The sequence below is a fragment of the Phyllopteryx taeniolatus genome, chromosome 6 (assembly GCF_024500385.1).
Source record: "Phyllopteryx taeniolatus isolate TA_2022b chromosome 6, UOR_Ptae_1.2, whole genome shotgun sequence".
Classification (NCBI taxonomy): Eukaryota; Metazoa; Chordata; class Actinopteri; order Syngnathiformes; family Syngnathidae; genus Phyllopteryx; species Phyllopteryx taeniolatus.
The window spans coordinates 9,330,822-9,843,851 of NC_084507.1; the positions used below are offsets into that span (position 1 = coordinate 9,330,822).

At 40.8% G+C, this 513,030-nt stretch overlaps 6 protein-coding genes, 1 long non-coding RNA gene and 1 pseudogene across 16 annotated transcripts; 5 read left to right on the forward strand and 3 right to left on the reverse strand.

Annotated features, from left to right (window-relative positions):
* The first annotated feature begins 30,041 nt into the window (after positions 1-30,041).
* Positions 30,042-36,778, forward strand: LOC133479564 (uncharacterized). Its single transcript, XR_009788996.1, has 3 exons — positions 30,042-30,217; positions 33,663-33,741; positions 36,691-36,778. It is a non-coding gene; the product is annotated as an uncharacterized LOC133479564 (long non-coding RNA).
* A 3,870-nt stretch (positions 36,779-40,648) lies between these two features.
* Positions 40,649-40,757, forward strand: LOC133480222 (5S ribosomal RNA; annotated as a pseudogene).
* Positions 40,758-67,109: 26,352 nt separating this feature from the next.
* On the forward strand, positions 67,110-350,239 carry LOC133479563 (CUB and sushi domain-containing protein 3-like). 4 transcript variants are annotated; one of them, XM_061776717.1, is made up of 70 exons: positions 67,110-67,668; positions 101,879-102,101; positions 119,212-119,324; positions 133,136-133,330; positions 142,885-143,113; positions 155,499-155,611; positions 158,423-158,500; positions 159,518-159,602; positions 160,641-160,765; positions 161,147-161,268; positions 165,244-165,347; positions 165,563-165,675; positions 165,939-166,121; positions 166,761-167,087; positions 167,669-167,863; positions 167,954-168,092; positions 169,821-170,008; positions 176,080-176,268; positions 179,742-179,858; positions 180,623-180,838; positions 182,084-182,272; positions 183,809-183,978; positions 184,849-185,005; positions 190,532-190,723; positions 191,653-191,779; positions 192,494-192,696; positions 193,611-193,802; positions 194,465-194,603; positions 195,881-196,068; positions 196,560-196,754; positions 198,743-198,859; positions 220,960-221,073; positions 221,647-221,742; positions 222,089-222,292; positions 228,749-228,873; positions 229,004-229,100; positions 229,799-229,903; positions 240,971-241,089; positions 246,233-246,302; positions 247,547-247,663; positions 248,174-248,383; positions 249,025-249,213; positions 250,423-250,600; positions 258,938-259,083; positions 259,682-259,762; positions 260,159-260,272; positions 267,346-267,534; positions 267,969-268,127; positions 269,580-269,768; positions 275,103-275,288; positions 277,960-278,154; positions 279,030-279,203; positions 281,781-281,954; positions 283,058-283,231; positions 284,818-285,003; positions 285,956-286,129; positions 297,441-297,623; positions 299,538-299,714; positions 303,531-303,713; positions 312,259-312,432; positions 318,656-318,829; positions 319,058-319,131; positions 322,335-322,446; positions 336,849-337,028; positions 337,997-338,062; positions 342,229-342,387; positions 342,938-343,050; positions 343,908-343,995; positions 346,177-346,318; positions 347,529-350,239. In XM_061776717.1, the coding sequence occupies exons 1-70, from the start codon at positions 67,500-67,502 to the stop codon at positions 347,686-347,688; spliced, it is 10,842 nt and encodes a 3,613-aa protein (XP_061632701.1). In that variant the 5' UTR covers positions 67,110-67,499; the 3' UTR covers positions 347,689-350,239. The 4 variants fall into 4 exon arrangements, with proteins under 4 accessions (XP_061632701.1, XP_061632702.1, XP_061632703.1 ...); XM_061776718.1 differs by having other exon boundaries at positions 267,969-268,115; XM_061776719.1 differs by lacking the exon at positions 347,529-350,239 and adding an exon at positions 345,461-345,540 and having other exon boundaries at positions 346,177-346,317.
* Positions 350,240-368,031: 17,792 nt separating this feature from the next.
* On the forward strand, positions 368,032-380,457 carry zgc:110410 (uncharacterized protein LOC553618 homolog). The gene is made up of 11 exons (XM_061777550.1): positions 368,032-368,131; positions 369,212-369,331; positions 370,406-370,574; positions 371,704-371,782; positions 372,840-372,893; positions 373,175-373,265; positions 373,400-373,437; positions 374,196-374,283; positions 378,166-378,255; positions 378,584-378,631; positions 379,178-380,457. The coding sequence occupies exons 2-11, from the start codon at positions 369,227-369,229 to the stop codon at positions 379,328-379,330; spliced, it is 915 nt and encodes a 304-aa protein (XP_061633534.1). The 5' UTR covers positions 368,032-368,131; positions 369,212-369,226; the 3' UTR covers positions 379,331-380,457.
* A 12,860-nt stretch (positions 380,458-393,317) lies between these two features.
* Positions 393,318-437,181, reverse strand: LOC133479247 (ankyrin repeat and IBR domain-containing protein 1-like). Of its 3 annotated transcripts, none has more exons than XM_061775935.1 (20): positions 436,897-437,029; positions 433,404-433,669; positions 427,989-428,289; positions 426,499-426,681; positions 426,018-426,135; positions 422,802-423,010; positions 422,013-422,101; positions 421,781-421,925; positions 419,541-419,707; positions 417,891-417,979; positions 415,622-415,752; positions 410,455-410,589; positions 410,228-410,314; positions 409,944-410,010; positions 407,884-408,029; positions 404,897-405,075; positions 403,113-403,164; positions 398,497-398,608; positions 398,031-398,074; positions 393,318-396,524 (listed from the first exon to the last, which is right to left on the reverse strand). In XM_061775935.1, exons 2-20 carry the CDS (start codon positions 433,589-433,591, stop codon positions 395,595-395,597), a joined length of 3,372 nt encoding a protein of 1,123 aa, XP_061631919.1. In that variant the 5' UTR covers positions 433,592-433,669; positions 436,897-437,029; the 3' UTR covers positions 393,318-395,594. The 3 variants fall into 3 exon arrangements, with proteins under 3 accessions (XP_061631919.1, XP_061631918.1, XP_061631917.1); XM_061775934.1 differs by lacking the exon at positions 436,897-437,029 and adding an exon at positions 435,383-436,631; XM_061775933.1 differs by lacking the exon at positions 433,404-433,669 and having other exon boundaries at positions 436,897-437,181.
* A 1,035-nt stretch (positions 437,182-438,216) lies between these two features.
* LOC133480062 (eomesodermin-like) lies at positions 438,217-443,128 on the reverse strand. Of its 2 annotated transcripts, XM_061777712.1 has the most exons (7): positions 442,978-443,128; positions 441,458-442,031; positions 441,159-441,313; positions 440,962-441,083; positions 440,181-440,339; positions 439,945-440,006; positions 438,217-439,433 (listed from the first exon to the last, which is right to left on the reverse strand). In XM_061777712.1, the coding sequence occupies exons 2-7, from the start codon at positions 441,961-441,963 to the stop codon at positions 438,659-438,661; spliced, it is 1,779 nt and encodes a 592-aa protein (XP_061633696.1). In that variant the 5' UTR covers positions 441,964-442,031; positions 442,978-443,128; the 3' UTR covers positions 438,217-438,658. The 2 variants fall into 2 exon arrangements, with proteins under 2 accessions (XP_061633696.1, XP_061633697.1); XM_061777713.1 differs by lacking the exon at positions 442,978-443,128 and having other exon boundaries at positions 441,458-442,946.
* An 18,703-nt stretch (positions 443,129-461,831) lies between these two features.
* Positions 461,832-497,482, reverse strand: azi2 (5-azacytidine induced 2). Of its 4 annotated transcripts, XR_009788932.1 has the most exons (10): positions 497,300-497,481; positions 493,060-493,293; positions 487,979-488,089; positions 487,305-487,404; positions 485,537-485,673; positions 482,712-482,776; positions 480,995-481,119; positions 477,338-477,919; positions 462,909-463,071; positions 461,832-462,444 (listed from the first exon to the last, which is right to left on the reverse strand). XR_009788932.1 is itself a non-coding variant. In XM_061776264.1 (8 exons), the coding sequence occupies exons 2-8, from the start codon at positions 493,276-493,278 to the stop codon at positions 477,492-477,494; spliced, it is 1,185 nt and encodes a 394-aa protein (XP_061632248.1). In that variant the 5' UTR covers positions 493,279-493,293; positions 497,300-497,481; the 3' UTR covers positions 473,084-477,491. The 4 variants fall into 4 exon arrangements, 1 of the variants encoding a protein (XP_061632248.1); XR_009788933.1 differs by having other exon boundaries at positions 461,832-463,071; positions 493,060-493,290; positions 497,300-497,482; XR_009788931.1 differs by having other exon boundaries at positions 461,832-463,071.
* On the forward strand, positions 468,066-472,930 carry cmc1 (C-x(9)-C motif containing 1). Its single transcript, XM_061776265.1, has 4 exons — positions 468,066-468,215; positions 468,534-468,632; positions 472,187-472,277; positions 472,424-472,930. Exons 1-4 carry the CDS (start codon positions 468,179-468,181, stop codon positions 472,542-472,544), a joined length of 348 nt encoding a protein of 115 aa, XP_061632249.1. The 5' UTR covers positions 468,066-468,178; the 3' UTR covers positions 472,545-472,930.
* Positions 497,483-513,030: the final 15,548 nt, after the last annotated feature.

Sequence of the window (513,030 nt, forward strand, 5' to 3'; positions counted from 1 at the left end):
TTGAAAAAAATACTCTTTGGGCCAATTTGGCAAAAGGCAAACTTTTGAACCATTTAAAAGGATTCTGATAGCTATTTGTAAAAATACCAAATATTTGTTTTAAAAATTCACACAAAACAAAAAAAGAACACAGAGCAATTCACTTTGACAAACTTTGTCCAGGGTATGCATCGTTGGACAGGTGGAATTCAACAGTGATGAATGTCAAAGCTTACAGATGCTGTACTTATTAAATATTGGATATTTGACACATTTCACAAAAAAGACATTTCATCTCAAATATTATGCATTTTAAAAAGAAATCAAATAATTGTCAAAAACCCTGATGTCGCACAAAACCTCAGAGCTGGAACCACCATCATGCATGACATGACATGAGACCCCAGCACATCTCACAAGATCTCAATTTAGCAAGAGTCAAAGGAATTTGCTAAGCATGTTTTTCTTTTTATTTGTCTTTTCGTTGCTTCTTTTTTTTTTTTTACAACACATGTCCGAAAACAAAGCATCTGTGCACTCACCTTTGCATTCCATCTTTATGTCTTTAATGTGTGTTCCATTGTTTCTTCATTTTACTATTAAACTATCAATGGTTAATTTTTATTTTTACACTTGTAAATGTTATGTTTTAGTATCATTTCAGATACTGTATGAAGAATTGTTTCATAATATGAATGGGTCTTGGAAAGGATTCAGCTTTAAAGGCTCTAGTGTACAACACATTGCATTCGAGGACCCCAACTGTCTACATAGTATGATTCAATAATTCCTGGTTTACTGTTGGTTGTTGACTTTGTTGGCTATGCACTTACGGCTGTCTAAGTCAGTGATGCTATTCTACACAGATGGCCTGTTTGGTAGTTTGTGCATTCTGGTTTTAACCTTTGTTCAGTCTTGGGGTGTATAACAAGCAGATAGTTGCTGGGAAAGGCTTAGGCTTTAAGCTGATGCATCATATAAACAACTGCCTTTTATGTTAAATATTTTAGGCAGCAGTCAGATTTGAATTGTCTTTAGTCCCCTTTAATCATTTATTCATTTGAGCTGTTATTTATTGAGTGTGATAAATGACTGTTTTGAGTGTTTATGGAGATTTATTCAACCTGTTAACAGGTCAACGCCTTTTTTCCTTAGACCTTGAAAGGGCCGTCACACTTGGATTGTTTGATGTTACATCACTCTGATGTAAGTTTGCTTTGCTGAGGAGAAAAACAAGAGGACTATTTTGTTAACCTACACAACATTATATATTAAAGAAAATACAGTCGAAGAAAGCCTTTGCTGCAGTCTTGAAGCACAATATCGTTTCCAGTGTTTGCTCTAGTTGCTTCCACACCATGAATTTTTAAGTCACCATAAGCTTACTGTTCCCCTTTATAACCTCAGAGAAACTAACACTTGTCAGTACTGATTTATAATCAACAGAATAAAAAAACTAATTAAAGTCTTGTCTTCCCAACGAATTCTGTTGACATGAGAGAGCAATTTACCACTTGGGAGAAACACTCAGAGTAATTCTGTATTGACGACTTGCTTTAACTCTAACATTCTTCCTTCTAATCTGACTCAAAGCATGTGTAAAAGATGCCCTAAATTATACCAGAAAATGTGTGCACAAAAAGTCATGTTTTCAAATGAGCAACATGTTGGTAGAAAAACAGCATTTCAGGAAGATGTGTATGTCATACTGGGTACTGATGAGACATGCTAGGACCGTAATCACAAAGGGTTTTGGAGACGATGTAGAGAATACAGTAATCTATGCAGGTGAATTGGCAGCTTTACGATAGTGCCGCCGAGCAGACTGCTAAATAAGATTTTTTTGTTGTCCAAAAAAAAAGAGTGAGGACTGTGGCGAGGTGAGATTGAACAAGGCATACAGAGGGGGAGCAAGGGCAATTGAGGGAAGGAGTGGAGTGAGAAATGGGGGGGAAGGGGCGGGGGCTCCTGGGGCTGTGGTGTGGGCAATGAGGGGTGAGGAAAGGTGGGGGTGCATTTAAGATGAGCACCTCAGAAGATCCATCAGCCGCTCCGTTCCCCTGATTGGCAGCATGGCTTGCTGTGGCTGTCTGTTCCGGTGCTGTGAAAAGGCCAATAACACACGTCGTAATGGGATTGTGCCACTGCGGATTGTGTGTGAACAGGTGGGGTCCTTGGTTGTTTCCACAAATCAGGTTAGAGCTGCAGATCGGATTGAACTTGTTGTGCTCAGTATAGGCTCAGTAGTCCACCTTTGAACCATTAGTCAAGAGAGTGGCAATTTTGAGTGAAGCAGGAAAAATCTTTTAGTTATTCCATGTTTTAAAATACATATATACTGTATAATCTATACAGAGTAGGGCTTCAATTGTATATTTAATTTATATAAATAACATTTTTTAACTATGTCTTTGCCAAATTGTGTTCCTGCCAGTTCATCCCGGCCGGTTGTGTTTTCTGAATTTTAAGAGGCATATATGCGATGCGAAATGCCCCTACCTGCCCCCCTCCTCCAACCACACATACACAAAATCTGAACGATCAATAAATCAAAATAATCTGTCCAGCCATCCATCCGCCTATCCTAATTCAGGTCACGAGGGCAGTGCCTTAACCAGGGAAACCCAGACTTCCTTCACCTCAGCCACTCGGTGCAGCTCTTCCGGGCGGGATCCCGAGGCATTCCAAGGCCAGCCGAAAGACATGCAGCATGTCCTGGGTCCTCCCTGGGGCCTCCTCCGGGTAGAAAGTGCCTGGAACACCTCACCAGGGAGGCACCCTAACCAGACTACGCACCCAACCCCCTTGGCCCCTCCCACAGGTGTTGAGCCCATGGGAAGGGGGACCCACGTTACCCATGCCACCAGGCACTCCAGAGTTTGATCCATGTCTGGGTGAAGGAAAATGTCCTCTCAGCAAAATAATGTACCTGTATATATTCCCACTAACATTACATAATTTAAATATCTTAAGGCTTAAATATTGTATATGGTGAAGCTTGTGTAAGTAGTGCCCACGTCTCTGAACAGATAATGTTGACTCAGAAACTAGAACTACTTAAACTGACATCCCAGGTGGCCATGGCAATTTAAAACAAAACAAAACAAAACAAACAAACAAGAGGAGAACAATGCGAACAGTGATGCAAAATGAGAGGTCAAACTGAAATAGAAGAACAAACACCTTTGTTTCATACCTTTTCTCCACCAAATTGTTTTGAAATTCTACTTAGCAATTAGATAACAGGAAGCTGTAAATCCACTGGCAGATGGCAGGTGAGATGATGAGTTAGAGAAGCTTGGAGGAGAGGAGATCGGGGATGATGGTGTTGAACGCAGAACTGAAGTCCACGAACAGGATGCTCGCGTAGCTCCCTGAGCCGTCAAGGTGTTCTAGGATGAAGATCAGTTCCATGTTGACTGCGACAACCACAGACCTGTTTGCTCGGTAGGCAAACTGCAGGGAGTGCAGCAGGGGTCCTGCAACGCTCTTGGAGTGGTCCAGCACGAGGCGTTCAAAGGATTTCATGACCACAGATGTCATGGCGACAGGGCTGTAGTCATTCAGACTTGAAATTGCAGGGTTCTTGGGGACTAGGATGATAGTGGAGCGTTTGAAACAGGATGGTACTTCACTGTTCCAGAGTTCTATTGAAGATCTGCGTGAAGACTGGAGCGAGCTGATCCGCACAGACTTTGAGGCAGGATGGGGACACAAGGTCTGGGCCCGCCGCTTTGTTGATGTTTTGTTGTTTGAAGATATGTCTCACATCCTGTTCTTGGATGGTCAACACAGAAGGGGGAGTCAGAGGTGCAATGGTCGTTGGTGGTGCGGCTGGGCATATATGTGGTGTGAAAGTGTCCTTTTTAAATCTGTAGTAGAAGGTGTTCAAGTCGTCAGCCAGACCTTTATTGTTCTCCGCTTGGAGGGATGGTTGCTTGCAGTTGGTTAGTGATTGTAATCCTCGCCAGATGGATTTAAGAGTCATTAGCGGTGAACTGTTTTTCTAGCTTTTCTGCACAATTTCTCTTTGCAATGTTAACTTCCTTTGTCAGTTGGTTTCTAGCGTGATTGGACATGGCTCTATCCCCACTTCGATAGGCGTCCTCTTTAGCCTGATGAAGTTGCTGAAGTTTGGCAGTCAACCACACCTTGTTGTTCTTGAACGTGCAAAATGTCTTTGTTGGTACACATCTTCACAGAAACTGCTATAGGATGTGACACTGTCCGTATATTCATCCAGGCTGCCAGTTGAAGTTTCAAAGACACTCCAATCTGGGCAGTCTAAACAGTCTTGAAGTTCTATCTTTTGCTTCATTGGTCCACTTCTTCACTGTTTTCACCACAAGCTTCACACATTTAAGCTTTACCTGTATGTTGGTATTAAGTGAATTAAGCAGTGACCAGACAAGCCCAGAGCTGCACGGGGGATAGCATGGTATGCGTCATTTAGCGTGGTGTAGCAGTGTTCTAGAATGTTGTTTTCCCTGGTGGGACAGTCGATGTACTGCTTGTATTTAGGGTGTTAGTGGTTGAGATTTGCTTTTTTAAAGTCCCCAAGAATAATGAGGGGTGAATCTGGGTGCTTTTCTTCAAGTTCGTTTACTTGTTCAGCGAGCATTAGCAGTGCAGCGTTCATGTTAGCCTGGGGGTGGGGGTGGTGGTGGTGGGGGGGAATGTAACCACCGCCGAGGATGAATAAAGTGAAGTTGTGCGGCGAATAGAATGACTTACAGTTCAAAAACATCGACTCCAAGTCCGGACTGCAGTGACCTTAAACAGCAACAGAAGCTTGTGTGCTATATAATGTAAATTGTAAAAAAAATAATTTAAAAAAGAAAGAGAATAACAAAGTCCTTCAAACAAGAAATTCAATGTCAAGATGAACCTGGGTTCAATGCGATTGCAGTGAGCTCCTCTCCTCTTTGCTGCCCCTCAAGATTTCGCCTCCTCAGTGGCACTTATGACTACTTAATCCAAAGTAATGACATGTCAGGGGCCTTAAATATGATGGAATATTAAGGTATTTTGAAGGAGTTGCAGAGTGCACTTCACAGTCACCAGCAAGAAGATTATGTGACCACAAGCATTCTCTTTTTAAGCAGTGTTACAGCAAAATCTATTCTGTATTCTCCAGTCAACGTGTACAACAAATGGGAAGATCATTTTAAAAATCTGAAAAAATACGATTGAAATATCAACTAAAAAAAACAAAAAACCTAGAAACACACACACGTGTCATATTCAAAGTCTATGTGATGTGCAAATATCAGTGGGACTAGAAATGGCTGGAGGACAGCAGTTTGAGCTGCAGCACAAGGTGAGAGTGAGACTAATGCAATGGGACGTGCTAAATGTGAGCTAAAGCACCAGCAGGACATGGAGCACGAGGGCTTCAAAGCCATGGGTGAGGGGTTGTTGAGCGGTGGGAGCGCTAATCCGGACTGACATTGGGTGAACTACAGTAACTAAACGACACATCAATATGAAGGCCATTGATTCACTTCTTAAATGTTCTTCAAAACCACCCAGAAGTATGGGATGTCAAAAATGAATTCTAATTACACAGGTACATACTGTATGTGCACACTAATGTAATTACAATCATTTTGCATAACCAGACATTTTGAGCACAGCAATATATATAGCCTGTGTGTTTCATACTTACGTTTAGATATTTTGTTTAATTGTGTTTTGAGAGGCTATGAGCAGGTTTCTTTGTGCTGGGCATATGTAATTGTATCACAATGGTTCGTATTGGGCAGAAAGGGTTAATTAACTGCACAAGTGCCCATTACTTTTGATGCTTTTCAGTTTAGTACTCTTTGATGGGAGGTTTTTGAATTCCACAATGCTGCCGCCAACAGGTTGGGATATGTAGTGGGAATGTCACGGTGTAATTAAATGGGAACCACATCGACTGTCCACAGATTAATCCATCCATCCATCCATCCATCCATCCATCCATCCATTATCTACTTTCTACCACTAATCCTGTTGAGGGTCATGGTTTATCTGTATATCCCAGCTGACTTTCAGAAAGAGACAGGGTACACCCTTTATTGGTCACCAGTCAATCACAGGACACATATAGACAAACAACCACTCACACATAAGGACAATTTGGAGTCTTCGGTTAACCTAATTTGGATGCTTTTGGAATGTGGAAGGAAAGTTTCAAATCCAGAACTGGAGACATCTGCCACCTATACAGCACAAGAAAGTAGGGGAATCTTTTAACTTCGAGACAGAATCAGCATTAAAGTGCTGCACTTGTCCTCGAAGTTAAACGCAAGCAAGTGTATGTGCATTTAGTTTGCCTGATTGGAAAAGTGAGACATAATTCCCCCAAGAAACATCGGAATCCAGGAGGAAAGATTTCATAGTCACTGGTAATTAGACTGGGGGTTGGATACATTTCATTATGCCCAGAGAAAGATGTGGCTAAGCCCTGTGTTCCCCTGTAATCTTTCCACTACACTGCCCATTATGACTTAGCCCCAATCCACCGTAGTAAAAGTCATCACATTTCTGCAGCCACACTGCGCCAGACGAGCCAGCTACCTCAGGCACACTGACACCAGGCTTGTCTCCGGTGACTGAAACCGCCTCCGCACAGAGCTGAAGTTTTCTTTCTCTCAGGTTGAATAAGAATGGAGAGAGCACTGTTTAGCCGCCCCGGTTCAAAGATAAGGCTAACGACTTGTAATAGACCCTGGGGAAAATAGATACTCTGGATAATAGAGATCTGTCATTGCTACCAGTCCAGCCATATTGTACAGCGCAAAGAGTCGGTTCTGTTTATATACTATACTTTATCCACCTTGTGATTAAGAACCGTTCCTATTCCTTATCATTTTGCTCTAGTACCGTAGTGAAAGGTTTATATCTTCGACCATTTGCGGACCGCTGCAACTAATTGAATCTGATTGCGTGTTTGATCAAATACTTGTAAATACAGACCACTCCACAATTTAATGGCAGCCTTCTCCTTCAATATCAAGGATGGTAACCTTTTTTTTCTTGTGGTGGATAGCTTTTCCCAGGATTCTCAACAATCAAGATCGCAATTTCACTGTGGTCAGGTTACAAACATTTATTGGAGACAAGCGAGTGGGTGCTTGCAATCGGCAATATGCTCTAACTGGTGGGCGTAAAATAACTATGGGCATGATCGAAAGCAGGAAAATTAGGAAACGGGGCCTAATGTTGGAATGCAAAGAATGCGTTTGACGAATGGACATTGAACACAATTTGTGTGTCTATGAGTGGGCTACAAATCGGGGGAGGGGATTTTGAAAAGAAGGGCAGCTGTGCTGAGTGATGAGGTGATGAGGCTGTGGGAAGAAGAACTCCCACAGAGCATGCACAAGTGGCACAATCCGAAGTGAGAGTAAAAGTTTAATATCACGAAGGGACAGCAGCATGGACTGATGGAGAGAGATGGAGGAGATTATTTGGATCAGGACGTTGTGACACTAAGACAGATGAAGAAACTTCAGAGAGGTTTGAGAGTGAGCATTTTTCTCCTATATCACACCCGGACATCTGTTGTCTATATGTTCCTTCTCTTCATGAATCTTTCATAGACACCAAAGAGTTTTCAGCAAAGTCAAGATTTTGTTAGCCTAGCTCAACTGATTGCCACATGGTTTTACGCTAAAGAAGGTGTTTTAGGATTCTCTTGCTTGTTCTTTACAAAGAGTTTCCTGTTGTTGCAAAGTTGCTAACGCGAAAGACCTCACCTCATTCTTTATTAAGGTTAAGAGTCTTTGAAGAGTGTTTTATTATTTTTTAATGTAATGTTACACTAACCTCTGCTGATACCTGTGTTACAATAAGTTAGAAATTGAAATGCAAATGCAAACAATTCCATTTTTGGTTTTTTTTCTGGTTCCAGGTAATTAAAAACTATTTTCTATTTAGGATATTCTCAGTTAACATGTAACAATTAAGAGACTAATTTGGATTAAAAAAAAATTCACCCTCCAGTTGCTAAAGTCTTTGCCTTTAATGCAGACCTAAACCTTGATGGTCAGGCCTGACCACAAAAAGGACCCAGTGTATTTATTTTGAAAGGCTGACACTCCTTACACATGCATGAATAGAAGGCAATTGTAGGACTCTGCACTTAGATTCTGTGCTCCACCGAAAGTTTCAAAACCTTTTGTCTACTTCCCCTCTGCTCTTGCAGCAGCAAAACCCACCAAGCCACCTGCAATGTTCCTGCCCATAGCTACGCCTGCAGTACTCACAGCCGCAATCATTCCGCATGACCTCCTTGTCCATTTATAAGTCTCTCGTGGTTTCGTCATTATTATTAATTTACCTCTTTGGATTAACAAAGTATCTCTCTACCTATCAATCATCCCCGAGGACTCCCATCTCTTGTGGTGCATTGTTTCTGTTTTAACAGAATGTATTCTGTTTTCCTTGTTCCACGGCATCCCAGTCCTCCCTTGGAGCAGCCGAGAAGCTCCCCATTTCCATGGCATCTCAGGCAGCTCTGCACTCTGGCTGACTCCCAGAGCATTTTGTTGGTAGACATAGGTGGGTGGAGGTTTTGACAATAATTAAATTACTTGTAATTTGAACCTGATTAGATTTATTTTTTTTTTTTACTGAAGTCTATTATAGGTTTTGGCATAGCACTGAATTAAAGCCTGGTATTTTGATCGTATTATCAGACCCTGACCTTGTTTGTGTTTTTAAATGAGTGCACGCGGTTTTCCAAATGTTGGCTGTGTGCAGGCGTTCCTTCTGCTGACCACTCTTTTCACTCTGTGTCATCAATGCTAATGGGATGCCTTAAAGCTCTAATGCACCACCAACCAATGTCAATATTGTCACTAAAATAATGTATTCTGGCTTTGTGCTAGAGGAGTACTTTGTTGAGCAATGACTTTGAAAGGGCAAATTATCGAAAAATGGTGGTATTATTTTGCATTCATTCAGTGTCACAGCTTCACTCTCACACAGTCACCATTATGAGATCTTACACGCATTATACCTAATGGGCATTTCATTTAATTCAAGTGTGATGCGGTCTTATTTTGAGATGACAGTTCACCTTCTCACTTAGATGACCCTAAAATGAACTTAAAGCTTTCCACACTTCACTTGCGTCAACAAGCCCCTTATTAAATTCGGCACAGTAGCAACACGTGGCCACTGTTGAAACATTGTGGCAAATAAAGCCTTTCATTGAGAGAATTTACAAGTGTGAAATTAGTCAGGAATTTGTTTATGTACACTGCTGCTCAAAGTTTTCCTCATATCATTCTCTCACAGGGCCATGCAGAAGCCTTCGGAAGGCCAAGTGCTCCAAATTAAAAGGCGGCACATGGAACAAGCGTTTGAAACATCTTACAGAAACAGTTTATTTTATAATGGTAGGTTAATTGACGACTCTGAATTGCCCGTAGGTGTGAATGTGAGTTCAAATGGCTGTTTGTTTGTATGTGACCTGCGGTTGGCTGGCAACCAGTTCAGGGTGTACCCCTCCTCCTGCTCGATGATAGCTGGGATAGGCTCCAGCACGCCTGCGACCCTAGTGAGGAGAAGCGGCTCAGAAAATGGATGGATGGATTATACGCGCTTTGTATGTGCTTTGTATATGGCTGAAATGATGTGGGTGACTTGCTGCTGGTTTATGACACGGCACAGGAGATGATGTTGGTTAAAATAATATATCTCAAGAACACATTGGTAACACTCCTGATCTCGACTTAACCATTCTCCTAAAGGGAAAAATGCACCAAGAAAAAGTGCCCTGCTGCCACTCTGATAACAATAATAAGACAGCAGGCGCATTCTACTCAAAGAATATGAAAATTAACGCTGCCTCCAAGCATAATAAACCTATAAAAAAATAGCCTTTTCCCACACAAAAAGGTTCATGTTAGAAGATAGGCTCACTCGCTCCGACTTTGAAGAAAAGATCCAAAGGGTGATTTGAACTTGTCTCACTAGACTTTAATTTAAGATACGGTAGCTCACACTATAATGCAATCTGTGATAATATGTCTGTGTGGACAAATAACTATACAAATGTTCATCATTTTCGACATCCATCCATCCATTTTCTGAGCCGCTTCTCCTCACTAGGGTCGCGGGCGTGCTGGAGCCTATCCCAGCTGTCATCGGGCAGGAGGCGGGGTACACCCTGAACTGGTTGCCAGCCAATCGCAGGGCACATACAAACAAACAACCATTCGCACTCACAGTCATGCCTACGGGCAATTTAGAGTCTCCAATTCATGCATGTTTTTGGGATGTGGGAGGAAACCGGAGTACCCGGAGAAAACCCACGCAGGTACGGGGAGAACATGCAAACTCCACACAGGCAGGGCCCGGGATTGAACCCGGGTCCTCAGAACTGTGAGGCTGACGCTCTAACCAGTCGGCCACCGTGCCGCCCATTTTCGAGATTTTACACTCATATACTGTATGCTTGGCTATTGTCTATGTGTTTATACTGTATATGGTTTATGCCAAGACAGCTAAAACCAAAACAAAAACAACATGCATTGTTTAAAATCTTGCCGCATATTTTTATTATTGCGGGTGAGTGTGGTGAACTATACTTGCCCTCTGTGAAGCGCAAAAACAAAAATAAAACAGAAGTGCTCTGTTTTATTTTTTATGGAGCACGTTTTTGATCTGATCCAGAAAGAAAAGACACAAGACAGACATAGACAAGCAGAAACATAAAGGAAAACATTTGAGCTACATTTAAAGCACATTCATTCCATTCCATCAAATAACAATAATTTAATAAAAAGGCGGGAGTATTGGACCAACGTACCCAGGGCATAACATTGCTTTTCTGCCATTGCTTGACTACAGTGCATTAATATGTAATAATTAAAGTGAAAATCCTCTCACAAATGAGGCACAAATACCTGTATCCCTCTATCTGTAATCCCTTCTCCCCGCCATTTTTTCCTCAGAGTTTTTCCTTACCTGGAGTGGGGGTCTCGAGTCCGACCAGGGCATGTCGTTGATTTTTTGTGAATGGTGGGCCTGTAAACCATCCATCCATCCATCCATTTTCTGAGCCGCTTCTCCTCACTAGGGTCGCGGGCGTGCTGGAGCCTATCCCAGCTGTCATCGGGCAGGAGGCGGGGTACACCCTGAACTGGTTGCCAGCCAATCGCAGGGCACATAGAAACTAACAACCATTCGCACTCACAGTCATGCCTACGGGCAATTTAGAGTCTCCAATTAATGCATGTTTTTGGGATGTGGGAGGAAACCGGAGTGCCCGGAGAAAACCCACGCAGGCACGGGGAGAACATGCAAACTCCACACAGGCGGGGACGGGGATTGAACCCCGCACCTCAGAACTGTGAGGCTGACGCTCTAACCAGTCGGCCACCGTGCCGCGGCCTGTAAACCATTTTTTCTAATTTTTAAAATGTTTTTCTTTTATTAGGATTACGTAAACATTAGCCTTGACATGACTATAACACTTTTATACACTATGGGCCTTATACGGACAGATTGCACGTGATGTTAAGTGCGCGTGTTGCGTGTGATTTAATAAGATTGTAATCGTTTACTAAGATCCCAAATAGCGGGCACTTGTGTGTTCATTCATTTTAACAACTTGCACACACTTTGGCAACAGGTGGTGTATTTCAAAGAGGGTTTTATGCTTTAGGTACAGTGTAGCACTGATGGCTTTCACCATGCAACATTTGGGAGAGTAACGCAATCTCAAAATGAAGTTCAAAGTGATGTCATTTTAAGTGTTAATAGAAGACAAACAAACATATTTGTGAGTTACAGAAGAGAAATTTATCGCTTCGATAATATTGGTTAAGCTAGCAAACACATAGAAGCCATGCTTTGCTTGATTTAACTCGTCCGGCGTACATGGCAATTGGATGAACAGGTATGATAAAAATAATCCTGATTATTATTTTGACCATAATCGTGCAGCCCCATGCAAACCTTTAGTAAATCAGTTACCAAGTGTCATTAGATGGCAGTGTGTCACAGTCACACTCAAACCTTCTCATTGGCCCAAAGCTGCTAACTTCTTTATTAGCTGCAGGTGGTGCTGAGCTACAGGACATGTCTGGCCACATGTCCATGGATCATGTGACCAAATGTAGCTCTATTTAATTCATCAAAAATATTATTGTTAAATTTAATTCTTGAAAGGCGACGCACGCACGCACACAAAACATTGACAAAAGGGCACCTTGGGCATCAAGGGCCAGCCTTCCCTCTGAATGAGTCTCTGACTGCAGGGTCTATTTGACATTTAGACCGTGTTCACACAGCTCAGTAGTCCTGTCCGGGCCAAAGCACTGTGCGTTTTAAATAACACATTACACAGTCATATTTGTTCTCAGATCTGTATCGAATATGTATAAAGTCCTAACCCAATTGGACATTGTTTGTGGCATCTTTCTTGAGGAAGCTCAAACCTTCAAAACAATTGTGCTGAGATATCACGAAAATCTTTTTTTTTTTTTTTGTGTCTAAAATAAATTTATAGACAAGCTCTTTTTGGAGGTCTCTGGTCTCGTAATATTCAAACCAAGCCAAAAGCTCAACCAAATCATGGTTTGATTTTGTTGCTATGGTTTGAAAGAGCAATGATTCAGTGGCTGTTAACATTGACTGTCAAAGTACACCCGTGAGTGATGAGTGAGCAGATGCATAAATGTTTTATAGAGAGAAGATTGACAGCCATAGCTAATGAATGGATGATTGCTGATATGCGGTGCCCACCATGTACCAGACCCCCAAGATGATGGTTCCAGTGCGGACATGACAGCACAGAGAGCAGTTTGTGGAGTACCACTGGTCTTCCACGGGGATGTCGTCATCATGTCAACCTTTAAAAACCAGCCAGGTCCAGTTTGCCAGTTGCCTAGTTTTGAGGTCTACAACCTTGACTATGGAAAAGATTCATATTTTTCCCATCTTCAGTTAAGGGGTTGCAAATATGTTGTGAGCATGACTAGTTATACCCCAAAGCAGACTCACATTATCGAAAATCTGACAGTTTTTATTCATAAAGTAATAGAGACAGAAACACAATACAACAAAACGCACTGCAGCCGAATATGAAAATCAGTGCACTATGGGATAAGTCTAAACAAAAAGATAACAGAAAATGATTGTGCTAGGTGAATAAAGGTGCTGCAACAAAAAGGAGAGGACAAACAGAAGAATGATGTGGCTAATTGCCAGTAAGGAATGCAGTAAGAAGGGAAAACCAGGAAAATGTTTTTTTTTAAATTTCTTACTTTTTAAATGCGCATTACAGGTGATTCAAACGTAGCTGGTGTTATCAAATAATATTTTGACACTGGATATAACCATCTGATTTTGTGGCTCTGCATTTACATCACTACCACAACGCTTCCTGCGCGTTCTACCACATCGAGGGTTGAATCCACGCTTCCACTGTTTCATGTATTGGGAGGCAAGTGCCCAGGTCGCTAACTCAGCAGCCAGCAACCTTGTTCAAGGATTGGGGAGTTCGGTTCCTTAACGTACATCCGCACCACCTAGCTTGCTCTCGTTACTATGGGATGATAGTGGATAGATATAGCGGATGAATTAAGTATTTAACACGTCATAATTTTTCCCACTAAATATAATTCCAAGGGTGCTATTGACCTGAAAAGTTCACCAGATGTTGGGAACAACCCAACTAATCCAAACATACAAAGAAAGTAAAACAAATAAGATCAGAAATTAAGTTGTGTGTAAAACTGTGAAATGACACAGTCTTGAACATGTGAAGAAAGGAGATGCAAAAACACATGGAAAGCCAAGAACACACCTAAAATCTATCAATAATCAAGCAGCAATCCAGCACCTTACCAGTGCAAATGAATATCAGCTGGTTCAGTCCTAATCGATGGCCTACAAAAAGGTCTCATTGCCAAGGTGTGAGTCAAGACACGTCATGATGGGTAAGAGCAGAGAGCCGTCTCAAGACCATCGCAAACTAATTGTTGAAAAACATAATGATGGCATTGGTTACAGGTGCATATCTAAGCTTCTGAACGTTCCAGTGAGCACGGTTGGGGCCATAATATGTAAGTGGAAGGCCAATCATACCACCATAAATTTGCCTCATTCAGGTGGTTCTCGCAAGATTTCAAACAGAGGAGAGCACAGAATAATGAAAAGAGTTGTCAAAGAGCCAAGGACCACCTGTGGAGAACTTCAAAAATACCTGGAATTAGCAGGTACTGTTGTCACAAGGAAAACAGTGAGTAATGCACTCCGCCGCCATGGCCTGTATGCACACTGACCACTCAAGGCCCCATTGCTGAAAAAAAAAAGCATGTCAAAGATTGTTTAAAGTTTGCTGAAAAACATTTGGACAAGCCAGTTAAATACTGCAAGAATATAGTCTGGTCGGATGAGAGCAAACTTCAACTGTTTGGATGCCATAATGCACACCACGTTTGAAGGAGAAATGGCCCTGCACATCACCCTAAAAACACCATACCAACAGTGAAGGTTGGAGGTGGGAACATGTGGGGCTGCTTGCATCAAATGGTAGTGGTAAACTTCACATTACTAAAGGAAGGATGAATGGCCAAATGTACCGAGACATTCTTGACAAAAACCTGCTGAAACGAGGGTGGACATTTCAGCAGGATAATGATGCAAAACATACTGCCAAGGAAACTCTCAATTGGTTACAAAGAAAAAATTAATAAAGCTCATAGATTGGCCCAGCCAATCACTTGACTTGAATCCAATTGGAAATCTATGGAGAGAACTGAAACTCAAGCTCCATAAAAGAAGCCCACGGAACCTTCAAGATTTGAAGACTGCTTGTGTGGAGGAATGGGCCAAAATCACACCAGAGCAATGCATGCGACTAGTTTCCCCATACAGGAGGCATCTTGAAGGTGTCATTGCAAACCAAGGCTTTTGTACAAAGTATTCAATAAATACCAGTTGGCGTGTTCAAGCTGGGCACGGTGGACGACTGGTCAGCACATCTGCCTCACAGTTCTGGGGACCTGGGTTCAAATCCCGGCTCCGCCTCTGTTCTCCCCGTGCCTGGGTGGGTTTTCTCCGGGCACTCCGGTTTCCTCCCACATCCCAAAAACATGCATGGTAGGTATATATATATATATATTTAATGACAAAAATGGTGACGTGTTAAATACTTATTTCATACGCGGTATGCTCAGGACAAAATCAAGACATTCAAATAAGTATGCGAACGCTGACAACGCATTTAAAAGTCGTTGGGCTGCACAAACGGCGTCATCCAATCAAGTCGTCCTTCTTGTCCAATCAGTGATGAGTCTTATCTCCCACACCAGTACCTACCTCTTCCTATAGGGTCGTCCAATCAGCGATCAGTTTTATCCCCAACCAGGACCTACCTTTTTCCGATAGCTTAATTTGTAAATGTTGTTGTGTGACTTTAATGACTGGGAACATTTCCTGCCGACACGCTGCTTATATAAAGGAAGGTGGACGTGATTGAGGACAGCATGCGGACCTAAAGGGGGAAGGGTGCACGTGACAGAGAGCGCTAAAGACACGCCCCCAGTAGGTATATAGTTCTGGTATGTGCATCGGTTTGGCTAAGGACCCCCAAAAATGGCAGCTACGAAGAGACACACTTGCGAAGCCATCAACACTGTGTGTAGTGGGGATGGGGTGCTGCTGACCTCGACTCTGGACGTTGTGAGTCGATGGGGAGAATACTTCAAAGACCTCCTCAATTCTACCCACACGCCTTCCCATGAGGAAGTAGAGTTGCGCGGACATCGAGGACAGCGCCTCTGGATTGGCAAACTGGGGTGAGGATGTGTTCCAACTACAGGGGGCTCACACCGCTCAGCCTCCCTGGTAAGGTCTATTCAGGGGTGCTGGAGAGGAGTGTCCGCCGGGAAGTCGAATGTCAGATTCAGGAGGAGCAGTGTGATTTTCGTCCTGGCCGTGGAACAGTGGACCAGCTCTACCCCCTCGGCAGGGTCGTCGAGGGTGCATGGGAGTTCTCCCAACGAGTCTACATGTGGTTTGTGGACTTGGAGAAGGCGTTCGACCATGTCCCTCGGTCGCCCTGTGGGGGGTGCTTCGGGGGTATGGCGTACCGAACCCCCTGATACGGTCTGTTGGGTGTTAGAGTTTGGTCCGCATTGCTGTCAGTAAGTCGGACTCGTTTCCAGTGAGGGTTGGACTCTGCTAAGGCTGCCATTTGTCACCGATTCTGTTCATAACTTTTATGGACAGAATTTCTAGGCGCAGCCGAGGCATAGAGGGGGTCCGGTTTGGTGGCCTCAGTAATGCATCTCTGGTTTTTGCAGATGATGTGGTTCTGTTGGTTTCGTCAGGCTGTGATCTCCAACTCTCACTGGAGCGGTTCACACTCGGCTGGGATGAAAATCAGCACCTCCAAATCTGAGACCATGATCCTCAGTCGGAAAAGGGTGGTGTGCCCTCTCCAGGTCTGGGAGGAGATTCTGCGCCAAGTGGAGGAGTTCAAGTATCTTGGGGTCTTGTTCACAAGTGAGGGAAGAATGGAACGGGCAAATCAATGCAGTGTCTATCGTGATGTGGACTTTTTATTGGTCTGTTGTGGTGAAGAAGGAGCTAAGCCGAAAGGCAAAGCTCTCAATTTATCGGTCGATCTACGTTGCTACCCTCACCTATGGTCACGAGCTGTGGGTCGTGACCGAAAGAACAAGATCGCAGCTGCAACCGGTCGAAATGAGTTTCCTCCGCAGGGTGTCCCGGCTCTCCTTTAGAGATAGGGTGAGAAGCTTGGTCATCCGGGAGGAGCTCAGAGTAGAGCCCTTGCTCCTCCGCATTGACAGGAGCCAGACGAGGTGGCTCGGGGATCTATTCAGGATGCCCTCTGGACGTCTCCCTGTTGAGGTGTTCTGGGCACGTCCCACCGGGAGGTGACCCAGGGGACGACCCAGGACACGCTGGAGAGACGATGTCTCCCAGCTGGCCTTGGAACGCCTCGGGATCCCCCCGGAAGAGCTGGATGAAGTGGCTGGGGAGAGGGAAGTCTGGCCATCCCTGCTAAAGCTACTGCCCCCGTGACCCAACCTCGGATAAGCGGAAGAACATGGATGGATGTTTTTTTAATTTGCTGTTGTGTTTATTTATTTGCTGTTGTGTTTTTTAAATTTGCCGTTATGTTTAGGTATTTACTGTTGTTTTTTTGATTTGATGTTGTGATTAGTTATTTGTTGTTGTGTTTTTTAATTTGCCACTGTGTTTGGTTATTTCATGTGTTTTTTTAATTTGCTGTTGTGTTTTTGAATTTGCCGTTGTGTTTTTGAATTTGCTGTTGTGTTTTTTAATTTGCCCTTGTCTTTACCTATTTTCTGTTGTGTTTTTTAAATTTGTATTGTATTTTTGTTATCTACTGTTGTGTTTTGCACTTCAGGGCTACCATACGAAAGATGTGAAAGCAGACACAGAGTTTGTCTCTCTTACAGAGCAGGTGATTGAACTACTGCAACAACAGGAGATTTTCACAGGACTACTTCAGCAACAGCATTAAAACCTGAAAAGCTTTGTCACAACAATCGTGGACTCAAACAAAAAAAAACAGACTGGTTGCACTTTCAGTGAAGATACAGCAGGTAAAAGCAAGCTTACTCTCTGTCTATCGGTCTGTCTAACAAATCTGAAAGTCCACTTCAGAAGTTTGCAATTTAGCAATAAGGGAAGGTAAACATGCGGCACGGTGGCCGACTGGTTAGAGCGTCAGCCTCACAGTTCTGAGGTGCGGGGTTCAATCCCCGTCCCCGCCTGTGTGGAGTTTGCATGTTCTCCCCGTGCCTGCGTGGGTTTTCTCCGGGCACTCCGGTTTCCTCCCACATCCCAAAAACATGCATTAATTGGAGACTCTAAATTGCCCGTAGGCATGACTGTGAGTGCGAATGGTTGTTTGTTTCTATGTGCCCTGCGATTGGCTGGCGACCAGTTCGGGGTGTACCCCGCCTCCTGCCCGATGGCGGCTGGGATGGGCTCCAGCACGCCCGCGACCCTAGCGAGGAGAAGCGGCTCAGAAAATGGATGGATGGATGGATGGGAAGGTAAACATGCAAATAAGTAGTTTTTTTTTTGGGGGGGGGGGGGGGGGGATAAGTTAAACATATAAATACATTTTTTTAAAAGGCCATACTGCAGCATGTCTCAAGAATAGTTTTCTGTACGTTGTGATGCATCTAATCCACAGGTGTCAAACTCGTGTCTCGGGGGCCAGATCCGGCCAGCCACATCATTTTATGTGGCCCGTGAAACCAAATCAAAATTGCTAGTTTTGTTCTAGTGTAGGCGGCACGGTGGCCGACTGGTTAGAGCGTCAGCCTCACAGTTCTGAGGTGCGGGGTTCAATCCCCGTCCCCGCCTGTGTGGAGTTTGCATGTTCTCCCCGTGCTTGCGTGGGTTTTCTCCGGGCACTCCGGTTTCCTCCCACATCCCAAAAACATGCATTAATTGGTGACTCTAAATTGCCCGTAGGCATGACTGTGAGTGCGAATGGTTGTTTGTTTCTATGTGCCCTGCGATTGGCTGGCAACCAGTTCAGGGTGTACCCCGCCTCCTGCCCGATGACAGCTGGGATAGACTCCAGCACGCCCGCGACCCTAGTGAGGAGAAGCGGCTCAGAAAATGGATGGATGGATGGATGTTCTAGTGTAACACCATTGAGATATTTGCAAGCATTTTTCGTTATTCATCCCCCTTTGAAAAGAAATGTAATAGTTTTTAGAGGGTTCTGATTTTAAAAGTGGTTATTCATCAATGTGTTGTGTATAATGTATGTAATTACAGTATATGAGGTAATCTTTCATTTATGGGTTCACAGTCGTAGAGGCCCTCTGAGGGAAGTCATAACTACGATGTGGCCCGTGACGCAATGACCACAAATTAACTGGAAATGCCTCAGGCATTATTTATAGTATATCAGCTCTGGTGTTGTTCAAGTGGTGGAAACATTTTTGAATTTTGTAGCTCTTTGTGTCCTTGTTTAGTGTTAATCCCGAGGTTTTCCAACAGAACACTGTGGGCAGCAGTCACGCGATCTTAAGTCATCTTTCTGCTCTTCAAGTATATTGACCTGTGTGAAAAGGGTTTATGGTTGTGTGATGTATTTGATATATGATATGTTACATGACATAGGACACAGTTTTGTTGTGTTTTTTGATTGAGTCGTTTTTTCATATCCCATCCATCCATCAATCCATTTTCTGTACCGCTTATCCTCACGAAGGTTGCGGGCGTGCTGGAGCCTTTCCCAGCTATCTTCCGGTGAGAGGCGGGGTACATCCTGAACTGGCCGCCAGCCAATCTCAGGGCACATATAAACAAACAACCATTCACACTCACATTCACACCTACGGGCAATTTAGAGTCGCCGATTAACCTAGCATACGTGTTTTTGGGATGTGGGAGGAAACCGGAGTAGCTGGAGACAACAAACGCAGGTATGGGGAGAAAATGCAAACTCCACCCAGGCGGCGCCTGGATTTGAACCCCGGTCCTCAGAACTGTGAAGAAGATGTGCTAACCCAGGGGTGTCAAACTCAAATTCACAGTGGGCCAAATAAAAAAATTGGGACAACGCCGCGGGCCAAACTCAATATTTAATTAAAAATCACTGCGATGTGCATGTTTCCCTTCTCTGCAGAAATGTAGCGTTAAAGTTTATCATATGGCAACAAACTTACATTTTGCTTAAACACTGAATCTGGAATAAACAAACTTTAATATTATAAACACATGAAAAATCAAATTTGCAATAAAAGACATCAGTGGTATTTGTTTGTCGTTTTGTATTTAAATAGATAAGATGAATTCTTCTGTCTCTCTATCTTCTATTGAGTTATCTCCAACTACCTTTCTTTTTTATGTAAATCTTTTTTCAAAGACCAACAAAAAAACAACCCAAAAAAATAAGAAAGTCCTTCAATAAAAATCCAAACAAATTATTAACAGTCCCTGCCTAGGAGTTGATAAAGGGCATTAAAAAAAACATTATTTCAATTATGTTATATTCTTTGTTAAAGCCACGTTGCTCCGCACACGACAAACAGGTCTGTCTTTTACTTTAGTGAACAGATAATCTGCCTCACACCTACCTGTCTTGGAAGTTAACTGTTTTTCATCTTTCGTTTGGCCATTTTTGGGAAGGGGAAGTGTAAATTTGCCCGAGGAGACTGGTAGCACAGTCACTAATGACTGCAACAGAAACGGAAGGGGCGCTCGCCGGTCGAGAGTGATGAGCCAACACACTAGCAAAGCATTCTGGGATTTGTAATATTAGTGGCGCATGTGCTATATACTGGCGGGCCAGCTCTAATACACATTGGATATGTTCTTACGGGCCAAATATAATTACATTGTGGGCCAATTTTCACCCCCGGGCCTGAGTTTGACGTATATGTGGTAACCAGTCGTCCACCGGGCCATCTCTCATGTCCCATATGAAATATAATTCAGTAAAGTTAAAAAATTAACACAAAAAAATTTGAGAGTAAATAGTTTACATCATAAAACCTTTATAATTGTACACATTTTGTTTGAACTCCCAAAATAATACCATGTTGGACATTTCACCTCCACCGTATTTCAGTATCACAGTGCATGTAGCATGGGTTCAATTCCCACTCAGTGACGGTGTGAATATAAGTGTGAAAGGTTGTCTGTCTCTATATGTGCCTTGCAATTGAGTGGCGACCAGTCCAGGGAGGAGTTCACACAGCTGCCAACCTATAAAAATTACCTTCCAGAACAATTTGTCCAAATTTGTCTAAATTTCCATATTTGCTAAATTTTGTCAAGAACATTACCTGGCAACAGTCATAATCATAATTGTTAAATAATTATGGCTTCAATATTTGTGTTTTCAATGTATTTATTACATCAGCCTTGTAATGGTGGACGCAGTAGGAGCCTGAATGAAAGTAACAGTATCAATAGATATTTCGACGTTCCATCAGCAAAAATATCTGTGTCTATGGATTAATTTGCATTTTGCCAATTCTGTTTTCAACCCTTGCAACAAAAAAAGGAAGTTTTGCAAACAAACAAATAACAATGCTTATTGACTGAATTGGATAGTATATGTATGGACATTAATTCTGGTTTCTATTTTTTGCAATGCACTTCTTGTACATGTCTTCTCTTGCATGCTATTTAAAAGCATTCATATTTCCTATATCTATAATTGAAGTTGAAAAGATGCAAATATGTCCATTGTGGTATTAATAAAGGTTATCTAATCTTATATTAATATTTAATATTAATAATAATATAAGTTTAACGTCCCCACGTTCTGAAGTGACGTATTAATACATTTCTGGTTCAGACGCGTCATGTGGATGTGAATTATTTTATATTTAGATCTCTGAACACGTATTACTTGGCCTGTTATTTTGTTGTTCTGAGTTGGTTACTCTCTGCAGTTCCAGCCAGACCTATGTGACAAGTGAATTGTTTCACCAAATCACAAATCACATTTCAATATTTTGCGACTGCCTGTAACGATAGCTTAGCAATTAGCATGCGTCTTCGGCTGTCCACTCATACTCCTTTTGAAAGAAGTGTAGCTTGACTTAGAAGGGTACTATGCAGTAGGTCAATGTTTTATTTTTTGTAACTTAGATCAGTAAATGGGAAATTTGATGTATTTTGGGATTGATAAAATGCTGCTGTTGTGTGATGACAGCTGCTGTGGGACCACTAGGGGGGGACCATGACAATTTTCCTCACCATGCTGCTTGATGTGTTTGCACTCGACGACACTGCTGAATCATGCAATTATGGCACACATTCGACAGGCTCACACCAGTGGCAATGGACAGAGATGAAGAGGTCACACCTGTAATCATGTGGGAGCCACACAGGCTACTGACACACTGATGAGTGTCCACAGACTGAGAGAGGGGCTGATTGCTCCTTATTTGGAAGATGGAGTTGAGTTGTCATGAATGGTGCTGTCACACAGACGGAGTCATGCTTCAGCAAGCAAGAACCCCCCCAGTCACTGTGAGATGTCTTTTCACCAGGGCTTGTTTGGCCGGGTTAGTTGTACAAGGGCCATCACAACAGTCAAGTGAAGAGCAGCTTTAGGGGAATACGTTCCATTTCAAGAGCGATAAGAGTAATATATTTGTTTTACATTGTTAAGAGTAATTCAAATATATAAATATAAACAACCTTATGGCAGTCAATTGGCCATGTGCATACTGTGTACCAGTTTTGATGTAATGCCGGTCGGAGTGTAAATGGGATGATTGTCAGTCGATCATGAGACAGGAGTCAATTATATACTTTTTGTGAGAACTAATTGCGCCTTTATTAGGAAAACTAATGAGCTCGGTGAGTGACAGCCTTTTGTACGCCAGCTGGTTTTCTGTTGAAATGTTTTCCCTCCATACAAAAAATTTATTGAATGAACTGTGCAATCCCCAAAACACAACACAGTTTTTGTTAAAAACTGAAATATTTTACTCTTGCTATCTCACGAACATTTTGGCTTTGTGCTTCTTGTCATTTTTAATGTCTCTTAACATAGGACAACAAATTATGCAAATGCTGTAAGGTGTGCCTAGTGACATTCTAATTTTCATTAACATCTCTTGCATTTTTTAAAAGTAAAATCTGAAAATTCAATTTCCCATCAATCTAAATTAATAAACACGAAAAGCAATTTCGCAAACTGGCTACTTTTGGGGTAATTTGATTGAGACATTGATCCAGAAAGAAATTTTCTAGATACTGAAAGTCGCAACGGTAGCTATTATACTGAGGATCCATTTAATAATAAATATGATTTAGAACATTGTATATCAATCATACACTTTAATAGCCAAAGTTTATATGCACATTTTCAAAATATTAAAGATTATCTAGGCCAGTTCGCTACTCCTTTCAGTGTGATTGTTAATTCTGAAACTTGGTTATGCCCAGAAAAAGGGATGGACTTTGAGTTGGAGGGGTACAACCTGAATTTTAAGAGCCTGCAAAAGGGGAGGGGGGGAAAGTCATTTACATAGATAAAAGAATAAAGTGACAACTACTATTGATGAAGTCTGTGAATGTATTACTGTTGAAATGTTCATGGGGGGAAAAAAATATTATTTTGTGTTGTGTTTACAGAGGCGGCACGGTGACCGACTGGTTAGAACATCAGCCTCACAGTTCTGAGGACCCGGGTTCAATCCCTGCTCCCGCCTGTGTGGAGTTTGCATGTTCTCCCCGTGCCTGCGTGGGTTTTCTCCGGGCACTCCGGTTTCCTCCCACATCCCAAAAACATGCACGTTAATTGAAAACTCTAAATTGCCCGTAGGTGTGAATGTGAGTGCGAATGGTTGTTTGTTTGTATCTGCCCTGCGATTGGCTGGCAACCAGTTCAGGGTGTACCCCGCCTCCTGCCCGATGACAGCTAGGATAGGCTCCAGCACGCCCGCGACCCTAGTGAGGAGAAGCGGCTCAGAAAATGGATGGATTGATGTGTTTACAGAGCAACCAGCTCTAACATAAAAAAATAAAAAATAAGGTAATAGAATGGATGTTCACAAAAACCGGGAAGGTCACATTTATTTGTGGAGATTATTCATCCATCCAGTCTCTTAACCGCTTATCCTCACTAGGACGTGGGCGTGCTGGTGCCTATCTCAGTTGACTTTGTGCTAGATGCTGGGTACACCCTGAACTGGTTGCCAGCCAATGGCAGGGCACATCTAGACAAACAACCATTCGCACTCACATTCACACCTACGGACAAGTCCGCGTCTTCAATTAACCTACATTGCATGTTTTTGGAATGTGGAAGGAAAATGGAGTACCTGGAGAAAACTCATATATATATATATATATATATATATATATATATATATATATAAAAAAACCCGACCTAATTTTATGGTTTTTGGAAATCATACCATCACGACACCAGTGAAATTAAAAATAGACATGGTAAACTTAGAAAGGGTATATAAGAATATATTCCTAGGAATATTAATTGACCATAAATTCAGTTGGAAAGCACATATCAATTATGTTAGGGCCAAGGTGGCACAGAGTGTGGGGATACTGGATAAAATAAGACACCTTTTGACTCATAAATCAATGTATACACTGTACTGCACTCTTATTTTACCATATTTTTCTTACTGTGTGGAGGTGTGGGGTGACACATATCAGGGCACTCTATAACCATTATACAGTATGCAAAAAAAGAGCCATCAGGGTAGTGAATAATGTAGGGTATTAAGAACACCCAAATTATTATTTTTATTTTTTAAATCACAGATATTGAAGTTTCAGGTTTTAGTGGATTTTAAAACTGCACAAATACATTATAAAGCCAGACATAATTCATTACCATTAAACATCCAAAAAAGACTTAATGATAAAAATTGGAAATATAAGTTAAGAGGGACAAATTTAAACAGTCAACAATACATATAACACTGAATAGCTGTCTGTGGGGTGAAGTTGTGGAATGTTCTACTTTATGAACTAAGGGAATGTGGAACAGCTACACAATTTGACCGATGGATGGTGCTTGAATTTACTGTGTTTTTTTTTGTAACCTATTCTGGATGATGGTTTTGTTTTTCTTTCCCCCTACTAGTTGTTGTTTTTGATGAGGATTGTCCATTATTTACTTGGTTATTATCTGTCTGTTTTTTGTCTTTTGTTGAATAGGTTTCCACGGAAATCATGTTTTCTTATTATCTTTGATATTAACATTGTTTTTGGGTTGGGGCATTTATAAGCTTTTAGCTTCAGCCCCAAGCCTTTCCGTTAGCTTTATAAAATTACCTTATTTATTAATTTCTTTTTTGTTTTATCTTTGGAATTCTGTGGATGATCGTAATGATGTCCGAATAAAATTCAGTTCAATTCATTTCAATTTTGTAAGAAAGGGAACAGGAGTAAAAGGAAATCATAAAAGTAGGACATGTAAATAAATAATTAATTAGGATAGTAAAAAATACCAAAGGAACCACCAACGTTTTATTTTATTTTAACATACCTCTTGCTTTTAAATCCTAGAATGGCTCCCTCCCACATCGTTCACTTGCTGGCTGAGTACGAACAGAGCAGAGCCCTTACAATTTCTCACAAAGGTCGCTGCATTGTGGACAGTGGAATACGTTCCAAATAAATAGTAATGAATACGCTTTTGCATCCTTAAACCGTGATATTCCCACTGGAATTTTCCCAAAACACATCTGTTGTTGTAGTGTTGTCATATTGAAGTCAGGCTTTTATCTTTAGAACAACTCAAGCAGCATTGGTTTGGAGTCATTGAAGACATTCTTATTTCCACTAGTAACACTCACATTAATTTATTAATGAATTACTATTATTATTATTATTATTATTATGCACATTGTTGTTTGAAAATACTATTATGACAGCTACTCCCAAAAGCTTTGGAACAGTGAGACTAATTCCTTTTTCATTTTATTTTCTATTTTGGCTGTTTTATTGAGAAGATTTGGGTCTGACATCAAAAGATGAATATGAGAAGAGATCAACATTTCAGCTTTTATTTCCAGGAATTTACATCTGGATCTACAACCCCAATTCCTATGAAGTTGGGACGTTGTGTTAAACATAAATAAAAACAGAATACAATAATTTGCTAATCATGTTCAACCTATATTTAATTGAATACACTACAAAGACAAGATATTTAAACTGATAAACTTGATTGTTTTTAGCAAATAATCATAAACTTAGAATTTTATGGCTGCAACACGTTCCAAAAAAGCTGGGACAGGTGGCAAAAAAGACTGAGAAAGTTAAGGAATGCTCATAAAACACCTGTTTGGAACATCCCACAGGTGAACAGGCTAATTGGGAACAGGTGGGTGCCATGATTGGGTATAAAAGGAGCTTCCCTGAATTGCTCAGTCATTCACAAGCAAAGATAGGGCGAGGTTCACCTCTTTGTGAACAAGTGTGTGAGAAAATAGTTTAAGGACAATGTTCCTCAACGTACAATTGCAAGGAATTTAGGGATTTCATCATCTACGGTCCATGATATCATCAAAAGGTTCAGAGAATCTGGAGAAATGACACAAGACAAAAACAGAGGTAAACACAAAAGACAAAAAAAATATAACTGTAGGAAATAAATACACATTCAGAAAAGCACTATAATAGCAACAAACCACAATAGGGACAATACAGTAATCCCTTGCTATATTTCGGTTGATTTATTGTGGATTCAGTACGTCATGGAATTTTTTGGTATGATCAATACTTCTGCAGCTCTTTGGTTCAAGTGGTGCAAGATTGATGGCGGGTTGCCTATAATGTGGCAGGAATTTCTCACACAAGGACAAATAAGATCATTTACTTTGCAGAAAAAGAAAGCTTACTGAGTAATTTCAACACACAAATTTGGTAAATTTCTACATTGCTTAATAAGACAGTGAACGTAACTGGCATGCCACTGATAGGGTAGGCGCTACACGTAGACACTACCTGCAGGCAATGAGCTCCAGTTGGATGTCTACATTCAGCTGGCGTGTGAACACATTCACAAAGAACAATGGTTGTTGTTACTGCTGGTAGTGGGTAGAAAGCTTCCTGCTAAGATTACGCTGGTGCGTCGTTTCCCTTCATGTCCAGGTCTGAGACTGCCTCCAGGGAGTATATGTGTGTTTGACTGGTAGGAGAAGTGAGTTATGACAATAAATGAGGCGATGTGTATTCACAATGGGCTGAGAATCATTTGGACTTGCTGGCTGTTGTGGGTCTTAAAAAGTCAAAGGTGGGTGCACTCTCATTTTACGTTGGTTGCCGGAGATGAGCAGGTCCCTATCTGTGTGGAATGACAGACCCAATTGTTTATTAACTTGCAATTCTTTGGGGGTCTGAGAAAGACTGGCCTATTTGAGACGTTCTAGTCCTTCTGCATTAAAAGATGAATACAGCCGCTTCTGCTTCTGCTATTCGACATGATGCTGACTCAATAAACGGGATCCTTTATGGATATGATATGAAACATTAAAATACACCTCAGTGAGTCATACGCAAGCCGGTATACTGCTGCAGCCCCTCCTGCAAATGACACATTAGATGGCACCTACCTTTTTTACAACCCTCCTCTGTCCACTTCACTCCAATTATACTTAACACGAGCTCACACTGAGGTCATCATAATGCCAAACACCCCCCTTCGGCGGTCTACACTTCCCTTCATTGTCATTTTAAGAGCATCAATAGAGGGCCAGACCATCATGCACTTGTCTTCCTGCAGCCTGCGTTGTTCTTTTCATATTCATATTTACATATGGCTGACTGGATGAACGATCAAACCAATAACAACACAAGCTGCCTAATTTTCCAGGCAGTGCGCTCCCTTCATGTATTTGTGCTCTCCCTCTGTACGTCCTCGTTTACATTACTGTTAGATCTAATCATCTATAGCCCAAAGCACGACATACAGATTATGAGGACTGGTTCACTGCTACAATTCTCCACATCCAATTCTTCAGTTCGATTGACCAGGGAGATACTGTCGGAATCTAAAATCTCACTTGTGTGTAAATGAAAGTCATTAAAGACATTAGGCTGCAAAACCTAATTACATTTCCAGATGAGTCTAAAATATATAATCAAACAAACTAATTATTAGATTTTTGCAGACGTTTTAGCTTGCATCATCAAGTCGGATAACAATATTGTATTAAATCTCAGGGTTGCAGACAGTGCAGATTAAGAGATTCATGAGAGATTTGGAGCGGCGGGACGGTGGACGACTGGTTAGAGCGTCAGCCTCACAGTTCTGTGGACCCCGGTTCAATCCCCGGCCCCGCCTGTGTGGAGTTTGCATGTTCTCCCCGTGCCTGCGTGGGTTTTCTCCGGGCACTCTGGTTTCCTCCCACATCCCAAAAACATGCATTAATTGGTGACTTTAAATTGCCCGTAGGTGTGACTGTGAGTGCGAATGGTTGTTTGTTTGTATGTGCCCTGCGATTGGCTGGCAACCAGTTCAGGGTGTACCCCCCCTCCTGCCTGATGACAGCTGGGATAGGCTCCAGCACGCCCGCGACCCTAGTGAGGAGAAGCGGCTCAGAAAATGAATGAATGAATGAATGAATTTGGAGCGCATTTGTTTTTATCTCATAAGAAAAGGGGGCTCGTGAGAGTATTACATACAATTAACTGGATTGTTTGTGTTTATGAGCCCTGAGAAACTTCACTCCCAAGAAGGTGCTAAAAATGGAATTATGTGTTTTGTCCCGGTATGACGTTAACTGAGTGAGCAATGTCATAAAGGGAATGCCGGTAGCATGTTTTCTTTTAAATGATCACTGAACATCACTGCATTCGACATCCCATTACTTGTTCATGCTTACTCAAATCAAAGTCATCCAAAGGTTATGCCTGAGGTGTCGAATGCTTTTGACCAGTTAGTTGTATTTTTCTTTCTTGGGCTCTTCCAACTATCCATCTTCATTTGGACACTGTTGGCTCACCAGTGAATGCTGTGAAAGCAGCAGAGGAAGAGCAGCAGAATTTCTTAAAACTTGCATCAAATGCATCTTCATCCTTAAAATCAAAATCAAAACACTGCCATGCTGTGTTGTTCCAGAATCAATGCAATGCCTCGGTCTGTCATATAATGTCATATAATGAGCAAAACGTATTGCTTGTCCCAATCGCGTGAGACCGGCTAGTATAACGATGCTATTGTTTCACCTGCTAGATATCCTCTTTTGATCGCAGCACTAAGCTGTCTTGGAGTGGCTAGGAGCTATTTACAGAGGAGATTTATTTCCTAGATTCTCTGTGTACAATGAAACATCTGCTGCTGCTTAGTCAGGTAGAGATTGACTCTTCCAGAGAGATGCTCACTGATTATGTGCTTGTTCCTCCCAAAGACAAAGATAGGGAAAATGCCTATTAATTGTCTGCAAAGTCTCAGAAACTGCATGTGCAGTGCTCCCTTCAGTGAGCTGAAGTAGGAAGGACATTATGTGTGTCCATTTATGTGTCAAATTGCTGATGCTTGCCTGCACGGGCGTCAGGGGCGTCGAATTGTGGGGAAAAGGGGACAAGTGTCCTGGGGTGCTAAGCATTTTGGGGGCCCCCTAGTTGTCCGGTAGGGGGTCCAAAGTAATTTCTGGAAGGAAAACTACTTCCGAGGCCTAGACACATGATGTTCCACAATCCACTGGTAACACAACAGGGAAAACTCGCACTGCAATGTTGTTGCAGCACAACGCCAAACAGCCATGGGGACAGGCAAACAGAATTCAGGGAGGGCCAAGCTAGAACCCGTAGTCTGGAACAGAAGGCTGAGGTGACTACAAGGAGAACGACAAGGCAGGAAGGTAAGAGGCAGGCAGAGTTCTTCTTCATATTTAGATTATTGGCGGTTGGCAAACAACAAAATGGTGCATTTCTGCCCCCTACTGGGAAGGAATGTGGACTGGAATATCTAATACTAAAACTCGAAGGTATATATAAAGATAATAATAAACCTTCTCTGATTCGGCTGTGTTTGTCTGAGATACTGAATTAATATCCGGCAACACTTATTTTCAGAATCCTGTTGTAGAATGTCCATAATGTTTAAACACAAATTTTCTCTCTCAAATTCACCCAAACTTTATTTATTTTTATTTATTGTTTGTTGTTGCTTTTTCTCTTTTTCCCAGTATGGCTTTAAAATGTCCTTTGCTGGCTGATCCTTATTATGGCACTGTAACTTAACCCAATACGTGACTGATAACTGTGTTCTTCTCATTTGTAACGGCATCGCTCCCATTTCCACTTGTAAAGGTACTGTTGGAATTGTTTTAAATGCCCCCGTACATAATCGTAATGCCTGATGATGCATTTTATCTGATTTCTCTGAATTGCTGCTTGCTTCTGACCCATATAAAACGCACCCATAATCCACTCATGATTGCTCCCCACTCCCTCTCAAATACACATCTCATAAGATTTTATTTTCTCACCACAATGTTTTGAATGTGTATGCCCATGTTATTATTTCATAAAACCACAAACCTAAAAACTTTGACTATATTTTTTGACTTTCAGGTCACTGACTGGCAGGCAGAGTTGACAATGGGAGTTAATCCAAAGAGTGCTGGAGAGTGTTGCAATGAGAGTGAAAGAATATGGCAAAGAAAGCATGAGCGGTCTGATTGCTGATTTGAGGGTGGTGTGACTCACTGGCAGAGTGGAACAGTGGAGAGGAGAATGGAAAAACACTGCAGGTACACAGGTAAAACAGCCATCCATCTTTCGTACTGCTTATCCTCACTAGGGTCGTGGGCGTGCCACACCCTGAACTAGTCGCCAGGGCACATATAAATCAACAGCCATTCAGAATCAAAACCAGAATCATCTTTATTTGCCATGTATGTCCAAAAAACACACAAGGAATTTGTCTCCGGTAGTTGGAGCCGCTCTAGTACGACAACAGACGGTCAATTGACAGAGAACACTTTTGAGACATAAAGACATTGAGAAAAACAGTCACTGAGCAATAAAGGATTGCTCGTTATCTGATAAAGCCGGTGCAATTTTATTTTTATTTTTTTGACAATTGTGCAAAAAGATGTCCTCTAGCACTTAGAGCAGTTTGAATGACTAATATAGCAATAGTCCGGTGCAATGACCATTGTGCAAAGGGCGCAGAGACTTCAAGGAGCATATGCAGTTTAAAGTGACTAGTAGTGCGATAATATGGGACAATGTTGATTGTGCAAATGTTGCAGATACTCCTCAGTCAGTGTGCAAGTGCTGCAGATGCTACTCTGGCATGAGTGGCCAGTATTGGTCAACAACAGATATGCAAATAGTGCTGCGAGACTACTACAGTGAGTGCACGTGTAATGTATAATTGGCCCGACAGAAATGTGACAACAAACTCAAGACAAAAAAATTGGCAGCATGTTGCAATGGAATTGTAGGTTAGCTGTTTAAGAAGTTGATTGCAAGAGGGAAGAAGCTGTTGAAATGTCTGGTAGTTCTAATTTGCATTGATTGGTAGCGCCTACCTGAGGGAAGGAGCAGTTTTGATTGTCCGTTGCAGTCGGAGTTTGTCCTTTATTGGAGCGGCACCAAACCAGACTGTGATGGAAGAACACAGGACTGATTTGATGACCGCTGTGTAGAACTGCCTGAGCAGCTCCTGTGGCAGGGCATGCTTCCTCAGAAGCCGCAGGAAGTACATCTTCTGCTGGGCCTTTTTGAGGACGGAGTTGATGTTCGTATTCACATTCACACCTACGGGCAATATAGAGTTTTTCAATTCATCTACCACGCATGTTTTCGGGATGTGGGAGAAAACCAGAGTACCCGGAAAAAGCCCACGCAGAACATGCAAACTCTGGGTCTTCAGAACTGTGAGGCAGATGTGCCAACCAGTCGGTCACTGTGCCGCCACAGGTAAAACAATGGAGCAAAATTGTGGCAATTCCTAGGAAATACATTCAATGTGCAAGTACTCTAGCACAAATTCCAAGCAGACACTAAGGATCAAGTTTGTTTCTGCCATTAAAATAGCTAACCAGCAAGTAAATGTATGTTTTGTTTTGCCTATTGCATGCTGGTTTAGTCAAGGTTCTTTCAGCATACCGTAGCCTTTGTCTGTCTCATCTGCTGACTGTGTGATTGAGAATTGGTGCGGTGACTTCATGATTCGTTCAGTTTGGGAGAATGCGTTATGACATGATAAAAAGGAATTTAATTGTTTTAATTGCTGTAAAAGTCTGGGGGGACGGAGGGGACAGATTGGAAAATTGAGGCTGTCTTGTCCTGACCCCCCTATTCAACTACGCCCTTGCTTGCATGGCTGTGCTTCTGAAAAACTAGGTTTGCATAATGCAAAATGTTGTTTGTCAATTTTTCTCTATCAACTGTGGGCGCTTGAGTGTTTTTATCATCTCTATTGTGACTACAAATAATGTAAGAATGCTCTGAGATGAATTTGCCATTGACTTTGCCCCTTTATCTCCTCACTCCTAAGTGAATTACAACAGCCTTGAGCAGTGTCTGTCAGGTCTTGTGAGATTTCCATAAAGGACCGGAAGAGGTCAAGGTGCAGATGGTGTGAGTCAATGAGTTGAAATTCTGTGGTTGCTTCTTCTCCCACCAGCCTTCTTCCACGACCTCACTCCCCTTCAAACTCTACCTAGTTCTTTGTGTTTCTTTTTCTGACTCTCTCACTGTCCCTCCATTTCTCCCTCACTTAATTGATTTAAAACCTCTTAACTACTTTTGCTACTTCCCTCACCTTTAACTCAATTATTACAGTGAGTAACAATAATAATACAATATTTTATTCATAGGCATCTTTCAGGGCACTCAAGGTCATCTTACAACACCCATAAAATAACAATAATTAGGAATCCCATAAAAATAAAGCATAAGTCAGATGGTATATGTGGATCGAAAAATATGATTTGAAATTGCAGCGAGTCAGTATCTCGGAGTGATTGTGCATGTTCGAAAGGTGAGGAGCTGTACAGCTGAAAGCTCTGGACCCAAAAGAGGATGAACAGGATGAAGATACAGTGAGAAACAGAGAGAGAGAAGAATGGAGAGAATGGAACAATTGTCAAATCTGGTTAAACAGAAACTAAATTTGAAACAGCCTTTGGTAGTGCAATGTTTCATATACAGATTTGTACAGCTGCCATAGAAGAAGAGTACTATGGCAGTGGTACTTGTACTGAAAGTACTTCTTCCTTTTCTATTTTGGCATGAACTATTTTTGATCAAATATTTGCATGAAGTCTATACTCATGGGACATCTACGATTCATTCATATGAGTCATTGATGGATTTGTGCATTTTAAGCTTATGTTTCTTATCCTCTGGTTTGAGATGTGATATTCTGTTTCTTGTGGTTTTTGCTATATGTGTCTATCCCCTGTCTGTCCTCCCAATCCAATCTCCACTTGTGCATTTTCTCAGTTGAGGGCATGACCGTTGGTTTCCAACCTTCATATAGTACACGATCAGGTGTTTCCTCAGCTCTTCTACTGGATTATGAGTGTTGCTATATTTAACATATCATCCCAAGAATTTAGAGGAAACCAGCAGCAGGAGTGTCTGCATAAGCTTCTTACGCATGTGCTAATATTGTTGCAATAGGCACCAAAATGGCTGGAGTAACATTACGTGTCTTAGTTACAGTTTATCCATCCATCCATCCATTTTCTGAGCCGCTTCTCCTCACTAGGGTCGCGGGCGTGCTGGAGCCTATCCCAGCTGTCATCGGGCAGGAGGCGGGGTACACCCTGAACTGGTTGCCAGCCAATCGCAGGGCACATAGGAACAAACAACCATTTGCACTCACAGTCATGCCTACGGGCAATTTAGAGTCTCCAATTCAGGCATGTTTTTGGGATGTGGGAGGAAACCGGAGTGCCCGGAGAAAACCCACGCAGGCACGGGGAGAACATGCAAACTCCACACAGGCGGGGCCGGGGATTGAACCCGGGTCCTCAGAACTGTGAGGCTGACGCTCTAACCAGTCGGCCACCGTGCCGCCAGTTACAGTTTAAGTTATCTATATTTTTACTATGTCAATTCATATCAATACAGTATTTTATCCAAGTGATTGTGATAATTCATGTGAATCTGCAGGAGAGCAGAATATTTTCTCTGTTTTTTCTTCTTTTTTTTCTGACCACTCTTCAAATCTTTTGTGTGTGCAGCCATACTGGCTCTGCTTAACTGGCCTCACCAACGCCATGGAACAAGTGACAATTACCTCCAGTGCCTGTACCCCACAAGGTTGGCTCTACCACCATCTTCTCGGAAGGTTATTGTAAACCATTGTTAATGAGCATATCTGTCTGCTGCCTCTGAACCAAGATACAAGATTTTCCCTGCACAATTTCAGCGGGCAGACCAATTTTATTTTTTATTTAAGGTGTCCACCATGCTAAGTTTCCTCCTCAGAAGTTCTTGTCCAAGGGTTTAGCTGTTTAAAAAAATTAAATAAATAAAAATAAAAATGTCACAGGCGATGTTGTGCCCCCTCAGTCCAGTCATCATATCGAAAAAAACACATTTTCCTTGTTTTTTTTTCTTTTTTCTTTTCTGGTATGGCACTTACAGCTTTACCTGTGTAAATCTGTAAATTCCATGCATAGCTTGTTTTTGCATCTTAGGCTGCCCAGATTTTTATGCAATACTTGCCTGGCTTACTGGGCATGTTTTGCCGGAAGGGGCATTTTCCACAGAAGGAGACAAAATGTTCATCCATTGTCACCTCTCATCCTGGGTTGAACATTAGTAGAAGGAGCTGTACCCATCTCTCCCAGACATCCCTGATGAGAGCAAGATTGTCAGAATGTCATGTTTCCCATGAAAACACACGATTGTATACTGTACATACACTACCATCCTAAAGTTTGGTGGTCACTGAAATATCTTTTTTTTTTTAAAGAAAAGCATTTTTTTAACAACATTAACAATCTCTCAATCTTTCTGAGCCGCTTCTCCTCACTAGGGTCGCGGGCGTGCTAGAGCCTATCCCAGCTATCATCGGGCAGGAGGCGGGGTACACCCTGAACTGGTTGCCAGCCTATCGCAGGGCACATACAAACAAACAACCATTCCACTCACATTCACACCTACGGACAATTTAGAGTCTCCAATTCATGCATGTTTTTGGGAACATGCAAACTCCACACAGGTGGGGCCGGGGATTGAACCCCGGTCCTCAGAACTGTGAGGCTGACGCTCTAACCAGTCGTCCACCGTGCCGCCAGATTCCAACATGCAATGTGAAATTCTTACATCAACAACCTCTCCTTTTTATGAACAAAGCAGGCAATACAGGAGCTCTTGTTTTGAAGAGTCCAGAATTTCTCATTTTTTGAGGTTGTATCCTCTGGATTGCAGAAGAAGCGCGCCATCCAGATTGTTACCAATGTGAAGTTGGAAAAAGAAGCATTTGGGATGGTATGGGGGGTGGTGTTAGTGCCCATGGCATCATCTGTTACTTGCACATCTGTAATGGCACCATTAATGCTGAAAGGTTTCGCAACAACATATGCTGCCATCCAGATGACATATTTCTCAGGGGCGTCCCTGCTTGTCCTAGCATTACATTGCCAAGCCACTTTTTGCATGTGTTCGTGCAGCATAGCTTTCTTTGAGAAGAGTGCACCTGACCACTTGTAAAAAGGTTAGCACGCCATGCCTCAATTGTTTAAGGATGGTTTAGGGATATGAGTCAGCCAGTCCTCACTCAGACAACTCCAGTTGGCTCAGAACGCTCCTGCTTGCCTCTTAACTGGAGCACGTAGGAGGGAGCACATAACTCCAATTCTGGCCTCCTGTACATTTTAGAGTTCATTCATCCATCCATCCATTTTCTGAGCCGCTTCTCCTCACTAGGGTCGCGGGCGTGCTGGAGCCTATCCTGAACTGGTTGTCAGCCAATCGCAGGGCACATAGAAACAAACAACCATTCGCACTCACAATCATGCCTACGGTCAATTTAGAGTCTCCAATTAATGCATGTTTTTGGGATGTGGGAGGAAACCGGAGTGCCCGGAGAAAACCCACGCAGGCACGGGGAGAACATGCAAACTCCACACAGGCGGGGCCGGGGATTGAACCCGGGTCCTCAGAACTGTGAGGCTGACGCTCTAACCAGTCGTCCACCGTGCCGCCCATTTTAGAGTTAATTTTCCATCCATCCATTTTCTGAGCCGCTTCTCCTCACCAGGGTCGCGGGCGTGCTAGAGCCTATCCCAGCTGTCATCGGGCAGGAGGCGGGGTACACCCTGAACTGGTTGCCAGCCAATCGCAGGGCACATAGAAACAAACAACCATTCACACTCACAGTCATGCCCACGGGCAATTTAGAGTCTCCAATTAATGCATGTTTTTGGAATGTGGGAGGAAACCGGAGTGCCCGGAGAAAACCCACGCAGGCACGGGGAGAACATGCAAACTCCACACAGGCGGGGACGGGGATTGAACCCCGCACCTCAGAACTGTGAGGCTGACGCTCTAACCAGTCGGCCACCGTGCCGCCAGTTCATTTTAAGATTCTTTAATTTGTTTTTTAAAATCTTGACATAGTCTCGACCCACCATTCCTCTCTGAGCTGATCCACCCCTACACTCCTGTACGTTGCCTCAAATCAGCCGACCAGACACTCCTGGAGGTGCCGAGGACTAAACGGAGGCTCAGAGAGGATAGAGCGTTTTCCGTTGCCGGTCCATCTCTGTAGAATAACCGCCTCTTAAATTTATTAGGCAAGATCCCTCACTCCATCTTTAAAACTTGTCTTAAAACTCATTGTGCAGGCATGAGACTTTGCACTGTTTTAGTGTTTTATTCTTTTTAACGTCGCTATTAATCCGTTTTAATTTGCATTTTGCCTGTTTTTATGTTTTATTTTTATATAATGTACAGCACTTTGGTGCAGCTGTGGTTGTTTAAAAGTGCTCTTTAAATAAAGTTGAGTTGAGATTTAAATTGCTAGCATGTATGAAAATCAATTTCCAATATGCCCTCCTGAGACCATGCATGCATGGATTGCTGGGATTACATTAGATTAGGGCTACACTATTACAGAATCAGAATTATTTGTACTGGTCTTTTAAAAAAAATAAAATAAAAAATTTCTACCTCAAATGATTGATGCGCCTTGATAACTATGATGATGATCTTCATTTTAGTTCAGTGACTAAACAATTATCTTCATTTTTTTACTTATAGTGTCATCACAGACGTGTACCAGTAATGATGTCACAGTGTCACGACATAATCGTATCAATGTTGACTGGACCCAGAAGCAGACGGAGGCGGAAGAAGTCGTGGAGAACGGTTTATTTTGTATTTGCACCGTGCCGGCTCATTCTTTTACCATTAGTGTTATTTTCTTTTTGTAGTTTGTAGTTGTAGCTATGTGTTTCCTTAGATGTAATTAAATATACCATAACATTCGACTCGTGGTTGTATTTTGTGTGTGTTCTGAGTTTAAGTAAACCTCTGTATTCTAAAACTAAAAATTTCATAAAGTGTAGCAACCTTCAGATTACGAGACTGATTTCGTGGGTTTTATGAGCTGCAAGCCCAAAATATGTAAAAATAAACAAATAAATACTTTAAATTGTTTAAGTTGTGGACCCTGAATCTATAGTCTATGAAACTTAAACTTTTTGAATGGAATTATGGAAATAAATAAACTTTTCCATGATATTCAAATTTTATGGAAAGGGTCTGTATATAAAATAAGAATATAGTGGTGAGGAAATTAGGAAACACTGGGTCATCTCGTTTATCCAGAGGAGTATGCAGAGAGAAATACCTGGTCCATCAAAAAGGAAAAAATTTGATTGACTCAAATATGTAGGGGAAGAGAAAAGAAAAAAAAGTAATAGAAAACAAACAGAGAGAGACTCAAGAAGTGGAGTATATGGGAGGATGAGAAAGAGAGAACGGTGACAAGAGACCCAGAGAGAAAAATGAGACTTGTTTCAATTTGAAATGATGGAATATGTTCCCACCCCAGATCTCCGTTCAATAAACCACCTTCTGTTGTTGAGCTCTGGAGGAGACGGGAAGGAGAAAGAACACTATGGCCATGTGTGAGTGTGAGTGTGTCCAGCCTATAATTTTCTAATGACACAGCCACCCGCACTGCAGCTTTCCATGAATTCTACTCATGACTAAATGTTCAAAGAAACATCAAGAGATCCCTGTATAGAATTCAAAGTTGTATGTTTCCCTTATTCATATATTCATAATCATCTGAAAAAAATGTGTGGGTTATTACATTTTTGAATGCCTGCAGGATCTGAAATGAAATTGCCAAAGATTACCTGCCATTAATACATTTCATTATGAAACAGTACATATCGCATACAGTATTTCATTATCTGACAAGGCAGATGTTTGCGAAGAGGAAGGTGATGAGGTTAATTTATTTGAATATTCTCTTTACATCCAAAGCAAATTCTTTATTTTGAGACTGTTAAATGTTCACCAGATATACACTCAGGGCTATATTTTTGTAGACAGCGCATCTGTGGCGGGGTGTAAATGCCGGCGGATTCTGATTTTTGTGCAAGTGCAATGACTGCACCAAGCTGGGCGTTCCGGCGCAGCGAGGGAGTGTCCTTGAAGACAATTTGGTGGCAGAAACTCAGTCTAAACTTACGCCTGCTCAAACCACGTCTACCTGGTCGAACGCAATTTTGGTGAATTTGATCGCGGCACAGACAGACAGATACTGAGGTCCGCGGACATATTTAAGCCACCAACTGTTATCACCTGCTCATTCTCTATTAATAAGGGTACCCGCTCACATTGTCTGCTGCTACACCAGCCAAGAGGAGTGACAATGCTCCACTAATCAATCGCCCCGATTGCGCATCGTCCTCTTCCGCACAGAGATGCCTTAGTCGAAACTGTCATTGCGCTGCATTGAAAGGGAAAGAAAGGAGCAACTTTGATTGTGGCTGTAAACACTCCCACAGGTGTGCAGCCAGCTGACTCTTGGATCCGCCTGGTTGCGCTGGTCTACAAAATTACCATCACCGGTCTAACTTGCCCCTAACGCACTGTTGCGCCACTTGCCGTGATTCACGCCGGTCATGAAATTAGGGGCCCTAAAACGTCTTTGGAGCTGATCAGGGGCTTGTACATAGACTTATTACATTTAAGATTGGTGGCGATTCTGTTATGCACAAACTAATACTTACAATAACAAAACGTTTTAACTATCCCCCTGGAATATGCCATCAAAACATGACTTTTAATTAAATTTTAGTTTATTTGATCATTTAATTAAATAATTAATTAATTCATTCATTCATGTATTAATGTAATTGCAATGCAAGCCATCCATCCATTTTTAATGCCACTTATCCTTATCAGAATCAGAATCAGAATCATCTTTATTTGCCAAGTATGTCCAAAACACACAAGGAATTTGTCTCCGGTAGTTGGAGCCGCTCTAGTACAACAGACAGTCAATTTACAGAACACTTTGGAGACATAAAGACATTGACAAAAAACAACAACAAACAACAATTGTGCAAAAAGATGCAGAGTCCTCAGTTCGAATGGCTAATATCGCAATAGTCCGGTGCAATGACCATTGTGCAAAGGGCACTGAGACTTCAAGGAGTGTATGCGGCTCCAACTACCGGAGACAAATTCCTTGTGTGTTTTGGACATACTTGGCAAATAAAGATGTTTCTGATTATTAGGGTCACAGGTGAGCTAGAGCCTATCCCAACTGACTTAAGGCAAGAGGATGGGGACACCCTTGACTGGTCACAGCAATGTAAAAAAAAAAACAACAACTCCAATTTGACATCTTAACACTATGTCACCAGTCGCAAAGTTGTTATAAAATTAAAAAATTGCAAATTTTGAATGATTGACACTGCCGAAGAAAGATTAATTCATCTTTACGCTTTATTATTTTACTACTGCAAAATGCAACCCCACTAATACTAAATATCTTCAAGTGAATGTCAAGAGATTGGGGAACTCTACTGTTGAGTGTTTTACTATTAATAAGATACAGTTGACACCACAATACTTGTAATCAGTATGGATTTCTTAAAAATTCACAATATCCTCTCATACAAAGATGAACCTAAAGCTAGCTCATTGGAAGAAAATGACCCCCTCATTTAAGATTTCACACTATCAATCTTGCATTATGTATTGCAGCATCCAAGTAATCAGACATGTACAGGCTATAAATGGCAGCCCTACTTGGACTCACCCTTTCTCTGAGGTTGCCACTCTGCTCTAAAGCCTATCATACATTATTCCAACTTCACCATTTATTCACTCTCAGTAGTGCCTAGACCTACTTTTAAATATTTTACCCCTTGTCTAGTTTCAGTTAAACTCCAACATCAACAAATCTTTGCAGACAGGAGTGTTTTGTATGTCTGAATCCAATGCAGGAAAAAGTTCAATAAAGAGGATTATTCAAACACAACTAGCGTTTTCCCAAATCAGCACTAAGATGCTGCTCCAGACACATTTGTTCACAAAATGGATTCGATGAAACATCATTCTATAGGTTTGCACCATCTCAAAATATGTTGAATGAAGCCTTTTCATCAAGATTACTTTTTCTTTGTTTAAAAAGTTACAGATTCTCCTTCATTTATGAAAGGACTTCCATTGCGAACCATATGCTGTATGTATCTCTCAATTTATTTGAGAGTATGTAGATCGTAAACCCTGAAGTAACACAAAAAGGCTCCTGCTTTTTGATTTTCATCCATCTTTCCAAGCATCCTTTTGAAATTCAGTTTAAAATATCTGTAAAAATAACAGTAGAAAAATTCTATTTAATAGTTAAGGTAAAGATCTGTCCAAATTAAAATAGTATGTAGATGGTAGATACATACATTACTGTGATTTTTTTTTTTTTTTTTTAACTCTAAATGAGTTAGTAGATACTGTATTCTTGAGAGTAACTTTCATGAAATAGATAATGTATAGCCCAGTCTAAATTAATTTTTTGGGAAATCAACATTTACAACATGAAACCTTTTCCATTTCACATACAGTAAATATATATTTTTTTCATTTTACCCAAACTGTACTTTGTACTTTTAATGTATGTTTAATAGTTAATTTCCAGGTCAAAGATGCATTTTTTTAAATATTTAAAGAACACTGATGTGAGGGGAACCATGTGGCTTGTGGCCATACTACCCTGAGAACGTCCGATCTCGGAAGCTAAGCAGCGGCGGGCCTGTTTAGTACTTGGATGGGAGACCGCCTGGGAATACCAGGTGCTGTAAGCTTGGCGGCACGGTGGCCGACTGGTTAGAGCGTCAGCCTCACAGTTCTGAGGTGCGGGGTTCAATCCCCGTCCCCGCCTGTGTGGAGTTTGCATGTTCTCCCCGTGCCTGCGTGGGTTTTCTCCGGGTACTCCGGTTTCCTCCCACATCCCAAAAAAAACATGCATGAATTGGAGACTCTAAATTGCCCGTAGGCATGACTGTGAGTGCAAATGGTTGTTTGTTCCTGTGTGCCCTGCGATTGGCTGGCAACCAGTTCAGGGTGTACCCCGCCTCATGCCCGATGACAGCTGGGATAGGCTCCAGCACGCCCGCGACCCTAGTGAGGAGAAGCGGCTCAGAAAATGGATGGATGATGTGATGGGGTCATATCCGTTGCGAATAATAAGGTTTACCCAATTCCGGTTTGGTAAAATAAGACCGCCATGTATTCATAGTTTTGAGAAATCAGTCGAGAATGACCCTTAACAAAGATCGATGATAGATCCCAATGTGCACATTGTCATCGTGATTACATGTATTGCTCTGTCCAAATTAAAAGTAGCACTGACGAGTTGCATATTCTGTCACAGAGGTCCTCAACCATTGGGCCGCACAGAGAGACTGACAAAAAAAAAAATAATAGAAATTGGGGGTTTTGTTTTTTGTTTTGTGTGGCTCGAGTAGTGTGTCCTTCTCAAACAATTTGTTCAAACAAACATATCTTTTGATGGTGTTTCATAAAAATCTCTGAATTGGAAAAATTTGAAATGGCTGGCTCAGTAATGAGAAAAACATGCGCAGGGCAGCTGCATTCAGCATAAAGGTGAGTTGTATTTTTAAACATTTATTTTTATGCGTTTCTATACTGGTGGGTTGGAATTTGTCTTCATGCCCGTCGTGCTGAAAAGGTTTGAGACTGGGGACCGGGATTGTTTATTAACATGTTGACCAGAATATTGATTGACATTAACAAGAATATTGATCTTCATAGCCATGGATGTATGAAGAGGCATATATTTAAGCCTTTCTCTACTTTGCTGCTAACTGCTTTGAAGGGGGACTTAAAAAGACGATGTACATCTGTAATGGTTAGTTTGGGCAAATCCAGTAAACACCTAATATAGAAAAACAGATTTTTTTCAAAATGGAAAGGATAGAGCTGTATTTCAGCAATGTGGGAGAGCCCATTGGTGAGCCACATTACCCCCACTCCCCAAATTTGTTGTTTATTAACAGTACTTGAGATCTCAACATGGGCCAAAGTTTGTTGTAGAACACTTACACTCCAAAAATACATCAGTTAAAAATTGTGATAGCGGAGTCATCACATCACTCACTGACACACTAGCTGATGTTAAATTGTTATTTTTATTGTTGTTTTTTGGTTACTGTTGAGAAATGGAAACAACTTAACAGTAACAGTATGCACCTTCTCTGCCTGCCATGTGAAGAATTTCTGGCTAAAAGTAACGTCAGTATCGTCTGACACTCGACTTCTGGAGCTACGAATCTCAAAATAAAATCTAACATGTTAGCGTGTGTCTATACAGTGTTTCTAAAGGGATAAGGATGGAGTCCTACTGTCAATAGCGAAAATCTGCCAGTAATTGACGCCCACCCAAAAAAGGTTTCTAATAGCCGAAAGATGCCACAAAATGGCAGCTCTGCACTTTTTTTTTTTTTTTTTTTTTTTTAAATCAGAAAAGGCTATGACCTGACAAAAGGAAGCTCCACCTCTCACTTCCGAATAGTTTCTTGGCCCTAACATGCCACAAGATGGTGCCATAGCAATATTTTTATATTAGACATGGATTTGGCCTTAGCACAAAAACAGTGAAAAGGTGAGTTTTTTCATCAAATAACAGAAGATACGTTCCCGAAAGAAATCTGCAAAATAAAGAAGAAATACATTTCTGCAAATAAGCCAATTTGCTAATGCCGGACTGAAACTATGCTGAGTTTCATTGTATACAGCAGTGACGGTTGGTGCATTTCGAATGTGGGCCTTCACTCAGCAGCCAAATTTATTTATTCATTTATTGGACTTCACAAAATGTAATGGATTGTTGCTCGCCATTGCCACCACTTCACAAAATTGCATGGAAATTGGTTGTGGAGTGTACTTCTACTAACAAGCTAACCAACAAACCATCCATCCATCCATCCATTTTCTGAGCCGCTTCTCCTCACTAGGGTCGCGGGCGTGCTGGAGCCTATCCCAGCTGTCATCGGGCAGCCAGGCGGGGTACACCCTGAACTGGTTGCCAGCCAATCGCAGGGCACATAGAGACAAACAACCATTCGCACTCACAGTCATGCCTACGGGCAATTTAGAGTCTCCAATTAATGCATGTTTTTGGGATGTGGGAGGAAACCGGAGTGCCCGGAGAAAACCCACGCAGGCACGGGGAGAACATGCAAACTCCACACAGGCGGGGACGGGGATTGAACCCCACACCTCAGAACTGTGAGGCTGACGCTCTAACCAGTCGGCCACCACCAACAAACCAATGACAATCAAAATAATGCTACTTGCGTTATTGGTTGGTGGCGGTAACTTGAGGTAATATCACCCCCAATTTAATATACTGGATAAGAGCTAAAAAATGAGACAAAATAAATAAAATATTTTTTTGCCTGGTACATCAACATGAAAAGTTTTTGTCTATTGGTGCTGGTATTTTTCTAATTTTACCTCTTGAAAGACAAAAATGACAAGTGTATAAGTTAGTTTCACTCAGTTATACTTCAAACAAAACAAGACATATTGTTTTTTTAAAAGGGTAATCACAGCTGGAGCGGAGATAACAGGTCTTTATTGCTACTACTTGTTAATTAGGCAAAGGCAAAATGAAAATCCTCCTTCTTCCAGAGCAGCCAGTTTTAAATTGCATTATACTGACATTTACCTTCCACTCCCACAATCAATGTGCAGAGGTGTTGTAACTTATTGCATCATCGTTGTCTTTTTTTTTGCAGTTTAATCTGAGATTCAGGAAGGATAAATGCTAAAATTAAAGATCCCCCATCATAAGAGAGATGAAAAATAAAGCTAGTCTGCCAGCACACTGACAGTAAATGATGCCTGCATATTCCCTCCTCTCTACTGACTCTAATCTGTTCCACTCTCTTTTTTCAACTGTTCCAAACCAAAATGATCACTTCATGGTTAGGACTCTTCTGAGACCAAAGGGGCCCAACCTTTCAATTGCTAAATTTGGTTACCTAATCCAAAAGAAGATTTTGAGAAATGAGCTGTTTTGCATTATTTATATTTTCAGTGCCACAAGGGAATGAAAAAGGCTAGAAGAGTGAACATGTGAAATGTTAATGTATTCCTTAAAATCTGAAGTAAGGATCCAGTCGGTGTGGTCCTTAATATTAGAGGCCATTCATAGACAAAGCATTTAGTGCTCAACTAACACACAGTAATTAATTTTAAATGACTACGATTTCAGCATTTGTTCTGGTATAAAAAGGCAGAGATAGTTAAACTATGGAATCCCTCTGCAGCTCTCTGTTATCAAAAAGGGGAAAAAATTATACTAAACACATACCGAATGTTGCATCTTTTTTTCTTCTTTTCTTGGCTATTTCACAAGGACATGTTCAGCTACCACCTGTTGAGAGTCAGCCGCAGAACATCTATTGTACGTCATCACAACACGTTCTGGTCATAAATTCTCCATCATCCATCCATATGATGGGTTGCCAGTATTTCAGCTTGTGATTCTTTGAATTCACAACCTTCTCCATCAGCAACAGTGTTCATCCCTGATCTAATAATACACCTCCTGTACCACGTCCAAAACCCCTCAAGAGTGAACATCTGCTCATAGAATGTCTTGATTTAATGAAATTCCGATTTAATTTAATTCAGTTTTAGATTCATGAAACAACTTCACACAACAAACTAGCGCCATGTTTTGTTGAGAAAGTCAAATTGGATCAGATAGACGGACGGACGGACAGATCGGCAGACAGATAGATTTATATTTAATTAATAGATTTAATTAATACATTTTATTCTTGCAACATTGTACTTGTTTCTTAGATGAACGTTGACTCACTCACAGCTCTGTTGGCACACAGCTTTAGTTTAAAGCTAGAAGGGTGGAATTCAGGTAAAATCTCTTGCAAACGCTGTCATATACAGTGCTTTTAAATAATAAATGATAGCATTTGACTCATATAGCTACTTTGGTACATGATGTTTTAGTTTGTGGTGTTCAACTGGATTGTATTACATTTTAACAGCAGATGGTTTTCTCATCTTTCATCACTCTATCCCTTTAGATATTCAAGAGATGGCTTTGTCTATGGTGTATTGTTAAGAGCATGTATTTCACAAAACAATAATGTCTAGAATTTTATAGCAAAACTGCACATGGATATGTGTCGACGTGCTTCACCTTTCTCTGAATGCATGAAGCAATTTTTCATTGTTGATTGTTAAATATATTTTAGAAGTTATCATTTATTTGCTTAGCTTGCATTAGTATTATGGACGATTTTAGATGTCTCGCCTTCAAAAAGATGACTCAGCATCATCCGATGGAAGGGCGCCTGGACCAAGGACGTGATCGGATGTGGTCGGGGACGTGACAGGTGTTGGTCCAATGTTTTCACCTTGAAACCCTATCCTTAGTGGGTTGTGTCTTGTAGCTTAGTACGTTATGTCTTGTAAACTTAGAAACCTCCCTATTTTCAAATAAATGCAGGAGCAACAGGAGAGATTGTTTAGAGCGTGTTGAGAGGCTGTAATCTGAACAATCTCCCATACGCCCTCCTCATGAGAAAAAGAAACCAGCGTCTTCATTCCTTTTGTGTCTATTTTTTATAATGTTGGGTAAGATAAATCCAACATTAAATTGGTCCTTCGAGCCGGATCTCAACACACCCGAGGATTCCAGTTGTGGAGCCGACTTCCAGTTAAGAGACCGTGGCCACGGCAAGTAAGACCCTTTACGGGACTGGTCTTCGTTCTCCTCAACTGGGATCTGAAGGTTGACGACAATCCACAGGATTGAAGACGATTTTGGTGAGTTAAATTTTCAATTTTTTTAGGAAAAAGGACGGCGGAGTCCTGTACGTACTTAAATTCAGTGTTTAATAAACCCTGTGAATACTAGTCAATGGCGGGTAAAATAAAGAAACTAGGAAAGTTTCGTGGCGTCGTAGTTAAATTCCGTATAGGACGGCGGAGTCCTCTGACGAGCCAGTGTGAATGAAAACTGTTTGAATGAGAGTGTAAATGGGAAATGAGAAACCACTAGGTTTTTCATTCCATACCAAAACAGTGGGAAAGTAAACGGTGGACTTTTGTGGATGCAAAGGCAAGAATTCTCCACTCGAAAGAGTTGAAGTGAGAATTACCACAGAAAGTAAATTTGAATCACAGTCCTACTGAAAAGAAACAGTGTTCTAGACTACCCTAGGTAGTATTACACTGAACCAAATTCTTTCAAATGGGGAAAGGAAGTAGTAAACTAAAAAAACAGGGATACACTGCAGTGTAAAGGTTGGAAGTTCATTAAATAAAATAAATTAAAAAAAACGAAAAAAAAAAAAACAGGATCCTGATAAAATTTAATATTTAGAGACAGGGATAACTGAACACGGCTTTAATGGTTGATTAAATACACAAAAAATAGCCGCGTTGCAGGAATCAAATTATATAAAATGAAAGAGAATACGGACAAACTAACGCATGACTAAACCAGCCTGCTTCCCAACTAAACAAATCCTCTTGTGTAACCAGGATATGAAAAAAAGTTACGAAAGTGCGACACCTGATAAAATTACTGTTGATTATCTGTACTCAGACAATGAAGCAAAAGTCGCGGCAGGAATTATTTTACCAGACAAATTAAAGGAACTGTATAAAAATACAAGTGTCCCACATATTTCATTGTGCAAAGATTATGAGTCACAGTGGAAACATATGGGAACATTAGTAAAACAAGGACAGGAGACAGATGATTGGCAGCAAATAGAAAACAAACTGGAATACAGTGCGTCAACTGGTCTAATTAGGAAGGCGATGTTTTGGACAATACAGGGTGATGAAGGGAAACACATGCATCCTGTTTGATTAGACCAAATGATCCTCACTGAAATTGATGAAGAAATATTTAAAAAAAGTTCCCAAAAAATTATGGTCCACAGGACCATTTGATGTAGGCCTTATTAAAGGGGCTTTACCAGTACAAATTAGACCCAAAACAGAATATAGACCAGGGATTCGTCAATATCCGTTAAAACCAGATGCACATGAAGGAATCAAACCGGTAATTGAAGCACTAATTAAGGCAGGAGTTATAGTGGAGTGTCCAGAATCACCATGTAACACACCCATTTTTCCCGTAAAAAAGGCCCCACCTTCAGTCGGTTGGCGAATGGTGCAAGATTTACAGGCAGTAAATTCTGCAGTAATACAGAGAGCAGCATGCGTACCAGATCCACACACATTGTTAAATTCATTGAAACCAGACGCTACTGTGTTTATAGTGGTGGACATAAGTAATGCTTTCTTTTCTATACCAGTAAAAAAGAACAGTCAATTTTGGTTTGCATTCACATTTGAAGGAAAAAAATATACATTTACTAGATTACCACAAGGTTACTGTGAAAGTCCAACCATTTATTCACAAGTAATGAGAACAAGCATGTCTAAATTCACTCCCCCAGAAGGGAGCCACATTTTACTATATGTAGATGATGTGCTGCTGGCATCTCCAGATGGAGAGACATGCATCAAAGATTCGTTGGCCTTGCTGCATCATCTAGCAGAAGAGGGACATAAAGTTAACAAAAAAAAATTACAATGGTGTAAAAAGCAAGTCAAATATCTAGGCCATAATTTAAGTGTAGGAGGAATGACTATATCAGAAGACAGAAAAGCTATAGTCTTAAAAGCCCCTAAACCACAAACAAAGAAACATATGATGTCATTTTTAGGTCTGAAAAATTATTGTAGAGCATGGATTCCAAACTATGCAGAAATTGTTGCACCATTGTCAAAATTGATGTATGAAACAAACCTTAAAATGACATCACCTGTTCAATGGAATACAGAGGCAGAAAAGGCCTTCTGTGACATTAAACAACATTTGGTGTCCAGCACTGCGCTGGCCCTTCCAAATTATGATAAACCATTCATTCAAATGGTAGATTGTAAAAACTATTACATGACCTCCGTACTTACACAACAATATGGTGATAAGCTAAGACCAATAGCTTATTTTTCGACTAAATTGGACAACGTGACGTGTGCATTACCGCATTGTGTCAGAGCAGTTGTGGCAGCTTCGATGGCAGTAGAGAGCAGTTCCACGATTGTGTTATTTCATCCATTAACTCTTAAAGTCCCACATACAGTGTCTGCTCTCCTATTGCAAACCAATATGGCATTTTTGTCACCTGCAAGACATTTATCTTGCATGGCCATCTTGCTGTCACAACCACATTTGACTGTTGAGCGATGCACAACCTTAAATCCACCCACACTAATACCCTTACTTGATGAAGGCACACAGCATGATTGTCAGGAATTGGCTGAACAAGCTGCTGAATTAGTAGCATTAACCGAGGCATGCAAACTAATGATAAATAAAGATGGTACAATCTATACTGATAGCCAATATGAGTATTCCACAACAAGAACGCAATTATTGGGAAAAACAAAGTGCAAAACTACAAAATGAAATTTACATTAGCACAGAGAAAAAAAAAGAAAATAAAAAAAAAACCTATTCAAATGGGCTGCTATATTGAGCCATGCTGTGTCACATGTCTCAACTGGAGGGATGGTGGCACAGATACATCGACACTTTACAACCTAAGGTTTCAATTTATATTCAAAGAATTATTGTAGAGCATGCATGATCTGTGCACGACATAATCCGCAAGGGCAATTGCGACCTACTAGAGGTAAATTCCCAGTGCCTACATACCCTTTCCAACGCATTCACATGGATTACATAGAATTAAGTCAAAGTGAAGGAAAGAAGTACTGTTTGGTTATCATAGATGCATTTTCTAAATGGATCGAATTATTCCCAACAAAATCACCTGATGCTCTTGACGGTGGCAAAAGCACTATGTAAAGACATCATTCCAAGATATGGCATACCTGAAACCATTTACAGCGATAATGGGACTCATTTTGTAAACCAAATAATCAATAAAATAGGAACCATGTTCCACATCAATTTGAAAAACCATTGTGCTTACCACCCTCAGAGTGCAGGTCTAGTGGAAAGAATGAATGGGACAATAAAAAATAGACTGAAAAAATGTATGGAAGAGACAGGAAGGTCATGGACACAGTGTCTTGACCACGTTAAAATGTACATCAACATTACAAGCACCACAGGTTTAACACCTTACGAAACATTGTTTGGAAGACCTTATAGACTTCCGTTGTTTAAACAAAAATGGGAACTTGATGACGAAACAAACTTAGCTGATTACATGAGAAAGTTGTTAGAGAAACAAAATGATTTAAAAGAATCTGCTGATAGTAAACATGTTTCCCAGCAGGAAACCAAGTTGGTTGGACCGGGAGACTGGGTCCTAATTCGAAGCATCAAAAAGAAGCACTGGCATTCACCAAAGTGGGAAGGACCGTATCAAGTGTTATTGACAACACCAACAGCCCTAAAAATAGCAGAAAGAAATACGTGGGTTCATTTAACACACTGTAAAAGAGTCATTTCAGCTGAGTACTCAAATAGGGAAGGTGAGCAAAAGTCTGATAACGGAGCGGGAGCAGATGTGTAGATTCTGAAAACGCTTGCTGGTCAGTGAAGAAAAAAGACACCAACCCGTTTAGTGAGAACTCAGCAGAATGGCACACCCACGTTGGTTACGAGATTCGATAAGTGGTTACGTAGCAACTTTGGCTACTATGGTGTTGGTTTTGTTTTTGTGGTACATGGGACGTCCCACCCTAAATGATACAACCCATTTTTTAGATAGAAAATCACCTACCAACTGGACCAATATGACGAACCCAATAATAAAAAATTTTGAATCATTAACTCGTATCAAAAGGAGTACAGCTGATGATCAAAATTGTGGGCATGGCCTCCAAACGCAGCAAAACGGTTTAATATTTTGTGCCCCCCAAAATCAAACTGCTTTAATCATAATTCCATATGCGGCTCTCACCAATGATGCTCAAGAGAATGGGCAGAATTGGGGATTTGGATATGACTGGTATGCAACTATAGGCTTTGGATGGGAACACCTCATTGGTGAAACAGGTTATGATTGGTCCAGTTGGTCACAAAAAACAGCAAAAGAACATAGAAAGAAGTTTAACATAAGCAAAACGGCCCACAGTTTAATATTGAAATACGAATCAAGTCACCCAATGTGTTTGATGGTGAGCTTGTGGGCATATGCTGGCGGAAAAGATCCCCACTTCCAAGTAGCATTGTGTTATGGGAACCATGTTAAACCAAAAATGCCATTAAAAACTTCAAAGAAAGGTGGATACATTTTAATGGTTAACAACATAACTACTGATGATTGGTTCCTTGTTGTCACAGGAGTTTCAGGACAAAATAACAATTGGTTACTATTGGTGGAACAAGCAGCAAATGTAGCGAGAAAAGATTGTGTGGTTTGCATGGGTCCCAGGCCTTTGTTGCGCATAGTTCCGGCACAATTATCACAAGATTGTATTATTCCATTAATGAACGCTACTGTACCAACTGAGAGGTGTAAATCATGGGATCCTATATATCCCGTAACAAAAGCAGATAAACACAAACCAACGTTTTCTACTTTAGTAGCACTGAATAATTTTACTTGTATAAACATGATTAGTAAAGGCAAAAAATTAGGACCACTGAACGACACACAGTGTAAAGTAACCTTAAAAGTCGGACCACAGTTTATGCCAGTATCACGGAGCGACATCTGGTGGTGGTGCGGAGATGATAGACTGTTTGATAGATTACCTAAAGATATATCTGGATTGTGCGCTATTATCACTTTGATATTGCATGTATCAGTATACTCTATGCCTGTTTAAGATTTAATGGAAAGGGCACCAAAGTTTTTGTCCAATCTAGAACATAGACAAAAAAGAGGTTTATCCTGGCAGAGGCAAAATTATCCAACATAAAACATACATCGACGCCATAGGTGTTCCTCATGGGGTTCCTAATCAATACAAATTAGCTGACCAAGTTGCAGGAGGATTTGAGTCTTTCATATGCTGGTGGTGTACGATTAATAAAAATGTTGATAGGATAAACTATATCCACTTCAATGTACAGAGATTAGGAAATTGGACTCAGAGTGGGTTGGAAGCTGTGCATGAGCAGCTCAAGGCTACCTCTTTAATGACGTTCCAGAACCGCATAGCTGTCGACATGCTCCTCGCAAGAGAGGGAGGTGTTTGCGGTATGTTTGGAGAACAATGTTGTACATACATTCCAAACAATACTGCTTCGGATGGCAGCTTGACCAGAGCCATCGATGGTCTACGGACCCTCAATCACAAGATGAAGAACCACTCTGGGGTGGACACCTCCTTGTGGGACAGCTGGATGGACGTTTTTGGTAAATACAAAACCCTAATTTCACCAATATTGATATCAATTGCTGTTTTTGCAGCCATTCTGACATTGTGTGGATGTTGCTGTATCCCATGCATTCGGGCATTAATCAGTAAATGAATCACCACAGCCATAACCCCCATGGAGAACCGTATGGAGCTGATGTATCCATTACTGTATGATGATAATGATAATGATGATGATTTTGCTTTAACTGATTTGTTTCCTGATAAAGATGATTACGATGTTTAAACTACAACATTCATGTATGACAAGTTTACTCTGAGTGTAAATGTATTTGTTTCATAAAAATGATTCTACAGTTAAAAATTGAAATGAAGTGACTGTAAGATGATATGAGGATTTGTGCAAATACATGATAAACAGGAGTGAAATGTTAAATATATTTTAGAAGTTATCATTTATTTGCTTAGCTTGCATTAGTATTATGGACGATTTTAGATGTCTCGCCTTCAAAAAGATGACTCAGCATCATCCGATGGAAGGGCGCCTGGACCAAGGACGTGATCGGATGTGGTCGGGGACGTGACAGGTGTTGGTCCAATGTTTTCACCTTGAAACCCTATCCTTAGTGCGTTGTGTCTTGTAGCTTAGTACGTTATGTCTTGTAAACTTAGAAACCTCCCTATTTTCAAATAAATGCAGGAGCGACAGGAGAGATTGTTTAGAGCGTGTTGAGAGGCTGTAATCTGAACAATCTCCCATACGCCCTCCTCATGAGAAAAAGAAACCAGCGTCTTCATTCCTTTTGTGTCTATTTTTTATAATGTTGGGTAAAATAAATCCAACATTGATATTAAAGCTTCAAGAACTCTGTGTGAAGATTGTTGTCTCAAATCATACATTTTATGAATAATAAAGTTGGAGAAAATGATATAGCCAAGGTGACTAGACAAACGGAAGTTGAGGAAGAGGCAAATGTCCATGTGCTTGCAACTTCAGCACCACAGACAGCACCACATACAGAACACATTTTGTACTTCCAAAGTAAACTGATAGCAACTTAATCAGTCAGAGGGACGCCATCCAATCCCAAGGACCCAGGGCTGTCCCCCAGCCCAACCGAAGCACTCCGATCAGCCCCCAAGGGAGGGGGCAAGGGGACTGGACCGCCAACCCCCACACGCAGTCCCCCCCACCTTCACACAGTGACCCAACGCAGGGGCCAGCTACCACCTGAGAAGGCAACAGCCTGCCAACAGTGAGCCCATGTCAAGTGCCAGCCGCGACGAATGACGGGCGAGGGCGCCAGGAGAGGGGAGAGGAAGGCGGGAACGAGCAGGCCGGAGTGCCGGAACACCTAGCTGAGTGTCCTCCCCAGATCGACACTGCCCAACCCCCACTGACAGTTGTATGATGCATTAAAACTGGAGAACGGCCCGGGCACAGAAGGGGAGCGACTGGAATGGAAACCAGCACAGATTTGCCAGGACCCGGTCCGGCGTACAAGTCATCTTGTTCCACGCCAGCCCCCCAGGGGACCCTGAATGAAATGAGAATGTGCCCAATGTGCAGAGTGTGTGTGAAGTATGAGGCTAGACTCCTGTGGGCCCGGCCCGGCCAAAATCGCTGCAAGACCCCAGAGATAAGGGGGGCAGCCCCTTACCCCCTTCGGCTAACCCCTCCAGCCACCCCCCAACCCACGCCAGCACTGACCACCACCGAGCAACCAGAACAGGACACAGGAGGTGGTTCTGTCCAAGACGGGAAGCACCGACCCCCACCACAGGCCCTGAAGTCAGTCAGAGAGAGGAGCGACGATCATGGCAAAGCAATCTGGGAAGAGGGAAGAGGAGGACACAGGCCCGGGGGGCAGCAGAACGGCCCCCCCAACATGCCACACGGCGACCAAAATGGGGCTAGCGGGCACCTACCCGCACCCAGGGATCACGATAGACAGATACAGAGTCTGCATCACTGCAGATGCTGGACTGATCTGCCTGTCAATCTCCCTCTCCGTTCTTTGCTCACTCATGAACAAGACCAGAAGATACTTGAACTCCTCCACTTGGGGCAGGAACACATTTCTGACCTTGAGAGGGCACGCCACCCTTTTCCGACTGAGTACCATGGTCTCAGATTTGGAGGAACAGCCCGTATTAGGGGGTCCGGTATTCCATACTCCCGGAGCACCCTCCACAGGACTCCACGAGGGACACGATCAAATGCCTTCTCCAAGTCCAAAAAGCACATCTAGACTAGTCAGGCAAACACCCTCGAGGACCCTGCAGAGGATGTAGAGCTGGTCCTGAATCTGAGATTTGACTTCCCGATGGACCCTCCTCTCCAGCACCCCCGAATAGACCTTACCACGGAGGCTGGGGAGTGTGATCGCCTATAGTTGGAACACACCCTCTGGTCCCCCTTCATAAAATCGGTACCACCACCCCAATTTGCCAATCCAGATGCACTGTCCCAGATGTCCACTCGATGTTACAGAGGCATGTCAAACAGGACAGCTTTTTAACCACCTCTGTGACTTAAGCTCCAGAGATAGGAGAGCCCGCTTCGGAGTCCCCAGACTCTGCTTCCTTATAGAAAGGTGTGTTGGTGGAAATGAAAAGGTCTTCGAAGTATTGGGCCCACCGAGTCACAACACCCCAGGTTGAGGTCAGCAGCACCCCATCCCCACTATACACAGTGTAGATGGTGCACTGCTTCCCCCTCCTTAGACACCTAATGGTGGAGCAGAATTTCCTCGAAGCCATCTGGAAGTCTTTCTCCATGGCCTTACCAAACTCCTTCCACGCCTGAGTTTTTGCCTCAACGACCACCGTTGACATGTTCCGCTTGGTCTGCCGGTATCTATCAGCTGCCTCCAGAGTCCCACAGGCCAAAAGGCATGAGAGGACTCTTTCTTCATCTTAAATCCCTTACCGCTGGTGTCACGAACGGGTTCGGGAATGGCTGCCACAACAGGCACCGACCACCTTATGGCCTCAACAATGGCGGCACGGAATATGGTCCACTCGGACTCAATGTCCTCTACCTCCCCTGGAACATGGGAAAAGGTCTTCCCGAGGTGGAAGTTCTGGCAGGGGACTCTCCCCCCACCCTCTCCTCCACTGGGGTGAACCCCAATGTACAGGCACTGAGCCGTGGAGCAATAAGTATGGCCACACCTGCTTGGCGCCTCTCACCATGGGCAACTCCAGAGTGAAATAAGACTCCAGCCCCTCTCAATAGGACTGGTACCAGAGCCGAAGCTGTGTGTCAAGGTGAGCCTAACTATATCGAGACAGAATTTCTCACACACCAGCTCAGGCTCCTTCCCTGCGAAAGAGGTGACATTCCATGTTCCAAGAGCCAGCTTGTGTAGCAGGGGATCGGACCATCAAGGTCCACGCCTTTGGCTGCCGCCCAGCTCTCTGTGCACCTGACCCCTTGGCTCCTCCCACAAGGTGAGCCCATGGGAAGGAGGACCCACATTGCCTGCGTCCGGGCGAGGTAAAACATCTTCCAATGTTCGTTATAATCATTGGGGATCTCTGAGCGTGCATTGTCTGGTTCCTCACCTCGGCATAAAGCCTCAGAGAACTTAGGTCCGAGGATCATTGGGACACACAAACCCCTCCACCACGATGAAGTGACGACTGAAGGAGGGGATACGTCAGTTGTCAATGATAAATATTTAAATATGTTGCGAACAAAACATCCATCCATTTTCTACCGCTTACCCAAGGTCGGGTCGCCGGGGCAGTAGCTTTAGCAGGGATGCCCAGACTTCCCTCTCCTCAGCCACTTCCTCCAGCTCTTCCGAGGGGATCCCGAGGCGTTCCCAGGCCAGCCGAGAGATGTAGTATCTCCAGCGTGTCCTGGGTCGTCCCCAGGGTGCCCGGAACATCTCACCAGGGAGGCGTCCGGGAGGCATCCGAATCAGATGACCAAGCCACCTCATCTGGCTCCTCTCAATGTGGAGGAGCAGCGGCTCTACTCTGAGATCCTCCCGGATGACCGAGCTTCTCACCCTATCTCTAAGGGAGGCTTACCAGGGAGGCTGGGGAGTGTGATCCCCTATAGTTGGAACACACCCTCTGGTCCCCCTTCATAAAATGGGAACCACCACCCCAGTTTGCCAATCCAGAGGCACTTTCCCCGATGTCCATGTGATGTTACAGAGGCGTGTCAACCAGGACAGCCCCACAACATCCAGAGCCTTTAGGAACTCCGGGCGAATCTCATCCACACCCGGGGCCTTGCCACCGAGGAGCTTTTTAACCACCTCAGTGACCTCAACCCCAGAGATAGGAAAGCCCGCCTCAGAGAACCCAGACTCTACTTCCTCATGGGAAGGAAACAAAACATAAAATAATAGTAATGCTATTCGCGCATTCCAGTCATGCGTAAAGGAGACCATTGAGGAAACACAGGCACTGTTTTAAGAGAATTGGAAACAGGCAATTTTCTTCTCAGCAGGGATGCAAATTTGATAAGGCTGACAAGAAGCAGACAGATTTAAAAGGGCTCAAGCTGACCGTTTCACAAGTTTATTGTTTGAATGCTGCACTTTTGTATTTTCTTTTTGTATCTTCATTTCTCATTTCTATTATTTTACTACTATTACTTTACAACAGGCGGCACGGTGGACGACTGGTTAGAGCATCAGCCTCACAGTTCTGAGGACCCGGGTTCAATCCCCGGCCCCACCTGTGTGGAGTTTGCATGTTCTCCCCGTACCTGCGTGGGTTTTCTCCGGGCACTCCGGTTTCCTCCCACATCCCAAAAACATGCATTAATTGGAGACTCTAAATTGCCCGTAGGCATGACTGTGAGTGCGAATGGTTGTTTGTTTCGATGTGCCCTGCGATTGGCTGGCAACCAGTTCAGGGTGTACCCCTCCTCCTGCCCGATGACAGCTGGGATAGGCTCCAGCACGCCCGCGACCCTAGTGAGGAGAAGCGGCTCAGAAAATGGATGGATGGATTACTTTACAACAAGTGGAAATACTAGTTAAATATCTGTAATTTTTTTCCCAATTCAAAGTGACAGTGTTAAAGACTTAAACGGCAGAGAAGTGAACAAAGCAAATGAGCAGGATCAGTCAGCACATAAGGGAAGAGGAAAATATGTCCGTGTGGCTCATTAGCATAAGTGAAGAATAAAGAGATAATACATCAAATAACAGACAAGCAAACACCAAAGACATGAAAAAGGTGACCCAAAATGTTTTTATATTGTTGGGGGTATCCCCGGGCCCCTGCAGAGAGTATTTTTTTTTAAACATAAATTAAGCAATCTGGAAGACTCTGAAGAGTACAATAAGGCAAAATAAATGAATTTTCTTCATGCATAAAAACATTTATTTACAACGCTCAAGTACATGTTGATGTATAAATTTAAGATTAAAATTAAATTTGCCTCATTTCTTCGCTTTTTTGTTTTGGCCTCCAACTCGAGCCAGGCCCATCTCCACCTGCACCTTATGCCTGGTTCAAGCTGTGCCACTAGCATCCTCTTCTTTAAGCACTCTCGTTCTGGAAAATAATTGACTAAACATCATTGTCTGTTTCACTTCATTTTTCACTTTTACCAACTTCAAAGGCTAATCCCAAATCCATCCTCCAGGAAAATATTAAGTACAATATTTTTCTGTTTTTATTGGCCATTTCTGAATTCGAAGTGAGTTCATTCTGTGTTGTGACATAATCCCTAACATTGCTCCATTGCTTAATACATTTAACATTAACATCTGTAAATTAATTTGATGATTATAGGCACGACACATAGGCACGACACATAGGCACGACAATCAGCAGGGCTGGTTTATCTAGTTTTAAAACCTATGCCCGGGAAGCCCAATAGAAGAGGTTGTGTGAGGTCATGTGACTTTTTTTTGTCGTTTGATTGGTGAACTAGACTTAAACTAACGCTTAGATTGGATTGAGCAAAAAGCGCCCAATGCGGAATTCATAGTCTCACGCACGAAATAGTTGATAAATAAGCAATAATTGATAAATAAAAGTAGCAAGTGATATTTAGATAATAGTTAACGGAGTAAAAGTACTGTTACTTCTTCACAGCAGAAGTGGCGGAAGTGTTTTTTTCTGGTCTTGTCAACCTAGGACGACAGCGACCCCCCACCCCCTCAGGAAAAACTCATCGGATCTGTACGATTCACGTAAAGGGCCTATTTTGAGTTCAAAATGGCGAATTTCGCCGAAAGGTGATTGATTTGCATGTATAAAATAAATATTGTGAAATACCTATGACTAAAAATGGAACAATATAAGTTTTGATGCCATTTTTATTCTTATTTATTCTGATTGAAACATTTGCTGTGACTCATAGCACAGTGAGTTGGCCTGAACTAAAGAGCTCACATCATGTTGACAATGATCTTGGTTGGCATACCAGTCCTGTCCTGGGTTCCTTTGTGACCTCTGGATGAGTTGTCACTGTGCTCTTGGGATATTTTTTTCTTGGCCTGCCACTCCTGGGAAGGTTCACCACTGTTCTATGTTTTCTCCATTTGTGGATAATGGCTATGGCCGTAGTCTTCTGGAGTCCTAAAGCTTTATAAATGACTTTGTCACCCTTTCCAGACTCTTAATGTTAATTACTTTATTTCTCATCTGTTTTTGAATTTCTTTGGAGCATGGCATTTTATTGCAGCTTTTTTAGATCTTTTGTCAGACGGGTTCTATTTAAGTGACTTCTTGATTGAACAGGTTTGGAGGTCATCAGACTTAGGTGTGGTCAGTGAAAATTAACAACTTTCCCAAATATTTCATAAGCCGCTGTTAAGTCATGATTTAACAAGGGGGGTAATTACTTTTTTTCACAAAGGACCAGGTAGCTTTGAATAGGTTTTTCCCCTTTAATTAAAAAATAAGTAAGTCACCATTTAAGTGAGTTATCTTTGAGGGACATTTACATTTGTTTGATGATGAAACACTAAAAAAAAAAAAAAAAAGGAAAGAAAAAATGAATTTAAGAAGGGGGCAAACATTTTTTGCAGCACTGTATGATGTGAAAGTAAGCCTTTACTTTGGATTTACTGATAGCATATTCTTATAGTCTATTGTCTCTATGTTCCTCTTTTAACCTTATTTAGCTTCCATGAGTCCTGTAAGGAACCAAGGACATTCTTCATAGGCTTCATAGTGTTATATTGGAAGATACATTTTCATAAACTACTGTACTCAATTCTTACCCTTTAAACACAATCCATCATACATGCATTGGCTCTATCGCCACCCTCCATCTTACTCACGCACACATTCACATCCACTCTTTCACCTGCACACACCCTTTCAGTATCCTGTGGTGCTGTAACAGACCCCCGAGCACAGGAGCAACAGAACCCATTAGCAGATTAGCATTGGTGTGTGAGGAGCCAGAACCAGACACATTCCTCAGGGGAAGTCAAACCAGCTAATCTGATGCCAGAATTTACTCTTTCAACCCCCTAGCAGCTGCACTTTGCCTATGCACATAAACAGACATATCCACAAATAAAATACCACTCAGCTGTGAAGACTTCAAATATGTCTTCTGAGGTGTGGAGCATTATGCAAACATTCACTCTTTTTTTGTTGTTGCAAACAGCCTCACAGGGAACACAGGTAATATAACATGAATATACCCTGGCATTGTTCTGTACAAATGCGCAGGTACTGTTGCATACAATACACATACAGTACAGTATGAATCTCATACACGCACATTCACAGACACCCAGAACCTCTCAAGACTAGGTGGGATAACTTCTTCAACATAACATGAAAACATTCCCAGGCAACGGCACTCATGCATCGCCACTACTAATCAGAAAATACTGCCCTGATTCACAAGCACAACAGCACCGGTCCCAGAGGGGGAAACCAGTCAATGCAGCCCTCATAACAGCTCAGCTGGTTGGCTGCTCGAGCTCCCTGCTCTTGTTCTTTGCGAAAGTACACCCAGCACGTCAATTACTCTCTAGAATGGTTTGACGTGTTTTTACAAACATCCTTTAAGACGCACACCATTCATAAACAGATCAATGCCCAGTAAAATTATCACTTGAGTGAATGTATTGTGTTCTTATGGAAATTCAATAATTCAATTCAATTCAAAAATGTACAGAATAATGTATAAAATGTATAATATTGTATGGGTAGGTAGGCAGATATTTAGGTATATTGTAGGCTTTGCACGATCAGGATTTTTGTAGCCGATCGCCGATCAGCGAATTTTAAAAAAACGATAACCGATCACTGATCTGATCACGAGATGGAGGAATGTGTCTATTTAAATTACCTGTTCATTTACTGTATATACTTGTGTACTTAATTGATTAAAAAATTACATTTACAATAAATAATGTATCTTTGTTCCTCTATTAATGCCAGTGAGGCATAGTGACAGACAGAACAAATGAACGGTCTTCTATTAGATGGCAGGAAGTAAAGACAGTAATTAATGTGTCCACTTTTTGTGACATTTTTGTTTGTTGTTGTGCTGTGAGATTTTTCAATTGTAAAATATGTTCCTTGGCTCCATAAAGCTTGGAAATCACTACTCTAGTCAGATCATGTATTCTAATCAGTCAGGTCAAACCAACATTACCTCACAGAAATACTGGGTGCTAACTTACTGTAATTAAATGACTTTATTTTTAATTAAATGACTTCATCCAGACCGAAACTTTAGAGCATGATTCGACAGAACGCCGGCATGTTTACATACAACCGTTTTGTGCTACCGCTAGCTTGCTAGGCTACATAACATTTTATTGCCTGCTTGTGAGCTGTATCGTATTAAAAGTATGTGAACATACCTCAAGCAAGCCTTAAACGAACGTCCTCTCCTGTCCTGAGCACCGGTGACCACTAACACACGTTTTTCCCCATTTCGTCCTTATAATACAGTCGGCGCAATCCACTCTTGTTGTCGTTGCCACGGTAACGAGTGTATCCAGTCGCATTTGAGTTGACAAGCTAAAGCCCAATGATCGTAAAAAACGGGATGCCACTCCCGGGAAAAGATTTTATTGCAGTAGTCTGACAGTGCAATCTTGAAAGAGCAAATTTGTCTTGTAGTCTGATCCGGGAATTACGTGTTGTCTGTCTCAGACGTGTTGTCTGTTCCACACCACCGACATGTTTTTTCTTTTTTTTTTAAAATAACTTTATTGGGCATCAGATATTTCCAATACTAGGTCAAAAGACACGCGACAAGGCTAAAAATAAACTAGCTTTTGGATTCAAATATACTGTGCACGCGGCGACGCGGACTAAATGTCTTTTGCGGAGCCGATCAATGACGTCATTGATCGGATCGGCAAATTATGACATTAAAGCCGATCAGCATAAAATGCTAATTATCGGCCGATACCGATAAGCCCGATAAAATCGGTGTAAAGTCTCGTATTTTGACAGAGAAATAAATTCCTTCTTGTAACTACACCTTACTTGAAATCCTCACCAAAATCAAATTATTTCTCCCTTAACACGTCATGCATCATCCCCCTATAAAGTTTTGTGGAAATCTGTAATGCTTTTTTTTTTTTCAATATCTTGTGAAGTTTGTCCTTTCATTCTTCAATTAACTATTTCAAAGTAACTGCTGTTAAAGGGGCAAGGTGGGGTAAAACCTTTGGACTGAACTGTATATTTATGACTATATATATATATATATATATATATATATATAAATCACTTTTACCACCTTATATGATGCTAACAGTGCTCGCTGGTTTATTGAAGTCGCATTCACAATGTAGGATGATTGTTTGCAATCTTCGGCACGTTTTCGCAAAAAAAAAACCTCAAGCGGCTTATCAGCGTAATTGGGGTGTAATGTCTTTAAGTGACCCCTTAATTTATTTGGTTTCAAGCAAAAAAAGCCCCCTGTTCCCCCTGGTGAAACCCCCCCCGCCCCACGCCGGCATCACGCCCCACTATATGAGAAGCACTGCTATAGGTGATCGTCATCGCCATGTGAGTTAAATTGTTGTCCTTTGCATTATTAGCTATTCTTGTCCCCATCCATCAATTCATCCATCCATTATCTGAGTCGCTTCTCCTTACATGGGTCGCGGGAGCGCTGGAGCCTATCCCAGCTATCATCGGGCAGGAGGCGGGGTACACCCTGAACTGGTTGACGGCCAATAGCAGGGCACATCTAGACAAACAACCATTTGTACTCACATTCACACCTACAGGTAATTTAGAGTCTTCAATTAACCTACCATGCATGTTTTTGGGATGTAGGAGGAAACCGGAGTGCCTGGAGAAAACCCACGCAGGCACGGGGAGAACATCCAAACTCCACACAGGCGGGGCCGTTGATTGAACCCCGGTCCTCAGAACTGTGATGCAGACGCTCTAACCACACCTCTACCATGCCGCTATTCTTGTCCCATTAGTCTCAATTGTCTACCTAAATTAACTTCAGACGAGGTCATACATAGAAATTAGCCACAATTCATCCAATAATATTTCTCCCACATGCCCTGGTGAGCGCGTATGTTCAGATGGAGATATTAACTCACACAAATGCACGCACACACACACACATGCACATGCATGCAGGCATGCACGCACACACACACACACACGCGCGCGCACACACACACACACACATGGCCCTATTCTCGAGCATGCCGTAAATCCAGTGTGGCTGGTGGTGCTACACTGCACCGGGTTAGACCAGTGTTGGAAATTTTGTGGATGAGCGCAGCCCGGCAAATCTGCGGACGGGCGGGATATACCACTGTCGGACTGTTTACAGCTGACTTCATTCTCCATCAATCAAAGCGGCTCCTCTCATTCCCTTTAAATTTGGTGCACTTTCAAATTGATGTTGCATAATCGCAGTGATCCATGCGTGAGGGGAGCATTGACACTGCTTTTGACCGGTGTGGCAACAGACAATGTGAGCGGGTACCCTTATTAAATAGAGAATGAGCAGGTGATAACCACTGGTGACTTAAATACGGAATGTCCTCAGACCTCAGTATCTGTCTGCCTGTGCCCAGATCAAAATCACCAAAATCGCATGAGACCAGCGGTCTACCTTGCACAAATATTCCAAAGTGGTCCGTAAATTTAGATCGACTCTCTGCCACCAAAATTTCACTTCGCCAGGGGCATCTCCAAGGACACTCCCAATGTTGCACCAGAACACCCAGCTTGGTGCAGACTGGCCTGTCAAATTGGCAAACGCCAGCGAGCATTTGCGTCCCACCACAGATGCACTCGCTATGAAAACAAAGCCCATACTGTAGTTGCACACCAAATGAACAGGAAGAAGGGGCAGAAGGCAGTGTGATTGCTTATCAAGTTGCAAATGAAGACTGGCGAGAGCCATCAATATGACCCAAGCCCGCTCTCCTGGGCCCACCTGTCGATTACAGTGGTAAAGACAAGCTGCCCGCTGTCTCGATACATTCTCAGCAGCCTTCAGCAGGCCCGGAGACACACAAAGAATCCTGATGCCAGGAGGGAATAAGGGACCTTCCACTTCACACTGCAGATACACAATAGTTTTCCTCTGCTGCATAAACCATTGAGATAAACAGTCCCACAGAGAAAGAGAACACACACATATCGCTCAGCAATTCCGTTAGAATGAGGTTAAATGTGATTAATATCAAGCGGTACTCGCAAATGTCTAAAATAAGATTTTGCATCATTTATTACACTGACTTGGAAAATTAACAATAAATCAGTACTTGAAAATAGTGCACAAAACCTAATGCCAATAAGTGTTGCTGCTATTTACATCACAAACTCTCAGCTAAATCTCAATGAATTCAATTAAAACTGTCATATTTAGCAATATTTTACCTGCATCTTATTGAATTTTCCTGAATTTCTACCTATTGTTAAAAAAAATCAAAACATTGAGAAATCCATCCATCCATTTTCTGAGCCGCTTCTCCTCACTAGGGTCGCGGGCGTGCTGGAGCCTATCCCAGCTGTCATCGGGCAGGAGGCGGGGTACACCCTGAACTGGTTGCCAGTCAATCGCAGGGCACATAGAAACAAACAACCATTCACACTCACAGTCATGCCTACGGGCAATTTAGAGATATTAATTTGATTTTAAGTTACATATTCAAATAAATTTAAACAAAAATTTTAATAATTTAATAACTGAGTGTTCATCCTGCAAAATGAGAGTCACTGTGCCTGCAGACATAACCCCCACAGTACCACTCCACAAATGGCCAATATCCTGCCATATTTACCATCATTTTATAGCAGTTAGGCAGTAATTTCAGTGCATTAGAGTTTTTACAACTTCTTACCGAATTAAGCGGTATACAGTAAAACAGGAAAAGGAAATAGCTCACAAAATACACCTAGAAAACACTACATTTATTTGAATCACAGCAACAAAAATAAATCCCATTGCATTGCAATTATAGCTGTAATACTGAGCAATATTTAACCTTCAGTTTAATTATATCCATCCATCCATCCATTTTCTGAGCCGCTTCTCCTCACTAGGGTCGCGGGCGTGCTGGAGCCTATCCCAGCTGTCATCGGGCAGGAGGCGGGGTACATCCTGAACTGGTTGCCAGCCAATCGCAGGGCACATCGAAACAAACGACCATTCGCACTCACAGTCATGCCTACGGGCAATTTAGAGTCTCCAATTAATGCATGTTTTTGGGATGTGGGAGGAAACCGGAGTGCTCGGAGAAAACCCACGCAGGCACGGGGAGAACATGCAAACTCCACACAGGTGGGGCCGGGGATTGAACCCGGGTCCTCAGAACTGTGAGGCTGCCGCTCTAACCAGTCGGCCACCGTGCCGCAGTTTAATTATATTTTCTGAATATTTACCTAAAGATCTACAATGTTACAATGAACAATCATTGCCGTCTCTACTTGCAATTAGACAAGATCAAACTTGTGTTATTGAATCCATGCAGCCTCCTGCAGGGGATGCAGGGTGAGAGGTTACGAAGTCGAGCCATGCCAAATTGTGCAACACATTAATAATCTGAGGAAAATATGCACATTATTTATGTTGGAAATATAGTTTATACATGTTGAACATTGAAGAAGATATTCATCCCGCTAGCTGTCATTGATCAAGTAGCAGCAGTACTGTTATTTAATATTCATTCCCAATGTGTAATATGCTTATAAAATACAATAAATAAACTTTGCATTACCTTCCACTATTTTATCTACATGCTATCCTATATTTTTTACAGTCCTATATGATTTTTTAAATGGTATATGTGTATATTTTTTTTCGAACAGCTCATGTTTGCCTTAGTCTTTTCTTCTGTTTCGATGTGTAATGGATCAAGTAAACTTTCCCGGTGTGTGATCAATAACGGGTGATTTTATCTTTTCTGAATAGAAAAGTATCCACAAGCCTCCTGGACCATTGACAGTTCGCCTATTGCTATAACTCGCCTCTTCCCTCCCACAAACACTTTTCATGATTTAAAGGTGTCCTCATAAACTGTCCCAGCTGACTCCATGCTAATAAATCTTCCTACGGAGAAATTGATTTCTGTGGAGGTAATTTCACAAATGCGATTACTAATAGAGAAATATTCAAACCGAAGGTCATGCACATCATTGATTGAAGCCTTGACTGATATTGAGGGCAGGTCTCCAATCTGCAGCTGCTGACCTCACGTATAATCTCTGTATGGGCCACGTGCACTAGAATGCCCGAATCACACCATTTGCTTGTGTTATTGAATCCAGTGATTCCCAAGCACTTTGCTGCAAGAGATCCATCAGGGAGGCCACAGGAAATTACCCAATTTCACATTATTGCTCCCAAAAGTATTACTTATTTACTCAAAATAATGTATCTTTGTCCATCTATCTATGCAAATGACTAGTGTTGTGACCGGTCTTGACCACCAGCACTGATCTTCTATTCTTCAACTTAATTCAAATGATAATAAGGAGAGGCACTTGGTAAAACAACAAATACCTTCAATTCCTTGTGTTATTAACCCCCCATCACCTCCGTGATGACTGCAACCTTTGTCGGGGTTGTGACTAAGGGACACCCCCCCCCCGCCTCACACAAGCGGAAGTGAAAGGTGCGAGACGTCAGTACGAAACTCAGTGAGGAGACATGTCCGCGAGCTCAACGGTAATTAAATTTGGCTTCTTCAACCACAAAGACTATATAAGTAAAACAACTCCCCCCACCCAAAAAAACAACAACAACAACAACAAAACACTCTGTGGTGTGTAAATTCTGAGGTCTTCAACTCACTGAAACGACGGGGACAACGTCAAACTTCCTCTCGAAAGAAAACACGAACACAGGTAAGCTAACGACAACTGTAGTATTAGGCCTCCCACACAGTTTCTAGGCAGGACACGCCCTGATCGAATGTTACTGGCTCCAGGACACGCGCCGCTGCACTATGATTGGCTGTTGTGTCCCCGTGAAACACGCTCTACTGCTTCAAAACGGGAAAAGAAGTATGCGACTTAAACGGCGGCGTTATTGTTTCCCACTAAAACTAACCCACCCTAATCCTAACCTTAACCCATCCTAAACCGCCTTAAACGCAAACCCTAGTACTAAACCAAACCACAACAAACTTCTTTGTTTTTGTTTCGCACAATTGTGACCCATGTTTGGGACATCTGCGTAGCATGCCTTTCCCGCGACGCAGGAGCCAATCATGTTGCAGTGGGGAGGGGGCTGGGGGGGTGTCCTGCCTAGAAACTATGTGGGAATCCGAATAATGCGTAAGTAACACCGGCGAATCAAATTTTGTCTTTCTGAGATGATTTCTACAAAGACGTTTTATTGCCAACTTAAATTGGCTTTAATTTTTAATGGTATTATTTTATTGGCTGTAGCTTATGCCAAATCAACTATATCAACTACGTATACCATTAGCAGCACTCGTAAACTAGTTTTACATTCTCATTTCATTTTGCTGCAGTTTTTTGTTGTTGTTAAAATACATTGCATTATTACCAATTACTGTACGGTTTTATACTTTTCTAGGTTATTTAAAGACAACATACAGTGGAAAAAAAAAAAGATTTTTTTGAGCTCTGAAATTTTAGCGGTGCTAGGATTCATTTCAGGGGTGCTTCAGCACCGCCAAAACTGGGCTAGAAATACCTATTGTATAGACCAGATCAACATTATTTAAATATACACATACAGTTGATCATATTTGGGACATTTTTGTTTGGTGGTGTGCCGTAAATTTCTGCCAGGGCTCAAAAAAGGTTGGGAAACACTGGTTTAATCAGTGCTCTCGACGGGTCGACACTCTGTATCCCTCCTCTCTCGCTTCCCCGTAAGGTTCGGGACTCTTTGGAAGCTAGATGGCAGAAGAGGCCCACCGCAGTCCGGTCGGGCTTTGGCGCCGTCGTCCTTCTATCTCTGCAATGCAAATGTACCAAACACATCACGACCACAATCACGTCACAACTATGCAGAAGAAGAAGAAGAAGAAAAAGTTTGAAGTTGCATTCTGGGAATTTCTTTTATTGTTAGTATATGGACGGGACGACGCCTGGGGTAGTGTCAGGTCGTATATCCCACGCGCGTACACGCACACGCACCTCATTAACAGTCACAGCGGATGAAAAGTTGCCTCCTCCTCTTTTTTTTGCCACCCACACCCACTTCCTGATGTGTTGTGCGCACATCATATTGTAGTACGTCCGAAGGACGTTCCCCATCCCTCGGACTCCTCCACCTTCTCTCTCTCTCTCTCTCTCTCTCTCTCTCTCTCTCTCTCTCTCTCTCTCTCTCTCTCTCTCTCTCTCTCTCTCTCTCTCTCTCTCTCTCTCTCTCTCTCTCTCTCTCTCTCTCTCTGTCTCTCCCCCACCCACCTCCCTCTTGCTTGAGGCAAGCATCACAAGTGCAGATCGATAAAGGCACCATTCAAATAGTCTAAACTGGACTTGTGGGTAGTGCGCGTCCAGCAGCAGCAGCGTGTGTGGAGCCAGGCGGGGGAATCAACCATGTGCAGCACCGGGGCCCCTGCAGAGCGCACCGCGAGCCCAGAGACGCGCACACTCGATGCCCCTCTCAGCAGAAATCCTCGAGCCCTCGTCCAGGTCGCTTCGGTTCTCTCCTAAATTTCAGTCTCGCTCATTTCTCTGCCTTCAGCGAACCTAGAGCACGGCGGGCGGCGCAGTGTGCCTCTCCTCTTGAGAACAGAGAATCTCCCGGGATGAAAAAATAGGTTAGGGATTATATATTTCGAGTTGTGACAATGACGCGGATTTACAGGGAAGAATGCTACGAGGGATCCACGGAAGTGCGGGACGTCTCCAGCCGGAGATGCGTTAAATGTGGCCGAGCTCAAACCGCCACGATGAGGATTAGGACGGGAATTGTTTTTTGGAATCTCTTCTTTTCTCTCATGCTCACCTGTGTCAAAGGTAAGGCGCGTTGCAGTAACACTCGCCATAGTGTGCATGGAGAGTGTTTGTGCGTGTCCGAAAGGTTGAGTTGCGCATAAAATAGCCGATCTCTGCACACCGGCTCTGAGTTAGAGGGACGCATTTCAGTGGTTTAGCGCTCAATGCAGTCTTTGAGCGAGCCTCTGGTTAAATATTCTTCGAGCAGCGTCTCCTAATAGCCTACGTGAGCTGCTTTGATTAGAGGGCGAACTCCTAATTTGTTGAGGCGCAATGACCTGCATTCCCCCTAAAGAGTGTGCTGAAGTCGTGCACATTTCTCCTTCTTTTTTTTTTGTAACAGTAGACAGGTGCAAGGTGCTCTTGTTAGTATTCAGGTGGTTATGTCTCATGGTCTGCCAATTTTAAGAGTGACTGACTGACTGGAGGAGTATTCCTACCCTCAAATTTCACTCAATATATCATGTATTCACTGTTACAATCATGTCACTTTTCTTGTATTTGAAGACTTTCTTGCCCCTTTTTAATCATTTAATCGCATCCAGAAACATGTTGACAACAAATGTAAGCTGTTTGGATGTGCACAATGCTTGAAATAAACATTTTCAATTGAAGTGATTACCAAGTTAAAATTGTCCATCCCTGCAAACGACTTCATTTTTTCCTCTCCCAAAGATGTGTTCTAGCACAGTGTGAAAGTGCCCAATATTTATCTGCTGAGTGTGTTTGTGTGTGTGTGTGCGCGCGCGTGTGAGAGGATGGGAGCCCAGAGATTTCAATTTCCATGCAGATTGTTCGCCCTCTGAGTAATTCTCATGTTTGTCTGTTGGGGGTGGATGGAATGTTCTGCATGCAGAGTAGAAGCGCCCACCAAGTATGAGCCAAGTCAAGTCGAGCAGTCAGCCACGGTGCTGTTTTATCACCACCCACAATGTGGCAATGTCAAACCTCGGGGCCACTGCCAATCCTCCTCGTTCTGTTACTTATTAGGGAGTCAGCCAGCCAGGAATTGAGGAGGGAGTTATGTTAAGGATGACGATGAGGAGGAAATATAAGGCAGGAGGAAAAAATCAGATAGAACAGTTGTTGTTTCTAGGTGCTGACAGTCATCACGCTGATTACACAATTGACAGTGTATTAGGTATGGCTTCTGACTCAGTTCTATTTGCAAGATATTAAAATTTCTGTGATTTTGAATGAAAGTGTTCTCCTTTTGGATGTCCGGGCACTCCGGTTTCGTCCCACATCCCAAAAACATGCATTAATTGGAGACTCTAAATTGCCCGTAGGTGTGACTGTGAGTGCGAATGGTTGTTTGTTTGTATGTGCCCTGCGATTGGCTGGCAACCAGTTCAGGGTGTACCCTGCCTCCTGCCCGATGACAGCTGGGATAGGCTCCAGCACACCCGCGACCCTAGTGAGGAGAAGCGGCTCAGAAAATGGATGGATGGATGAATGTGAGTGATGCTCTGTTCTTACTCTCCACCCATTCTTGTCACTCCACCCATTATGAATAATGCATTTCAAATGGAATTCAGTCAAAGTGAGTCACTTGGAGTCAAAGTTAATGGCACTTAGTTGTTCGACTGCATTTTTCCACCTGTCACCAGAGTGTATCCACCTGTGATAAAACAAAATTAATTAACACAGAGAAACATTTTGCAAAATAAAACTTAGGGACTTCAATGTACTTTAAACTGACAGCGTGAAAGATCCTAACGCATATGTGGGTGTTTATTTGATTAAGGGCCTTTTTGTGTCCTTGATGTAAAATTTAAAGAAAAAATATATTTAAATATATTTTTTAAATAACCAGCACTGGGCATGCCTAATTATAAGTGTTGTCTAAAATGTCATGTTAATATGACTATATTTAAAAAAATTTTCAGTGGTTTTATGATGGTATTTTACAGTTTTCACCGTGTCCGAGCACAGGGTTTAGATATATGAAGCTCTATCTTTCTACTAAAAATGCTAAAATGGTCTAACGTTGACCATAAATTCCTTAAAATATAATAGAATTAATGATTTCTCATCATATATACACAAAACATTTCAAATTGTCGGATGGCGACTGGTTAGAGCGTCTGCCTCACAGTTCTGAGGACCAGGTTTCAATCCCCGGCCCCGCCTGTGTGAAGTTTGCATGTTCTCCCCGTGCCTGCGTGGGTTTTCCAGGCACTCTGGTTTCCTCCCACATCCCAAAGACATGCGTGGTAGGTTAATTGACAACTCTTGCCCGTAGGTGTGAATGTGAGTGCAAATGGTTGTTTGTTTGTATGTGCCCTACGATTGGCTGGCAACCAGTTCAGGGTGTACCCCGCCTCCTGCCCGATGATAGCTGGGATAGGCTCCAGCACGCCCGCGACCCTAGTGAGGAGAAGCGGCTCAGAAAATGGATGGATGGATGTCTGCCCCTTAAAGTTGCTGTCATTACCGCCACATTGACCATTTTCAGATCAATAAAGTTTATTCAAAATCTGATTCTTTAATTCCCTGTGTCATTTTGTTTTGTCACTCAAGCACATGCTAGGGCAGAGAGAAGTCAGACATTTTGATAACTGGAAGTGTAAGTCTTTTCCTCATTTGTACCCTTAAGTCACATAATATTTTTATTGCATGTCATTACCAAACGACTTGTAGTGTTAATATGTTTAAATATTTTCCTGTAAAAACTTGATAATCATATACAAATGTTGTACAGGACTAGCTAGCTAAAAGAAAAATTTAAGATAACTCTACTCTGTCCTGGTGATGACAGAAACGAAAATCTAAGTGCCCGAAATCAAATAAACACCCATATACACAAATCTGTTGATGAGAATTGAATACATAAAATAGATCTCGACAGTTTTGTTAGAATATAATACTTTATTTCCCACTGCACAGAACACTTTACAGTGTCAGTGGTTGTCATGGCAACTACACATAAAACTGCCATTTAACTTAAACAACACTGCATTGAGTTCTCCTTTCATGATGGAGCCTCTCAGAGGATCCTTTCTGAGAAATTTTTACACCTTCTTAATTGACCATAGAATTAAAATATGAAAGTAAATTACAGTTATTTCCATGATTAAAATTTTAATTACATTTAAAAAATAGCTGCAAAAGCTCAGATTTAGTTTTCTCTGGTCATATACCATTCTGGGTTGTCTCAAATGTGACATACTTTTCCAAATAAGACCTCGGAGCGCCACCCCTGGGTGCAATCTATTAGTTTGTCTGAGATTTAAAAAAATCTAAAGCCTTTTAAACATAAAATAACATTGACTTTTCATTTTTATAATTTTGGAATGTTTTTATGGAACATTCACTTATTTGGTTTATCATGTGAAGTGATATTTACACAATGATTAAATTGAGCACATTTGTCATTAGGTCAACATGGTGTAGTATGGTGGTTTTCTACATGATGTCCATATATAATGAAACAGTTATTTTTTATTATGTATTTACATTTCATGTTTTGTTATCAGTTTATTATTTGTGTAGAGAACTAATATGCGGTTAATGCCAAAATAACGATCTATGGTTTTAATCCACTTTTTTAGAGGAAACATCTGGGGATGCAACAATTCAAAATTTAGAAACATAATCAAATTGTAATCAAATGTAATTAGATATTACTTTGAGAAAGCAATTAAAATAGTTAACACTGATTACCACTACTGCGCATGTGTGTCACGGCCAGAAGGCAGACAACAGGAGGATGGTTCGGGCACTTTTGAGAGAAAAACAAAGCTTTACAAAAATAAAGGATGATGTTGACTGTTAAATCAATTGTAGACTATTTTAATTGATGACGTATAGTAATTGTGACTACTCGACTAATTTTGGCAGTCCTGTAGCGCAGTGAAGAAAAAGATTGTCGTTGACAGAAGCGCTCGACTATGTGTCACACAGTGATCATGAAATGACAACACCATGCAGTCCTGATTCTCTCCAATCAATCAGTTGTCTGGATTGTACGCACTTCACCTTTTAGAATATACTTGCCTTGGAATCCAGCCTGAATGTGATAACAGGCGCTGGTTGATTCTTCCATCTTATGCCAATCAGAAACTAAAAAATGCCAAGAGTCATGTAAAGTCTGCATTTGATAAGTAAAAATGTGTGGAATGCTAAGAGTACCCCATCTGTCACGTCTGTGGAAGTAGTGTGGGAAGGGTAGCAATTAGACACAAATAGCATCCTTAATATGGTTCCACCAAATAGCTACAGTTAACACTGATTGACATTACATTCTTTTGCTATACATTTAATGGTATTTAGATGGTAGTTTGTGAATAAAACTTTCTGACGTTTCATTCTCTGAGGACTTGCCTCTAGTACAGATGCATTGTTACGAAGTTAGGAACAAGCCTTTTTTAGGGTTTTGTATGAAAAACAATGCACTGTATGCTAAAATATAGATAGTGATTATTGTTCAACTGTGAACTTGTTGCTTAGCCATCTTTGAGAAGCAAAGATCAACCAAGAGCACCTAAAAATGACCTTTGTCGACAGTGAGGTGCAAAAAGGCAACAAAAAAAAAAGCCATATATCTTGATATTAAACTAAAAGTAGAGTTAATAACCTTTGACAAGCGCTTCATTCAACCTACTTTACCATTTACAAGCTAGGTAACAAAAATCAGCACTTCATATTCCATAGTTTATGACTGATTGTGTGAAACATACTGTACTTGCAGTATTGCGTTTCAGCCATTTTTTACAGCAGGAAGGTCCACTGAACTTGCAAAGGGCTAGTGCTACACAGGTTGCTGGAAAATAGTCGCGTCTGAACATGAAGTAATTCAGTCATTTTTCAATGATTTCCAGTTAAATTCTCTTGAGTGTACTTTGAACAGGGACATCACTTGATGGGAACTTGAAGGAGAAATATAAGTTGTTACAAAGACTAGACAAAGTCTGTTTCTTGAAAACTGAATTAAAGAACAATACACTTCACACACATTTTTAATTTGATTTATTTTAGGTCTTCACTGGCGGCACGGTGAGCGAGTGGTTAGAACATCTACCTCACAGTTCTGAGGACCTGGGTTCAAATCCGGCCTTGCCTGTGTGGAGTTTGCATGTGGTCCCCGTGCCTGCATGGGTTTTCTCTGGGTACTCCGGTTTCCTCCAACATTCCAAAAACATGGTAGGTTAATTGAAGACTCTAAATTGCCCATAGGTGTGAATGTGAGTGCGAATGGTTGTCTGTTTCTATGTGCCCTGCGATTGGCTGGCAACCAGTTCAGGGTGTACCCAGACTCTCGCCCGGAGTTAGCTGGGATAGGTTCCAGCACGCCCACGACCCTAGTGAGGATCAGCGGTATGGAAAATGAATGGATGGATAGGTCTTCACTACATAGTCTCTAATTGCGGTGTATCAGTTTGTCAATACAGACATGCAGTAATGTAGTCACTGTTTCATTGATGTCATTGAAGACTTTGTTGCAATGTGATTATGTAAACAGATTGCAAAGGCTTCTGCATGGCGTTGATCAGGATTACATTTTGCCTGTGTAATGATGGACTATCTACAGAGGATGTTGGGAATCATCCCACAGGCACTCTTGATCTCTCACAAATTAAGTATGAGTAAGGAGTAGGTGGCGTTTTGAAGAATTATTTGAGTTCTAGTGCAATCGGAAAGAAAATAAACTGCATAATTACATAATTGTTTGCCTCGAACTTGAATTTCTGGATTGTTGATGCATCTCTTCGAGCTGACACCTCACAGTGTGGTCTCACTGGGGTAGAAATGTACTGTAGTGCCCTGGCATTTGGCTTTTAGGTTTCTGATATACAGTATTTTGTTGGTCGTGATTAAGTCAGTATTCTTCTCCAGTATCTGTTTTAATGTAAGCAGTTCTCCTGAGGCAAGAGTTTGGCAATATGTTGTCTTGGGGAAGAAAATGGCTCACCGTTTGTGGAGATTAAATGTAATGGGTTGAGGAGACGTGTGTTCCAGAGTCAAGGCCAGAGATTCAAGATGGACTGTGCAGTTTACAGTGAAGATTAACCTGTTTAATGCCTGCGGGCATTTTCGCTGATAAGAACATACACATCCATTTGTCACAAAACATGCAGGGGTTACATCTGCTGCAATACATTTCAGTACAGTACATACAATAAATACAGTTAAATGATCAATTTATGGTGGAATGTGTACTAACAATTGAGCCATTTTCATTATCTACAGTAAAATTGTAAACATTTATGGAAAATATCCTGTTATCAGTGGAAAAATGTAAAAATCTCACCTAGACACTTTATCTTATTTCTTGTTAAAATCTCATACTGCACTTATTTTAAGATAGTTTTGACTTTTATTTATTTATTTTTAGCAAAACAAAGACTTGTTTTAAGATACAAGATCTTTTTTTCCCCAGAGTATTATCAGGTCAGGCGGCACGGTGGGCGACTGGTTAGAGCGTCAGCCTCACAGTTCTGAGGTGCAGGGTTCAATCCCCGTCCCCGCCCGTGTGGAGTTTGCATGTTCTCCCCGTGCCTGCGTGGGTTTTCTCCGGGCACTCCGGTTTCCTCCCACATCCCAAAAACATGCATTAATTGGAGACTCTAAATTGCCCGTAGGCATGACTGTGAGTGCGAATGGTTGTTTGTTTCGATGTGCCCTGCGATTGGCTGGCAACCAGTTCAGGGTGTACCCCGCCTCCTGCCCGATGACAGCTGGGATAGGCTCCAGCACGCCCGCGACCCTAGTGAGGAGAAGCGGCTCAGAAAATGGATGGATGGATTATCAGGTCAATACATACTAGTTCCATTGGGCGATTTAATTTTCCCAATTAAAACAAGACATTTCATCCCTAAAATAAGTAAAATAAAATCTGCCACTGCAACTAGTATGAATTGACCTTCTAAGATTCTTAAAATAAGTCTTTGTTTTGCTGAAAATTTTGAAAAAAAATCCAAACTGTCTTAAAATAAGTACAGTGCAATATTGTTACAAGAAATAAGATAAAGTCACTAGGACAGAGTTTGCATTTTTGAAGTGTAGTAGTTAACAGTGCTTTAAACATTTTGTTATTGACACACTGTTATTCCCCACTTGTGACCTACTAATGCACTTTCACATTTCTTCCTATGCAGTCCTAAATACAGATGTTCGTGTGTATGTTTGTGGACTGGAGTTTGACATATGACACAAGAGCAGGAGATGGGCCAAGTATGATGAGACAAAAAAAGCAGGGTGCAGAGGAGTCTTATTTAGTGTGTGTAATGTTACAACTATTTAATTGATAAAGAATTAGTTGAAAATTATTATTTGTTTTGCTATGCTTAGATCAATTTTTCTACGACTGAATGTTAAAAAACTGGACATGGCATGATTAGGAATTAATTGATGAATTAATTACAACCCCAATTCCAATGAAGTTGGGACGTTGTGTTAAACATAAATAAAAACAGAATACAATGATTTGCAAATCATGTTCAACCTATATTTAATTGAATACACTACAAAGACAAGATATTTAATGTTCAAACTGATGAACTTTATTGTTTTTAGCAAATAATCATTAACTTAGAATTTTATGGCTGCAACACGTTCCAAAAAAGCTGGGACAGAGTCCTGTTTACCACTGTGTTACATCACCTTTTCTTTTAACAACATTCAATAAACGTTTGGGAACTGACGACACTAATTGTTGAAGCTTTGTAGGTGGAATTATTTCCCATTCTTGCTTGATGTACAGCTTCAGCTGTTCAACAGTCCGGGGTCTCCGTTGTTGTGTTTTACGCTTCATAATGCGCCACACATTTTCAATGGGAGACAGGTCTGGACTGCAGGCAGGCCAGTCTCGTACCCACACTCTTTTACTACAAAGCCACGCTGTTGTAACACATGCAGAATGTGGTTTGGCATTGTCTTGCTGAAATAAGCAGGGGCGTCCATGAAAAAGACATTGCTTGGATGGCAGCATATGTTTCTCTAAAACCTGTATGTACCTTTCAGCAATAATGGTGCCTTCACAGATGTGTAAGTTACCCATGCCATTGGCACGAACACAGCCCGATACCATCACAGATGCTGGCTTTTGAACTTTGCGTCCATAACATTCCAGATGGTTCTTTTCCTCTTTGGCCGGAGGACACGACGTCCACAATTTCCAAAAACTATTTGAAATGTGGACTCGTCGGATCACAGAACACTTTTCCTCTTTGCATCAGCCTATCTTAGATGAGCTCGGCCCAGAGAAGCCGGCGGCGTTTCTGGGTGTTGTTGATAAATGGCTTTTGCTTTGCATAGTAGAGTTTGAAGTTGCACTTACAGATGTAGCGCCGAACTGTATTTACTGACATTGGTTTTCTGAAGTGTTCCTGAGCCCATGTGGTGATATCCTTTACACATTGATGTCGTTTTTTTGATGCAGTGCTGCCTGAAGGATCGAAGGTCACAGGCATTCAATGTTGGTTTTCGGCCTTGCCGCTTACATGCAGTGATTTCTCCAGATTCTCTGAAGCCTTTGATGATATTATGGACCATAGATGATGAAATCCCTAAATTCCTCGCAATTGTACGTTGAGGAACATTGTCCTTAAACTGTTCGACTATTTTCTCACGCACTTGTTCACGAAGAGGTGAACATCACCCCATCTTTGCTTGTGAATGACTGAGCAATTCAGGGAAGCTCCTTTTATACCCAATCATGGCACCCACCTGTTCCCAATTAGCCTGTTCACCTGTGGGATGTTCCAAACAGGTGTTTGATGAGCATTCCTCAACTTTCTCAGTCTTTTTTGCCACCTGTCCCAGCTTTTTTGGAACGTGTTACAGCCATAAATTCTAAGTTAATGATTATTTGCTAAAAACAATAAAGTTTATCAGTTTGAACATTAAATATATTGTCTTTGAAGTGTATTCAATTAAATATAGGTTGAACATGATTTGCAAATCATTGTATTCTGTTTTTATTTATGTTTAACACAACCTCCCAACTTCATTGGAATTGGGGTTGTATTTTGAATTCTAATTATTGTGTGAAGCTGATTGTTGTTTAATCGTGTCTTAAGCAACTCAAACAAAATGGAGTGCTCTATTGGGCTCCACCCAGCATTAGCACTGCTGATTCTGTCTCAACTAGTTTTGTGTAGTCCATCATATATGGGAAGTAAAATTACGTCCATGCAGGCCTCCGCTGTGGCACAAATGCTCCATCCATCCATCTATCCATTTTCATTACTGCTTATCCTCACTATGGTCATGGGCTGCTGGAGCCTATCCCAGCTATTTATCGGGGTACACCCTGAACCGGTCGCCATCCAATCGCAGAGCACATAGAAACAAACAATCAGTCACACTCACATTCACACCTATGGGCAATTTAGAGTCTTCAATCAACCTACCATGCATGTTTTTGGGATGTGGGAGGAAACCGGAGTGCCCGGAGAAAACCCACCCATGCACGGGGAGAACATGCAAACTTCACACAGGCGGGGCCGGGATTTGAACCCCGGTCCTCAGAACTGTGAGGGAGATGTGCTCACCAGTCGTCCACCGTGCCGATGGCACAAATGCTCTGTAAATGTATTTGCTATTCTGCTCAATACAACACTGGTATGGAAACTGGAGTTAGAATATCAGAGAGTCTTTGATCCCCCCTGAATAGTAGTAAAAATTAAAAATGATTCAACATTTTTCTCATAGGCAATTTTGTAAAATCCCTAATTGCAGCTTCTCTGTAACTGGTCACGTGCACACACACACACACACACACACACACACACACACATACACACACACACACGCACGCACGCACGCACACACACGCGCACAATGGTTGTGTGATTAAAATCAAATTCAGACCTTCGGCAGCACGACTTTGCCTACATTGATTGAGAGTACACAGGAATTGTATATTTTATCGTTAGAATACATCACAAAGTCATAGGGTTAAAGATTCAGAACAATATCAAATGCCTGTGATATGCTATCACATTATATATTATAGTATAAAATATGCATGTATTCAAAGTCTCAAGCAAAAGAGATTTTTTTTCTAATACAATGGATGTGTAGGTCTGCTTTGCATAACTTTTATGCAGTGCACTTATATTATTAATGAATTTATTGGTCATCAGTTATTTATGCAGTGACCTTTATGTTCTGATGACTTTCATTTATTGTATTCATTAAGTCTCATTCTTTGTTTAAACGCATGTCTAATTTTTGCCCAGAACTCTTTTAGAAAGGAGGCATGGTCTCGCTGATATGAAGAACTCTAGACTTCTGCCAGCCTCAATGTCCTCAAATAGCTGCATCAGCAGTTTAGATCTGTAGTTACGGTCCAACAGCAAGCATCTAATGGCGATCAGCAGCCCAAGGTCAGAGCTGCTGATCTACACAACCACATAAACTATGAATATAATGACTTTTTCCCCCCTCCCAACTCTTTTTGTCTTTTACATAATGCTGCAATTTTTAGTCAACCCCATCTAAAAGGTAGCGAGAAAGAGAGAGAGAGAGAGAGAGAGAGAGAGAGAGACCATATAGCAGATAGATACATGTCAAACCCAAAACAGCAAATACGGTATGCAACTAAAAAAAAAATAAAGAAAGACCTGAACAAAACAAAAGAAAACACTGGACATTCAAACGACTTATAATCCCCATTTAAAAAATATATATATTTATTTAATTATATAAAAGGAAAATCAATGCTAAACTGTTAATAACTAAAAAGCAGGCAAATAAACTTAAAAAAGGATACATGACATACAGTATACTTACTTGATATGGTAACATTTTAAAAAAATACTTCAATATGATATAAAGCCATGCAGATTCGTGAAATTGTTTAATAGTTTTCAGTGAAATGAAAATGCAGCTTTATGGAATCGCTTGCACAGTGAATTTCCTTTCCTGTCCATAAGGTGGCACATGTTTTCATAGAAAATGTAGAACAGCTCCTCCCTCTGGAGAACCTCCAACCTGACAAACATGAAACAGCTCGCAGTCTCCGCTCACATTGTTAAATAGGCCATTAATGGGAAGTTTACTCGAACAATGAATAAGGGGTATTTTTTTGGCCAAATGAAAAAAAAAGATGGGTTATTGCTCTGGGCCTGTTTTCCCTTTTCGTAAAAATTGAAATGCTGATGTTATTTATTTGTAACATTGGAGGAGAGAGGATGGAATAATATTGGATGCGATGTTGGCACACGGTTTCGTGTGTGTGCAAATGTATAGCTTCCATAGTGGCGGCCTAGCATCAGGTGCATGGTGCAACGTGGCGCAATAGCACTTTTGTTGGTATTGTTGTTTTTCCCCAAAATATATCAGCTCAAAAAAAGTTAAAGTACCAGCAGCACCTAGACTTTCAGAGATTGTTATTATCCTTGGCCACATAAACTTATTTTCTTGTGCAATGGAGTGCATATTTGTGCACATGCCAGCTGTTATAAAGGTGGCAGTGTATCTGATTGGAGCATTTTTCATCTCAGTGCTTGGCAATTTAAAACCACCAAATGGAATATTACACAGCTAGTTTTCTACATTTTAGTGGCACACTCAGGAGGTAATAGTAATTCTTTAAAGAGCATCGTTTCAGGTTCAGTTGTTTGTTGGAGTTTCTTTCTCATCAAGCATGCAGCATGTGCATAATGCACGACTGTGGTTATGCACATTTTATTTGTTTGACTAGTGTAGGCGCAGCAGAACCACACAGATAAACTCGACTCTGGGGGCATCAATTTAAGGTCTCTGTCTCGACCCATGGTTGCATGCATTGCTGGTTGTGCTGATTAAATAATTATTTCTCATCCCTCCACATTTGATCTGAGGGAGAAAGTGTAGTTTGCCATTGATCTGGAGAACGTGTTTGAATTTCTGCAAAAAAAAAAAAAAAAAAATGTAAATACGCTGCCTTTTGCCTTGGGGCTTCACAGCGATACATGACCTGTGATTTTAAATGTATTTTCATTTGTATTTTTAATTTAGGCGGCACAGTGGCCGACTGGTTAGAGCGTCTGTCTCACAGTTCTGAGGTCCAGGGTTCAATCCCCGGCCCTGCCTCTGTGGAGTTTACATGTTCTCCCCGTTCCTGCGTGGGTTTTCTCCGGGCACTCCGGTTTCCTCCCACATCCCAAAAACATGCATGGTAGGTTGATTGAAGATTCTAAATTGCCTGTAGGTGTGAATGTGAGTGCGCATGGTTGTTTGTTTATGTGTGCCCTGCGATTGGCTGGTAACCAGTTCAGGGTGATGATGGCTGGGATAGGCTCCAGCACTCCCGCGACCCTAGTGAGGATAAGCGGCTCAGAAAATGGATGGATAGATGGATGGATTTTTAATTTAAAATCTGAGGAATTCTTTCAAAGTTGACAATACTCAAGGTCACGAACATCAGTCCTAGCACTCTTTTATCATCAGAAAACATTAATTACAGTATACACAATTATTTTTACTTACCAACTGGTGGGAAACTCCATGTTTCTATTTGTTCGATTCCCTAATACAGTGTTTGCAAAAAAATTGACCTCATTTTGCTGTCCGATAACAAAGCCAATTCGCACTCAATTGATCTAAAATTGTAACTTGATATGTAAAAATTAACTTTAATGTTCAATTTGAGTTTAAGATTAATGTTAGTCTATTTTAATATTTTTTCAGGGTGAAGAAGGATATTTTCTTGCAATAAAAGACATTTTATGTTTTAGAATATGCTTGAACTCATTCAAACAAGAGTGCATTTTCTAGCAAATAGAGGTTGAACAAATTATCGATTAATTAACAACTGATCGATTATCAAATTGATTGAGAACTATTTTGATAATTAATTAATCGTTTAGAGCAGGGCTGTCAAACTCATTTTTTTCGCAGGCCACATTGTAGTTACGATATCCCTCAAAGGGCCGTTATGACAGTGAAACCATATGGATCTTTAATCACCTCATCATATTATTATACAGTGTTTATGCACAAAAAATTGAGGGAAAACTACTTTTGAAATCAGAAGACAAGGATAATAGTTTGTTCAACCATTGCTCAAGTTACTGGAAAACAGGTAACAGAAAATTCCTATATCTCAACATTGACAATTTGCAATTTTGCTACAGATTCATGGAAGTTGACACATGATTTGCTTCCGGGCGCCACATAAAATGATGTGGCGGGCTGCAACTCGCCCCTGGGCCTTGAGTTTTACACCTATGGTTTAGAGCCTTTGTTCAACTTAACATTGTCCAAATCCTCAGGATTTCAGTCAAGAGGCTGATGAAACCATGAAATAAGACTGATTATCTTTGTATTTAATCAAAATAAGACATTTGCGGACGGCTTCTTTTGCTTTGGAAAAGAATGATCAACATTTTTGCCTGTTTTCTGACATGTTACGGAACAAGACAGTAACTGAATCAATCAATTAATGTTTGTGCATTTTCTGCACTGTCAATTTGAAATAATATCCTGTTTTTGAGTAAGGGATGGAAATTATTATTATTATTATTTTAAACCCAATTCATTTCTTAATTGATAATCGACAAGATTCATCACTTATTAAAAATAATTGTTAGTTGCAGCCCTATGAGGAAATTTAATAAAAATACACCAACAGCAAAGCAGATTTGGACATGGCATAAAAAAATTCCAAAGAGAAAGGCAAAAAATCAAACTGTCATATGGAATGAACAATTGTGAAGTGTTATAAAATTGATATATATCTGTATCTAAAAAAACCTTTTTTTTATTATGACGCCCATTTAGTGTGCCTCAGACATGTGATTCTTGTTTCTTTACTCAGATATTCATATTTCAAATGGAGCCCATTTTTTGGAACAACCTGCATATGAGAATACCAATTTGCACTTATATTTTTACATTACATGACATGTTTCAATATAGAATTCTGGAGGTACATTTTCTTTATTAAATTGTGTCTGTTAGTAAAAAAAATTAGGTGCTTTTGAACACCCTGTATTGTGTATTTTTTTTAAAACAAATGACAAATTACAACCAAAATACTACTGTATACACATATTGTTAAAATCTCTGAACGTGCCAGTCAAAGCTGAGCATGTTTTGTTGTTGTTACCAAGGCAGAATTTGATTCAGCTCCAGTGTTGGACCTAATTAGGATTTGCAGGTGATGTTTACATTTTATGTATATAATAAATACATAAACACTATTTCATTTTATGATAAAAATATGTTTTATATAGGATGGAGGTAGAAAGACACATTTTGCAGCTATTTATTGACCAATGTTATGCAGCCTTTATCCTTCTCCTCTGCACTTTGTAATTCAGCCTCAATGATTGATATCTACGTATGTTGGCTGCCTCCTCTTTATGGGCAGGTGTAAATCAATGCATGTATTGTGTATTTAACATTGATTGTCACTATTGGTTTCAGCTTCTATTAATGAAACCCCATCGTTATGAACAGTGTAAACTACATTTAAGCATAGGGATTTTGTATATCAAGTACAGGGAGAAAAAATTATGTGGCAAAAATAAGTCAAGAAGAGAAGCTTGAAAGTGCATAGCTCAGTAGGCTGTTAGATGGTGGGCTCAGACTGTCTTTGAAGAGACACCCTGTGATGTATGAGGGGTGAAGGCAAAGCACTATAGATCAAACAGTGGCCCATGTAGTGCTCAAAGCAAACCTTCTTTCTTCCTAACAGACTCATTTATTTTTTGACTTATTTGCATTAACATCCAGTGACAGTCATTGTTACATACTCTGTAAGATTTTGTGCATAACATTTAAAATGGTAGTGAGGTCACACCCAGTTAGTGTACAATGACTTATAGATACAAAGCAGTATTCATCATTCTATGCAATAGAGGGTGGTATGGCTAAGGGGTAGAATAGTGAGTGGATTGCTGGTTGAACTCTGGTTAACCCTCAAATTTGGCAAACAGTTCATAAATAACATACCACTATAACTACCATTAATGTGAATTTCTTCACTAAAAGGGAACACTGTACAGTTTTTACCTTTAATGTTGTATGCTAAATGTTAACTATTGTTAGCCTAATAGCATAATTGCAATAAAGTAGTGTTCAAGTAATTTGTTAACGTTTTCAGAAAACAAGACAAAAGCACAACAAATTCAATAAAGAGTCCAGTTGCCTCGATTCAGCTTTTGCGTATTAACTTGGTCTGGATGATGAAGAATCTATTCAGGCATGGCAAATTGTAATTGTAAATGGAGTGCACTTATATAGCGCTTTATCTATACCATCACGGTGCCCATAGGACTTTACAGAGGCTCACATTCACGCACACATTCATACATCAATAGACGGCTGCTGCCACGCGTGGCGTTGTCAGGCCCCCTTGGAGCCACTTCAGTGTCTTGCCCAAGGACACTTTTGACACCAGACAGTCGGATCCAAGATTGGAACCGCCGATCCTTCGGTCAGTCGGTCAAACCACTCTACCAACTGAGCCACATTTTTTAGCAAACAGATTGGTATTTTTTAATATTGTGACAAGGTGTTTAAAATGAGAAATATGCTATTAGGCTAAATATATTATAATATTGCCTTTGAGCCCCTTGATGCAGTTTTTCACTTGACATACAGAATATCTTTAAACATTATAACCTGTAAACCATTTTCTTTTTGTATTCTCAGTAAGAGACAGGCCCAGCTTTCACACTTAGTAGGCCACATCAATTTGTGAGTAAACTGATACAATCTCTGGATTTATGTCTGCTGGTGTGCCATGAGGTTTTTCTTATGTAAAATGGGTGCCTTGGATCAATAAAGGTTTGCAAACACTGCTCTCTTCCACAGCTTCTCGAACAAATAAAACTATTCACACAAACACTACAAATGGTGAGGTTCTGCACAAAAATGACAGCTAAGCTACTATTGTTCACCTCTATGTCATGATTCCGCAAACCAATACACACTATTACTCAAAACAGAGCTTGAAGTAAATTTTTGTGTACAGTTGTTGGTCTGTCGAATATTTTTAGCACCAATTTAGTGTTTACTAGACGTGCAGTACAGAATAGTAATTATCAATTAATTCTCAGTCTCTGGTGTTGAGATAAATTCATTCTCATGGACTCAGGAATAATATTGCTGCGAATGTTTTCTATTTTTACCTCCGTCAAGCAAGAAAGGGCGAGGAAGAGAGATATTGTTATGGTTGCCATTTGTTGGTTTGCTAGTTTTTGTCATGTGTGTGTGTTCCGGGTTTTGTCTTCCCCCCCTGTTTCACACACACCTGCTCATGTGAGCATCTTCATCACCTGTGCCTCGTTCACCCTAATTACCCCTTGTATATAACCTCGTGTCTCATTTCCTCTCGTTGCCAGTTCGTTGTACCTTGTCGTCGCGTTCCAGCATTCCTTGTTTCCACGTCATAGATTCACAGTAAGACTTGACCCTGTTCCGATTATCGACCTTGTCTCTTTGCCTCATGTTTTTGGATACTGTTGCCTCTCTTGGATTGCCTGCCTGTGTACCGACCTATGCCCGTCTATTAAACCTCTCTTTTTGGAAACTGTCAATTTGTTTTGGAGTCGTGCATTTTTGGGTCCTATCCTCTGTTCCGTTCATGACAGAACGAACTGGCCAGAACATGGACCCAGCAGACTCAGACCCGGTGCGCAAAGCCCTTCAAGCGCAGGGTCAACGCCTCGCGAAGCAGGATGAGCAGATTGCCGCCCTCCACCTTCATCTCGAGGGACTGTCAAGGAATCAGGACAATATGATGAGACAGGTGGCCTCGCAGTTTGAACTTCTTTTGAAATTTTTTCAAGAGAAGGAACCAGTTGGCACCACACCCAGTACTGCCACGGTATTTCCGTGTGAAGTAGTCACCATGCAGCCACCTGCCACCTCCGCTGCTGTCTGCCCACAGCTCTCTCGACCGGAGAGGTTCTCTGGAGAATCTGGGAACATTAAGCCGTTCATCACGCAGTGCGAACTCCACTTTGAACTACAGGCAACCGCCTTCCCCACCGAGCGGGCAAAGATCGCATTCGTCATTTCCCACCTGACTGGTCGTGCGGAGGCGTGGGCTACTGCTGAATGGAGCCGCAATTCCGCCGCGTGTCATTCATGGGCTTTTTTCGTCAAGACTATGGAGCAAATTTTTCAATTTTCCACTCCTGATCGTGAGGCAGCTCGCTCCCTTGTCACCTTACAACAAGGCAAGCGCAGGGTGTCAGATTACGCGATTGAGTTTCGCATTCTAGCAGCTGAGACTCATTGGAATAATCGGGCGCTACTCGATGCCTTTTTTCAAGGACTGTCCCCCGCCGTCAAGGATCATTTAGTCCCGCTAGACCTGCCAACCGACTTGGACACTCTCATCGCTCTCGCCCTCAAGATCGACAGAAGGCTTTTGGATCGCGAGCTGGATGGAGTTCGGCGGAGGGATGCTTCACCGCGCACTTGGAGGACGAGCCTCGGTGACAAGCCAAACCAAGGCAGATTCCCTGCTGCCAGTCTCAATCCACTGGCTAGCGTCACCACGGATGAGCCCATGCAACTGGGCAGGTTCCGTCTCTCCCCTGAGGAACGTCAACGCCGGCTGAGGGAAGGGCGGTGCTTCTACTGCGGTCAGTTGGGTCATTCCGTGAGCAACTGTCACGTCAAAGTTGCCGGTGCCGGTAGCCAGGGCACGGGAGAGGTGAGTCTGAATTTCATTAAGGAAGACCCTACACGGGTTCTTCCTAAAGTGACACTATGCTCTCCTGATCAAGAAATTCATACACCTGTTTTAATTGACTCTGGTTCTGATGCAAATTTACTCAACTCCATCCTTGTTAGACGTATGCACCTTAGAACCTTTGGAATAAAACGCCACCGCAACACCTATGCTGCAGACGGCAGTTTTATGGGCAAGATCACTCACCGCACCCAAACACTCACATTGACATTCCCTGATTCTCACTCGGAACGTATTAGTTTTCATGTTTTTGACGCCATGAATCATGACGTTATCTTAGGGAACCCATGGCTGAAATTACATAACCCCCACATTGACTGGTCCTCTGGGCAGGTTATGTCATGGGGCAGCAATTGCGCCCGGAACTGTTTCAAGCCGCCACGTGATGTTCAGGGTCATGTTTCTAAGGACACTCCACAGACCCCATCTGCGGATCCTGATTTATCTCAAGTGCCCACCTGTTATCAGGATATTAAAGATGTTTTTTCCAAGTCCAAGGCCAAATCCCTTCCACCCCACAGACCTTATGACTGTGCTATTGACTTGCTGCCTGGAACCACACCCCCACGAGGGAGGTTGTTCTCTCTTTCAGGGCCGGAACACAAGGCCATGAAGGAATACGTAGAAGAATCACTGGCAGCCGGGATCATTCGCCCATCTTCATCCCCTGCGGGAGCAGGATTTTTCTTCGTGGACAAGAAAGACAAGACCCTGCGACCCTGTATCGATTACCGGGGTCTCAATGAGATCACGGTAAAAAACAGGTACCCTCTTCCTCTCATCTCCACCGCCTTTGAGTTCCTGGAGGGAGCCAAGATTTTCACAAAACTGGACTTAAGAAATGCATATCATCTAGTCAGGATAAGGGAGGGGGATGAATGGAAAACAGCATTCAACACACCAACGGGACATTATGAATATTTGGTAATGCCTTTTGGGCTTACTAACGCTCCAGCTGTTTTCCAGAACCTTGTCAACGATGTCCTGCGCGACATGTTGAATGTTTATGTTTTTGTTTATTTAGATGATATTCTGATATTCTCCCCGGATGAGGAGACTCACATTATTCATGTCCGCTCTGTTTTGCAGCAGTTACTGCAGAATCAACTCTATGTCAAGGCTGAGAAGTGTGAGTTCCACCAGGCGTCCGTTTCTTTTCTGGGTTTCGTCCTGGCTCAAGGTGAAGTCAAGATGGACCCTTGCAAAGTCGATGCCGTTATTAATTGGCCTACTCCCACGTCACGCAAAGATGTACAAAGGTTCTTAGGGTTCGCAAACTTCTACAGGAAATTCATCAGGAATTTCAGTTCTATAGCCTCTCCTTTGCATGATCTTACCTCGCCACACAAACCTTTTGTATGGAACCCGCTTTGTCATGCAGCTTTTCAAAAACTTAAGTCGAGCTTTACCTCCGCTCCCATCCTTACTTTGCCAGATCTCAAACAGCAGTTTGTGGTAGAAGTCGATGCGTCTGATGCCGGAATAGGAGCAGTGCTCTCCCAGAAGTCTCTCAAGGATGATAAGTTACATCCTTGTGCGTTTCTCTCCAAAAAATTGACCCCAGCTGAAAGAAATTATGACATTGGCGACCGTGAACTGTTGGCAGTCAAGGTGGCTTTGATGGAGTGGAGGCACTGGCTAGAGGGGGCACATACTCCGTTTTTAGTATGGACAGATCACAAGAACCTTGAATATATTAAAACTGCCAAAAGATTAAATGCGAGGCAGGCTAGATGGGCTCTTTTCTTCTCTAGATTTAATTTTACGTTATCATACCGACCGGGTTCTAAAAATGGTAAGCCAGATGCTTTGTCACGCATTTTCTCCGAGGAGAGTTCTTTGTCCGACCCTAGGACTATTTTGCCTAAGTCATGCTTCATTTCCGCTTTTGTTTGGGACATTCAGACTGCGGTTGAAGGGGCTCTGAAAGACACTCCTAGCCCTGAAGATTGCCCCGAGAACAGGCTTTATGTGGTTCCGACCTTAAGGGGAAAAGTCATCCACTGGGCTCACACGAACCGAACGGTATGTCACCCAGGCATTGCCAAGACGCTATCAGTGGTCGAACAGCGCTTTTGGTGGCCTAATGTTAGGAGGGATGTTAGCGATTACGTCAATGCTTGCCAGGTATGTGCTGCTAACAAGGCCTCTCGTCAACGTCCTTCTGGGGAGTTGCGACCCCTGCCAATACCACAACGTCCTTGGTCAGACATTTCCGTAGACTTTGTTACAGGATTACCGGCCTCTAAAGGCAATACCACCATTCTTACAGTTGTTGACAGGTTCTCTAAGATGGCGCACTTCATTGCACTTCCAAAACTCCCCTCAGCTAAAGACACTGCCGAGCTAATGATTAATCAGGTTTTTAAGTTCCATGGTTTCCCCAAGAATGTGGTGTCTGATAGGGGTCCCCAATTCATTTCGCAATTTTGGAAAGAGTTTTGTAAACTCATAGGTGCTACCGTCAGTCTGTCATCCGGGTTTCATCCTGAGACCAACGGCCAAACCGAGAGGCTGAACCAGGACCTGGAGACGGGGCTCCGATGTCTCGCTTCACAGGAGCCGCGATCCTGGTCTCAGAAACTGGTTTGGGTCGAATTCTCCCACAATTCCCTCCCCTCTGCATCCACTGGTCTATCGCCTTTTCACGTTGTGCATGGTTACCAACCATCTCTGTTTCCTGCCATAGCCTCAGAATCCACAGTTCCAGCGGCATTAACCTTGGTGAGACGCTGCAGGTGGACCTGGGAGCGAGCCCGCCAGATGCTGCTGCGCCAGGGACGGTCCTACAAAGCCGCTGCTGACCGTCGGAGGACACCGGCCCCGAACTACAAAGTGGGTCAGCGAGTTTGGCTTTCGACCAAACATATTCCACTCCGGGTGGAGTCCAAGAAGCTCGCTCCCAGGTTCGTTGGGCCCTTCCCCATCACAAAAATCATCAACCCTGTCACCGTGAAGCTGAGCCTCCCAAGGTCTATGCGGGTCCACCCTACTTTTCACGTCAGCCTACTCAAGCCAGCCCGGGAGTCCCCTCTGGTCCCGCCTTCCAGGCCCCCTCCTCCCCCCCGGTTTGTGGATGGGGGCCCTGTCTTCTCTGTGAAGCGGCTGTTGTCATCTCGTCGGAGGGGCAGGGGATTTCAATATCTGGTGGACTGGGAGGGCTATGGGCCTGAGGAGCGTTCCTGGGTACCGTCTGCGTTTATCGTGGATGATTCGCTCATTCGGGACTTCCACGTTGCGCATCCAGGGGCCCCAGGGCCGTCTGGGGCCGGCCGTTAAGGGGGGGGTACTGTCATGTGTGTGTGTTCCGGGTTTTGTCTTCCCCCCCTGTTTCACACACACCTGCTCATGTGAGCATCTTCATCACCTGTGCCTCGTTCACCCTAATTACCCCTTGTATATAACCTCGTGTCTCATTTCCTCTCGTTGCCAGTTCGTTGTACCTTGTCGTCGCGTTCCAGCATTCCTTGTTTCCACGTCATAGATTCACAGTAAGACTTGACCCTGTTCCGATTATCGACCTTGTCTCTTTGCCTCATGTTTTTGGATACTGTTGCCTCTCTTGGATTGCCTGCCTGTGTACCGACCTATGCCCGTCTATTAAACCTCTCTTTTTGGAAACTGTCAATTTGTTTTGGAGTCGTGCATTTTTGGGTCCTATCATCTGTTCCGTTCATGACAGTTTTAGCCATTACATTTAGGTGCAAATCAATTTTAATATTTTTACTATCCCTCAAGGGGAAATTTTAACTCACACTCTGCAGTATAATTTTGTGTTGCACACCACACGAGAATTTAGATACAGTAACACACATGCAGGCATGCAAGGGGAGACGTCAGAGTGAAATGGGCACGCAAATGGCGGTGCAACCCTTGAGCTGGGGGGGTGAGGACGGTGCCTCGCTCAAGGGCATCTCGATAGTAGCCAGGACGCAGACTACGAGTAGCATCACTCCAACGACTAGTTGCCACGGTAGAAAATGAATGGATGGACAACAGCTCCTGAACTGTGACCCTCCGGCTGCAAAGCCCAAGTCCTTGCAGATGAGCTACTGCCGCCCAAAAATACAACAATTGAGTAATAATGGAACTGTTCCTAACACCCCAGAATACATGTTGTACACCCTCCTTTAAGCAGAAAGTAGCCTACTCGTTAAAATGCAAACATATACTGTAAACAGGTGGCACGGTGAACGAGTGGTTAGAGCGTCAGCCTCACAGTTCTGAGGACCTGGGTTCAATCCCCGGCCCCGCCTGTGTGGAGTTTGCATGTTCTCCCCGTGCCTGCGTGGGTTTTCTCCGGGCACTTCGGTTTCCTCCCACATCCCAAAAACATGCATTAATTGGAGACTCTAAATTGCCCGTAGGCATGACTGGGAGTGCGAATGGTTGTTTGTTTGTATGTGCCCTGCGATTGGCTGGCAACCAGTTCAGGGTGTACCCCGCCTCCTGCCCGATGACAGCTGGGATGGGCTCCAGCACGCCCGCCACCCTAGTGAGGAGAAGCGGCTCAGAAAATGGATGGATGGATGCATACTGTAAACAGTGATGCATTGTCAATATAGTCCCAATGGAAGGGTTTATTTATTGATATTTTTTTTTAAACAAATTTTGCATAGGAAGAATTCAATACAAATTTACTGTGAATTTACTCTGAAACCCTGCAAACATATTTGTAAATGTATTTACTTTCCAGTGTCTCTCTTCCATCATTTGCCCCTTTGACTCCAGCATTGGCTGTAATGATGTCCGCGGAGGGTTAGTGCTTCAGTTACTGGCTACTCAATTGATATTCAAAGCACTCTGGCTTTGAAATGTCCTTGACACGGAACCCCCAGTTGTTCCTGAACTGGGTCTATGTGGGGTATGTCTGTCACTTTGGTTAAAAGCCTCTGTCAAATACATTTCATATCATATCTCTGCTATACTATACTATTAAAACTAGGATTGACACGATCAGGATTTTTGGGGCCGATCACTGATCAGCGAGTTTAAAAAAATGATAACCGATCACCCATCTATTTAAATGACCTGTTCATTTACTGTATATACTTGTGTACCTAATTGCTTAAAAAAATCTATTTACAATAAATAATGTATCTTTGTTCCTCTATTTATGCCAGTGAGGTATAGTGACAGACAGAACAAATGAATGGTCTTCTATTAGATGGCAGAAAGTAAATACAGTAATTAATGTAGCCACTTTTTGTGACATTTTTGTTTGATGGTGTGCCGTGAGATTTTTCAATTGTAAAATATGTTCCTCAGCTCCATAAGGTTGGAAATTACTGCTCTAGTCAGATCTTGTATTCTAATCAGTCAGAAATAATGGGTGCTAACTTACTGTAATTAAATTACTTTATTTTTAATTAAATTACTTCACCCACACTGAAACTTTAGAGCATGATTCGACAGAACGACAGCATGTTTACGTCCAACCGTTCGTGCTAGCAGTAGCTTGCAAGGCTACATAACGTTTTGTTGCCTGCTTGTGAGCCGTATCGTATTAAAAGTACGTGAACATACCTCAAGCAAGGCTTAAACGAACGTCCTCTCCTCTCTTGAGCACCGGTGACCACCAACACACGTTTTTCCCCATTTTGTTTTTATAATACAGTCGGCGCGCTCCACTCTTGTTGTCGTCGCCACGGTAACGAGTGTATCCGGTCGCATTTGAGTTGACAAGATAAAGCCCACTGATTGTAAAAAACGGGATGCGGTGGTATCGGAATACAAGGTTTTATTGCAGTAGTCTGACATAGTTCAAGCGTGAAAGAGCAAATTTGTCTTGTAGACTGGTCTGGGCATTACGTGTTGTCTGTCTCAGACATGTTGTCTGTTCCACACCACCGACATGTTTTTTTATTTTTTTAATAACTTTATTGGCTGTCAGATATTTACAGGTCTATGTCAAAAGACACGTGACAAGGCTAAAAATAAACTAACTTTTGGATTCAAATATACTGTGCACGATGGCGACGCGTAGTGAATGTCTTTTGCGGAGCCGATCAAAGACGTCATTGATCGGATCGGCGCCATTATTGGCTGTGGAGGAATCTATTCTCTGACATTATTTAGATCAGTGTTTCCCAACCTTCATTGAGCGAAGGCTCATATATTAAATCAGAAAAATCTCACGCCACACCACCAAACAAATGTTATAAAATGTATATATATACGGAAATGATGATGCTTGCGTGTGCCATGACTTCTTCTGTTGTATGGATGGCAACATCTAATGAAAGATAATTTATTTGTTCTACCAGTCACCAAACGTCACTGGATAGATTGATTAACAAAGGACATTATTTGAATGAATAATAGGTTTTCAGACAAAATGAGTGAAATAGGATAGGATGCTGATGACACACTCTGTCAAACAGGTGTACGTGCCGAATCCTGGACCCCAAAGCAGACTCAACAAAAATAGAGCATTACACCAAGGAAGCATGTAATATGTGAGAAACCAGACAGCGTAATAAACGAAAAACAACATTGAGAAAAGATTGACATGAAGTGACAACTATTGAATACAAAACTAAAGTCAAAGTGTTAGTTGGAGTCCCAGCTGTAGGAGGTAACCTGATAAAGAAATTAACACGCAGTCTCACTACACAAGCTATAAATGCAAGAGAAACCAAATGACAGAAATACATTCTTAAGTGGACAAACGAACAGTAAGTACTGCCAAATTAAACAAACAAGATACGAGGAATAAGTAACACTGCGGAGCAAATGTTCGAGACAATGGAGTTACTGTAGCAATAAAATAATCTGACTTCTTCCATCTGCTTCCGCTGCGTCTAAACATAGCTGAAAATAATTGACAGCAGGTGTGATGCAGGAAGCTCCGCCCACCAGCGCTCTCCAAGGAGACTGAGGAAACAGAAAAAAACAACACGACAGAACAGGCAGGCGGAGAAACAGGAACAGACTGATGTGCCAAATGTGGGATTCGATTTAAAGGAAACGATGCATTTGTTTCTCTCACAATTTTTAGGAGCACCCAGCTGTCTTAAAAACATATCTGTGGCATGCTTTCATCAAAATACTCTAACGTTTAAGAATTATAGACGACATTTTTTACAGCATATTTCTTGCCTTGGTGAGATTGGCTCCTTTTAGGGGCAGACCTGCACTGCTCAAGCAGTGAGCCAGCCCTTACTGCTGGGCAAATGGCGAGTCCAGCTTTCGTTAGAATTACAACCAATGGACTGGATGTGGCTGGCACATTTCTGCTGGCATTTGGTAATTTTTTTCCTCCACCTCGCCAGTGCTAGCAGGAGCTGTCTGCTTGCTTCTAGCGAACTCAGAGCCCAAGAAACAAGCTAATACCCTTAAAGACAAGTGCATTTCCCAATTTGGCAGACCCGTCTGTGCTGAGATGGGCATACTGGCGCAGCGAGGGCGTGTCGCATGTGACAGAATGGTGATTGAAAGTCTATCTAAACTTGCGCAAGAGTCTCAACTCTTACTGCATGCATGCTTCACCTTTTTATTTTTCACACTGTACATAATTCACACATTGGGTACATTCATATCTCATTCAGGGTCCCCTGGGGGGCTGGCGCGAGACACGATGATGCAGACGGCGGGCCGGGTCAAATCTGTGCTTTTCTCCGGTCCGGTCACTCCCCTTCTGCCCAGGCCAGTGCTCCAGTTTTAATGCATCTTACACCCGTCAGTGGGGGGTGGGCAATGTCGGACACTCGGCCAGGTGTTCCGGCACTCCGGCCTGCTCTCTGACCCGCCATGCCTTTCGCCTGCTGATTTTTAATGCATCACATTCATTCGTACTTCCTTTGGGGAGCTCGTCGGCCAGTTGCAGGTCATAATTGCCCCGTGTCCGTCTCGTCTCACCCCGCCAGTCTCCCCAATTTGAATGCATGACAACCCAACACACATGATCACGGTACAGGGACAGGGGGGTTCGGGGGTTATTGGGTGTGGTAGTCCGGTCCCCTTTCCCCTCCCTTGGGGGCTGGTCGGGGAGCTTCGTTTGGGCTGGGGGACTGCCCTGGGTGCTTGGGATTGGGTGGTTTGCCCCTGACTGATTCCCCCACAGGTTGGGTGTGCTGGCTCGGCCCCCCCTTGTGGGTGGAGCGGGCTGAGCCCTTCTTCTTCGCTGTGCTGGCACAGCATCTCTGTACACCATTTGACTAACATGCATGTGGTATGGTGTTTATTCACTAATACGTTCCATAGACACGCTATAGGCTTGAATTACTTATACTGGGACAACTAACAATAACACAGGCTGTATTAAGATATCAACTCACAGGTTCTTACAGGTGTTTAGACACTATAAAAGCATTCCACCACACCACTCATCAGTAGCACTGCCTTGCTCATCTCACACATCCTCTCCTACCCATTTTCCGCTATTATTTTGTCCTATTGGTTAGTTATTGCATGTCCTCACCGGGTATCCCCCTCCCCCATCCACCTATAAGAACGTGATTTGACTTTGTAATGTTGCTTGTAGTCAAATAGCTAGAATGTCTAACTATCGTTCTGCTGTGGTTCACACCCCTATTCCCCTTGTCCGTTCTGTCCCTCTGTCTGTCCCCTAAAACCTTTTTCTTTCCGGCTGCATTTTCAATAAACATCAGCGTAATTAACAAAAATAATTGAAAAAATTAAACAAAGAGTATTTCAAACTCCCGGTACACAGCAAAACTGTTCCAGCAAAAAAGGCATGCAGCGCCACAATTCTGCATGGCCATACGCCTAGTCTAAATGATCAAATCAAGAAGACTCTCTTCCACTGATGAGTTAATTTAAAATAAAATGTTAACGGCGGACATTGAACCCTCTGAATAATTGTGTATAGCAATTCATTGATTATTATTATAATCGTCATTATTTTTTATATTTTTTAAATCATCCAACAGCAAGCACTTTTGTTTGTTGGGGTTGGGGGGGCACACGAATGATGTGGGTGGGGATAGATACATGAGCTCCGCAGACATAAAGTAATTATGTCGCCCTTGGTTATCAACAGCTCATACTGTATTGAATCACATTGCCTGTTACTACATTGGCCAAGAGCAGTGACAATGCTCCAGTCACGCATTTTTCGCTGCGTTCACTTCTGCATATAGAGACGGCTCCATTAGAGACCTTTGTGCTAGTTTTAAAGGGAATGAAAGAACCCACTTCAATTGGAGAGGATTGAAGTCGGCTATGAACATAGCCAGACCAGCTCAGATGTCCGACTTTTGAATTCACGGGGTGTGTGCTAATTCACGAAATTACGAAAAGTAGCCCGCCTCCTCGTGGAGTTACCCCAAGTGCAGAGCTGTATTTGCACTCGTCACAAAAATAAAAGCCAATGTGGAAGCTATATCGCCAAATACATATATATATAGCTATGACTGGGTAGTCGACAGACAACATCCATCCATCCATCCATTTTCTGAGCCGCTTATCCTCACAAGGGACGCGGGAGTGCTGGTGCCTATCCCAGCTATCATCGGGCAGGAGGCGGGGTACACCCTGAACCGGTCGCCAGGCAATCGCAGGGCACATAGAAACAAACAACCATCCGTACTCACTTTCACACCTACGGGCAATTTAGAGTCTTCAATCAACCGACTACGCATGTTTTTGGGATGTGGGAGGAAACCGGAGTGCCGTAGAAAACCCACGCAGGCACAGGGAGAACATGCAAACACTGATGTTAGATTCGCAATTATAGCATTTTAGTCCCTCCAAAATGTACATAAACATTTTACTTTGAGGCATCAGCAGATGTATTAAGACCTTGAAAACCAAGTATGGCCTTTGTGACACATGATGCATTATTGTTGGCTGACTGTCCTTCCAGTGAACATGAAATGCTGAGAGTCATTATTATCGGCCCTAAATTTGTATTCTAGTCACAGAAAAACTAATTTTGCCTTATGCATTAGTGAGTAGCTCTACAGGGTGCAAGGGCAACAATACATACTAATATGCCTACTCACAGGCTGCCACATAATGTCCACCTGCACAGTCTGAAGGCACCCAATACAAGAGCTGAACTGTCAATAATTCTGAAGGCAGAATTATCGACAGTAAGTCAATAATGTTTGGTTTTGATTGGCAATGGCAGAAGGATGTTATTTAACAATATGTTTTGTGGGTAATATTGGTCAAAATATCAGACAGTGAAGTTTTAGAACACTGAAAACTGCACACACAACAATAGACATTAAATTAATACCCCTTGGAGTTTCAATAAAAACTCAGCATTATTGTTGTTCTAAGAGAATAATTTTTTATACTCACAGCTCTTGCAATGAATTTCAGAATACAATGGTCATAATGTTATTGAGCAAAAAGCAATTTTCATTTTAACGGCACTGAGTTCAGATGTCAGAAATTATTTTTTGGTGCAATGCAATTGTCATTCCAAGAACAAGCTGTGTTCCAGCAAAATACATGTTACAGGTTGTTGAATGTTGTACAGAAGAAATTGTTTGATTTCATATGATGCATGTTTAGTCAGCAAGATGTTTGAATTAATTGCACTTTTTGGTAGTTACTGCCAGATTAAACCCATTATGCCACCAATGTTTCAAAGCAACACAACATGACCTCGTTGATTTTAATGTTAGTTAGCTCAAAAACCATATTATCCATCTTTTAATCATCAACAATACGTTCATTATGTCCGGCTATACTGTATAAAGCACACTGACATACAAACAGACCCTCCGAAATATTTGTAGTAATAGCAGCCACTTGCTATCTTCAGCTCAGCAAATATAAGAATCACTGAGGATGGTAATAGGGTGTTTGTGTTGGTGTTTATCCAAAAAAGTTGTTATAATCTCTTTTTCGTAACTGTGAAACTGAGAACTGTGCAACAGCTGGGGTCATTTTTGTAATTTTGTTAGTCAGCCATGCTGCCTGCTGAGACTCCCTGTGAGAGTCCGACCTGCGTGTACATGACACTGATTCATACAACTGAACCACGTTTTTCCCCACTGTGCATTCACAGCATGTAGTTCATTTGTTTTCTCATCAAACTACGTTTGACGTGGCACCAACGTGCAAATTGCAGAAAGCCCCTGCGAGTGGATGAAGCAAACAAAGGGATGAGAATCGGAAGGCAACCGAGCCGTGACAGTAGAGTTCAAAGAAGACGTAGTGGTGAATGCATTTAATGTACAGCCTCTTCCATGCACAAGGAAACACGTGTTGTGTTGTCCTTTGACGTAAGAACACACACTGGTAAAATTTTCTTTTTATAGCTGAAGCTTTCATGGAGCTGGCAGTGCTTTAAAGTAGTACAAGCTTGTGTGATGCACAACGTTGAATAAATTGTAATTCATAATACATAGCTTATAGGCAAAAAGGAAAGCAAGAAGCATAAGAGCAGGTGTTTTTGAGAGGAGCGAGTGGTGTCGACATCCAGAGAACAGCCCCCTATACAGGCAATGAATGAGAAAGAGTTAAGGGGGAAGAAAAATGCAGACGCCTTGACAGAGTTGTGAGAATAGCTCAGGTTGAAACAAACACATCTAAAGCAGAGTCAGAAAGAGGGAGATAGTTATCCTGGAAATTAGCACATCTCATCCCCACAAAGACACGTGAAGGACTCAATCAAGCAATTTTATTTTCTCAGAATACCTTACATACAATAATAATGCAAAACAAACCACATTAGGGACACTTGCACAGTCTAAACGATCAAATCCAGAAATCCAGAAGACTTTCTTCCACTGATGTGTTAATTTAGAGACATAAGAAGCACACCTCAGTAAGAGTCAGTGCAGTTCCACACCTCTGCATATTATACTTACAATCTGAAAGTTAATCAAATTAAATAGTGTACTAATACAACAAAGCTCATAAAACGGATATTGCCATAAGTTAACCTTCAAAAGTTCCCTGTTAACCCAAAATGTGTGCTTTCCATGCTTGCTTATATCCTATACTAACATCAATTCCAGCAGTTAGAAATTTGCGACAACCTCACCAGAACCCCAGAAGTCGAGTGCACTCAGCTTGCACTTATGGGACTATAGAGCATGTCTCAGGATTCATATATTTGTTATTTGCTCATTTCAGCAGAGTCTCCGAACAGAGTGCCAGCAAAAGTACAGAAAAAATTAATTTGCTTTTAAGATAGTAATGTGTTCTATGTCAATATTTTAGGCGTTACCATATCATATTGTGGACCATTGTGTATTTTATGGATTACCTTTGCTAAGTGTTTTTCACAAAACAGTGGAGAGCTTGAGCATCAGCCAGGAAGAACCTGTTAATGTTTCCAAACTATTAACTGACTTTCAGGAAATAACGCGCAAATTCATTCAATGGCATATGAATATTCTCGACGCATATCTTGCAAATTGTAGCATGGAAGTAGTTAAAACAAATGGGCAATGAAGAGAGCAGGTGCATCTTCTATTTTCCCAAAATACTGTTTGTGCTTTCCCAACCCAACTGGATGAATCTGAATTAAGGCTAATTTTTGAGCACAAAAACAAACTAACAGAAAAACTAAACAAAATGATCTCACCATAAGTAAAAGACATGCCCTCTTTCCATCTTCCAATATATGGTAATGGGAAAAACTAATTTGCTCTGAACTTTATATACTGAACATAAAACATTGTGGTGGGCCTTTGGGTGCAAGGATTAAAACCAGTATGGATGCTGTAAGACTTTGGCAGTGAGTAGAAGAAATTGTTTAATTAATTGATTGGGCACTTTTGACGACAAAGAGACTCAGATGACTTTGCATGAGCAGTTATTGGTAGTGCAGGATGGAGGTGAATGAAAGTGTGTGTGTGTGAAAATATTTTCTTTGTTAAAGTCACATTTGGGCGGCACGGTGGCCGACTGGTTAGCTGGCAACCAGTTCAGGGTGTACCCCGCCTCCTGCCCGATGACAGCTGGGATAGGCTCCAGCACGCCCGCGACCCTAGTGAGGAGAAGCGGCTCAGAAAATGGATGGATGGAAGTCACATTTGCGCAAACTGGTATCCTGCAGCTTTGCAATCACAAATTATAATATGCTTGAAACTACGTGACATTAGACTGAGTCTGCAATGTGTTGTGACTAATTCAGAGTGCATGATAAATATCCTGAAGCAAGATTTTTTTTGTGTTAACACCTTGACAATTTCAAATCATCAACTTACATTCACATTAACTTAACATGCAATGTGGAGAAATAAAAAAATATATACTGTAGTTGCTTTTTGCTTGTTGCATATCAGCTGCCTGTCCCCCCCCGCCCCCCAAGTAAATCACTCATCTCGACAACTTACAAAGTGTGATTGACACTGACTCATTCTTACAAAAAGTTAAAAAATAAAATTAATTAATAAAAAATTGGGCGGCACGGTGGACGACTGGTTAGAGCGTCAGCCTCACACTTCTGAGGACCCGGGTTCAATCCCCGGCCCCGCCTGTGTGGAGTTTGCATGTTCTCCCCGTGCCTGTGTGGGGTTTCTCCGGGCACTCCGGTTTCCTCCCACATCCCAAAAACATGCATTAATTGAAGACTCTAAATTGCCCGTAGGTGTGACTGTGCGTGCGAATGGTTGTTTGTTATTTTTTATTCCATCCATCCATCCATTTTCTGAGACGCTTATCCTCACAAGGGTCGCGGGAGTGCCGGAGCCAATCCCATCTATCATCGGGCAGGGGGCGGGGTACACCCTGAACTGGTTGCCAGCCAATCGCAGGGCACACATAAACAAACAACCATCCACACTCACTTTCACACCTACGGGCAATTTAGAGTCTTCAATTAACCTACCACGCATGTTTTTGGGATGTGGGAGGAAACCGGAGTGCCCGGAGAAATCCCACGCAGGCACGGGGAGAACATGCAAACACCACACAGGTGGGGCCGGGGATTGAACCCCGGACCTCAGAACTGTGAGGAAGAAGCTCTAACCAGTCGTCCACCGTGCCACAGCATGTTCGTACATTGTGCAATAACAAATATGTAGGCGCAAGTTTGACGAAAGGGTGAAGTGACAATACTTGTACTCGTTTTAACAAAAAAAAATTAATTCACATGCATACAAACGCCACAATTTCCAAAATTGTCAACTAAAAATAGTGTTGTAGTGTCTGTATTATACGGAAACTAATATGTGAAGTACAGTACATTGCTTTTCAGCAAGCCTGTAGGATACAGCCCACAGATGCGGGCAAGTGCCAAGTTCAAACAAATGAACACTCACCAAAACCACAAGCTGTGAGAACAGATTCACTGCTCTTTTGGCATAGAGTCTACTTGTTAAAATACTAATGGAAGGATAAATATTGACCATTTTTCACAGATTCACTAATGTTAGACAAAATGTTTTTCCCCTTTCATTTTTTTCTTTTTTTTTTGTTTCCCTGTGTGAAGAAACATTAAATTGCATGCACATCAACTGCTTGTCCTCCTGGGTCTTGTCCAGAAATGTCGTTCAAATTACCTTTGTTGATGTATGTGTGGGGTTAGAGTTTGACGTAATTCATTACAGAGTTTTAAATTATTATTATTTTTAAATATGTACTTATTCGTAAATTGTGCTGAAAGTATAGCTGTTATGCAAGAACTATTTTAAAAATCCAGTGCAGTTTGTTGTGATTTATGTGCCTTGTTCTCCATTCATGCTAAAAATGTTAAAACTACTGCCTAATAGAAGGAAAACAAACATATCCACCCAGTATCTCACATAGATTTTAAAACTGGGTTGTGATCTTGTGATTGTGAAGGCATATGTCTTAAATTCACATCATGTTTATGGCACTATACATTCACTTACATTTCTATCGTGTAAATTATTCAGCTTGTTCCTTTAATTTGTCACCATCCATAAAACTGAGTGTTAAAAGATATGCATCAGCATTGAAGGACCTTGTATCAGGTGGTGTCACTCTGACTTTATGACCTCAGGAAAGAATAAAGAAGTCCACCCATCCATTTTCTGAGCCGCTTCTCCTCACTAGGGTCGCGGGCGTGCTGGAACCTATCCCAGCTATCATCGATCGGGCAGTAGGCGGGGTACACCCTGAACTGGTTGCCAGCCAATCGCAGTGCACATACAAACAAACAACCATTCGCACTCACATTCACACTTACGGGCAATGTAGAGTTGTCAATTCACCTACCACCCATGTTTTTTTGGGATATGGGAGGAAACCGGAGTGCCCGGAGAAAACCCACGCAGGCACGGGGAGAACATGAAAACTCCACACAGGCGGGGCCGGGGATTGAACCCCGGTACTCAGAACTGTGAGGCAGACGCTCTAACCAGTCGTCCACCGTGCCGCCAGAATAAAGAAGTAATGAGGCAAAACGATCTATTGATCAATATAACTCTGTACAAGAGCACCAATTCAGGTTCCTCACTTATGCAATTTTCAATCGCATTCTAACTGCTGTAACTATTGCAGGGGCAGCAGACTGGGGGAGTGGTTAGCATGTCTGCCTCACCGTTGAGACATCCATCCATCCATTTTCCATACTGCCTCTCCTCACTAGGGTTGTGAGCGTGCTGGAACCTATTCCAAGTATCTCTGGGCAAGAGGCGGAGTAGACCCTGAACTGGTCGCCAGCCAATCGCAGGACACATAGAAACGGGCAACCATTCGCACTCACAGTCACACCTGCAGGAAATTTAGAGTCTTCAATTAACCTACCATGCCTGTTTATGGGATGTGGGAGGAAACTGGAGTACCTGGAGAAAAGCCCCGCAAGCGCAGGGAGAACATGCAAACTCCACACAGGGGAAGGCCGGATTTGAACCCGGGTCCTCTGAAATGTGAGGCAGATGTGCTCACCAGCCGTCCACCATTCCGCCATCGTTGAGATATTCTGGGTATAAATCTGATGGAGTTTGCGTGTTCTCCCCTGCTTGCTTGGGTTCCTGCGTGTACTCCGGCTTCCTCCCACATTCCAAAAACATACCCCCGTCGGTTAGTTGAACTAAAAATTGTTCATAGGTATGAATGTTATTGGTTGTTTGTCTTTACAGTATGTGCCCGGAGACTCACTGGTCAGTGGTCTAGGATGTATCCTGCCTCTTGCCTAATCTTAGCTGGGAAGGCTCCAGCTCACCCGTGACCCTAATGAGGACAAGCGCTATATAAAATAGAGGCTAGATTGTTGTTGCAGCCTGCTGAAGGACAACTGCAACCACAAATAGAAACAAAAACTTGGTTCTACATCAATGTATTGTCCGAGATTATTTTCTTCTCTGACACTGTCGGCCAAAAGAAAATAATGAGCATTTTCTAAACAATTTTCCTCTCAAAAAAGAACCTAGACTTCACAGGGATCCTCACAATTACAATAATTCTTTTACCTAAAACATTAATAGCAACACCAACAATGGTGGATTACCATAACGGGTGTTCTTTACCCTGGCAATGATCTGGGATTTCATTCTGAAGAAAGAAAGAAGTATCATTTAACCATTACAGTTATTATACCTGTAGCTTGGATGTAGACACCAATTGAATGCATGCAGCTTCTTTAGGGATGCCTCCACTACCCTCATGCTGTTTGATGTGTTGTGTTTTGCACAAATGAGTTATTCACCTTGACTGTATCCATTTATTGAGTGTTTTCTTCCCTTCCAGGTTTTATCCATACATGTGGAGGCACTTTAAAGGGGAGGAACGGGACAATAGAAAGCCCTGGGTTTCCATATGGTTATCCGAATGGCGCAAACTGTACCTGGGTGATCGTCGCAGGAGAGGGCAACAGGATCCATATAGTTTTTCAATCTTTTGCAGTTGAAGAAGAATATGACTTTTTATCTTTGTATGATGGGCAGCCACACCCGGCAAACTTCAGAACAAGGTAAGACAACTCCCTGCCTCGATTGACCTTGAAGTCTATTTGAGTCCTGATTCCAGGAATGGACAGTGATGTAAAGCAGGAAGCAAGAATTGTACTTTATCATGATGATAGTCACCATCATTTCTTTTATACAACAAATATTACCTTAAATATAACATTCAAAAGTAGCCTTGGAAGTGAAGGATTAAATTCAACAACTTTACGTAATTAGAACAGCAAAAAAACCAAAAAACCCCAAACAAACAGAAAAAAAACATAACTGTATGTTGCTGCAGTTACTTTACACCCCCCACTCCCCCCCCCCCAAAAAAAAAAAAAACACATAACTACATTACAGATACATTTAGTATAATGTAATGATCATTATGCAGGATTACAATTTTAATGTCTTGGACAAGCGCTGGTCAAAACATGCTAAGCATGCTGGCCTTGTGGCCAATTACAAGTGAGGATATCGGATAATACCACTATGTGACAATTTGAGTTATCCTAATCCGATCACATGATCGTTATCAAGTGAAAAAGAGCCGATTTTTATATTTTTTAAAATTAGATCAGGAAGCGACAAAACAATCCTGAGGTACAAAGATATTGCTAAATGGGACACCAAGATCTTACTTATATATTACAAGGTGTAAGGTTTCGGGTTTTTGTGGTGGGGTGAAAAAGACAAGAGGCGGAGACCAGGTCCACACGAGTGCTGAGACTGCACAAAAATTATTTATTCAGACTGCAACCTTTGAAGACCGTTTGTAGAGCACCATTTACTGTACCAACCACACGTTACCTAGCATTTCGGGGTGAGTTGATTGACAAAAGAAAAGAGTCACTATGACGAATGTGTCCATCTGTTAGCAGGTGTGCTCATCAAGCCCTATACAAAGGTGCTGCCCGTTGCCATTGCTTCTAGATGACACTAGAGCTGTGCAATACAAAAACAATCGACCGTACCGTTGAGGAGTGTGAGACTGAGTCCATTGCGTTGTTGTGTAGTACAACTATGAGTGACACCCGAAAGCGAAGCAGCATCTGGCTCAGTGTCAGCATCGTGTGGGGGCATTCGAGAGAAACTCCCCCCCTAATGAGTTACTGTGCCCCAGTGCCCCCGCCACCTGCAGTGTAGCCTTTTCATGCTAAAGTTTATATCATTTTAGTCTGTGAGTCAATGTATTGATTTAAGTCACTAACAGTGAGATAGAAATAAAACAATTATAAAAAAAAAAATAACAATAATAATTACAAGGATGATCATTTGGTTCAACTGGCGTTTGAGAGAGACGTAGCCAGAAAATGCACAAATGAGAGGAAGGACAGCGTCATATATAGAAAAGTGTCCACACTTGCTGCCTAAATCTCTTCTTAAGTTTAGCCATGTCCTTCAGCTCAAGAGCTACTGTCCTTTATTAAAATGCTTTATGAAAGGAAACAAAGGTAGAGCACAAATACAAGGAATTGACCAACCATTTTTACTTGTTTACTTCAATCACTGACAAGACAATTATCTACTTTGTGTGCTTTCAGCATTCTTACAAAAACAGAACTGTGAGAACATTTGTCTCTCCCTTTAATTTGACAGTTTGTCTGAATGAATTATTACATTCACCTTGATGTCTTTACAATAGCTCCACACAACCATTGTTCAATAACTTAATTTGTACAGGACAGTCATATTCATGTAAAAAAACTGTTTTCACATGGGCTGTCAATGCACTGAAACCAATTGTGGGGATAAATTGCTACTTGTCTTTCAAAAACAGGGTGACAGCAAACATAAATTTGCTTGTTCTTATGTACTGTACGTTATGTTTATTATCATGGCTGTAGTTTACAGTGGTGATGTACAACTTTTGCTCTTTATATAATTTAGTTAAATACGGCAACCAAAGCGTTACAAAACACCTTTGTATGAGGCAGTGCATTTCTCAGAATAGTTCAAGTTTTTAATCAGTCAGTTATTTTATCACTTGAAACTTACTTTTAAGAATAATTGTATGCAAATGCAGCTCTGAATAATATAAAAAATAATATTGTTGTATTTGATTAACTATTGACAACACAACTCCCAAATTCAAAATACAAATATTGTCATTTAGAGCATTTGCTGATAATTAACTAATTAATGGTCAAAATACCAAAAAAAGCTGTGTTTATTTTTATTTTCTGGTGTCATGTCTTTCCAGAGCTCTATATTCTGTGGGGAAACCTTGTTAAAGTTGTCAAACATGTTTCAACTTTCAATGATTAAACTGTTTATGTAGAAGAGAAGTGTGATGTCAAAATTCGATAAAAAATAAATCATTGGTTCAACTTCTGCGAAAAAGTAGTACAGTCACATGCAAAAGCCTAATATATTTGAAGAAAACCAAGAAAATTGGCAAGTTGATACTTTAGCAGTTGAATCCCTTCAAAGTGTTAAAAACTTAGCTTGCTTAATTAATATAGCTTTCAAGGTCAGCTTCATCAAAGACTTGAAGAAACTTTCAGGGCTTGAGAGGTAGTTTCAATGTGCTTTTTTGTTATGCGGCTACAGATACTGTTAGTGGTGCAGAAATAATATTTTACTTTTGCGATCACAGTATAATATTGCAAGTCCGTGTTCACGCCAAAGCTACAATGACTCATATTCAGTAGTGCAGTTAGTGCAAATGAGATTATTAAGCTAATGTTATGATTACCAACAGCTGCACAATTTATCTACTCTAATTACAACAAAATCGTGGGCATCCAAAGTAAGTAACCTCCCTACCTGCCAGAAGGAAGTTAGGGCCCCCTTGAAGCAGATAAATGAACACAAGTGGAATTTTCTAGTTATTTATAGCTAGACCAAAGCAAACATTTTCAACTAATGAGCAGTCATCAGAATTTTTAATTTAGAATAGAATTTTACACTGATGAGAAACTAGCTGATTTTTTTTGTACCATACTTTCAGTTTCTCGTTCCATGTTACAAAAAAGCTTAAGCTGTAAGTCCCCTCAAAGTAACCAAAAAAAAAAAAAAAAGTCTTGTAGATTTGACACAACACAGAGAAGAGTATTTTTTTAAAAACTGGACAAATTTGAATGCATAAAAAAAATTGCAAAGTATATGAAATCAGGCTTCAAAATGGTCTAGAATTAAGACCTTCTTTGAGCTTCCAGATGCTGTAGGTGTGTCGGTGAATGCTCTGAAAACCCTGCGTCCTCTGAACTTTCAGCTGTCAATCAAATATGTGCTTTTTCTCCCGGCCCCTCAGCCTGGAGAGAAGCCAGCCTCTGAGCCCGTGTAATTGCGGTGCCGGGACAATTTCCCCTTCTTTGCCTCCGTTGCAATTCAGCGGGCATAGCGCTTCTGTGCCCATTCTGCAGTTCGTACACCACGGTCCACCTTGGATGAATTTTTTCCCTCCTCCTTGCCCTGCGACGTCACAGACGGCAACTGCGTGGCTGTTGACGATAGCGCCTTTGGACCGGACCTCCGGCAGCTACTCTAACCACTGCTTGGCTGGCAAAGGGCCGTGGATGCCCTCCGGTTCGCCGCTGCCTCACATTGCGTCCGGGGCATGACGGCAGAGACACTGTAGCCCAAATAACACAAAATATATTACATTTCAGGGAAGATGCATTTTTTCGAGATGTGGGCATAGTTTGATGGCTAACTACATGCTATGCTGGTAGAACTGGGCCAAGTTATTATAAATAAGGAAGTGGCCATTCCGCCGAATGGCCACTGCAAGGTATAAGGGTGCTTAGTGGTGGAGTGGACTCAAGCCAAAAAGTATACTCTAGGCTGTAATATCATGTAAATCCATCCATCCATCCATCCATGCATTTTCCGAACCACTTATCCTCACTATGGTCGCGGGCGTGCTGGAGCCTATCCTAGCTTACTTCGGGCGAGAGGCGAGGTACACCCTGAACTGTTCGCCAGCCAATCACAGGTATCCATGTAAATGTCAATATCAAATGGCTTGATTACAGAGCTGCAAATAAAAGAGTATTCTTGACCCAACCAAGGAAAAAATTTTCTGGATTCAGCCTGAAGTAATTTGTCCACACTGTGGTCCATCACCATGTTTGTAAATTAGCGTGATTGGCATGCCTGTGGCTCTGGATTGCTGTCAGTATGAGTGTAGCTCAAATCTGTGCAAATACTGATGACACTATATAGCATTATTTTATGGTCACCTCTTGAATGACAGGTTAAGTCCAGCAGCCCTGCAATATCTCCTACTTTTATGAGGATTATCATTTATTTTTATTAAGCTTTTTGAGGCAGGTGTTCATATATTTTAATGGATATTCAGAAAACTGTAATTTGTGGTTTGGTTTCACTGTACTGGTTGTAATATGAAGTTTCCCTAATATTGTATCAATGTTAATTAAAAAAAAAATTGAAAAGAAGATTGTGATAGATTGTTGATGGGCAATATTCTGTGGTGGCTGCATTGGCTGCAGGTCATGAATTCCATCCCGGCTCACTTTCTGAGATGGAACTACTTCTATGGCGTTTTCCGATCTGTCTCTGTGTTTGTGTGAGATGAGAGCCACATTTCGGGGAAGAGCGACTCGGCAACCTGCACACTGCCCCACAACATGTCAGTATTGGGGATGTTTGGAACTAGATTCCCTTCATTGAGCCGTCACCTTATCGTGGTGGAGGGGCGTGTTGGTCCCAATGATCCTAAGAGGTAAGTTGTCTGGGGCTTCACGCCCCTGGCAGGGTCACCCATGGCAAACAGGTCCTACGGGAGGGACCAGACAAAGCACGGCTCAAAGACCCCTTATGACCCCTTTTTGAACTGTAAGGCATTCTACTCGCCGCGTGAGTTCGCATCATTCATTCTCGCTGGCGTCTATATTCTGCCTCAAGCTAACACGAACGCTGCACTGTTAATCCTCGCCGAACAAGTCAACGAAATTGAAAAAAAACACCCGGACTCACCCCTCATTATTCTCGGGGACTTTAACAAAGCTAAACTCAACCACGAACTCCCTAAATACAAGTGGCACATCGACTGTCCTACCAGGGAAAATAACATTTTGGACCACTGCTATACTACGCTAAAACATGCATACCGTGCCAAACTTCGTGCAGCACTGGGCTTGTCTGATCACTGCTGAATTCACTTAATACCGACATACAGGCAAGAACTTAAATGCGCGAAGCCTACAGTGAAAACAGTGAAAAAGTGGACCAATGAAGCAAAGATGGAACTTCAAAGCTGTTTAGACTGCACAGACTGGAGTGTCTGAAAATTCAGCTGGCAGCCTGGATGAATATACGGACACTGTCACATCCTATATCAGTTTCTGTGAAGATGTGTGTGTACCAACAAAGTCATTTCGCACATTCAACAACAACAAGCCGTGGTTCACTGCCAAACTTAAGCAGCTTCGCCAAGCTAAGGAGGACGCATATCAAAGCGGGGACAGGGCCCTGTATAATGGAACTAGAAACCAGCTGACTAAATAAATTAACATTGCAAAGAGGAACTATGCAGTAAAGTTGGAAAGTTTGCCTACCGAGCAAACAGGTCTGCGGATGATGCAGTCAACATGGGACTGCACTTCATCCTAGAACACCTCAACAGTGCAGGGACCTACGCGAGGATCCTGTTCGTGGACTTCAGCTCAGCATTCAACACCATCATCCCTGAACTCCTTTCCTCCAAGCTTCTCCAGCTCAGCGTCTCACCTGCCATCTGCCAGTGGATTTACAGCTTCCTGACGGGCAGGACACAGCAGGTGAGGCTGGGGGAGGCCACCTCATCCACACACAGCATCGGCACTGGGGCGCCCCAAGGTTGTGTCCTCTCTCCGCTGCTCTTCTCTCTCTACATGAACGACTGCACCTTAACGCACCCGGCTGTCAAACTCCTGAAGTTTGCAGATGACACCAGTCATCGGCCTCATCAAGGACGGTGACGAGTCCGCATATCGACAGGAAGTGGAGCGGCTGGAGCTGTGGTGCGGCCGACACAACCTGGAGCTGAACACGCTCAAGACTGTAGAGATGATCATGGACTTCAGGAGGCATCCTTCGCCACAGCTGCCCCTCACGCTGTCCAGCTGCCTTGTGTCAACCGTCGAGACGTTCAAGTTCCTGAGAATTACAGTCTCTCAGGACCTGAAGTGGGTGATCAACATCAACTCCGTCCTCAAAAAGGCCCAGCAGAGGATGTACTTCCTGCGGCTTCTGAGAAAGCGGGGACCTTGGCGATCCAATCCCCGGCTACAGAAGCTGGCTATAGGGATGTGGAATGTCACCTCTCTGGCACGGAAGGAGTCCGAGCTGGTGTCTGAGGTCGAGAAGTTCAGACTAGATATAGTCGGACTCGCCTCCACACATAGCTTGGGCTCTGATACCAGACTCTCTTCCACTCTGGAGTTGCTCATGGTGAGAGGCGCCGAGTAGATGTGGGTATACTTATTGCCCCCCGGCTCGGTGCCTGTACGTTGGGGTTCACTCCGGTGGACGAGAGGGTAGCCTCCCTCCGCCTTCGGGTGGGGGGACGGGTCCTGACTGTTGTTTGTGCTTATGCACCAAAAAGCAGTTCAGAGTACCCACCCTTTTTGGAGTCCTTGGAGAGGGTGCTGGAGAGCGCTTCCGCTGGGGACTCCATCGTTCTGCTGGGGCACTTCAATGCTCACGTGGGCAATGAAAGTGAGAAATGGAAGGGCGTGATCGGGAGGAACGGCCCGAGCGGTATTCTGTTATTGGACTTCTGTGCTCATCACGGATTGCCTATAACAAACACCATATTCAAGCATAAGGGTGTCCACACGTGCACTTGGCACCAGGACACCCTAGGTCGCAGTTCGATGATCGACTTTGTGGTTGTGTGTGTGTGGTTAATAGTGGGGCGGAGCTGTCAACTGATCACCGCCTGGTGGTGACTTGGCTCCGATGGTGGGGGAAAATGCCGGTCCGACGCAGCAGGCCCAAACGTATTGTGAGGGTCTGCTGGGAACGTCTTGCAGAATCCCCTGTCAGAAGGAGTTTCAACTCCCAACTCCGACAGAACTTTGCTCACGTTCCTTTAATTGTGCGAGACAATTAGTCATCTGCAAGGCTGTATGAAAAGTAAACTAGAAATAATAGTACACAATATTGCTTCAAGGGGAACTAAACCCCCCAAATTTTAAAGCAAGAATACATTGTACAGTATGTGCCAGCACTAGTCAAAACATGGTAATCTAATTAAAAACGCACTCACTTCACTGCCATTGACTGCTCTTTATGTCAAATATGCATGTTAACTGGGAGGGCTGGCAGTTTTAATATTGTGTCGGTGGAAAAAAAAAAGATTAATTTTGTGGGGGGCGCCATGTTGGTCAAAATCATTACCAGCTGCAGAAAGGAAGTGACATGGAAGCGGCAGTAGCGAGTTGCCTGCTAATACAGCGCGCCATTGAACTGTGTCGGCTGACAGATTGCAGAGAACGATAGATTTACTCATTCGATCCTGTGTACACCAAGGCTGAGATGAAAAACATGCAGCGGTAATCAGAGAAAGCATAGCGAAGAGTAAAAGTGTTGTACATCAACCTTTTGACATGAAAGTGATCTGCTAAAAGGGTTTCAGATCAGCTCACAACTCAGTAAAGACATAAAGATGATGACATTTGTAGTCATGGTTTATAAGGGAGCTTTTGTACATATAATGAAATCGAATATGTAGCTTGTCATTGTTGAATATGGGCAGTTGGGCTCCGTTTTAGCCACACCCCCAAAAAAACTGAAAGGGTGATAAACAGCTTAAGGCTATATCTCCACAATTGTCTTCATCTTGGGGTGTGTTCCCATTTAATGCTTTCATGTACAGTGAATGGTATTTTAAATACAATCAAACAGTATTTTTTTCCCATTCAACCTGTAGCTAAACATTTTTTGTCCATACACAAGTAAGTTCAGATAAATACACTTGCAAGTTATCAAGTGCATGCCAACGTAATAGTTAACCTTTACTGGAGTACCAATTTAGTCTATCAGAAGCCTGTTGTGGGTGATTTCCTGGAGAGGCACAAGAACATTGGTTTATTCATTATTGTGCTTATACTGTATTGTCCATAAGCATAGTTCAGTGCAGAATATGCATATGAAGTGCAGATATTGTTTTCGTCTACTCGGGGTTGCCATCCTCTCATTTTTTTCACTGTAGTGTTTGTGACTTTGAATGTGTGTGGCTTTAAAAGGCCGGTGGCATCATGTGGGAGTTAGTAAATAACAGTGTAATGAGTGTAATGAGAGTGGCTGTTGTTGGTCCAGGATGGCGGCTTGGTGTTAATTAGCTAACTGTTAGCTAGTCTGCATGTTGACTGCCTCTGAGTGTCTGTTGTGTCGGTGCAGCTCGTGAATTAATGTGGTTGTTAAGCATTTAGTTTGTTACCGTTTGTTCAATAAAGCGATTAAAAATGCACCATTAGCTATGTCTATCCTTGACCACCTGTGGTGGGATTACAATTTGTTCTAAAAATTGGTGGTAGGCAATATTCAGTTAGCTAGCAATGTTTACTGTTGATAAGTGGTTGTGTAAGCCAGTTCTGCTTTGCAGTAAGCACATTTCACTTTGTTTGTTATGTGAAATGGTCCCAGACTTCAGACATGCTCTGTCTTTTATGCACTTTCTCCATCTGGCTCACACTATTTACAGTAAAAATCCTGTATGAAAAAGTATCACCTCCAAATCCAGCGGTATAGTGAAAAAAAAACGCAGTATAAAATTAGATCTACGGAACAATGTAAAAATGAGACCGCAAAAAGTGAACCACGATATGGCGAGGGACGACCGTATCTGATGTTTTGCAATGGTGCTGAAGTTTTAACAACCCCTGTGTCACGGAAGTGTGAGAATTGTCACAATTCTGCGCTGAAGGAACCATGACTTCTAGGATCATCTCCCTGAGGCTGTTTAATGAAGCTGCAATACTTGGGCATAAAGATGTGTCGGACTGCTTTGCGTAAGGCATGGACATTGGAGCCCACATTGCTTGGATAATGAATACAAGTCTGTAATATGTATCCAGTCCATTTGTATAGCCCTTAATCACAAAAGAGTCTCAAAGGGCTTCACAGACATCCCCGAATCTAAAACTCCCAATCAGGCAAGAAAAAACTCAAAACTTGGGGGAAAAAAGAAACCTTGAGGATGGACCGCGGGTGGGGGTGATCCTTCTTCCAGGATGACCAGGCTGCAATGGATGTCGAGTGGGCAACATTTATCACATAGATTGGTGCTGTGCAATGTTTGTTACAATGGCAAGATGCTGTACAATGTTCATTAAGATGGCAAGATGCCGTACAATGTTCATTAAGATGGCATAAGAGTCCATTTAAAGAGAAAAATGCATTGCAGGGTACACACCTTCGGTGTTTCTGCCTCAGGACTTGGCCCAGTCGGTCACAGCAGAATCCTCCATGGCAACGACTCCGGAGGACGTTCTCCACCTCAGATCGTTTCCCATTTGGTTGGTGCAGAACCCAAACACCAACAGCCTCAAATTCGGTCAATGGTTCCTAGCGCTCTCTCCGAGCAGGAGACGAGGGAGGAGGAGATAAGACAAGCGACAGTAAAACAGGCCTACATGTGCTTTGACTAAATGCCAAAGAGTAGAAATAAGTCTTAAATCAGGATTCAAACGGGATTTAATCATGTGCTGCAAAATCCAAACTGACAAAACTAGAAATTAGGACAAATATCTTGAATAATGTTTGTTTGGCTGTTGCTCTGAGGAAGGTGACCCCCTCACACTTCAGGGACGTCAAATCACAGAGCAAGATCCAGAGCTTTCTGTGACATGAATGCGAATGCACAAGACTGCCCATTCCTTTGTAATTGCTGTGAGATATATGTGAATTCATTTGTGTGTGATAACAATGTGATGAGGGCTAATTAAAATCTTTATTATTATAAGATTCATTATAAACTGCTGTTTTTTACAATAATTTGAATACACACAATTGAAACACCAGTGTTGGCTTTTTTCCCTGAAATTTCTTTTACTCATGGAAATATGGGTCATTATTCTTAGTGTTTTAAAAGTAGTAATAAAAAAAGATAATCGATAATCAAATTGAAGTGTAGCCCCCTAAATTGTAATCAATTGGTGGCTAGAGATTCCAACCCGACTTTAACATTGAAGTATCCTTGAGTGAGATACTGAACCCCTTGTTTCGCCAGGTGCTGCATCATCAGTGTGGGAATGAATTTTCCAATCATGACAATATGTTCCATTAATTATTGTGTGACTAGATTAATTTGGTGAATGAGTGTAAAAGCGATTTGAGTACCTTTAAGGGAGAAAAGCGCTATACAAGTGTGGCCCATTTGGAATTCCAAACAGTTTGGACAACATTTGATAGCTTGCGCCTGTTGCCAGCTTCAACGTGCCTGCTTGGAGATACGGAGCACCAAATATGCAGGTCTTGATGTGAGACATTTGAGAAAAGGGCACTAACAAATGTCAGTTTTCTCTGGTTTGATACCCTGAAATGTTCGATAAAATCTAAAAAAAGCTCCGACTCTGCATTCACCCCCCCCCCAACTGAAGTAGCAGTTGCACCTCCTCTGTCTTCTTTGTTCACAGGTTTGCTGGCTTCACATGCACAGCAACATTAAAAATTAAACTGAATTACACATTGACTTTGGTTGAACAACAACACAAAAAAAATCAGATGTGAGCAAAAAAAAAATTCTGATTTGGTAATGAAGACCTGCACTGTCGTAGCTCGCTAGCCCGCTAGCTCACGGACCGGCAGTGTGGTCGTGTAATTCATCACCGCCTCTCTCCTCGTGTGTGGCAGTGGCGTGTGTGGCGCCACATAACAGAGAAATTTCAGGGAAGGTCAAATGTTTATTAAAAACAGCGGCACAATGTTATTCAGCTTGTGGCTTGCACTACAGACATTTGAGCACATACTGTACTATGAACGTATTTGAGTCGAGTGGGGTGTGCTCACAGTGTCTCAGAGCAAAGAGGATATGTCTCAGAGCAAAGAGGATATCTATATATGTAAATCTATTTTTTTAATGATTTTGGAGCCTCATTTTATATATTTGGTGATTATTATTATTTTTTTTGTATCCATCCAGATTTGGCAGGGCTGTTTACAACTCTCTTCTCTGTAGTGTGTCAAATTTGTAACACATTTTCTTTTTTACTTTACACGGACATGAAACAACATTGTTGTTTTCCTTGATTCTTTTCACACGTTTGGTCTGCATGAGTGTGTTAGCCATGTTTGTAGCGCAACAAAAAGAAGTAAATTAGATGATTTGACATTTATTTTGGTGATTATGAAAGTAAAATGTTGTAGGGCCATTGTACAGAGGAAGGACACATCTTTCAATCAGCCCATGCTTTTCTTTTCTCAGTTGAAGTATTGGCCAGGAGTAAGGCCATTATTCACATGAATTCTGAGTCTTATTTGGCACCGACAATTGACAATAAACTAAACAGAATAGCTTCACTTTAATCGTTACATACTGTCAGTTAAAGACATTCTGGTCTTCTCTGTTTGGTCTTCACGCTTCTGTTTAAGGACATAAGGTTAAGGGCATTGTAGATAGAGGTGTGCAAGAACAAAAATGTACAAAGACCCCAGATTGTTTGAGGATCCTGCTAAACAAAAATAAAAAATAAAAAATAAAAAATAAAAAATAAAAAATAAAAATAAAAAATAAAAAATAAAAAAATAAAAAAATAATATATATATATATATATATATATATATATATATATATATATATATATATATATATATATATATATATATATTGAAAGAAATGAGAAGAGTGACTTACGGGAACCTTTTACCAGGAGAAACAAAAGAAGTGTGAGAGAGCTTGAGTGACAGAGCAACTGTGACAAGCAAAGAGAGGAATTGAGAAAGACAAAAAAAATGCATCATTCCTGTTTCTCTTTCCATCTCTTCCTTCTTGGTGTCATGCTGTTACCGAGGCTCACTAATCGGATGCTGGGAATGTGTGACAGCTACCTTTAGGGTTGATGTAGTGTGTTCAGGTGGAAAGAAGTGCCGCTTCTGCCCAGGCAACCATGTGCAGATTGTTGCCAGATATAACCATTTGGCAGCCACTGTTGATCTGATGGAATATTATACAAACCCATGTAGCACAATATATTTCATTTTTCTCAAAGGCTTTAAGTGTCCAGGTTGCTCATTACATGAAAGAAGAAAGGATGTTATAAGTACTGTATGTTCTCTCACTTTTTCTGCAAATAATTCATTTTATGCAAATAAGCTTTCTTCTCTGTGTAGTTGACCCTAAAGACTCTTATCTGTCACCATCAAGGTCAACCTGGGTAAAATATCCCACTGCATGCTCTTTGCTTCCTTTTGTAGCCCTGACTGATACAAATCTAATGTTAGTTTGTACAGTGCTGGAATGTAAGGCGTGACTGCTTCCTTGACAGAAATGCATATACATTACATATATGAGTAACCTTTTCACAGTCGTGTAAGAATGGGTTTTGGAATTCATCTTCTACCATTAACTAGCCCATGCTCACCAGATTACAAAGATTTGAGTTTTTAATCATTTGCAACGTTTGTCATATTATTCTGGACATCAAGCATCTATTCATTGCTTTTCAAGTCAGCACTTGAGCAAAAGTTGACAAGCAAAATGCTTTTATGCTTTGTTGTCTTGATATGATATGATTAAATGTATAAATTGGTGGGCGGACTCATGAAATAAGGTTTAGCATGTCTGCCTAACAGTTTTGAGGTTCAGGTTTCTGAAGTTGACGTTACACAATATACAGCATATAGTGATATTTAATCCTTAGTAAATCCCTTATATATTTTATTGCCTTTCTAACAACAGACTGATGGAGTACAAGCACTGGTTTTCCTCTCGTAGAAAATATGGAACTGTGCAAACATCAACAAACAGCTATAATGGCTTAAAGAGAAAAAAAATCCTGAGTCTGAAATGTGTACATGTGCATATGTTTTTAATTCCATAAAAGATTTTTCACTTATGGTGTTTGAGTTTAAATGGCGACTAATACAAATCCATCCATCCATCCATTTTCTGAGCTGCTTCTCCTCACTAGGGTCGCGGGCGTGCTGGAGCCTATCCCAGCTATCATCGGGCTGGAGGCGGGGTACACCCTGAACTGGTTGCAAGCCAATCGCAGGGCACATACAAACAAACAACCATTCGCACTCACAGTCACACCTACGGGCAATTTAGAGTCTCCAATTAATGCATGTTTTTGGGATGTGGGAGGAAACCGGAGTGCCCGGAGAAAACCCACGCAGGCACGTGGAGAACACGCAAACTCCACACAGGTGGGGCCGGGGATTGAAGCCCTGGTCCTCAGAACTGTGAGGCTGACGGTCTAACCAGTCGTCCACCGTGCCGCCAGTAATACAAATGTACCTACTTAATTTATATAGATTTTTATATATAAGATATAATACTTTTTCAGTGACCATCACAAATAGAGAGTGAGGATGGAGCAGAATGAGAGAGACAGAGTCAGACACCTACTTGCACTAGGGGAACAGAATTCAGTATTTTAAATGGAAAGGTAACTCATACCAATAGAAATGGTATTGTCTTATTCTATACTGCATTTGAAAAAAATAGTTATAAATTGAGAAACCCAATATACCGCCCCAGCCTGAGAACCTAGATACACAGAATTGATCAAACTGTTCAGTACACTGTATTAATATCTCATCAGAGCGAGGTGTCTTGTGATCGTCTGATGGCAGAACTCCTTCCGCTGTATGTCTCTGTTATTGAAATATTTAACAGCTGCCATCTTACCAGCGGTTGACATGTGCGCTCCTCTAGTCCCACGAATATAACCAGCATCCAGGCAAACATACATAACCTCAGGGTGTTCTATGATGTGTGACAATAGAGTCCATGTGGAAATTGCTGCGGGTTTGTTGTATTTTTCTCACTCCTCTGCGAGTATCCATAATTTATGAACTACATGATAAATGAAAATGACAATTAAATCAATTTATTTGTAAAATTGACAGCATTTATGAATCAATATTTTTCCAACTCTAAATGGAAACATTTCATTGGAATTTATTCGCGAGACAAAATAATAATAAACAAATTACATGGTGCAGGGACACAAAGACTGGAATTGCCATCAGTTGTATAACGTTATCGCAACTTAATTTGTTGAAATTAAACTTGAGCTCTTAAGATTGTGACGCTGACTCTCACTATTTCACTTTTAGCTGGTCAATTTTGTTTGCATGAAGGCTAGTAAAAAGAATAATCAATTATTGTATTGTGATGCACGTGTACATTCATTTTAAATTGAGGACTATATTTCAGTATTATTAAATAACATTAGATGGCTGCGCCATATTATGGCATGCATTATAATGCAGAATATGTATATTTTTTTTACGTGATACAAATACTATAGTATAGTACTATATACTTTGATAAAATATTGCGATATTGATGGTATTACAAGTGGGAGTAAAGTTCATCCAGACAAACATGCATGCGTCCATGGCTGTCAATTCTCAGAAAGATTTTTTGGCAAATTGTTGAATAATTGATTTAAATCATTGAAATATGGTTTGTTATAAAGACTGTTTTATGAAGTTTAACCTAAGAAAATAACACATTTATTTAAAGAATATGCATCAATTTAAGATGCATCAAGATAATCGAATCAAATTGTAACCTTCTGAACTATAATCAAATCAAATCAAATGGTGAGGTGGCTAAAGATTTCCACCCCTTGTTGGCAGATATTTGTCCAATTTTCAAATGTTCTGCTTGTTGAAGGTCTATTGAGGGTTCATACCCCAGGTTCTGCATTAGTTAATTACCAATTTCTAACCATTTGGCTGATGTTTGTCTGTGATTGTCAGTGGTGAGATGAGAATTCTTTGTTCTGTTCTGTCCTATTTCTTCCAGGTGACACCTGGTGTTTGTGAATCTCTGGCTCAAAGTATGATATTTAATGCAATCCATAATAAAAGGCTCTCAAATGTCAGCCTCTCATTTTCATACAAAATTACTTCTATCCATGTATATACACATTAATCAGCCAAGCCACAGAATATAGATTACTTTTATGATATTTGCCAGATACTCTGCCTGCAGAGGGCTTCACAGGATCAACATTGTGCTCGAACAATAATATGCGTCTTGTTCAGGATTGAAGCTTTAACTTGTGCAGTATTCCTCCGTAATAAATTTGAAGATGAGCTGTCTGAATCAGAATTGGGAAATGGAATTTTGGATGCGTCTGAATTTGCCCCGAGTTGTTAGCTCACTTACAGTTTTAAAATGGATATCTTCAACTGCCGTAACCCAGTGAAATTGTCATTGTCTCGATGTTTGATACTATGATGACACAGTTGCAATCTAAGAAGAGATGCAGTCACTCACACTTGGGTTTTAGCTTTCAGGTCTGAATTGTCACGACTAAGCTATATTTTCAGATCTTTTATCAACCTTGACTGTGGCCATGAGTAAATATCTTGGCTTTTAAGGTTGACAGGTGTAAAGAAGAGACTGAAAAGCAAAGGCTCCAGCTCATCAAGTCTAATTCATCACATGACTGCACACAGTGCTTTCACCACAGCATCTGTTTCTCTCGCAGACCTCGTCTTCCTGCATTGCATGCTGCCAGCGGCGCATCATAAACTTATTGTTTGCCTTGTCATGGTAATCATTCTTGCAACACACAACAATCAGTTTGCATAACTTTTGAATTAATGTACTAAATAATTCAAAGAAAATCATTTGCCAGTGGTATTACATTGCAGGCCAGTGCTTTTTAGTATTACGTTTCATTGCATTACACTCATTCTGGTGGGTGATATGGAGCGTGCACACTGCAGTCTCTGATTGTTATATCCACTGCCCACCCCCAATTTCCTTGTTTTTGGTCAAGTATTAGTGCCTTTTTGAATTGTCTCTACCCCAATGGATTGGAATACAGAGTGCATAGTGTAGGCTAAAATAGTTTCGCAAGTAGGACTTTGGGCATTGCACTAGCATACAAAATGCAACCAACCAGTAAGAAACAAAAAATGGATTTAACAGTGACAAAGATTGACTGGTTTTCAACTTGGTTTTGTCCCGCATACTTTGTACCTTTTTATGACTCAATTTTCAATGTTGACAAAATAGCATTAAACTTTGTGCGACAGAACATTTCTTCCTTATTGTTTTGTATGGCAAATGCTTTCTTGGTGTTTGTCTGTATGCTGTACAGTACCTTAGACAAAGTGTAATTATTTACTGCTCGGATCATCACTGTGAACAGTACTGTAATTGGAAACTATCGAAGCTGTAAATACACCACACTTTTTGCACACACACACAGACACAGACACACATAATATTTATCTGGCTGGCTTTGGAGCAGAGGTTTGGCAACACAAATGGCCCCGAAATTACCAAGAGAAAAGCACCTGGCAAAACGAGATGGCAATAGTGAAGGAGACATTTTGTTTCATGCTCAAGTTCTGTTCACGCTACACAAGCTGACTTAGAGCAGTGGAGGGTCGATACAACATCAGCAAGTGGTGCTGAGGAATGGCCGGCAACACATCTTGTTTACGATGTCATGAAACTAAATGGATTATTTTGGACCCACACCTAATTTCAAATGCAGTAATGAAGCAGTCTGTTACAATACGCCGGCCTGCTTTCACACACCATCCAGCAATAGGAAGGGTTCTTGCATGCGTTTGAATTGTCTAATGGCCATTATATTGCAGGTGGACAAATTGCATGCATATTAAAGGATGCAGTGTTTAATTAGACACATTACGAGCACTGACTTGCGGTGCAAGGTGTTCACTGTTTATTTGAAGTAATTGCTAATGCATGTACAGCAGACTTCTGATCACATTCCCTGTGGAATTCTACCATGTTTTTTTTTTTTTTTTAAAGAGAAAACAAAGCCTATTAGTAACATCAGAAATGCACTACTTTGGTTTCACTTTGTGGATGTGCAAATGGATTTTCATGGGGATATTGCTTTTGTGAGTTTGTTAAATATAATAAATACTTATCTACTATAGTTTTTGATTGCGTGCATGAATTGGATTATGTGAATGGATAATTTTTTTGGTAATGAAGTCTCTTTCTTTTGTCTATAGGTTAACAGGATTTAGCATTCCTCCACCTGTTACCAGTTCTGGTTCCATTTTTTCACTGAGGCTTACCAGTGACTTTGCAGTAAGTGCTCACGGATTTAAAGCATTATATGAAGGTAAGAACGTTAAACCTTTCTTTCAGTGACAAACCGCCATTTATATCACATGGAACAAATAGTGCGTCAATAAAGATGAAATTTATGTGCAGAAAGCACTTCATAAACTGGACTGTCATTTAGAGGAATTATACATCATTTGCCAGACATTATGTGGGGAGTTGTCATGTGATTCCTGGAGTGCTTCCACTGTTACTTATCGAAACATGAGATACTTCATCCATCCATCCATCCATTTTCTGAGCCGCTTATCCTCACAAGGGTCGCGGGCGTGCTGAAGCCTATCCCAGCTATCTTTGGGCAGGAGGCAGGGTACACCCTGAACTGGTTGCCAGCCAATCGCACGGCACACAGAAACAAACAACCATTCGCACTCACATTCACACCTACGGGCAACTTACAGTCGTCAATTAACCTACCACGCATGTTTTTGGGATGTGGGAGGAAACCGGAGTGCCCGGAGAAAACCCACCCAGGCACGGGGAGAACATGCAAACTCCATACTGTGAGGCAGACGCTCTAACCAGTCGCCGCCTGAGTTACTTTAATTAACTAAATTAATCTCATATTGTACAAATCACATCCCTCCCCCCCAAAGTCCTGAACTTTTTCTGCCACTCCAGAGGTGCAACTGGAATTGCATGGCAGATGGCGAATGGAATTAGTTGAAGTAATGGATGTACCAAGTTATGTGTGCTGAAGCTTAGCTGAGTGCAGTGGGGAGCTGTCTAAATATGAATTATCCTTCCGTGACCATCTAGCGTGCCCATTTTCCTGTACACTACTACGTTTTCAGAAATCTATCCCATTTCCTGTCTTTTTCTGCTCCTTCATAATGCTGCAGCTCGGGTTCTGACCAGAACAAAGAGATCAGAACATATTACTCCAATTCTAAAGGCTCTACACTGGCCCACAGTCAGCTTTAGATTAGACTTTTAAGTTCCGCTACTGCTCTATAAAACACAAAATGGTTAGGTCCTGAATACAATAAAGACATGCTAATGGAATATACGCCCAGTAGGGCTCTGAGATCTGCCGACTCAGATAAGATAACGGAGCACAGAGTCCAACGCAAACATGGCAAAGCAGCTTTTAGCTGCTATGCTGCACACAAATGGAATAACTTTGTTTCAAACTGTAGGCGTTGCTTTTCTTTCCTTCATTCTTTTTAGTCATTTCTTATACTTTGCATTCTTCTTTCCTAAGTCCGTCCTTCAATGTTCTTCACAGCCTGATCTATTCTTCTCCAGCTCTGACAGGCTGACTTCATCCACAAGTTTCACTGCTCCTCATTTACATAATAATTTTCCTTCCATTTTTACCCTCTGCTCATCCTCCCTTATGCCCAAGACGTGGCCGGAGCAAGACCTCTGCTATCTTCATCTGCTCATTGGTTGTTCCCGCTTGTCCTCCTGCTCGTTATCTATCTGGCTCCATCTCTCTTTCTCCTGCATGTGTCATCTTTGATGAACTAAGGTTTTCTTTATTGTGACTTCTGCAAATGTGAAGGTTATTTATATGGTTGTGGTAAAGTAGTAGTTGAATCTGCTCACACTCTTAACGAATTGCTGTTTATTTACAGTGAATTTATAACAGTATGTTACTGTAGTTCATAATAATTTTAAAATAATGTTAAATTACAGGTAAATTAACAGTTAAAGTAGTCATTTATCATAACAGTAATTAACTCTAATTTAACAGCATAAAACAAAATTTGTATGAATAGCTGTTAATTAACAGTGAATTACAACAGAATCTTATTGTATTTTATGATAGTTGTAAAATCCTGTTATCTAGTCATCCCTTGCATGTAATTAACAGTTCAATTAATCATTCAACAATAACAGTAAATAACTAATTTTACAGCATAAAACAGCATTTTGTAATTAATAGCTGTAAATTAACAGTGGATTACAACAGTATCTTACAGTATTTTTTGATAATAGTAAAACATAGTTAAATGGTCATCCCACACATGTTAATTAACAGTCAATGCTTGGTTAACATGTACAAACTGTAATTTAACAACATAAAACAGTATACTGTTAATAATAAACAATAACTCCCTTTTTTTTTAACCATGGAATTGAGAACAGTTTCTCATTTACAATGCCGACCTAGAGGCAAGCTAGGGTTCAGTGTCTTCAGCCAAGGATGCTTCAACAGCAGACAGTCGGACCTGGGATTCAAACTGACAACTATTTGGTCAGTGGATGAGTGGCTCTAATGACTGAGCCACAGTTACCCCTCTCTCAAGTGATGGAAGTAGGCCCCATCATCCCTTCACATGCCCAGAGTCTCAGCATTTTACTGATGATTGAGGGCATATGTTTCAATATTGGTAGCAGCACTTCCTAATTCGTCAAACTTCTCACGCTACTTATATTTGAGTGAGAAGACATGGCTATCTTGAATTTGGACAGCAAAGCCTTTTTTGATATTAACTGGCTGTCATGATGAACATGGCTGGGTCTGGACTGCTGTGCTATTCAGTCCCAAATTAGAAGCCCTGAAACGTCATTTGAATTTGTGGGATTTGTAGGAATTTAAAGCAAAAACAGTATTTTATGGATGTTAAGATTGCATGATTAAGGCCAAAATAATAATCACAATTATTTTGATCAATATTGTGATCACAATTATTAATCACGATTATTCCTAATGTTAGGGAAAATATTTATTTTTATTGCACTACTTTTTAACAAACAGTATTTAACAAATTCCAGTTCAAAACGAATCTTTAAAAAAGAATAAATGATAGATCATATTAAAAAATAAATAAATGTACACCCCTAAAAAAAATTATACTTTAGAAAGGGCTAACTGAATAAATGTGCGATTACAAAGTGCAATCGCAAATTGCAACTAAATGGAAGCTATTACAATTAGTGCATAAAATGCAATATCATTAGGCTGTAAGCACCGACTTCTCATTTGAAAATCCCGTTTGTCAATATAGTGAATTGTCAAGGACAGTACGTCTCTGTTGTTCTGCTTGATCATTGGTCAGTCGTGCACGGTCACAATATCCAAAGTACTCGATTTCCTTCCCTATTTACTTTTGGCATTTTTTTTTCCACTGCGGTCAGGCCTGTCGAAAAGTTGAAGCTGCTACAACGATTGTTAATAGTGTCTTACCCTGACACGCCACCTCTCTACCAACGTGCTGAGAGGTCCAACTTCAAAATAAAAGCTTCTTATATTACTACATTAATAATAATACATAATACAGTAATATTCAGTTAAAAAACATAGTAATATACATTTAAAATTACCAGCACTCACTGTTAAATTACAGTTACATGCTGCAATCCATAATACAGTAATATACTGTTAAAATAAATTACACTCGATGCACTTTTAATTGCAGTGACAATGCTGTAATAAAAAACACAGTAGTATGCTGTTAAAATCAAATTACTGTAATGCACTGTAATATAACTGAAAATTACTCGCGTCCCTGGTGCCAGTAATTCCTTTTTTTTTTTTTTTACAGTGTAATTCTTTAGAGTGCAGTCTTTTTCCAACTATCGTTGACATCATAACATCATGAGCACACACATCTTTTAAAAACATTCTCAGTAATATGTAACTCAAACCTCCACTTGGACCTTTGTAATAGTGATTCCTTTCTTCATTCGTTCATCTTCTGTACCGCTTATCCTCACTAGGGTCGCGGGCGTGCTGGAGCCTATCCCAGCTATCTTCGGGCGAGACCCGGGGTACACCCTCGCCAGCCAATCGGAGGGCACATATAAACAAACAACCATTCGCACTCACATTCACACCTATAAGCAATTTAGAGTCTTATATTAACCTACCATGCATGTTTTTGGAATCTAGGAGGAAAGCGGAGTACCTGGAGAAAACCCACGCAGGCACAGAGAGAACATGCAAACTCCACACAGGCGGGGCCGGATTTTAACCCGGGTCCTCAGGACTGTGTGGCAGACGTGCTAACAAGATTCCACCTGATTCCATTATGTACAATTGATATTGTGACTAATACTTATTTCAATCGTGCACCTGCTATGAATCTTATTGTGTTTTAATTACATGATAATCAATATCAAAAACAATCTATAGCTAAATATTTCCAATACTGAGAGACTAGCTTGCTTTTATGTCAGTAATGCATTTAGTCCTGGAGAGTTTTATGACTGTTGCTTTTGAAATGTCACTATGTAGTTATATCGGTTAGTCATTTTCAACACAGCACACCACTCATCCTTGGTACAGTATATACTGTCGCTAAAGTGCTCTCCGTCCTATACATTCATATGCCTGAAAATGTTCAATGCTCATGGACAGGATAAACTGATTGAATCATGGTTGTAATGAAGTGGATTTAAATGTGTGTGCATGTGAAGGACAGTCAAGGCCAAAGCCAGAGGGAATCTAATTTCTTAAATGTCCTGCGAGTCTTTATCAAATATGTTGCAATGCAAAACGTCCCAAACCCAAAAACATACTTTAACTGTTATACAGCACACTTGACACAAGAGGGCCTTCCAGTGGTCAAGCTGTATTTAGAAAGAACAATAAGGAGGGCTTCATGCAATGAACAATTTTTTTTTCACGATCTTTAAATTTAAGTTCTGTTGTAGCTTCGCAAGTGATAGCCATAGGCTGTAGCTGTGCTTAGTAACTCGGCCTAGATGGTTAAAAAGCTTTCTGCATCCCCTGTTGAAGGTGGTGTATGGAATGAAAAGAAATTCAATACCTGTCTAGGAGTACCTCAGTGACATTTCAACCTGTCATTTTTTTGGGACAAGGCATGAAAAGACAGCCATTCCATGAAACATAATTTACAGTAATCGTTTCTAGGGGAAGATTTCATTTCTGTCTGTGGCATTCCAGAACGGCCAGCTCGTTTGCCTTGTGATGAAAAAACATAAGCTCAGTCAGTAGTCTTTGCCTTGCTTGGTTGAAAATCCTGCTCTGTAGTCCGTCAAAGCAGCCTCCTCGGAAGCCAGAGCGTCAGTCGGTGCATGCGGCTTCTTGTGTGTTTGCAAACACCACCACTCTGTCAAAAATCCATCTTCTTCAAAAACCTACAGAGATGTTAGATACACAAGTGAAATAAATAGTTCAGCCTCGAGGAAATCTTGCACCCAACTCCCTTATTTACTAGTTCACATAACTCACTCGTTGCATGTGCAATGAGGATTAATGTCCGTCTGACTCTCTGCGAATATCTAATGGTAAAATGTCTTTTAAAAATGTTTGATGAAAAAAGAACTTACATTAAATTAAAAATGCATAGTATATGCTAGAAGGTTGTTTGTGCAGTCATAAGGACAATCATTGCGGCCTTTAATTTGGGATAGGGTATATTACATTTACGTGTAAGTAAATAATTACTTTAATAGTTGCTTCCTAGAAAGGTTTTTAACCTTCATTCAGGAGTGTCAGCTAAGATTGGTGTGTTTAGGTCCTAAAGTGATTGATGTCAGTAGTACTGTCATAACAGTGTAATATTCCTTACCTAACAATGTCAATGATCTGGTTGGCCTCTTACTTACCTAGTCTACTTCCATTCTGGGGAAAAAGTGACTGCCCTTTTACAGTAGGAAGATCTGACACAAATAGGCTTCGTCGATTATACAGGTCAGGAATACAAGTGTGTTAGAACAGTACTTGTAACACATTATTGATTGTGAGAGGAGTTATCAATCAGCTAACACCAGAATAAATAGAAGAAACAATAAAGTACATATAGCAAGGGTGTCCAACCTTTTTGTCACTTCCAATGCTGATTTAATGAATGCGTTTGTGTGTGTGTGTGTGTGTGTGTCGAAGCTAGTGGCCCCACAGCTGCCTTCCCGCCCCCGCAGAGACAAAGAGTCAATACCTGACGAGATTTCACCCCCCACACCCGTGTTCATTTTGCTTTAAGAAAACGCGGCCATGCTATGACCTATGCACAGAGGGAATATTCTAGTCCTCAAGTTTCTTTGGAGCTGACAGATGATGTTGGACAATGTAGGCAAGTAGAGAAGTTTGAAGACAATGCATAACAATGTCCAATGGGAACACGTTTAAGATGAGTGTGCATGTGTGTGCATTCGTTAAATGTTGTTAGGGTCCCCCCCATCAGAGCCACACCAGTTGTTGTTACCATACTGCAGTTTAAATCTTTAGATCTTTGTCAGAGTCGTCATTGTCTGTGGTTAAGTACACTTGTTCATGACCATGAGCATTTAAATCGGTATAGTTTAATTTACCCACCTGTTTCTGACCTTCATGCATCAGTCTGATTCAAATTTGCCAATCATCAGCTGAACTAGCTATTATATTCTTTATGCAACCATGTCAGCACTTTATTAAAATTAAAGTGGCAATTTTTGTCTTAAAGAGCAAAGGTGCTCTTGCTGGGTTTTCAATAGACAGCAACAATATTGATACTTGATGCTTGTCCATTTATACTGTACCTTATGATAGCAATACGCTAGTCTAGTTAGTTTGTCACTTTGTAAATGACCACCCTCACCTACACCAAAAAAAGATTCAGACTTCTGCAACACATCCTCTGAACTCTGAACTTAAGCCCTAAATTCATCTGAGATACTATTTTCGACTTTCCTTACACCAACGGCCAATGAGTCTGGGGTATAATTACAGCGGGGATGCATCCATCACTTTGGAATTTAGAATTTGGGGTGAGTTCGTCCAACATTTACTTGCAACTTCAGGCATTTTTTTTCTTTCTGTAGCCCTCTCAAGAAAAACATCTGTGAAGAAAGGTAACTGATGAACCTTAAAAATAAAACTTTACGTGGGCATTGGTGATCTTTTAAAGTTTAACAAGAACACTGCTTTTGATTAATATTGTGTATAATTTTATTGCTTTTTAAATATAGACATTCCATTTAAAAAAATCGCCTTCATTAGATCATGACTCACAAGTTACAGTGGGTACGGAAAGTATTCAGACCCCCGTAAAATTTCCACTCTTTGTTATATTACAGCTATTTGCTAAAATCATTTAAGTTCTTTTTATCCCCTCATTACCGGCATTACCAGATTACTAGCAACCCTTTATTGCTCAGTGACTGTTTTCCCTCAATGTCTTTATGTCTCAAAAGTGTTCTCTGTCAATTGACTGTCTGTTGTCGTACTAGAGAGGCTCCAACTACCGGAGAAAAATTCCTTGTGTGTTTTTTGGACATACTTGGCAAAATATATCCAGATGATTCTGATTCTGATTAATGTACACGCAGCATCCCATATTGACAGAAAAAAAAACGGAATTGTTGACATTTTTGCAGAATTATAAAAAAAGAAAAACTGAAATATCACACAGCCATAAGTATTCAGACCCTTTGCTCAGTATTTAGTAGAAGCACCCTTTTGAGCTAATACAGCCATAAGTCTTTTTGGGAATGATGCAAGTTTTTCACACCTGGATTTGGGGATCCTCTGCCATTCCTCCTTGCAGATCCTCTCCAGTTCTGTCATGTTGGATGGTGAACGTTGGTGGCCATTTTCAGGTCTCTCCAGAGATGCTCAATTGGGTTTAAGTCAGGGCTCTGGCTGGGCCATTCAAGAACAGTCACGGAGTTGTTCTGAAGCCACTCCTTTGTTATTTTAGCTGTGTGCTTAGGGTCGTTGACTTGTTTGAAGGTGAGCCTTCGGCCCAGTCTGAGGTCCTGAGCACTCTGGAGAAGGTTTTCATCCAGGATATCCATGTACTTGGCCCTGTTCATCTTTCCTTTGATTGCAACCAGTTGTTATGTCCTTGCAGCTGTAAAACACCCCCACATCATGATGCTGCCACCACCACGCGTCACTGGTGGGACTGTATTGGACAGGTGATGAGCAGTGCCTGGTTTTCTCCACACATACCGCTTAGAATGAAGGTCAAAAAGTTATATCTTGGTCTCATCAGACCAGAGAATCTTATTTCTCACCATCTTGGGAGTCCTTCAGGTGTTTTTTTTTTTAGCAAACTCCATGCAGGCTTTCATGTGTCTTGCACTGAGGAGAGGCTTCCGTCGGGCCACTATTCCATAAAGCCCTGAATGGTGGAGGGCTGCAGTGATGGTTGACTTTCTAGAACTTTTTCCCATCTCCATCTCTGGAGCTCAGCCACAGTGATCTTTGGGTTCTTCTTTGCCTCTCTCACCAAGGCTCTTCTCCCCCGATTGCTCAGTTTGGCCGGGCGGCCAGCTCTCGGAAGGGTTCTGGTCGTCCCAAACGTCTTCCATTTAAGGATTATGGAGGCCACTGTGCTCTTAGGAACCTTAAGTGCAGCAGAATTTTTTTTTGTAACCATGGCCAGATCTGTGCCTTGCCACAATTCTGTCTCTGAGCTTTTCAGGCAGTTCCTTTGACCTCATGATTATCATTTGCTCTGACATGCACTGTGAGCTGTAAGGTCTTATATAGACAGGTGTGTGGCTTTCCTAATCAAGTCCAATAAGTATAATCAAACACAGCTGGACTCCAATGAAGGTTTAGAACTATCTCAAGAATGATCAGAAGAAATTGACAGCACCCGAGTTAAATATATGAGTGTCACAGCAAAGGGTCTGCATATTTATGGCTGTGATATTTCAGCTTTTGTTTTTTAATAAATCTGCAAAAATGTTAACAATTCCGTTTTTTTCTTTCAATATGGGGTGCTGTGTGTATATTAATAAGGGAAACAAATTAATTTAAATGATTTTAGCAAATGGCTGCAATATAACGGAATGAAAAATTTAAGGGGGTCTGAATACTTTCTGTACCCACTGTATGCTGTTTTTTTCATTATTGTGAAGCAGAGGGTTTCTGTGCCAACATTAAAAATCAAATGAAAAGTCCTTGAAATTAATAATTAAAATAATAATTAAATATTGACAATAAAAAAATAATATATTAAGTTGAGTAATCATTTAAAATATGAAATATAATCTGAAATAATTGTATTGGGGTTAGGCGTTACAATGTGTTTAGAAAACATTTGGACAGCTAAGTTTTTTTTTTTTACCAACTCTGTTGCAGCCTTGAGGCAAAAAAAATTAATTAGTTTTTTTCCCTCTTCAATCAAGTACACTACATAATGAAAAGGTTTATGTAGGTCATTTGTTTATCAAATTTAAACAGCAACAACAAACTCAAATATCACATTGCCATGTTTAGCTGAGCTTTGTACTGCAGTGTTGGGTCCTTTGAGAATGATGCAACATATTTTGCACACATGGAAGAATTTCTGCCCTGTTGATCCTCTCCAGCTCTGTCAGGGTGGTGGTCAACATTGGCCGACAGTCATTTAAGATATCCGTCCAGAGATTTTAAATTTTGTGGTTTGGACATTCAGTGACATACAGCGTTTATACTTAAGGCTGTGTGCTCGGGGTCACGTTGATCACTCTTGACAATGTGCTCCAGTCAGTCGTAAGGCACGTACAGTATAAACAAACAACCGTTCACACGCACATTTGCACCTATTGGCAATTTAGCTATGTTGATTGATACACGTTTTGGTGGAAGCTGTGTGATGGTGTGGCAGCATTTCCAACACTGGAAAAAACAAGGCTTGCCATTATTAAAGGCAAACACAATGCAGAGAGGCGGCACGGTGGCCGACTGGTTAGAGCGTCAGCCTCACGGTTCTGAGGACCCGGGTTCAATCCCCAGCCCCGCCTGTGTGGAGTTTGCATGTTCTCCCCGTGCCTGCGTGGGTTTTCTCCGGGCACTCCGGTTTCCTCCCACATCCCAAAAACATGCATGAATTGGAGACTCTAAATTGCCCGTAGGTATGACTGTGAGTGCGAATGGTTGTTTGTTCCTATGTGCCCTGCAATTGGCTGGCAACCAGTTCAGGGTGTACCCCGCCTCCTGCCCGATGACAGCTGGGATAGGCTCCAGCACGCCCGCGACCCTAGTGAGGAGAAGCGGCTCAGAAAATGGATGGATGGATGGACAATGCAGAGAGATGCTAAAATGAGATTTTGCAGCCTGCCAGCCAACAGTTCTGATCTCAACCCATGTGAACAATTTATGGGATCATTTTGGGTGTGGGGCCTGTTCGTCCTAGAGTGACCAACTCAACCACATTAGCTGACTTTTTTTTTTTCCATTAACCTGTCCTGTTCAGCTGCATGGCCTTGCAGAATGGTGGATCTGTATGCCTTTGTGCTGGAACAGTTTTGCTGTGCAACAGGGGAGTTTGAAAAACTCCCTCTGTTTATTTTCAAATTTTTTATTATTCTGATGTTTATTGAAAATGCACAGAAAAGGGGTTTTGGGGAGGGGGCAGACAGAGGGACGGAGTGGACAGGTGGACTAGGGGTGAAAACCACAGTAGAACAATAGTGAGACAGTCTTGATATTTGAACATAAGTAACATTACAACAGTTATTTGTAGATTGGGGGGGGGGTGCACCCGGTGAAGACATGCAATAACTAACCAAGAGAACCAGATAAGAAAGGGCAGAGAAGGACAGGACAGGATGTGAGGAAAATGAGAAAGGCAGTGTTAATGGCGAGTGGTGTGGTGGGATTCTTTTTTCGTGTCTAAACACCTGTAAGAACCTGTGAGTTGATATGTTAGCATAACCTGTGTTGTTATTAGTAGTCCTAGCACAAGTAATTAAAGTCTATAGTTTCTGTCGAACTTTTTAGTGAATGAACATTATATCACATGCATGTTAGTCAATTGGTGTACGTAGTTGCTCTGCCGGCGCATCGAGGGAGGGTGAGCCTGGAACCCCCCACCCCACCCACAACGGGGGGGAGTCAGTGAGCCTGTCCACCACAGGGGACTCAACCGAGGGGAGGCCACCGACCACGCCGGACCCAGGGATTTCCCAGGCCCGATCGAAACGCCCCGACCAGTCCCAACAAGGAGGGGCAAGGGCACCAAACAAACAAAAAACGGTCATACCTAAGCGCCCGTCATGAGTAGGGCTGGGCATTGAGAACCGACCACAACCGGGACCGACGCACAGGCCACCCCGGAGCCCACCCACCCCGAAGATGAAAAAGCGGCGAGAACCAATGAAGAACCTACGAGAACCAACGAAGAAAAAGCACGCAAGAAGACGTGCCTGCGCCCAACGGCGGCACAGGCAAACAAAACTGTGCCCCAACTCAGCTAAAATCAATGACCATTCGCCCCAGCGCAACACCCGGAACGAAACCATACCACGCAAAGGATGCCCCTACAACGCGCAGCGCCCAATGCGCCCCGAGCCCCAGCCCACACTACACGGAGCCTCAGCGAAGCCATCTCCCAGCTAACCAGGCGACTGAAACCACAGAAAACGTCCATGCCAACACCGAGACAGCCTACAGGGCAAACGGCCGGCCGCACCCACGCACTGACGGTCACCAGCGCCCAGTCGAGTCGACAAACCAACGCAAGCGCCAACGACAGAAAGAGAAAAACTCAACACAGAGCCAAAACCCCACCGCAGCAACCCCACACCACAATGAACCGGGACAAAGCCCACACGAACGACGTCCCACACCCCGCGCCCCAACGATGAAAATCGGGAAAGGAGGCAGCTCCCCACAGCACCCGGGTCCATCCAAAGAAAAATACAGTAAAATAATGTAACATAAATAAATACGCCAGAACGGTGGTTTGCACATCTGCCTCACAGTTCTGGGGACCCGGGTTCAAATCCCGGCCCCGCCTGTGTTGAGTTTGCATGTTCTCCCCGTGCCTGGGTGGGTTTTCCCCGGCCACTCCGGTTTCCTCCCACATCCCAAAAACATGCGTGGTAGGTTGATTGAAGACTTTTAAATTGCCCGTAGGTGTGAATGTGAGTGCGAATGGTTGTTTGCGGTAAAGAAAATGGATGGATGCATAAATAAATACGTTATAAATAAATAAATAAAATCACCGGCGCCTGTGCGAAGCCACCCCCCGCACAAAAATGCTGAGCCCCGGCGCGCCCTCCCCAAAACAAAAAGCCAGAAGCCCAAAACAGGATGCCAAGCCAAAACACATTGGCTGACTTTCGGCGACTCCTGATTGAGGAGTGGAATACCATTTCCACAGCAGTGTTCGAGCAGACTGGTGACAGCGAGTGGAGGAGGAGCCAGGCCATTATGACTGTGGTTGTTCTTCCACACACCACTGAGACGCATGAATAAACTGCAAAATTGCCAATATGTCTTGTTTCTTTGTTGTTAGTGATGACGTAAATCATCCAATCCATCAAAGAACACATAAGATTCAATAGCAACAGAAGAATAAATTATTTTCTAATAGAAAGTGACCTCTTGCCCAAAGTCAGCTGGGATAGACTCTAGTTTACCTGCGACCCTAATAAGGATAAGTGGTATATATCGAAAATTGATGGCTAGACAATGGACAAATGGATGTTCCTTACAAATTGGGCATTAATTTAAAGGGACATAAGCAGACTTTCCAATGGCACAAAATGTTTCTCCAAGAAGCATTGTTACAACAGAGAAATTATAAAATAAACAAATGTGATAAAACCTTTATTTGAAAAAAAACATTACCCCGGGTAGTCTATAATCAAGGTCCGCAAACAGTCAGAGTGTCACAGCAGATTTGCCATTTGCAAAAATACTGTTGCTTTGTCTTTGGGTATTGAGTACTTTATCGATAAGGGGAAACATATTTTTAGCGCACAACAAATGGTAAAAAAAAGTCGAGGGTCTGAACACGTTTGTTTATTTTTTGTTGTAAATGTGCACTCATTTTTCAGAACAAACATCCATCCATCCATTTTCTGAGCCGCTTCTCCTCACTAGGGTCGCAGGCGTGCTGGAGCCCATCCCAGCTGTCATCGGGCAGGAGGCGGGGTACACCCTGAACTGGTTGCCAGCCAATCGCAGGGCACATACAAACAAACAAAGAACCATTCGCACTCACATCCACACCTACGGGCAATTTAGAGTTGTCAATTAACCTACCATGCATGTTTTTGGGATGTGGGAGGAAACCGGAGTGCCCGGTGAAAACCCACGCAGGCACGGGGAGAACATGCAAACTCCACACGGGCGGGGCCGGGGATTGAACCCCAGTCCTAAGAACTGTGAGGCAGATGCTCTAACCAGTCAATCACAGTGCCGATCGGCTACTCTCATCTGTAAATGTGGTGCTCTTGATGGAGACTCAGTGCGGAAGGACTGTGTAATCGCAGCAATCTGTGCATGACTGGAGCATTGTCACTGCTCTTGGCCGGTGTGGCAAAAGACAATGTGAACGGTTACGCTTAATAATTTCAGAATGAGCAGGTGACAACCGATGGAGACTTAAATACAGGTACGTCCTCAGTAGTCACAGTCTGCCTGTGCTCTGATCAAATTCACCAAAATCGTATTAGACCAGCTGTGCCGGTAGTTAGACATGGACTGAGTAGGCATAAGTTTAGACTGACTTTCTTCCACCAAATTGTCCGTCTGCTATGCACATCTCCAGGGAAACACCCTCAAGCCTTGCACTTGCGCAAAAATCAGAAGCCGCTGGCATTTGCTCCCCACCGCAGATGTGCTGTCTATTAAAATAGATCCTTAAATATCAAAAGCCAATTAGCAGGCACATGCTACAAGAAAACAACTCCACCATTTTAAACAAACAACGAATCCATGTCATGGAAGTCATCACACCTGTTAAAAATTGCTAACACCTGTATCGTATGTGCATTACAGTTCTGTTAATGTCCATTGTCTTTTTGCTCAACATTCCAGTTTGAAATAATGTGTTGCAAACAAAGATCGATAATGTCAGACCAGTTTTTAGCTCTCAACACAACCATCATGTTTTCATCACCCCTTTGGACAGTCTTTTATCTCTCACTTGCTCTCAATTTTTATTATTTTTATTTTTTTTATTTTTTTAGAACTCTGGAGCAGCTCATGTGGAAATCCAGGCATTCCACCTAAAGGTATACTGAACGGAACCCAGTTCAGTGTAGGATCGAAGATCCGTTACAGGTGTATCGCTGGCTATGTCCTAGATGGCCATTCACTGCTCACCTGTGTCACTAATGCAGCTGGTGTGTCAGTGTGGGACTTCCCTGTGCCAATCTGCAGAGGTAAGACTGTCTAGCTGACGAAATGTGTGATGTAGCCATCGTAATATATTTTTACACACTTTCGCATCACGCCACTTCACACTTCTGCTAGATCTCTGCTTTAATGTGACGACAAGGCAAGCATATATAGTAATTGTCATTGACTACAGCATGTCTACAAACACCATAAAGTACGTTCTAAGTTCTAACTAGTGATGGTATATTATACCAGCTACATTTTGTTTTGCAGTCATTGTATACCACTTTATTTTCATCCTTTATTTGGTTTAGAGTTTTCCCAAACCTTGGACCTCCTCTGTCTATAGCAGTTTGTTATAGCAGTGGTCCCAAGTTCCCAACCATAGATATGAATACTAGATATGCCAGCACGCTGTAGCAGGCCTAACTGATGTGCCTATGTGGCGGCCATGTTGGGGAGGTCAGCGGACTTACGCTCGTCTGCAATTAATGTCTTTGCGGAAAACAGGGACGGTGGCGCAAACATGGTTCCGGCAAAAATCTTTTGACTTAACTGAGTTAGTTGTATTTTTTTCCCAGCCCCAGTTTGTATTAACTAAAACAAGAGTAAATAAATGGTGACTACTGAGGTAATATTTAGCGCCCCCTTCAGTGTTTTTTGTTTCATGCACACGTAGAAATGCTGACTTGACTCAGTGTTGCTCGGCTCAGTTTTTTTCATCCTTATCTGGATGCCAATGTTTCAAAGCGACGAAGTTATTCACGGTTCTGGCGGTGACAGAAGTGACCGTGAATTGGAGTACACAAATTTAATTTCTTGAGAAATCCTCCGAGTAAAATCCCCTCATTTAGTGTTTTTCAAAGAGTTCCTGTCAAGCATAATATATATTTTTTCAATCTTCAGTAATTTAACAAGACTCATTCAGCTGAAAGCAAACATGAAGCTAGCTTAGATGAAAGGAAACTAGTGACCCTGTGTGCTGGTTGGAGGCGAGGGGGTGATAGAGTGGGGAGGGGATATAATCAGTCTGTTGTCAATCGGATGTCATCCCAATCTGTTTGGTACAGGCGGTATAGATACACTTTGACCCCAATACAGAGGGGTGCAGTTGGTGTGTCAGTGTGGGACTTCCCTGTCTGTGTTTTTAAGAGTGGATTGAAGCACAACACACCTTCATCAACTGTGTGTTGCATTTCACATGCATAAAAAGTGCATCAGGTCACAGGAGCAAGACCTTTTCTCCTTCTAGGCAGACCTTTAAAAAAAACACACAAAAAAATGTCTCTCTTACTTTTATTCATATACTGTATTCCTAAATCCTTGAGTTGAATGCCACCTCGAACCTAGCTGCACAGCTGTGAGAAAAGGCCTTCTGAAGATTTGACACATTATTCATTTGGCCCTGGAACATGTACAGCTGAAATATTAACCATCACCCTTTTCATCTTGGCGGCGTTGGGACTGCTTGACTGAGCTTTGTGGGTACCAGCTGTTGGGAACATTTCAACAATTCTATTTTTGGTCAACTGCAATAACTATGACATGCTCTGCTGTTTACCTAGACACTCTGCACTTGTGAGTAGTTGATTATTGATAACCATGAGGATACAATATTTCCTCATCATTTCACAGGCTGGATTTACACTGTAGGTCCAAGTGCCCAATTCCAATCCAGTGCCTGCATGCGAACAAATCATGCCAGCGACTCATGCTGGTGAAATCTGATAGGACAAGGTGAAAGTCAAAACATCAACAACATCAATAAGAATCATCTTTATTCTGATTCTGAAAACTATATTTTGGAATTGTTTGCCCTAGTCTCACAAGCTGAGGTTATGGTGGCTTCAAAAGATTAGAAGAAGACCAAAATTAGTGCATGTGAACATTCTGAACTTTAATGTAAACACGATATTTTATCAATCAACATAAATAATAATTAACCTATTTAAATCCAATATGAACAACAAATATGAACATTAAATCAGAACATGTTCTTGTTACACATTTCAAAACATGAATGTCATACATTGCAATCAATCACAGCTTTTTGATTCCTAGACAGGAAATAATTGCGAAGCGCAAGTGCTCTTTATATTGCAGTATGAAAGTTTGAAAAAATATCTGCAAAGCAATGAGCACAAATTCTGAGCAGAATTTATGGATTAGGTTTGTTTTTAGAATTAAACTACTTTAGTTAGCAAGAAAGCTAACATACTCTAGGTAAGAATATTGTCGTCGTCTTAGCGTCAGGGCTCTGATTCACACTATTGTTTTCCCACAAGTGAAAAAAGTGAGCCATAGCAGCATCACAGATGTCACTTTTTACTTATGACACAGTGGGATAGGCCCCAGCTGGCTTTGGGCAAGAGGCAGTGTACACCCGGGACTGGCCGCCAGCCAATCACAGAGTAGTAGGCTTTTGCCCGATGCTTAATATCTAACCAAATATAAAAGTGAAACAGTCTTTTTAAACATGCTTAAAATCATCTGTGATAATTGGGTTGACCAGTGATCTATCAATTCCAAGTTTTCCTTCAGGTAAAATCTTAGCTTGTTCTTTTCACTCTGCTGCTTATTGAAATAGATTTAACACGAGACGTTGGATCTCTTAGTTTTATTAAATGAAAGTCTCTATAGTCTTCAATGAAGCAGATGCACTATATCATTTATTTTGTTGAATACCGTGACAGGTTATAACATATTTTATCTTCAGTACGTCTAAAAAAATAAAAAAAACAGAATATGATAATAATGAGTTGATATAAATTGAATGAGTAAAATAAGAACTGGAAAGAGCCAGCAGCACAGATTTGCACTTGCCAAGCCATTCATGGATGCATAGCACTGCTAAAGGTAAATGATAGAGTGAATGTGTAAGAGGGGACACCCTGGAAGAAACAAAAAGCTGCAGCTGGAGGGCTTATGTCCATAAAGGAAGGTGTTAGCTCCCTTCTTTCATGGGCCAGAAATGTGCTCTTTTTGAAGCCAGACCACCGCTTGAGCCCCCTTTCCCCTCATCTTAAGCCAGTCTGTCTCCTGTGTGTTAACAGATGGTCTTTTGATCTCATGTCCGCCGAGATCCTGCCCCCTTTACTCACTATTGTTTCATACAGCAACGCATACTGTACATCTCCCCAATTCACCATTTACCTTCACTGTCTTCTTTCCGGTGGTCAACTGGTTAGAGCGTCAGCCTCACAGTTCTGAGGACCCGGGTTCAATCCCCGGCCCCGCCTGTGTGGCGTTTGCATGTTCTCCCCGTGCCTGCGTGGGTTTTCTCCGGGCACTCCGGTTTCCTCCCACATGCCAAAAACATGCATGAATTGGAGACTCTAAATTGCCCGCAGGTGTGAATGTGAATGTGAATGTGAGTGCGAATGGTTGTTTGTTTGTATGTGCCCTGCGATTGGCTGGCAACCAGTTCAGGGTGTACCCCGCCTCCTGCCCGATGACAACTGGGATAGGCTCTAAGCACGCCCGCGACCCTAGTGAGGAGAAGCGGCTCAGTAAATGGATGGATGTCTTCTTTCTTGTTTCTAACCTCTGTCTTATGTTGTTTTTGGTTGTTGTTGTTTTTACCCCATTTTACCCCCTTCCAAATGCCTATCTTCAGACCAGCATTTGTGTGCAAGTGGGTGTGTATCCTGTGTGACATTTGAAGAACTGAGATAGAGGGAAAAAAACAAAAATGAACTAGACTATGGATGTGTATTTCCTATGCCTACTCTGTTCTTATAGAAGCATTCTGAAGCAGTGTTCCACATACATTTGACAGCCAGAGTCAAGTTATTTTGCCTCATGCCATTTGTTGCCATTTACAATCTTTATGGTAATCACAAGATAATGTGCGAATTGTGATCCCATTTAAATAGTTCAGCTATCATCGTGAAAGTGTTGGTGGAGACATTTCAACTTTTGCAGCATTTGACTTCTAATGACTATTAGAGGTTATCTCTTTTCAATCGTCATCAAATGTACTTCATGTAATTTTCTTTCCCACGTTGACAAGAAAAGGGAAGAAGACATACTTAAAGAGATGTGATGTTGAACAGGTATAGAAGAGTTGGAGAAAGAAAGCTTGTTATACAACAGGCTCAGTGAACTCCAAGGGGAACAGCTGTGTAATGGGAAATTAATTATTCTAATAATGAAATGCTACTAACCGTTAGACCATTCCATTCCCTTCATCTAAATTGTCTGTGGACATTCATTAAACCAGGCAGCGAGACAGCAAACTGGGGCTTTGTGGTACCATAACAATATAGTCTATTGATACACTGTTAATTTAGATGAATACTAATATTCAGCAGATTAAAACATTTTATCAGAGAAAGACCTTGCTTCTTTTACAATGCCTTCATTAGAAGTTTTTTTTTTCTCTTTTCCCAAGTTCATTTGCTCACACAATAATTTCATAGGAAATTGCATTCCAAATTATTACGCAAATGGTGTTTTTCTCTGATTCTCCTAAATTTTCAATGAAATTGACAGTCAGCATATTTTTCAAGTCATCAACGTTAGAGTATAATTTGAATGTTTTAAACAAACTTCAAAATGGTATGATGTTTGTTTTTATTTGTGGCTGCTTCCTTGTTCCTCAGTCTTGATTGGCTACATTCCATTTCACATCGCAATGCATGGCATCATGACTCTGGAGTAGTCGGTTTAAGATTGGCTGTCCCTAACCCGTTTTGGACAAATTTGCTCTTAAAACACCTGAGACCAAAGAATCATTTCATAGGATAATTTTATAAGACATATGATATTCTGGTGTTTATCGTCCTTGGTCAGGAAGGGGCAAAATCGGGACAAAAACAGCCTGATTATCTTTGTATGTTCCGGCGGGCCTTAGACTGGCCAAGTCAATCCCACTTCAGAGAATACAGTACATTTTCCTTGCTAAAGAGGAGACCGAACAGAGTAATGTCACAAAACAAACAACATCTGAAAGAGGCTGCCGTAAAAAACAGCAAAAGCATCACAAAGCAATAATACAATAGTTTGGTAATGTCCATGGCTCAATGAAGTTGTTGCAAGCAAGGAATTTGGAACTTAAGACCAAAGGGGCCATTTTACGAAAACAAAAACACTATTTGCTTGTAAACAAATAGTTGGGTCTTAGGACTGCCTGCCCAACAATCAAATGTAACAAATGTGCCCCTATCACATAAATATACTCAGCAGATACGACAACTTGCTTACTCACCATTCTCCGGGCTTGCTCTGTTTTCATACGCTCCCCGTATTGGTAGCAGAAGTTATCAAAAAGTTCTGGGTGCCCACAAACAGCAGGGATCATTTTATTCTCCATTATTTTGTTCAATAAATCTAGGACGTGTATATTCTGGATGCCAATTGGTTGCCGCAACGCAGGGTCATGGAAATTTGTTGCTCCTGTTGGAAAAATCAGCGATGAATTTTCATACGCAAATTCGTGCCAATTCACGCATTTACATTGACTTGTTATCACGTCTTCTTATCTATGTTATCACGTCCCATGACTAGATAAATTTGCATCCGTTGTGAACGTACCATTACACACAGTATAGTACAAAATGTTCTGCTTCCAGGAGTGAATATGTTTTTTTCAGGCACTCGCTTTTTTTTGGACACTGTGGGCTCTGCTGTTATTTTTGTCCCATAATATGAAGATTATATTTCAACAATCGGAAATATGCATTGTCGTTGGGTGTGTTACAAGGCTTTACTTGTGACAATGCATATGCTCATGTTGTGATTAGTCCCTTTCCATGTTGATTCTATAGTTTTTTTTCTGAATTCACCGACTCAAAAGTTTGAAAAATATTCCCCCCCCCAATAATTGTTTTAATTTAAAAAAACATGTTTTCAGCCTTGCCTACATTTAAGATGTCTTACAACTTGGTAAAAGAAGGGTTTAATGTAGGCATGGGGATTATTGGAAAGAAAGAAAAAACCTCTGGTGATATAAAATTAAACACAAGTTCCTTCCTACCATCAGGGTGGATAATTCTGTGTAGGAAGACAAGTTTTATATATTTTATCAAAGTCAAGGGGCGAGAGGATTAATCCCTCCTCAAGTAGCATTAGATTACTGATGGCAGGGATGTAAATGAGCTCAACTAAAGCAGTTCTAATCCTCACCATCTTCCCCCCACTCCACTGCCACTGATTTTTTAAAAGAGATCCTTTTTTGTCTTGAAATCCACAGCATGCTCTAATGATTTGCTCATGAATACATTTCACAGCATTCAATGCCAATTTTATTTCACTGAACATTGTCTGGAAACTATATTCAAAATACTGCCAAGCATCCCAGTGAATACTGTTGGATATTTAAATGTGTATATACAAAACCTTTAAGGCATTATCCCATCCAAACCATTTACAACTCTGTAGAAGACTTTTGAGCTGCTGAAGGCAGCTACTGGCTCATGATTAACTGAACCATGGCTGCTTCTCAAAGAAACTTCGAAGAGACCTGCCATGTTACGCTTGGTACAGCAATTACTCCCAAGCACCTAATACCATTGTAGAATTTGACTAAGCTACAATTCCAGATACATTTTATTCATGAGCGAGGCTTCTTGTCACAGTAGTTGTGGTAGTAGAAAGATCCTTTTTTGTCTTGTACAGTACTTCATTTGAGACTTTAATTTAACTTTGGTGAAAGTGTCTTGGTGTCCATTTGTTTAGTTATTAGCAATATTGTATGTCTGTCTGTGAGTAGTTTGCACTTGTTTTTTGTTTTGCATTTTGAGTAGTTCAGAGGATTGTTATGCAATGCAATCCAGATAAATTTCTAACTGGCTTTAGTTCTTTCCTTGGTCTTGCAGATATGTGTTTTCTTTTGAGCCTTTTGTATAATCACTACACTCTCTTGTAAACTTTATGCAAAACTTGGGGATGGTACAGTACAATATGCACACATCCAACATATCCAGAGTTCACTTACCTACAGTATTATTCCATTGGTTTAAATGTTATTCATATTTTATTTTGCTATTGGAATTTGTTTAACTCGCCAAGATAAATTATTTGGCTGCCTTTGCTGCTCAGATTACAACGTTTCTGTCTTTGTTTTTCAGTGTGTGCAAGAAATGTCCCCAATGTCTCTGCAGGGATTAGTATAGGTCAAGTTTAAGATAGAATGTTCATATTGATGACAATGCTCGAACATAAGACAGAATAAATATCAACACTCAACTATGTACCACTGGACTAATTGGCATTTCCTGATGGATGTACGTTAATAAAAAATCTTAAAACACCGTAGACCCCTAAAGATCTACTCTATATGAATACATCCTATTACCCGGTATACAGTAAAACTACAGTAATAAGGATATTACATTTTTTATTTGATGTTAAAATGTTGCCCTGCAACTGAGTGGCAGCCATTTCAGGTTGTAGTCTGCCTTTCACCCAAAGTCAGCTGGGATAGGCTCCAGCACCCTACAACCCTGAACAGGATAAGCGAAGTAGAGCATGGATGGATGGATGTTAAAATGTATTTAATTAAAAAAAATAGCATCTTGTGTTAATTATTTTTTTCAGTAGCTGTTCACAAAATTTAGAACGCCTTTTGACACTTTGAATTTCAAGAAAAGATTCTGTTTTCAATCATTGTTTGTTTTTGAGATATTGCATTAAAATTAAAATTACACAAATATTATCGTATGTGCCGGTACGGTGGAGGACTGGTTAGCACATGTGCCTCACAGTTCTGGGAACCGCCTGTGTGGAGTTTGCATATTCTCCCCGTGCCTGAGTGGGTTTTCTCCGGGCACTCCGGTTTCCTCCCACATCCCAAAAACATGCGTGGTAGGTTTGATTGGAAACTCTAAATTGCCCGTAGGCGTGAATGTGAATGCGAATGGTTGTTTGTTTCTATGTGCCCTGCGATTGGCTGGCGACCGGTTTAGGGTCTCCCGCCCAAAGATAGCTGGGATAGGCTCCAGCATGACCCTAGTGAGGAAAAGCGGTATAGAAAATGCATGGATGGATTATTGTATGTATGTCAGGGTTTAATAGTATGAGAAACCTGAGTCTATACAGCTTCCTGCAATTGACAGTAATGGCAATTACCATTTTGTTATGTGTTGGCAATTGTTAATACACCAATATGTAAATGGTCTTCAACCAAATATTTGTAGTGCAAAAATACAATAAAAATTTAAATGAATGTTCAAATTAATTTTTTTACAATTATGTCAATGTCAAATTTACTCGTTTTCCTGTACTCCTTAACAGAAAATGTTGCTGTTGTGGTTGAATGCTATGCTTGATTGATTTCTAATTTCTCAAAGAAGGCCAGTGAGCCAACTCAAATGTGTGTAGTGAAAGGTTAATTCAGTTAGAAATTACTAAACACAAAAATTTTGAGGTCGTATTTCAAGCTCTTCCAGATGCTGGATGATGTCTTTGACAGGTGGCATATTAAATGTGCTGACCACTGTATTCCACGTCAACAATTTCCCTTTAATTAAATTTTTACATTTTAATTAAAAATTTCACCCCAAAGTTTTGATTGATTTTTGAAAACTCAGCTATAATGTCTTGGCTAAGTTCTGTGCCACTCAGCCGAATCTGTGTGTTGTGCTGTTGTTGTTACAAGACCAGCTACAATGAACAAATTAAAGCTTGCCTTTGGTGGCGGTTTGATTGGAGTCATGAAGTGAATGTCAAAGCAACTTGTCTCATTCACCATCTCTAACCTCGTTATAAAGACTTTGATCAATTGCTATGATTCTGCAGGGATGTATCGAACTACAAGTCCTTGCTCCAGCCATTATTTTTTGTCTACATCTCTCACTGAATTTCATCATATTTCTTATCCCTTGTGCAACTGTGGAATGAGGTATACAGGAATGATTCAAGGCTGGTGACTTTGACATCCACTACTGATCCTTCAAAGACTTTAGCTGGCACAGCATGACATATAAGAGTTGAATTATATGAAAACTGTGAAAAGCCTGTCATCATTAGAATCCTTAAGAATAATAAAACTAATAAGGGACAGAGAGGAGGGTTGTGAAAAATAGAGTGGGATCTGAGAGACCTTGGAAGGAGAGGAATGGGGAGAGGATGTGGAAAAGCCATGGAAAAATATGCAGAGTGAAAGACAGCCGCTACAATATTAGAGTCCATTAACATTCAACGGTTGTGCCATGCTCCTAACATTGGGGGGAAAAAAGACAATTTCACAGCATTAGAAGCGCTGATAATCACCGTTTGCTTGTTTCCTACAACATGGGGGATTGCTCAGATGAAATACAACATATAAGTGGAGAATTTGTCCTCTCACATAGGTAAGATGCTGATGTAAAATTATTTGACCACAGTTAACTGACCAGTAATGTCCAATTTTATCAAATCTTTTGATCAGTAACTCAATGTTTTACTGTAGAAATATTTTAAGTGAACCTAAATTAAGTGTGTGAGGGCAGTAAATTAAAAAAGGTTGTGGTTTCTGACAATTTCCACACTGGTTTTGCCTAGCTTTGTATTTATCTGAAAGGCTAATCACATGTATTTCGATGCTGAACTTAACCTTTTCATAAACTATTCTCTTCTTACTCCTCACTTGTATTTTTTTCTATTTGGTACCTGATAGCGGAGGACACATGTGGCGGAACCCTAAGGGGTTCCAGTGGCTTCATATCCAGCTTTGATTTCCCCAGCGGGGGCTCCCCTGGCGTTGGAGGACTGGGCAGCAGTGGAGAGTGTAAATGGACCATCCTAGCTGACCCGGGGGATACTATCTCATTGGTGTTTACGGAATTCCAAATGGAAGAGAAGTCTGATTATCTTGAAGTAGAAGGATCAGAATCACCTACAATCTGGTGAGTGGAGTTTGAATTTTATTTTACGAGGGGCATATCACTTGGAATCTTTCTTATTTATAATGCAAGTTTTTTTCCAATATGATCTGTGATTTTTTTTCACTGAGCCACTTCATTAATAATTTGTTATTTGGCACATTTACAGGAATTTAACAGGTTGTTTGCTTAAACAATTTTGAAATACAAAAGGCAATATATTTGTAATTGAATTTGGTCTTGAATGTTCCCCAGTTTTTCCCACCAAGGAAAACATGCACATTATTAACTTGATTGATCTTACAACCCCAATTCCAATGAAGTTGGGACGTAGTTTTAAACATAAATAAAAACAGAATACAATTATTTGCAAATCATGTTCAACCAATCATGTTTAATTGAATACACCACAAAGACAAGATATTTAATGTTCAAACTGATACACTTTATTGTTTTTAGCAAACAATCATTAACTTAGACTTTTATGGCTGCAACATGTTCCAAAAAACCTGGGGCAGCTGGCAAAAAAGACTGAGAAAGTTGAGGAATGCTCATCAAACACCTGTTTGGAACATCCTACAGGTGAACAGACTAATTGGGAACAGGTGGGTGCCATGATTGGGTATAAAAGGAGATTCCCTGAATTGTTCAGTCATTCACAAGCAAAGATAGGGCGAGGTTCACCTCTTTGCAAACAAGTGTGTGAGCAAATACTCGAACTGTTTAAGAACAATGTTCCTCAATGTACAATTGCAAGGAATTTAGGGATTTTATAATCTACGGTCCATAATATCATCAAAAGGTTCAGAGAATCTGGAGAAATCACTGCATGTAAGCGGCAAGGCCGAAAACCAACATTGAGTGCACGTGACCTTCAAACCGTCAGGCGGCACTGCATAAAAAATCGACATCAATGTGTAAAGGATATCACCACATGGGCTCAGGAACACTTCAGAAAACCAATGTCAGTAAATACAGTTCGGCGCTACATCAGTAAGTGTAACTTAAAACTCTACTATGCAAAGCAAAAGCCATCTATCAATAACACCCAGAAAAGCCGCCGACTTCTCTGGGCCCGAGCTCATCTAAGATGGACTGATGCAAAGTGGAAAAGGGCTCTGTGGTCCGACGAGTCCACATTTCAAATTGTTTTTGGAAATTGTGGACGTTGTCTCCTCCGGGGCCAAAGAGGAAAAGAACCATCTGGACTGTTATGGACGCAAAGTTCAAAAGCCAGCATCTGTGATGGTATGGGGCAGTGTTAGTGTCAATGGCATGGGTAACTTACACATCTGTGAAGGCATCATTAATGCTGAAAGGTACATACAGGTTTTGGAGAAACATATTCTGCCATCCAAGCAACGTCTTTTTCATAGACGCTTATTTCAGCAAGACATTGCCAAACCACATTCTGCATGTGTTTCGGCACATGTGTTTTCGGCACTAGACTGGCCTGCCTGCAGTCCAGACCTGTCTCCCATTGAAAATGGGCGCATTATGAAGCATAAAAGACCCCGGACTGTTGAACAGCTGAAGCTGTACATCAAGCAAGAATGGGAAAGAATTCCACCTACAAAGCTTCAACAATTAGTGTCGTCAGTTCCCAAACGTTTATTGAATGTTGTTAAAAGAAAAGGTGATGTAACACAGCGGTAAACATGACCCTGTCCAAGCTTTTTTGGAACGTGTTGCAGCCATAAAAGTCTAAGTTAATGATTATTTGCTAAAATCAATAAAGTTCATCAGTTTGAACATTAAATATCTTGTCTTTGTAGTGTATTCAATTAAATATAGGTTGAACATGATTTGCAAATCATTGTATTCTGTTTTTATTTATGTTTAACACATCCCATCTTCATTGGAATTGGGGTTGTACATTTATTATGCCATTTATTATGCATGTGAGTGAGTTGGTGGACACTGTTTCTCTTGAAGGCTTTGAAGCTAGCCTGTTTTTATTGCCTGGTGCTGATTGCCCAAACATAGCTCTATTTTAAAATCCAAGTCAGTGAAAACCATTGAGCTGGACATTAAAATGCGACCGATTTTTAGGAATACGTTTAATTTGGTCGGCACAAATAAGACAAGCAAGTAATCACACTGAGCAATTGCCCCCTGCCCATAAAATGAATTGTCCTTACTTCCAATTTTTATGTCTCTCTGACTGGCCGTCGGCCAAACAGACCTTCCAGTATCTTAGTAATGATAATAAACAGCCTGAAAACCTCAAAGTTGGCCAGCTTACCTACTAAAGCATTACGCACTTTTTCAGGCAAACAAACTTAATGTGCAACAAAACTGATTTCAAGAGAGACTTATACTGTACTAAGTACTGTCTGTACTAAAAAGAGAACTTAATTTCTTCCCATTTTATGACTATTATTTGAGTGTTACATAATGTCACAAAAAACATTGTTCATAAATAACTTCACCCAGTTCTACCAGTATAGCGTGCATTTGGCCATGAAACTATCCCCTCAACTTGAAAAATACATCTTCCCTGAAGTCCAATATGTCTTGTTTGATTTGGGCAACGTGTCTTTCCGTCTGGCACCCACGCACGTTGTGTTGCAAGACAGCAGCGAAACGAATCAGATCTGCCGCCCCGCAGCCCCTTGCCAGTGGGAAGAGAAGCAGCTGGAGGTCCTGCACCACAGTGTTAGTGCTGGTAGCCGCACAGGCTCCTTACCCGTGAGGCGGATGAGGGAAAATGTCATCCAGGGGGACCGAAGCGCGTCACGCGGCTTTTGGCGCTCATGGAGCACCATTCGGCGGCCAAACATGCGTGTTGCCTGCTGAATTTCAAAGGAGGAAAAAATTGTCCTGGCGATGCGGTTTATGGTTATCATGCCGGCTCCGAGCCCGTGAAAGCCATATCTCCATCGCTGGAAAGGATAGTAGGAAGGCCGGATTTTCAGGGCTCTCAGCGGCATTCCCACAATGTCTGCAAGCTGAAAGAATGTCTCAATTCTTGACCATATTCAAGCCTGATTTCACATACTTTCCAATTTTTTCATTCATTAATTCATTGTCAGTCTTGTTTACAAGACTCTTTGTGATGTGTCAAATTTACAAGTCATTTTTTTCTCGTTTGGTTGCAATTTGTGTGCAGTGTTGGCATGCCTGGGGTGTCTGTGTATATATATATATATATATATATATATATATATATATATATGTCTAAAAAAATCCTGTCATCAATCTAACATTTAGCAAATAGAAACAACGTTGTAACCCTAATTGACCTAAAACAGGACAATTTTACTCTGATTCTTCAGGGTATAGCCATGACTATCTGCTGTTCCTGCTGTGCGCGCCTTGACCTCTTAGGCGCAGTGTGGTGCAATGCATGCATGGATGTGAATATTGACAGAAAGATAAAAAAAGAGTAAATGAAGAAAGTCTAAATAAAACTTTATAGAACTTGTTTTTCACAGACTGGGAAGAATATATGCCTCTGAGTATTGTTACATTATCTGTCTGTATGTGTTACTGTGGCGTTTGTGTGTGATTATTCATTATTTGAAGGTAAATCCCTCCTGTGAGCTAATGCTAATGTTAGCTAGTACGTCAATGGGGTTTTCTATAAACTGTTGGCATAAGCTGGCGATGTCTAAAACGATGTCTTGTATTTAAATATACAATGTGTGTAATTCTTTTTGTTGTGCATTTACTTTTACAGTAAACTGGGGTGTCAATAAATAGCTTAAAGCATGCGCAGGGAGGGCAGAAGCACATGCATCAAACTTGCTACAAAGCAAAGCAAATTTATTTATAGCGCACATTTCATACACAAGGTAACTCAATGTGCTTTACATGATTAAAAGCATTGAAAAACAAAGAAAAAAACAGCTTATAAACATTTTAAACAGAGAAAAATAAAAGCAACACAAGCAACACAGGGTGCATTCAGGGTACGTTTACAACGCAGGAACTTGCAAACACAACCCGCAATGCGACACCTTAATTGGTTTCCTTCAATTATAAAGTTTTTATGATCGTGAGCCAAAATTACAATGATAATTAAATTTCGATTAATCGCCAGCTTTAACTAACAACCACCTTCAATTATCGACAAAATATCTGTAGATTTTCGCTATTCATGGTCAGGTTAGTCCCTGAGAGGACCGAGGAGAGGCGAAAGGAATACATTGAGATGCGACACAGGGCAAAGGTAGAGGTGGCAAAGGCAAAACAAGAGGCATATGATGACATGTATGGCAGGTTGGACACTAAAGAAGGAGAAAAGGATCTATACAGGCTGGCCAGACAGAGGGATAGAGATGGGAAGGATGTGCAGCAGGTTAGGGTGATTAAGGATAGAAATGGAAATATGTTGACTGGTGCCAGCAGTGTGCTAGCTAGATGGAAAGAATACTTCGAGGAGTTGATGAATGAGGAAAATGATAGAGAAGGGAGAGTAGAAGAGGCAAGTGTGGTGGACCAGGAAGTGGCAATGATTAGTAAGGGGGAAGTTAGAAAGGGATTAAAGAGAATGAAAAATGGAAAGGCAGTTGGTCCTGATGACATTCCTGTGGAGGTATGGAAGCATCTAGGAGAGGTGGCTGTGGAGTTTTTGACCAGCTTGTTCAATAGAATTCTAGTGCGTGAGAAGATGCCCGAGGAATGGAGGAAAAGTGTACTGGTGCCCATTTTTAAGAACAAAGGTGATGTGCAGAGCTGTGGCAACTATAGAGGAATAAAGTTGATGAGCCACACAATGAAGTTATGGGAAAGAGTAGTGGAGGCTAGACTCAGGACAGAAGTGAGTATTTGCGAGCAACAGTATGGTTTCATGCCTAGAAAGAGTACCACAGATGCATTATTTGCCTTGAGGATGTTGATGGAAAAGTACAGAGAAGGTCAGAAGGAGCTACATTGTGTCTTTGTAGATCTAGAGAAAGCCTATGACAGAGTACCCAGAGAGGAACTGTGGTACTGCATGCGGAAGTCTGGAGTGGCAGAGAAGTATGTTAGAATAATACAGGACATGTACGAGGGCAGCAGAACAGCGGTGAGGTGTGCTGTCGGCGTGACAGAAGAATTTAAGGTGGACGTGGGACTGCATCAGGGATCAGCCCTGAGCCCCCTTCCTTTTTGCAGTGGTGATGGATAGGCTGACAGATGAGGTTAGACTGGAATCTGCAGTGAAAGCAGGGAGCAGCTGGAGGAACAGTTAGAAAGATGGAGGCATGCACTGGAAAGAAGAGGAATGAAGATTAGCCGAAGTAAAACAGAATATATGTGCATGAATGAGAGGGGTGGTGGGGGAAGAATGAGGCTACAGGGAGAAGAGATGGCAAGGGTAGAGGACTTTAAATACTTGGGGTCAACCGTCCAGCGCAATGGTGAGTGTGGTCAGGAAGTGAAGAAACGGGTCCAAGCAGGTTGGAACGGGTGGAGGAAGGTGTCAGGTGTGTTATGTGACAGAAGAGTCTCTGCTAGGATGAAGGGCAAAGTTTATAAAACAATGGTGAGGCCAGCCATGATGTATGGATTAGAGACAGTGGCACTGAAGAGAAAACAGGAAGCAGAGCTGGAGGTGGCGGAAATGAAGATGTTGAGGTTCGCTCTCGGAGTGACCAGGTTGGATAAAATTAGAAATGAGCTCATCAGAGGGACAGCCAAGGTTCGATGTTTTGGAGACAAAGTTAGAGAGAGCAGACTTCAATGGTTTGGACACGTCCAGAGGAGAGAGAGTGAGTATATTGGTAGAAGGATGATGAGGATGGAGCTGCCAGGCAAGAGAGCTAGAGGAAGACCAAAGAGAAGGTTGATGGATGTCGTGAGGGAAGACATGATGGCAGTTGGTGTTCGAGAGGAGGATGCAGGAGATAGGCTCTCATGGAAAAGGATGACGCGCTGTGAGGATGTTTCAATCAAGGTGAAAGTAGTCAAGAACATAAGTTTCTTCGGACTCTGAGGTGTGTCTGGACCAATGAAGACTTCTTCTGACCTTTAAAATGATTGCACATCCCTCCTCACAAAGGGCAAAAACAACAAGCTGTAGATTACATGTCAGCTATTGGGTACTGTAATTGTGGACAAAAAAAAAAACATCTTTGCTGACAAAAGATACTGTAAAATTATTTTTTCCTTTTACACAATATATTACTATTTTTCTCTTTTCATTGTCTCTTGCACCTAATTTCATTGCTTTGCAAATGTTACTGATTATCATGATAACATGGCAATCAAACATCCATCCATCCATTTTCAACACCACTTATCCTGGTTAGGGTTGCGGGGCGCTGGAGCCTATCCCAGCTGACTTCAGGCGAAAGGTGGACTACACCCTGAACTGGTCGCCAGTCAGTCGCAGGGCACATATACACATGGACAACCATTCACACCCACATTCACACCGTCACTGAGTGGGAACTAAACCCACACTGCCTGCACCAAAGTCAGGCGAGTGTACCACGACACCATCAGTGACGTAATCAAACATCCATCCATCCATCCATTTTCTGAGCCGCTTCTCCTCACTAGGGTCGCGGGCGTGCTGGAGCCCATCCCAGCTGTCATCGGGCAGGAGGCGGGGTACACCCCGAACTGGTTGCCAGCCAATCGCAGGGCACATAGAAACAAACAACCATTCGCATTCACAGTCATGCCTACGGGCAATTTAGAGTCTCCAATTAATGCATGTTTTTGGGATGTGGGAGGAAACCGGAGTGCCCGGAGAAAACCCACCGCAGGCACGGGGAGAACATGCAAACTCCACACAGGTAGGGCCGGGGATTGAAGCCAGGTCCTCAGAACTGTGAGGCTAACGCTCTAACCAGTCGTCCACCGTGCCGTAATCAAACATAAAAATAAAAAAATATATATACTATTTGAAGTCCGTTTGGTTGTAAGGTGTGCCCTGCTGATGATTATAAAAGTTTGGTTCCTTTGGTTTGGATTTCCTTGGCAAAACCTTACCATAACATAAGGTCAAAAACTAATCTAAATGTTTCTAAAAGCTATAGTTTACTCAACTGACAAGTGCAACAACTGAAATAGTGCACAGTAAAAATAATAATGGGACCAAGTTATTTTAAAGACAAACTATACCTCTAATTTATTATTGGTATTATTATTATTATTATTATTATTATTATTGTTAGTGGTAGTAGTAGTAGTATTTTATTTAAGCGACTCACCTGATGTATTTTTTAATTTTTAATTTTTTTATTTTTAGTTACAAATGTGTCTGCTGGGGTGGCAGCGTAGCCACTGGGACTAAGTACATTTGTAATCCAATGAGATCACCATGGTCTCTTCCAGCCCTCTTTTGATCAAATCAGTTTTTCACTCAGATACCTTTGTGATTCACAAAGCCATGTTAGAATCTAGTAATTGTTAATGAGACATGCCAATAAGATGATATAAAGTATCATGAAACTTGGACAAAACCAAGCACAAAAAACATCCATCCATCCACCATTTTCTGAGCCACTTATCCTCACAAGGGTCACGGGCGTGCCAGATTGAACCCCAGTCCTCAGAACTGTGAGGCAGATGCTCTAACCAGTCGTCCACCGTGCCGCCGCACAAAAAACAAACAAACAAACAAACAAACAAAAAACATGCCAAGAGGTTATCCCTACAAAGCCTTATTGTATGTCTGTAAAGGAATAAAAATCAACAGCCAGACTACAGTAGGCGCTGATGGAATGGCAGCACATTTTCTGAGAAACTATTTTTGCCAAATGAAACTTTTTACCTCTTTTGTCACTCAATATGCACTGAAGGAAATACACTCACTTATTCTCATCTTTTTAAGGAAACTGAGCCCACTATTTCCCAAGTCATTTTTTTTCTTTTCATGACAGCTACAGTGATATAGTGGCATGCATGCATGAATGTTTAGTGAAGGAGCCTTTTTTTTTTGGCTACCATCAACTTCTGCTTAAAATTGGGAGCAATGAAATGCGTCATTATAAGAAGCTGGAATTTTTATCTACTAAATTCACAGATTCCGCGTGGCCTTGAAAGTGAAGCGTTAATATCTTCCTCAAAAGAAAAAACAATCATGTCACATTCCTCGGGTAATGTTAACTTGCATTGCTTTTACGTCATCAAACTTGATTTGTAGTCATGTTTCATTACTTGGGGCGGAGCAGCTATGAATCAAACCCTTACAGTCTAGCTAGCAAGTGTATAACCCATGCTAACCAGATCTCCAATGATTTTTGGTAAAAAAATAAATAAATCCATCTTGTGCTGTATACCTGTTTATTATGTCTATATTTAAGAGGAGGGTTTTGCAATTTGTTGAATGTCTGTATGGATTATAACGCATTTTCTTCACGTAGATCCGGTTTCCAGTGTTCTCTATTGTCCCTTTTGATAACAGTATATTAAACTTGATTTGACTTATATGTGTGACATGCATTCCATGCTCTCTTGAGGGTAATTACATCTTTGGAAAGCACAAAACTTTATTTTTGCTTTTTGCTTTTATACAACAACAAAAAATCATGACAATTTGCACAAGTAGGTAATTTATTTAATATAATTCATTCATTCATTTGAATGAATGAATGAAGCTATTCTTCATTCTGACCATTTGGTATCATAATTGCATTTTTATAATAAGGTAGGGTAAGAAACATTTTCTTGAGTCTGTCCCAGCAGACATAAAGGGAGCACCAAGGTACACCCTGCACTGATAAACTGGGAACTGAAGTATGCAGATAAAACACTGGACATTTTGAACTCTAAAATTAATTTCAGCAAAATCCCACACTTAACAGACAGCATTTGAAGTAGCTCGTTTGAGTGTAAAAACCATTGCATAGGTGCCTCTGCTGTGAAAAGCACACAAAGTGGCTAATAAGTCATTCATTCATTTGGCCTACACAGCTGAGAGACTTTTTAGTGCTTATAGAGCAATCATCAGTTTGGTGCCCCTGGAATTTTAGGAAGTACCTTCTCAAATTCCGATGTCTACTGTGCATTTCATAAGTACAAACAATGGTTCCACACATTCACACATTATACACATTCCAGTCTTAGCTCAGCTTGGATTGTCATTCATCAACACTGATCAATGGGTATTTCATCCATGATAATGTTCACATTGTTTTGAAGTAGAAGTGATCTGTATTTAATGTACATGGAAAACCCATTTATTAGGGCTGAAATGTAGTTTAATGAAAGAGACAGATGAATGATTAGTCTGCCATTTGGTCACCAACCTGTAATTATGAGCACCCCAGTTCCTTTATTTTTTTTTTTGAATCTCTGGTCCCGAGGTCACTCTGCAGTAAATGGCAAATAAATTATATAGATAAGCAAACCTTTGAGATAACTGCGCACACAATAACAATGAAATTACCGTGTGTGTGCATAAACATAGATGAAACAAGAAGTTATCACATTGTTTTTAGAACCCTGCACCATGCTCCAGCAGTCCCAAGCCACTATTAAACAACCAGAACGGCTGCAGCTGTGTGTGTGTGTGCGTGCGTACGTGCATGTGTGTGTGTGTGTGTGTTGACAGACAAAAATTCAGAGCTGGTTATCCAGAAAAATGAGAAGGCCCCTGGCAGTTTTAAATCTCTACTAGAGCATTCGTGATGCTGCAGCCTGCATGCTAAATAACATGATTTATCTACAACATAGTTAAAACCAGGAAGATAGGACACAGAGGCATACACTGATAAAGATTGCCTGTTATTTACATCCTGATCTGATCGACAACTTAGCTGACTACAAGTATCGGCGCAAATGGACTTAAAAAAATTATCATCACCAAACTTGTATACAGTAGATGTTTTGTGATGCTTTTTCAGGCATTCACCACAGGCAATGTTGTTGTTTTATTTGTGGGTTTAATCCCTCCATCCTTGTATTTAGAAGGTCAAATGTATGTTTTATGGGGTTTTGGCGGGAGATTGACTTGGAGATTTCAAGACCTTTGACTTTTTTCCCCTGATGAACTCATTTGTTTTTTTTAGCAGTATGTTTTGGTATCTTACTGCATGATAAAGGATCTCCAAATTAATTCGGTTAAACTTACCTTTAAATTGCCAGACAAATTGGTTCTGTATAGTCCATTCTTCTATGTATACTGCGTCTTCTCGCTAGAGTCACAGCTAACAGGTGAGCTGGAGCCTATTCTGGCTGACTTTCAGCAAGAGCAGGTACATCCTGATATGTTCACCAGCCATTCAGGTTTCTATAGAGTCCTCTGTTTATTTCGCTACTGGCCTCATGTGATACTTCATCAGTAAATATTACTATGCATGCCCAAGCCCTGACTTCCCTATCTAACTAACCCTATCTCAATGTGTTTTGGATTATAAGTAGATCCTTTCCTTCTCCATATTTCGTTCTTTTAATTACACTGGTGAAGTTTAATCTTTCACTCATCATTCCAGACAAATATTTTAGGCGTGTCTCTGTACTTTTCAGCAAATTCCACCTAGGCCTTCCTGTATCTCTTGCTAATGAGTCGTTTGCATCTTCTTGTGTAGCCTTTGTACTTTCTTCTGAAACAAATTGATTGTGATACATTCGCTTCTGCCCTCTGGAGATTGTGCTGATGTCACTAACAGTTGTTTTAAGGTCATTGATCTAGCTCATCTAAGTCTGTCAGTGGTTTTGTTGTTCTTCAGGACATTCCAAATGGTTGTATTGGCTTTGCCCAATGTTTCTGCAATGGCTCTGATTGATTTAACATCTCTCAACTTCACAATTGCTCATATTTTTACTCAGATTCACATAAATATAATCTGCTAGGAAAGTCCAAATCTGGAACTGAGTTTTGACATTCAGCACTATTTGTTGTATGAATATTCAGTGTAATAGGACACAGCTGGGCAACATATCAGTCAAATGAAAAAATGGTGGGCTCTAACTAAATGTAATATATTTTAAGTAGTTTATCAGTTCAAGATGCAAAGATCTGGAAATAGAAGTTTAAATGTTGATCTCCTGTCTGGTGTTCATGTTTTGATGTCAAAACCAAATGTGTTCAATCTACAGCAAAAATATACTAATTGTCCTCAGTGTGCCAATACTTTGGGGAATTAAAATTATCAGAAAAAAAAATCATCTTTCTTGGTGCACTTTCTGTCTGAATGAGATTGAGCAATTAGGGGTAGTTAAGGAGAAAACGTGTTTGCTGCTTAGGTTTGAGCAAGTACCTAATGTTCCTCCTTTGTTCATTTGATTTAGTATTTTCTTCAAATGTAGGGTTCAAATATGCTTGCTGCAAAGAAATTAGAGCATGCATGAAAATACCCATGACTGCAATCAGCCCTCTAATTGCCATGGAAATCGTTAAATACATCAACACAGCACACGATGAGGACATCATCTGTTGTGGTTTGATGAAATGGAGCTTTGAATGTATCAGGAGGATTACGTCAAACCATTCTGCTGGACTCTTTGTGTGTGAAAATTTGGATGTTTAAACTAACTAACCAATTAACTGCCATTTCATTGTGTCACCATGGTTTTTTTCTAACCACTGATGTGGGTAAACATCACTGGGAACACATTTTTGTTTCTGCTGCAGGTATTATGCATTTTTAAAAATGCAAAAAAAAAAAAGAAAAAACGTTTACAACTCACTATTCCCTTATTAATTTACAAAACATGTTTCCATGTTGGTCTATTTCCAGGGGCGTGGAACAAACATTGAGAAAAATAAACTTTAAGATAAGACCTAATTAACTGATATGAAGCCAATTACCAATCATAAGCAAACAAAAATAATCAATTAAATAAAATAAAATGGTTTATCAGAGGGACATTTATTATTGGACATGAATATGGTGAAGTACACACAGGCCAGATAAACAGAATTGCTCAAGCCAGATTCTTTGGAGATACATGCAGAAGACAAGAATGAGCAATGGGACATTTGATGTTGAAATTGTTTACGACCCTCCAGTCGTAAGACAAGCCATTAAGGACTGAGTTACTGCCACTGAGTACAGAAATAAAGTGGTGACTTCTGCTAGGCTTTTTGTGTATGGACTTATTAAATTGATGGCTACAATGGAGATATCTTTATAACTTAAAGCAGGTAAAGTTTAATCCAGATCCAGAATTTTTCCCCAAATTTATTTCTGGATCCGTATCAGAATTGTATGAAACTTGGTTTGACGTCCCAGCCTGTTACTCGCACTACACATTGCAATTCAGTTCAAACAGAATGAAATTAGATTTGTTTTTTTTCATCATTCCATCAACCACTTTTTGAATGTCTATAAAAAATACCACACAATCCACTATGAAACAGAAACACCTGGGTAGCAGGCACACTATAAAGCCTTGATGTCTGTGTGTGTGTGTGTGTTTGTGTGTGCACATTTTTAAAAGGTATCACAATAATGTCATTAACCTGACTGTAGGGTTCCAGAAAATTAAATTTCAACATTTTTTTCGCTGTGTTCCTCATCTTTAGGCTGACTGGGATGAATATCCCCGCACCCATCATCAGCAACAAAAACTGGCTGCGGCTGCATTTTGTGACAGAGAGCAATCACCGCCACAAAGGCTTCAGGGCTCAGTATCAAGGTAAGACACGTTTACTCAATTCGCATACTATTGGAAGCTCGACTTGGAGACAACTGTTGAAAATAGTATAAAAAAACAATGTAATTACTAAACAAAGCGTTTTTGATCTTTCTTAACTACATACTAAGCAGTTTTATGAATAGCCCCTCCGTTGCAGGCATAACTGTTTATTTATGCTATTGACTTCAAGGGGACTTTGTAAACTAATATTTAGGAGATAAACACAAAATACTTTCTTTCAGTACTCTGTAAAGGTAATGAACTATTGTTGAGTCTGAGAAATGTTCAAGCACTGCATATACAGTACGTTTCAATAGAACTTAAGCAAGATGATTTAACCCTGAAGCTTCTGTAAAATGCAATGCAAATATGGCATCTGTCAAATGAAGCTCATCAATAACACAGTCACAGAGCCATAATCCCAATTATTATTTTCTTAAATCTTGTATTAACAGTTTAATTTACAGTAAAATGTAGTACATGCAGGAAGGCACTCTGTTTTTAGATTCAGGGAGTCTTATTTTGCTTCAAACTTCATTCATTGCTGAAGGTTATTGTGTGTATGCTTCAACATGATGACAGAAGATTGCATCACCTGTTTTTTTTGTGCAATCATGCCCCTACTGTGCTTAATTAATTATTGCAATGTAGTCCTGTGGCACTGCTTGGATTTGATATGTAATTTGTCCGTCTAATATAAAAACGCCAATTCCAATGAAGTTGGGACCTTATGTAAAAGATAAATAAAAACAGAATACAATGATTTGCAAATCCTTTTCAACCGACATTCAATTGAATACACTACAAAGACAACGTAGTTCAGGATCAAACTGATAAACTTAAAATAAAAATATTCACCCATTTTGCCAGGACAGGGGCATCTTTACCATTGTGTTACGTCACCTTTACTTTTAACAACACTTGGGAAGCGTTTAGGAACTAAGGACAGTAATTGTTGAAGGTGGAGTTCTTTCTCATTCTTGCTTGATGTACAACTCGAGTTGCTCTGGGTCTCCGTTGTTGTACTTTACATTTCATAACGCACCACACATTTTCAATGGAAGACAGGTCTCTTTTACTACGAAGCCACGCTGCTGTATCACATGCAGAATGTGGCTTCGCATTGTCTTGCTGAAATAAGCAGGTATGTCCCTGAAAAAGACGCTGCTTGGATGGTGGCATACAGCGACTGAAATTTATATTGAACATGCCAGTGCAAATGAATATCAGCTGGTGCAGTCCTAATTGATGGCCTATAAAAGGGTCTCATTGCCTTATTTTCGGTGTTGTCTTGGCTTTCCATGCCTTTTTGCACCTCCCTTTCTTGATGTGTTCAATACTTTTTTCCCCGTGCCATTTCACATTATTACACACAACCTAAATTCTTACCTTATTCGTTCTACTTTCTTTGGATGTATGGATTACTTGGGTTGGTCCCAACATCTGTTCAAATTTTCCAGGTCAATAGCACCTTTGGAAGTATATTCCATCCATCCATTTTCTGAGCCGCTTCTCCTCACTAGGGTCGCGGGAGTGCTGGAGCCTATCCCAGCTGTCATCGGGCAGGAGGCGGGGTACACCCTGAACTGGTTGCCAGCCAATCGCAGGACACATAACCAAACAAACAACCATTCGCACTCACAGTCACGGGCAATTTAGAGTCTCCAATTAATGCATGTTTTTGGGATGTGGGAGGAAACCGGAGTGCCCGGAGAAAACCCATGCAGGCACAGGGAGAACATGCAAACTCCACACAGGCGGGGACGGGGATTGAACCCCGCACCTCAGAACTGTGAGGCTGACGCTCTAACCAGTCATCCACCGTGCCGCCTGGAAGTATATTTAGTGAGAAAAATGGTGACATGTTAAATTCTTATTTCAGCCGCTGTATGTTTCTCCAAAACCTGTTATGTACCTGTCAGCATTAATGGTGCCTTCACAGATGTGCAAGTTACAAATGCCATGTGCACGAAAAGACCCCCATACCATGCCATGTAGCGATTTCTCCAGATTCTCTGCATCTTTTGATGATATTAAGAACCATAAATGATAAAATCCCTAAATTCCTTGCAATGTTACGTTGAGAAATGTTCATAAATTGTTGGACTATTTGCTCACACAGTTGTTCACAAAGTGGTGAAACTCACCCCATCCTTGCTCGGGAACAACTGAGCCTTTTGGGAATGTTCCCTTTATACCCAAACATGACACTCACCTGTTTCTAATTAATCTGTTCACCCGTCCAAACAGGTGTTTTTTGAACATTCCTCAACTTTCCCAGTCTTTTGTTGCCCCTGTCCCATCTTTTTTTGGAATGTGTTGCAGGCATCAAAGTTAAAATGAGAGAATATTTGCACAAAAACAATAACATTTATCAGTTTGAACATTAAATATATTTTCTTTGTAGCGTATTCAATTGACTATAGGTTGCAAATAATTTGCAAATTATTGTATTCTGTTTTTATTTGTGTTTTACACAATGTCCCAACTTCATTGGAATTGGGTTTTGTACATTATAATCAATTAATCTGCTTAGATCACAAGATTATTCACTTGTTTTTGGATTAAAAGTTGGAGTGTAAATTTGAAAAGGTTTTGCGGTACAGTATAGTTATTGCAACATGTGTGAATGTATAAGAGGTTTTATCTTCTTGCAAATGATGCCTACCAGTAGCAATTGGGTTGTGGTGTTCATAGGCTTCTTCATGGGCCTGCATAATGTCCAGGCAAGGACATCCTAGTACTGTATCTTCTCACGTCTAAGACTGTAACTTCTTTTATCTAATAATTTTTTGTGTTACTTTCAACTAGTGAAAAGCTCTGGAGAGCATAAATCCAGAGGGGTAAAATTATTACCGGGGAAGGACAACACTAACAAACTGTCTTTGAGTAAGTCCTTTATTTTTCTTATTCAACTGTTTTCATTGGTTGGAATTTTCATTCATGTAGGGTCTTGTGTGTCTTCGAGGTGTTTCTTTCTTTCTTGTTTAGCTGTATCATTTGGTAATGGAGGTAAGCTACAGTACTAAATATTTTAGAAGTGCAGTCTCCATTTTTTGTGGTGACTTAGTTACCTCGCCACCACTCAGCCTTCCATTAGTTAACTTTAGGTTAACTGACCTATAACCTTTAATATTACAGTGAGCAAGCAACCTTGATGAAAGTTGGTTATATTCTTATTCTATATCGATATTGCACAGAGACCTGAATATGGAAGACAATTGAAATATTTTCAACTTAAGCATAAAGGGAAACAATGCAGGGATGGAATATGGATTGTATACAACTCAAAAGACAATTATTTTCAATATTTAACTTGCTGAAAACTTCATTAATGACCTAACCTTAAAGTATCTCATGTTGAGAAACAGTATGGCCTTGTTTTGTATGCATGGGTATGTATTGGGCCACATACAAACATACACAACAACTGTATAATTACACACAATACAAGAGCAATATCAATGCTCCAATTCACGGAATCAAGCTAGGTTATTAATTTAACAACAATATTTGTATTGTGGTTGTAGTTGGCAGTGGTGTAGTTTGAATACTTTGGCCAAATAAAAGTAAAGTATCAGTTTCTAATTTGTCTATTGAAGGTTATTTCTTCTTAGTTAGTTTAGCCACATATCCTGTCATTGTACTTTGCATAGTAAAGGCAGAAGAGTTGTATTTACCCTTGGTGCTCTAACGTGAGGTGTGCATTCACAACCTTGCTGCCAAATAGCTGACCTTTGCAAATGTGACTCTGGAAGATGGGGCCAATTTTTCTGAAGCCAAATTCTTTCGCCGTACACACAGAAAAGTTACACTGATGTTACCATTCTACTTGTACCTGTGGTGGATGTTTGTAGAAGTCCAACGTTTGTCAATTTAAGCCTCTCCCTTTTCTCTGTTGTTCAGTGAATGAAGGAGTCAAGCAGTTGTCCAATTACTGCCCTGACCCAGGAGAGCCAGAAAATGGCAAACAGATTGGCTCAGACTTCAGGTAACGTGGTTTCCCTGCAGTTCATGTTAAGAAGTTCATTCAGACTGTGACAAATGATTCTTTCATGTCTCAGTTAGTGATCACATAAAAGGGTTGCAGTATCATGTATCTTTTCAAATTCAGGGCAAGGTTCAGTGCCACTAACTAAGACTTAGACTCTTAAGGAAGCTACACAAATAGTATATTATTTTTTTAAAGGTTTATAAAGGATATTACCATCTAGGCATGGGAATTATTTTGTCAAGAACAGCAACACATTTTTCACCACACTGACAAATGCAGTTAGGACCAATTAACAAGATGAGGTGATCTCAACTGAGTTATTGTTTTAATTCTGTTAAGTCAATATTTGAAACTACACTGAGGTGGTCTGAAAAAAAAGGAACAGAAAAAAAAAACTGCGTTTTTATGAGGGTCTGTTAATCCCCACATAGATATTTTTTTTTGAACTGTGTAATTTCCATTAATTTCCAAACATACTGTACATACGGCTGAAGAACCTGCTTTTTCTGGGAAAAGTTTTAGCTCCACTCCATCAAGTTATCACCCTCCCCCAACAACTTATTTTATCATCTTGACAATGCTGTGTTCATACTTTTCTCTTTGATTCTGTAACATTAGAATTCCCCCAAACTGTGGGATTTATAAAAGATTATATTATCTTATAGACTAGTTAAAAAACGATGGAGCCATTGAGGTTCATACCCTCTGTGGTCAAGGTCACAGTGTGCTTCTCTCTTTCCCTACTCTGTTGGAACTATATTGTTTATTATACATGATATTGCAAGTCATGGTGCTTTTATGCACAAACACAAAAAAGATGATAAGAGGAGATATTTTTCAATTAATCAGAAAAGAATCATGCAATGGCATTGGATCAATTACAGGTACATTATTTATTTATCTACAAAGATATAATGATTGATGTTCACTTGTAACCATTGGCATGAAATAAATAATGAGATTGACATTTCATCGGGAGTCACTTTTTGAGGAATTGATTGCTTTTTCAGGCATTAATGATGTTTTTCTTCTCAGCATCGGAGCAACTGTTCAATTTATCTGCGATGAAGACCATGTGCTGCAGGGTTCCAAAACGATTACCTGCCAGCGTGTAGCTGAAGTCTTTGCAGCTTGGAGCGACCACAGGCCCGTCTGCAAGGGTGAGAGAGGCATCTCAAGAACGAATACAAGACTTTGATTGAGGCACTGCCTTTGGATAATGCCTCTATACAGATAGAGAAAAGACAATTCCTGCTAATTATGAAGGAAAACCTCTGTTACTTGCCCATTTAAAATGTCCTGCCTGTTTTTTGTTCCACAATATTTGGAGCAACTCCCAGAATTTGATTAATAGTTATGTAGGTAATAGACCCACTTTGTGCACACACCAAATTACTTTCCTGTCACTTTACTACACAAGAGTTATGACCTTACCTCGTGATCATTTCTTCATCTTTTTTTTTGAGGGAAATTAAAAATTTTTAGGCTCAGTCTTGATGTTCTTATATTTTTATTTTATCTCTTATCTTATTCTGTTGCAGTGAAAACGTGTGGGTCAAATCTACTGGGACCTTCAGGAACATTCACATCCCCTAACTTCCCGATCCAATATGAAAGTAACTCCCAATGTGTGTGGATCATCACTGCCAGTGATCCAAACAAGGTAGGAGCAAGAGAGGATATTCCTTCACCATTTTTTTAAGCTATCGAGGCTTCTTTTAACATGCATTGCTTGTTTTATGGCATCTAATGAAATCACAGTGATAGAGCGGCAAATAAGAGCCCTTTTCATCGAAACTGGGATGCACTCCATAATGTATAAAACACTTGAGACTGCAATTGTTCATTTCAATACTTACTATTAATTATTAAGACATTACCTTTCATTATAAAAAATAAATAACAGTAACGGTTTGATCCAAACTGGAGGGGAGAGTTGGCCACGGACTTGAGGGCAATATGTTTGTGCCTGCCACGTCGGACTGGCATCTTCCCCCACCATCGGAGCCAACTCACCACCAGGTGGTGATCAATTGACAGCTCCGCCCCTCTCTTCAACCGAGTGTCCAAGACATGCGGCCGCAAGTCCGATGACACGACCACAAAGTCGATCATCGAACTGCGACCTAGGGTGTCCTGGTGCCAAGTGCACGTGTGGACACCCTTATGCTTGAACATGGTGTTCATTATTGACAATCCATGGTGAGCACAGAAGTCCAATAACAGAACACCACACGGGTTCTGATCGGGGGGGCCGTTCCTCCCAATCTTCACCTCCAGGTCTCATTGTCATTGCCCACGTGAGCATTGAAGTCCCCCAGCAGAACGATGGAGTCCCCAGCGAGAGCGTTCTCCAGCACCCCCTCCAAGGACTCCAAGAAGGGTGGATACTCTGAAGTGCTCCTTGGTGCATAGGCACAAACAACAGTCAAGACCTATCCCCCCATCCAAAGGCGGAGGGAGGATACCCTCTCGTCCACCGGGGTGAACCCCAATGTACAGGCGCCGAGCCGGGGGGCAATAAGTATACCCACACCTGCTTGGCGCCTCTCACCGTGGGCAACTCCAGAGTGGAAGAGAGTTGAACCCCTCTCGAGAGGACTTTTACCAGAGCCCAAGCTGTGTGTGGATGTGAGCCCGACTATATCTTGTCGGAACTTCTCGACCTCGCACACCAGCTCGGGCTCCTTCCCTCTCAGAGAGGTGACGTTCCACGTCCCTAGAGCCAGCTTCTGTAGCCGGGGATGGGATCGCCAAGGTCCCTGCCTTCGGTCACCGCCTTCGGTCACCGCCCAGCTCACAATGCACCCGACCCTTATGGCCCCTCCCACAGGTGGTGGGCCCATGGGAAGGGGGACCCACGTTACCCTTTCGGGCTCTGCCCAGCCGGGCCCCATGGGTGCAGGCCCGGCCTGGCTCCAGAGGGGGGCCCGGTGACCTGCGTCCGGGCAAAGGAAAATGCGATCCAATAATTTTTCTCATCATAGGGGTCTTTGGAGCTGTGCTTTGTCTGGTCCCTCACCTAGGACCTGTTTGTCATGGGTTAGCCTGCCATGGGCATAAAGCCCCAGACAACTTAGCTCCTAGGATCATTGGGACACACAAACCCCTCCACCACGATAAGTTGACGGCTCAAGGAGGGGTATATAAGTGTAATGGTGTCTTTTTAGTTGTAAGTATAATGACAAATTAGCATTTGATCTTGTTCGTTTGTAATTGAACCCCTCACCTTTTCTTAAGTGGAAACTCACCATCACCCTCACCCTCACTCCTCTGAAAATATTCCTTCTCTGGAAGCATTTTTATGGATGGATCTTTTTTCAAGGGCGTTCCAAGGTGGAAAAAGGTACCATGAAAATGTTTATATCTTGCCTTCCATCACAACTGTCAATTAATGTACGTAGCTAGATTGCATTGTGTTGTAGTTGGAGTACCATTTTCGCCCATGGGTATTGGCAGTTAAGCAATTCTGCTCAGTCGTCAGGGATAACACAAATTGAGAGAAGTAATGATTGAATGAGACCCGCTTGTCCCCAAAGTGAAGAGGCCAAAGCTGTTTTCCTAATGGTCATTACTGTTCTGCTACATCAGATCAGACTCACAATTGGTATTCTGTCCAGTTTGTCATGCACACAGGGGTGTCAGCTCACTTTGTTATTGTTTATTAGCAGGAGAGGGCTAATGCACATTCATAACTTGCTAGGACTGGCAAGCACTGCAGCAGTGTGCCACCATGCATTCCCTGAGGAAAACAATATTGACTTGGCAGAAGAAAGTTGATCCATTAGTGTTATTATGGTAATTATGCTTATGCCTACATTGTGTTATGAATGGATACTGTGCAGAATTTTTCTTCCCCATGGCTGGAGAGTGGACTGATAAGGATGATCAAGTGGCCACCATCATATGTCTGTGATCAACGGATGTCCATCCATCCATCCATTTTCTGAGCCGCTTCTCCTCGCTAGGGTCGCGGGCGTGCTGGAGCCTATCCCAGCTGTCATCGGGCAGGAGGCGGGGTACACCCTGAACTGGTTGCCAGCGAATCGCAGGGCACATAGAAACAAACAACCATTCGCACTCACAGTCATGCCTATGGGCAATTTAGAGTCTCCAATTAATGCATGTTTTTTGGATGTGGGAGGAAACCGGAGTGCCCGGAGAAAACCCACGCAGGCACGGGGAGAACATGCAAACTCCACACAGGCGGGGCCGGGGATTGAACCCGGGTCCTCAGAACTGTGAGGGTGACGCTCTAACCAGTCGGCCACCGTGCCGCCTCAACGGATGTCACATTTATATTATTACAACATCATTTCATCACAAATGAATCCAGGGACATAATGAAGATTTTATATGAAATTGTATTGAGATAATAAAGCTTTTAGATTTAAATGCTTCTGCAGTGGAACACATGTACATTTGGTTAATAGGAAATTTGACAGATGGGAGGAAAAAAAATTAATTATGAATTCTAATAGGCAAATAATTATTTTGGACTCAGATTTTCCGTGCCTTCAACAAGTATTTCATTTGCGATCAAAAGTAATGTGAAGAGATGTGACTGTCAGCTCCTGTTGTGCTCTGCCTTTGAAGGATATTCATCATTTGTTTGCAGCGGTGTGCGTGTGTAGGTGTGTGTGCGTGCGTGTGTGTGTATGTGTGTTTGAGTGTGCGTGCGTGTGTGCATCACTGGCATGCACTATTTGTTAAAGGCTTATTAGCACTCAAAGATTTGATGTGATTTGACTTGGGGTATTGCTGTTATTGTTGATGCAAGTTTTAGGAGGAGAGCCTTACCTCTTGTGCTGCAAAGAAGCTGGCAGAAGGTTTTGGTTTCAAAGCATTGTGAGATTAAACATATTTTTACAATCATTAGCTTTTTGTTGTCAAGCCTCTCTAAGGCACAATAAAGCTGTTTCTTAATATACTCGTTCTAAAGGCAATATATGGAAACAACAAGCTATGAAATGTATTCACACACACGAAATTAGATGGTTGGTAGTCAATAAAACGTAAATCATTTAGAGTGCACTGCTTGGATGATTACATTTAAAAGGGATTGTGCTCCCTTAATTCATGGCGTGTTTGCGTGTTATATGCCCCATTGTGTATCATGAGTTCCGTTGGTGTGCAGTTGAGGAATACCCCCTTGGTAGTTATGTTTGTTCACTTTAAATTGACCAGTTATTGCATCTTCCCCTCAATTCCCTCATATGGGGGCGACAGTAGCTGGCTTTCGTCAAAAGGTTTGAATCTTGCTGCAGATTGAAAATTGGTTATTGGAGAGATGCAAGTTTGATGTTACGTTGCAAGGCACATAACCTCAGACTGCTCAGGCATGCAATGACTTTGAGCTACACAATCGTACCGATACTTCTCCTTTTCTGCACGTGTGGCGAAATGAATGTCGCAGAAAATTTTGTACTGCATAATAATTTGTAAATTCTGAAACACCATTCCAGCTATTAATACAGCTCCTGCTACTTCTTTTAGCAGAATAATGCATCATAACACCATTGATAACTTGCAAAATCACTCAAGATATTGATAAGCGTCTGTCTGAAGAGAAGAGGTTATGTACAGTATTTTCCTGTATTTTTATGGTTAATCAATAGTAAAAGTGTCCTTCCTACAGGTTATTCAGATCAACTTTGAAGAATTTGACTTGGAGATCGGGTATGATTCACTTACGATTGGAGATGGAGGGGAAGTAGGGGATTCTAAAACAATAATACAAGTGTAAGTAGTTCCCAAATAAATTCAGTGGATTCATTTAGTCATTTGTGCTATGGTTTCTCTCATTTAAATTTGTTTCAAAATATTTGGTTAAAAAATGTAATGATTACTTACTGGTACATATAAGATTATACTTACTGCATTTTATGTCACACGACTGTGGAATATGTAGGTCTCAGTTATTTGTGTGTGTGTTAATACCCTTTTTGTTTCCGTAGACTAACTGGGAGCTTTGTCCCAGACCTGATTGTCAGCATGTCCCATCAGATGTGGCTTCAACTGCAATCTGATGAAAGTGTGGGCTCAATTGGCTTCAAGATCAACTATAAAGGTACAAAGAGTTTAGTGCTGACACCGCTATCTGTATGCATGGCTGTGATCAATGGCTGTCTCCTTCAGTAAAGCAGTCACTCACTTCTGTACATCACTCTGTTTGGCTGTCTGTCTCCCACTCCCTTTTCCTGGATTTACTGATACTGTTAATAGGAGATATTGAACATACTTCCAGCTCCTGTACTTGGGTTCATTCAATCCTCTATTTTTCATCTCTCCTATTTCCACTCCTGCCTCCCCCTCCACTACCCTCACCCACAGAAATTGACAAAGAGAGTTGTGGTGATCCTGGTACACCACTCTATGGCTACCAAGAGGGAAGCGGCTTTTTAAATGGAGATGTTCTGCGATTTGAGTGCCAGTTTGGATTTGAGCTCATTGGGGAGAGGATGATAACCTGCCAGAACAACAATCAGTGGTCTGCAAATATTCCCATCTGCATATGTGAGTTCTACGTGCATTTCATTTCATGAGGACAAATAAAGCAATTGCTTACATGCTTGGAAGGTTCACAATGACACTAAGCTATTGGAGGATTAATTACAATGCAGTAAAATGGCAGTGCAGTGCTTTGTGTGTAAACAGCAATTCACAGAATGTCAAAGGGCAAAGGGATGCGCCAGTAAATGGATGCCTTGTTAAGCAGGGAGAAAAAGAAGGCCAGCCAACATCATACCAATACTCTGAAGATACTGTAAGACACATGCATTATACTTCTCAAAGACAACCCAAATCTCTACTGTGAGTTTCACTATACCTAACCCAATTCAGTTACTGTGGTCGAAATTCTAGTCCTCTTTTTTTACTGTAGTTAACGCTTTCCGTGGGGACACTGCATAAATCCTGTGCCCATCATGTTTTCAGACTACATATTTGCCACCCAAGCCTCATATTTCTCCTATGCTTTAAGACCCATGTGCCCAGTTCTTTCTCCCCCAGCTAGTCATGCCGCTCAGACAATGTTCTGTACTGATCTTGTTCTGCGAAAAAGGACACAGACATGTTTTTGCTGTTAAAGCAAATCGCCTTGCCTGCGATGTTTTTTTATGCGTTATTTGTTTATTTCTTGTCTCTTTCATTCAGTTCCCTGTTTTTCTAACTTCACGGCTCCCATGGGGACTGTGCTGTCTCCTGACTACCCAGAAGGCTATGGGAACAACCTCAACTGTGTATGGTTGATAATCTCAGAACCTGGCTCCAGAATCCACCTGGCGTTTAATGACTTTGACCTTGAACCACCCTATGACTTCCTCACCATCAAAGATGGTGACCAATCAGGAGCCACCATTTTGGGACGTTTCTCTGGGGCAGAAGTTCCCTCCCACCTGACGTCCAACAGTAACATCCTGCAGCTCGAGTTTCAAGCTGATCACTCGATGTCAGGGCGAGGGTTCAACATCACCTATAGCAGTGAGTGCTCATTTGTGCAGTTCGTTCAAACAGCTATGCCATCAACCCATGAATACCCCTACTCTTACTGTCTTTTTTGTTTTTATAGGGCCAATGTTAAAATTACTGTAATGTTAAAATGCAAATTTAATGTTTACACGTTTGGTTCTGTTATGTTCATGTTTTATCGATATTATAGGAGGTTATGGCATTCAACAGCATGTGTATTTGTTCAGAATGTCGAGGTTCTCCCTGTGGGTGGTGGGGTGGGGGGGAGAAGTAAAACATATTTCTTTGTAATGCACTTCCAGGCACAGAGTTTGAGAAAACCAGCAAAAAGCAACATACGTATGTTGCATTCATATGTGCGCATCTTTTATTCCTAATTTATAGAGACTATAACACATTTTTGTCTCTTGCCAAAGAGAAGAAGCAGCGGCTATTATCAACATTAGGTGTACAGAGAAGCTGTTTAAGGTTCCTTGCTGTCTTATAGACAGCTACATCTATTTACCTTATCTCTACACACCTCAAAGAAGCCATTTCTCATGAAAACAAGAGTCCATGTCACCACCTCGTGCTGTCTTTCTCCTCATTACAAGCTTTCGGGCGTAATGAGTGCCCTGACCCTGGCATACCACTGAATGCCAGGCGCTTCGGGGACAGCTTCCAACTGGGCAGCTCCATTTCAGTGGTCTGTGAAGAGGGCTTCATCAAGACGCAGGGTGCTGACACCATTACATGCATCTTAGAGGAAGGCAAGGTGATGTGGAGCGGCCTCATTCCAAAATGTGAAGGTACACAAATAGGATAGAACAATGTTTCTGTGTTTGCACAAAAAAAACAGCTTCCTTTCTTTCAGTTATTTAATTTTTTCCTCCAACCAGCACCCTGTGGCGGTCACTACTCAGGCCCATCTGGGGTCATCCTGTCCCCAGGATGGCCAGGCTACTACAAAGACTCACTCAGTTGTGAGTGGGTCATAGAAGCTGAGTCAGGACGCTCAATCAAGATCAGCTTTGACAGGTCTGTACGTTAATGCAGGAGAACACCCACAGAACCATGGAGAGCACAACCCACACAATATACACTTGGTATATAAAAAATAGACCAATATAAATTATTTCAAAGGTTTTTCCACATTTGATGTCTGTGTTTTCCAGAGGAGTAGTACAAATAAGCAACTGAGATAATGTGGTTGCACAAGTGTGGACACCCACTTATCAAATCAAATCAAACTTTATTTTTTATAGCACCTGAGATAACCCCAGGACACCACAGCAGACCATGCACACTTCCCACCGTGGAGGCCCTCTAGAGGAAAACACTGATGCTAATGAAAAAAAGCTGATAAAACAATACAGTTAAGAGACAAACTTAAAAGGTGACTCTTAAGCCTCCTCTTAAAAACAACAGTCTCTTATGACCGGGGATGTGGAGGCTGTGTTTAGAATTAATGAGTCACATTCTAGCTAATGTTGAATAGGAGTCAGCACCCACCATTTAAAGAGCCTCTCATGAATCCCAACTAAAGTTCAGATGTTCTAGTAGGCTTTTCCTGACCTTTTTTCTTATTTATTTATTTTTGCTTTTTAACAGAAGCCTGAAGGTTATATGCTAATACTGACTGGTATTTGGAACTGTTCATAATTCCTTCCCTCTTGACGAAAGACCCTGTTCCAGCTGAAGAAAAACGGCCCCTAAGCATGATGCTCCCACCATGATGCTTCACTGTAGGTATGGTGTTCTTTTGGTCATGAACATTGTCGTGTTTGAGCCAAACATACCTTTTGGAATTATGGCCAAAAAGTTGAACCTTGGTTTCATCGGACCAGAGTTTCCCACGTGTTTGGGAAAGTAAGTGTGTTTTTGCAAGATGTACCTCGCCTTGCCTTTTTTTTTTTTTTTTTTTTTTTTGGGGTGGGTAAGATAAGACTTCTATCTTGCCACCCTACCCCATAGCCCAGACATATAATCAAGACAAAGGTAAAAAAAAAATTATTAGCAGACAGTACTCGCCAGAAACAGAAACATTGAAGGAGCTGGAAGCAGCTGTCGGCCTCTTGGCTGCCTCCCTGACCACTTTTCTTCTTCTTTTACATAAATTTTGTAGGGATGTCCAGTTTTTGTTAATGTCACTGGTGCCATATTTTCTACACTTGATGACGACTGTCTTCACTGTGTTAGTTACATGGTATATTTAATGCCTTCAAAATTATTTTGTACCTTTCTCCTGACTGCTTTTGAACAGTGCGATCCCTCTGATGCAATGAAAGCTCTTTTTGGACCATGGCTTTTGCTGTAAGTTGTGACTACAAAAATGTTAAGAAAAGCCGACTACAGCATCTCAACTTTATTTGGGGTTAACCAGAGGCACTTTAAATGATGGCAGGTGTGCACTGACTCCTATTTAACATGAGTTTGAAAATAGTTAATTCTGGACACATCCACATACCACTGAGCTGACATTTTCCAAATAAACGTATAGTTCCTTCGGTATTTACATTTTAGTCGTGCCATTTTTAAATGGTTATTAATAACCCAAGGTTTTTACGGCATACTGACTTACAAAGCCATTTTAAATTGACACCTAATAGCTAAAGTTTGACCTCCCCTAGTATTTACAGTACACAAAACCATAAAACACATAAAGTGCTACAGACTAAGCTACAAAGCATGGTGTCGAAAAAGTGCAAAGTGTTCTCGTAGGGTCTTTACTTTTCAATTCCTGTTTCTTCTCCATTTATTTCAAAGGTTTCAAACTGAACTCAGCTATGACTTTCTGGAGGTACATGACGGCCCAAATCTACTTTCACCTCTCATTGGCTCATTCAATGGAACCCAGGTTCCTCAGTTTCTGTTTAGTACCAGCAACTTCCTGTATTTGCTGTTCACCACAGACAACAGTAGATCCAACAGTGGCTTCAAAATTTTCTATGAAGGTAACAGTACTTGCATGCCATATTACCTTCACTAAGCAGTGAGCATATGCAGATTCAGGACGAAATGAATTCTACATCCCTGTAACTAACAAGTGTATTTCTTTCAGAGAATTGTCTGTACCTGTAATAATTTTATTCTATGCCCATTATAAGAACTTTCTCTAATGCGCATGTGTTTGTCTTGCCCTGTATGACATGTCTGTCCTTCTTGGGTCTGTTTCAGGTTGGGAGGGGAAAAAAAAGATAGATGAGTCAAGTTTGTCACATATATTTTGAGCCAAAGAATGTCTGGGTGTTGAGAATTAATCATTGCAAATTTTAACAGAGTAGAGCATTGGTTCTCAACTGCTGTCACCCTGGGACGCACATTTTTCTATTGACGCTAATTTGTAACCCACTTGCAGAAGTTTGCAACAATAAAGAACATGTATTGTTCAAAAATAGCCTTTGAAAACATATGAATAGCATATTTTTAAATGTAATTTCAGAGTACCTTATTAATAAATTTAGAATGAACATAACTGCATGTAGAAAAAAATGCACTGCATATCTTGGCACTGAGCTCTTCCTTTAGTTAGTCTTCTTTTTAGGAAATGAAGACTGCAGACCAAAGCAATTGTAACAGTTTGAACAGTCTGAATTATTATGCTATACATTTTTTACTACCTGTTCACGACCCACCCATAATAGCTCCACGATCCACTTTTGGGTCCTGACCCACCAGTTGAGAATCACTGGAGTCGAGTAACATTCTGCGTAGAGTGTTTCTATTCTGAGGGAATGTTGTTAGAAATAGTTCATCATGCATTGATATGGAGTGCTTGAAAGAAATCAAACTGTCTGGACAGAGATTGATCAATTTCAAGACTGCTTGCAATATCACAGATGTGATTCATAAAACTGAGTTTGTTGTTATGTTAGTACTATTGATTGAAATCAGAACTCAAATGTCTTTGCCTTATTATGCTTCGGTGTCTTCAAGTCCATCGCTCTTTTGTTGTCTAGGCTACTGCAACGCATCCATCCATCCATTTTCTGAGCCGCTTCTCCTCACTAGGGTCGCGGGGGTGCTGGAGCCAATCCCAGCTGTCATCGGGCAGGAGGCGGGGTACACCCTGAACTGGTTGCCAGCCAATCGCAGGGCACATAGAAACAAACAACCATTCGCACTCACAGTCATGCCTACGGGCAATTTAGAGTCTCCAATTCATGCATGTTTTTTGGGATGTGGGAGGAAACCGGAGTGCCCGGAGAAAACCCACGCAGGCACGGGGAGAACATGCAAACTCCACACAGGCGGGGACGGGGATTGAACCCCGCACCTCAGAACTGTGAGGCTGACGCTCTAACCAGTCGGCCACCGTGCCGCCTACTGCAACGCAATAACAGTAAAATCATATTAGTTTCTTCCATTAGGTCAGTGCTTCTCAAATAGTGGGGGGTCGCGTTGCGATGCCAGGGGAGGCGTGTGAGACCCTAAAGAACATGATTTGCCATACTAGAATAAAGTGTACTTGCACATCCACTGCAGTAGATGGCAGTCTATATGTCTTTCTCTTGAACTTTCGTCAATGTTTATAAGGATTAGATTAGATTGTTTTAGATACAATTTTATATAGAGGTGTACTCGCGGGGGCTGCGGGTGGGAGCGGGGGGGTTGCAAATTTTTTTCTTCGTACTGGGGGGGGGTCGTAACAGAAAACAATTGAGAAGCACTGCATTAGGTCAAATGCTATTATTGGAATGATTTGGGGAGACCATGCCAAAATCATTTGTAAAATCACTTACTGTATAATTAAACTGGAAAAAGAAACATGTTTTCAAAACTTGCAATGTATGATTTCTGAATGCAGGGAGAATTGATCTGTAAAATATTATACAGAAACATTAATAATTTTTTAAATTAAAAGAAGATTCTTTTCTGACACTGGCTTGGTCAATCCCCTAAAACTATTGGAGCACAGGAATTGGACCCAAACAAGGAGTGAAAAAGGTGATATTTTCATCGTTGTGACAGTTTAACTAATTGATGTCATATTGAAAATTTTTCACACTTAAAATCTGTTCTCAGTCAGCATAATAAACAAATAGTATGAACAAATACTGCCCATATACATAGGCCCCATGTCTTTAAACGATAAATGTACCGCAGTCACACCCCTTTGCAATAGTCCTGCTCCTTATGTGGGGTGGCTAGCATAGAAGTCGGTCCCTTTGAAACCTTGTTCAAAAGGGGCAGAGCTCTATGATTCCCACCTTTTGACTTAACCGGGTTTTCAAATAGGTACCCAAGATGGGGCTTGACATCAGAACCAGTGTCCTGGACCTGCCCGCTCAGCTATTTGGGTCTCCCCCATTCTGCTCTGCCCCCCTCGCCACTGATAGTATGGTTCAGCCACAGCTCATTCTGCTTCCGGCACAGCCGCCGTCTCGGCCTGCTTTGAAATGTCATTCACATGACTCTTGCGGCAACCCCAGTGCTCTCCATATTGACTGTCCAGGAAAGTCCCAGCAACCGACATCCACTAGTGGATTCCAGGTTCACCATTCTCGCTGATGGCTTTCGAAGATGACAAACTGGTGTTTTCACAGTTTGCGCTACGGCCTCCTCAATCCTTTCCCCCCAGGGTACCATCAGGTCTATTAGGGTCACCTGCTTTCTGTTCCTAAACCAGAGCATGATGTCTGGTTGGAGGCTGGTGACAGCAAACTCATCTAGAAACTCGCGTTGCCTCCCAAGGTCAAGTGTCATTTGCCGTATCGAGGATCCCTACACATTCGTCTTCCTTGAAAGAAAGCTGGTGAAGCAGAGGCCTTTGTCTTTTGCCTTTTTTCTTTTTCGCCCTTTTCTGGTCCATTGAAGTTGCGGAAGCACCTGATCATGGCAGCACCTGAACCTGCCCTCAGTCAGACTTCCTCAACAGGACGAAAGAATGTTTTCCAGGTTTGCTAGTCTCTTGCAGTGCATGCAAGAGTAATCCTTTTTCAATCTCCATCTTTGAAGGTTTGTTGGTGTTGGGAGTACTTTTGATATAAAGGATAAAGAATATATGCTTGTGAAGATTGTTATTTTGTTTGTCTACATGTGTTACATTCGTATATCGGTTGCTACAAAGGGTTATGACACCTCAACACCGATGCTATTCGTTAGCCGGTCTATGGGGTTTTGCATTGTTTGTTAACATTAAGCTGGGTGGACTTTCCTCATGCAAAGCTATGTGGTTGATTTAAATACACAATATTTTTGTCTCTTTCTTTTAGGCTTAGCTTCACTTCAACTTGGAATGACATTAAACAAGTTAAAGCCTCTTTTTGAAGAATTTTTCAGTATCTGCCAAACTGCTGCTTGTTTTGATGTTAGTTGGGTTGACTTCACTGTACACCATGCAGTGCTTGTATCTAAATTTATGCACACAAGTCAAAGCAAAATGATGGCTCACATTTTGAAAAACTCATAAATTGAGTCACTCGTCTCTCAAGCCACCACTGCTAAGCAGACCATATACTGTATATGGCCAACTATTTGTTTATCATTAGATGCAAATTATATACCACAATTACAAAATGTTACACCTCGGCTGGATATGCCAAATCTGAATAGTGCTGATTGAGAACGAATCATAAGAATGAAGGATGTCATATCACATTTTTCACTCCTGGTTAGGGTGCAGTTTCTGGTGCTCCCAATTGTTTCAGGGAATTGACAAAACATGTTTCTGTGCATACTTTTCAGTTTAATGCTAGGGCATTTTGTACAACTGATTTAACAATGATCTAGGCAATGTCCCACAAAGCATTCCAGCAATAACATGTCCTAAATTAAATGGCAAGTTGGCCATGTCATAAGCACATCTACCTCACAGTTCAGAGTTTGCATGTTTTAATTTGGGCTCCGGCCTTCCTGTGTGGAGTTGCATGTTCTCCCTGTGCTTGCGTTGGTTTTGACCCACATTCCAAAAACAATAAACAAAATCAATTAACAAAGTCAAGTTTGTTGAAGACTCTAAATTGTCAATTGATGTGAGTGTGAATGGTTGTTTGCCTATATGTGTGGGCGACCATTTTAGGGTGCACCCCGCCTCTCACTCAAAGTCACCTGGGATAGCCTCCAGCTCAACCATGACCCTAATGAGGAAGTGGTAACGAAAATGGATGGATGGATGGATAAATTGAATCAAACTGCTTACTCTGAACTTTCTAAAAATATTTTTCCATGTGGAAAAATCAAAACACTTGGGATAACAAAAATGGTTCGGCTAAAACACTTTAAGTGATGGCATAACATGAGACTAAGTACTATGAAAAGCACAATGAGCAGTAGTACACTATGTACACAGACCCTTAAGAGTTCTCCACTTTGAAACAGTTCTTTCTGTTTTGAATTAATTCAGTTTCACACAAAGCAAGCAGTCGTTTCTAAACCAATTTTTTTTACACTGAATCTAGGTTATGAAAAACATCTGTTAAATGCCATAGTTATGGATATAGAATTGTAAATTCATTCAATCATTCATTTTCCAAACCGCTTATCCTCACGAGGGTCGCGGGCGTGCTGGAGCCTATCCCAGCTGACTCTGGGCGAGAGGCGGGGTAAACCCTGAGCTAGTCACCAGCCAATCGCAGGGCTCATGTCAACAAAAAAACATTCGCCCACACATTCACACCTATGGACAATTTATAGTCTTCAATTAACCTACCATGCATGTTTTTGATATGTGGGAGGAAACCGGAGTACCTGGAGCAAACCCACGCAGGCACGGGGAGAACATGCAAACACCACACAGGCGAGGCCGGATTTGAACCCGGATACTCAGAACTGTGAGGCAGATGTGTTAACCAGTCGTCCACTGTGCCGCCTCAGAATTGTAAATGTCTTCCACAAATGTTCTTAAACTGTGTACAGTCGAACCGACAGTACAGGCTAATAGGGGCGGGGTGTCGTTCAATATAACCGATTGTCTGTTACATTGAAGCACTTTTTTTAGGCCATATGTGCGCATATTTCTGTCGAATACACACTTATTGTTTTCTAGGTTTTTTTCGTGGCCTGACACGCCCAGTACAAGTTATTTTAAGTAAATATAAACAAAGCTTGAAAATGTTGGAAAGTTTCACATTTTATCCAAACTTACCATGCTGGTGTGCTTGGTCATGGTGACATTGTTGACGTACAGTACTCATCGTAGGCGAGTCGCTTTCATCAGCCGCGAGGAATTCGTGTACTTCCTAGTTCCAAATCCGTTGCCAAATGTGAACGGCTTGGCAAAAAAATTTACTGTACCAAAAATAGCATGTTCCAGACTCGAGACTTGTGTTTTGTATTCCTCAGAGTTAAAAGTGCCGCTATGCCCTCTCGCTCTCTGTACTGTGATTCTATGTACAATAGACAGTCGATACAGTATATCCATCATGATATAGCCACCATGTCAATGCCCCACATTCAACATGACCGCCACGTAGGCACGGGAGGCACGTCTTTTGGAATTTGATCTATTTTTTTTTTGTATATCTGTGACCCTGAAATACGTCAGTCCCATTCTCTGCCTGCATTGCTCCACAGTACCAGTAAACAACAGCGGCCAATTGTGGAACTAACAGACTTTGTCAAGGTAGTTTTAAGTGGAAACAATTTTTGGGCACATTGTTCAGTCCTGACGATCTGTTTTATCCGATATCCTTTATATTGGGATCCGTTTTACCGAGGTTCCACTGTTTATTATTTCAGAGCCATTCACTCTTACAATTTGCTATTATCCTTTTTTATCTGTTTTCTGCTCAGTATGTCTTATTGTCATTGCATTTACACAAACGCATGCATTTTTGAATGTGAGAGTACAGTATTAAAATCAAAGTGTAGCTCCTTAAAAAAACATTTCATTCTCTATTATGCAAGAATTTTTGTTCAGATGCCCGGAACATTCTATTTGGATAAGCTATGGCAAGTCTTCAGTTTTTAAATGGCTAAAATTAATTTAATTCAGTGGCTGACAGGCATACTGTTGTTCACTTAAACAACAATGTATTCAATAATGTGCTATTGACACCGTTTTTAACAAACACTTTTTTTATAGTTGTTACAGTGGATACATACTCCTGTATGGATCCTGGTATCCCAGTCAGTGGTGTGCGGCTAAGCAACGACCTGTCCATTGGCTCTACGATATCCTTCCAGTGTGATCCAGGATATAGACTAAGCCTTGAAGAACCACTGGTTTGTGAAAAGAACCACTTCTGGAGCCACCCTCTGCCCACTTGTGATGGTATGCCTACACAGCCGTTAAATCAGGGGTGGGCAATTGATTTTCCATAGGGACCATGTGGATAAATTGAAGCGGTTGTCAAGGATCACACCATGCTAACCTCAATTGTGTCGAATATGAGTTGAATGTTGCTTTAATAAGAACAGAACATGTAAAGCACAATTATAAGCAGTCTAATTAAAACTACTTGCAATAAAAAGTATACACATTAATGCCCTAATATTGCATAACTATTGAACTAACATTTACCAAAAACACATCATAAACTATATGTCAAAAACATATAAATTTTTTGATATTTTTTAAGTCTGCTGACATTTTGAGCATCATATACTAAGTCATTTGAGCCATCCTAGCTGGGAATCCCAAATCATTATCAGGGTAAATCCACTTCTTCCCTTCACATTGCAGCAAATAAGAATGTTGCTATGAGGAACATGCGCAGACAGAGTTTTTCCCGGCTCTATTCCGATTGTAAGTTTACATGGCATAAGTTTTCTTCTGATCGGTTTGGCAAAAGGAATTTTCCACCACTGTGAAACCAAATGAAATTCTATTCAGATCCGGCCTGTTTTTTTCCGAATGAGGTGTTTATATGGAGCGTTTTCATTCAGTTTGGGCTCCATTTGGGCTAATAAAATCGGAATAGAAGGCTCCTTGTAAACGAGGATATTGTCGATTCGGCAATGTGATTTTGGAGCTTCTGAATGATCTGTGAGCTGACTTGAAACTAGTCCCAAGAAGGAGTCATGCTATATCACCTATGACAAAACTTTCAAGTCTGCATTTACTTGCATCTGGGTCATTTCATGACACTCTCCCAGAGCAGCTTTTCATGTGTGCTGTCCAATGTTTTAAATGCAATATTATGCAGGCTAGACAGGACACTCAGGATGAGTAAAATGAAACAAAATATGGCTTTTATGTGGTTGGTGGCTTTCCCAAAATTATTGTAAGATTGTTTTTTGTCTTCCACTAACACTTCCAATTCCATCACTTCAAATTTCATTTTGTAATTTAGGTGGTCTTCCAAATGTTACATGGTGAAAACCATCAGAGCTACCTAGAGCCCACAATCCTCTTTTAAATATGGAGGTCTCCACCACCTTTACAACTGTTAACAAGAGTGCACATAATCTGTTAGAGTGAGCAAACACGCAATTTAGCGCCCATTTGGGATCTTAGTAAATCAGCCCCCATGCATCTTGGCTGTTGGCAGAGGCTCTAAAGCAAGCATATGCTTGTCAATATCCTTTCTCCTTAATAGAAGATCACCTTGGGTGGGAGTGCTATGAATCATGTAAACTTGAAAACAAATTATCTCAGCTTCAAAGCAAGGACTTCAGATGTTCCCTGTAGCTCTGTTAGCCCACATAATCTCACTCTCTAGGCTATGATTTTAGTTCTTTTTTTCAGATTTCAGAAACATGGGGGCTAATGTGGTGATTAGTGTCACTATGTGTGTACTGTTAATGTCACAGACCACTCATTTACAGGTATAAAATATCCATCCATCCATCCATTGTCTGTACCGCTTCTCCTCACTAGGATCGGTGGCGTGCTAGAGCCTATCCCAGCTATCTTCGGGCGAGAGGCAGGGTACACCCTCGCAGCCAATCGGAGGGCACATATAGACAAACAACCATTCGCACTCACATTCACACTGACGGGCAATTTAGAGTCTTCAATCAACCTACCATGCATGTTTTTGGAATGTGGGAGGAAAGCGGAGTACCCGGAGAAGACCCACGCAGGCACGGGGAGAACATGCAAACTCCACACAGGCGGGGCTGAGATTTGAATCCCGGTCCTCAGAGCTGTGAGGCAGATTTAATAACCAGTCGTCCACCGTGCCGCCAGGTATAAAACAAATAAACAAAATGCATCGGTTTATGAGTCAGCTGCATGTATTATATCGTATATGAGATACAATGCTGTGTCTGCAATGGCCTTTACCGTTATGTCCTGGAACCTTTTCTTGCTTAGGTGTGAGCCACACTGGTGCCAAATGCCTTGGCCTTCTGCCTCTGGACCCTCTAAATAGACAATTTGCCAAGTGTACTCATCCACTTTTAATGACTTTATGTAATTTTGGCTCATTAATAAAATATTTGATATAATTTTGTTGGTGGATAAGGATTCAGGCCTTGATGTGTTGTGCTTGCTGGAGGGCCCAAGGGGGGAAGGAGTGAGGACAAGAGGGGTGTGTGTGTGGAGCTGTGAGGCCTCAGGCATCGCAGTGATCTTCCAAAACATCATCTGACATTCATTACTTTGAAAATACGTACATTCACAAGAGCTGTACTTCTAATATTGAGAGAGGCTTCCAGGCATTTGATTGTAATGTCATTTTTAGGGCATTTGGGCCAAAGAAAACAGGCACAAATGCAAACAATCATGAGCACTTCGCTCATATGAGTGAGGAAAACAAAAACAAATCTGTCAAACTGTATTCATGTTTTACTGTAAACAACAATGACAACACCCTTTATGTGATATGACCTTTTAGGTAAATTATATTTATTGCATGAAAAAAAAGGATTCCTTGTTTGAACAATATCCAGTTAAACCAATTAACCATCAGATGGATGTAGCATTAACCTCCACACTCATAGCAGCCAATGAGCAAGGAGAATTATCTCATCAACTTCCTTTCATGAGATTAGAGGCGTTCTTTGTATTAAATTACATGTCAATTATCAACATACATGAGCATCACATCACCAAGCTAAGAATACATGTCTTGGCTTTTATTGCTTCATCAGCGAAGATCTCCGCCTTCCCTTTCCGCTCCTGAGCCAGCTCCTGTCAACACGCTGGCTGTCAACATAACAAACGTGTGTTCTCACAAGTAGGTCTTCAACATCGAGGCAACGAATCAGACAAAAGGGGGCGGTCTTACCCAAATATGGACAAAGCGGATACAAAACTGGGTCAAACAGAAGTAGCAGTCAGAGGAGACTTTTCTGGACACTCATATGACAAAACCAATGAGTTTTTTAAAAATGAAATTGACACTTTTATACAAAGTCCATGTTAGAGAGTCACTCTATGGAGGTCTAAATAGCGAAAATACAGGACCTTTAAAGTAACGACTGCAATGAAACTGATTTAGTCCTCTAAGTATGCTTGTGTCAGTTAATTGCCAGTAAATGCAATGCAATATGCTGTTCTGACCACATTTCTTGTTTTAAGTAATTTATGAAAGGTGACTATAGACATGGTTGCTGAATCAATGAATGATTTATTGTCGAGGGCTGAGTGAGGGTTGGTTTGAAACAAGGTAGGGAAAAAACATTGTGTTGGCAGAATTACAGATCCTCATAAAATACTAGGATAGGATGTGATGTGACTCAAATGCATTATTCATCCAAATTGCTCCTTTCTCTTCAGGTGAGGGATTTATTGCTTCATTTACAGTTTTCTTTTTCCCTAGCAGCATTTATCATTCATTATTTTCCCTTTCTATTCAGCCTCTTGCGGCGGGGATATCAAAGTGCCTGCTGGTGTCATCCTCTCGCCTGGCTACCCTGAGCTGTATCCAAACTCCCTGAACTGTACATGGACTGTGGAGGTTAGCCATGGAAAAGGTTTGTTGTAAACGACACATACATTGATTCTTTTACATGTAACCATACATTCAGTCACTTGCCTGTTATGGACACACTTCTGATCCAGAAGTAACTGAAAATGTCTTTCAGGGCAGATGCAAACTCAATGCACATAGGATATAAAACACATTCAAAAACCTGATGTTAGTCATAATGAAGAACAGAAGGTGCTCCAGTTATTATGCCACTGACTTTTAATCACGTTTTCTGGGGTATGATGTGATTTCTTATAAAAAGAAGGTTCAATTTCTGGCAGTCCTCTGGGCAGAAATACCTTGTTAAAGTCCAGTAAAGAATGTCAATACTGATTCAGCCAAGGTGTCCAAAAGCACACTTAAAAATGTTGACAGATTTGATCAAGCAGTAGAAGCCAAGAAAAGGAAGGTGTGCTACGGTATGTGTAGCTCACCAAAATGACTGATCACCTTGGTATTGTTGTTTCTTACTTTTCAAGCTCCTCCTAATAAAGGGGGTTCTAGAGTACTTCATTTTCCACCTTTTCTTTGTTTGTTTAGAAATTAACAATGCGGGTGCAATGTTTTGCAACTGAACACATTTCTGAACATGTATGACTTTTGAAGAACTGTTTACTTAAAAAAAAAAAATTCTTTGGATTGAGACTAGTCATATTATGTCGCTGCATTAAGTTTATGGATGGAAAATGAATTCATTTGTAAAGAATTTTGAGTTAGAATTTTATTTATCTCTTGACACCAATAACGGGCCTTATTTTCTCCTCCAAGGTGTGCAATTCACATTCCACTCCTTCCACCTGGAGGATCACCATGACTATCTTCTGATAACAGAAAATGGCAGCTTCGCTCAGCCACTGGCTCGACTCACTGGCTCAGAGAGGCCGGCTCCGGTTAACGCGGGCCTGTATGGCAACTTCAAAGCACAGCTCCGCTTCATTTCGGACTTCTCCATATCTCTTCAGGGATTCAACATATCCTTCTCGGGTATGGGAGCACATGAGTATTCTGTCTGCAGGAGGCAGAAGGGGGTTCATTGGTAGGATTATAGAACGAGCTGGTTGGCCGACGTTTTTAAAAAGGAATGCAAAAGGTACAAGTGCAGTTTCTTAAAATGTGGTGGGTGGAGTTAGGTTGGGGTATTAAATAGTATAAAAGCTCAAATGTGGTCAGATAAAAATCAACAGCTCATCATTGAGCTCAAAATGCTAAGCCTCTCTGAAAAACATGTCTAAAGTAACTTAAGGACTTTTTTGTCAGTCAGAAAGAGAGCGGGCTTAAAGTTGACCGATTTGGGCTGTGTCGATCACAGTGGTATTATTAAGAGACGACAAGGTCACGCAATTAGAGACTGTCTGGCTTTGATGGGAATGATCATCAAAGCATGCCATGCAGGTCACTGTTCTCAGGACAGAGGATCTGGAATGGGGGTGTGGGGAAATGAATTAATGGGGCCCTCCCATGCACAGACCAATGAGTGGGGAAGTACAGAGAGGTGGTGGTGCATGAGTAGAGAGGAAGGAGAGGAGGCAGATGGTGATGTAGAGTGAAGAAATGATGAAGAGAATATGGGAAGAGAAAAAAGCTATATAATATAGTAAAGTAGAATGACAAAAAGAGGGTCTGCGTCTCAAGCATTCTGGCTAAATGTTTTTCTGCTGTACACTGAAGTGAATAACTAATGCAGTTATGAATATTCATGAATTGTATTTTGTGAGAATGAGGGTGTGTTCTTAATGCCTGTGTGCATGTGAAAGTATTTGTCCTTACATGCGCTGCAATTAGCAGCTGTAGATTCCGTAATTAGAAATCATTTTTAACCTTTCATGACTTTTGAAAATGTGCCACGTTGTCAGGCAACATCCCACAAGTGTAACATTTTGTATTTTTTTTCGGAGGTGCTGAAATCAATAAGGCTACACATAGTTTTGACTCTATATAGAATGTGAGCAACGTTACAGCAGCATCAAAACAAATGGCAAAGCTATGCAAATTGCTTTTCCATCAAATTGACTGTATAGTGCTTTTTCTGTTTTTCACACGCTCCTCTAACTTATAAAGACATAAAGGATGGAAATTAACTTGCTGCGTGTCCTTGAAGAGGAAAAGGCACTGATGATGCTAATCTAAAGTTAAAACTTACAAAGTGGTGCTAATGGAAACACAGTAAGGAAAAATGCCAAAACTTTTTTTAATTTGTTACAAATACATTGGAAATGTCATGATTTCCAGAATATGACCTTGAGCCCTGTCAGGACCCTGGGACACCCCGCTTTGGCTGGCATGCAGGCTCGAGGTTTGGCATTGGTGACGCCCTTTTGTTCCATTGCAACACTGGCTATCGGCTGCAGGGGGCAAAGGAGATAGTATGCTTGGGAGGTGGCCGCCGTATGTGGAGTGCCCCTCTGCCAAGGTGTGTGGGTACGTTGCATTCATTCTGTTTCCTCTTCTGTTTGCTGAATTATGTACAGTAGATTGCTGTGTTTCCACTCTTTACCAGTATTTGCTATGTATTTGACATAAATGGATAGACTTTGAGGCACTCTTTTGGTGAATTAGTGAAATACAATTAAGCAAAATACATTAGGCCACAAAGACAGCACCATTTCCCCCCCACACACATAAGGGCTCAGTAATAGCTAACTCTTGAGATACTGTGCTGACATTTCATAGCAAAGGCATTTAGTCATTTGCTGTCTCATCATGCCCTGAATTATTTTGCGTGAAATGCGATTGCAAAATCTGATTCCTGGCTCACCAGTTAAGTGTTGAGAGTGCACTGAACTTATAAATTTTACATGTCTGTAAACAATAGCAGAAATATCAGTGGAGGGCTTCTTCTGAATCTAACTTGTTTAATTGGCTTCATACTTTGAAATATTCACATTCTTGTATTGAAGGACACAATTGATTTGATTTGCTGCTTAGTATCAAAATAGCATTAAAGAAAATCCTCATACATTTTATATTACATCCTTTTCTGTTCAAAGTCTTCAATCAGAATAATTAAGTTGGCAAAGTAATTATTCACTCATTTGCATTGGCATCAAGCAATTTCCCCCTAAATGTAAGAAAGTAAAAACCTTTTTAAACCAACCATTTAATAACGTGAATAACATTTCACAGTGTGTCAGTGCCCAATGATGATTCCTGTTATGTTACTAAAACAAACACAAAAGGATAAACACAACTCTCCAAAACTGATTAATTGGTAATTAATGGGCGGCACGGCACATCTGCCTCACAGTTCTGAGGACCTGTAATCAAATCTGGCCTCGCCTGTGAGGAGTTTCCATGTTCACCCCGTCCCTGCGTGGGTTTTCTCCGTGTACTCCGGTTTCCTCACACATCCCAAAAACATGCGTGGTAGGTTGATTCAAGACTCTAAATTGCCCGTAGGTGTGAATGTGAGTGCGAATGGTTGTTTGTTTATATGTACCCTGTGATTGGCTGGCGACCAGTTCAGGGTGTACCCTGGTTTTCGTCCCGGCGATAGCTGGGATGGGCTCCAGCACGCCCGTGACCCTAGTGAGGATAAGCAATACGGAAAATGGATGGATGAACGGTAATTAATGGATCAGACATGCAGAAACCCGCCATAGCATTATGACCTTAATCAAAAGAGATCCAGCCCAGGGATGTATCTCTCTTGTTACAAAGATAATTAATCACGTTATGTTATGACTGACACTCTCAGAGAGGTATTCATTTAGCAATATGTCAAGTACTATTCTAGTGATATACAACTGCATTGCATTGAATAGAGTATTTGGGTTGCTCCATTTAGCGAGAGAAATCTCAACCGTTGTAGACTGCGTTGTTGCATAGAACCCCTTAATGTTGGTGACCTGTAGAGTGCTTTTGCTACATACTAAAAATACTGTTATGTGACCTGACGTTTTACTTCTTTAAAATGTTTGATATAATTGTGTGTTTTTTGTTGTTGTTGTTTTGCAGCGGAGTGTGGCTCGACAGTCTCCAAAAATGAGGGTGTTCTTTTGTCGCCAAACTATCCTCTGGCGTATGACAACAGCCACGAATGTGTATACAGCATTCATGTTCAAAGAGGAAAAGGCATCAACATCACCGCCAGCACGTTTCATCTTGCACAAGGTGACATCCTCAAGGTAAAGGCACAAGGTGCTCCTCTGCGTTGACAAACACTCAAAAACAAAACAAAAAACACTCACCAACTCAGTTTTTGTCATTTTCAAAATGAATGAAACAGGTTTGGGCTTATTATTAATGGGAAATGGGAAAAGGAATTTTGTGCAAAGCGAAAGGTACTTTGCAGAAACATTTTGCCGTAGAAGTCGTAGCATAACTAAATGGATCAAATAACTGATGCAAATAACCCTCTATCTCAGCTGGAGCTCAGTCTTTGTAGTGCAGATGTCTAATGGTGTGATCAGTAGCGCATGTCATCCCACTCTTCGTCTCTCGTCATGCACTTGTGTAGATGACATTTCTTTCTTATTCGTTTATGAAAATGTTTTTACAGAGGACTACACAACACTACCTTAAAGAACCCTCTTTTTGTCAGCTCCAAGATTCCATTCTAGAAACACAACAGGAAGACTTAATAATACCTGACAATGAAAAAATACAATTCCTACAATTGACATTTAAGTTACCAATTCAAAGAAATATCAGGTTGCAAATGTTTCCCACATGATTCACCACCTATAATCTCTAATTGAATTTGTGTACTGCAATACTGTTTGACATTATAGATTCTATCATCTGACTTGTTAATTCATCTCCAATGATTAGCGGGGTTTTAGATCCCTGAATCCAATTTTCACATCTCATTTAGGGCATTGGGTTTGCGCTTCTGGTACCACATAAAGCAGAATATATACAGTTCCAATAGCTTCCCCTAATTGTGTCCTCTGTTTCCTCAGCATTAGTTTTTAATTTAATAATTCCACTTGTCAGTGGGTCATGTGCTTTTAGCCACATCGCACTCATATTTCTATTTGTTTGTCTCTGACCAGGTGTATGATGGTAAAGATGGTGCTGCTCCACTCCTCAGCACATACACGGGCACATCCATGCAAGGTCTGTCACTGACTACCACTTCCAACTATATGTGGTTGGAATTCTACTCCGACCAGGATGGCACAGCAGCAGGTTTTCGCCTCAAATATCATAGTAAGTTATTGTCCATCTCATTGCGAAAGCTTTGCCCAGTGATTGAATGATCTATATACCTTCATGAAGAACAAACCATGAACTGACCCTCACCCTTCCTCGCTGTGCCTTTAACAGTTAATCGTTTTGCACAGTATGGTGCATTTCAACAGCCAAGTGTTATACTTTTTTTTTTTTCTTGCGTTCCCGACCACATCATTCCAGTATGAGAACCTTCCTTTGCTCTTTATTTGGGCAATTAAACTCATTGCTGCCGAACTATACCTCATACCCCAGATGGATAATTGATGAAATGGTTTGGAATTGACATTTTGGTTTCAGTGGTATTTTGACTCTACCATGTCCTGTATGTACTCTTATAGTGGTGTGCACACATTAATGGGCCAATGCAAACTGTGGGCCGGTAATAGATGAGATTTGTTTATCCTGCTAATTAATTTGCTGACTGTACATAGTTGTTGTAATTGTTTTTAATGAATTGCTTCTACAAATAAATGACTTAGCATTATTTTATATTCCAATTTAAAGGTATTTATTTCCTTTTCGGTCTGTTTTGTCTTTTTTTCCCCCCTTGTAATTGTTTTTAATGAATTGCTTCTACAAATAAATGACACAGCATTATTTTGTATTCCAATTTAAAGGAATTTATTTCCTTTTCAGTCTGTTTTGTATTTTCTTTCTCCCCATAGGTACAGTACATTATAAAATATGTGGCAATTCATCTAGACATGGCATTGCATTACAGTAAATTGTGATTGAAATTGTGATTAGTTGTCTTGATTGTTATATTAATTGGATTGAAGCATCATGTACAGTACTGTATATACAGTGGGTACGGAAAGTATTCAGACCCCCTAAGATTTTTCACTCTTTGTTATGTTGCAACCATTTGCTAAAATCATTTAAGTTAATTTTTTTCCATATTAATGTACACACAGCACCCCATCCATCCATCCATTATCTGAGCCGCTTCTCCTCACTAGGGTCGCGGGCATGCTGGAGCCTATCCCAGCTGTCATCGGGCAGGAGGCGGGGTACACCCTGAACTGGTTGCCAGCCAATCGCAGGGCACATAGAAACAAACAAGCATTCACACTCACAGTCATGCCTACGGGCAATTTAGAGTCTCCAATTAATGCATGTTTTTGGGATGTGGGAGGAAACCGGAGTGCCCGGAGAAAACCCACGCAGGCACGGGGAGAACATGCAAACTCCACACAGGCGGGGACGGGGATTGAACGCTGCACCTCAGAACTGTGAGGCTGACGCTCTAACCAGTCGGCCACCGTGCCGCCACACAGCACCCCATATTGACAAAAAAAAAGGAATTGTTGAAATTGTTGCAGATTTATTAAAAAATAAAAACTGAAATTTCACACAGCCATAAGTATTCAGACCCTTGCTCAGTATTTACTAGAAGCACCCTTTTGAGTTAATACCACCATGAGCCTTTTTGGGAATGATGCAACAAGTTTTTCACACCTGGATTTGGGGATCATCTGCTATTACTCCTTGCAGATCCTCTCCAGTTGTGTCAGGTTGGATGGTGAACGTTGGTGGGCAGCCATTTTCAGGTCTTTCCAGAGATGCTCAATTGGGTTTAAGTCAGGGCTCTGGCTGGGCGATTCAAAAACAGTCCCAGAGTTGTTCTGAAGCCACTCCTTCGGTACTTTAGCTGTGTGCTAAGGGTCATTGTCTGTTTTGAAGGTGAACCTTCGGCCCAGTCTGAGGTTCTGAGCACTCTGGAGAAAGTTTTCGTCCAGGATATCCTTGTACTTGGCCGCATTCATCTTTTCTTCGATTGCAACCAGTCTCCCTGTCCCTGCAGCTGAAAAACACCCCCACAGCATGATGCTGCCACCACCATGCTTCACTTTTGGGACTGTATTGGACAGGTGATGAGCAGTGCCTGTTTTTCTCCACACATGCCACTTAGAATTAAGGTCAACAATTTCTATCTTGGTCTCATCAGACCAGAGAATCTTATTTCTCACCATCTTGGAGTCCTTCAGGTTTTTTTTTTTTTTTTTTTTTTTAGCAAACTCCATGCGGGCCTTCATGTGTCTTGCACTGAGGAGAGGCTTCCGTCAGGCCACTCTGCCATAAAGCCCCGACTGGTGGAGGGCTGCAGTGATGGTTGTTGACTTTCTAGAACTTTCTCCCATCTCCTGACTGCATCTCTGAATCTCAACCACAGTGATCTTTGGGTTCTTCTTTACCTCTCTCACCAAGGCTCTTCTACCCCGATTGCTCAGTTTGTCTGGACGGCCAGCTCTAGGAAGGGTTCTGGTCGTCCCAAACGTCTTCCATTTAAGGATTATGGAGGCCAATGTGCTCTTAGGAACCTTAAGTGCAGCAGAATTTTTTTTTTTAACCTTCGCCAGATCTGTGCCTTGCCACAATTCTGTCTCTGAGCTCTTCAGGCAGTTCCTTTGACCTCATGATTCTCAATTGCTCTGACATGCACTGTGAGCTGTGAGGTCTTATATAGACAGGTGTGTGGCTTTCTTAATCAAATCCAATCAATATAATCAAACACAGCTGGAGTGTAATGAAGGTGTAGAACCATCTCAAGGATGATCAGAAGAAATTGACAGCACCCGAGTTAAATATATGAGTGTCACAGCAAAGGGTCTGAATACTTATGGCTATGTGATATTTCAGTTTTTCTTTTTTCATAAATCAGCAAACATTGAAACAATTATGTAAAAAAAATAATTGTTGTTAATAATTTCAACAATTCAATATGGGGCGATCTGTGTACATTAATGAGGAAAAAAAAGAACTTAAATGATTTTAACAAATGGCTGCAATATAACAAAGAGTGAAACATTTAAGAGGGTCTTAAAACTTTCTGTACCCACAGTAGAAAAGGTTTCAAGTAAGATTTTTAAAAAGCAGCATAATAAGGTTCACCCTTTTCCTATTTGAAGTGCAGTCTTTTCAAGCAAAATGAATGGCCCTTTTGGACTTGGAGAGGATTGGCTGATTTATGAAAAGAGAGTGCTAATATGGCGAGTTTAAATCTTCCTCTGAAATCTGGGTTCATGTTTAACCTGACTCTTCTACCAAAACTGCAATGTAGTTTTCTAGATATGAGCCATAACTGCTTAAGATTTATACTGGGCATGACACTTGTAATATTACCATAACATCCGGCATGGGCAAAGGCCTCCCAGGGAGGTGAGACTGTAAATCAGCACTGTTGGGTTTATATGAGGCTGCCGTTGCTGCATGGCAGAACACTTAAGTTTAGTACGTGAAGTTAAGTAATGCATATCGAGGCCATGGTCAAGTTCAAAGGCTTACTGCAAGATTGTTTGTATTTTTTGGGCTTTACTTTTATCTTTATTGTATGACCTCGGCAGAACGTTGCATCGCACAAGTGGTTAGCATCTCTGCCTCACAGTTCTGTCAAAACACTGCTCCGACCTTCCTGTGTGGAATTTGCCAGCTCTCCCCGTGCTTGCGTGGGCACCTGTAGCTTCCTCCCACATTCCAAAATAATGCATATTTGGTTGATTAAAACGTGAGTTTGAATGCTTGTTTGTCTTTATGTGCCCTGCGATTGACTGGCGACCAGTCCAGGGTATACCGAGCTTTCTGCCCTTAGTCAGCGTGTATACGTTCCAGCTCGCCTGCACTGCTAATAAGGATGTGTCGAGAAGATAAATGGATGGATGGATGAATGGAGGGATGGGTGACCTCCAAGTAGAACATTTTAAGTATATATAGGTATAGTATACGTTACTAAATGTTCCCTTTTAATTGCCCTTTAATTGTGAACATAATTGTAATTTCTCTGGAAGGAAGCTTTTACTGCAAAGTACAACCCCAATTCCAATGAAGTTGGGACGTTGTGTTAAACATAAATAAAAACAGAATAAAATGATTTGCAAATCATGTTCGACCTATATTTAATTGAATACACTACAAAGACAATATATTTAATGTTCAAACTGATAAACTTGATTGTTTTTAGAAAATGTCATGGGTAATGTTTACCACTGTGTTACATCAGCTTTTCTTTCATTCAATAAACATTTGGGAACTGAGGACACTAATTGTTGAAGCTTTGTAGGCGGAATTCTTTCCCATTCTTGCTCGATATACAGCTTCAGATGTTCAACAGTCCGGGGTCTCCGTTGTCGTATTTTACGCTTCATAATGCGCCACACATTTTCAATGGGAGACAGGTCTGGACTGCAGGCAGGCCAGTCTAGTACCCGCACTCTTTTACGACGAAGCCACGCTGTTGTAACACGTGCAGAACGTGGTTTGGCATTGTCTTGCTGAAATAAGCAGGGGCGTCCATGAAAAAGATGTTGCTTGGATGGCAGCGTATGTTTCTCCAAAACCTGTATGTACCTTTTAGCCTTAATGGTGCCTGCACAGATGTGTAAGTTACCCATGCCATTGGCACTAACACAGCCCCATACCATCACAGATGCTGGCTTTTGAACTTTGCGTCCATAGCTGTCCCGATTGGTTCTTTTCCTCTTTAGCCCGGGGGACACGACGGCCACAATTTCCCAAAACAATTTGAAATGTGGACTCGTCGGACCACAGAACAGTTTTCCACTTTGCATCACTCCATCTTAGATGAGCTCGGGCCCAGATAAGCCGGCGGCGTTTCCGGGTGTTGATGATAAATGGCTTTTGCTTTGCATAGTACAGTTTCAAGTTGCACTTATGGATGTAGCGCCCAACTGTATTTACTGACATTGGTTTTCTGAAGTGTTCCTGAGCCCATGTGGTGATATCCTTTACACATTGATGTCAGTTTTTGATGCAGTGCCGCCTGAGGGATCGAAGGTCACGGGCATTCAATGTTGGTTTTCGGCCTTGCCGCTTACATGCAGTGATTTCTCAAGATTCATTTTTGATCATATTATGGACCGTAGATGATGAAATCCCTAAATTCCTTGCAATTGTACGTTGAGGAACATTGTCCTTACACTGTTCGACTATTTTCTCACACACTTGTTCACAAAGAGGTGAACCTCGCCCCATCTTTGCTTGTGAATGACTGAGCAATTCAGGGAGGCTCTTTTTACACCAATCATAGCACCCACCTTATCCCAATTAGCCCGTTCACCTGTGGGATGTTCCAAACAGGTGTTTGATGAGCATTCCTCAACTTTCTCAGTCTTTTTGCCACCTGTCCCAGCTTTTTTGGAACGTGTTGCAGCCATAAAATTCTAAGTTAATGATTATTTGCTAAAAACAATAAAGTTGATCAGTTTGAACATTAAATATCTTGTCTTTGTAGTGTATTCAATTAAATCTAGATTGAACATGATTTTCAAATCATTGTATTCTGTTTTTATTTATGTTTAACACAACGTCCCAACTTCATTGGAATTGGGGTTGCAATAGAATGGGTAATTATTTGTCAATGCCTATTAACAACAACGAAAGATAAGAAAAATGGTCCTCCAAAGTGGACTTGACAAGTTAATCCATAAAGTATATATTTTGCCATGTTCGTTATTTTTACTATGCCTCTCAATATGACTCCTTCAGGTTTTGAGCTATCCCATTGTGATGAACCAGGTGTGCCACAATTTGGCTTTAAAGTCAGTGACCGGGGTCACTTTTCTGGAAGTGCGATCTCATATGGCTGTGACCAAGGTTACACCCTACACGGAAGTGGCATAATCAAGTGCATGACTGGCGAGAGAAGGGCGTGGGACAACAGCCTACCATCATGTATAGGTAAGTTATTATTATTATTAATTATTGAATCATTCTTTCTATTGGCAAAGTCAAATAATGTATTTAAATGTATTACAACTATACAAGCCCAGCAAATAACTTTTACCTTTACATTGGAGCCAATCAATCAAATATTAGTTGTAAATGGAAAATTCAGAAGGACAAACTTGTCCTAGATTTTCAACCTCACACCTTTTTTTTTTTCTGTAGTTAAGTGGTTCAAAAAAATTTAATTCTTAAATTGGTGGTAAGTGGTTTGTTGACTTTTGCAATAATCAGCAGGACTTAAATTTCCTTCATAGTGGTCTTTCAAAAGGTCATTAACAATTTAAAACTGATTTGGTGAATCCTACGGAAATCCTCGATTTTATACTGAATTTGAACATTTTGAACACTGGCCAATTACTGAAGGGTCATCATTAATGTCGAGGTCTTGTATTTGTGTGTTGAATGTTGAATAGTATTATCACCCTATTACCTTGGGCCGCAATGTAGCTCTTGTCAAGGATTTTCCCCCCTTTATTTCTTATTATACCATGGACTGTTACAATCTAATGCAATTCTCATACTAATTAAACACCGTTTGTTCTTTTAATATACACAGCACGATAATAATACCATAGTTTGGATAAAAGATATTTCAGCTTGCCTGTAATGCGAGAACCAGCCCAATATTCTCTAGAATGCTTTCTGTCTTAAAATAATAAAAATAATAATAATTCTGACTTTCAAAGGAACATCCTTTGTTGTTTTCCATTTACCTCCAAGCAGGAAAAATTCAAATCTCTGTTGAACTGAAACTGGTGTCCTACATTATCTGGAAAACTATACCTCGTTTCAGCATACCTATTGTTTATTTTTGAGTGTGTGTGTCTGTGTGTGTGTATCTGTGTGCATGTGCATGTGTGTGTGTGTGTGTATGCACTCAGCGGAGTGTGGTGGCAGTTTCAAGGAGAAATCTTCAGGGCGCATCCTTTCACCTGGTTATCCCTTCCCTTATGACAACAACTTGAGGTGCACATGGAGCATTGAGGTCAACTCTGGAAATATTGTCAGGTAACTCCAGTTGGTAAAACAGTAAATGCCCATAGAAGACAGATGTATGTAAAATGTGTTACTGTTTGCCTCACTTTCATTGTATCAAAGCAATTATTCATATTTCAGTGGAAAATCAAATTTAGCAAACAAACAACAACAACAAAAAACTGATATAATTGAGCTAGAAAAGCAACTGTGTGAGGATAGGAAAATACATTACACATACGTTTGTGTGTAAATTGCACATGGTGGATGAAGTGAAGTCCTGAAAGAAAACTTAATACAGTAGAAGAGGTCTTGCTGGAGTAAAAATGATTTGATACAGTCAGTTATACATTGTCTGTTTAAAAAATGTTTCATAATATCTCTGGATGAGAGTGCTGAAGCAAAGCCTCTGTTGTTGTATTTTCAACTTAATCAGACATTGAACGATTGCAGCAAATCTCAACAGGAATGCCAAAAGTGTAAGAATGCTCTCTAAATTGATTTCTCATTTGACCTGACTCTAATCTTCTAAAGTTCTATTAAACCTCAACTTCCCCTCTAAGAAAGACTTGTGCAAGTGGTTTTTAGGAAGCCATATTTTTTTTGCTTGATGAAATACTACAACAAATGGTCTAATCAAATATAACTGATATCCATTCTATTACTTAGTAATGAATTAGGGTCCGTCCAAAGTGAATCAACAGAACTGGAGCCTCTATAACCATATTCTTATCCTACTTCTTACAGCCTCCAGTTTCTCGCTTTCGACACTGAGGCATCCCATGATATTCTTAAGGTGTGGGATGGGCCTCCGGAAAATGAAATGCCTCTGAAGGAGGTTAGCGGCTCACTGCTGCCTGAGGGAATTCACTCTACTCTCAATGTGGTCACCATTCAGTTTGAAACGGACTTTTATATCACCAAGTCTGGGTTTGCCATTGACTTCTCCAGTAAGTATTTTCGTTATACTAGAAGACAGTGTCCTAGTGTTTCTTCATATGGTGTGAACATTGTTAGAACTAGGTGTGATAATGGTGTCTGCCAGGACTAGTGGCCTTAAAGAGCTCAAATCAGTATTGTCAATCCAAGTGCTGCTTTTTTTATCGTGTGATTTCTTACAAAGGGATGAGTCTCTTGCATTGCTCATTTTTACCAGTATCTTACACTCTTCTGTTTATTGCACGTTATGGAGTAAAAAAACAACCACCCAGGCACAATCACACATAAATCTCTGTCCAGTCTGTATATTCAAGTCATATTTTATGTATTTAGATATTTTCATTGTACAAAAAAAATGCCTTTGTTTTCCTTCATTGTTTTAAAGCAAGTATTGATCCTAGAAATGCATTTTAACACATTATGACTTTCATAATTCAAATTACATACATCTAATTTGAACAAAAAATTATTTGTCCCGGGGCTGATCCTCCAAAGTCCATTCTCACTTTCAAAGCCTTTCACAACCCGACCCCTTAATACCACGCAGATCTGCTCCATTGCAATATTCCATCCCATTCACTCCACTCTTCTCACACCAACCTCTTGCATCCACCTACTAGGACCAAGCAGCAAACCTGGGGGGGCGGGGGGGGACAGAACATTTTCCGTAGCTGTCCCCTCCCTTGTGTACAGTGTGTCTACTTTCTGAGTGCTTGATTATTACATTTTATTATTGTGGTTATTATAAACTAAATACAAATAAAATGATGAAAGATTATTTGCGGAACTTAACATTTACAAACAGTACTCTACACAGACAGTATTTACACAAGATGCAACATTATTTTTGTCCATTTAGAATGCCCATTATGTATTGTGAATGTCTGTATGATATTTAAACATAAGTGTGTGTGTTTCCCCTCAGGTTCTCTTGCCACTGCCTGCAGAGATCCAGGTATTCCCATGAATGGCAGTCGCAACGGGGAAGGCCGGGAGCCCGGTGACTCTGTGACCTTCTCTTGTGATCCGGGATATGAATTGCAGGGGGAGAGCAGAATCACCTGCATCCAAGTAGAAAATAGATACTACTGGCAACCCAGCCCTCCAAGCTGCATCGGTGAGAAGGGTGGGAGGGGTGGAATAGCGTGAGTCAGAGAGGAGACAGATGAGTAAAAGTGATAGAGAGTGATATGTGGTATAAAAAGCTAGAGAGGGGAGGACAGAAAAGCTGGTGATCAAAGTGAAAAAAAGAGGAGAGATTTTGGTCTTAACAGGTTACAACAGCGTCTAATGTTTGCTGATATGTTGGTCATACAAAACTATTTTGGCACGTTTGTACTGTAATCAGCTCTTAGGGGGACAAATCCACTTCCATCACTATTTCAGGACTCTATACCCCCCCTACACATTGTCTTATTAAGCCTTAACAGCTAATTACCTTACAATGCAATTACAAATAATTACACTAAGTAGGTCTGAAGAAATAGATGTTCTTGAATCACTGCCAAATAGTCTCACTTGAGCGTGAGAAGTCTTTAGTCTCCCTCTCGCAGTTAACTCGCGTAGTGTGACTCAGGTAGGTTGTACTTAAACTAATGTGCATCTTATGCTCATGTTGTCACTCAAGGTGGAATGTTTGAGGATTTTAAATATAATTTCAATATGTCAACAAGTGCTTCTTCTGTAGTGGATCTTTCACTGTGATAGAAAGACATTGAGAGCAAAATGAAAGTACATTTGTGATTGTTGTGTCTATCTCGTCTCTTAATTTGCCTGAAGCTCCATGTGGAGGGAATGTAACTGGATCTTCAGGATTCATCCTGTCACCCAACTACCCACACCCCTACCCACACAGTAAAGACTGTGACTGGCTTATTGCTGTCCACTCTGACTATGTCATCTCCTTGGCTTTTATCAGGTATATTAATCTGCTACACTGTCCACTTAATCACTGAAAATAACGCATTCCCAAATGGCGGCATGAAATGAAAAACAGAGGGATTTAGTCACAGTCGGTCTTCATGTTAGAGTTCAGGATTTAATTAGACTGTTTGGGGGGAATAACATAATCATTTTCGATTTTAGTACCTTGGCTAAGGAGAAAAGGAAGACTTAATGCTAGTTGTTCCCATATACATGGTTCAGTATCTCACACAACTGAGCTTTCTCGAAACGTGGTGTTTTTTTCTAACCTGAAACTGAACGTGGTTCTCATTCAATGCACCGCAGCACAGGTTGCACCTCGGAATTGCTTGTTCTCTGTGACGGAACCAGCTGTAACATCACTGAGCAAACTTGGCCATGTCTGCGCAGTCATGCACTTGGGTTTGAGTCCAGGTGTGTTGGGAGATAAGAGAAAAAGCAGCACTTGGGCAGGGGGATGATTCAAAAGCAGATATTACTGCTGCTTTGCTGAAATGCTGTAAAACAACATTTTCAGATGAGTACTTTATATTACAGGAAGAGGTGTGATATGAGTGCAACTCATTTACTATGCTGCATGATACTCAGAAGCTGTTACATTATTAATTACAGCTTAGGCGTGTAGCAGCAAGTCTGGCAGGGTAAGACGGGCCTGAGGGCAGTCCTACTCTTCACTGTTGAATATTCTTTCATGAAGGACTCAAGGATTGCTGCTGCGGCAGTGTCATGTTTATTTCTATTCAATTTTGTCTTTAAAAATAAAGATCAGGGTTAGTACAGTGCTGGTTTGTGACCTGGGATTGCCATTTGAAAGGATTGAGGCATCATTTTGAATTGAAGTTGCCTCCATGCAACTAGATGCAATTATCTCGAAGCTATTTTACATTTTTGTCATAAAGTATGCTCATGATTTTGAAAAAGAAGCTCTGCTCTCTGCCTTAACCGTGGCAAGTGATTTGATATACAAAGCAACAATATGAAATGTTCTTTGCACACTGCATTTCCACTCCGATCTGGGAAGATTTTGTGCCACAACGTTGTCACAACAATTTAATCTCTCCGCACATCATCTGGGAGTTGTTATTATTTTTTAAAATCTTTTTGTCAGGAGATATCAAACAAATTGCAAAACTCACTCCTCACATTATAGCGCATACACTCTATTGTCAAACCTGAGCATATTTCAAATCTCATATACTGTGCAGTGTGTGGAACTGGAATTCAGACGTTGCAAATAATAGTTTTATCTGATTGTGTTTACTTCTCTTACAGCTTCAGTATTGAACCCAACTATGATTTCTTGTACATCTATGATGGGCCAGACAGCAGCACTCATCTGATTGGCAGTTTCCAGGACAGTAAACTTCCTGAAAAGATTGAGAGCTCCTCCAACTTCATGTACTTGGCATTTCGTAGTGACGGCTCTGTGAGCTACACTGGCTTCCATTTAGAGTACAAAGGTACTGTGAAGATTTGGCCTTCTATGAGCATGCTGTATTTAGTCACATGCATAAAGACGTATGAGGTCCAGTGCATCTTTGAGGTTGGCTGTGTTGCATACACTATATTTTTTTCTGATTGCACTTCTCATCCATATCTAACGAGTGTTGTTGTATGCTACTTCAACAATTTAGTTTCATGAAATGGAAGACTCTAAATTGCCCGTAGGTGTGAATGTGAGTGCGAATGGTTGTTTGTTTCTATGTGCCCTGCGATTGGCTGGCAACCAGTTCAGGGTGTAACCCGCCTCCTGCCCGTTGATAGCTGAGATAGGCACCAGCACTCCCGCAACCCTTGTGAGGATAAGCGGCTCAGAAAATGGATGGATGGATGGATGGAAATGGTCCCTTGTGATGCATGCAAGTAATCTGCGCTAGAATCTTCTCATGTTCATAACCTCTCGGTGGCACAGCAGTCTTCTTCTTTTGAATGTTTCCTTTTTGATTGTCAGCCAAACTGCGGGAGGCCTGTTTTGATCCAGGGAATGTGATGAATGGCACAAAAATGGGCACTGACTACAAGCTTGGATCAATGGTTACATTTAATTGTGAGGCCGGATACCTACTACAAGGCTATTCTACTCTGACATGTGTCATGGGCAACAGCAAGAGACCAGAATGGGACAGAGGCAAGCCAAGTTGTCAAGGTGAGAAGCAAAGCTGCCGGGTCTATAAGTGATGCTTATACATGATACAATGACTGCTGTGTAATAAGTGAGTTTATGTACGCATTCAAAGAAAGCATTAAAATCAATGCACATGGGTATTATGCACCATTTTAAAATAAAAGTAATGAACTTCTGAGATAACCACCTACCTGTACCCTTTTTCAGTCACATTAACTTAAAAAAAATTAAAAAAAGGTTTTTAACATATTTAATCTGGCATGCCAGAATTAGAATGTTGCTCTTGCTTTCATCTGTGGGTGGGTGGCACTGACAAGCTATCCATAACTTTTACAGTCCCTCCACCGGCCTGGATGTTTATTTAAGTGTCCAATCACCAACTCTCAATTTAGTAGTTCCACCCTGAAACCAAATTTGAACTGATGACTTTACAGTCCAGAGGCTAAATCTAAAGGGCTCAGCTGCCCAGTCAATGTGCAGCCTTTGGATGTCCCTGTGCATAATACAGCAAGTAACTCAAGGTGATGAAGCATCAATAAAGTAAACAGGAAAACATGCCGCTACATGCAGAGATGAGTTACCCCTATCCACCATCCTTGTTGTTGAACATTACTGAAGAGCGTATGTTCTACAGTAGTAGGACATATTTTAATAACAACTAGTAATATCTACAGTATATCCACTTCAAAATGGTGAAAGCGTTTGCTCCCACCCTGAATTTTGCATTTCATACATTTCCACTGAATCCATTGCCTCCATTTTCCATCTCAAACATTCCACCTTCAGTATATTAGATTTGTTCTGCTGTGCTGTGGCAGTTCCATTATCACCCATATCTGCCTGAGTGATTTGGACTACGGGGCTGGCTCAATATGCTTTAAATGTATTCCATTTAAAATCTAAAAAACAAAACACAAAAACATTGACCCTTCTATTTACAGCTGCCTCTCTTCACTTTATAATGTGATACAATATCGGGCGGTAGCTAAATGAACAAATCGTGTTTCTGTAAGATGCTTTTCCTTATCAATGCACGTGATCAGCCTCTCTTTTAGGTCTAAAATTAACACATTATCTTGGCACTTATTTAAGACATTTTCTTTCCATCCCCATTTTCTTCTTTTGTATTTGGCCTAATTTGCAGCATGATCGTTATGTTTTAGAATTATTTCCAAAGGCCATCTGTCTTATTTAGCTTTGTACTCATCCATGCCAGAAATGTGTATTTGGCATTTCATCACACACAGGTTACAGAATTTCAGTGACATCTCATGGTCTGTCGTCTATGGTGCTGTAAGGCTCTTTCATGTGTAGGACTCTTCAGACTACAATTGCTTGAAAGGGACTTGTCAGTGTTAAGAAGGTCCCTGTCACAAACACTTGGTTCAATCACCATGTCCTGGAAAAGTCATTGGATGTCAGCTCTGGAGAAGAGTGGACACTGAATTTTTTATTGATCGATCGATTTATTTATTTATATTAGATAATACCATTACTGATCTCCAGGAATTTATTTTAGATTTAATCTAAAAAATATATTTTAGCTTCATCAGAAATATTTTTCTAAAAGCAAAGGCTGTTTTTTGTTTTAAACAATTTACCATCGAGTCTTGCAGCTATGGTAATTGAATTTGCAGGCATGATTGCATGTTTGTTGATGGATGGCATTTTGATGTATTTGGAAGACTGAAGCACTTTCCGGGCTTGTTTTATTCCCCTTTGGGTTTTAAACATGTAAACATAAATCAGACCCCCTTGTCTGTCTATTTAGAGCTCACAGTGGCTTTCGAAAAAGTCCCAGAAGTGTCTCTCAAATGACAAATTATTTTGGTATCCCAGTACTGTATATATGTCAGCAGGTAAAAATCCAGTGGTGACATTTTGTGATACAAATGTTTACGTGTGCACTTGCTGATAGCACAATATTGCTTTATTTCCCCAGGTGTTGGAAGCTGCTTTTTTCACATTTGTTAACTGTATCTCTGTTGCTTCCCTTCCTGTCACCATAGCTCCCTGCGGTGGTCACTTCAGCGATTCAGACGGCACCGTGCTGTCCCCAAACTATCCACATAATTACACCAAAGACCAGAGCTGTGTGTACGACATCTTTGTCCCAGGGGACTTTGGTAAGCCTTTTAAGCATTACTTCCCATGAATTGAGTTGGAAAAGTACTCAGTAGCTGCCTATAACCCGTTTGTATGGTCGGTGTATTTCACTTTACAAATATCGAAAAAATGCAAGGGCTGAGTGAATATGTGGTTTTTGTGGATGGTCAGTTAATGATGAGGTACATGGACTGTGTGGGAACAAATGAGGCTCACACTCAAAACCTGGTCACTCTTGCAATTTATTTCCCTGTAGTGCATCTATTTTATAGCAAGACAAATGCAATTTACTGTGCTGAATATGAAGGATAAACATCCAGAACAAAAACAGAAAGAAAGCCAATAGCATATAGACATATTGGAAATGTATAATTAAAGTACAAATCATTATAAAATACAGTCTCATGAAATGATGAAACAACGAATCAGCACATTATAATTTACAGAGCGATAAAACAGAGAAGTTATAAAGTTCATTCATATTGTAAAAATAATTGTTTATTTTGGATACAAATGTCTGGTGTGTTGTTTGCAGCATAACAGCTAAATTCTGCTTCACTGGACTTTTTGCTGACTTAAGACAATAGATCTAAGGCTATATTCACATTGCAGGTCAATTCTGATTTTTATATCCAATGTAACATGTATCTGATTTTTTCATGTCAATGTGAACAGTAAAATTCAGATATCGATGCAAGTACTGTTATGTGAACGACTACATAAAAAGATCGGAACATGAATTGGGCATCATACCCTGCAGTGTGAACACAGCCTAAGAACTCTACTTGGTTTTGTATTCTTTAAGTAGATCTGTGAAATATTCTGGGAATAAGCAATTTAGGCATTTGTAGCAGTGGTTGAAAATTAAATGATTTAACTCCGTTCGTTTCTGTATTTGAACTAGAGTATTGTGTTCATATCGCTACAAAACCTTTTACTCTGGCTATAGGTTTGTAGAAGGATGCTTTGATGGCTTTCATACTGCTGATAAGTCTGTCTCTTAAGCAGAAGATGGGTTTTAAGCCTGCACTACATTGTATGATTTGGCTGTTTCGGATGATTAAAAATCATAGGAAAAATGCTCACTCTCTTCTATTTTTATGCCAAATAAAATCGTCTCTGTTTTGTCCTTATTCAAATTAAAGCAATTTGGCTTATTTGCTCAAAGCACTTTAACAGTATGTCATCTGGTCTGAAAGAGGCATATTTCTCTGTCATCTGCAACTTTTAGACTTAAATTTTTACGTTGGATGGTTGCAGTACTGTACAGTGCAGTTGTTTAACATTCATTGAGCGAAGACCTGCACCATTCTTGACTGTCTCGTTAAAGGCAATGGTGGCGAGTGAGTATATTTGTTGGCGGGTTGGTGTACTACACTACACTTAATTACTAATTCAATTTGTGAATCATGTAGGTCTGGTTTTACACTCTATTCTCTGTGTCTCTAATTTTGCAAGGTAACAAATGAGCCATTTTAGCATCTCTATAGCATCAATGTTGAGTAAAATAAAGTCTCCCACTGCAGTAAATTCACTGTTATAAAAACACCTTAAAGGAATTGCATCGACTTACGGTTCTTCTCTACACTGATTGGTGGGCTTGAGTGAAATGAGATCACTGTGCTGTTCCTCTGTTGCCACTGCCCATTGCTTATTGTGTGTGCGTGTGTATGTATATATGTGTGTGTTTTCTATTCATTAAATAATGTTGCATTTTTTAAATACTTAAGAAACCTCTGTGGAGTGTGTCTGTGACTCAAAAAGCAAAAATCCAAGAAACTCATTCACTCAGACTTTTATTTTAACCTGAACACTTCCATTGTTTATTTGATGATAATTAAAGAAGACATGCAGTACTCACATTTAACACCATGCACATCTGCATTTTATGCCCATTCTTTGTGATAGAGAACAGGCTCTCACCAATTTGTTTTTGTAGAAATACACGTATTGTCAGAAGGAGTTTGTATTCTATTACATCAGCAACATGCTCCAGCACGCCCGCGACCCTAGTGAGGATAAGCAGTGCAGAAAATGGATGGATGGACATGTTACAAATGTCATTTTTAATCCAAGCTAGGTTGAATGGCCCAGGTGTAACTCACAATTGCTTACTTGTTTTTTGTAAACACTAGAAATGTCAATGTGATAGCAGAGATCAGTACACATGAAATTATTTGACTTTATATGCATCCTGCATATATACAATATCAACAATGTCAAATTATGCCCCTCATTGGGACATCGTATCAACCTAGTAGCACGGACAGGGAAAGGTCAAAAGGAAATAATATGACTCTCAGGGGTTTTATACCTTGGCTATGTTCTATGGATTTATATCTTTTGCAAACATGTAGTTTCAAGGTTGTAGAAAGACCACAACATAAATTTCTGTTTGTGTGTATGTGTCTAAACCTGTTATCGAGACCTGCTTCAAAGCACAGTGTTAACGATATGTAGGGATGGCCAAAATAACTGATTAATTGAGTAATTGATTGGCAAAAAAAAAATCACTTGATGTGTATATAAAAGAGATTGTTGAAAGATCACAACTTTAAGCAATTCGGGTAAAATGGAATACACTGTACTACCTTCTAGTTTGTAGCCTGAAGTAGAACAATATGTTGTCAACTGAGACCTTCATCAATACAGGCCTCCTCTATGCGAGCTGCCCTGGACAGCATTATTCTGATATAATACATAGAACACTGCATCAAAGAATCAAAACTGGAGTTCAGTCCACTGAGAGATTCTCCAATTCCCTGAAAAGATTTATATATTACAATCAATTGTCTGTTTAGATTCTCAGTCATCCAAGTCATGGTAATCAACAGAAGTCTTTCTGGGTTGTTTAAGACATGTTGCCTTTAAGCCAAAAGGCTTCGTCAGTTCAACATTTTAGGTGTTGAGTCCTCCAATTTATTTTTCTGGTTTATCTGGTGGGTGGGTGCCCTGGTGGTGGTTACATGAGAGTTATAGTTGTTACCAGCTGTGGCTGGTGAATGAACATTTTGCATAACAACCAGTTGTTCACCTGCCCTGTGGTGATGGTTAGTGGCCAATCCAGAGATTAATTTATCCTTTATTAGCTTTGATCGATTAAATGTGGTCATATGCCCATCCCTAGTTCCTTGTCAGAAAAATGAACTGTCTCAGAATGTTGTGACTAATGCAACAACGTGTTATTCATGATGATTGCGAATAAATAATGAATAATAGAATAAACCTGGATGCTTGGGACTGGGTTGGCAGCCACATAACAGAGAGTGCCAGGTTGAAAATTTGAATTAAAGCCAAGAGGCCCTGTGGCACGAGCAGTTCAGAATAGACATAACACCAGTAGACTGATGCTGGTGAAAGTTGTCTTCTATCCTGATTAGCTTATTATGGCAGTGACTCAGAGCTGTACATTTCACAGCCCCAGTTGATCTTGAATGGAACACCCAAAACAGGACTATCAAATGTGAGTCTAGGCAACAATCAACATAGAATTTCTGGATAATATAAAGGGCTGGCGGCACGGTGGCCGACTGGTTAGAGCGTCAGCCTCACAGTTCTGAGGACCCGGGTTCAATCCCCTGCCCCGCCTGTGTGGAGTTTGCATGTTCTCCCCGTGCCTGCGTGGGTTTTCTCCGGGCACTCCGGTTTCCTCCCACATCCCAAAAACATGCATTAATTGGAGACTCTAAATTGCCCGTAGGCATGACTGTGAGTGCGAATGGTTGTTTGTTTCTATGTGCCCTGCGATTGGCTGGCAACCAGTTCAGGGTGTACCCCGCCTCCTGCCCGATGACAGCCGGGATAGGCTCCAGCACGCCCGCGACCCTAGTGAGGAGAAGCGGCTCAGAAAATTGATGGATGGATGTAAAGGGCTCTATTTTCGTAGACGGTGCATCTGCGGTTGAATGTAAATGCTGGTGGATCCTGATTTTTGTGCAAGCGCAATGCTCGCTGTGTGTTTACAAATTTTGGCAGACCAGTCTGCGCCAAGCTTGCCATTCCGGCTGAGCGAGGGTGTGCCCTTGGAGATGCACCCGGTGGAGTGACAATTTGGTGGCAGAAAGTCTATCTGAACTTGCAACGGCTGAAATAAGTATTTAACATGTCACCATTTTTCTCACTAAATATACTTCCAAAGGTCCTGTTGACCGGAACATCTGGTGAACATGTTGGGAACAATCCAAGTAATCCAGACATACAAAGAAAGTACAACAAATAAGATCAGAAATGAAGTTGTGTGTAAAACTGTGAAATGACACAGGGAAAAAGTATTGAACACATGAAGAAAGGGAGGTGCAAAAATGCATGGAAGCCAAGACAACACTTAAAATCTATCAATAATCAAAAAGCAATCCAGTCCCATGTCAGTGCAAATGAGTATCAGCTGGTTCTGTCCTAATTGATCAAAAAGGTCTCATTGTCAAGGTGTGAGTCAAGACACATTTAATGATGGGTAAGAGCAAAGAGCTGTCTCAAGACCATGACAAATTAATTGTTGCAGAACATAATGGGATTGGTTACAGGCACATATCTAAGCTTCTGAACGTTCCAGTGAGCACGGTTGGGGCCATAATACATAAGTGGAAAGCCAATCATACCACCATAAATTTGCCTCGATCAGGAGCTTCTTGCAAGATTTCTGACAGAGGAGCGCAAAGAATAATCAGAAAAGTTGTCCAAGAGCCAAGGACCGCCTGTGGGGAGCTTAAAAAAGACCGGGAATTAGTAGGTACTGTTGTCACAAGGAAACAGTGAGTAATGCACTCCGCCACCATGGCCTGTATACACGCTCACCACGCAAGACCCCATTGGGTTTACAGTTTGCTGAACATCATTTGGACAAGCCAGTTAAATACTTGGAGAATATAGTCTGGTCTGATGAGAACAAAATTGAACTCTTTGGATGCCATAATGCAGACCATGTTTGGAGCAGAAATGGCCCAGCCAATCACCTGACTTAAATCCAATCGAAACTCTATGGAAAGAACTGAAACTCAAGGTCCATGAAAGAAGCCCACGGAACCTTCAAGATTTGAAGACTGCTTGTGTGGAGTAATGGGCCAAACTCACACCAGAGCAATGCGTGCAACTAGGTTTTCCATAGCGGACTCGTCTTGATGCTGTCATCACAAACAAAGGGTTTTATACAAAGTATTAAATAAATACCAGTTGGCGTGTTCAATACTTTTTCCTTGTGGCATTTCACATTATTACACACAACTTAATTTCTGAGCTTATGTGTTCTACTTTCTTTGTATGTATGGATTATTTGGTTTGTTCCCAACATCTGGTGAAATGTTCATGTCAATGTTCATTTCATGAGAAAAATGGTGACGTGTTAAATACTTATTTCAGCCGCTGTATGTCTGCCCACACTACCTCTAACTGCCGATGCAGGCTAGACTGCTGGTCTAACACGATTTTCGTGAATTTGATTGTGGCACCCACAGACAGATACTGAGGTCGACGTTGTATATACTGTATTATGTCGCTAGCGATTATCACAAGCTCATTCAGTATACCTGCTAGGGCTGCACGATATATTGTTTGAGCATCTTCATCACGAGGTACGTGTGTGCAGTAGTACATCACAGGGTTCACTACGATGTTGGTGTAGTATGAGATACAGTGAATCATCTGTAATATTAAAAGTAACGAGCAAAGAGACCTGTTTGGACATGCTAATGAGATTAGTACTCATGTTATGGTAAATTATAATGCTTCAAACAACACAGGGAGCAGCGCAGAGTGTTGTATACTTTTCTCCTTGTCTGATAACTATGAAAGAGGATGCCGGAAACAATGTACACCAGCTGCATTACCCATTTCACTCTTCAGAATGAAACTACTCTAGGCAGGCACTGCATTCAGGGGCACTGCATAAATGGCAGTGAATCAAAATCAGCTTTATTGGCCAAGTATGTTGCAAGACACAAGGAATCTAGTATTTGGAGCCAGTCTCGTATGATAACAAACAGCCACTATGACAAAATATACATCTAGGACATAAGAAACATGAGTATGGTGAGTTATTGACCATTGAAAGTGTACCACTAGTGTGGGGAATGCTGATAAGAGAATGTTTTCCCTCATTCTTTTGTAATGCAATTCATAATTGTAAAAATGGATTAGTAGGAAAATTATTTGTATCAGAATTTTTTAGTTAAAATAATGTACAATCACACTGTGAAAATATGGAATTTACTTTATTTTGTAATATAAGAGTAGATAAAACATTTTGATACTATAGTCAGCCACAGCTGCTGGGAATGCAAAGTTATCAGTCATTAAACCATCACTCCTGTCATAATGTGTTGCATGTTTTCGTTTGCATATTAAGGACTACAGTCCTGTTTTTGTTTTAATTCTTCATTAGAAAAAAAAAAAACATAATTTAAGCAACAGTCAAGCAACACGCTTTTCCTCATGTTTTTGAGATTCTCGGGTGAAAGCTGCATCTGGCTACTAGTGTGGACTGAAAGGGTGGCAACAATGGGGAAATGAAATGCCAGTATTTTGCGGTTAATTGCCTGCCAGCATCATACAGTATTGAAAAAAATAAATAAATGGAAATAAAATAACTATCAGCTGGTTCATTTTTGGACTGGTGAACTTAGTTCAAAATCTTAAATTATGAACTATGAACTGAACTAGTTTATTTTGGAATGGTGAACTGAACTTTAAACTAGTCCGTGTAGAAAATGAACTTTTCCAACACTAATCCTGTATTCATTCACATCGCAAATATATCGCATGTTTAAAAAAAAATCACAGGAATTTTTTTCCAATATCGTGCCGCCCTAATACCCACTCACATTGTGTGTTGCCATACCAAGACCAGAGAAGTAACAATGCTCCACTCACTCACGCACGTATTGCTGCGATTACACATCATCCTCTTCCGCACAGAGAAGACTGTCCATCAAGACTGTCGGTCTTACTTTGTCTTATATTATTTTATTGTCTTATTTTTTGTTCGCTGCTTCTGTTGAAGTCACTTATTTAAAGGACTTCTGACAGGTTCTCATTACAGTCAGTGGTGAATGTTCACACATATTTCACAATGGAATTAATGCATTTTTTGGCAATAACATAGTGTTTTTTTTATGGCATTTCCAAGTTACCATGTTTTATGTCAGAACAAAACATCTAGAGTAGATACTGTATCTGCAAACTTGCATCATAAAAATACACCATGTACCACAAGTGTCCAGTTTGAACTCAGATTTCCATTTTCATTTTCTTCCCAGGGTCTCTCTGATATTCTAGTAGATTTTAAAGTTAAGCATGCAATCCGTCTCAGTTCTTCAACATAAAAATAATAATACAGGAGAATCTCCATTTTGTAATGAAAACACAGAATCAGGTTAGTAAAAGCTTTCCATCCACAAGTGAGCCATCATTCCTTGACACTCAGCACCCATGGCTGTTCTGTGCTTTGTAACATTCCAAAGCCATTAAGGTACAATGTGCATCTGTCTTACCCTTTAATGTTTAATTATTGTCTGAAATAATACTTGCAGTCACATTTCAAACAATAACTCTGCTTCTTTTTTGAAATGCTGAATTATTCATGGCACTCAATCTTTGCCTAGGGCGCTGCTTTTAAACATACATGCATACATGTACACTGGCCTGCAGGGATTCACTCTTCTTTCGACTAATTTCATATTCCGGTGTTTCACCTTTTTGAAGTTGCATACATCCACCAATATATGATTCGTCAAACCTAGGCTGGCACAGTGAAAAAAAAAAAAAGCTTACGATCGATAGAAACTATCCATCAAGAGTAAAAGAAGCACAGTATTTTGTATGTAACCTAGAATTTTGTGTTCTGTGCTGCCTTTCTGTTCAAACTTCGAAAGGGAACAAAGTTCTTCCAGTTCTTCTCAAAATATATAGCATATCTAGTGCCCACAAATTCTCTTGGCCAGCCAAGCCTGCAGCATCAAACCTTCTCTCACAGTTGAAACCAACACTTGCTTACACTACTTGAATCCATCAGACTAAAATAGCCTTTAGATATTTGTCAATGTTCTACACCTATTTTGTTCTGGTGGTTACTTTTTCCCTCTGAGTGGAGGTTTAAAAAAAGACAACAGGATATATTCTTTATAATTTTCCGCTATGTTGCCAAATACCCATTTTGTTTACATTAAATTTGGCTGCCACTACTCAAATTTGATTCCAAGTTAATATCACTGGAGAGACACAAATGAGTCACTGGTGAACATTTCCCCACTTTTCCTTATTTTTTTCTGTCTGGGACTTCTTATAGCTCTGATGTACATCTATATAGAATGCCAGCATATGCATAATAGCTGCAATCCAGTGTGTCAGGGGGACTGATTGATTGCAGTAATAAATATGAGCTGTAACTAGATGGGCAAAGAAAGCATGAGTGAGTGAGGTGTTGAGTGGTAAAGGGTGTAACTGCAGGGAAGAGACAGCCGCAAAGAGAATAAGTGAGACGGAGCGAGCCATAATGAGTTATCGGGTTGTAATGAAGGAACCTGGGAATGAGAAATAGCACTGCTGAAAGCGTTGGCCCTGAGGGTGACTGTTGACTCATCTGTGATGTACACTTGTGAGAAATATCATGCAGGGAGCCACCTCAGTCACTCGTTGCATCGCATACAAAAAAATTGACCGTGATCTCTGTGATGATCTCTGTAATGTAAGGAATGGGGATGTGACACATCTTTATGGTGCTTCAGTAAACGTGTGAAGCATGAATTCAAGTTGTCTACATATTCCTAAATTCCAGGCATTTTTCTGCCGAGCACTGAAATCATGTCATTCGGATTTCTCGACCTTTTCTACGTCACTAGGGAAGAGCTCCGCCTTCCCTTTCTGCTCCCAAGCCAGCGCTGTCAACATAACAAACGTATGCTCTCACAAGTGGGTCTTCTGTGCGGAGGCAACCAATCAGAGGAAAGGGGGCGGTCTTTGCCAAATATGGACAAAGCATATAGAAAACTGGTTTGGGGCTGAATGTGGTTGTCCTCGCTCTCTGTGGTCGTCCTGCTGAACTGACCTGCAGGAGCCGAGGATCCAAAATCACTCACTTAGCACACATTCACACCGTTCACTGTGAATATTTTTCACTAGTCACGTCCGAGCACACAAACATACTCATGGTTTCTTGGGGGAATGGTGTGGGGCGGAGGGATACGGGTGGCGGACCGGGATTCAGCAAATCTGTACAGTGTCCTGGTCTAGACACTCTGCTCCACCGCCCTCTCAGTACACCAGGTTGTGTGGCATTACACGCATTTATCCCCTTCTTTAATGCACTACATACACAGATTCTCTGGGGGGCTGTGTGGTCTGGGTCAGGGGGCAGGCTGTAGGGCAGCAATGCCACGTGCCTCTCCAGATTTTAATGCACAACACCACGCAGGGGCTTCACAAACACGGGTTAGGGCCAATGACTGCCAGTTGAAGACCTGGCAGTCATAGTAACAGTGGGAAGGTGGGTATCCACTATTGTCATGGTGAGGATCTTGGGGGTTGGGCCGTCTGGCTGGATGGCTGCAAACAAAGGCAGTGATAGCACTGTGATATTATTAAGGTAACTCAACAGTTTGGACAAGGAAATAATGTGTTATAGTTGCAGATGTGGTCATTGTTCTCCTCTATTAAACTGAATAATTTTGTTTTGTTATCAAATAACTTTATTATTCGGTAAACCACAATAATTTGTTTTTGTTGAGAAAATTAGTTAGTTAGAGCTGTCATTGCCATGAGGCACATAAGGCCTTTATTGCAGTTTCTGTATTCTGTAGTTTTTTTATAGGAGCAGTCGATTGGCCAACTGCCCAACCCCAGCACCTGCTATTCCTAGGTGGTCTCTAATCCAAGTATTAACCAGGACCGACCCTGCTTAGCTTCCGATATCGGATGAGATCTGGCAGCATGTGGGAATTGGGGCGGCTTGCTGAGAAAATACTATAATAATAATAATACAATAGATTAGGGAGAGATTAAAAAAAATTGTGTAAAGTTTTTTTTTAAATCCATTTCCCTTTTTTTTCTGTTCTCTAACCAAGTGACCAATACAGTAAATGACAGAGCTTGTCCACAGAAGGAGAGGTGAACTTTGCTCAAGACTGAAGCCAAACGGGCTGTTTATAGCTTGTGCCAAGGTGAAGCCACTAACCCCCTGCCAAACAGCCTAATGCAATTTCGCTGTGATAATGTGTCATTAAAAATATGTGTCTGTGCTGTCATACAATTGCTCTGGTTTCTATAAATGAGGCCTGTGTGTACTGTCAGAGGCCACAATCTCAGATGGCCGATGCTGCCACACCGCGAAGATGACAGGCACCTGTTTCCATAATTCATTGCCAGAAGGACAAACACATGCTACTATTTTCTTTACCGTTAGGCTGTTCTCTGGCCTCTTCAAAACCTTGTACTCAGTGCTGTGTTATCAGCTGTATGTTAGTGGAATGCTGCAATTCATTTTGCCTTTAAAATCATTTATCTTAGTTTTTGCAAACCACTAATGACTCTGTATTTCCAAAGCCTAAACTATATTGTCGAAAAAAGAAGTGTAACCCCATTCAACTTAGAAAAAAAACGTCAATGCTTGTTATAGCTTAAGTGTCTAAATAAACCTCATTTTACTGCACATTCTTTGAATGAACATTGTTTCATTATTTGCAGCTCAAGTTGCCAGATATTAAATCAATATTGGTATACTCAAGCTGTCAGATCTCCACCATCCTGCAGCAGCAAGCTTTAGGCTGTTGTGCTACTTACCCCCTAGAGAGCATTTGAGCGTTGTTACCCCAACTCCTTGATTTGGTGAGCTTCATGAACGTGAAAAGCAAGTTCAGTTTCTGTCTGTTTCTCATTAAGTGTATTTACTGTGGTGTCGACACTAAATCTGTGAAAAAATTTGACTCAACACTGACTAAATCCTGCATTTTAGCTTAGAGTGTTTCACAGGGTTTATCTCCTCAGCTTTAAAGAGCGGAAGTGTTGAATGAATGATCACGTTTCTGTGCACGGTAAATGCTTGAAAACATGGGCATCCCTGACAGCTTGTAAAACCCTCAAACCTTACCTTTCACAAAATACTCGACATTTTTTCATAAATACATCAGTAGAGCAAAGCAAGACGAAGCCAAAGCACCAAAGCAAGCATGTCTTCTCATTTACTGTATGTTAAGGTCCAAATAGGTACAGTATTTGTTGTTCAATATGAACTTTATGTTCTGTGTAAAGTCATTTTGCAGTTGTATGTGTGTATTGTAAAACAAAATGTCGGCTACCGGTGGTACAGTATGTTTTTTTATTCTGATGAGCATAAATTATTTCAATTAAAAAGTTATGACCAGTTCAGAGCAGTTCAAAATTGGCTGCTTTACAGCAACATTGTTTGCTTGAAAGTGTGCAAGTATGGTTACCTTAACCACCTTTTCTTTTGAACTAACTTGTACTGAGACATTAACTCTTCCAAGCTGTTCACATGCTGTATGAGTAGCATTTGCGGAATCTCCCACCTCACTGGTATGCATATACATAATATGTATAATCGGATAATCCATCAACTATGCCTTTAAGCGAATGACAATGCGCAAAACACAAGTGATCTAGTGGATGATCTTCCCTCGCTCTTTAGTAGGATGATCAAATAGCAGTGGGAGCAGGAATAGATACTGAAAGAGCTTTTCTAAAATGATGACATTTCTCATCCCTGTTGTATTTTGATGATCCTATCTGCGGCATACTGTGTCTTTGATTTTGACAGGGAAAGCCCCCTTTTCTCAAAAGGCATGATAATAAATTAAAGCAAATGAAAATTGATGAGTGCAGCCAAGGTTTGAATGAATGAAATTTAATCAATCGGAAATGTCGATTATTTCTTTGCCTCTCCTGTACCTTGTTTCTCTTCAAAGGTTTTTAGCGGCATTGCCCTAATATTAAATCTCAAGTGATTCCTCTTGATTTTTTAATACTACTGTTTCACAACCAAAACAGTCCTGCGTGCATACATGCAACCCATAATGCCCCTACCTCACGTGTTATTAGTCTCCTTACGTTATGATATAATCTAATGGTACATCAACAGTCATTTTTTAAATACTAGCTGTTGTACAGGTATAATATTTCTTTCTTCCACTGATATAGTACACATTATTGATGGACGAGTCGCAATTATTTCACCAAAATGCACATATACACAATACAAAGGCAGAAATTTGGCTTATTACTATAGCCTAAAAAATATGTTTATACCATTTGAATGAATAAATGAATTTTGTTTTAGACAGAGAAAAGCCCATATCACATATAATACATCCATACAGATATATACATACAAATAAAAATAAGTTTAAAACAAAAGTAGTGGCTCCACAGTCTAGATGCAAACCTGACAGAGCTGCATCATGGGTTATTTGTATTGTATTTGTATATGAGACACCTGTTTTAAAATGATTACCCTTCTTTGCTTGGACCCGCTGTTCTATCAGCCGGTGCGTTGATGGATGTAACTTCTAAATAAATTCATAAATAAAATAGAACGTCATAATTTCTTGAGTGATATTTTTAGGGAGTGCAAAACGGCACGCTTTCTCAGGCTCAAAGAGTTAAGAGAAACCAGGTGCAGTCCAGGAACTGAATGCATAATGAATTGCTTCAAAAATCAGATGCAGAATGCACACAGATTTGCACACCACCCATTTTGTACTAAATCTGGCCTTTGTGTAAAATATATTTTCTTCGTGCTCATTAACTGCCATGACAATAAGATGTGCATATATTCTACAGATTTATATTCCAAAATGAAATATAGTTTTTTTTATAATAAAGTATGAAACACTTGACTTACTGAAAGCAATATAATGTATATATATATATATATATACACACACACACACACATACGCACACAAATCTGCTTTATAGTTGTCTGGCTGTTTTGACCATTTTGGCTCAAATGTCATGAATTCTAGCATATAGATGTTAAACAGGGAAAGAAAGGTAAAGCAGTACCAACATGCTATACGATGTTGCAATGACAGGGATTTTCCCGCAAGAACTTAACAGAATATCAAATAAGAAATTGTGCAGTAAAATGCATTCAAAATTACCAGCAACATTAAGGAATCAAGAAAGTATAGGGTTTTTTTGGTGGATATGTTACGATTATTCCACACTGTGATTGAAGGGTTCGCTTAGGACTCATTTGTGCAATATTTATTTTTATTAAATCACCAAATATATTCTGGACTGAATGAAAACCCAGGGATAAGACTCTGTTTCTTTGTTTGTTTGTTTTTTAGATAATAAACTTAAGGTATAGTTGGGGTAAAGAGTAACACACATTTCTAAAAATATAACATTTCTAAAGGATTTAAATTATTATATTTCATGGTAAAGTCTAATTATAGGAAGAGCGGACAGGCAAGAAATGCTGTTTTTCCCAGTGTTCAATGTAGTTTAATCAACACTATTGATTAATTGCCTTGTAAGATGTAACTGGTATGGCACAAGTTGGCTTGTCCCAAAATAATTCATGCTCATTAGACTTCTGGTTGAAGGAAAGTCGTTTGAACGCGTCACATTTTCTAACCAGCCTGTCACTCTTTTCAACTCTTTGTCTACACTACAGTATATATTATACTATATCAGGCTTTGCAGACTTAGTTTGTAATATCTTTCGGCTTACCCTAACTGTCGGTTGTGTAAGTAAAATGTTTGCACATCTCAGTCCGAAAGCTTACTTCTTTCTTCCTCCAAAAACAGGTTCTGTGGACAAAGGCACCGTCCACTTAACGCTGTGCTGCAAAATGGAGATGGACAGACCTTGACTCATTCTGTTACTGTCACTTTTACAATATTGCTGCTAAACAAAAAAACAAAAACAAAACGAAACATTATATTGTGTAATATAAAACTAAGCTATTGCTGTTCCTTTTGGCAATATCTTTGTACATCGGATTGTTTTGTGGCTTTGTTACCATCAGAAAATGAACAAATCCGATCTTATCCAGCCTTATTTAGCCTTATCAGCTAAAAATTATGTGATCGGCCACAATTTCCAATCACATGATCGGTGTGGGGCGGCACGGTGGACGACAGGTTAGAGCGTCAGCCTCACAGTTCTGAGGACCGGGGTTCAATCCCCGGCCACGCCTGTGTGGAGTTTGCATGTTCTCCCCGTGCCTGCGTGGGGTTTCTCCGGGCACTCCGGTTTCCTCCCACATCCCAAAAACATGCATGAATTGAAGACTCTAAATTGCCAGTAGGTGTGACTGTGAGTGCGAATGGTTGTTTGTTTGTATGTGCCCTGCGATTGGCTGGTGACCAGTTCAGGGTGTACCCTGCCTCCTGCCCGATGATAGCTGGGATAGGCTCCAGCACGTCCGCGATCCTAGTGAGGAGAAGCGGCTCAGAAAATGGATGGATGGATGGATGGATGATCGGTTCGGGTCCACTCTGAATAAAACTTTCGTTGTTATGCTGTAATCATACAGGCAGACATGATCTCTTGGCACACATTGGCTTTATTACTTCACGATGACACTTTTCCAGATAGCACTAAAACTTGAACATGTCATGATCCAGGTACATCCATTCCTTGCCTGAGTCTCCTCCTATCAAATGCATACTGTCAGTGGGATAACATGGTCACAAATCACTTGGTTGCAAGAACAGAGAATTGAACTCACTTCAGCTCTCTGCACTTTCTCACATCCAAACCTGGCATAACACCTCTGAAATGTTTAGGGTGTGAATGTGCTTGTAAATTTCTATCGTAACTTTGCCTATTGAGCCAGAATAGCATAATGCAGGACATAATTGGGAGCCCTAAAGTGGGACATAATATGTGGACATATACTGGAAAACTTACATTTTTAATTGCCTGTATACAAATAGGTAGTTACTTTACTGGAGTGCCTGCTGACCCATCAAGTGTCAAATTTAACAATCAAGTAAATCTTTTGGTAGCTCTCCATTTCCAAAAATGTGTTCTATTTTCGGTTCCACAGTGTAATACAATACCAACCCTACAACGAGTATAATGGTTAAATTAGCCATTGGTGGCTCCACGCAAACACGTTTCTTCTGTAGTCAGGATATAGATGGGTGAACATCTTCTGCTCTGGAGGGAGTCTCCAGAATTCTCCAATTAAGACATTCAAAGTCATTGGCTTTTGCTAGATGGGTTGGAAATGTTGCTTGCTTAGCAACACTGAGTAACCGTCACATTTTCACAACGCCCTAGCTCTGACCCCAAGAAGTCATTGTAACAAAAGCTGCACTCTGCATTGGCCTAGCTGTATAGGAGGCAGGGTGAGAAATGGCTCATTTGCATGAGACAGAATTACCCCTCATTTCAACCAGTATGTGGATGTTTATCGTATTGTAATTCTTCATATTTTGTAGGAGCTGTTTAATTTCATTGTGAAAAAAAGAATAATACTGTAGGTCTCCTTTAAAGACACAAGGCTGTTTTGAAGCAAAATATCTAATATCAGATTGGTCCACACAGTACACCATTCATTCATTCATTTTCCGTACCGCTTATCCACACAAGAGTTCCGGGCATGTCCGGGCTATCCCAGCTATCTTCGGGCGAGAAGCAGCGTACACCCAGAACTTGTTGCTAGCCAATCGCAGGGCACATATAAACAAACAACCATTCACACTCACAGTCACAGGCACGGGGAGAACATGCAAACTCCACACATGTGGGGCTGGATTTGAACCCAGGTCCTCAGTACTGTTAGGCAGATGTGCTAACAAGTCATCCAACGTGCCACCTACAATACACCAATTACTCTCTTTTCTTTCAACACATAATTTAAGCACTTATATAAATGCAGTCCAGAATGGCATGCCTGTCAGAAACCAAGACTAAGTGACACCAAGACAACCTTTTGTCATATTTTTCAAAATGACTGCTTTCAAGCAGGAATGAGATTACCATTTATAAGAATGGGGTCAACCTGTAATTCTACGTTTTTGCTTCATCTAAGCCCAGCAGGGATATGGGTATGAGTTTCAGAGATGCATGAATATCAAGATCTGACACCCAGCTAGGTGTGGAAATGCAATTTAAGAGACTTAACTGCTTTGGGATAAATCCAAGTGAAGATGCAGGCATGGAAATGTTGCTCATTTTCCAAGTGCCTTGCTCTATAGTACCATGACTAGGCCCAGAGGACAAAAGATTCATCACAGGCCTGCATAAATTAGGCAACAAATTTACAATGATTTATTGACTTAATATGTGGACGTGATTACAGCAGAGGAGCAGATTGGAGACACGCATGGCTGGCTTTAGATTAGAGGCAGATATGAGGGACATAGCTCTTCTGAGGGCGTGTGTAACCCTATTTGTGCTTAAATTTGTGTGTGCGTAGTATTTGCAATGCATGGTTGAAGAGTGTATTCAAGATAGTGCAGTGTCTGTATGCTAATACCACAGTGCTGGGCTGTCCCTAAGGATAAATCCATCTCTTATTCAGAATCTCGTTGAGCCCTGGGCACTCCTACTCCCATCAGATAAGGAAAGAAGGCTAAATGTGCTGCTCTGGGTTAGTGTACCATGTTAAGTATATACTGTATTATGCGCATGTGGATTTTGTTTGGAGGGGTCCAAAAACTGACCCTTGAGGGACCCCATAGGTCATTGCCATTCGATGAGATTGAACGCTTCCAATGGTTATAAAATAACTCCTTTCCTCCAGGTAGGACCTGAACCATTTAAGGACTGTTCCATTTAGTCCTACCCACTCCTACCCACGTTTCCAACCTGTCCAGCAGTATATTATGATCTACCGCATCGAAAGCCGCACTGAGGTCCAACAAGACCAGAATTGACACCTTTCCCGAGTCCTTTTATCATTTAGCACTTTGATAAGAGAAGATTCTGTACTGTGATGAGTTCGGAACCCTGATTGAAATTTGTCAAAAAGTCCATTTAAGTTCAAGAAATTGCTGAGTTAATTAAAACTAACTTTCTCAACAACCTTGGCTATGAAAGGTGTAAGTGTTGAAAAGGTCCCCCATTGGTGTGACGCCCCTGACAACTGCTACTTCAATTAGTAGCTATTCTTTTACATAAAGCTTTTTTTCCTATGTAAAGGTGAAAATAAGCTGTTGACACCTAAAATAGTAACAACATTTCTCTTCAAAACGCCTCATTGAATAATCAGAATTCAGTCCAGAAGCAAAAATGGTTGGCTTCACTTTCTGCTCCTTCTCCATGTCCAATTTGTGAACCTCAAGTAAACATTGCTTTAAAGGTTGTCAGCTTATGACAGAGTACTCTTGTTTTTTACTCGTGGACATGTGTTTCAGGTGTGTAAGGGTTGATTTATTCTGGTGGGATACAGGGCAGTCACTGATGGTGTAGTGGTGCATTCGCCTGACTTTGATGCAGGCAGCGTGGGTTCAGTTCTCACTCAGTGATGGTGTGAATGTGAATGCGAGTGGTTGTCTGTGTCTATGTGTCCTGCGACTGACTGGCGACCAGTCCCCCTTTTGCCCAAAGTCAGCTGAGATATGCTCCAGCGCCCCACAACCCTGAACAAGATGAGCGGTATTGAGAATGGATGGATGGATGGGATACAGCGCCGTGGCCACACCAACTACCTTTGACTTATCACCAAACAGAAAGCTGGGATGTAGCATATATATATTTTAAAATAACTATAAGATTTATTAGGCGGCACGGTGGACGACTGGTTAGCACATCTACCTCACAGTTCTGGGGACCAGGGTTCAAATCCCGGACCCGCCTGTGTGGAGTTTGCATGTTCTTCCCATGCCTGCGTGGGTTTTCTCCGGGCACTCCGGTTTCCTCCCACATCCCAAAAACATGCATTAATTGGAGACTCTAAATTGCCCATAGGTGTGACTGTGAGTGCAAATGGTTGTTTGTTTGTATGTGCCCTGCGATTGGCTGGCGACCAGTTCCGGGTGTACCCCGCCTCAAGCCCGAAGATAGCTGGGATAGGCTCCAGCACGCCCACAACCCTTGTGAGGATAAAGCGGTACAGACAATGGATGGATGGATACAATGTATTAAAACTATATTTAATTGCTTCATAGATTGGGTTTAGTGTGTTTAATAAATTAAAGTTGAAGAATGTAAAACAGGTCCTTGCATCCTTTGATTTTTCTGTACGCGGACTTCGGAGGAAAAAGTTTGGAAACACCTAGTGTAGAGACGTCAGGCAATAGTTAGAGCACTACCTTTCATGACTTTAGTGTTTCTGTGTGGTTGCCATTCTGTCCAAACCATCCCTTGGGCCATTAGATGCAGCATCGTCTCCAATATAGTGGCTGGCCCACACTTTTGTTTCCCTCTAATTCTTTCCCTGTCTATCTTGGTTATGTTCAGGCCAAACTATTTTTTCAGTGATTTACTACATTACAAAGCGCTATAATGCTCCAAAGTAAATATGACAAAAGGCTGCTCCATTATTCTCCATCTGAAGGACAAGCATATTGCATTTTTTCACCTTTTCACACATTTACAGGTTTTTCTGTATTTCTGTATTTGTTTTAGCTGGCTGTTGTGTGTAGTCCGCCTCAAGGCTTTTGGATGTAGGTAATGTGGAGTTGTTATTCATGAACAGTTTCTGTAAACAGTTTTTTTTAATTTTGCACTACCCCCATTAAACATCTATTGTTTAGAACGATGGTAATTTAGACCTAGGCTTTGTGTGCATATACTGTATGTATCATAACAACTAGGTTATAGTGAGGTAATATTACTCTTCTTGTTTTTCTCTCCAGAAATTTTACATCTCTCACTATCACTGTCAATGCGTGAAATATCATACCTGCCTCATTAACACTGTTATATAGGTTCCTCAGCCATTTAAAACATATAGGGTTGTATATCGATTAACATGCCCTTTGTAAAAGGCTATCTCATTTAAGAAGTAACCTTCTTGTAAACCTGAAACACTCAATCACTAGGGTACATATAGTTTTTGCAGAGTGAGCTTGTGATGTATTCTTGTAGCCAGCAGTCCTGTAATGTCAAGTTTTTGTGATTCTCCCTTATAAAGTTGAAAAGGTGCCAGTGATGCAGTCATGATGTGATGCATTTGTAATACCACATTAATTTGGTAATGTTCCAAGCTTACAGAGGTATTTAGTTCTGAGAAAATCAAGACAACAATACTAATAAATTGGAAAAAAAAAAAAACAGTCCATAAGATATGCATACAATTGTCTGTCTGTGTTTATTTCCTGATTCTTTTCATTTGCAAGAAAAAGTATGTCAACTTTTTTGGAATCTGGATTTCTGCATGATTTCTGCATTGTTCAAAATTTGTGGTGATCGTCATCTTCAGTAAGTCACAGCAAAAGACTAGCACGGCCCGAAATTGTATGTGTTTTTATGTTTTTTATTGGACACGCAAATTTAAACTTTCACAGTGCAAGGTGGAAAAAGTATGTAAACCTGTGGGCTAATGACTTCTCCAAGAGCTAATCCCTGTTAGGAGTCAGCCAACCTAAGGTCTAATCAGTGTGACAAGATTGTTAGTTGAAGCTGTCCTGCCCAGTAAAAAAAAAAAACACTACAATTTTGAGTGTTTTGTTCTCAAGAGGCATTGTCTCAGGGCACTTTTTGCACTAGTAGCAAAAGTTGGTTGCACTAGCACATGATTTGGTCGCATTATTTTTTTAAGAAAGTACAGCATGAACATGGCATAACATAGTTTCGATTGACAGTGACTCGAGATATGATATTAGCAAAATATGTTACTGTGAACAAGAAGTTTGTCCGCAACAAGCACTAGGAGACAAAACAGGGCAGTTCAATTTTAAAACACAACAATTTTTCTCTGAGCATTCCTGTTTCCTCCCACATCCCAAAAACGTGCATGCTAGGTTAATTGACGACTCTAAATTGCCCGTCGGTGTGGATGTGAGTTCTTTGTTTGTTTGTATCTGCCCTGCGATTGGCTGGCAACCAGTTCAGGGTTTACCCCGCCTCCTGCCCGATGATAGCTGGGATAGGCTCCAGCACTCCCGTGACCCTTGTGAGGATAAGCGGCTCAGAAAATGGATGGATGGATCATTTGTTCGTCAAGAGGGGCCAGTTTTTATAGTGAGGGCTCCCAACCCTCTTCCCTTGGGAAAACCACTTTATTTTGAGCATTACCACAACCAGATGCTTGACATACATTTAAAAATGAATGTGTAAGTGTACCACTACCATATAACAGTATTGTGTATGATTATTCACACTTTTTTGCAAATTATTTACAAGCAAAACAAACCAATTTACCTAGTTAAGATCATTGTCCCCAACGTAATGTAAATCATTACTATTGCAGTTGTTGCACATTATTTTAATGATAGTTTGTTCTCCTATACAATCCTCTTTAAAGGAGTCTGGGCTTTTTAACTTTGAACATATCATAGCTTCATATGTCGATGCTATAAACAGAAAGACAGAAGGACAGACAGACAGACAGATAGATAGATAGATAGATAGATAGATAGATAGATAGATAGATAGATAGATAGATAGATAGATAGATAGATAGATAGATAGATAGATAAATAGATAGGTAGATAGATAGATAGGATTTGTTAGCTTTGCTAGCTTCATAACAAAGTTATTAAAACCTTTGCACAAGACTGTGTTTTTAATAATGAGTGAAATGAAAACGACAGACAAATTAAGCAGGCAACCTTTGCAAAGCGGTGTAGCCCCACTCCCACACACACACAGACAAATACACACGCACACACCATCGTAATTTTGAAATGATCATACGTGATGTCACACCGGGAAACAACTTTTGGTTTTACTCCCGTGACAAATGTAGTAGCATTGATAATGTGTGTAAAAAGAAAAGCTGTAGGTGACTTGCGGCAGGAGGAGTTAACCGGCTTACCGGACTCCACAAGGTAGGTGCGGGCTAGCTAGCTTGCTCACCAGTAGTCCAGATGAGTTGAAGGCTCCCACTTTTTAAAATGAATAAGTAGCGGGCCAGCGTCACAATAGTTACGTGGTGGCCACTGGCCAGACACAACCATGTACCGGCCTCTCTGTGGCGCACATATGTGCTGCGTACGTATGCGACAGTGCTGTTGACAATAACATGTCCTATCTGAAAGAAGCAGTCCATTATGTTGCAGCAGGCAGTCAATCATATTCAGCATGTCGCTTCTAACCCAAATGGAACTCATGACAATGATTGACACGGCGTCACAGCTCTTTCTCTCTCTCTCTCTCTCTCTCTCTCTCTCTCTCTCTCTCTCTATCTGTTGCGCTCTCTCTCTCTGTCGCTCTCTCTCTCTCTCTGTCGCTCTCTCACGCGCAGGAGGAGGAGATTTCAGTGGAAAAATAGGTGACTTTCAGCCGTTAAAACATGGACTCGTGCAAATGCGACAAGATGAAATCTTGAATCGCGCAAACTGAAAAAAGGCTGCATATACGACCAATTAGGTCACAGTTTCTTTACGTCATCAGATGAAATGGCGGTGGAATGCAAAAATAAATGTTAGGAAAAGCCTATTAGAACATTTGGTCTTTTTTCAGGGTTAATCAGCGGGTCTGTAAACTGTGGCAGGAGTGTGCTGACCCCATTTAACAGAGTTTTAATGTGATTGATTAGTCTTGAACAGAGCCACGTGACCAGTTATGAGGGTGTGCAACTGTGCATCCACATTATCTCAGTCATTTATTTTCACTTCACTTTTTTAATTGGGTTGCACCATCCATCAAGCTTTTTTGTAGAACTGCATTTCACATTTTAAGTTAGTTGCTGGTGACATTCCTTTCTCTACTCATCCTAAAACATTTAATCTAAAATCATATCTTTGGTTCATTAAAGATCTGATGCTGGACTCCACAGCATTCTCACACACAACCAAGATTTTGTATGGAACAACAGTAGCACCTTAAAGGGATTAAAAAAAGAGGCTACACAGCTAAAAGAGGTATTCAGGGGATGTATGTGATCACTCTTTGTAAAAAGAAAAAAAAACAAGTTGAGTTTCTGTACGCTACTGTGATATCGTCCACCTGAGTAATTTTGCATTATATCAATAAGATAAGTTAGTTAACAATCTGTTCTTCTCTTCTCTTTCATCTGTTCTTCATTTATGTCCTTTACTTGCAGTGTTGTTTGGCCAGTTTGTGGTGTTTCATACATTGACCAGTGATGTTGTCGAGATCTATGATGGATCCTCAACAGAGTCATCGCTTCTCTCATCGATTTATGGATCCCATTCAGGTAAAAATGGACAATACCTTTTGAAGTCTTTTGTGTGTGTGTGTGTCTGTCTGTCTGTGTGTTATGCTGGATCACAGACTTTCAAAATCACGTTACAAAAGTACTATTTTTTTTTTCAAGGACAGTCACCACACCTCACATAACACTTTACACTAGATAAATAAAGGAAGAATCTGGAGCACCTTATCAGCTTCACTTCATCAATTGTACTGCTCCAGGAATCTAAAAACATAGTAGTAATAAGCGAGTAATCATGAGAATTGAATACACTCTTGGATCCCGATGTAACAAATACAAGCCATCTGTTGACACTTGTTTCCACACAGTGTTTATGAGACAATGATACAATATAGAGACAATTAATTAGTCCTCTTTTTTCTCCACTGATACCACAATTATTTTTTTTAACTCTAGTTTAAATGAAATTTTAAATGTAAATGTTGAAAGCCACACGTTTTTTTTTCAACCCACCAGAGAACATGAGAACACAATGAGGTGGTTATGTACGGTCATTAAAATGAGGGGCATTGTAAAAATAATGTTGACTGTGTCTCATTTGCTTTTACATTTCAGGGGAGACACTTCCTTTGAGCTCAGGAAACAAGGTAACACTCAAGTTTACCTCAAACGGAACTGACACAGCAAAAGGATTTCATTTTGTTTACCAAGGTAAGGCTTCTTTTCAGAAACTGTTCCCTGATTTTGACATGGGCTGTCTTAATTGACCCTGAAGGTCCAACGAGTTTGCCTCCTTAGATTGTTTTTAAAAATATAATTTACTCGGAACTCATTCTATAATTGTGTGTGGCAGAGCACAACAGAGCAGGATGCGGTGCAGTCAAAGTGCTTATTCAGGCAGACCAGAAAACATTAATGCATGGCATGATGTTCTAACCATTCCATTCTCCGTCCTTTGTCTTCCTGTCTCTTCCCCCATTGTCTCTCTGTCTATCATGCCTATCCACCACTCTCCCAATACTATCGTTGTCCACTCCGTCTTTCATCTCATTCCTAGCCGTCCCCAGGACAAGCTCCTCTCAGTGTAGCTCGGTCCCAGAGCCCCGTTTTGGGAAACGCATAGGGAATGACTTTGGCACAAGTATGGGCGTGCTGTTTGAATGCAATCCAGGCTATACGATGCATGGTGCCAGTGCCATCAAGTGTGAGGCTGTGCCCAGTGCCCTGGCCCAGTGGAACGGCACTGTGCCCACATGTGTTGGTAAGTGGCCTCATCCCCCCTCTCTATTCTCTCTCCACAGTCACACACTGATGGAGCTAGTGTGTAACATAAGATAATGCCTGTCACCTCTTTCAAAGCATGGACTGATTTCTGGTTTGGTTGGAAATACAAGAGCTTTATGTTTCGAATCAAACGTGGGCTCACTCTTGTGAACTTCATGTTAGTCTATTTTTATATGACTATATTGTCATGTAATTAGAAGCAATAAGCATTGTTGTATCTAATAGAGGCAGACTTGACAAAATATGCTATATTCTCATGCATACAGTATAGCATACATCATATTTGCAAAATGGGAAATGACAAGGAATCAGATGTCATTTGATTATAAACATATCAAATGTTATAAAGTACCTGTATAAAGGAATATGATTTCATCCATGGATGCTAGTAATGACCTAAGCATGTTTATGTACAAAGCATTGTTAACTGTACCAGAACCAACATGGGTCTCTCCATGATTGTTTGGCATAACATACTCACAACATACCTATGATTTACATGCTGCATCAGCACCCACTGTTACCAAAACAAGCGCATTCAGCAGGACATACATTCCGTCTGACAAGGACAGTGACACTGAATGGTGGACGTGGATGAAAGGTCTGGCGTTGTGCCAGCCAGTGAAATTTCCCGGCCTCTGAGTGCGGTAGACCTTGAGTCAGGGATTGTTGGAATTCACAGCCACATAAGGGAAACAGTGCAATATGCAGATTCGTTTTAAACACAATTTAGCTGGGGATCAAATTTGGCTGCAATGTGTAGTTCCACATTTGGGCAAACAATAGTATAAGAAAAATAATATATCGCCGGCGTCGGGCCAAAACCACCTATGTTCAAATTTGGTAACATTTTTTCAAAAATCGATACTACTGGTAAATTCTCAAGTGGGTTTTTTTTTTTTTAACAAATTATGTACCCATATAAAGTGTTGAAAATAGCTTGCTCATTTTGATGATGCAATGTTAATGGCACAACTAACCTGGTTTGGTTTCCTGAAAAGTGATGGCTTTGGAGCTGCAAGGTTTCCACCCATCAGGAGCAATATGCAGGGGTGAAAAAAACAATTTTGGTCTAGTTCTCAATGGAGCACAATTGGTTGTTGCTTTGTGGTCATTTTTTTCCCCAACCAACTGATCTCTTGGATGAATTTAAAGACAAAGTACGGCCCACGGGCCACATCCACAGTCTCTGACTGGCCGTCGCAGCCTCCATGTGAGCAAAATGAAATTTAAGGTATGCGCTGCTTTTATTTTGATGTGTGTCGACAGTGCAAGTGAACAAGAGCAATCAATGTCTTGGCTTCAGTGTTGCCAACTTTGGAATTTTCTGACTATTCTTGCAACCATCGTTTAAAAAAAAAAAAAAAAAAAAAAAGAATCGCACCAACGCAAATTGTTAGCAACATTCTTATTTCCTGCTTGGTGAAGGGAATTAGCCCTGGTAAAGATTTGGGAGTCTGAACTAAGAAGGGCTGCTATGAGCTTGTGGTTTATCAGTGGTAGTGTACCCGTCAAATGTTTTAGAACACGTCAGTTTTCTCCTTTTTTTTTTTATTATTTATTTATTGATTGATTTTATTGAGAGTCAAGCACTTCAAGTCCAGCGAATAGCCACACAGTTATGGTAACGTCCACAAGAGAGTTGGGAAGAACTTTCTGAAGAATATTTTATTTCCATTTTAGAGATAATGCCACGTGTGTTCAGCTGTTTTATCTGCCCAAAGCAGGCTACTTTTAATGAGTCAAAGTTTTAGAATACATTTCTCTTTGTAGATTGAGTCCATTATTATTTTTATTTTTTTGTAACTTGAATAGTTAATAATTTGTTCTGTGCTATCATTTCAGAGTAAAATTAGAGATTGAACTGCATAAATTGAACACATCATCCTTATTATCATCATTACTATAGTAAATGGGGGTTAAATGCACAAACATGGGTGGATGGATGAATGGATGAGTGATTTGCTGATTAATATTGTTCAACAGTGTATTGGAAACCACGTAACATAAATTTTCCATTTTCCAACAGCAACAGAGTAAATACTGTCAAATAAAATAATAGCTCTATGTAAAATAAATAACAATAGTAATAGCTTAAGGTTTCCTTGTAAAGCAAACAAAGAGAGATATGTTGTTGGGGATTGTCATTTAATGCTCAATTTGTGCTGAAAATGGTTTGTGCTTGCAGCAAAAACACCTTTGCCGGCCGGAACAGCACACAGACTGTTGATCTGCCCTGTTGATCTTATGGTGAAGAATAGACGTCTCCCACATTGTGAGACAAAAACAAAATACTTTACAGTGTACCTTTTAAAATTTAAAGCATTGCAGATGATTTTCCACAGGCTCATTTAAACTGTGGCACTAACTACCTTCACAAGGAAATTATTCACCATCATTTTAAGTATCTGCTTAAGTAAGTCTTCAATCAGTTGAAATTAACAAGAATATTTTACTGGAGAAATAAAAGTTAAAACGATTTTTTTTCCACTTCTTTTTATTTCTCGCTCATCTTATATGCTTATGCAGCAAATCTTACACAAATACTAAATCATTCAAATTATAGAAAATTATAAGTGCTCAGATTTGCATAAGGTCACAGTTTGCGCTGATTCATTCTCAGTAAGCCAACACCATGAAATTCATGGTCTTTTTTAAGATTGAACAAGCAGCCCCGGACGGAGCATGTTTTTAAACATTAGATATATGTTTTTTAAATAGTTCAGGCTTTAAAAAAAAAAAATATTCTATATTTGTTCTTCATTTCTTTGTGTAATTTCTCCTGATGACTTGCGGCATACAATAAGCTTGTCCCGAGAATGTCGCAACCTCTTCAGTCTTTTGCCATACATTGGTTCATGTTAATAGTCAGGCATTTTTGGTCATTATAATTCATTTGAATTATGAAAGACAACGAATACCCTCTGTGTTACTGCTTGCAAAAGTGCAATAGGAAAAAATGCCATTTCAATTAAGAACTATAACAGGTTCAAACAATGGTACAACTCAAAGAAATAAGGAAGCGTGAATTTGATTTTTTCTAACATATCCATGGTACCACTATTTTGGTATTACTGTATTGCGATTGCTTACACATCTATTCACACACATTCTGAAATGTATTTTAACTAGAATGCATATATCAGCAATATTAAATGATATATTAAATAAATGGGTAAAATATTTTAAAATAAATCCATAAAAAGTAATAGATTTAATACATTATTAATGCAAAAGTGAATGTAAAATAAAACAGGTAATGCACAATGCAGACAGAAATAATTGATATATTGATTTAAATGCCTAATTAAAAGACACTGTGAAGACACATCAAACAGTGCAAACAATGTCTCATAATGTGAAGTCCCAATGCTCGTCTACCTGTGGTAACTCTGAATTATGATCTTGTCACAGATTGAGATGGGTGGGGAGCTCTCATATTTTTATGAGCCTCATGATTTCTAATCTCGCTCTACAAATTATATGAAGTGACAGCTCAGGGGACTCAAAGGAGCAGTTAAATCAAAGCAAGATTGTAAGTCTTTCCTTGAAATGTATCTGCAGTTTCCAGTTAAGATTTTGGTCGTATGCTAGATGTGTTTTTAAACTATTAAATCCTACAATTAACCTGTTCCTAAACGGTACACAAGGGACAGAAGAAATATGTAGACAGTGCATGTATTCATCCTGCAAATATTGAGGGTAATGCACAGGAATATACTGTATAACACACTTAAGAGGCCATGCAAGATTCATAGAGTAGTGATGGGATGATGATACCTCAAGGAGTGTATTGACACACTACACAAACTGTGTCGGCACTGTATTGACTCTCTGTTGGTCACTCAATAGTGACCCCTGCAGTAGTTCTAAAATTGCAGGGAAACAAAATAAAAACAAGATGGAAAAGCTTACATGCTGCAAACCCAACATCAGCCTGTGAAATAATATTTAGTCGCTAGTCCTTTACTGAAAATATGATCTCATCATTGTATAATTTCATTTGCTCAATTTGTTTGCTGAGTTGTTTATGAGAATAGTTTAAAATTTGCTTAAAACCTTGTTTGTGTAAATGGTGAAATGAGTTGGTATCTAAAATATTGCAATTTTTTCTGTAATAAAATTCAGAGTTAAAATGTTTAACTTATGGATGGAATTTTGTTAAGTGTTCAATCATACGAAATAAAAGACTAAACATTGATTCATTTATGCATTTTTATTGAGGAACAAAGGTTTTTGAAGTGTCTTTGCTCCAAGGCGATTTCTCCTCTTAGACACCAGTTCCCCCGCATTAGAAAAAATTATTTCACAGGGTACAGATGAAGATGATGAGCACAAAAATTTAAGTGCGAGTTGATAAACTACAGGAGCTCCCCGAATCCCTAAATTTCAACAATGGTGAATGGCTGACAGTCTTTGATGATCATGTTGACCATAGCCTCATCCACTGCTTGCTTGTTAGGAACTGCAAGCCAAAAGGAAATATTTTGTTAAAAGCTTATTAAAGGACTAATTTTTACAAACAATATTATAGAGTCACACAAAGCCTTTTGTGTGTAATAAACTATTTTTGAATTTTTTTTTGTGAGAATTTCAACATACCTGGGGTACTCACACGAGTATCTGCCAATTCTTTATTGCCATGCCGAGCTCTATAATGCCTCAACATTGATGAAGTGCTCTTATTGATGTTAGATAGCTCTGTGGAGCAGAGCCGACACTTCACCTACAATAAAATAAAAAGTGAATTTATCTGAAAACAATTCAAATCTCTTACCAGAACAGAGTGCACACATATTTAATAAAACAACTAACAGTAAACAATGCCCAAAGGAGAAAAAGATTCACCTTATTTGGCATCAAAAGATAAAAATTATTCCAGACTAGGGAAAAGTTCTGGGAACGATCCATAGTCAGTGGAACAAGGTGAGACCAAGCAAAAATCCAACAGCAAAACAACACCCAACAAATCCACATGTTGACACAATTTGTGTCTTTATAAAAACTATTTTGGCGCGGCACAAATGGAAATCAAAGTGTTTGATGAGCATCTAACTCCGTCACTCAGAAAGGGTGGAGCTGAAGTCAAATTTGTCAGTACATAAATTACACAGTATCCAGGATTTTAGCATTCACAGAATCATGATGTTCAGAACAAGAACATTCAATGTCCGAGGTACTGAACTTCAGTATTCAACTTCCATCCATCCATTTTCAACACTGCTTATCCTGGTTAGAGTCGCAGGGCGCTGGAGCCTATCCCAGCTCACTTCGGGCGAAAGGCGGACTATACCCTGAACTGGTCACCAGTCAATTGCAGGGCACATATAGACACGGACAACCATCCGCACTCACATTCACACCATCACTGAGTGGGAACTGAACCCACACTGCCCGCACCAAAGTCAGGCGAGTGAACCACGACACCATCAGTAGCTTCAGTATTCAACTTATATAGTAGAATTCAAAACAATTTCTAATCAATCTGATGTTAATTCTAATGCTGAACAGTGAACACGTGACAGGCCTCAGCCGGTGATGATATTACCATGACATAATGGCATGAAGTGTGATTGTGGCCTTAGTGGATGACTGTCCGGTACATTATATATGCACAGTATTTTCTTTAAAGCTCAGCACAGGTGATCTAATAAATGTGTTTGGCACTATATATAGCCAGTAACGATCTTAAAATGTCCTTAATTGCTCTAAATGGCATGTATTGTCTTGTTGCAGTCATTGTTGGATGTATATTTCAGTATAAAGAGTGTGAATTTTATTCTGTATTTGGTTATTACTCATCATAAATCCTTGGAGGTTTTGTTCCAAGTGCTGGGTCACGACAATCCCTCATGGCCTGAAGAGCACAACTGGTTGGCTTCAAGGCCCATTGGCCTATATCTATTTAAAAAAAACTTATGTATGTACACGCTGGTTTCCCTCTTTTTCAGATGTATGGATTTTTTAATTTCTCAAACAATGTGAGTGCAACATGGTCATTGAAACCAATGGAACATTCAAAAGCCTCGATAAATATTTCACTTGTGGCAGTAGGAGAAACAAGTTGCGCTGGGAAGATGAATAGAATTCTCAGTTGACAGATGTGATTGATGCTTCCAGCAGGGGTTACAGTTTCACTTTAAGGCTGAACTGTTTATGAATGCTGCAAGACACAATTTTGTGACGCCATATAAACCTGACTTGGCATTAAATCATGTGGGCAAGGTTGTAAAATTCGGCTAAGAAACTGTCCAAAATAATAGACAGCCTTCCTCAACAATAGCTAGTTTGTCTGTTCCGGCTTAACTATCTGGCATTAAGTGAAGTGATTTTAAAGATGATCTTTAAACATATGATATCAGTGTTGGCTTAAAGTCTCAATTTAAACCCCCAACAATTATGTCTCAGTCACTTTCTGTCACACTTTTTACAGTTCCCTGTGGAGGAGTGCTGACAGGCCGCAGAGGCACGATACTCTCTCCTGGATACCCAGATCCATATGCTAACTATCTGAACTGTGCCTGGAAAATAACTGTTCCAGAGGGAGCTGGCATCCAAGTAAGCTACCCTTGCCCTGTTTGATATTCATGTTTTAATTAACTCCACTCTGTGTCTTGGTTTAGGAAGGTAGCCCTTCCGTCTGTTATGAATATACGCTACACCTGTGTACCATTTTTGTCTCTTCTAGATTCAAGTTGTGACCTTTGCAACAGAGCACAACTGGGATTCGCTGGATTTTTTTGACGGAGTTGATGGCAATGCGCCAAGGCTCGGTAGTTACTCAGGTAAAACTGATTCAAGTGAATGTCATATGGCATCTGGAATTGCAAGTCAGAGATCACAAGTTCCTGGAAGCACAATTGTGGTGATGAAGCAGATGACCATTGATGTGCTCTTTGGGAGCGCTGTGTAAAGCCAGCTATCAAAAGATGCCAAAGAATACCCTCCAGTACAAAAGTCTCGCATCTCTTTAGAGATCTTCATAAAGAAATCTCTGTCCCCAGAGTGGAATTGCAGGATTATGGAACCAGCATTAGATTGTAAATGTGAAATCAAATCATTTTCACCATTACCTCAAAATTAAATTCATCAAGGGTGAATATGTCTCAAGGGTTAGCACTTTTTGCAGTTCTTATTGCTGTCATTGTAATGGGCTTTGACACGGCTAAACATTTTAAACTGTCGGCCATCCGTGAAATGTGCTTATTATTATCCTTAGTTTCCATCGGGATTATTTAAAATGGAAGTTCTCCCATTTTTCAAAATTTTAATTTTAAAACAATTTTTGGAGCCAAAAAATAGTTCTACTTTGAATATAAGAACACACACAAAGTTACACTTTTTTCTCCTGCAGCATATTCATTATGAGTAGTAAGTGTGTTCACATAGTTTTGTTGGACCTAAATAGGGGGATGGAAATAAAAATGCTTAAGGACAATGGAGACAGTGTCTTGAGTGTGCACTTTATCCTCTATAAATACAGGCACGACGATTCCCCAACTACTGAACAGCACATCAAACAACCTCTACCTGACCTTTCAGTCTGACATCAGTGTGTCGGCGGCTGGCTTCCATTTGGAGTACACAGGTATGAGGAGAAATGGCTTGTCTGAGTCCGTCGTGTTGTTTGTCAAATAGGACAAATAAAAGTGCAATGACTGGTCCGAGTGACAGTAATGTCGTCGATGGAGTGAGGTATTCCATCTGCTCCGCTGGTCTTCTAGTGAAACAGTCCAGAATAAACATTTGAAATGATAATTGATGTTTTTGTCTTAAGCAGCACAATGGTGTAGTGGTTAGCACGTCTGTTTATAGTCAAGAGGTTTTCACGATGTGTAGCGTCTGACGCGCTCTGAGCCTCAGCCTACACCGCGCGGAGCTTCAGTGAAGTTAATTGGGTGAGTGAAACAATAAAATATGTCTATGCCAACATTGAGACAGCTAACAAGGTAAACGATTGGTTGCACTTTTGCACTGATGGTTTTTAGGGTTTATTTTAGTCTTCAAACCAAAGTAAGAGCCGATGACAGAAAAAAGTCTTAACATGGAGCTAAAACTTCGAAGCAACTTTACATCACAATGAATTTGGACAAAATTCACATAAATGTTGTCTCACAGTATCACAAACACTAACCTTGTGCCTCATCAGTGGGTAAGGAAAGGGATCGTTTTATAGAATTTGGTTCCATCCATTGGAATAAAAAATAAAAAATCACCGGTGCCCTATGAAGTTACTTTTCGTGCCAAAATGCTGAGATTTGGTGCGTACCCTTCAAAATATTAAAAATATTTAAAATATATTAAATATTATATTGCACATATAAACCATTTGACGTGATAAAACAGTCCCAAATACCAATTTTAACAATGCTATATTTAATTTTAGCTGAAATATTAATTAATGAATATTAAGGCAATTGCACACACATTGCCTTTTAGTTCATAGGTTTGATATTGATACTGGTTATAAAGAACCCGGAGTCAAATGTTCATTTAAGTCTAAGCTGTGAGGTGCTAAGAAAATAGATTTTCACAATTTGGACACCTTTTATTTAAACCATGCAAACTTTTGTGACCCAGCCCCCTAAAAGAATCGGAATCGAGAATCATTTGGAGACGGAATCAAAATAAGGAAACAGAATCGGCAGCGGAATCGCTCAAATTCAAACGATGCCCAACTCAATGCTCCAGACATGCCCAATTTTAGATCAAACAGTCAGTAACTAATAGATGCCAGAGTTAGGAGACGGTGTCCCAGACCAATCATGAATTCACTGGAATGCTCAAGGGCACCATTATAGTGACCAGGAAGAGACCTGGCTCACCTCCTAGAATCCTTTTCAAATATCAATGATTGAGGGGTGCATATTATGGACATTTTACTTTTGATTTGTTTTAATACAAAGATTTGGGTTTTTGGAGGACCTGCCCCCACCCATCACAACCAAGTAAGTCTTTAGTCATCTGCCTATTTCTGAAAATGTGTCTTTGAGCGAGGTGTTATGCACTTCCGCCTCACTGTTTCAAAATAGTAGGGGCATATGGTTAAATTAGCCAGTGTATGGTAAGCACATCTACTCTACATTCAGTGTTGGCATCACAGCACATCCAGGAGGTCGGCAGAAGGTCAGCGCGGGGAGCACTTTCTGACGCTCAATAAAGGCTGGCGTGCGTTGGGTAAATTAGACACGGCTTTGCTTTAGAAGAATCGTGGCGGCAAGTGTGGGCATTTTTCTATATGTGACTGCATCCTTCCATTAATTTTTTTGGGTTACATCTCTCAAGTGCCAGCTAAACCAACTGGGCTTTTTATTTTATAGAGCATTGTGCACTTGTTTTCTGAAAACACGTTTCTCAGAGTGGAGAGTGAATACTTGCATATTGCCGTGGAGGCACCAAATGTTAGGCCAGGTTTAAAAGCAGTCCACTCACTTAACACTAAACATGGCCATCAGATTCTTTTAAGTACTTTAACAGGTAGTTATGTAACCATATCATCTCTGTTGGGCAGAATCCTCTCATCTCCAAAATAACTACTTTTCAGGAAATTAAAAAAATATATACTTTATATTGCTAGCATTTACAGTAGCGCACAAACATCAATACAACACCACCCCAAAATCATGTTCAATTACTAATTTAATTGGCTAAAAAAATGCAAATGCATTATGCTGCCGTTTATTAAAATGGTACGGACTAGTCGATAGTAGCAACTTATTATATTTGTGTGCAGCATAATAGCTAAATGCTGCTTCACCATGTTTGCTTTGGACTCTATGCTCCACTATTTGACCTGAGTCTGTCGATCTCAGAGCCCGACTGGGTTTATATCCCATTAGCATTTCTTTCATGTATTCAGGACCTAAACCGTTTAGTGATTTATAGACCAGTAGCAGAACTTTAAAATATATCCTAAAGCTGACTGGAAGCCAGTGTAAAGACTAGAATTGGAGTAATATGCTCTGACCTCTTTGTTCTGGGAGGCAGGGTGGGCACAGCAACTCATTTGGGGGGCATTGCTCGTGAATGCCCCACCACCCCACCCCATGACGAGTGACGATTGAGTGTTGATGAATGAAGATTAGCGTTACAACACACCAGTAACTCTTACTTGACGGCTTGGTGAAGAAGTGTAGGGGATGAGGAGTAGGGTAGAGTTTGTGTTTGGTGTTGTGTCCATGCGCTACATACAGAGGATGTATGTACTTGCTACCTCCACAAATTCAAATGTTATCATTGTCTTTATGCTAAAAACACTCACTTGTTTTCCACACTCGGCTGCGAACCGCTCCAGTGAGACTTGGAGATCACGGTTTGATGAAGCCAACAGAACCACATCATCTGCAAAAAGCAAAAATGCAATACAGAGGCCACCAAACCGGACCCCCTCTACGCCTAGAAATTCTGTCCATAAAAGTTATGAACAGAATTGGTGACAAAGGGCAGCCTTGGCGGAGTCCAACCCTCACTGGAAACGAGTGCGACCAATGCGGACCAAACTCTTGACACTGGTCATACAGGGACCGAACAGCCTGTATCAAGGGGTTCGGCACCCCATACTTCCGAAGCACCCCCCACGGGACTCCCCGAGGGACACGGTCGAACGCCTTCGTCCACAAAACACATGTAGACTGGTTGGGCTAACTCCCATGCACCCTCGAGGACCCTGCTGAGGGTGTAGAGCTGGTCCACTGTTCCACGGCCAGGACGAAAACCACACTGCTCCTCCTGAATCTGAGATTCGACTTCCCGACGGACCCTCCTCTCCAGCACCCCTGAATAAACCTTACCAGGGAGGCTGAGGGGTCTAGTTGGAACAACCTGTAGTTGGAACACACCTTCCACCACCCTAATCTGCCAATCCAGAGGTACTGTCCCCAATGTCCATGCGATGTTGCAGAAGCGTGTCAACCAGGACAGCCCTACAACATCCAGAACCTTTAGGAACTCCGGGCGACTCTCATCCACCCCTCGGGCCTTGCCACCGAGGAGCTTTTTACCCACCTCGGTGATCTCTACCCCAGTGATCGGAGAGCCTGCCTCAGAGACCTCAGACTCTGCTTCCTCATGCGAAGGTGTGTATTCTCCCCCCCGACTCACAACATCCCGAGTCGAGGTCTGCAGCGCCCCATCCCCACTATACACAGTGTTGATGGTGCACTGCTTCCCCCTCCTGAGACGCCAGATGGTGGACCAGAATTTCCTCAAAGATGTCCGGAAGTCGTTCTCCATGACCTCACCGAACTCCTCCCATGTCCGAGTTTTTGCCTCAGCAACCACTAAAGCTGCATTCCGCTTGGGCAGTCGGTACCCATCAGCTGCCTCAGGAGTCCCACAGGCCAAAAAGACCCGATAAGACTACTTCTTCAGCTTGATGGGATCCCTCACTGCTGGTGTCCACCAACGAGTTCGGGGATTGCCACCACGACAGGCCCCGACAACCTTACGGCCACAGCTCTGGTCGGCTGCCTTGGCAATGGAGGCGCGGAATATGGTCCACTCGGACTCAATGTCCCCCACCTCCCCCGGGACGTGGGTGAAGTTCTGCCGGAGGTGGGAGTTGAAACTCCTTCTGTCAGGGGATTCTGCCAGACGTTCCCAGCAGACCCTCACAATACGTTTGGGCCTGCCAGGTCGCATCTTAACCACCATCGGAGCCAACTCACCACCAGGTGGTGATCAGTTGACAGCTCCGCCACTCTCTTCACCCGAGTGTCCAAGTCATGCGGTCGCAAGTCCGATGACACGACCACAAAGTCGATCATCGAACTGCGACCCAGGGTGTCCTGCCAAGTGCATATGTGGACACCCTTATGCTTATACATGGTGTTCGTTATGGACAATCCGTGGTGAGCACAGAAATCCAATAACAGAACACCGCTCGGATTCTGATCGGGCTGGCCGTTCCTCCAAATCATGCCCTTCCAGGTCTCACCGTCATTGCCCACGTGAGCATTGAAGTCTCCCAGCAGAACGATGGAGTCCCCAGCGAAACCGCTCTCCAGCACCCCCTCCAAGGACTCCAAAAAGGGTGGGTACTCTGCTGTTTGGTGCATAGGCACAAACAACAGTCATGACCCGTCCCCCCACCCGAAGGTGGAGGGAGGCTACCCTCTCGTCCACCAGGGTGAACCCCAATGTACAGGCGCTGAGCCGGGGGGCAATAAGTATCCCACACCTGCTCAGCGCCTCTCACCGTGGGCAACACCGGAGTGGAAGAGAGTCAACCCCTCTCAGGAGGACTTGTACCAGCGGCCTCACCGTGTGTGCAGGCGACCCCGACTACATCTAGTCGGAACTTCTCAACCTCACACACCAACTCGGGCTCCTTCTCTGCCAGAGAGGTGACAGTCAACAGCCAGAGCCAGTCAGAGCCAGTTTCTGTAGCCGGGGATCGTATCACCAAAGTCCCCATTTTCGGCCACCGCCCAGCCCACACTGCACCGGACCCCTATAGTCGCTCCCATAGGTGGTGAGCCCATGGGAAGGGGGACCCACGTTACCCTTTCAGGCGGTGCTCGGCCTGGCCCCATGGGTGCAGGCCCAGCCACCATGTGCTCGCCTTCTAGCCCCACCTCCAGGCCTGGCTCCAGAGGGGTGCCCGGTGACCCCGCGTCCGGGCAAAGGAAACCTATATCCATTTATTTTGTTCGTCATAGGGGTTTTTGGAGCCGTGCTGTGTCTGGTCCCTCACCTAGGATCTGTTTGCCATGGGTGACCCTGCCAGGGGCATGAAGCCCCGGACAATTTAGCTCCTAGGATCATTGGGACACACAAACCTCTCCACCACGATAAGGTGACGGCTCAAGGAAGTGTGTGTGTGTGTGTGTGTGTGTGTGTGTGGTGTATCCTTGAATTAAATAAAGCACCAAAAAAAAAAAAACTATACACCACCAACAACACTCTCTTGCCCACTTGAACAACAATCAGTTGCCTCAGATGCATACAGTCTTGTCACATATTCAAAGTGTATTTCTTTGCTGTCTGTCTGGCTTCCTGCATGCATCTTCTCAGTTGACAATGATTTCACATCTCCACAGTCACGCTGTGCTTCATTTACACAACATCCTCATTGATGTGAAGCCAAGCCACCACTTAAGAGTCACTTTACTCCCTTCGCAATACCGAAATTTTGTGTAATAATTGTATCTCACTGGCGGCACGGTAGTCAACTGGTTACCACATCTGCCTAGCAGTTCTGAGGACCAGGGTTTGAATCCCGGGCCCGCCTGTGTGGAGTTTGCATTTCTCTCTGTGCCTGCGCGGGTTTTCTCCGGGCACTCCGGTTTCCTCCCACATCCTAAAAACATGCAGGGTAGGTTAATTGAACACTCTAAATTGCCCGTAGGTGTGAATGTGAGATCGAATGGTTGTTTGTTTATATGTGCCCTGCGATTGGCTGGCGACCAGTTCAGGGTGTACCCCGCCTCTCGCCCGAAGCTAGCTGGGATAGGTTCCAGCACGCTCGCAACCTTAGTGAGGATAAGCGGAACGGAAGATAAATGAATGAATTATTCTGAAGTTAAGCACTTTATTTGAACACATAATATTCATAGCTCTAGTTTCTGTTTTCTGTTTAAAAAAATATATAAAAATGGGATGTGCGCGCAAAATGTTCAACTGTGAAGTTGGCAGCAATGGTGCAATCACATTGCCAGCCAGTGGAGGAAGGGACAGCAGCAAAGAAAACAGTGCCATGCTTTACATAGAATCTGTTGTGTTACATGTCACACTGCAGGAATGCCAGCACGACATCTACAGTCAAACACTGTGCTGGCATCACGCTCTATTTGCTTCAACACCAACAAGCAAAGTGGCATGTCTGTGTTGTGTTTACCGGTTTTTGTTTTTTTTAGAATCTTACTAAAACTGGCTACTCTCTGTTGTCTCTTTACACATCAAACATTTGTCACCTTCTATTTGGTACCTTGAGTGGTTGTTTAAAATTAATCACGAACAGGTCTGCAATTCTTTAGAAGTTGTCCTGAGTTCCTCCGTGGCCTCCTGTATGAGTCATTGCTGTACTCTTGAGGTAATCTTTGTAGGCCGGCCACTCTGAGGAAGGTTCACCACTGTTCCATGTTTTCTCCAGGCTAATGGCTCTCCCTATGGTTCGCTGGAATCCTAAAGCTTTAGAAATTGCTTTTTGTAAACCTTTCTAGACTGATAAATGTCAATTACTTTATTTGTCAACCATTCTGGAGTTTATTTGGATCATGTCATTTTGTTGCAGCTTTTTTAGATCTTTTGTCCGACTTGATTTTATCGGGACAGATTCTGTTTAAGTGATTCCTTGATTGAACAGGTCTGGAGGTAATCAGGCGTGGGTGTGATCAGTGAAAATTAACCAAAAATGTTGATTACCCACACTTAATTCATGATTTAACAAGGGGGGGTAATTACTTTTTTCAAACAGGGCCAGCTAACTTCGAATAGTTTTTTTCCAGAAGAAATAAAATTACCATTTAAAAACAGCATTTTAAATTCACTTGGGTTATATTTGTCTGATATTTACATTTGTTTGATGGTCTTAAACATTAAAGTTACATTAAATCAAACTCTGCAGATGCCAATAGTTATTTCTGTATGAGCTAGATAGACTGAATATGACAGCAAAATGAATTTATTCTTGACACCCAGGGGAAATCTCAACTACAGTATATCGGATTTTTGTTTCTCTACAACATATACAATGTTGTAAAGAAACAAATGTGGATCCCACTAAATTGGCTTGATTTATCATGTTTGGCCTTTCCATATTTTGGTAGATTTTTTTTAATGTATTGACAGTTTATAATGTTAGAGACAAAGCCATTTGTAACACAGTACCATCATTAACAGCTCTCAAGCTACTGGCCACACAGCACAAATGCAGTATTATTATATATTAGTTATAATAGGCTCTTCTTCTTCTTCTTCTTCTTATTATTATTATTATTCATAGTAGTAGTAGTATCGGTGGTAGTAGTAGTAATAATGGTATGAATAGTATAAAACCTTATAAGATAGTTCTAGGCATGGCAAAAACATTGAATTTATGCATGAGATGTGGCGGTGCGCATATTTTGGTGCAATTGGTCATTAAATTTCAATGGCCTTACTGCTTGCTCAGACCTTATCTTACAAAGGCCAGTATACACAGTGTACACAGTTTGGCTATTATTGCACAAGTGTGCTGTCAGTCCTTTCCATGAGAAGCAGGTTTTGTCAGTCTGATAGGATCATACATTAACAAATCATTTGCATACCCACTAAAAGCAGAGCCTGCAGTGAGTTTAGCAGTCAGTATTCTGAATACTGATTACCGTAATTTTGCGTGTATAATGCGCAGCCATGTATAATATGCACCCCCAAAGTTGACCTCAAAATTCTGGAAAACCCTTCAACCTATGTATAATGCATTTTTACAATGCATGATTTTGCTTCTACCCATATGATCAAAACCTATAAATAAGTATTATCTGTATTTTGTTAGATTTTTTTCAAAGAATTATTCACACATCTGCCTCACAGTTCTGAAGACCGGGGTTCAAATCCTGGTACCGCCTGTGTGAAGTTTGCATGTTCTCCCCGTGCCTGCGTGGGTTTTCCCCGGGTACTCCGGTTTCCTCCCACATCCCAAAAACATGCAGGGTAGGATAATTGAAGACTCTAAATTGCCTGTAGGTGTGAATGTGAGTGCGAATGGTTGTTTGTTTATATGTGCCCTGCAATTGGCTGGCGACCAGTTCAGGATGTACCCCGCCTCTTGCCTGAAGATAGCTGGGATAGGCTCCAGCACGCCCGCGACCCTAGTGAGGATAAGCGGAATGGAAGATAAATGAATGAATTATTCTGAACTTAAGCACTTTATTTGAACACATAATATTCATAGCTCTAGTTTTATTTAGTAAATGAGAAAACACACAGTTGTGCTTATATGTTTGATTACCCAGACAGAATTTGTAAGATGTGTACAATTCTTTAAAGAAAACATGAAGGAGCAGGCGAAACACATTTAGTTTTATTTTAATGGGATTCAAATTAAACTGTCAAGCATTTCAGAAAGGCATTATCATTTAACAAAACATAACCATAAATAAATTAATGATGGTTGTTGTTCAGTCATCTGTCATATTTTAAAAAGATATATCACGCCCGCGACCCTAGTGAGGATAAGCGGAACGGAAGATGAATGAATATATATATATATATATATATATATATATATATATATATATATATATATATATATATATCAAAAATTCTGCCTGGGTATGTAAACTTATGAGCACTATTGTACATATATGCAGTCACATGTAGCCCTATCATATTGCAATGAAAGTGTAGGTTACACCATTTTCATAACCTCTATGTGGCATACTAGAATGCAAGTGTACAACTTTTTTATAACCTCTTGGGGACGGTGGCATATTGGAATGAATGTGTAGAGCTTTTTCATAACCTCTAGATGGCGGCATACATTTATAAAATGTGAAAGTATTTTTCATTCTCCTATACGTATGTATAATGCGCACTATTGCCTTATAACAATTTTTTTGGGGAAAAATGCGCATTATACACGAGAAATTACAGTATTTCATACCAATGACCTCACCTTTAAAACATCCTGTAGTTGACAATACATATTTAGAAGTTAGAATACTGAACTTGGGAAATATAAAGATTATTTTTACTGATCTACACTATGTATGCTAACAAAATGCTTTCTGGAAGTCCTGTTTTCTTCTCATTAACATTTGTCATGCCACACCTGCCAAAACCAACTTGGAGAGTGGACGGCAGGGGTGATGGTGTTGATGTGGTCCAAAACCCTCATGGCACCTTTGTAATGTTCTCCTATGCTTAACCTGAGATGCCTCTTGTAAAACTGTGTCTATTTTATTGCTTAAAGAGTCCATCTTCTCATCTTCTTAGCATGCATATGCAGAAATGCACCTGTGAGCGAAGACAAAAATGTGCACAGTTCAAGTTGTGAGGGTGATTGCAACAAAGCGGAATTCTAATTCACATTAGCTAAAACTCTCATCTGCAGCATGTTTAACAGTTTCAGAGTAACAGAATTTCTCATCATCGAAGACCAGACCAGTGTGTACTAAAAATAAACCAGACCCAAGGTTTATTGAATAAATAGGTGAATATTTTAACTTACATACAGGATTTAGTCAACTACTAGTGCGGGAATACTTAGTATACTCAACGTGACTAGAGATATTCTTTAGTACAAAAACTGACACTTTTTAAAGTTTAATAAAGATGTTTGTAGTCTGTAATAGTGTGTAAGGGCCAGACAAAGCCAGGTGAAAATGGTCCATGCAAAAATGAAATCTGTAGTATTGCCTTTTGTAATGGTATTCTGAGCAAAATTCAAATATTTGTCTTGTGGTCTATGGCATGGCCTCTGGCTCTGGAAAGTGGAGCCTTGGTTTATTTGCTTTTGCAGGCCTCTGTGTATGTTCAGTTATAGTTATCCTGTTGGTTATGTTTTATTATGAATGAATGTTGTGAATATGAGATAATTGTAATCCCAGGATTGTCTAGGAATTATTCTATAATAATTAATTGTTGCGGAAATTAAACATAGCATGTCCATGTCGTTTGAGGCAGAAGTTGCGATTTTCTGATTATTATTATAGTTTTTGCAGATCACTTGTGCCAAAATATTAGATATCATCAGATGCATGTGCAGGTTTACCTCATGTAGCCTCAAACGTACCTCTCTAGCTTTCAGTGGATGCTTGGCTGTGCTTTTTAGGGCCAGCTCTCCTGCCTGAAGTGGCCAGAACATTTGCCTTGTTTACAGTCATCAACTCACCTGCTGTACTTGTTTCGAGATGACAACTCTTGGGAGTACTTGACAAAGAGGGTTTACGCGTTTGTGTGTTTATATTTGTTTTAATAGCTTGTGCAGGTGTTGTAGCTTCATTGGCACAGACACACATTTTACAAACTGTAGGTGTACAAAGAGCCAAGTTTGAATGCTCTGTTTATGAGTGAGGTTGTACACATTACTAAAGTGTTAATATACTGTACTGTATGTATACATTCATATAACAATTTTATAACATTCCAGTTCTCCCTGCACACATTTTCTTTTTTTATTATTAAATGTATAAATATTTAAGACAGAATAAAAAAGTAATGTTTATTCTCCAATCAAATATACCTTGTTATTTCTGCTTAAACTTAAATGGAAAAGTATGCTGCATTTGTGTGAACTTGGGATCTCCATCACATTTAATCCATTTTCACTGAGTAGTGGGCCTCTCCTGGCAAGTAATTCTGTAATCACTTTGTTCCAATGGAGTTCAATACTCGTGCCAAGTAATCCTTTCGGGATTGTTTTGTAATTTCACTCTGATAGCTTCATACAATAGTTGGAAGATTGTTGCAGTTACATTCACTAGTTTTTTTCAACATTATGATGAGGGCAACAATTACGCTCAATTATTATGTAATTAAAAGAACATTTAGGTGAGGCGCTGTGTAATTGCATGTTGAAACATTTGGTTTTAATTGAATTTCTCAGGTGGAAGGTGTTGGATTACTAAATCTAATCTTTTCCAACTGTGCTAAGTAGGTGTTGGCTCATCATCCTACATCGTGCAGAAGAATGATTGCTGTCAACATATGTGTGTTGTGACTCTTTCCTAAGCAATAGGTTTGGATTCGTGCCCCGAACCGCAGCCCCCCACTAACGGCCACAAAGTGGGAGACCGCTACACCGTAGGCGACATGGTGTCCTTCCAATGCGATCAAGGCTTCTCGCTACAGGTCGGTGAAAACATTCTGTGCCGGTAAAGCAGTTCTATTGAGTATACTATGATAAGCGAATCGTATCCAACTGCCTTGAGTGACAATTTCAGAAAATAGCCGAAAGCTCTTTTAAGGCAGCATTACGAAGTACTTTTTTCCGTGTGTGTTCGTGTGTGTGTGTGTGTGTGTGTGTGTGGGTGCATGTGTGTGTTTGTGTGTGTCCAAGAGAGAGAGACTGAGAGAGATTTAAAAAGAGTGGAGTGGTATATTATGCAAATGTGTGTGTTTGGAAAACTGGTCTCGTATTCCAGCGTGGATCTCTAATTCCAAGTAGGCCTACTGTTTATGTACGTTGTTTGTGTGCTTGTCTGTCTGCAGGTTTGTGTGTAAAGAAGCAGCTTTAAATTCAAATCCTCTCAAGTAGATGCTGGAACAGTAGACCTTTTAGCTGTATAACCTTCTTAGGCCACTGGCAATGGATTGTGTTAACAGTGGCCTTGCTAATCCTGCACCATTTTTCCCCCACTCCTTAATTGTTTTGAATTTGATGTTTGTGTGCGTGTGTGTGTGTGCTTGCTTGCACTGCACACGTCTACTGCAGACATTTAGATGGACTAAAATGAGTACAAATATCATATATATATATATATATATATATATATATATATATATATAAGGCTTTATACGATCAGGATTTCTGGGGCCGATCAGCGAGTTTAAAAAAAACGATAACCGATTGCCGAACCGATCCCAAAATGGAGCAATGTGTCTATTTAAATGACTTGTTCAATTAGATTGCTTAATTGCTCAAAAAATTATATTTACAATAAATAATGTATCCTTGTTCATCTATTTATGCCAGTGAGGCATAGTGACAGACAGAACAAATGAATGGTCTTCTATTCGATGGCAGGAAGTAAATACAGTAATGAGTGTATCCAATTTTTGTGACATTTTGTTTGTTGGTATACCGTGAGATTTTTCAATTGGAAAATATGTGCCTTGGCTCCATAAAGGTTGGAAATCACTGGTCTAGTCAGATCGTGTATTCTAATCAGTCAGGTCAAACCAACATTACATGACAGAAATAATGGGTGCTAACTTTCTGAAATTAAATTACTGCATTGTACTTAAATTACGCCGAGTGGTTAGTGTCTACCTCACAGTTCTGAGGACTGGGGTTCAATCCCCGCTCCCGCCTGTGTGGAGTTTGCATGTTCTCCGGGCACTCCAGTTTTCCTCCCACATCCCAAAAAACATGCATGGTAGATTAATTGAAGACTTTAAATTGCCCGTAGGTGAGAATGTGAGTGCAAATGGTTGTTTGTTTAAGTGTGCCCTGGGATTGGCTGGCAACCAGTTCAGGGTGTACCCCGCCTCCTGCCCGATGATGGCTGGGATAGGCTCCAGCACTCCCGCGACCCTAGTGAGGATAAGTGGCTCAGAAAATGGATGGATGGATAATTACATTACTTCACACACACCAAAGCTTTAGCACATGATTCGACAGAACGCCTGCATGTTCGCTTCCAACCATTAGTGCTAGCAATAGCTTGCTAGGCTACATAACGTTTTGTTGCCTGCTTGTGAGTGGTATTGTATTAAAAGTACGTGAACATCCCTCAAGCAAGCTTTAAACAAACGTCCTCTCCCGACCACCAACACACGTTTCCCCCCATTTTGTTCTTATAAACACACGGCGCGATCCATTGTTGTTGTCGTCGCCATGGTAACAAGTGTATCCGGTCCTGTTGGAGTTGACAAGATGAAGGCCAGTGATAGTAAAAGAGGGGATGCGCTGGTATCGGAATACAAGATTTTATTGCAGTAGTCTGACAATCGTGAAATACCAAATTTGTCTGATCCAGGCATTACGTGTTGTCTGTCCCACACCGCCAACATGTTTTTTTTTTTTAAACTTTATTGGTGGTCAGATATTTACAGTACTCCGTCAAAAGACATGCTGAAAATACACTAGCTTTTGGATTTAAATATACTGTGCACGATGGCAATGCGGAGTAAATGTCTTTTGCAGAGTCATTGATCGGATCGGCTAATTATGACATTAAAGCCGATCAGCCGATCAGCATAAAATGCTAATTATTGGCCGATACCGATCAGGCCGATCAGATCAGTGTAAAGTCAAATATATATAAATATACCGTATTTTCACGACCATAGGGCGCACCGTATTAAAAGGCGCAGTCTCAGTTACAGGGTCTATTTCTGTGTTTAACATACATAAAGCGTACCGTATTATTGGGCGCAGGCATGGTAAAACATATGCTATCTTAAAACATACGGTAGCATGCATGCACGCTAAAACTTTTTTTTAAAAAGGCAGCGGGAGCAAAACTGAGTTCAGTTGTACTTTATTGAAGTATTTAACAATGTACTCACGTTATTTTTTTTCATCAATCCTCATCCACAAATCCATCAAAGTCTTCATGTTCTGTATCCGAAATGAACAGCTGGGCACGTTCTCCATCAAACACGCCAGGTTCCCTCTCGTCATTGTCAGAGTCAGTCTCATTGCCGTGCGGCTCCTCAGAAATGATGCCGGCTTTTATGAAAGCTCGAACAACAGTGAAAGCAGACACGTTAGCCCAAGCATCCACAATCCATTCACAAATTGTGGCGTAAGTCGCCCGGCGCTGCCTCCTAGTTTTAGTAAAGCTGTGTTCGCCATCTGTCATCCATCGCTCCCACACCGCTCGCAACTTCACTTTGAACGCCCTGTTTACACCGATGTCCAGCGGTTTGAGTTCATTAATCCATTGCTCGAGTTGGTCTTCCAACTCGGACCACCTCGCCTTGTTTCCGCGGTAACTCAGCTTCATCTTCTTGACTTGGCGAAGCTTGTTTTCCTGTTTCCTCCACTTGCGAACCATGGATTCGTTGCTCGATTCCCATGTTCCTCCGCGTAACTGATTGCTTGCAGTTTAAACTGTGCTTCGTAAGCGTGTCTCTTTGTAGGTGCCGCTTTCGCCTGCGGTCATGCCAGCCTCCACTCGTAAAGTAGCAGTCAAGCCAGCCCTCCCTAATTTTGTTCATACTAGGCATTACGGAAATAGGTCGCCAACTTGCGGCGAAAGCCACCTTCAAAATAAAAGATTCCTAATAATACGGACATCAGGGCTCTTCCATTAAGGAATGCAACCAGCAAGGTTAATTAGAATTTTGAGATACATTAAAAAATGTAGTTTATTTGATATCTTAGGAAAAATAAATGGTAAATGGACTGCACTTATATAGCACTTTTTCTACATCATCACAGTGCCCAAAACGCTTTACAAAGCCTCACATTCACACACACATTCATAAACCAATGGGCGACTGCTGCCATGCGAGGCACTGCCAGGCCCACTGAGAGCAAATTAGGGTTCAGTGTCTTGCCCAAGGACACTTCGACATGCGGACATTCGTAGCAGGGATTCAAACCTGTTCTACCTACTGAGCCAAAGCCACCCCAACATAATCCCATTGGTATCGCAAGACAAATCCAGATCTGTGTGACAGACCACCAAGGACTCCACTAAAAGAGGTTTGATGAAGATCTGATATGATATTTCAAAATAAAAGTCTCCGAAAACAAATAAATTACATTTTTTAATGCATCTCAAGATTCAAATTAACCTTGCTGGTTGCATTCCTTCGGAGGTCCGTATTATTGGGAAGCTTTTATTTTGAAGGTGGCATTCGGCGCGAGTTGACCGTAATGTCTTGTTTGAACAAAATTAGGGGCGGCTGGCTTGATTGCTACTTTACGAGTGGAGGCTGGCTTGACCGCAGTCATTTTCGGGGGTCCTTAGCCAAACCGATGTTGTTTTGCACAATGCACATACCGGCGCTATATACCTACTGGGGACGTGCCTTTAGCGTCCTCCTTCACGCGCACCCTTCCCCCTTTAACGGCCGCATGCTGTCCTCAGCCATGTCCGCTTTTCCTCTGTATAAGCAGCGTGTCGGCAGGAAATGCTCCCAGTCAGTCAAGCGGCGCGCTCATCACACAACATTTATAGATTTTGGAACTCGGTGCACACATAAGGCGCGCCGTCCATTTTTGAGAAAATTTAAGACTTTTAAGTGCGCCTTATGGTCGTGAAAATACGGTAACTATATATTGTATTTGGTGCAGAACTGCCTTATGTGTATGTGTTATTTGTATGTGTTATATAATAACTTATGTGTATCTGCCTTATTTTTTGCTGCACATACTTACTGGTTAGAACCATATAAAACAAAAACAGTACCTTGTAATAATAAAATAAACGACAAATACAGTACTGTATTTGGGGCGGGGGGGGGGGGGAGGGTCTCTGATGCTGTATTTTCTATTCATGGCAGAATAGAAAACAAACACACCCAATCCCTGACATGAAAACAATTGTATAACCACTGTTCTGTGATTTACAATTCTTTCAGAATATTTTTTTTTTAAATCTAACGAAAAAAAAGCCAGATCTGAAGGATGGTGGAGTCGTTTTGATTTCAGATATATTTAAGGCATTAGCCATAATGCAATGGCAAGCTTTGCATGTTGCATGTACAGGTGTAAAAAAACAACTCTGTTGTCCGCTTCCTCTCGGCCGGGTCGGCATTGGAAATTTTAATGTTTTCTTAATTGCCTTATCTGGATGAATAAAGGTTAAATCACTAAATAGATAAAAGCCTGCACAGATGCTGGTCGCAATTTAGTGGTTCGACAGGGTTTTGAGGATAGCAGCAACAAGGAAGATAACTGAGTCTGTGCAATCAATGAAACTTTATTTTCCCTTTCAGGGGTGAGGATTCAGGATTAATTTAAGATAAAGTTATAGTAGACTCACCTGTTATTGTTTTGTTTTGTTTTTATTCACAAAGCCTACCATAATCGTTTCAGTGTCATTTTAGGCTTGTCTGTTTTTGAAGCAAATTACTTTCTTTGAATTATCAGATGTTGTAATAAAATAACAAAGAACTTTTCTCCAAATTACCTTTCTAATTTCTTAAATTGTATAATTTAGAATACTCTAAATAACAATTATTCGCTTTACCTGGAAACCAGAAAGAAAAGAAAAAAGTTTACTAAACTCACAATAGACATCTGCTTTTGCATTTGAACTCTTCATTTCTTGGTATTTGGAAATTATATATTGCACTTTTGTGTTTTCCCAAACAGGGTAATGCATATATTACATGCATGCCTGGTCCTGTCAGAAGGTGGAATTACCCTGTACCATTATGTTTAGGTAATGTATTTCATTCATTTGATATTCGAGACAACAAAAAAACAGCATCAAACAACATTTTTACTGTTGCTTGTCCCTATTGTATATTTGTCCATCACAATAGAAGTACAGCCTCCCAGAGGACATGTAATTGTGTTTGGGAAAGCAATAACGTCAACATGCACTCAGGCTAGGTGAAGATGTTTGGCTATGAGGGCCTACAGGTTGAAGATTATGAATTATCTGCTTTCCCATCAGTTGAAATTCAATAAGGATTCTGCACCATCTGAATGTATTGATTTCTGATACCCTTGATGAGGATCCATATTCTGCCCACATACTTCCTCGGATGATGGCTTCCACATTGATAGATTCTAGAGATTAATAACACTTCACTAACTCTTCTGACGCCTCGCCATTATAATCCCCTCCAATTACAAATGTTCACAAACACCCACATGAATACACAGCAACACACACACACAGTTTTCCTTATGTAAATGTTCTGTGCATGCGGTGTTCACAGTTCACGAAAGACATAAATCATTAGCATTAGTTGACAGAAGGACCCTTCTTGGGCTTGTGCGTAGACATGTTAGCTCAACTCCTCGCTCATACTGAACCCAACACTACACATGGTTGCTGATAAACTCACACAAGAGTGGCTGCATGCCTCTTCAAAGTCCATGTCATCATATAAGTATTCTTGTTTGCACTTCATTTTAAAACAAAGAGGTCAAGCAGGCGTCCACCACCTCTTAGTCAAATCCCACGATAGTCTTCTCTTATGTATTTCTGCTCTTGGCTGAGTCCCTAAAGAGCTGACATTATACTCCCTACATTTCTAGCAATTTACCACATAAAATAGCCTTTTCTGGTATTGGGAAAGAAAAAGAGATGTAATTTACTTCCACGTTTACATTCATTCCTCCCGGGGCAGCAATCACTCCTCACCTGGGTGTTTATGTAAGAGCTTGGCTGTCCCTGATGAGAAGGTGGTCAGTGAATAAGTGACAACAACTAAATAAAAATAAACACAAAAGATGTGTGCATGGGGTGGATGACGTAAACACTGCTTCGCAAGCTGTGGTGCTGTCATGTAAATTGTTTCCCTTGTTTCCAAGCCACCACCAAACAGGCAATGTTGTTGTGACTCTTTGGGGCATATTCCACATGGGTTGCATGGCAGGGATGTATACCCCCACCACTGAACCGTCCTGCAGAGAAGTGACATGTTCCCTCTCTCCTTGGTTGCTCTCCCTCAGCTAAGTGTGGCGGCTCCATGACAGATTTCAGCGGCGTCATCCTCAGCCCAGGCTTTCCAGGAAATTACCAGAGCAGCCTGGACTGCAGCTGGAGAGTTCGGCTTCCTATTGGCTTTGGTCTGTTACACTGACCACGCTTCGCCCATCCGCTGCTACTCTCCTCTCTCTATAATGCCTCTTCCTTATTGTGTCCCATCTCTTAATTTTATTAGAAAATAAGCTGCTACCTTTATGTAGGCTTTTATAATCAAGTTATCAGTCTCTTTTTTTAACTCATGGAACTGTTGCTTTCACATAGAGTCACTGTATGTCCTAAGGGTTACTTTTCAAAATCCTAAAATTGGGCTATTTACCTCAGAGATGCAATTGCCCATTCAATGTATAACCTCAGCCCTCCTTTCTTAATTTAAGATAGTGGCAGCAATTTGAGCATCCAATGGGGTAACAAGATGTAGTCACTATTTGTTATCAATACTTTTCATTGCGCAGACATTTGTAAACCCCTAGACAGATGTAAATTGTTGCTAGAAGCATTGATTTTGTGATTATTGCCTCACAGAAGCAATTTGTAACTTGGATTCTATTTTTGTTATTTCCCCCATTAAGTCTCACTTTCTGCTTTTTCAGGGATCCATCTGCAGTTTTTGAACTTCTCCACAGAGCCAGTTCATGACTATCTTGAAGTGCGCAGCGGGAGCTTGGAGACTGGAACCGTGATTGATCGGTTCAGCGGCTCACTGGTACCCAACGCTCTTTTCAGCACCACCCATGAGACTACGCTCTTCTTCCACAGCGACTACTCCCAAAACAAGCCTGGCTTCAACATTGTCTATCAAGGTAAGGTCAACAAATTAAAAGGTGAAGATGATTTCATTGCCGTAAATACAATGATAAAACAGCATGGAAGGGTACATTGTGCAGTTGGCTGAGAGCCTGTTATATAATAATGGTAATAGTTGTAACAATGAAATTAAAACCCCTTTTATTTTCATTAACACATTGTTTTTGGCACAAAATTTTACACCTGCATTTAACCCATAGCACGCTTGGAGTAGTGGAAAGCTCCTTGCTCTATGCTGGTCAGCAATCAAACTATTAGGCCATTCAGTTATAGGTCTCATTCTTAATCACATATTCAGTAACAACAGCATGTATAATTACAAAATGTTTCATATGTTTACAATGTTTCTATTGCATGACTCATGTTTAGAAAAAAAAAGTAACAAAAAATTGTATGCAGCCTTGTCATTTCAGTCTGTCTGAAATTATGTTGGGTGCGACTATGTCCCCGAATGAAGTTTAAATTCATATACAATTTGGGATTATTATGGATTGTTTATGATATCTCTCACAGTGCAGTCTGTTTGTTCTTATCCTTGACCATTTGATATTGACAGTAGTGCAAGATAGATAGTTGCGGATTGTTTTTAGGTACTCTTTTTCTGTCTGTGACGATACTGTGACAAAATCATTGACAGCGTATGAGCTCCAAAGGTGCCCGGATCCACACCCATTCCATAATGGTAGAGTGATCGGCCAAGACTACAGTGTGGGGATGACCATTACCTTTGAGTGCCTCCCGGGTTATACTTTGCTTGGGGAGCCTTCACTCACTTGTCTGCACGGAGTCAGCAGAAACTGGAATCACCCCATACCTCGCTGTGAAGGTGATTGTCAAGCATCTTCAATAAACTCCCTTTTTGTTGTCATTACCAACTGCAACCACAGATTGCTTCCAGTCTTCATTTTGTTTTGTGCACACTTAGGCGTCTCACACACTTTTACCACCCACATAGCACATGTTTATTGCACTATAAACTGATAACACCCTATTATAATGATATATGAGCCATTTGCAACTCTTTATTGCAAGGCCAATCAAGCCGACTCTCTTAAATTTCAAGGTGAATCCTCGTATGTTGGCCAGGGTTGATATATTATGACACCCCCTAATCTTCTTAGGTGATCCCATGAAATACACAAGTACCTTTAAGGTTTACAACATAGTTTGGTGCTTTAAGGGAGCTGGGGGTAAACAGTTTTCCCCTTGCTCTGTATGGCGCCACATTAGGTACTTTTAAGGTTTACAACATAGTTTGGTGCTTTAAGGGGGCTGGGGGTAAACAGTTTTCCCCTTGCTCTGTATGGCGCCACATTAGCCCCTTGGACAGGAGCCATTAAAGCTGTCTGGCTTTATACCAGCTCACTGTCCTATGTGCAAGGTACCAATGCAGGATGGGGGAGCTGAAATCAACCCACAAATTTAAACAGTTGGAACATCACCAGTGTGTGAGTGTTTAGTTTAACACCGACACTCAATGCCCACACCCTTTTGTGTTGAAACCATTTGTAGCTGTTGCTCTGACATCTCCAATCATCAAATTTCCTCAGTGCGCCGAGCTGCATAGGCTGTATGAATGCAGACTCAGAAATGTAACTCTTCTGTGAGTTCTGTCTAGAAGTGACAGGCAAATTCCAGCTCTACTTTTACGCCTTTGATACACCAATTTACCAAGAAACCATTGTGAAAGCAGCTACTTTTTCTGTTGAGATTACAATGTGTATGTTTTGTCTGTAATAGAGAAGCAACATTGTCCCCAGGGCAGTGTTTTGGCTTTTAGTACCAGTTAAATGTAAAAGTTTTACACATTCTCTCTGTATGACTATGACAGAACATTTTAATGTCAGAACCACTTTGTGTCATCATATTCACAGCCACTAGTAGCAGCCATCGCCTGCAGTTGTTTTGTGACAAGTGACTTTCTATACTCAATTCCTCCTTGATAGCCCAACAACCTGCTGCTATGCTTAGTTTTCAACATTATTAGCAGTTTGACTGTAAAACTAAAATGCATTTTTTTTCAATGTACTTCCAGCTCTCTGTGGTGGGAATGTAACATCAATGAATGGCAAAATTTACTCTCCTGGACACCCAGCTGAATACCCCCACTTCCAGGACTGCATGTGGACTGTCAGAGTACCTCCTGGTTATGGCATCTACATCAATTTTTCCATTATCAATACTGAGCCTATCTATGACTACATCACTGTGTGGTAAGTTCTCTCCCTCTCTCGCTTTCTCCTTATCTTTCTCTGTCTCTTCCACTTTCCTCTCTCACTCAAATGTCAAAAAGAGGACTTTTTTCTGTTCTATGGCTAGAAATAGAGCTGCAAATTCTGCTAGAATGTGAAACAATCACTGATTAGCACTGATTAAAACTGTGACAAGAAACACATTCCAAATGATATGACGTTTGACCTAACCTTTAATTGGTGAATTAATGGGGATCTTGGTCGGGAATAGAAACTGCTGAAAACTCATCGCTGAATCTTGGAAAAAGTTGATAATTTCTTTGAGTAGAGCTGACCTTTGACCTACGTTGCACACATGGTTGGTTAAACGTTTATCCAAATTTATACATGAAATGGCGTTTTGACATTTTCATCACAGTTCTGAACACCCGGGTTCAAATCACAGACCTCACCCTCATCCCAAAAACATGCGTGGTAGGTTAATCGAAGACTCTAAATTGGCCGTAGGTGTGAATGTGAGTGTGAATGGTTGTTTGTTTATATGTGCCCTGCGATTAGCTGGCGACCAGTTCAGGGTGTACCCCACCTCTTGCCCAAAGATAGCTGGGATAGGCTCTGGCACACCCGTGACCCTAGTGAGGAAAGCGGTATGGAAAATATGTGTATGTACAGTATGTATGTACGTTTAAATTTGTATTTACATTGTATTTTCTCACAGGTTCCATTTTAAACTTAGGATATCAGATACATTTCTTCCTCAGTGAACTAAACGCTTGGTGGATGTTTAATATGAGCATGACGGTAACTAAATGAAAGATGTGCGACAGCATGAAAACAGGCTGTCTTACTAGTTTTACTCCTATTATCATGAACTGTGTCTGATCTTGGGAGACACAGTACAACAATAAATGTGTACCATCTCTCCAGTAGCTGTCACTCCATCTCCCTTGACCTCCCTGTAGCTTCCCTGTGGTCCAGTAAGTCTCAGACAACCATGAAGCTGCCTGCATGTTAGACGGACAACAAATATGCCTCCAATCATCTATAGGTTATACAATGCATTGTATGTAAGAAGGGAATCGCTGGAAAGTGTTTTTTTTCAAATAAATACATAAAACACCCACACAAACAAAATGTCCCCTGATGGCCACATTTCATTTCATTTCACTTCCCTGACAGTTGTCTCCCATTTTGCTGATCACTCTGAAATGAAACTGCAGTAAGACTGTTTTTTAACATGAGGTATTAACAGAACACACACATGCTGAAATGCATATAATGTCCATCAATCAGGTGAACAGGCCAGCAATGGGAAAGTAATGTAATGAAATGCTGCCGTCTTGCAAAGAAATTGTCTTTATATATCATGCAAAGTAGATGCATGGCACTTTTGTACTGAGAGAAAAATGTCCACCCCCATGGTCTGAGAATTTTACAGGCATTTCTTCTCAGCTATAGAAGTGTATTTCATTAGCAGAGGTACAGAACATTTCATAAAAAGCTCAGTGATATTGTTACCTGACAGTCGCCCACATACTATATTTCATTTGGTCTGTAAAATGTGTTAGTTTTATGTTGCATTAGTAATAGATGTGTGTTGATAGTTTTCGATGATAGTTTAAAAGATGCAATGTACATAGTGGGAGCAGTATCTCAAGCCATTAGGGTTTGAGACCTTCTGAGGACCAAAACATGGTTATTGGCACTGACTCCCAAAATTGTGCAGCTTCACTTCTTCTTTGCTGTGCCTTGAATCCATCCATCCATCCATTCTCTGAGCCGCTTATCCTCACAAGGGTTGCGGGAGTGCTGGAGCCTATCCCAGCTAGCATCAGGCAGGAGGCGGGGTACACGCTGAACTGGTTGTCAGCCAATCGCAGGGCACATAAAGGCGCCATTGCATGATATATAAACCATTCGCACTCACATTAACACCTACGGGTAATTTAGAGTCTTCAATTGCCCTACCATGCATGTTTTTTGGGATGTGGGAGGAAACCGGAGTGCCCGGAGAAAACCCACACTGGCACAGGCAGAACATACAAACTCCACACAGGCGGGGCCGGGAATTGAACCCCGGTCCTCAGAACTGTGAGGCAGACACTCTAAGCAGTCGTGCACCGTGCCGCCTGCCTTGAATCCATTGGAGAAACGTATGCTGCCATCCAAGCAACGTCTTTTTCATGGACGCCCCTGCTTATTTCAGCAAGACGATGCCAAACCACATTCTGCACGTGTTACAACAGCGTGGCTACGTAGTAAAAGAGTGCGGGTACTAGACTGGCCTACCTGCAGTCCAGACCTGTCTCCCATTGAAAATGTGAGGCGCATTGTGAAGCGTAAAATACGACAACGGAGACCCCGGACTGTTGAACAGCTGGAGGTGTACATCAAGCAAGAATGGGAAAGAATTCCACCTACAAAGCTTCAACAATTAGTGTCGTCAGTTCCCAAACGTTTATTGAATGTTGTTAAAAGAAAAGGTGATGTAACACAGTGGTAAACATGACCCTGTCCCAGCTTTTTTGGAACATGTTGCAGCCATAAAATTCTAAGTTAATTATTTGCTTGCTAAAATCAATAAAGTTGATCAGATTGGACATTAAATATCTTTGTAGTGTATTCAATTAAATAATAAGTTGAACATGATTTGCAAATCATTATAATCTGTTTTTATTTATGTTTAACACAACATCCTAACTTCATTGGAATAGGGGTTGTACATGCAATTAGAGATGATTAGAGATGAAAAGTTCATATCCTTTTTAATTGGAACCAAAATTAACATATTGAGAAATATTATTATCAATATTGCCCCCTCCTTGAACCATCACCTTATCGTGGTGGAGGGGTTTGTGTGTCCCAATGATCCGAGGAGCTAAGTTGTATGGGGCTTGCAGGGTCACCCATGACAAACAGGTCCTAGGTGAGGGACCAGACAAAGCACGGCACGTCACTTCTCTGGCAGGGAAGGAGCCCGAACTGGTGTGCGAGGGGGAGAAGTTCCGACTAAATATAGTCTGGCTCCCTCCGCCTTCAGGTGGGGGGACGGGTCCTGACTGTTGTTTGTGCCTTTGCACCAAACAGAAGTTCAGCGTACCCACCCTTTTTGGAGTCCTTGGAGGGGTGCTGGAGAGCGCTCCCGCTGGGGACTCCATCGTTCTGCTGGGGGACTTCAATGCTCACGTGGGTAATGACAGTGATACCTGTAAGGGAATCATTGGAAGGAACGGCCCCACGATGAGAACCCAAGTGGTGTTCTGTTATTGGACTTCTGTGCTCATCACGGACTGTCCATAACAAACACCATGTTCAAGCATTAGGTTGTCCATATGTGCACTTGGCACCAGGACACCCTAGGCCGCTTTTCGATGATCAACTTTGTGGTCCTGTCATCGGACTTGCGGCCTCATGTCTTGGACACTTGGGTAAAGAGAGAGGGGGAGCTGTCAACTGATCACCACCTGGTGGTGAGTTGGCTCCGATGGTGGGGGAAGATGCCAGCTCGACCTGTCAGGCCCAAACGTATTGTGAGGGTCTGCTCGGGACGTCTGGCAGAATCCCGTCTCATAAGAAGTTTCAACTCCAACCTCCAGGAGAAATTCACCCACGTTCCGAGGGAGGCGCGGGACATTGAGTCAGAGAGAACCATGTTCCACTCCTCCATTGCTGAGACGGCCGACCAGACCTGTGGTCGTAAAGTGATCGGTGCCTGTCGTGGCGGCAACCCCTGAACCCATTGGTGGACACCAGCGGTGAGGGATGCCGTCAACCTGAAGAAGGAGTCCTATCGGGCCTTTTTGGCCTGTGGGACTCCTGAGGCAGCTGATAGGTACCGGCTGGCCAAGTGGAATGCAGCTTCAGTGGTCGCTGAGGCAAAAATTTGAGCGTGGGAGGAGTTCGGTGAGGCCGTGGAGAAAGACTTCCTGACGGCTTCGAGGAAATTCTGGTCCACCTTCCGGCGTCTCAGGAGGGGGAAGCAGTGCACCATCAACACTATGTATAGTGGGGATGGGGCGCTGCTGACCTCGACTCGAGACGTTGTGAGTAGGTGAGGAGAATACTACGAAGACCTCCTCAATTCCACCGACACACTTTCCCATGAGGAAGTGGAAGGAATACATTAGGTTTACGGCTGTGCATTTATGAGCTTAGACCAGCTGACTAGGAATAAGATATTTTTACTACTCCAAGTTTTGGAAGTGTTCAATTTGTTCAAACTAAAATGAAGAAATCTCGAGAGGAAACAAATACTTCCTTCATCTGACTTCACCAAAACTCTCCTCTGATTCGGTGCACGAGCCATTTTACTCTTATTCCTACCTGAACACCTTTGGCACGTTTTCCACCTACATGACTCAAAATGTTGCCACTTACAGATTAGATGATAATATACTGGCCATATGTCACAAAGTACCTAAACCGAGCAAAACATTTAAGCACTCTATATAAGTAACATTCGCTTTGTTATGGTTGCATTATAACTGTACTTATCAATCTCTTTGATTTGCGGTATGTTAATTTCACTTTGTCTCTCGGGTCCCACAACACTGCGTCATACTCTGCGCCTTCGGCGGAGAGAAAGGTCCGTCTTACAATGATTACATGTCACGGGTGCTCGCCTTGCATTTTGGTATGAAATGTTCCCACACTTTTGTTATTTTCTCTTTTGTTTTTGCATTTTTCTTATCAATTCAGCTTCGCCCATGCCGCGCCAGCAACCAAGCTTCGCTTCACTTCCGCCTTTTCAGTGACAACGTAATCGCGTCATTACGTCCGTACGTTCGTCGAGCACAGGAATTCTTTTTGGGACACAACTATCTGTGATTCACAGTTTTGCTTTTCAGCGTTTTTTATGACATGCAAAATTTGCAATTTGACTCATAAATAGCAATCTCAGACCGCTTAATTCAAGCCTTGTATTAATGTTAGCAGTAAATGTCCACAATCTGATGATGTAGTCCACCCATAAATGCCTATTTGTATTCTTGTTATGCCCCTGGATTCCCAGGTCCAGCCATACAGTATCTCCACAGAAAGGTTTCCTGGAGACAGTCTGGTAATTACAGTAGATGTCTGAGCTATCGCAACTGTCACACTGAGAAGAAGCAGTGATGCTGCAGAAAGTACTCTGAACTCCTCTCAAATATCTTCCTCCGCTTTGACCCCAACCAGCACAGGCAGCTCATCTCAGCTGTTTGTATCTATAAAGCACTTTCACTGTCACGCTTAGCTGACATTTCAAAACTGTGCCACTTGCGATTTTCGCACTTCTTCTGACCGCCAGGCGGTGTACCAGTAGAAATTCCTGTAATTTGAGCTGCAGCTCCAACTGTCAAACGTAGATGCGGTCCAAGAGACGCTTCATACAAGACAGCCCGACAACATTCAGGGCTTTGCTTCTCTGATAACTATTTAACTACTAAAACTATTGAAGTGACTTTTAACTTCCCAAACTTTGAAAGAGTGATAGACCCTGACTCTTGCCTTTTTGTTAGTATCGAGCTATGTCAAAGGGGGCCAAATTTGGCCACGATGTAGTAATTATATTTGGCCCGCAAGACCATATCAAATGTGTATTAGAGCTGGCCCGCCAGTATATAGCACATGCGCCACTAATATTACAAATCCCAGAATGCTTTGCGAGTGCGTTGGCCCATCAGTCTAAACCGGCAAGTGCCTCTTCCCTTTCTGTTGCAGTCGTTAGCAACTATGCTACCAGTCGCCTCGAGAAAATTTACACATCGCCTTCACAAAAATGAACAAACGAAAGATGGAAAACAGTTAACTTCCGAGACAGGTGGGAGGCAGATTGTCTGTTCACTAAAGTAAAAGACAGACCTGTTTGTCATGTGCGGAGCAACGTGGCTGTAAAAAAGAATAAAACATAATTGAATTAATGTTTTTTTTTAATGCCCAACTCCTAGGCAGGGACTGTTAGTAGTTTGAAGTTTGGCTTTTTATTGAAGGACATTCTTATTTTTTTTTGGGTTGTTGTGTTGTTGGCCTTTGAAAAAAGATTTACATAAAAAATAAGGTAGTTGGAGATAAACAGAAGAATTCATGTGATCTATTTAAATACAAAACAACAAACAAATACCACTGACGTCTTTTATCTCAAATGTTATTTCTCGTGTTTATAATATTAAAGTTTGTTAATTCCAGATTCAGTGTTTAAGCAAAATTTAAGTTTGTTGTCGTATGATAAAATTTAACGCTACATTTCTGCAGAGAAGGGAAACATGCACACCGCAGTGATTTTTCATTAAATATTGAGTTTGGCCTGCAACGTTGTTCCAATTTTTAATTTTGGCCCACCATGAATTTGAGTTTGCCAACCCCCGCCGGTATAGAGGGACCAATGTCTTCCCATCGAACAGGAACAGCTGCCACGATGCGCTGAATTTAATAGATTGCAGTGAGTAAAGGTGGCGGCGCAAGCTTTCTTGTCAATCATTTTACATCAAAGCAAGACACATATTGATTTGAAAGACTACACTTTATGAAGCTCATGTCAAAGGTCAAAACCAATTTAAATCACTGACATTGACGGCTGTTGAATTCTAATATCCATGTTAACAAGGAGGACTGGCAGTGAATGAGTTTTAAATTTATGAGTACAAAACAATTTAGAATGATTGAAATGGTCACTTTGCTTCGAGTTTATTTGCATCTAAACTGTAATTGGCAACATTTTCAAAGAGAGAAAAACAAACAAATCAAACATCTGTAGCAAGTGTTTAGTAACCTGGCGGCACCACTGCCCTGTCACCATGGCATATAATTTAAACTTATAATTAGCATTTGCTGATAAGCTAATGTTGTCTCTTTGCACTAGACTGATTGTTGCTGTACAACAGTTCTCAGGAGATTGAATCAATCGCAACTGGACTGGACAATCCAGAAAAGTCCACTTGCGATTGAGTCAATACCCTGAGAATGAAATGACCTGCGTGTTCACTCTTTGTTGCGTGGTTGCGTGTGGTGTTGGCAACAGGTGTAACATGGTGGAGACTGTATTTTGGAGAGGGTTTTGGACTTTAGGTAACTCTCATGGTTTTCACCATTGAAAATTTAGGAGAACACCAAAAGCGCAAAATAAAGTTTGAAAGGAGGAAATTAAAAGATTTAGTGGAAGATGAGCTTACTGAAATCTATCATGCTGATAATTTGCGGTAGGCCGCCAACTGCAAAAAAACCTTTTCTGTTTGATTTAAGTCACGCAGAGTGCATGTGAATTCTATGGATCTGCCCAGTCTGTGTAACATTGCATTTAAAACCTGGGACAGCACACACAGAAAACTGCTCTTAAAGAGGCCAGCACCATATGCCACAGAGCACTGAAATGACCCAGACACAAAGAAATTATTACAAAGAAAGAGTATTGCAGTACTCCTTCTAGTGACTGGCTCCAAGTCAGCCCTCAGATCATTGAGAAGCTCCAAAGTCGCATTGCTCAAAAGCAAAAGACCTTGATGTTACAATTATTATTATTGTTACTTTTTGGGGGGAGGGATTTAAACAATGTTAACCTAAGCAGGAAAGTTATCCCCACCACCTTTCATTTTAGCTGCACTACACTGCCACTGCCGTACGTGCCACTTTGTACCTGACTTTCAGATGGAGACGGTATTTAAAGAGATAAAATCAGCCATCACAATTTGTGTCAGGTTTGATGAATCACAATGCGCATGTTAAATTAATCTACAGCAGGGGTGTCAAACTCTTTTTTGTCTCGGGCCGCATTGTCGTTATGATTTCCCTCAGACGGCCGTTAGAACAGTGAAACCATATCAATGTTTAATCATCACCAAAACATATTGTTACCCTTACACAACAAATTGAGGGATAACTAGTTTTACAATCAGAAGAGAAGGATAATAGTTTGTTCAAGTATTATTTAAGTTACTGTAGAAGAAGGGTTTGGTAACAGAAAAATGCAATATCTCAACATTATTGTTAATTATTATGACAATTTGGAATTTGGGTACAGATTTGAGCAAAAATCACGGAAGTTGACAAGCATGACTTGCTTTCGCGGGCCACATAAAATGATGTGGTGCGCCGCATCTGGCCCCCGGGCCTTGAGTTTGACACCTATGATCTACAGTATTTGCAAATACTCTTCTGAGAACGTGGTAAATATACTGTACAGGAATACTGCCAGTTTGGCAGACACAATTATGGGTGTGCCTGGTTAAAAGATCAGCTTCTACATGTCTTTGCTTGATCAAGCAAGTTTGCATATGTTTTTGAATGAGTAAACCTTTGATAAATTAAGCACTTGGTGTTCTTATGTCTTGTCTCTTTCCGTTTAAAATGTACATGTTACCCATCTTATTCTTGCTCACTTTGCAGGGATGGACCCGACCAGGCCTCACCTCAGATTGGGCAATTCAGTGGCAGTTCAGTGCAAGAAGACGTATCCACCACCGCCAATCAGATCCTCATCAAGTTCCACAGTGACTTCAGTACCAGCGGCTTCTTTGTGCTGAATTATTATGGTAGCTCTCCCTTTCATACCACAAAGTGAAGACCTTGTTTGACACTCTGAAAATGTCCCTTACTAATTAGATATTCAGCTGTAATACAGAGTTCATAAAAATAAGTGGAGGAATTGCAATATTTCTATATCGTTAACAATCAAATTTTTCACATTTGAATAAGTCATTATTTAGCCTGGTGTTAATGGTGGAAGACTGGTTAGCACATCTGACTCACAGTTCTGAGGACCCGGGTTCAAATCCGGCCTCGCCTGTGTGGTGCCGGCATGGGTTTTCTCCGGGTACTCTGGTTTCCTCCCACTTTCCAAAAACATGCATGGTAGGTTACTTGAAACTCAAAAATTGCCTGTAGGTAAGAATGTGAGAGCGAATTATATGTGCCCTACGATTGGCTGCTGACCCGTTCAGGGATAGGCTGCAGCACGCCCGCGACCCTAGTGCTGATATGCGGTATGTAAAATGGATGGATGGAATAAAACACCCATTTTGAAGTCGATTATGATAAAATGTCCCTCATTTTAATGATCATGAAAAGTGAATGGTAGCAATTTATGATCTAATCAAGATTCACTTACGATGAGTGTCCCCTCCCCTACAGCATACCAACTGAGAACATGTCAGCCACCCCCTCCTGTTGCCAACTCTACCGTTCTAACTGATGACGACCACTTTGAAATAGGTTTGTCTCATTATGGTCTGCGCATGTTTTCTTCTTTTCTCAATTCCTGAAATTCTGTCTTGCTTTTTTTTCATCAGTTTTTTCCCTTTTTTTTAACTTCTGTTTTTTAATCCTGTCATTTATATTCATTGGCGGGCCATGTCAGTGTGGTGAAGTGGAAATAAAACTGCTCGTTGCTTTGTATGACGTGCCTGAAGTCTAGATTTCAATCTTCATCATAAAATGTGTTTTTGATGACTGTCGTGGTGAGAAGGAGGCATGTGCTTGAGTGTCTATGTGAGAGTTGGATGTTTCTTTTATTTATTTTTTTCCCCCATACTTAGCTTTGACCTGTGTGTGTGTGTGTGTGTGTGTGTGTGTGTGTTTCTGCCTTTGTGGGTGTAAATGACCTCACAGGGGACATTATTCGGTACTCATGCCTGCCAGGCTTCACCTTGGTAGGCAGTGAGATTCTGACCTGTCGACTTGGAGAGCGGCTACAGATGGATGGACCCCCACCAGTCTGTCAAGGTCGGTTCTTTTTTGTGTCTGAGATCATGAGTCTGTATTGTATGTTATTAACAAGGTGTCACCTCGAATATAGTCATGAGGTGTATGCGCACAACTCACAAATATGAATTCAAATGTGTCTGATACAGTTCACAGTTTTGGTATGAGTGCGTGTGTAGGTGTTCACACACTTGACACCTGCCTGCCAAGGTTGAGTGCAGTCTGCAGCACCTTTGCTGATGCATCATTTATCAGACAACCACCAGGGTCTCTTTTAGCAAGATGTGGCATCAGCAGCTCTATTAATTCATTGACACTTGTAAAGTAGAGATAGCTGACCCAAGATTGAAAACTTGCATGCCCAAAGAACCAAAATTTAAGATCGGCAGGTTTTGTCAAATACTGTATATGGGAATACGTGGTAGACATTGTTCAGCAGTCTACAAATCACTTTTGTAAACAATTATTGGTTTGAATAGCACGTTTTTTTGTTATTTCCAGACTGTAATCATAACAGTCAACTCAGAGCGCGAATGGTTGTTTGTTTGTGTGCCCTGGGATTGTCTGGCGACCAGTTCAGGGTGTACCCCACCTCTCGCCCAGAGTCAGCTGGGATAGGCTCCAGCACACCCGCGACCCTTGTGAGGATAAGGAAATGGATGGATGGGATAATACTACTACTACTAATAATAATAATCATCATCATAATAATAATAATAACAATAAAAACCTGGAGTTACATAGCGCTTTTCAAGGAACCCAAGGCCTCACAAAGTACACAAAGTAGACAAACAAGAACACAAAACAAAGTACACTCAACCTTCAAGTATAAACACCATAAAAGTTTCTTTTTTCCAATCGAAAGTGAACACAATTGTTGGAATTCGAACCACCATGAAACGGTAAATCTGTTCCAGAGTAAAACCAAAAGTCTGATTGGAAAAATACAAACGATGACATTAGATTCTACAATTAAGCTAACATATTTTTTGGGAGGAAGCTGGAGTACCCAGAGAAAACTTACACAAGGCTCTGAGCCAAAATGGTAACCCAGAATCTCTCAACCGTGTGGGGGATGTGCTAACCACTCTATCACAATGCTATTTATTTAACTCTATGAGCAGCCTCTCGAGGTGATTTTACTCTATTTTGCCATGATTGTCTTGTCGAAATTGGCCATCGGTTTTAAGAAATCAGTGTGTCTGCAATCCACAGCTCTACCTTCTTAAGGAGGGTTATATCTCTCAGGGGGAAAAAAAATGGTCAAAATGCCAGACTGGGTGTCCATGTGCTCTTATTTCAGTCTGCGGGTGGACAGTACAAAAGTCATCCTCTTTTCAAACTATGTAAGGCATACGGTAGTTTGTTCAAGGTTATGAGAAGTGAACAGCTAAGCAGACAATATAGGTTATTATGAAAAAAATGCATTGTTGATGTTGAGAAAAAGTTGCGAAATACTACTATACAATATATGGGAGAGAAATGCAGGAAAGTATACACATTTTATATTGCAATCTAGACCTACTTCCTACCTGCTTTGAGCTTTATACTAGAATAGTAAAGCCTATTTTAGAGTTGTTTGTTGCTTGACATTTTCATGGATCGCCTCATTAATGTCATCAAGAATTCATTACTCTTTCTTTTATTGGATATGTTCTGTCCCTGTGCCACCTCTTACACAAAACTAATTGCTCTCATTGGGACATGTAAAGTTGAACATAATATGATATGACCTGCTATTCACATCCACAAGGATGCTGTAACCAGGTTGTAAAGGGGCCATTTCCTGTCAGCAGCTTGCTGATCAGGCAGGAACAGATAACACTCCAGTGTTCTGCCTTTGTTTTCTGTTAAGACTTCTATTAATTGCCCTTTTCTGCATAGAGTTTAGCACAAAACAGTCCATCTATGGCTATCCTTCACCCTCAAACACACCTTGTTTTGAGGAGATTTCCCCAGGCGCTGTTGCAATAGCTGTGTGCAAGAATAGGGCAGAAATTGAGTTCACTGCCTTGTTTGCTTGGTAAACCATCTGGTACACTGTGGCTGGACCCGAGCCATAAGTTGTTGACTTATTGCTCCCTATCTTCACATTCCTATTGATTTGAATGTGCCAGTCAGAAAATCTGATAAAGAACTATTTCAATTGCTCAAACTTCATCTTCACTTTGCTAAGTTAACTTTTTTACAGAGTGTCTTTCACACACCGACATTGTGTTGCAATCCTTGTCAATATACATCCATCCATCCATCCATTTTCTGAGCCGCTTCTCCTCACTAGGGTCGCGGGCGTGCTGGAGCCTATCCCAGCTGTCATCGGGCAGGAGGCGGGGTACACCCTGAACTGGTTGCCAGCCAATCGCAGGGCACATAGAAACAAACAAGCATTCGCAGTCACAGTCATGCCTACGGGCAATTTAGAGTCTCCAATTAATGCATGTTTTTGGGATGTGGGAGGAAACCGGAGTGCCCGGAGAAAACCCACGCAGGCACGGGGAGAACATGCAAACTCCACACAGGCGGGGACGGGGATTGAACCCCGCACCTCAGAACTGTGAGGCTGACGCTCTAACCAGTCGCCCACCGTGCCGCCTATCAATATACAGTATTCCCTTTATCTAATATTTTTTAATATCTATACTGCCTGTGCTGAGTGAAAGAAAAAATAAATAAATAAATGTAGGCACCCGGAGAGACTGCAACGCAGCATACAACCGAGAATGTCTGCTTTATGTTCTCCACGTCCCATTTCTTGAATCTTTAAATATTAGTTTAGACTGCAGTTATTTTGCCCATCTGACACTGGGCGAGAGGCGGGATGCACCCATTACTGGTCGCCAGTCACTCGCAGGGCACCTGATTGCTGGATTTACACTGCAGGGTTCAAATGACACATTTACAAATTGTTACTCCCAAGTGGCACAATTAGGATAAACGCTGTGGCAGTGTAAAAAGAAGGGGAAAAAAATGCACACCGTAGAATTGGATATCCGCAGTTCTGAATCACACCTCTTCCAAATGTGGATAAAAATTCAACATTCACCGAATATGTTCCAATACGAGTGCAGTGCAAAAAGACAGATCAGATCTACACCGTCAAACTGACATATACCAACTCAAACCCTGAACCTCTGACTGTGAGAGCGAAACACATGCAGCACCATGCTGTTCATAAAAAAAGGTTGAGCAACTAATTTCTCAAGTTGTTTATGGCTGTCTTAATTAAATATTTGTTGTTTATGGCAATAATAAGTCAACCATGTTTCATTTGACATATTTTAATTATTCAAAAAAAATGTTTTGTTCTTGTTCCCTCTGTGGCTTGTTTAGGCTTAACTGTGCAGAATTAATGCAGAGTTTGGGAAACTTGTTTGGCATTCATTCAGTCAAGTACATATGAGCATTGAGTCGATGCACCATTTTTTACATCACAATTACATTACAGCCAGTTAAGGACAAGTAAATAAGTTATGTAAATGTGATGAGAAAACTTTAAACCTCCAGTCAACGAGCACATGAAGAGATGGGTTCTGCTGTTAAATGGATTGTAAAATCCTTCAAAACCAACAAACAGTTTTGATCATCAACATATGCATGCATAAGAGGCAGATGAGATTTTCAGTTTTAAAATTAGAGTTAGACACAAATTAGAGATACATGTTTGTAGGAAAGTGAAGATAAAAAAGAACAGAAATATGAGAACTAGAAATAATGACAATCTAGTTTCTATTTGTCTGATGGAGACAAACGTTTACTGTAGTCTTCTGGGTATCAAGTGAAGGAACATGACTTATATAAAAGGTTAATGCAAACAACCATTCCAGACAAAAAGGTCAGTGAGAACAATTGTGATAGGTGTGTGTATGTGTGTGTGTGTGTGTATATATATATATGGTGTAGTGGTACACTCTCCTGACTTTGGCGCGGGCAGCGTGCGTTCACTTCCCACTCAGTGACAATGTGAATGGTTGTTCGTGTCTATATGTGCTCTGCAATTGACTGGCGGCCACTTCAGGGTGTAGTCCGTCTTTCGCCCGAAGTCAGCTAGGATAGGCTCCAGCGACCCTGAACAGGATAAGCGGTGTTGAGAATGGATATGTATGTACGCACACACACACACACACACACACACACACAATGGAACCTCAATAAAACAGACCCCGATATAACAGCTACCGTCAGGACTGAACAGTGTGTCCAAAAATAGTTTACATTTGTCACTTAAACTGCCATTGACAAAGTTCCAGAATCGACCGCTGTTGTTAACTTGCGCTGTGCCGCAATGAAAGCAGAGAATGGGACTGATGTATTTCTGGGTCAGGGATATACAATATGACGAGATCCAATTCCAAAAGACGTGCCTCCCGTGCCTACGTGGCGGCCATGTTGAATGTGGGGCAATGACTTGGCGGCCATGTGACGATGGTTACAGTATCTCTATTGTCTATTGTACATAGAGCAGAGAGAGAGCGTCATGGCTGCTGCGTTAACTCTGAGGAGTACAAAAGTCTGGAGTGTGCAACTTGCTTTTTTTGGTACATCAACATTTATTTGTCAAGCCATTCGCCTGTTTACAACAGATTTGGAACTAGGAAGCACATACACATTCCTCGCGGCTAATGAAAGTTACTCACTTATAATGAGTACTGTATGTCAAAAATGTCACCATGACCAAGCACACCTGGGTGATAAGTTTGGATAAAATGTGAAACTTTCAAAAATGTGTATAAAATGTGCATACAGGCCATGGCGACGGAGTACATTACTCACTGTTTTCGTTGTGACAACAGTACCTGCTAATTCCAGGTCTTTTTGAAGCTCTCCACAGGTGGTCCTTGGCTCTTAGACGACTCTTCTGATTATTCTTTGCTCTCCTCTGTCAGAATTCTTGCAAGGAGCATCTGATCGAGGAAAATTTATGGTGGTATGATTGGCTTTGCACTTACGTATTATGGCCTCAACCATGCTCAGTGGAACATTCAGAAGCTTAGATATGCCCCTTTAACCAATGCCATTGTTAGGTTTTGCAACAATTAGTTGAGATGGTCTTACCCATCATGAGATGTCTTTGAATCACACCTTGGCAATGAGACCTTTTTGTAGGCCGTCAATAAGGACTGAACCAGCTGATATTCATTTGCACTGACAAGGGCCTGGATTGCTCTTTGATTATTGATAGATTTTAGGTGTTGTCTTGGCTTTCCATGCCTTTTTGCACCTCCCTTTCTTCACGTGATCAATACTTTTTCCCTGTGTCATTTCACATTATTACACACAACTTAATTTCTGATCTTATTTGTTCTAATTTCTTTGTATGTATGGATTACTTGGGTTGATCCCAACATCTAGTCAAAACCTTTCAATTTTGGAAATATATTTAGTGATATATATATGGTTGTTTGTTTATATGTGCCCTGCAATTGGCTGGCGACCGGTTCAGGGTATACCCCGCCTCTCACCCAAAAATAGCTGGGATAGGTACCAGCAGCCTGCGACCCTAGTGAGGATAAGCGGAATGGAAGATGAATGAATGAATGAATGAATATATATATATACACACACACACGCACGCACACACACAGGTATGTGCCAGAAAATGTTAATATCGAGGGAAAGTCCATTTATTGCAATAATTTTTCTCAAAAGGTGGAACTTGTACGTTATATCACTTCACCACACACAAAGTGAAATATTTCAAGCCTTTATTTGTTTAAATTCTGATGATTATGACAGAAAGACAAAAAATAAATAAATCCAGTATTTCACAAAAATAAAATATCATGACAAAGTTTGAGCGGCACGGTGGGCGACTGGTTAGAGCGTCAGCCTCACAGTTCTGAGGTGCGGGGTTCAATCCCCGTCCCCGCCTGTGTGGAGTTTGCATGTTCTCCCCGTGCCTGCGTGGGTTTTCTCCGGGCACTCCGGTTTCCTCCCACATCCCAAAAACATGCATTAATTGGAGATTGGCTGGCAACCAGTTCAGGGTGTACCCCGCCTCCTGCCCGATGACAGCCGGGATAGGCTCCAGCACGCCCGCGACCCTAGTGAGGAGAAGCGGCTCAGAAAATGGATGGATGGATGACAAAGTTTGACATTGTAAGCTCCCTGTGTCCCAATCTTGTCAGCTAATAATGTAAAACACCTGCAGAGGTTTTCCTCAGCTTTTAAATGGTCTCCGTCTGGCTTCGTAGGCTTCAGAATCATGGGGGAGACTGCTGACTTGACGGTTGTACAAAAAACCATCATTGACACCCTCCATAAGGAGATAAGGTCTCAAAAAAAAATTGCAAAAGAAGCTGGATACACAGCGCTGTATAAAAGAAAATTTTACAGAGTGTTAAGAGGAAGGGGAAACTGTGGCCGGAAAAGGTGCACAGGGGATGACCGCAGCTTTGAGAGGATTGTCAAGCAACGGTGATTCAGAAATCTGGGGGAACTTCATAAGGACTGGACTGAGGCTGGTGTCAGTGCATTAAGAAGCATCACATACGGATGTCTGCATGACATGGGTTACAGCTGTAAAATTCCTGAAATGAAGACAATCTGAAGGCCATTATCAAAACAACTTGAACTACAATAACACCTGAACTGTGCCAAAAGCTGATGATCACTTCCATGTCACACAGCCTTGATGCTGTAAATAATGCAAAAGGAGGCCCAATGAAGTACTGTCGGCATATTACTTTAATACACTTTTCAGAAGACCAACATTTCTGTGTTTAAGATCCTTTTTTGTTGGTCACATGAAATATTCTAACTTGTGAAATACTTGATTTATTTTTTTGTCTTTCTGCCATAACCATTAAAACAATGAAAAAATAAAGGCTTGAAATATTTTACTTTGTGTGTGGTAAACTAATATAACATGTTTCCCTTTTTGAGAGAAATTCTTGAAATAAATGGACTTTCTCTCGATATTAAATTATTTTTTTTGCACATTCTTGTATTTCCTTTTTCTTTCTTAATGCCACTACAAATAGTGTTTCTTACCTTTGTTTTCTTGTCTCTTTCACCCAACCTTGCCTTTACTTCCTCATGTGTGCTTCTCTCAATCAGTCCTGCTCTAACACTGCCTTGTTGTTCATCTGTTTCAGTCCAATGTCCTGCTCACGAGGTGCGTTTTGACTCAACGGGGGTAATCCTGAGCCCAGGCTACCCTGAAAACTACCCAAACCTCCAGATGTGCTCCTGGCTGATAAATGTTGAGAAGGGTTACAACATTTCACTGCACTTTGAACTCTTCCAGACAGAAAAGGAGTTTGATATTTTGGAAATATTTGATGGTGGGTTTGCAGAGCTCATTGTACAGTGGAACCTGTTAAGACTGAACACTGTCCGTTCCGTGGCCTGTTTTTCAGTTTCAGCGCTTTGAACAGTTCAATTAATGTTTCTCAAGTGTTGCCATCAAAAAAACCTTTATTACCAGAACATACCATTTTTACAACTGTCAGAAAAAAATAATGCAAGATAATTTTGCAGCAAATACTGCAATTGCAATGGCCATGCTTTTGAATGTGTCTCATGTGATGTTGTTCCGCCTCTGGATTTTGACTGCGAATCAGGTGTTTCCTCCCCCATAAAATGGTCAAATTACCATTTGTACAGCTGTAATTTTTTTTTTACAAAAACAAATCTGAAGTGTGACATTAAATTTACCAAAGATACAGTATAATTCAGAACTTCATTTTCTTGTGCCTATTCCTGTCTTTGTCCCCAGGTCCAAACATCTACAGCCAGAGCCTGGCCTCACTTAGTGGTGACATTGAGACGCCATTCAGTCTGACCACCACTGGCCATCAGCTGCTGCTGCGCTGGTCGTCTGACCATGGCACCAACCGACGAGGGTTCCACATCAGATATGTGGGTGAGTATCAAAGTATGTATCCAGTTTATGATTATTTTCTCTTTTACATAGTAGCGTGGTATGTTATTTCGCCAAACTGCAATCAAACAATGACATAGCCCACCAGTGGTTTACAATGAGAAGCCGGCGGCGTTTCTGGGTGTTATTGATAAGTGACTTTTGCTTTGCATAGTAGAGTTTTAAGGTGCACTTACGGATGTAGCGCCAAACTTACTGACACTGGTTTTCTGAAGTGTTCCTGAGCACATGTGGTGATATCCTTTACACATTGATGTTGGTTTTTGATGCAGTGCCGCCTGAGGGATCGAAGGTCACAGTCATTCAATGTTGGTTTTCGGCCTTGCCGCTTACATGCAGTGATTTCTCCAGATTCTCTGAACCTTTTGATGATATTATGGCCCTTGGATGATGAAATCCCTAAATTCCTTGCAATTGTACGTTGAGGAACATTGTCCTTAAACTGTTCGACTATTTTCTCACGCACTTGTTCACAAAGATGTGAACCTCGCCCCATCTTTGCTTGTGAATGACTGAGCAATTCAGGGAAGCTCCTTTTATACCCAATCATGGAACCCACCTGTTCCCAATTAGCCAGTTCACCTGTGGGATGTTCCAAACTGGTGTTTGATGAGCATTCCTCAACTTTCTCAGTCTTTTTTGCCACCTGTCCCAGCTTTTTTGGAACGTGATGCAGCCATAAAATTGAAAGTTTATGATTATTTGCTCGAAAACAATAAAGTTTATCAGTTTGAACATTAAATATCTTGTCTTTGTAGTGAATTCAATTAAATATAGGTTGAACATGATCTGCAAATCATTGTATTCTGTTTTTATTTATGTTTAACAAAACATCCCAACTTCATTGGAATTGGGGTTGTATTTATCAACTTTCTGCACATGTCATAAGTATGCTTGATTTTATTTGTCACACACAGTATTTTCTCTTGTTCTATGGGGCTATAACTGGGTATTTTATTTGTTACCATTCAAATATTGTTCGGGAGAAACTAATGTGACATGCAATAGCTACAATTTTTACTTTCTAAATCAATGAGAAAAAGAAGACCATTACAGTTGGCTTGCATGTTGTTTTGCGCTCCAGTTCAAAAGACTATAAATTCTTAATTGTCTGTTTAATAACGCAGGTGGTGCTAAGCAATTGGGAATCCTCTTCCATTTGAGATGCATCAGTAATAATGGAAAAAGGCACAAAAGATATTCATTTTTCATGCTATGTCTCCATTATATTTAATAGTTACAATGAAAGCAAGTCAGTGATATATATAAATTATTTTTTTTTTTTTTGCAAAGAACACTTACCTTTGACTTTATTGGTCCATACACAAACTCATTTGAACTCCTGTGTGAACTGTGTGAACTCCCAATTCATTCTCACCCCCTCTCCTCTTCTCCTTTGCCTTGTTATTCACCAACCCCATCTCGTTTGACTTTTCCATTCACTAGCGACCTACTGCAGTACCCCTGACTCTCCACAACACGGTTTTGTGGTCAGTCAAACTGGGGGTCATGTTAACAGCACGGTGCGCTGGGCCTGCGACAGGGGGTACAAGCTGATTGGAAAGGGCACAGCTGTATGCAAGAAGACCAACTACGGCTACTACACTTGGGACGCAACAGTTCCCGCCTGTCAAGGTGAGCTCATTTAAAAAAAAAAAAAAAACTTTTATTTCAACTTCATATGTATTCCTTGCTCCTACACATCATGCTTGAGAGGGACTGCACAACCTCAAGGTTGAATCTGTTCAACCTTTCTGTTGATCTCTACCTCTTCATATTACTTTGGCTAAATGCCCATTAGCATGCAGTCCACTACTGTTTTGTGTCCACTCTACTAATTGGGTCGTGTGAATGTGAATGTTTGCATTTCTATTTGCCTGATTTAATGCTCGAGTACAGACCCACACTCACGTTGCAGCTAACAGCAGCAGATGGGGGACACCATTCATTGAATTGGATACTTGTGGATATATAACATGTAAATATGCCTTGTGGGGAAGAAAAAAATCTTCTCAGCAACTGAGATTGTGACTGAATGCAAATACAGTAAAATATGTCATGAATAATTGGATGAAAATGAATTTAATCCTCAGATAGTAAACATAAGTAGAGCGTCGCTATGTATCTGCTATAATGTGAATTAACCTTATTATGTGGAATAGCTATTGGCTAAGACTGGGGTCAGTAAAGCACGGGTCAGTTCAGCACTGTGACTGCATTGCTGCAGCTGACCGCCTCTGTTGAGAATGTATGTGCAGGACTTTAATGTGAGTGAAAAGCACTTCGCACCTGGGATGTATTCCAACAGCATAATAATTGCACACAGCTTGTCCAAAACACATGAACTCAAACAGCTGCAAATGATGCTGATATATTTATGCCAATATTGTCCATCTGCGTTCTTCTACATGGGAGAGATGAAATTATAGCGTCTTCCCTTTTATTCTTTACAATCCATTCTACATGTATGCTACAACAGTATCCATGAGGGTATGAGTAACGTATATACATCTGAATTTGTTTGTTTTTTATCATTTAGGAGACACACTTTCCAAAAACACTCCATGTCCTTTGATCTTGTAACGGAATTTCATTTGGAACAAATGCGAACCCTCATCCCCAAATTGGCATGAAGGACAGTTTTCAGGCTTGTAATCAGTATGTGTTGAATTGTGAGCAAGCAGGAGTCAAATGGATGTTGATTGATTCTCCCTGGGGTCATGAAGGGCAATGTAATGGCTGCAGGCCATATTGGCAGATGGACCTTTTGATTTCTCTCAGTTTGCAGCCACCATTGCTGCTCTATTTCATTATCTGCTTGTTTGCATAATTCTTCCCATACAGTGTGGCTCATCTGCTATGTTGGTTTCCTTGCACTCTTTCTTCTCGTCCCATCTTTCTGACCTGGTTCAAAAGATAAACACTTTGAAACCCTAGATTTAAATCCGGTTTAAGTACTGTCGTCACTGTCGCCTAGATTCAGGCTAGGTAGGGCATAGACTCACGACTGTGTGGAAGGTCTTGTGTGTGAGTCATTCGTTCTCAAAACGCTGGAGAGATGCTGGCTGAAATATGTTGTTTACCATACGTAAAACAAAACACATTATAAAAATAAAGGGGCTCATCTTTTTAAAAACACGATATCACAAAGATAGGAAACTTTACGACTGCTTAAGTACTGTATTGCATAACCTTTATGTACAATCCCAGTAGTAACGCACTACCAAAAATATTTCCTTTAATGTTCATTGTCAATATTCAGCAAATATCATGCCATCATGCCCTTGTACTGTGCTTGAAGCATTTGACTTTTTAAAACATCAAGTAACTTAAAATATATGGCATATTTTCACACACTCCGAAGGGTCTCCCTTTCGATTGTTTACGCATATGTAGTTCCAGAGTTGCAACCTGTGCCTTGATCGCATCGCCTCCTTTGGGGAGTTGCCTACACGTTTAAGATTTGTTTTCATTCTCAGATTCCTTTCTCTGTCTGAATGGACAGACAGTTACAGTATGTGATGCTGCAAACAATAGTGGTGTGTTGACATAGAACTGGGAGGGACTTATTTCTGTGTTGCCGAATCTGAGCAAAAAGGTAAAAATAACTCAAAACTGGACTGCTCGAAGGGACCTAAGGAGTGCTACTAGCTCTGTGGTTTTGTGGCATGCAAATATATCCCTCAACACTGCTAAATCTTCTATACAATTTACATAAAAGTTGAATTGGACTTGGTATTTGAGCCACTGGTTTTACTTGTACTGGTTCTATTTGATTATGTCAAAATACTATATATTTAATTTATCAGAAATTTGCAAAAGTTTCACTTACTTTTTCCGTCTGTATTCATAACCCTCATCCATCCATCCATCCATTTTCTACCGCTTATTCGAGGTCGGGTCGCAGGGGCAGGAGCTTTCCAGCTCTTCCGAGGGGATCCCGAGGCGTTCCCAGGCCAGCCGAGAGATGTAGTCTCTCCAGCATGTCCTGGGTCATCCCCGGGGTCTCCTCCTGGTGGGACGTGCCCGAAACACCTCACCAGGGTGGCGTCCGGGAGGCATCCGAATCAGATGCCCCAGCCACCTCATCTGGCTCCTCTCAATGTGGAGGAGCAGCGGCTCTACTCTGAGATCCTCCCGGATGATGAGCTTCTCACCCTATCTCTAAGGGAGAGCCTGGGCACCCTGTGGAGGAAACTAATTTTGGTCGCTTATATTGGGGATCTCGTTCTTTTCGGTCACGACCCACAGCCCGTGACCATAGTGAGGGTAGGAACGTAGATCGACGGGTAAATTGAGAACTTCGCCTTTCGGCTTAACTCTTTCTTCACCACAAGGGACCGATACAAAGTCTGCATCACAGCAGACACTGCACCAATCCGCCTGCCGATCTCCTGTTCCATTCTTCCCTCACTTCTGAACAAGACCCCAAGATACTTGAACTCCTCCACTTGGGGCAGGATCTCATCCCCGCCCGGAGAGGGCACGCCACCCTTTTCCGACTGAGGACCATGGTCTCAGATTTGGAGGTGCTGATTCTCATCCCAGCCGCTTCACACTCGGCTGCGAACCGCTCCAGTGAGAGTTGGAGATCACGGCTTGATGAAGCGAACAAAACCACATAATCTGCAAAAAGCAGAGATCCAGTACTGAGGCCACCAAACCGGACCCCCTCTACGCCTCGGCTGCGCCTAGAAATTCTGTCCATAAAAGTTATGAACAGAATCGGTGACAAAGGGCAGCCATCGCGGAGTCCAGCCCTGACCGGAAACAAGTCTGACTTACTGCCGGCAATGCGGACCAAGCTCTGACACTGGTCGTACAGGCACTGACCAGCCCATACCAGGGGGTTCGGTACCCCATACTCCTGAAGCACCCCTAACAGGACTCCCCGAGGGACATGGTCGAACGCCTTCTCCAAGTCCACAAAACACATGTAGACTGATTGGGCGAACTCCCACGCACCCTCGAGGACCCTGCCGAGGGTGTAAAGCTGGTCTACTGTTCCACGGCCAACTGCTCCTCATGAATTTGAGATTCTACTTCCCAACGGACCCTCCTCTCCAGCACCCCTGAATAGACCTTACCAGGGAGGCTGAGGAGTTTGATCCCCCTGTAGTTGGAACACACTCTCTTAAAAAGGGGGACCAACACCCCAGTCTGCCAATCCAGAGGCACTGTCCCCGATCTCCACGCGATGTTGCACAGGCGTGTCAACCAGAACAGCCCCACAACATCCAGAGCCTTTAGGAACTCCGGGTGAATCTCATCCACCCCCGCAGCTTTGCACCAAGGAGCTTTTTAACCACCTCGGTGACCTCAACCCCAGAGATAAGAGAGCCCGCCTCAGAGTACCCAGACTCTGCTTCCTCATCGGAAGGCGTGTCGGCGGAGTTGAGGAGGTCTTTGAAGTATTCTCCCCACTGACTCACAACGTCCCGAGTCAAGGTCAGCAGCGCCCCATCCCCACTATACACAGTGTTGGTGCACTGCTTTCCCCTCCTGAGATCCCGGATGGTGGACCAGAATTTCCTCGAAGCCGTCTGAAAGTCTTTTTCCATGGCCTCACCAAACTCCTTCCATGCCCGGGTTTTTTGCTTCAGCGACCACCAAAGCTGCATTCTGCTTGGCCAGCCGGTACCCATCAGCTGCCTCAGGAGTCCCACAGGCCAAAAAGGTCCGATAGGACTCCTTCTTCGGCTTGACGGCATACCTCACCGTTGGTGTCCATCAACGGGTTCGAGTATTGTCGCCACGACAGGCACCGACTACCTTACGGCCACAGCTACGGTCGGCCACCTCGGCAATAGAGGCGCGGAACATGGTCCACTCGGACTCCATGTCTGCCGTTCCCAGCAGACCCTCACAATACGTTTGGGCCTGCCAGGTCGGACCGGCATCTTCCTCCACCATCGGAGCCAACTCACCACCAGGTGGTGATCATTTGACAGCTCTGCCCCTCTCTTCACCCGAGTGTCCAAGACATGGGGGCGCATGTCAGATGACACGACCACAAAGTGGATCATCGAACTGCGACCTAGGGTGTCCTGGTGCCAAGTGCACGTGTGGACACCCTTATGCTTGAACATGGTGTTCGTTATGGGGGCAATAAGTATACCCACACCTGCTCTGCGCCTCTCACCATGGGCAACTCCAGAGAGGTGTGGGTGGAGGCGACCCTGACTATATCTAGTCGGAACTTCCCGTCCTCACACACCAGCTTGGGCTCCTTCCCTACCAGAGAGGTGACATTCCACATATCTAGAGCCAGCTTCTGTAGCCGGGGATTGGATCGCCAAGGTCCCTGCCTTCGGCCACCGCCCAGCTCACACTGCACCCGACCCCTATGGCCCCTCCCACAGGTGGTGAGCCCATGGGAAGGGGGACCCACGTTACCCTTTCAGACTGTGCCCGGCCGGGACCCATGGGTGCAGGCCCGGCCATCAGGCGCTTGCCTTTGAGCCCCACCTCCAGGCCTGGCTCCAGAGGGGGGCCCCGCTGACCCGTGTCCGGGCAAGGGAAAACTTCTTCCTGAATTGTTTTTCATCATGGGGTTTTTTGGAGCTGTGCTTTGTCTGGTCCCTCAACTTGGACCTGTTTGCCATGGGTGACCCTGCCAGGGGCATAAAGCCTCAGACAACTTAGCTCCTAGGATCATTGGGACACACAAACCCCTCCACCACTATAAGGTGACAGCTCAAGGAGGGGTATTCATAACCCTATGAAAGATAAATCCACGTTTAAATAATGATGAAAAGCACTTTTAATTATAATTTATCATAATAATATGGAATGTTTATGACTTACAAAGGTGTTCAGGCTTCAGGATTTGGGTTTCATTTCATCTAACAAATGAAAGCGAGACTTGATAGACTTGTTCCAGACAGAATCTTCTCACCGCATAATCCATCTTGTCTGTGTGTTTGCGCAATAAATGTCTGTCAACAAATGTCTTCTTGCTTCCTGCAGCTGTGTCATGTGGCGTGCCCAGTGCGCCAGTGAATGGAGGTGTTCTCGCTTCTGATTATTCCGTCGGCACACGGGTGACCTACTTTTGCAACAGTGGTTACCGGCTGTCCTCCAAAGAGCTAACGACTACAGTCTGCCAGCCAGACGGTACCTGGAGCAACCACAACAAGATGCCCGGATGCATCCGTGAGTATAAACACAGCGGGTGGAGGAGGCAGGGAGATACCAAGAAAAGGTGACAGCGATTTCAAGAAATTGACTAGTGGGGAGAGGGTTAAAGATTGAAATCTCTCTGGGATACACGTGCAAAATAACCTTGTTTAGTTGTGAATTGTCAAAATACGTAATGGTCTCTGTCTGTAAAGAACCAATCTTTGTTAGAGCATTTTTCCCCATGGGGTGTCTTTGATATTAAGGGGAAAAAAAGTACTCCTCAGCCACCATGAGGAGTCCCTGAGATTTTATCAATCCATCCATCCATCCATCTTCAGTATTGCTTGTACTCATCAGGGTCACAGCTGAGCTGGAGCTTGAGCCTGATTGGGCGAGTGGTGGGGTACTTCTTGACTGGTCACCAATCAACCGCAGGGCAAATATATAGACAAATGACAATTCAAACTCACATTCCCACCTATGGATAATTTAAAGACTTTAGGGACCCTCCGTCTAATTGGCCATGCGCGCGTCTGTGTGCACATGCGCGTGCGTGCGCGCGTTTGAAATGCGAAGCGAAGTTTTATGATGGCGAGCCGGGAGCTGCACAGTTACAGAAAATTGACCGCCATTAATGGAATTAATTCCAAAAGCCTAACGCCACCGCTATGATGTGGGAACGTTTTGGATTCAAGCCAGATGAATGTGACCGTCCCCCGGTAACTCCAATGAGCTGGTATGCCGTATTTGTACGAAGTCGCAACAAAGACAACACAACTTAAAACCTCAAAATGACAAAATCCATTTTAAACACAACCCTCCCACCCAATTTCTTCAGCTGGGAACAAAAATCACAGTGGGACATTTCCCGTTTCCTGTCAGCTTGCAATTATGGAACCCTTTGCCCAACAATGCAAATACAAACATGACAGTGTATACGGTGCATATATGCTCACATTATATACAATATAGCGTACCCACTATTGTAACTGAAGTAGCCACTGAACATGTTGACAAAGCAGCGTTTAAGGAAATCCTGCAGACTTTTGAAAAGTAGAACAAATCCTGAATCAAAACAGGTTGCTTTGATCTACTTGTTATTAATGTTGCTACTTGGCACTTTAACCAACTGGAAACTTGATTGGCAGTTTATTGCCTGTTAAGGCATTAATGACGGTTTATACCTCTGTGCCAAATGTTTGTTTTTTGTGCCGAATGTTTGTTTTTTATCCAGGATATTTTATTTATTGTTCTACATTACAATGTCAATGTTCATTATTCTTAGAATTAGAATTAAAAGTATATTGTTCTTACAAAAGGATCTACTTGCATTATTATGCTCTAATATCATTATATCAGTGGAATAAAAAAAAACATTGATACCATCGTTTGTCGGAAAATATATCGTCTTAAAAAATTCACTATCGTGACAGGCCTAAAACACATAATATATTGAGAGAGCAATGGATAACACAAACATATTGTATAAACTATAAAGTAACAACTGTAATAAAAATCTGCAAAATAGCGGGACCGTGAAGCAAGAACCGTGATACAGCGGAGGATTACTAAATTGCAGGGACTCATTGTTCCTGGGTTGGGACTCATTGTTTCTGTGACATGTGCATCCCGGGACTCAAATAGAATCAAGTGTAAAATGATCTTTATACCTGGGCAAAAAAAACCCACAAACATTCAGACTCCAGTACTGCCTGGAGGAAATTAATATTGTCTCTGCATTGAATTGGTGAAGTACTGCACTGTTGTATTTTTTTAGTCCAGTTCACAAAGATCGTACATCATCAAGCAGTGACTCTACTGTTAAACAGATAAGATGCAACAGCATCAGATGTTGAACGATACCTGCTGATGATTAGTATTATTTATTCACCAAACTGTACAGTTCATTTGTTAAAGTTTCTAAACTTTGCTTGCGTGTCCACCGTGGGTTATGTGAGGATAATGTAACATCTTATCAGCAGACACATCGTTACCGGCTAGTTAATTTAAAAACCATGAGGAATTCTACAAGTATTTTGCTGCATTATCATCCATCATAATTCATTGTATTCTTTAAAATTATATGTTTGTATTATTCAAATTTTCATAGATTCTTGCATGGAAGTGATGATTGTCTATCATTCAGCAAATAGCTGTGTTTCTAGCTACACTTAACCACTCACACACCATGCATTTATCCTTCCCTTGTCTGAGCCATAGTGTTCTGGTACACCGCTATGACTGATGACAATGGAAACAGTAGATAACAATAAAACTGGATACCATTGAACCAAATTGCATTGCTTGGTAGAAATGGATCTGTGGTGGCTAGTGCCAATTAAGTACTCAGCGTGGCTCCAAGTTTGAAAGTCAGTGCAAGGTATGATTGACAACATTGTTTACCACTGGGACTGGTGTTTATGCTGTATGTGCGCATTACAGAGCAGGAAAAAAAGGCACAGCTGACTTTGTTTTGATTCATTTGGTTTTAGAGCGTACCAACTCATAAACAGCTTTGTTTGCTGAAGCACATTTGAATCAAAAATGAGTTGCATTTACACTACACCATGTAGTTTCTAAAATATGTTTATGAGTTCTCCACTGTTTATGAGCAATGGCAGAGGAAATGGCAGCAGATGTCAGTCCATTTACCTGTAACTCATTCAAAAATGTCTTCTCTCTCTTTTACATTGCTGTGGCTCAGTTATGATGTGCCCCAGTCTTAGCTCCTTCTCGCTGGACCATGGGAAATGGAGTATAGTTAATGGGTCGTCCTATGAATACGGCACCAGAATAATTTTCACCTGCAACCCGGGATACTTTCGTGTTGGTCCCGCTCACATCCAGTGCCTGGCAAATGGGGTTTGGAGTTGGAGAAATGAAAGGCCCCGATGCAGAAGTGAGTTATTATTTTTGTTTTCCAAAAGAAGCAAATACAGTATAATAAGAGGACATAACCAAAAAAAGTACAAGATTCATGAGAAGCTGCATGCAAGTGCACGGCCCCCACACTGCATACTGAGTTTTGTAGAATAGAATGGATGGGTTTGTAAATTAATATCCACCCGACTTTAAGTTTCTTGCTTGGCTTCAGTTTCATAGATTTGTTTTATTATGAGCCTGAGTGAATCAATATGTTATTGTACTTAATCAACAGCTCAGCGACTCACTTTTGTAGTTTTCACATTTGTGCCAAAAGCCTGGCTTAGATATTTTTGTAAAGGAGATCAGAAAGAAAGGTTTTTTTGTTTGTTTTTTTATAATGCCTGCCATGACATGTTCTATGCAATGAAAGAGTTGAATATATTTTGTAATGGGAAAAAAATATTGGTACAATGGTAAACCCCATCATTACTCTCCCTGTGAACACTACCTTTGAGTCTTGTCTAGGATGACAGCTTGTAATATGGCTGTAAATTATAGCTCACTGTTCGGGTCTGGAAATGGAAGGAAACTTCTGAATGCCTTTCCTTTTCTCAATGGTCAATGTGCTCTTGTTTTACTTACATTGAGTACAATATTCCAACATTAACTCCATTGTGGCAATACACAAATCAGAAATCGTGACCAGACGTCCCTCACTGCATTTTGCAGTGCAGCAGCATGTAAACTATGCAACATGTTTTAGAAAAAAATGGCCAGGTTTTGAAGTGAGTCTATCCCCAATACATAAGGTCAGTTGTTACAGTATTTCAGTCCGTGTAAAACAGCCATGCATCCTCCTTGTATTTCATTCCCCTTCCTTTCCATCTTCTCCCTTTTTATCTCTTGCAGTCGCTTCATGTGGCGACCTGCCGATTCCACCTAATGGGAAGAAAATCGGCACTCAGACTACCTTTGGAGCATCAGCCATTTTCAGCTGCAACCTTGGCTATGTTTTAACTGGATCGACTGTTAGAGAGTGTCTCCTGTCCGGACTTTGGAGTGGAACAGACACTCAGTGCCTGGGTAAGTGTTCTGACAAATTGCAAAACCAAAGTCACATTTTGTGGCAAAAGCAGCTGGGGCTTTATAGTCAGCCAAAATGAGCCAGAAACAGCTGGGGAACCAGTGGATGACTGTTATTGGCTCACTTGCCAAGTGCTTGTGGCTGATGGTTGTAAACGATTTAGAAATATGTCGAGTTTGCTCTAGTTCTGGATAGCATGTGGGAAATCAACATGGTCACCTAATTTTGTTGAGCACAGTGATAAAACTTTAAAAACTTTTCTCTGTAAAGAAACATGCCCTTCAGCTGTCTGATCATTTTTGTTTATTTGAATAAACCACTTAATGGAAGATTTAATTCATCATGTTATTTGAACAATATATTTTAACCTTGAAAGTATGGCACACAGGAATTATACATGGTGTTCAAAGGCATACGTTTAACCAACACTAAACTCAAGTGAAAATCGAGTTAATTAAAGGAAGTCTTATCTTTCAGTTAGCGATACAACTATCTAGATTTTCCTTGTAACTGATGAAATTAACCGGTACATGAAAGTAAATGAACACATTTTTCCAGCGGTTTGGTGGGGGTTTGTGTTGGGTAAACTTAAACATGTATAATGACCAGACATGGGACTGTAGACTTTTTGAATTTAGATGTATGAATGCTAAGAAATGAACTGAAGAAAGATATCTAATGTTTACTGTGAAATAGGATGACTTTGATAGCAACATTGAATTTTTAATAAGACATCAATGTGTTCAAATTGTGTTTTAACCTCCACTAACTGGACGGTGCCAGTTAATTGGCCATCTTTGCCATCAGAACTCAAGTGGGCTACATAATAACACGTGGCTAACGCTTGGCCTACCTACTCTTTCTTTGGTGACTTGAGAAAAAATAAAAAATAAATAAAAACAGCTCATACTGGTGAGGGAAATTGTAAGCAGTTTTAAAACTGACTTTTTAAAACTGCAGTATACTGTCAAACCAGTAACCAACCAATGCTTACAACGTGTGCCAAATAATAGGCAAGTAAGTATTTTGAGCATATCATGACTTTTAGGCATATTTCCTAGCTCCTAGTTGGATAAACCTGAATGCTTAATGGATTCAAGCATAGAAGGTGCTGCGTATTTGTACAATGAGTGTGGGTGTTGCCTAAGGAGATCAACACCCTATATAAAGGTCTGTGTAAATATTGGGAATCTTTTCTTTTGGCAAAATGGGCCCCAAAAAAAAAAGAAAAGATTTAACTGACTCCAAAAAGTCCAAAATTATCAAAGGTATCTCAGAGGGAGGCAGCACTCTTGAAATATCTAAGAAATTCGTGTGTGATCACAGAAGCATCAAATGTTTTGTTGTGAATAGTCAACAGGGTGGTAAGAAACGTGTTTAGAAAAATAGACGCAAATTAACGACCAAGGATTTAAGAAGAATAAAGAGTGAAGCTTCTAGGAACCAATTATCTGCAAGTTCTGTCATATTTCAGAACTGCAACCCACCTTGAATACCTCGAACAAAATGTTCAGTTTTCAGAGACATGGCCAATGTAAGAAAAGCTTAAAAAAAGACCGCCACTGAACAAGACACATAAGCTGAAGTGTCTAGACTGGGCCAAGAAATATCTGAAGACAGATTTTTCAAAGGCATTATGAACTGACTAAATGAGAGTGACTCTTGACGGACCAGAGGGATGGGCTCGTGGCTGGATCACTAACGGGCACAGAGTTCCATTTAGACTCAAATGCCAGCAAAGAATGGCATACTGGAATGGGCTGGTATTAGTAAAGACTAGCTGCTTGGACCTTTTTTGGGTTGAGGGTGGTTTCAAAATCTACTCCCAAATATTCTGTCAGTTTCTAGAAGACACTTTATTCAGGTAGTGGCACAGGAAGAAGTCTGCATCTTTCAGAAAGACCATGATTTTTATGCACGACAATGGTCCATCACATGCATCCAAGTACTCCTTTGCGTGGCTGGCCAATAAAGGCTTGAGTGACGACATGGCCTCCTTCCTCACCTGACATGAAAACTTGTGGACAGATTTTAAAAAGGAGATACACAGTGTTAGAAAAACAGTACAAATCTCAGAACAATGTTTGGGAGGCTGTGGTTTCTGCTGCACAGAAGCTTGATTGACTATAAATCAAGAAACTGACAGAATCCATGGACGGAAGGCTTTCCACCGTTATTGAAAAGAAGGGTGGCTGCATTGGTCACTTTTATATATGTATCAGTTTCTATTGGAAAGATTTGAGTTGTTTGTTTATAATTCTCAAACAAATGAAAGTAAAAAAGTGAGAAGGAAAAATTAGTTTTTCATTTAGTTGCATAATAATTCTACACACTAATAGTTGCCTATTAATTGTCCACATATTTATATTTTCCTAAGTGAAGCTTAAATCTCACTTTTACTTTCTTAAACATTTGTGTTTGAGGTTTAGCAACATTTTGGATTACCCTAAAGCACTGTGGTTTGTGATTAATAAAAATAATGGTCAAAAATGAGACTTGCCTAATAATTCTGAACATGGTGTATTTGTCATGGTTCTGTCTAAGATATATAGATTTTTCTTTTCTTCTTCCTTCAGCTGGTCATTGTGGCACTCCTGAGCAGATCGTGAATGGACAGGTGATCGGGGAGAACTTTGGTTACAGAGACACTGTGGTTTACCAGTGCAACTCTGGATTTAGGCTCATTGGCTCCTCCGTCCGGATCTGCCAGCAGGACCACAACTGGTCTGGACAGCTCCCAGTGTGTATCTGTAAGTACCGTTACTTAGTCTTTCTGGCAGTTCAGTGTTCCAGTCAGCCCTATGAATGGGCTTTTGTCTATTGTTTTGTTATGTATTTGTGCCCCTGTTAAGAGAACAATAAACAATGACTGTACTTATTGCTTTTGTTTGCGGAATTGAGCTATACAATTTAAAATAATAAAATACATTTATTATGAGCCATGCTCGCTGACTGGTTAACACATCTGCGTCACAGCTCTGAGGACCCGGGTTCAAATCCGGCCTCCTCTGTGTGGAGTTTGCATGTTCTCCCCGTGCCTGCGTGGGTTTTTTTCCGGGTGTTCCGGTTTCTTGCCAGATCCTAAAAACATGCATGCTAGGTTCATTGAAAACTCTAAAGTGTCCATAAGTGTGAATGTGTGTGTAAATGGTTATTTTTCTATGTGTGCCCTGCGATTGGCTGGCAACTAGTTCGGAGTGCACTCTGCCGCTCGCCCAGACATAGCTGGAATGGGCTCCAGCACGCCCGCGAAACCTGGTGAGGATAAGCGGTATGGAAAATTGATTTATTCTGATAAGAACCAGCTGGGTGGCACGGTGGGCGACTGGTTAGCACATCTGCCTCACAGTTCTGCGGACTGATAGCTGGGATAGGCTACAGCAGCCCGCGAACCTAGTGAGGAGAAGCGGTAAAGAAAATGGATGGAAGAACCAGCTGTCCATTGTTATAATGTAAACAAATCACGTGAACTGATCTTGTTGCTGAAAAAATGTGGGAACTATCTTCCCATGTCCTCTATTTATTATTATTATTATTATTATTATTTTTAATGTGTGCGTATTACATATGCCAGTGTCGTCCCCATGATATGATTCTAACCTATTGACTAACTGGAAGACAGTTTTTACTTCCCCACACAAACACATCAAATAATGATCTTTCATTTCACTGCTGTGCTGTGCTGTGAAGGTAATTTTATGGTAACGGCCTTCTTTTATGATAGGTGTTAATGAACACCTCCCCTCGATCATATTTTAGTAAGTTTCTCTCTCTCCACCACACCTCTTCTTCCTTTTCTCTCCTCTTCCTCTGCCTTCTTCTCCTGTCCCTGGGTGATATTTGTCAATACCAGCTGTCACGTGTGGCCACCCCGGCAGCCCCATCTACGGCCGCACCATCGGCGACGGCTATAACTACAACGACGTGGTGCGCTTCTCCTGTAATAAAGGCTACACATTGGAGGGGCCTTCTTCAGCCCAGTGCCAGGCTAACCGCCAGTGGAGCCAGCAGCCTGCAACATGTAGAGGTGAAACTTATAGCATTTTGCTACAATACTTGTGTAAAAGTACAACTGCGGGAGGTAGGTACCCTACCAATGCAGCTGAGGAATGAGGATAGGTTTATACTGTAAATAAGTGTAATAATTAGAATGAACTTATTCTCTTTGGTACGGAATAGCAGTAGGGTACTCATCAGCTACATTTGTACAATTTACAATTATTACCTCCACCCAGCGGGTGAGCCTGAATCATGACGATTTCCATGAAATGTATATAGAGTAGGTTCAAGTGTGATGATTTTGGTGCACATGGGAAAACAAATATGGATATCTGAGCGTTTTCTCTCTCTCTCGTCGCGCGTTCTAAATGGGCCCGTCAACCCCCATGCCCTAGAATGCAAATGGTAGAATTGAAATTTATATACAGTATTTAAGTACACTAAATTGTACCGCTTGGTGGTTGTGGGGCTCAGAGCCACCAACATTGCCTCAGTCAATTCCAATGGAATTATCATACCATCCTTATTTACAGTATATTAATTCTTTTCCCCAGCTTTCCCTTAAAGGAAGGAAAAGAGACTGTTGGTCTTGTTTATGGGTGTGTTGATTTTTTTTCACGTGTAGTTCAGAGCTCCTTTCCTCTGTATAGTAGTTCAAAACAGTTTACCTTAGTGAGTTTAGTTGACAGATGTAAGAAAACTAAGTTTTAAAAAAGTGGTTATGAGTATAAATGAGGCCATAAAGACAAACTTAACGGTAGTAAACAAAATATTAAAATCATATTCATCTGTCATTAGGCCTTCCTTTGTCAAAATATGTCTTTAAGTAGCTATAATTACTCACAGTAAGCCAACTCTGCAGAGCATTTGCATTATTGATGCAATTTGATGAAGCTCTGAACTTAATTTCACCCTCATCGTATTTCAATGGTCTGAAAAACCTTGTCAGCAGTGTCATTTTGAAGATTTAAGCTTCTCTGAAAATGGATGCTTGCGAATGTCTGGCAGTTGATGCTTTCAGTTCCTTTGTTTCCAGGAAAAAGTGTCTGCTGTTCCAATTACTGACTGTGCTTAATATAGCCTAGACCCAGTTGAAAAAATATTCCTCAGGTCGTGTCAATTCTATTTTAATTTTGCTTACGCGTACATGGTTGCATGTGGCATTTATTCAAATGAGGCATCTAAAAAGGGGTGACTAGGTGGGTCAATTTACAAAGATTTCTTGAGGTTTTTTTTTTGTCATGTTTAAATAAAATGGTAGTAGTAGATGTAGTCAAGGCAACACACCAAAATAAGATATCATTTGATTAAACTGACAAGATTGTGAGGTTTTTCTCATGCTTGACATTGTGTGATTCAACCTACATTTATTTATTTTTATTTTTTTTTACAGCACCTTATAAAGCAATGGTTTTGTGTAGCATATCATTTTACCTGTAAAAACCTACTTTTGCCTTTGCTTCTATTTTGCTTTGGTTTACCTTGTTGTCTGCTGCCTCGTGCCCAGGTAGGCGAATGAGAATCTGTTCTTAATTGCCTTACCTGGAAAGTTTAAATAAATGGATCAAATAAAAAATAACCTACACTACCTTTTTCTTTTGATGTTCCATACAGTGGTGAACTGCACAGATCCTGGCATTCCCGCCAATTCAATCCGTGAAAGCAAGATTGAGCATGGCAACTTTACATTTGGCAGTGTGGTGTTCTATGACTGTAACCCTGGATATTACCTGTTTGGCTCCTCCGTGCTCACCTGCCAACCAGCTGGTCACTGGGACAAACCTCTGCCAGAATGCATTGGTACTATGGTTATTTTATCATGCTTCTCCCATCTTTTGGCAATCTCTCTCTCTCTCTCTCTCTCTCTGTCCTATTTATAGGAGTTTTACTGTGTCTATCATTTCTTCTCTATCCTGTACACAATTGTTGTGAACAGTACACATTAATGGTTCAACTCGGAGCATTTTCTGAAACTAGCAGCTCTGGTATCTAATCAATAGATTGTGTCATGGAATACTTGTTCAAACTACAGCAAATCTCTGAGAATGAACCACTTTAGTTCAAACAACAAACCTTTGATGAGCTGCCGTATATGAGATTGTAATGTTGCTCTCAAACATCAAGCTCATTGTAATGTGTGCACAGTGCTTAAAGAAATGACTTCACATCTCTGTCCACAACAGCAAATGTATTTTATGAAAACACAATGCAAGAGATACACAGTAGGTTTTGGAACTGAAGATATTTATGGAGATCATTTGGCTTTGTCGGAAACTAACTGCATTTGACTGTACTAATTAATCAACACAAAACCCATAATAACTAGAAGTGCATGGCCAAAGACATACAAAATATATTTCCTATCAGCATTTATTTTATCATGCATTTCAATACATACGTGTTGACATCACATTTACAGAGCAACTGTTTGACACCAAGTATAGTTTACATGTTTGTAGTAAAACTGTGACCAGTTTTCTGCAAACACCAAAAAATCTTACCAGTTGATATGCCAATGAAGAGCTATTAATCCAGTGGACCCCGTTGGGACCAAATAAAGAAGCAGTCTGAGTAAAGTTATTTAATAACAATCCGGTGGGTGTTTAAGAAGCATGAAATAGTGTCACCAACATAAGTGGCTGTTTGGATGGTTATTTTATGAAGGGCGCTGAGCCATGTAATACCAATTCCTTCATCCATTTGTTCTTTTATTGATATTCCTATTTTTGACTGCTCACTCTCTGTCATGCAGAGGTGGACTGCGGCCACCCAGGTAGCCCTCCTCACGGAGTGATGATTGGAGAGAAGTTCACCTTTGGCTCCACGGTGCGATATTCCTGCTCTGGAGACTGCCAGCTCATAGGAGACTCATCACTCACTTGTCAGCTTAATGGCCATTGGAGTGGCCCACTGCCCCACTGCTCAGGTACACACACACACACACACATACACAAATACTCCAACAATATTGCATAAGCATACCTGCACACATTAACAAGATGGATTCGTCTTTTTCGTCCCCACCCTCCCATCTTCCTCTGGTATTGACATGAATGTTATTAACTATCACCATCCTGCCAGCATTTTGTACATTTTTGTTTAAATCTACATGTACACAAAGATCTGTCATCGGAACAGTCATGTTTGATCAAACTGGTGCTTGCTGCATTACTCTTCTGTCTGATTTACCCTGGCTTGGATTCTTCCATAACAATATTGGGCTTAACTTTCATGACCCTAAAACCCCTGAGTTTGTTTTGAAGCCATCTCTTTCCCAAACAATGCCTCCACTAGTGTGTCTCGTTCAAAAGAATTTTCATAGAGACTACATTCTTTGTCATTTCATCCCAACTAAAATTGTTCGTATATCATGCAGGTAAGACAGACTAAGCAGGACAGTCTGGAAAACAACCAACTGCTTTAATAATTAATTAAATTCTGTGAGCAAAAACTTAATACAGCGCTGCTAATTATATTACATACAATCAGCTACATTTGTCTATATTGGTAGACCAGGGAGTGCATGTTGTTTTACAGACACTTTCTCATCCACACCATGACTGCCGTTGCAAATTTTTGGACAGTTTAAAAGTCTGACCCGGCAATCATGCCCTGTCACATTTTACCATCCCTTGCCTGCATGTTGCACCACGCCCGTCCCATTTTGTCCAAAGTGGTCTTAAACATGATTGCTGTGGCCCGCAGGAAAATAATGTGAACGTAGAATTAGCTTATCACCATGTCTCACCAATGTGTGTTTACTAATGTAAATATATGATGGGGAAATAATTATTTGCTTTTTTTCTCATTGGCAAAGAGTCTCTATTATGGTTGCTTATTGATTATGGTAATAGACAAAATATTAGTCAAAGATGTGTCAATTATGTTATAAAATGTGCATTTTATTGAGGAAAATACATTTTGAATCCCCAAGCAAATCATCATGGAGTACTTGATGGAGAAACCCTTGTTTGTAAGCATAGCGATGTGACGTTTCGTGTACCGGAATATTTGGTCTGTTGAGCACCAGGGTTGTAAGCAGCACACACTAAATAAAGCTGTACGTTATGCACAAATACGAGGGGGGGAACTGCCAACCTTACTATTGGAAATAAACACAATTAAAAACAGCACAAATTAACACAGACGTGAAAATACTGCTAGTACCACAACAAAATATTCACAACCAAAAAAAGGTCGAAAATCTTAAGCCCGCCACATACCGAGCAAGTGATTGAATGCCACTGAACTGCCCAGTGTTGTGCGGAGTTCAGCAACTACTCTTCATGAGAGGCCGACCGTCAGCAAATAGTTTTGCTGCAATTCAACGGTGTCGCAACGTTGCAGATGTTGTATGACATGATCTTTCGCTACAAAAATTACGTTTCTGGGTACAAAGCGACATCCAGCCACTGCTGGCAAGTGTGCTAAAAAGCCAAGCCTGGAGAGTCTCTGTTGCCAAAATGCATGAATCCAGACAATGAATGGGGTTATCATTGCCAATAGCCTCTCAAATAGCCACAATCTCTATCTTATATTTAGTCGATTCCTCTCTTTGTGTTATTATAATATGGCTACAGCGACCAGGGCAGTCAGATTTTTTATTTCTTGACCTTTGCTCCATGTTGTTTGTGGTTCAGTCGAAAAATAATACAGTACAGTATATGTGAAACCTGAAAACATTATGATTTTTTTTTTTTTTTTTATAAGAACATCCAGGGGATGAATTTTTTTGCATGGCATCAGTAAATGTGCGGCGGGAAACTGCCGACTGTAATTATCTCACAATTGTTCAGCTCAGTTGCGTTCGGTCGCATCACTTGATGCGCACCAGCCCTTAAGGTTAATCACATTTCTTTAGCCGTCCTGCTCACTGAATTCACCTTAATCCTTGACTTTCGATATGGTGTTTTTTGGGTCATACTAGGATTATTATTATTTTTTTTCATCCTTCAAATACTGCAGGTCGAATTGATGCCTAATAGCTCAACTTTGGTTTAATCTGACCACAGCACTTTCTCCCAAGCCTTCTTCACTGAGCCATTTAGGTGTTCGCCACTAAACTGAAAGTGGGCCTTGAATTGATTCTGACAATATGTGTGCTTTATTCCCATGGCAAGTTTAGGTAAGGGGCATTGGTAATTGATTAATTGTGCACAGCTGTGTGAGTTGTAGGGGATCAAATACTTATTTCACTCAAATATAATGTACAACATTTTACAACTTATATATTGTCTTTTTATGCATTTTAACAGATATTCTGTCTATTACGATAATTAGTAAACAACTGTAAAATTGGAGACTGTTAATGTCTTAGTAAGTGAGCAAACTTACAAATTCAGCAGGGGATCAAATAATTATTACCTCCACTTTAATAAAAGCATAAAAGTAAATAACACTTGACATTTGTAAGTGGCGATTTGGAGGCCGAAAATATTGTACTTTACTGCTACTTTACAGTGTTTGCACCTTTTTACAAATATTAAATACAATAGAACCTAAACTATGTGCCTGGGTAGTGAGCGAGAAAGGTTAGAATATGTAATAGACTGTCGCCAGAGTGGTGAGCCTGCTATGGCCCAAAAAGACATTTGGATAATGTCTATGTGTAAAGTTCAGACAAATTACAGAATAGGATTGTTAACAGCTGACTGAGCACATACACTGGCGCCAAACTATTCCCCTGTGGCGCTCTTACAGAATTTTTGAAAATGTACCTTTGTGTCAAAATAATGGGCCATTACTGTCCACCGAGTCCCAATGGACCAAAATCGTTTCAGCATTTTCCACTTTAGAACAGATGCACTAGTGGACTATTTGATGTGTCTGCAGAAAGCAAAAAGTGGAAAATAACATTTAAGAAAATAACACTTACGCCTCCATGACCTCATCGTGGAAAAGCAAAAGTTGTTTCCTGCATCAAATAATTACAGAGAAGGACATCATCTTTGACTTCATCTGAAAGCAGGCCAGAAGGAAAAAAAGTTTTTGGATGCTCCCCTTTTTCCTCCTGTGCTCTTCCCTCTTATTTAAGTGGATTCTCTTTCTCTTGAATTCTCACTTGTTTTCTTGTACTCACTGACCCAGAAGTAATGTTAGTAAGCAGACCTTGTTTGCCAGTGTTTTGTTCTTCACGTGGAAGTGCGAACCCTGCACGTAACGTCAATGTTTTATGTCTACTCAGTCACTCGAAAGTAGCGGCACAGGGAAAGTTGGTCAGCCAGCATGGAAACGGGAAGAACATGAATATACTTGACAGCGTTTGCATTTATTCTTTGTTCTTTATTTACAAAAAATGGAAGTATAAACCTAGCAATATTTAAATAATTTATTTTGTGCATGTGTGTAAGTGTGTGTGTGTGTGTGTGCGTGCGTGCGTGTGCACGCACATGTGTGTGCATGCATGTGTGTTGTGCACGTGTGTCAATGAGGAATGGTGTACAATATATTAGATTTTCTCATCGCTTAGTCTTCACTCATTCACTGCCAATCCCCCATGTTAACAGCAATATTTGAATTCAGCAGCCGTCAGTGAATGAGTTTTAAAAGCCAATTAGATATGTTGTTTGTTATTTGATTACTGCCGGCGGCACGGTGGACGACTGGTTAGCACATCTGTCTCACAGTTCTGAGGACCGGGGTTTAAATCCCGGCCTCGCCTGTGTGGGGTTTGCATATTCACCCCATGCTTTCTCCGGGTACTCCAGTTTCCTCCCACATCCCAAAAACATGCATGGTACGTTGGTTGAAGACTCAAAATTGCCCGTAGGTGTGAATGTGAGCGCGGGTGGTTGTTTGGTTATACTGTATGTGCCCTGCAATTCGTTGGCGACCAATTCAGGGTGTACCCAGCCTCTTGACCGAAGATAGCTGGGATAGGCTCCAGCACGCCCGCGGCCCTAGTGAGGATAAGCGGTACAGAAAATGGATGGATGATTAGCGCACTGCTGTCATGACAAATTAACCTCCTAGGAAGTGGTACAAGTTTGCATAATTTGTTTTCACTTCATTTCCTGCCTTCATTACGGTGTATCGCCAACATGGACAACAACAGCAAAAAAATACCACATTAGATTCAGTACATTTACTTTGACACGTCTAATATTTAATCACTGAAAATTAAGATGTGTCCTTTTTTTTTTTTTAATAAATTGTTTTGGAGCCATTTTTATGCAGAGAGGAAAAGCTTGTTTGGGAATTAATGGATCAGAGTTGCACGATAGTTAATGTCTGGAGGATTTAATAAATTATTAATGATTCATTGAGGAAGGAAATATATCAGTGTTATGGTAAATATTTATTACTCAATAAAGCATTTTAGTGCTACTGAGAATACATTTATGAAGCAACATGTATGCTGTAATCAGATTAACATACAAATAAAGTTGACAAATATATTAGATAAAATTCATATGTTTATGAGTCAGTATCACCATATGGTGCCTTTGAGACTTTCCCATTTCACCAAAAATGTTGAGCTTTCCCACTGAACTTCATATTAATTGTTTTAAGCAGATATTATGCTGTTAGAAATCCGTATTGGTCAAGCTCCCACACTTAAAAAATAAACTGCAAACAGACAATGTACATGCAAACACCAAAGCATGAACTTGCTGACAGGGCGGACATTATGCAGTTGTATTACCATTAATGAGCAAATGGTGGACCTTCACCTAGCGACATAATGAAAAATATATTTTGAATTTCTGAATAGTTTTTATTTTAATTGATTTTTCACTATGAAAGAGTGGACATGTTCATCTTGCCAACATTAAACTATATACAGACTCTATATGATGAAAATTACAAACCCAAATTCCAGTGAAGTTGAGACATTGTGTGAAATGTAAATAAAAACAGAATACAATAATTAGCAAATCCTTTTGAATCTATATTCAACTGAATACATTCCAAAGACAAGATATTTAATTTTTCAAACTGATCTTTTTATATTCACTAATTTTGAATTTGATGCCTGCAAACTTTCCAAAATAGCTGGGACAGGGGCATCTTTCACCTTTCCTTTGAACAACACTCAATAAGCATTTGGGAACTGAGGAAACTAATTGTTGAAGCTTTGTAGGTGGAAGACTTTCCCATTCTTGCTTGATGTCCCACTTCAGTTGCTCAACAATTCGGGGTCTCCATTGTCGTATTTTGCACTTCATAATGTGCCACTCATTTTCAATGGGGTACAGGTCTGGAATGCTGTGAGCCAGGACCGGACTGCTGGCAGGTCAGTCTACTACTTGCACTCTTTTACTACAAAGCCACACTGTTGTAACACCTGCAGAATGTGGCTTGGCATTGTCTTGCTGAAATAGGCAGGGATGTCCTTGAAAAAGACGCTGCTTGGATGGCAGCATATGTTGCTCCAAAACCTGTATATAACTTTCAACATAAATTGTGCCCTCACAGATGTGCAAGTTACCCATGCCATGGGCACTAACACACCCCCATAATGCAGTGCCACCTGAGGGATCGAAGGTCACGGGCATTCGTTGTTCATTTTCCAGCCATGCCACATGTTTCACAGAAATTTCTCCAGATTCTATGAACCTTTTGATGATAGTACAGACCATATTTTACGGTGGCCTGGAAGTGCAAAACATCCATCCATCCATCCATTTTCTTGACCACTTTTACATTTCAGAAATAACAAAAACTGAAACACTTTTACATTTCAGAAAACATATTAAGAAAAGCAGAAACACTTTTGCAAAAGACGAAACAAATTAGAATTGAGACAACCCGGAAAGGGAACGCCCCATTTCACAGACATTCTAAGAAATCCCACGCCCTTTCTCGGCAAGACCCGTCCCACTTCAACATGATTGGCTCCTGCATCGTGGGAAGGGTAGGCTACCCAGATGTAACAAGATGTCCATCCCCGATATAATAAAAAAAAACTAAGACGTTTATTATGGTTAGGTTTAGGACTAGGGTTGGGGTTAAGGCAGTTTAGGATGAGTTAAGGTTAGGATTACGGTGGTTAAGGGTGGCGCACACCGAGCACTGCCGCCGAACCTGACTGAACTATGGCAAAATGTGCGTGCTTTGGCAACTCTTTCCCTGAGCTGTCGAGCGGTTGGCCACTGGTTTTGTCGCGATTAAAAATTAGAATCTCCATTGCACGGCTTTTTACCGTCGCAGTTTACATTCAATCAAAATGCACAGGAGCATTCCCCTACGGTGAAAATACATAATGTATAATGTGCCTGTGCATGAAAAAGCGAAGTTTGCGACCAGAATGTACATTCTGATTCAAATGAATGGAGCCGGCAGCTTCCTTGCTAATATCCACACTTTCCCTTTAATTCTCGCCAGCATCCTCTCTCTTTAACAACCTGCTTCTTCCTTAACCCTTAATGTATATTTTTATGGTTTAAGAAATGTGATCAAGTACAATATATTGTATAAACAGCATCAAACGCCTCTACAGGCTCGCTGTTCAGGGCTGTGCAGGGGTGCGTCGGCAACTCTTATTCTTATGCGATGGTTCGATCCAGTCGGGTTCAACCACGTTGCACAGTGTTCGACAGGCTTTAGGGTTAATGGCATTTATATTAACGCCGCCGCAATTAATAAGTCACATACTGTACTTCTTTTACTGTCTGGAAGCAGTGGCGCGTGTTCTACTGGGATACAGCAGCCAATCATCGCGCAGCGGTGCGTGTCCTGAAGCCAGTAATATTGGAGCAGGGCATGTCCTTTCAGGAAAATCCGCTGGATTCCTAATAATGTTGGACGTTCCCTTTCCGGGTTGTCTCAATTGTAATTCGTTTCGTCTTTTATAAAAGTGTTTCTGCTTTTGTTAATGCGGTTTCTGAAGTGTAAAAGCGTTTCGATTTTTGTTAATTTGTTTTCTGAAATGTAAAAGTGTTTTTTGGCTTTTGTTAATTTGTTTTCTGAAATATACAACTGTTTCTGCTTTTGTTAATTTGTTTTCTGAAATGTAAAAGTGGTCAAGAAAATTGATGGATGGATGGATGTTTTGCACTTCCAGGCCACCGTAGTATATGATGAAATCCCTAAATTCCTTGCAATTGTATGTCGAGAAACATTGTTCTTAAACTGTCGGACCCAGTTCACCCAGTTGTTCATAAAGTGGTGAACCTCGCACCATCCTTACTTGTAAACACCTGAGCGTTTCGGAATGCTCCTTTTACCCCCAATCATGACACTCACCTGTTTCCAATGAACTTGTTCACCTTTGGAATGTTCCAAAAAGGTGGGTTTTTTGGCAATTCCTCAACTTTCCCGGTCTTTAGTTGCCCCTGTCCCAGGTTTTTTGGAACGTGTTGCAGGCATCAAATTCAAATTAAGAGAATATTTGCAAAAGGACAATAACGCTCATCAGTTTGAACATTAAATATCTTGTCATAGTCGTGTATTTAATTGAATATACACTGACAAAGATTTGCAAATCATCTTATTATGTTCATTTACATTTTACGCAACATTCCAACTTCAATGGAATTGGGGTTTGTATGAAACACGTGTAAATATTTTATTCTGCAACTATCCACTGTTTTCAGCCTCCACTGAAAATGGTGGTGTCACTGAGGTTCATCAGAGGTTTTTTTGAATGGGCAGTTACTCCATTATGGCAGGGTGGACAAAGATTTCAGGAACACGTGCAAAATGTTCAATAAGGTTATACAAATGGAATATACATGGTCAAAATGACTTTTTTTGTATCATTACTTATTACACATACTGTAGTTAATAGAGCAGTATGTGGGACATACCGACATCATGTGCAGCCAAAGCCAAAATTGTATAAAATGAAGGAAACACATTTAAAGAGAGATCATTGTCTTGGTATATGTGCAAATTTGGCCACTTGGGCACTTTATAGTGATATTGACTCTTATATTGTTACCGTTATGCCATGTCCAGTTGCATTAAGTTCAAAACACCAAAAAATATAAATATGTACTTCACATCGATGTATTTCCATGATCACACCTTTATCTATTAGTTGAGTATATTTGGTTGTTTAGAATATTTGTATGACAGGAAGGCATGAGAGTTATATTGTAACCCTAAGCTATGTTTCCTCAGAAGTGCACTATCAACCCTCCATGTTTCCACCCATGTCTATGCTTGCGCTCATCATTCTTTACTTGTTTATTTAAATGAGGGGGTTTAAAACGGTTTGCCAAGTCATTCGCCTCTTGCACTCATCTGTTGCGAAGGCCTTTAATTTCCTTACAGAGGGTGAATGGACATGAAGTCAAATGCAAACCAAATCCTCCACCATCCCAATTAGTGAGATTATAGCTGTCACAGTGCATGCGTTGCCATCCTGCCTCACCTAAACAAAGGAGTCTCATTAAGTCCTGGCAGATGCTTTGGGTCACGCACACACACACAAACACACAAATGAACATGCTGCTTTTATGGGGGCACACACTCTGGCATATGCGTGTCTTTGCAAGCGTACGCTTAGATGAAGGGAGAACTCAAGAGCACTCTCTCCAGACACACACAACTGCAATACAAAGGTAGCATATGTGTTAGCACGCAATTTAGGTTCACCCCTACCACACACAAGTTATCATCTCCAGCTGACGTGACGAATCCAGTTGTGTGCTTCTGAGCGCCGTGATGTGCATAGTAGATATGAGCTTTGCACAGTTAAGCTTTGTCAACACACTGACTATTAGCGCAGCTGCTTGCTGCTCTGTAGGCAGAGAGCAAGCAGTCAACACACAGGAAATGATGCACAGCTCAAGGAACAGGATCTCAAAGCCAATAAAGAGCAGATCCCTTGCAAATAGACATCAAGTACTGAGCCACACAGACAAGCCCAGCACACTGTTCATTACTCTGTATGCCAAGCACATCTTATTGTGCATATTATCTGAAAATCTTTTCATCCGTTTCTCTGAATTCATCTGCTCTGTTTGTCTGCTGAGAATATACTATTTGATTGTCCCTCTCTGTAAGATTTTTCGCTTCTATTCCTTGTTTTTCAGCCAGAGCAGAAGATGCAAAAGTGGAAGTTATTGTTTGCTGTAATATGCTCTCATGTTGAAAAAGCGTCCCCACTCTCCACCCAGACACACTAGTGAGGGGAACTGCAGTTCTTTTGACTACTGAATCACGAGAATCAGTTAAATGTTCCATTCAAAGTATGTTTACCAAAACATTCAAGTGCTTCATCATTCAGATCATGATTCAACCCTGAGGTTCCCATTACTCTGTAGTCTCTAACATATTCACTTATCGAGGAACGGACCGAGTCTTCTTTCTTTTATATTGCGGAGTTCACCAACTATTGTACACAAGGAAAGGTGGGGAGATTTAAAACATTACACCAAAAAACAGTGTAGTTGCAATATACATAATACTGTATATGACATGAAGTTCCAGCAGAAGTACAGAGATATGTATGTGCACATGTATACATTTTTCATTATTATTATTATCTAACATTCATTTTAAATCTTTCTAAACAGAGCCCCAACAGACTGTCCCATCCTGCCCCCCCATTCTCATTACTGGTCCTTTATTTGTAATCTGTAAAGATAATGGGGGGGACACGTCCCATGTGTCTTTGTTTTCATGTGGCATGATTCAATATTGGCTGTTAACTTGGAGAAAGGGTTCCCAATGGAAGTGTATCCCCGCGAGGAAGAAACTCACCTGTTACTCATTCGGAAAAATTGTTCACTGAGTGATTTGTCCACTGCCAATGAACGAAATATATCTCTAAATAAATGATTCTGCCCTGAGTGGTTTGTTCACTGAGACCGACCGGCGTCCCTCCCCCGCCCGCACGGAGGCTGCGTTTTTTGCCGAAATTTCACAAGTAACAGCACGCTACGGTTCCACTCTCGGCCGGCACGCTCGCGGCTCAGCGCAACTGACCGGGGAAAGGAACAAATCGGTTCATGAAGTTATTCAGTACATTCACTCAAAAGATTTATTTGGTTGTTTGAACAGATCAGTAAACAAACGGCACACCACTAAATGCACGACTCAACCCACTTTGCTTCTAATCAGTTCATAAAAGCTATACCTGTAATAACATTCTCATTTTCTGTAGCTGAGAAAAGAGAACGTATAACTTTTTTATCCACTGGAGACAGCCCTGATAGGAACATAGATGAAGATTTAATTAGATGTAAAATCTTTTTGAGTTCATATTTTCGAGCTAATACTACCATTCCAAAATGTTCATGTTTCGCCGGTGAAGCTATCGATACTAGAACTCCCATTATTTTCTGACCCCCTCAACCCTACAAGAGCTAAGCCACATGGCTGCTAACTAACAAATAAACCAGTCTTGAGAGTAATTTCTACATTTGCAGAACAAATGGGACCATTCATATGTGATTAAGGATATTAGGTTACAAAAAAAAAAGTGGCTGCCCTATGGTAGAGAGAGAGAAATGGCTGCTCTCTAGGGGTTCTAGTGTTAATTTGTTGAGTACTATAGGAGTGTGCTTGCTGTCTTTGTGGTGCTAAAATGTGAACGTCCTCTGTATATCCAGTTTTTTCCACAATTGCTTTCTGCCAAAGTTTGAATATGCTTAACACCGCAGTTAGAGGGTGCACCTTTTTTGTTTTATTTAGCACTTTTTTTTCTTGTTTTTTACCTTGTTAGCTTGTTTTGTATCTTAGGAATTCTACTTGGTCTTCTTTCACATATGAAAGAAATGTCATTTTAACAGTTGTGTCAACTCATAATAAATCACTGTAAGCTGGGTGTCATTGAGGTGTGTTCAGTAGGGGTATGCTTCAAGTGCTGTATGTTCTATCAAGTGGCTGTGACAAGAGAGATAATTTGGAACAATGACAATGTACCAGGCTCGAGAGATCAACCCTTGTGCATCATTTCTCACAACCACAGTTGGTTGGCACTTATATCTGCCCCGTTGTCTTTATAGACCGACAAAGGCTGGTGTCAAAGCAGTAAAAACTATTAGTACTGCAGGTTCTTGGCTTGGTGACAACTGCTCGTTGGAGTGTTGCGTGTTTTATTGCGGCCTTCTGGACAACTCTAAAGATGTACGATCTTAAGTCCTTTTTTCTGTTGTTGTGCTGCATGACAGACAGGAACGCTTGATTCACAGTGGTACAGACCAAAAGGCTCCACCTGTGAGAGCATCTACCCAGCTGAAGGGGACACTATCCTGTGTTTTTTTTTTTTCATTTTATTTTAATTTATTGTATTATTTTTTTTTTGCTTTCATCGCTACCTTTGTGGTTATCTCTCACTGCAGGCAACACTGTGGGCACCTGTGGGGATCCTGGCACGCCTGCACATGCCAGCAGGGAAGCAGGGAACTTCAAAGTGCGAAGCAAGGTGCGATTCACCTGCGCAGTAGGACATACGCTGTACGGCTCAGCAGAGAGGATCTGCTTCCCCAATGCGACGTGGTCAGGCAGACAGCCGTTCTGCAAATGTAAGGGAACGCTCACAATGACCCTGTGATGTGATGTTTGCCACAGTGAGCCAGTGGAAGAGGGGATGAGTCTTAGAACAATTCTATATACACATTTTCATCCCACTCATGGAAACAAACACCTAAAATCAAAATCACGTCATTAAATACAGTAAAAAGATGTGTGTGATCATGTTGTCTCGATATTGTCCAAACGGGGCCTGAAGCCACCAAAATTCCCCAAAATATCAAGCCCAAGTTAGCACTATATACAATGTATGTGCGTCATACAGGCATATATGTATATGATTTGCATGCAACGGGCATATACAATTCCACACAAATATTGAAAAGCACAGTACAAAACAGTTGAATTGCTTAACTGAAGCCTGGTGTTCAAGCCTGCACATGGCTGGGTGGCAGCTTTTGTTTTGATTAGTGATAAATGATAGTGGATTTTAAAGACATTAGCTGAGAAAACCCCAGCTCTTCATCTTGCATAAGTAACCTCCTGGGCTTCGACCGGATATTGAGGCACATTTTGGAGTTCTTTTCTCTCCTCTGCTGTTGGCCAGCTGGGAGCAGTGCCAGTGTCATTTCTAATATGACAGGCCAACACAGCAGACCCTCTGAACTCCTCTCTAGATGTCTGTTTTCCCTTCAATCTCTCTATTTTTCTCTCAGTCTCGCTCTATCGCTCATTTCCTCCTGTCAGCCTTTTCTCTCACTTTTCCCCAGATTTTTTTCCTCCTGAATCTTGTTGTCTGGCCGCCTCTCGTTCCATGTCTACTCTTGCCTCTGTCCCTCCTCTGTCTCCTGACTGAATTCGTAATGCGAGCGTGTGTGTGCACATGCCTAATGAGGATTACAGCACCTGGTGGTGTGTGTGAGTGATGTGCTCGAACATCCATGAGCGTGTGCTTGAGCTCATGTGCTAATTGTCAAATCTCCACAGTCACCACAACATGTTTGTTTCCTGCATAAATCACTGTTTCACATTTTCCAGGCAATTAGGTGATTGCAAAGGCAAATCATTTTTCTAATTAGGCTTGATCTTGAGGAGAAAAAAAGCAAACAGTCTTTTTCTCTCTCAATGTTGTCTTGATATTCTAAAATATTGCACGGATTTCTACAGGAAGTTGATTTGGCATGATATTTTCTTGTGTTTATATTGGAGTTAAAATGTTGCTACAGATGCTGTTTTGTAAATTCAAATAGTTTTAACTGTTAAGCTTGAAAAAGTAAAACTCAGTTCTCGAGTTTTTTTACTTGTATTGGATCTGTTTAGATGGTGCAGGAGGTACAGTGTAGTCAAAAACTATTATAGTCTATTATGCATGCATTCACACACACCTTTTTATAACTCATAACTCACTTAATTTCTTTTGATTGTTGTTGTTTATGCCTCTTGACTTTACAAGCAACCATTCTAGACATGAAATTATGAAAGTGTATATATTTAAACATAACAGTTAACCCCTCCCTACTTCCTGTGTTGAGGCCCTATCAGTGGTCTGATGGAAATTGGCTCAGCGCAGCTCCTGCTCCGCTCATTAGTATTTCTAAAGAAAGCTGTGACACTATGGATTAAAGGTTCTTTGCTCGTTCACAGCCTCTTAAAAGAAAAACAAGATTCCCTGCATGCGCTTATTTGAGGCAAATAGGCATAATCAGACTTGGAAAAAAAAGAAAAACAATCCATTAGCTCCAAAGCAAGACAGCAATTATCTCATGAATCAATATGGGTATTAATATAATATAAAACAGATTTTGCTAAAGCCCTTCAAACACCTGGAGACCACCACAACTTATTTCCCAGGCCCTCAAGAGGCACTCAAATGTCAAGTTGTGAATTCAAGATATGGAAAATGGGAAATACACTATTATTTTTTGCCTCCGACCCTCACCTCCTCTCATTTCTCACCTTAATTGCAGCCGTGCAGTGCGGAAACCCAGGAACACCTGCTCATGGCCGCATTTCCCGTGTGGATGGTACAACCTTCTCCCACTCCATTGTTTATTCTTGTATGGAGGGCTATTTCCTCTCAGGCTTGCCCACACGCCAATGTCTGGCTAATGGCACGTGGTCTGGCATGGCTCCAAACTGCACATGTGAGTATTTTATGAACAAGCTTTGTGTTTTTGAATTCACTTTAAAGGTTTCCCAGCTGCACAATATTGAGCATAAAAGGAATGGTGATATGCAAAAAGAGAAAGCACATTCTGGTGTTTATAGTGAAAGAAAATAAATGATTTGTGACTGACAGGTGAGATGTGCTCAGTTTGAATTAATAGACCGTACAGCAACCCATAAGTCATTTTCATATGGATGTAGCCAATTGCGTTATTGTTTCTTACCAAAAATACAACTGTGAATTAAATGAATGAATTTGTGACATTTGCATAGGTGTGGCAGAGATACAGTACGCACACACACACAGACACACACTATAATTGTCATGGCTCTGATTGTGAGTTACACACAATTAACTCAGTCAGTCATTGTTCTAAATCTCCATGATGAGCTTTGAAAAGTGGCTGAAATAGACACCTAAGACTTAAAGCAGCAGATAAATCTTGCAAACCTCCCCTGAACTGTCAACCTTTTTTATTGTCTATATCTCTGCAAATGAGCCTTTTTGTAATTAGGCAGTTTGGCAAATTACATTGAATTCAAGACTGTGAAATAAATTTCACAGCGCCGTCTTTCAAATATCCACTACGTTCTCTTAGCTTTTCCTTTTGTGATAGTGACTCACACAAGCAATATTAGCAATTACATTGATTAATAATATTCAAGCATGCAGAAGGAGCTGAAGATGATGATCCTTTCAGTGGTCACTTGAGGCACATCAGCACCTCCGATGCCTGGATTGTTTCTGTATGACTTGATGAAGGAGCCATTCATTTTTATGGCACCCCGGCAAATGAGTTCATATGGTGCACTTTGTCTGTCTTATAGTCAAGACGTGTGGGTTTGAATGTCCTTCCTGTTTGCGTGCTCTCCCAATGCTTACAATTAAGTAAGATTAATTGGATCATCTTAATTGTCCATAGGTGTGGATGTGATTAGTGAATGTTCGTTTTTTTATATGTGCCCTCCAGTAAATACCACCTCTCGCCTAAATTCAGCTGAGATAGGCTGAAGCTCACCTAAACCCTTAATGAGAACAAGCAGTGTAGAACATGGATGGATGTTACTAGGTAAATTCTCATGGAGAAAGAAAGAGAGAGAGGGATAGAGAGAGGAAATGTTACTTTACACTGTTGGTGGCTGACAAATTGAATTTTCAGAGCATGTTGAAGAATTAGCGAATTAGCTGGAGTGCACTAGAAAAGACACTCGCTCAGTGAACTGTGAAGTTACGCCATAAAGTGTTTTTCAAAATTAACAGTAAACACTTTTTAACAATTATTCCACTAGACTGGGTAGTTGACAGTTGTGTTGATTTGTAATTCCTTTTTTAGCATTCTATACTGACGCTGTCCTTTCTTTTTTTCTCTGCTTGAGGTTTAAGGTTAAGATTAGATGCTGACTTCATGCCAGCATAGCAATCAGTGTATTGGATGAGCTTTTAGCATTGACCTGGTTTCCTAAATGTTGTGTGAATGAGCATTCCAGTTGCATTCAACATCCCAGTCCCTGGTACCCAAAGATACACATGGAGAAAAATGTTAAAGAAGGAAAAACCCACCGTCAAATAAAATGAAATTGACAAAAGCAATCATGAATATAATTCAGTCAAAATTAACTAATGGCAATCAGACTTTTTTTTTTTAAATTGCCATCCGTTTAAGTAGGTGATAAAGAAGATATGCACATTTAAAATATAACCAAGTTTTGACATCTTGTTCCCCATTAAGGGTACTATTTTTTTTATCAAGCCAGTTTCATTAGATAATCAGATAATTCTCTCTTTCTATTACGTTTGTCAATTATTTCAGTGACTATTGTGGGTTTTTCCTTCACAGGGTACCAGCAATTTTGTCCTTGTGTGAATAAGTCATACTTTAATGTAGATTAATGTAGTAGTAATTGAAGTGCAATATACATTATACACAAATATTTACAGTTGTTCTTCCATAAGGGATGAGATTGCAAAAATGTGGAAAAAATACCGCAGTCAAGTAAAGGAGAGACACAATACAGTTATTGACTTAAAAACAAAAAAAGACAAGTTGTTGAAGCAAATTGCCTGCAGCTTTTTGACATTGTGTTGGCATTGTGTTTTGGGGGATTTAATAGACTTGGAATAGGTTTCTGATTGTGTTTACTTATCTCCTCAGCATCCAGTATGTAGGCTTTTTTTTCCAAAGGTGTTGTAGTTCATACTAATTGACATTGCCTTCATCAACTGACTTTTTATTCCATCCTAACTGCCTTGGGCTTTTCTTTGGAGGAATCTATAATGTTTAATTCAAGATAATGTGCAGCAGCATAATTTTAGCACCTCACCTTTAGTGGTTGTTTTGCATGTTAACATCAGGCTTTTGCAATGTACACAAATGTTTTCAAAGTATAATTAAGCTAAAGCTGGTGCAGTATAATGGGAGACAATACCATCTTTAACTCTACTGTAGGTTTAGACAATAAGAACAGACATCCGGTCTGCAATGAATTGCAGACTGGCCAATTGTTTGTATGCTTGAGATTTGGCACTTTGTGACTACAGAGTCCAGCATTGTGATCTAATAGCAGTTCCTGTCTTTCTTTTAGACATATAAACACCTTTTATAGCCCTGAGAACACCTTTTGTTCTCCTTTCACTCCAGTACGTGTCTCCTTTATACACTACGTTCCATGACAACAAAGACAACATGTAAAAAGTAAAAAGCTTGCATATCTTATGCAAAAAGGGCATCAACACGAATGAAAATATTAAATAAAATATTCTGTTGTATTTATAGTGTGTTATGATCTATTCATTTTTGCTTTGAATGTAGGTGTCAAGCTTGACAAAATATCTTAAGTGGCCATGAATGTCTGTGCTCAGTTGCATTTTAAATACATTTTCATAGTTGTTGAGTACTTTGCTATGAATGGACGGACGGCTGGGCAGGTGGGAGTACAGATGGATGGACAGATAGATACTGTAGATAGATATACTTTATTAATCCTATGAGGGAAAATAAGCATCCTGACAGCCAAGCCAGGATGTTTTTCCAACATTAATTAATATCACGACAGAGGCAGTAAAAAGAACAATCATATGCATCAAACTGGCCTCTTACATGAGGGCGAAAAAGTCAGGCAAGATTTTTAATAAATGAGTGCAGATGAAGGCTGAAAGTTGAAAGAGGGCCTGTGAAAAGCAAATAAATTGATGCTGGCTGGATCCTTAATACCCATCAGATAGAATTAAGTCAATACCTGGCATCGTAATGGGCAACACAGCCATGAGCTAGTGTTTTAGCGTACTATCAAGCAGCTTTTACGAAGGCAGGTGGTAAAATTGTCAAACCCCTTGTACATCAAAAGTATGAGTTTGTTCTACTTGTATAGTCTGTCATCAATCACAAAATCCTAATCCTCAGGTTTTTAGTGTGTGTGCGTCTATACCCCTCGCATTATATTTAGATACTTTTATGATGCACCAGTGTATCGTTCAACCCCACAAACATTCTAAATAAATGTGCATGTGAGACTATTATTTTTTTATGTGGCAGTAAGAGACAGTAAGATTGGTAGACTAACAATAAATTGTTGGGAAAAGTTGCCCTTTCCTTTATTCACAACTTCAGATTGCTTTCAGAAGTGAAAGTGAAAGAAACGTGAATGTCAAAAGGTTTTTGTCAAAAATAAAATGTATCATGAAAAACAATAATCTGCAGTTATGAATAATTGTCATCATTTTGTAAGTAGCATTTCAAAGTTGTTCTTGTGACATTTCACATGTCCTGATGCCTATGCTTTCTCCCTAATGACAGTGATCACTTGTGGTGACCCAGAAATCCCAGCAAACGGGCTTAGATTTGGCGATGATACCTCCGTGGGCCACAATGTAACCTTTATGTGCCAGCCCGGTTTTGTGATGATTGGAGGGGACCACAATGTCACCAGGACCTGTACCAAAAATGGCACGTGGTGTGGCACCATTCCGACATGCAAGGGTAAGTTCCGCTCACATCGCAGTGTACAGTGATGGTATACAGTACTTTTAAAAATATTGAACTAACAATACCATTAATGCCAAACCCACAGGCAGAAAATGAGAGAGAAGATGCATGAATAAGGCATGAATTAGCCAAACTTGGAGTAGTCATGATCAAATCTGTGACTGCTGGTGCATTGCTTTCTGCTAGCGAATTAAAATCCATTTTATGTTTCACAGTATGATATTAATATAGTATATTACCATTTTGGCCACTAACATTATGGACACAAGAGTTTGAAAGTATGTTCTGTTTGACTGAATCAAATGTATAGATGTCTAGATTAGATATATAGACTGTATACGCAACCAATAATATGACACGTAGTGATTTAGGCCCTGCATACGATGTCTAAATACAGTCGTACTCACCAGTATTGGCAGCCCTTCACTTTTTGCATAATCTGTATAATATCTTCAGAAATAAATGGAAATGTACCAAACATACATCATCAGGATTTTTTTAATAGGAGGTCCAAAGTAATTTAACAGAATTTTTTTTTTTTTTCCATCTTAAATATTTTAATAACAAAAATAGAACAGCTTGTGCAGCAAGATTGGCACCCCTCCTTAATATTTGGTTGCGCACACTTTGGCAGTGAAGACAGCCTTCAAACGTTTCTTGAGATCAGGACTCATTGCTGGCCATTTTAAAACAGTCAACCAAAAAAAAAACACTGAACATGCAAATTAAGCCTGACTTTCAAGTACAAACTCCAATAACAATGAAGTTGGGACGTTGTGTAAATGTAGATAAAAACAGAATACAATGATTTGCAAATCCTTTTCAGCCTACAGTGGGTACGGAAAGTATTCAGACCCCCTTACATTTTTCATTCTTATTTATATTGCAGCCATTTGCTAAAATCATCAAGTTCTTTCTTTTTTTCCACATTAATGTACATACAGCACCCCATATTGACAGAAAAAATGGAATTGTTGAAATTTTTGCAGATTTATTAAAAAAGAAAAACTGAAATATCACACAGCCATAAGTATTCAGACCCTTTGCTCAGTATTTAGTAGAAGCACCATTTTGAGCTAATACAGCCATGAGTCTTTTTGGAAATGATGCAACAAGTTTTTCACACCTGGATTTGGGGATCAGCTACCATTCCTCCTTGCAGATCCTCTTCAGTTCTGTCTGGTTGGATGGTGAACGTTGGTGGGCAGCCATTATCAGGTCTTTCCAGAGATGGTCAATTGGGTTTAAGTCAGGGCTCTGGCTGGGCCATTCAAAAACAGTCACGGAGTTGTTCTGAAGCCACTCCTTCGGTATTTTAGCTGTGTGCTTAGGGTCATTGTCTTTTTTTAAGGTGAACCTTCGGCCCAGTCTGAGGTTCTGAGCACTCTGGAGAAGGTTTTCGTCCAGGATATCCCAGTACTTGGCCGCATTCATCTTTTTCCCAATGTGTTGCTGACTGGCTATTACACTCAAAATACTGGCATTTCATTTCCTCATTGTTGCCACCCATTCAATCCACACTAGTAGCCAGCTGCAGCGTTCATCCAACAACATCAAAAACATGAGGAAAAACTTGCTTGAATAGACTTATTTTAATAACCAAATTAAAAAAAATTAGGACCTTTGTACTTAATACGCAAACAAAAACACACAACACAGTGTGAGAGGAATGAGGGTGAAAGGACAAAGATAACTGCATTTCTTGCAGCGCTGGCTGATTATATTAACAAAATAATTTATCTTGGCTATTCTTATGATAAAAAAAAAACTAAATCAATTCCATATTACGACAGTGTTGTAACTAAAGCATTCTGATACAAATACAAATTTTCCTAATCGTCAATTTTTACTATTATGTACCAAAGAACACATTCACTCCCATTTACGCAGTGTCCCTGAACGCACCTCACACACTCGTGCAGTTGCGATGTATACACGAATGGCAGCCACACTGAATGGGTTCCCGAATACAGCGTTTTTACCCCGACATTTGAATGCTCGTATATAATGTGTTCAGCCGGGTTTGTCCAGGAAGTCCCTGACAAAATTTGAATGAAAATGAACTTTCGGTAGTTCTCGATTGCCACCCTGCCCATGGTCCACTGTACTGTATTAATAACCAAAGGGGAACAAAGCAGACAGTAGTGGACAGAACAGAAGGAGCAAATTCTGGTAGAAAAAAAAGACTAATTGGGGAAAGATATTCAAGAAGGAAAACAATCTTAAACTAAAATGAGAGCGCAACATGCAGTCAACCTTGATAATGTGTGGTGTTTCGTCAAAATCTTGGCCTGTCGCCTCTCTGTCATGTACAATAACAAGTACATGCTGCTTACATACTGGGGTGTAATGAGATTAGCCAGCAAGGTGACTCAGAACTTCCTATGTGGTCACGCACATATCTTAAGTGTGCTGATAGCAGGCGTGCCAACGAAACAGAAGGCTGTGGGCCTGTAAGAGGAATGTACACTATAATCAAGGCATATTTATTCATATACATTTTGTGTTGCTTATTTTTTTCAAAAGGATACAATTCATTGCCTAATTAATACAACATCTTACATTTCTTGGCAACACATTTGGGGCTCAGTAAAACAAAGCATACATATTTTATAGCACTTAATGAAGGTTATAATTGTTGACTGTGACACATTTCATCAAGAGTTCCACGTGCACTTATGTGGCACTAAGCCAAAGTTGAAAGTACCTTTGGCACCTGTTGATGGATAACCAACCAGTCCTCTTTATTACGACCAGGATCACTGTATTTACTCTCCAAAGGTTTTTTTGTAAATGCTTGTGCTCTCTTTGTCGCTGCAATTCATAAAGTAGTAGGATGCACTACAACCACGACTGTCGGTCCATGAGCAAATACATCATGCCATGATTTATGATGCCTAGATTACTGTGTCTGTCGTCGCAACCCAAAAGTAAGTATTTGCATGATTAGAAACTTGTGTAACAAACAGTTTGCAATCATACCCCACAAAGAGAAAAGTCTGCCAGGCAGATGGTAGCCTCGTTGTTGCTATGAAACTGTTCCCAAGCTGCTGCCTCAGTTATACAGAACAAAGCAAGTGTTGTATTTGCCTCCTGAGAATGGGGGGAAACAAATGAAATGTGAGAGAAAAATAGATTACAGGAGATTGGCATGCACACAGAGAAAATAAGATAGAGAAATGCAGAGACATGTTTGACACATACTTGCACACCTGAAGACAATGTGAGTTTTAAAAAAAAAAATAAGAATAGGTTTTATGGAACATACTGTACAACTATAGAATCTGATCAAAAACAACAGCAAGTGAATTTCATGGTCTGTAACACTGGATGTGAATATATCATCCTTCCACCACCATAATAAATAGACACAAGAAAAGCAATGAATGAAAAGCATGTGTAAAATAAGTATTGTATATATTAACGATGGCCTTTATCATTTCTAAAATGTATTGTCTGATGCAAGTGTTACACGGGATAAATGTAACATTATTTTCTTGATCAAGGTATAATTTTGATACTGCTCTGTTGGATTTTCTGTCCAGTATTTGTAATCAAATAGATTAGAATTCAAAAAGGTGTTTTGCTGGCACATAGGTTTAGCTCTTCTTTTTCTTTTTCCACCTTTTCTTAAGTTGTTCTAATTGGTGTGAGATAACATTTGCCATGGCTAATTGCTGTTACGAGGAACTGCTTTTTTAGGATAAGACACTTCTTTCCCTCTTCTTCCAATGTGGAACTTTGAAATTGACCCTAACATGAAATACTGCATGCTAGTGTTCAATTATTTATGGGACCGGCTGGCCCTTGGATGTGTAGTTGGTTGCACTGATGGTTGTGTAACAGTTACTCAAGGCGGATGAAATAGAGAGCAAAAGAATGGTGTAGATGTGTGTGTCCACGCACGCAGGGGCAGTTTCTGATATGGGCATTCTTTGGGGGGGATGCACTCCACCCCCCTCCAACAAGGACTGCTACTGCATGCACGTTTCTGATAAAGGTGTGCAGCGCTCCGAATCTCTTTTTGTGCTTCTTGGGGATGGTCTGGTGGAGAACAACCTAAGGCTGAAAACTAAGTTGTGACAGAGTTGCAATGTGTAAAACCCCTGTGACACACTTGTGATTCCTCCAAAACAGATGCTAGCTTCCAGCTTGTTAAAATCAATTTCATGTTAAAGAAGAAACCTAACATTGATCATGTCACAAAATAACAAATAAAAAAATGCAGATTTTTTTTGTAAGACATTTATTTTTCTTATCCAGCTTGGGTATTTGGAAGCAACTTAACACTAAAAACTCAATTTACCTTGCATACAAGGGTTGTCAGAAAGGTTCCAGGACTGATAGCTATATTTTCTAGCTACAGTTATGGGCCCTATTTTCGTGAACGGCGTAAATCTGGCATGGCAGGTGGTGCAACTGTGTGCCAGGGGTGAGTCAGACCGGTGTTGGTAATTTCATAGACCAGTGCAGCCCGGTGGATCTGAGAGTAGGTGGTCTGCACCACTGTGGGAGTCCTTACAGCCGACTTCATTCGCCACCAATAAAACTGGCTCCTTTCATTCCCTTGTGTCGAAATGACAGTCTCACATGGAGGCCTCTCTCTGCGAAAGAGGACGATGCATAATCGGAGCGATCCATGCTTTTGGCAGGTGTGGCAACAGACAATGTGAGCAGATATATATATATATATATATATATATATATATATATATATATTTAAAATGCATTTTTTGGCACCTTCAACTCAAAAGAACTTCAATTCTTTTTAAATTCTTTTGTGTCAACGTAAAGTTGCATGCAACTTATTTCCCATGTATTTTGCATCAGACAGTTAATAACTTTTCACCTTGTAAACGCAGCTTAAGAGTTTAGCCTTCTTCACTGCACAGATGCTTCCACACCGCGGACGCATGCACCCACACGGGAGCGTTTAATTGCCCAGCTGTCTCCCTCGTGCACACGCAGACACTAAAGTGAGCACACCTTCGCGTCTGCTTGGGCCGAGGCGGCTGCCAGAGCGCTGTCAGCTCCTGCTGACCTGTATGCATTAGTCAGCCAGCCAGAGGATCCCTCTGACTCACTCCACTGCTCTCACTTCTGCAACAGCACTTATTTCTCTCAAGGGGCAAATGAATAAAAGACTGACTAAAGAGAGGAGTCTGATTACTAAATTAATTCTTTATATTAATTTGGGCATTTCTCTACATCATGGGTCATTAGGACGAAGCGCGTATTCATTTTTTAAAAGTCTGTCATCCGCTGCCTCCATTTCCTTGGCCTATCTCTAAAGGCTTTCCAGGAGAAACCAGAGATTTGATTTGATTCCTTACTGCATGAGAAGATATTCAGGCTATCAGACAGTATTGCCACTTGTCTTTTTATGTGGCTGTCTTTTCTTTTCTTTGATTCATCTTAAAGTTTAGCGGGAGCCAGTGGTTGGACTCGATGTTTGAAACCAACATAATTTGACCAGTTGTTTTCTTTTCAGTGTATTTTCTAATGCTATTCTGCTTGGTTGAGAGCCAGTTTTCTAGGGAGGGAGGGAGAAAGAAAGGAGAACTAAAAGAGATAAAAGAGGTTCACTTGTGCATCCTTTTGCTAGTCAGTAGTAGTCATGCTGTTTGTGCGGCACAGACACGCACACACAGACACACACACACACACACACACACTGCAGATGGATGACACATTATAAGTCCTGCATCCTCTTTGAATCCCTAGTTTGGCACATTCAACTAAGGCACTAATGCTGCCTACAACTATTTAGGATAATGGGGATACCCTTTACTTCGCCATGGTTTCTGCTGGATTCCAGAGCCTTTATTTATTGTTTTTCAATTCATTTTTCCCTCATTGATTGCTGATCGGATTAGCCAGCCTGCTCCTTGAAGGTCGACTCACTGATCCAAAGCAACAATCGGCCTTGTTTAAAGATAGGAGCAAATGTAGAAATATAATTGGTTGTAGCTACAGAAGCGACTTACATAATGTCTCCTACACCTCAATGATACTCAACCCAAATTGTAATTACATGCCCTTATTTTGAAATGATAGAAAATGAAACAGTCCCAATGTGTTATGAAGATGTTGTACGTTCAAGTGTGTTTTTCTTAGCAGTGTTTACTCAGTGATCCATCTCCACTCTTGTGTTTAGTATTTGTTAAGTCAGTGATAGCAGCATCTGTCAAAGGTAATAAAGAATTTTGTGGACATCACACACTGTTGGCCCCATTTATTTGGTGTTATTCCCAAAGAAAGAATGTTACCTCTTTCCAGAGCAATTGAAAATACAATTTTTTTTTTTAAATCAGGATACTTGCACACAGAACTGACATTTTGACAGGCTGTGAAAAAGACATTCTGCTCAATGCCGAAAAAGTCAATTTCGTTCGAACCCTTAATCCAGCCTTTGTTTTGTTTTTCCTTAAACACATTTTTCTACATCCCTTCCATCTGTCTCTTACTTTGCCACAGGAAGACCGTTGGTATTACAAACAGTTCACAACCAGATCAGCGTTCTACTTTACAGCTTCCAGCTGGGCATTTTAGGGAGGCAATCCAAAGTGAAGTGCTTCTGCCTCTAGAAAAAGGACATGGGAGTCCAAATCTCAAGAGACTCTTTGCTTCCTCATTAGCATGAAAGAGAAAGAATTGCAAGTGAACCTGTTTTGACTACAAAATTGGGGAAAATGGCATTGCTAAACAAAAACAAGCAGCGAGAACAACTGTAGCAACATCAGTACGCTGTTGCCATTAGCTTAGTCTTCACAGTATATCATACATTTTAAAAGATTTAATGCTGTATACTGCTGCAACATGTCCAGATGGAAATGTTTTTGGATCAGCCGCCAAAGTAGAACAATAGGTGGGTGCCATCTTGGCATGAATCCCTGAAAATTCCACAGTGGCATGTTCCACATTTGCTGTTATTCTGTAGAGTCTAACATAATGAAACTAAATGTCCTGCGGCAGGAAAAATATCTATCATTTCCCCGTCATATACGGTATACTCAACCCAAATGTGATTTCAGTTTTTCACCAGATTAGATTTGAATAGATAGCTTGTGGTGTTCCCTATGTACTGATTTAGTGTAAAAGGTCCCCCCCAGTATGTATTGCTGCTATTTCCAGCATGTACCAAAACATGCATAGCTTATCTTGCCAGAAGACGAAACCTGAACTGCGAACATGCGTGTAACCCTTGAGGTTAGTGTATAGGTCAACTAAGTAATTTTGTCAGCCAACTGCAAGGTCATTGTGCATCAATGTTGTACAGTGGTTCTGTATGTATGAATATGACTTCAAGGGTGGGGGGTGGCATGGAGGAACGATGGCTGTTTGCATATATACAGTGAAGTGCTCTACCTTACGTCTGTCTGCCTCACAGTTCTGCGAATGGTTGTTTGTTTGTATGTGCCCTGCGATTGGCTGGCAACCAGTTCAGGGTGTACCCCGCCTCCTGCCCGATGATAGCTGGGATAGGCTCCAGCACGCCCGCGACCCTAGTGAGGAGAAGCGGCTCAGAAAATGGATGGATGGGTGCTCTACCTTATTTCTTATGTAATCATAGTTTCCGTGAGACGAAAGTGCTTTCGAAGTGGACCATGTACCCCAGACTGAATATCATAATTCAGATTCAAAACACACATTTTAAAGAGTATTGGCTGAATGAGAGATGATGTCGGTTCTACGCTTTAAGAAAGTGCTCCACCAAACCTCCGCCCCCTTCATTGTTAGGTTTACAAAAGCTCTACAATTTAAAACATGCATTATAATTGTGCAAACATTATAATGCATAATGCAACTCACCTTATTCCTGCTGTGCCTTCTAGTTTAGCAGTGCACAGGCATCCCCAGGGCCTTAAAATACTTTGGCATTCTGGAAATGATTGTGACTAGCATTATAACAATGTATAATGCATATGGGCCATAAAAAACAATAATCAGGCTAACATACTAGTTTGTAAACGTACCACATATAATACATACCGTATTGATTTATGCACTCTTTGTTTATAACAGCATGACCTAACATAGTGTGTATAGACTCTGTATATTTACTTAAATCATTTTAATGATATCCAAGACATACCATAAAAAATACACTTGTCATGGCTTTTTCTTTGTGCAGCTGCAACAGTAGGATTGTAACAAACTTGTAATGTTGGGTTTTCTGTCTAATCTTTTTTTTGTGCTTGTGCCAAAAGCTGTCTTAGTACTTTTTTTTTTTTTCTTTTAACCACTAGCGGTACCTTAAGAAAATAATTTATATCAGGACACTGAAGAAATGATCCAGTTTCATGCTGTAGACTTTGCACTTCTGTTGCAGCACTATTGGATTTAACTCTTAACATACATATGTGAGGTTGTTTTAGTTTGAATATTTGAGTTCCTACTTTATGTGTCTCATTACTTTTACCGGCCTTGGTTATGCTAAATGTACATCTTAATTATCACTTAACCGGACCTTAACTGCACCTTTTAACCGGAAACACTGTGAGAAATAACTAAGAGTGTGCCATTATGTTTCCCACAGTGGTGAAATGTCCGACGCCTCCATCCATCCCTAACAGCCTTTTGGAGGGCTCGGTGTGGGAATGGGGCACCAGTGTGAGTTTCAGCTGTCTGTCGGGCTATGAGCTCTCCTTCCCTGCTGTGCTCACCTGCACAGGGAATGGGATGTGGAGTGGAGAGCTGCCTCAGTGCTTGCGTGAGTAATAACCTAATCATTATCACATGATGTGTGTAGAGGTGCTCACAGGGGGTTCAGGACAGGAATGTTACACTGTTGTTGCGCCTCACCACTCTGTGTAAGCAGGACAAGCGGAACGACTGAATAGCATCATCGAAAACACTTTTTGGGAACGCCAGATCACAATGTTAACTTCACACATTGGAGTGGACTTTTGTTAGCTTTGAGTTGTGTGTCAAGGTGGCATCATGGGGCATGCAATGTTGTTTAACCGAAAGTATGTGTAGAAATGGTACGTGAGATTGATGCAACGCCTCAAAGGAGGATTGTTTGAACAGTCCAGAAAATTGCATCGCAACTCTTATTTCAGAAATGCATCTTGCAACTGTTCCTTCTAATTATATTTCCATTTTATGTCCCAAAACTCAAAACACATATTTCAAACTTAAGTTGCAGTAGTTTTAATTTGTCTTCTCTACTGTAAGACTCCACTATTACTTTGCTGCTCACCCCTTTGGAGGTTTTCCAACTTAATGAAATCAAAGTCATGAATAACTTATGAAGTTTTAACATGAGGCTCTTTGCAGCAACAGTGAATTATGGACTAAATAAAGACAATACCGTGAAAATGCACTGGAATTGTGAATAACTATTTCTTTAAATGCAGCGTCTTTTTATCGTCAGCACAAATACTGGAATTTTATTTTTCATACTACGAAACCTGGCCTGTAGGCCCGGTCAAAAAAGACAGTAACTTAATAATCATGGCATGAGTGCAACCACGATTCAAGCTTCTATTTATTGCAAGGGGAATTTCGTTGGCTGCTGTTTTAGAAGCAGCTGCATTTAAAGTAGTGAATGTACCTTGTCCTTTTTGTTATGATTGTACAATTTCAGTCACTGCACTCATCCACGCGTGGGTCATGCTATCAAATATAAGGTAATGGGCTGCCTTAATGCACAACTTAGTGCAATTAATTGTGCGTACAATAACAACACTGTATAGCTTGCCGACTCAAAGTAAAAGGTTGTAAAATGGTTATAAAATGGAATGGTTTTATTATTATTATACATTATAATTATAATGTCTCATAAAAACATGTGAGATCTCGTTGCCCATTTAAAACTAATTATATTAACTGCGGCGGCACGGTGGACCGACTGGTTAGAGCGTCTGCCTCACAGTTCTGAGGACCGGGGTTCAATCCCCGGCCCCGCCTGTGTGGAGTTTGCATGTTCTCCCCGTGCCTGCGTGGGTTTTCTCCGGGCACTCCGGTTTCCTCCCACATCCCAAAAACATGCATGGTAGTTTAATTGACAACTCTAAATTGCCCGTAGGTGTGAATGTGAGTGCGAATGGTTGTTTGTTTGTCTGTCTGTGCCCTGCGATTGGCTGGCAACCAGTTCAGGGTGTACCCCGCCTCCTGCCCGATGATAGCTGGGATAGGCTCCAGCACGCCCGCGACCCGAGTGAGGAGAAGCCGCTCAGAAAATGGATGGACGAATGGATATATTAACTGCAAACTCTTAGCACTCAATGCCAGCGACAAGGTGTGTTGTTTGTACAAGAGTCAGTCTGTCTGGTGCGGGTTGAGACCAAGCTGAGAGCTGAAATCTTTTTAATTCATGCAATATTTACTTAGAAATGAAGGCATTTTTAAAGTAATGTGCACTGTTCAAAGTTTTTGTTATGTGTTTATAATTGTGGCTCTGTCACTCACTGATGATGTAACTGTTTACTTGCCAGACTTCTGTGCAAGCATTGTTGGTTCTATTCCCATTCAGTGACTGTGTGAATGTCAGTGGGAATTGTTTCCATATTTGCCCTGTGATATGTACAGTATGTATGTACAGTATATGCATGTACTGTATATACAGTATACCCAGTCCATTGGCTAGCCCGTCTTTTACCCAAAGTCAGCTGGGATAGGCTCCAGCTCCCTGCGACCTTGAACAGGATAAGTGATACAGAAAATTGTTGGGTGATTGGATAGGTCTTTGTTTCTTTGCCTGGCTCAGCAGCAGATTTAATATCTCATTGGCACATACCCCACCATTAAAGTATTGAGGAAATTGTATCAATATTCATTTACTAATTCTGACAATTATCAAACATAATAGACTCCCCTGTAAAAGTAGTGGAATATTGAGGGCAATTCCTTTATTTTTTTGCTGAAGAGAAAACATGTGGGTTTGTTGACTAGATAAATATGAGACGAGATCTACATTGAAACTTTTTTTAGAAGATAGCACCTGTTTGAACCCACTTAGTTTTCATGTGAGCAAAAGTAGTGGAACATGTGACTGGCAAGTGTGTTTCGTTGCCCAGGTGTGTTGTTTTATATTGGTTATCCAAAGAAGAAATACCGTTGAATGTCTACGCTGACTTTCAGATTTGGTTTTGGGCTGTGCAGACTACATTTCCACTAGTTGGAGATATAAGCAACATGAAAAATGAAAAGCAACATCAAAACCAGAGAGGATGGGTAGAAAGGAATTGCGAAGTTGAGATAATATTGAAAATCAATCAGCGCCATTTCACAAACATTAGCAAGAACAATCATTTGGAATGTCCTGAAAAAGAACGAAACCACTGGTGTACTAAATAACAGACGTCGAATGAACACATGCACACTAACACACAGAGGCAAGCAAGACAACAGCAGTTGATTACAAAATCATTGTGAAAGCTGTGACAAATATAAAATAGCGGCTATTGACATCAGCAACAAACTGCAGAAGGTAGAAATAAAGGTGTTACAATTGACTGTTTACATCAAGACATCATGAAAAAAAGTACAGCGCCTCCAACTCTAAATACATGAAAATAAAAGCAGAAATGTTGATCTCCTGTGTCATCTCAAAATGTTTTCTCTCAACAGCAAACAAATAGAAATTGGTCTATCTCTTCCGATACTTTTGGAGTGGAGTGTACATACTTGTATTTTCTAATTTGGATCTGCAACAATTTGTACACTGCCTGTACCAGGCACATGCATAGACATTTTGGGGGGCAGGTACTCAAGCTATAAAAAGGGCACCCATCGCCAAAATTGTTCTCCCAATTAGGAAAGAAAAAGAGTAGTACTGTAATTTCTCGTGTATAATGCAAAAAAATGTCCCCCCCAAAAATTGTCAAAAGTCAATAGTGCGCATTATACATGGGTATCGGGGCAAATGGAAAAACTTGCACATTTTATAAATGTATGCCGCCATCTATTGGTTATGAAAAAGCTGTACACTTTCATTCCAAAATGCCACGCCACCTAGTGGTTATAAAAAACGTGTAGCCTACACTTTCATTCCAATATGACAGGGATGCGTATGACAGCGTATATGTACAGTTGTGCTCATAAGTTTACATACCCTGGCAGAATTTGTGAAATATTGTTTTTTTTTTTTAATATGACTGATGACTGATCAACAACCATCATTAATTTATTTTGGGTTATGTTTTATTTAATGCATGTTTTTGGGATGTGGGAGGAAACCGGAGTGCCCGGATAAAACCCACGCAGGTACGGGGAGAACATGCAAACTCCACACAGGCGGGGACGGGGATTGAACCCCGGTCCTCTAACCAGTCGCCCACCGTGCCACCTATGTGTTTTCTAATTTACTAAATAAAAGTAGGGCTGTGACTTTCAAAAGTAAATTTTAAAAAAAAGGATTAAGTGTTCAAACCAAGTGCTTAACTTCCGAATAATTCTTTGAAAAAAAAAACTAACAATATTACTATTAAGGAGATGAAGGGAAGCTACACTGGATATAAATAGTCTCCACACCCCTGTTCAAATGGCAGGTTTATGTGAAATACAAAAATAAAACCAAGATAAGTCAATCAATCACGAGACAACAAAGAACACATGGACAAGACACGAGTGGCTAGAGGGAGCTGATTGGTTGACACAAGGTGGAGTGCTAACAAGAAAAGGTGGAAACAATAACCAAATGAGCGAACAAAACATGAACATGTGACAGGAAAACTTGACAAAACATGAGACAAACTAAATCTTATCAAAACTAAGTCAACAAAAACAGATCATGACACGCTCTTCCTCCATAAGCCTTTCTCTTTGTAATGAATATTCATGTGATGATATAGTGCAATAAGGGGGGGGACGTCAAAACAAGTACACAACACACCATCATATTTTAACATCATCCCATCACAAACAACAATACACATCAAAACATTATGTTCTATAATGTTCCAATATTGTTCACTGTATCCGACCAGATAGTTGTTTTCTACGTAAAACTTCTGTTGCTTACAATTCCGATCAATAAGCAGCTCTGGTAAAAAAAAATAAAAATGACTCTTGTAAACATGTAGTTAAGCCAGCCTCCTGCTGCAGTACTCTAAAGGGGCAGCAACTCGGTGATAAATTACCACGTTTTACAAAGGCAAATAAATGGAAATTGAGAAGAAAGAGCTGATCTTGGGTGTAGAAAAGCTATTATCGATGCATTAAAATGTCAGCACAGAATTATGTACAGCAGTCTTTGGTACTGGTCCTCATAAATTGTGAGGCCATTATTAAGTGGTAAATCCGCCTCAGTTCATGTTCTTCCGATTTATTTGCAGAACAGACCCCTGCATAGCCAGCATCATTGCATGTACACTCTTAAGTACAAGTGTCATGTTGCAGCTTGCTAGCAAGGATTTTGTAATCATGTTTGACATAAGCTCTAAACATACAGTAGTTTTTGCCTCAGTTTAGATAGTTAGACCTGCATTGGGCAGATACCTGCAAAAACATTGAACTCAGCAACCAAAAAAATAAATAAAAAAACATAGTGTATCTAACATCTAATGTTGAACCAAATTGATATTTTAATGCAGTTTCAAATTGAACGCCCTAGCTGTTTCTGACACATAGAAGGTTTGAGCTGCATGTGGGATAGAAATAAGATCAGGATCAAGAAGTTGCTGACTTGCAACTCTGCAATCCTGAAAATGATGCAATCATCTGCGTTCGAACATAAATGTACACAAGTAGCAAATCGCGATTTCATTACACAGTCATATTCCCTAACACAGGCGGCACGGTGTTAGACTGGTTAGAGGACCGGGTTTCAATTCCCGGCCACGCCTGTGTGGAGTTTGTATGTTCTCCCCGTGCCTGCGTGGGTTTTCTCCGGGCACTCTGGTTTCCTCCCACATCCCAAAAACATGCGTGGTAGGTTAATTGACAACTCTAAATTGCCCGTAGGTGTGAATGTGAGTACGACTAGTTGTTTGTTTATATGCGCCCTGCGATTGGCTGGCAACCAGTTCAGGGTGTACCCCACCTCCTGCCCGATGATAGCTGGGATAGGCTCCAGCACGCCCGCGACCCTTACTAAGGGTGGTTTACGAGTTGAGAATAACATATTAAGAAATAAGGTGTATTTTTGGCATTCATTTGATATTTAGCGCCAAATAGATAAACATATTGAAATGAAATGGAAAAGTACATCAATGGTGTGTTTCTTAGCTTTCACGAAACACTCTTTAACCATTCATGACTGGACTATATTCCAACTTTGAGAATGCTTGTGTAAAGGTATTTGTTGTGTGACGTTTGTGTTGGGATTTGGACTTTGAGGATCAGAGCAAGCAAGAACTTATCTCGCTTTCCAGACCTTCCATACAGACCTTCCCGCCTGGTGTAACTGCTTGCCTCATTATTGGCTTCATCACACACTGCTTTAACTCGCTGACTGGCTGCTGTGACTCTTGGTCTTCCTTCTGCTCTCCAACACCTCCTGAGTGGTTCCTGATCATTTTTAGTATGGTAGATTGAAGGATCCAGAAACTGAAAAATCGCAATAATGATGCATTACTACAAATGCAACTCCCCCCAGCTAAACCACTCAGACACTTCTGTCAAGTTTAGTAGGTGTACATAAGCAGCAAAATTGAAAGTTATTATCGACTTATTTTCATCTACTGAGGCTGTTGCTACAACCTCACTTAAAATGTTGTCATTGGTGAGTAGCCGCAGTTTGCCTCCATTTTTCTTTTGCATCTTGGTCATGTTCAGTATTCACTTACTCAACATTTAATATAACCTTGCCACCAAGATGAATGAATGAATGTGTCCACCCAGTTTGACTGTTCAACTACAGACAGCAAAACTTTGCTTCACACTTGCCAATGGAAATGTCTCATCTATGTTGGACGTGTGCCCGCAGCTCATCATTTTAGCAACAGTACTTTTTTATTTAGTTGTTTATTTCATCTCTGCCTTTGCAGCCAAGTTCTGTGGAGATCCAGGTACACCTGCCAAAGGACGGCGAGAAGGGCGTAGCTTCATTTTTAAGTCAGAGGTGACTTTTAGCTGCAACCCTCCCGATGTGCTGGTAGGCTCAACAACACGAATGTGCCTGGCGGACGGCAACTGGAGTGGATCTCAGCCTCGGTGTATCGGTACAAAACACTGTCTCAACCTTGTATATTCATTTGTGTGGAAAGATTATGTTGACTATTGTTTAATTTCACTTAGTTCAAGTGAGTAAAAGTATTGAAGTTAGCTGACAAGAAATAAAGCATATCAACATACGGGTAATTTGATAATCAGCCATTGGTTTACTGGCTTGTTCTTACTCTTCAGCTACCGGTAATTCTCCTTATCCTCATCATGATTTCATTTTTCAGAACCCACAAGAACCACATGTGAAAATCCAGGAGTGCCCGAACATGGCTTCATGAATTACACAACTGGTTTTAAGGTAAATTAATAAATGATGTTTTAGAAAACACTGTACACTTTATGCTTCTTGAGTTGTGCATAGTGGTCAGTTGGGCTGCATTAAAGAGGATTGTAATTTAGCTGATTTAAAGATATTGGATCTACTGATAAAACCTTAGAAATTCCAATAGCACTTAGTAGAGCACAGAATTTGGATCCGCTCCAAATTGTGCACCTTCAGAGTTACCCGCCTCCTTGCTATCCATCCATCCATTTTCAACACAGCTTATCCTGGTTAGGGTGACGGGGCGCTGGAGCCTATCCCAAGCTGACTTCAGGCGAAAGGCGGACTACACCCTGAACTGCTCTCCAGTCCGTCACAGGGCACATATAGACACGGACAACCATTCGCGCTCACATTCACACCGTCACTGAGTGGAAACTGAACCCATGCTGCCGCAACAAAGTCAGGCGAGTGTACCTCTACACCATCAGTGACCCTCCTTGCTAAAATGCTGGAAATGTGGTCATTGGCATTTATATCAGTAATTGAGGAACAAATTTATTTCAAGTTTGTGGGGAAAAAAAGTGGGTTCTTTCTTGGCCCATACTACAGGTTCTTGAATTTTTCTAAAAATGTCAATAGTTTTTACCTAATATAACTTACCACATAAAAAAACAGAAGAGAAAATCTTAACAACACCAAATCGTGTCTCGACATTCACATACACTGCCCTTATCATTTAATCACATATTGTCTCTTACATTAGATTTAAATTAACATACTGTGAATGTTTATTTAGACTGACAATTAAAGATGCCTTACTTCACTAAACTTAATGTTTTTAATGCTAATTTCAATATAAATAAATAAATATATATATATATATATATATACACACACACACACACACACACCTACACACACACAGCTTTGGTGAGAGAGGTAAGAATGTGGTCAAGTACAGGGATATCCTGGATGAAAACCTTCTCCAGAGTGCTCAGGACCTCAGACTGTGCCGAAGGTTCACCTTCCAAGAATCAGAATCAGAATCAACCTAAGCACACAACTAAAATAACGAATGAGTGGCTTCAGAACAACTCCGTGACTGCTCTTGAATGGCCCAGCCAGAGCCCTGACTTAAACCCAATTGAGCATCTCTGGAGAGATCATCATCCAACCTGACAGAACTGGAGAGGGTCTGCAAGGAGGCATGGCAGAGGATCCCCAAATCCAGGTGTGAAAAATAGACTTTACGCCGACGTAAGTTATTTGCAGTCTGTGCACAACTGAAGTGCGTCGTGGGGAACATTATCTAAATGCTTCAACACAAATTTGATTGGGCACCTGAAGAATGTACACAAGGAGGAGCATGCTGTGCTCAAGCAACGCAGTGTGGGGGAAAAGAAAAAAGGAAAAGCCAAACGGACGCAAACTCTGGACAACACCTGTCCGTATAGCCGGGATAGTGAGAAAGTTAGAGTACGCATGTCATTAACAGTATTTGTTAAACTAATTTAATTACAGTAAGTTAGCACCCATTATTTCTGTCATGTTGTAATGTTGATTTGAACTAAATGTATGTCAGTGGCCAATCCTTGAATGCCCCAAGAGGTCATTGATGTTTTAACTTTTGTCTAAAATGCTAGAGAATAATTTTGAAGATACAGTATTCAGTATACAGTACAGTATATAGTATATACAATAAATGAACAAGTCATACAGGACACAAGTATATACAATAAATGAACAAGTCATGTAAATAGATCAGTGATCGGTGATCAATTATCGTTTTTTTAAACTTGGTGATCGGTGATCAGCCCAAAAATCCTGATCATGTAAAGCCTAGTGAAAAACCTGTTGCATCATTCCCCAAAAGACTCATGGCTGTATTAGCTCAAAAGGGTGCATCTACTAAATACTGAGCAAAGGGTCTGAATACTTATGGCTGTGTGATATTTCAGTTTTTCTTTTTTAATAAATCTGCAAAAATTTCAACAATTGCGTTTTTTTCTGTCAATATGGGGTGCTGTGTGTACATTAATGAGGGAAAAAATGAACCTAAATGATTTTAGCAAATGGCTGCAATATAACAGAGTGAATAATTTAAGGGGGTCTGAATGCTTTCCGTACCTACTGTATATGCAGCCAAAACTAGCTATGATTCTATTTGTTGTTTTTTTGCTCCAGTACGCCAGGTCGATTAATGGATTTAATCGATTATTTGTTGTTGCTTTTTGTAACATTGATAGTTTTTTTTCAGTTTGTTTATTTTGTGCCTGACTCCAGTGGTGTGAGTTCACAATAAGAGCATTCACTAAACATTACAGCAGCATGAAATAAACTAACCATGGCTGAATAATGTAGGTTAGAACTGTCTGTCTATTCCAAACCGGAGAGGGTTTTCAGTGTAGGAGTGACATTGTAACATGTAACAGGGCATGCCTCATGTTGGAGACAGGCCTTTGTTCCTTGCCAAAAAAATATTTATTAAAACTAGGCAACCTACCAGGCATGCATATACTGTATGCAAGATTATGTTCACATTTTCAGGGACAGAGGTTAATATTTTGTGGAAGCAGCTACCTTTTATTCGTGTCATGTTCAGTGACAGTTTTGTTGTTACATATTAATGTAAAATGATTTTTTTTAATATTATTTTATATTATTCTAATATTATTTATTTCCATTAAATTGGCGACCATTTCCATTTTTTATTAAAATGTATTTAGGGTTGTGTTTCTTTCTCCAAGTTTTAAATAATGTTCTTGTCATTGAAATCATAAATCTAATAATTTTTTAGGGAAAACAAGTCGGAGATTTTATTTTAAGGCCATACGGTGGCCTTGTGTGTGTGTGTGTGATAAAAAACTAGTCAGTTCAGAACAGAACGGAACATATTCGAACAAAGTATACTGTATATCATGACCCCCGCCATGAGCTCAGTTCTCGCCGTGAGATATGTTCAGTCAGTGTATTTCAATTTGTCCTTCTTGTTGCTTTTTCAGTGTCACTTACAAGATAAGTGAAAACAGTTTTTTATTATTCGTTCAGCAGGATATCTGATAAGACATGGATCTCGAAGTAAAACCACAAGTAGCTTAGCTTTGTACTTGGATCACTTGAGAACAAAAAATGGAAAAGCCATTCATTCCAAAGACTTGCTCCCCTCACGTGACACACAATCATTTTAAATTTTTTTATTTTGCATTACGTAGTTTTGTGTGTGTGTTTGTGTCCAGGTGGGCAGCAGAGTGGACTTCCAGTGCCAACAGGGACACATCCTCCAGGGCTCCATCACCCGCCTGTGTTTATCTGATCTCACGTGGACCGGCACCCAGCCTACCTGTATCCGTAAGTAATTGTGCTTCACACTCCTCAAAGGCAATTTTTTGCACAATTTTAAAAAGTTCCTAGGTGTCTTAAAAAGGTCCCTGACATTCTTCCATCAAATTACAGACTTAATATTCACTTATCACACGGTGGTTGAAATCACTTTGGATTGGCATTGTGTTGTATGTCTTTTGTTACCATGATGACCATGGGCAGAGCTAGGGCGTGTGACAAAGCAGACAGCTACTGTTGCCAAATAAGTGAATTTGTTGCTTGATTTAGCAATAATTTGACCATACCTTACAATACTGTCTTTTATTCATTTGTTGCCATGGAAGTTTCAGCCTCCACCTGGGGTACCGTAATTTCTCGTGTATAATGCGCACCCCCAAAGTTGACCTCAAAATTATGGAAAACCCTTCTACCTATGTATAATGCATTTTTACAATGCATGATTTTGCTTCTACCAATATGATCAAAACATGAAGTATTATCTGTAGTTTGTTTTATTTTTTCAAAGAATTATTCTAAATACTTTTTTTTTCTTTACTTGCTCTTATTTTGAAATTCACAGCCTTACTTTTATTTAGTAAATGAGAAAACACAGTTGTAGTTATATGTTTGATTACCCAGGCAGAATTTGTAAGATGGGTACGGTTCTTCAAAGAAAACATGAAAGACCAGGGGAAACACATTTAATTTTATTTTAATGGGATTAAAATTAAATGGGCAAGCATTACAGAAGAGCATTATCATTAAACAAAACATACCCATAAAAAAATTAATGATGGTTGTTGTTCAGTCATCAGTCATATTTAAAAAAAAAAAAGAAAGAACTATATTTCGCAAATTCTGCCAGGCTATGCAAGCTTATGAGCACAACTGTACATATATGAAGTCATACGTACCCCTGTCATATTGGAATGAAACTGTAGGCTACACCTTTTTTATAAATACTAGGTGGCGGTGGCATACAGGAAGTATTCGATTTACAACGCACTCGACATACTACGTTTCAACTTTACGACGCCCGTGCCTCGTCCGCCATTTTGTCCCAGCACAATAGTGTTTCTGCTTAGCTAGTGCATAGTGCTTGTCTGTGTTTGTGCGCCGGGGTTATCTTTGCCTTTTTTCACACTCTCAGCAGTAATGGTAAGTACATAATCTTATTTTTTTATTTTAATGTATTTCTTTTTTGATACGAAGTGTTAACATTTCCTGCTACGGTCACCTGACAGTGGTCGGGAGACGCAGGGGTTAACTCCCTTCCCTCGTTGCACAGCAGAGCTGGGTGGCGGCAACAATAAAGGCACGAAGCACCGATTTGCTGCTTTATTGGCTTTATTAGCTCCTCTGCACATTCAACATCAACGGGTCCTCCGCTAATCGCTACTCTTCCCCGGTCGCCGTCACTACACTTGCTACTGTACACAGTCGCACCGGCGCGCACTCCTTCCTCCTTCACAGTCCCGCCGGACGACGCCTGCACAGTGCGTCACACATCGACGCACACGCCCACACACACTGAGCTTGCTCTCACAATCACGAGGGACAATACCCGTAACAGAATTATTTCCCCGTAAATTTAGACTAACGGTGAAATCCGTTAGAAATCCCCATTGCTCTTAACCTATCCATGAGCAGTATTATACATGAGAAATTACGGTAATTGCAGTCGTTCTGTTGGAACAATCTCTAAATTCTGACCATTGTCAAAATGGGCCCAAGCAGGCGTTACCAGGCCAACCACTTATGGAAGCTGTGATTTAATTCATTTATCTCAAAGGCATCCTTTTCAGCTACAGCCTCTATGACTGAAACAGTCTTACTACTGTCACAATTACACTATGCACACACAGTGGAAGTAGTAAGAGCTGTGTGGTGATAGGGGGTTTCACAGGATACGTAATCTTAATCTAACTCGTGTGGTAACACCCACTTAAAATTCCTGGAGACATTTGTGCTGAGGTGGCAGATACTTTTCAATGCCTACCCTCCATTGTCTGCATAATCTATAATACGTGTATCTTTCGAGGGTGTGCATGTGAGTTAAGCGGGGTACACACATAACCATTTGAAGATCTTGTCCAATTTTTTAAATGTGCGAGACAAGGAAAGCAGTTCTTACTGCTGTCATTGTTTCTCTTCTGCTCATTATGCCCAATACAACACACCACACATTATGTACGATATCTCGTCCCCCAAACCAGATGTCTGCTGTAGTACCAACACTGACCTGTGACGGGCAGTGTGTAAAATATGTCTGCACGTGTGTGGACTGCACAAGCAAGCCAGAGCTACGAATTGTTGTATTGCCAACTTAGCAACATTGTGACTTCTTTGGCACCTCAAGCGACTATTTCTCAAAAACGAGACGAGCCACAATACCAAAAGTGGTTCTCAGGTCAGCAACATTCTCATTTCCTGCACGGGTGATGGAAAAGGACCAGGGGGATTTGCCCTGATACCACACACACAGGATCAACAGTTTCATAAACTGTAGCTATTGGGTGCATTGTAATTCATCATATATCACTATAATGAAATAACGTAGGTACATATTGTTATCCTTTTGTACATAATGATGACATTGTATTGCCAGGACCTGAAATTAACTGACAGGCAACCCACTTATCAATCAGAGGCAAAAGCCTTTGAAGCATTTCAATGTCCTCACTTCCTGTGTTAAGCAGCTTCACTTTCTTTGCCAGGTTTGTCTTTATCAGCTAAAGCTGCATCCCAGCAGGAGCAGCTCTCTGGCTCTCATCCATCACCTGCGGTGCCTTGAAAAATTTATTGATTTTCATCTGCCCTCATCCTGTCATTGTTACAGCCCAAATAGAGAATAGAAAGGATAGATGGAATAGAATGGATCAATGCAGCTCTTTTAATAAATATATACATTCACAAGGGAGAGACTTTAAAACATGGACCATCCTCTTGCCAGAGTATTGCTTAAGTTATTTTAAATAATACTTCAGAATATTTCACCTTTTCCTTAGGAGTTAACTGTTTGATTCCTGTTGTGTGTATCATCTTTATATTTCTGCTTTGTAAAAAATACATTTGCACTTTAGAGCCTCACTGCAAATTAGATTTATTTAAAAACCTTGCAGTAGTTTGCAAATGGACTTACAAAACTTATATTTTTAAAAGAGGTTTATCTATTCAAAGTTTAACTTTTTCAAATAAATTTAAACTGTAGATATAGTAATCATTCATATTAATTGTTGTTGAGTTTTCAAACTTTCCCTGTACATCCTATAAGGTGGGCAAAAAGATCCAGTGGGAACTATAATAATAATGCATAGGAGCTTAAGCATGAGGCTTTTTTAAAAAAAATCTTTTATTATTATTATGACTGTCACAACCCATTGACCCTACACCCTCATGAATTCGCTAGAACACCTTTCGCCATGATTAAAAGCTCTTTTTGTGAAACCATTTAAATGGATTCACAAGTGAGGCTGACTGACTCTTGCACTGTTGGCCAAGGCAAAAAACCTGTTATTGACCCAATAGATGCATTTAACATGATGGAGATCAGTCAAAGTGCAGCATCAGTAAACCGTGACCGTGTCAACAGTATGGAATGTTTTTTGGAATAATATAAAGACTAAATGTATATTAATATTTTTGTACTTTTTAATACGTGTCTGTGGGCACGATTGAGTGCTTGAAAGTCATTACCAATATATTATTACGATTATTATTTCTTTTTAATTTTTTCACACATCAGCTCCACTGTAATGCTCCCAATATTTATATCAATGTTAGTGATATAAATATAGTAAAAGGTCGCATGGAAATATCAGTCTTGTGTTTCTCCAGTATTTTGTCCTGACCAAATGTAACAAGTTCCACTTTTTTAATTGAACTGCAGAAATAAATTCAGTTTTCCATGATATTCTAATTTCTTGAGCTGTACCTAAGTATAAGCAGTCTATAGACAAGCAGTTGTGAATTAAATAAACACCAGCAGTATTGATTATCAGCAGTGGAGTGCCAACTATACAGTACATGAAAAATAATTCATACTACACAATGCATACTTATTATGCAGTGTCATTTTATGTGATGACTTTACATGAATCGACAGTACTGTACCTGCAGTATGTACAATACCGCCAAATTTTGCAATCCTGCTGTATTTCCTGATTTCACCTCAAAAACAGCATTTTTGCTGTCAGGTTCTTTTTCGTATTCATGTTTTCGGATTGGGCTGGTGTCTCTAATGTTAATTGTGTTGGTCTTGGAGTTGTATTGTTGAAACACCCATTTCAAGGGCATTTCCTCTTCGTTATAAGGCCTTTTCGCTTCAAGTATTCGGTTATTTATTCAAACTGATCCCTGGGATGCATTAAATAGTATGGGAAATATCCCGATTTCATGAAGTGATTGCACCTGTGACTTCACAGTGTACTGTGGCTTAAATTCAGTGTTTGGGGATAATCTAACAAACCAGGCTCCTAGACCCAAAAAGAACAACCTTGCTTGGAAACATTTTACAAAATACTGCATCATTTCTCTTTCGGCAAGTCAGTGTGGTCTTTGACAAATGGAACTCTTCAACACATAGACTTTTTTCAACAATGGGCCTTTGCTTGCTGCTGAGTCTGGTTGGAATACCAGTTCACATCACAGGTCGCGGTCATGCTGGAGCCTATCCCAGCAATCTTCGGGCAAGCGGCGGGGTACACCCTGAACTGGATGGCAACCAATCGCAGGGCACATATAAACAAACAACCATTCACGCACACATTCACACCTAAGGGCAATTTAGAGTCTTCAGTCAACCTACCACGCATGTTTTTTGGAATGTGGGAGGAAACAGGAGTGCCAGGAGAAAACCCACGCAGGCACGGGGAGAACATGCAAACTCCACACAGGTGGGGCCAGGGATTGAACCCCGGTCCTCACAACTGCTAGACAGATGTGCTAACCAGTCGGCGACCGTGCCGCCCATCAGCAACATATTGGGGAGAGAAAAAAAACAACTATTAACTAGTTTGTTTTTGGAGGGGTAAACTTAGTTAAAAATTAGGAATTATGAACTACGAACTGAACTAGTTCATTTTTGGAATGATGAACTGAACTTTGAACTAGTTTGATAGAAAATGAAGTTTCCCAACACTGATCCAGTATTATTTCACATCGCAATATATATCGCAGTTTTGAAAAAAAAAATTGCAACGTCTTTTTTTTTTTCCCCCTATGTCTTGCACCCCTACAGCACGGTGTACAAGTGGTTAACATGTCTCCTTCACAATTCTGACGTTTGGTGTTCGAATCATGTCTCAGGCCATTTAATGGATCGCAACTGGACTGCTCTGTTTATCTTAGGAGACGTTTCGCCTCTCATCCGCGCAGACTTCATCAGTTCATGCAACAAGGCTTAGAACGCACTAGCCAGTGTTTGTGTGGAAAACTATGCTCCAAATGCTCCATGCTTGAGTTTTCCACACAAGAAGAAAGTAAGATTTGCTCCGATAATGATATGGGAGTCCGAAACCGGAACAGATGATGAGTTAGTAGTAGTTGCTGCTCATAATTTCTATACACTTTTGAAATGTAGAAAAAATGAATGAACACTGTAGGTAAGGCTGCAGCTATCAAATATTTTAGTATTGCACTAGCCTACCAAAATTGTTATCGAATAATCAGGTAATTATATTTTTGCTTAGTGAAAGAGCAATTATGAATACACAACACAAAAATAAGCAATTGCACTTAAAACAAATGACCAATTGTTTTTCTATTTGGAGATAATCAACTGTTTTCTTAAATTCACATTGAGCAGCAAACTATTTTCTTGTCTAGAAATATTTTCAATGAGGCAATTTCAAACAAATACAAACAAATAAAACAAATTTCAGTTCTAACTTAGTATTTCTTAGAATTTCTTGGAAGTATAAAACAAGTTATTCATTTAAAAAAAAAAGGCATAAGGAGCCTGTTGTGCAACTCCACTTGAGCAGCTAGCGTTTTAGGATGTGAGAACATAATACAGCAGGTTCGTGGCTGTACGATTGAGCTTTGACCAGACTAACTAAACTAAAATGAAAATGAAGACTTGTCGATAGGAAACTTATTTACCACCCGCAATAATTTGTTTCACTTACAGAACTTGACTCAAAATGTAGCCACTTGCAGATATGATGCTTGTACACTGGCCATGTGTCTCAGAGTGCTTAAGTCACTGAGCAAAACTGTTCCTTGACAAGCAAGCACTCTGAATGAAGTCACGTTATGGTCGCACACATACTCTACTTATCACCGTCGTGATAAAATGGACACAAATTCAATGGTAATTAATGGAAATCTTAGCCCTCTGCAGGGCTAACATTATGCTAGTAAGTTGCATTAACGTTAAACTCACTGATTTGCGCGACGTTCATCTTGGCTTTTCCACCGCATTGTGTGTCTTGTTTGAGAGAAGTCGCTTCACGTGAGGCATTTTCACCTTTTTGCTCAGTCTGAAATGATCCCACACGTTCTTCTTTTCTCGCATTTGTCTTCTCTGACGTCATCGCCATCTTCTCCTTCTTTTGAGTTTAACGGCGGCTTGCAAACTACTGCGTAGTCGCCATTTATTTTGCGCTCCCAAAATCAAAACACGTTTAATATGTAACCACGTTGTGCTAGTGCGTCTGCTTCACAGTTTAAATAAGCGGATCCCCCAGGCAAAAAAAAAAATCATTGAGCATTTTTTCTACTCGAAATACTCGAAACATTTTAGTACTCATTGCAGCCTTAACTATAGCCATGTTGTTGTTTTTTTGTGAATGTTGATTAAATACTGATATAATCTTAATGTGTTCTTGTACACTATATTTACATTATTTTGTCGAACATTTTTATTTCCTAATTGTAACATATACCATATATAGGCTACACATGTAGCATCAAAACTATAGCATTTACTGTGCTATATAAAGACATTTAATTAATATTGCTCACAGTTGAGGTTAGCATTATTGGTCACTGAAAATCATTCCAGTTTATCCTACTTTTGGAAATTTTATTGCCCACCCTTGCTCTAAATTGTCCATCGGTTGTGAATGTTAAGTGAATGATGGTTTGTTTATATGGGCCTTGCAATCGAATGGCGACCAGTCCAGGGTGTTCCCCGTCTCTTGACCAAAATCAGATGGTGTCTGCTCCAGCTCACCGGCAACCCTAATGAGGCCAAAGTGTGAATTGCAGTTAAATTGATTTCTTTGGACCAGCTAAGGCCGGACACAGTCTATTCCAGCACACTTGTGGTAACATTTTAACATTCTTAGCAACCATACAAGGACCATACAGACAAAGGAGGATCATATTGAGGAGGAGGAATGGAAACAAATTTGCTGTTGCTGAATGTACAATAAAATGTATACCTTAAAATGTATTCCTTCTATTAGCTCTGGGGCCAGAGTTTAGCAGTTGGAAGTGTTTTTGTTTTAATTGAACAAAACACAATAAACCAAACCAACCAAAAGTACCCAATATTAATGTCACCAATGAGTCTAGAGCACCTCATATCAGTCTGTTTTCAGCTTAAGCCCAAGCCACAATAGTAAATTATTTTTGACTGCCTCACGTTACAGTCATTTCAATGTGTGCACATACTGCATGTGTGACTGTGGCTCTATAGCTCGGTGATGTCGGCACTCACCATCTGCTGATGTCTCTATCCCTACACTCCATCTCTCAGAGCCAATAACAGTGACATACAGGTAGATCTCAATAAATTAGAATAGTGTCATAAACTTGATTTATTTAGGTAGTTCAGGTCAAAAGTTTATATTATTAAGTGCCAAGTTCAAGCAGATGCACTGTAACTTCTCAAGTTATACAGGGCCTCAAAAACACTTTTTTGTTGTTGTTGACCCGCTGGCAGTACAGGTACATCTCAATAAATTATAATATAGTATAATGTTATTTGCATTGCAAAGGGTTTCACCTTTTCACAAAAGATGCAATACATACACTCAGAGTGAAATAGTCCATGATTTATATACATATACAATTTCAATAATTATAGCTTACAGCGTACAGAAACCCAGAATCCACCATCTCTAGGAACTAGAATATTACAAAACAAACAAGAAAGAATAAAAATGAATTTTAATGTAGAATTTAGGCAAGAATTTGCCCTCTGAAAAGTATTTTCCAAAGTGTTTAATGAATCAATATAATGGATGAGGACTGAGGTAAATGGACTCCTCTACTATATTATAATTTATTGAGATGTACCTGTACTGCCAGCGGGTCAACAACAACAAAAAAGTGTTTTTGAGGCCCTGTATAACTTGAGAAGTTACAGTGCATCTGCTTGAACTTGGCACTTAATGAGAGTTTTGACATGTGCCTAAGAGAGAGTCATCACTGTTCATGTTCTACAAACTGTATAAGTGCTCTGTACATGTCCTGACAGTTTGTCATTCTAAATGGGTTGCACAGACTTGCGCTCAGACACTGACGGGGGTTTATTTAATTAATTATTTATCAGGCTGTCCAGACCTTTCATCTTAGCATGTGTCTGCTTGCTTGAAGTAATACCAATACCTTATTGGACTTCATCATGTCATATTCACCCGTGAGCTGGATAAAGAGTCTGTCTGCTTGGTCTAAAGCCGACTTCAGTTTTCATGTCTTCATCACTGCTTATCAGGAGTAGGAGTGTAACGATGCATTGAGCTTGATTAAAATCATGACTATCATGCACATGATTTTAGAAATCCCCATTGCTCTTAACCTATCCATGAGCAGTCAATAATAAAGAACAGAATATTTTAATTTTGCCACGATATCACTGTGGGTGTTAAGCAAGTTGTTAGATACACCTTTCAGTATGATAGTTCTTCTTTTTCTTTTATTTTCGGTTTGTCCTGTTATGGCTCGCCACTTGTCACAGCTTGTCATCCTTTTCCATGGAAGCTTATCTCCTGCATCCTCCTCTCTAACACCAACTGCCCTCATGTCTTCCCTCACTACATCTATCAACTCTAGCTCTCTTGCCTGGCAGTTCCATCCTTATCATCCTTTTACCAATATACTCACTCTGTCTCCTCTGGACGTGTCCAAACCATCGAAGTCTGCGCTTTCTAACTTTGTCTCCAAAACATCTAACCTTGGCTGTCCCTCTGATGAGCTCAACACTAATCATATCCTAACTGGTCACTCCTAGAGATGACCATGTCGCGGTCTGCCCGGTGAAGATGGAAGCCGGCAAGCATGACGGCGCCATCGCGTATAGCCTCACAAAGCCAAGTCTCCGTAAAGCACATGGCGGTGGAACGTCCGAAGTCTTTACTGGTCTTTATCAGAAGCTGAAGCTCGTCCATTTTGTTGGGTAGGGAGCGTAGATTTGTGAGGGGGATCGACGGAAACACCAATCTGTATCCTCTCTTGCGGAGCTTCACCTGGATTCCGGCTCACTCCCCTCTGTGGCGTCGCCTCCATCTCCATGCGCCAAAGACCGCGGTCGCTCCTCCAGTGAGTGACTCAGGGAAAAAACTGAGCGGATTTGCGAAAGTTGGTGAAAGAAAGTCCGGAGTAGCCTCCTTGATGGTTAGCAAGTCTCCCCTTGTGTAAGTGAGTCGTGTAATGTCTCCAAAGATGAACGAAAAACACAAAAACAATACTGAGGCGTCCACACGGATAGGCGCCATCTTGGTAGTATTCCTCTCCTTTCCAGTGCATGCATCCATCTTTCTAACTGTTCCTCCACCTGCTCCCTGCTTTCACTGCAGATCACAATGTCATCTGCGAACATCATGGTCCACGGGGATTCCAGTCTAACCTCATCTGTCAGCCTATCCATCACCACTGCAAACAGTCCCACCTCCACCTTAAATTCCTCTGTCACACCTACAGCACACCTCACCACTGTTCTGCAGCCCTAGTACATGTCCTGTATTATTCTAACATACTTCTCTGCCACTCCAGACTTCCGCATGCAGTACCACAGTTCCTCTCTGGGTACTCTGTCATAGGCTTTCTCTAGAGCTACAAAGACACAATGTAGCTCCTTCTCTATACTTTTCATTAACATCGTCGAGGCAAATAATACATCTGTGGTACTCTTTCTAGGCATGAAACCATACTGTTGCTCGCAAATACTCACTTCTGTCCTGAGTCTAGCCTCCACTACTCTTTCTTATAACGTCATTGTATGGCTCATCAACTTTATTCCTCTATAGTTCCCACAACTCTGCACATCACCCTTGTTCTTAAAAATTGGCACCAACACACTTTTCTAACTATTTCTCACGTGCTAGAATTCTGTTAACCAACCTGGTCAAAAACTCCACAGCCACCTCTCTTAGATGCTTCCATACCTTCACAGGTATGTCATCAGGATCAACTGCCTTTCCATTTTTCATCCTATTTTATGCCTTTCTAACTTCCCCCTTACTAATCATTGCCACTTCCTGGACCACCACACTTGCCTCTTCTGCTCTCCCTTCTCTCTCATTTTCCTCATTCATCAACTCCTCAAAGTATTCTTTCCATCTGTCCATCACACTACTGGCACCAGTCAACACATTTTCATCTCTATACTTGGTCACCCTAACCTAGTCCACATCCTTCCCATCTCTATCCCTCTGCCTGGCCAACCTGTATAGCTCTTTCTCCCCTTCTTTAGTATCCAACCTGGTATACATGTCATCATATGCCTCTTGTTTGGCTTTTGCCACCTCTACCTTTGCCCTCTGTCACATCTCAATGTATTCCTTTCTCCTCTCCTCGGTCCTCTCAGTGTCCCACTTCTTTTTAGCTAACCTCTTTCCTTGTATGATTTACTGTACTTTGAGGTTCCACCACCAAGTCTCCTTCTCCACTTTCCTACCAAAAGATACACTAAGTACTCTCCTGCCTGCCTCTCTGATCACCCTGGCGTTAGTGGTGCAGTCTTCTGGAAGCTCCTACTGTTTCACCTCTCCTCAAAAAGCCGCACAACACTCTCTCTTCCTTTCTCAGCTTCCACCACATGGTTCTCTTCTCTGCCTTTCTCTTCTTAATCTTTCTTCCCACCACCAGAGTCATCTTACACACCACCATCCTAAACTGTCTAGCCACATTCTCCTGTACCACTACCTTACGGTCAGTAACCTCCTTTAGATTACATCGTCTGCACAAGATGTAATCCACCTGCATGCTTCTACCCAGCTCTTGGAGGTCACCCTGCCTCTTCTGGAAAAAAGTGTTCACTACCACCATTTCCATCCTTTTGGCAAAGTCTACCACCATCTGTCCCTCCAAGTTCCTTTCCTGGATGCCAAATTTACCCATCACTTCTTCATCACCCCTGTTTCCTTCACCAACATGTCCATTACAATCTGCACCCATCACAACTCTCTCTGTCTGGAATGCTCAGAACTACTTCGTCTAGCTCCTTCCAGAATTTCTCTTTCACCTCTCGGTCACAACCTACCTGTGGGGCATAACCACTAATTACATTATACATAACACCCTCAATTTCAAGTTACAGCCTCATCACTCAATGTGACACTCATTTAACCTATAAGACATTCTTAGCGAAGTTCTCATTTAAAATAACCCCTAGTCCATTTCTCTTGCCATCCACACTATAGTAATGTAATTTGAACTCTGCCCCTAAACTTCTAGCATCCCTGCCTTTCCACCTGCTCTCCTGGACACACAATATATCAACCTTTTTCTTAATCATCATCTTAACCAACTCCTGAGCCTTTCCTGTCATAGTTCCAACATTCAAAGTCCCCACATTCAGTTCTTGGCTCTGTGCTTATCAGTATGATACAGTTTAGTGACTAAAAATGTGAGTAGTGGTAATATGAGGCGGTAATACATTAATATTTTTAGTCAGAACGGCCGTCTTAGGGAAACTATAACCACAATATAGACCATGACAAAACTGAGTTTGACACACCTGCTGAAAGACAGAATTTAGATCCAACTTTGTATTGGAAATCATTAGATTTCAGATGCTGTGGTGAGCGACTGTACTGATTGTGTTTGATGGACAAACATTTATTAAGGCAGACTTTGTTATACTTTCTAATATTGTATGAGATAGTCATCACACATTTTCTATCAGAAGAGTTGTCTACAGAAATAATATATAGTTTCCTATCATACAGTATGTAATCAGGGCTAACACTGTCTGCATTTTATCTATGAAGTTATTTAGCTCCTGAGATGGGTTTTATCGTGATTCAAATCCACTGCTTTTTTTTTGTCGTTAGGGAGCTATCAAGTGCCAATTTGTGAATGTGACTCTCTCACAGCTGTTTCTCATTTGACAGCTGGCATATATACATGTTTAATCACAAGCTGCAAATTTATTTTGCTATTTCCCAATATTGTTCGTGCCTCTGAGGCCCATCCACCATGTTTTTGTTCATCAAAGAAAATGCTAATATATATTCAGGTCTTACAGTAGTTTCTGTTGCTGGTTCAGTGTCACACATACTGTAAGCACTGGCCTCCTGTTTTAATGGCTGCATTTCCAATAATATAATAAATGTATGATGACTTCAATAAAGTATGCTCACAAGATTCCCAGCCATATTCCAAAGTGAAATGAAGGCCCCGCGAATAGAGTTTAACGTCCAACGGCATTCACATCACTTTCAATCAGCAGTCTGGAGTTTCTATTTGAGCAATGCTTCTGATGGGCTACATTTCTATCATTAAAGAAATTAAGCATTTTAAATTATCAATATGCCATTTTCGTAATAGCTCCCTGGGCTTAATTAAATACTACAATGTATGTGCTTCCCTTTTTAGCAAGTTTTACATAAGCCTCCCCAAGTGCCCCACTCTTTCCCCCACTTAGCTCCTAATTATCCACCACTTTAAATGTGTATCCCGCTCCATTTGTATATACCGTATTTTCACGACCATAGGGCGCACCGTGTTAAAAGGCGCAGTCTCAGTTACGGGGTCTATTTCTGTATTTAACACATACATAAGGCGCACCGTATTATTGGGCGCAGGCATGGTAACACATACGCTAAAACAATGTTTTTAAAAAGGCAGCGGGAGCAAAACTGAGTTCGGTTGTACTTTATTGAAGTATTTAACAATGTACTAACGTTATTTTTTTATCAACCCTCATCCACAAATCCATTAAAGTCCTCATCTGTATCTGAAATGACAACAACAAACACGCCGGGTTCCCTCTCGTCATTGTCAGAGTCAGTCTTGTTGCCGGGGGGCTGTTCAGCAATGATGCCGGTTTTCGCGAAAGCTCGGACAACAGTCAAAGCAGATACCTTAGCCCAAGCATCCACAATCCATTTACATATGGTGGTGTAACTCGCCCGCCGTTGCCACTCTCTCATTTTCTCCTCGTCCATCCAGCCCTTTTGATTGGCCTTAACGATGACTTCGGCTGGAAACTTTTCTTTAGGCAGCGTCTTCCTCTTAAAAATCACCATAGGTGGCAGTTTCTGTCAATTACCATGGCAACCAAACACAACAGTAAAAGCCAACTTCTCGTGCCCCGTTGTGCGTATCGCTACCGTGGTGGTCCCCTTTTTCTCTACAGTGTGGTTCGCCGGGATGTCGAAAGTGAGCGGCACCTCGTCCATGTTGGTGATGTGGTTAGGCTGGATGTCGGAAGATGACCAGCTTTTCCTTGTAATCCGCCGGAAGTTGATGCACCACGGTAGTCCTTGCCCGGATTGACAGATTGGGCTGTTTCATAAAACGAAAGCACCAAGACGGACCTCCTTGAAAATGTTCGATTTTCATTTCTTCTGCAAGCGTCATTGCCCTCAGTCGAATGGTGACTGTAGAGACGCTTTTCCCAGCTGTTCTTTGCTCATTAATCCATTGCTCGAGTTGGTCTTCCAACTAGGGCCACCTCGCCTTGTTTCCGCGGAAACTCAGCTTCGTCTTCATGACTTGGCGAAGCTCGTTTTCCTGCTTCCTCCACTTGCGAACTATGGATTCGTTGATCTTGAATCCTCTCGCGGCTGCTCGATTCCCATGCTCCTCCGCGTAACTGACAGCTTTCAGTTTAAACTGTGCTTTGTAAGCGTGTCCCTTCGTAGGTGCCATTTTCGGGGGTCCTTAGCCAAACCGATGTTGTTTTGCACAATGCACATACCGGCCCTATATACCTACTGGGGGCGTGCCTTCAGCGTCCTCCCTTACGCCCCCCCTTCCCCCTTTACGTCCGCATGTTGTCCTCAGTCACGTCCGCCTTTCCTCTATATAAGCAGCGTGTCGGCAGGAAATGCTCCCAGTTAGTCAAGCGGAGCGCTCATCACACAACGACATTTATAGATTTTGGAACTCGGTGCACACATAAGGCGCGCCGCATGTGTCCATTTTGGAGAAAATTTAAGACTTTTAAGTGCGCCTTATGGTCGTGAAAATACGGTATGTATCACATGGCTCATGTGCATGTGCAAATATTTTGCCCTCTGCCTGCTTTCCAGCTCATTCGTGCAAGCAGCCGCACAGCCCAGCCAATTCCGATGTGATGGGGCTGGACCTGGCCTCCTATGGTTACACCCTGGTGTACACCTGTCAGCCAGGATACTTCCTTTCTGGGGGTTCAGAGCACCGCTTCTGCCGCTCTGATGGCAGCTGGACTGGCAAGGTGCCCGTGTGCAGAGGTAAGTAGCCTGCAGAGGTCTGCAAGGGCAGATGATGGAGATGATGCCACTGAGGAGTTGGAAGCAGAGAAAACCATCCAGAGGAGCATTATGTTCATAGGCGAAGAGTATATATATTCAGTATCAGTCCTATCATTATTGTTATGCCTAATCCACATAACTATCTTTTAAATGGGGCATTGTTTTATTTTCAGTGACTGAAAAGAATAAGAATGTTAAATTTCCTATTTCTCCAATGAATACATTTCAAGCACTCGGACAAGCGGCCATTTGGTTTTGCAGGACTGACACAAATTTGAATAAAGGGGACACTTTAAACCTCATTCTGCACACCAGAAACATGACCACAAATTTGAGCGGGAGATGGGAGGTGCAGCTTTTGGTATTACAACAAAACTGCACAATGTGTCTGCTGTATGTTACAGAATAAATTTCCGATTGTCAATTGGGAAAGTCCACCACAAGACGACATGGAAATTTCTTATTATTATTTCTTATCTTATTCTCAATTGATTTGATTGATTTTTTTCCTGTCCAACCCAAACATTTGCATAACGTCACCTGCAGGATGGTAGTGGAACGGTAACAATTCAAACGTATAGTGTGAGCGGTGAAGTTGTAGCTTTCAATCAGTCCAAACAGAGAGGACATAAACTGTTAGATTTTAGATGATTTTCCAATGCAGTGTGATGTAAAAACAGAAAAGATATATAGAGCTAAATTCTTGTCTCATATTCCTGGGTTGGTATGCAAAATATTATTAATATAATTGAAATACTAGTTCAGATTGCTTTAAAATTATAGCCTTGTTTTGTAAATAGTTTGTCGCAACAGTGCCAAATTGAAAACAAGATGAACAAGAAAAGTGTCAGGTGAGCAGCATGTTTACCTTTCGTGCCCCTTCTGGCTGTGATGCCTTGATGCAATGAATCACTCCATCTTTGTGACATATTTATGTTTTTCTGCAGCTGGATCCAAATCACAGGAAAAAACTGTCAAACTAATACCAGGGACGGCAAGCCCGAAAATAAATGGTGAGTCATGAGTTGTACCACCTTTTTCATCGAGTTCATCTGTCATCTGATGAAAACTTGTCTCCGGGAGACAAAACCACTCCTGTGTGTTCATCCACTACAAAACAATCTGGATGAACTTTCCACTTATTTATTGTATTTATTGGCTAGATTTGGTGCACGTTATTCTGTGTGTATTCCTATTATGTATAATTAACTTATTAATACATCATCTCAAAATGAAATAGTCTAATAAAGGAGAAAATGTAATTAAATACTCATAATAATTTTGTGGGAAGCTAAGCATTACATTTTACCTGATTTTTCAACAATGCGAGTGTCACTGCACCTGAAGAATATGAATATAAATAAGAATATATGGAGTGTCCTTCCTCCATTAACACGATACCTATCTCAAAGCTGTAAGGGGATTTGAGCCTATGATTTTCATACTTTATATATATATATATATATATATATATATATTCCTTTGCTAATGGATTGTATTATGCCTTACAAAATGTTATACTCAGGGATCCACTTTGCAGGGGTTTGGTAATTACGAGAGGATAACTTCAAGGAATGTCAATTACTATTTACAAAGGGAATTCTAAAGCAACAATGAGCTCTCTCAGGGCCAGTTCTATGTACTGGGTAATTAAGCCTCCTTCCTCTGTCCCCTGCTGGCCCATACTCATGCTGCTCTGTAGTCATTCATGCTTCAGCACATTTGCGTGTGCCATTGCCAGAGGTTGGTAGAGTAGCCAATAAGTGTACTCTAGTCGGAGTACTGGTACTTTAGAAAACTATGACTTAAGTAAAAGTCAAAAGTAACCTTCCAAATAATTACTCAATTAAGAGTAAATAAATACTCAGTGGGGAAAAAAACTTAAATACTCAGTAACTGGTGGGTTACTTCTGATTTATCCAGCCATCCTTTTTCTTAACCGCATATCCTTACTAGGCTCGCGGGTGTGCCGGTGCCTATCCCAGCTATCTTCGGCAAATCAAGAAAATAAAAAAAGTTTTGATTGTTCGACAATGTTTTTGCATTCCACGTAATACATAAGTAACACATCAACACTATACATATTTTCACTTTACTAAATATGCACTGCGGGCGATAGTTGTACAAGGCTGGGAAGAGAGGATAAGGAAGCCCACACACAATCAGAGTCAATATTTGACTTAAATTTAAATCCACTTGAAAAATAAAGCTTATAGAGCTTATAGGATCTCCTCATCTCAATTGGATCTCTAGTGGGAGACGCCAACATGTGGCGGCAATTGCAAAAAGGCTAAGCTAATTATGCACTTTATCCTTAATGTTAAATATTGTTTGTGATTCCCTATAGTGTAATAGTAGTTGTGTATGTATTTTATTCAATAGTTTTTTTGTTGTACACTAAATGGCTAGATCAGAGTACAGTATTTTAGCCCCGATATTGGTCCGATTAGCTGTTGCAGCCGATTTCCCTGATCGGGCCTGACATATTTTGTCGGGAACGACAACACTTTGTGTAGTGTGACATAATTCACGACCAACAATTTGGCCCTACAATAGCCCTACGACGCCAAAATGAAAAGTCTAGCATGTTTGATTTTTTGGGATATCTTCCATTGTAATGTGACATATAAACGACAACTCTCCGACAGCACACCTTGACGTCAACCAATAGGATTGCGCATTGTGAACGGCGCATCGCCTCTCGTGCTTGCCGTTGTCAACATACTTGAACGCCGTTGTCAACATTTATTCATGTGGGGGGGTTGTAGTGTATTCCGTTCCGCATTTTCGCACAGTGTGAAAATAAGTGCTGCGAGGCCGCAAGAAGCTGGTCAAAGAGCCGCATGGGACTTCCGAGCCGCGAACGTAAGAGCCGCAAGAAACTGGTCAAAGAGCCGCATGCGGCTCCCGAGCCGCGGGTGGGCCAGGCCTGCGTTAGTGCTTGCACTAGCTGGCTCGGTGACATAACATTTTGTTGCCTGCTTGTGCGCCGTATCGTATTAAAAGTATGTGAACATACCTCAAGCAATCTTTGAATGAACGTCCCGAGCACTAGTGACGACCACCATACGTTTTTCCTCATTTTTTCCACACACACGCACAATACACATTGGCGTGGCGCATTGTTGTTGTTGTCGCCATGGTAATGAGTGTATCCTGTTGCGTTGAACAGTGACACGTTTTCTGTTTCCACCTCTCTGACAGTGTTTGATTTGACAAGATAAAGCCCAGTGATCGTAATAGACGGGATGCGGTGGTAACGGAACACATGTCGTGTAGTGTTGCCACTGTCTGCCTGAGATAGGCAAGATTTGATGGCAGTCGTCTGACATAGTGCAATCGTGAAAAACCAAATTTGTCTTGTAGTCTGATCCAGGTTAAGTTGAAGTTTTGTGTAGTGACACCCCTGTTTATGAATTACCATGGGCCTGTTTTGAGTTCATTACTTGCATAACAAGTGAGTCTCTTCCCAAACTTAGTGTGTGTCAACATTGCCACAGTGCAATTGGAACAGTTCTTGTGTTAGTATATTAGTATACAGTTGGTATAAACGAATAAATTATAATATTTATTCTATACGGGAAATGTAGTCATGTATAGGCTAGGACCAGAAGACTGGGATTCGGCTCAGGGAGGGAGGTGGAAGTAAGTGTAGAACACAAATAGAAGACACTGTGCCTGCAGAATATGAAGTATATTTAATATAGACAGACAAATAATAATGTCATTATTTACACTGTATATAAACAAACAAAACGCGTGTCCAGTATTTCAGTGGACGTCAATCTAGTCTGAGGTACACAGAATTGTTTAGTGAGGCCAAGAAGACATTTTTTTGCAATTGTCCGAGTAAACATTTGGAATAAAGTGTCATGTCCAGGATATTTCAGAGCGGAATCGATGTATGTGTATTTGGGATGATATGTGGGGGAGCAGGCTCTGCACTGCCTACCACAATGTAGAGGGTTGTTGAATTTTTCACTCAGACAATTACTGACCAAGTCCCATTCCCAACATTGGTGTTTAGCGCCTACAAGCTATGGCATGCTAACACAAACGATTTAACTGACTCAGCATTTCCCTCCTTGTTTCTCTCATGTAGGCAACAACAGTGTCTGTGGCATAGGGGCCTAAGAGTATAGACATATCAGTTAGGCAAACTGTGTAGTAGTTGCAAGCGAATCCTCCATAACCCCGCAAAGACACTGCGGAGTGTCGCAAAGACACTGCGGAGTGTCGAAAGCGCCACAATGAAGAGGAAATGTCGTCGACAGAAGGACTTGAGTCACCAAAAATGTCACGAAAAGTGTGAATACTGAAATAATGACGAGCTCATCTCTTTTGACCCACAAATTGACTGACTCGGTGTTAAATCTAGGCCTGTTTAATTGAACACAAACCTCGCAGGAAGCCATGACTTGTTGTATGAATAGCAATATGTGGATAAACAGGTTTATTGTACCGTATGCCATTTAAAGGAAGCGCATTACTTTGTTCTGCATATCACTACATGTCACTGGCATAGATAGCTGTGTATTTAATAGATAATAATTTTGGGGCAAATAAAGTGAAATTTCATTTGGATTCGATTGGAAGACGAGGTGCTAAAAACACGTGATTAGCGATTAGTCGACTTCAAGCTTTAACCGTTGATGCGCAGAAGTGAATCTGATTCATTATTAACAATAACACAATAACATAATTCGATGTAAACTGAGCAAATTATTTCAGAAGTGTGTATCCAATTCGTAGCCATTCGCATTAATCAGTCATTAACAATCACTAAGAAATAGCTCTTTGGTTTGTAACGCCTGGCCTAATGTGTATAGTCACTCTCAGCCCATAACATCGCCTTTTACTCACAGTTCCTAATGGCAAGTATAGTCACATAGATTTGGCGTTATAATCTCTTCCCCCGTGGATTTAATCTAGATCAAGATGGGCAAAGCAAACAAGGAGAGGAGGGAAAGAGATGAATAGACTCTTAGCAACAATTGGATATGTTGTCTCAACTGCTTATCTAATCCTCTTTCAACTTGGCATTTTTTGTTGTCGTTGTTATAATGTGCAGCATAGTAGACATAGTTGACAATGAACAGGTTCATGCATTTTTACTTCTTTCGTCGTAATATTTTCTCTTGTTATTTCTGTCAAAAATAATGGATCTCTTTTCCACAAGTTCCTGAGGACGTCTTTGCTCCTGATTTCCTGTGGAAAGGCTCCTATGATTACAAGGGACAGAAGCAGCCAATGACGATGGCAGTCACAAGCTTTAATACCACAACGGGAAAAGTGAATGTAACTTTAAACGACAGTAGCTTGGAGTTTCTGCTCTCTGGTGAGCCATCTATAAATCATCCGTCTCCGCCGCCCTCCCTTTCCCTCCCATCACTACATCTGTGTGTCACTTCCATTTATCTGAGGGGGCCCGATGTCAATCAGTCAATCACCAAATGATCTCATGCGTGAGAGTGGAAATTACTTATTGGCTTTAAAGACGGATGTATTAGTCCGCATGGAATGACTGACAAACTGCTCGCTCAAGTGTTCACCCATCTCCTCCTCTCCTCGACTGTTTTCTCATTTTTCCTTGCCTTTTCATGCCTTGTTCACAGAGGCATGCAAATGTCTCTCTGGCCAGCAGCATGAAAGGTTTCACGTTGGCCATTCTGTCGGCATGTGGCCCCGAGGAACGCCTCAGGAAGAATCTCTATTTGGACTCAAGGATGAAGTGATGTGATTTTATATGTCGAGTGTCATATTGACCTCACAACTCATCTTTCTTGGCCTCGGCTCTGAATTAATATGCTGATTACGAGATGCCAACTTTTCAAATATGTCATTTCATGAATGACTCCTCGGTTTCTTCGCCCTTCTCGCTTCCAAAGGGGTGTACAAGCACCAGGAGGTGAGGTTGACGCTTCTGCTGTACCACATGAGAGCGCTGGCCCACAGCTCCTTGAGTCGGCTTACAGAGGAGACCTGGTCGATGGACGGATTTGTAAGTTTACGCACAAATCAGGAGGAGCTAACCCATCGAACTCTAAAAATAGCTTGGAATGCTGACCTTTTAATCTGGCTCTAGAAATAGGGATAAGAACATCAAAAGGCAATGAGCAGCACAGCCCTGAGGCACCTTTGAGCAAGGCACCTAACTACCATACTGTATGTGTGCTGGAAAGATGCCCCCTACCTCACTGTGTCCCTAATAGTGTGTGCCCGCTGTGAAAATGCAGCAAATTATGTGTGATTTCACAACAATATTACAGTCTTCATCTTATTTTTTGACAGTGTATTATTTTGTGCTATGGGCCTGGATTTACACAGTTGCCAAACACACTTTTTTTTTTTTTTTTGCTAATCCTACTTACAGCAACAGAAGAACAGCTGCATGTGGAGAAACAATGGCCACACAAAGGAACAAATTTGTCTATTTTTGTTTGCATACATTTACACTGGTTGTTTGTCAGTGTTCCCCACTGACAATTTGCTGAAGAAGCTCAGTCAATCACCAGAGAAGGCTCCCAAATTTACAATGAGCCATGTCTGCTGAAGTCTCTTATTATTTCTTTTTCAAGTAAACATCATGTTTCACTTAGTAACAGTGTCTACTCTTCCCACACAGTACAGATATATTTATAGTCTGTTGCTTTGCCTCACGCTCCATAAAAATAGGTGTCATTTCCAATGCGCCATGAAAGGATGTGTTGACTGTACTAAATACAGGACCTTTAGTGTTTGATGTCTTGGGTGCCGCAGATCCAACATTGTCTGAGCTGCCAAGAAAAATCCCAATTTTACACATGCAGTTGAAACAAAACACTCAGTTTAGTTCTGCCTTTTTTTTTTCTCCTCCAGGTTTCAGCTGAGCCCGAGGGCAGCAGCTTTGTGTGCCAAGGCTTTATACAGGGTAAAGACTATGGACAGTTTGGACTACAGAGACTTGGTATGTTTTTGCAAATGTCTGTAAGTATTCCAATATGCATGTATTGCAATAGCTCCATCCCATTTTGCAGATTTACATCAGCATCACACAGTCAATTCACGTGACAAAATGGTGAAAATATGGAGATGGAATCAGATTTTCCCCTGACGGTCATCAAAATAAATGTGCCACGTTCAGATTACCTCCTCCTGTGTGGCAGAAATGATTCTGCTTTCACTTGAAGGTGTTTTACACGAGAACTTCAATGGCGATGATGTTGAGAACACACATTGACACCCCAGATGAGTCTAATTTTAAAGTCGCATGATTAATATTTTCTCTAGTGACATTATTGAAAACAATATCAAAATTCAATATTTGCGTGCATACACACACAAGCCACAATGCGTATGTACAGCTGTATTAAAGTTCACACATTTACTAATATAATGTTACTTTTTGATTGACACAGGTATTATTATACAATTATTATTATTGTTGTTGTTGTTATTATTATTATTATTATTATTACAGTTATTTTTTGCACTGGTGTACTGAGGTTTTTCTAATATTGTGGTAACCATATTTAATTTGAAAGGCAAAAAATATTAGAAACGCCTCTTTGTGCTGTACAATTCTACATCACTGCCAAATACAACCACAATAATAAACATTATATGGAGCGGTGCAACAATTAATGGATTATTTGATAACTAATCAATTAATAAATAAATCAACAACTATTTTGATAATCGATTGATCGTTTAGAGGCATTGTTTAGCATAAAAATGTCCAAATGCTCAGAATTTCCGCCTCTCAACAGTAAATATTCTCCGATTTTCTTCGTGCTCCATCAAAGCTGATTGACTAATTGCTTTGTTTAATTAAAATAAAACATTTGCCAACATCTGCTTTAACTTTTTAAAACAATGATCAACATATTTGACTATTTTCTGACATTTTACAGACCAAACTAGTAACTGAACCATAATCCATTTCAATTGTGTCACTTTGAAATCGTCTTTTTTTTATATATAAAGGGATGAAAATGAAAGAATGTTTTTGAATCTGATTCATCAATTAATTGAAAAAAAATAACAGACAAATTAATCAATTGTTAATATAATCGTTAGTTGCAGCCATTAATTCTACCTGTAAGACAGTGTCACTTAAAGCACAGCAAAACTTGAAGGCAGATTTTTTGAGACAGCTCCCAGATTGGATCTCATTAGATTGTGCAGGCAGACTTAATGAAGTGTCTGCTGAGTATATAAAACAAATTTTAGGTCTCATCATCCATTTAATATTCTAATCTGTTTCCATCCGGCCCCTCCCCTCCTGAATAATGAGCTAAAGGGACATTATCTTCCTCCATGTCATTGTCCTTCATTTCTTCTTGCTCTGCGTCACTGTTTTCATCATCTTGTGATTGACTTCAACACGATTATCAAAGTCACAGTGATCATTATCTGTGTGCTCATTACAGTTTTCATCTTTATCAGCTGGCTGCTGCATTTCCTGCTTGTCATCAAAGTCATCATCACCGCCATCACCAGCGGACGAGATGTATTTCTTTTTTTTTTTTTTCGATTTCAGTTTCATGTCCATGTTTGTGTTATGTGCCATTTTTTCACTGTTTTCTATAATATCAATTATCCACATAAAACAATGTTGTATGGCCATGTTGAAAGGAAGGAAAAGGTTACAAACTGTAAAATCACATGAATAAAGCTGAAATGTTACAACAATAAGCTGTAATAGTACAAGAAAAAAAAATTCAATCTTCATTTTAATGAGTGAATGTGTGTGAAATTCCCCGAAACATAAAACGCAGACCAGCTGTCTCGCCATCACTAGGGAGGGACCTGTAGTGATAAACGCTTCTGGTTAGATTATCGAACAAATCCAGCAAAAGAGAGGATTTCAATGTGTGTTGTTCTTTCAGAAGAACAAACAATCACATTAAATTACTTGTAATGATGGTGATGCCGTTGTGTGCCAAAACATTACATCATTTCATTGTTTCAAACTCAGTCCTCATATTCATGCAGGTATACTGTTTGTAATATTGATTTGATTTTCATAGAATGGGAACGATGTTTGCATTTTTTTTTTCTTTTCAATGTGGCCCTAATACCCTTTTGTAACATACATTATTGGTGACAGTGTTTATTTATTTTTTTTAAATTTCCTTTTTTCCAGGTTTGAGTGTGAGAGAGAATATTACACTCACTGATCCTGAAACCAACACGTCCACCAACAGCAGCTCTGTTGCTGTCGCGATCCTCGTGCCTTTCTTTGCCCTCATCTTGGCCGGACTCGGTTTTTATCTCTACAAACAGAGGTGCGTCTCCCATCCATTTCCACAACATGCTTTCTCACTTGATACGTTAGCATTTTTTTTGGGCAAGAAGCTTTAAAGCGTATGTGTCAAACTCAATGTGGCCCGCGAAAGCAAATCATGCTCGTCAACTTCCGTGATTTTTGCTCAAATCTCTACCCAAATTCCGAATTGTCATAATAATGCAGTGTACTGACTAAAATGTGTTGAACTGTATTTGTTTGAATTGCTGTTGTGAAAACTAGTTAAAAGTTTGTTTGGTTCTTTGTGTGGATGGATACTGGGGTGTCCTGCGTAACGAGGGGTCTGTGAACATTTCAGGGTTTTTTTTGTTTTAATGATTGATTGAATGGGTGGTGCGTCCAATGGGATTGGGGGAAGGAGGTGGGTCGTGGGGGAAGAAGAGCGGGAGATGCGGCGGGGGAAGGAGAGTTTTTTTGGGGTTCTGGACCTGGTTTTCCACGCGAACGGATTGGTTGGTTTTTCCACGCGAACGGATTTTTACTGTTTTCAACGCGAACGGATTTACTCCTCAACGCCACGGGTCCTGCCTGCTCAACGCCACCGGGCTGCCGCTTCGACGCTACGGGATCCAGTCGCTGTGCCTACTGAAGCGTTTTGAGGGCGCGTTCCTACGCCAATCGGTTTCGGTTTTCTTTTCCCCAGTGAACTGAGGGTTCAACGGTTTTGTGAGTACTGCCAGTGAGGGCTACAATAATAAACAATAATGTTGAGATATTTAATTTTTCTGTTACCAAACCCTTCTTCTACAGTAACTTAACCAATACTTGAACAAAGTATTATCCTTGTCTTCTGATTTCAAAACTAGTTATCCCTCAATTTGTTGTGTAATGGTCATATGTTTTGGTGATGATTCAACATTTATATGGTTTCACTGTTCTAACGGCCCTCCGAGGGAAATCATAACTACAATGCGGGCCGAGACAAAAAAGAGTTTTGACACCCCTGCTTTAAAGCAATGAAGCAATAATAATCAAGTCATCATCCGTAGTAGCTTACTTTTGCACTCATTATGTTAGTTAGCAGTGAAAGGGGCACTGCTCTTTTCAACAATAATTACCACTGAGCCTCATCTCCCTACTACAGCTGTCCACAGCAAGCTAATGGACACATGTTTATTGGTTCGGAAGGAGGGAGGATAATTGGGATCCTCTCTTTCCAACTAATTTGCAAGCCTTTCCTTTATCCGCAGGAAAACAGACAAAGCACAGTACACCGGATGTTCTGTGCACGAGAACAACAACGGACAGGCCACCTTTGAGAATCCCATGTACAACACCAACACAAAAGCTGCCGAGGGGAAAGTCGTCCGCTTTGACCCCAATCTCAACACCATCTGCACCATGGTTTGATGCCTGCAGCATCCGGGAGAAAGACTTCTTTGTTTACTTAATATGAATATATAATGACATATTTAGACTTTTTGCGGTTGATGCCAAACAAAGTCAGAGAGCTGCTCAGAAAAACAAAGCACACTTTCACCAACACTGAGGTCCCTTGCCATTTGCGGTGCAAACACAAAAGGTAAAGAATGGAAATGAGAAAGAAGAGGTGCCTCATCACCTTCTTATAGGTTGGTGAAGAAGAATAGGGCCTTGCTACACTCTGTGAGTGTTGGTATAAGAGCCTCTGATCTAATAGTTAATGCTCTTTAGGGTAATTATGTCACAATGCCAAATGATACATTTTTAATTTGATTTTCATGCCCACATCCCCTGTTTTGATTTAACCCTCAGCGCTGATGTCATCGTCTTCTTTTTCAAGTGGCAGGAAAACGAGAAGGTAAAAAGAAGTTTCCTCTCTCCGAATACAGTCGGTGCGCCCGACTTTGTTAAAGTTATATGGCCGCTATTTAATTGGTTGCTGCCTCCTACTGACAAACTATATGGGCCTGGATTTAATTATTGAAGTGCAGTACCATTTTTCTAGTTCCAATGGGAAAGCTTTTACTCTGCAGTATTCTAACGCAACAATTTCCTTGGTTTACTACTGGTTTGTGTGCCATTAATTGGTTTATCCACAGAAATGTGAGCGTTCAAATGACAAATGGTCTGTAGAAGTCTAGTCTTTTCAGTGCATTGGTTCTATGGAGCCGAAGTATCTATATGGAAATGATCCAAAGTAATTTATTGTCATGAGTTGTAGTTGGATCTGCTTCTCTGTTTCCCAAATAACTATTGTGAATGAGGGAACCACCTTGTGAAATAGGCACACATCAACAATCTCAAAGTAGAGCATCTTTTGCATAATTATTACAGGGTCTATTGAGTGTCATGTTCATGCATGTGAGCAGCAATGATGATGCCCAAGTTTTAGGATTGAATCCATGATCAAAAGGCAAAGAAGCCAAGTGTCAACATGTCGTTTGAAGCTCAGTTAAGCTTATGCTCCTATTCTTTCATTAGTTCTTATTTTACAAGACGCAACTTCCACATCTTCATTGTGGTGTCGAGGTTATGAGTACCATTAACTCAGACGAGTGTTTGTTGTTTTGGGGTCTAACTGTGCCTTATGGTGCACACTCATTGTACGCAGCCAAATCTTATAATAAAGTCGCACTCACCCTACCCTGCTGGTCCCTAGTGGCCATGGCTGGCATTGTCCAACGACCGCCACCCTTTCTCCATGTTTGTTTTTTTTCTTTTCTTCCTGTGCATTTAACCCATTTCAGTTGCAAACAGCACACACACAAGTCCTGCAACTTGATTGACTGTTTTGACTTTTTTCAAATTTCCTGCCCCACTCAGCACACTTTACCTAGCTAATTAAACAAGCAATTATTTTTGTCACTTCATGTTCTCCATCAACATGCATATTTTAAAACGCTTGAAGAATACAAGGCCTTTTATCTGCTTCGTTGTCGCCCACCGCCACTAAGTCATCAGCTGCTGCCAACAAATGTACAATAAACGTGAACGAAGAAGAATCGCACGAACATGAGCCACCATCAGTATTAGAATTTACATCTGTTTGATCCTTTCTACATCATAGCAGTGCCTTTATTACTGTATAGGCATATGTTTTCAAAGGACACATAACATTTACTGCATTAGTAGACATATACTGTATGCTGTGTAATAATAAAATGCTGAGTGGTAGAGTGTGTGTGTGCGCGCGCGCGCGCTCATAGTTTCATAACTGCATGTTGGCTCAGAGGTGATCCACTCTGGTACTTTGTACCTCTGTGTCATTGCTGTTACATTTTGTACATTTATACAGTTTTGATACTTGATGGAATTCTTTAGTGAGATGTCTTGTGTTCTCAATATGTAATATATTTTGCAAAGTGCATATTTCTTATGGATGAGGATTTAAAAGATGCATCTGGTGAAAGCAGAGGGCAAGTAAGTTCAGATCAGAGATAACCTTAAAACATGACCGTACTCTTCAGAAATGTTATCTATGAATATGTACATATGCAGATGTTTTGTAAAGAGATATATTTTTTATTCAAATAAAGCATTTGTAAGTTATTGAAAATGTTGTGTAAAATTCACATGTAAATGTCATGTAAGATTACAAAATGTTTTGTATATATTTTTTTCTTTCTGAGCAATGTATAAACCCTTAATTTATATATAAAATACAAAATCATGTTCAGGGTTGCTGTTTTCTTTTCTTGTCACAGACCTCATTGTGTGATCAATGAGACGCTCCACTTTGCTGCACCTATTGCAATGTGAGCGCTGAGAGAGAACTCAATGTTTTATTATTCAGCTACTGTTGGCCATCTTTCTTTTTTATGAGTTTGCTGACCACTGCTCAGTTCAGCACTGATGTTATAACTGTCCAAGGGACCCTCCACATACTGTAACAACATAGTGTACCAATAATTCTTATGAACAATAACCCTGATGCTCAGCATATATTTGCGACCCATTAAAACAATTGATGGTAACATGATTTTTATTCCTACCGTGCATATTTTTTGTGTACCTGAGGTGGCATTGATAACTATTAAAAGTGTAAGTTTCTAAAAACGGTTGTGCCATGCTAACTTAGCAGGAGAATGTAAAAATTGTGCTTTTAATAACTGATTCCAATTTTTGAATCAGCTTTGACATATTATTAATGAGGCGAATGGATTTTTTTGTGTGTTTATTTGCAAAGCCTCTCCCTGATTTCCCGCTTTAAGCGCTCGGTGATATTTGTGGACCAGCCCAGACATAATTTTATGCAATACTCAGTTGTTAAAGGACTTAAAGCGTCCAGATGGCCAATATTTCACTAACCAGTTCTCCATGTATTTTTTTTTTGCTCAAGAAATTGAAACTGGGAGTCATTTCCAATAATAATCATCCTTTCTGTAACAATATTTAAATAACTAATAGCCCTGGGAATGCCCGTTTTTCATCACTGTCGATTTTGGTGTGACGGGAACCGGAGACCAAGTTCGCTGCATAGCCGATGAGGACAAAGGAATGTACTATACCATAAAGTGGCAGTATTTACTCATATTTGATATATTGTCACTGTCGGGTGGAATCCTTGCACCGCTAAAATCATTGTTTTTCAGGAAATAAAAAAAAGATGCCATCTTGCATGAGTTCCCAAACAGTGCTTTGTTCAAGTTGGCATTATGCATTATATTGCTATCATTTACTGTTGCACACTAACATCAACAAAACACCACCCCAAAATCATGTTCAATCGTTAATTTAATATGCTAAAAAAATAACCAATTATGCTGTCAGTGTTTAAAACGGCATGACATTGCGCCAGGTGTCCTCATCACGAACTGCGTTTACATGGACCCCCCCGGCCATACAAAAAGCCTTTAACTACACAAAAGCAAACGCCTGTGGTACGTCATCTTCCCAAACCGTTTTTTTCAAAGGTCTTAAGAGTGATGAGCGACGCAATAAATAGAACAATGAGCTAAACTAAACCCGCATATTAGGCAGACATTCATCTCACGCACTTATCTCCAGAAGTCATGCGGCTCCCTTTGCAACGAAGCATTATCGCTATCAAATTTAACAAAACAAGCCTACTCAAATGTATCCAACCTCACTATTTTTACTCGTTATTTTCTAAGAAAAACGAAGATTTTCAATATAGGCGACAATTACGCCACGTCTTTCACAGAACAAAGAAATGGGCGGAGTTTTACAACACTTTTCATATATTTTGAGATTCATTCAAGAGCGTTTAAAGATTTGTTCTTGAGCTGTTTCCACCACTTTAAATTGCTTAATACTTTGTAAAAAAATAACAGACGAAGTGTGGAAGGACCAATTATCGATTAGTGAAGCAACCAAGAATATGTACTAGTATAAGGAAATGTGCTCGTCGTTCTGTTGCTGCTGTCAGCAGGCTGTGTTCATCTGGCAAGTTTTCAAACTGAATATGGGCGGCCAAAATCTGGCTGAAAATGAAACCTCAGAATACTAAAATGACTACTGAGTTTATTTTGGGGGGACAGTGTTTAGGTCCAGAACTATGGAGTAAGTGCCAATGTTCTCACCGTTAACTAGTTCCTTTAATGGTGGTTGAGCATGCAATGTTTATTTCAAGATGAAATACTTATAATGGAATATTAGAGGGAAGCATTCAGTCCATGTAGTCATTGGCTGGAATTCTTTAGTGTGCGGCCATGCCTTTAACATAGTTCCTCAATCATTCATTTAGTCCACTTGTGATTAAGTAGGTGGCAAGCTCCCATACGATGTGACAGTCTGTCAGCAAAAGAAGTGATGAGCTAGAGGTAGCTTTCACAGCAGTGGAGATGATCAGCAAGGAAGTGTGATGGACATCACTTAACACACGTAGGAACAAGTCTCACAAACATCAGTGTGCACTTGACTGGCAGAAGCTGGCCGGATTTCCTACTCGGGTTAAACGTATTCTAAATCTAAGTATGGATTAGAAATATTTGCCAGGAGGGTTTTTCAATGAACGTCAAAGCCTCATCAAGCAGCTTTTAGCTAAAAAGTGATGATGATATGAGAAATATTTCTAGACCAGGAATTTTTTTTTGTCTTAGCTGTTCAGTGTAATACACTAATACCAGCTCCTAAATATAGCCACTTGATCCTGTTTTGTTGGCAAGCAACATTTAGTTTATTTTTGAATGTATTTTTACAGAGGCTCTGAAGGAGGCTGTGCTTCAGAGCTTCTCAGCATGTCAAATTTGATTGTGAGAGAACAGGTTAGCGCGGTATGTTAATTTCTACTTTTCTGCTCACTTATCTGTTGTCATGTGGCATGCGCACGTGCCTGTGGAAGAAAATCAAATTGTAGCGATGCATGATGAGATGACAATGATTTCGATGATAAAACACCTTGTGGCATTCTGCTCCCATCAAGGGGCTTAATGTGTTCCACGAAATTAACTCCCATCCACAAAACATTGGCGGACAGAATTATTGCCTTAATGCATGATAGATACAAAAGGAAGCACTGGAGGTTTTGTTTTTTCAGCTTTTCTCACAACGTAAAGCAAAATTTCCTTTTATTGATCTTATTGTTCATGTGCGTGCGTTGGTAAGTGCTCGACTGACAGTTGACTAACAAGCATCCCCACTGCATATTTCAGTCTCTTACTAATGAGCGCCTCTTACAGACGCTGTGCTCTCATTGGCTCTGTGTCCTCAGGGTGTGAGACTCTTCTTGATTGGATGGGATGACATGTCGAGAAATGAAAGCCCCGAGGAAATATCACTTATTGACACACACGCACACTCAGACATAGGGTACAATTGCAGATACAGTTATTTGAACCTTGTGTCTTCGTTGTCTCAGTGGTCAGATCAATATTACTGTATATCGTTAATTCCCTCCATATATTAGCTGACAGATTTGTAAGAGCACTGATGTTTTTCTGTATGGAGGTTGCAGTGAAACTCATGTAAGGTCTCTGTCCAGGAAGATTGAATGGGATGTAATTCTGTATTCCACGGCGCAGTCTCCAAGAGCAGGACCTGGAAGAGTTATACTGTTTAATATACTCTTTTTAATCTTTTAAGTGAATGAATAATGTAAATTCCCCCATTACCATTTAAGCAAAATGAATATTTAAACTACTGTTAAATCCCATGGTCATTGGGAAATGGCCTCCAGCGGATCAGAGGGTCTCTGATGGATATGATATGAAAGATGTTAAACTGCGGTCAAAAAGCACAGTCAAGAATGTAACAAATGTAGTGCTACAGTGAGGGGAATTGTGTGGAGTCTCGTAAATCTTGGGCACATGGTCTGTTCTCAAGTTTGAGTTACTGTCAAGTAGTTCTCATAAATTATGATAAGGACCAATGGTGATCATAATATTTCCACTTAAGATAAGAACTGTATGTCTCTTTTCTTTATCCAGCAAATCTAAGAATATATCAAACACTAAGTAGTACAGTAATTAAATAAACAGATACAGTATAAAGCTACGATTAAAAAAAGACAGTCAGACCTGAAAGCGGAGGGAGGCTACCCTCTCGTCCACCGGGGTAAACCCCAACGTACAGGCGCCGTGCCGGGGGGCAATAAGTATACACACACCTGCTCACCGCCTCTCACCGTGGAAAAGAGTCCAACCCCTCTCAAGAGGATTGATACCAGAGGCCAAGCCGTGTGTGGAGGCAAGCCCGACTATATCTACTCGGAACTTCTCAACCTCACACACCAGCTCGGGCTGGTGTTCCACACCCCTAGAACTAGCTTCTGTAGCCTTCGGCCACTGCCCAGCTCACACTGCACCTGACCCCTATGGCCCCTCCCACAGGTGGTGAGCCCATGGGAAGGGGGACCCACGTTACCCTTTTGGGCTGTGCCCGGCCGGGCCCCATGGGTGCAGGCCCGGCCACCAGGCGCTCGCCTTCGAGCTCCACATCCAGGCCTGACTCCAGAGGGGGGCCCCGGTGAGCCCTAGAGCCATATATTTTGTTCTTCATAGGGGTTTTTGGAGCCGTGCTTTGTCTGGTCCCTCACCTAGGACCTGTTTGTCATGAGTGACCCTACCAGGGGCGTGAAGCCCCAGACAACTTAGCTCCTAGGATCATTGGGGGACACAAACCTCGCCACCACAATAAGGTGACGGCTCAAGGAGAGGATAATTTGCTATATTTACACTAATTCAAAAATAATTACGGTTTCTCATGTACTATGGTGCTGAATTTCTGATGTACTGTAAATTGTGTGGCGGCACGGTGGCCGACTGGTTAGAGCGTCAGCCTCACAGTTCTGAGGTGCGGGGTTCAATCCCCGTCCCCGCCTGTGTGGAGTTTGCATGTTCTCCCCGTGCCTGCGTGGGTTTTCTCCGGGCACTCCGGTTTCCTCCCACATCCCAAAAACATGCATTAATTGGAGACTCTAAATTGCCCGTAGGCATGACTGCGAGTGCGAATGGTTGTTTGTTTCGATGTGCCCTGCGATTGGCTGGCAACCAGTTCAGGGTGTACCCCGCCTCCTGCCCGATGACAGCTGGGATTGGCTCCAGCGCGCCCGCGACCCTAGTGAGGAGAAGCGGCTCAGAAAATGGATGGATGGATGGATGTAAATTGTGTCCTAAAGATATTTTTGGACTGGACTGTGAAGTAAAAACAATAATACATAGAAGAGTCAGAATGCTTAGCAGTGACCTCCAGCATAACATTCTCTACCAAGGAAAAAATAACTTGCCTTTTAGGGCCAATTCTGACAATATCAAGCTCAGGAGAATGAGTTTACAAAGAATGTGACAGCTGTCTTAACGAAGAGAAAACGTATTCAGTGCCATTCCTGTCATTTCATCTGCTCTCTAAACCTCAATCACAGCACTCCTACATGCCTTCTATTTCCCGTTCAGAGCAACAGGAAGCCTATAAGAGAACAAAGGCGGCTGCTTTTGATCAGAGTGGACCGAGTAATTGGACATCACAAGCAATACATCGCACAAAATATTTTTGGGAAGGGGACCACACCAAGAGAATAGAATAGAATGCCTTTTATTGTCACTATACACATGTACAATGCAGACCGAACAAGAATATTTAAGCTTTAATATCCAAACGACCCCCAAAAAAAGGAAGGAAGTGCCAGTAGCCAGTGACGGGAGGCTTTTTAAATTGATTAAAACTGTTACATGTAACATAATACACCAGTGGGCGACAAAAGGCATTTTCCCAAAATTGTGCTTTATCTTTTTCACACATTGTGTTTTAACGTTCAACACTTCATTCTGTGAGGGTGCTATCACTCACATTTCTTTTCCACGTACGAGTGTGAATTAGAACCCCGATGTTAATGTTGAAACATAGGTGAAAAACATAGGTGGCACGGTGAACGACTGGTTAGCACATCTGCCTCACAGTTCTGAGGACCGGGGTTCAAATCCCGGCCCCGCCTGGAGTTTGCATGTTCTCCCTGTGCCTGTGTGGGTTTTCTGTGGGTACTCCAGTTTCCTCCCACATCCCAAAAACATGCATGTAGGTTGATTGGAAACTCTAAATTGCCCTTAGGTGTGAATGTGTGCGCGAATGGTTGTTTGTTTCTGCGATTGGCTGGCGACCAGTTCAGGGTGTACCCCGCCTCTCGCCCGAAGATAGCTGGGATAGGCTCCAGCACGCCCGCCACCCTTGTGAGGATAAAGTGGTTCAGAAAATGGAGGGATGGATAACAACATGAGTTTATATTAAAGTTCAGAATTTGGACCGATTTTTATTTTTTTTCTCCAATTGCTAAAACACTCAAATGAACATGGATAGCACAATTGTCACACAGAAAAATTGACATACTATTGGAAATCTCATATCAAATACATAAACTCCAAGTTGTCAAAAAGCATTATAATAAGGAACAAATGCAAATATTTTCTTGACCGTTATTGACATCAAATTCTGTACTGCGCACCAGTTTCACCCTAAGTTACGTTCTTGTTGAGGTGTGGGGGAATACTTAGAAGACCAACATTAATTCTTTAGTCACTACTCAATAACGCGTCATCAGAATCATCCACAGAGTTGGATATGGAACATACAAATGCATTATTTTCACAGTCCAAAGACCTGGTTTTAACTTCAAAACTGCGCAAATATTGTTTATAGCAAAAAATAAAGATATAAGTTGAAAGAAATTATTGTCTAAGGGGCTCATTTAAAATCAAGCAAAGAAAGTACACACAATTATGAATGCTTTTTGTATTCCATCTCGTGGGCCAAAGCGGTGGAATGGTCCGAATAAGAATCTCAGGGGTTGAGGCAATTTAGAAGGTTGCTGTGTATATGACTTTTGCGGGGAACAGGGAGGAAGTCGTCTCGTTGCTCTATTTTAGTGTCGTTACCTTGTCTTGTCGCTGGTTGTTCTTGTGTCCGTGTGCACATTCGGTGTGCATACGCTGTGGATTTATTGAAGATTGTGATATTCTGTTGTCATCCAAGATCTTATTACCGTCATCATGACCGTTGTTGTTATTGTTGATATTATCATTATTACTATTCTAATTCAGTCTCCACTATAATTATAATTGTTATTGTTCAGTTTAATTGGTTGCTTGCACACTTAAGCCTAATTGTTGCTTGCATGCAGTTCTTTTCTTTTAAAGGGTACCTGATGGAATGGGGGTTGAGATTTAATAGGTTTGTACTTCTCACTCTTTTTTCTAAATATGTGTTTGTCATTTGTCAAACATGTTTTTGTCTTTGTAGTTGTCTTGACAATTTTGCACGAGGCTACTTGAAATGATGAATCAACAAATAGTGCTCAATTGGGAGACACCTGTTGACTTAATGCATGGCTGATATGGCTGATACTACACTAACTGTAAGAGTTACCTTTACGATTTAAACTATTGTGGAGGAACTATCTATAGGCTGCATTGTGCAAGCTATATGTTTTTTGTTGTTGTTTTTCAAAAGGACTGAGAGGCGCAACCGTAGTGGAGGAAGGGGCCAAATGCTTCCATTATTAGACTTGATTTTGGAAAATAAGGAATTCAGATTACAAAAAATTCAAAGCCACATCATCCAAGACGACACCATATTCAACGACATTCGACTAGTCAATCTGTCCACATTTTCTTGCATTCTCGAGTGAAACCAAATCAGAATGGAACAACTTTATGAGGTGTGTTTTGGGAGAAACTCTCAAAGAAACGAAGTCCTCATAATATTGTCATTTGCTCACAAAAGTTGATTTCCTCCCAAGCAATTTGTCCCTACCACAGAAATGATGGCTGTATGGTTGTGGTAATCCAACAACAACAACAACAATAAACACATTGAAATGTTCTGGAAGATTTTGTTCAAATTCCAATTTCTACGTTCTCTATTTCCCAATGAAATATGTTTTCAATTTCTCAGTTTCTCCGTATCTTGAAACAAGCTGACCATGTATTCCAAACGCGTCAAACCCGTGGCCCTGGGGCCACATCTGGCCCGCCTCAACATTTTATGTGCCCCACAAAAGTAAATCATGTGCATCTACTTCGTTTCTTGCTAAATTAACAAAATTGCAAATTGTCTTCACTTAATAACATTGAAAATGATATATTGCAAGCATTTTTTTGTTATCAATCCACCTATTAAAAGAAATGTAATAATAACGTAGTTGACAAACATTTTTTTTTTTACTTCTGATTTCAAAACTAGTTATTCATCAATGTCTTGTGCATATGTAATTATATGAGGCGATAATTCATTTAACGGGATACGGGTTCACAGTCATAACGGCCTTCCGAGGGAAGCCACAACTACGATGCGGCCAGTGACAAAAATGAGTTTGACACTCCGATGTATTCTATGGAACTGTGTGTTACACAATGTATAGAACAATAAGCTCTTTGGATCCCCTCCATAAGAATATGAGGGGTAGAAATGGGGCCGTTATGAGCTGGGAATTATTATGTGACATTTAATCTTGTCAGCACAATGTTTGGGCCTGATACACACGCTCTCAGTTAAGGACTTTCTTATAAATCACAGGATGTTGACATTTGGGATTTGTTATCGTGCATGCTCTGCAGGAAGTGGAAGTCTTTTCCGCCTAAAACAGAAGGGGGGGTGAGTGCATAGAATAGATGATGCTATCTAAGCATATGATTGAGCACATTTGTCCTGTGAGGAATACTAACAGGTCTTCTGCTGACGTTCGTGTAACTTGTCCTCTGTGCGGGAAACTGAGAGAACTCCTAGTTCTGCATGCCAGCTAAGTGGAGCACACAAGCACAGCTTTATTTATTTTTATGTATTTAGGACTTTTTCTGAGTCCTGTTGGGTATTTAGCCCAGTGGTAAACCAGCTCCAGTATGACAAGTGGTATGTGAGGAGCTACTGGGAGGAGCTACTAAATATGTCTTATAGAAACTGTTTTGAAGAGTTACAGCAGTAAAGTCTGTCATATCTATCGCATGCCAATTAGATCAACAAGTAGAAAATGTACAGTGAAACCTTCAATGTTGAAAACAATCTGTTCCGTGGTACTGGTTCACTTGCTTTTCTAATGTCAATTTGCTGATATTGCCACAGGAAATTATGGAAGATTAATTTATTAGTTCTAGGCAAACTGTTATAAATCATAAAACAAGAACAAGGAGAAGTTAACCACTGTATAATATAAGAGTACAAAACTCGTCATGATCAGTTCAGCCATCGTTGTGGACGGATCTGTTCCACAGGCTTGGCCATCAAGTCTAACAGCGCCGTTTAGGCAGCAGCACGTCTTATTTCATCAGCTCTCTTATGGCTGATGAGGCTGATAGCAGATGTACACACCTCGTCGCACTTGTTGCAAGTGTGAGTGTGGGTGGCAGGTCCAGGAATGCGCGCCATCCTCTCCTGCATACCTAAAATACGAGTGCACTCAAACTCGGACAGTAAGGACCTGAAGTAGACCACCAGGAGACTGGCTACAGAAACAAGCACCACATCATTCTTTTACCTTTCAGTAAGCATGGCTGAGAAATCATTGTTTCCCATACAACCCACAGACACGGTTTTATGAAATAAAATGCGCATATAGCCTGCTAACCTTGCCCAACACACTCATAAGCAGGAACAAATCGAAGTAATGCTCAATGTTTAGCTAAGCTTGTTTTATCATATAGTGCATTTTTCTTTGTCGTTTGTTTGCTTTTGGGCTGGTTTGCTAGGTAACAAGCAATCAGAGTGAGGAATTGTCACCGACGAGCGACGCCATTTTGCAAATTGAATCTGGCGAAAACGCAGTGGACGGAATGTGCGAGCCACGCGTGAAAACTGCCCACAGGACAAATCGATATTAATACTCACCATTGAGCCTTTCATAACTGCAAAACACACAAAAACACAATATAATCACAGATGGGGCAAAAATTATCTCTACATATCATGTAATATTAATGAATATGTATCTGGAAAAAAATTCATGAGAACGAGCCCAAAATGGTCTGACATTGAAAATTTGGTATGCAGACATTGTCAATAGAATAATATTCCGTTTGTCGTGGTAAAAGTGGTTTTACTTTTTTTCCGTGAGTTACACTTTGAAGTCAAAACAACGTGTGTTACATTTTCCAGCTGTGCAGAAGCAAGCATGTATGCAGCATTATCTGTGGCGATTACAATAAATGTCTGGGATTTTTATCCACAATTCTTCTACAGCAAAGTGAAACATAGTAGTGCAGCTATGTATGTGGCTTTCAGACATGGCCCGAGTTAGCTTCCTTTTGGATTAAAGGTGAAAGGTCTTCAACAAACAGGAAAAGTCCAGTTACCTCGATTCAACCTTTGCGGATTACTGTATGAAACACTACCTCGCACAAAGCAGAATGATGTTTAAATGTAGCTCTGGCACTTTGATTTTCAGATTCCAAATCAAACATTCTTATTTTACGCCCAGCTATTTCAGTTCTGACTAAAAACATCATAATTGTTATAATGGCAACTTCAAAACATTACTCTTCAGTCACCTTCAGTGGGAAAACATCAATGACATCTGAAGTGTATTTTATGAGTCAAAGTGATGTTTTCCTTGACTGTGTTTCACACAGGCGCATAGTGTTACAAAGTGAATATTACTGACACATTGTCGCATTGTATTTCATGATAAAACTACACTTGTGATCGCATTCTTTAGGGCTTTGTCTTAAAGTTGGAAAAGTAACAGCTTGACATTTGACCGCTGGTTGGTGGCAGCAGGGGCCCCTTCTTGTCAGACCCGTACAAGCAGTGAAATGCCACTGTCGCTTATTGTTCTCTATTGTCAGGGCTTATGTGAAATCCATTTTCTTCGTTTGAATACATTCTGTCAGGCAAGGAAAATCCCACAATCAAACCTCTTGGGGCTACTTTTTGACATGTCCCATGTGACAGCTCTGTGCTGTCCAAGACTTCCATTTGTCACTTGACTGCAAACTGTCTCTCTCGATACCCTTACTTTCTTCACACTAAAGTTGACAATGTAGTTCTTGTTTTTTTATAAATATGTTATTATATTATCCGTATTATCTGAATGGAAAGCATTGATGCTTGAGATGTGTCCAGGACGGTCCGTCAAAAATTTAAGTACAAACGTTAAAGTAGACCATGCTTTGATGTTATATTAATGACAGTGACAAACTATTTGAAACTGTTATTTTATTGTAAAAATAATAAATGATGACATTTTAGATTATTGTCAGCACAATTGTAGCTGGCTGGCCTGTACAATTTCTGCCCCTGTGGTCCATCAAGTCAAGAGACACGAATGATGCACTATTGTGCTTGTTCGGATTCACTATCCGTGGCATTTACAAAGGAATAAACATCATTAAAGATCTTCACTTTGGTCATTGCTGCAAAATCCATGTTGGCTGTCAATTGCACAAATACCTGAGCAACTATCTCATCTCAGGCACAGATTAGTCTGACTTGATCCTATTTAATCTGTCACGTTTCTTCCATATGACATGTCAATGTTTTTAGGCACGTCTGCCACAGGAATACGCAAGGAATTGGGCAGACTTTTGCTTGTGACCAAGAGGGATTTCAAGGAGCTCTCGGGTATCTGACCTGGCAGCGTGTTTCCAGCCTGTCACATGCCGCCGTGGTATTCAAGCAACGTTTCCTCAATCCTTCATGACTTCATGAGTCCCCTCTCTGAATCACCACTAACACCCGCCCAAAAAGAGACACAAAGTACTCAAATGCATTTAGGGCTTTGAAATGTCTATTAGACATTTTTAGATGAAAACAGGCAGGTTTGTTTTACTTATTAACTCTGAGCAGACAAACCAAATTCAATTGGATGGTTCAGCTTGTCAATTACCGTAGGTTGGCTGAGGTCAAAGGTCATTACTATAAACGGTTAAAAGTAGAGGAATATTAGCAGTACCCAAAGTCTTGGGTGATAGCAAGTTACTTTACACAGAAAAAGCAGAGCCATTTGTAGGGCACAATATTGCTAATAATCATATACAGTAATTATGGACAGTGGATATAAACATGAATGAAATGAAAATCTGTCACTTTTATTGTTTTTTGTGCATGTTTCAAAGATGGGAAATTATCTATGAGAAAATCGGTATCTTTTAGTTGTGGGGATTGCATATAGAGTTTTGAACCATCAACAAATGTGCAAAGGATTTTACGTCAAGATGTATTTGTAGTTGCCGGAAGGAGTTAGTAGTATCAGCAGTGTTTTTCAACTCATACTTTCCCATTATATATTAATTGTCTTGCTAAGAAAATTAATAAAAAACATTTGAGTGTATTCAATATACCCATATCAATATCAGGCAGGGCCATTTAATTTCTGCTAACGTGTAATATGAGGTCAGCTTGGGAAATCCCCCAAAAAATAACTACTCATTAAATATATGCAGCCAGAAGTTTCACGGAGATATTCATAATTCAGTAATGTAGTGCTCATTGTAGACTTTGCTAATGAAGCTCCAACTCTCACAAAGATAAATACATAAGCGTGCTGCTCCAGTCATAATGTATTATATCAACTTTGGATAATAGTCATTTGCTTATTTGTCCATTGACTCTATTTGACTGCAGCTGTGGCAGAATGTAATGATTATATTTTGCTGAAATAAGGTTTATTGTTTCATACTGCTGGACCAGCTGATTTCATTAATGCTACAACAACAGCAACAAAGTGGTCCAACACAATGCGCATGTTTGTGTTTGTGTACGTTTATGTGTAGGGAGTCCAGGCCTGCACTGGGGATCTCTGCGGTAACACTGCTTTGATTCACAGGATAAATCCCCTTGTGGTCACAACATCCAGGCAGTAGACCTCAGCTGTGTGTGGTGAAAAACACACACACACGCATGCGCACGCACACACACACACACAACAGGTACATTTTCTTCTCCAGTGACACCATAACTCCCCCCCCCCCCCCACCCCACCCTGTGATCCCCCCTCCCTGAAGCCCCAAGAACATTGTAAGCGTCTGACAAAACAGAGATGTCACAGCGTGTCTTCAGCAAGATAGAGAACACCCTTTTTCCACCTGTCTATCTGTCTACATGTCTGTCTTTGTGTGTCTGCAACTGTCTTCGCACGGTTTTTTAACCCACTGCAGTAAATAATCATTTTTAAAAGGGATTGAAATAAAGGGCGGCACAGTGGACGACTGGCTAGAGCGTCTGCCTCACAGTTCTGAGGACCGGGGTTCAAATCCCAGCCCCGCCTGTGTGGAGTTTGCATGTTCTCCCCGTGCCTTTGTGGGTTTTCTCTGCACACTCCGGTTTCCTCTCACATCCCAAAAATATGCATGGAAGGTTAATTGACAACTCTTAATTGTGAATGTGAGTGCAAATGGTTGTTTGTTTGTATGTGCCCTGCGATTGGCTGGCAGGGTGTACCCCGCCTCCTGCCCGTTGATAGCTGGGATAGGCTCCAGCACTCCCACGACCCTTGTGAGGAGAAGCGGCTCAGAAAATGGATGGATGATTTAGCGATGTCACGGTGGGTTTAGTGGCATTTGGTTGTACAAATGGTTCAGGCAGCGGCAAGAGTTTGAGATGGATGAAATGAAGGTGGCACGGTGACCAACTGGTTAACACCTCTGACTCACAGTTCTGAGGACCCGGGTTCGAGTCCAGCCTCGCCTGTATGCCTCTGCCATTTTGTAGTGATTATCGAGCAGTTAAATCGATAAATATGATGCAGAATCCGCCTTCTGGTTTTTGCATCCAGAGCCTTCCGGTCTTTGGCTCTTTCCGCTGCTGTGACGTCACACGAGCCAAATATCGTGTTCATTCGGCGTTGTGTGCTATTGTTCCATGCAGTTGTTCCCGTCCTTTTATATTTGTTGTCGTATGCGACCCTTGTGAGGATAAGCGGTACACAAAATGGCAGCGGCAAGAGTTTCTTTGGCTATCCAAGTGAAAAAGGAATACGTGACCAGTGGATAGGGAAAGTCAATTGACGGGAAGAAACGTGGTCAGCTATACGTGCCTAGCAACTATTCCAAACTCTGTGCTGATCACTTCGAACCGGCGTGTTTTGAGATAATTAGCAGATAGCATTGGATACACAGGTAGAGGCTGAAACCAGCTGCGGTGCCAACTATTTTTCCTACGGCCATCGGGACCTCAACCGCCAGCAAGAGAACTAAATCTCGCAGTCGCCACAGTGCAGCGGCGAAGCGGCGCAGACAAGAGGTGAGGATTTCCTTGTATATACCTATGACTCTATTATGGTTATTATGGAAAAAAAGACCCACGCAGTTGGCAACTGGAACGTCACTTCTGGTAGTCCTTGTGGTGGCGAGAGTAACTACACCTCGGTATCTCGAGCTTCGGGTATGCTCATTCCGCATAATAAAAAACTCATTTTTAGCTAAACTATAGCTGACAACTTGCTGGAAGTGACGTGCATGTAGTACATAACATATAAACAATGCAAATATGAATTTTAACTGACCCCATAATATCTTTGTCCTCTGACGTTTAAGGCATAGTGTGAAGGTGAGTCAAGTCACAGGTATGCATCTCACATGTTAACATTCTACACCTGTATATCATACTAAAATGTAAAAATAATAATAAGTTCAATGCTGGAACTTGGTGCTATGGTTGCACTGTGGCATTACTGCTTTGAATTGACAATACTTTTTGAGTTAGTTCCCTTTTTGTTTGTCCTTCTCCTCTTCAATAAGTGTTGCAAAACCCCACAAAAAGTAAAACGGGCCCAGTTACTCTTCTGATGCTCCCTGAACTGAGCTCTTGTGGTGCGAAAAAAACACACAAACTGGGCTCCGCGCTGATCGGTGTGTCAACACAGGCTGGCTTTCGACGGCCTGCTCAAATGTAACTATGTTTGTAATGCCAGCCGCTTCAAATCCGACTGAGATCTCATGAATAGGTGAGCGCAATCTCATCCGATTTGAGCAGGCAGAGCAAATCTAGCCTGTGTTGACTGACACACCAATCAGCAGGGAGCAGAGCAGGAATCTGTTTAACTGCCTGCATGCCCCTTCAGCCATTGTGCTCACTAACTGTCTCTCGAAACTGGAAACAATGATCAACTTTCCTCGGGGGGGGAATGATTGTGTGAGACTTGTAGCCTATGTAAAAGAAATACAAATTTGACCTGGCTGTTAAGTTCTGATTCCAGTTTGTTGGCGTCTGTGCTCGTCACAAGCAAATAAGTGCAATTAGTAGAAAAAGCAAAGGGGTCTAGTGTCCCCCAGTGTTGGAAAGATGTACTGTATGTGTCTCCACCATGGTGCTGGGACAAAAGGGGAAAAAAAGGAATCATTGAGAGCAGAAAAATATTGGAAATAGACGTGTGTACGCTTGAATGCTTTGATGAGGAGGAAAGAGGTGTGAAATGTGTCACCACATCGCTACCCAAATCATTCGAAGTAAGTCGGGCAAAACTTAGTCTATTGTCTCACTTTGAATCTCAAGTTTTCATTATGCAAAGACATCTTCAAAAATGGTATATTTCCAGCAGTTTGTGAGAATGCCCTTTTTGCGTTCCAGCATGATTGTGCAAAGCAGGCCTGGTTGAGTTTGGTGCAGAGAAATACGAGAGCCCTGAGCGCATCCCCGTTAAACAACTGGGACAACCTAGAAAGGAAATTATGAGCAAGGATCTCTTGAAAGCACTCCGGCTCGGGAACCAGCTTCATATTTCTTTCAGATCATGGTCAGTTACTGAATTCGTACGTCCCGCAGAGATTCCTAAGTGGAGTGTCAGATCATCAGGCGTGCTGTGCAAAATCATTCAGTTTCACCTAATTGGTCTGAAACATATTATTTACCTACTACAAATATGTGTCTTCGTTCATCTGTCTATGCCAGCTGCGTATTGCGACAGGCAGAACAATGAAATGCTCTTCCACTCGATGGCAGAAGGTCCACTTAAACTGTGGCTTCACCTGTTGCAATTCATACAATGCAATAATAGCTTTGTGTTCAACCGAACAGGCCCACGTTTCACACAAGTTCATTTGTAAGTAAATTGGGACGATGTCATCATTATGTCAGTATAAAGTCGAGACTTTTTGTGACTTTTGTGGGGTCTGCAGTGAGATTTTCTTTCAGGCTCAGTGGAGGTCGGGACCCACTGCAGTGTATGCATGTTTCGTATGTAGGCTTGTAGAGTCTGCTAAGATGGAGTGAAGTTGTTCTGGTGTAATACTTAAATATTATGCAGCTTGTCAACGGTCTGACTTAAAATGATTTTAAATAAATCCCCTTCAATGGCAGACAATTGAATGCATTCGGGATTAGATTTTTAGCACTAACATACCATGAAACCTTACTGTCATTTTTGTCCTCTGCGGAAGAGCCTTGTTCAATTAGAATGCTTGTCATGTATCACATTAAATAGTATGTTAAGAAATACATCATGTTTACTGTTATCAGAAATATTTTAGATCTGGATACATAAATTTGCATGAAGTTATCTTTTCGTAAAAAGCAGTGTCGTGCTGGACTCGATTCTCATTTTGGGTTCTCACTGTATCCCCTTCAGTTCCAATTCTCCACGGAGAAGCACTAAGACTGAGTTGACCTACATCACTTCATGTATTTTCAGCATTCACTGTGTCTGGCGACTCTACCTCACTACAGAAGTAGACGTAATCCCTTTATGTACAACCCCAATTCCAATGATGTTCGGATATTGTGTTAAACATAAACAAAAACAATACAATGATTTGCAAATCATGTTCGACCTATATTTAATTGAATCCACTACAAAGACAAGATATTTAATGTTCAAACTGATGAACTTTATTATTTTTAGCAAATAATCATTAAGTTAGAATTTTATGGCTGCAACACGTTCCAAAAAATCTGGGACAGGTGGCAATAAAGACTGAGAAAGTTGAAGAATGCTGATCAAACACCTGTTTGGAACATCCCACAGGTGAACAGGCTAATTGGGAACAGGTGGGTGCCATGATTGGGTATAAAAGGAGCTTCCATGAATTTCTCAGTCATTCACAAGCAAAGATGGGGCGAGGTTCACCTATTTGTGAGAAAATAGTCGAACAGTTTAAGGACTGTTCCTCAACATACAATTTCAAGGAATTTAGGGATTTCATCATCTACGGTCCATAATATCATCAAAAGGTTCAGACAATCTTGAGAAATCACTGCATGTAAGCGGCAAGGCCGAAAACCGACATTGAATGCCCGTGTCCTTCGATCCCTCAGGCTGCACTGCATCAAAAACCGACATCAATGTGTAAAGGATATCACCACATGGGCTTAGGAACACTGTCAGTAAATACAGTTTGGCGCTAGATCCGTAAGTGCAACTTAAAACTCTACTATGCAAAGCAAAAGCCATTTATCCACAACACCCAGAAACTCCGCCGGCTTCTCTGGGCCCGAGCTCATCGAAGATGGGCTGATGCAAAGTGGAAATGTGTTCTGTGGTCCGACGAGTCCACATTTCAAATTTATTTTTGGAAATTATGGACGTCGTGCCCTTCGGGCCAAAGAGGAAAAGAAGCATCCGGACTGTTATGGACGCAAAGTTCAAAAGCCAGCATCTGTGATGGTATGGGGCTGTGTTAGTGCCACAGGCATGGGTAACTTACACAACTGTGAAGGCACCATTAATGCTGAAAGGTACATACAGGTTTTGGAGAAACATATGCTGCCATCCAAGCAACGTATTTTTCATTGACGCCCCTGTTTATTTCAGCAAGATAATGCCAAAACACATTCTGCACATGTTACAACAGCGTGGCTTCGTAGTAAAAGAGTGCGGGTACTAGGTGATGTAACACAGTGATAAACATGACCCTGTCCCAGCTTTTTTGGAACGTGTTGCAGCCATAGAATTCTAAGTTAATGATTATTTGCTAAAAACAATCAAGTTTATCAGTTTGAACATTAAATATCTTGTCTTTGTAGTGTATTCAATTAAATATAGATTGAACATGATTTGCAAATCATTGTATTTGTTTTTATTTATGTTTAACACAACATCTGAACAACATCTGAACATTGGATTTGGGGTTGTAGGTTTGAGAGTGGACTGTGTCACGCAATGGCTCCAAAAATGCTACCAAAGGTGAGAAAGGATGTCATTTTCCTCCTCAACCATCATCAATAGCTGATTGAACAAGATAGGAAATTGACATTTCAGAAGGTCCTGATTTAAGTATGGATATGCAAGTGCATTTTGAAACCCTGCTGATAAGAATTGGAGAAAGAAAAGGTGATGTCCACTGACAAAAAAAAGAAGCTAGTTAGTTCAATGGCATTTTAAGAACATCATCTGAATATCCCGTTGAGCCTAATGAGGGATACATCCTTTCCGCCTACAGCTAAAGAGCAGTGCTAGCTTTATGGAAACGTGCAGATAGCGGGTAGACTTTGCCCTGAGGCATGCTGACAACACAGGAAGAGCAGAGAAGTCCAAAATTTCCGGCTTGCACTGTCGTAGGTAAGACTCATTTTAACTCTCATTAATTGATTTAAATGAAAAGACCAAAGTCTGACTTTTTTTTAGGTACTTTCTGAGCAGTTCTATCCTTTTGTTGTATCCATTATGTAAGTGACCTTTACGGCACATAGATGTGTACTTTGGATATTATTAAGATCTTTATTTTTGAGTAAACAATGTTAACAAAGATCATTACAGGAAGATTGAGTGTAATAAGTAATTATAAGTTTAATGACGTTTACATGAATTACAATGGTGACATTGGACCACACGTTCTTGAGTCTTGACGATTCATTAGGTACACCTACATAATCCAATGCTATCAAAAATGCTCAGTTTTTCTTGTCTTTGCTAGACAGCATTCATTTAACAGTACTTTACGTTTATTATTGTTTTTGTGTATTGGTGGTGAAGAACTGGAATTCATCATCTTGAATGTGTTTCTAATATTCTCTTTCCAATAATGATGAAATATACGCTTCCCTTTAGGATGCAGTGCAGTTCTACAAAGTAGAACCCCGGTTAGTTATATTGTTGAATTAATATTTCCCAGACAAATCTAATCCATTTTTGATAATGGATCTCAATAGATTATGCAAGTGTACCTATGAAGTGGCTGGTGAATGTCATTAGGACCATTTTAAAGCAGGTTTTAATCAAGCAGAATTAGTCATTATTGAAGTATTAATGACTGTCTTTCATGATAAATGAATTTAAGATAATACTGCCCCCTCTTGTAATCACTGTATGTAAAAAGGAAATCCTGGTTTTACAGTCTGATTATATACTCTGTGTCTGTGATCAATTATCCACGTATGCTGCTACCAAACATACAGTACATAAAGGGCTGAATTAAACGCAGGCTGAGGCCATAAGTAAGAATGTTAGACTTTTGTTGGCTCGCAGTGGTTGCATAATGCCTTATTTTGAAAATATGCTTTAATTTGTCTTTACGCTGACATTGGCCCATGCCAAAGGAAAATCACTGATGAAAGTGTCGATGCTATGCCAAACAGTAACTTGATGTCACAACCATGACCTTACATGTTCTTTTGTGTTTCCCTTGAAAAAAAATATTAGCTAACTTTGAGACGAATGGATGAGGCTAATGGTAGCAGAAACGATAAATATGGACCTCCACCTCCACCCTACAATCCTCACGACTCTGAGCAGAATTTATATAGAGGACAGACCTATCAGGTGAGTTCAAAAATGTTTTTGCACTTTTCGAGAATAATGAATTTGTCTTTTATGTGTGGCCTCCTACACTCAAGATGAACAGTTTCTTTCTAGAACTTGAAATGAAAAAGATGAATTACACTCACACCTCTAAACCTAAAATGACCTAAAAATACGTCAAGTTGTTCTGCTGTTGATTACAACAAATGTTGACAAGGAAAAACTGTGGACTGTGTTGTACCTGCAAGGCAGTTGCTTGATGACGTTGATTTGGCCATGCTGTGTTTGAATCACAACAATCCCCGAAAATTACAGAATTGGTTGTAACTGCATTGATTAGGTCAATCTGACATTTGATCTCAGCTACCACAAAATTTAGCGACTCGTCTGCCATGAGACAAAACAGTAATCCTTAAAAGTTTGAAGAGCATTAACTTAATGTGGCAAGTAGAGTGTTTGAAAGTATCGGTTTTGACCTCTGCTTTCTTGGTTATCTTGTGTCAGATTGCAAACAAGTGGGGTCCAGACTTTGGGTTTGGTGGTTTTGTTCGGTCTTGGTCACTTTGATGCAGGTTGAGATTTTCTTATGTCCACCGTTTACAACACATCACATTTGTTTGGCACAGATAATGAAAATGTCTGTCTGTCCATACACGTACTGTACATTCATAATGAAAATTGTGGCATTCCATTCACTTACGATTATACTGAAAATATCTGTCATCCATTTACATTAGAAATATATCACACATATTGAAACATCTGTCTGTCCCTTTACATACAAAAATACTGAAAACATAATGCATATGCACATACAATGTCCACTTTAGTCTGAGAGGAAACAATGTTACAGACCTCATGGTTATGGCTAATAAGTGATAACAAGCACAAGCAGCTTGGGTAGGAGATCTTTGAAAATCATCTGGGTTTCTCTGTGACGTAGGACAATATCCCATGAAATTCCAGCACAATCATTTGAAAATTGTAACTGGTAGCACACCAGAATCGATTTTACCCAAAAATGAGATAACTGACCTCAGTTACCCCCGACATCTACTCTTTCTTTATATGAGCAACAATGTTTCTGTGAACTAGGTGGGGAAAGAGGGCATTGCAGTGGTGACCCCACCTGGCATCTATGAAAACAGGATCCACTCAGAAGAACAAGCAGCAGCTGGTGACGAGCACCAGTTTGAACAAGTGCCACCTTTCTACTCTCATGGATTGGAGGACAGTGTTTTTGCAGATTCTGCAATACGGAGAGGTGAGCATTAGTCAAATGGAAAAAGAAACAGTTGTTTTAGTTTGACTGTACCTACTGTAACTTTCAGAGCTGAATAAGGACAGTGCTGATAATTCATGTCTCGTTGGCTCTGCAGTGCCAGCTGTCCATTTTCTATACCGCTTATCCTCATCAGTGAGCTGGAGCCTATCCCAGCTGACATCTGGTCAGAGGCAGGGTACACCCTTGGACTTGCCGCCAGGCGATTGCAGGGAACATGTAGACAAAGCCCCATTCACGCTCACATTCCCACCTAAGAACAGAAGTGTAGCTGGGGCGCGTGCATGGCCCCCTCACTTTCTGAATCTGTCCCTTCTGTCCCCCCAACACTTTTACAGCCGTTCAAACAATTGAATTAATTTTTAAGGTCATAGCACGTTTTCTGAGCTGACGTTGAATGTATCATGAACAGTCGCTGTGCAGACAACACAGATCTTTCAGATCAAAAGTTATGAGCATTTTAATATACTACGTCATCAATTTTAAAAAAAAATGTCATCTGTGAGTCTGCTATGTCTCACTTATTTTTTGTTTGTGGGAAAACAATAATCAGAGCCTTGTCGCTAAGATGAATACAGTATTTTACATACAGTATGTTAGCTTGCTTGCTAACTGCAGTATTTTAATGCTAGAAACAAAGCCAATCCTTAGTTTCTGCTCAAAGTCTGTGCTCACTGGATTGTACATAATATCTTTTGAAACTTTCATACTACAATATAAAGCGCACTTTATAACATTTTCTTGTTTACACTGTATTTCAATCCATTTTATGGAGCCTGGATTCAAATCCCTAACCTCAGAAAGATGAGGCTGATGTGCTAACCACTCACGCACTGTGCCGCCAGCTTTGCAGTGTTTTGTTTAAATTGATTTGAAACTAGAAATTGTTCCCTGATCACTGCTACAATCCAGCTCAGCTCTTCAGCTCCCACACAAAAATCTTTTGAAATGCAAGAATAATTGGTTAGAATGCAGAACAATAGTGAAATGTTGAACAACCATTTTATATTCATTCTATAAACACACGCCGACCTTCATAGTCACAGTGGCAGCCAGGGTCATTTCATGTACTTTTCAGCTGACAGTATCCTTGCACTTTCTTTGTCAACAGGTTTCATAAGGAAAGTCTACCTGACCTTGATGATTCAGCTGCTGGTGACGGTCGGAATCATTTGTGCTTTTCTTTACTGGTAAGGCAGCATTACACCAATGAACAGCTTCCATTCAAGATAAATGGGCGTCAGGTAGCCAACTGCCATTTACAAAAAAATAAATAAAAATAAAATTGACTGCAGTGTAATTTGTCATAGTAGCTGCGGTACACCAAGGATGTGTTACCACAAGCTCAGAGTTAAAACAAAAAAAGTAGTAGTAGGTTTCTTTTGTGTTTCTATTTGTTTATGATTATTAAGAACGTTATCCTAAGTCAATTTGGATGAAAGTCAGACTGATGCTTAGCATGTAGTACAGTAAATCTTGAAGAAAACTAGAAGTCTAAGGTCATAGACAATGTATCCCACGAGACATCCCCCAATTCTACTGTATGTTTTTCAGCAGTACAATCAGATTCCAAACAGATGAAATTACTGTGTTACTATAATTATTATTTTTCATTATTAACAGACTTTTTAAATGCACTTAAATCCATAAAGTCTGCTGGGATACAATTAACTCCACCAAAAAGTAAACTAGTATTTTTCTTTTAAGTACGTACAGTACGTACGCTGATGTATTTTCATTTCCCGCCTCCTAGTTTAACATTTTATTTAGTATGGTATGAAAGAAAAAGGGAGTGGGAAATAAGTTTACATTTGAGAAAAGTCATGTCTTTGTCTCCCATGGAATCACGTTGATAAAATAAAAACAATCCTGGACCTGCACCTTTTGCTTGTGCAGCATAATTGAATGGATTCTTTCTTGACCCATGCCAAACCCCTCCACAGAGCTCCAGGGATCTCAGTTAAGAAGCTTTTTGAGGTAAATAATATGATGCAAGTTGGTAGAGAGCAAAATAGAATTTCTCCCTCCCAATATGTTATCTTGCAGTGGTTAGAGCTTTATGTGTTGCATAATGGATATGGTGGAACGCTGCAATAGTAATTTCTTTTCATAAATTGCATTCAACTCCCATGTGCATGATGCTCTATCCTCTGTTAATATTTAATGCAATGATTCTCGTGCCACTGTCAAAGAAATAGCAACTCTATTAAACGCGACTTTCTTCTCCCATTTTTCTTGAAATAACAGGGATTCTCTAAAGGAATGGACATGGACCAACAACTGGTTCTCCTATGCCATGATGTAAGTCAGCTATCAAAAATATTCATTCAGATTGTTTAAACACATTGGATGTCCACATCTCTCCTGTTGGTACGTGAACTAAATGAAAACGTTGCTAATAAAAACCATAAAAGTAATTCAGGCTGTCACAGCACTGAGTCCCAGTCGATGAAAATGCTGGCTCCACTGTGAATAAATATCCCCTTCAGTGAACTCATACTGAACATAAGTGCTATTTTGTGTTGTTTATCCTCACATTATTTGCTATTTACAACAGCCCCTCTATATTCTTTGGGAAATAGGGGGACAGTGACTGTACTCATTGTGGTCTTGTCCTGCTGTGACAACATTCGGCGTGGGGTCCCCCTCAATTTCATCACCCTGGGCTTGTTTGTGAGTGGCACACAGCCAGCCATTAAATCAAAGCCCCACCTCACCTGCTCTCTTTTATTGCCTTTGCTCTTGTTTTTTTTGGTCACGTATTTACATCTTCTTTCTCCCCCACCCCACCTCCATATCTGTCACAGACTATTGCAGAGGGCTTAATGCTGGGATCCGTAGCAGTGTGAGTATTTGTTCCTAAACCTCATGCTGATCCATATACGCAGTAGTGATGTTTCTCCACATCTCATGGTACTACACTGATGTGATCTACCTACCTTACTCAGCTACCTAACCGACACATCGACCTAAGGTTTTACCCATGTAAAGAAATAAATGCTTCAAAAACATTTGGCTTTCAAAAAAATAAATAAAATCTTGCCCACCAATCTGTCCATCGATCCATTCATTCATTTACCTACTTAAGGGCATCTACCTACTTGAGCTGACCTATGGAAAGCCTACCTGAAGAAACATGTGGTTCAAAGTCCTACAGTTGCACCCTACCAACCCATCCATCCATTAATCCACACATCTACCTTCTTTCCTATCTACAGTACATACCAAGTCTACTTAATACAAAATAAAGCACGTAGAAAACCCTATTTTCAGAATAAAGAACCACATGGTTCAAAAGCAGAGTGTGCTGTATGAGCGACTTGATGAGGCACTGTTTCAGTTGAAGGCTTCGCGTGAATACTGCATTGCAATTATCATATTCATGGGTTTGTCATAAGTGAAACTGATATAAAATGAAGAGGAACAATACATTATGTAACATGTCTTGTGGGTACCATCACTAGCTAAGACAGAAAGGAAATAATAGCACATTTTCATTTGAAAACCATGCAAGACTGAATCCTTCAGCTCATGCTTCTCAGTTATGAAACGATGGGGGGCCTGCCTTACTGCATTCGTTGTGTTTGATTTGGCTATCTGCAGGTTCTTCTCAGCCGAAGCTGTTCTGTGGGCCGTGGGCGCGACGGCGTTAGTGTCCTTCTCCCTGAGTGTATTTGCGATGCAGTCAAAGGTGAGGTCTGTCACACACTCTACTTTCAGTTGGCAGCAGAAGGCATGTCGTCACAACACCGCAGTGACTTGGCTCTGGCTCAGGAGTAAATGTCCATATTGCAGTCAAAGGTGTTACGCTGAGCATGCAGTCACCAGCAAAGCTTTAAACGTGGATGGGCTCTCTGTATGATTACTGCTAAAAAAAAAAAAAAAAAACTGCATTTGTAAATCAGGTTAATTCCCTGTTCCTAGCACCAAACAAAATGTTAATGACCTTGACATGCGCTAGGCTATCTGCTGCATCCCATTGTCTCTGTTTTGTTCATATTATAAAAGATACTTTTCCACTAATGGTACACCTTGGGGCGGCATGGTGGCCGACTGGTTAGAGCGTCAGCCTCACAGTTCTGAGGACCTGGGTTCAATCCCCGGCCCCGCCTGTGTGGAGTTTGCATGTTCTCCCCGTGCCTGCGTGGGTTTTCTCCGGGCACTCCGGTTTCCTCCCACATCCCAAAAACATGCATTAATTGGAGACTCTAAATTGCCCGTAGGTGTGACTGTGAGTGCAAATGGTTGTTTGTTTGTATGTGCCCTGCGATTGGCTGGCAACCAGTTCAGGGTGTACCCCGCCTCCTGCCCGATGATAGCTGGGATAGGCTCCAGCACGCCCGCGACCCTAGTGAGGAGAAGCGGCTCAGAAAATGGATGGATGGATGGATGGTACACCTTGGCTCAGTTGGCCACAGTTTGGTTTAAGGTGGAAAACCCTGATCTGAATTGCAAGGCACAGGGGTCAGAAGGTGATAAATGTATAAGGTGTGCAAATAGTAACGTCATACCTGTGGGGTTCAGTGTGACCTGCCAATAAATTAAATATAGGCAAATGTTGAACAGTGCTGCAATGTGCAGACATTATCCATTCATAAGTAATGTTTGAAGTTGGAATTCTCTTTCTGTTGTGACAGTATTTTTTTTTAATATGTTTTGTATTCTAGCCATTCTATTCCTGTTGTAAAACAAAAGTGACAATTCTCTGTCTACCGATCAACAAATAGCAATGTGTCTGGCTCAATCCTTTTGTCTACCATTTGGTTGGTAGTCCAAAGGAGGTTTGCCCAAATAAAGGTGTCTGTTATCAAGTCTTTTGGTACCCTTGACAACTAATATCCAATTAGAAATTTCACCAAAGCAAACTGAAAGAAACCATACAGCTCTTGTAAACACGGCCTACTTCTTCATATGTAGAGCAGCAAACAGCACGATTCTACAGCTAAAATTTGGGTGCCATTTTAAAATCTCATTATAAGGTGTGCTATGGTATGAGCAAGAATTCAGGTAATGATGACTGTGAATACGCCTTTTAAATGATTTATAGTTAGAGCAAGGCAAAGCAAATTTATTTATATTGTGCATTTCATACACAAGGTAACTCAATGTGCTTTACATGATTAAAAGCATTTAAAAACAAAGAAAAAAAACAGCTTATAAATATTTAAAACAAAGAAAAAAATAATAAAAGTACAATTAGAACAGCATACAGTGTAAGACATATCATTTAAAAATGGAAATGCTCTAAAAAGCATGAGAAAAAACAAGAGATTTTAACCTGGACTTAAAAACAATCACACTTGCGGCTGACGTCACTGCTGTTGGCAACTTATTCCATTTGTGTGCAGTATAATAGCTAAATGCTGCTTCAACATGTTCGCTTTGGACTCAGTGCTCCACTATTTGACCTGAGTCTGACGATCTCGGAGCCCTATTGGGTTTATATTCCATTAGCATTTCTTTCATGCATTCAGGACCTAAACCATTTAGTGATTTATAGACCAGTAGCAGAACTTTAAAATCAATTTTAAAGCTGACTGGAAGCCAGTGTAAAGACTTTAGAAGTTGAGTAATATGCTCTGACCTCTTTGTTCTGGTCAGAACCTGAGCTGCAGCATTCTGAATGAGCTGCAGTTGTTTAATGCTCTTTTTGGGGAGTTGAGTCAGAAGATCAATAAATAGTCAAGTCTACTTGAGATAAAAGCATGGATGAGCTTCTCCTGCTCTGCTTGACACATGTAAGCCTTCACTCTGGATATGTTCTTCAGATGGTAGAAGACCGTTTTAGTAATTGATTTGATATGACTGTTGAAAGTCAGGTCGGAATATATCAGAACACCAAGGTTTCGGACTTGGTCTTTGGTTTTTAAAGAGAGTGACTTCAGATATTTACGAACAGCAATCCTCTTTTCTTTATTGCCAAAAACAATTATCTCAGTTTTGTTGTGGTTTAATTGAAGAAAATTTTGGCTCATCCAATTATTTATCGGTTTTAGACAGTGACACAACTCCTCAATTGAACTGTAGTCATCTGGAGAAACTGCTAGATATAACTGTGTGTCATCTGCATAGTTATGATAGTCAAAATTAAAGTTCTGAAGAATTTGACCCAAGGGTAGCATATACAGGCTGAACAGGAGGGGTCCAAGAACTGAAACTTGAGGGACCCCATAGGTCATTACCATTCGATGAGATTGAACACTTCCAATGGTTACAAAATAACTCCTTTCCTCCAGGTAGGACCTAAACCATTTAAGGACTGTTCCATTTAGTCCTACCCACGTTTCCAACCTGTTCAGCAGTATATTATGATCTATCGTATCAAAGCCGCACTGAGGTCCAACAAGACCAGAATTGAGGAAGTATTTAACCTTCTATCATTTAGCACTTTGATAAGAGCATATTCTGTACTGTGATGAGTTCAGAAACCTGATTGAAATTTGTCAAAAAGTCAATTTAAGTTCAAGAAATTGCTGAGTTGATTAAAAATAACTCACCAATCTTGGCAATGAAAGGGAGTTTTGAGATGGGTCTATAGCTTGCTAACATGGAAGCGTCCAGTGTTCTATTTTTTTTAGAAGAGGCTTAACGGCAGCTACTTTAAGAGCTTTAGGAAACTCGCCTGACTGAAGTGGGCAATTGATTATTTGCTGCAAATCAGCTAGCACAGACCTCGCAATAGCTTTGAAAAAGTTAGATGGTATTGAGTCAAGACAACTCGATGGTTTCAGCTACTGAACCGTTTTCTCTACAGTTTTTGGGTCAACTGTATGCGAGAGTGCATGTTAGTATGCACCTTAATAGTGAAATAGATGTGGGCAAAATGGAAATGGCAGTGAGAGTTGCCTTTTAATTTATTTAGATGCTATTTGAAATTTAAACAATCTGTGTCACTGATCTGAACGAGTATAGAGATTTTCAGTCTTGTTAAACTGGGTTTAATAGAGGGATATATGTGTCATAAATACTTATATATCGGCTAAAGACTAATCTATAGACTCTTCAATCAACTCACTATTAATCTGTGGAATGAACAAATTTCACAGATTAACAGACACCACATCAAGTTGAATACTGACTAAACAAAATAGATTAAGGTTTATAGACCTTGTGACTCCTTTGTGTGTTTTGTTTTGGACTTTACATTCATCTTGCATTTGCAGGTCAGGTAATCAGTGATAGTGATTCTCTTGTGGTAGCTGCCATCTTTTTCTGTCTCTCTGAAAAGGGCAGGCAGGCCAAAATGCCACCTCCCTCCCTACGTGCCAGTGTTGCATCTGGTTGATTAATTATCCAGGATCATTATACCCACAATCGTTAGTATATTCACGTGTTGAACTGCAATGTGTCTTCATCACTCAGTAATCTGGGATGCTTTGCAGCCCGGCTGTAATGTTCGACGACCTTGAGTGGCCTTTATTGTAATAATGAGCATAAATGAAAGATGCGCTGCCACCAGTGTTGTGTATTTTTCAAGGCTGGTCACATTCGCTCTGTCTCACTTCTCTCTCACTCTCTGGTTCTTTCTCTCACATTCTCTTTCTCTCTCTCCACTTCCCCTCTGTGACACCAGTGGGACTTCACCATGGCAAGTGGAAGCCTGTGGGTGTTTGGCTGGACCCTCTTTTCCTTTGCACTGCTCTGTGCAATCCTCCGATCACAGGTAAATGAGGCAGGAAGATTGGCATCCATGTTACAATGAGATGCTTGTGGAATGAATAAAAAAGCTGCACTGATCTCACACTGACATTCTTAAGTATACACAGCAGTTTACTCTGACAACAGCACATTTCTTTGCATCAGGCCAGCTATTTACAACAATAGGCATTGATTTTAAACAGCCATTTTTCATCCAACAAATGATCTGGAGCCAAAACTAAACACTGCTCTCCTGATAGAAGGCATTTTACTTAGACACAGCTGCAGAACATTTTATTTTCACTATTTTTACACTGACAATGGAAAATTCTGTTGATTTTGTCTTTGAACAGTTTGCGTACATTGCTTACGCCTGCCTGGGCACCTTGCTGTTTTCCTTGGTAAGTACTCTGCACTTGTCAGGAATGAAATAAGCTCTCCAACACTGACCTTTCCAAGTGAACTAAATCACAATCAAAGAGGGCTTAATGTCACCAGTGTGAATGAGATGCAAGATTTGATCCAAGGGCTAAGCGGCATACCTCCAGTGCCAGTTTGAGTAGTTAGCGCAAACAGACTCTGATGTCCTTTTGCCCTTTTATTTGAGTTTTACACCTCTTACCAACAGGGGGCTTCATTTTCACAGCCATCTCCCAGCATGCCCTTGGCGCCAACAGCAAATGTTGGTCACCCCTGCTGTCAAATAGGGGAGCGATTGGACTGCTCACAGAGCCCCAACAGGCTGTCAGGAGCAAGTCACCACTTATTTTCAGCTGTGCAACGTCTACGGAATTATTTATGAGTACTAGAGCTCCGCTCAAAGAACTACAGCCCTGTTAGTTTCTTTCAAACTTCCTCCCTTTGCTGGCACAATGTCTCTTTAATCACACAAACAAGCTGTCATCACCCCTGCTGTTGAAGCATCTTCTCTCATTCTATCTCTGCAGTACCTGGTGTTTGATACCCAGCTCATCGTGGGCGGAAAACACAGAAAATACGAGATCTCTCCTGAGGAGTATGTGTTTGCTGCTCTCAGCCTCTACCTGGACATTGTTGTCTTGTTCCTTTTCTTACTGAAACTCATTAATCTCTGTCGCTGACATTGAGCCTCCATGACAAGGCCTCTGCAAAAACTATGCAATGACTCAGTGTGTACCTAGATTTATATTGAACAAGTCTCAAGCCACACTTTATCTGCGGGACGATAATACTTTTGGAACTTATTGTAAAGCACCACAGTGTTTTAACTTTAAAACTATTTCACATTTGCTGTAGTTTTGTCATTTGAATGTAAGTTAGATCAATGGACACTATGCACGCAGCACTTCTGTATTCAATGGAAGGTGGCATGTTAACTGCCGGTCGGCATGTAAACGCAGTTAAGAACATGGGAAATGTGTTGAAACTCAACACAGAGTTGATGCTGAACATAGTGGCACATAAATATACCTATTACACAACACAGCGACAGGGTGGATGACTGGCTAGCACATCTGCCTCACAGTTTTGAGGACCGGGGTTCAAATACCGGCCCCGCCTGTGTGGAGTTTGCATGTTGCCTGCGTGGGTTTTCCCCGGGTACTCCGGTTTCCTCCCACATCCCAAAAACATGCATGCTAGGTTAATTGAAGACTCTAAATTGCCCATAGGTGTGAATGTGAGTGCGGATGGTTGTTTGTTTCTATGTGCCATGCAATTGGCTGGCGACCGGTTCAGGGTGAACCCCACCTCCCGCCTGAAGATAGCTGGAAGAGGCTCCAGCAGCCTGCGACCCTAGTGAGGATAAGCAGTAAGGAAAATGGATGGATGTTAGCGAGGAAGATTATATCATTGGTTTATGCCACTGTATTTATTTTTCAGGGCCAGTGTGTTTCCATGTGGATTACTTTGGAGCCCAGAATTTTGTATAATTCTAGGGGGTCACAGGGTCAGTTAAGATCTTGTAAATATCTTGTATGTAATTTCTTGTATTATAACGACACAAAATACTTAAGTTTGAATAATAATATAACCTTATGTGTGCTGATGTAGTGTCAAATTGTGCAACGTTAATTTTAGCGTGTACCCGTACTGCAATAACTGATGTGACACTGCCCCCTGTAAGTTAGGTGTGCACCCTTTTTGACTTTTTACTGTTGATCTTCATGGGAGGGAGCACACCAGTGTGTTTGTTTTATGCTGACTAAATCAGGTACAATACTGAGAATAAACTAAGTGCAACTCCAAAGCAACCCTGGTGTGCGTCTTTACAACAACACAAAACACAGAGTCAGACACTACCAGTTACACTTGGCACATCTCAGACCAGCTCTACTCTGGTACTCGAGGTATGCGTCTCACGTGGCTCAAGTCTGCTTCTCCCCACTCTCTCCTCTGGTGTGGAGGGCAGCGGTGTGGTGTGGTGACTGATCACGCAGTTTTGGAGAGTTTTTATTTCATGTTGGTTGTTGCTGGTTTTGCCATTATGACCAGCTAGTGCATTTATTGAGTATGCGGTCTCACGCAGCTGCGACGTGCCTGGCATGAATGGCGACTGTGGCCACACTGAATCGCTTGCCAAATATAGCGTTTAGTCACCAATATATGAAGGCTCGTATATAATGTGTTCAGATGAGTTTTTCCTGTAAGTCCCTAACAAAACCTGGCACACTTGAATAAAAAAAAAACAATCTTTGACGCCAGAATGAGCACTTTTTCAATTACGTTCATCCAGCAGAAATGAACTAAGTTCAATTCATGCTCGCACCAAATATTAAATAGTTCATCAACTTTTGTTCATTGAACTCGTTCAGGTACAACATTGGCTTCCCAAATCTTGCAGAGAAAATCTGTTGAGGACCCCACTTATTGTCACTAATCAATCTATACTGAGCCTTGTCTTGCCATGTTGTTTCAACAGCAAGCACCTGAGCAGTGGACTGCGGCTGAGGTTCAGGAGCATCTGGATGCTCACGTGAGAAATGTTGGAAAGACGGGAGCTAAGTTTCAATGAGTGGTGGTTTTATCAGCTTACAACCAAAGCCTCTCGACTGATTCGTCTATGCCATAGGCTGTCTCAGTAGCACACCAGCAGGGGACACCTCCTATCTGTCTACCGGCCTCTACCCTGCCCTGAAGTCAGCCCTAGTCAAATACTCTTACGGCTAACTCACATCAGCTAGCTTCTTCATCTCCTTCTGTTGTTTCTGTGGCCCGGGCTGCCACTGACTCACCAACTAACAACCCTGGAGTTCAACAGGTTGTGGGAAATTTAACAAGGGCATATCTTTTGCAACGCTTCCCTTGAAAACAGTCAAAGACCAGGAAACCAAAAGTCATGTAGCCGTCAGACTGGTAGACACCAATACCAGGGTGAGCTCTTCACCTGTAAAAGAGTGTGGCTCCATTGACCACTCAAATCATTCACACTGTAGGTTTTACAGACTGCCTCAACTTTTTTGGACCCTGTCACATGAGAGCCCATCTGTGCCATGAGAGGGTTATTATTATTATGGGCGGTGCTAGTGACACCTTCAGCCAGGTAACGACCAATAATTAACCTGTTGTAGTAGTCTTCCTGTTGACAAAACGGTGATTGTTGTAGGCTCACATAGAGTGGAAGGAGCAAGTGATTTGTTTTAGGCCCCAGTGTCTGTCGGGAGTCAATCTGCTTTGAGAGTGATGCTTGATTGTGTGGAGGCAGAATCCAAGCTTAGAGTTAGCTGCTGGTGTTCTCCATAGTCCTCTGCTCTTACAAGAGAAGGTGGTACTTGTTGGCTGTGGTGGCCTTACGATAGAATCAAGGTGCATCTATGACCAGGTAGTTGAGATTTATGGGTCAAAGTTCATTGTACCGCCTTTCCTTGCTAAATTACTTTGATCTTCTTGAGAGATACATTTATTGGAAGCAATGTCATTAGTCCCATGATAGACAGGACAAAGTCTGATGAAAGGTACTGGCAGCTTGCCTGCCCCAACACCTCAGACCCTGAGTGTTAGCAGTTTCTTGAATTGCACAGACGCATTACCCGTTCTAGTGTGGGGGAGGTTGTCCAGCAGTGCTCCTGTGTCACCTGGGAGCACTGTCATTGTGGAGCCTACCTCTTCCCTCTTCTATTGGGTGGCACCATGTAAGGAGATTGTTGGGTCCCAATGAAGTTCCTGAACCCAATAAAGAGACATGTGAAACTGCAATGCTAAGGTTGCAGCTTTGTTTCCCTGAGTCATTATGAAAGACCTCTTGTCTCAGAGTGTGAGTAGGCCACAGACCAGTCAGGGAGGTTGCCCATCCCCCAAATCAGATGCCACTTATACCCTCTTTCAGTAGCTTAAGGACAGCAGATTGGTGGATGTTTGTAAGGTGTCAGATGAAAAGAAACAGCAGGCTGAACCTGTGCACACTTACCAAGATGTCTTTTCAAAAGACAAGCTGAACTGTTGGGAAGCAAAGGAGTTTGTCCACCGAATGCACCTACTGATGATTGCCCTTCAGGATACCCTATTGCTGTGTCCCTCGAGCACACTACCATTAACTGAGAAGAGGTGCTATCTATACTAGAGTTCAAAGGCATCATCAGTAAGTCAGTCAGTGAATATGCTTCCCCACTGGTCCTTGCCTCTTTTTGGATGACCTGCCCATCTTTTCTCCATCTGAAGAGGAAACCCTGAAAAGGCCGGAGACTGTCCAAGGGCTACGACGAAGAGATGTATAGCCCTTGAAACCAAGTGTGGTCAGGAGCTCACTTGAAAGCGAGGGGAATGGGACTCCGCCCCCACTGACAGGCGAAGTGCTTACTTCCAAGATGGCAGAATGGACAAGGAAGTACATAAATGTAAGTGAGCATAATTATTGATATTCGTACTAATGACAGTCATGTCATTAAATATAAGCCATTATTTCAATTGTTGGTTAAATGCCTCATTAAGAGATTGCATATTGCTAGTCTACTGTCACACTACAGTGACAAATCCACGGTTAGAAAGAATTATTAAATTAAATAATCACACTACCATATCATAATATGAACACTTTCCCAAATGTGAATAACTGTATGTTCTGTGAATAAGTCTGTCTCTTTGATAATTGCATGCTTATGTTTTACCTCACCGCTGCAAATTGTGAGATGCCTAACTGATATTCATTGTTCCTGTGACAGTGACAATAAATTTCTTTTCTATTCTGTTTGAGATATTTTCTTTTTGTGTGTGTGTTTACAAATGTTTGGTTATTGTTTTGTGATGGTTGTTGTTTGTCTTATTTATTGGCCGACATTAGGCCATAAAGTTAGTTTGTCAAAATATGTTCCTTTGAAATGTGTTTTTAGAGTAGATAACGATAAAATATAGAAATGTATGCACCCTAATAATAATGTTAATTTGACAAAAGACAGCATCTTGCAAATGTAAACAATTGTCGCGTCTGCCTAGCCAGCCGGGGTGAGGGGTAACGACGTGTCGTCCCAATTCCCATTTACGCCTTCATCTTGGCCCTTCAAACAAAGGGCTAAGGGAAAGGGCTAAGGGGTAGAATTGGGATTGGCCCAGGAACCCATCACTTGAACGAGCAAATTTCTCAGTTACAGTGAAACCAACTCTCCTGCCCACAGACTGGAGTGTTTGGCCCTAAAATGGACAGAATGAGAAGAGTTTAGCCACTGGCCAAAGGGTTCACAGATTCACTGTCTGATAAGACAACAGTCCTCTCATTCACAACCAAAGCCAAAACTAGAGCCTGTGAGCAGTGTTGGGTTTCCAATCTGGCTCCATATTTCTATGAAATCAAGCACATTCCTCGCAGGCAGAATTTAATCGTAGATGCTGTCAGTAGAACCCATTCATGATATCTTTGAGGGAGCAGCTGCTGTGCAAGCCAGTCCCTGGCGTGTACCTCTGCTCTGCTGCCATTGAGGGGTCAGTGTCTGAGGATAATGTCTCTTCTCTCCTTTCCTCTTTGCATGAGTGGGACAATGCTCCGAGGCAGCATGCAGCCACCACCTTACCGCCTTGTAATTTGTTGGCCGGGACACATTGCCTTACCTGTCTCTTGCTGACCTGTAGTTACTTTAATAAGGATAAGCCAGCAGTCATCTCAAGAGCTGTTCATTATGGTGACAGAAAATCCAGGACTTCCACACACGAATGCTGCAAAGACTGTGAGTCCTAAAACATGCAATAGGCTCACACTTACGGACGGCCTCCACTATGGGGTCACAAAGGATCCCTTGACCAAGAAGAAGAGGTTTCAGTTCGTTTTGCCGAAATCCCTAAAGGCAGAAGTGTTGCCTGGTGTTCATGACCCTGCTGGCCATCAAGGTCACTAGGCACACTCTCTCTAGTTCACCAGCATTTTGTCTGGTATAACATAGAGAAGGATGTCATGTGATACAGTACCACAGATTTGTTCTCAGGAAGATTCCCGAGCGTTCAGCAAGGGCCCCACTGGAAAGTATTAAGATCTCTGCCCCTCTGGAAGTCGTGTGTGTTGACTTTAGGTCAACCGAAGGCAGTCTTGATCTTTGGTCACTGATCACTTGATGAAATTGGAACATGCTAAAAGTATAGCAAAGAAGTTGTGAGAAAACTACCTTTGTATTTATAGATTCCCCCAGCACCTCCACTCTGACTTCGGTGCAAATTTCAAAAGCAAGCTGATTGCTGCACTCTTGATGTAGTTGGAAGTTGACGAGTCTCGCACTTCACACTTCAATCCTATGGCCTATGGGGAACGATGGCATAGAGTGGTTTAACCACACCCTGGGCAACATGTTGCCCAGGGTGTGGGCTGAAGTGAGCTTTGAATGATGAGGCTGCTACTGTGGTCATGCATGCCTCTAGCATGACCAATGCTCCACTTACATCTGAATGGTATGAGTTGGAGATGTCTCACTTGAAAACCGTAGTTTCAATGGTTGAGCCATCCTTTGCCAGTTCTCTCGAGTGTTGATGCAGCCCTGTGTTGATGAGTCCCCTGGTTCAGACAAACAGTTGCTTTCATCTGAAGCAGACTCCCTGATTGCCAGTGGCCTGTTACTGCAGTGGATCCCCCTACGACTCTCCCAACTGCTCTACTACAATAAGTACCTGTCAATCTGCTTCGAGCGTCAGCTGGAGATGGCCAATTTAGCTCATGGTTTGGGAGAGTCATTAGAAAAGCTTTACTGAGGTACTCTTAAAGTTACAGTATTGGTGCCCTATGTTGCTCGATAGACTTCTTAATTTTACTCACACACACTGTTTGGTCCTTGTATGTGTGGTGTACAGTATAAGGCACCTCACCTTGTCTGTGGAGTACGGAGAATTCTTGCTCGGTGCCAAACAAGTCTTTCTGTTATCCTTTAGATAGGATTATCATATTGGTGTTTTATGCCACTCTCCTATTTTCTTCGGGCCATTATGTATACATATGTGAATTATTTTTCAGCCAAGAATTTTTTTGTCATTCTGTGTGTGTGTGTATGTGATATGGTTAAATTATGGTTATATTAATGTTAGCTTTTGATGAATTACAGTTACTTGATTGCGCCGTGAAGTCGTTGACAGTGCGGGGAGGTGTTTGTGTTTGGCAATTTATCACTGTGCCACAAAAATGCTTTCATTATTTTGTGCAGTCGCTTGTTTTCCACAGACTGGGCTCTGCTTCCAATTGCTGCGTCAGGAAGGGCATCCGGCTTAAAACTTTGTCAAACAAATATGAGCGTTCATCTAAAAAATTTCATATCGGTCGCGTCCCGGGTTAACAACATCCGCCCCCGGCACCGTTAACCTGCAGGGCGCCGGTGTAAATTCAGCTACTGTGGTTTGGTGACAAAGGAGTGCTGGAAAGCGGGTTCTTCGGCAGAAAGAGAAGAGGAAAGCACAGACTCTAGAATTGAGTGTGGGGACTTTGAATTTTGGGACTATGACAGGAAAATCCCGGGAGTTGGTTAACATGATGATTAGGAGAAAGGTTGATATATTGTGTGTCCAGGAGACCAGGTGGAAGGGCAGTAAGGCCAGAAGTTTAGGGGCAAGATTTTAATTATTTTACCATGGTGTAGATGGGAAGAGAACTTGAATAGGGGTTATTTTAAAGGAAGAGTTAGCTAAGAATGTTTTGAAAGTGAAAAGAGTATCAGATCGAGTGATGAAGCTAAAACTTCAAATTAAGAGTGTTATGTATCAGAATCAGAATCATCTTTATTTGCCAAGTATGTCCAAAAAACACACAAGGAATTTGTCTCCGGTAGTTGGAGCCGCTCTAGTACGACAACAGACAGTCAATTGACAGAGAACACTTTTGAGACATAAAGACATTGACAAAAACAGTCACTGAGCAATAAAGGGTTGCTAGCTACCTGGTAATGCCAGTAAAAAAAAAATATTTTTTTTTTTGACAATTGTGCAAAAAGATGCAGAGTTCTCTAGCACTTAAAGCAGTTCGAATGACTAATCTCGCAATAGTCCGGTGCATTGACCATTGTGCAAAGGGCGCCAAGACTTCAAGGAGTGTATGCAGTTTAAAGTGACGAGTAGTGCGATAATGTGGGACAATGTTGATTGTACAAATGTTGTAGATACTCCTCAGTCAGTGTGCAAATGGGGCAGATGCTACTCTGGCATGAGTGGCCAGTATTGGTCAACTACAGATATACAAATAGTGCAGCGTGGCGAGACTACTACAGTGAATATAATATGAGTATAATGTGATTAGTGGTTATGCCCCACAGGTAGGATGTGACCTAGATGTGAAAGAGAAAGTCTGGAAGGAGCTAGACGAAGCAGTTCTGAGCATCATAGACAGAGAGAGAGAGTCATGATTGGTGCAGATTGTAATGGACATGTTGGTGAAGGAAACAGGGGTGATGAAGAAGTGATCGGTAAGTATGGCATCCAGGAAAGGAACTTGGAGGGACAGATGGTATAGACTTTGCAAAAATGATGGAAATGGCTATTAAGAAGATAAAGGCAGAGCAGAGAACCATGTGGTGGAAGCTGAGAAAGGAAGCGTGTTGAACGTCTTTTCAGGAAGAGGTGAGACAGGCTCTCGGTGGACAGGAGGAGCTTCCAGAAGACTGCACCACTGCAGCCAAGGTGATCAGAGAAACAGGTAGGAGAGTACTTGGTGTATCTTCTGGCAGGAACAGAGAGGAGACTTGGTGGTGGAACCTCAAGGAAAGGAAATCATACAAGGAAAGAGGTTAGCTAAGAAGAAGTGGGACACTGAGAGGACCGAGGAGAGGCGAAAGGAATACATTGAGATGCAACGTAGGGCAAAGGTAGAGGTGCCAAAGGCCAAACAAGAGGCATATGACACTGAAGAAGGACAAAAGGATCTCTACAGGTTGGTCAGACAGAGGGATAGAGATGGGAAAGATGTGCAGCAGGTTAGGGTGAGTAAGGATAGAGATGGAAATATGTTGACTGGTGCCAGTAGTGTGCTAGATAGATGGAAAAAATACTTCAAGGATTTGATGAATGAGGAAAATGAGAGAGAAGAAAGAGTAGAAGAGGCAAGTGTGGTGGACCAGGACGTGGCAATGATTAGTAAGGGGGAAGTTAGAAAGCCATTAAAGAGGATGAAAAATGGAAAGGCAGTTGGTCCTGATGACATTCCTGTGGAGGTATGGAAGCATCTTGGAGAGGTGGCTGTGGAGTTTTTGACCAGGTTGTTCAAGAGAATTCTAGCGGGTGAGAAGATGCATGAGGAATGGAGGAAAAGTGTGCTGGTGCCCAGTTTTAAGAACAAGGGTGATGTGCAGTGTTGTGGGAACGACAGAGGAATAAAGTTGATGAGCCACACAATGAAGCTATGGGAAAGAGTAGTGGAGGCTAGACTCAGGATAGAACTGAGTATTTGCGAGCAACAGTATGGTTTCATGCCGAGAAAGAGTACCACAGATGCATTATTTTCCTTGAGGATGTTGATGGAAAAGTACAGAGAAGGTCAGAAGGAGCTACATTGTGTCTTTGTAGATCTAGAGAAAGCCTATGACAGAGTACCCAGAGAGGAACTGTGGTACTGCATGCGGAAGTCTGGAGTGGCAGAGAAGTATATTAGAATAATACAGGATATGTACGTGGGCAACCGAACAGCGGTGAGGTGTGCTGTAGGTGTGACAGACGAATTTAAGGTGGAGGTGGGACTGCATCAGGGATCAGCCCTGAGCCCCGTCCTGTTTGCAGTGGTGATGGATAGGCTGACAGATGAGGTTAGACTGGAATTCCCGTGGGCCATGATCTTTGGAGACGATATTGTGATCTGCAGTGAAAGCAGGGAGCAGGTGGAGGAACAGTTAGAAAGATGGATGCATGCACTGGAAAACAGAGGAATGAAGACGAGCCAAAGTAAGACAGAATATATGTGCATGAATGAGAGGGGAGGTGGGGGAAGAGTGAGGCTACAGGGAGAAGAAATAGCAAAGGTGGAGGACTTTAAATACTTGGGGTCAACCGCACAGAGCAATGGTGAGTGTGGTCAGGAAGTGAAGAAACGGGTACAAGCAGGTTGGAACGGGTCGAGGAAAGTGTCAGGTGTGTTATGTGACAGAAGAGTCTCTGTTAGGATGAAGGGCAAAGTTTATAAAACAGTGGTGAGGCCAGCCATGATGTGCGGATTACAGACAGTGGCACTGAAGAGACAACAGGAAGCAGAGCTGGAGATGTTGAGGTTCGCTCTCGGAGTGACCAGGTTGGATAGAATTAAAATGAGCTGATTAGAGGGACAGCCAAGGTTCGATGTTTTAGAGACAAAGTTAGAGAGAGCAGACTTCGATGGTTTGGACACGTCCAGAGAACTAGTGGGTATATTGGTAGAAGGATGATGAGGATGGAGCTGCCAGGCAAGAGAGCTAGAGGAAGATCCAAGAGAAGGTTGATGGATGTGGTGAGGGAAGACATGAGGGCAGTTGGTGTTCGAGAGGGGGATGCAGGAGATAGGCTTACATGGAAAAGGATGACACGCTGTGGCGTCCCCTAAAGGGGCAAGCCGAAGGAAAAGAAGAAAGTGGGGTAGTGCACAATTGGCCCCTTTGACACGGCCCAAGTTCTTGTCCTCAATAGATTTTTTTCCCTCTTGTAATACTTTCATACTTTAAGTAGTTTTGAAACCATTACTTTTACTTGAGTAAAAATCTGGAGTTGATACTTCAATTTCTACAGAAGTCTTCTTAAACCCTAGCTATACTTCTACTTGAGTAATGAACCTGAATACTTTCTTTTACATCTCTCCACTTGTATTGAATTAACTCTTGAGTGCCCGTGTTCGCAGCTGTATACTGTATTTCTAAATTCGTGATGTCTCCAATAGTTGCACTTTAAATGGTATATAAAAATAAAATTATTCCATAATTGATTATGTAATATATTGGAAATCATCACATTTTTTGTAAAGTATATCATATTAAAGGTCAATAAGAACATGTCCATCCATCCATCCATTTTCTGAGCCGCTTCTCCTCACTAGGGTCGCGGGCGTGCTGGAGCCTATCCCAGCTATCATCGGGCAGGAGGCGGGGTACACCCTGAACTGGTTGCCAGCCAATTGCAGGGCACATACAAACAAACAACCATTCACACTCACATGCACACCTAGGGGTAATTTAGAGTCTCCAATTCATGCATGTTTTTGGGATGTGGGAGGAAACCGGAGTGCCCGGAGAAAACCCACGCAGGCACGGGGACAACATGCAAACTCCACACAGGCGGGGCCGGGGATTGAACCCCGCTCCTCAGAACTGGGAGGCTGACGCTCTAACCAGTCGGCTACCGTGCCGCCAATAAGAACATGTATTTACATTATTTAATATTAAACTAAAAAAGTAAAACTGACATCTCATTTGTTGTGGAGAAATGGGAAAAATTAGTAAATCTCAGGCTGGACCTTGATGTTATAGAAATTACTAATTTGTATATTATGTTTCTCTTACTACTTGAACGTATTTACAATGAAATATTTTCTCGTGGTATTTATTTATTTTTAAAAAAAATCGAATTCAGTAAGGAATGAAACTTCTTGACAAACTTTCAAACTACTGAATGCTGAAATAAAACAAGGCAAAAGGAAAACGTTGCTTGTTTATCGAGTAACATCCAAATGAAATCTTCCGTCGATGAATGAATCTCTTTCAAGTGGGGAAGGTGCAGATATTTGCAATAACTTGACAACTGACTCTTAACATGGAAACACTAACATACATTCAAATTCACAGCAATGCCAAATTAATATTATTACAAATGATAATACCAAACACTCCCTCCTTTGGCTGATTGGTATACTGCTCACTCCCTGTTGGGGTAGGGGTGAATTTATTGACTTGATCCCTGAGAACTTTGTAAACATGTCAAAACGACCAAAACTGTCCAGACCACAAGGAAGAAAAAAAAAAGAAAGAGTGGTCAAGTTTTTGCTACTTATGGTTTGTTCCATTACGTGTTGCAACAGCAAGTTACTCGCATGATTTGATTGGCAATAATGATACACTATTGAAATGAAGAAAATGTAAAATTTTATATTTTAACTTGTATGACGTTATAAATTAAAGGCAATGTTAAAAACGATGCTTTTTTTCTTCTTTTGTCAGCATATGTAGTAATATAATATCTCACCTCGGGCGCAGCATTGGGCCGGCTAACACTATGTTCCTAACGCGAAGGCCTAATTAGTATCTGTTAAGCTGGTAAACCACCTTGCCAACCAAGCTAAGGAAAATAGCTATATGCTCCGGTTGTTACATTGGGAAAGGCCTATTTATTGTTGTTCTTTAATTATTGTAATAGTAAATAACTACCAAATTTTACAGGAATAGTGTTGTTCCTTAATATCGTTGTTTTCTGTCTCCATCATCAGGCAGTGGTGGTTCACTTTATGCGTTAGCTTTGACCTTTATGTTTGTTTTTTCTTTGTCAGTTTGACATCATGGATATAACCTTCAAAGCCATACCACAGACCCTTCTGCCTGTTTCTGTCTGGATTTTTGAAATTTCCCCAAACCCATGTTGCTTTATTTCTCTTAGCAATAGTAACTAAGGCATGGGGGCCTTGGCGAAAGGTCAACTGCAGACTCTAAATTGCTGAGCATGAATGGTTGTCTCTTAGGTGTCAGCTCGCCCTGTGACTGACAGGTGATTTTATCCAGCGTGACCTCGCTTCCAGTCTACCCATAAATCTAGAATGATAGTTAGTACGTTTCGTTGGAATTTGAGTATGCTCTTACACTGAAACGGTCTGAAATGTTCTAATGTGCGCATCCAGGAATAAAATCATTGTGTTCCGGTTGAGCGACACCAATGGCTGTCGTGTTTTATTCCGGAAGAAGTACAGATTTTAACTATCGTCTTTGGTACCCTAAAGATGGTAGCGCCAAATTAATTAGTTTAACTTCAGAAAGATACACAAGGCACGAAGTGTAAAATAGGACTGTCAGTTCAGAACGGTTGTCGGCTGAAAACAATGTTACAATTTTCCTAAATCAGAAGGGCCTATGTGTGTCGTTGTCAAAAAAATGACTGCGGTGCTTGGTCAGATTTTGGATCCACCTCCATTAATTATTTTTAACCAAAATAAAAATAAAAACAAATGTAACTAAGCTATGGCAAAAGCTAAAAAATTAGTCTTGGGAACAAAGACTAGTATCTGTGCCTGGAGAAGACTGAAGATTTTTGTAACATGCTCCCATCTTTATCTTGGTCTCTTTGTATACATGTGTGTGTGTGTGTGTGTGTGTGTGTGTGTATATATATATATATATATATATATATATATATATATATATATATATATATATATATATGCATGTATTTTTATCCAAAGTATCTTTTTTGTCAAAATGGCTGTCGTACAAGAGCAGCTCCAACTACCGGAGACAAATTCCTTGCATGTTTTTGACATACTTGGCAAATAAAGATGATTTTGATTATTCTACTAATATGACAAATTATCAGTCAGAAAAGGAGTAATTTCTTACAACATGGCTAGTAATGGCATATACCTGTTCTGTGTCAACAAATACAAACAGATGTATAGCCTAATGTTTTGTTTCAACTTGTTTATTTTTATTAGCAGGTTTGCCGTATAACTATAATTTGCAGTCAACTCTTGTGATGCTTGGTGGGACTGGGACAAAATCACAACTTTTCTCATGTAACAGATACAGTACATATTCACACTTTAATTTTTTCTTTTTTTCATCCTCGTTTTTTCCTCTCTTCTTTTTGCATAACCTTACTGATAAGTTCACTTCATTTTCTTGTGTTGTAGACATTTACAACAAGCTTAGCCCACTAGCAGGGGCCCCCATTCGAAAGCTCTCCCATGCTCAATTTGTCATTGCAATGTCTGTTAGCTGTGTTGTTGATAAAGATGAATATCAGTCATCTGTCATAGGACCCACCAGCCAGCACTGCTAGTAAGGGGCCCCTTTGCGAGTGTTGCTTACAGCCTCACGTTGTCGTTGCGCTGTTGAAACAGTTCTAAATCGTCTTTTGTTTCCATTTCAAGATCGTCCATAATCACTTGCCGTAGTGTCTGTGCAGACCTACAGCAGCGTACTTGTGAGGCTCTGCCGATTTACAAAAAGGCCTTTGTAAATATTTTTCAGATATGTCATGGCATTACACAATTTCATTTCACGTTGCATTTTTTTTTTATGGACGGGGCATGTTGCTGCCCTCAGCCATACTGCCCTGGTTAAAACATTTGCATAGGCTTATTGATTATTGTTGTAATTATTGTAATAGTTTATAACAGAACTACCAAACCTTACACCTTGGTTAATATCAGTCTTCTGTCTCAATCATAAGGCAATGGTGTTCAATTTATGTGTAAGCTTTGACCTACTGTATATTTGTTTAGTGTTATTTCCTTAGCGAAAGGTCAATTGCAGTCTCAATTGCTAGGTGTGCCAAAAACACTTTCTGCCCAAACACAGAGCCCCCATTTACCTTTATTTTTACAATCTTCTCCACAATAGAATTATGCTTGAGTAGTAAGTTACAATCACTGACTGTAGGTCGTACTTTACATGTGTAACTAACTAACCACATTGGTTACATTTCGCATTTGATAAAATCAGGTGAAAAGGACCCCCCCCCCCCCCCCCCCCAAAAAAAAAAAAAAAAAAAAAAAATCACAAATAAACTCAACACATAGTTTATTGGCATAACACACCAAACAATTCATATAAAGAGGGAATGTATCAAGTATAGACTATGAAAGTGCAAATAGCATTTCAAGGATTAGTCGCTTTACAATAGAAAATCTCAATGAGTTACAAAATGTTATTTTAAAATAAATCACCTGGTCAATTAGAGGTGTAATGCACAGCATACTGTTACACAACAGGGGAAACATATGTAGGTTATCCTGTGTCTACCACACATTAACCAAGTCTTAAGGAACTTTTCTCCACAGATCACATGGCACTCACAGTTTAACAACTTCAAGAAACCTACCAAAGCAATTTTTATACTTCTATACTAAGTCATTAGAAAACAAAAGCTAATTTACTTCACATCAGTGAGGCAGAAAGCTGACAAAAAGTCCCAAAAGGTAAAACACTGATCATTTGTTTCTGTTGATCATGGTTAGTCACACTCCATATTCTTCAATGGATATGTTTATTTTTCAAATAAATATCCATTTTATATTGCAACTTTCCTCCATTTTAGTGTCTACTGTAGCCCAATTCAAAGTCAAGTGACATTATACTTAAACCACAGCAAAGGGAAAGGGGGGCAAGATTTGAAAGTATGTCAACTCATGAAACCTCTAAATTGTAATGCTGCAACAAAAAGTACTCATATTTGTGCATATGAAACATGAAGTGAAAGAAAAAAACCACACCAAAGTACTACAGTATGTGTTTGCTTACACTCTGAATACTGGGCAAAAACAAACACTGGATAATTTAATAACTGTGAATGAAATAAAGGCACTGTATCTTCTGTCTTGTGTAGACAACTGCTTCAGAATCATAAACTCTCCATTGTTTGAGATGTAACAACAGACATCTGTGATTTGGTTCTAAATGCATTACCGTGCAGTCAGGGACATCCGCACAGCACTATCAAGGCTTTTATTACATGTAAATACAAAACAAGAGATCATTTACAGGGGGCTTGATTTAGTCACATTTGGAAAAGTTTAAATGAGACTTGCCACCCATATTTTTCGCTGGCCTTTTTCTGCAGTCCAAATAAGACCACTTGCTAATTAGTCTCCTCATGTCATTCAGCTATTCAGCTGCAGTAATCAGAGCTACAAATTAAGCCACCTTTCAATAGAATTCTGAAGGACTCATATTCTGCAGTTGTTAGCTGCTGATTGAAAGGGTTTTAGGTCAACACTGACTCACAGTCAGGTCTATATTGAGTTTCCCACCTGCTTTATAACTTGGATAGACCTAATGATTTTGTGTGAATGTCTCACACACTAAAATATCTGACCAATATTTTCTCATTCTACTCTCTCATCTAAAGAACTCACCAAAAACTTTTTGCGAGGTTTAAAAGGTTTCACTTAAAGCCGCTTTATCAAGCAATGTCAGTGGTTGGACACTTTCACATAAAATCTAGCTGCTGCGGTTGCATTAGACAGGCACAATTTGCTTTAAATGAAGAATCCACTTGGTGACTGTAAACTGTCCTTTTAATATTCAGTGTTTAGTCACTATGAAGCAGGTGGACGTGGACAGGAATGACAGTTATTTCTCTGTACTCTACATATTGAAAAGTACAACAAAATACTAGTAAACTGGTTGCAGATGCCAGTGTGTTGTCCCTGTAATGCTGAGACTGATCAGCATTAAGGGAAAATGTACTTGGAGAGCACTGATAAAAACTGATGGCCTTTGACACTAACTATCTGGAGCGGCTTGGATCGGCGCTCTTGCAAAATCAGAAGGTGCTCCAGCGGGAGATATAACCGCTGGAAGTAGGTTGAAAATACATGACTACGTGGCTGATCCTATGTAGTCAGGCCAAATTGTACGGGCTATAGTTATTTTCTCTATCAAACCTGACCATAACACATTCAATTCTTGAGTTGACAAAGTAGAATACACATGCTGGTTGAGGTCACAGTCAATTTGCATCTGATTGCAGGAAAAGCAACAAATTGACAACTCCAACGCCACATGATCTGTTTAAGAAATATATTCTCAGTCGCTACGTTGTCATTTGATAGCACTTTCTCTACTAAGGAGCTCTCAGTAGAGCAAACGCTTTTCTGGCATTATTTCTGTGCTGTCCGCCAGCTCAAGTTGAAATACCCTTGACACTTTCCAAGCAATTACGAAGTGACACAACTTGATTCAGTATACATTACAAATGAATATACCAACTATAGACAGAGTGACTACTTTGACCTGCCAAAAATGCTCATTAATCGAAAAAAAAAAAAAAGCATTCGGGTCATACCAAGTGCACTTGCTCCTCCCACTCTGAGGAGCTGCTGCTGGGAAATTGGTCTGGTGCACATTGAGGTGTGTCAACATGGCAGACCTTTGTATCTCCCCGTTCCTCATGGACCCCAGTCATATCACGAGTGGGCATATAAGGTAATGGCATGGGCTCTAGCCCCACGAGATGGAGCTGAGTTGGCCTCTCCACAATAGGACACTCCTTTTTCTCCATGTCACAAACTCTTGGGGAACCAAAACCAACTTCCACCATTCCTTCCAGGGATTTCCTATTCTCACGGAGGATGACAACCCCACTTTTGTCTATATCCTGCAGGCACTCTTCACCACCTGCATGGAGTGGGTCCACATTTGTGTCTGTGTGACAAGACCTTGTGGGGTCCGAGGTAATACCTTGAGGATTCATGTCGTGGAACCAAGCCATGATGTTGCCCAGCAGATTGGCATTTGCTGCTATTGCAGAGGAAGAGGATGGGTCCTGGCTGCTGCAAGTGGTCGAGGCTGTCGTGTCATTGGAGGATGAGAAGACACCTGTTGATGAGAAACTACCGCCTGGAGCTACTGGTATTGGCACAGAGGAGCCATTGGCTTGGCTGTGGCTGTCATAGAGCTGAACAGAGGTGGGATTACCAGTGGCTACAGAGTAATGGCTGCTGATGTTAATGTGGCTAAGTCTAGCCAAGCTGTCTCCCAGCTCTAGCAGTTCTGAGCTGCTTAAGGACACTCTGGGGAGAACCTCTACATCTGGAGTACTCTGTTCAAGCCTAGAAGGCAAAGATGTGCCAATGGCTCCAAGTGATGCTTCATTAGCAAGGACTTCATGAGTGGACTGTCCCCCTGGCATCCTTGATTCCTGGAGTGACAGCTGAATGGCCAGTAGAATGTTAGGATCATCATCATCATCATCCAAAGAACCAACACCCTGCAAGAAAATGCACCAACACAGGGGCACACTGAAGATGACTTAGGTATTGTCCACACACACATTACTTTTTCATGTTTAGTTCTGTGAAGGCGGCATGTCAGCCAACTGGTTAGCACATCTGCCTCACAGTTCTGAGGACTGGGGTTCACATCCCGGCCCCGCCTGTGTGGAGTTTGTATGTTCTCCTCGTGCCTGCGTCTGTTTTCTCTGGGCACTCGGTTTCCTCCCACATCCCCAAAACATGCATGATAGGTTGATTGAAGACTCTAAATTGCCCTTAGGTGTGAATGTGTGCGTGAATGGTTGTTTGTTTATATGTGCCCTGCGATTGGCTGGCGACCAGTTCGGGGTGTACCCCGCCTCTCGCCCGAAGATTGCTGGGATAGGCTCCAGCACGCCCACGACCCTAGTGAGGATAAGCGGACCGGAAGACGAATAAATGAATGAATGGTTCTGTGAACAGCAGGGACTAAAATGGAGCATCTTAAATCGTACAATTTAGAGTTCAACCAATATTTGTCTCTTAAGTCGCACAAAAACATACAGTATGTTATATGGCAGTCAGCACAAAACTTCCACCATTTAAAGTGCCTCTATTTCCATTTTTCAAACTGCTTATCCTCATTAGGGTCACGGGCGTGCTGGAGCCTATCCCAGCAATCTTTGGGCAAGAGGCGGGCTACACCCTGAACTGGTCGCCAGCCAATCGCAGGGGGCATATAAACAAACAACCATTTACACTCACATTCACACCTACAGGCAATTTAGAGTCTTCAATCAACCTACCATGCATGTTTTTGGGATGTAGGAGGAAACCGGAGGACCTGGAAAAAACCCACACAGGCACGGGGAGAACATCCAAACTCCACACAGGTGAGGCCGAATTTAACCCGGGTCCTTAGAAGGGTGAGGCAGATGTGCAGTCATCCACTGTGCTGCCTAAAGTGCCTCTATTAACCCCAATTTATGTTTGTTTTTGCTTTCTTCCAGAACCCTGAACATCTGAACTTTATTTGGGGTTATCCAGATACATTTTAAATGGTGAAAGGTGTGTGCCATGCTGACTCACATTTAACATGAGTTTGAATGTGATTGGTTAATTCTGAACACAGCCAAATCCCAGTTATAAGAGGGTGTGCACACTTGTGCAACCACATTATCGCTTTTTTTTTTTAAACTTCCTTTCTCGAAAGGATAAAAAAAAAATCAATTGAGTTGTTCAGGTTATTGGTTACAATAATGGTGGAAAATGTTTTGAAATTGTTAATCTTGGTGTCATTTTTTTTATATCACAAACACCTGGTATTTGAACAGGGGTGTGTAGACTTTTGTTTAATCCATATACCTATGTCAGCAACACTATATACCTCCTACAGAAGCATCAGTAAGTCTGTACAACAACAGGCAGACAGATGATGAATACAAATTGAGAAAAAAGGCATTTTTTCCCCAACATTGTCTGAAAAGCCTGAAATCCTTGAGTTGAGACGAAACATCACTCACCATCAAATGACCATGTCTAAGTCCATCTCCAACTTCCTGGGTGTCTTTGCAGTAACAGAAAGAGACAACAAAAAAAAGGGGGGGAAACACAATTTGGTAATTGCCTCAATTGCGGACAAAGATTATCCTGTTAGCTAATGCTGCAGATTAATAAATGGGAGACAGACTACACCAAATAGCTATTTTGTTCAAGTAAATCAACAAATTCGGCAATCAATTAAATGCACAACAGAACTCATTAGTTGGCATCAAAACAGCACATTCTACATATTCATCACAGCCAAAAGAATCTAAAACAGAACTAAATGACAGGATACGAAGTAGCAGCATGATTTTAACTGCGGCGGGCAGTAGACCCATGTCAGTCAACAATGTGATTGGGAAAAATACTGTCAAATAAACAAGAATCTCTGACATAATGAAAAAAAAACACTTAATGGAAAGCCCAATGTGTCCATTGCATTACCTATCGTGCTATCACTGGGATCATCAGGGTCAGGTGTGTTGCTATGGAGACTGGACATGTCACCTCGCCTTCGCTGTCTATGTCTCCGTCTGTACTGGAAATCGGCGTACTCCTTAAGAAAACATTGCAACATAAAAAAGAATAGTTACAATAGTTAATAATTGCACTACATTCAAACAGAATGTCCTCAATCATTGTTTTTCTTATTCCATGGAAAAGAAAATTGCTTCCTGCACCAAATAAGTACATATGAGAAACGAGCACGTATTTGTGTAATTCACCCTTACCTTATATAACCAACAATATTTGGTAACTGAAAAGAAGTTTATGTGAGGACAACAGTTCAATAACATTGAATTTATGGTATAGTAATAAATACAAAGATTATCTGTACTCTGTAAATCAGTATCTGGGGAAAATAATTAACTTCATTTACATGTAATCATCATAGCTTGTGTCACATTCTCAACAAAATTCTGTATTTTTATGTTTGTGCTGATCTAAAAATAGGCTGCCATCGATTGATGTGCAGACACTGTAAGAACCATGAAGTGGACCATCTGTGGGTGTTTGTGCAAGGCAGTGTCTTCAGGCTTTGATTATAATGCTGTTCCCTTAACTACTGCTGCAGAGACAGATTCTATGAGTTAAGGACCTAAAATAAAACCTACTTATATTAGTTTGGTGTTCAGCATCTGGTGATAATACTTAACATGAACTCACTCATAGCCTTAGATACACATAAGGTATTAAATTTGTTATTTTCCTCTCATATCAGAGAGTTTCATAGACAATTTAGAGAGGAGGATGAAAGTATAATGTAGTATCGCTTACAGTTTTTGTGATAATTTGTTTATGATGAGTCTTTCCATTTATTGCAATCAATGATAGAAAATGAGAGTAAAGTGACTTGTATAGAACACGTTTGGAAAAAATAGCACATTTTCCAAATTGTAATTGTTGCAAAAAAAATAAAAAATTGTTGAGCAGTGGTCATATACTCAGTAAACCTTACTTATACAAAATACAGTTGATATAAAAAGTCCTCTCTACCGTGTTCAAATGGCAGGTTTTGTAATATATAAAATGTGGACCAGGATAAATCATTTAAAACATTTTCCACCATTAATGTGACCTAAACATACTTGTAGTGACGCATGGTTGTAGCTGTTTTGCTTCAGCTGAAACTAAGGTCAAAATACCAGCTCTAAATACCAGTCAGTGCAAGCACAAAACCTTCAGGCTTCTGCTAGAAAGCTGAAGATGAAAAGGAACTTCACCTTTCATCTCGACAGTGACGAAAAGCACACATTGAAATCTACAAAAGAATGGCTTTACTAGAAGAAGATGGTTTTGGAAGATTTTGGAATGGCCCAGCCAGAGTCCAGACCTGAATCTGATCAAATCATCTGTGGGGTGATCTGATATGGGCTGTGCACAACAAATGCACTCGCAGTCTGACTGATTTGGAGTGTTTTTGCAAAGAATTGTGGGCAAATATACACTGCTCCCTAAAAGACTGTGTTGTAATAGAAGCCTAAAGTGAAGAAACAAAGAATCAGTTTGAGGGTGTGCAAATTTATGAAACCACGTATGTTTTTTATTTCTCTCCTGAAAAGACCATTTTCTTTTACAATTTAGTTGTATAGGTTATAGGTGGCCACAGTGCCAGTAAACAACAGCGGCCAATTCTGGAACTAATAGATTTTGTCAACGGCAGTTTAAGTGACAAAGGGAAACTATTTTTGGACACATTGTTTGGTCCCAAGAGTCCGTTTTATTGGATGTCCGCTACATCGGGGTCCGTTTTATCAAGGTACCACTGTACAGTATAACTGGGCATGAAAAGAAAATATTTCAACTTCATGTCTGGACTGTTAGCTACTCAATTTTACAGTGCATTTAAATACTGGTAGACTTCACACAAATGACTCTGTATACTTTTTTGCATAATTTATTTTCTACTGAAACTACTAAACTGCCCAAACATACAGTGGGAAAAAGAGAAATGTGTGCTGGTTTTCATGTCACGAGAATGTTATGATAAATACCTGGAGTCGCTCTCTTTAAAAACCAAAGACCAAGTCCGAAACCTTGGTGTACGAATACATTTCGACCTGACTTTCAACAGTCATATCAAATCAATTACTAAAACGGTCTTCTACCATCTGAAGAACATATCCAGAGTGAAGGCTTGGATGTGCCAAGCAGACCAGGAGAAGCTCATCCATGCTTTTATCTCAAGTAGACTTGACTATTGTAATGGTCTTCTGACTGGACTCCCCCAAAAGAGCATTGAACAGCTGCAACTCATTCAGAATGCTGCAGCTCGGGTTCTGACCAGAACAAAGAGGTCAGAGCATATTACTCCAATTCCTAAGTATTTACACTGGCTCCCAGTCAGTTTTAAAATAGATTTTAAAGTTCTGCTACTGGTCTATAAATCACTAAATTGTTTAGGTCCTGAATACATGAAAGAAATGCTAATGGAATATAAACCCAGTAGGGCTCTGAGATCGACAGACTCGGGTCAAATAATGGAGCACAGAGTCTAAAGCAGTGGTTCTTAACCATGTTGGAGGGACGGAACCCCGCAAGTTTCATACGGCGTGCACGGAACCCTTCCTAATTTGAAAAATAAAACATGGTTTATTTCAAATTCAAAACAGGTATATATTTTATTGTCTGTGTAGTTTCTCAGTCACCCAGGTCATGCACAAAATGAACCATGCATCAGTTGTACATAAAATCACTGTGATAAAATAAAACAAACCAAAAATTAATTTCACACAAAAAACTAACAAAAAATTAAATTCAATGAAAATTTACTGTAAGTGAATGTGAATTTTGTTGTTGCCATTCCCCTTGGTAAGTGCCACTCTGATATCAGAGGAATGGACTTCGTAAAATTCACAACAAAGTCTGTTTCTTTTCTTTATGTGATTTCTACAATCCTCGAAAAGGGTTCATTGGCAAGAGGAATTTTTTTGGGCTGTTTTTTTATTATTGGATGCGCTGTCTGACGGCACAGCAATGCTACTCAATTCAACTGTATCGTTGAAATGTTGTTAAATAAAGATAGTTTAAAAAAAGAACAAAGCATTTCAACTCGAGGCGCAACGCCGCAATGGTAAACGCCAATTTTGACGCTCCCTTCCATTTTGAAGGGCATGAACAACACATTCGAAATGCAGTGTAAAAAGGCTTTTACGGATAAAGCACCTAGGCACACGCGGAGTGTGTCCAGTCCTCCGTCGAACCCCAGCGACTGCCTCAACGAACCCCTGGGGTTTGATCGAACCCAGGTTAAGAACCACTGGTCTAAAGCAAACATGGTGAAGCAGCATTTAGCTATAATGCTGCACACAAAAGGAATAAGTTGGCAACAGAAGTGACATCAGCTCCAAGTGTGAATGTTTTCAAGTCTATGTTAAGAACTCTTCTTATTTCTCATGCTTTTTAGAGCATTTCCACTTAAATATTTCTTGCACTATACGCGGTTTTAATTGTATTTTAATTTTATTTATTTTTTTATTTTTTTTATGTTTATAAGCTGTTTTTTCTTTCTTTGGGTTTAAATGCTTTTAATCGTGTAAAGCACAATGAGTTACCTTGTGTATGAAATGCGCTATATAAATAAATTTGCTTTGCTTTGCTTATCCTGTATTCTTCACAATATATATCACAGGTGTAAAAAAAAAAAAATCCCGTCATTTTTTCCAATATCGTGCAGCCCTAAATTGTGGTGTGAATATTTTCATACTTGAAAATAAAAGCAATAACAAGAACCTTGGTGAGAGAAAAATGTTCAAGTTAAAAACCTACCTGTCACAGTCAATGAACTAAACAAGAAAATAAACAAAGTAGTGCTGTATTAGTGCAATACATTGCAGTCATTACTACGGGTGGATGCATTTAATAGGTCAAAACAATAATTACAAAGTTATATAAGCCACAGTTTGTTGGCTAAGTATTAATTACATAAGCCTGTTCTTATAAAACAATGACAGGGCGCAACCTCATGAGGTGGTTTCCAGGGTGTGCACAGGGGAACACCGAACCATCTGGTTACAATCAGGCCTAAATAGCACAGTGATTTTTTTTTAATGTGTTTGGTTTTAGTGATGAGCATGATGTAATTAAGATAATCCATAAATGTTTTTCGCCAATGCAATGCATGGAATATAATTTCTCCTTTCCTTGTGGGAATTATTAGGTCCATTTAGCAATACACCATGGTGGTTTTAATACAACGAAGTCTATCTCACATTTTTCTATGGATTTTTTTCATTCTATGTTTGCGAATGTAGCCCTTATACATACATTATCTGAGTCAGAGTACAGGGGACCTCGAATAGTGAAAATAGTGAATTGACGGCCATTGTAATTGCTCTGGGATATATAAAAAAAAAAAAAAAAAAAAAAAAAAAAAGAAAAAAAACAGGGGTTCGTTCCCCTCTCACTTCCCCCACCCCCAAAGAAAATGCACTGTAATAGACCTTGAATCTATTAGACCATAAGGTAATGTTAATATATATTTACAAGTTTAAAGTTTACTAACATATGAAATGTTATCTGAAAGACTGCTTGAAATAAAAGAATGGAGTATGGGTTACCTCAGGGGATGCAAAGCCCAAATATTCCCAGTCCCAGGTTCCTCCAGCAAAGCTGCAAGTGAGTAAAATTAAATTCTGTCAGTTAGAGACTTGGTGAAATGTAATTGTTTTGATGAGTTCTGTATTCTGTACTGTAGCAATGTTACATTTAGTTTAACTATGAGCGCTACAGTGGGTACAGAAAGTATTCAGACCCCCTTTAATTTTTCACTCTTTGTTATATTGCAGCCATTTGCTAAAATAATTTAAGTTCATTTGTTTTCCTCATTATTGTACACACAGCACCCCATATTGATAGAAAAAACTTTAAAAAATTGTTTACATTTTTGCAGATTTATTAAAAAAGAAAAACTGAACTATCACACAGCCATAAGTATTCAGACCCTTTGATGTGACACTCATATATTTAACTATTTCTGCTGACCATCCATGAGATGGTTCTACACCTTCATTGGAGTCCAGTTATGTTTGATTATATGGATTGGACTAGATTGGGAAAGCCACACACCCGTCAATATAAGACCTTAGAGCTCACAGTGCATGTCAGAGCAAATGAAAATCATGAGGTCAAAGGAACTGCCTGAAGAGCTCAGAGCCATAATTGTGGCAAGGCACAAATCTGGCCAAGGTTACAAATAAATTAATGCTGGACTTACGGTTCCTAAGAGCACAGTGGCCTCCATAATCCTTAAATGGAAGACGTTTGGGATGACCAGAACCCTTCCTAGAGCTGGCCGTCCGGCCAAACTGAGCAATCGGGGTAGAAGAGCCTTGGTGAGAGAGGTAAAGAAGAACCCAAAGATCACTGTGGTTGAGCTCCAGAGATGCAGTTGGGAGATGGGCGAAAGTTCTAGAAAGTCAACCATCACTGCAGCCCTCCACCAGTCGGGGCTTTATGGCAGAGTGGCCCGACGGAAGGCTCTCCTCAGTGCAAGACACATGAAAGCCCGCATGGAGCTTGCTAAAAACACCTGTAGGACTCCAAGATGGTGAGAAATAAGATTCTCTGGTCCGATGAGACAAAGATAGAACTTGTTGGCCTTAATTCTAAGTGGTATGTTTGGAGAAACCTAGGCACTGCTTATCACCTGTCCCAACAGTGATGCATGGTGGGGGCAGCATCATGCTGTGGGGGTGTTTTTCAGCTGCAGGGACAGGATGACTGGTTGCAATCGAAGGAAAGATGAACACGACCAAGAACAGGGATATCCTGGACGAAAACCTTCTCCAGAGTGCTCAGGACCTGAAACTGTGCCAAAGGTTCACCTTACAACAAGACAATGACCCGAAGCACTCAGCTAAAATAACAAAGGAGTGACTTCAGAACAACTCCGTGCCTGTTCTTGAATGGCCCAGCCAGAGCCCTGACTTAAACCCAATTGAGCATCTCTGGAGAGACCTGAAATGTCTGTTCACCAACATCCACCATCAAACCTGACAGAACTGGAGAGGATCTGTAAGGAGGAATGGAAGAGGATCCCCAAATCCAGGTGTGAAAAACTGTTGCATCATTCCCAAAAAGACTCATGGCTGTATTAGCTCAAAAGGGTGCTTATCCAAAATACTGAGCAAAGTGTCTGAATACTTATGTTTTTCTTTGTTAATAAATCTGCAAAAAATTCAACAATTCCGTTTTTTTTCTGTCAATATGGGGTGCTGTGTGTACAATAATGAGGAAAATAATGATCTTAAATGATTTTAGCAAATGGCTGCAATATAACAAACAGTGAAAATTTTAAGGGGGTCTGAATACTTTCCGTACCCACTGTATGCTGGCCAGTTACCTGCGTCTGGGGACTTCAGGGGAATCATTGGGGGCCACTCCTCTCGCTACTGAGGCCAGGAACTCCTGTCTCTTCTGCTGTACCAAACATGCTGCACGAATGATCTTGTGGCGCGGAGTCCGCAGGTAAGGCCGGTTAACTTTTTGCGCAAGATCCTCAGTTACCATCTCCAGGTCCGTCTGAACACATAAAAAAAAAAAAAAAAAACATAGCCTGAAACTTTTCCTGAAAAGATACGATTTTACGAAGATAAATATAGTCTCACAATATATATAAAAAAGTTTGTTGTATTTGATTTAAGAGTGCCCAGTTTACGAGGGGTTTTTAGTTATGAGCCATTGCTTGGTTGATTTCTTGGATACCTCGCAGTGAAATGATGTCTCCGTTGTGTTTTGTGCTAGCATTTTCCGTTTTGTTTTTGTTCATGATTGCCAAATGTAGGCCTATTTTTTCAAACTAGGCGTCCTAAGAAAGTGAGTGCCGAGAAGCAAATGATGATCACTGAATTAAAGCATGAAATCATAGAAACATATGAGCAAGCATGATGCAAAACAGAAAAAAAGATTAAGTTCAGCAAAAGTGACATGCTTTTTTAAATTCTTTACATTCTATTTATTATGTTATTATTGTTAGGACAGTACAATACAGTGCAGAGTGCTCTCCATCCATCCATTTTCAACACCGCTTATCCTGGTTAGGGTCGCAGGGCGCTGGAGCCTATCCCAGCTGACTTCGGGCTGACTACACCCTGAACTGGTCGCCAGTCAGTTGCCGTATAGACACGGACAACTATTCGCACTCACATTCACACGGTTACTGAGTGGGAACTGAACCCACGCCACCCGCACCAAAGTCAGGCGAGTGTACCACGACACCATCAGTGAGTTGCAGAGTGCTATTTTTCTCAAAAACACATTATTGAGAGGTTGGAACGCATTAACAGCATTTCCATGATTTGAGATACAAGTGATTTGAGCTACCAGCGTGGTCACAGAACAAATTAAATTTAAATAAATGTCCCCACACTGGGATGTTTAGAAAAGAGCACCACTTTAAAAAAATTATCTTTCCAGTGAAATGCATTTTTTTCTGGGCGGAATTGCATTGATCTTAAATGCATCTGGGGAAACTCTAAGGCCTGTGCAAATATTACGCATTCATTTTACAACACTGTATTGAAAACACACACTCTAAAAAGGGTGTCGTATATACAGTGGGTACGTAAAGTATTCAGACCCCCTTAAATTTTTCACTCTTTGTTATATTGCAGCCATTTACTAAAATCCTTTAAGTTCATTTCTTTCCTCATTAATGTACACACAGCACCCCATATTGGCAGAAAAAAACATAATTGTTGAAATCTTTGCAGATGTATTTAAAAAGAATAACTTAAATATCACACAGCCATAAGTATTTCGACCCTTTGCTCAGTATTTAGTAGACACACCCTTTTGAGCTAATAAAGCCATGAGTCTTTTTGGGAATGATGCAACAACTTTTTCACACCTGGATTTGGGGATCCTATGCCATTCCTCCTTGCAGATCCTCTCCAGTTCTGTCAGGTTGGATGGTGAACGTTGGTGGACAGCCATTTTCAGGTTTTTCCAGAGATGCTCAATTGGGTTTAAGTCAGGGCTCTGGCTGGGTCATTCAAGAACAGTCACGGAGTTGTTCTGAAGCCACTCCTTTGTTATTTTAGCTGTGTGCTTCAGGTCATTGTCATGTTGGAAGGTTAACCTTCGGCCCAGTCTGAGGTCCTGAGCACTCTGGAGAAGGCTATCATCCAGGATATCCCTGTACATGGCCGCATTCATCTTTCCTTGTCCCTGCAGCTGAAAAACATCCCCACAGCATGATGCTGCCACCATCATGCTTCACTGTTGGGACTGTATTGGACAGGTGATGAGCAGTGATTGGTTTTCTCCACACATGGCACTTAGAATTAAGGCCAACAATTTCTATCTTGGTCTCATCTGACCAGAGAACCTTATTTCTCACCATCTTGGAGTCCTTCAGATGTTTTTTAGCAAACTCCATGCAGGCTTTCATGTGTCTTGCACTGAGGAGAGGCTTCCGTCAGGCCACTCTGCCATAAAGCCCCGACTGGTGGAGGGCTGCGGTGATGGTTGACTTTCTAGAACTTTCGCCCATCTCCCGACAGCATCTGTGGAGCTCAACCACAGTGATCTTTGGGTTCTTCTTTACCTCTCTCACCAAGGCTCTTCTACCCCGATTGCTCAGTTTGGCCGGACGGCCAGCTCTAGGAAGGGTTCTGGTCCTCCCAAGCGTTTTCCATTTAAGGATTATGGAGGCCACTGTGCTCTTAGGAACCTTAAGTGCAGCGGAATTTTTTTTTTTGTAACCTTAGCCAGATCTGTGCCTTGCCACAATTCTGTCTGAGCTCTTCAGGGAGTTCCTTTGAGCTTGTGATTCTCATTTGCTCTTAAGTGCACTGTGAGCTGTAAAGTCTTATATACACAGGTGTGTGGCTTTCCCAATCAAGTCCAATCAGTATAATCAAACACAGCTGGACTCCAATGAAGGTGTAGAACCATCTCTCAAGGATGAGCAGGATGAGCAGAACAAATTGACAGCACCCAAGTTAAATAGATAAGTGTCACAGCAAAGGGTCTGAATACTTATGGCTGTGTGATATTTCAGTTTTTCTTTTGTAATAAATCTGCAAAAATTTCAACAATTCTGTTTTTTTCTGTTAATATGGGGTGCTGCGTGTACATTAATGAGGAAAAAATGGAATTAAATGATTTTAGCAAATGGCTGCAATATAAGAAAGAGTGAAAAATTTAAGGTGGTCTGAATACTTTCCGTACCCACTGTATCATACATTTTAACATTAGACCTTTAACTAAAAATAAGATGCATGTGTAGCTCAGAAAGATCATGAGGATAGAGAGCTCCCATCTGTTATGACCCATTTAAACATTGCTTTGAACATCAGTCTTTTTCTTAATAAGTGGGACTGAAACCTGCATGAGCTCATAGATCTCCTTCTTTGTGCTTTTGGGCTCCAAGAAGAACCCATAAGGATAGGAGCACTTGAGGATACGGCGAGTCTTTAACAGTTCCAGGACAGCATCTTCAATAAATGTAGTATCAGGTGGGCCTCCTACCCCTGAAATACAGTTGGATGACAAATATCAGGTGTGCTTTTATGTAAGATGTCCATGACTGCATTCATTTTGTTCCATTGCATTAAAAAGTCTTTTTAAAAGTGCCACAAAAAAAACATGAAATGCAAGGTGAAATAACTGAATCTGTCAGTTACTCATAAAAGGAGATGGTGGGAGGGGTCAATGATCTAATTGGTTAAACTGCAATGTACATCACGCCCTTGCAAAATACAGCACTTAAGTTCCCCGCTGCCTCGCTGTTAATTTTCAGTATGGGAATGTAGCAGCCAGCTGTGACATGGATACAAGTTTTTCAACTTTCAAAATTGTGCATTTTTTTCCCGCAATGGACTATGTGCACCAGAACCGTGATGTACTTCCAATCTTGCCAGTGATCGGCAAATTAGTTTACCGGTTACCGATAACGTTCTGCTTCATTCACAACAATGGAAAAATTAATGGAAAGAAAAACTCAAGTACAACAACTGCCAGAAAAATCAGTAAATATGATGTGAGGGATACTTTTGAAGGGGAACTGACCCCCCCAAATTTAAAGCAAGAATACATTAATTGTATGCCCCAGCGCTAGTCAAAACCCAGTACTCTGATTAATATTGCGGTCATGGAAGAAGAATTAAACAGAATAATTAATCAACGTAAAGGGGTGCCATGTTGGCCAAAATCATTAGCAACTGCAAATCGGAAGTGTAGTTGAAACTACAGTAGCGAGTTACTTGCTAATACAGTGTGCCACTGAACTGTGTCGGCTGACAGGTTGCACAGATATTTGAATTTATTATTTCATTTATTCGTGTGTACCTGTGTACACCATGGCTGAGATGGAAAACATGCAGCTGTCATCAGAGGAAGTGTAGTGAAGAGTAAAACCCTTGTACATCAACTTCTTGCTGTGAAAGAGATCCACAAAAAGGGATCCAGATCAGCTCACAACTTGCTAAGTACCGATACATGTAGATGATGACATTTATGATCATGGTTTATTATGTAGCTTTTGTACAAATCATGAAAAAGAGTATGTAGCTTGTTGCTGAAAATAATGTTTGGGCCATTCATTTTCCTGCAGTAGTAAATGGAGCAGGAAGTTAATCGAAAAGTAATTTTTTGATCACTGGCAAGACTGGAAGTATGTCAAGTACCTGGTGTACGTACGTAGTCCATTTAAATTATTTCCAATATGACTTAACATGTATGGGGCATGCTTTCATCACATTACCCAAGAATTATATCACATTTATTGCACTCTTTTTTCTTTCTCACAAAAATCAAGCTATTTTAGGGGCCGGCTGTCTCAGGCAAGTGAGCGAGACCTCATCCCGCCCCACATGCTGGGCCAACGGAGAGTTGGGCTTTCGTTAGAATGACAACCAGTGGGCTGGATTGTTTGGCCGTCTCCTCTTTCACCTCACTCGGCCATGATTGTTGATGGCGGCCGGATGCTTGCCTCTACTGTACTCCCGGAAGCAGAGCCCAGGGTGTGGAAAACAAGTGAGAGCATTTGATTTGAAATATATTTAATTGCCTTTAAATTATTTTATTTATTTTTTTTTGCAGATACAAAAAACCCTGTAGAAATGTGGCCACTTTAGTCTGAATAAGACTTAGCTAAAACCAGTTCACAATCAATAATTAGAATCTACTGAAATTCAGACCAACTATAAAGATCTCTATTATGAAAAGGGTGTAATTCTGTTTACGGTTGATGTTCAAAGTACTATCAACAAATTATTGCTATTCGTAAAGCCCAGCTTTTCGATGGCAGTCTGCTAAACTACCACCCCTATTGTTCATACATCACTGAACTATGTTGCTCTGCTGTCTGGCTACATATCAGGCAACTACTAAATAATGATCAGTCCAAACTCATAAGAAATTGCACAGATGGACTGCAAACTCACTTCCACGTAGGGCCAGACTGAGCTGCTCCATTTTCTCCTTGGCTGTTTTTAAGAGGCGCTGCTCCAGCTATGTTGAGGAAGACAAAATTTACTTTTCTGGTGATTTGAAATATACTGTACAAGTCTGCAATATACATAATACAAAAAAAACACCATGTATACTTAATAAAGTATACTGTAACCATCATTGGACACACAGTGTCCATGAACCAGACTTAGCTGTTTCATGTCCTGCATGCCGGTTTGTAAAGAACCCACATCAATGGAAGAACAGCCCTGCTAACCTGATAGCTGTGTTCATGATTCTTGAAGCGTGTGTAGTAGTGCATAAAACGATCCAGTTCCTGAAAGCTCTTGTGCTTTTTCTCTACCTGCAAACCCCAATAAAATGTCACACATAGTTGATGACAACTAGGAATATTTTTTTCATCTGCATCTGACCAGTTATAATTCGTTTTTTTTTAAAAAAATTTTAAAGAATTCAAGCCAGTGCGTCAGTAGGTGTACATACTTCTTCAGTCATCTCCTTTGACTGCTCCTCCACCTGTTGAATTACTTCATATCGGGTGCAGCGATAGTAGCCTCCAGTGGAGGAACTGTGCTTTTTCCACTCCTCCAGACAGATCCAGCAGAAGTCATATTTACACTAAGGGAGATAATGGAAATGTTAAAATACAAGTCTGTTTTTAAAAGGAGCTTGTCAAAACAAATTGAGTTCAAAGTGAGAGAGTGTTCAATGATTTTTAAGGATTTATTAGCATTGGGAATATTACACATTAGTTCTCCACGTTTTAATCAAATTTGCAAAAAAAACAGACCCACAAGTGACATGTGAAAGAGGAACTAAAATGGTAACCCTGGACCTGAGATGAGGACATTTTCCTGTCCTGTACCATTGTGGGCGGCACGGTGGACGACTGGTTAGAGCGTCGGCCTCACAGTTCTGTGAACCCGGGTTCAATGTGTGGAGTTTGCATGTTCTCCCTGTGCCTGCGTGGGTTTTCTCCAGGCACTCCGGTTTCCTCCCACATCACAAAAACATGCATTAATTGGGGACTCTAAATTGCCCGTAGGTGTGACTGTGAGTGCGAATGGTTGTTTGTTTGTATATGCCCTGCGATTGGCTGGCAACCAGTTCAGGGTGTACCCCTCCTCCTGCCCAATGACAGTTGGAATAGGCTCCAGCATGCCCGCGACCCTAGTGAGGAGAAGCGGCTCAGAAAATGGATGGATGGATGGATGTCCCATTGTGTACATGGGTTCAGTCTATTCCCTGCGGACACTTATTTCAACATCACAATGAATTCATTGGGGCATTCTGCCACTGCTGGCACTTAGGACTACATTTGAAATTTGCAGACCCATCGGGTCTTGTGGAACAACCAAACACTAGAGACACTTCGCTACATTTACCCATTTCAAGGTGATATCTTACCGGCGGCACGGTGGACGACTGGTTAGCACACCCCCCTCACAGTTCTGAGGACCCAGGTTCAAATCTGGCCTCGCCTGTGTGGAGTTTGCATGTTCTGCCCGTGCCTGCGTGGGTTTTCTCAAGGTACTCCGGTTTCCTCGCACATCTCAAAAACCATGCATGGTAGGTTAATTGAAAACTCTAAATTGCCCGTAGGTGTGAATGTGAGTGAGAATCGCTGTTTATATGTGCCCTACGATTGGCTGGCGACCAGTTCAGAGTGTACCCCGCCTCTCGCCTGAAGATAGCAGGGATAGGCTCCAGCACGCCCGCGGCCCTGGTGAGGATAAGCGGTACGGAAAATGAATGAATGAATATCTTTCCTAATACCTCAAGCACTTATGTGATGAAAGTTGATCAGAACATCAGAGAACCTTCAAGACAGAGATGTCCGCCTACTTAGAAATACTACATGTACATGACACTTAACAATAATAGGTCAAGACTGAGGTTCATAGCCTACGTTTGGGACAGCAGCACTATTCCTACTGAATTGATTTCGATCACTGGTCAGTCTCTTAAACCAGGATGGAGATAATGACACAGAGACAAAAGTGGCCTGGCTGCATGATAGCACTGAGGTCCATTAATGGCCTGTCTTCCAGACACACTGAAACACACATCAGTCTGACAATAGGACTTTGTGTGATCACTAACCTCAGATTTACTCTCTCCCACCGCTGACCAGAGACAGTCTATTTTCTCACTCACCTCGGTATAATTTCTCATTTCCATCTCAGCCACAGTAAAAAACTAAAAACACAAAAACAAAACTTCAAAAACCATCTTGAATGAGCTAATATACTGAAAGGAGAGGTTTAGTCTGAAGAAAGGCATCCATCCATTTTCTATGCAGCCTATCCTGTTCACGGTCTAACACTAACTTCCAGGACGACTAGTATCTAATTGTATTGCACCAAAGAGCTCCAACTTGTATCCTGGCAGAGGTGGAATAACACCGCTTCCTCACCGTTGGTCAGCTTCTGACACTTTTCACACATTTTGAGCTGCTGTTTGCAATATTTCTCTCACCATAAAAACTGCAGCAATTATGTCCAGAGCATAAACATCGAGGTAAAGGACCCATGTTAAGACCAGGGGGAAAAAAAACCTCAAAAGAAAACACATCACTGTAACAATCATTGAACAAGATGACTTGATAACACTGGTCATGATAGTAACTTTCCTGTAGGGATCAGCTGTCATCAATGTAAAGTTCAAAGCTTGTAGAAGCACATGCCTCTGCATCACTATTCTCAGACTTCTCAAATATGTTATATTTTGTTCAAAACGTTTGAAAGTTTGATAATATACTTTGTCCTCTCAAAGTTATAACAAAATGAATAAAATATTTTCTACACCTCTGGTAATAACAGAAAAACTCGCAAAGGTCACTGAAATACTGTCACTTGAAACTGAAAAAAGTAATTTAAAAAAAATGTACAGGAAAAACAGCCAATGAAAAATGAGATTTCTTCACCAATATTTTGGCCCACTCCTCATATCAAACTACTCCAGTTGTCTCATGTTTGAAAGATGCCTTCTAAAGACAGCCTGTTTCAGCTCCTTCCACAGACATTCAATACGATGTAGATCAGGGCTCAGAGAAGGCCACTTGAGAACAGCCCAATGTTTAGCTTTTTGCCATTCTTGGGTATTTTTAGGTCCTTATCCTGTTGAAGACCCATGACCTGCGACTGAGACCCAGCTTTCTGAAATTTCTCTCCATGATGCCTTGACAGTCTTGAGATTTCATTGTAGCCTACATAGATTCAAAACACTCTGTCCCAGATGAAGCGAAGTAGCCTCAAAACATAACCGAGCCGCCTCCATGTTTCACAGTAGGATCGCTGTTCTTTTTTTGGTATGCTTCATTTTTGTGTGAACATACAGTTGATGTGCCATACCAAAAAGCTCCGGTTTTGTCTCATCTGTTCAAAGGACATTCTCCCAGAAACTTTGTGGCTTGTCAATAGGCACTGAAGCAAATTCCATGCTCGCTTTTTTATGATTTGCTTTCAACAGTGTCCTCTTTGGTCATCTCTCATGAAGTCCACTTTGGCTCAAACGACGACGATGAATAATACAATCTGAAACTGATGTAACTTGACTTTGTGGTTCACCTTTAATTTCTTTCGAAGTTGTTCTGGTCTCTGTAGTTACCATTCGTATTATCCATCTCTTCAATTTGTCATCTATTCTGCTCTTGCGGCCACATCCAGGGAGGTTTGCTTTAAGGCCTTTGGATCTTACACCTATGAATAATATACGCAACTGTAGTCACATCAACATCAAGCTGCTTGGGAGACAGTCTTATAGCCTTTACTTTTAACGTGAGTGTGTATCATTTTCTTTCTAATCTCCTGAGACAACACACTCTCCGCTATCTGTGGTCCATGTTCAGTGTTGTAAACACCATGTCACTAAACAGCTGACTGATCACAAGTTTGAAGACACCTGTAATGCTAATTAACAGCACACACCTTAGTTAACATGTCCCTATGGTCACGTTAGCCTGATGCCACTGTGACGATGTGGGAACATTTTGGATACAAGCCAGATGAAGGCGACCATCCCGCTAACACCAACGAGCTGGTGCAACGAATTTGTATGAAGTCGTAACAAAGACAACACAATTTAAAACTTCAAAGTGACAAAATCCATTTAAAACAACCATCCCACCCAATTTTTTCAACTGAGAACAAAAAACATGGTGGGACATTTCCCGTTTCCCGTCAGCTTGGAATTGTGGAACCCTTTGCCCAACAATGCAAATACAAACATGAATATGACGTACACATGCTCACATTATATACAGTATAGCGTTACTATTGTAAGAGATTTAGCTATTGAACATGTTGACAAAGCAGCGTTTAAAGAATGCCTGCAGACTTAAAAAGTCATACAAATCTTGAAACAAAACAGGTTGCTTTGATCTACTTGTGTTGTCATTAATGTTGCTACTTTTCTTAACCAAATGGAAACTTGATTGGCAGTACATTGCCTGTTAAGGCATTAATGACTCTTTTTACCTCTGTGCCAAATGTTATTTATTTATTTTATTTGTGAACAGAGCCTGCGTCTGTTTTATTTATCCAAGATATTCTATTTATTGTTGAACATTACAATGTAAATTGTCATTATTCTTAGAATTAGAATTAAAAGTGACTTGTTCTTAAAAAGGATGTACTTTAATTATTATGCTCTAATATCAATATATCAGTGGCATAAAATACATCAATACTATCATTGTCGTGATAGTTTTTGGGAAAATATGTCATCCTAAAACATTTGCTTCATGACATGCCTAGTTATCCATTACTCCATCCAAGAGCAATGGATAACAAAAAAATATTGTACAAACAGTATAAAAATAGAGTAACACCTGTAATAAAAATCTGCAATATAGCGGTACCGCAAAGCAAGAATCGTAATATAGCGTAGGATTACTTGATCTGTATTCCGGGATGATAAATTGCAGGGGCTCATTGTTTCCGGGTTGGGAGTCACTGTTTCCATGACATGTGCATGCAGGGACTCACATAGTCTCAAGTGTAAAATTATCTATGCATCATTTTTATCCAGGCCTGTTTAATTCATTTGTTTTTTTAAAACGATTTAATTGAACAACAATTTAAAAATGTCGCTTTCATTGGATAATTTTCAGTATATATTTTTAAATTTTTTATTATTATTATTAGTTTTGTCAGTTTCAAGTTATTTAATTTTTTATTTTTTTTTTCATGGACAGAGTAACGCCGATAATTTTGTCCACGTGTGTATGTGAGATTTCTCAACAACAACGAGCACAGAATGTATGAATAGAGAAGATGATTTTGGTGCTTAGTTATGATTGTATTATTGTTTTATTATTATTTTATTTTTTTTGCATTGTTTTTTAACTGTGGGTCCTTGAGAAAGAAATTTCAACCCTTTGTATGTTCTACACATATTGCGGATTGACACTAAACCTACCATACCATAACTGATGTTTTATCTTCTTCGGGCCTTTAGCTTATCAAAGCAAGGCCTTTTGTACCTGGTGGCTGTCGGTGTGAGCAACAGTAGTCGTAGACCATGTGATGAACAAATTACAAGTATAATACTTAAGTTTAATATTTTATATATTTAGAAGTCATCGACAGCCACTAGGGCTTTCACCAGCACAAACTGTCTATGTAGGTGTGTGGAACAACCAACTTACCTTAGCACACTGCATGTGGTTGCACCCCTCATTTTTCTGAATTGGGGATTTGCAATTGGCACATGGTTTAGCGTTTGTGAGCAACCATAAACAGTTGGCCGCATCCTCATATGCTGCACTCACACCAGCCACTTTAACAAGAGGAGAGCATGGTGATTAGAACAAACAAGCAATGAGACAATGTCATCTAAACAACTCTGATGTGTTGTTTGAAAGCCAAAATACAGTGTAATCTTTGACTCAAAAATGGGAACTGAAGCAAAAACAAAATGATAGAGTTTATCTTTAAACTACTCAATAAGATAAATTGAGTGATTGCTGTTTTAATCCATACTTGTCCATCTATTAATATTGTGATTACCCCCCACCCACCCCCCAGTCTCGGCAAAGCAAGGCAAAGTCTGTACTATAGTTCCAAGCACTATAACATCTTCTCCAAAAATATTACAATAATGAGGCCAAATCCTTTATTTTCTTTCTGTAGAAACATTTGGGCTGGACATTAAGAGATGGATAAGAGACGAGACCAACATTTCAGCTTTTATTTCCAGGTATTGGCATCTGGATCTGAAACACAACTTTCAGGTGAGTGAATGTATCGAAACAGACTTAAAATAGACATAATCAAACTTATATTCTTCTTTTGTGCAGCTTTTCCAGCTGTCAATGCAGCATATTTCACGTTTGTTTTCGGGGTTTACTACGTTCTATCTGCCCATACGCTTTAGGGTTTAAATCTCGAGATTATCTCGGACCTTCCACTTCTTTCCCGTGGTAACCTCCTGTTCTTTTGGTGTTTTGTGTCATTATCTTGCTGCATAAAAATGGGTCAACCAAACAGTTTGGTTACATATATCTTGGCCAGCATGCTTGTTAATGATTTCTTTTTCGAAGAGTGACTCCTTCTCTCTTGCCTTCTGGAGGTTGTGGCTGATGTCAGAAACAGTTGTATTACGGTCTCTCTTTACAGTTTTTACAATGTTTCTTTCATCAACTACTGATGTTTTCTGATGGTCTACTCATTAGAAATGTACTAAATGGTACACTAGTCTTGTTCACGAGTGAGGGAAGAATGGAACGAGAGATCGACAGGTGAATCGGTGCAGGGTCTGCAGTTATGCGGACTTTGTATCCGTCCGTTGTGGTAAAGAAGAAGCTAAGCCAAAAGGTGAAGCTCTCGATTTACCGGTCGATCTACATTCCTACCCTCACCTATGGTCACGAGCTGTGGGACGTGACTGAAAGAACAAGATCCTGGATACAAGCGGCCGAAATGAGTTTCCTCCGCAGGGTGTCCAGGCTCTCTCTGAGAGATAGGGTGAGAAGCTCGGTCATCCGGGAGGATCTCAGAATAGAGCCGCTGCTCCTCCACATTGAGAGGAGCCATATTAGGTGGCTGGGGCATCTGATTCGGATGCCTCCCGGACGCCTCCCTGGTGAGGTGTTCCGGGCACGTCCCAGCGGGAGGAGACCCCAGGGACGGCCAAGGACACGCTGGAGAGACTACGTCTTTCAGCTGGCCTGGGAACGCCTCGGGATCCCCCCGGAAGAGCTGGATGAAGTGGCTGGGGAGAGGGAAGTCTGGGCGTCCCTGCTAAAGCTACTGCCCCCGCTACCCGACCTCGGATAAGCGGTAGAAAATGGATGGATGGATGGGTACACGAGTACTTTCTTTCTTTCTTCAGGACATTCCGAATGGCTGTCTTGGATATGGCGAATGTTTGTGCAATGTCTCTGAAGATCTTCTCTTGGCTTCATAATTCCTTATTTTTAGACAGCACCCTGGTTTTCATGGTGTTTATACTACTAACTTGTGTAAATGTTGTCTCCAGGCAAAAGCCAAATATGAAACTGAGCGCAGAAATTGGTTGTGATGTAGTATTTGACACTTCATTGCAATAGGATGCACCTGGGCAATAAGACACACCTGTCAGTCATATCCTCCAATACTTACCGGTATATTAATAATTTATCATACTAAAAATGGGTACAGTCAAACAAATGGTGCTATCGTCTAAGTTGTGTGTCAGAGTACTGGATATACCTGAAAATAAAAGCTCTTGTGTCATATACATCTTTTGATGTGAAACCCAAATGTTTTCGGTCTACAACACAAATAAAGGAACTGGCCTCACTATTTCAATACCGTTCAACAAGAGTGTAGATCCTGGTAAAGACAGCATTATGTCACTGTCCAATGAATACAACAATAAAGCATAGACATCAAAACCATCTGTGACGTCAAAACTAAATTACCATCATTACTCACGTTCCTCAGGTTTCATTTCATTGACTTTCTGTAGCCACAACTTCCAGACGTCACAATCACAGGGCTCATGGGCTTCACCTTGACACTCCCTGGAATACATAATGACATGAGCTTCCATTATGTGTCTTCTTTTTAAGTGTCTTCTTGTTTAGCTCTTTAAAAATGATTGCCAGTTTATAAGTGTTCAACATTTCTAAAATAAAACAAGTTATTTTCACAATGACAAACCACCTGTTTTTTTCTGTCATTGGTTTTATTTAAATCCAAATAGTGCCTAAATACCTTTATTAGGCTTTACACAATCAGGATTTTTGGGGCCGATCACCAAGTTTAAAAAAAAAAACATAACCGATCACCGATTCGATCACAAGATGGAGCAATATGCCTATTTGCATGATATGTTCATTTATTGTATATACTTGTGGACTGTATACTGAGTACTTTATCTTCAAAATTATTCTCTAGCATTTTAGACAAAAGTTAAAACATCAATGACCTCTCGGGGGACTTCAAGGATTGGCCACTGACATAAGTTTAGGACAAATCAACATTACAACATGACAGAAATAATAGGCGCTAACTTACTGTAATTAAATGACTTTATTGCAATTAAAGTACAAATACTGTTAATGACATACTCTAACTTTCTCACTGTCCCGGCTATATGGACGGGTGTTGTCCAGAGTTTGCGTCGGTTTGGCGCTTCCTTTTTTTTCTTTTCATGCTGCGTGGCTTGAACGCGGCATGCTCCTCCTTGTGTACATTCTTCACGTACCCGATCAAATTTGTTCTGTTGAAGCATTTTGATGACGTTCCCCACAACGTACTTCAGTTGTGCACAGACTGCAAATAACTTGTGTATTGTTTGTCTGAGACACCGCAAAATAGTCCCACACCGACGACATGTTTTTTCACTGACAAGATTGAAAAAAACTTTATTGGCCGTCAGATAGTTACAGTACTACGCCAAAAGACATGTGACAAGGCTAAAACTAAAGTAGTTTATGGATTAATACGCTACAGCGACGCGGAGTAAATGTCTTTTGCGGAGCTGATCGATCATTGATTGGATTGGCGAATTATGACATGAAAGCCGATCGGCCGATCAGCATAAAATGCTAATTATCGGTCGATACCGATCAAACCGATGTAAAGTCTACCCTTTATGTTGCCATTGTTTGTTCAAACCCAGTTGAAATCAAATTTCTAAGCATCTGAAATTGTTTTGGACTTGAACGATAACACCAAATGCCAATATCCACTGTTACTGTTTCATCTTGCACCTTCGCATCGTATTTCAAGCTTTTAATATAATGCAACTACCAAAGGAAGAAAATTAAAGCAAATGCTCAGGCATTTGAATCTGAATTCCTTTAAATGTGCAAAGCAAATTTTCATTTACACGGTAGTGGACAGTGAACAGAAGTAATGGCATGTATGTGTGGGTCTAAATGGTCTTTTCATGCTGTTACACTGTGTACAGAAAGGCTGACTCGGCTCCAGAACCTTTGAACAGCCAAGATGAATGATTAATTTGTAAATTAATCTGGAGTGAATTATATACTTAGTTTATAATCCAGCGATTAACGAAAAGAAAAAAAAAATATCCCTGATCGTATCATATCATTTGGTAGAGCAGTGATGACTGACCAGCAGAAGAGGTGGCCCTTGCCACAGTCTACAGCAGGTGCCCGAAGCAATGGAAAGCTCAAAGGGTCTGAGGTAGATGACCCGGGGCCATGTGTCTTTAGGCGCACTGCCCTTTCACAGCCAGCTTCTGGACACCAGCGTATTGCTGGATTGTTCTCCACAAATGCCTGGCAACAGCACAACAAATAACAGTTTAATCAATAAATAAATTCATTAACTAATTATTTAAATTAATATAAGTCAACTGTATTACACTTATTTATAACTCATTCTTACAAAAATATGAATGAAAGAGAAAAGTAAATTCTGTATATATACAGTATGTGTGATAAATGCTGTATTTATAATGGCAGAGCCCTATTGCTGGAGACCAGGACAAAGAACCCAAAGCACCCATAGGAACTTTAAACGTCTACAATGTCTTTTGTTATACACCAGATGTCTTCAAGAGTTACCAAAGATAACAAAATCTGATGTCTAGGCTTTATTTACATATATCATAGCATATTTGTATAAATAAATGATATAAATGTTTTTAACTTTCGTCCGAAGACACCAGTCATAAAGAAAACACCATTTTAGCATGTTCAGGTTCAAACCATCATGTTGTCAACCTGTACAGTAGTTATGCTAGTTATAGCAGCACACAGGAAGTCCACTAACCTGTCTGCCGGGTTTGGTCACATGATGGTCCACATATGGCAGATTAGGAATACAAAAGGACCCAGTTATTTTTGAAGTTCGGATTTGGAAATTCACAGTATTGACTGATTTTTTTTTTTTTTTTTTTTTTTACCAGTTACTGTTGGCCCAAAAAAAAAAAAAAAAAAACCTTCTGCCCCACCAAACCTCTGTGGCGAAAGGCAGAAGTTCCCCTTACACACTGCACACACGCTCACTTGCTCCGCTCCCAGCCCGATTCACTCATCCAATCACAAATCTAACAGCGGCTGTCAATTTATGATTGACAGTCAGGGGTAGTGGATAGATGAGAGGACGGCACCCATGTTTGCTGCAGCTGCTTTGGCTCATGATAGTTTTGTCAAACTAGGACTAATTATGGCATCAAAACAACCTAGTGGAATCGCTTTACCTACGACTGCCGGTTCGTGTATTTACTGCATGGATCCAGCAGTTTCAGGTCAAATAAACACTGAAGCACTAGCCATTCTCTGCAACCTCGCCCTACGAAGTAGCTGCGTTTCCCACCAGCACAGAACGCCCCAGGAGCATCGGCACCATTGATTTGACTCCTGCACTTTTTTGTGCAGTAAAATGTTTATCGTTTTCACCAGACTGCACCTTTACAGGAATTCTTCATCATCATCAGAAATGTTGACATCTACGTACAGGTACTGTATATTGTGTACATCTGTGGGCTTAGCTGTAAGCTACTATCCTTACTGTTCTGTGTTTTTAAGGGTGCAGCAATGTTTGCAAGCATTTGAAAGGCCATTATTGTGTTTTGGGATCATAATTTGTGTATAATTATGGTTTAAAACTATTAATATTGGCAATTATAATCACTTTTAGGGGCACTTCAGTTATTGGCGGAAATTTGACTAACATTAAAATACAGTTGCTTCAGCTTTAGTCCTAAAATGTATATGTAATATTATTGTAAGCCACTGTGTAACATTATGCAGCTTGAATATTAACACTGAGCAGAGATATAGGACTCTTTTTTTAAAAGTACTTAAATAATGATTACTTATAACAAAAGTTAAATTAAAATTGTACCTAGATTAATGTTTGAAAACAAACAGTTCTAAAAGATTAAATGCAACTGTAAAGTTCTTAAAGGTTAAATACAACTGAACTGTACTCGATTTTTTTTAAAAAAGTCACAGTAACGATGCACAATTTGAACATTTAAATCAGTAAGTCTTTCGCAAACTGTGTGGAACTGGCCTTTCACCTGTTGAATATAGCAACACTGGAAACTAAATTAGTACAGTATAATAATTGTATGTCGTGTTATGGCCACAACATACAGTACGTTGTGTTATACTAAATATTACAGCTTGCCCTTCAAGTTGAATACTGTCTCTTAGCGCCAATGTTTGCTTTGTATGCATGTCCATTAACTAGTCCCCAGTGAAAGTCATATTTATCCTGCCTTGAAGCTAAATTGTAGGAATAACAGGTTTAGTCACCTTTGTGAATATATAATTTCACTTTTCAGAAATGGATGCTCTTTGGAGAGAAAGCCAAGTGCCCAATTAGGTTCATCATTCTACCTTGATATCAAATTGGAGGTAGCGCTTGTCCATCTCTCTGGACACCACACTCTCGATGACTTCCACAGGAACCAGCTGAAAGCAGTCAAAAGCTGGACAGAGGATATTGTGGGCCTCACCCTCTTGGATCTTCAGATTCAGAAACCTGTTGGACACAATAACTGCAAACTAAATGTGGATAATAAAAGCAAGGCCATCTCAGGTTGGTCCAAAGGATCTGAAAGCCACATACCCCTCCCAGCATGCCCTGCAGAATTCATGGCCACAGGACATGTCAACAGGTTCTTCAAAGACCGAGATGGAAGACATGCAGATACCACACTATGAGGAAAAAAGATTTAATATTTGATCTCCAGATGCAATAGGTCACAGGCCATACAAGAACTAAATGAAGAATACCATATAAAATGAATCTATAATTATTAATTCAAAAATAAATCTTGAAACTCAAGTGTGTAACCTCAAAAATAGACACATCCCAGTAGTTCAGGAAAATGGAGCAGGATAAGGGCTTCTTTTTACGCAACACATTTTTGGTTATCAGATGACTTTCCTCACCCCCCCCCCCCCCCCCCCAAAAAAAAAAAAAAAAAACAACAACAACATGGGACAGACATGGGTCAGAAAGACTGACCCTTACATAAGCAATATAAATCAGAACGCTACTTTACAATGTTAGTATTGATTTGTAAAAGAGCAGAATGTGATCTAATCAACTGTAACCTTTAAACAAGCTGCTTGAGTAGCCACTGGTCGACTGGCACTCTTGGCACAGTTCAAGACATCATCTTAGAGACACGCCAAATGATACTTCTCTCTGACAAACATAACCTTCAACCTCTGATAAGAACTAGTGATATGACATCTGTTAGCTCAAGAGAGCATTTAGTGCTATAATGACTTTTATGCCTCTGAGAGCAAAAGGTGGTGCTGATGATGAAAACAGAGTTTCAACTGATTTCTACAATGGTGGCCAAAAGGTTAGATTAAATTATGAAGTTGGTCACAGAACTTCTCTCACCAGAACACAATCTTCATCAGCAGTAATGAGGCTGATATGGTCTGGTGAGGTGATAGAGGAGCGGGTGGTTCGTGGTGTTCGGGGCGAGGGCAAAGTGTCCCAGGCATTGCAGCCACTTGGAGGTGGGTTGGGCATCTGTACCCCTGAACGTTGGCAGCAATCCTCAGCATTGGTCATCCAAGCCTCTAACAGTTTTTCTCTGTCCCAGTCTAATGCCAAAAAGACAGAAATGTTAAAACATACAGTTTCAGCTTGACATTGAGGTCTGCATAAACTATGCTGTAATTATTAATCAATGTAAACATTTATAAAGGCAAGCTTATGCTTTATCTTGCCTTATTTTAGTCCATCATCCTACTGAATCCACCACAGCCCACAGACTTCAATAGCAACCAACTAAGCTTCCAAGCTAACAGTATACTGCTGACCTGCTGCCACCTGGTTTCCTCTTTCAGAATAGCTGTTCTTAGTCACAATGGCATACAAACAAGTGAGCAGTCCTTGATTCTAAAATTTATCATGAAAATGTCTCTCTCTCTAAATGTCTATAAAATAAGGAACAGTCAACAGTGTAATGAGGCCATTATCAGCCGGAAGACACGTTTCACCACCAATCAAGCAGCCCAGACTCTAAATGGCCTCATTTAGATAATGACCATTGCAACAATTTCTTCCATCGCCATTCAATTAAAACTCTTCAATGAGGATCACCCTATCTCAATACTTTCAGACAAAAAAAATGAGTTTGAAATTAAAAGTTTTCACATTTGGCCTTAAATATTAAAACTTGGCTTGCAAATCCCAAGTGGTCATAAATCAAAGAAGTTTGACAAAGGGGCAGCTAGGCAGGCAGGAAGCAACTGGAAATATTGTATCCCAATTGGACAGACAGCCATAGTCCAGTGAAGGAGGCAAATAAATATAACAGCGTTTTTGGGGTCATTGTTCCCATCTACACCAAAAAAGTATGTCTCATATGTAGAACACAAGCCACACCAGACTCTCTTGGCCCTCGAGATGACAGAAGGTGAGACAGAGCATCCACTCCAAACAGTGAGTGCTAGTGAGATAAGGAGGGAGACAGATACTTTATGAAACCATAGGAAATTCTGGCAGTATCAGTGTGTAGCCATAGGGAGCCTAGTCGGTTTTGTGTCAATGAGCTGCAAAATTTTCTCTACATTCAATGCAAGTTAAATCCCAAATTATATTCCTCCTCCTTCAACACACTAAGAAAGAAGCCAACAATGGTGAAAACAAATAAAATAAAGATCCAGCGGAATGCTTGCAAGCAATCTATTAAATTATTATTATTGTTTTGTTTTTTTTTTAGCAATGATGGAATGTTTCACAAAGACAATACTACACTGGGTACAGAAAGTATTCAGACTCCCTTAAATTTTTCACTCTTTGCTATATTCCAGCCATTTGCTAAAATCATTTAAGTTCTTTTTCCCCTCATTAATCTAAACACAAGCACCCCATATTGACAGAAAAAAACAGAATTGTTGAAATTTTTGCACATTTATTAAAAAAGAAAAACTGAAATCCCACACAGCCATAAGTATTCAGACCCTTTGCTCAGTATTTAGTAAAAGCACCATTTTGAGCTAATACAGCCATGAGTCTTTTTGGGAATGATGCAACAAGTTTTTCACACTTGGATTTGGGGATCCTCTGCCATTCCTCTTTGCAGGTCCTCTCTAGTTCTGTCAGGTTGGATGGTGAACGTTTGTGGACAGCCATTTTCAGGTCTCTCCAGAGATGCTCAATTGGGTTTAAGTCAGAGCTCTGGCTGGGCCATTCAAGAACAGTCACAGAGTTGTTCTGAAGCCACTCCTTTGTTATTTTAGCTGTGTGCTTAGGGTCATTGTCTTGTTGCAAGGTGAACCTTCGGCCCAGTCTGAAGTCCTGCGCACTCTGTAGAAGGTTTTCGTCCAGAATATCCCCGTACTTGGGCGCATTCATGTTTGCTTCGATTGCAACCAGTCGTCCCGTCCCTGCAGCTGAAAAACACCCCCACAGCATGATGCTGCCACCACCATGCTTCACTGTTGGGACTGTATTGGACAGGTGATGAGCAGTGCCTGGTTTTCTTAAAATTGCTTAGAATTAAGGACAAAAAGTTCGTCTTCCATTTAAGGATTATGGCGGCCACTGTGCTCTTAAGAATCTCAAGTGCAGCTGAAATATTTTTGTAACCTTGGCCAGATCTGTGCCTTACCACAATTTTGTCTCTGAGATCTTCAGGCAGTTCCTTTGACCTCATGATTCTCATTTGCTCTGACATGCATTGTGAGCTGTAAGGTCTTGTATAGACAGGTGTATGGCTTTCCTAATCAAGTCCAATCAGTATAATCAAACACAGCTGCACTCCAATGAAGGTGTAGAACCATCTCAAGGATGATCAGAAGAAATGGACAGCACCAGAGTTAAATAGATGAGCGTCACAGCAAAGAGCCTGCATACTTATGGCTGTGTGATATTTCAGTTTTTCTTTTTTAATAAATCTGCAAAAATGTCAACAAATCTGTTTGTTTCCGTCAATATTTTTGTGTACATTAATGAGGGAAAAAAATTAAAAATTATTTTAGCAAATGGCTGCAATATAAAATTCATTCATTTTCCGTACCGCTTATCCTCACTAGGGTCGCGGGCGTGCTGGAGCCGATCCCAGCTATCTTTGGGCGAGAGACGGGGTACACACTGAAATGGTCACCAGCCAATTGCAGGGCACACATAAACAAACAACCATTTACACTCACATTCACACTTACGGGCAATTTCGAGTCTTCAATCCACCTACCATGCATGTTTTTGGGATGTGGGAGAAAACCGGAGTACCCGGAGAAAACCCACGCAGGCACGGGGAGAACATGCAAACTCCACACAGGCGGGACCCGGATTTGAACCCCGGTCCTCAGAACTGCGAGGCAGACGTGCTAACCAGTCACCACCATTCCACCATGCAATATAACAAAGGGTGAAAAATTTAAGGGGTTTTTGAATACTTTCCGTACCCACTGTATATTCCACAGTAACCACAACTAAAGCATGAAGACCATAACGCCTCTGTCATAAGAGTACAACCTTTGATTTTAAAGTTGTTTTTTTTACTCATCAAATCTTTATCCAATATATACAATATGAAAATGTGGTCTTGATTAAATAATTTTAGGTCTAGCAGATGATTGAGAGTGTGTGTTCTTAGTGTACCATGGGCCCGAAGCAGTGCCTCTGCCGTGAAGAGTGGAGCTTGTAGCATGTCGGCAGTCTCCACTATCAGCATGTCTTTCAGCTTCCGTAGATCTTGAGGTCGCAGGCCCTCATACAGCTGAACAGGTAGTCAGTGCAGCGGAAATGATGAGACAGGAGGGCGTAAATTACCGGAAGGGGGGAAAGGTGCAATAAAAGGGAAAAAACAAACGTGGTCAGAAAGAATGAGTTTAAGCATGAAGAAAGAAGGGGGAGAGAAGAGGAAATACAGATATAATATAAAAAAATAAAAAAACGTAGTGAGCTAAAAGAAATATGATGTTAAGAGTCACAAGCCTGTATATCAGTTTTCCATAAAATCAATTTGCCCTGCACGACTTCAGAAATGTATTGGGAAAGATGATATAATGCACAAGTAAGGCAGTTAAGTCTCCCATATTAAAATGTGTGTATACCAACCCATGGTTGATATATTGTGTACCTCTCTTCGGTCGAGAGCTGCATACTCTGCCTCAATACCCTCTGCCTCAGGGGCGAGTGAGAAGACCATCTGTGACTCCAGGCACAAGGCCAACTCCTTGTGGTGCTGCTTCTCTGCACAGTCACATGGAGTCTCGCGGTTTTCATTCTCTGCAAAAAGATCTGCTTCTCGCTGCACTAGAAACTGAACAAGTGAAAACAAAATGTTTTTTTTTGGCTTTTTAGAGGATCATAAAAAAATTGCTATAGAATGTTCTCTAGGGCTACAGAATGTTATTTTTGATTAGTGTGTGACATTGGTCTGATTCCATGTCCAGAGGGATTTAAAAAAAAATAAAAAATCTTAGACCAAATACGGCTGCTAATTAATCTTATTAATGTGTGCCTTTTCCTATTTTCTTCTACTGTCTGCATAAAAATGTCTAATGATTGGAGTTATAGTGCCACCTGTTGCTCTGGAATTTTTCCACTTATATGTTTTTTTTGGTTTGTTTGTTTTTTACTCCTGACAGATATGCATAGCGAAATTAATTGTGCTATGGTGAATTTAAAAAAAAAAGAAATCAGAATAAATTTCTAAGATAATTTCTGTGAATGACTGGGCAATTTAAGCTTCCTTAAATGTGTGTAAGTGTTTCCTACATGATCCAACATGATACTGAGGTACAATATTGTTATTATTTTGAGTTTCTGTCACACTCATTACTCTACTACTCTTTCTGGGCCAATTATAAGAGGATACAAAATATTTAAAAGGTATGTCACTAATATTTCAATTTGCCTATTTCACACTTCGAAAATACCACATTATTTCAAAGGCAGATTCAGCATGACTTTCAGTTCATATACCATCCATCCATCCATTTTCTGAGCCACTTCTCCTCACTAGGGTCGCGGGCGTGCTGGAGCCTATCCCAGCTATCATCGGGCGGGAGGCGGGGTACACCCTGAACTGGTAGCCAGCCAATCGCAGGGCACATACAAACAAACAACCATTCGCACTCACGTTCACACCGACGGGCAATTTAGAGTTGTCAATTAACCTACCATGCATGTTTTTGGCATGTGGGAGGAAACCGGAGTGCCCGGAGAAAACCCACGCAGGGACGGGGAAAACATGCAAACTCCGCACAGGCGGGGCCGGGGATTGAACCCCGGTCCTCAGAACTGTGAGGCAGACACTCTAACCAGTCGGTCACCGTGCCGCCAGTTCATGTACCACATACAGTATAATTTTCGAGCACCATACAACACCAAGGGTAGATCTGACCAACACTGAATAGTAGTAATGAGCATGCAAATTATTGTTTCTTTTCTTTCTGTCGCACTTGGGCTTGACACAAGGCAGCACACTCGCCACTTCTCTACAAAGATTCATTGTTAATAAAATGACAGTCTGAACAGGCTATGTTAACATCAGGGTTATTCCTGTAGCTTTTATCTCAATTTGCTTTAAACTGAGTGTTTCTTGAAAGCACTGTATCATGTTACCTCCACACAGGTCTTCATTCCTGAGGCAGCAGCATAGTGCAGACAGGTATTTTTCTTATTGTCTGTGGCATTGATATCAGCCCTTTCATACTCTCCATGATCCAGCTTTGCGCCAGTCCAAGCTAAGAAAATTTGTAGACACTCTGCACGACGCAGCTCGTCTTCATATGGTCGTGAGATCCGGGGTAGCAGCACCCCCTCTGAGGTCAGGATCTGGGGCCCCATGCAGAGAAGGTGCAAAGAGGTCTCATTTTGCACATTGCGTTTGTTAGGATTTCCATCTTTGCTGAGGAGGAAAGACCTAAAAAGTGAAAGAGAGGGGGCTTGAAGTAACACATCGAAGATAACATGAAAAATACAATATTTTAGAACTAACTAGGGATGCACAATTATGGCCAAAATGCTAATCGCAATTATTTTTTTATCAATAATAAAATCATGATTATGCCTCATGTTAGGGAAAACAATATGTAAACAGTTTGCAGTGCAAAATAAAACTTTAAATAACCATAAATGATAGATAATACAAAATAAAACGTATCCAAGAATTTCAAATTTACCAAGGGCTAACTGAATAAATATGCTACTGCAGAGCAAATCACAAAGTGCAACTCAATGGAAGCAAATATAGGTTATACATAAACTAAACTAAACCATCACATTAAGCCCTCTGGCTTGTGTTTTTATCTTCTGTGTTGATGCTGGACTGCATGTCGGTAAGTGGTAATGGGCTCTTTTTTGCGCTATCACCAAATCAAATCATATCAAATCATCTTTCAAGCAACAACTTTTCTAGACTTTACACCGATCTAATCGGCTTGATTGGTGTCTGCCGATAATTAGCATTTTATGCTGATCGGCTTCAATGTCATAATTGGCTGGTCATTGATTGGCTCCGCAAAAAACATTTACTCCGCGTTGTCATCGGGAGAAGACGTTTGTTCAAGGATTGCTTGAGGTATGTTCACGTACTTTTAATACGATACGGCTCACAAGCAGGCAATAAAATGTTATGTAGCCTATCAAGCTACTGCTAGCACTAACGGTTGTACGTAAAGATGCCGGCGTTCTGTTGAATCATGCTCTACCGTTTTGGTGTGCGTGAAGTAATTTAATTACAGTAAGTTAGCACCCTTTATTTCTGGCATGTTGTAATGTTGGTTTGACCTGAGTGATTAGAATAGATGACCTGACTAGAGAATATTTTTTAAGATACTCTCAGTATACAGTACACAAGTATATACAGTAAATGAACAAGTCATTTAAATAGACACATTGCTCCATCTTGTGATCAATTGTGTTATCGGTTATTTTAAACTCACTGATCGGCCCCAAAAATCGTGATCGTGTAAAGCCTAAACTTTTCATTTGAAAATCCTCGTCAATATAGTGAATTATTCTGCTTGACCATAGGTCAGTCCTGGTCGCAAACTGCGAAGAACTCGACAGTTGTGATTTCCCTCTCCATTTACTCCTCCATTATGAATACACACCGCCAGCCCTCGCAGCATGTTGGCAGCGTGTTACCGTAATGCATAGTATGAACAATCGTTGCGGCACTGGCTTGACTTGGTCTTTTTGACTGGCTGCATACAGTGTAGGTAACGCCACTTTGGAGAAATATGTGACGTATTTCTTTGTCCAGTACTTTGACTATTTTTCTGCCATTTTTTTTAAGATGGTTGAACAGATTACTTGCGTTACCTTGCGGGGCAGACGACTCTGCTGCACTCTTTATTAGTGTTGGGGAGTAACTAATTACATTTAACAAGATTACATAATTTAATTACAAAATGTACACTACTGGTAAAAACTTTTAGAACACCCCAATTTTTCCAGCTTTTTTCAAATTAAAATGTATGCAGTTCCATTTCTCATTTTACTGTGAAATGAAAGCACAAAACATTCATTCAAGCTTGAGGGAAATGCCATCCATTTTCCGTACCCCTTATCCTCACTAGGGTTGCGGGCGTGCTGGAGCCTATCCCGGCCATTTTTGGACGAGAGGCGGGGTACACCCTAAACTGGTCGCCAGCCAATCGCAGAAACCACAGAACAAATAAACTATTCAAGTTACAGAAGAAATAATGGAATCAATCTCCAAACAAAAATGTATTCTAAACCTTTGGCTCATTAAAGAAGCCACCTTGGGCAGATATAACAGCTGAACACACTTAGACTAGACAGACATACCTGTACTGTAAAATGTATACTCTATTCTCTATTCAAATGCAAGGTTTTTGTGATATTAAACAAAATATATCAAGATAAATTATTTCAACTTTTAATATGACCTATAACTTGTATAACACAATTTTAAAAAGTAGAGTAAAAATTAAAAAACTGAGATAATGTGGTTGGACAAGTGTGCACACCCTCCTATAACTGGTGATGTGGCTGTGTTCAGAATGAACCAATCACATTTCAACTTTGAAATGAATGGTGTTGTTTTGAAATGGTTTATCTTGGTCTCATTTTTTATATCACAAAATGGTGGCATTTGAACAGGGATGTGTCGACTTTTTAGATCCACTGTAAATAACACACTTCAGGTCCCACTGTCCCCAAAATGGGTCCAGCTCATTGAAGAGAAACAATCATTGTACAGCAACCACATTGAGCGTAATGGTGAGGTATAGTCTCAATAATTTGGTTTTATGTCGGTCCGTCAAAATGTTTTACATATAACCAGTCCGTGGTTGAGAACCACTCATGTAAGAGGCTCGAAATCTGTGTTCTTGACTAGACTTGCTTGCAATTCACAACCCTCGAGTATTTTTAAAGCAAGGCAAGGTTAAAAAATAGTTTGTCTCCCTTTAGAGTGGAATGATCCCAAAATCAGTTCATTTAAACACATTAGCTTGTGGGATGGAAAGCTCATTCAGCCCTATCCAAATCCATCCCAGCATGCCACATTCATACGAGCTGATAACAGATGGTTATGCAGAAAGACAGATGGGAGTGAAACATAAAAAAAAAAAATTAAAATAAATGTTGTTACAATGCAATACTTTGACATATAAAACGGAACCAACCTGAGATGGACAAAATATTCAAGAATTGTTTATTGTTAAAGTCCCTGTAAAGTGAAAAACAGCTGTCAAGCCGCTTTGGCCGTGTCTGCTGAATGCGCTGAAAACGCATATCTCTGTGGAGATATTTTGGTCCATTCTTCCTTGCAGAATCATTTGAATTCAGCAGAAATTTTGGGTTTTCGAGCATGAATGGCCTTTTTAATGCTACTGCAGTTCAATCACATTCAAGTCTGATTCAAGACTTTTGACTAGGCCACTCCAAAACATTAATTTTGTGTTTTTAAGCCATTGAGAAGTTGACTTGCTGGTGTGTTTTGGATTATTATCCTGTTGCATAAACCAAGTGCGCTTCAGCTTGAGGTCACAAACTGATGGCTGAACATTCACCTTCAGGCTTTTTTGTTAAAGAGCAGAATTCATGGTTCCATCAATCACAGCAAGTTTTCCAGGTTCTGAAAGAGCAAAGCAGCCCAAAACCATCGCACAACTACCACCATGTTTGACTATTGATATGAGGTTCTTTTTCTGAAATGCTGTGCTACTAGGGTTGGGCATCGTTGGAATTTGAGCGATTCTGATCCCGATTCTGGTTCCCTATTTCGATTCCGGTTCCGAACGCTTCTCGCAACGTGTGTAGAACTAACCCAACTGACTTAATATTCATGAATTAATGTTTCAGCTAAAAGTTTATATAGCATTGTTAAAATTGTTATTTGGGACGGTTTTATCGCGTCAAATGGTTTATAGATGCACGTTTTAACTTGACTTCCTGTTTTAAGCTTGTAGTCTTATTTTGAAGGAAGAGTATTTGAGTGACGGAAGACATGGCCGGCCGGCATGGCTTGCTATAAAGTTCTGAAAGCTGACTCAGAAAAGAGAGTTTTTAAAAATTAACTTTGGCACTTTTGTATTCTTCCAGAAGCCAGCTCAAAACCGTTGTGTCTCGTGTTGGAACACCGTGGCTTTATTAACACTAAGCCACTCTTCCAAATGAAAGCCGTATACTTCAACCAAACATATCCAATGAATCCGGTGGCCAAAACTCTGAATAGCAAATGAATGCTCCCTCTGGATAGCGTGGAGCTTCGATTTCGGTCGTAAAGGACTGTAAAGGTATGTGTCAATGCGGCTGCCACAGGCCGACTACTCGAAGGTAAACAAAGTATTTTTTTACTTGAAATGTGCATTAACTTCATTTGAATTATTTGAGAGTCAGGCTAGTTCCTGCCTGCGATGCTTTAGTGGGTGAACCAATACGTTTTTTGTTTAGAAATCTAGCTTGCTGAAGTCTGGCACGCTGGCAGTAAATTACTGTATGTCACATTATATTTCAAACACATTTATTTCAGTGAGCAAATAAGCGTTTGAAACAAATCATCATAATTTTTTCAACTATTGATGTTGGATATGACTATTTTAATTGTACAAAAAAATACTAATCTTTTCATTTAAGCCTACCTGTTTTTGTTTGTTTTGTCCATTGTTGCCCCCAGAAAAAGCATGCCTATCATCGAGAGATATAAAAATATACAGAAATCTCCCTATATGCATTTTAATATTGGACTGGAAAATATCTATTTCCTTCCATCCATCTTCTCCTCACTAGGGTCGCGGGCGTGCTGGAGCCTATCCCAGCTGTCATCGGGCAGGAGGCGGGGTACACCCTGAACTGGTTGCCAGCCAATCGCAGGGCACATAGAAAGAAACAACCATTCGCACTCACAGTCATGCCTACGGGCAATTTAGAGTCTCCAATTAATGCATGTTTTTGGGATGTGGGAGGAAACCGGAGTGCCCGGAGAAAACCCATGCAGGCACGGGGAGAACATGCAAACTCCACACAGGCGGGGCCGGGGATTGAACCCGGGTCCTCAGAACTGTGAGGCTGACGCTCTAACCAGTCGACCACCGTGCCGCAAAATATCTATTTATTTTTACTTAAATACATTCATACGTGTGTACTTTTGTACTATTACTTAAGTAAGGGAGTGGCTTAAGTACTTTTACGCTACTTTATTTTTTTGCACAAGTATCAGTACTTTTACTTAAGTATAATACACCCCTGATTGTACATACTGTATATTTCTGACAGACTTGAACAGTTTCTTTTGTTTAAACATGATAGGTAATGTTTCATTGTTAAGAAAATGTTTGAAATAGTTTCATTTTGGAATAAGGACTTCCAAAGTAGAAAATATATCATTGTTATTACAGTCTAAAATTGATCAAATGTATTAATTAAGTAACAATTGATTGTTACTTTCAATGGTAATTAATCAAGGAAATGTATTCACTCTTGACATCATTTATCCTTACGAAAGAGCTGGAAAGAGCTTGAATTGTTTACATTATGTACACTTTTTCTCGGTGATATCCTGACCTGAGTAGTCGTATCATGGCATGTCGGGCAGCATAGTGCAGCGGAGTGTTGTGTTGGTAGGATTCTCCATATGTAGAGTTGGGATCCAGAGCTTCCTTGAACTGCAGGTTGCCCTCGTACAAATGGCAGGCCAGTAGCTCATCCCCACTGATGAGAGCCCGACGGAATTTGGTCGCCGTGTTCCCCATCACCTCTCTAGTGGTCAGTTCAAGATCGGACGCTGCACCTGCTGAGATTGTCTTCAATATATCGACATATTGAAAGTCCTGAAAAATTAGGAAGAAAACCGTTTTCAAATTCCCACAATCCAAGTTCAAAAGACCATGTTAGCACAAAATGAACAAGGAAAAGTGCTTCATCTCCTAGGTTGCTGACGCTGCTCTGCCACGAGCCACATCACGATCACGAAAGCAGTCAAACCACCTCCCAGTGCATCTCTCCATTTCTGGTTTGAATAGCTCCACATAGTGCCAACAAAGCTCTCACTGAGAAAAGAACATGACTTCCGCTGGCATCATCAGGAGCTTCTGCGTTCCCATGCCAAAGCTGCTCATCCCACTGAGGGAGTCAGCGTGCAACAATACATCCTCAAATCATGAACAACATACACAGTCAGCACTTCACAACCACCAGAACACCATATGGTGAGCAAAGGGATGCTTTATTTTATACATTTGAGGTAAGATACAAGATGGATAAGCAGAACAAAACAACATGCCCCCCCCCCCCCTTCATATAAAAACATGGTGGCACAGTGTACGACTGGTTAGCACATCTGCTTCACAGTTCTGAGGACCCGGGTTCAAATCCGGGCGTCACCTGTGTGGAGTCTCCATGTTCTCCCTCCCTGCCTTAGTGGGTTTTCTCTGGGTACTCCGATTTCCTCCCAGATCCCAAAAACATATATGATAGGTTAATTGGAGACTCTAAATTGTCCATAGGTGTGAATGTGAATGGGAGTGCGAGTGGTTGTTTGTTTACATGAGCCCTGCGATTGGCTGGCGACCAGTCCAGGGTGTATGCCACCTCTTGCCCAGAGTCAGCTGGTATAGGCTCCATCACACCTGCGACCCTAGTGAGGATAAGCGGTACGGAAAATGGATGGGTGGATATAAAAACATTATACCATTACGCCCTCATATGTGGTCAAAATCGCTTGTGCACTTCAGTCCCTTAATTACCATGAGCGGTAAAAGAATCCACATTCATACAAGAGCTGCTATCGGCTGAAATTCACACCCTGTCACTACACACGCAGACTCACTAAATTGAGTTCAAGCCAAAATGTTTGCTCTTTCATCTTTGATGCCAGTACAACCACCAATCAACAGGCTTCTCCCTTAACGCTCCACACTCAGAGTTACAGATATTACACTGCCCTCCCTTTATGAAGCTGCTTGCCCCGAGGGGTCAACAAAAAATCTCTAAAAATCGGCAATCTCCGCATCTGTCTCTGTAGTCGGCCCTTGCCCAACTCATGTCCGTCTCCAACTAGCACCAGCGGCTGGAAAGGGTCAACGGGGGTGGGATCCATGGAACATGTACGCGGTGTAGCTGGGCACTACAGCAACAGTCTGTCGAGAGGGGCTAACAAGCTTCACATGCTGACAATCGTCCAGCAGGATGAGCTCCCTGGTCCACCACACATTTTGCGGCTTTCAAAGTCTCGACCCAGTATGCAGGGATCACTCACATCTTGATTGGACAAGAGTCATTCCATCAGTGATGACATACGGTACAACATCTCTCCCTCTGGTGTGATATTAAACAGCAATACCAAATAAACAACAATAACTAGTTAATGAGCAGCAATCAGATAAAACTTGATTTTACAATAATTTTAATTAAAAATCTATTTTTCACAGATCATTCGATTAAGATCGATAGAATAATCAATTCTACAACTATTCAATAGTGACAGCTGAACTTGGATAACAATTAGGCAAATCAATTGCATACCTGTCGACTTCTTCCTTTACCTTCAATCATGTACCGAAGTCGCTGAACATCCTCTCCCACAATGGCAGTCGTGTGATGGATGGAAACACGCAATGTAATGCCCTCGTATGTGGTAAAGGACGACACAGTCGCTGACGCACTTCAGTCGCTTTACCATGAGCAGTAACAGAATGCACATTCCTACAAGAGCTGCAATCGACTATAACTCACACCAACTTGAGACGATGTTCAAGATGAAATATCCACGTTCAAGATGAAATATCCTTATGCGCTTCAATCTTTGCTGATATCACAATCGCAATCACCAGGCCCTGCCCTCAACGTTCTAGACTCAGTTATAGATATTACAATACATTTACCTACCATAATTGGCACACTTGTGCAATGTGCTAAATGAAAAACATTTGAGATAATCAATGCTCAGTTATTCGTCTGTAACAGTATCAATCAAAACTGAACATGATTGTCTTTGTAAAGGCAGATATTTTTAATAGAGCTCTAACCTCACATAGGATTTAATCAGAATGTGCAAGTGTACCTAATGTTTTCTGCCTAATGTCCGGTAAATGTCTCTGCTGATGATCATTGCTTACAACATGTCCTACTATAATTACTCATCAGATAGCTGTTTCCCACAGTTTATGTTCACAGGGTAAACACTGTGACTGAATCTGACTCATCGACATCATGTGCCAAAAGGAACACAAAAGTATCTATTTTGAGTGCAAATAAGGCGACTTCGCCTGTCATTTCGGTAAAGTTTAATGGTTTTCAAATTTCTCCACGATAATGGTTAGTAGTGTCTTGGTTAGCATGGCAATAACTCTTATAACAAGGTTTAAACATAAACGAAAACAAAGGGTGGAAAGTGCCACACGAATATAGACAGAATCAAAACAAACATTATGTCCCGCCTTAGTGAGTGCGTTTAAACAACTGGTCTTTGCACAGTTATATAAGCCCATACTGATAAAATCACACAACTCGATAGAAATACTCTCAGCAGTGTTATGACTGATTAACCCAAAGGAAAAGAAGAATTGTTATGACTGATTAACCAAGCTAGCAAACGTCTGACTCTCGCAGCAACAGTTATTAAGACAACTTAACAATCGCTCTGTGTAGCTTGCGCTTTCACACTTTTTGTATAGGCCTGCTCTCCTATTGTTGCCATTGTCACTACCTCATATCCATATTGTATAGTATTATGTTGTGTTCATTTTACACCCCACGGTGACGTTTAGTAAAGTTCATCTTAACCGTACAGCAACCAACAAACCTTAGATAATGTTGGCTAACGATATTTAATTTGTTAAAATGTCGTGTCGCCCCGCCCCCCCCCCCCCCCCAAAAAAATTTTTTTTTTAAATAATAATTGCATTGTGCTATTTCAGACCATCAAAAGAAGAGCATGACGCTAGCATCTGCGTTGGCTAATGTCAGCTAGCGAGCTAGTCGCGCTGCTGCTACACAAGTTAGCTTGTACAGTTAATCAACTCAAAGTAAACAAGGGTTAACAGGTATTTGGACTTACACGTGTTGCACATGTAGCTGCTTTGCGCTCAGGTCTTGTAAATACACTGTCACTGGCTGGCACGATAAACAAATGGCTGAGCTTAATCGAAACGACGCTCGTCCATGCACTGAATAATGTGAACAACACAGGCTGGGCGGCCAGTGATGTTGTGCCCGAAGCCCGTCAACTCTGCTGGTTGCTAGCGGGTTGCCAGCTGCATGGAAACCCCCAAACAAGGCGGAGGAACATGGCGTTTCACGTGTGTGGCCAATGCTTGACATTGACGCAAGCGGCAGACAGGCGTTAAACAATACACAATAGGCAGATGGGAATGTAGGAAATATTACACACCTATGTGTCTTTTGGTATCAGGCTTCAATAATGTGGATACCCTGTTTACGTTACAACATTGGTAACGTGGATGATGTTGAACCAACTTATGCCACTTAATATGCGAACGCTACAGGTCCCCTTGAACTAATTAAAACAAAATAATAATAATAATTTCATATATGTGAACGCAAAAATAACTACACGTTATTCGTAGGATCATTTAGTCCCACCCAGTTAGAATGGATATTTTTAATCAATGTCGTGTGACTCCATTCGAAATGCGCGTCTGCTATTTCCCTGTTTCACACGGGCATCAGTGACATCCGTGTGATAGCTGTAATTATAAAAACTTAACACTAGAGTGCGCCAGAGCCTAGTAAAACGTAAACACAGGCCCCGCATCGATGCTTTCGTTCAAAGGTTTGGAGTCTCTGAGGTATAAATGTCCTTATTTTATTGAACAAATGTTTATTTTTTATTTTTATTTTATTATTTTTTTAATAATAAAAGCACATTAACAACGTTGAGCGTGTATTTCTGATTGAGCTAATGTTATCTTCATTTTAAAAAGATAGCTTTTCTTTAATAAAAATAAATAAATAAATAAAATCACCGTACTGTATGTGTTTATGTCCTAAAGTGTATATTTTGTCATAGTGGCTTGTTTTCTGTACTAGTAGAGTGGCTCCAACTACCGGAGACAAATTCCTTGTGTTTTTAGCATACAGTGCTTGACCAATAAAGATGATTCTGATAACCAGATCACACTCATGCAAGGAGAGATGTCAGAGTGAAAAGGGTTCAAAAACAGTGCTTCACCTCTTAAGTTGGGGCTGGTGCCTTGCTCAAGGGCACCGTGACATTAATCAGGAAGCAGATGCTTAAAATGCATAAACTGAGGTTAGCAAAACGTGTTTCAAGGTAATATATTACTTGCCACTTCAACCAAATGCTTGTATGACATAGATACAAAATTGTTTGGAAAATAATCACCCATCTATTCCATAGAGGACAAATGCTTTTTAATAGCAAATATTTGAACATTGCAATGAAGATTTAGTGTATGCAGCATACTTTTATCACATTGGACAGTGCACTAGTTTTATACTGGCCTTCAATAAATAATCTTTAAACAGGAAACCTCAATGCCAAGGCAAAGTCTGTAACGTATGCAGAATTAAACTTACAGAACACTGTTAAATACATTGAACTTGCGTAAAATACTTAGAAACAATCTATTGCCCGAAGTTGTAAGTCACTTACTCTATGGGGTGGTAAAATAATGCAGGAAAAGTACAGATATCTCTTTATGTCATAACTCTTGTCTCCAAATGAATAAATAATGTCTTTGATATTTTATTTTCTATAATAAACACAGAAAAAAATGTATCACAGCAGAGATAAATTGGGTGTGTCCATGTAACATAAAAGCATATACAGTATATGCTCAATAACTTGTGTAAAATGAATAATAAGATGCCATTCCTTTGGATGAAGGCGCTTCCTTGCTGTAGGAGCCATTAGCAACAGATACCATGTCCTCACATTTAATGTCGGCAGATGAGTCCTCTGTGCTCGGCCCATTCATAGACAAACGCCTTCGCTTGCAGGTGGGTGTATAGGACTCAGTCTTGTCAAGAGAAAGAGAAGATGGCTGTGTCTCTGCCCAGGAAGATATCAGGCATCCACTGTGCACCTCATCCTCTAACTGTGGCTTCACCTTAACTGAGTCGTCTGGGAAACCAGCAGTGGGACTGGGCCTCGGTGACCAAGGCAGACTTGGAGTCACTTTTCTCTGATACGCCGCCCTGGAGCCCCACCCAGTTGGCATGTTGTTGAAAGGAGAGTCTGGGTAGTAATTGAGACCATGGGATGTTTGCATGGAAAGTGATTTGAGACCATAAGGGAGCAAGGAGTTGGAGTACTCCCCCTCATATGATGTCAGATCCAACTTGTGGCTGGTGCTGCTGCCAGTCCCATGTTGCATGGAGGTGACAAACCAGCGCTGAGAGGCTCCGTCTTCTGCCTGAGGCGAGAGGAGGCTGCTGGTTTGAGGCACGGCTCGCTCACTGTTATAGAAACGGTTTGGGGTAAAGTTGTTGACAAACTGGTCCTGTAAGATGGGCTGCATGGTGTAGCGGGCACTGGGGACAATCTGGTGGGCACGAGGGGAGTCGGATGGGGAAGGGGTGAGGCGATCATTGTCTGGAGCTGTGTACATCCTGAAAAACAAAGCTCATAAATATGCTGCAAAGGACAGGCTGTTATCAGATGAAACTGAAACTAATATATTCATCCATCCATTTTCTATACCGCGTCTTACCCGTCTTCAGGGCCTATATATATATATATATATATATATATATATATACATTTTCTGTACTGCTTATCCTCACTAGGGTCGCGGGATATATATATATATGTATATGTATATTTATATATATATATATATATACACACACACACACACACATACAATAGGCTCCAGTAATATAAAATGTACTCTTTTCACAAAGGCACCTTCAACGTGTATAATTCATGAATGATATTTACTGTTGTTAAATTGATAATCTATCCATTTAATACTTTTTTTATTTGGTGATTTTACATGTTGAGATGCTAAAACAGTCATAAAAAATCTTCCTTGCCCCTAATTAATTTGTGTGGCAAAATATTTTAAATTTTTTCAACCATATTCAACAACAACAAAATGCAAAAAAAATAAATACTCACGAATCATAATTATCTCTGAAACCTTTGGCAAAAGGGTTGTGGTCGATTTTCAGTTGTGTAATCTACCAATAAAATAGGACAGAATGTGAGGAATTACAGTATAAACATTCTCTTATGGAAAATAATACATTATGATTTGTTACATAGGTTGAAACATCACATTAACATTTTAAATATAGCACACCCCAACAGACAAACAAATAGCATTTGCTTTTTTTCTTATTATTTTTTCTCACATCAGTGTTCTGGTAAGCAGTGACTGCTATGAATTGGGTCTCTGGAAAGATGAAGCTCTGAGTCTTTGGATCTGTGTTGATGTCCTCCACACTGTCCTCAGTCACTTCCACAATGTGTAGCCTGGGCTGATACTTGTGTAAGGACTGCAGGACGATCATCTGCAGGCGTGCACATTGCAGGACAAAAATGATTTGATGATGGTTTTTTTTAATGCACTCGTTTTAGGACACAACAGTGATTTTTTTGGCTTCTTGGGAAAATTCTGAATTGGTAATTCGTTTTATTACGGAAATGTGTTGCTGGAATTAAAACTCCTTTTGTATAATGTATTTGCAAAATTTGCATGGGCATTGTGGAAACAGTAGTAATAAACATTTTAGTAATACATTGTAAAAAAAATGTAAATATTAAAATAAGCAGGTTTTGTTTTGTACGGTGTTGTGCAAGAGCTCAAAGAAGTTATGATTTACATGTATGTACGAGTGACGTTTCATACTTCCTTGTAATTGCATTGTTGACGGTATTGTGACAGTATAATCATTTGTTTTTATTTTCTATAAAGCCCTAAATCATGATGCGAAGCAAAGAGCATTTGGAATAAGATTTTGTGCAGGAACATTAATACATTTTCATGTTGCAACACAGTGGGGGGGGGGGGGGGGGGGGGGGGGGGGGGAAATACGATTTTAAAAATTCAACACACACACACACACACACACACATATATATATATATATATATATATATATATATATAATTATTATTTTTTTGTTACTTTACCTGTGACATGCTGTGATTTGTGCCTTTGTTGTTAGTGAGTTTCAGTTTGCTGAAGGAGATTTCTTGTCTCATCCAGTGGGCCCCTGTGTTCGGAGATTCTGGGTGGATGTACACTTTGTTCCCTATGAAATCAAACATGCAGCATGACTTAAAAGCAGACAAATAGCGAATATGTCGGACACGGCAGAGAACAGTACCTTGGCTGCTGTTGTCAGCCTTGCCACATGTGACCCACTTGCCACCTTGAAATCTCCAATGGTTGGGATCTGCCAGCGCCACCTCCACAAACACGTTGTAGTGCGCAGTCAGACTTAGACCTGCTATGTTAAAACTCAGAAACGGGAACATTCGCCTGCAAAAACAAATTCCTGAATACATAATCCAAGAAAATGTAAAGGTGTATCAAATGCAAAATATAGGTTCTGCAGATGCGAATAAATGGTTCATTAAAACGGGACGTCGATACATTTCGATGGAGCCAGTGATGTCAGCTTGCCTGCCCTGCTTGGTGATGATCATCTCGGTCTGGTGCCGGTGGAATTTGAGCCACAGAGGCCGGTTGCACAAATAGACGTGGGCCCTCGCTGCCGGCCCGTTCGCAGAGATGGCGACGCTGCTGAGAGCCGGGCCCGAGCCGCTGTACGGCGGGTAGAGGCAGCCGGGGTTCTGCCCGATCTGGTAGGCCGGGCTGAAGTGGCCGCGCGGGCCAGTGCTCGGGGAGAATCCCACGGAACCAAGGTGAAGGGATGTCGGGTACCTGGCCGTGCCGGACGGGGCGTAGATGCTCCCGCTGGGGCTGTAGGGGACGAAGGAGCAGGGCGTCGTCGTCGCGGTGTCTGCGGTGGCTTTGGGCGCGATGAAGACGCGTTCGGGGCCGAAGCCATGCTCCGTGTACCGGCTGTCAGAGGGCGGCTCTTTGCCTCCCGAGAGCGGAGACTTGCGCCTCTCTTCCGTGGAGTCTTTGGAGGAAAACGAGTCCGTCTCCCCCTCAGCACCGAGCATGTTTAATCTGCTCACTTGGTCTATTGCGGTGGGGGCCTTCTTCCCCTCGGGGGGCCAGCAGTTGAGACCTCAAAGAGACAGACGACACTTTAGGTGGGGCCGTGACTGAAACGAAAACCTCTGACTCTGACTGATACTGATACCAAACGAAATTTTGATACCAAACCAGTTTTCTTCTCTATCTCTCTATCTATCTATCTATCTATCTATCTATCTATCTATCTATCTATCTATCTCAAATTATTGTCGAGCTACTTATCAAATGAAATGTGAGAAATATATTCACATCAGTCTTCAACTATTTAAATACCGCCTATAAATCCACTCCACGAGAGCTAGAAATATAGCAAGCCGCATTTTCTTGCAAGTGTCTTTTAAGTTTGTATTACTCATCAGGCTAAATTTTTGTCAGTCACATACTTACCAACTTCTCTCAGATTTGGGTGGGAAACTATGATGAACGCTCGCCCACGATTGTTTGTGACAAAGACAGAAACCACTAGAAGAAATTCCATTCAACAAAATACCTTGATGACTTCAGCGAGTGGAAATGTAATCCAGCATGTATATAAAGCCGTGCATTGGTCCAGCGATCTTGCGTGTGTGATAAAACAATTCCACACGCTTTCTTGTTTTCACCCCCTAATTTTATGCTGCAGATAATCCTTAACTTTATTATTCATTCAATTAATGATTTGGATTCATTCAATTTCTGATGCGATTCTGTGTCCCAATGGGATGCCTGACGTGAAAAGGGGAAATAGGCAATTATTTTTCCATTTGAAGAAACCTGTGATGTACCATAGATCAGACAGCCATACCACAAGGAAATCTATATATCTTGTCAAATATTTTTTAAGATACACACAAAAAACAAAAAAAGTTGAAAAAATTACGGAGGGAAAATAAAATATAAAATCAAAGTCAATTATCTTTAATGTCTAGGTTTTATGATATCAATGATCAATTCGTGAAATGATATAAATCAATACAATACTAGATAAATAAACTTACCGACAGATATTTCCCACTTGTCCTGATAGCAGATCAGCAAACGAGAGAGTAAATGGCATTAAATAGAAGAGTTGATGCTACGTGACATGAAGTTGTGTTGTGTTGGACGGGATCAGCAGCTCTGTCCTTGTGGCCACAGCTCCCATGCAAGCAGCCTATTATCAGTGGTTCTCCTCCTGTCTCTGCGGGGAGGGGCAGGGGATCCTCAGCATCACATTGAGGGTCGGTAAGCAAAATTATTCCTCATCCATTCTTGTCAAAAAACACCAGAGAGACTTTCACTGCGTTTTTGCACATAATTGCTCTCATTTACACTACTTGTATCAACCCAATTTTATGTTTTTATTCATTACATTTATTATTTCTGTTTATGCATTTTCTTTCTTTTATTCAAAGAAAATGACACAGCAAAAGGATACTTTACCATTCCAAATAGATGTTGATAGTATGGTCAAATACAATACATACTCGGATATATTGTAAATGAGTAAAGGCTGCAAGACAAAAACTACACTAACAGAGAAGCAGCTGTCCCCGACGGAGATTCTCTTTCAAACGATGTCGATTAAAACAATAAGCGTTCAAGGTGACTTCAAATGGGAAAACCTTGTCCCTGAAAGACAGAACCAAGTCATAAAAAAATTCATTACGGTCATAGTGAAAAGTTTAAAGCAGTCTTTTGGTTGAACTCTTACTCAATAGTCTGTTTTAAATCTGTAAACCTTTATTGGCAAGATTGTATTACCCGCTTGAGTATAGGTTCATAATGTTAGGGTCTGCTTTTAAACTCTTTTGCATCCTATCTTGTGTGAGTTTAAAAAAAAATAACGGACAGCGATCATAGGCAGTTTTTTTTTCGGGGGTTGAGGGTGCTTCGAGAATAGACAAGATACATAGAGAAGCTTTTGTAGAAAAGTACAAAGAAATCAAGGATGATCTTGGAAGTGGTCAACTTTTCCACTGTCACCTCCTCAAGTCTCTTGTTCCTCCACTTCCCCAGTTCAAAGGAACCAGATTGAGGGTTCAAATCGTACTGCATTAGTGTGATAATGGGACACCTTTGAGTCGTGCACACCACTCAAGAGTGGAGGGCCAGACGAGGCTCAGCTGATGTTGCTTGTTTTGAGACGTTTGCATGTGAAAAGCCGTGAGAGAGGATTAGAGAAGCGGGTCTCCACCTCAGAAATAAACACATCTCACATCAAACACGGCAAATCAACTATCTGGGTAAACTATTAGAGTGACAAACAGTCTGATACAACTTATACATGTGTGCTGATTGCACTGATAGTGATAAACGATTGTGGTTGTTGATTATTGCAGGAAGTCATGAATAAAGTTTAAACTCACAGAGCTTGGCGTGAACATGCACTTTCAGTTCTCCAACAATCTATGCTGAAACCTGTCGACTGTTTGTTTTGTCTTAACAACATGCAGGAGATTACTTTCACGGTAACTAATTTGTACTATTCATCCTATACTATAATGGGAATTTTATTGTTTTCTAAATGGGGAGTTGAACTAATGCAACAAGCTCTAATGGTAAATACAATTAGTTTTGAGAATTTAGTTTGAATTTGTTTTCACCATTAGACTGCTACATAATTACTGAGCAATAGTATGTTCTCATTAGAATTTCACTACCATGAATAGCAGGCATTTTTAGCATTGAGTGAATTTTGAGTATAATTTCTAAAGAGTAGTTTTTAATATGTTTTCCCCAGTACATGTATTTGCAGTATTTACAAATCTCAATCTTGGGAATAAAATTATTTAGTGGGAAAGGTAACAATAGATTACATCTGGACTTGTCTAGTTTCTCAAATGAGCACACCTTGACAAATTTCAGAAAAAGGCTATTCTCAAAAACGTAATCAAATTAAAGAAGTTTGGATTGTTCTCCTAAAATTCATAGATCATATTGACGTGACCAAAAGGTCTGTTTTCTACAAATTACAATGCATTAACTTCGGTGTAAAATCTAACTAGATTTTTTGAAAGACTGTGCTTGAACAGCAATGCTTGATGAAATTCACATTTGTTTTCAAATTCATCTAGCATTCTATTCGTTTATTAACTATTTTACAAAATACATTAATGTTTTTGTAGTGTGGTGCTGGTGCAGAACTGGTCACCAAGAATATGCATTGACATCCGAGTTCTGAAGGTAGCACATTTCTCACCATGATCACACAGTATAATTTTACATCATGTCAGTTGTGCTGCAATACACAACCAGCACAAGAGTTTTTAAGATGACAACAAGGTTTTCAAAAACAATCCCTATTGGCCATGTCACTTTGTAAAGAGTAGCAGTAATGGCGTAGTAAATCTATCCATGCTTGTGAAGCATTACAACCTTGGACTCACAACATAGCACACTTATAGTATCACAAATGCTGATATTCTCTATTTTCACAGACGACCCTTTTCATGGAAACAGTAATCTATCCATTCAGTTTCTTTACATCGCTTTAAAGAACTCTTGTTTGAGATGCAGTTTTTAAATGCTCACTAGCATTTTCAGAGTCCAGACAGCCCATTGTAACCCCCCCACCCCGAACCCCCCTCCCCCAAGGTTAGGAACATATTTAACTTAAGAATTTGACTCTGTTCAAATACAGTACTCCATATGGGAAAATTCTCAAAGTGTGGTGTGTGTACGAGCTCCCTTTGGTGGTATATGACAGAATCACAGAATTTTCAAATGATAAAATACAATAGAACACATTTAATACAATTTTAACCAATGGCAAGAAAATGAAGGCAGATGCAAATGAAGTTACGACTACAGTAATTAAGTTTGCAAGTGTTTCCTGGTAGCAATGCGTACCATTTAAAAGTGTTAAACGCCATAGCAGGCTGTGACGGCAAGAGGTGGAGGTGACTAAACTAAACACTGAAGAGCTCGACCAAACTATTATAATGGCTTCAGTCTTTGAATAACTGTATGAGTCAGGAGAGAGACTTAAGCGTGAAAACTAAAGGGGTCGAGACTTGAGCTGAGCGCAGGTGCTAACAGTGGCTTCTATTAGTGGTGAAGCCACCTCAAACAGCAGCGAACAACATGAACCAGGAAGGAAATATGACTCGAATTGCTGTACATCTGCCTTCTGAGGATACGGGTTCAAATCCGGCCTCGCCTGTGTGGAGTTTGCAGGTCCTCCCCGTGCCTGCGCGGGTTTTCTCCGGTTTCCTCCCACATCCCAAAAACATGCATGGTATGTTAATTGAAGACTATAAATTGCCTGTAGGTGTAAATGGTTGTTTGTTTATAGTATGTTTGAAGGTAAGCGCTAAAAACGTGCAAAAAACGAGAACAATTTAGTACTGCATTGTTGAGATATAGCTTAACTCTCTTTTTAACCATCCATGCTGGCTGTACTTTTGGAGCGGGGCTTAAAACTAGCCCCATGATGAAAGCGGGGTGGGGTCTTTTCTTTCTGGCATGAGGCCCTCCTCCACTATATAACTTACGAGAGCCATCTATGGCTATTCGCCGGAATTGCGAGTTACTTAGTAATAATAGCTTGGCCCTTTTGTACCACCACTACATCGTGCAAATAACCATCAAGCTATGCCTACGAACTGAAAAATGCATCTTCCAGGAAGTATTTTGTGTTATTTGGGCTTGTGTCTCTGGTGGTGGTGACCCACGTGCGGCTCATGCAGCGAGCCGATGTCGAGTTGGACGGCTCCACTGGGAAGTGGCCTGCTAGTAGTAGCTACAATAGTACTTATTAGCCACTAGTAGGCTCGTGGGCCGGTTTCGTCCAACACCCCACAGCCTTGTTCCATGCGCCGCGCGTAGATCCACACAACAGAGACACTCTCGGGAAAGTTAACTGTTTATCAGCTTTCGGCATGGTACAGCGCCCTGAAACTGGAGGGTCGCGGGTTCGTATCCCCACCCAAGCCCATGTCGTTGTTGTGTCCCTGGGCAAGACACTTAACCCACAATGCCTAGGAATGGATGTGGTTGGATGTTTGGTGGTGGTCAGCTCAGAATGGCAGCCACGCTTGTCTTACTGCCCCAGGGCAGCTGTGGCTACACATGTAGCTTACCACCACCAGGGTGTGACTGTGGCGTGAATGAATAATGTGTGCAATTGTAAAGCATCTTTGAGTGCCTTGAAAAGCGCTATATAAGTGGCATGGATTATTTCTTTTACGTTTGCTTGCCCGCAAGCTAACGAGCCAAGGAGCGAAGGAGCTTGCTCGACAGGCGGCGGGCATCAAATACGTCAGCACCTCGCTCGGTGTTGTTGTGTTTGCTTCACCCACATAACAAACGGGAAAGTCAACTGTTTATTAACCATAACCACAGCGACACACGTTTTTCAGCTAGTTGCTGACTACAGACACTTGAGCACATAGCATATGAGTGAATGTACAGTATTTGATTGACAGGTGAAGGGCTGTCTCCAGTGCCTTCAGTGGATAAGTCCACACAGTCCTGCATCTTGAGGGCGGGCCTTATTTTTCATGATTTCAGCCTTAATTTACATCGATGGTGATGTTCTTTAATTCATTCAAATTTGGCAGGCTTTTTGAAAACACACTTCTCCATGGTGTGTCAAATTTACAAGACATTTTTTGGGCCACTTTAGTGGGTCTTTAAGTACAATGCATTTGCATTTGATGTTTAAGAACCCTTTGTTTTTAAAACATATATTTAGTTACAGTTTTATTCAACTATTTTGTGCAATATATTTTGTGTGAATAATTAAGTACTTTTTTTACGATCTTTAAGCGCAGCCTTAATGTTTAAACTGTGCACACTGATCTATAATAAATAATAACAATAATAATAAACAATAATAACAACAATAAATACTGTATAAGAAAAAAAAGTTTTTTGATGAACACTTGGGCCTAGTATGGTCCTGTGCTTTTATGATGGTCATGATGGTGGCATTTAGAGAGTCAAGTCTTTTTGTAGGTGGTACTTGGTGTAAAGGTTTGTGAACCACTGCTCTGTGTAGAGCAAAAATGCTGTATAGTTTCCTGCCGTAGGCTGATGATCATGCATGCAATGCGTACAATAGTAAATAATATCAAATGATACTTAAAATGAAATTGTTTTACCACCTTGGATGTACAGGGAGGCGTCAGAGTGGTCTCTCCAAACATCTTACCCTAGCTGTGCTTGCTTTTTGACACGTCTAAAGGCTTCTTTCTGACACTGTGCCATCCTGCCGGCCTCCCACTCCCGCAGTGCTCATGCCAGGCAGGCCGGAGAGGAGGGTGACCTGGCCATCAGTGTGCTGTCCCGGGCCACCGCCACCCAGCTGATAGCAGAAGGTCTGTTGGCCTCAAGCCATGGCAGGAACTCTGCCCAGTGCTGCTTGTGATGTCAGCGCAGAGTGGCCCCTCAGAGAAGAGATCTCATTGGCTCTGATGACTTTGCCTTTCTCACTTTGAGCGGAAATGCCCCCGCCACAATTTAACAGACAAAAAAACCTAATTAATTATCGCTTGAATTGGATAGGGTCTCATCTTACACCCATCCTGTCTCATCTGTGACCAGATTATTCAGAAAACAAAAACATCAGGTTATATGTATGTAATGAAGTAAAAGAAAATTTCACAGCAGCAAAGACATAAACTAAACATGCATATTCAAATATCTTTTGACATGTTTGCTTGCAGACAAAAATGCAGTAGCATTGATTTTAGTACAAGGCCTTAAGTTTACGCATCATTCATTTTTAGAGGTATGTTTTGAGTTTATTAATTTCTGGATTCTTATTTTCCTTTCATAATTTAGCTGTTAGCACTTAGACCGAATAACACTAAATTTAAGAAATGTACAATTTTGAAAAATTCGACACTTTATAAAATCTGAGGGATATTGATAGAGTGTATTTAGGATCTCATATGCGAGAAGGCAAAGGTCTCTGGTAAAAAGCCTTTCCAGATCTTGTATTTACAGTGGGGTCCCACATCCTGTTAAAGGCAGCAGCAGGAACAGGACCGTCACATTTGGTGCTCAGTGTGGGGGCGCTTGGTGAGTTGACATGTTCCAGCAATCCCATGGAGATATACTTCTGCCCCTCCGCAAAGACTCTTTTCTCATTTGCATTTGCTAATGAGATTCCGTTTGCATGACTTTATACTGGAAGGCTATTTCTCTGACTATCCCTATACAAATACAGCAGACAGATTGTCTTATCAAGTTACCTTTGATTAACTAATTAGTGCTGTTAAGATTCAGGATCCTTTTTGAGATCAAGCACAACCAAAGAACTACACTGATATTTTCACGATGACGTCGCAAAAAACATGTTACAATAACATTTACGGGAGGTCAATCTGAAATGTTGCATTGTCAATCCATTGAGGGGCAGTCATAACAAATTTATAATTATTGCTTGATGATATATTCAGACGTCTTTTCTAAAACTAAGAGGTGTAGACTTCCTAATTGTTTACACATTTGTATTTTATACAGTAAATAATGGTTGGTCCTGAAAATGTACCATGATTACTACATACTTCACACAAAGATTCAACCTCTCGACTTTCCCCGGCCAAGACCCATGACTCCCATGGCCACTAATCTGACACCAAGTTGAAGAAGGCTCCAAGAAATGCCAAATGAGATCTCGTTAGCACACTTCCTCATTATCACCCGGTCTCCTGCCCACCAATCTGTTTGAACAGTCGCAAGCAGATCTTAGGTCACAGCAGTGGCAGCTGGTGGAGTTTTCTCCAGGGAGGGCGATGAAAAAAACTAAATATATATATATATATATGTATATGTATATATATATATATATATATATATATGTATATATATATATATAAATATATATATATATATATATATATATATGTATATATATATATATAAATATATATATGTATATATATATATATAAATATATATATATATATATGTATATGTATATATATAAATATATATATATATATATATAAATATATATGTATATATATATATATATATATATATATACATATACATATATATATATATATATATATATATATATATACATATACATATATATATATAAATATATATATATATATATATATATATGTATGTATATATATATATATATATAGCATAGATACGTTCCACTCGGGCGGCACGGTGGCCGACTGGTTAGAGCGTCAGCCTCACAGTTCTGAGGTGCGGGGTTCAATCCCCGTCCCCGCCTGTGTGGAGTTTGCATGTTCTCCCCGTGCCTGCGTGGGTTTTCTCCGGGCACTCCGGTTTCCTCCCACATCCCAAAAACATGCATTAATTGGAGACTCTAAATTGCCCGTAGGCATGACTGTGAGTGCGAATGGTTGTTTGTTTCGATGTGCCCTGCGATTGGCTGGCAACCAGTTCAGGGTGTACCCCGCCTCCTGCCCGATGACAGCTGGGATAGGCTCCAGCATGCCCGCGACCCTAGTGAGGAGAAGCGGCTCAGAAAATGGATGGATGGATGGACGTTCCACTCGTCTTTCGGCAATCGCAGGACAAGAACTGACGTCGACTGATTCTGCTCTATATATAAGAATCAGAATCATCTTTATTTGCCAAGATGATTCTGATTCTGATATATAGTAGGCTATCCCTCTCCTGTAACCAAATAAATAATATATAATAATATATGTAGGGTGGGAGGGTTTACAAATGGTGGAATTCGATGCCCTACCTTGGCATTAACCTTCGCATTGCATGAGGACCGACTGCACGAGTCAATGGGGAAACAAAACGTTGCGTCATAAAATGAGACAACAATAATATACGAATCAATTTTACTCATTATTAACAGTATACTGTTTATCATTCACATCTAAAACAGAAATACATATATTTGGAAATATTTCTATTATAATATTTCATTTTCATTATTTTATTTTTTAACTTATTCAAGGTGACTCAGCACCAGTGGGGCAGTCCCCTAGCACCCTCTATTGACCAGCCACCACTGGGTCATATAGTGACATGGTTGTATGTTCCCACTAAAATCCAAGTGAATCCCAAAGAAAGGCACACTTTTATTTTGTGTGTTCCCATAATGAAATACTTAAGAGCAAGTCTTTGTATATTTAACATGTCAAGGGCTTCTTTTTCTGTTCATGACCTCCTTGCAAAGGATGACATAACACATTAGTTTTGTAATCAAGACATAATCAGCTCTTCCATTTCTTGTCATTGACAAATCAATTCATGAAATCTTTTTTTTTTTCGAGACACTGTAGTCACAGGTAGTCATTCAACAATATGTTTATTACTGCGGGTATAGTTTGGTGTAAAACTGCCTGCACCACACTGAGAACTTTTCTAATAGGCTATCCCTCTCCTGTAACCAAATCAATTAACAGATTTATTACAAACAGCTTTCCATATCAGGCAGTGTAGTTTCACACCACGGAAATCTGCAATTACAATACTGTAACAGACATGACCTTAAATGAACAACTTTGACAGTGTGTTTAGGATGGACAAAATTATCTTAACATATATTTTCGTATCATTATTGCAACTTCTTGGGGCACCACTTGGACCTACATAAATTCTAAATATGGTTCTACTGCTGTGGAGTATTAGTGTATAAGCAAATGAAAAAAACAATAAATATCTAATCAGAACCAGCCTCCTAAATTCCGCCAATTGTTTTGTGAATGTGAAAGGCAGCTGGAATACCTGGAGAAAGTGCACGGAAGCACAGTGAGAAGAGGGAGAAATTTAAACCCTCAAACCTCTGAAATGTGAGGCAGATGTGCTCACCCCTTGTCCACTGTGCTGCCCCTATCCTAAAATAATTGTGACAATTCAATTAGGTGATGGAGCAATGAAGAGTCTAAGCATGTCTTTTATCACACAGATGAGACAAATAGATATTGACACATCGTCAAAATGATAACTGGAAGGTACATGATTTATATTGTTTTATTTTCTTCAGTGGGAGAAATTATATTATCTGTTTTATGTCCTTTCTCATTGGCAGGCAAGACCATAAGCGTATTTCTTCCCCTGATAAGGGGAAATTCGCTGACTGTGGTATCACATTATGATTAACAATTTAACAATGAACCCCTTCTATTCCATTGTCATTCCACAGACGAGAAATAAACCAAACACCAGTGACGGTGTGTAAGCTTCATTAGATTCATTGATAGATTTATTGTTTTCCACAGTTGTAATCACTTCCCCTGAGGTCATTTGTAAGATGTTTATGGTTCAGATGTACTGTATTATCCTTAAAGTTAATTAATCTACTTTGCGTAGAAGTTTGGAAGTGCCGGCTGAATTGATAAGTGATCAAAAGTCTCATTGAACTAGAATTCGCTCTTGTCACAACAAAAGATCAAACCTAAATAGATTAAGATAAGAGCCAAATTATGTCTGGGTAACCCTGAGATTTTTTGTATTTTTCTTATCCCAAAATCAATCAGACACAATTGTACAGTGATGTATATATAAAATATCTATATAGATTTTCCTATAATTAATAAAAAAAAATAAACATCCAATTTGTTCTAAAATGAAAGCTGTTTTAACACAGGTATACAGTAAGTTTACAATTGTGGTTGTAGTTTACAGTGGCGTGGAACCGTGCTGCATCATTATGAGAGCTGTTTCTAATATTTTGGTTACTTTGCTGCATTTAACTACAAAGAATGTAAAAATATTAGAACCTCAATATTTTGCAGTGCAGTTCCATACCACTACAACTTCAAAAATATAGATATATATTATCCATCCATCCATCCATTTTCTGAGCCGCTTCTCCTCACCAGGGTCGCGGGCGCGCTGGAGCCCATCCCAGCTGTCATCGGGCAGGAGGCGGGGTACACCCTGAACTGGTTGCCAGCCAATCGCAGGGCACATCGAAACAAACAACCATTCGCACTCACAGTCATGCCTACGGGCAATTTAGAGTCAACTGGTTGGATATTATATTATATTATATTATATTATATTCGGCACGGTGGACAACTGCCTCACAGTTCTGAGGACCGGGGGTCAAATCCCAGCCTCGCCTGTGTGGAGTTTGCATGTTCTCCCCGTGGCTGCGTGGGTTTTCTCCGGGCAGTCCGGTTTCTTCCCACATCCCAAAAACATGCGTGGTAGGTTAATTGAAGACTAAACTGCCCGTAGGTGTGAATGGTTGTTTGTTTATATGTGCCCTGCAATTGGCTGGCGACCAGTTCAGGGTGCCTCTCGCCTGAAGATAGCTGGGATAGGCTCCAGCACGCCCACAACCCTTGTGAGGATAAGCGGTACAGAAAATGGATGGCTGGATTATATTATATTATATTATCAGATGCTAAAGTGACACTCCTTTCTGTTTTCACCAACCTCCAATGTTGTCCAGCCTTTTTCAGATAGTTGAAGGGCTGCTTGTATTCTGCAGGAGATGTGAATCAGAACTGCTGTTTATGGGTTAATTGCATCATAATCAGAGCCATAATCCAGTCATTAACAGAAAAACATAGACTGTTGAGAGCCATGCATTATAAAGAGGTTCGTAATTGATAGGCTTGCTCCTTATGCTGTGAGAGTGTGTCACTGTGTGTGTGCGCGCGCGCGTGCATACATCAGAAACTTTGAGTTTAGACAATATGGGACAGACATGAGGGGTTGGGGGGTATATTTTATTTATAATAACAGGAACAAATTAATTCATATTTGAAAATGAAATAGATATCCTCAATTTTTCCCCAACCGTCTGATTTTATTGAAGCCCATGCATTTCTTCTCCTAATGAAAACCTGTATCTTTACTGAGAGTAAAATTGTTATTGTCTACAGAGCACAGCTCTGGCATGCCACCCCATTCTTGCGGCTCGGCTGCCACATTGAGTTTTTCCTCACTGTATATTTTAGCACCTATCCCCTGTGTTAGGCGCGTATTCCTCCATACCCCACTCTTGTACCTCTCTTTCTCAATGAGTCCACATTGAATTAACATGCTGCTTCTTATATTTTGTGTTTATTTAGGCTGTATCTCCCCAACTTTAGTATAATTGATGATACAAACATGCTCCTGATCCTGTAGAAGCACTGCCAAAGGCTCGTGTATTAAGAAAAAGGAACCTCCTCTCTAACAAGGAAAAATGTCATTTTATATCTCACAAATCCAAAATTTAATTACACTAATACTTAATACTAATACTTAATCATCCCACATCATCTCATCTGAAAATTATTTTTTTAATTTTTTCATTAATATGGTGTCAGCAAAATTAAACAGTTTATGCTAGGCCTATTTACTATGCTTTTATATTGCTGTATACTATATGCAGTATAGAGTCCATAATGGTGTAGTTTTTCAGTTCCCACTCTGTGACAGTGCCAATGTGAGTGTGAAGGGTTGTCGGTCTCTATACTATATGTGACTGGTGGCAGTGCAGGGTGTAGTCCACCTTTTGCCTGAGGTCAGCTAGGAACGGCTCCAGCTCCCCGCCACCCTGAACAGGATAGAAAATGGATGGTTATGTACAATGTATAAACATTTAGACTTTATTATTTTTGTGTGCCATGTATTTAGCGGTGTATTGAAAATGTAACCAGACAGGGCATCAGATAAACCTAACCCCAATATATGAGCAGTATCAAATAATCTGTCCATAAAAAACCCAATATGATTTGTATTATTGTAGTTGTTTGCAGTGAATTATATAGGCTACTGTATGCATACATTTGCAGAATGTAATTTAGCATACTGAGAGGGGGTATTGTTGTGTGCCTGCCATACAGCTAAATGAGGAAACCAAAATAATAGTGACGGGTTACAAACACTGAAAACAACAACCACAAGACTAAACTTTTTGTAAATTGACAAATTTCCTTAAATTGTACAGGTATACCTAAGTTATAGCCAGTGAGTACCGTATATTTATAGTATCTTGCACAATTCATGTGCCATGTGTGCATGTAATCTAAAGTATGAATGGCTTCATGACAAGACAAATTGGGTCAAACCTGACCTCCCTCCCAAGCTTCACCACTACTCACAACTCTCCTTGTGCAAGGGAGTGTGAAATGATTCACAGGGCATTTACAAGATAAGATGAGATTTCATCAAGAAGAAGCACAACATCTCTATGCGGTGCTGACCGGGAGGTAAACACAGAATGGGTCATACTTGGTCAGAATAATTAAATGAACCCGTAAAGGTAATTGATTGAGAGTAATATGCAAGAATAAGAGCATGGGAAATCAGAATCAGAATCATCTTTATTTGCCAAGTATGTCAAAAACACACAAGGAATTTGTCTCTGGTAGTTGGAGCTGCTCTAATACGACAACAGACAGTCAAATGACAGATAATACTTTTGAGACATAAAGACAGAAAAAAGACAGTCACTGAGCAATAAAAGGTTACCAGTAATATGGTAATGCCAGTATTTATTTATTTTTGACAATTGTGCAAAAAGATGCAGAGTCATCGAGCAACTCGAGCATTTTGAAATGACTAAGAGAACAATAGTTCTGCCAGCCAAACTGTTTTTCAAAAGTCTAAGAGCCATGCGGGATGCAATTTAAAAAAAAGAAATTGTGGACGTCGTGTCCTCCGGGCCAAAGAGGAAAAGAACCATCTGGATTATTATGGACGCAAAGTTCAAAAGCCAGCATCTGTGATGGTATGGGGCTGTGTTAGTGTGAATGGCATGGGTAACTTACACATCTGTGAAGGCACCATTAATGTTGAAAGGTACACACAGGTTTTAGAGAAACATATGCTGCCATCCAAGCAACGTCTTTTTCATGGACACCCCTGCTTATTTCAGCAAGGCAATGCCAAACCACATTCTGCACGTGTTACAACAGCGTGGCTTCGTAGTAAATGAGTGCAGGTACTAGACTGGCCTGCCTGCAGTCCAGACCTGTCTCCCATTGAAAATGTGTGGCGCATTATGAAGCGTAAAATACGACAACGGAGACCCCGGACTGTTGAACAGCTGAAGCTGTACATCAAGCAAGAATGGGAAAGAATTCCACCTACAAAGCTTCAACAATTAGTGTCCTCAGTTCCCAAACGTTTATTGAATGTTGTTAAAAGAAAAGGTGATGCACCACAGTGGTAAACATGACCCTGTCCCAACCTTTTTGGAACGTGTTGCAGCCATAAAATTCTAAGTTAATGATTATTTGCTAAAAAGAATAAAGTTTATCAGTTTGAACTTTAAATATCTTGTCTTTGTAGTGTATTTAAATGAAATATAGGTTGAGCATGATTTGCAAATCATTGTATTCTGTTTTTATTTATGTTTAACACAACGTCCCAACTTCATTGGAATTGGGGTTGTAGTTTGCATTGTTCGATAGCATCTACCTGAGGGAAGGAGCTGGAAGAGGTGGTGACCAGGATATGGAGGGTCCAAGAGGATTTTGCATGCTCTTGCCTTCTCGTCTTAGTTCTTATTTAGGTCAGAGACTTAAGTCAGCATCTGTACAGAAAGTACTAAACTGAGGCATGTTCAATGAGACTAATAGAATGAAGACAAAATGGCTCTCTCTATTGATTTTTAGCAGGGCTTTTGTACATTTTAAAATCACAAATGTGAATCTACCTCGCATACACACACATGCACACATGAATGCCTTATTACCTCCATAATGTTACAAAAACTTCTCTTTCATCAATATCGATCTTGTGCTTTGCCTTGTCTACCTGATGTTTTTTTTTTTTTTTAGTCATAATGGAAAGTCTCTATGACCATTTCTTCAGCCTTTTATTCATTTGTAGTAATTACACAGGGGGACGTAAAAAAAGATGTCTTCCTCCCATTCTTTTCTTACCTCCCTCCTACCAAGCTTTTTTTCCCTTGTATGCATTTAGAGGAGCTTTCACCACTGCATTCCTATTAGAAATGTCTGAAAGGCTCCCACAGCATGTGGTGTCCTCTGACCATACACTATATGGGTGCTTTTTGTTGGCATTAACAAGCCAAGTAACAGAGGATAGCTTTTCAACAGGTACAAACCTTTCCTTTTAGATAATTAACTGCATTCAGACAGTCAGTGCAGTGAAGTCGGTGTGGGCGCAGACGTCTAGAGAGGATCATATTTTGTCGAAAAAAAAGGAGAGATGGGGAGGAGGGAAACTTCAAAAGACAAGATGTTCTCTTTGGTGTTGCTTCGTGCAGGTAGGTTCTATACCAAACTCGTATTCAAATACTACTTCCCCAGTTATTCTCATCCCTGGCCTCTTCATCTTTTCATCAGGATGAACCATAAAATGAGGGGAAAAACTCTTGTCATTGTCTGATGGTCAAAGGTTTGCTGGTTTAATGAACAGGAGAAACACAAGAAGAGCGGAACACTGCACTTACTCACCGTAAAAGTCCCAGGATGCCTCGTGAAGAAGGCCTCTTCCATCTAATGCTGCTTCATCTTGCTGAAGGGGGGACACAGCAAAGGCAGAGGGGAAAAGTAATTTTCTTCCCCCGTCTATCAATTCTTTTGGTGGGCTGCTGCCACTTTTTCTGGTATACTTTTATAAAGCCTATAATTACCTGGGCGAGAGCCCTCAAGTGAGAACGAATGGGGTCTTTGTACCCTTCTATCTTCAGCCTTCTTCTGTTGTTAATATTTGCCATTTTACAGATGCAATGTGAAAGCCGGACGTGGCTCCCATCACAAGACCTTCAGCTAACTATGTTAATTGTACTGTATTTTCTCTATGAACATTAGGCTCTATAAAGAAAACAGGAATACTGTTTGTTAATTAATCTGTTAAGAAGTATGCCATGTTCATAATTATTTTTTTGATATATGGCTTGTCATAACGTATGTGTGACATTGTCAGCCAATAAAAAGCAACAGGATAAATGTGGCGTAATGATCACCACCTTAAGCCAATCATTACTCTTTTACCCATTTTCAGTCCTCAATCAACCATCCATCCATTCATCTGTTTAATTTTTCATCCATATTCTCCTAATCTGGGTCACAGCAGTCATAAGAAGGGAGGCCCAGGCTTCCCTGCATTCATTTTTAATTCTATGTAAATTATTATACAATGAATGCATAGTATGCATATATTGAATTATTGAAAAAAAAAAATAATAATTAGATTTTGTTTTAATTTTTTTCCAAAAAGAAAAACTTAAATATCACACAACCTTTGCTGTGACGCTCATATATTTAATTTGGGTGCTGTCCATTTTTTCTGATCATCCTTGAAATGGTTCGACACCTTCATTGGAGTCCAGCTGTGTTTGATTATACTGATTGGACTTGATTAGGAACGCCACACACCTGTCTATATAAGACCTTACAGCTCACAGTACATGTCAGCGCAAATGAGAATCATAAGGTCAAAGGAACTGCCTGAAGAGCTCAGAGACAGAATTGTGGCAAGGCAAAGATCTGGCCAAGGTTACAAAAACATTTCTGCTGAACTTAAGGTTCCAAAGAGCACAGTGGCCTCCATAATCCTTAAATGGAAGACGTTTGGGACGACCAGAACCCTTCCCAGAGCTGGCCCTCCGGCCAAACTGAGCAATTGGGGGAGAAGAGCCTTGGTGAGAGAGGTAAAGAAGAACCCAAAGATCACTGTGACTGAGCTCCAGAGATGCAGTCAGGAGACGGGAGAAAGATCTAGAAAGTCAACCATCACTGCAGCCCTCCACCAGTCGGGGCTTTATGGCAGAGTGGCCTGACGGAAGCCTCTCCTCAGTACAAGACACATGAAAGCCTGCATGGAGTTTGCTAAAAAAAACACCTGAATGACTCCAAGATAGAAATAAGATTCTCTGGTCTGATGAGACCAAGATTCTCTTTGAACATTTTGGCCTTCATTCTAAGCGGTATGTATGGAGAAAACCAGGCACTGCTCATCACCTGTCCAATACAGTTCCAACAGTGAAGCATGGTGGTGGCAGCATCATGTTGTGGGGATGTTTTTCAGCTGAAAGGGCAGGACGACTGGTTGCAATCGAAGGAAAGATGCATGCGGCTAAGTAAAGGGATATCCTGTACGAAAACCTTCTCCAGAGTGCTCATAACCTCAGACTGGGCCGAAGGTTCACCTTCCAACAAGACAATGACCCTAAGCACACAGCTAAAATAACGAAGGAGTGGCTTCAGAATAACTCCGTGACTGTTCTTTAATGGACCAGACATAGCCTTGACTTAAATCCAATTGAGCATCTCTGGAGACACCTGAAATGGCTGTTCACCAACGTCCACCATCCAACCTGATAGAACTGGAGAGGATCTGCAAGGAGGAATGGCAGAGGATCCCTAAATCCAGGTGTGAAAAAACCTGCTCCATCATTCGGAAAAAGACTCATGGCTGTATTAGCTCAAAAGGGTGCTTCTACTAAATACTGATGAAAGGGTCTGAGTACTTATGGCTGTGTGATATTTCAGTTTTTCTTTTTTAATAATTCTGCAAAAATTTCTTCAATTCCATTTTTTTCTGTTAATACGGGGTGCTGTGTGTACATTGAGGAATTTTTTTTACTTAAATCATTTTAGCAAATGGTTTCAATATAAAGTGAAAAATTTAAGGGGGTCTGAATACTTTCTGTACCCACTGTATGTGCATGAATGAGAAGGATGGAGGGAGAAGAGATAGCAAGGGTGGAGGACTTTAAATACATGGGGTCAACAGTCCAGAGCAATGGTGACTGCGGTAAGGAAGTGAAGAAACGGATCCAAGCAGGTTGGAACGAGTGGAGGAAGGTATCAGGTGTGTTATGTGAATGAAAGGTCTCTGCTACGGCGAAGTTGACAAAACAGTGGTGAGGCCAGTCATGACGTACAGATTAGAGACAGTGGCACTGAAGAGAGAACAGGAAGCAGAGTTGGAGGTGATGGAAATGAAGATGTTGAGGTTCTCTCTAGGATTGACCAGGTTGGATAGGATTAGAAGTAAGATCATCAGAGAGACAGCTGGATGTTTTTGAGACAAAGTTAGAGAGAGCAGACTTTGATGGTTTGGACACGTCCAGAGGAGAGATAGTGAGTCCCTAACGGGACAAGCCCAAATGAAAAGAAGTAAACAATTAACCTCCTCATGACTCTATATCTAGCCGTTTTCAGTTTCATTGGATCAATGCTGAATGCTACTTTAGAGCAAACAACAAAGATAATGTAACTGCGACGTGAGATGCATGGAGAAAATAATACTTATGTGGCGCAAGAAAAAATACAACTAAGCTTTTTATGTTGATGCTGTGACTGTTCATAAACCTAAGGATAGTGCATGAAGCAAAGCAATATTTCTTCAAAAATTCAGCGAGGAAACCAAATTGTTCGTGAATCAGGGCACTTCACTAAGACAGTCCAGTCACAGCATTATTGTGAATGCCGCATTGATCCGTATGTCAAACTCTCGATAGATCATTCCCTCATTCATAAACAACACGCTAAGGTACTTGGACTGCTCAGTCCAAGAAAGGACTTCATTTACAACCAGAGGGCCACAATGAATCCTTTTTCCACTGAGAAACATGACCTCAGACTCTAATCCAGGGGGTTCCATACTCAATTGTGAACCATTCCTACAAGTGCTGATCAGGCCATCAGGACCATACTTTTATTGCAAATAGCAGAAATGAGATGCTCAGGCCTCCAAAACAAACTGGACACCCTCTACACCCTGTCTGTGCCTACAACGGCCGTACATAATACATTATGGGCAGTCTTTTGAAAACATTGCACTAACTACCAGTAATGCAAACCAATTTCCTAGACTGTAGTCGAAATTGTCCTCAGGTGAGAATGTAAATGGTTATTTGTATATACAGTATATGTCCTGCAATGGCTGGCAAATACTCCAGTGTGTACCCTGCCTCTGGCCCAAAGGCAGCTGTGAGAGGCTCCAGCTCACCAGCAACATTTTGAGAATAAGTGGTGCAGAAAATAGATAGAAAATTTCTTCTACTCATTTTAAATTTTCAAGGGGAAACTGAGATGTCAGTTTATGCAAGACCAAACAAACCTTCAGGACACTTGGGTATGTGGCTCTAGAGGAGTCTCGAATCTGGAACACATGAGAGTTACTTGTCTGTGTAAATGCTGAACCTTGAGGTTGGAACAACAGAAACTGAATAAAAATAAATAAGATACTGGATACAGTTTAATGAAATAAATGTAATGAATAAAATAATAAATGCAGACGCAGTAAATAAAAGAACTCCCATTACAACTTACACTCTACTGTAAATTTTATATGTTGCACATACTGTAGTGCAGTGAGGGTAAAAAGGTGGTCACGTGTCCAATGACTGGGACAAAAACACTTTGTGTTTCACTTTCCTCAGTAGGCCGCCTCAGCCTCCTGGGGAATTCACAGGCTATTATGGTTTCTTTTATTAATTTCAAAACCAAAATTATTTTTTGTTGTAAATTATATTTGATCAAAGATTTTTAAGTAGCTTAGTCTGAGGTAGAAGATCAGGGCAATGTTTATGCCAGTTCTTGGCAAGGTAATGTATGAAAACTTTCATCTGTCATATATCAAATAAATAACCTACAAATTTTTTAACATAGCTGAAGTCAAAGGGATACATGTTCTTCAAACACGGACAATACTTGTCATCTGTAAACCACAGTATATTCAGTAAAATTGGAGACAATTCAATCAATTTTGGGCTAATGATGGGTAAACGTTCTGTCCTCTGATCACAACCTTCCTTTTTCTTATTCTTTACACCGCTGAGCTCCATCCACTCTTCCGGCTGATTACTTCTAATGTAATTTTAATTAAAAACTGTGGTGTCAAAGGGTTTAGCCTGCCTGAGAAGTGGGTGCAGATTGTGGCACAGTGGCCGACCCCTTCACTTGCTTGAGAGGAAATGCATCCTGACACTGGTAAGGCAGTGCCAACATGACCAAAAACAGGAAGGACAACAACACGTTCTTTCCGATTTAAATGAGCAACTTTATTCTGTGAAAGATGGGTAAAATGCAAGGAATACTGTGCATAAAATCCAGGTTGAAGTATCAACTGTAGACAAACAAAAATAGACACACCCAACCACTTCAGGGTGACATTATCAGGTAAATTAATTGATTAACATGAACAAAATACAAAGGGAGATGTTAACAAATCACTGTTGGATTGGGGGGTTGGGACAGCACAGTAAACTCAAATTTGCTTCAACAATCTGCTTTTCAGTCCAAAGATTTCAAAAATTTAAAAAATCACCACACTGTTGTGTGTAATGAATTAGCAAGGGGGAAAAAAATAAACAAAATGTGTGATTCACTCTCATCCCCAAGATCTTGACTTTGTGAATGATTGCCAGATCTTTCATTGGTGATCTACGTGAGGTGCCCCACAGCAGGAATGAATAGTAGAGGTCTTCCTGTAGTTTTGTAATCCCTTTACCCAAACCACAGGATTATCTGCCCTCCATCGGCCCTGAAGTGGCTCCCTATGGCTGGGGCTTAAACACTTGTCAAGAATCTTACCTCCACACCCCATCTGCCAACTGAATGATGAGGGAGTGATGCAAAGGGGTTGATGAAGAAAGGAACCTGTAGAGATAAGGAGCTAAGCAACAACTTTACCCTTATCTAGTTGACTCAAGGCACCAGTTTCAAATGTTGGATAATAAATCCATCCATTCAATTTCGATAGCACTTATCGATGTGATCTCATTAGGGTCAGGGGTGAGCTGGAGTCTATTCCAGCTGAATTTGGGCAAGAGACTGTATTCCCTGGACTGGTTGCCTACCTGTCACAGGGCATGAGTAATACATTTACTTTTGCTAAAAGCACCTACAGAGTATTGTACAATGCTATAAAATAAATAATCAACTGTGCATGATTTAAGAATTGTTTTTTTATTTTTTTTTTAACAGCAGAACTGTTGGTGTCAGTGACTTGCCAACATTCTCTGACAGGGGTCTCATTTTGTGCCTATCAGTGGACAGTTGGAAGAGCTGGTTGTAGGCCCGGGGCACTGAGGCATGTTGTAAGAGGGTTTAACTTTGCTAACCTCCTTCTGCCAGGTTCAAGGGCCCCGCTGCTTGAGTGTTGGATCAGAGATGGGAGCCCACAGTCCTGCCATATCAGCCTGGATCCCTGGGATACTGAACACACTTTTGAGCCAACTGGGCTTGGTCACGGCTTTCTTCAAGTCTCCCGTCGTCATAAAATTCCTAAAAAGTATACAATATTATACAATATTTTACATAGTATGTGTTTGGGAGTTTCAAACAATTGTTCGACAGATCATGACTTTCAAAGTCCAGCCTTTTTTAAAGTGGTACACACCAACAAAGCAGAAACTGTACATTACAATTTACAGTATTTCATGAAATTACCGTGGAACTTAGATCTGAAAAAATTTAACCCCTCAGAAGTCCTACAATTTACAATTCCGCCATCAGAAAATTGCGACTCTAAAGTTGCACACAACTTCTGAGTTTGTTGCAACACCAGAGATGTCAAAAGTACTGGTATTCAGTACTTAAGTTAAAGTACTGAAAAATGTGCAATACAAAAACTCTGGTAAACGTACTGAAGCCATTCCCTTACTAAGTAAAAGTAAAAAAGTACACACAAAAGTACAAAAGTAAATTGACATTTTTCAACCCAATCAACAAATACATATTGTGAGGTTTTTGGATTTCTCCAGATGATTGGCATGCTTTCTCTGGCGGCAACAATGGCCATAACAAACAAAATAAAAACAGGTAGGCTTCAACAAAAAGATATGCATTTATTTGTACTATTGAAATATAGTTTTAATACAGCACAATATAAATAGTTAAAACTAAAAATCTAGATTTGTTGAGGGTGGGGGGGGCAATGGATTGACTGAAACTATAGTAAAAAAATTAGCAAATTATAGCTAAATTCGGGGGGGGGGGGGGGGGGGTTTGTACGGTTTTGATTTGGCAGTGGGCAAATAAATGATTTGGAAATATTATGTTAATGCTCAAACGTGATATAATTTACTGCCAGCTAGGCAGAATTCCACAAGCGAGCTTTCTAAAAACCTAATGTGGTTCATTCGTTGCAGGCACTTTTGAAAAAAGAGCCAAAAAATATTCTTACCTATGAAAGGTTATTCCCAATTCGGAGTTCTCCTTTTGTGACTGTACAACATGTGTGCAACCATACGCAGGCCAATGCATAGGGATTCTTAATATTTTGGTTTCCGATCTTGTCATCCGTCCATAAACATGGAATGCGCCGACACTTTGCCACACTAGCTTAACATCGCTGTAGCCACGGGGCTCAAACGGGAGTGTCATTTCTTCGTCTACGTGCTTGACTCGCTTACTTCCGATTTTTAGGCGTTGTGCTTTTTATGCCGCGTCGTCGCTAAGGTTTTAAAAGTAACAAGCTCATTTTAAAATGTGAGGAGTAGAAAATAGAAATACTTGTGTTTAAAAAGTAAGAAGTAAAAGTTAAAAGTTGCCATAAAAATAAATACTGAAGTACAGATATCTGAAAAATCTACTTGAGTACAGTAACTTTGTTACTTCCCACCTCTGATCAACACCACACTTGATGCTGTATGAGACCTCAGCATATTGAATGAGATCTCAGTTTGGCTGTATATCTTAAACAATTTGTATGTCTATTGCTTAAGGAAAGAGAGTATGTAACTATTTTTTGTTAAAAACTAAAGAAGATGACACAATGCCGTTGAAGCCTATCACCTCCTCTTCTGCTTCCTCTTGTTCCTTTTCAGTATCAGATTTTTTTTATATTTAGTGAATGCCCAATTCATTTTCCGCACTGGCCCACTTGTAAAAAGCTCACTAAAGATATTATTTTGCATTTCTGTAGAAGAAAATAATAATATAATAAATAATGTGTAAACGAAAACCATCATAATTGCCGTGAACAAACAAAACCTCTTTCTAACAAAGGGCCTCTTTGCCTAACAAAGGGCCTGACATAAAATAAACAAAGTTTAGCAACGTCCTAGCAATGCATCCAGAAAACCCAGCAACAAGTGAATTTACAACATCTTTTTTTCCCACTGGCTGTACTTCCAAACAGAGTAAAAATGTTATAGAATGACCGCATACAAAGGGCCCCCCTACGTCATATTGAAACGAGTTTCTGTTGTTGAAATACTACATACCAGCCTAGGGACCTACAGAATTTACAGATTATAGCTTGGAAGGTCAGAGGACAAAGATGTTAAAATATTTCTTGATAACTCAAGAACCCCTTTACAAACCAGATTTGCCATTTCAAAGTGTGATTATATAGCAGATATACAGCAGTTAAATCAATAAATATGATTCAGAATGCGCCTTCTGCTTTGTGCATCTAGCGCCTTCCGGTCTTCGGCTATATCTGGCGCTGTGACGCAACACTAGCCAAACAGCCTGTTGATTCCGCGTTGTTTGCTATAGTTCCCTGCTGTTGTCGGCGTCCTTGTATGGTTTGTTGTCGTATGATTTAGCAATTTCACGATGGTTTGAGGTGTGGCATTTGGTTGTACAACCCCAATTCCAATGAAGTTGGGACGTTGTGTTAAACATAAATAAAAACAGAATACAATGATTTGCAAATCATGTTCAACCTATATTTAATTGAATACACTACAAAGACAAGATATTTAATGTCCAAGATGATAAACTTTATTGTTTTTAGCAAATAATCATTAACTTGGAATTTTATGGCCGCAACGTTCCCAAAAAGCTGGGACAGGGTCATGTTTACCACTGTGTTACATCACCTTTTCTTTTAACAACATTCAATAAATGTTTGGGAACTGAGGACACTAATTGTTGAAGCTTTGTAGGTGGAATTCTTTCCCATTCTTGCTTTATGTACAGCTTCAGCTGTTCAACAGTCCGGGGTCTCCGTTGTCGAAGTTTCACATTTTCAATGGGAGACAGGTCTGGACTGCAGGCAGGCCAGTCTAGTACCCGCACTCTTTTACTACGAAGCCACGCTGTTGTAACACGTGCAGAATGTGGTAAGGCATTGCCTTGCTGAAATAAGCAGGGGTGTCCATGAAAAAGATGTTGCTTGGATGGCAGCATGTTTCTCCAAAACCTGTATGTACTTTTCAGCATTAATGGTGCCTTCACAGATGTGTAAGTTACCCATGCCATTGGCGCTAACACAGCCCCATACCATCACAGATGCTGGCTTTTGAACTTTGCGTCCATAACAGTCCGGATGGTTCTTTTCCTCTTTGGCCCGGAGGACACGACGTCCACAATTTCCAAAAACAATTTGAAATGTGGACTCGTCGGACCACAGAACACTTTTCCACTTTGCATCAGTCCATCTTAGATGAGCTCGGGCCCAGAGAAACCGGCGGCATTTCTGGGTGTTGTTGATAAATGGCTTTTGCTTTGCATAGTAGAGTTTCAAGTTGCACTTACGGATGTAGCGCCAAACTGTATTTATTGACATTGGTTCTCTGAAGTGTTCCTGAGCCCATGTGTTGATATCCTTTACATATGGATGTCATTTTTTGATGCAGTGCCGCCTGAGGGATCGAAGGTCACGGGCAGTCAATGTTGGTTTTCGACCTTGCCGCTTACATGCAGTGAACCTTTTGATGATATTATGGACCGTAGATAATGAAATCCCTAAACTCCTTGCAATTGTACGTTGAAGAACACCGCCCTTAAACTGTTCGACTGTTTCTCATGCACTTGTTCACAAAGAGGTGAACCTCGCCCCATCTTTGCTTGTGAATGACTGAGCAATTCAGGGAAGCTCCTTTTATACCCAATCATGGCACCCACCTGTTCCCAATTAGCCTGTTCACCTGTGGGATGTTCCAAACAGGTGTTTGACGAGCATTCCTCAACTTTCTCAGTCTTTTTTGCCACATGTCCCAGCTTTTTTTGGAATGTGTTGCAGCCATAAAATTATAAGATAATGATTATTTGCTAAAAACAATAAAGTTTATCAGTTTGAACATTAAATATCTTGTCTTTGTAGTGTATTCAATTAAATATAGGTTGAACATGATTTGCAAATCAATGTCTTCTGTTTTTATTTATGTTTAACACAATGTCCCAACTTCATTGGAATTGGGGTTGTATAAATGATTCAGGCAGTGGCAAGACTTTCTTTAGCTTTCCAAGTGAAAAGGGAATACATGACCAGTGGATAGGGAAATCGACAGGGGAAGAAACGTGGTCAGCTATGGGTGCCTAGCAAGCATTCCAGACTGTGCAGAAAGCATTGGATACACAGGTGTCGTTAGGCACAGGCTGAAACCAGCTGCGGTGCCATTTTTCCTATGGCCAGTGGGACCTCAACGGCCAGCAAGAGAACTAAATCTCACGCCGCCACGGTGCAGTGCCGGAGTGACGCAAACAAGAGATGAGGATTTCCTTGCATTTACTTACGACTCTATTATGGTCATTATGCACTGGGCAGTCGGGAAAAAAAACCCGTGCAGTACTTTTCAGTACTGTCGTCTGTACTTTGGCCTATATGACAAGCCAACAGACACGGCAACGACTTTCTGTCTGTCGTGTTATAACGCTACACGAGCGAGGGGCACACAATATATAGGAATACTGTATTCTATGTAAAAGCTTGTACAGTGTCACAGAAACATATATGAATATATATGTGCAGTCGTGCTAAAAAAATATTCCATAAAAATGTATATGTATGTATATATATATATATATAGAGAGAGAGAGAGAGAGAGAGAGAGAGAGAGAGAGAGAGAGAGAGAGAGAGAGAGAATTTTTTTTAAATGGTACTTGATATAAATCGTTTGAGAGCCACTGTGATAGACTATATTAAAACAGAATTAATTAATTACCATAGAATCACATTTGACGACTTATTTTTTTTATATTAACTCACACTTTTATTAGGATATCCAGCACAGTGTGTTGTTTCTTGACTTTTATTGTCCAATTTAAATTTTTGACACAGAATTCTAAATTAATTGCTTACAATAGTATTTTATTGTATTTATTAATCCAGTATATTTTAACAATTTTCGTCTTTAACTTGTGACATTGAACGTCCACCAAAACAAACCTAAAAAAATTCAATGCTTTTTTTAATTTTTTCTGTGTTTGACAGGAAGAACACGTTGACAACAACTAAATCCATAAACGGTTACATCATGAGGTTAAGTATTATTTTGACGTATTGTAGATACTTGTACTGCTGTAGGACAGGCTACGACTACTTTCTCGCGCGTACGGTGAGGCGCTTGTGGGATTTGTAGTTCTTAAGGTCACGCCTACGTCACCGGAAGTATTTCAACGCTCGCACAATCGGTCACATTGGCAGTTTTGTAATGTTATGAACGACTCTGGCGCTATGGAAGCAACAAAAGCAGGTATTCAACAATTTTGTGGGCATTTTATGCTAAACATTATAAGCGCACACATGAGCTTGTATGCAGCTACTTTCTTCCAGCAAATGGTAGTCGGTGTAGAAGGCTACGTTGCTATCGCAAAGCAGCATAACTGATAAACGATCACCCATATTTCACAGTTTAATGTTGCGGTGTATAAAATGAAGTTAGGTTAGGAGTACAATAAGTGTCTAATGTGAAAACAGTGATACGAACCACGAACTGGAGAAAATGTCCTGAGCAGCAGCAGTCAGCAACCTTTGTATTTGGCATTTTATGTTGTTTTATTATGTCCTGTAGGATCAGCGGAGATCCATTTAAGACATGTGGAAATGGACGTGCTCATCCCCAAAATGATGAGGGAGAAAGCCAAGGAGCGCTGTGCCGCCAGAGTTGAAGGTGTGTATCAGTGATAGCTGTCAACAAACCATTTGACAGCTAAATAATATATACACATTTTTAAAAACTTTCCTTCTGGTTGTGGACATTTGTGGTATAATGATATATCGCATATTTTTAAGGGATCGTTTTTCATGGCTTTTTACAGTATAAAGTCTGAATATAATTTAATTCAATATAGCGCCAAATTACAGCAGAAGTCGTCTCAAGCCACTTTACATAATGGAGGTCTACAACCACACGCCTCACACGTTACTGAATTTAGAGTTGCACACCTTCACAGTAGTACGTTTTGCAGCAACATGCCGGGCAGCATTGAGTTGATGGAGATGCCGTATCGTAAAGCCAAAGAAGAAGAGGCAGGGAAAGTCCCCTATGAAGCTGCGCTAATAGTCATTGTTCCCACAGAACACAGAGAATATATGCTTATATATATATATATATATATATATATATATATATATCTGAGCTCCAGAGATGCAGTGGGGGAAATGGGAGAATGTTCTAGAAAGTCAACCATCACTGCAGCCCTCCACCAGTCAGCGCTTTATGGCAGAATGGCCCGATAGAAGCCTCTCCTCAGTGCAAGACACGTGAAAGCCTGCATGGAGTTTGCTTAAAAAACACCTGAAGGACTCCAAGATGGTGAGAAATAAGATTCTCTTTGAACTTTTTGGCTTAATTCTAAGCGGTATGTGTGGAGAAAACCAGGCACTGCTCATCACTCGTCCAATACAGTCCGAACAGTGAAGCGTGATGGTGGCAGCATCATGCTGTGGGGGTGTTTTACAACTGCAGGGACAGGACGACTTGTTGCAATCGAAGCAAAGATGAATGCGGCCAAGTACAGGGATCTCCTGGATGAAAGCCTTCTCCAGAGTGCTCAGAACTTCAGACTGGGCCGAAGGTTCACCTTCCAACAAGACAATGACCCTAAGCACACAACTAAAATAACGAAGGAGTGGCTTCAGAACAGCTGCGTGACTGTTCGTGAATGGCCCAGCCAGAGCCCTGACCTAAACCCAATTGAGCATCTCTGGAGAGACCTGAAAAAGGCTGTCCACCAACGTTCATCATCCAACCTGACAGAACTGGAGAGGATCTGCAAGGAGGAATGGCAGAGAATCCGCAAATCCAGGTGTGAAAAACTCATGGCTGTATTAGCTCAAAACGGTGCTTCATTAAATTTTTCTTTAATATATCTGCAAAAATTTCAACAATTCCGTTTTTTTTCTGTCAATATGGGGTGCTGTGTGTACATTGAGGAAAAAATAAAATGATTTTAGCAAATGGCTGCACAATAAAGTGAAAAATTAGGAATACTTTCCGTATGCACTGTAAAGTCCTTTAAATTCTTCTTGACGGTTATCAAATAAGTGAATCATCAACAGTTCTACTTTAATTGATAAGAACATTAATTAAAATTTAATATAGTCTACCATTTGAAACACCTTTCATGAACACATGATGAAAAGTGTCATTCATGTCACTCTCCACTTAAGCTCTATACTCGGCTGACACTGACAGCAGTGCTATTGCTATTGAAAAGAGCATCATTCTACACCGACCCTAATGAGGATAAGTGGTACTGAAAATGGTTGGATGGATGTAAATACCATGAAATAAAAGCTGGAATTTTGAACTTTTGTCTCATATTCATCTTTTGATCTGAAACCCAAATTTCTTCAGTATACAACAAAAACAAAGGAACTGACCTTGCAGTTCCAATACTTTTGGAGGGGAGTGTAAATGCAGGTTCATTGCATTTCATTTGTATTAGTTTTTTTTCCTCTCTCTCTCTGAATTAAGGATGGAGGCTTGCATATCAGCCACATGCAGATAGCAGCAGCTGAGCTCATTTAGTGTACATTCCTTGTCTGTCAACAGCGAGGTTATGTGCATTTCACAAAAGTGGCAAACAAATGTTCCTGTTTTCACGGTCTATGATGATTGTTTAGGGGGCTTTTTAGATGGTACTACTTGTTTGTCGTTAGAAGGTTTAACAATTTAAATACTTTTATTCCTGCTCACATACTACCACATTGAAATGTTTGTGGTGAGTTTTAAATTGCCATTACAAATAATTGGTCACTTTGCATTAATTTAGCCATTGTCTGTTTGTTGGTACACGATAAGAGGCAAACATTCTTGTAATTTCATTTTCCTGTCACAAATTTATTTATCTCTGTTAGATTCAAACGGATCATCATACAATGCTGTAAATCTACTCGAAATATAAGCCTATTGCTTCTGCTTTTTAACTGCCCAGCATCACTCATGGAACCTTAAACAAGTGACAGCGAGATAAGGTGTTTCTTTATAAGCACACTGCTTTTTACATTTGGTGTAAAGCCGCTGAGCAGAGAGGCAATCCTCTATTAGTACCATGGGATGCCGGAGAGGCACTGGTTGATTAGATTAGTCGCACTCTTCTGCTCTTCTAAATTGGTTTTGCACTGTTTCCAAATACGCATCATGATGAAAGTGTCTGTGTGATAACCATACTGATTTCACTGATGAAGGGAATTATAATGTTGCTTGTTTAGAGAGGAGATAGAAGGGTAGTTTTGATTTTTTTGAGCCTGGTGAAAGTTTGCCAACAAGCTTTATTTTTGGTCTCTGTATTGCAGAAACAGAAGCATTCTTGGGGTGTACTGCATACTAGATAAAATAATAATCATACTTTTATTCAAATTGATAGCTCTTATGCTTTGAATTGCAGCTTCAGAGCACATGTACAACATTGTCATTTTTGTTCAATTAAAATCAAATTTTATGCATGACACAATGTATGTTTTCTTCAAAATCTACAAAAAATCCAATTCAAAACCTATGGGGTTGTAAAAGAGTGTTTGCATGGAAAATGCCCACACAAGACAAGAATACCATAGTAAAGTCAAATTGTGCTTCAACAAAATGTTTACTCCATTTTTACTTTTTTTTTTTCTTAAAAACTAGTAAAACAATTTTTTTGTCCTTCACCATTTTGTTGCATTAAAAAATCATCCGCAGTATTCCCAAAAAGCCATATAGAGTTTGAATTTGTATTTGTTGAGTGGGTATCTTTCATTTGGCAATGATGCACGAGTTGCAATGAAAGACACCAGCTATAAAATTAATTAAACTTTTTTTTTTAGGTATTAAAAATATCACCAAAAATATTTAAGAATCCCTAAGTTTTTTCCAATTCTAAAGGATCCTGGTCACTTCCACCATTGTATGCCTGTGTAGAGAGAAGGTATTAACAATTCTAATATAACAAAATGAATATTTCACACAACTTCATTGTTTCAAAAATGTAACAAAAATGTGTTAATGCATTTGGTTTATGGGTTCATCAATATTGGCTTAAGTGTGCATATTTGGTGGTCTGATTGCCACAAAGGCAACAGGGAAAAGTATTGTAACCTCCTCAAACGAGCCTTGTTAGTATGAGCCCCTAATAAGCCCTCACTCTACTCATGATTCAGGTCAAGATGGGAGTTGAGTCGTTCCACGCGTATACTTAAAGCTCTGGTTACCTCTAATGTCCCACTGACACCTTTTCTGTCCAGCTTTCAACCACTGCTGTCAAGAGTCAGGCTTCTTCATGGTGTTCAAGTGTCGAGAGGAGAACGCTGCCCTGAAGGACTGTCTGACACAACAGTGAGTACTTAGGGGTTTCTTGTTACACTCTGGAAACCTTTGTGTTGTTACACATTTTAAACACATATGCTTCAGTTTCAGTGTTTAGAAGGATGACATTGTCATGAATATATTATTAGTTAGTGTTACCATTTGTCTGTCACCAGCTACAAGGACCCTGACTTTTTTGAAGCATGTAAGCAGGAATACATCCAGGAAAAAACGGAGTTTGAGAGGACAGGGATCCCTGCAAAGAACAGACAACAAAAGCTCCCAACTAGCATGTAACCACTATATGACACATTTGACACTTTCCCCCTGTTTGTTCTTTTTTTCTGATTGTGGATGATGTGGTTCCACAGTGATGTGAATAATCTAACATGTTAAGTAAACAAAACAAAACCAAAAAAAAAGTTACAACCTATTTAAATGTAACGAAGCCGACCTTCAGTTTTCAAGCAGGCATTTTTTCTCGTTCTCTACAAATGTCTGTTTAAAATGACATCAGTGATGATAAAAACAGTCGGGAAACTTTTATGCTCCTGCTTGGCCCCATTTTATGGAAAGTTATCATCCTGTGACATTGCATTTAACTAACATAGAAAAAATACTTGCTGTATGTAAAAATAACCAGTGAAATATGATTGTCATTCAATAAAATGACTGAATATTCACAGATGTGCCAGTCTTTTTCTTACATGGATTTTAATTTTGACTATTACTCCTTCATTTTACACAGTATTGAATAAAATTTTGGTTTTAGTTGTAAACTAGCTTCCATTTTTAGCCATTTTGTTAAAAGAAAAAAAAAGTGCAACTTTAGTCACTTCATTTCTTTAGTTGATTGTATTTACAAACAGTCTTAAGTGCAGTAAGTCTAAAATATATATCTACTGTACATTGCATTTTGGCTTGCAAATAGTTGACAGAAGTAGGAATCTGCTGTTGAAATAAAAGGCAGAAAAAGGACACATTCTTTGAAGACTAGCCTTTTCACCTTTTCCCCAACACCCAGCTCACATTTCTTTAATTTAACTTGCCTTTACAGCAGATATTAAAACCAAGCGGACATAAACAGAACTCAGGTGTTAGTGCAAAACTGTAGTAACCCATCATATACATTTCATTTACACAACTACGTACATTATTGTTCCATCTGTGGAGTTAAGAATCCGTCAGGTGATGTTTACCTGACATTTCAAAAAATAGGAATAACGTCCCTCATAATGCTAAACATCATAAATATACATCAAGCACAGTACAGGGTGTAATTACACCGTGATTCAAAAGCTCCTGATATAACTACCAACACACAGCGTACGTGTCTGTCAGATAATAAAATAAATGCACAGCTTACATTAATGTATTCAGCATCTTTCAGTAGTACTGCCAAAATGGGTGTAAACACAAGACATGTAATGAGGCCATTTCTGTGATGGGGAAATTTGGTGTTTATCAATATTTGAGCTATTTGCCTTTCCCTGTAATCTCCAATATTGCAATATCAGAAGTGACGGATGAAATCCCATAAAACAGTTACAAAAACAACTTGCAAATATGCCCATACACATGCATCTACTGACCAAAATGTTCAGTCCTTCATGTAGTGAGAATTTTAGACGATCTCCATCACTGCACAAACACATCAAAGCCTCATTCCTAAACACCTCCACACGATGAAGGTATTGAATGGAGATTAAACCTGTACATTGTTGCACAGAGGGAGCAACAGGACTCATGTTCTTGTACTCTGCAAGAATCTGTGGCCCCGGGGACAGGCTCTTGGAATAACTAGATTGGTAATGATGTGATGCTAGCATACAGGGGCAGGGATGACCATAGAATGCTTTGCTAACATGCACACTCTGATGCAGATATATGAATGCAGAGAAATCAAACTACGTATAAAGACACATATATACTGTGGATATAAAACATCTGCACACCCGTTCAAATGCCAGTTTTTTAAAGACTAGACCAAGAGGAATTATTCATTTTTCCACCATTAATGTGACCTTTAGACTGTATAATTCAATTGAAAAAAAGTCTGGAGAAGGAAGGTAAAAATAAACAACTGCTCCTTCAAAGTAGCTGTTGGCCTCTTGGCAGGCCTCCTGACCAGTTTTCTTCTGATCTTTTCAGCAATTTTGGAGGGATTAAATTTGGATAATGTTGCTGTTGCAGAACAGTACATTTTCTCCAGTTGGTAACGACTGCCTTCATTATGTTCTATGGTATATTTAATACCTTGGATTTTTTTTGTACCCTTCTTTTGACTGATACCTTTTGAAAAATGAGATCCCTCTGATGCAGTGGAAGTTCTTCGTGGCCCATGACTTGTGCAGTCAGAGGTGACTAGAAAAATGTCAAGAAAAGCCCACTCGAACATCTAAACTTTATTTGGGGTTAATCAGAGGCACTTTAAATGTTGGCAGGTGTGTGCTGACTCCAATTTAAAAAGAGTTTGAATGTGATTGGTTGAGTCTGAACACAGCCACATTCCTAGTTATAAGTAGGCTTTACATGATCAGGACTTTTGGGGCCGATCACCGGGTTTAAAAAAACGATAACCGATCACAAGATGGCGCAATGTGTCTATTTAAATGACTTGTTCATTTACTGTATATACTTGTGTACTTAATTGCAAAAAAAATTCGATTTACAATAAATAATGTATCTTTGTCGAGTTCAGGGTGTACCTAGCTGGGATAGGCCCCAGCACGCCCGCAACCCTGGTGAGGATAAGTGGTACAGAAAATGGATGGATGTTCATCTATTTATGCCAGTGAGGCATAGTGACAGGCGGAACAAATGAATGGACTTCTATTAGACGGCAGGAAGTACATACAGTAATTAATGTATCCACTTTTTGTGACATTTTTGTTTGTTGGTGTGTCGTGAGATTTTTCAAGTGTAAAATATGTGCCTTGGATCCATAAAGGTTGGAAATCACTGCTCTAGTCAGGTAATGTATTCTAATCAGTCAGGTCAAACCAACATTACAACATGACGGAAATAATGAGTGCTAACTTACTGTAATTAAATTATTGTAATTAAATTGCTTCACACACACAAAAACTTTAGAGCATGATTCGACAGAACGCTGGCATGTTTACTTACAACTGTTAGTGCTAGCACTAGCTTGCTAGGCTACATAACGTTTTGTTGCCTGCTTGCGAGCCGTATCGTATTAAAAGTATGTGAACATACCTCAAACAAGCCTTAAATGAACGTAATCTCCCGAGTGCCAGTGACCACCAGCACCTTTTCCCCCATTTTGTTCTTATAATGCATGCGTTGCGATATCGTCGCCATGGTAACGAGTGTATCCGGTCGAGTTTGAGTTGGTATCGAAAATACAAGACTTTATTGCAGTAGTCTGACATAGTGCAATCGTGAAAGACCAAGTTTGTCTTGTAGTCTGATCCAGGCATTACGTGTTGTCTGTCTCGAACGTGTTGTCTGTCCCACACTGCTGACATGTTTTTTTTTTTTTTTTTTTTTTTTTTTAAATAACTTTATTGGTGGTCAAATATTTACAGTACTACGTCAAAAGACATGCGACAAGCCTAAAAATAAATTAGCTGTTGGATTAAAATATACTGTACACAATGGCGACGCGGAGTAAATGTGTTTCGCGGTCGGATCGGCGAATGATGACATTTAAAGCCGATCTGCATAAAATGCAAATTATCGGCCAATACTGGTCAGGCAGATAACATCGGTGTAAAATCTATTCATAAGAGGGTGTGCACAGTAGGGGTTGAATGATTTCAGATTTTTGTAGTCAACACTAAGGTGATGATAGACGAGGAGTAATCGCTTATGTAATTTATGCTCTTTAAGTTGCCAACTCGCTATTTACGCAACTGTTTGCCTTTAGCCTCCAAATACAAGGACACGCTCCCCCTCCATAGACATCCTCACCATTGTCTTTGTGTACAGTCGCCCCACCCTCAATTGGCTCATCCAATCACATTCAGATACCAACTGCCTCGCAGACAGTCAAAAATGGTAAATGTCCAACTCAAATTCACAAATTCACAACTGGACTATAATTAAAATAACACCCACAAGAGGGGGGAATGCTTTTCAATAATGTATTGTAAGTACCCTTTTACCGACTGTCTTATGTGGATTCTTGCTAGACTTATGTAAATTCAGACTGTGAGGCAGTGAACGTGTGATTTGTGATTGGATGAGTGAGTGAGTTGGGAGATTAGGTGACTGGAAGAAGGAAGAGGAACGTGCCTGCGTGTGTCTGTGGGATGTATGCTTGAGTGAAACAAGCTGGATGTTTTGTTTTAGGCGTAGTTATGGCCAACATGAGCCGTTCATTTTCACAATAAAAAGGTTGCTGCTCAACCACCGCTTGTAATTTCGTCTAAGCTGACGCTAACAGTATATTATTATCTTGTCTTTTCACTGTTACAGGAGGGCATTTGAATTGCTGACAGTTGACGTGAGAATTTGGGCTGTTCAGAACCTAGCATTAACGGTTGCCGTTTCAGATGGGTGTTAATAGCACTTGTGCTTTTGTTATATTTGAGGATACAGACTTGCATATTTTGCAAGTGACAGTGCAACTAGCCTCATTTTAGTAAAATATTTCCACACGCTTGAAGCACCACTGCACTGACCGACCACCTGTTGATTTCAGCAAGGTGTCAATGTTAATGCCAATACACGTGATTGGCAATTAACCGACTTAAACCGTGTCAATGTTGAGTGGTGAAGTCGACGGGTCGACTAATCAGAGCAACCCCTAGGGCACACTTGTGCAACCACATTATCTCAGTGTATTTTTACTTCCCCTCTTTGAAAGGTTTCATACTGTTTCCAATTACAATTCCTATACAGGTTATAGGTCACATTAATGATGGTAAAAGTTTTGAAATGATTTCATCTTGGTCTCATTTTTTATAACAAAAACCTGGCATTTAAACAGGAGTGTGTGGACTTTATATATCAACTCTACATTGGACAAACAACTGGGTCCTTTTGGGGTACATCATAAGAATAGTCTCTGCAAGGTGGTATACGGTCATCAGTGATGTATGCAATAGATGTTGAGTCTTTACCTCAAAGCCTCTTCTGGCCTTCATCTGGTTCCCACAACTTGCAGGTCCAATCTCATCCAGCCCACTGGGGAGTGGCATTATTAATTTAAGGCAGATTAGGTGCGAGCTATGTGGCAGGCTTGCAAAAATCATAGTCTCTGTACTGAAGCTCCTCTCAAAACGGTTTGATCCACTCTGTATTGGGAGGGCTCCTAGGGCTGCAGTTTCCAATCAAGGATGATGAATTTGATGCAGCTGAGTGTCCCTCCCAGAAAAGGGCTTCACTAGGTTTGGGGGGACTGGGGAAGGACCTAGAACTATCATCTATGGAGGCCTGGTTAAGGGGAGGTGGGGGCAAAATGACAGAAGAGGTCTCATTCCCAATCAAGGCCTCTCCAGAGCACTGCTCTGTTGGCCATGGGCCATTATACCAACAGTCCTCTCTCAAAATGTCCGGTAACAGGGTGCTGGTCGGGCCACCAACGGGGGGACAGGGGCGGCCAGAACAAGAGGGTAGGGGGGGGGCACTGGGGGGTCGATGTACTGGTGCCTGAAGAACTGCATGGTGGTTTGTCTCAATCTCTTCCAGACACTGAATTGGAACTGTGGTTGGAGAATGAAACAGAGAAACGGAAAGTTGTCATCTGAAGCAGTGAAGTTTGGTTCACTATTGTACATCAGTCAATTTTTGATTACCAGTGGCACAAAAATAACCAATCCTTACCATAAGATCACTTTTTGGCACTGCTACCACAGTGGGTAGTGTATAGTGTGGTTGTGGCAAGGTGAATGATGTACAACCACAATTCCAATTAAGTTGGGATGTTGTGTTAAACATGAATAAAAACAGAATACAATGATTTGCAAATCATGTTCAACCTATATTAAATTGAATACACTACAAAGACAAGATATTTGATGTTCAAACCGCTAAACCTTGTTGTTTTTAGCAAATAATCAGGCCAGTCTAGTACCCGCACTCTTTTACTACGAAGCCACGCTGTTGTAACGTGCTGTAATATGGTTTGGCATTGTCTTGCTGAAATAAGCAGGGGCGTCTATGAAAAAGACGTTGCTTGGATGGCAGCATATGTGTAAGTTACCCATGCCATTGGCACTAAGACAGCCCCATACCATCACAGATGCTGACTTTTGAACTTTGCGCCCATTACAGTCCGGATGGTTCTTTTCCTCTTTGGCCCGGCGGACACGACGTCCACAATGTCCAAAAACAATTTGAAATGTGGACTCGTTGGACCACAGAACACTTTTCCAGTTTTCCTCAGTTAATCTTTGATGGGCTCTGGCCCAGAGAAGCCGGCGGCGTTTCTGGGTGTTGTTGATAAATCAGCCACAGTGATCTTTGGGTTCTTCTTTACCTCTCTTACCAAGGCTCTTCTCCTCCGATTGCTCAGTTTGTCTGGACGGCCAGCTCTAGGAAGGGTTCTGGTCATCCCAAACGTCTCCCATTTCAGGATTATGGAGGCCACTGTGCTCTTAGGAACCTTAAGTGCAGCAGAAATTGTTCGTAACCTTGGCCAGATCTGTGCCTTGCCACAATTCTGGCTCTGAGCTCTTCAGGCAGGTTCCTTTGACCTCATGATTTTCAATTGCTCTGACATGTGCTGTAAGGTCTTATATAGACAGGTGTGTGGGTTTCCTAATCAAGTCCAATCAGTATAATCAACCACAGCTGGACGCAAATGAAGGTGTAGAACCATCTCAAGGATGATCAGAAGAAATACACAGCACCAGAGTTAAATATGTGTGTCACAGGAGGGGGTGTATTAGCTCAAAATGGTGCTTCTACTAAATACAGAGCAAAGGGTCTGAATACTCTGACATTTGAGTTTTTCTTTTTTAAATCTGCAAAAAAAAATCAACAATTCCGTTTTTTTTCTGTCAATGTCTTGTGCTGTGTGTACATTAATGAGGTAAAAAATGAACTTAAATGATTTTAGCAAATGGCTACAATATAACAAAGAGTGAAACATTTAAGGGGGTCTGAATACTTTCCGTACCCACTGTATGTTCTACTGTGCCACAGACTACAAACTACAACCACAACAATAAACTTATTGTTAAATGAATGGCAAAATGTAATGGAAGCTTATCCTTGCAACGATAACATATTTGATACCGTTTTTATATTGGACATAATTGTATCGAGCAAATGGTCATGTTGTGGCTGGTCTACCCATTAATGAAAATGTTTCACTAAGTCAGTGGTTCTCAAACATTTTCTGACATGTCCCCCTTTTGGAGGACGAAAAACACAATTAGAGAGAGCAACCGGAGACATTTTAGTTTACAGTTCTGCAGCCTTTGATGTCAAAATTGGAAATCAAGGCTGTGGTGATATACTGCTAGCATTGCAAGTAAATATATATACAGTGTAGACTATGTGTGATGCAACTGTGACTGTTTGCAGAACAGAGACTGTGTTTCCAGTTCTAGATATAAAACCTAAATGGAAAATGAAATTGTGGTTTGTGTCATGACGTTTTACCTACATTGCTAAGACAACACCATCTCCACTAGTGAATCACGTTTAATATGACTCTTCTGCCTTTAGTCATTGTCTCTTCATCTACACATCATCCATCCATTCCTGCCTCCATGATGGTCTCCTGAGTCTAGAATTTGAATAAAAGTGATTCCAACAGAAGATGATTACATTACATAGCCCATACCCCCCTCCCTATTTTAAATGGCTTTGTTTGCCACTCCTGCTTTTCCCATTTCCCTCTGTCTCCATGAAAGTTACAGGATTACCCTCTTATTCAGTGAAATAAATATGCGATGGTTTATATTATTTCCATATTCCGTTCTAATTTTCACTTCCTGGTCTCCTGTTCTGACACACCTAGGGAGTAGACAAGAAAGGCAATCTCTCCAAGAGTAGAATATATCACGGAGGAAGACTTGAGAGCAAGGAAACCATAATATCATGTCCTTTATCAAACTGTTGGGAGTACTTCGGTATTATCCATAGTCTTCTCACACCTTTACACAAACCACAACAAGAAGCAGCGGGAGAAGAAAGTTGGACTTCTTTAAAAGAAACACCCTGAAGAGAAGCAGCTCAAACTCCCTCTTTATACTCAGATGTTAGTCAGTGGTTTTGTTCGAGGTGATCTTAATCACCTCGAACAAAACATGTAGCCGACACCAAATAGCACCCACCAAGTTACAAAGACAGTGTAAAATGTCAGATGCATCAATACAACTTCATTTGGCTATTTAGGATTAAGTATGAAAAATAGTCATTAGTCACACATTGTATAATTCATAGTTAATGTTCCTCACTATACCTTCTTTTGGGAACAGACACGTGTCAGAAAAGGCACTAAATTCAGTTGTGTAGTGTTTATTTTTTACCCTTTTATTTGGGAATACAGTATTAATTGTTAGTATTGGATCCAAAATATTGTCCGTATAACTACTATTGTGTTATTATGCATTCATGTGTCCAGCTAAAACACTGCCTGCGTCCTGAGTGTACAATCAGAATTGCTGGTCGTTTTAAACAGGAAGACTTGATGACGACGACTGTATCTGAAGGCTGCACACGTGAGCAATTATGAATACAAAAAAAGAAAGCAGTCATACATACATCTGACCTTTACACACACAAACACACACACACACACACACACACGCACGCACAAGCCTCACCTTGTCTTGTCTCACTGATCAGTGGTCTCAGCTTCTGAATCAGGCCTGTTTGGTGTTTCAGCCCTGAACGCAGATGAGTCATCTCAGAACATAAAGCCTCATATACCTGCTGCATGCTCCTCTCCCTGCATGCACAGATAATTCAATTTAAACACTGTGTCCAGTCCACAGAGTAGCCACATTGTTAGAATCGTCTTTCACATAACTGTATATGATGATTTGTTTGTAAGTAGCATTTGGAACTGATTCCAAGAAATACAGCTTAATTTGATCAATGTTTTGAAATGTTTATGCTGTTGTGAAAAGTAAACAGATGTCTTTTGGATGGGGATCTTCAAAACATCTGGATGTCCTGAGTGCAACAACGGGTGTGTGCGGAGTAGACAGATTAAATGGGGTTTGTAATAAATAGGAAGACCTTCTGGTGTTGAGTAGCATCAAATTAGCAAGTGAGTGTTGCTGATACAGCAGGATACAGGATAAATTGCATTGCTCATGTGCATTAGCAATTAATTTTTGACAACGAACAGTTGGAAGTAATGAGTTGAATACTAGATAACAGGTACTATAATCTGCATTCTAAGCAGGCATCAAAACATAAATGTTTTTTGAGACCAGCAACACAACCAAACTGTCCTATCTACACTTGACATAAAGATGCAAATCTAATTAACATGTTCTCTTAAACTAAAACACCAGCCAGAAACTGCACTAATACTGAAGATAAATAAGTGTGAAAAAAAAAAAAGCTTTTTCTGTAAATAAAAACAAACACTGTATGAAAACTGCTGGAAAAGAAACTCAAGGAAAAACATGAATAAAAATGTATTCAGGAAATACAGTGATGCCAATTTACAAGCACTTAGAGAAAAGTAGGTGGAGGGCAATTCTCATTGCCACATATTTAAAGGGGGAGCTCATGTCAACTTTAGATGAAGTCAAGTGAATACTCTGCCATTTTCTGCATGAATGTACATGTTTTAGGTTTCACACTCCTCTAGTGGCTATAGAGGATAACTGCAACCCATAATAACAAGAAAAAACTATCAAACTAGTTTAGTTTGTGACATGCTAGTTCAGCCAAAATGTGTTCTCGATTTCACGTCTCACACTTACTGAATGTGTTGTAAAGGAACCTACTATGGTTTTAGCTTGAGTAGTGTAAAACATAAGCAAGCAGGTGATAACAAAATTCTGAAATCTATTTTGCAACCATCCATCCAATTGGGCACAGGGCACATACAGACAAAAAAAAGTCTCCAAATAAAGGCAAAGAGGCATGTTTTTTTGACGTGGTTACACAGAAAAATACATGAGGAGAACATACAAACCACAGAGAGATGTTCGAATTCAGGCTCAAACCTGGATCTCCTGGCCGTGAAGCAGATGTGCTCACCACTATTATCAAAGTGCTAATTTTGTTTTCATTCAATATAGACCTGGACGATGTTGATAAAATTATCATACTAGCTGAACTGCCTTATAAAACAAAATGCTCTATATTAAATTAATTATATCCTTTGTTTATTTACCAGATAAGTCAATTGAGAACAGTTTCTCATTTACAATGCGGACCTGGATAAAATACTGGATGAAAAATGAGAAAACTGTTAAATGCAAAACAATGACACTTGATTCTTTGAAAGAAATATTTACATTTTTTGCTCATTCTAACAACTCCCAAATGTAATTAGTAGTTATACTTAAAATACCATACCTCATATTGAACTTGTCATCGCACATCTGTTCCAAATTTTCTCCATTCAGGCCACATAGTTCCTCCTATAACAGAGCCAAGTTATAGTGTTGTTTTCATGTATTATTTTCAACAAATCACAAAGATCTACTGTTATTCAGCACAGATTTGTGTGTAACAGAATTTTTTTAAATCTCAATTTAATCTTGCTTCTTTAGGCCAGATGATTCCATTATCCCTGTCAGTTTTTCAGTCCTGCACTCCAAGTGGGATTTTCAGGTAAAACTCTCTCTGCACATCAGGACCCGGTTGTTCAAAACTTGGTTATTTTAACCACTGGTTAACCCCTAACCACCGGTTAAATTCTTAACTTGCCGTTAGCTAACCGACCGTTAAATATGCATTGTTCAGGACATGATTAGTCAGGTGGTTAACGGCACCGTCAAAGTTAACTGTGTGGCAATATATCCCACAAGTCCTCATTTTGTTGCCTTCCGGTTTAGAGAAAAAACTGTCGTGAGCATTTCCCACAAATGTTGCTGAAGTTTCCTGTAAGATTAAACAACCATAAACTTATTATTGCTTTGTACACTATAACAGTCTACAGGAACAATTATGGCGTGTCTTTCGTGATAATAGGTATCATATTGAAATGAAATTCACTGAATTTATCAGTAATATTAATGTTCCAAACACATACAGCTCTCTGTTTTGTACTCAAGATTGAATACAGAGAAGGGGCATCACCTACAATTACTCGAGATTTTATAGACGATTCATTGATTTTATGCTTCATATCAAGCAATAAATATCATACCCCATGTTTAATTTTGATAACGATGGTTTGAAAAAAATAAATAAATAAAAAAAAGAACACATATCATTATTAGAATGAATGCTAGTTTAGGTTTCATTGTACTTTCTATTTTTTTTTATAATATTTTGAAATATAATATATATATATATATATATATCTCATTGCCATGTCTCTTTGAACGAACTTTAAATGGTATTGAATGATCCAGTGAACAGAGAAAAATCAGTCAAAACTTTACAGCAGATATTTTGCGGGTGCTTCACATGGATGTAGTGTTCCCTCGTTTATCGCGTGGGTTACGTTCCCAAAAATAACCCGCGATAGGTGAAATCCGTAAAGTAGGAAACAATTTTTTACAATTATTATTCTGTCTTTTAAGGCTGTAAACCTCACCACTCAGCACGCTCAACGTTCAAACCTTTTGAAGAAAAATAAGTACATTATTATTATTATTTATTATTGTTGTTGTACTTATTATTATTAATATTATTGCATAACGAAACAAAGGTCAAAACCTTTTTAAGGCCCAAACATTTGTTTAAGAAATAAAAATTTACACATTTTCTGACAAATAATGAGGACAATTTTTTAGAAATAACGAATTAAATTTTAATGAACAACGTATGAGGTTGGAAACAAGAAATTATCAATTGTGACTCGCAGGTATTCCTCTGACCGTCCCTCTTCGTCCAAACGCCGCTCCGCTGTAGCGTCCTTTTCCACTTTTTCCGAGATAAGAACATCGTTATAGGTAGTTGTTGCTGCTATAAGAACTCACATGCCACCTTCGATAATATTTGAGAGCTGTAACGCACGAAACTCAAAAGGTCCCATTCTTGCGCAGCTCCAGCGGTATCCGCAGAGGCGAACTCTCCGTGCAGAGAAACACTTAAGTCCAAGAGCGTTTCTGAAATTTGTCAAACCAGCCCTTGCTGGCATTAAATGAGCTTAGTGGGTCTACTGGGTGAGCAGCAGCACTCGTCCATGGCCTGGGCTCCGCATCCTCCTCCTCCTTGCTGTCAGCAAAGCTTTCATAAAGCTTTTTAGCTTTAGTGCGGTTAACGTTTGTATCCAGCAAAATGTTCTTTTTTCTGCAGTCATTAATCCACAACGATAAAGCTGATTCTATCCTTACGATGGTCTTGTTGCGGACAGTTACAACCCTTTTTGTTTGCGTATTAAAACTTATTTCTGCTGTCATCCTTATGTTACTTTCCTCCTTTTTAATGTAAGACACTGAAGATTCATTGTACGCTGTAAAAAACAGCATTCAGAATTGCACTGGAAAAAATACTCGAAGTTAATTAGAACACAATGCGGGTTCGTACGCTGTAAAAAACAGCATGCAAAATTGCACTGGAAAAACATTCTCGATAGAGCGAGGCCGCAAAAGGTGAACCGCGACATAGCGAGGGACTACTGTAATATGATTTTGTCAATACCGCTTACTGAAAAACTGGCTTCATTGTGGGACACAATCAACTATACTTAATAAATCCACGAGCTAATTCTTTTGGCTTGTTATATAAATTTTTACCTATATTATTATATCTAATTGAATAAAATTTTAGACTGTCATTCAAGATATATAGACATTACGGGTGCTTCATACAGATGAAGTGTTTATCCATTTGTTATTGACAATATTTGTTTTTGACTTCATTATGTGAGATCGTACAAATGTCCAAATAGATCACAGTGATGTCTTATTTATTGAATAGGTCTATGAAATATATGTTATTTTCCCAACTTTTAATGTCCTATGTCTTGAGATGATACATACCCGTGAACGCCATCTTGAGAGTTAACCATACTGTTAAAATGTTAGCGGAGGTCCTTGAGTGTGTTAACTTTAACGTCAAGTTAACAGCCGGTTAAAGTTAGTTTTGGACAACAAGATAACGGTGGCATTAAAGTTAACGTTCGGTTAAGTCTACTTAACTCGTGGTTCAAAAGTAACCGGGCCCTGTTCTCCTTTCACTATTATTCTCTCCACTCTTCCCAAATCTTTCACCCCACACTCTCTTACCCCACTCATTTCCAGTAGTTGTCTGTTGTTTTCCACTGTCAAACTTTCCAGCTCTTCCCGAAGTTTATAGATCTTTCGCTCAGCACTAACACAGTCCATCTGCCAGTAGTCCTGAGGACTGTTCAAGCTCTTCATCACTGCACAAAAACATTTTGAGCGCATTTTAATACATAACATCCGAAAAATAAGTAGCAGTACATTGGAAGCTCTCAAGTCAAATAGAATCAATTCTGGGGCACTGGTGAACCTCCAATTTCAGAATTAATTTTCCTCATAAACTGATGGGAATAGAGTGACTCTGTTCCAGAGGACCAGTATACAACCTTTGATCAAAGATGGATGATGAATGAAACTTTACCAGAGAGCGTTATAAAACATTTTAGGATTTGTAACTATCATTTGGGGTGAGTAAAAATATAAATTAATCAATGCATTGCAATTCAATATGGATACAGAAAATCCTCAGAATCGCTTCACCTCCTAGCCAGTGAGAGACACTTTTTGTGTGATTCGCGTTATATGGACGGAAGTGGCACTCAACATCAACAAAATGGCGGAAGCAAGCAGCAGCTTGAAGTGTTCAACTTCTATTTTTAAATCTGACATTTGGGCAAATTTTTCCCCCAGATCTTTTATTGGTTAAAAAAAAGTGACGAGATGAAATATTTTTACATGGAATCAAAATAAATATTTCAAAATTGTCCAAATTCTATCTTAATTATTCGTGTAGTTATCCTTCTTAACTCAATCTATATCGGAGCATTTAAATCAATATCGAATCAAATCGAAACGGAACTTAAAGAATCGAAATTGAACGCAATTGTGAGGTTCTGATCAATGCCCAGCCCTATTATATAAATTAATAAGAAGATAACATTAACAGTATGGTTATAAATCTCTTGCCGCCTCACGATTCAATTATGACTGAGAGGTCTACAATTTGATTCGATAGCAGATTACCGAAATCTTGAATTGATGGAGCTTCTTTTCTATATATGTGTTTGTTCTTACGGAGTGACTAAAGCACTTCCTATACAATAAACGCTATTTTAAAAAGTATTTGTAATGACCCATATTTCCCATTAAAATACATTACAGATACAATAATTTCCATGATCTTTCATTAAAACAAAATGGAGGATGTGTATAAATTAGAAGGTAACAGTTGCCATAAAACACAAACCCTAAGCATTGCAACAAGCAAGGCACGTTTCAATTGGTTATATTCAAATGAATTCATTCACACATCACTCACATCAACAACAAATGAAACACTCATTCTTCATCCATGATATGATGTCACTGACAAAGTTGAGATAAATATTAAATAATATCATTATTTAATAGTTTAGCTGGTTTTGCATTACATGATGCAGTGGACTGACTTTAAATTCAATACACTGTGCTCGTGTTACGAGCTTTAAGGAGGAGCTTTGTACACCTTTGGCTGTGCGCCCCAAGACATGAACGAGTGATTTATGTGATATGTCAATCACATATGAGTTTTTAATTACAGGTAGGACAGATGTGTACACTGCTTTGGAATGGTATGCTAAAAGTAACATACTCAGTTCGATGATCATCACACATTTCTTCTTTTCAAATCATGAATACTGTTCACTTGTGGCATTTGGAAACAATATTAGGAAAAACAAAACAGCCAAAAAGCTAACTTGGTTGGACCAAAACACAGTAAACAAATGACTTACTGAATCCTCCCCAGTTTTAGCTGTACAAATTACAGCATTTAAGGCTTTGCCTGACAAACCTTGACTGGTCTCCATCTCTGTCCTAAGCTGAAGCAGTTCCAGCTCTTTGCTTTGAAGCTGCTCTGTCAGCAGCCTCTCACTCTCACTCTTCTCTTTTTTCTGAAGAGACAATGAAACACAGGCAGTAGAGAATTTAAGAGACAGGGTCCACTTATATAGCAATGCGGCAAACACCACCTGGGTCAAGTATAAATAAAGTTGGCCCCCTGTGTAATGGATTTGCAAAGGGTTGTGTTTTGGAGATGTTGAGTTCAGGACAGAAAGAAGAAATGAAAACTACAGAAAGAAAATCAAAGTATATCGTGGCTAGGGTGAGAGTGGGGGAAAGTCAGGGGAGCGTCGTGCAATAGATAAAAAAAATATCATGTATAGATAGGTTCTAAAGAGCCAGCTCGCATCACTGAGAAAAAAAATTTGCGCTAATAAGAAAACAATGTTTCATACTACAAACTCATTTATCAAAGAGAGGGAATTATTAACAATTATGTTTCTCTATGAGCCCCTGAATTAAAAAAAACTAAATAAATAATAAGCAATGCCCTTGGCTCTAAAAAAATATTTGAGAAAATACAGAAGATTAAAAAACAATACAGAGTAATACACCTCCTGGAATATTGTTTGCAACAAATTAAAACTGGGTTTAAGAAATATTTCTTTAAACAGTAAAACACACCAGTTTGTTAAGCTCCAGCTGCAGGTCCTCCTTTTCAATATAGATACCTCGATATGCGCTGAAGGCCTTGTTCACATATTGGGGACCCTCTGAAGCCTCAGGTCGGAAGAGCTAGAACAGTGACACGAGGGTGCACAAAAATAGGCTGATGAGTGCAGATATTACTCACGTTCCACAACAACCTATTGACATTGATACTGCTTAAAATCAAAGTAGATATGACATTGAACAGAAGTGATGCCATGTACAGTATGTCATTAAGTCATTTTAACTAAAATTGCAAAATTAACGGAATATTCAAATTTGGAAAATTTTCATTGGAATTATCAGTAATTAGGTTAGGGTTAAGAGTAAATGAGGATTTATGGGAATAAACCAGGAATTTACAAAATTGCCCCTCCTTGAGCCGTCACCTTGTCGTGGTGGAGGGGTTTGTGTGTCCCAGTGATCCTAGGAGCTAAGTTGTCTGGGGCTTTATGCCCCTGGCAGGGTCACCCATGACAAACAGGTCCTAGGTGAGGGACCAGACAAAGCACGGCTCAAAGACCCCTAATGATGACGACAAACAATGGACTTCATTTTCCCTTGCCCGGACGCGGGCCACCGGGGCCCCCCGCTGGAGCCAGGCCTGGTGGTGGGGCTCGAAGGCGAGCGCCTGGTGGCCGGGCCTGCACCCATGGGGTCCGGCCGGGCACAGCCCGAAAGGGTAACGTGGGTCCCCCTTCCCATGGGCTCACCACCTGTGGGAGGGGCCATAGGGGTCGGGTGCAGTGTGAGCTGGGCGGTGGCCGAAGGCGGGGACCTTGGCGATTTGATCCCCGGCTACAGAAGCTGGCTCTAGGGACGTGGAATGTCACCTCTCTGGCAGGGAAGGAGCCCGAGCTGGTGTGTGAGGTCGAGAAGTTCCGACTCGATATAGTCGGACTCGCCTCCACACACACCTGGGGCTCTGGTACCAGTCCTCTCGAGAGGGGTTGGACTCTCTTCCACTCTGGAGTTGCCCATGGTGAGAGGCGCCGAGCAGGTGTGGGTATACTTATTGCCCCCCGGCTCGGCGCCTGTACGTTGGGGTTCACCCCGGTGGACGAGAGGGTAGCCTCCCTCCGCCTTCGGGTGGGGGGACGGGTCCTGACTGTTGTTTGTGCCTATGCACCAAACAGCAGTTCAGAGTACCCACCCTTTTTGGAGTCCTTGGAGGGGGTGCTGGAGAGCGCTCCCGCTGGGGACTCCATTGTTCTGTTGGGGGACTTCAATGCTCACTGTGGGCAATGACAGTGAGACCTGGAAGGGCGCGATTGGGAGGAACGGCCCCCCCGATCAGAACCCGAGCGGTGTTCTGTTATTGGACTTCTGTGCTCGTCACGGATTGTCCATAACGAACACCATGTTCAAGCATAAGGGTGTCCACACGTGCACTTGGCACCAGGACACCCTAGGTCGCAGTTCGATGATCGACTTTGTGGTCGTGTCATCGGACTTGCGGCCGCATGTCTTGGACACTCGGGTGAAGAGAGGGGCGGAGCTGTCAACGGATCACCACCTGGTGGTGAGTTGGCTCCGATGGTGGGGGAAGATGCCGGTCCGACGTGGCAGGCCCAAACGTATTGTGAGGGTCTGCTGGGAACGTCTGGCAGAATCCCCTGTCAGAAGGAGTTTCAACTCCCACCTCCGACAGAACTTTGCTCATGTTCCAGGGGAGGCGGGGGACATAGAGTCCGAGTGGACCATGTTCCGCGCCTCCATTGCTGAGACGGCCGACCGGAGCTGTGGCCGTAAGGTGGTCGGTGCCTGTCGTGGCGGCAATCCCCGAACCCGTTGGTGGACACCAACGGTGAGGGATGCCGTCAAGCTGAAGAAGGAGTCCTATCGGGCCTTTTTGGCCTGTGGGACTCCTGAGGCAGCTGATGGGTACCGGCTGGCCAAGCGGAATGCAGCTCTGGTGGTCGCTGAAGCAAAAACCCGGGCATGGGAGGAGTTCGGTGAGGCCATGGAGAAAGACTTCCGGACGGCTTCGAGGAAATTCTGGTCCACCATCCGACGTCTCAGGAGAGGAAAGCAGTGCACCACCAACACTGTGTATAGTGGGGATGGGGCGCTGCTGACCTCGACTCGGGACGTTGTGAGTCGGTGGGGAGAATACTTCGAAGACCTCCTCAATTCCACCGACACGCCTTCCCATGGGGAAGCAGAGTGTGGGTTCTCTGAGGCGGGCTCTCCTATCTCTGGGTTTGAGGTCACCGAGGTAGTTAAAAAGCTCCTCGGTGGCAGGGCCCCGGGGGTGGATGAGATTCGCCCGGAGTTCCTAAAGGCTCTGGATGTTGTGGGGCTGTCCTGGTTGACACGCCTCTGCAACATCGCGTGGACATCGGGGACAGTGCCTCTGGATTGGCAGACTGGGGTGGTGGTCCCCCTTTTTAAGAAGGGGGACCGGAGGGTGTGTTCCAACTACAGGGGGATCACACTGCTCAGCCTCCCTGGTAAGGTCTATTCAGGGGTGCTGGAGAGGAGGGTCCGTCGGGAAGTCGAATCTCAGATTCAGGAGGAGCAGTGTGGTTTTCGTCCTGGCCGTGGAACAGTGGACCAGCTCTACACCCTCGGCAGGGTCCTCGAGGGTGCATGGGAGTTCGCCCAACCAGTCTACATGTGTTTTGTGGACTTGGAGAAGGCGTTCGACCGTGTCCCTCGGGGAGTCCTGTGGAGAGTGCTTCGGGAGTATGGGGTACCGAACCCCCTGATACGGGCTGTTCGGTCCCTGTACGACCGGAGTCAGAGTTTGGTCCGCATATCCGGCAGTAAGTCGAACTCGTTCCCGGTGAGGGTTGGACTCCGCCAAGGCTGCCCTTTGTCGCCGATTCTGTTCATAACTTTTATGGACAGAATTTCTAGGCGCAGCCGAGGCGTAGAGGGGGTCCGGTTTGGTGGCCTCAGTATTGCATCTCTGCTTTTTGCAGATGATGTGGTTCTGTTGGCTTCATCAAGCCGTGACCTCCAACTCTCATTGGAGCAGTTCGCAGCCGAGTGTGAAGCGGCTGGGATGAGAATCAGCACCTCCAAATCTGAGACCATGGTCCTCAGTTGGGAAAGGGTGGCATGCAATCTCCAGGTCGGGGATGAGATCCTGCCCCAAGTGGAGGAATTCAAGTATCTTGGGGTCTTGTTCACGAGTGAGGGAATAATGGAACGGGAGATCGACAGGCGGATCGGTGCAGCGTCTGCAGTGATGCGGACTTTGTATCGGTCCGTTGTGGTAAAGAAAGAGCTAAGCCGAAAGGCGAAGCTCTCAATTTACCGGTCGATCTTCGTTCCTACCCTCACCTATGGTCATGAGCTCTGGGTCGTGACCGAAAGAACAAGATCCCGGATACAAGCGGCCGAAATGAGTTTCCTCCGCAGGGTGTCCGGGCTCTCCCTTAGAGATAGGGTGAGAAGCTCGGTCATCCGGGAGGATCTCAGAGTAGAGCCGCTACTCCTCCGCATTGAGAGGAGCCAGATGAGGTGGCTGGGGCATCTGATTCGGATGCCTCCCGGACGCCTCCCTGGTGAGGTGTTCCGGGCATGTCCCACCGGGAGGAGACCCCGGGGACGACCCAGGACGCGCTGGAGAGACTACATCCTTCGGCTGGCCTGGGAACGCCTCGGGATCCCCCCGGAAGAGCTGGATGAAGTGGCTGGGGAGAGGGTAGTCTGGGCGTCCCTGCTGAAGCTACTGCCCCCGCGACCCGACCCGGATAAGCGGTAGAGAATGGATGGATGGATGGATTTACAAAATTGAAGGAATTGTTCATCACCTTTTTTTTTGCCAGTGCATCAAAGTCTGGTGTTAGTTTTGTTGTGGCAATTCTCAGAACACATCTGAGGTGTTCATCACTTAGCTGGGCTCTGTAGGATGTTTTGTTGGTGTTCATCACACAAAAAGTCTGTTCACACACATGAGAGCCAAACACCACCAGCATCCTCTGTGCCATCTTCCGGATTTTTGGAAAGTTGCCTGTGCTTAATGAAGCATAAAACTCATCCAGTTTGAGAGTTGAACTTCTCTTTTAAGACAGTATCTCATTGGAGAGCAATCAGTTCCATCTGCAGCTCCCGTGGCTCTGTTTAAGGGTCTTGTGTGACTGAATCTTGGATGGCAGAGTTTTGCTGAGCCTGTAAGCTTGATTTTAACCGCTGAGCCGTAGCCATCAGTTCTGCGTTGATTGGCTGTTAGCATAATCAGCATGCTTGGTAGAAAAGTGACGGCTGATGTTAGATTCCTCTGAAACCGCAATGGTTTCTTAAAAAATTAGAAATACAGCCTTTGACCGGACTTCAGTGAAAAAGTATTTAGTAGTCCATTCTATATTAAACACTTGGCACTCACTGTCGACTTTTCTTTTCTTTGGCCCACTCATGGTTGAAGAAGGGTTCAGAGCAGTAGCAGAGTAAAAATAGAACAGCCAGTCAAGTCAATGTATTGCTGTACCTACTGCTTACAGCACAACCTGGTGGAACCACTCGGCATTACAGGACAAGGTCAAATGAATGTAGTCATGATTTTGATGTTTTGGATGATTCTGTACTAATCTTTGGCGGGCCAGATTGAAATGATCAATGGGACGGATGTGGCCCGCGGGCCGTAGTTTGTCCACCACTGGTTAGCAGCTAACCAATCAGCCACCGTCTTGAGGGAAACGTTTTTATTTGCATGATCCAAGGGACTGTTTTGGCAGGAGATGGGCTCTTTTCATTTAACATTTTGAATGGGATTTTGTTGGTGTTGGATAGGGGGTGGGGGTGTTGCATTTTTGTTAATGTTTTAATGGGTTGGGTCGGGGAGGATAAGTAATATTTAACTCAATATTGATGATTTTATTCTTCAATGAAAACAAATTGAAATATTTAAAACTAAATAAAGTTGGACTTGGATGGATACATGGATGCCTTCTTATGACAAAACAAAATGTGTACATGTAAGATAATTATTTTCAAAATTCTACAGTTTAACTTCTCATGGAAACTTTCTGGAAATTAACTAGAAATGTTCCACCCCTTTGTAACCTTAACTTTAAAATAGCATTTCGGTATATTTCTGCTAACCATACCTTATCCTCCAGCTGCTTGACTCGTTTCCTTAGGAAAGTATTATCTCGCTCAGTCTCTCTTAGTCGCTTTTTGATGTCCTCATAGGCTGTGACGAGGGCAAAATGAGAAGCTACAGATTCATCGCCAGCACACACTGATACAGGGCTCTCTCCAGCAGCAGTGTAGGCTGTCTCGTGTTTAAGGATGCAGATGTCATCATCCACAGCCAGGTGTTCCATGGCTGCACAGGCCTACTATGAAGCAGATAGAAGACGTGTGGGATTATAATGCACAAATTCCTTTTAAAAATCTCATCTTGACTTTCAGGGAGAGAAATCTACTGATATTTCACTGTGCCTGTTCTTCATACACAATAAACACTATAACAGAAAACATATCACTTCCCATATGCATGTAATATTTTTTTCAACACCAAATGCAAACACTCTCAAAGAAGTCAGACTGTTTTATTATGATCACGCAACAACTGAGCTACAAAGTTAAAACTCCTTTGTTGTATCTGCATTGAGACGACAACCACTAAACTAGGGCTGGGTAATTCATCGATAGATCGTTTTTTGGGATCGATTTAAAACAAAATAATAAAACCTTTTAGTAGCCTTCTGACACCCACTGTTTACAGTTAACCCTTGGCGGCAAATAAAGAGGAGATCGTTTACTTAAGAGGCATCGTTTGAATCAGTCATTTGGAATTGGTTTGGGTTTACAGCATCATACAATGAGAAACAAACAGTCCACTGCAGAGTTAAGGCTGTTGAAAACCAAAGCGAGTGGCATGGAAATAGACAATTTATTGGAATTATTTCACATTGTTTTACGTATGACAAGCAAGAAGCCCAGTGGAAGACAATCATAGAGTTGAACATTGTTGAAGACTTGGTGCTTGTACATTGCAAAAGGAGTCATTTATCCACACACTGAGCCACTTCAACAGTGGCAGCAGCTGTTGTGATAAACTACATACAATTAGTACTATACTTATCCAAAAAGATTACACATTTCATAGGGTTTATTCCTATCAAGTCACAGTGTATCGCTTTCTTCCGGTGTTGTGACTTGACTATAAGAGGGTCTGAAAGTTCACCAAACATTGTACCTAAATGAAACAAACTTCCTACAGCCCACAGCTAAATAATATAGGCGGGAATTACCCGTCTATCTCTAAGTGCCCCATTACAGAGGGTTTTAGTGTCGGGTTGACATTGTAACATGTAACAAGGCATGCCTGTCATGTTATAGAAAGGCCTTTTTTTTTGTTTTTTTTTCCTTGCCCAAAAATGTTTATTAAAACTAGCCAACCTACCAACAGGCCTGGACCTGGCGTGTGATATACTCGATGCAAGATTTTTATTATTTCTATTAATATTTGTTTTACATGTTTAGAGACAAGGGATAATTTTGTTTGGAGGCAGCACCTTTTATGTTATGTTCAGTGGCAGTTTTGTTGTAACATATTACAACTCCAATTCCAATGTAGTTGGGACGTTGTGTTAAACGTAAATAAAAACAGAATACAATGATTTGCAACTCGTCCTCAACCTATATTTAATTGAATACACTACAAAGACAATATATTTAATGTTCGAACTGATAAACTTTGTTTTTAACAAATAATCATTTACTTAGAATTTTATGGCTGCAACAGATTCCAAAAAAGCTGGGACAGGTGGCAAAAAAGACTGAGAAAGTTGAGGAATTCTCAAACACCTGTTTGGAACATCCCACAGGTGAACAGGCTAATTGGGAACAGGTGGGTGCCATGATTGGGTATAAAGGGAGCTTCCCTGAATTGCTCAGTCATTCACAAGCAAAGATGGGGCGAGGTTCACCTCTTTTTAACAAGTGCGTGAGAAATCTGAGCACAAACTCATATGGTGGGCTAAAGGAAAATGTTCCTCAACGTACAATTGAAAGGAATTTAGGGATTTCATCATCTGAGGTCCATAATATCATCAAAAGGTTCAGAGAATCTGGAGAAATCACTGCATGTAAGCGGCAAGGCCGAAAAACCAACATTGATTGCCCGTGACCTTCAATCCCTCAAGCGGCACTGCATCAAAAACCGACATCGATGTGTAAAGGATATCAACAGATGGGCTCAGGAACATTTCAGAAAAGCAATGTCAGTAAATACAGTTCGGCGCTACATCAGTAAGTGCAACTTTGAAACTCTACTATGCAACGCAAAAGCCATTTATCAACAAAACCCAGAAACGCCGCCGGCTTCTCTGGGCCCAAGCTCATTTAAGATGGACTGATGCAAAGTGGAAAAGTGTTCTGTGGTCCAATGAGTCAGCATTTCAAATTGTTTTTGGAAATTGTGGACGTCGTGTCCTCCGGGCCAAAGAGGAAAAGAACCATCCAGACTGTTATGGATGCAAAGTTCAAAAGCCAGCATCTGTTATTGTATGGGGCTGTGTTTGTGCCAATGGCATGGGTAACTTATATATCTGTGAAGGCACCATTAATGCTGAAAGGTACATATATGTTTTGGAGAAACATATGCTGCCATCCAAGCAACGTCTTTTTCATGAACGCCCCTGCTGATTTCAGCAAGACAATGCCAAACCACATTCTGAACGTGTTACAACAGCGTGGCTTCGTAGTAAAAGAGTGCGGGTACAAGACTGGCCTGACCTGTCTCCCATTGAAAATGTGTGGGGCATTATGAAGCGTAAAATACGACAACGGAGACCCTGGACTGTTGAACAGCTGAAGCTGTACATTAAGCAAGACTGGGAAAGAATTCCACCTACAAAGATTCAACAATTAATGTCCTCAGTTCCCAAACGTTTATTTAATGTTGTTAAAAGGTGATGTGGTAACACAGTGGTAAACATGACCCTGTCGCAGCTTCTTTGGAACGTGTTGCAGCCATAAAATTCCAAGTTAATGATTATTTGCTAAAAACAATCAAGTTTATCAGTTTGAACATTAAATATCTTGTCTTTGTAGTGTATTCAATTAAATATAGGTTGAACATGATTTGCAAATCATTGTTTGGTTTTTCTTCATGTTTAACACAACGTCCCAACTTCATTGGAATTGAGGTTGTAGTATTTTTGCTGCATCTAAATCCTTGCTGCAATTGCACCTTTGCACACATTCACACCTACAAATACAAACGTATTTTTATCTTTTTTAATCTTGTCTTATCTTGTTTTCTTATTCTATACACATTTCACAAATCTTGAGATTGGTTTTGCTAATCTGTGACATGCTATATTTTGTGTAAATGTGTGTTGGTATGAGAAAGCCCTTGAATCTTATTTTTTTTTGGTGGCGGGGGGGATTAAAATCAAGGATTTTAATTCAAAGCCAAACCGCCCAGCCCAACACTCGGATGCGATATTTCAGCAACTGCATTCTACAGATTCTCTGGGTGAACTCAATTGCAATATTGCTAACTCGAGTGTGTGGGCGGTTAAGGGCGGGCGGTTGTGACGTCATCAGGCAGGAAAGACCAAAGGAACATTTAAGCTTGAATGTTGGCTCTAGTCAGGGAGTGTGTGTGTGGAGTAACTGGGCGTGAGTTGTAGTCGATAGCAGTCGATGTGCAGTCTCTTACTGCTGATTGGAATAAAGCGATTGAAATGCATCAGCGAATGGATCATCCTTGACCACATATGACCACATACGCATTACTGTATAATAATTAGTGACAAGTTAATTGCACAAGCGCACGTTAGGTTTCCATATGTCAATATAAATGGTCAAAGCTACTGAACTGGAATAGTTGACAAATCACTTCTAAAAACGTAACCCACCAAAGCACACACAGTAGCATCACACACAAGAAGTAAACATAAAAACCTAGTGATCACATTTCTTTGGAATCCGAGGTAAAAGCTACTTCAAATAAACGCTTAATATTATCATTCTAATGATTAGGGGGGACTAAAACAGGCAAGATGACCCCCAAACGAGTCATAACAACAATGGAGGCCAAAGTTGATTGAAACCAGGGGCGATGAAATCAACAATCAACGAATTCAGAATATCAATTACTCACGTACAAACCTTGCTTACGTGCGATGTTGGGGTAAACGTATTGACTTGCATTAACGAGGCATGTGGCCGACTGAAAATTGGAAGTATTATGTGAAGACAGAGAATCGATAAATATGTAGAGAAGAACGGATGAGATCATAACAGCCTAGCTAGCACTATGCTAACTTCGGCTGGCTATCTGTAGCATTGAGCAAAGGCAACCATTTGGCAACCACGCGACTTACTAACCGTGTCAAAACGCTGTCCTCGTCTAGAGGTCTGGTATCCACGATGGGAATGTCATTTATTAGTGCTAAAAGCCACGTATTTGAGATGCAAACATTGAGATAAGGCTGGACACTCGCACCTTGACAAGGCTGACAGACGAGGAAACAAAAACTTCCGGGAGTGACGTCACTGAAGCAAATCTTTCAAAACAAAAGCATGTAGTTTTTATAAAAACAACCTTTCCGCACTTCTTGGTTGAATGGATGTCGCTTAAAATCTCTCCATCCGTTTTCCATAGCGCTTGTCTTCCGTCAGCAGCCGACTGGAACCTATCTCAGCTGACTTTTGACAAAAGGCAGGGGAGTACCTGGATCGCCAGTCAAGTTTTACACTTCACAAGTCTTCTTCAATAAACCGAACATGCAAGTTTTTACAATGTGGAAGGAAGCCGATTGTGCCGCCACGCACGAGGAGAACATGCAAACGCCGCACAGAAAGGCCTGAGCTGAGATTCAAACCCTGAGCTACTCAACTCTAAGGCAAACGTGATAACCACGAGTGCACCTTGCTGCCGTTCATAAATCCCAAACATGATTATAATAATTTTGCAAAGTTGTTGATCTCCCGAAAATGTGTTACAACTAATCAATTAAAACATATTTTAATTAATTAATACGTATTTTATTGTTTAGATTTTTAACATGCAGAGATGGCAGAAGTACTCATAATCTTTACTTAAGTAGATAGTGCATTTGGTGTAAACAAATACTAGTAGAAGTACTCATTCAACTCAGTACTTTACTGACTGTACGACTTTTTCACGTCGTGCTGTCATCGGTGGAGGACAAAGTGGAAAGTGCAGTTGGGTATCTGTTTTCAAACCTATGGAGTCAACTAAAAAAAAAGTGTCAAAAAATAATGACTGTATTGACACAAAGTCTTCCTGGATATCAACCAGCTCACCCGCAATCCTGGTGTTCTTCAGCGGTCCAGAAAATGGATAGCAATCTTTAATATGTATGTATTGTACATGTTTGTTTAAATCAAGTATTTTTTTGGGGGAAAAAAAGAAGACAAGCATGCCGGACACCGCGTTTCAATACACGTCTCATCAGCACACATCTCAGTCACTTGGGGCGTTAAGTGGCATTATGCAATAAGCAGCAAGTCTTTGATTGTAAGTGTCCCGTCTGGATTTAAGCTCATCATCTTCCAGGTCACAAAATAAGTTACCGGGTAACCGTGTGATCTAATTAATTTCGTGCGAGCTCAACTGCTAGCTAAATAGTTAGCTAGCTAAGTAGCAAGTAAGTCAACTTAACCAGAATAAAAAAAACAATTCCTAAAGTTAACTTATTAATAACATAAATCAATGATTTCAGTAATTAATAGTCATTACTTGTGAATATCGAGGTGCATCACCCATTTCTGCTGTTACAGTATATGATCGGAAGTGTCTTAGCTCCCCTGTTTGGTCTTCATATGATAACAAATGAAAAATATGTTATGCTCACATGACATTCTGACTGGATGCTCCAAACTCTTTGGGTACCGCAGCATTTGGTATTTTAAAAATAGTATTTAGGGGAAAATTGTGTAAAATTTATGCACAGGCTTGTGTAAAGCCTTCACCAGCCAAATGTGATCTTAATTGGCAGAACTTTAAGATGTGTGGAAAATCTCAATCTCAGCGTGTCCAATTAATAAGAATCTGAAAAGATCAAACTGACTAGTGACATTTAAGGAAAGCTACTATTATTTCAAGGGCTGTAACGATATTGTATCAAAACAAAAAATCGTAGAGGACAGTTATCCATGTTGTACAATTTGCTCTTGATGGGTTTAAAACAAAACTCATTCTATTATTTGTCTACCTGGAAAAAAGGATTTACAACTTGATATCACTGTTCGAAAATGGGAGGAGTTATGTCTTTGGGCTCAAACTGAATCCATAAATCCGAGGTGCAGATTGTTACAAAAAAAAAAAATATATATATATATATACACACACACACAAACACACCTACACACACACACAGTGGCTGAAGTAAGTATTTAATACGTCACCATTTTTCTCACTAAATATACTTCCAGAGGTGCTATTGACCTGTATATTTCACCAGATGTTGGTAACAACCCAAGTAATCCATACATACACAGAAAGTAGAACAAATAAGATCAGAAATTAAATTGTGTTTAATAACATGAAATGACACCGGGAAAAAGTATTGAACACGGAGAAAGCCAAGACAACACCTCAAATATGTAAATAATCAAACAGGAATCCAGGCCCTTGTCAGTGAAAATGAATATATATCAGCTGGTACAGTCCTAATTGATGGCCTACAAAAAGGTCTCATTGCCAAGGTGTGAGTCAAAACACATCTCATGATGGGTGAGAGCGAAGAGCTGTCTCAAGACCACTTGACTGGTCAGCACATCTGCCTCACAGTTCTGAGGACCAAATCCCGGTTTTGCCTGTGAGGAGTTTGCATTTTTCTCCCCGTGCCTGCGTGGGTTTTCTCCGGGTACTCTGGTTTCCTCCCACATCCCCAAAACATGCGTGGTAGGTTGATTGAAGACTCTAAATTGCTTGTAGGTGTGAATGTGAGTGTGAATGGTTGTTTGCTTATATGTGCACTGCGATTGGCAGGCGACGAGTTCTGGGTGTACTCCGCCTCTCACCCGAAAATAGCTGGGATAGGCTCCAGCACGCCCATGATCCTGGTGAGGAAAAGCGGAACAGAGAATGGATGGATGGATATATGTGTGTGTGTGACCCTTGAAAAAATAATTGAATATCATGGAAAAGTTTATTCCCACAATTCCATTAAAAAGTTAAACTTTAATAGATTATAGATTCAGGGCCCATAATATAAACAATTTCAAGTATTTGTTTGTCTATTTTTACATAATTTGGGCTTCCAGCTCATAAAACCCACGAAATAAGGAATTAAAAAAATTTGGAAACTGTGAAGAAATCACCATTTACGTCTCAGTTTTTTTGTAGAAAAAAAGAAAGAAATTAGGGTCACATTAAATCAATCAAAATATGGTACTTTCAAAACGATATGTTAATCAATATTTGGTTGGAAATCCTTTTGCTTTAATCACTGCCTCAATGTGCCATGGCCTTGAGGCAATCAGCCTGTGGCATTGCCTGGGAGTTATGGAAGCCCAGATTTCCTTGATGCCTGCTGTCAGTTCTTTATTTTTGGGTCTGGTGCCCCTCATTTTCCTCTTGATAATACCCTATAGATTCTCAATGGGGTTTAGATCTGGTAAGTTGGCTGGCCAGTCAAGCACCGTGATGGCATGGGCATCAAACCAGATTTTGGTGCTTCTCGATATGGGCAGGGGCCAGGACCTGCTGGAAGAAGAAATCTGCATCTCCATACAGATCCTCAGCAGAAGGAATCATGAAGTCCTCTAAAACATTCTGGTAGACTGTTGCGGTGACCTACGATTTAAGAAAGAAGTTTACCAACGCCTGCACTGGACATTGCACCCTGACTGTGGATATTTCACACTGGACATCAACCAGCTTTGGTTCTATTCTTCACCTGTCTTCCTCCAAACCCTTGGACCTTGATTCCCGAATGAAAGGCACAATTTACTTTCATCGGAAAAAAGGACCTTGGACCACTGGCCAACAGTCCAGTCCGTCTTCTCCTTGGCCCAGTTGAGACTCTTCCTACGTTGGCTCAGGCTCAGAAGTGGCTTGACCCGAGGAACACGACAGTTGTAGCCCATCTCCCGGACGCATCTGAATGTGGTGGTTTTTGAAGCTGTGACTCCCACCTCATTCTACTCTTTCTGGATCTTTGCTCGATTCTTGAATCTTCTCTGTTTGATAATCCGCTGAAGCCCACGGTCATCTCTTTTGCTGGTGCATCTTCTCCAGCTACTTTTTGTCCTTCCACTCGAGTTTCCATTGATATGCTTGGACACAGCACTCTGTGAACAGCCAGCCTCCTTAGCAATGAACTTTTGTGGCTTACTCATCCTATGGAGGGTATGAATGATGGTCTTCTGGCCAGTTGTCAAGTCTGTAGTTTTCCCCATTGTCAAGTCTGTAGTTTTCCCCATATTGAACCCAACTGAGACAATTGAATCAAACTGAAGCAATTTAATGACACCTGGGGAAACCTGTGCAGGTGCTTTGAGTTAAGCAGGTGATTAGTGTGTGACACTCAGTTTTTAAACATTTATGGCCTGCAAAATTTGGGGTGATCACAGTATTCTAATTTTTTGAATTCCTGATTTCGTGGGTTTTATGAGCTGGAAGCCCAAATTATGTACAAATAAACAAATAAATTCTTGAAATTGTTTACATTGTGGGCCCTGAATCTATAATCTATGAAAGTTTAACTTTTTGAATGGAATGAAATTATGGAAGTAAATAAACCTTTCCATCCATCCATCCATCCATTCATTTTCAGAGCCGCTTCTCCTCACTAGGGTCGCGAGCGTGCTGGAGCCTATCCCAGCTATCATCGGACAGGAGGCAGGGTACACCCTGAACTGGTTGCCAGCCAATCGCAGGGCAATAAACTTTCCCATTATATTCAACTTTTTTGGGTTCATAATTGCTAGTAATTCACTTAGTGTCGGCATGCCAAAGCAAATGTCTGTGTCTCGCTTCTGTTGATTATGGCTGTTGATTCATTTAGCGTCTGTATGTGAAGTTACGTCTCGCCACTCCGTGGTCGTCTATCTCGGTGGGAAGAGCGAGACTGGGGTGCTGTGTGTCATCTTTTCATGCCGTCTCCACTACAATATAAATATATATATATGTATTTATAAATGGTGTATTGTTACAGCCCTAATTATTGGTAATATTAGTTACCGCCTTTACGTTCTGATATGTGCCAAGTGGATACCATAATAATTTGAGATTTGTTAGTTTTTTCTGCAGACTGCTGGACATGCTTTATGTTTAATTTATTTCTGAATAAGTGTGGTATCAATTTGAAGGACAAAAGGTGCAATCCAAGGTCTGTTCTTATGGCTCTGAAGCCAGCTGAAAAGATGAGAGACATCAAATGTAAGGAGGACCGTGAGAGGCTCTACTCTGCAACTGTTAACTGTAAGGTTGACACTTATAATTTACTCTTAATACACTTTATTCTCAATTTCTTGTGACCGCAACATACCCATGACCCTTTTATCTACAATTAATAATTCAGTCACTATAATCTGATGTTGTAAATGAAAGGGTGCTTTTCATTAGAATTATTTGTGCTGAACATGACAGATTAAAGGGAAGTGTGAGTCCGAGTGGACCATGTTCCGCACCTTCTTTGCTGAGGCGGCCGACCGGGGCTTTGGCCGTAAGGTGGTCGGTGCCTGTCGTGGCAGCAATACCTGAAGCCATTGGTGGACACTAGCGGTGCGGGATTTCCATCAAGCTGAAGAAAGAAGAAGAATCATCTCTATTGTCATGAACATGCATGCACACGAAATTTGTTCTCTGCATTTTACCCATCACAGTGAACACACACACCTGTTGGTGGAACACACTGGCGAAGGGGGCAATTTAAGCGCCCGTGGAGCAGTTTGGGGTATCGGTGTCTTGTTCAAGGACACCACAGCCGTGAGTCCGGGAGATGTTGGTGGATGGTTTGAGGGACACACATCGTATCCACATATATATGATTGTAATAGTATTTAATGTCCTTTGTTAGATTTTTACCTAATATGTGAATCTTAAGACTGGGCCAATGTCATTACAGTGTACTCAGAGGCTCAGTTGCTGTTGAAAAACATAAATGAGATGCTCCAACAGTGTACACCAGCCAGACCATCTCGCCAAAGCTGCAAAGTGGTATGTATGCGATCACTTGTATAAATCTCGTTGAGTTTTATGACAACTACAGTTGAACCTTTAAATTTAGGTACCAACCCCTAAGGCTGTACTATTGGTAAACAGACCATAATGCTTAGAAAAAGTTTTTGTCAGGTTTTAAATTTTTTATGGTGTTGGGGGCAAAAGGTGGACCCAAGTGCCGGGAAGCGGAAGAAGGCAAGGCAGGTGAGCAGGCGTAATCTCAAAAAAGCTTTCATTAACAAAAAAGGCAAACAAGGCTTATGGAATAATGAAAATACTTAAAGTCCCAAAACAAATCTAAATTCAAAGTAACAAGGAAACAAAACATTCACCACAACAAGAAAAATGACAGGACTAAGGAAACATGACAACAACGCACCAACACAGACTCAAAGAAGGCAGGGAACTAAATACAAAGAAATTGACAAGACACTGAGGCACACCTGGACAAGAGACTAATGGCTGGACAGAGCTGATTGGGAGACACGAGTTGCTCGGCTGACAAGAACAGGTGGGTACAAAAACCTTACGAATAGACATGACATGAAAAAGGGACAAAGAGAAAACATGATGCAACAAAAATATAATCTAATCAAAACAAAGTCAACAAAAACACAGATCCTGACAAAATGTCCTTCAGGCTCACACAAAAAACATTGCGCTGTAACTGTTATCATCTCATGTTTTGAATTTTGTGGACGTTGTGTTTTCCTCTCAATTGACGTTCACTATATACAGAAAAAAAGCTTAACATCACTTAATATCATATAACTGTGTTGTGGTGACCAGTGGTCACTAAAACTTATGTGGACATCTAATTATGCTCCCTTGCCACATCTGAAAATATCAGAACGGAATCTCCAATATTTTGGATTTTACGGATTTTTTGTCAATATGGCACAAGGTCATACTTCTCGGACGAGTGGCAAAAATTTACAGTAATATATATATATATATATATATATATATATATATATATATATATACACACACACACACACACACACACACACACACACACACACACACACACACACACGCACGCACACACACACACACACATTTGTAACATTAGGCATTACCGGGCGGTACATATCATATTGGAATGAAAATACACCTTTTTCACAATCCCAAGGTACCGGTATACATTTATATATTTTCCTTACACCTATGTATAATTCTATCGAGTTTTTATTATTTTTTTGGGGGGGCAGGGGGGATGTGTAGTATACACGAGAAATTACAGTCGTTGCAGAAATGACTACTGTAGCACACTTCTGGCCTTCCAAAAAAAGAGTTTTGCACCCCTGCAGCTACAACAGAATTCCGCTGCACCTCTGCTTACGAAGACCAGTATCTTAGTAGATTTTTAAAACTATTAGATTTATTTTATTATGACTTTATAATAGTCTGGGATCTATGATGATGTTGTGACAGGTTGCTAAGGAGGTTCAGTCCTGCAGAGAAGATGGTGAGACCTTGGTCATTGAAGGCTTCAGGTTTGAGTGTGCGACCAGCTGGGACGACTTGAGGCTGAGGTCACAGACTGAAAGTGGCAGAAATGCACAAACGGATGATGGCTACTTCACTCTCAACACAAAAGGTCAGCAAGGTCAGAAGTCCCAAAGAGGGAACAGTGGCAAACAGAGGACCTACAAATGACACATTAAAATGGTTGGGGCAAGGTTAATGATTGCCATGTTCGAGATGCATAACACTCATAAAGAAGACTATAGTTTATATTTGATTAATTTTTCATGTTTCTGGAAGATGAGATATAGATGTTCATTTGTAATTGTTATACAGATGATACAATTGTTATACAAATAATAGTTTAAGTTTTCAATTGTGTTATTTGTAGCAACATGGTGTGATATAGGCATACAGTTGACATGTTTTCTGGTGATTCTGAATTTAAGGAGTAAATCTTGTAAATTAAAGTGAGCTTGGTTAGAGTTATCTGCACTTTAACCCTTACCCTAATTATTTGACTACAGTAATTTCGAAAAGTTTTGTTATTCAACTTCAGTTAAGTTGTCCATGACACCGTTATAGACATTTTGACAGTTTTATATTGTTTTGAGTCATTGCCTTTTACTGCGCTGAACTGCCATTTACACCTTTAAATGTCCTTCCATTTACAACAACAAACAGTCATCAAAAGACAATAAAATTTGCTCCCTGTAATCCTTTTTACCTCACTGGTGCGCCCATTAAACAGTTATATTTTTTTGTGGCCCTAACTCAAACAAGTAATTTAAATTTTAAATGTGACAGGGTTATATCCATTTCGAAAGGAAATACAACCCCAATTCCAATGAAGTTCGGACATTGTGTTAAACATAAATAAAAACAAAATACAATGATTTGCAAATCATGTTCAACCTATATTTAATTGAATACACTACAAAGACAAAATATTTAATGTTCAAACTGATAAACTTGATTGTTTTTAACAAATAATCATTAACTTGGAATTTTATGGCTACAACACGTTCCAAAAAAGCTGGGCCAGGGTCATGTTTACCACTGTGTTACATTACCTTTTCTTTTAACAACATTCAACATTCAAAAACAATTTGAAATGCTAACTCGTCGGACCACAGAACACTTTTCCACTTTGCATCAGTCCATCTTAGATGAGCTCGGGCCCAGAGATGTTGGCGGCGTTCCTGGGTGTTGTTGATAAATGGCTTTTGCTTTGCATAGTAGAGTTTTAAGTTGCACTTACGGATGTAACGCTGAACTGTATTTACTGACATTGGTTTTCTGAAGTGTTCCTGAGCCCATATGGTGATATCCTTTACACATTGATGTCGGTTTTTGATGCAGTGCCGCCTGAGGGATCGAAGGTCACCGCCATTCAATGTTGGTTTTCGGCCTTGCCGCCTACATGCAGTGATTTCTCCAGATTCTCTGAAATGTTGATGATATTATGGACCGTAGATGATGAAATTCCCAAATCCCTTGAAATTTTACGTTGAGGAACATTGTCCTTAAACTGTTCGACTATTTTCTCACGCACTTGTTCACAAAGAGGTGAACCTCGCCCCATCTTTGCTTGTGAATGACTGAGCAATTCAGGGAAGCTCCTTTTATACCCAATCATGGCACCCACCTGTTCCCAATTAGCATGTTCACCTGTGGGATGTTCCAAACAGGTGTTTGATCAGCAATCCTCAACTTTCTCAGTTTTTTTGCCACCTGTCCCAGCTTTTTTGGAACATGTTACAACCATAAAATTCTAAGTTAATGATTATTTGCTAAAAACAATCAAGTTGATCAGTTTTAACATTAAATATCTTGTGTTTGTAGTGTATTCAATTAAATATAGGTTGAACATGATTTGCAAAACATTGTATTCTGTTATTATTGATACTTGATACTGATTTAACACAACGTCCCAACTTCATTGGAATTGGGGTTGTAAATGATTTTGATCAGACTTAATTATCTGAGCTATAAAATTATATTTTAATCAACAGGCTGCCAAAATCAAGTCACATTTGTTAGACACCTGTATTACAATGGTGGAGAAATACTGTCTATATATATATATATATATGTGTGTGCGTGTGTGTTTTGGTGTGCTCATTCAATCTGTGACTTCATTACCAAACCAAGGGCAGACTTGGGTATTGCTTAATCAACATATGTGAAGGCATTATCTAACAATTAACAACATCGCAATTGCAATGACTACTGCCTCATCAAATCTAGACATTTTTTAAACATTAACATGCAAACAACATTATGTATACAGATATATACAAAACCCTTCATTATGTGTGTGCTGCTTCACAATGGTGCTTGCTTGGACTATTCAATATGTGTTTGAGCTCTATAACAACATACAGTATCACAGAAATAATGGTCACCCGATCAATCTTAATTGCATGCACAGTACATTAAGCCAAGCTAATGACGATTCTTACATACCTTGAATGCCCGAATCATACGTATGAGTAACCGTAAATATACTACCATATGAATACTATGAGTAAGAAATTTACATTGAGAGGGATTAAACATTTCTCACATTGAATAGTATATATATTTTTTGCCACTGTGCACATAAAAAAACATGGTAAAAGACACATTCAGTGTTGAATTTAGCATTGAATTTTAAAAGAGCTGTGCTGATTGTCATGTTATTGTGTTTTTGTGCCACATCCATTAATCATTCCTTAGCTTACCTAATTAGATGTTATTTTTGACAATTTTACAACTCTACACTACTATTTTTTCCTTCCTTCAATATATAGTATATTTTTATCATCTGCTTCAAATGAATCTATAAGGTGTCCCAAAAACTTTCATACATAGGGTCTTAACCGGTAGCATTCCACCATGGTACTGGTTAGCACATCTGCCTCACAATTCTGGGGACCGGGATTCAATTCCCGGCCACGCCTGTGTGGAGTTTGCAGGTTCTCCCCGTGCCTGGTTGGGTTTTCTCCGGGCACTCCGGTTTCCTCCCACATCCCAAAAACATGCGTGGTGGGTTGATTGAAGACTCTAAATTGCCCGTAAGGTGTGTATGTGAGTGCGAATGGTTGTTTGTTTCTATTTGCCCTGTGATTGGGTGGCAAACGGTTCAGGGTGTATCCCGCCTCCCGCCCGATGATAGCTGGGATAGGCTCCAGCAGCCCTCGACCCTAGTGAAGATAAGCGGGAAAGAAAATGGATGGATGGATGGATGGACATTTTAATTGAATCATGTACTTTTAAAAAGTGCAATGTTAATGTTAAAACTATGCATCATGTTACAATGGCTTACAATAATCTAAAATGTACTTTGTACGAATAAAACCTCGGTCTCATTTTTGATGAACCCCGAGGCTTACGACAGCACTATATTTTAACGTGGATCTTGATGGTGTTACTAAGAGAAATAAGTGTTTTATTAGGTGTAATGGTACTAATAAGATGTAAAAATAAAAAAAAATACATAAGATACAGTCGTACTTGAGCAAGACTATAAAAATAAACATGCTTTTTTTTCTTGACTGTCTTGACATTAAATCAGACTAAACATTTCCTGATTTAGGTCAATTAGATTACCAAATATATTTCTATTTACTAAATTCCTGAATAGTGAGAGGATTTTTTTCGACAAATATATTCTGTATGTATTCTTTTTGTCAAAAGAACGACTGTACATGGAATCCAGAACCGAACGCATGCTATATCAGTTCCCACCAGAAGAGGAGGCTGTTTTTTTCTCTGACATTTTATCCTGTAACCTGCCTGTGCTTTTGGTTCTCAGGGTACTCTCATACTGTTGATGGCAATGAGGAATGCAGAAGAATATGAAACTCACTTCAGAGTGCATCTGAAATGACTCTTACTCAGTTGCCTTTGAAAACCTCGTAAGCATTGAGATTGAATGCAATATAAAATAAGTGTGCAAAAACAACACACAATATACTCACTTCCATTTCTTTGAAAGTTTCATGACTGCCATTAATCAAGGTATATATAGATTTTGGGCCACTAAGAGAGCCCCAATGAGCCCGTTGACTACTGGCGCTTATGTTGCAAGCAGAGAAGTAATATTTCACACTGCTATCTTGTAGTCGTAACTGCACCAAAACAAATTACATGGGCAGTACATATAACCTTAGTTTTAGTTTATTTGTTTTAAAGCTGTGCGAAAACTGTAGTGTAAATCCTGTCACCTAAAAACCTGTCTGAAAGAAATCGATTCGGGGTGGTAGGTGCAAATAAATCTGGGAATATTCAAAGTTTAAAACTTCCCTCAGGAGTTAACAGGAATCAATAGAAATGAACAGAAAAAAAATATGCAACACTGCAGACCAATCTACAACAGGGGAACTTGTTGGTTGGGGAATAAAACCTGATTCAAGACAAATCCAGTTGTATTTCTACCCTACACAATGGTGAATTTTTATTTGATTCTACTATTTTTGTGTTTGTGTTCAGGAAAATAATTCTTCATTGAATTCACAACAAAAGTAAAATGTTTAGAATTGATATTATTTGACAAATTACAATATTAATTATTATTATGGTTGTATTAAAAGGAAAGTTTGCAACCTACTCTAAGCAAATGCAGGACATAGTCAGATGGTATTACTGGCGGCTGTGGATTAGTAGGTCGAGCGGGTCGTCCAGTGACCGAAGTCACTGTTTCGAATCCCGGCTACGACTGTCCGCGTGTGAATTGTCCTTGAGCTGTTTTTAATCTTATAGGTCAGTGTCAAATCTGCCACAGAGAACCACAACACACAAATATAGTAATGCAAGGAGCAATGTCAGAGTGATGCAGAGCACCAACAGTGTTACACCCCTGAATTAAGCTTAGCGCGGGTTCAGTGCCTCAAAGGCACCTAAAGAGCAGTCAGGATCTCGTCCAGCATCTCTCAACAATGAAGTTGCAATTCCTTTTTGTCCACAGCGGGACTCAAAATATAAGTGCAGTCCATTTACCATTTACATCTGGATTTGATACACATTTTTGAACCTGCCCAACAAATGTATAGCAACGTGACTGATTTGTTGCCAAGGTGTGTCCTGTTATACTTGATTTAAAGAATAAATACCACTGAAACTGACTGTTCTCATTTGTTCTCTTTGAGTATTGGGTGTTTCCTTTGCAGATTACATTTATTCCAGTTAGAGGTGTAATCAACATCAAAACCAGAGAATGGTCTATGGGTGAATTGTGTAACGGAGAGAAAGTGAAAAATCATAGCCAGTGCACGAACGTTGGTCATAGCCAATACATTGATAGAATACAATTCTGGGAGCATTTATGGACTGATGAGAAAACGTTAAACATTACAGTGATGGAAAGGCTCACTTCAAGACCCTGAAACGTACCATGCAACCAGCTAGTTTAAACAACACAGAGGTCAGATGTGTGCACATACAGCAGAGGGTATCCTTCCAGACCCGCAGAGCCTGGCTGCATCAGACCATCCAAGGCCTTGTCTTTGTTTTTGCTAAGCCAATTACTGAGAGATAGCATCTGCTGAGAAAGTAGAACAATGGCTTCACAGAGTTTGAGTCAATGGCTGTCAGTGTGTGCGTGTGCTTCTTTGTGTCAATATTCCTAATGTATGTGTGTGTGTGTGTCGGTGATTGTAGGCTACTCAGTGATTGCGCCTGTGTGTTTCTGTGTATGTAGTTTGTGTGTTGAATATTAATAGAAAGAGAGGAGAACAGTATATAGCAAGGCACAAGAAAATTACTTCAAAAGTCAAGACAGCATATGGCTTCATCGGGTGTGATGCAGTTAAACCTTATTCTCAACACAGCATATACATTACACACCTGTTCTTTTATTTTTGCTGTAGACTGAACACATTTAGGTCTGTCATCAAAAGGTTAATATGAACAATCAGCAGCTTTTATTTCCAGTCATTTACATCTGCATCTGATACTCAACTTAGAAGATACACCACAATTTTAGGTGAGCAAAAGCTTAAAATGGACTGAAGTGAGTAAGACTTAATATCTAGTTATAAATCCTTTGTTTGAAATATCTGTATCAAGCCTCTGACCCATTAAAATGACCAAACTAATATTCTTCTGTTATGATTTGCCAGGCTTTCTCTGAAGCCTATTCCAGTTGTTGTTAATTTCCTTCAGTCTCCATTTTAAATGGTTTTATGTCTGGCTGTGCGTTGGACGACTGCCTCACAGTTCTGAAGACCGGGGTTCAAATCCGGCCTCGCCTGTGTGGAGTTCGCATGTTCTCCCCGTGCCTGCGTTGGTTTTCTCCGGGTACTCCGGTTTCCTCCCACATCCCCAAAATATGCATGCTAGGTTAATTGGCGACTCTAAATTGCCCGTAGGTGTAAATGTGAGTGTGAATGGTTGTTTGTTTCTTTGTGCCCTGCGATTGGCTGGCGACCAGTTCAGGGTGTACCCCGCCTCTCGCCCGAAGATAGCTGGGATAGGATGGATGGTTTTTAGTCTGACGATTGACGTGATAGTCTAAAACCTTCCACTTCTCATTATCTTGCTGCATAATGAAGCATCTCCTAAACATTGCATCATTATTTAGATTGGCAGACGAAATGTTTGTATAGACCTCTGAGTTAATTTTGCTGCTGCCATCGTGTGTTACTTCAATAAACAATGAGGTTGTCCCAGAAGAAGTCATGCAATCCCAAGCCGGGACATTACTTCCACTGTGTTTCACAGATAAGTCTGTTTTTGATCAATGAACAGATCCTTTCTGGACGCTGTATCCTTGTCATCACTTTGATATAGGCTCATCTTTACCAAAGAGTAGATTGTGATACCTTCACTTCTGCTCTCTGGAACTTGTGTCAGTAACAATTTTTGTAGTTTTTTTTTTTTTTTACAGTTCTCAAAATGTTTTTGCTCCTGTATTACTGATCTATTCGTTCAACGTCTGCTGCTTAGTACACCAGTGAATTCTTTCTTCTTCCAGACAGTTTTATTTACTGTGGCCAATGTTTATGCAATGGTTCTGATTGATTTCCGTCCTCACTCAGCTTCACAACTGAATGAGTTTCACCCATAGACACCTGTCTGGTTTTTATGTTGGTTACACCTATTAACTAGTATAATTTTTACTAAAGTCAGAACACGCCATAGGCTATCACTAACGCAGTGGTAAAGTCATAATTACAGCACACAGTCAGTTTCCGAGAATTTGTCAGTACATCGAACCGTCCCCACAGACGTGTAACCACACCAGTGCAGAACCTCCACATCCACATTCCTCACCTCCATGATTGCCTGAGACCAACCACCTGGACAGCTGCTGCAACAATCAGTTTACATAATCAAATAATTTCTGCACAAATTTTTTGAAATTGTTATGGGAAGCTCATCTGCATTCTTGCCCTAATCATTGGGGCCTCGAGCTGACTGCAGTTTTTTGTTGTAACCGGCTTGAGTGGTCAAATGCTCACATTCGATGGCGTCTGGCACTTTGGAGAGGTGTTCTCTTCACAGATGAATCGCAGTTCTCACTGTACAGGGCAGCTGGCAAACAGTTAGTATGGTGTCATGTGCGTGAGCAGTTTGCTGATGCCACCGTTGTGGATGGAGTGGCCCAGGGTGAACACAGGTGCATTTTAAATGCACTGAGATACTGTGACAAGACACTTAGGCCCATTGTTGTGCCATTCATCAACGACCATCACGTCATGTTGAAGCATGATAGTGTGTGGAATGTGTTGCATTGTGTGAGGCAAATGGTGGTCACATCCAATGCCTACTACTTTTCTTCTTTCCAACCCCTGGTCTTCCCCCCAGTACAGTAAAACTGCATGATTTAAAAGTGGCTCTTTATTCCCCTAAAACCCTTTTCTGTCCAGCGACATTTTCAATAAACATTAGAATAATTAAAAAATGTAAAAATAAAGCAGAGGGTGCATTTCAAACTCCTCTGTTGCACAGCAAAACTGTTCCAGCACAAAAGGCATACAGATCCACCAATCTGCATGGCCATGCAGCTGAACAGGACAGGTTTTAAAATAAATAAATAAATAAAATAAAAGTGGCTCTTCATTGTGGGCAGCCTGTGCAATATTCATGCTGTCGAATCAGCATCTTAGTATCCCACACCTGTGAGGTGGATGGATGGCAAAGGACAAGTGCTCACTAACACAAATTTAGGACAGATTTGTTAGAACAATATTTGAGAGAAATTGAGAGAGCCTTTTGTGTACATATATTTTTTTTTAGATCTTTGAGCTCAGCTCATGAAAAATTAGGGCAAAATTAAGTTTTTTTAAAACATTTTGTTCAGTGTGTAACATGGAATGTTAATCTCTTCAGCCAAAATAAAGTAAACGACCTCACTGTTTCAATACTTTTGGATGAGAGTGCATGCCTTTGTGCATTTACAGACTTCATAATGTAATTAAAAATGCTGCTGCTGAGTGACAGTTTGGCACATGCACGGCTAGTGTAT

Coding starts and splice junctions, on each gene's coding strand:
- LOC133480062 (XM_061777712.1), bottom strand. CDS start 441,963: ATGCTCGGTGCTGAGGGGGAGACGGACTCGTTTTCCTCCAAAGACTCC. Junction 441,314..441,457: donor ATCATCACCAAGCAGGGCAG/GCAAGCTGACAT, acceptor TTGTTTTTGCAG/GCGAATGTTCCCGTTTCTGA. Junction 441,084..441,158: donor GGCTGACAACAGCAGCCAAG/GTACTGTTCTCT, acceptor TTGATTTCATAG/GGAACAAAGTGTACATCCAC.
- LOC133479247 (XM_061775933.1), bottom strand. CDS start 437,159: ATGTCAAGCATTGGCCACACACGTGAAACGCCATGTTCCTCCGCCTTG. Junction 398,609..403,112: donor TGGGCTTTGCATCCCCTGAG/GTAACCCATACT, acceptor TGTTTTCTTAAG/GAGTACGCCGATTTCCAGTA. Junction 398,075..398,496: donor TCCCAGTGATAGCACGATAG/GTAATGCAATGG, acceptor GTTACTGCAAAG/ACACCCAGGAAGTTGGAGAT.
- cmc1 (XM_061776265.1), top strand. CDS start 468,179: ATGAACGACTCTGGCGCTATGGAAGCAACAAAAGCAG. Junction 468,633..472,186: donor CTGTGCCGCCAGAGTTGAAG/GTGTGTATCAGT, acceptor TTTTCTGTCCAG/CTTTCAACCACTGCTGTCAA. Junction 472,278..472,423: donor AAGGACTGTCTGACACAACA/GTGAGTACTTAG, acceptor GTCTGTCACCAG/CTACAAGGACCCTGACTTTT.
- zgc:110410 (XM_061777550.1), top strand. CDS start 369,227: ATGGATGAGGCTAATGGTAGCAGAAACGATAAATATGGACCTCCACCT. Junction 369,332..370,405: donor ATAGAGGACAGACCTATCAG/GTGAGTTCAAAA, acceptor TCTGTGAACTAG/GTGGGGAAAGAGGGCATTGC. Junction 378,632..379,177: donor GCACCTTGCTGTTTTCCTTG/GTAAGTACTCTG, acceptor CTATCTCTGCAG/TACCTGGTGTTTGATACCCA.
- LOC133479563 (XM_061776717.1), top strand. CDS start 67,500: ATGACGCGGATTTACAGGGAAGAATGCTACGAGGGATCCACGGAAGTG. Junction 249,214..250,422: donor CCCCATACCTCGCTGTGAAG/GTGATTGTCAAG, acceptor ATGTACTTCCAG/CTCTCTGTGGTGGGAATGTA. Junction 318,830..319,057: donor ATCTCAGCCTCGGTGTATCG/GTACAAAACACT, acceptor TTCATTTTTCAG/AACCCACAAGAACCACATGT.
- azi2 (XM_061776264.1), bottom strand. CDS start 493,278: ATGGAACACCTGGCTGTGGATGATGACATCTGCATCCTTAAACACGAG. Junction 488,090..493,059: donor TCAAGCAGCTGGAGGATAAG/GTATGGTTAGCA, acceptor TCACTGTTCTAG/CTCTTCCGACCTGAGGCTTC. Junction 477,920..480,994: donor GATCAGTGAGACAAGACAAG/GTGAGGCTTGTG, acceptor CTCCAACCACAG/TTCCAATTCAGTGTCTGGAA.